At 41.8% G+C, this 521,552-nt stretch overlaps 2 protein-coding genes and 1 non-coding gene across 4 annotated transcripts in view; 1 reads left to right on the top strand and 2 right to left on the bottom strand.

Moving 5' to 3' along the window:
* Window positions 1-43,944: 43,944 nt before the first annotated feature.
* Window positions 43,945-327,297, bottom strand: PID1 (phosphotyrosine interaction domain containing 1). 2 transcript variants are annotated; one of them, XM_040228182.1, is made up of 3 exons: window positions 327,181-327,297; window positions 193,232-193,378; window positions 43,945-46,088 (listed from the first exon to the last, which is right to left on the bottom strand). In XM_040228182.1, the coding sequence occupies exons 2-3, from the start codon at window positions 193,364-193,366 to the stop codon at window positions 45,612-45,614; spliced, it is 612 nt and encodes a 203-aa protein (XP_040084116.1). In that variant the 5' UTR covers window positions 193,367-193,378; window positions 327,181-327,297; the 3' UTR covers window positions 43,945-45,611. The 2 variants fall into 2 exon arrangements, with proteins under 2 accessions (XP_040084116.1, XP_040084115.1); XM_040228181.1 differs by lacking the exon at window positions 327,181-327,297 and adding an exon at window positions 316,323-316,616.
* Window positions 327,298-402,974: 75,677 nt separating this feature from the next.
* Window positions 402,975-521,552, bottom strand: part of DNER (delta/notch like EGF repeat containing) — a 390,912-nt gene continuing 272,334 nt past the window's right edge. The window contains exons 9-14 of the mRNA XM_040229375.1: window positions 494,760-494,984; window positions 455,506-455,628; window positions 442,304-442,417; window positions 425,412-425,543; window positions 411,066-411,312; window positions 402,975-403,850 (exon numbers count right to left, since the gene is read on the bottom strand). Coding sequence (XP_040085309.1) covers window positions 403,739-403,850; window positions 411,066-411,312; window positions 425,412-425,543; window positions 442,304-442,417; window positions 455,506-455,628; window positions 494,760-494,984 — 953 coding nt within the window. The 3' untranslated portion in view covers window positions 402,975-403,738. The remainder of the gene's footprint in view (window positions 403,851-411,065; window positions 411,313-425,411; window positions 425,544-442,303; window positions 442,418-455,505; window positions 455,629-494,759; window positions 494,985-521,552) is intronic.
* On the top strand, window positions 436,503-436,611 carry LOC120855274. The gene has a single exon (XR_005719235.1). It is a non-coding gene; the product is annotated as a U6 spliceosomal RNA (small nuclear RNA).

Genomic DNA, 521,552 nt, shown 5'->3' with positions numbered 1-521,552 from the left:
TTTTGCATTTCTTTTCCATGGGGATGGTCTTGATCCCTGTCTCCTGCACAATGTCACGAACCTCTGTCCATAGTTCATCAGGCACTCTATCAGATCTAGGCCCTTAAATCTATTTCTCACTTCCACTGTATAATCATAAGGGATTTGATTTAGGTCATACCTGAATGGTCTAGCAGTTTTCCCTATTTTCTTCAATTTGAGTCTGAATTTGGTAATAAGGAGTTCATGATCTGAGCCACAGTCAGCTCCTGGTCTTGTTTTTGTTGACTGTATAGAGCTTCTCCATCTTTGGCTGCAAAGAAGATAATCAATCTGATTTCATCTGGTGATGTCCGTGTGTAGAGTCTTCTCTTGTGTTGTTGGAAGAGGGTGTTTGCTATGACCAGTGCATTTTCTTGGCAAAACTCTATTAGTCTTTGCCCTGCTTCATTGCGCATTCCAAGGCCAAATTTGCCTGTTACTCCAGGTGCTTCTTGACTTCCTACTTTTGCATTCCAGTCCCCTATAATGAAAAGGACATCTTTTTTGGGTGTTAGTTCTAAAAGGTCTTGGAGGTCTTCATAGAACCGTTTAACTTCTTCTGTTCAATGTTCAACCATTAATTTCTTCAGTGTTACTGGTTGGGGCATAGACTTGGATCACCGTCATATTGAATGGTTTGCCTTGGAAGTGAATAGAGACCAATCTGTCGCTTTTGAGATTGCATCTAAGTACTGCATTTCAGACTCTTTTGTTGATCATGATGGCTATGTCATTTCTTCAAAGGAATTCCTGCCCACAGTAGTAGATATAATGGTCATCTGAGTTAAATTCACCCATCCCAGTCCATTTTAGTCCTCTGATTCCTAGTTGTCGACATTCACCCTCGCCATCTCTTGTTTGACCACTTCCAATTTGCCTTGATTCATGGACCTGACATTCCAGGTTCCTATGCAATATTGCTCTTTACAGCATCGGACCTTGCTTCTATCACCAGTCACATCCACAGCTGGGCATTGTTTTTGCTTTGGCTCCATCCCTTCATTCTTTCTGGAGTTATTTCTCCACTGATTTCCAGTAGCATATTGGGCACCTACTGACCTGGGGAGTTGGTCTTTCAGTATCCTATCATTTTGCCTTTTCATACTGTTCATGGGGTTCTCAAGGCAAAAATACTGAAGTGGTTTGCCATTCCCTTCTCCAGTGGACCACATTCTGTCAGTCCTCTCCACCATGACCCGTCCATCTTGGGTGGCCCCACAGGTCATGGCTTAGTTTCATTGAGTTAGACAAGGCTGTGGTCCATGTGATTAGACTAACTAGTTTTCTGTGATTATGGTTTGTGTGTCTGCCCTCTGATGCCTCTTGCAACATCTACCATCTTATTTCGGTTTCTCTTACCTTGGACATGGGTATCTCTTCACGGCTGCTCCAGGAAAGCGCAGCCACTGCTCCTTACTGTGGGTGAGGGGTATCTCCTCACTGCCGCCCCTCCTGACCTTGAACGTGGAGTAGCTCCTCTCAGCCCTCTTGTGTCCGTGCAGCTACCGCTCACTGGACGTTGGAGCGTCCAAGATGGCTTAAAGCTCAACATTCAGAAAACGAAGATCATGGCATCTGGTCCCCTCGCTTCATGGGAAATAAATGGAGAAGCAGTGGAAACAGTGTCAGACTTTATTTCGGGGGGCTCTAAAATCACTGCAGATGGTGATTGCAGCCATGAAATTAAAAGACACTTACTCCTTGGAAGAAAAGTTATGACCAACCTAGATAGCATATTCAAAAGCAGAGACATTACTTTGCCAACAAAGGTCCGTCTAGTCAAGACTATGGTTTCTCCAGTAGTCATGTATGGATGTGAGAGTTGGACTGTGAAGAAAGCTGAGCATTGAAGAACTGATGCTTTTGAACTGTGGTATTGGAGAAGACTCTTGAGAGTCCCTTGGACTGCAAGGAGATCCAACCAGTCCATTCTGAAGGAGATCAGCCCTCAGATTTCTTTGGAAGAAATGATGCTAAAGCTGAAACTCCAATACTTTGGCCATCTCATGTGAAGAGTTGACTCATTGGAAAAGACTCTGATGCTGGAAGGGATTGGGGGCAGGAGGAGAAGGGGACAACAGAGGATAAGATGGCCGGAATGCATCACCGACTCGATGGACATGAGTTTGGGTGAACTCCGAGAGCTCGTGTTGGACAGTGAGGCCTGGCATGCTACAGTTCATGGGGTCACAAAGAGTCGGACACGACTGAATGGCTGAACTGAACTGAACTGAAATTTTCCATTGCTATGCTACACTAGGCCTTTCCCAGGTCGCTCATTTTTAATGATATGAGCAAATTTTTAAGATGTCTGCAGTGACTGGTTGACTCTTTTTGACTTATAATTTAGTACTATAGTTTCAGAAAACACACACATACACACACTCAGATGCATACACACAGTCACACACACACATTTGAGCATCTAAGCATCTCTCTTTGATTAGATGTTAGAGAGATTCATGTGACTCTACTCATTGCAGTAGGTTTCTTTGTTCTGACTAAAGATTTGCTAACGCTGCCCTGTTTCCACTCTTTCATTGACTCTCTCTCTTTTTAAAACTCGTCTTGTGTTAGTGGTTTTTACTTTCATTTTATTTTCACTTTCTATATTTAAACTATTTCAAATCCTTTTAGAAACAGGCATGATATGTGTATGTACCTCTGTGCCTGAGCAAATGAACACAAACAAGGAAGAGCAAAGATTACAACTTGTTTACAAGACTTAATTACATTTACTTTTTATTGAATGACAGTTGATTGACAATGTTGTGTTAATTTCAGATGAAGAGCAAAGTGATTCAGCTATACATACATATTTATCTATATTTTTTCAAATTATTTTCTCATATGGGTTATTATAAAATATTGAGTGGAGTGTCCTATGCTATACAATGTGTCTTGGTTGGTTATTTTTTATATGGTAGTGTTAGGTAGTTAGAATAGGGAACAGCAGTCCAGAATGGCGGTGGATAAAAGACAAGGAAGGGAAAAGTCCGTGAAATTAGAACAAAGAAAGGTCCGAGGACAGGAGAGAGGACCTCAGGTAGGACAAACAGCACTCCTGACTAGCCCAGTTTACACAGGGCAGGTCCGGGGGAGGAAAAAAACATATAAAAAGAGGAGTCAAAGGGGGCCGGGGGTCTCTCTCTTCCGCGTGCACGCTCTCTCTCTCTCTTCACGTCTTTTGGGTCAGCATGCCCTCATGCCTCGAGGATGTATTTTCCTTTCTTTTCTAAACAAAAATCCCAAACTCCTAATTCATTCCCTTCTTTTCTGCTTTGGTAACCATAATTTGTTTTCTGTGTCTGTGAGTCTATTTCTGTTTACATATAAGTTCATTTGCATCTTTTATTTTTTAGATTCCACATATAAGCGATATAATACAAAAACATCTTGTTTTAAATAATCCTTCATGCATTCGATGGATTAGATGAATCTAATCTCTCCTTTCATAATCCATTCTAATGCTTAGTAACCCTCTATGAACTGGAAATCCCTTTTTACACATCATATTGTGTTTAAAAAAATTACATTTTTGTAAGCAGAATATCTTTTTAAGTGTATTGGTGAGAGACTCACCTTCACTTAAAGGAAGAGCTAAGGAACATTTAAACATTTATCACATCTTCCTCCAAAGCCAGATTCTTAGTTTCAAATATTTGCAGAGAGGCTTAAGAGTTAACACACCTATAAGGTGACTATATTATTCCAGGTGGTGTTAGTGGTAAAGAATCTGCCTGTCAATGCAGCAATCCACAAAAGATGTGGGTTTAGTCTATGGGTCAGGAATATCCTCTGGAGGAAGAAATGGCAACCCATTCCAGTATTCTTGCCTGGAAAATTCCATGGACAGAGGAGCCTGGCGGGGCTATAGCCCATGGGGTCACAGAAGAGTCAGACATGACTGAGTGACTAAGCACACACTTATTATTCAAGGGGGTTTAGTTGCAAACAACAGCAATTGATATTCCATCCACATGTAGCCCAGCATTATAACTATTCCCTATGATGCATTTTTTCTTTGTTGTTTTACAGATAGAGGGGTTTCCTCTCCTGAACAGTGTTAAGGCACAAAACCTCCTAGCTATAGAGTCTGTTTCTATCTTCCCATATAGCTAAGAGTGGTCATGTGACTAAATTTTCAAAGATTAAATGCAAGAACAAATGGTCTTTATAACTTCTACAGCCTATTAAAATAAAAAAAAAATCCCTTGTCCTCCACTAATCTCCTCCCCATTCCACAGAGTGGAATGTGAATTTGGGGCTGGTGATCCAGCTTCAAAGACTAAGACTGTAACACTCTAGAGATGTGAACCTCAAGACAGAATCTAATTTCCTTCAAGAGGTTGGGGAAATGAGTTGTCTGACAGTTCTGCATTACATTCATCTCAACTCACACGACAATGTATTTGTGGGATTCTTTACTACAATAGCTGGTTTGCATTATATACAGTAGTTTATTCAGACATGGAAGATTGGAATTATACCGGGTAGCTCACAAAATGATTAGAAATGTTCAAAACCAAGCTTGGAAAATAGTCAGTGACCAAGAGATACAGGATATGTCCAAAATCCCACCAAGGGTCACTGACATCCTCTCCAAATACTTAAATCTACCAACCACAAATGCTCCTTGATTATCTTCGGATTTTAAATTACAGATGATTCAGTTTAGATGCTGGGCACACAAAAAAGACAATGTCCTCCACAATCTTTGCATATGGGACAGTCTCACAAATCATTTTCCTCATTCTTATGCTTAAAAAATAGTCTCCCACTAAAATATAGCTGATACCCATATGTTGTATATACTATATATATACGCATATATAGATATATACATTAGGTATATTCATATAATACTCATACTTACCTTCTTCCCTGTGAACTGTGCTCTGCAGTATGCTATTTAAATATGTCTTTATCCATGTGGACTTTATTTTGGCATAGCTTTTCAATTTCAGGCTTTCCACAAACTCCCCTATACTCCTTTAATGCAGTTTTCCCAGAATAGTCTTTGTGTTACCCAAGTGGTAGCACAGTATATGCCCGTCACTGCCTTCACTACTAAGAACTGGGGTGTTGGAGAAGACTCTTGAGAGTTCCTTGGACTGCAAGGAGATCAAACTAGTCAATCCTAAAGGAAATCAGCCTAGAATATTCATTGCAAGGTCTGATGCTAAAGCTGAAGCTCCAATACTTGGCAACCTGATGCAAAAAGACAACTCATTGGAAAAGACCCTGATGCTGGGAAAGATTGAGGGAAGGAGGAGAAGAGGATGACAGACCACAAGTTGGTTGGATGGCCAACTCAGTGGTCATGAGCTCCAGGAGATGGTGAGGGACAGAGAAGCCTGGCATGCTGCAATCCATGGGGCTGCAAGGAGTGGGACATGACACAGTAACTGAACAACTATATTGGTAAAAGTCTTTGTTACAAATAGAATACTTACTCTATGAATCAGCAAAGGCGTATATGAGAATTCTCTTTGCTGCTCAGTGTTTGTATATTTGATAATTGGAAAAATAACTCTAGGATGAGCTCAAAGGTGGACATAATGTGAGACAGACTCAGGTCAAATTTCCAATTATCATCTTGACCCTTCAAATTCTGAATATGAGTGAAGTTCTTTCTGGATCTCTCTGAAACTATTAAGAAGAACTCCAAATCTCTCAGTGCAATCTTGTTGAAGGGCTACAGATCCCTTTCAGGCAGATCAAGCAAAGGTCTATAGTGCACGCATGTGATGCTGCCATGAAATCATTCTTTGCTGTTGCCCTTGTTTAGGTGCTAAGTCACATCTGACTCCTTTGCAACCCCATGGAATGTAGCCCACCAGGCAGCTCTGTTCATGGGATTTTCCAGGAAAGAATACTGGAATAGGTTGCCATTTCCTTCTCCTGGGGATCTTCCCAATATTGGCAGACAGATTCTTTACCACTGAACCACAGGAGAAGCCCTGTGTGTGTTAGTCAGTCAGTTGTGTCCAACTCTTTGCTATCCAATGGACTGTAATCTGTCAGGCTCCACTAAGGTCATTCTTTACAGGTCCCTAAGTATTCACTTTACTAGGACTTTGGATCTGGGAACTGACTCATATCTAGGAATTTGATAAGAAGTTGTGACTTTCGAAGAGATCTCAATTTTTCTCTTTGTATTTTGATTAAATTATATAAATCAAACAGTTTCTTAGTGAGTTATCCTTAATTTCAGTTCCTGGGACTCCATGATCTGAAAGCAATAATCAAAGCTCAGTTTCAGAGTCAGGACACGTAGTTTACCCCCCATTCAGAATGTATGAGTGCTTTTCCCACTATGCTTCTAGTTGTCAGATGCTATTTATTTGTGTCTGACATTCCACATACCTTCACAGCATTGAAATCAGAGAGCACATTTCAACTTCATTGTCTTCTACCAGCATCATCAGCTTAGTGATAATAAACATTAAAATATCTTTCAGAAACACTAGTATTTCCCTTCCAAATGATTTCTTAGAGCTTTAGGAAGAGCAGGTCTTCTGTACCTTCCTCTGCACTGTAGATAGAAAGTGAGTGATAAGAGGATCACACACAATACATCTACTCCCGCAAGTCTCCTCTGTTACACAGAAGAATTCATAACGTCTCTAATTACATTTAAAACCACTTCCACCACTCTGATATTTTGAATCTAGAACTTCTTGTGCCTTCCATATTTTAAAATAAAACGTGGTCTGAACTATATTTTTCATCTTCCCTATTTCTTCTGGGCTTCCCTGGCGGCTCAGACAGTAAAGAATCTGCCTGCAGTGCAGGAGACCTGGTTCAGTCCCTGGGCTGGGACGATCCCCTGAAGGAGGGCATGGCAACCCATTCCAGTATTCTTGCCTGAAGAATCCCCATGGACAGAGGATCCTGGAGAGCTACTGTCCATGGAGTCTCAAAGAGTTGGACACAACTGAGAGATTAAGCACAAGACTATTTGTTCTAGCATCCTTGGAATTCATTCCCACACATATTGCTCAGACTTTTTGCTATACAACTTAACAAAGAATAAGATATTCTTTGTGTGTGAGACTTCCTCATTGAGACATGCTGCAATCTGACTCCACCCATAGGTTTCGATAGAACAAGAGGTAGGAGACAAGGAAATGGACAAAGTGGAAGTATTTTGCCAAATGGACAAAAGGGACATGTGGTATCTTTAAGCCAACTGAAACAATCTCTTTAGACACTAAACATGAGTTTGTTCCAGGAGGCTCAGTAGGCTCAGAAGCCTTGTGAAGTTTGAGGAACCCTAATTCTTCCAGATGCTACCATTCAAATTCCCAGAACCCCATTCTCTCTCAATGCATGCCCTAAGAGATTTGGAAATTGTATATTTCACCAACGTGGTAGTTCAACAAAACACAAAATCTTCTCTGCATTTGTTTTCACATTAAGGCCTCAGCACTGCAGATATAAAACATAATAAAACAGATTATTTTAGCAGTCATAGAAAGTTCTCAATTTTGAGTTTGTGCCTTGAGACAAGAATATAATAATTGAGTTTATGGTTCTTTGTAAAGTATCCAGTGCTGTTAGTATGAATACTCCACCCTGCATTCTTTGGATAATGCATGTCCTTATACTAATCTATAGCAGTGGTCATTAAGTGGCCTTCCATGGATATTCAATTCCAGTTCACAATAGGCAATGATTTAATAAATTATGTTGAGACCATATATCATAGGCTGCCAGATCCCTATCCTTTAATACTGGAAAGACACTAGATTTACATTGCTTTCAACACTTTCAGTTCTATGAAAGCCAGATAATAATATGAGAGTCCCTAAACTCTATAAAGAAATGAAACTCACTCCCTTAATAAATCTGCACAATAAATCTTTGCATATATACATATATATATTCTTTGTTACAAAAAAATAGAACTAAGTTCTAATTTGAACAAAATACCTTGGCTGACAGAATATTGAGGAACCTATCCATGGTCAATTGCTTTAATGTCTTCAATTCTTCATCCTTCCTTGTAGGCACAGCCTTAGCCTTTGCAGTATCCACTCTCTGTGACTTGGCAGTTCCTTTGAAAAGAGAAGGTGTATATTTTTCAGCACCACAGATATTGAGCTTAATCACGTGATTTAGTTGACCAGTTGAATGCTAGCAGATATACTTGCTATGTGCTTGCTCAGTTGGGCCTGCTATCTCCTTTATTGCTCTCACCTTCACAGGGATATGCATTCAATAGCTGCTTTTCAAGTGAAGATGAGGAAAATGTAGACTAGATCTGCACTTAAGCACAGCTTGCAGTCAAGCCCCATTAATTACAGCCAAGAAGAGCCAACCTTCTATCAATAGAAGTTTGAAACAAATATCCATGTTAAATGCCACTGTTAAATGCCAGCATTTTGGGAGTGGAGAATTATTCTGCAGAATTACTATGGATATAGTTGATAGAAACATCATAAACTAATTAGAATGACAAAGGAACCCAGGTTGGAGTACAGAGAAGAGCCACAGGAATTTAGGAATGGCCAAGACTCCACTACGAAAGTCTAGGATGCTACTTTAGGTACCATTACCCTGGAGACTGGCTGCTGTCTCACCATACTCCACACTCCCCAGGAACACATGGGGAGTCCACTGTGCTCTCAGTTTACACCACTGCTCCAGAAAATCATCTCCAGTGACCTCTGTTCTCATTTGCCACTCTTCTGTATTCAAAGCCCAACCTGGAGCATTTAGTCAGCCAGTCCATGTCACGTATCTCCACTCTGACACCAAGAACTTGGGAAAAGGAATATCTGCTTCCTTGTGGTTTGCCCCAATCTTGTGACCTATGCCAAATACGAAAGGTATTTAAATTCTGGGTAGCCAAAAAAAAAAAAAAGACAAATGTCCATTATACGTCTTTTTACCTGAAGGCTTCCCTCATAGCTCAGTTGGTAAAGAACCTGCCTACAATGCAGGAGACCTGGGTTCAATTCCTGGGTTGGGAAGATCCCCTGGAGAAGGAAATGGCAACTCACTCCAGTATTCTTGCCTGGGAAATCCCATGGACAGAGTAGCCTGGCAGGCTATAGCCCATGGGGTCTTAAGAGTCAGACACAACTTAGCAACTAAACCACAGATGGAAATGCAGTGGAACCCACAATCCTGTCTTCAAGCCAGACCATATCTCAATACAACAGCAACAAAGATAGCTGAGATATATTAGCTAGCTGCCAACCACTGTGCTAAAAGCATGATCCATATTTTTGTCATGGATAATATATTCTGCCTATAGAAATGAGGAAAATGAGGCTCAAGAAGTTTCCGTAACATATTCAAAATCAGACAGCTCATCAGTTCAGTTCAGTTCAGTCACTCAGTCGTGTCCGACTCTTTGCGACCCCATGAATCGCAGCACACCAGGCCTCCTTGTCCATCACCAACTCCTGGAGTTCACTCAGACTCATGTCCATCGAGTCCATGATGCCATCCAGCCATCTCATCCTCGGTCATCCCCTTCTCCTCCTGCCCCCAATCCCTCCCAACATCAAAGTCTTCTCCAATGAGTCAACTCTTCGCATGAGGTGGCCAAAGTGCTGGAGTTTTGGCTTTAGCATCATTCCTTCCAAAGAAATCCCTGGGTTGATCTCCTTTAGAATGGACTGGTTGGATCCCCTTGCAGTCCAAGGGACTCTCAAGAGTCTTCTCCAACATCACAGTTCAATAGCATCAATTCTTTGGCGCTCAGCCTTCTTCACAGTCCAACTCTCACATCCATACATGACTACTGGAAAAACCATAGCCTTGACTAGACGGACCTTAGCTGGCAAAGTAATGTCTCTGCTTTTGAATATGCTACCTAGGTTGCTCATAACTTTTCTTCCAAGGAGTAAGCATCTTTTAATTTCATGGCTGCAATCACCATCAAATATGGTAAAACCAAGAATAAACCAGGCTGATCAGATTATAGGACTCTGACTCTTAAACATTGTGGTGTACTATTTCTCAAGTATTAAAGAATCATTTCTAGGAAATAATAAGTTCTCTATTTTTTTAAGACTAAGAGAACTGGAGACTCCATAGCATCATAAATATCCTATCCTATGTCTTAATTCCACAGCTAATTATTAGTTTTTAATTTCATCCATGCTATATTTTAAGCCAGGTTTCTTTTTCTTCTGCTTACGGAGGAAATGGGAATTAACTGGTCCTACCTGAGTATCTGAAAACCTATTATTAAGCTTTCTCTCTACTTCTCTTACCCAGATTATTACAACTTATTCCTGTCTTTAAATAGATATGATGAATTATCTTTACTTGCTTTAATTAATTCTGAAGGGTTAAGTCTACAAGATTTTTCTAGCAAGAGAAATAACTTTTCAGTTTCCCTAAGTCCTAAATACTCATGGAAGTTTCTTGAGATTGGTACTCTGTGTGTATGTGAGATTGTGAGTGTGAGTTTGTGTGTATGTGTGGGACATGCTCTCTTGTTCTATTGCTTTTGTTATCAGTAGAATTTCTGAGAAGATTTTTTTTTTTTTTTTACTGATACATTCACAAAGTACCAAAAAATGGTTACATGGTGGAGAAGGAAATGAAAAAAACAGCCTAGTAGACCAGATTCTCATGGCTGAAATGCTTACTTGGTCATTAATTAACTGTGTGTTATTGACAATGAATACAAAGTTATCTGATCATTTATTCCATTGTTTGGATAACAGGATAAAAAGAAATAATGCCGCATGGAGCTCAGAGCTTAATGCAAGTGGACATCAGTGGTAGCTATTATCAGCATTGCTATTGTTTCAATATTGTTTTTGTTTTTATTGTAATGGTGGTTAAAATAGCTGTGGATCTTTCAGACACACTCACTGGAGCTCATTTTTTAGAATTTCTTTTCTAATAATGGTATCAATAATAAAAAATAAGTCACTTTTTTCAAGAAATTAAACTTCTACCAAAAGAATAATAGTAATATTTATTCCTGAAATTTTAAACCCATTGTTTTATAGCATCATTTTCAGAGACACTTTAGGAATAGATATATATACCAATAGATGGATAGATAGATAGGTATTAATGCAATCACTATAGAGTGAGCCATGCTGTCCATTCTTACATTACCATCAAATTAAAGCTGGTCATAACCACTAGTGACTTAACTGGGATCTAGTGAAAGCCAGGTCCAGAATTAAAATATTTCTCATAATGCTCTCTATTCTTGCCTCAGCTTGCTGGTGTTTCCTACCCTTAAATTGGAAATCCTATTTTGAAGAGTTCCTTATAATATAGCCACTAAAATATAGCACATAAGAGGCAGAAATGAGTTCACAACAGTTGCGTGAGAACATTTGAGTGGACATCAGTGAGGAAACACCACTATGTGTTGGTTGGAACTATTTTCCCACATATTAGTTCAGCACCTGAAGCATAAAAAATATGATAGCTTTGCAACTTGAAGTCAATGTGTTTCCAACAACACTATAAATTCTCTTTCTGACAACCCATCATATTAAATAATGGAATTACTGAGTAAATAAAGGGCCAGATGACTCAGAGTGTTTTATGGTTAGGGGACATCATGTCATATTGTGGCAGTACAGAAAGTCCACTTTATGCAAGTCTGAGATTTCTCCTCTTTAAGATATTACCTTACACTTCGACTGCCAAGTCACAAAGAGGCAGGGGATGAGTGATGTCAGTTTGAAGAACTGGGGAGTGATTTTCCTTTGGGTTTCATGACCTCCTCATCAGCTGCATAAGCAGGAAGTGAGATGATCTGTATTCATGGAAACAGACAGAATTTCATGTTATAGGCAAGGAGGAAAATGACCATGGTCTGCTTACACTAATAAAGGTTACTAGCTACCTTGAGCCCTTTCAGAAGCAAGTAGGATATAGATCTTTAATATTTTAAGAAGCAAAATGTTTTAGATACCATAGCTAAGTAATAAATCAGTAGTAATACTAGACTTTTTGAGTGGGGTTGGGAAGGGGACAAAAATATGATTTAATTATTGAATCAGAAATAAGCTAGTTTGCTAAAGAACTTCCCAAAGTGCCTAGGTGGTTCATGCCTTAGGATCAAAAATAGTCAAAGAGAGAGAATTATAAATAAAAATTGTTGTGTTTTTTTTTTTTCTGAATAACATTTTCTGACTCTCTGTGATCCTAAGGACTGTAGCCTGCCAGGCTCCTCTGTCCATGGAATTCTCCAGACAAGTGTACTGGAGTGGGTAGCCATTCTATTCTCCAGGGGATTTTCCTGATCCAGAGATCAGCCCCAGGTCTTCTGAATTGTAGGTGGATTCTTTACTGTCTGAGTCACCAGGGAAGCCCTTAACATTTTCACTTTGACTATATGTTACTATATGCCTTCTACTTTTATTTTTTGTGTAAAGTAATATACAGTAGAAGAGATGCTCTCAGATCCCATTTGTTTGTTTCCTTTTGCAATATTAGTAACAGAGCTGAATTTGTGCAGCAAACAAAATAATTTTCCTCCAACACACATTCCATTAGACATCTGGAAAACATTTGAGGTCACACTTCATGATCCTCAGATGAAAGAATTGATATGAATGAGAAATGATCATGTTCCTCCAAGGAATGAAGGGATTTAAAAATGAGTTTTTATCTTCTTTCCTAGATGTATTTTCCAGTCTTTATTGAAAGCCAACAAAATGGGCTCAGAACTCAACATCAGAGAACATAAAGAAACTGGGCTTATACTTCTGCAATCAATCAAATAATCACACTTTACCAGAAACTTCAAAAGACGTTTATCAGTGCTCACCTTACTCTCAGTTCTTCTGCACAGCCTTGACAGGAAGCAGTTTTGGTACTTCCATCACCACCTGAATTATAGGTCCGGCTGTCAATGACCTAACAGCCCGTTCATCGTGCTATAGCAAGAGGTATGTCAGTCAAGTTTTCCATTGCAGAAGGAACAAGAGGAGACGAGTGGGACTGTTCAAGCCTGTCCATCATGGGTCTGCTTCTTGTATGCTCACTACTGAAGGGTTCTCAACTCTCAGTTGACCATGAATAAAATTACATTAATTTGGATAGCACAGATTGTCTCCATCTTTCGCTAACTTCTATTCAAAATTTAACAATTCCTCCATTTTATTTTCCATCTAAAGTATTATTATAGAAACTTCTGAAAATGAAGTGCAGTCTTCTATTGTATCTTCTGTCTCTTTTATGTTCTCTCTCCTTTCCTCTTCATTTTTTAATCATATAATTTCAGCCAACTCAAGGAAACCCAGCCAGTTATGAATTCAGTTCTTTTCTGTACTTTCCAAGACAATTGAAATTCCAAAGCTTCAGAGTCATGTTCATTTTAAAAAACTTTCAGTGTGAAGGCTCTTGTTTCTTAACTCAAATAAGAACATTATACTGTGGAATGGTCTTTGACTAAACTCTATCCAAATATTGATCGACACATGATTTTAAGTAGGATGTACTGGGATGCACTGTAGATATTTGCATCACTGATATGATAACATGTGGCTGAACTGGTTGGTAGGAAAGGACTACTGAGCATAGAATCACTCTAGTTGGCTAGTTACAATTTACAAGAATCTGTAAAAAAGAAATTGTGATTATGCACTCTGGAGGGGCATATTTTAAAGACACTGCATATCATATACTAACATGATAAAAATCATTCTTAGAAGCGGTCAGTGGTATTCTCCAGGCTCCCCCCTAAAGAATCCATGGAACAAAAGTGATTAAGAATTCCTGCTCTGATTAAGAATTCCTGCTCACAGATAGTGATTTGTTCCGTGCCTTTCTTTGGTGAGATAATGGAAGGGCTGGTGAGGCCAAGGACATATCTGGATCAGGGCCACCTGATGTCATGTGGACATGTGACAAGTGCAGTCATCACAGGACCCCAAGCTCAAAGGAGAACTTTGTGTTTGGGGCTCACACTCTGCAGTCACTATCTTGAAATTGTGAATTTTGATTTTGTAAAAGTTCACTGGGAGAATGAAGCCTGCACCAAGGACTTGGAGTCTTGGCTCAACAGATATGGTCTGTTCTACACCATATCTTTATCTTCTTGCCTCCCTGAGACAGATTCTTGTCTTTCCACTCCCTCCATGCTGTCCTGTTTTTTAAACAAAAGGTATCACATTTTTATTTTTTTTATGTTAGAATTTGTGTATGTGTTAACACTTATTTAATTGAAGTATAATTCATTTACAATGTTGTATTAATTACTGCTGTACAATAAAGGGATTCAGTTATACATATAAATACATTCTTTTTTTTATATTCTTTTCCATTGTGGTTTATCGTAGGATATTGACTAGTTCTCTGTGCTATAAGTAGGACTTTGTTGGTTACCTGTTCTATATATAGAAGAGTACATCTGCCAACTGCAGCCTCCCACTCCATCCCTTCCCCCTCTGCTGCTTGGCAACAGCCAGTCTGTTCTCCATGTCTATGATTCTGCTTCACAGATAGGTTCATTTGTGCCATATTAGAGTCCACACGTAAGTGATATCATATAGTACTTGGTTTCCTCTTTCTGACTGACTACACTTAGTATGATAATCTCTAGTTACATTCTTGTTGCTGTGAATGACATTATTGCATTCTTTTTCATGGCTGAGTAGTATTCCATTGTATATACATAGGAGGTGCCACATTTTAAATAAATGTTTCATTGTAGAATAGTTTTATATTTGCAGAGAATAGTTTTATATCTGAAGGAAATGTATAAGGATGGTGCAGAGAGAAGCCTTATATCTAATATCTAGTTAGTAAGTAGAGGAGTTGGTATTTGAACCCAAGATGGAGTTCAAGATTCACAGTATGGGGTCCCAAGATTCACAGTCATATAAATCGATGGAACCAGCATTTTACTCCTCACTAAGGGCATTGGGAGGCCATCTATATGTTGTAGGCCATCTAATTATCATTGGGGTTTCTGTAACTCAGCTTTCTCTTCCACCTAAATCACCTAATACCACTCTTCTTACATTCTTGCCTTTGTAAGTTGTGTTTTGTCTTATTTTACACATTTACATTCATAGCAGCATGAGATATCAATACATGCAGTGGCCCTGAAAATGTGATTAGCACCTTTGGCTCTAAAAATGAGTGCTAAATTTTCTAATGCCACTTTTTTGGAAATTCAGATATCTCCAACATCCATCAGAGAAAGAATGTGGGAAGGTCACTTTAAAGCAGGGATAGCTCTGGGTAAACCTTTCCAGAAAAGTGATCTAGTAGGTTCCTTATTGTTGTTGCAGTCTCACTCGTGTCCAACTCTGCGACCCCATGGAATGCATCATACCAGACTCCCATCCTTCAGTATCTCCTGAAGTTTGCTCATATTCATGTCCGTTGAGTCAGTGATGCCATCCAACCATCTCATCCTCTGTTGCCCCCTTCTCCTCCTGCCCTCAATCTTTCCCAATATTAGGATGTTTTCCAGTGAGTCCACAGCAGGTGGCTGAAGCACTAGAATTCAGCTTCAGCATCAGTCCTTCCAATGGGTATTCATGGTTGATTTCCTTTAAGATTGACTGGTTTGATCTCCTTGCTGTCCAAGGGACTCTACAAATATCTAACTCTCCCAATCCAGCTGGTTTTCTCTGGCAAGTTCTTCTTCTTTTCCAGGCCTCCTAAGTATTTAATAATTTGTTTTACTACAATAAGCAATAAGTACTGGTCATCAGTCTCATGTTTTGTGACTAGTTGACACCTGTTTCAATTAAAAAATTATATTGAGACTCACCAGAGTCTATACCCTCTCTTGAGCTCCCACCAGTGATCAGTGGTGAGAAGCACGAACAAGGCTGTCCACAGAAGCCCAAAAGCCCTCCCTGGCCTGTCCCCCTCAAGACTGAAGTACACTCCCCCTGCCATGTGTCACTGCCACATGAAGAGAACTGTAATTAACAAATATGATGAAAACTCAGCTTGGCATTCATTCTGCATCTGGGATAGAAGAATAGATATCCATCATGTTCTACCTGTAGACTGGTTGGAGGAGAGTTTAAAAGCAGCCCTAAGGACAGCAGTGGAAAAGTTGCTGCTAGGTTAACCATTCATTTTTCACCTGTTTCTATGGTTGAATAAGGCTGATCTCTCTTACAGTTAGAAAAATAGCCAAGAGAGCTCAAGATGTGAGTTAGAACCTTTCTTCTTGGGGGTTTGCTTTGAAGTCTTTCTAGCATTTCATTATCCCCCCAGGGCTCTGAAATATCTTGTGTTTCTTGAAGCTGCACTGAATCTGCAATCCATTACATATTCTTTTTCTTTTTTTAATTTGGCAGAAAATCATTTAATAACAGGTAGGATGCAAAATTAAAGCCATGTTTGCTAAGTCTGAAACACCAGAAAAAAGCAAAGGTGTATAGTCGAGGGAAGCTCTTTTAATTAAACATCTTTATAAAAATCATCCAATTTTTATTTCCCCTTTTAAATATTTCCAAATTATTTCTTTCCCATCTTTTATATATATCTTGTTGGGAGCAACATGGCTGAGGTCAAATGAGTGATGTGATTTCTGGGAAACAAATGGAGACATACTGCATGAAATTTACACTTGGTGACCTTGGAATGAGAATTAGGAGAAGGTCCCAAAGCTGATATCTTCAAGAGAAAATGTTTATTTTGATGTGCTGTTTCCATAGCATATGTGTGGCTTGACCTTGTGGCTGAAAACACCTTAGATCTTATGTTATTCTTCATTCAGTGAGAGAATAGCATCAAGCCACAAATATCACTTAATAATAAGGGAAAATCTTTACATTACTCTTCCCTTAAGGTTTCTGTCTTTTCAGAAGTTCAAGCACATGTTCAGAACATGAAGATATTCTACTCCATGAGTTGTGTTAACATTGTTGTTGTTCAGTCACCAAGTCGTGTCTAATTCTTTGAGACCCCAGGGACTGCAGCATGCCAGGCTCTCCTTTCTCCACTATCTCTCAAAGTTTGCTCCAATTTATGTCCATTGAGTCAATGATGCTATCTAACCATCTCATCCTCTGCTGCCCCTGTCTCCTTTTGCCTTCAGTCTTTCTCAGCATCAGGATCTTTTCCAATGAGTCAGCTTTTCTTATCAGGTGACCAAAGCACTGGAGTGTCAGCTTCAGCATCAGTCTTTCCAGGGAACATTCAGGGTTGAATTCCTTTAGGACTGACTAGTTTGATCTTTCTGTAGTCCAGTGGACTCTCAAGAGTCTTCCCCAACTTCACAATTCAAAAGCATTGATTCTTTGGGGCTCAACACTCTTTATTGTCTGTCTATCATATTCGTACATGACTACTGGAAAAACCATATCTTTTACCATAAGGACCTTTGTCAGCAAAGCGATGTCTCTGCTTTTTAAGATGCGGTCTGAGCTTCCCAGGTGGCGCTAGTGGGAAGAACCCCCCTGCCAATGTAGGAGATATAAGAGACGTGGGTTCAGTCCCTGAGTCAGGATGATCCCCTGGAGGAGGGCACAGCAACCCAGTCCAGTATTCTTGCTTGGAGACTCCCATGGAAAGGTTACAGTCCATGGGGTCGCAAAGAGTCAGACATGACAAGTGACAGCACACACCTCTGCTAGGTTTGTCATAGTTTTTCTTCCAATGAGTGTCTTTTAATCTAATGGCTTCAGTCACTGTCTCCAGTGATTTTGGAGCCCAAGAAAATAAAATCTGTCACTGCTTCCACTTTTAACCTTGTATTTGCCATGAAGTAATGGAACCAGATGCCTTGATCTTAGTTTTTTGAATGTTGAGTTTCAAGCCAGTTTTTTCACTCCCCTCTTTCACCCTCATCAAAGGGCTCTTTAGTTCCTCTTCACTTTCTGCCATTAGAGTAGTGTCATAACATAGGATTTGCTAATATTAAAACAGACTCCTTGGGACGTCCCTGTAGGTCCAGTGGTTAAGACTCCAGGCTTTCACTGTAGGGGGCATGGGTTCAATCCCTGGCTGGGGAACTAAGATGCTGCATGCCACAGGGCATGGCCAAAAATAAATAAAAATTGATGCAAAAAAAATCGGTGATGAACAAAAAATCAAAATTAGAAAAAGACAAAAAACAAAACCCAGATCCCTAGTCTTAGGTGAGCAATAAAGTTTTGTCCTTTTGTTTCCAACTTTCTTCTTGAAAATGTCCTAAAAGCGGCAATAAAAATGAGAGAGTGAGCGTTAAGATGAAACACAAAATCCATCATTGATGAGAAAGATAAAATTGATAACTCTGAAACACATTATAAGTGCTGCCAGATTTGTTGAAGATCAGTTCAGTTCAGTTCAGTCACTCAGTCATGTCTGTCTCTTTGCAATCCCATGAATCGCAGCACGTCATCACCTCCCTGTCCATCACCAAACCCAGATATCACTCAGACCCACGTCTATCAAGTCAGTGACGCCATCCAGCCATCTCATCCTCTGTCGTCCCCTTCTCCTCCTGCCCCCAATCCCTCCCAGCATCAGAGTCTTTTCCAATGAGTCAACTCTTCACATGAGGTGGCCAAAGAATTGGAGTTTCAGCTTCAGCATCATTCCCTCCTTGGAGTTTCAGCTTCAGCATCATTCCCTCCAAAGAAATCCGAGGGCTGATCTCCTTCAGAATGGACTGGTTGGATATCCTTGCAGTCCAAGGGACTCTCAAGAGTCTTCTCCGACACCACAGTTCAAAAGCACCAACTCTTTGGTGCTCAGCTTTCTTCACAGTCCAACTCTCACATCAATAACATGACCACTGGAAAAAGCATAGCCTTGACTACATGGACCTTTGTTGGCAAAGTAATGACTCTGCTTTTCAATATGCTGTCTAGGTTGGTCATAACTTTTCTTCCAAGGAGTAAGCGCCTAAAAAAAAAAAAAAAAAACAGTCACCATCTGCAGTGATTTTGGAGGCCCCCCCCCGACAAAAAAAATGTCTGACACTGTTTCCACTGTGTCCCCATCTATTTTCCATGAAGTGATGGGACCGGATGCCATGATCTTCATTTTCTGAATGTTGAGCTTTAAGCCAACTTTTTCACTCTCCTCTTTCACTTTCATCAAGACGGTTTTTAGTTCCTCTTCACTTTCTGTCATGAGAGTGGTGTCATCTGCATATCTGAGGTTACTGATATTTCTCCCAGCAATCTTGATTCCAGCTTGTGCTTCTTCCAGCCCAGCATTTCTCATGATGTACACTGCATATAAGTTAAATAAGCAGGTTGACAATATACAGCCTTGATGTACTCCTTTTCCTACTTGGAACCAGTCTGTTGTTCCATGTCCAGTTCTAACTGTTGCTTCCTGACCTGCATACAGGTTTCTCAAGAAGCAGGTCAGGTGGTCTGGTATTCCCATCTCTTTCAGAATTGTCCACAGTTTATTGTGATGCACACAATCAAAGGCTTTGGCATAGTCAATAAGGCAGAAATAGATGTTTTTCTGGAACTCTCTTGCTTTTTTGATGATCTAGCAGATGTTGGCAATTTGATCTCTGGTTCCTCTGCCTTTTCTAAAACCAGCTTAAACATCTGGAAGTTCACGGTTCATGTATTGCTGAAGCCTGGCTTGGAGAATTTTGAGCATTAATTTACTAGTGTGTGAGATGAATGCAATTGTGAGGTCGTTTGAGCAATCTTTGGCATTGCCTTTCTTTGGGATTGGAATGAAAACTGACATTTTCCAGTCCTGTGGCCACTGCTGAGTTTTCCAAATTAGCTGGCAAATTGAGTGCAGCACTTTCACAGCATCATCTTTCAGGATCTGAAATAGCTCAACTGGAATTCCATCACTTCCACTAGCTTTGTTTGTAGTGATGCTTTCCAAGGCCCACTTGACTTCACATTCCAGGACGTCTGGCTCTAGGTGAGTGATCACAGCATTGTGATTATCTTGGTCATGAAGATCTTTTTTGTACAGTTCTTCTGTGTATTCTTGCCACCTCTTCTTAATATCTTCTGCTTCTGTTAGGTCCATACCATTTCTGTCCTTTATCGAGTCCATCTTTGCATGAAATGTTCCCTTGGTATCTCTAATTTTCTTGAAGAGATCTCTAGTCTTTCCCATTCTGTTGTTTTCCTCTCTTTCTTTGCATTGATTGCTGAGGAAAACTTTCTTATGTCTTCTTGCTATTCTTTGGAACTCTGCATTCAGATGCTTATATCTTTCCTTTTCTCCTTTGCTTTTTGCTTCTCTTCTTTTCACAGCTATTTGTAAGGCCTTCTCATACAGCCGTTTTGCTTTTTTGCATTTCTTTTCCATGGGGATGGTCTTGATCCCTGTCTCCTCTACAATGTCACAAACCAAGATCAAAAAGGCGGTAAAAGGTGTGGCTGGGTGAGGAACCTCATGGCATGAAGTTTTGAGAAGCAGGAAAGAACATACGAATGAAGAATCACCTGGTAAATCAAATAATCCCAACTCTATTTACCAAGGAGACAGGTGATGGAAAGAGACAGACCTTCCCCTGGTGAGGAACCCTGAATGAGCTCATGTCAGGGAACTGGGAAATAGCAAACGTTACAGTAACTCATATATACAACCTTGAAGTATGAGGAGAACCCTCACTAGCTTATGACAGGGTCTTTTGCTATATTATTAATTCATTCATTTCAGTTCAGTTCAGTCACTCAGTCGTGTCCAACTCTTTACGACCCCATGAATCACAGCACGCCTGGCCTCCCTGTCCATCACCAACTCCTGGAGTTCACTCAGACTCACATCCATCAAGTCAGTGATGCCATCCAGCCATCTCATCCTCTGTCGTCCCCTTCTCCTCCTGTCCCCAATCCCTCCCAGTGTCAGAGTCTTTTCTAATGAGTCAACTCTTCTCATGAGGTGGCCAAAGTACTGGAGTTTCAGCTTCAGCATCAGTCCCTCCAAAGAAATCCGAGGGCCGATCTTCTTCAGAGTGGACTGGTTGGATCTCCTTGCAGTCCAAGGACTTCTCCAACACCACAGTTCAAAAGCATCAATTCTTTGGTGCTCAGCTTTCTTCACAGTCCAACTCTCACATCTATACATGAAATAGCTGATCAAGAATAATTGTGTCAATCAAATCTGGGTAGTGATAATCATTAGTACTATGAATCACACAGTAATACATATGGCTCATACTATGTGGAAGCAACATGCTAGGAACGTTACCTATATTTAATCTTCACAATAACCCTGAAGTGACGTGCTAGTCACTCAGTCATTTTGACTCTTTGTGACCCCATGGACTGTAGCCTATCCAGCTCCTCTGTTCATGCAGTTCTCCAGGCAAGAATACTGGAGTGGGTTGCCATTCCCTCCTCCAGGGGATCTTTCTGAGCCTTCAATCAAACCCAGGTCTCCTGAATTATAGGCAGATTCTTTACTGTCTGAGCTACAAAGAAAGCCCCTACACACAACAACCCTATAAATTAGGTATTCCTATTATTTCCATATGAGAGATGAGGAGACTGAAGCACAGAGAGGTTAAATGACATAGTGTGCTGTGTGCACAGTAGCTCAGTCATGTCTGACTCTTTGTAACCAGATGGACTGTAGCCCACCAGATTTCTCTCTCCATGGAGATTCTCCAGGCAAGAATACTGCAGTAGGTTGCCATGCTCTCCTCCAGGGGATCTTCCCAACTAAGGGATCGAACCCAGGTCTCCCACATTGCAGATGGATTCTTTACCAGCTGAGATACCAGGGAAGCCCTAAGTGACCTAGTGGGTTTAAGTAAATTTTCAAGGGTTGAGTAGCTAGAAAGGAGAAGTCAAAATGCAGACCCAGACAATCTGGCCCCAGAATCCACACTCCTAACCAAACAAGTTCAGTTCAGTTCAGTCACTCAGACGTGTCGTGTCTGACTCTTTGAGACCCCATGGATTGCAGCACTCCAGGCTTCCCTGTCCATCACCAACTCCCAGAGCTTGGTCAAAACTCATGTCCATCAAGTAGGTGATACCATCCAACCATCTCATCCTATGTTGTCCCTTTCATCTCCAATGTTTTGGTCTCAGGACCTCATTACACTTTGAGAATTACCGAGGATCTCAAAGAGCTTTTATTCTTGTAATTCATTTAAAATGAAAAATAAGCCCATTAAATGTTATCATGAATTTTAATGCAATGAATCTATCTTTTACAAACCAAAATAAAATAATTAGTGAAAAGATGGCACTGCTTTACATTTTTAAAAATATTTTAATATCTGGATGAATAGAAGAAAGCTTGATTTTAATACATGCTTCTGCATTTAATCTGGTAAGATATATTGCTTTGGTTGCACATATGAAGAAAATCTGGCTTTACACATTATGTAGTTGGAAAAGGAGCAGTTATTTTAATAAACCTTTTCAAATAATGTGTGTATTCTTCTTCAATACTAAAAACCTTACAAAGTTGTAGTTTCTTAAAAGGCAGTTGCAGTGTGGAATATTAAACCACAACAATGAATATTTCTTACTCTATTGTATTAAAATCCATTGATCTAACTTGCACTTTGAATGACTCCTACCCATGCATGATTTTGTAATATGATGCACTGGTCATCTGGTTCACTGAGTAAAACAGATCTTTTAAATGTTGACTCATTTCATTGTGCAATATTAAGAAATCATGTTGTTAACATTACTACTAAACTCATCAAAAGTATTAAGTGTTGGGAAGTTGTCAAGCTCAGAATGACACAACAAAGTTTTTCCAAACTTCTAGCTTTTGCTTGAAAATCTGACTTTTTTTTTATCAGCAACAAACATTGTCACTTATCTTCCTTCCTGTGACAGTCTCGATTTATTTTTGAGAAAGTATCTGCCAAATGCTCAAATCGGAATAATCTTAGATTTTCTGTCAGTTATTCTTTCATGTAAAGCTGGTGTTCCAAGAAAAAGGAGCTTGTTTTCTTTGAGACAACCATCAGACTTCATACCCAGCAGAAGTACTCTATGTGTAATTCTCATTTCATTGTGCAGGATATTTTAAAGACATGTATTTAAAGGATAAGATTTAACAGAATTAGCAATTATTTATGCCTCATTAAAAACATTCTTACAGAAAGCTAAAACTAGGAGTTTTTTTAAAACTGTGAACTTACCAATGTGAAAACTACAGTGACAAGCAATACATTTTGTTGCTGTTGCTAAGGACCAACAGATTCAGCCACCATTGCTTTGGCACTATTGGTATAAATAATGAAAAAGCAAATAAGGTTTTAGCACTGTTACCAAAATAGTTTTGAGCTTGCAGAACCGCTAAAAGTTTTCAGGGACCACCAAGAATCTGCAAACCACACTTTGAGAAACACTGAGGCATATTATACTCCCTATAAAGTTTAAAATGAACAGGCACAGTGTACATACAAAGTATTACAAAAGAAAAGAAGGAATGTGTTGTGAACTAAATGTTTGTGTCCCTTCAACTTCATATGCTGAAGCCCTATTCCCCAATGTGATGATATTTAAAGAAGGGTCTTTGGGGAAGTAATCAGATTTAGATGAGGTCATGAGGGTGGAGCTTTCATGATGGGATCAGTGCCCTTAGAAGAAGAGATACCAGAGAACCATGTCTGTCTGTCTCTGTCATATGAGGACACTGAGTAGGTGTCTGTCTGCGAGTTATGGAGAGAGCTCTGGCCAGACCTTGAGCATGTCAGCACCCTCATCTCAGGCTTTCAGGCTCTAGAACTGTGAGAAAAGAGATTTCTGTTGTTTAAGCCACCCAGTCTATGGTATTTTGTTATAGCAGCTTAAGCAAGGAACAGAAAAAAAAATGGCAGATGAATATAAGCTCACCAGAATTATGCTTCTAAGCAGTAGATGAATATTAATACTATAACTAAATGTATTATCATGAATTTAAAACAGAGAAAAGCTTAGCTATTGCCTCTATAAAACAAGAGTTCAAATCTGAGATACAAGAATTTAGGAAAAATATAGGAAGACCAAAAAATAAATAAATAAATAAAAGGTGAATAAAACTGAAAAAAGAAGAAAAGAACAAAACTAATCCTAGGTCCTTTCTGTAACAATAAAAGAAAAGAGTAAAATATGGACAACACAGAACTGATAAAAAGTAATCAAACAAAATTCAGATAAAGTTTTAAAAGTTTAATTGATTCCCTCAAAGAAGAAAACCAATATGGTAAAAGAGGGGAAAAAAGTGTTTAAAGATATATTTTAAGAAAAATTTTCCCAAATAAAAGAAAATGTGTCTCCACAGATTGAAGGCATATACTATGTTGCAGTAAACACTGGAATAGAAGGTCAACACTGAATTTAAGGGTATGGAGAACAAGTTATCTATCTTCTCAATGAAGAAACTTTATGAAGCCAAGAAAAAATTCCAGTCACCATTTAAAAAGAAATTTCGTGGTCCACATATCATCTCATTCTGCACCAGAGTGTAGAAGAGAATCAGTTCAAGAAGATAGTTGAATACTCTCTACAAAGTTCTTAAGGAAAGAATGCATTAAAAACAAATTTTATATGAAGACACACTGCCATCCAAGTAAAGGGAACAAAAAATCTGGACATGTGAGAACTCAGAAATAAAACAGCTCTTCTTTTAAAAAAAATATATATATATTAACTTATTTTAATTGGAGGCTAATTACTTTACAATATTGTAGTGGTTTTTGCCATACATTGACATGAATCAGCCATAGGTGTACATGTGTTCCCCATCCTCAACCCTCCTCCCACATCCCTCCCATCCCATCTCTCAGGGTCATCCCAGTGCACTAGCTCTGAGCACTCTAAGCATTGAACCTGGGCTGGTGATCTGTTTCACATATGATAATATACGTTTCAATGCTATTCTCTCAAATCATCCCACCCTTGCCTTCTCCCACAGAGCCCAAAAGTCTGTTCTTTACATCTGTGTCTCTTTTGCTGTCTCGCATATAGGGTCATCATTACCATCTTTCTAAATTCCATATATATGCATTAGTATACTGTATTGGAAAACAGCTCTTAAAGGAATTTCTTGATTAAAAATATCCTTAGGTAAATAATCTATTTGAAGGAAAAAGTAATTAAAAAAGTGATCCAAGGTGAGCTTCAAATATTCTGAATTACAGGACTTTGTCAAAAGCGAATTATTGCTGAAGAACAATTTGTACATTATAAACTTCAACAATACAGAATTTAAATGATTAGATAGAAACTGAGAGAGGAAATTGAAGAGAAGTTGGGATGGAGGTTATATGAATATGCTGCTTTCCAATTAAGTTATAGTCCATGTTCAAAAAAGAGTATTTAAAACCAAAAAAATCAAGTGATAGAGATAAAAGTGTATGTTTAAAGAGGAAAGGGTAAACATTGAAGAAAATAATATATTCCATTAAAATTAGATAATTTTGAAGGAGAGAGGGAAAGGAAAAGGAACCAAATATTAACAAATTTCATTATCATTCAAATTAAGGAATAAATTATATGCAATGAAATATATGATTGCATTAGATAATATATTTAAGAGAGAAACCAACAGAATAAAAAAATAAAAACCTATTACAAAAAAATACAAAAATAAAGAGATCAAACAAACCTATATACTCAAAATCTGATAACATTTCAAATCAGTAGGATGGAACTGGAGATAGACTGATGGGTCAGCTAGTAGCCACAGGGAAAAAAAAAATTAAAATGAATCCCTACCTCAAATCTTACACAAAAATGAAATCCAGTACCAGAAAAAAAAGTTTATGTATAAAAAATAATAGTGCTAAAAACAGCTTGGGGAACTTTTTTCTTATTATTTTGGCTCTGGATAACCTTGCAGGGAGAAATCCAGGAGAATTAGTAACTGCCATCACCCTCTCCCATCCGCCAATCCCTGGCCAGTGATACCCATTAGCTAAAACCAGATGCTGCCAGAGGGCAAGTGAGCAGATGGATATAATCCTTCACTACAGAGAAGACTGGAGGGTGTCTAGAACAGGAAATAGCCTTGGACAAGGTCGCCAAGAATACACAATAGTGAATGGATACTCTCTTCAACAGATGGTGTTGATTAAACTCTATATCCACATGTGAAAGAAGGGAACTAAAGCCTTATCTTACACCACACACACAAATCAAAACTAAAACGTCTAGATTAATGACCTAAATGCAAGAACTGAAACTGTAAAACTCCTAGAAGAAAAAACATAGGAGGAAAGTGTCATGACTTCAGTCTTGGCAATGATTGCATGAATATGAAACTGTAAGTACAGTCGACAAAAACAAAAATAAACAAGTCAGACTACAGCAAACTAAAAGGCTTGCAAGTAGCAAAGAAAATGATCAACCAAATGAAAAAGGCAACCTACACTGAAGAAGAAAATATTTGCTTGAAAATATATAGCTGAAAAGGGTTGATCTGTAAAGTAAAACATAAGAAACTTCTGAAACTCAATGCAATACTTAAAAACAGCTTTTCAAACCCTGCTTCAGAGGGATGGATGGAGGTTTCCAAGTGATTTTTTTTTCTCATTTTTATGATTCTTTCTTTCTTCCTTTTTCTTCTCTTCTTCTTTTTCTTTTCTTTTTCATTCACCACTACTATACCTAGAGCCAAGTATTTTGAACCTACATTTAGCCAAGTGTTCAAAAGATTTTGGGACACTGTACTTATCAACTTACCTTTCCCTTATTTATTCACATATTTTGTATGTGGTATAGTTTATACCTCTGTAAGATATTAAAACCTTTGGGGAAGGGAGTAGTATATAAGCAAATTTTAAAAATCCACTTTGTACATTTGTCTCTAAACCAAGTCAACATGAACTCTGGAACCAGACTGCCTGGGTTTGAATCTAAGCCCTATCACTTAGAATCTGGGACACCTTGGGTAGGACATGTAAGTTTCCTGGGTGCCAGTTTCCCCATCTGTAGTATAAAAGTGTGAAACTGACAATATAAGTCTCTCAGTCATGTCTGACTCTTTGTGATCTGATAGACTATAGCCTGCCAGGCTCCTCTGTCCATGGAATTCTCCAGGCAAGAATACTGGAGTAGGTTGCCTTTCCCGTCTCCAAGGGGTCTTCACAACCCAGGGATGGAACCCATGTCTCCTGCAGGCATTGCAGGCAGATACTTTTACCTTTTGAGCCACGAGGAAAGCAAATAAATATTAGTATTTCCCCTAAAATCATGGTGGGGATTAAATTAGTTACTATATGTTACACAGAATGGTGTCTATCACTTATAATATGTATAACTAATAAAAGCACTAACTGTAGCTAATGTTGAACTTCCATATTATACTCAACAGTCAGAGCTTTGGTTTAGAAGTGATGTCCAGGAAATCACAGTTTGGGAAGAGCAGAGGGTTGGTATAGAATAACAAATGATCTACAATTCTGATTCCCTGGTGGCTCACATGATAAAGAGTCTGCTTGCAATACAGGAGACCCACGTCCAATCCCTGCGTTGGGACGATCCCCTGGAGAAGGAAATGGCAACCCATTCCAGTATTCTTGCCTGGAAAGGCCCATGGTAGGAGGAGACTGGCAGGCTATAGTCAGAGTTGCAAAGAGTTGGACACCACTGAGCGACTTCACTTTCACTTTCATGACATTTAACATGGCCCATTCTTTTCTATGTGGGAAATTAAAGCCTGCAAGCCAAAGAGATTAAGTGCATGCTCAGGTCACCCTCCCATCTTCTAAGTGGCAGGGCAAGCCACCCATATGAGTGAGTGGCCCAAGGCATATAAGCAGTGGCCTTGCTATCATAAGCAGGACGCTAGCCTGATGGAAAGAATTCTGGCTTCCAGCCCTGACTTCATCACTAGCCCAAGGATTGTGGGCAAGTCACTGGATTTCTCTAGATCCCCATCTATGAACAAAGCAGTAAACCATCTTCCAGACCTTCTGTGTTCTCACAACTTGTAATGCCAGTCATTACTGTTCTCTTTGGGTGCATGCCTGTAACTAAACTAGAAATAGTTGCAATTAGGTAGAAATAGAGCTTCATAAAGTCAGAACAGGAGATTTAACATATCCTACAACCGGGCTTTGACCCTGCTCTGTACTCCTGCCCAAACTTTCCCATGAAGAAATCTCTTTGAAGTCATTTTGACTCTGCTGATTAAGGAATCAGTTGTTCTAATCCCCAGACTTTGATCCCCAGATAGTTTCAAGCAGATGAAATCTCTGTCTCACATTCACTGACCACTCTTAAAGACAGCCAGCTAAGACTGCTGCCCCATCAGCCACGCCTCGGCTGCTTTAGTGAAGCTCGCGGTGAACCTCAGCAAGGTGGTCCAAGGCCACAGTCATCATACTCCAAGGTCAAATCCTTTATTCATTCAGAAAGTATTTACGGGTCCCATCTAAGCAGCAGGCATTGTGGTAGGCACTTAGAGAACTTACATTCTAGAGAGGAAAAGACAACCATTATTTATAGAGTCATGCCAATAAAAGCACAATAACAACCCTGATAAATGCTCAGAAGAAAATACACACGGTGCCACGCAACTAGAGTGTAGGACTTTTGACCTTTCCTTCAAAGGCTAAAGAAGGATTCTCTGTCACAGGGGATGGTTTAAGATAGGAGTACTGAGTCCAGGTAGTGGCACTGCTCCAGGCAATGTGAATAACACGTGCAAAGGCCATCAGTGTATGAGGAACCAGAAGACGACCAGGACCCTGAAGCCCAGAGGACTCTGAGTCAGTTCCTTGTGGGTTTATTTAAGGATAACCCTACAAAACAGATTTCTCAGTTACAGTAATACTCAAATCTCCCTCTACCCTTATTCCTGTATCTTATCCAGCACATGGAAGCAGCCACAAGGTCTTGGTTCCATCTCTCTTACTTTGAAATGCATGAAGCATTTGCCAGAAAACTTAACCAAAGGTTACCCATAATAGCTCTTTCCAAGAGCTTACATTTCTTACATTTTCTACTAAAAACTACTTTGATGATGCAATTACCAACATCTTTAACCTAGGATAACACAATCATACTGACACACATTTCCACAAATTGTTTTGTTCCAGATGGCATATTTTCCAGTAGAAATGACTTGTGTATTACCTGCTGTTAGGGAAATAGCTCACACCATATTGTGTCTTCTGGGAAAAATTTTCACCAGGGAAATGAATATTATGCTTTGTATATTTTCCCCATTAAAATCAAAAAATTAAAGAGCAACAGAAAAAATTCTAAGGTGAATCATATGTGAATATGATTACACATATATATTCATAAAATATATAAATATATAGGTATATTAATATATTTATATATGAATATGAAAGGTATTACATATTTATTAGCAAGAAAACAAGAGTAAAAATTTTGGAAGGAGCATCCATTCCCTGATCACATTAACTTGAAAAATTTGATCTTGACATAATGATATATTGAGACTATCAATTCCTTTTTTCTCTGTTATAAATGTTTTTTTAGACTATAAAATGAATTTATAAAAGAGAATAGTACTGGATAAAGCCAGAATCTTCCTTGGAAATAACAATCTGGTTGTAAATATCAGCATTCTCTTAAAATTGAGAAATCAAAGATAAAATGATGAAGAGCTAACACTAGAACAAGAGAGCCTTCTCAAGCTTATTTGTACAAAATGCTAATTGCAGATTGATATAACAGGTCCTAAAAACTGTATTTTTTTTTTCCTGGCTATGCTGTGAGACTTGTGGGACCTTAGTTCCCTGACCAATAATGAAAACAGGCCCCATAAGTGAAAGTTCTAACCAATGGACTGCCAGGGAATTCCTCCCCAATTGTATGGTTTTAAAAATTAACCAGTAACTATGATACAATGGCCCCCATTTTTAATGAAGTCATGAATATTAGTGGCCTATTATTCAAGATTTATTAGAATAAATGGTATGTTTGACTAAATAGCAGTGCAAGACTGTGGCTGATTCATGTCAGTGTTGGCAAAAACCATCACAATATGTAAAGTAATTATCCTCCAATTAAAGTAAATTAATTAATAAAAAGAAAGAAAGAAAGAACAGTGTAAGAAATGACATATTTATAATGTGTGAGAAACAAAGATCCCAGTTTTAAGATCCAACTATGCCTAGTACAGTTTCAGCTTTAGTAGTTTTTTATAGTTTAATTTTACATAGTGTTAAAGGACAGTAGCAGTAGAGTCCTTAACTTATGATAGATTCTGCATTTCCCTGAACTTCTTGGGTAAGAAATGAAACATTTTAAGGAAAAATGAAAAGAATGATGTGTACTATAGATACCTATAACCCCAACAATTTATAAAACATCTTTGCCATGTTATAGAAGATCCCCTTTGTACAAAGAATTGGGAAAATGCCATTTGCACCAAGAATTGAGTGTTGGTCTGGCTTTGTGTCAAGTGGGAGAAATTATTTTATATCTCTGTATCTCAAAAAAGTTTAAAACCACATGGTATTAAAATAGATAATACAGAAATGTACCCAAGGCATTGGAATATCTTTCTTCTCAATCTTCCATCCTTGAGGAATAAAGCCTTTGAAGGGGGCTCCAAGGTGTAATTTACTTCACCAGGAAGAAAGGTGTTGGCCTGATAGAAATGGGCAAGAAGAGAGCTGCTATAGAAATACCTTTGTAACTCAACTGAATGGAAGATGCCCCATGCCAGGCCCTGAGCTAAGAATTTACTCGCCTGAGAATCTGAAAAAGACATCCAGACTCAGGAGTCAGACCGCCTCCCTAGAATGGTGACATTAACCTCTCTAAATTTAACTTCCTTCAACTATAAAATAAGGATAATCTTACTACACTCTGCATATGGGTTTTATGAGACAGAGTACTAGAAAATGATGGTGAAAAGCTTACATGATACATGGTAAGCATTCAATAAATGTTCATTTCTATTTTTGTCTCACTTAAACCTCACATGATTCAGGGTCAGGATTCAGTTTCCTGATGTGCATAGAAGGAGAGGAAGACTGAAATGAATTTTCTGATTTGGCCAAGGAAATATATTTGGGTGTCTCAGGAAAGAGATCAAAAAGAACCATCAAAATTGTACAGGGCAAGTTAGGCACTTTGGTTTTGTGAACAGGGTCCATGTTGGTGATAAGCCACCGCTGGTGGCACGAGTATTGAAAGTGAGACCGTGAGAAGACTAATGACTGAAGCATCCGCAGCTGAACAGACAGAGCCACTGGGTCCGCAGGTCTGAGCATGAGGCACTTGGATCTGTAGGAACAGTTTGGGGCTCAATCTGGGAGACCCAAAGCTGAGGAGGTTGGACTGTGCAGGGGAAGTGACATGAGAGGGTCCTTGGAGTATCAGTGTGTCCTGACCTCAGTCCTAAGCCTGCTTTCTAGTAGCTGTGGGCTTCAGCCAACTTGCTGAAGCATATTCAAAATACATGCTTCATACATAATAGGGGAATAAAAATTATCACCACTTGGGGGTTCTGTGAAGATTAAATGAGATGATGCAAAGTGTTTGGCACCTCATTTATGCTCAAAAGTATCAGATCTTATTATTTCAGTTATTTCTAAATGCTCTTCTCTCTTCAAACTCCTCCTTCAGCCCTGGTAGAGTCCATGGAGCTATTAGTGGACAGTGTTGAGCCTGAAGGCGGTAACTTACTAATTACCATCTGGCCTTGGTGACTCAGACAGTAAAGCATTGCCTGTAATGCGGGAGACTTGGGTTTGATCCCTGGGTTGGGAAGATCCTCTGGAGAAGGAAATGGCAACCCACTCCAGTACTCTTGCTTGGAAAATTCCATGGATGGAGGAGCCTAGTAGGCTACAGTCCAGGGGTCACAAAGAATCGGACACGACTGAGCGACCTTCCTTTCCTTTCCTTTACCTGACTCTCACTCCAGCAGTGTGTTCAGGAAATGCGTATTTCTGTGCTTTCCTTTCCTAGGATATTCTGAGCCTACAAAAGAAACCCTAGAATAAATTACTTCCAATCCCAGGTCCTAATGCTTAAATGTTTCCTAAGACAATCACCAACTGAGACTAGCTATTTTACAGTGTCAGCTGGATTTGCCTAAAAACAAAGAAAAACTTTAGTACAACTAAACCCATTAAGTTGGAAAGAATTGCAAGGCTCATTAAATTTGCAGAGAGAAAGAGAAAGACAAAGCTTTCCAAGTCCTCTGATCACGGCCCATTGTGGAGAAAAAGGCAATTTATAAAAAGGGATCTTTAACCAAAATATAACAAAGTCTGACCTTTAAAAGGAGGAATTGAATAATCAGCCTGGAAAATAATTTTTTTGTAATAAATTCTCCCAGCTGCACAGAAGTCCTTTGGTTGCTGGCCAGTGGAATACTGGTATAGGCTTATCTTAGCAGAGTGGCATTGAAGCTGCTTTTTAAATACTGGGGAATGGTGAGGAATCTGATTCTTCAGTGTGGTACAGAGCACATGCTTACAAAAAAAAAAAAAAAAGAAAAGAAAAAGTGAGGCACAACCACATGACTTGGAGCTGCAGACGCTGAAATACACCAGAGTCCCCGAGTTACTGGCAGATCCCAAATTCTGGCCTTCAAAGTCGTCTTCTTTTTGTGATGTGGGGATTTTAGTTGGATTACACTGAGATGCCTGGAAAACACCAATTCCCAATGAAAAACACAAGGGGCTCCATGAGGGCATTGGCTTAGAGCAACTTTTGCCTGTAAAACTTGGCCTTAAGAGTTGGCTAATGTTGTCACACACAGAGAAAAGGCCATCCTGCCTGTTTCAGATTTTCTTGTTGTTTTTTTTTTAGTTTTCAAACTTCTCTTCTCTCACAACCTCATTTCTCTCAGCAGACAACCAAAACCAACGATTACCAGGTACCAATCTAATGAAAAAAAACAATTACAAAAGAGAAATGGAAGATGGGGAAGGACAAATAGAGGGAAATTTCATCTCCGTGAAATGTCTGTGTATTTAAGAACCATGTTAATTTTATTTCACAAGGAAATTCAAAGCATTGAAATGAATATACTTCAAAGAACTGTCTGCTCTGACCTTGATAACCCAACCACAACCCTAGCTGGCCAAGAGAAACCAAGCACAAAGTGGGCTTCCCAAGGGGCAGGAGGAGGAAAAGTGTTGAATTCAAAGTAGAGCAATCCAGGTTCTTCTCCTCTGAGCCATGAACTCCAAACACGACTTGATGTTATTACCGCCCTTATCATTATGGGCTGAATTGTGCCCACTCCCAAATTCATATGCTGAAATCCTCATCCCCACTATCTCAGAATGTGGCCTTATTGGGAAATATGATCATTACATATGTAATTAGTTAAAATGAAGCCCTAATACAATATGACCAATGTCCTGATTAAAGGGAGAATTTTAGAGACAGGTAGACAAACATACTGGAAAAGGAAATGGCTACCCACTCCAGTATTCTTGCCTGGAGAATTCCATGGACAGAGGAGCCTGGTGGGCTACAGTCCATGGGGTGGCAAAGAGTCAAATATGACTGAGCAACTAACACACACACACACACACACACAGAGGAAAAAGACCATGTCACCATGAAGACACAGAGCAAGGTGATGGAGCAGAAGCCAAGGAATTCCAAAACTGCCAGAAAACCATCAGAAGTTAGAGGAGAGGCAATGAACCAGATTTTTCCTCACTTCAGAAGCAACCAACCCTACTGAATCCTTGACCTCAGCTTTCAAAGTTTCAGATCTGAGAGACCATAGTTGTTTAAACCACCCAGTTTGTGGTACTTCAGTATGACTGTCTCAGCACATAAATACACTTACATACCTAATGGAGTTGTACAAGTCCTCTGATTAATTAAACCAGATCCACAAGCCCCTCTATGTGTCAGCCACTGAGATGGGCTCTGTGGATGCAGAGGGCATCAGGCCATGGTTCTCAACCTCTTGGAATATGTGATCTCAAACAACAGTATCAGGCAGGTGTGGTTATTTAGCACTTGATATGCTACAGAGTTATTCAAATTTGCTGGCCTACTGAGCACTTTCATAGCATCATCTTTCAGGATCTGAAATAGCTCAACTGGAATTCCATCACCTCCACTAGCTTTGTTTGTAGTGATGCTTTCTAAGGAACACTTGACTTCACATTCCAGGATGTCTAGCTCTAGGTGAGTGATCACACCATTGTGATTATCTTGGTCGGGAGGACCATTTTTGTATAGTTCTTCTGTGTATTCTTGCCACCTCTTCTTAATATCTTCTGCTTCTGTTAGGTCCATACCATTTCTGTCCTTTATCGAGCCCATCTTTGCATGAAATGTTCCCTTGGTATCTCTAATTTTCTTGAAAGAGATCTCTAGTCTTTCCCATTCTGTTCTTTTCCTCTATTTCTTTGCATTGATTGCTGAGGAAGGCTTTCTTATCTCTTCTTGCTATTCTTTGGAACTCTGCATTCAGATGCTTATATCTTTCCTTTTCTCCTTTGCTTTTCACTTCTCTTCTCTTCACAGCTATTTGTAAGGCCTCCTCAGACAGCCATTTTGCTTTTTTGCATTTCTTTTCCATGGGGATGGTCTTGATTCCTGTCTCCTGTACAATGTCACGAACCTCAGTCCATAGTTCATTAGGCACTCCATCTATCAGATCTAGGCCCTTAAATCTATTTCTCACTTCCACTGTATATTCATAACGGATTTGATTTAGGTCGTACCTGAATGGTCAAGTGGTTTTCCCTACTTTCTTCAATTTAAGTCTGAATTTGGCAGTAAGGAGTTCATGATCTGAGTCACAGTCAGCTCCTGGTCTTGTTTTTGTTGACTGTATAGAGCTTCTCCATCTTTGGCTGCAAAGAATATAATCAATCTGATTTCGGTGTTGACCATCTGATGATGTCCATGTGTAGAGTCTTCTCTTGTGTTGCTGGAAGAAGGTGTTTGCTATGACCAGTGCATTTTCTTGGCAAAACTCTATTAGTCTTTGCCCTGCTTCATTCTGTACTCCAATGCTAAATTTGCCTGTTACTCCAGGTGTTTCTTGACTTCCTACTTTTGCATTCCAGTCCCCTATAATGAAAAGGACATCTCTTTTGGGTGTTAGTTCTAAAAGGTCTTGGAAGTCTTCATAGAACCGTTCAACTTCAGCTTCTTCAGCGTTACTGGTTGAGGCATAGACTTGGATTACTGTGATATTGAATGGTTTGCCTTGGAAATGAACAGAGATCATTCTGTCATTTTTGAGATTGCATCCAAGTACTGCATTTTGGACTCTTTTGTTGATCATGATGGCGACTCCATTTCTTCTAAGGAATTCCTGCCCACAGTAGTAGATATAATGGTCATCTGAGTTAAATTCACCCATCCCAGTCCATTTCAGTTCACTGATTCCTAGAATGTTGACATTCACTCTTGCCATCTCCTGTTTGGCTACTTCCAATTTGCCTTGATTCATGGACCTGACATTCCAGGTTCCTATGCAACATTGCTCTTTACAGCATCGGACCTTGCTTCTATCACCAGTCATATCCACAACTGGGTTTTGTTTTTGCTTTAGCTCCGTCCCTTCATTCTTACCAGAGTTATTTCTCCACTGATCTCCAGTAGCATATTGGGCACCTACTGACCTGGGGAGTTGGTCTTTCAGTATCCTATCATTTTGCCTTTTCATACTGTTCATGGGGTTCTCAAGGCAAGAATACTGAAGTGGTTTGCCATTCCCTTCTCCAGTGGACCACATTCAGTCAGACCTCTGCACCATGCCCATCCATCTTGGTTGGCCTCACGGGCATGGCTTAGTTTCACTGAGTTAGACAAGGCTGTGGTCTCTGTGATTAGATTGACTAGTTTTCTGTGAGTATAGTTTCAGTATGTCTGCCCTCTGATGCCCTCTTGCAACACTACTGTCTTACTTGGGTTTCTCTTACCTTGGACATGGCGTATCTCTTCACGGTTGCTCCAGCAAAGCGCAGCCACTGCTCCTTACCTTGGATGAGGGGTATCTCCTCACCACCGCCCCTCCTGACCTTGAACGTGGAATAGCTCCTCTAGGCCCTGCAGCACCTCATCTCACATGCTAGTAAAGTAATGCTCAAAATTCTCCAAGCCAGGCTTCAGCAATACATGAACCGTGAACTTCCAGATGTTCAAGCTGGTTTTAGAAAAGGCAGAGGAACCAGAGATCAAATTGCCAACATCTGCTGGATCATTGAAAAAGCAAGAGAGTTCAGAAAAACATCTATTTCTGCTTAATTGACTATGCCAAAGCCTTTGACTGTGTGGATCACAATAAACTGGAAAATTCTGAAAGAGATGGGAATACCAGACCACCTGACCTGCCTCTTGAGAAACCTATATGCAGGTCAGGAAGCAACAGTTAGAACTGGACATGGAACAACAGACTGGTTCCAAATAGGAAAAGGAGTACGTCAAGGCTGTATATTGTCAACCTGCTTATTTAATTTATATGCAGAGTACATCATGAAAAATTCTGTGCTGGAAGAAGCACAAGCTGGAATCAAGATTGCTGGGAGAAATATCAATAACCTCAGATATGCAGATAACACGATGCTTATGGCAGAAAGTGAAGAGGAACTCAAAAGCCTCTTGATGAAAGTGAAAGAGGAGAGTGAAAAAGTTGGCTTAAAGCTTACCATTCAGAAAACAAAGATCATGGCATCTGGTCCCATCACTTCATGGGACATAGATGGGGAAACAGTGGAAACAGTGTCAGACTTTATTTTTTTGGGCTCCGAAATCACTGCAGATGGTGATTGCAGCCATGCAATTAAAAGATGCTTACTCCTTGGAAGAAAAGTTATGACCAACCTAGATAGCATATTGAAAAGCAGAGATATTACTTTGCCAACAAAGGTTCATCTAGTCAAGGCTATGGTTTTTCCAGTGGTCATGTATGGATGTGAGAGTCAGAGTGTGAAGAAAGCTGAGTGCCAGAGAATTGATGCTTTTGAACTGTGGTGTTGGAGAAGACTCTTGAGAGTCCCTTGGATTGCAAGGAGATCCAACCAGTCCATTCTGAAGGAGATCAGCTCTGGGATTTCTTTGGAAGGAATGATGCTAAAGCTGAAACTCCAGTACTTTAGCCACCTCATGCGAAGAGTTGACTCATTGGAAAAAACTCTAATGCTGGGAGGGATTGGGGGCAAGAGGAGAAGGGGATGGCAGAGGATGAGATGGCTGGATGGCATCACTGACTCGATGAACATAAGTTTGAGTGAACTCCAGGTGATGGTGATGGACAGAGATGCCTGGCGTGCTGTGATTCATGGGGTCACAAAGAGTCAGACACGACTGAGTGACTGAACTGAACAGATGCTACAGAGTATAAATTATGTACTGAAAACCAGAGTTTTAAATAAGAATATGAAATATCTCATTAATACCTTTTATATCAATTATTTGTTGAAATGATAATATTTTAGATAGTTGGGTTAAGTACATTATTAAAATTAATTAATCCAATTTCTTTTCAATTTTTTAATTTGACTATGAAAATATTTTCAATTATATGTGTCATTTTCAGGATAGATCTATTGGACAGCATTGCTCTAGGAGCTTCAAGATCAAGGGGTGGAGTAAACCCAGAACCAAGTAATAGCTTTGTGTCAAGGTGGTTGAGAAAATATCTTTACAAGTCTGCAGAAGCCTAGAGGAAGGAATAAATCAACACAAAGAGGGTAGCAGGGTGTGCCAAGGCCCAGGGTTGGGCCCTTTGGTAGAATTGCCAAGAACTCTTTAGGCTATCCAACAGTTCTCTGTGGAGGAATGAGAGGTGAAAATGAAAACCCTGAAACAGTGGCATCAACTGAACACTCACAGGGTTCCAGCATGGGGCTGAATGCTTCATACATATTTTACTAATTTAACGCTCATTGCAGCTACGTGAGTTAGGCGCCCATTATTCTCACTGTATAGATGAGGAAACCGAGGCCTGACGTGTTAAGTTTATTGTCCACAGCAATTCAGGACAAGGGTTTAATTCTGAGCCTGGACTAGCAGGTAGAACCAGCTTGCTCTTGAAGGAGTTGTTTATCATACTAACATATAAAATTAAGGTAGGTGCACAGAAGGGAAGGAGAGAGTGGGGACATTCATTCATTTATCTCGGAGACAATGAGGAGGCTACAGAAAGATTTAAAGCAAAAGTGTGGCATGAGCAGATTTGACTTTGGGAACAGTATGAGCTCTGGAGTCTGTGAAGAGTGGTGGGGCTGGAGATTCTGTGTTCACAGGAGAAGCTGGTTCTTTCTCCTAACCCAGAAATAAGATAATCCAGAGAGCTTCCTGGATTCAAAAGCCTCATGGCCTTTGAGGAATATAATGCCCATAGGAGGCACTTGGCAGACAGAAGACAAAGTGATCTGAGGACACAGAGCTGGTCTGACTGAGGCCAACGGCAGGCGATGCAGAGCTGTCTCCTGTCTTCCTCAGAAGCTGCTGTTCTTTGACATCACCCATCCCCAGATGACACTTCAAGTCATGGGAAAGGCTTGTATCAAGAGTAGGATAACAGAAGAAATAAACGAGACTTCTGCTTTGGAGGTCCACCTCAGCACCAGAGTGATGCTAGGTTTTACCTCCAAGTTCCTGGCCTTTTTAGCTTCCCTGGGGTCCCCCAAAATGTTTTTCCCCCATTTCTGAGGCTTCCTCATGTGTGGGATGTATCACATCTTTCCTCCAATAGTAATAAAGAAGAAATGACTCTCAGGAAGCGATGCTATTGATTCTTTAAAGCATAACTTTTCATACAGTGGTGCTTAGAATGTGAGGCCTCAAAGATCACAACTGTTTTAATTTGCCCCCTCGTTCTCTCTACCACAAGCTCCACTCTGTGTGTTCTTACCCTCAGAACCTCATACACCACACTGATGGGGCAAATATGATGATCAGGTAGTTTGTTGATGTATCACTGCAAGTGATACACACATTCACAGATCTGGAAAAAAAACTATTAAATGTTAAACTTCATATACAAACCAGCCACTAAAGATAATTGGTAATAAATGACTTTTTAATTAACTTTTTATATGATCCTGATGAGTTACTGAGCTTCTTAAGGTGATTCACAAAGACTTAGCATCTTGATAATTTAAGGGGGAAAAAACTAGTAACAGTAAATTATTAAAGCTTGTGATCAGAAAATAACTTCTATTTCAATTGTTTTGATACTGATGTTTTTGCGAGACAAAAGAAGAGTCAGTCACTTAAGGATTTTTTTTGAGGGGTCATGGTTAAATCAAACAATTATACTAATTAAAGATAAAGATATATGTAAATACTGTGTATTTTTTTAAAATAGGCATTTTATTACCATCAAGTACTCTGAATCCTAGAATTGCATAAACCATCTGTTGCTTTGTGGAGAACCCATTTTAATAAATAGAGAAGAATAGGTTGAAACCAGAAATCAAAGCCTCACTTTCAGTCATACCATCTTCTACTTATGCTGAAATTATGCTATGTTTAGCAAGTTGCTATTTGAATATGTGGAAATAGTGTTTTCCAAAATAGGGAAATACTCACAATAACAACGTTAATCTTATTTATCTGCTTATTAAAAATAAGTATAAAACTTGAGCTTTTCAAAGCCAAAACTACAGACTCCTAATTGGTTTTTGCTAAATTAATGAAGTTTTACTGTGCTAATTTCTAAAAGTGTGGTCTAAAGCCTAGGAAAAGCTGTTGCAATTAAAATAGAGAAAACCAATAGATAATTTGGTGAAAGACTGAACTAAAGGTCTAATTCCATCCTAATCCTCCAATTAAAATGTTTTTATAACAATAATAGCATCTACATGAAGGTAATCCAATTATGAACATAATAACATTTATTATTATACTTTTTCTATGCAAAATTGGTATCAGAACCATTGTGTTCAGGCCTGTGATAAGCCTTGGTCTTATTTGATCCCAAGTTTACATTAAAAAGTTACCTTGGAATGGAGTAAACTCTTGGTTCTTCTTTGCAAGTAGGTATTACCTTAATCGTTTACGTTTTGCCCTCCAAAGACAAAAAATTCTGGAATGGTAATCAGGCCATGTAATGACAGGGTTGAAATCAAGCAGGTCCCATGTAATGTCACATTTTATTTCACAAATCTGGTACCGTTTTCAAATGACTCAACCTCAGTCTATTATGTATGTTTAGTTAAATGGATAAAAACATTAAGAAAACAGTTGTCAAATGAAGTTATAGAAATGAAAGTATGGCCCATTATTGGGGATTTTTATGAAGGACTTGAAATTACGTGTAATGTCTTACTAGTTCTATTTTCAGAATACATCAGTACCTTCTTGTAGCAGCCTCTGAGTCAAGTTACTGAAAAGCAGGAACTTGAGAACATTTTTGAATGAAAATCATTAAGTTTCCAGGCAAAAAAAAAAAACTATTCAGATTCTGCTTCAATGCCTAAATTTGGGTGCAAAAGCAAAAACCAAGCTAATCTTACGATGTCATGAGAAACAGTTCCCCAAATCTCTCTGTGAATGCCACCTTTGCTCAAGTGTACAAGACCATGTCTTAGATTCATTTTTAATAAATATTTTATTTGCAAATGTCCAAATGAAGATGGTTTAGATTTTTTCTTCCTCTTAGTGGTTCTGTTTACCCATCAATTGTTTTTCTTTCTAAGTTTCGTTTATGTAATAAACATAGTTCTCTGGCGACTATTATCAGCTAGAACCTCTTCAAAAAAAAAAAAAAAAGCAATGAAAGTTCTTAAGTTGAACAACGCATCCCATAAAATTACTCCAAAAGCCCAACCTTGGCATCTAATAGGAAAGCTTCTTAAAGATCAATAAGAATACGACAATTAAGGGACTCTTTCCCTTCACTGCAGTGTAGCCTAAGGTATATTGAAGAGATGAGAAGATATCACATTTTTAGGAATGCCTAAGAAATACTAGGCTATGGAGAATAGTCATCATGTTCCTTCTGACTGGGAAAAAAAATAATAAAAGCAGTTTAAGATCATTGGCAGGGTCTGATAATCTTGTCAAATTTCGCATCAATGGACCATGAAACAAACAAGTAATCTCAGATTCAGAGCATAATATATGCTCTTTCCTGATAAAATCAGAGACAGTCTAGGATGGTGTGATATACATAATTCAACTGAAAAGTAAGAAAGGAGGGAGGGGAAGATGAGAGCCAAAATGGAGAAAAGCAGATAGAGAGGATAAAGGAAAAAGTATTTTCTGAAGTATAAACTTGGGGGGAAAAGTTAAATTCATATGCTTCATACTATCAGAAAATTAAAACATCCTCCCCCATCACTCTCTCTCTCTCTCCTGACACAGAAATAAACAAATTCAAATGTATGACAAGAATTCTGTAATCTATTAAATGCAGGTGCCTTGAAATACATTATCTGTCCACTTCCCTGGGATAGTGTTTGCTCTATTTCAATCATACAGCTCACATTGAACATTCTTCCTCTATCTGTAAGCAGCCACAAACTTGTTCTGGAATTAGGTAAGGAATGATGTTTGCCTTTAGTAAAAAGCCCATTTGCTCACCTTTGAAGGACATGGGCAAGCGTCTCTACGGTTCATTCCAGGGTTTTGTGCTGGAACTTGCAAACAAAAGCCTCATAAAAAGATTTTTGCTTCTGTCTATCCCTCTCTCCATCCTGCTAACAGAAACTTACTGAGTTCCTCTTAGGTGATCAGCCCTGTGATAAAGCAGGGGATAAGATGTGAATAAAAGAGAAAAAAAAATCCCCATCTTAAAGACATTTCCACTCCAGAGGCTTATAAAGCTATTACCTAATTATACAAATAAATGTATAATTGTAAACTTCAATGAATGACATGAAGGGAAATTCTAGGATGCTATAGAATCCTGTAATAGAAGGATCTGATTCAAAGTTTTAACATACCCTAAGAAAAACAAAGGGCTTCCCTAGTAGCTCAGTTGGTGAAGAATCTGTCTGCAGTGTAGGAGACCCGGGTTCGATCCCTGGGTCAGGAAGATCCCCTCCAGAAGGAAATAGCAACCCACTCTAGTAATCTTGCCTGGAGAATTCCATGGACAGAGGTGCCTGGCAGGCTACAGTCCATGGGGCCCCAAGAGTCGGACACGACTTAGCAACTAAAGAGAGAGAGAAGAAAAACAAAACAAAGAGTTCATCTTTGTTCTTTAGGGTAGAGAGAGTATTTTGTCCATTGACCACAGCCAATAAAACACTGATGCAAAAAATATCATATTATGTTATTTGTGCTCAAATAAAAACTTCTTGGGCCTTTGTTTGCTTTTAAAACTTTTTCTGTTGCTATAAAAAATACTTCAAAAATGAATAGCAAAGATGTTTATTTCTAGTGGCTTCGTATGCTAATTTTAAATAAGCTGGAGGGTTTTAAAAGGAATGAAAATAAAATATCCAAAATAGAGCAACTGCCCTGGATCAGAAGTTAGTGGGTCTTAGTCCCCGTTAAACATGCCTGAGCTGGGCTGCTTTTGCCAAAGTATACAGTGTCTCTGAACCTCAGTTTCTTCATCTCTATATTGAATGCCATACCCACCAACAGGATCCTTCTGTGGGACCCACGAGTTGACGTTCAGAAAAATGCTTTGTGACCACTGGTATAGAAAGTTAGTACAAACATGGAGGAAACAAAGGGTTAAAAAATAACACAAGTCTGAATCTCCCCTCTGAGGGGAATTGGTATTGGCTGTCCCATAAGACTTCATTAGTTATTTGAAAGATGTCGTCCTGTATTTATCTCTAAATTGCTTACTACTTGCTAAACACATGCTCATGCCAATGTTACCAGAGCTGATTACGTAGCACGTCACACTTGGTACCCTGAGAAAAATACCAGCAAATGCTTTCTGCAATAAATAACCATATGTGCCCTTGCAACCCAAATTTTACTGAGAGAGGAAAATGGCATTGTTTGGAAATATATGCTGGGGGTTGATTCTTTTTTATTTTCCTCCCCCTCTTCAAAGCATATTCAAGGACGAAAAAGTGAACCTGAAAATGAGACAAGTTCAGCTTGAAAGAAAATGCCATTTTCCTTGGAGGACTGAGGTAGTAATTCTTCCTTGAGTTCTTCTCAGTAGCAGGCACCCATATTTTCACTTTCAAAGCCTTTATATTTGTGACTGATCCCATGAAGGGCATTGCTCAAGACACACAGGCTCCAGGGCCATCTGCCTTATTTGATTAATGGGGCTATTCCGAGAAATCATGGCCTGGAGGAGACATTTTTTAACCAGTTCTGTCAGAAGGAATCACTTCGTGTTTACCTTCCACGATTTCCGTGCAGGTTCTTCCGAGAGGTACGTGAGATTTTATAAATAGCCATCATTTGCAAAATGTTCCAGAAGATTCTCCTCTGAAATAAGACTATCACACCAAGTAACTCTTTCCATTGTTGACATGTTACCATCTCAGTGAAGGGGCAGTCATTATCTACAGGTATAGTATTCAAAAATAAAGCAAGATGCTTTTAAACACCATTAAGGAATAAGTCATTGATGATCACATTTTAACATGTTTAGAGAAAGTGAAAGTGAAGTCGCTCAGTCGTGCCGACTCTCTGCGACCCACGGACTGCAGCCTGCCAGGCTCCTCTGTCCATGGGATTTTCCAGGCAAGAATACTGGAGTGGGCTGCCATCTCCTTCTCCAATGTGAGAATTCCCTATTTATTCTATTTAATTTTTCATATTTATCTTTAAATTGGAGTATAATTACTTTACAATGTTAATTTCTGCTAAACAACAATGTGCCCATATGTGGACACATATCCCTTCCTCTTGAACCTGGTGGGATGAATTGAGAGGGCTTCATTAACATATACACACTGCCATGTGTCAAGCTGGGGCCTCCCTGGTGGCTCAGATGGTAAAGCATCTGCCTGCAATGCCGGAGAGCTGGGTTCGATCCCTGGGTCGGGAAGGTCGCCCAGAGAAGGGAACGCCTACCCATGTCAGTATTCCTGCCTGGAGAATTCCATGAACAGAGGAGCCTGGCAGGCTACAATCCACGGGGTCACAAACAGGAAGACGTGACTGAGAGACTAACGCTTTTCATGTGTAAAACAGACATCGATTCAATTTGATCTGTTTCGTCCCTCAGGTTTTCTTTACTTAAAAAAGGAACGCCGTATACACTATGAGACTCTCAGGGTTTTTAATGCAAACATATTTTTTATTAAAGAATGAATGCATTTATGCTAAAGAGTAGTTTACATTTGTCGTGAAGCAGCAAGCGGATCTCCAGAAGGTGTGCCCCCTCAATACAACTCCATGCTTATTCTACATGCCTTAAGACGGGACCCACGCTCGGGGGCACACGTACACACACACAAATGCATACACGGACACACAGACACACAGACCAAAACACCAACACCACTTCTCTCTGGATTCTATAAACTCTCATTTAAGGCTTCTGTAAGGTGTCCCAGGGCCCCTGACATGGTTACCAGGATTCAAAACAGACTCTCAGAAAGGAGCAGCAGCACCCGGAAAACTGTTCATCTGCTCTCGGCCTTAAATGCGTAGATTTTCACCAGTACTTTCAATGTCACTCAATGTTGATTCTTTGCGTTTATGATATTTAAAGATCCATCAAACCAAGAAAACTCAGGCTGTCTTAGTGAGAAGTTCTCATTAGAAATACCCAACAAACTGGCAACTCTGACCCTACGAGATCAATCCCATTGGAAGAGAAGAAGGTCAGATTTCCCTTGCGAGTGGACATAGGTTCTCTGGATAAGTCTGGTTTATAGAATCCGTTCCCTACTTGAGTGCCATGTTGAGTGATGGGTCAATGCTTCCTTAGTGATACCAGCTCAGATATGAAGCTTGCCATGAGAGAGTCATCAGATAGGACCATCAACTAAATAAGTTATCATAAATTGCAGTTGAAGAAAGGACAGCCCGCATGGGGCTTTGTATACTCGCTGATTACTCATTCCCTTTTTCTGAACTTTCTGTGGTGGTGGTTTGAAGCTCCCACATTGTTTGACTGATTCTTTCATTTCCTTGGTTATTATTGTCTTCCCTTTTGGTGTCCTGCCATGTAGGTTGAGACTGCAATCCTGGAGGGATGGTGTAGTGGATTGGAAGGACAGAGAGGGTGGATGGGGCAGTGGAGGAAAGGGGCTATTAGTAGTTGCAAGTACTCTAAGAAAATAGATGAAGTGAATACAATAAGAAGAAGGTGCTATTGGATACACTATGTAATAAAAGCATTGCCTTTAACTGTGAATGAACTGCCAACTATCAGGTTGTTAGTTATAAAGCTCAATAAAGCTATGCTGATTTGCTTACTGAGGAGAGAATCTGAAACCAGCCAGGGGAGAGGAGCTCTGCATTGTTCCTTTAGCCCAGAAGCCTCCCCGTCAGCATCAGCACTCACCATCTCCCGCTACAACCAGGGATTCTATAGGTGCATCTAACATTTTTGTTGGGTTCCATAAGGCAAGTTGAAATTGTGCATTGAATAACAACTGCAGTATATTTGCCCGAGAGTGGCAAAAATCAGCATGGAGAACTCCTACAATGGAGGCATTGGAAAATGAGCCAAAAAAAGAAAAAGAAAAGTCTAGAACTTCCCTCCCCATCCACACTCCCACCCTCCTCATAGTCACAGCAGCAGCAGATTTCAATGTAACGTAATTACTTTAATAATACATTTCTTTAGATTTAGAATTGCTCTTCTGAATTTAAAAAGCTTGGTCGGCCAATAATTTGGCAGTCTTTTCATCCCAAATTTGAATCATCGCTTATCCGTCTGTCATCTTGAATTCCTTGACCAATGCTGCCTTTGCTGAAGCTCTCTCAGTTCACTCAGCCATCGTCAGATTCTAATTCCTGGGACGCCTCTTCCGAGGAGCTGTTCCTGTGGATCCGGCCATCGCTCTTCATACTGTGGAAAGTCTTCTTGAAGGCCTCCATCATGGCGTGGGCCAGCTTCTTGGCCTCCAGCTTGCTCTCGCACTCAACAGCATGGCAGTCCATCTGGTAGGACAGGTCATCATTAATCTCCCTGTAAACCCAGGCGAAGATGTTGGGGCTCACGTTGTGGTCGGCGGTGCAGTAGGCGATGCGGGCCACCTGGAAGGTATCCATGTGCACCGTGGCCTCGCCTTTGTGGTCGAGGTGATGGAGCCACACCTGGAACGGTCGGATTTCCAGGAGGGCATTGGCTGGAAAGACGTCTTCTCGGGCTAGTGTGTGCTTCTTCCAGAGCTCGATGACTGGCTTTTCTGTGCAGCCTGACAAAAACTGCATGCCTGTGGTGGGCACCTTACCCAGATAGGTCACCTGCAGACGAGAGAGAAGAAAAAAAAGAGAGAGGTCAACAGTAGGCTCTTGATTTAGCTGTTCACTCATGTTCCCAAAGAATCAGTTTCACTCTAGAACAATGGAGAGATATCTTTATTGCCCCTTAAAAGAAGAACTACTGGGAATTCTCTGGTGGCCCAGTGGTTAAAAATCTGCCGTCCAATGCAGGAAATGTGGGTTTTGATCCCTGAGGAACTAAGATCCCACATGCAACAGGACAACTAAGCCATGTGCCATATTACAGGGCCTGTGCACCGCAACTAAGACATGATGCAGCTAATAAATACATAAATAAATATTTTAAAAAATAATAACTGTTGTCAAAATGTATATTTTTTTCTCCCTAACAAGTTGACCCCTTGACAAAGGTACTGAAATTTTTAAAACAGGGCTAGATTTTTAAAATTTAATTTCTAGAGGACTACTCTCCCTCCCTCAATCTCCTTTTAAATTCAGAATGAATGATTATGATCTTTTACATGATTTGGCATTTCTTTGAAATTATAAATCCACTTGAAGTTGATTTTTGACCAAACACACAAAGACTTGAATGATAAGAAAGAGTCAAAGGAATGTTGCCTCTGAAAAACAAAATATTTATTAAACTTATCTCCTAGACAGATTCTCTTTGTAAATCTCTCAATGTTTGATTTCACTTAAGCTACTTATTTCTTAGAAAATGCCAAGGACACAAAAACTGTTCTACTTAACTGATGATCTAAAAAATGATTGTTTTCTCGCCAAGGTAATGTTTAAAAATGAAGCAATAACCAGTTGTATTTCAACCCAAACAACTGTTTGTATCAGAGTATAATTGCTTTATAATGTGTTGCAAAATGTATTCTGCTGTATTGCAAAATGAATCAGCTACACGTATATGTGTGTGTTTGTATGTATGTATATGTGTGTGTGTGTGTATATATATATATATATATACACATCCTCTCCCTCCCCTACACCCCCCTCCCATCTCCCCATTCCACCTCTTTAGGTCATCACAGAGCAGAGCTTTCCACTAACCATTCTACCCATGGTAGTGTATACACATAAATACTACTCTCCCAATTTGTCCCACCTGATAAAAATGAAAGACCTACAGATAAGTTAAGATTAAAACCCAGGTTTATCAAATAGCTAAATGAGCAGTACTAAAACAAAGAAAAGTAATTCCACATGATTCAAATAGCATCCTTTAAAAAACTGATTTATAATATACCAAGAAAAGATGTTCACTCTCTCACTTTATTTTTCACTCATCAAGACAGACAGACCCTCTATCACCCTGCACATGCATTATAACCTGGCCTGCTGCAGTCCATGGGCTCACAAAGAGGTAGATAAAACTTAGCCACCAAACAAGAAGAAGTATGTAATTTGGCTCAAAATAAGAGGCTCAGATATAAACACTCTTCCAAACACTTTTTGGAAGAGACCAGAAAGAGGTCCAGAGAAATGGTGAGAACTGAGCGAGGACATTTGGCCACAATGATTCTAAATCAATGTTTCTGTTAAGTGGATGATAAAGGCCACATACAAAAAGTTCAGGGCATGGATGTTGAGTCCTGTTGCATGTATTTGTGCTTCGCTTCTCTCTTAGACAAGAGTTCACCGTGTTGTCCCTTTAAAAAGATGACTTCTTAGAAAAGAAGCACAAATGCAGCCCATTCTAGAAATATTTCTTGGGAATCTATTATGCACAACAGCAAGGTGCCAGGTGGGCATGGGGGAAGGGGAAGATGGAGAAGTCTAAAATTAGCAGGCAGAAAGTAGCTGAATATTTGTTCAGAGCAGCGTCTTTGAGGCCACTGAGGTTGAAAATAAATCCTAGCTCCTCAGTTCACTGAGTGGGTAGTTCTGGAGAAACTGCTAGCCCTTTGCACATGCCTAGATACAGCTATGATGTGAAGCAGATGGTGGAAAGGGCAGGCAAGTGGTACCACAAAGTTTCTGTTGTTGTTAAGTCACATCCCACTCTCTGCAACCCCATGGACTGCAGCACAACAGGCTCCTCTGTCCTCCACTATCTCCCAACTTTGTTCAAATTCATGTCCATCGAGTCGGTGATGCTCCCTAACCATCTTATCCTCTGCTGCCCCCATCTCCTTTCGCCATCAGTCTTTTCAGCATCAGGATCTTTTACAATGAGTCAGATCTTCCCATCAGGTAGCCAAATTATTGGAGTTTCAGCATCAGTCCTTCCAATGAATATTCAGGAGTGAGATATTCCTTTAGGATTGACTGGTTTGATCTTCCTGATGTCCAAGGGACTCTCAAGAGTCTTCCCCAGCATCACAGTTCAAAAGCATCCATTCTTTTTGGCTCAGCCTTCTTTATGCTCCAACTCTCACATTCATAAACGACTATTGGAAAAGCCAGAGTTTTGACTATATGGACCAAGGCAAGATGATGTATCCACTTTTTAATATGCTGTCTAAGCTTGCCATAGCTTTCCTTCCAAGGAGCAAGTGTCTTTTAGTTTCATGGCTGCAGTTACAGTCCACAGTGAATTTGGAACCCAAGAAAATAAAATCTGTCACTGCTTCCACTTTTTCCCCATCCGTTTGCCATGAAGTGATGGGACTTCATGATCCACGAAGTCCATGATCTTAGTTTTTTGAATGTTGAGTTACAAGCCAGCCTTTTCACTTTCCTCTTTCACCCTCATTAAGAGGCTCTTTAGCTCCTCTTCACTTTATGCCATTAGAGTGGTATTATCTGCCTATCTGAGGTTATTGCTATTTCTCCCGGCAATCTTGATTCCAGCTTGTGATCCATCCAGCCCAGCATTTCACATGATGTACGCTGAGCATTTAACAGAGCCAGTGATGGCACCTACCATGCTTAAGGAACACCTCTAGGAAGGATTCAATGGATTTCAAGGCATCAGGGCTTCAAAACTCAGACAGGAGCCCAGCAACTAGATGGTGAAGGGTAGAAAGGAGCAGGAAGGTAAGTGCTGCAGTGGGAAAAGTCCTCACTTTCTTGGGCACATGGGGCACTTTGGCCTGACCACACATTTGGCCTAAGACAGCCCTGAAGAAGAAACAGATGGTCTATGACTGCTGGATAAAAACAGGCTGAACTTTGAAAAGTGGTCTTGCATACAGTCTGAGGAGTAGGGCCTTCTTTGCTCTGGATGGAATGCCACTGAGGGTCTATAGTCCAATGGGTACCTGGATATGATGGAGGCTGTGAACTTGGAAGGCTTTACGGATGCCAGGAAGAAAGACAGGTCAGGGGGCTGCCTAGCAGAAGACTGTCCAGGCAGGAAGTGATGCAACAGCACAACCAGGAAGCAAGGGTGGCCTGACTTAGGAGTGGAGGTCGTGGAAAGGACAGGGGAGACAGATGGGAACGATATTCAAAGATCAAACTGAAAACCCTTGGCAATACACCGAAGCAGGGAAATGACTCAGAAAGATTCTGCAAGTGCCTGCACTCTCCACGGAGATGACTGCAGAATAGCTCTTTGTCACTCTGGATTCGAGTCATATTACAAAGATGGCTTTGTGAGGAAACGCACAACATAAGGTTCTTGACTTACTGAACATGTTTTCTGTGTATGGTATTTATGATACCTTTATTATTTTTAACAACTTTATTATTTTAATTGAGGTGAAATTCACATTACATAATGTTAACCATTTATGTATGATTCAGTGGCATGTAGCCGTCAAACTGTTACACAAGCATCAGCTCTGCCTAGTTCCAGAGTATTTTCATCACCACCAAAGGAGATCCAGTATCTATTAAGCAGTCACTCTTCATTTTCCCCTTGATCCAGACCCTGGAAACCACGAATATGATCTCCGTTGCTAGAGATTTACTATTCTGGAGAGTTCACACAATTGGAATCACAAAATATGTGACCTTCTGTGTCTGGCTTCTTTCACGCAGCATAATGTCTTCAAGGTTCATCTAAGATATACCATGTATCAATACCCCTTTCTTTTCTATGACATCTTTACTTTTGAAGTAGAATAGCAAATGGAGGAAACTAGTATGAGAGCTTGAAGTGAAAAGCATTCTTTCTTACTGTCCCCTGAGACTAGAAATAGCTATGTTTATATCTGTTATATTTGATAGAAACATTCTTCAGATGGAGACAATCTCCTTTGATGTGCTTTCATCTCTCTCTTGTCCTCTCTCTCACACATAATTTTTAAAAAATTATACAGTGGTTTCTATCATGATATAAAGAATAAATTTTTAAAACTTTGTTACAATAAGTTGTTTATGATTCCTTCCAATGAAAAGCAGTAATAGTAAAATTAGGAATAATAATATTTTGACAACTAAGGAAAAATGTATTCCTCATAAATATTTATTATTTAAAAACTAAAGGTTTTAAGGAAAATAACATTTTATTTTTGGAAGTTTGCTTGAGAGAAGCATAGAGCTGAGATGATTAGCTCAAAGAGTTTAATAAGACAACAATGAATGCTATGTAATAATATGTAGACATTTCTTAGAAAAACAGTTTTAAAACACTGAGGTTCAATGTACACACAGATATAATCTCTTGGTACTAAACTTACCAGGAAAGTAATCTTAGTGGCCTGTTTTTACTATCACCTAAACAACTCACTAAGCATAAAGTCCCACATCATTGTTTACACAGGTCTGCAGCCAAATCAAGTCACACACTGAACAGTAACAATTTTAGGCAAAAAGCACTGTGTCCATCAGATCCATCAACAGCCCTGTAGCTAAGAATGGAATTTTATTATCACTAACCTGGATTTTTAAAATTGGAATATAATTGCTTTACATTGTGTTCATATCTGCCATGAAACAAAGTGGATCAGCTATATGTATACACATATCCCCTCCATCTTGGACTCCTTTCCACCCCACTCCACCCCAACTGTCTCACCCCACTAGGTCATCACGGAGCACTGAGCTGAGCTCCCTGTGCTATACAGCAACTTTCCACTAGCTATCTGTTTCACACATGGAAGAGTGTATAGATCAATTTTAATCTCCCAACCTGTGTTTAAAGACAAGAACTGTAGATCAGGTGGTGGTTCCAGGTACAAAGTGTATACTACAAAGTGTTGGGAATTCAGCAACATTGTGATGATCTAGGAAAGTTGCACAGAAAAGACAGCCTAAAAAGACACTCGTTCAATTCTTAGACCACTTTATTATTATATGAGAATCATTTCCATGTAGCTTCACTTTCAGCCATTTGTTCATCTTTCCCATCTTGGAGTTGTAAGAGAAATTTTAACATTGTATGAACACCCTAGAAACCATGCGTCTTCCCAAAGAAAGAACCACATTCTATTGTCTGGTGCTTTTGTAAATGACACTCCCTTCCATGCCTGGGCATTTCTTAAAACTTTATTCTTGTTTTATAACTGCAGAAAATAAGGTTCAAAAATCCTAATTTCTCAGGTAAAATGGAAAAAAAAATAAGGAAATATATATTTATATGTGTCATGTAAATATACATTATATACTTTTACAAATATTTATTTTATATGATCTGCTTATAGTCCATGGGATTTCCCAGGCGAGAATTCTGGGGTGGGTTGCCATTTCCTTCACCAGGAAATCTTCCCAACCCAGGATCGAACTCAGTCTCCTGCACTGGCAGGCGGATTCTTTACTGAGACACCAGGGAAGCCCATGTATATATTATCTGGTTTCTGAAACTTAAACACATATAATCTATTTACAATGAAACCAAAGATTTAAGAGGGAGGGGACATATGTACACCTACAGCTGATTCATGTTGATGTTTGACAGAAAACAAAATTCTGTAAAGCAATTACCCTTCAATTAAAAAATAATTAAAAAAAAAACTTTCAATCTAAAGAGTTTCAGACTTTTGGCATCTTTCCAAAAGTTTCCTGTGAACAGAGAGGCATAAACATGTTCTAACAGCACTAATCCTGAATATTCCATTAGCTTCATCTCGCAAAGTATCACTAAGCCTGCAGATGGAGATGGGCTAAGAGCGGATTATGTTATGACGCCTCTCAACTGCGATATTGACAAGGGCCAACGTTCACACCAACCGTTTGCTGGGGCACTGCAACTACGGCTGCTTTTAACTGGGATTTGCCACGGAGGCCAGAGGCTGCAGTGAACAGACATGCCCTTCATCCAAGCACAGAATTAGCAAACATCCATCTAAAACAACACCAGAGAAAGGCTGATTCTCCAGCGATGGCAGCTCCAGGCCTGCTGCCTGGCAATACTAGGGTTTCGGCAAGGCTCTTAGCTGTGTCCTCTCTTTGATAAAAACGCACTGCAGTCACTTCAGTGTGTGTGACTCTGTGCAACTCTACGGACTGTAGCCCGCCAGGCTCCTTTGTCCATAGGATGCTCCAGGCAAGAATACTGGAATGGGATGCCATGCCCTTCTCCAGGGAATCTTCCCAACCAGGGATTGACGCCTATCTCTCACATTTCCTGTGCTGGCAGGCAAGTTCTTTATCACTAGTGCCACCTGGGAAGTCCCCCCCAAAAATACACTGCTGCTGCTGCTGCTGCTAAGTCCTGTCTGACTCTGTGCGACCCCATAGAGGGCAGCCCACCAGGTTCCCCTGTCCCTGGGATTCTCCAGGCAAGAACACTGGAGTGGGTTGCCATTCCCTTCTCCGATGTGTGAAAGTGAAGTTGCTCAGTCCGTCCAACTCTTAGCGACCCCATGGACTGCAACCTACCAGGCCCCTCCGCCCATGGGATTTTCCACTAACCCTGCCCAAACCTTCCTAAACAATCCCAGGAATGAACTCCTCTCTGCTTTCTGTAAGGTGTGGCCAACACAAAGCATAAATCAGGGAGTATAACTTATGCCACTGGGTAAACCTTGGGAAGTCAATGGAACTCTACTTTGTTACCTTTGGGGAACTGATAGCTTTGTCTGAAATTCCATGAGATTACATCAGTTAAAAGAATATGTTAATAATTTGCGTGTGTACTTAGTCACTCATTTGTATCCAGCTCTTTGTGACCCATGGACTGTAGCCTACCAGGCTCCTCTGTCCATGGGATTCTCCAGGCAAGAATACTGGAGTGGGTTGCCATTTCTTCCTCCAGGGGATCTTCCCAACCCAGGGATCAAATCCAGGTCTCCTGCCTTGCAGGCAAATTCTTTACCACCTGAGCTTCCCTCACAGCTCAGACGGTTAATAATTCGGTATATTGCTTACTCCTTGGAAGAAAAATTATGACCAACTTAGATAGCATATTGAAAAGCAGAGACATTACTTTGCCAACTAAGGTCTGTCTAGTCAAAGCTATGGTTTTTCCTGTGGTCATGGATGGATGTGAGAGTTGGACTGTGAAGAAAGCTGAGCGCCAAAGAATTGACGCTTTTGAACTGTGGTGTTGGAGAAGACTCTTGAGAGTCCCTTGGACTGCAAGGAGATCCAACCAGTCCATTCTGAAGGAGATCAACCCTGGGATTTCTTTGGAAGGAATGATGCTAAAGCTGAAACTCCAGTACTTTGGCCACCTCATGCGAAGAGTTGACTCATTGGAAAAGATTCTGATGCTGGGAGGGATTGGGGGCAGGAGGAGAAGGGGACGACAAAGGATGAGATGGCTGGATGGCATCACTGACTCGACGGAAGAGAATCTGAGTAAACTCTGGGAGTTGGTGATGGACAGGGAGGCCTGGCGTGCTGCGATTCATGGGGTCGCAAAGAGTCGGACACGACTGAGCGACTGAATTGAACTAGAGCAAGGATCCCCACCCTCTGGGATCTAATGCCTAAAGATCTGAGGTGGAGCTGATGTCACAATAATAGAAATCAAATGCACAATCAATGTAATGTGCTTGAATCATCCCTCCCCCATCCATGGAAAAACTGTCCTCCATGAAATTGGTCCTTGGTGCCAAAAATGGTTGGAGATTGCTGCCTTAAGGAAATACAGGAAAAGAATGATCTGAATAAGTTTCCCTAGAAATGGAATAAAAAGAATTCTCTAAGTATAGTTTCCTTGAAAATGGAATGCAAAAATGATAAAATGATGCATCAAGACAGTCTCCCCTCAGAACGACCCCTTTAAATCAGCCCAGCCATCATCCTAACTGGCCCAAGTTCCAGAATTCCGTCTCTGAGCACTTTCCCCTAATATGCCAATTATTTACTACCCGCTTGCAGATTTCCTAATTCTCCCATTAAATTCCCCAGTGTCTGGCATTCACCCATACGGGTAACTATAAGTCAGTTGAAAAAGAAAAATGCAGGCTTTAAAGTGATTTTCTCTTTAATTTTTTATATTTAGTTTAACAGAACTGTGCCTCATGGCTCTGCTTTTCAAGGGAAATAAATAAAAAACTATTTTAAAAATTAATTCTCTCAAAATACCAAAGATTTAGTGATGCTCTGCATGCAGCCGCACCCTCTGTGCTTATGGGACCACAGAGAACATGTGTCTCAATACATAGAAACCCTGAAATATGGGGGTTTAGCCAGGTATCCTCTTATGTCAACACTCCAGCAGGGATTTACTCTAAATATACATAGGTATCCCTTCTTGCCCCAGTCTTCCCCGTGTGGGAGACTTGTTTTCACACCCCTCTCCAGGCACGTCCTCCTTGTGAGCGAGAACACAGGACTCAATGTGCAAGGCTGCCCCAAGGCTTCTACCACTGACATAGCTAAGCACCGATGGAGGGTCTGTGAATGAGCACCCTGTCATCTTGGCCGTCTGTGAAAGAGGTGAATGTTTTCTCCATGAATAGTCCCTTCTGAGCCTCATTCTTCTCAGGAGCTGCAACCTTCCAGAGTTGCAAAGCAGACGAGAAACACAGAGTCATGAAATTGTTCCCTAAACATCCAGAATGGTAGACAGATATTTTTCAAGATAACTTCCCAAGGTGCTGTGACAAAGGGACTTGGAAGAAGACTGAGAAGATTCTTCAGGAGGAGTCACAACCCATTGGAAATAAATACTGGAATCTTTCTCATGGTTGCAGAAACAGGCTTTGGGTAAGAAACTTATTAAGAATGAATCATTCAGAGAGAAATAAACAAACAGAGAAAAAAAAAAGAAAAGTTTTCCCCTCTGTGTCATTCAATGGCATAAACCAATGCCCAGACCCAGACGTCTGTAATGTGTGTGAATGGGCTTTGCCCAGTCCCATTTGAAGTATTTGAGGATATTCGTGGCATGTGAAAATGTGGAGAGGCCATAGAGCCAAGGGGCCCGCCAGAGTGTCTGCATCATTAAGAGTGTCAGATCAGGAGAGACCAGTGTCCTCAGAATCTCTCCTTCCCACCCATGAGTTTTCCAACACCCCAGCCAGCTCTCCATTCATGAATCACTGTTCCCACCTCTGTGGCAAAACAACCCTCGTTTCCCGATGTGTATCCTACTGGCAGAGCCGGCACCATTCCATTCCTTCCTCTTGGTGGCCTGTCCGTATTTCATTCTGGCCTGAAACACCCTTGGTGAGGACCCAGGATCATCTCCACTTAGACTGTACAGCCAGATGGAAAGGGTGATAACAGAGGTCCCTGAAGGAGGGCAGGAGATGGATGACGATCTAAGAAATCAAACACCTGGTTTTCTGCAGGCTTCAACCTTCCAGGCTGGATAAGCCCAACTACCTGACTTCAGAGGCTCAACTTTGGTTCACTTTACTATGTGGCTTCTCTGAGAAGACACGTCAAGAACAAAGATTCTCCAGAGGCCTTTCTTGGGATATAAAAGATCTTTTTGTCCTTCGTTGTCTGTAGGACACTTCCTTTCCCCTGCTGACATAAAACAACATGATACGAACACAGGATGGAGAAAACGTAACTGGGAATTCTAATAGCCTTTGGGTTATAAGGCAGAAGATGAGACAAAGAGCCGCTCATACTCCTGGGCCAAATTCCAGAGCCAAGCTCTTCTGTTCTCATATTAATTCCCTTTTGCACATTTCAGAGAAAAGGTAAAGGACAAAATCCTGAGATTTATGATGCAGGCTTGAATCTACTCCTTCCTGGCTGGTCACAGAGGAGCAAGAATCCACTAGGCACTCTAAAGAGTGGGGATGGATCCCATATGCCAATGACTTAACAATCCATAATGCAAAGACCAAAGTGATGCTAACTATAACCTTGAACTTGCATAACATGCTTTAAACCACGAAGACAATATCAAAGGATTAATACTGCTCACAGTGAAATCTATGAAGTTATTGTGAGAATAATGAAAGTGATAAGCTTTGTCTTGAAAAGTAAATTTGTTTATCCTCTATGTTCATTTGATAACTATTCACTGAGCACCTACTAGGAACCAGGTATATCAGTGAATAAAACTGATAAAAGCCCTCTGCCTTTTTGGGGCTGACACTCCAGCTAAACTGAAGATGCTTATGACTGAGTTTATAGACTTCAAAGTTATGTAGACAAGGCTGGTAGCAGGGAGGAGAACATGTATGGGCTTCTAAGAGTGCTTCTGATGAATTGGAAAACTTCTCTTGGGTTTAAAAAAGCTTTTTCACTTCATACAGCATAACTTGGACTAAAAAAGTCCCCATTTAGATTCTATTCCTTGGCCCAAGCTGTGCTGCGTGCAGGGTTATTAGTCTTTACATTCACTGTGGTTTGGCTTCCTGAGGTGCTACTGTGGTAGAGAATCGGGCAGGCTAATGGCTTCAGAAGAGTGCCAAGGGAGAGGGGAATCAGATGGGAACTAGGAAATCAAGGACTTAGGAGATACAAGGCCTACCCTGCCTCCTGAACAAGATAGACTGGCAGCTAGAATGCTCTGGATATGTTACATTGAATAGACAAGCGGGGTACCTGGCCTCACTTGACACCTGTGTTTCATTCTCAGGATGTTTCAGGCACATCAGACTGATTTGTCTTCACTGAAATCTTATAGTAAAATTTAAGTTGCTTTATTCTACTTTTTTATTCTGGTATTCTTTGCCCTCTTCCTTCCTTTACTTGAGAGATCCAAACAAGTTTTCCAAAACTACTCACAATTATTCCAATAAATTTCTAATACACAGAATACACAGAACTATACAAAAAAGACCCAGATAAGCACGATGGTGTGGTCACTCACCTAGAGCCAGACATCCTGGAGTGCAAAGCCAAGAGGTCCTTAGGAAGCATCACTGCAAACAAAGCTAGTGGAGGTGATGGAATTCCAGTAGAGCTACTTCAAATCCTGAAACATGATGCTGTGAAAGTGCTGCACTCAATGTGCCAGCAAATTTGGAAAACTCAGCAGTGGCCACAGGGCTGGAAAAGGTCAGTTTTCATTCCAATCCCAAAGAAAGGCAATGCCAAAGAATGCTCAAACTACCGCACAATTGTACTCATCTCACATGCTAGCAAAGCAATACTCAAAATTCTCCAAGCCAGGCTTCAGCAATATATGAACTGTGAACTTCCATATGTTCAAGCTGGTTTTAGAAAAGGCAGAGGAACCAGAGATCAAATTGCCAATATACACTGGATCATCAAAAAAAAGCAAGAGAGTTTCAGAAAAACATCTACTTCTGCTTTATTGACTATGCCAAAGCCTTTGACTATATGTATTACAACAAAATATGGGAAATTCTGAAAGAGATGGGAATGCCAGACCACCTGACCTGCCTCCTGAGAAATCTGTATGCAGGTCAGGAAGCAACAGTTAGAACTGGGCATAGAACAACAGACTAGTTCCAAATGGGGAAAGGAGTACCTCAAGGCTGTATAATGTCACCCTGCTTATGTATCTTACATGCAGAGTACATCATGTGAAATGCTGGACTGGATGAAGCACAAGCTGGAATCAAGATTACTGGGAGAAATATAAATAACCTCAGATATACAGATGACACTTCTCTTATGGCAGAAAGGGAAGAGAAACTAAAGAGCCTCTTGATGAAAATTACAGAGGAGAGTGAAAGAGCTGGTTTAAAATCAACATTCAAAAAACGAAGATCATGGCATCCAGTCCTATCACTTCAGGGAAAATAAATGGGGAAACAATGAGAACAGTGACAGACTTTATTTTCTTGGGCTCCAAAATCACTGCAGATGGTGACTGCAGCCATGAAATTAAAAGATGTTTGCTCCTTGGAAGAAATGCTATGACAAACCTAGACAGCATATTATAAAGCAGAGACATTACTTTGCCAACAAAGGTCCATCTAGTCAAGGCTATGGTTTTTCCAGTAGTCATGCATGGATGTGAGAGCTGGACTATAAAGAAAGCTGAGTGCTGAAGAATTGCTGCTTTTGAACTGTGGTATTGGAGAAGACTCTTGAGAGTCCCTTGGACTACAAGGAGATCCAACCAGTCTATTCTAAAGGAAATCAGTCCTGAATATTCATTAGAAGGACTGATGCTGAAGATGCAAAGCTGGCCACCTGATGCAAAGAACTGACTCATTGGAATAGACCCTGATGCGGGAAAGATTGAAGGCAGGAGGAAAAGAGGACGATAGAGGATAAGATGGTTGGATGGCACGACCAGCTCAATGATGAGTTTGAGCAAGTTCCAGGAGTTGGTAATGGACAGGGAAGCCTGGCGTGCTTCTCCATCCTCAGCCCTTCACTCTCCTGTGAGTTATCCCTAAGAGGCCCAGATGATTATGGTTAAAAACTAGGGTTTAATTCTCCAAAGTAAGTCTTAGGTACCATTCTGGCACCTATTTTTGGCAGCTCTTCCTCACCCTTATCAGGATAAAAGTAGACCCAGCTATCCTATGGCTAGACAAGGAGGAGGACCAATCCTGGCCATTCCCCATAATACCATCCTGCAACGTCTTTTGCCTTATATCTATTTAGTCAGGCTTGATCAGCTGACTAAGAGGGTGAGCAAGGCTGCCTAGGGGAAGCCTGCCTCTGACTTTAGCAGAGGGGCTAGTGATGACCCAGAAAGGCTTACAGAGTTACTCTTAATATTTTTTCCAATAGTAGCAACAATCTTGGCAGTAGACGGTAGATTTTATAAAACGCATACCTTCTGGGGCACATTTATGCATATGACTCTGTTTAGTGCTATTTATTTATTTCAGTAGCTTTCCTAATGTCACACATACTGAGAATACTTTTTTGTTGTTAAGCAGTTCTTCCCAAGTATTTGCATGAGTTATGCTGATAGAATCTATAAAAATATTAATAAAAATATAACTGGGAGATACAGTTTCTTTTTATTATGTAAATTTCTGTCATGGGGGAAAAACAAATTTACTAAGACCCAATATCAAGAAATAATTATGTGCTATTTTTGTACTCTAACAAAGAGATGAACACTGCTTCAGCTGTTAAATACAGCATGCGTCGTACAATTAGAAACTTAAGTGACAGATTTATTTCTGTTATTCATATTACAACTTAGTTCCACTGATGCAGAGTGCTTTGAGATGCTGAGTCCCATCTTGCATTTGTCAAGCAGTCCCAATGTGCAATTTGTCCTGTCAATTGGCTCTTGGATGTGTGAAGCTTGGAAATATTGTCATTGTCACTGTCAAAGACAGAAGCAATTTATCTGGAAGGCACTGAAGTGTTCTTCAGAAGACAAAGTCACTTAATAAAAATGACACCACATTAAAACACACATTCCCTCATCTGGCCCCTTCTGGTAAGCTGGAGCAAGGATGGTTAAACCACTGTTCTGCTCAGTGGCACAAGAACAATTTATTTTGTGACAAGTCTGATAGCTCCCCTTCTGCATTCTAATCAGTGGAATACACCAGAAAGAAAGAAATCCAGTAGAGCTCTCTAGGGTCTAAAATGTTCACAATGAGAAAATTCTCTAAATGACAAATCAATATCAAGCACACTGCTTGAGGGTTATCCTGACAAATGGATCCAAGGGACAAACACTGAGGCCAGGTAAAAAAAAGTCACCAATTTTTGTCCTTGTAGCACTGTATCAATTCATTTTCCTTAGCACACAATTGGTTGGGAATAGACCAGAAAAGGTACCAAAGATTTAGAAATAATAATGTCGAGGCAACATTTGACTGAATAAAATAAACATGCCAATCTACTGCCTATAACTCTAGAGCTCTTACTAGAAGGCCAGTGGAGGCTGGAAACAAGAAAGTCACTCTGAGGTTAACTAAATATGGAACTATCAAGTATTCCAGAAAAATGAAGACATGTTCATATGCATTCACACACACACTCCTATTTCTCATCAATGACCACTGAGACTCTGTGAGCAGTGACATGCAAGTAGCAAGGCACAAGCTTAAAACCCAAATCCTTTTTCTAAACACCATTTTCTACTGAAAGGAACCAGCTGTCCTCAGAGGGAAAAAATAGTTGATTCCATGACAGGCACACGAAAGGTTTGAGGATCTTAAATATCATACTGTGCCAGAAAGTAGGAAAGTGCTCAAAGAATCACAGAAATATGTCCAAAAAACAGTTCAGTTCAGTTCAGTCGCTCAGTTGTGTCCAACTTTTTGTGACCCCATGGACTGCAGCTTTGTTAGGCTTCCCTGTCCATAACCAACTCCCGGAGTTTACTCAGACTCCTGCCCATCAAGTCAGTGATGCCATCCAACCATCTCATCCTCTATCATCCCCTTCTCCTCCCACCTTCAATCTTTCCCAGCATCGGGGTATTTCCCAATGAGTCAGTTCTTTGCATCAGGTGGCCAAAGTATTGGCGTTTCAGTTTCAGCTTCAGTCCTTCCAATGAACACTCAGGATCCTTTAGGATGGACTGGTTGGATCTCCTTGCAGTCCAAGGGACTCTCAACAGTCTTCTCCAACACCACAGTTCAAAAGCATCAATTCTTTGGTGCTCAGCTTTCTTTATAGAAAACAAAACAAGGCACCAGCTTTTAAAGGGGTTCCTTTTCATTCCAATCCCAAAGAAGAGCAATACCAAAAAATGTTCAAACTATATTACATGTATATATGCATATGTATTAATATGCTTATACACATATACATATATGTATATATGCATATGTATTAATATGCTTATATATATATAAAGATATAAGGATATATAAGTTATGACCAACCTAGATAGTATATTCAAAAGCAGGGACATTAGTTTACCAACTAAGGTCCGTCTAGTCAAGGCTATGGTTTTTCCTGTGGTCATGGATGGATGTGAGAGTTGGACTGTGAAGAAGGCTGAGCGCCAAAAAATTGATGCGTTTGAACTGTGGTGTTGGAGAAGACTCTTGAGGGTCCCTTGGACTGCAAGGAGATCCAACCAATCCATTCTGAAGGAGATCAGTCCTGGGTGTTCTTTGGAAGGAATGATGCTAAAGCTGAAACTCCAGTACTTTGGCCACCTCATGCGAAGAGTTGACTCATTGGAAAACACTCTGATGCTGGGAGAGATTGGGGGCAGGAGGAGAAGGGGACGACCCAGGATGAGATGGCTGGATGGCATGACAGACTCGATGGATGTGAGTCTGAGTGAATTCCGGGAGATGGTGATGGACAGGGAGGCCTGGCGTGTTGGGATTCATGGGGTCGCAAAGAGTCGGACACGACTGAGCGACTGAACTGAACTGAACTGAAGAATGGTTGCATAAGATAAATACCTAGTTTCTGAGAACTATACCCCAAAGTATGGGGGCATCCCCTCTTATTACAAAACTGGGTTGGGGGGTGTTGCATGAATGACCAAGCAAATAAGCATTTGAGAGAGATACACTTCCCTTGTGGGAAGCAAAAATGAAAAATGGTTGTCTGGAGAGGCCTTACAAGTAGTGGAGAATAGAAGAGAAGCTTAAGGCAAAGGAGAAAAGGAAAGATATATCCATTTGATAGTAGAGTTCCAAAGAATAGCAAAGAGAGATAAGAAAGCCTTCCTCAGTGATCAATGCAAAGAAATAGAGGAAAACAATAGAATAGGAAAGACTAGAGATCTCTTCAAGAAAATTAGAGACACCAAGGGAACATTTCATGCAAAGATGGGCTCGATAAAGGACAGAAATGGTATGGACCTAAGAGAAGAAGAAGATATTAAGAAGAGGTGACAAGAATACATAGAACTATACCAAAAATATCTTCATGACCCAGATAACCACGATGGTGTGATCACTCACCTAGAGAAAGACATCCTGGACTGTACTGCGAAGTCAAGTGGGCTTTAGGAAGCATCACTACAAAGCTAGTGGAGGCAATGGAACTCCAGTTGAGCTATTTCAAATCCTAAAAGATGATGTGAAAGTGCTGCACTCATAAAGGTTTATGTATTGTAGCTTTGAAGGCTTTCTGGTTAAAGTCACCTCTGATGAGTATATTCTTGAGAGGGGGAAAAAAAAGAAGGAAGTTTCTTTTCAAATGTTCAACAAATCAACAGAAAATGCAGCCTGACAACTTGAGGAGCTGTGAATAGCATCAGGACATCTGTGTGGACAGCAAAGGGAGGACAAAGAGAATGTCCTCTGCACAATTTCTGAAACCTTTTGCAAGGGCCTTATCTGACTCTCTAGACCCCAGAGAACACATGCCCAGGAAGCAAATATTACAGAAACCATGGTTCACAGATTCAGGCCAGGAAAGCAGACCTTTTGAAAAAGAACTTATAGTCACTGCTTGAGTATATCCATTTAGAGGTGAATGTCTTCCCTGTAAATTCACTGGATCTTACATACAGGTCTTCTCTTATTGACTTTTTTGGTTGAACTTGCTCTATTCTTTTTTTTTTATTATTATTATTTTAAAATCTTTACATTTATTTGCTTTTGTTGTTTATTGAGGTATAATTTACACAGTCCACTCTTTTTTCGGTGCAGAGGTCTATGAATTTTGAAAAATGTATATAGTGTGCAACAGTCAGGAGTATTTGTTACATTCTTAAAGTTCTTTTTTTTTTCTTTTTTAATCCACAGGTGTACACGTGTTCCCAGTCCCAAAGCCCCCTCCCACCTCCCCCCCAACACCATCCCTCTGGGTCATCCCAGTGCACCAGCCCCAAGCATGCTGCACCCGCATCGAACCTAGTGAACTTGCTCTGTTCTTCCAGTGGCTTCTATGTGTGTCCATGTTCTCACATTCTCTCCATCACCAGTGCCACAGGGAGGCTGAACTGCTTAATGTGATGAGACCAAGAGAGACCTAAAGGCTAGTCCATGCGCGTGCAAGAGTACAAAGCCCCGTCACGGACAGAGCTGGTGTCGGTTCAGCTCATCCCTCATCGTTCTAGCAGGAAGATGATGTGACTGTTCATTTTCTACTCAAATGGGTCCTGGAGTGTCCAGATACTGGCTCAAACATTACTCTGGACATATCTGTGAGGGCCTTTCTGAAGGAGAGTAACATGTGAATCCTTAGAGTAAAGCTGATAGCCCTCCCCTATGTAAGTGCCCCCCACACTGAGGGACTGAACAGAAGAAAAGCTGGAGCAAAAGAGAGTCCCTGGGACTGCAAGGAGATCAAACCAGTCACTGCTAAAGGAAATCATACTGAATATTCATTGAAAGGTCTGTTACTGAAGCTGCAATACTTTGACCATCTGATGTGAAGAGCTGACTCACTGGAAAAGACCTTGATGCTGGGAAAGACAAAAGGAGAATCGGGCAGCAGAGGATGAGATGCTTAGATAGCATCACTGACTCAATGGACGTGAATTTGAGCAATATCCAGGAGACAGCGGAAGACAGAGGAACCTGGGATTCTGCAGTCCATGGGATTGCAAAGTGTCGGACATGACTTAGTGACTGAACAACAACAACAAAAGGATAACCTGCTCTCTTTGGCTGACTGTCTTCAAGTTGGAACACTGGTCTTCTCCCGCCTTCAGACTTGGACTCAGGCTCAAACTACACCATGGGCTTTCCTCGGTCTCAGCATGCTGACTGTAACTTTTGGAAATTCTCAGCCTCCAAAGGCATATAAGTCAAACTCTTAGAATAAATCTCTTAATTTTATATATGTAATACACAGAGGATCCCCAACCTGCAACAGGTCAACTTACTTTTCTTTTTTTTTTTTTTGACTACGATGTTGCAAAAACGACATGCATTTGATAGAAACTGTACTTTGAATGTTGAATTCAGCTCTTTTCCCAGACCTGCATTATAATCTTGTTTCATGATGCTGGTCAGCAGCAGTGACCACAGCTCCCAATCAGCCGGACACCCATGAGGGTAAACAACTGATATGCCTACAACCATTCTGGACCCAGGTAACCATTCCATTTTTCACTTTCAGTACATTACATGGGACAATACACTTAATTTTAAAATAGGCTTTGTGTTAGATGATTTTGCCCAACTTCAAGCTAATGTCAGTGTTCTTAGCACATCTAAGGTCTGTAAGAATAAACTATGATATTTAGTAGCTTTGGTGTATTAAACGCATTGTTGACTGACAACATTTTCAATTTACGACGGGTTTTTCAAGATGTAATCACACTGTATGGCATCCCAGGTGGCTCAGTGCAAAGGATCTGCCTGCTAGTGCAACTTACACAAGATACACAGATTCGATCCCTGGGTTGGGAAGATCCCTTGGAGTAGGAAATGGCAACCTGCTCCAGTATTCTTGCCTAGAAAATCCCATGAAGAGAGGAACCTGGTAGGCCGCAGTCTGTAGGGTCAAAGAGTCAGACACGATTGGGAGATTTAGCATGAACACAACTGCATTGTAAGTCAAGGAAGACCTTTATATAGATAAGTCTATTCATCAATCTATACCTGCTACATTCCAAAGGCCAGCTGGGTCCTGAAGAGAAGACCACTGTGACTGACTCTGGGGGATGCTGGGATGAGGACAGCAGTCTTCAGTTGTCACTGAGATGGACACTGTCAGCACAGCCTAACCTATAATCCCTCTCTATGCTCCCTGTGGATTTTTAGCTGGTGGTTCAAATCCTTCATGCCATGACAAGTTCTGAAGAGACAACCTGGATTGTAATAGGTAAATGGTCTCTCTCCAAGGGTTGGGTAAATAGATCATGTGATCTAGATCTAGGTCTATCTATCCACACACATACACACACAAACACATTCTACTGGTTCAATTTCTCTTGAGGACCCCAATGAATAAAGTTAGGATTCACCAATTGAGCACCATCTGTTCTCTCTTTCTTGCTCATACCCTACAATTCCGCTACTCATTATCCCTTCTCTTTAGAGACAGCCCTGAAATGTTCCTCAATTACTGCCAATTATTGTATCTCATTGAAATACCCCCCTAATGGATATAAGTCATGGAGAGTCTCCTGACCAAAGGGTCTCTTTGGAATAGCACTATGAACATATCCCAACCCTCTTTACCACCAAGCTCAGTTCCTACTCACATAGTCTTGCCAACTCTTTCTTGGCCCCGATGGCAGGCACTTGCTGAAGGGGACAGGTCTCTCAGCTGCAAAGAGGAATCAGATTCATCTTGGGCTGGCATGTATTTATTCTCCCCCATAAATACCTCTTGAAGTAGGAAGGAAGAGGGAAGGGCACAAACTTTATAAGGACATGCCATAAATTAATTAGAACCAAATAGGTCCAAAATGGGCTTTCCAGGTGACTCAGTGGTAAAGAATCTGCCTGTCAATGCAAGAAGTGCAAGAGACTCACGTTAGATCCCTGGGTCAGGAAGTTCCCCTGGAGTAGGGAATGGCAACCCACTCCAGTATTCTTGCCTGGAAAATCTCACAGATAGAAGAACCTGGCGGGCTACAGTCCCTGGGGCTGCAAAGAGTTGGACACGACTGAGCTACCGAGCACATACACAGGTCTGAGATGGTGGACAAGCCAACTTCCACTAGATCTTGATCCTCAGTATACACTCATTGTAAGACATCAGCAAGCTAAATGACACAATCACAGGCGCCAAGACTACTTCAAGGCTGACCACCAAAGACCAAAAAGTGGATGGTGACCCAGTGCCTAGAAATCTCCACCCTTCTCCAAAATAGTTAGACTAATCCTCCCGCTCATTAGCCTATGAAATTACTCAGTCCATAAAAGCTGACCACACCATATTTTGATGGTACTCTCTCCTTCCAAGATGGCCCATACTGTCTGTGAATTATGTTTCTCTCTAAATAAATCCACTTCTTACCTATCACTTTGTCTCTCACTGAATTATTTCTGTGATGAGACATCAAGAACTTGAGCTTCATTAAATCCCGAAACCAGGTTTGTGGTCTTAGTTGGAAGACTATGGGTTTTGAGTCCTGGTCGAGGTGTTAAAGTCCCTATCTGAGTTACACATTTTCATCTTTGGTAGAAAGGAAAAGTGAAAGTGAAGTTGCTCAGTCATATTCAACTCTTTGCGACCCCATGGACTGCAGCCTCCCAGGCCCCTCTGTCTATGAGATGTTCCAGGCAAGAGTACTGGAGTGGGTTGCCATTCCCTTCTCCAGAAAAGAGGAGACAAAATAAAACTTGCAACTCCAAGGCCTTAGCCAAAAGAGAGAAGCAACTCAAAGACTGATCCTGAAAGTTCCACTCAGAGGTGCTAACAAGGGCAGGAAGGGGCTGAGATCCCACCAGCTCTGTGGACTCAAAGGAAAGATCAGAAGCAGCAGTGGCTAATGACATAAGTTAAAAGGATAATTTGTGCTATGCTTCATTTTAACTTGTAAAAATGTAAATCTTTTAATTTTCTACATGAAATATACTTTAACATGTATTCTCACAGATTTTGTTTTATGGATTTCTTTATAATTTTCTAAAGTAACAGAATTTTGGTGTTGCTGTTGTTCTAGGCACTAAGTCGTGTCTGACTCTTCTGTGATCCCACAGACTGTAGCCCACCAGGCTTCTCTGTCCATGGGGTTTCTCCAGGCAAGAATACTGGAGGGGGTAGCCATTTCCTTCTCCAGGGGATCTTCCCGACCCAGGCATCGAACCCTGGTCTCCTAAATTGCAGGCAAATTCTTTATGACTGAGCCAACAGGAAAAGTCCTTTTTAAGTGTTACACAAATTCATATTGTCACAGATGGTAGTGCAGTTTTGCTGGAGTTTGGCATTCACCACCTGACCCCAGGCATTAAATGCAAACTTGATTGTCCATTTGCATTTTTCCAAGAGAGGAGTCATCACTTTAATCAGATTCTCAAAGGGATTAGCAATGCAAAGGAAGACACTTTGCCTATAGTAAATTCCTAGAAGCAGAACTAAGGCAGCAATGAATATGAACACTTTTAAGGATCTGATGTAATTTTGAAATGCCTTTCAGAAACATTTTGCCAAGGTTTATTCCTAATAGCTGTGTATGCAACTCTTTTCACATACCAGACATTTCTCAACAACGGTGATCATCATCTCTAGCACTTTTGCCAATTTAACAGATGAAAAATATTACCCTGTTATTTTGCAAATAAGATTAATTTTTATATGTTTATTTCTTCCTTGATAAATGACATGTTCAATTTGTTGGCCCCTTTTTGCTTCTACAGAGGGTTATCTTCTTTTCAATATTTGTATCTCACCTTGTTTCACCTCAGGCTTCCTCGGTGGCTCAGATGGTAAAGAATGCCTAGAATGCAGGAAACCTGAGTTCAATTCCTGAGTCAGGGTGATCCCCTGGAGAAGGGAGTAGCAACCCACTTCAGTATCCGTGCCTGGAGAATCCCATGGACAGAGGCGCCTGGCAGGCTACAGTCCATGGGGCTGCAAAGAGTTGGATATAACTGAGCGACTGACACTACACTATTTGTTTTACATCTCATTCCACTGGCCAGTCTGTTCAGAACAATGATAGTAATACTGATGACAGTGGCAATCCTTGTCATTTATTTAAAATGCAAGACAATTCCAGAACACTAGAAACACACCCATGAGCAAATACAAGCAGCCAAAGGCATGTCAACAACTTCTGTATTACCTGCTGCTGCTGCTGCTGCTGAGTCGCTTCAGTCGTGATCGACTCTGTGCGACCCCACAGGCGGCAGCCCACCAGGCTCCACTGTCTCTGGGATTCTCCAGGCAAGAACACTGGAGTGGGTTGCCATTTCCTTCTCCAATGCATGAAAGTGAAAAGTAAAAGTGAAGTCGCTCAGTCGTACCCAATTCTTAGCGACCCCATGGACTGCAGCCTACCAGGCTCCTCCATCCATGGGATTTTCCAGGCAAGAGTGCTGGAGTGGGGTGCCATTGCCTTCTCCGTCTGTATTACCTAGTGAGCCATTATCAGTAGCTCATACAACTGATAACCAAGAGTTACTACACTATAAGATGATACAAGAGACATCTTCTAATTTCTTTCCCAACTTTAACATCCCAAAAAACCTGAAATTCATTTTCTAGCACTCAGAAGATGAGAAAAAGCTTTCTGACTATATGCATTCTATTTTAAAATTCCATCAGAGTAGGGCTTCCCTGATAGTTCAGTTGGTAAAGAATCCACCTGCAATGCAGGAGACCCCGGTTCAATGCCCTGGGTCGGAAAGATCTGCTGGAGTAGGGATAGGCTACCCACTCCAGTCTTCTCGGGCTTCCCTGGTGGCTCAGTTGGTAAAGAATCTGCCTGCAATGTGGGAGACCTGGGTTCGATCCCTGGGTTGGGAAGATCCCCTGGAGAAGGGAAAGGCTACCCACTCCAGTATTCTGGCCTGGAGAATTCCATGGACTATATAGTCCATGGGGTCACAAAGAGTCGGACTCAACTGAGGGACTTTCACTTTCACATTCAGCGGAAAACAGTAAAAGTCATCCACAAAGAGCACACAAAACTCCAGGACAACCTGCTTCATTATAGGGACTTTCTATTGAATGGTCTTTTCCCAGAAGCACATAATTCTCTAACAGTGTAGCTTACCATGCTCTTAGGAAAAAGTCTGTGCACTCAGGTATCAGTATAAACGTATATACATTCATATCTACATGAATACATAATGTGTAATTAAACTCGTGAGTCAAAATCCTATCAATATTCACTACAGAAGAGGGAAAATATGAAAGAATGCCAAAATAAGAAGTCATTTAGCTACAGAACTTTTCCAAGATAACAGCTCCTGTTTCTTTATGTTATCTTTTTATAAATCTCCAGCAGAAGAGCATTCCCTGAAGCGAGACAGGAGATTGTGAGAACCAGCCTACCGGACAAAAGATCCGGCAGCCCTATCTGTGAAATTGCCCAATGGAGCACGTGGTCATTAGCTTCCAGTCTCCCACACCCATTACAGTGCAGGATGAGGGCTATGACTGACGAAAACCTTTGTGATTTCTCTAGCTGTCAAAACGCAGAGTTTCTCCAGCAGAGTTCTAAAATGGCAATAATTCTAAACTGGGAAATCAAGGACTCAGAACTGCTGAAGCAACAAACCCATAATCCTGAGGTTAGACCGACTATATACATAGAGAGCTTTGGATTCAGCTGAATCAAATCACTGGTCCTTAATATTTTCTTCTAAATAGTCCATCTTGGGACTTTCCTGGAGGTACAGTGGTTAGGACTTCACCTTCCAATGCAGAGAGTGTGGATTCGATCCCTGGTGGGAAACCTAAGATCCCACAGGCCTCGGGGCCAAAAAATTCAAACTCAAAACAGAAGCGATACTGTAACAAATTCAGCAAAGCCTTTAAAAATGGTTCACATCCAAAAAAGAAAAAAATCTTTCAAAAAAGAAAAAGTCTGCTCTCTCAAATATTTACATAAATACACTTTCAGCATACAGTATGGTAATTACCAAATAACAGTGGGTTTGGAAGAGTCCCATGAAGCCGCGACCACACTACTTACGTGCTGTGTGGATACTGGTGAGTGTGCACAGTATCTTTGTACAGGACACTTACAGAGAAATATACCTGTCCCATCCCTAAGCCCATCAATGCCCCCACCTCAAACTAGAGTGAAGTTGCAGTTAAGCCACTGGAAGCTCTCTACAGAATAAGACTTAATACCATGAGAAGCTGGGCAGTGGTCTAAGGGTTGTAACATAAAACCAAAAGCAATCACATTCTTAAGTGTCAATCACTGTGTTTTGAGGATCTCCTAATACTTCCTATGAAGAAAATAACCACTGGCTACGCAGAATAGATTAGAAAACCATCAGACTGGCTGGCAGTGCATACAATACAGGAGAAAAGACTTGAACAGAAACTAGGCAAGAAAGCCAAGTGAAACAGAGGTCTGATTCCAGTGTTCCTGGATTTCTAATTTTCTTTTAAGGTTCTCTACAGACGCTGTCAACAATCACCAAGATTCCTGGGTCCAACTTAATGACAATTTGATGTGCAAACTTCTTTTTCTCTCCATTTTCCTCTTACATGGAGGAAATAAATTCAAACTGTCTGTAAAATTTTATAAAAAGTAAAGGAACAAAAAAGGAAACACAGAAATTTATATTCCATTTAAGCTTCCTTGCTGGCTCAGAAGGTAATCTGCCTGCAATTCGGGAGCAATCCCTGGGTCAGGAAGATCCCTCTGGAGAAGGAAATGGCAACCCACTCTAGTATTTTTGCCTGAAGAATTCCATGGACAGAGGAGGCCGGTAGGCTACAGTCCATGGAGTCACAAAGAGTCAGACACAACTCAGTAACTAACAACATTTTATCCAAAAAAAAAAAAAAGAACAATAGCTTTTGGACCCAAAGATATTTGAATCCTTACTGTCATCTGAATCATGGATTTGAAAGCAAGTAATTGGGCTAATTAACTGATGCGCGGCCTTTGAAACTGAAAATTACTCAATCTTGGTTTCATCACCTACAGAATGAGGATTCATTTAGCACATGTTTGCATGTTTATGCTGTCAGAGGTTGAGAATGTATCAGTGAAAAAAAACACAACTGAAGTTAACAATCATTTGTGGAATAAAAGAAATAATAATACCTAGAATACAGGATTGTGACAAGGAAGAAATTAAACGAGATGATGTGAATAAATGTACAGTGCCCTGTAAACTCTCAGTTTAAAAAAAAAAAAAAAGCAGGGCTAGAGGAGGTTGTCTTTATGACTGTTACAAACTGATGTGGCTTACTGGGTCAGCCTGGATTCTCCTCTAGTTCCCAAATTCTCTTTTTTCCTGCTTTCTAGGCCACGGGTAGGTAACATTTCCCTCCTGTAATACTGGCCTAAATCCTTCCCATGTTGTCTACAGACAGACTTGGACTAAATAACTTCCTTCGGAAAAGCTCTAGCTGTCTAGTTATAGGTCAAGAGCATCCTTCAGTTTTCCAGGTCAATGGAAGGACAGAGAAATGTATGGACTCAGAATCCCACAAAAATGGGGAACCTTCCTGGCTTAGGCTCCCATTGCTGATCAAGTCTGGAGGACACTGGTTAGTTCCTGCCCTCTGCAGCCATTGCTGCTGCTGCTGCTGCTGCTGCTAAGCCGCGTCGGTCGTGTCCGACTCTGTGTGACCCCATGGACTATAGCCTACCAGGCTCCCCCGTCCATGGGATTTTCCAGGCAAGAGTATTGGAGTGGGTTGCCATTGCCTTCTCCGTCTGCAGCCATTAGCAAAGGATAAGTTTGCTAAAGCAATTTGACGATATTATAATGTCAAAACACTCAGTAATAGAAATTAACCTAATGTAGAACTGTTAACACCTGTGGCTCCCAAGGTTACAATGGCCCAGAAAAATGTACACACAGGGAATCATCTTCTCAAGGCTACTGGGGGAAAACAATCACATAAAAAATATGCATATATGTGTGAGAGTGTTCATGTATGAGTGTTCCTGTCCAAGAAGTTTTAGACTTTTTTGTGATGCTGGATATGGGGAGAAAATCTCCAGTTAAATTTTCTATTTTAAATATTTTGTTGTTGTTCAGTTGCTAAGTCAGGTCTGACTGTTTATGACCCTATGGACTACAGCACATCAGGTTTCCTTGTCCTTCACTGTCTCCCAGAGTTTGCTCAAATTCATGTCCATTGAGTCAGTGATGCCCTCCAACCATCTCATCCTCTGTCATCCCCTTCCCCTCCTGCCCTCAATCTTTCCCAGCATCAGAGTCTTTTCCAATGAGTCAGTTCTTCGCATCAGGTAGCCAAAGTATTGAAGCTTCAGCTTCAGCATCTGTCCTTCCAATGAATATTCAGGTTTGATTTCCTTTAGGATTGACTGGTTTATTCTCCTTACAGTCCCAGGGACTCTCAAGAGTCTTCTGCAGTACCACAGTTCGAAAATTTCAATTCTTTGGCGCTCAGCCTTCTTTATGGTCCAACTCTCATATCCATGCACGACTACTGGAAAATAATCCTATTTTAATGAACATGTTTAGCCACAAGATTCCATAATAAGTTTCTACTTCAACTTGATTAACCATTAAGACTTGATTAACCATTAATCAAGTTAATTAACCATTAACTTTAATTAACCATTAACCATTAATTAATCAAGTCAATTAATTAACCATTAATCAAGTAATTCTTGATTAACCTTTTCTACTTGCTACTAAAGGCCTTCCTACCTCACGGCTGGAATTTGACTTTGAGAACCTCTTTTTCAACAAATAGAGATCAATAAAGCATTTGCTACTTTGAAGATAGATTTATGTGTTGGGCCATTTTCTCCTCCAGAAACCCTCCTAAAGGAAATATATTTATTTGGCGATCTATTGTCTAATTTGTCCTGTAGGAGATGCTTATCTCAAACAGGAAGAAAAAAACACTTGAATTCAAAACTCCCTGGAGGTTACTTGGCATTTAGTTAACATGAAGGAAAAAAGAACTGATAATAATTTCAGGAGCTGGCACCATGAGGAGACTGATGGACTGCATGAACTAGAAAGGGCTTCCGAGATTTGGGTTCGATCCCTGGGTCAGGAAGATCCCCTGGAGAAGGGAATGGCAACCCACTGCAGTATTCTTGCCTGGGAAATCCCATGGATAGAGGAGCCTGGCAGGCTACAGTCCATGGGGTCACAAAAGAGACGGACACAACTTAGCGACTAGAACAACAATGACCTAGGAATAAGAAATCAGTAGAACTTTACTTTAAGCAAACTGAAAGTTTTCTTTATAAGTAGGAATTGTATTTATTGAGATGGCCAAGAAGTTCATTCAGGCCAAGAAGTTCATTCAGGTTTTTCCGTAAGATGGAATAGAAAAGCCTGAACAAACTTCCTGGCTAACCCAATTACAAAGGGCTCTAAGACTAAAACATCTTTGTCTCATACAACTTACATTTCTGGGTACCAAACATAATCCTTGTGAAAACGTTCTTTCAGTAAGTTAGTGATTTTAAGTGGCATTTTAGTCAACCATGATTTGAAGCAACAAAAACTTGTGCCACAAAAATCTAACAGGACATTTGTAAACATATATGTAATATGATCATTTCTAGGAAGAAAATAGATTCATATCAATGAAAACATCTGTGAGGCATATAAATGTATATAAATGTGTAATCATATGTGCCATATTTTGGTTCAAATTGTCTTTTTCTTACTGGATATTTCTCATAAAACTAAGCTTCTTATCTGATTTTCTAAATCTATTAAGGGAAATAGTTTGAACACCACCAAAATGGGCTTCCCAGGTGGCGCTAGTGGTAAAGAGTCCACCTTCCAATGCAGGAGATGCAAGAGACAAGGGCTTGATCCAAAGTCAGGACAATCCTGTACAGGAGGAAATGGCAACCCACTCCAGTATTCTTGCCTAGAAAATTCCATTGACAGAGGAGACTGGAGGGCTATACAGTCCATAGGTTTGCAAAGAGTGGGACACACTGAGCAACTGAGCACACATTAACGGAAATATTTTGAATACCACCTAAACAGAATTTTCAAAAACTGTAAATTCGGAAACGATAAATACATTATACTGATTAGAAAATGAGAAACAAGCATTTGTTCATTCAAAAACAAATATTTCCTAAACATCTAAACTATGCATGTGGAGACAGAAGTGAATAACAGACAAAATCTCTGCCTTCAGGAAGGAAGAGAAAAATCACATTCTTTCATCTCAGTTCAGTTTAGTTCAGTTGTTCAGTCATGTCCAACTCTTTGTGACCCCATGGACAGCAGCACGCCAGGCTTCTCTGTCCATCATCAACTCCTAGAGCTTACTCAAACTCATGTCCATTGAGTCGGTGATGTCATCCAAACATCTCATCCTCTGTTGTCCCCTTCTCTTCCTGCCTTCAATCTTGCCCAGCATCAGGGTCTTAATGAGTCAGTTCTTTGCATCAGGTGGCCAAAGTATTGGAGATTCAGTTTCAGCTTTAGTCTTTTCAATGAATATTCAGGACTGATCTCCTTTAGGATGGACAGGTTTTATCTCCTTGCAGTCCAAGAGACTCTGAAGAGTCTTCTCCAACACCACAGTTCAAAAGCATCAGTTCTTCAGCGCTCAGCTTTCTTTATGGTCCAACTCTCACATCCTCATCACTTATCACATACATGACTACTGGAAAAACTACAGCTTTGACTAGATGGACCTTTGTTGGCAAAATAATGTCTCTGCTTTTTAATGTGCTGTCTAGGTTTGTCATAGCTTTTCTTCCAAGGAGCAAGCATCCTTTAATTTCATGGCTGCAATCACCATCCACAGTGATTTTGGAGCCCAAAATGTAGTCTCTTACTGTTTCCATTGTTTCCCCACCTATTTGCCATGAAGTGATGGGACCAGATGTCATGATCCTAGTTTTTTGAATGTTGAGTTTTAAGCCAGCTCTTAAATCATACAAATGGATGGTAACCAAAATCAGTAAGTATATAATGGGGTGGGGTTTAAAATGCTCATAAGAGGCAAGGTGAGGTGTGACAAAAAAAAAAAAATCTCAGAGTTTTCATACAATGAGGTACCACCTCAGACCAGTCAGAATGGCCACCATTAAAAAGTCTTCAAACAATAAATGCTGGAGAAGGTGTGGAGAAAAGGGAACCATCTTACACTTGCTGGGAATGTAAACTGGCATATCCACTATAGAAAGCAGTATGTGCTGTGCAATGGTTGGTCACTCAGTCGTTTCTGACTCTTTGGAACCCATGGACTGCAGCTCGCCAGGCTCCTCTATCCATGGAGATTCTCCAGGCAAGAATACTGGAGTAGGTTTCCATGCCCTCTTCCAGGGAATCTTCCCAACCCAGGGATTGGACCCAGATCTCCCACACTGCTGTTAGATTCATTCTGAGCCACCGGGGAAGCCCAGAAAGCAGTATCTAGGTCCCTCAAAAACTTGAAAGTAGAGTTGCTATAAGATCCATCAATGCTACTCCTGGGCACATGCCCAGACAAAATTACAATTCGAAAAGATACAGGCATCCTGATGTTCATAGGAGCACTATATATAATAGCCAAGACGTGCAAACAACCTAAATGTCCACTGACATATGAATATATAAAGAAGATGTGGAATACATACAATGGAATACCACTCAGACATATGTAAGAACAAAATAACACCATTTGCAAGAACATGATGGACCTGGAGATTATCATACCAAATGAAGTAAGTCAGAAAGAAAAAGATACATATTATATGATATCACAGATATGTGAACCTAAGCTATGGTACAAGAGAGCATATCTATGAAACAGAAACAGACTCACAGATACTGAGAACAGACTTGTGGTTGCCAAAGGAGGGGGAAGCGGGGAAGGAAAGAGCTGGAAGTTTGGGCTATCGGATACAGACTAGCATATGCATACTATGAACAAACAGTGGGGTTTTACTGTATAGAACAGGGAAATACATTCAATATCCTCTGATAGACCATAACAGAAAAGAATATGAACAAGAGTACATATGTGTGTGTGTGTGTATGTGTAAAATATATGCTGAATTACTTTGCTGTACAGCAGAAATGAACACACTGTAAATCAACTATACTTCAATAAGATTAAAAAAAAAGTTTTCAATCAAGTTGGAATCAACAAACATGAAGTGATCACTGATAATACAAAACAAAAGGTAATTAAGTGATGGGTTGTTTGTTATAATCCATCCACCCCACATGGGTCATAAGAGGCAAGATTTAATGAGGTTGAGGTAAGCTGACCTTGAACAAAGGGTTGAGTAGGTTTAAAAGGAGAGATTCTGTATTGGTGTTTTCCTTTCTGGCTTACTTCACTCTGTATAATCGGCTCAGTTTCATCCATCTCATCAGAACTGATTCAAAAGTATTCTTTTTAACGGCTGAGTAATACTCCATTGTGTATATGTACCACAGCTTTCTTATCCATTCATCTGCTGATGGACATCTACCAATACAGTATACTAACACATATATATGGAATTTAGAAAGATGGCAATGATGACCCTGTATGCAGGACAGCAAAAAAGACACAGATGTGTATAGCAGACTTTTGGACTCAGTGGGAGAGGGAGAGGGTGAGATGATTTGGGAGAATGGCATTGAAACATGTATAATATCATGTAAGAATCGAATTGCCAGTCTATGTCCGATGCAGGATATGGTACGCTTGGGGCTGGTACGTGGGGATGACCCAGAGAGATGTTGTGGGGAGGGGGTTGGGAGGGGGGTTCATGTTTGGGAACGCATGTACACCCGTGGTGGATTCATGTCAATGTATGGCAAAACCAATACAGAACTGTAAAGTAAAATAAAAAATAAATTAAAAAAAAATAAAAGGAGAGATTCTGCAGAAAGTTTGGCTGAGGAATTAAACGTGAGCACATGTCAAGGGCAGAAGGTTGTCTGGCTAAAGTAGGGCTTGTGTTTTTGAGAAAAGTGGGGTGCCGTGCTGGAAATATAAGAGATTATGAAAGAACTTGATGACCAGTAAGATAGATAGAACCGATGTTAGGAAGTTTAAACTGGTGGACGGGGTCAAAGTCAACCACAATGCGACCAACCAGTCATAGAGAAAAATGCTGTGCCTCAGCGGAAAACTATGCACCGTCTAGACTCTCAAGAGCAGCACCGGAGTTACCAGATTCTGCTTCTGTGGGAGTCCTTAACAATTCTGAGTTTAAGTGATAGCAATGCAAAATAATTCTTGCATAAATTCTGTCCTGTTCAGAAGCAATCTGAGCTACTTCAATGCCCTCTGGGGGCGGCAGGAGGCAGGGGGCGGATTTTGCCTCCATTTGTACATTCATTTCAATATTGCTGATCTATCAGTAAGCTTATTCTTCAGATTCTCTTTGAATTGGCTGTAACTTCTGCCTGGTCCCCTCACTGACTGATGAGTATCATAAATTCTGAACACACGTTCATTTTATGCCCATATGAAAGTCAGCATTTTGCCTTTCTGGAAACCTATCCTGAAGGGTAAAGTCATAGCACAGGAGAGAGGTCAGTATCAGTGCAAATGGAGAGGAGAGAAACCAGACTTCAAAGAAAATGATGGACAAGGCATGGTGACTCAATAGGGACTGGGAGTAATTCCCCACTTGTCACTGTAGTCTTATCATTCATGACTGGCGCTCATGACTGCAGAATTTACAAATCTTCAACAAACTGTGAGACTCGCACAGGTGCCAATACACCGAGAAGAGAGACAAAGCATTTTAAGCGACTTAGTTTCCTGACATTTGCTACTTTTTGCAATTCCTCCCAGGTCCTCAAGAACAGCTACCCTCCTGAGACTGATGCCCAACACCAGTTTACCTATGATTTATCTCTTTGCTTCAACCTTCCCTCAGGAGGAAGAAGGAGAAATAAACAAGGGTAATTTAACATGTTTAAAAGGTTTTCCTTGTTTCCAGCTAAGACACAATTGGAAAGAGGGAATTAAAAAATAAGCAGAGGATAAATATTGTCGGGAAACAGGAAAAAGATAAAAGGTTAAGTTTGCCTCAGATATCTTCCCATTTGATTAATCTATATGGGGATAATTAGAAACTGACCATAACCACAGTTTCTCTTGCCCATAGACTCAAACTAGAAGAAAACCAATTACTGGTGTCTTTTAAGTTATCTATCTATATATATATATAATACATGTTTAATTCAATACACAAAGTACATCATGTGATAAATTGAAGACAACATCATGCTTATAGCTAAACAAGTAAACTCACCGACATATCTGCCCATTGTTTTAAAATCCAGGACAGGTTCTGAGAATATAGCCATAAATGCTGGATTAGAACTTTTACACAGCCCAGTTTCAATAATGATAACTCACTTGTAACATTCTGAAACTGTGCAAAGTGTTTCCATATAGATTAACAGACTCAACTTTAACCTGTAAGTCAAAGTTCCCAGTTCACATATGAGCAAGCTGAGGCTGAGAAGCTGGGTGACTTGCTCAAGTGGACACAATTTGTTAAGAGCTGGAGTTCAAATCCAGGAAAATCTTAAATTCCAGTGAACTCCTTATTAACTACCAAAGGCACATTACCTGTGTTCCACACACAGTCTGTTATTTTGAGTAATAGAGCATATCTATTCACGGATACTATTCCTCATTCCCAGTGAAATCTCAAGGGCTGCTCTCAGGAATCCTTTTCGTAATTCTTGAATCCAGATTAACCAAAGAATAAGAATATTATGGGAGTATAGAAATCACAGAGAAAGAGTCAACTTTTAGGAGACTGAATGATTCATGGCCCCAAGTAATAGCCAAACCCTTGGTCATGTATGACCACAATATTGCTGTTTAACTAGCTACTGAGTTTGGTGAGATTTGTTACGCAGCAACATTGTGCCCATAGATAACTAATACAGTCTGTCTTCCCTTAGGGATACTACCTTCCTGGCTTTGACCCCTGAACATATCTCTTTAAGAAGAAAGAATAAGTTGAACAATTAATTGATCTCTCTTTAGGAAACTGGACTCTGAAATGGTAAATGTAGCATATTAATATGGTTTCAGCAAAATATCATATAAATGAATCTTCTTAAAAGATAAAAATTTATCTCTGACTATAGCCCAGAATTAATGTTTCACCTATTATTTGCTTCTTTGTTTCCTCCCCAAGACAATGACCAAGCAATATAACAGTCAAAGATGCTCACACACCTCTTGCTCAAATCAGTTTCCAAGGTAATAAATTGCATTGCCTGCTTGATTAAAACAAATCCACATCAGTGACCCTAGTGGTCCATCTTCTAACATACTCCAATACTAGAGACCCTTATTTCCTGAATGTTTATGACCTGAAGTAAAGAAAAGAGAAGCAGAATCATCTGTGTTCCAGAAGAGGAGCTATTCTTTCCTTTGTAGGAAGACGAAGCAAAATGGTCTATTCGGCCAAAGAATCACTTGCTTCATAGGACATGGTATTTTTCCAGGATGTTTTTTCCAAGTGGAAAGTAATATTAACATAACAGACAGAAATTATTATTTTTACTGACCTCAAGATGTGCTGAATATCACTGAGGCAAAACCATAAACAAACAGAAACAACCAGCATGCAAAAAAATAATAAAAAAGACTCATTTTTTATCTTTGGTTCTGTTGATTGCTCCTTCCTCTTGCAGGCAAGCCTTATTTTTCCCTGCTTCATCAAAATAAACACTGAAAACAGAATTAATTTAAGGGAGAAAATGTCCTACACCATGATAACTAAAATTATCTATGCAAATATCAGAACTTAACAAGTAAATTCGGAGAAGGCAATGGCACCCCACTCCAGTACTCTTGCCTGGAAAATCCCATGGGCAGAGGAGCCTGGTAGACTGCAGTCCATGAGCTCGCAAAGAGTTGGACATGACTGAGTGACTTCACTTTCACTTTTCACTTTCATGCGTTGGAGAAGGAAATGGCAACCCACGCCAGTGTTCTTGCCTGAAGAATCCCAGAAACGAGGAGCCTGGTGGGCTGCCGTCTATGGGGTTGCACAGAGTCAGACATGACTGAAGCGACTTAGTAGCAGCAGCAGCAGCAAGTAAATTACTAAATATGTTATAAATATCACTAGTGAATGAAAGCCTGGTTAAAATGATATTTCAGCTCCATTAGTCGGTAGAACAGCTCAACCTTAAGGACTAACTATGCTTTTGCTTCAATGTTCCAGAGAGGCTAAGAAGGCACTTGAGAATTCATACGTATTAATAGAAAAATGCTCATCTCAAAAGTATGGCACAGAGAATGGACACAGCATTTTCTACCCATATTCATTGAGAGCTGGAAAGGAGCAGAAGATGTTTAAAATTAGTATTCAGTATGCACTGAAAATGGGACAGTGATATTTTGCTGACCTAAATGTTTACAAAAGAATTAAAAGGCAATTAGAAATGCAAAGCTTTTCTTCCTTCGAGGGAGGATACAATTATTAAGGTCAGTTATGCCGTGCTCAAAGGCTGTGTGTCCCCTTAGTAAAGAGTGGCCAGAATAAATAATAATCCCCGTGGTCTTGCCCAGGGCTTCGCTACCTGGACACCTGAACACCAGAGAACTCTTTCCCAAACCTATTCTCCATCACACCATCTCAGGAGAGTTACAATAGAATATTGCTGAATATTTTCTTGGGAAATCAATAAAAACACCTCCAGCATCTTTACCCACTACCTTCAGAGGATTCAAATCTGCTAGTGGAAAACACCACATTCTAAAAAAAGAGAAAAAGGTGAGTTCACAGCAGGCACTCTGCAATGGTTTCCCTTTGTCCCTTCACGTGTTTGGGTTTCTCTTTAGTGGCTGTTCCTCTTCCAACAAAGAAGGTACCAAGCCATATTATTAGTGATTGCAACTCAGTGAGAGCTAGTGGGAGAAAAAAGAATCTCCTCTGGCTAAACGAACATTCACATTTATAAACTGGTTATACTGTGAAGATGCCCAGACGTCAGACCCTCCTGCTGACACACATCTGGAACTCTCCTGGTGGTTTTCCTGAGGGCGAGCTGCAGAGCTCCAGCTCTTTGCCAGCCACTCATTTCCATTCAACCTCAGTGTTACTGTACCTTCCAAGAGACCTGACAAACACGCCAAGTCAATAAATGTGCTTTTGATCACATCCATTAAGTTAAATGGAGAGTAAGTTGTTTTTTTTTTTTAAAAAAAAAGGAGGTGGACCTCCATAAGAACAGAGACTGAATCTGGTTTTTTCTACCATTGATTTGTACCCCATGTCCTTAAGGTATATTTGTCAACCATGACACAAGACTACAGAGGAAAAAAAAATCCATTCCCACAGCTTCAAAAATCCATGAAAAGTGATGTAGCCAAAAACAAAAAAGTGACAATACTTCAAAAAGGAGCCACGTGTGAAATAACCTGTAAGGATATAACACTGTCTTTCTTCAGTGTCAATATAGTTTTTAAAATATACATTTGAAGTTATTTCAAGATTCTTTAGCTCAAAACACAACAAAGGTAACTTAGAAACCTCTTCTTGTGGCTAAATGGTGCATTTTCTACAGGATAAGAAACAAAAGGAGAAATGGGTAAGAAATGAGGCTATGGATGAGAAACAGAACTGATGAATATGGGGTGTGTGTGTGTGTCTGTGTGTGTGTGTCTGTGTGTGTGTGTAGTTAATTTGGTTAAAGTTGTATTCATTTTTAAAGTAAAGAAGGACATTAAGGATAAGTAAATTATATCACACACAATGACTTGAATTCATGTAATAAATACTGAAGCATCTCGAGCAAAATGAAATGTCAGCATCTCTAGCTCTTACTCATGAAAATACATGAAGTTAACATGTATGGAGTACATACTATGTAGTCAGCATCAAGCTAGGTGTTTTCACATATGATCATACATGTACACTTTAGGATCATTTTACCTCAGAAAAGGAAGGTGAGTCTCAGAGAGGTAAATTAATTTGTCCAGTCCCCTAGTCTAAGGGACAACCCTGGGTCTTGAACCCAAGCATTTTCTGAATCCAATTTCAGTGTGCTTTCATCTAACCATGCTAAAAGGATGTAGGAACTGAATGCTAAATCAGACCAAGTGATCTCAGCTAACAAGTTTACTATGTAAGTGCCATAATACCTTCCCTTCACATGAGGCTATCTAGCAAATACAATTCAATAATCCAGTTGTAAACTTTACTGAATGACATTTTTATCTCACCTTGTAACATCTCCCCAAAATGGAATCTCCTTCATTCAACCAGTGTTTACTGAGTGAATACCATGTGCCAAGCATTTGTCTAGGTTCCAGGGATTTCACAAGGAGCAGATTCCCTGTTTTCATGGAGCTTACAGTCCAGTGGATGATAGAGAGATAAGCATCCCCTTGCAATCAGTGTGCTGGGTGCTGTGTTCCAGGAAATACAAAGTGCCCTGAGGCTCAGAGAAGAACTCCAAACCCAAACTTGGGGGAACAGAGAAGCATCGCAGAGCAAAGGATTCAAAGCTGAGAGCTAAAGAACTGGAAGAAGGGGGAGGACACATTGAGTCTGGAGAAGAAATTGGTGTGTATAGTCACATGAAGACATTTGCACTCTGTCTTGACCTCAGTGGAGGAGGAAAGGGCAACCTCCTCCAGTATTCTTGCCTGGAGAATTCCATGGACAGAGGAACCTGGCGGGTATACCGTCCATGGGGACAAAAGAGTCGGACGCGACTGAGCGACTGATACATTTTTTACCTCAATGGTGTGGCCATTCAAGAGTTTCAAGCAGCCAAAAGGTAGTCACAGATTTTCTTGTTTGAGAAAGATCCTTTCTATTGTGATGGGATGAATGGATTTAAGGACTGGCAGTGGGCAGGCAAGTTAAAAAGCTACAGCAATAGTTAGAGAAAAAGAAGGTGGTGGTTTAATTGGGTGGAGAGGGGCTAAGAAGAAGTTAGTGGAAGTAAAGTCAAGCTGATCATGACTGACTAGCTGTTGGTGATCATGGGGGTGAAGACAGTGAGTGATTCCAGTAGTGGGGTGGTGGGGGGGCTAGTGCCACGCCCAGAAGAAAAAACAACTTGGGAAGAGAAACGATGAATTAGGTTTTGAATGAGCTGAGTTTGTGTATCTATCAGGCAGTCTAGAGGAGAGGGTATGGTCTGGGCTGCCTATAAATTATGCTTTTTATGAAACTCTTTTGAATGGCAGTAACCAATGAACTTTCTTTCAGTTTCCTTAAAGCATAACAGTCTCAGAACTAAATCTCTGAATCTGTAAAAAGACCTTACCTGTCTGCAGTTTTTGAAGAGCCACGGGGCATACCTATCTACAACTGTTAAAGGCTTAAAATTATTTAAACTGTGGCCATTCTCCGTTTGCTGAAGAGAAATTTTGGAAAGTCATGATCACAAGACATGATCATATTAGAATCTTTCATTCTAATTTTTCACTTCTGGGAGTCAAAACATAATTAAAGGGAAATACAAGTGATTTTACTCAGATGCTGATTCCAACAGCAGCCTTATAATAATGTAGGCTTTCTAAAGCCAGCATAAATGGAGCTGGCAGGAGTCATGGAAGGGTATGGTGAGTCCGCGTTGCAAACAGATGGTGGCTAGGAAAACTGGGAAATGTACAGAGCCTAGAGTAGCCTTTTAAGTGGACCAGACTCCAGAAAGCCATAACCAGATCACTGGCCTCATATTGACAGTTTGCATTTTACTTTAACAGTCCTCACAGATGGACAACACATTCTCAAGATATTTGGAAAGAAAGATCTTGGCTGAGTGGTAAACACCCGAGATGTTCAGAAACTGTTTTCAACTTAAACTATTCATTCAAGTACCCCAAGGGGAACACTTCTGACCTCCAGCAAGTATCCAGGATTCCAGAATCATCCTCCTTTGGCAAATAATGTTAAGTTCTAGAACAGTCTTTAGTGAAATAGGGGAAAAAAATATATTTTTTTCCCTCAAAGCAGACTAGATGTACCATACACAGTAAGCAAAGTTGGTGGCTGTTTCCCCCACTTTCATGACCAATTAGGTCTTCAACAGAGATTCCATAAATAGTAGAAATGCTTGGCATGGTTGTATGCTAGAGGTTTCTGCTGTCATAAGGAACAGGAGTCCCACCGCCGCTACAGTTTCATAAACCCTTCTCCACTCTACGACATCGGCTATTCAAGCAAAATGCAAATACTTGCATGCAAAGCGCACACACACAAATGCATGCATGTCGATCCTTCAATTCAGAGAATGAAAACCGTTAAGTGTACTTTTCCAAGGTTTATTGAGATCATAATTTCCTCTTGAGAAAACATTTGTTTTCACTGTATCTTTTTAAACTAAAGTTACAAATGGGCTTTTTGTGGTTTTAAAAAAGTAAATAATAACAAAAGTTAGAAAAATAAGAGAATTTTCTAGACACTGGCCTGGATGGCAAATCCAGCACACTGCAGCTACTGTCTCGACCTCTCCAAGTCTCTCCCAACACATTTCCAAGGGTTCTGCTCCAGTGGTCACACATATTAGCCCATGGTTGATGAAAGTAATTTGTGTTTGACAGTAAACTATTAATGTAAGTGCTGGCCTCAACTGAAATATTTCATGAGTACAGAAAGAGTATAATTTGCACTTTTTCATGTAGCCCAAGGAAATGCACGTGATTCATAGACAACCATACTACCTCTAACTGTATTATAGCTGAAGAAAATCAAGCATTTAGAACTATGTTTTAAGTCTAGTGGCTCAGACAGTAAAAAATCTGCCTGTAATACAGGAGACCTGGGTTTAATCCCTAGGCCAGGAAGATTCCCTGGAGAAGGGACTGGCTACCCACTCCAGTATTCTTGCCTGGAGAATTCCATGGACAGAGGAGCCTGGAGGGCTACAGTCTATGGGGTCGCAAAAAGTTGGACAGGACTAAGTAATTACACTTTCATTTTTAAGCCACACACACATACACACAAGGGGAAAAAATCATAAAAATCATAAAAAGAACTAAAGTGACAAAATGATCACAGTAAGAGACAGTATCTGGTAGAATCCAAGATTTTGTGCATTCATTCATTTATCGAATGCTAGGCACTAAGTCTGGTCCCATCACTTCCTGGGAAATAGATGGGGAAACAGTGGAAACAGTGGCAGATTTTATTTTGGGGGGCTCTAAAATCACTGCAGATGTTGATTGCAGCCATGAAATTAAAAGACGCTTACTCCTTGGAAGAAAAGTTATGACCAACCTAGATAGCATATTGAAAAGCAGAGACACTACTTTGCCATGGATGTGAGAGTTCGACTGTGAAGAAACCTGAGCGCTGAAGAATTGATGCTTTTGAACTGTGGTGTTGGAGAAGACTTGAGAGTCCCTTGGACTGCAAGGAGATTCAGCCAGTCCATTCTGAAGGAGATCAGTCCTGGGTGTTCTTTGGAAGGAATGATGCTAAAGCTGAAACTCCAGTACTTTGGCCACCTCATGCGAAGAGTTGACTCATTGGAAAAGACTCTGATGCTGGGAGGGATTGGGGGCAGGAGGAGAAGGGGTGACAGAGGATGAGATGGCTGGATGGCATCACCAACCCGATGGACGTGCGTTTGAGTGAACTCTGGGAGTTGGTGATGGACAGGGAGGCCTGGCGTGCTGCAATTTATGTGGTTACAAAGAGACGGACATGACTGAGAGACTGAACTGAACTGAACTGAACTGAGGCACTAAGTTTTCATTGTTTCCCCATCTATTTGCCATGAAGTGATGGAACCAGATGCCATGATCTTAGTTTTCTGAATGTTGAGTTTTAAGCCAACTTTTCACTCTCCTCTTTCTCTTTGGTGACTGCAGCCATGAAATTAAAAGATGCTTGCTCCTTGGAAGAAAAGCTCTGACAAACATAGACAGCATATTAAAAAACAGAGACATTACTTTGCCAACAAATGTACATCTAGTCAAAGCTATGGTTTTTCCAGTAGTCATGTATGGATGGGAGGGTTGTATTATAAAGAAAGCTGAGTGCCGAAGAATTGATGCTTTTGAACTGTGGTGTTGGAGAAGACTCTTGAGAGTCCCTTGAACTGCAAAGAGATCCAACCAGTCCATCCTAAAGGAAATCAGTCCGAATATTCACTGGAAGGACTGATGCTGAAGCTGAAGGACTGATACTTTGGCCACCTGATGCGAAGAACCGACTCAACTGAAAAGACTCTGAGGCTGGGAAAAGACTGAAAGCGAGAGGAGAAGGGGACAACACAGGATGAAATGGTTGGATGGCATCACTAACATGATGAACATGAGTTTGAGTAAACTCCAGGAGTTGGTGATGGACAGAGAAGCCTGGCATGCTGCTGTCCATGGGGTCGCAAAGAATCAGACATGACTGAGCAACTGAACTGAACTGGGGCACTAAGTGATGAAAGCTCAAAATTCAAATAGTCCCTGCCTTCAAAGACCTCATGATCGAGAGGGACGACAGTTCAATTTTCCAAGTGTTATGGGACAGAGGGGAAGTATTTCAGTGGGGCTGCAGGGATCAAAGGAAGCCAATCAGAGGGTATCACACCTGAGTTGCAATTTGAAGCCTACCCAGAAGCTACCTAAGGACATAGAACAAGTCACTTCTTGAAAATCACTCTTGTTTTTATGTATAAAATGATGAGCTAAAACAGTGGCAAAATAGCAGTGCCCTTGGTATCTTGGCTAAAATCAGAGCCTGGTTCATTATGCTGAGCTCTTTTCTCAAAGTGTGAGGACACTTGGGCTAGATTTGAACATATTCAGAATTTTCCTCCCTGGTTCTCTGGTCCTTCGGAGACAGACTTTCGGAAAAGAGCAAATTTCTATTTGGGGATATATTACATGCATACTGAAGACTCCTTTCTGAACACTATAAACGCCTCTGCACTGTGTAATCAGATGGCTACAGCTTCACTGCAGCAAGCCAAAGGGGACATTGTTGTCCTAACACTCAGTGTGGTCTGCTGACCCACCCAAATAAGGCTCATTAGTGCCCACAAATATCTCCACAGGCTTTCTTCTAGCTCCACAGGAACTGATTATAACCAGTTTATTAATGTATTCCATAATTACCTTTTGGGCTTCCCAGGTGGCGCTAGTGGTGAAGAATCCGCCTGCCAATGCAGGAGATGCAAAAAACGTGAGTTTGATACCTGGGGCCTGAGTCAGGAAAATCCCGAGTAGAAAACGGCACCTTACTCTAGTATTCTTGCCTTGAAAATCCCAGAGACAGAGGAGCCTGGTGGGCAACAGTCCATAGACCACAAAGACTTGGACATGACTGACAAAAAAGGAAAGTGAAGTTGCTCAGTCGTGTCCGATTCTTTGTGACCCCATGGACTGTAGCCCACCAGGCTCCTCCATCTGTGGGGTTTTCCAGGCAAGAGTACTGGAGTGGGTTGCTATTCCATTCTGCAGGAGATCGTCCCGACCCAAGGATCAAACCTGGGTCTCCAGCATTGCTAAGCACACACAAAATTGCCTTTAAATAACTCTTTTGCTTTTTTGGTTTCAAGTCATTGCAGGAAGGTCAGGCTTATCAAAGACCCGCAAGGGCTTGAATCGGATGTGTCAGGTAACAAGAGGAGGGATGGAGGGAAGGCATGTCAATTTCAGACTCAGTTGCTCATTTGTCAAACTGAGGCCACCCCCTTCCGGCCGCTGGAGCAAAAACAACCCTCTCCGCTCCCACTGCCCTACTCTAGGCCCTCAACATCCCTCACATGGGGGATAGCACTAGTTTACTAACTGATCACTGGTCTCCTGCCTCCTTCCAGCTGCACCCCTTCCCTCTTGAATCCCCCATGAAGTCACCAGTGGGAGAGAGTTCCAATGCCTCCCACCTACAAGATAAAGTCTAAGCTCCCAGCAATGGCAAATCAGACCTTTCCTCTCCATCCATAGCCTGCATCCATCTCCCTGCAGGCTGTGGTCTCACACTGGAAGCTGGGTGACGCTCCCCTAACCCACCCCCGTACCCAGCACTGATCCCATCCTCAGAGGCTTTGATGAAGCTGTTCCACCTCTTGAAACAGCCTCCTCCACTTTGTACAACAAGCTCTCTCCATTCATCCTCCTGAAGCAAAGGTCAATTCCAGAGCCTTCCCTGAAATCCCCAACAGGACTCAGTTCTATGTGCCCTGGTAACTCCCCAGATTGTAGGTTTCCTCTGCACTCTGCCCAACCTGTGGACCATCTCTGCCTGGGCACACTGATCTCACATCTTACTGGGAACATTTGATGGCAGAGTCAGGCCTTTGTCAGCTGAGAAGCCACCCAGATTGACGACCACCATGCCTTGGGTTCTGTCAGAGCCAAGCTGCTGCTGGCTGGCATTCAGAAGGGGAGCAGAGTCGGAGAGGGCTTCCTTCTAGGGAAGGGAGTGTCAGTGAGGAGGGGAGAGATGCAGACAGTCAAGAGAAAGTCAGCGCAGGGTCAGGAAAAAGTCAGCACAGGGTCAGGAAAAAGTCAGCGCAGGGTCAGGAAAAAGTCACCGCAGGGTCAGGAAAAAGTCACCGCAGGGTCAGGAAAAAGTCAGCGCAGGGTCAGGAAAAAGTCAGCGCAGGGTCAGGAAAAAGTCAGCGCAGGGTCAGGAAAAAGTCACCCCAGGGTCAGGAAAAAGTCAGTGCAGGGTCAGGAAAAAGTCAGCGCAGGGTCAGGAAAAAGTCACCCCATGGTCAGGAAAAAGTCACTGCAGGGTCAGGAGCTGGAGGCTTCAGGGCTTGTTTTCAGTGCTGAGGTGAGAGGCTTATCTCCCCTTTCACTTTGATTCCTCAGAGCAACATGCAGGGGGGAAAAGAAAGAGAGATTTTTCCAAATGACATTGTCCAGCTGTATTGACCACAGCACCTTGGCTCTGACTCTGGAAGGACAAGTGTTCTTCATGAAAAAACTGACAAGCAGCTGAATCAAGGTGTCATTTCCCTTCTGCTGGGTCATTTTGTCGGTTATAGCAATTTAGACAGAAAGTGTGTTTTTTGTCACTCTTTCGTCGGTGGGAAAACCGAGCAACAGTTTTCTGACTTAGTTAAGGTTAAAAACTTGTCTGGCTCTGACCGTGAGCTCAACCCATGATGTCAGGCCCTGAAGGGGTGACAACAGCTGTGTTCTGTGGACACAGAGACCTGCTCGGAGGGACAGGCTGCTGGCAGAAGACTCTGAAAACGGATTTTGTAGGGAGGGCCGAGAGAAGCTATTCCACGTTCAAGGTCAGGAGGGGCGGCAGTGAGGAGATACCCCTCATCCAAGGTAAGGAGCAGCGGCTGCGCTTTGCTGGAGCAACTGTGAACAGATACCCCACGTCCAAGGTAAGAGAAACCCAAGTAAGACGGTAGGTGTTGCGTGAAGGCATCAGAGAGCAGACACACTGAAACCATAATCTCAGAAAACTAGTCAACCTAATCACACGGACCACAGCCTTGTCTAACTCAGTGAAACTAAGCCATGCCCTGTGGGGCCACCCAAGATGGACAGGTCATGGTGGAGAGGTCTGACACAATGTGGTCCACTGGAGAAGGGAATGGCAAACCACTTCAGTATTCTTGCCTTGAGAACCCCATGAACAGTATGAAAAGGCAAAATGATAGGATACTGAAAGACCAACTCCCCAGGTCAGTAGGTGCCCAATATTCTACTGGAGATCAGTGGAGAAATAACTCCAGAAAGAATGAAGGGATGGAGCCAAAGCAAAAACAAAACCCAGTTGTGGATGTGACTGCTGACAGAAGCAAGGTCTGATGCTGTAAAGAGCAATATTGCATAGGAACCTGGAATGTTAGGTCCATGAATCAAGGCAAATTGGAAGTGCTCAAACAAGAGATGGCAAGAGTGAACATCGACATTCTAGGATGGACTGGAATGGGTGAATTTAACTTAGGTGATTATTATATCTACTACTGTGGGCAGGAATCCCTTAGAAGAAATGGAGTAGCCATCATGGTCAACAAAAGAGTCCAAAATGCAGTACTTGGATGCAATCTCAAAAAGGACAGAATGATCTCTGTTCATTTCCAAGGCAAACCATTCAATATCACAGTAATCCAAGTCTATGCCCCAACCAGTAATGCTGAAGAAGCTGTTCTATGAAGACCTACAAGACCTTCTGGAACTAACACCCAAAAAAGATGTCCTTTTCATTATAGGGGACTGGAAGGCAAAAGTAGGAAGTCAAGAAACACCTGGAGTAACAGGCAAATTTGGCCTTGGAGTGTGGAATGAAGCAGGGCAAAGGCTAACAGAGTTTTACCAAGAGAATGCACTGGTCATAGCAAACACCTTCTTCCAACAACGCATGAGAAGACTCTACACATGGACATCACCAGATGGTCAACACTGAAATCAGACTGATTATATTCTTTGCAGCCAAAGATGGAGAAGCTCTATACAGTCAACAAAAACAAGACCAGGAGCTGACTGTGGCTCAGATCATGAACTCCTTACTGCCAAATTGAGACTCAAATTGAAGAAAGTAGGGAACACTGCTAGACCATTCAGGTTTGACCTAAATCAAATCGCTTATGATTATACAGTGGAAGTAAGAAATAGATTTAAGGGACTAGGTCTGATAGATAGAGTGCCTGATGAACTATGGAATGAGGTTCATGACATTGTACAGGAGACAGGGATCAAGACCATCCCCATGGAAAAGAAATGCAAAAAAGCAAAATGGCTGTCTAAGGAGGCCTTACAAATAGCTGTGAACAGAAGAGAAGTGAAAAGCAAAGGAGAAAAGGAAAGATATAAGCATCTGAATGCAGAGTTCCAAAGAATAGCAAGAAGACATAAGAAAGCCTTTCTCAGTGATCAATGCAAAGAAATAGAGGAAAACAACAGAATGGGAAAGACTAGAGATCTCTTCAGGAAAATTAGAGATACCAAGGGAACATTTCATGCAAAGATGGGCTCGATAAAACGGAAGCAGAAGATATTAAGAAGAGGTGGCAAAAATACACAGAAGAACTGTACAAAAAAGAGCTTCACGACCCAGATAATCAGGATGGTGTGATCACTCACCTAGAGCCAGACATCCTGGAATGTGAAGTCAAGAGGGCCTTAGGAAGCATCACTACGAACAAAGCTGGTGGAGGTGATTTAATTCCAGTGGAGCTACTTCAAATCCTGAAGGATGATGCTGTGAAAGTGCTGCACTCAGTATGCCAGCAAATTTGGAAAACTCAGCAGTGGCCACAGGACTGAAAAAGGTCAGTTTTCATTCCATTCCTAAAGAAAGGCAATGCTAAAGAATGCTCAGACTACCACACAATTGCACTCATCTCACACACTAGTAAAGTAATGCTCAAAATTCTCCAAGCCAGGCTGCAGCAATACATGAACTGTGAACTTCCAGATGTTCAAGCTGGTTTTAGAAAAGGCAGAGGAACCAGGGATCAAATTGCCAACATCTGCTGGATCATGGAAAAAGCAAGAGAGTTCCAGAAAAACATCTATTTCTGCTTTATTGACTATGCCAAAGCCTTTGGCTGTGTGGATCACAATAAACTGTGGAAAATTCTGAAAGAGATGGGAATATCAGACCACCTGACCTGCGTCTTGAGAAATCTGTATGCAAGTCAGGAAGCAACAGTTAGAACTGGACATGGAAAAACAGACTGGTTCCAAGTAGGAAAAGGAGTACATCAAGGCTGTATATTGTCACCCTGCTTATTTAACTTCTTTGCAGAGCACATCATGAGAAACGCTCAGCTGGAAGAAGCACAAGCTGGAATCAAGATTGCTGGGAGAAATATCAATAACCTCAGATATGCAGATGACACCACCCTTATGGCAGAAAGTGAAGAGGAACTCAAAAGCCTCTTGATGAAAGTGAAAGAGGAGAACAAAAAAGTTGGCTTAAAGCTCAACATTCAGAAAACGAAGATCATGGCATCTGGTCCCATCTCTTCATGGGAAATAGATGGGGAAAAAGTAGAAAGTGTCAGACTTTATTTTTTGGGGCTCCAAAATCACTGCAGATGGTGATTGTAGCCATGAAATTGAAAGACGCTAACTCCTTGGAAGAAAAGTTATGACCAACCTAGATAAGCATATTCAAAAGCAGAGACGTTACTTTGCTGACTAAGGTCCGTCTAGTCAAGGCTATGGTTGGTTTTTCCTGTGGTCATGTATGGATGTGAGAGTTGGACTGTGAGGAAGGCTGAGCACCGAAGAATTGATGCTTTTGAACTGTGGTGTGGGAGAAGACTCTTGAGAGTCCCTTGGACTGCAAGGAGATCCAACCAGTCCATTCTGAAGGAGATCAGCCCTGGGATTTCTTTGGAAGGAATGATGCTAAAGCTGAAACTCCAGCACTCTGGCCACCTCATGCGAAGAGTTGACTCATTGGAAAAGACTCTGATGCTGGGTGGGATTGGGGGCAGGTGGAGAAGGGGATGACAGAGGATGAGATGGCTGGATGTCATCACTGACTCGATGGACATGTGTTTGAGTGAATTCTGGGAGTTTGTGATGGACAGGGAGGCCTGGTGTGCTGTGATTCATGGGATCGCAAAGAGTCGGACATGACTGAGCGACTGAACTGAACTGAACTGAACTGAACCATTTTTCTCCTCACAACAACATTGCAGGTAAGAATTAGTGTCTCCTTGTAGTAGAGGAAAAGAGAGATATCCATAGAGGCTCAGTAACTTGCTGACAGAAGGGCCAGCAAGTTTCCTACTTTCAGGAAAATAAAGGCTGGGACTCCACTCCAGGTCTAACCATCTGGTTCCTAAATCTAAATACTCTTCACTGTGGCAGCTGGTACCAGCATCACCCTCTCAGAAATCCTCCTGGAAGCCTCATCTTCTGCCCTTTATCTCTTCAAGGAAAAGTATCTTCCTCACAGTAAACAACCTTACCTCCAGTTTTAAAATGTCTTTTAAAGTTTATTTCTTAAACAACCATCATCAAAATTTCTTTCCTTTCTTTAATGAGAGGGACTGAGATGAGATGATTAGGGAGAGGGAGGTAGGGTGAGGAAGAGAAATTACATAATCTTCTCCCATATCCCATCTTTTTAAAAACAAAGGATTTTCAGGTAAGTTTATATAAAATGAAGTTGAATGCATATGAAAAACTCTTTCCTTCAAAGGATAGCAAGCTTAGGGTTCCAATATCTCTTCATTCAATAGGAAGGCAGAGAGGTGGTGGCACAGCAGAGGGCATGGCCATGGATGTGATGCTAATGACCAGGAATGAGTGACGGTTCTAGAATTTACTACCTAAGAAATTTTAGGGAATGGAGAAAACAGTCCTACCTTCCCATCAGGACTGGAATCAACAGGCATAAGTGAAGTCGCTCAGTCGTGTCCGACTCTTTGTGACCCCATAGACTGTAGCCTACCAGGCTCCTCTCTCCATGGGATTCTCCAGGCAAGAGTACTGGAGTGGATTGCCATTTCCTTCTCCAGAGGATCTTCCCAATGGAACAGGATTACATCTGGTTGTTTGTTGTTTTTAGTCACACAGCTGTGTCCGACTCTTTTGTGACCCCATGGACTATAGCCCGCCAGACTCCTCTGTCCATGGTATCTTCCCTGCAAGAATACTAGAGTGGGTTGCCATTTCCTTTCTCCAGGGGATCTTCTCGGTTCAGGGATAGAACCCACCGCTCTTGCATTGGCAGGCAGATTCTTTACTGCTAAGCCACAGGTGAGCTGGTGGCTATTTCTTTAAGGTAAAATCTATGCATTTCAGACATAGTTTGATAGCTATTGATCAATTAAAACATTTACTGAGAGATGCCCATGTGTGAAGGTCTGTTAGTGCAGTAAGTAACAGAATTAAAGGAAAGGTTGGCTTTGAAATCTCAGAACTCACAACCTGGATGGGAAGTTATATGCATATATAAAAAGGTGTCATTCCAGCTACCTGTAATACAAGCCACCATGGAAGTACCAAGCATGAAAAGAGCATTACTGCTTCATCAGGCAAATGACATATTCCTTTAGGTATGAAATGTTTTCAATAATCTGTTCTGTTATTCAAACTGAACTTTTTCTGAGGGCATTTGATCCATAAGCACAAATCAATAATTCCACAAGAGAAGTCATGAGGAAAACAGAAACAACCAGAAGACTGAAAGCACTCATTTCTAAATGCTAGCATATATTTCGGAGAAGGCAATGGCACCCCAGTCCAGTACGCTTGCCTGGAAAATCCCATAGATGGAGGAGCCTGGTGGGCTGCAGTCCATACGGTCGCTGAGGGTTGGACACGACTGAGCGACTTCACTTTCACTTTTCACTTTCATGCATTGGAGAAGGAAATGGCAACCCACTCCAGTGTTCTTGCCTGGAGAATCCCAGGGACGGGGGAGCTTGGTGGGCTGCCGTCTGTGGGGTCGCACAGAGTTGGACACGACTGAAGCGACTTAGCAGCAGCAGCAGCATATATTTCACTTCAAGAAACTTTTGTGGGTCGTCTGTGAGGCACAGGACCCGTGTCTGCTCAGGAGGAAAAGAGCCAGTTCAACCAGGTCCTGCCCTTAGGATATGAGGATTTCCTCAAGACCACGATATGCATAGAGCTTTGGATGGGTGCTGTCATCTTTGCTAAATATGTGAGGGCTGAAAAGAGGAAATGCAAGGATGACTTCCTCAATAAAGCACTTTGTGAAAATTGCATACGAGGTTTATCTGAAAGGGAAGACACAGTACAGTACAGTGGTACTGAACCCACACCGTCTGATCCTAACTTGGCCGTTTACTAATTATCTGACCCTGGGATTGTTATGTAATCTTCCTGGGCCTCAGTTTTGTCACTGAAAACTGGAAAATAAGAATCAAATAACTACAGTGAAGAGTAAATGAGATCACTAATCCCTGTAAAGGCTTAACATCCTACTCAGCAGAAGGAAATAACAGAATAATAATAAAGTCCTTCTGAGAATATTTAAAACATACAGATAACACACAGTGCAGATAAGAAGCTCTGATAATAAACCTTTTTTTCTATGTTGTTGTGATCATTCTGTAGGAAGAGGGTAAACCTCCACCCAGATCTGAGATTGAAGATGCCACACAAGAACCTAGAGGGTACGAAACGGCCTCTCTGGGAGGGTAGGGCAGCTTTCAAAAGCAGGTCCAACAACAGCCTGAGAAGGCAAGGAAGGGCACTGGCCTGCCGTTTCCATAATGGCGAGGGGTGGGGGCAAGGGGTGAGGTTTCTGCGTGTGGTGTCCTGTCTACACCAAAAGGGGGAGCACCTGGGCTTTCTTATTAGCTTTCCCAGATGGGAGAGAAGACTGAAAAATTGTCAGCAGTCACACATCAAAAACCATAGTCATAGACTCTTCATTACAGGTATATACAAACCTTCCATAACTACCCATGTATAGCTCAATGAAAAGAATTCTGCAACCTACTACATGCTTCATACACTGTGATTTTTCAGAAATCTACATCTATTTTAGGCTCATCTGTTCCATCAAGGAAGTCAATGTAGATATTTAATGTTTCATTGCCTTGGGTTCATTTCTTAGAAAACAAATAAATATTACTAAAACTAACAGAAGAAAATTATATTATTTACATGCATCTTCACTATGATTAAAAAAAAAAAAAAAAACAAAAAACCACAAACCTCAGAGTAAGAGGTATGTATGAATTGAGGAGTTTTATCCATTGACTTGTAGATGACTGTCTCTAAACTGACCAGGAGGGAAGTTACCACTTCTCCCTGCAAAGTCCATTCTATTCCTTCAGAGTTCTTGAAGCAACATAACAATGAAGTGACTATCACATAGGGTGCAGTGAGGATATTTTTCATTGTTGAGGTTTCGTCCTTGCTGTTTTTGTTGCTTTTATTATAGTTATATTTTAATATTTTCTGAGCATGTGCTAATTACCAGACATTCTGCTAATGACTCTACATTCCTCAATCATTTAATAGCAACCCTATGAGATAGATCACAATAAACTGTGGAAAATTCTGAAAGAGATGGGAATACCAGACCACCTAACCTGCCTCTTGAGAAACCTATATGCAGGTCAGGAAGTAAGAGTACTGGACATAGAACAAAAGACTGGTTCCAAATAGGAAAAAGAGTACGTCAAGGCTGTATGTTATCACCGTGCTTCTTTACCTTATATGCAGAGTACATCATGAGAAACGCTGGACTGGAAGAAGCACAAGCTGGAATCAAGATTGCCAGGAGAAATATCAATAACCTCAGATATGCAGATGACACCACCCTTATGGCAGAAAGTGAGGAGGAACTAAAAAGCCTCTTGATGAAAAGTAAAAGAGGAGAGGGAAAAGTTGGCTTAAAGCTCAACATTCAGAAAACGAAGGTCATGGCATCTGGTTCCATGACTTCATGGGAAATAGATGGGGAAACAGTGGAAACAGTGTCAGACTTTATTTTTCGGGGCTCCAAAATCACTGCAGATGGTGACTGCAGCCACGCAATTAAAAGACGCTAAAGCATCTGCCTCCAATGCGGGAGACTCAGGTTTGATCCCTGGATCGGGAAGATCCCCTGGAGAAGGAAATGGCAACCCACTCCAGTATTCTTGCCTGGAGAATCCCATGGACGGAGGAGCCTGGTAGGCTACAGTCCATGGGGTTGCACGCAAAGAGTCGGACATGACTGAGTAACTTCACCTTCACCTACTCCTTGGAAGAAAAGTTATGACCAACCTAGATAGAATATTAAAAAGCAGAGACATTACTTTGCCAACAAAGGTCCGTCTAGTCAAGGATATGGCTTTTCCAGTGGTCATGTATGGATGTGAGAGTTCGACTGTGAAGAAAGCTGAGCGCCGAAGAATTGATCCTTTTGAACTGTGGTGCTGGAGAAGACTCTTGAGAGTTCCTTGCACTGCAAGGAGATCCAACCAGTCCATTCTAAAGGAGATCAGTACTGGGTGTTCATTGGAAGGACTGATGCTGAGGCTGAAACTCCAGTACTTTGGCCACCTTATGCGAAGAGCTGACTCACTGGAAAAGACCCTGATGCTGGGAGGGATTGGAGGCAGGAGGAGAAGGGGACGACAGAGGATGAGATGGCTGGATGGCATCACCGACTTGAGGGACATGAGTTTGAGTAAACTCTGGGAGTTGGTGATGGACGGGGGCGCCTGGCGTGCTGTGATTCATGGGGTTGCAAAGAGTCGGACATGACTGAGCAACTGAACTGAACTGAACTGAACTCATGAGGTAGATGATATTATTATCCCATTTTACAGATGGCGAAAAACTGAGAACAGATGGAGTCCAACTGACCACTCTTTAATAGCTTCCATATACATAACCAGAGATGTCTATCTTCTTTTATTTTTATACATCTTCCTGTCACATATGGATTTATAGGCATGCCAGCTTCCCTGGTAGCTCAGTTGGTAAAGAATCTGCCTGCAATGTGGGAGACCTGGGTTCGATCCCTGGGTTGGGAAGAGCCCCTGGAGAAGGGTACGGCTACTCACTCCAGTACAATTGCCTGGAGAATTCCATGGACAGAGGAGTCTGGCAGGCTACAGTCCATGGGGTCATATAGAGTCAGATACGACTGAGCAACTTTCACTTTCACTTATCACTAAGTTTTATTAGATGTGATTGCATGCTGTGATTCATGGGGTCGCAAAGAGTCGGACATGACTGAGCAACTGAACTGAACTGAACTGTACACCCCCCCGGAGGAATCTACAACTCTGACTTGGAAAGTACATAGCTAGAAAAAAAGAGGGTACTGAGGAAAAGCTGCAGTATGAGAAAACCACAGTATCTTTTAGTTTATAACAACATCCAACTTTTTGAAATGATTAAAATATATGGGGCAAAGGTTCACTGTTGAAGAATAAGTAACCGCCCATTATAGGAAGCCCCTGTTTTATTTCTAAACATCATTTCTCAATAAATGGAAACATTTTCCACCGCACCCTTACAAAAAGCAATTTAATTTCTCTAACAGCCATAATATTGAAATTTTTAATTTGATATTCTCAAATGGCTAGATCACTCTTTATAGTTCTGAAGCCCCATGGGATGATACACAAGCCAATGCAAATAACAGTTACAATCTTCTGACAGCTGAATTTGCCTTTTCAAAGTCACATATGTCTATCAATCTAGCACTAGAAATGTCAAGGAATCAAATAATATAGCTCATTATTTCATTATAAACCAAACATTATTCTGTACTTTTAAAGTCTGTAAACAATAGCAGGATAAAATAATACATAATTGGAAATGGTAGTTAATCTTACAAGTTGCACTATTATAATTTTAATATCCAGGTATCTACTAACTTTGTATAAAGCTGTAAATGTAAACCTCAAATCTAGGGTGACAGACATTCAGGTTGTAGCTGTGGCTTTAAAGTTGCCACCTTAAAAATGTATTCTGCTTCTCTCTTTTCAAGCCAATATATTCACAAACTTGATGGAGGCTTTGAACAACCATGAACACTGAGACAGTAGTTTAAACAGGTGGGAAAGATGGAAACAGGGTGCAAAAAGATCCTTTGGGGAAATAAGGAGTTTCTAAAAGGTATCAGAGTGTTTGCAAAATTGGAAACCAAGCTTTACAGATCTCTTCACCATGCCACTGCTGTCATATGGACAGCACTACTCAGCAAGATGCTTAAACTAAACTGTAAGACTTAAATGGAGCTATCTTCACAAATTGAGTAATTGGTGCCATCTTCAAACTGGCATTTGACCAAATAATTATTGTCAGCTTAAAAGACAACTTATTGCAAAATGAAGCTTTATCCAAAAATGAGATAATTAGGTCATGCTTTCGTGCATTGTCCCACTCTATTTATTGATGGAGTTTGGAGCAAACATGTCTTCTTGCGAGATCAATACTCTCCTGTCTTTAGTAAATTTAACACCATCCCTTTACAGTAGGTACATGACTTGCTCTCTCCTGACTTGTAAATATTCAGTAGGAAGTCTAGACAACACGTGATATCACAGAACTGGAATCATCTTTTAAATAAATCAACAAACATTACTGCAGACCCAAACAAGTTTCTACTGGACTTAAGCAAAACTGAACTTAGTATAAATTGTCCCAAGTTAATGAATGAATTTTTATTCTTTAAGGTAATTTTGAAGAAAATCAGAACATCTGGGTTCTTAAAGGCTTTGGCTATTGGGAATAGAGCTGAAAGAACAGAATTTTTTTTAATAAAAACAAACTTTATTTTATTATTTTAGGGACTGCAAAATTACCAAGAAATTAGTATGCGTAAGTCCATGTAAACTATATAATTTCCATGCTATTGTAAAAGAGCACGGATCCCCCTATAACGCAGCTACATTCTCTTTCTGCATCATGCAAATTGAACACATTGTTCTTAAAGCTCCTGCAAAACAGACATCATTAAAGCACAAATCAAGGGCTTACAGACTGAAAAACTAAGGTCTACATCTGGGTCTTATAGGGCTTGTAAATGCCATGTACCTAGATGGTATGATACCAAGGGTTACATGGCATTTATCTATTTTTAATTATTTAAGGTAGAAGTAACTTGATTAGGACTTTGCTGGTAGCTCAGACGGTAAATAATTTGCCTGGGTTCGGTCCTTGGGTTGGGAAGATCCCCTGGAGAAGGGAATGGCAACCCAACCCAGGGATCGAACCCAGGTTGCACAGAATGCAGGCAGATTCTTTACCAGCTGAGCCACAAGGGAAGCCCAAGAATACTGGAGTGGGTAGCTGATCCCTTCTCCAGTAGATCTTCCTGGCCAAGGAATCAAATTGGGGTCACCTGCATTGCAGGCAGATTCTTTACCAACTGAACTATCAGGGAAGCCCAATAGACTATAATAGATGGCAAAACAGACAATAAAATTTCATGATGATTTAAACTTGCTCTAGAGGAAATCTAAGAAAAGACAGGAATAAAGCTAGTTCAACCATTACTTGTTATTTTAATTTTTTTCTCTCCATGTAGCTTAAATCATAGATTTTTATAATTATATAATATATACGCATCGGGAGATTTTATCTATATTATTCTAGTGAAATATACTAGTATAATATTTAGTTACTCATGTTTTTCACAAAAGCCTGGCATCTGTTATGCCATCACATATTAGTAAACACTGACAGATTTATAGATGGATGCTTTTATACAAAAAAAATCTCATTGTAAATGTTTGAATTTTGAAGCATAAATGCTGCTGCTGCTAAGTTGCTTCAGGTGTCCAACTCTGTGCAACCCCATAGACAGCAGCCCACCAGGCTCCCCCATCCCTGGGATTCTCCAGGCAAGAACACTGGAGTGGGTTGCCATTTCCTTCTCCAATGCATGAAAGTGAAAAATGAAACTGAAGTCACTCAGTCCTGTCCAACTCTTAGTGACCCCATGGACTGCAGCCCACCAGGCTCCTCCATCCATGGGATTTTCCAGGCAAGAGTACTGGAGTGGGGTGCCATTGCCTTCTCTGAGCATAAATGCTATGAGACACTAAAAAGGGACTAGAATCATGTCTGCAATCAAGATATCCACATGGTTGTGCAAAAGGTACAAAAAAAAAGAATAAATGTCTGCTATGTACAGAGCAAAGTCATAAAGACAACAATCACAGGGAAGTAGGTCACCATTCACTGCACTTTTTTCTTATTCTTCATTCACCTGTCACTCAAACTAGATGCCCAACACTCATTAAAAATCAACTCAGCTCCTAAAGTCTTCTTTTCCCAAGATCTAACTTAAGGATGCTACTCTCATACATGTTCCTGTCCTTCCTGGTATCTTCCTTGTCTTCCACCACTGGTACCTCTTTGAGTGTAAATCAGAATTATTTCCCCCAGGGTGGTAACTGCCTCACCTTGCTGTCACTTTTCCCCACTGCATTGTCTCTTGCCTTCCTTTCCCTGCTTCATTTTCAAAATAATTGTCAAGATACACTGGTTGCCCCTGCAGTAGTATTTCTGAAAACGTGGTCAGCAGACCACCTAAAATTCAGAATCAGGAGGAATGCTTAGCTTAAAATGCAGGTCTGTTAACCCATGCCAGACTTCTTGAATCAGAGTTTCCTTGGGTAAGGCCCAGGAACTTATATTTTTAACAAGCTTCCTGGAGTTCTTAAGTAAATTTTCAGTACCATTGTTCTCTTTCCTCAACACCCAGTTTCTCCTTAATCCTCCCAGGAATGGCTTCTATGCCTGAAAATCCTTTGGCTATTTTCTTCAATCCTCAGAAACTTCCCCATGGCCAAGCCCTTAGCCTTTTTTTCCCATTAACTCTCCTGGACTGCTCTGCTGAGCCTCATGTAACTAACTCTCTCGTTCTTATTTTCAGAGAAGGCACCATCCTTGTTTTACTTCTCTTGTTCTGCCTTTGTTTCCTACTAGCCCTCCCAATCTGGGTGGTCTCAGTGGCTGAATTTTGCTTTTTCTTCCTCTCTTTCCCATTCTTCTTTGTCACTGAAACCTTCTTTCTTAAATAAGTCCTCCCCTCATGACTTCGAAGATTTTCACGTTGTCAACTCACAAAGGTACATCTCTAATACATGCATCAGTTCAGTTCAGTTCAGTCACTCAGTCGTGTCCGACTCTTTGCGACCCCATGAATCGCAGCACGCCAGGCCTCCCTGTCCATCACCAACTCCCAGAGTTCACTCAGACTCACATCCATCGAGTCAGTGATGCCATCCAGCCATCTCATCCTCAGTCGTCCCCTTCTCCTCCTGCCCCTAATCCCTCCCAGCATCAGAGTTTTTTCCAATGAGTCAACTCTTCGCATGAGGTGGCCAAAGTACTGGAGTTTCAGCTTCAGCATCAGTCCCTCCAAAGAAATCCCAGGGCTGATCTCCTTCAGAATAGACTGGTTGGATCTCCTTGCAGTCCAAGGAACTCTCAAGAGTCTTCTCCAACACCACAGTTCAAACGCATCAATTCTTCGGTACTCAGCTTTCTTCACAGTCCAACTCTCACATCCATACATGACCACTGGAAAAACCATAGCCTTGGCTAGACGGACCTTTGTTGGTAAAGTAATGTCTCTGCTTTTCAATATGCTATCTAGGTTGGTCGTAACTTTCCTTCCAAGGAGTCAGCATCTTTTAATTTCATGGCTGCAATCACCATCTGCAGTGATTTTGGAGCCCCAAAATATAAAGTCTGACACTGTTTCCACTGTTTCCCCATCTATTTCCCATGAAGAGATGGGACCAGATGCCATGATCTTTGTTTTCTGAATGTTGAGCTTTAAGCCAACTTTTCCACTCTCCACTTTCACTTTCATCAAGAGGCTTTTTAGTTCCTCTTCACTTTCTGCCATAAGGGTGGTGTCATCTGCATATCTGAGGTTACTGATATTTCTCCCGGCAATCTTGATTCCAGCTTGTGCTTCTTCCAGCCCAGCGTTTCTCATGCATATCTTTCCCTTAAACTCTAGCCCAGATGCCAAATGATCTGTGTGATGTTTGCTTGCCCCTGTTTAATCTGTTGTTCCCTCCTACCTTCTATGATCAAAATGTACTGTAACTCTTTTCTTCCTCAAGCTATTTCTTTCTCACAAGTAACTGAGAAATCTACATATGCAATGTTAGGAAAATACATCTATGAATTCCTCAAAGCAGTATCCCTGAGAACCTACTGGACCCAGAGCACCATGCTGACTGCAATCAGCTACCCAAAGAACCTTAAATCTTGTCCTTGAAGACGTAAGGTTAGAACAGGAGATAAGATAAGCTATATAGATAATGGTTTAGTTCAGTCCTCAGTTGTGTCCGACTCTTTGCGACCCCATGAATAGCAGCACGTTAGGCCTCCCTGTCCATCACCATCTCCTGGAGTTCACTCAGACTCACGTCCATCGAGTCCGTGATGCCATCCAGCCATCTCATCCTCGGTTGTCACCTTCTCCTCCTGCCCCCAATCCTTCCCAGCATCAGAGTCTTTTCCAATGAGTCAACTCTTCGCATGAGGTGGCCAAAATACTGGAGCTTCAGCTTTAGCATCATTCCTTCCAAAGAAATCCCAGGGTTGATCTCCTTCAGAATGGACTGGTTGGATCTCCTTGCAGTCCAAGGAACTCTCAAGAGTCTTCTCCAACACCACAGTTCAAAAGCATCAATTCTTTGGCGCTCAGCTTTCTTTACAGTCCAACTCTCACATCAATACATGACCACAGGAAAAACCATAGCCTTAACTAGACGGACCTTAGTCAGCAAAGTAATGTCTCTGCTTTTGAATATACTATCTAGGTTGGTCATAACTTTTCTTCCAAGGAGTAAGTGTCTTTTAATTTCATGGCTACAATCACCATCTGCAGTGATTTTGGAGCCCCAAAAAATAAAGTCTGACACTGTTTCTACTGTTTCCCCATCTATTTCCCATGAAGTCATGGGACCAGATGCCATGATCTTTGTTTTCTGAATGTTGAGCTTTACGCCAACTTTTTCACTCTCCTCTTTCACTTTCATCAAGAGACTTTTTAGCTCCTCTTCACTTTCTGCCATAAGGGTGGTGTCATCTGCATATCTGAGGTTATTGATATTTCTCCTGTCAATCTTGATTCCACCTTGTGTTTCTTCCAGTCCAGTGTTTCTCATGATGTACTCTGCATAGTAGTTAAATAAGCGGGGTGACAATATACAGCCTTGACGTACTCCTTTTCCTATTTGGAACCAGTCTGTTGTTCCATGTCCTGTTCTAACTGTTGCTTCCTGACCTGCATACAGATTTCTCAAGAGGCAGGTTAGGTGGTCTGGGATTCCCATCTAATGGTACATATACTTAAGACTAGTGCAAACTCTACTCTAGAGGCAAAATAAAGATCCAATCAAATAGTCCCCAATCCTGTAGCATAATAGGAAAGGGATTAATACCAAACCCAACTTTTTTGAAGGAAATAAAAGAAAATCCTTCTTACTGGCTGGTTCCTATTAAATGTATTGGTATCAGGTCATAAGGAATTTTTACTCTTGTTCCCCAACTTTGTTGCAAAGAACAAAGTTTCACTTTGCAGAGGATAATGAGGAAAACTAGAGAAAATGCGGAGGTAAGTATAGTTTGAATAAAAATGCTTTTATAATATTGGTTAAAGAAAAGAAGCCATGTTAAGTTTCCCAGGTAGAACTGTTTGCAATATCAAGTACCTGTGGGAACACTAGTTTAAACTACAGAGGGAGAAACTAAATTGAAAATAACCGAGAACAGTTTATTCAAAAGATCTCCTTCTGTTTTTATAGTTAAGTTACTATAAAACAGAAACCAAAGCACATTTGTAAATCAAAGCCCAAGCTGAGCCTGAGATTAAGTGAGGGGGAACAGGCCTGGCCCTGAGATTGCTTTAGCTCCAGAAAAGCCTCATTGGGACATTTCTCATTTGCCGTGATTGTCATACGGCTTGTTTTATTCGAGATATTTATTCATTGCTTTTATTTTTCCCTATATAACAAGACTTCTCAAGGATTTGAGAGTGTTTTTCTTTTCAATTAAAAAAGAAAAGTCTATTAAGTTGTTTTCCAACTTACCAAGAATATATCCTCTGAGGAACAAAAGATGAGGACGTGCTAAAAAGTTTCATGAAACCACTTCCTTTGAATCATTTTCCTTTTGTTACTATACTAACCAGTGTCTTATTTTCTCTAGTTTCGTTTGACTTTTGTAATTTGTTCTCACTCAAGCACTGGTACTTACTGAGTGCCTAAGGCACTCAAGTCCCGGGAAAGAAGGTTGAGTGTTAAATGTTTCCTATCCTTCCCTTATGTTTAAGAACTGGATTTTTAGCACCTCAAGTTGTTCCATTTGAGGAGATAAAACAGTGGCGTGTAAAGAAATAAGATTAGACAAATCTTTCTCTGTGTTCTCTTAAGAAGCAATAAATCCAGAAGTTGAAAGAATAGAGCCTTGGACCAAGTGATTGAATCTATCAAGTATATATGGTTCCCCAAATGTACTTGGGGCAGGGGGAAGATTTTGAAGTAGAAATTACATCAGATATTTAAGAATGGGCAGTGAGGTTGAAGCCATAAGGAAGCAAAGAGGAAGGTGACAGGTAAGGAGCCATCAGCATAGGTCCCAGTGGCAGGCTTGCCTAGGATTCTACTGCTAGAGGGAGTAGAGTGTGGGGGCTGAGATCTAGGTGGCTGTGCAGACCCCCAAACACGGAAAGGCAAGGCAGGGTCAGCCCTCTCCTGTCTCCACCACCTCCAGCCCCTTCTGTGGGGGCTCCAAGGAGCACAGGTGCCTCCAGCAGGCTGTCTGGCCAGGGGTAAGACTCTGGCACATTCTCATCTTCTCCTGGCTCATGTGATAGAATAAAGAAAGTGAAATACTGATCTCATCATGTTACTTCCTGAAAAACCCTTTCATCGGTGCTCACTGTCTACCTGGCAAAGTTCAAAGCATTTGAGGCTTTTTCTGACCCATCCTCCACTCACCCTTACAGTCTTTTCATCTGCGGCTCTCACAGATTAGGCACGTTACATGGATGGTACCACACCCTAATACATACATCCTTACACTTTCACACCTCCTGTGTTCTCCTCCCCAAATGGCTCTCCCACCCCCAGTCCTAGCTCCGAGGCTCATGCTGTGATGCCCTCTCACCCTAGACACATTCAAATATCACCTCCTCCAACTCCTTATCCAGCCTCCTCATCAAGCAGAATAAAGTGCTTCGACTTCTGTGCTCATACATCACGCATACCTCGATTAGAACTCTTGTCATAGAACTGTGGAATCCATGTCTTTCTCCAGGAAAACCCAGGATCTTCTCAAGGTCAGACGTCACCTCTATTCATCTTGCATCTTTCTGTCATTAGCACAGGCAGGAATATGGTGGGGACTCAATAGATAAAGTTTATGAAATAAACTATGGATCAGTGGTGGGTCAGTGATAAAGAATTCCTCAACAATGCAGGAGATGTGGGTTTGATCTCTGGGTCTGGTCTCTGGGTCAGGAAGATCCCCTGGATAAGGAAATGGCAAGCTACTCCAGTATTCTTGCCTGGGAAATCCCATGGATACTGGAACCTGGCAGGTTACAGTCCATAGGGTTGCAAAAGAGTTGGACACGACTTAGCAACTAAACAACAGCAACAGCATATTCAAACCAGTTCAGCCAATATTTACTGAGTACTTACCACATGGCAGACCTATGCCAACCTTGAAGTTATAAAGGGGGGTAAGATATGGTTACTGCTTCCCGGGTGTTGCTAGTAGTAAAGAACTCGCCTGACGATGCAGGAGACCTGAGACTCAGGTGAGATCCCTGGATTGGGAAGATCCCCTGGAGGAGGGCATGGCAACCCACTCCAGTATTCATGCCTGAAGTATCCCATGAACAGAGGAGCCTGGTAGGCTACAGTCCACAGAGTCTCAAAGAGTCGGACACAACTGAAGCAACTTAGCACACACGCACAAGCTTCGAGTCTTGCAGGAAAGAAAAAGCATGTAAAACATAATTACATAATTACAATGCAACTTAAGATATATGGCACTAAGGTATATATTAAGATTCAGAAGCAGTACGTGGGAGAAAATATTAAGATAGAACTCAAGTAGGGCAAAGGCTTTAATATAGAAAACAGAGAAAAATAAATTTGTCCAGGAGGAACTGAGCTGGTTTAGCAGCCAGCAGAGAGCCACTGCAGAGCTTGGGAGAGGAATGGCATGCTGATGCAAATGATATTTTAAGAAGAACCATTTGAGGCAGCAGGAAGAAATCACTGCAGCAAGGAGAAGGTGCAATGTGAGATCCCCTAAGCCTCCTTGTCCTGCATTACAAAATAAGACTTTCCACTTTATAAATCCACCTTAGTTTCTGCCGGGAAAGGTGTTCATTTCAGCAAGGGAAGGCAAGAAGTTCACGCTTCACTCAGTTAAACACTGGGCAAACAAGAGCTGTGATGTATGGAGAAGATGGTGTATTTTACTGGGCATGACATTTACTACATGGCATTTACTGGGCCATGTAGTTAAAAGCACAAAAACTTGCCAAATAGCTCAGGAAAAATAGCATAGAATTCTCAAAGCCAGGAGAGTTCGGTGGGAGGAAACTGCATCAAGAAGCACTTTGTCTGGTACTTCCAGCTGGTTTTTCAAAGAAACTGTTTCATCTCAACCAGTACTCAAATCAATTGAGGAAAACACAAAATTATAAGCTCAACCTCATAGAAAATGCACATAAAACCTCAGGATTCTTTCTTACGTCTCAAAACTGTACTTCCAAGTCTAGAGCTGCCAGAGTCAGGACCCATGAGTTCCTGAAATGTTGCCATGACATAATTAGCTGCTTATGTCTATAAGAGATTCAGAGCATCTTTTAGACTCTGGAGGCAAAAAGGATGAGGCTGAAAGGCGGACTGCGATGCCGAAAAGGATGAACGATATTGTGAAGAGGAATGCACACCCCTGCCAGTGAGTTAAAAAGAAAAACACACCCTTCTTTGCAGTGAATCTGGTATTTATTCCCCTTCACCTACTGTGGTTAAGCAGGATTCTAAGATGAATCCTCTGACTTTACTCCCTGGTGCTACTCCAGTGATTATGTTACATTACAGGGTAAATGGGATTTTGCCAATGTCATTAATGTGACATATCAGTTGACCTTAAGAAAGGGAAATTAACCGGGTGGGTCTAATCATGTGAGTCCTTTTACACAGGATTTTCTTCCACTGTGACAGGGGGGAAGTCAGAGAGATTTGAAGCATGAAGAGCATCCCAATCCTGCTGCTGGTTTGAAGATGGAATGGGGTTTAAAGAGAAGGAATGTAGGCAACCTCCAGGAGCAGACAGTGACTCCTGGCTGACAGCCAGAGATGCAACAAGGACCTCAGTCCTACAAACACAAGGAATTGAATTTTGATTGAATAACCTTGAAGTGGGTTAATTGTCAAGACTTCCAGATGAGAGGGCAGCTCAGCTGATATCTTGATTTTAGGTTTATAGACCCTAAGCAGAGAGCCCAGCCAAACTCACCAGAATTTCAAATCGACAGTCTGTGAGATAATAAATGGGTATTATTTTAAGCCACAAAGTCTGTGCTAATTTGTTGGAGCAGTTACAGAAAACTAATAGGCCTTCTAATAATTACTATTCAATTAATACATACATTAATTTAAGTTCCTGAATCTGAATAGAGACTTCATCCTAATTTCATAAAGCAATGGCACAGGAAATAAGAAATCAGAAGAGCATTGACGATGGCAAATTTGGAAACAGTACCGATGAGGAAATGTGGCCCCCACAGGTACAATTTCTACTCTGCTGTTCAGAGAACCCATTCCTTCTGTAATCCAATTTGACATCTTATTGTCTGATAACATAGGCCCCATCTGGTCAATCATTCATTCTTTCAATATGCATTTGACCCAGTGATGGAGTGACCACCATACCCAGACCAAGAATGCTTGGTCATAGTAGGTAACTCTGCTATGCTGCAATTCATCATTGCCTATGCTACATAAAGGAAAATGAGATCCAGTACTACCAGCAAAAAAAAAATTAAATCAGGTAAAGAAAGAGAGTCCTAGAGCATCTGCCTGAAAGCTGAATCAATTTGTTCACAGAAACACTAGTATGAAGGTGAAGAACTTGAGGCAATTAAAATTAACCTGAAAACAAAAAGGTTTACCATTTAAAATAGGTGTAAAACATGATACTAGCAAAAAAAATTGATTGATTCAGAACCATCTCTCTGGTGAAGCAATCAAAATACACGGGTGTTGTTTTTTCTTTTTTCATCCCTTAGGGATTGTCAGAAATGATTCTACTACAAAAAGATCTCTTGGTCCAATGAAAGTGAAATAGACCTGGGGAAGCTATTGGGACCTAAAGTTTTATCTGTTCAGAGCTAACATGTTTATTTCAGTACAATCACTGTTTAAAAACCGAAGCAAGCAGTCAGAGGCAATTCCGATTGCAACACTCTAGGTCATATGCATTAGCTCAAAAAAAGCCAGCACCACATGGGTCCTGCCATGGGAGCAACCCTCATGGCAGAAAGATGTGAGTGAAAGGCTGGCTGCATACTGAAGAAGTAGCCAAAAAATTCAAGATAGCCACATTTTACATTCCTTGTGTTCCCTTAGCCAGACAGTGAAGTTCAATACCCTACTACATGCTGTCTGTAGAACAGGAAACATTTACTTCAGTGAATGATTATAAACAGAAGGCTCTTAAAACAGCTCACAGCCCATTGGATCCTTTAAATATTTACATTCTGCTGGCTGACACAGACCCAGTGTTTATTACTGTGGTTGCTTCAAGCAAGCTCTAAACAATATCTACACACAATGAGAGTATCTGGCTTCTCAGGTCATGCCATTGGCTATGAGGGGGGCACAAGGTCAGAACTGAAAGCCAAAGAATGCTCACCTTCCTGCAATCAGCCCCTCTGGTGTTATTTTCTTATTGTTATTATTTATTCAGTGCCCACATGGCCGTCATTGCATATAAAGTGGAAATATTCTCTTGGCACACGTCTATGGGATATTTCACTGCTCATCATGACAGCAAGTGTTAAAAAACAAAATCTTTTCTTTCTAACTGGTTATGGTGTTGACAGTTCTTCATTTTGCCTCCAGGTTAACCCAAAATGATTGAGCTGGTGATAATGATTTGACTCAGCTGGTAGGTTTATAACCATATGAATTGGTACTATCTCATCTAGCCTGCCACAATAAATGATTTATTTTTCTTGCTTCAGACATAATTATGTTCTTGATTAATAACAAATGTGAAGACACAGACTCTGAAGCAAGGCTAAGGTGATCTACTCTTAAGCCCTATATTTGTTTTATAATCATTAAAAAAAAAAAAAAAAAAAGGTTCACCAAACTCAGAACAGAGATGGCAAACCTCTCAAGAACAAAGAGCAAGAACAGGGCTTTGTGGCAAACTCTAATATAGCATAGCACATTAGACGAAATACCGGGCATTAACTCTCAAGTCACTTGAGAAAAGCAGTTTTTTCTCTAGTGCATTAAAGCTGCATAATTCACACTAGCGAGCAGTTCATTTCTCTCCTAGGATATGGCCCAAGAAAAATATTGCTTTATTTTCCTTAGCAGTTCAAAGGAGATGGTTAGTGCCAGTAGGAAATCAAGTCACCTCTTTTTAAAAAGATGTTTTCTTCTTCCATTTTGCTCTTTCCTTGTATTTTCTGGATTCTGAATCTCTCTTTAAAGAATTTAAGACAAAGCTCCCTAACTAGCAAAATGAAATAATGTACCAAATATTCTCTGTGAATAAGCTCCCATGATTGACCTATTTTATTGTGATTATTTTCATGATAGACAGCTTAGAATCACCATAATAATTCTACTGCATCCACAGTTCTCTTACCCTCACACTATATATCCTAGTGGAAAACAAAGAATAAGCATTGTCTTTACGCAAATACCCCAGGATCTGAATGTGATTTCCACAGTCCTTCAGGAAGATCATGAAAGATCTTGGGGATTGATCCTAGACTTCTCTGATTGCCACAAGGGCATAAGTCTTCAAAGTCAGGATAACTATATCACTGATCTTTGCATTCATGCCTGGTACTTTAAAGAGGTGTTTAATGAAGCTGTATTAGACTGAACTGAACAGAGAGCTAGCTGACTGGCCAACCAACTAGGCATTCAGCTTCTGGAACATTTAGAACCTTTAGGATGATATGATTAACTATTGTGGAAACATCAGCCAAATGGTAGTCAGAAGATACCCACAAAGAAACATTGCTTTAAAAATGTATATTTGTGGTGTCTTCCTAACACATGGAACCAGTGACATAAATGGAAAAGCAAATTTTGCCAATCAAGCAAGCTCTTTTGTCCTTCAGTTAGCCAATGAGATACAGTTTATCAGACCACAAAACTCAGTTAATTCCAGTTGATCCTATTATGCCAAATCCTGTTAATCCTTATGATACTGTGAATTGGGCAAACTTGAAATTACTGGTTGCATGAGCAGATCTTCAAAAGAGAACTGATTACAACTTAGAAAAATTGATCTAGGGAGAATTTGACTTTTATTTTTAAAAATGATACATTTTTTCAGACCAACAATATTAAAAAATAAGAGCCAATATTTTATAGATTCTATAATCCACACGCTTTTCTTGAGCTGCTTAATTATAATCAAGTTCTGGATATGTTCAAAAATATAGTGAACAAGAAAAAACAATATATCTTTATTTTTAAAAGGTCATTCCCTTGGGATGATTTCTGATTGCATTTTCTATAAGCTGAAGTTTCTATACTTTTAGAGGTTTTGTCAAAGTAAAGCAGAGAGAATTTAAAGGACATAAATGCTAACCCAGCAGAAAGTTAGGTTTTATGTTTATAAGAAACTTAACTGAGGCCTTAGTGAGAGTGAGACAGAAGTCCAGGTAACAGTGAAAAAAAAGATACAAAAGCTAAAGGTGCCAATTAAAGGCTTCTGGTGAGACAGAAACAGTGATTTATGAACATAGTATTTGTAGAGTTTACTCTCTTAAACAGAAACAGCATCTTTCAGGGTAGCAGACCTCATATTTGCAGAGCGTACGTGTCCACATGACATTCTTTCCATCACACCATCGTTACATACATACACTCACACACACAAACACACACCAAGAAGGCAGCCAATGACTACCATGCAGTTTCCAACCACAAACCGCTGTCAGAATGTTTACTGCATTTTAGCTTTTCAAATAACTAGAAGCAATGCCAGATTAAGTGAAGAAGACAGCTGATGCATTTAAGGGTTCACAGTTTAGGGCACCACAGTACATTCAGTGTTGATCAAATTTACTGCATAACTAACTGCTCATCAAATTACACTAGGTATTCCCCCCGCACCATGGAAAAATCTAGTTATCACAGCAAAATTTGATTCCAAAAAGAAATCTATCATGATCGAGAGAATGCATGCATTCTTCAAATCAGGTACTGTGGAATCTAGCACAACTTTTTAAGAGTCACTGTTAAGGATATGATGTTCAATAAAGGAAACCAGACCGGAAAGAGTACTTGGTGGGCAGTTCCCTGTAAACATAGTTCAAAAGATGAACACCTCCATCTATGCTGTTACAAATCAGGATATGCCCGCCTTCAGGAGGTAGTGACTAGAGGTGATAAAACAGAGCATGAAACGGTGATGGTCATAATGGTCCATTTCTTGATCCCAGGGCTGGTTGCATAAGTGTGTTCACTTCGTAAAAATGCATCTGGCTGTCAGTTTCCCATTTCCATGCTTTTCAGTATGTACATCATGCATCAGTAAATGTTTGTGCACACATGCACACACACAGAGACACACACACAACATCAGGATATCCTCCTAGTTGAGCAAGACTAAAGAAAGTGAATATAAAGAAGTCTTGTCCTTTACACCCTGATTCTCCATTGGCTCATGATCTTCAAAAGTGACAACGAAGATACATTCAAAAGTTGAGTTTTCACTCCTTATTTACATTTTAAATCTGTCCTAAGAATAGTTGTGCAGCCACAGAAGGCGGAGTCGGGAAGGTGAGGAACATGGCCACGGTCTCATAGCTAAGGGAAGGATGGAGATTTGCATCTCAGGTAATGCTGACCTCAAGGCCAGCCATCTGCTTTGTAGCATTTTACTGGCCAGCCCACTGGAAGCGCAGGGTCAGAACAAGGCCTGCCACATGGCAGAGAGATGCGGAATTCTCAGGCTGTTGGTGTAGACTCGCTCTGTTCAGGAATCCCAGAGTAGAGGTTGCTATGGGGTCCTCTCCTTCCAGGAGGTCCATGAGAACATCCAGGAGCAGGAATTGAACCCCAAGAGATGGAACCCAGTTCTTCTCACTAACAGCTCTTGCCAACAGTTCTGGGAGTTCTAAACATCATCTACAGTAAGTTCCCCACATACTAAAAAGTTCTGTTCAGAGACCACATTCATTAAGCCAATTTGTTCCCAAGTCCAACAGTTTAGTCGAGGCACCCAACTCACACAATTGGCTATATGGTACTGTACTGTAAAGTGAAAGTGAAGTCACTCAGTTGTGTCCAACTCTTTGCAACCCCAAGGACTGTAGCCCGCCAGGCTCCTCCATCCATGGGATTTCCCAGGCAAGAATACTGGAGTGGATTGCCATTTCCTTCTCTAGGGGATCTTCTGGACCCAGGGATCGAACCCCAGTCTCCCACATTGCAGACAGACTCTTTACCATTTGAGCTACTAGGTAATCCCAAGGATGTGTTGTAAATATTGAGACACCTTTATCACTTAGGAAAGTCCAAAGGTTTTAGGAGCTCAGTGCCAGAAAAGGGGGACAGATAGACTGTAACAGGTTTATAATACTTTCTACACAGATAATATATAAAAAATGACACAAAAGTAAACATTTTTAACATACAGTAGAGTACCTTGAAAAGTGCAGGAGTACAGTACAACAGCTGGCACATAGAGGCCGGCATCAAGTGAGCAGGCAAGAAGGGTTACTGACTGGCGGAGGGACAGGAGGTGGAAGACGGCAGAGCTGAAGGATCGTCGGCAATAGGAGACGGAGGGCAAGCTGCAGTCTCACTCACGCCCCACACTGATGACACAGGTTCCAGTTCTTTGCTGGATTCAGCTCTGTCTACTCTCTTTAAAAAAGGATCCAGGGATGTCTGGGTAGAGGCTCTTTTTTTCTCATCATGATTACACGGTAGCACCCGACTGCACTCTGAATGGCTGCAACAACCTTCATGTACCGTTCCATGTCCGAGTCCTGTGCCTCAGACACTAAGGCTGCCTCTTCAGATAAACGAAATCCCCTTGTCATTTCCTGCCTCGTGAATCTCTTCAGTTCTGCAGTTACTTCCCCTTGTCTCTCTTCATCCTTCCTCTAGGTTTTCAGATCCTGGTGCTTCTTAGCAGTGCCAACTTCATCACTGCTGCTTTTATACTTCCTTCTAGACACCCTGAGCTTGAAGTAAAAATACCATGCCACTGTTCACTATACTGCACTGTACAGTAAAGTACACAAAAGCACAAGCACTTGCAGAGGATGCACACACAGGACAATGTCCTCCAGACACGTGAACTAACAACATGATTGGACATGAGCACGCACATTTGCATCTTTGAAAGTTTGAAACCTTATAGCGTATATATAGTGCACTTACTATATTCTGTAGGTTATAAAGATGCTTAATGAAAGAGGTGGGTGGGTCCGTATAAGAGAAAAGCCATCTGGGGAAGATCAGCAGTGACTTTTTTTCCTCTTATACATACCTTTATTTTGAAATGTTTCTTGAGCAACTACCATATGCCAGGTCCTGAGGATACAATGTGGAGGCAATGATGGAGGCAAGACCCTGGCCCCAAGGATTTCTCCCGAGTAAGCAGAGTACAGGCATGTCAGAGAAAAAGGCAACAGAGTATCAGTGAGGAAATAAAAATGTGGACACAGTACATCCTTCTAGGAGAAAGGATAAGACATTCTCCTTCTCAACTTTCCATCATTAGAGGAAGAAACCTGGCATCATGGAGCTGAAGTGGAGCCTAAATACAATAGTGTCAGCAGTTCAATACACAGGAATTTGACCACAGTTTTTAAAATCACACTAAGCTCTTAATTCCGATTGTGTTTTATTATCATAGACTACAAAATAATTTTTTATAAAGGGCAACAAAAACACTGGAGCTCTGTGCTTCTGCCCTCCTGAGTAATTATCAAAAGACAGTTCACTATTCCCCGTGAAAACTGCCTGAGACTGCATTCTTGTCATTGCAGGAATTTATCTTTGTCCAGATTCTCTTCTGTTGACTCTCCAGGCAAGAATACTGGAGTGAGTATCCATTCCCTTCTCCAGGGGATCTTCCCAATCCAGGGATCAAACCCGGGTTTCCTGCACTGTGGGCAGATTCGTTACCATCTGAGCCACCAGGGAAGCCTATTTATAAGCCATATGGTAGATTATAAAGTTAGAACCCCCCAAATGAATTATTTTGCCTTTAGGATCAAAGAATTGTTGGCAACAGCGACTCCAATGAGTTTCTCAGGAGACTCTTAACCTTTCCTCTTGAAAGCTCATTTGACATTTTAATTCTAACTTCAAGTTGGCATACAGAAGATGGATAGGAAAAAGAGCCTTGGTTTTCATACTTGAGGGACTGAGCACTCACATTTCATACCGTAAGACATTCAAAAGTAAACAAAGGCATGAAGGACAAAGAGAGAAGAGATTTCATAGTTCTTCATTCTGTTTTATCCCATCTGTAGCCATAACTGCTCATCAATGTCTCTTTCCCTGGTTATTTGCCTGCAGCCATTACTAGGCTGATTACCAATAACATGTTAGGGACTTCCACTGGTGATCCTGATGCTGGGAAAGATTGAAGGCAGGAGCAGAAGGGGACAACAGAGGATAGGATGATTGGCATCACCAACTCGATGGACATGAGTTTGAGCAAGCTCCAGGAGTTGGTGATGGACAGGGAAGCCTGGGGTGCTGCAGCCCATGGGGTTGCAAAGAGTTGGACACAACTGAGCAACCGAACTGAACTGAACTGGTGGTCCAGTGGCTAAGATTCTGTACTCCTGCTACAGGGGCCTGGGTTCAATCCCTGGTCAGGCAACTAGATCCTACATGTCAGTAAAGCTCTGTAAAGCATCTATTTAAAGATGACTGAAATTACTTGCTTCTTGATACACTTTGAGAGGCACTGAATAAAATACATTTTTGTATCTCCTGTTCCTCAAAATTCCACTTAGACCTCAATCACTTAAACCCTATGGGTTAATCTCTATTAAGATTTTAGTTGTAGCAACCTTGGAAAAAGGACTGAGCTGCTTTAGAAAGAAAAGGTAATAATCAAGCCATTGGAACAGCCTTGATCCCTAGACTCTGGCATTTCCCTTGAGTGAGCAATTCTTATTGTCACCCTAATTAAGTCAAAACATAAAGGCTTTCCCAATGCTTTACACAAGGGAACTCTTCCACAAGATTGTACTTTATGAAATCTGTAAAATGCTAGGGGGCATATTAATTAATAGCTGCAATGTTAAACATTCATGGAATACATAATTAATTTCCAAATATCATAGCACTTTATAGTCGAAATACTAGAGAGCCAATTCACAGTCATTTGCCTAGGAAAGGAGCTTTTGTTTCTAAAGAAAAGCAATAAAGATTTGTGCAGTGGTGATTTCTGTTTTGCCAGCTGGAAAATATCTATTATCAGCAACTAAAAGGTTCATTTCTGTGTGGACTGCAGTAAAGCATTCCATGGTGGATAAGCAGGGGAAGAGGGTGGAAAGAAGGAAAATAAAGGAGAGCTGGAGGCTAAAATTGAGATTTGATTGTGGTTCTCTAGGTAAGTAAAAGATGCATTTGGTTGAAATAGCTTTGGACCCCAAATATGCCACATACATAAGCAATTCTTCCTGCTCTTTCCTGGTCAAAGGTTGTTATTTAATTCATCCCAGTTAAATCTGATCTCAACTTTAATTACCATGCAAAGCTCAAACTCGATCCAGACGCTTCAGTTCAATTCACTCTAAAATAAAAACAATGACCACAAACAATTTTCTCATGTGGTTCCCAATTAGAACATCTTAATATCAGCCTCCTAATCGTGTATTTCTTTTTGCTATTTTACATCTAATCAAATTAATCAACTTAGAAATTAAAGAACAGGGTCTATAAGAAACATTCAAGTAAGACAAACCAGGAATCAATGAACCATGTATAAAACTAAAAAACAGCAGAAGGGGGAAAACTAGAGATCTCTTCAGGAAAATTGGAAATATCAAGGGAGCATTTTGCCCAAAGATGGGCACAATAAAGGACAGAAACGGTAGAGACCTAGTAGATGCTGGAGAGATCAAGAAGAGATAGAAAGAATACACAGAAGAACTGTACAAAAAAGATCTCAATCAACCAGATTACTACAATGGTGCGGTCAGTCACTCAGAGCCAGACATTCTGGAAAGCAAAGTCAAGTGGGCCTTAGGAAGCACTGCTGTTAATAAAGCTGGTAGATACAATGGAATTCCAGTAGAACTATTCAAAACCCCAAAGGATGATGCCATCAAGGTGTTGCATTCAATATGTCAGCAAATCTGGAAGACCCAGCAGCTGGCCACAGGACAGAAAAAGGTCAGTCCTCATCCCAATTTCCAAGAAGGATAGTACTAAAGAATGTGCTAACTGTCAGACAGTTGCAATCATCTCCCACGCTAGTAAGGTCATGCTGAAAATCTTGCATGCTAGGCTCTAGCATTATGTGAACTAGGAACTTCCAGATGAGATCCAACCCGTCCATTCTGAAGGAAATCAGCCCTGGGATTTCTTTGGAAGGAATGATGCTAAAGCTGAAACTCCAGTACTTTGGCCACCTCATGCGAAGAGTTGACTCATTGGAAAAGACTCTGATGCTGGGAGGGATTGGGGGCAGGAGGAGAAGGGGACAACAGAGGATGGGATGGCTGGATGGCATCACTGACTCAATGAACGTGAGTCTGAGTGAACTCCAGGAGTTGGTGATGGACAGGGAGGCCTGGTGTGCTGCGATTCATGGGGTTGCAAAGAGTCAGACACGACTGAGCGACTGAACTGAACTGAAGCTGGGTTTAGAAATGCAAGAGGAACCAGAGATCAAATTGCCAAGATTTGCTGGATCATAGAGAAAGCTAGGAGATTCCAGAAAAACATCTACCTCTGTTTTATTGTCCATGCCAAAGCCTTTGACTGCTTGGATCACAATGAACTGAGGAACACTCTTAAAGGGATAGGAATAACGGACCCTCTTACCTGTCTCCTGAGAAACCTGTATGCGGGTCAGGAAGCAACAGTTAGAACCCAGTATGGAACAACTGCTTGGTTCAAGATTGAGAAAGGAGTATGAGAGGGCTGTCTGCTGTCACCCTGTTTGTTTAACCTATAATCTGAGCACATCATGGAAAATGCCGGATTGGATGAGTTACAAGCTGGAATCAAGACAGGTGGGAGAAACATCGACAATCTCAGATATGTGGATGATACCACTCTAATGGCAGAAAGTGAAGAGGAACTAAAGAGCCCCTTGATGAGGGTGAAGGAAGAAAGTGAAAGAGACAGCTTAGAACTAAATATTAAAAAAAAAAAAAAAACACCTAAGATCATGGCATCCACCCCATTACCATGAAAAATAGAGGGAAAAGGTGACAGTAGCAACAGATTTCCTCTTCTTCGACTCTAAAATCACTCAGGATGGTGACTGCAGCCATGAAATCAGAAAATGACTGCTTCTTGGCAGGAAAGCTATGACAAACCTAGTGTGTTGAAAAGCAGAGACATTATACGGTGACAAAGGTCCGTACAGTCAAAGCTATGGCCTTCCCAGTGGTCACATACGGTTTTGAGAGGCATAAAGAAGGCAGAGTGCTGAAGAACTGATGCCTTCGATCTGTGGTGCTGGAGAAGACTCCTGAGAGCTCCTTGGACAGCAAGGAGATCAAACCACTCAACCTTAAGGGAAATCAATCCCAGATACTAATTGAAAAGACTGATGCTGAAAGTGAAGCTCTAGTATTTTGGTCATCTGATGGAAACAACTGACTCATTAGAAAAGTCCCTGATGCTGGAAAAGACTGAAGACAGAAGGAAAAGAGGGCGTCAGAGGATGAGATGGCTGGATGGCATCACCGATGCAATGAACATGAACTTGGGCAAACTCCAGGAGATGGTAAGGGACAGGGAGGGCTGGTGTGCTGCTGTTCATGAGATCGCAAAGAGTTGTACACGACTGGGTGACTGAACAACAGGTCATGTATTTGTCCTTGCTATTTTATATCTAATTAAATTAGTCAACTTAAAAATTAAAGAAAAGGGTCAATAAAAAACATTCAAGTAAGACAAACCAGGAATCTGTAAAATAATTAAATTCATTTTTGTTGCTGTTGTTTAGTTACTAAGTCATGTCTGACTCTTTTGCAACCCCATGGACTGTAGCCCACCAGGCTCCTCTGTTCATAGGACTTCCCAGGTAAGAACTTTGGAATTAATTGTCGTTTCCTTCTCCCGGTGATCTTCCCAATCCAGGGGTTGAACCCATGTCACCTGCATTGGCAGGTGGATTCTTTACCACTGAGCCACCGGGAAGCCCAACTCTTGTTGAATCCTTGAACACGCTGAAGGCACTGAGTTGGGCACCCCTGAGAATTAGGTCCTAGCACTTTCTACCCTCTCATGATACCTGGAAGAAAGGCAGAGATCATGGCCCAGCTTCTTCAACTGTGTCTCTTGCCTCCACTTCCTGGGAGGCAGGTGGTTGTCAAGAGGCAATTACACTGTCAGTGGCTTCCAGCTTCCTGATCTTAGATCAGTGTTTTTGAACTCAACAGTGCCAGGGGCCTCCTGAATCCCACTCCTTCAACCCTTCCAGTACTTCATCCCCTGTATTAGATCATTTTCCACTTTTGTTTTCTGCAGTTAATCCTTCTGAGTGGCCCAGTGCTACATGTTGGTAAACCAGGGCTGAAGTGGGAGAAAAATCAGCTGATGGGTTGTCATCACTGATTCTGATTCATGCATGCATGCATGATCCACCCATACAAGAATTTATCAAGTATGTACTACATGCCAGACAGTATGTCACTGCTAAATAGCTTTGACCTTTCAAGGAATCAGGGTAGTGATGGGAGTAAAAGAGAAAGCTGATAATGTCCATTAATGTCAAACCCTCTTGCAAAGGTCCCTTTACAATGTCCCAGGTTTGAAAGCTCTGATAACTGGTTAGTATGCCTTCATCTCTGTATCATTTACCCATTCTCTCTATTATCTGCTACAGTTCCTCCTGTAAAACATTTTACACAGATGAAAGCCCTGTGCAGGACTTTCCAGAATTATTTCTCTTCTACTTTGAGTATCTGTAAATAATTATTTTTACTAGACATCTTACAATACAAGAAGAAGCATACTCCCAGTTAGACACAATTAATATGACATGACTTGTTAGGAATAGTGTATATTCTTTCATTCTATAAGAATTAAATTATTTTTTTAAAAGCGTGTACTAAAATCCATGCAAATGTTAACTAGCAAAAAGGGCATTCAATTGCCTTTAAAAAAAGCCAGGTGTTTAGACTGCCACAACTAAGTGTAAGAGAATCTACTATAAGTAAGAATTACAAAAACTCCCTGTGGTTAAAATAGGACCTTCCTGGTGATAACAGTGGATAAGAATCCATCTGCCAGTGAAGTTGACATGGGTTCTATCCCTGGTCCAGGAAGATTCCATATGCCATGGGCACATGGCACATTCCATATGCCAGAGCCACAGCTAATGACTCCTTTGCCACAGCTATTGAGCCCACATGGTGCAACTACTGAAGCTGAGTCAGTTCCCAGGCAGGTTGATCAGACGTCCGGGGTCTCCAAGGACAAAGGGGTCTGGGGCTCTTGAGGAGACGGGGGTCTAGAATTCTCAAGGAGGAGAAAAGGACAAACGTTTTTTCCCTACATTCCTTAGTAAGGATTATATAACAACACTGTCAGAGAAAGCAATGGCACCTAACTCCAGTACTCTTGCCTGGAAAATCCCATGGGTGGAGGAGCCTGGAAGGCTGCAGTCCATGGAGTCGCTAAGGGTTGGGCATGACTGAGCAACTTCAGTTTCACTTTTCACTTTCATACATTGGAGAAGGAAATGGCAACCCACTCCAGTGTTCTTGCTTGGAGAGTCCCAGGGACGGGGGAGCCTGGTGTGCTGCTGTCTCTGAGGTTGCACAGAGTCCGACACGACTGAAGTGACTTAGCAGCAGCAGCAGCAGCAACACTGTATCCTGCTTGAGGACAGTTTCTCTTTCTTGAAAACCTTCTAGCTAATCCTGTTATCTTAAAATGTATATTATGGGAGTGGGTCTGGTAAGATCTTTCTAATGTTAGTTCTAATCCTGTTACTTAAAATGTAAATTGTGGGAGTGGGTTTGGTAAAATTTTTACCTTGAGACATTCTTTTTTGATTTCTTGTAATAACCAATTAAAAAAGTATATAACTCCCTTGTTTAGACTAGCAAGAGGGGCACTCTCCAATCCCCTTCTGATGTCTATGTCAGAAGCTTTCTCTGTCCGTTTTTATACTTTAATAAAAACTCTGCCACACAAAGCTCTTGAGCCTGGTCCCTCGTCCCAAAGTTAAATCTTCTTCAGAGATCATGAATCCAACATCCTTCACCATAAGCTATCAAAGCCTTGTGCCTAAAGCCTGTGCTCCACAACAAAAGATGCCTCTACAATGAGAAGTCTGCACATCACAGTGAAGAGTAGCCCCAGCTCACAGCAACTAGAGAAAGCCTGCTCACAGCAACAAAGATCCAGAGCAACCAAAAACAAATAAATAAAATAAATTATTTTAAAAAATAAAGGCCAAAAAAAGGAAAGACATACTCATGAAGTTGGTTTAGTTTAAAAAAAAAGTTGAGTTACATTTTCAAGAAACACCAACCAACTCTCTTAATTTATCAGATAGTTATATTAATCAGACAACCTATACATCAGCCTGATATTCACAGTGAGTGACAATGGTAACCTCTTGGCTGGAATCCTTTTGCATTTTTATTGGCACATGTCAGTAGCAAGGACTTGCTTTGTCCTTCGTGAACCTGGTACAAATACTAGTGATGCATGGTGTCCACTGCATGTGCAGCTGACTTATATCTCCCCTTTAAAGCCCCAGGCACATCCAGCCTTCTTGAAGTTAATCCCTGTTACTCCAGCATATACTGATTTCTTGTCATTACAAATGTCTGTTGCTTCACAGACAGACTGATTAGAGAAGTTTATCAGTAAGTTGCTTCCTACTGATTTCAGGGATAGGTTTACAATTCTCAACCTCGTGTCTTAATATTTAGGTATTTATTTAGTGCTTAGTCATCAAAGGGTTTCTGCTACGAGCTGATGGTTCGGTTCAGTTCACTCAGTTGTGTCCGACTCTTTGCGACCCCATGAATTTGCAGCATGCCAGGCCTCCCTGTCCATCACCAATTCCTGGAGTTCACCCAAACTCCTGTCCATCAAGTCAGTGATGCCACCCAGCCATCTCATCCTCTGTCGTCCCCTTCTCCTCCTGCGCCCAATCCCTCCCAGCTGATGGTACAAGGATGGAAAAACAGATAACTATGACTTAAGAGATGCATGAGTGAGTGAAAGTTCAACGGTTGTGTCCAACTCTTTGCAACACCATGGACTGTAGCCTGCCAGGCTCCTCTATCCATGGAATTCTCAAGGCAAGAATACTGAAGTGGGTAGCCATCCCCTTCTCCAGGGGGTTTTCCCGACCCAGGGATCAAACCTGGGTCTCCTGCACTGCAGGCAGTCGCTTTACAATCTGAGCCACCAGGGAAACGTGGAGAGAGGCGTAGTGACCGTGTATTTTGACTCAGGTGCTGTGCTGTCCACATTTCATTACATACATGGCTTGATAAAATCCCCACCACACTGATGCTGCGATGATAACAGCATCCTACTGATAAAGGCGATAGTGACTGAGTGATTAAGTCACATGCGAAAGACACACAGCTAGTGAGTCCCAGAGCTATGAGTCCCTCCCATTTCCTACATCAAAGGTGAGTGAAGCTACTCTTCAGTGTCCTTCCCTGATCTCTCAGTCACACAAGCCCAGAGAGACTTCGGTTTCCCCTATAGAGAAACAAAAAAAGAAATATTTTGAAAGATACAGATATTATCAATTTGGTTTATTACCTCTGTCTTAGGTTTCTGCACCTCAAGGCCAAGGTGAGAGAAAAAGGCTTAAAACAAAGAGATGAACTTTCCAATTCTCTAACGGTACAGTTCAAAGCAACACTGAGGTTTCCATGTTGTGGTAGGTAAACCTCCCTCAAATTACAGCATTTAGGGAAAATTGCCCATCTTGCATTTTTTTTAGACAAAGGTTTCATGTCTTCATTTTTTTACTGCACAAACTTGGAGCAATTTCTGATGAACAAATTCCTTTTAAAATGCTTTCTATGCGTGGTCTTTTAGAAATCCAATTACGATTCCATTATTGGGAGGCTCAAATCAGAAAGTGAAGACATGCTTGCATAAAATTAACATGCCAATGGTTTTTCTTGCATTGATAAGCAAATTTCTTTTCATATCAGAAATGACTCATACAAAGATGCTCATTATAGACATTAGAATCTGTCAGTACATCACACGCTGTACACCCCAATCATGCTCCACCCAACATTTGCCCAATGCAAACAGACTTATAAAATGTCTTTTACTAAAAAATGCTTCTTTGGGATACGGGCATAGTCAGAAAAAGTCTTTCATTTGTAGCCATAAAGTTACCCTTCACCTTTAAATGTGTAATAATCACAGGATTTTTCTGATCTACTTGGTTCTACTTGATTTGATTTCCAAGTGTTGAGGTGAAGAAGAGATAAGAGTAAGAAAATTATATAAGCTTTATCTTATAGGTGACTTTTACAAGGGAAATCTGTAACTACATCAAATGATGTTGGAGAACGGTCATAAGAGTAATAGAGCAATATCCATAAGCAAAGTCTATAATTTTGTCTATAAGCAAAGTAGCCATATTTGTATTAGAATTACTCTTACAAGTTTAAGCAGACATTCACTTGGAGGCTGGATCTAAGGAAATACCAGGCTTTTCCTTCTTTTGCTTTGGAAAAAAAAAATGTGATTAATTTGAATTAGGAAAGGAAATCACAGTTCTAGTGCTTGCTAATACTTTCCTTCATATGACCCATTTTATTGAGTAAAAGGGGATGGCACTTTCTGGACAGAGTCAGCATTAGTCTAAATAATTTGTTTTGGCAGCAATATCCTTGCTAAATGGAGTGAAGACAATTTGGAGCCTTCACTCAAAAGAAAGACTCTTCACTCAGCAATTTTTCCTTAACACATCATCAATAAAGACATCACAATTTCACCCACTTGAGGTCCATGTCATGGGGTAATTTCACTAAAATTGACCACATGACATAAAGAAGAGAGCTTGACAATTATACATCTTACTCAGGACTGCCTTACAGTTCTTAACTTCAGCTTTAGAATTCTCTTTCCCACCTAAGGGTTCAACTGAAAGACAGCGATGTGAGGCCCTCTAAGGAGAATCAGACGGGTAATAATCAAAAGCACTGTGGAGTCCTAAGTACTCAATGCTTTCAGAAACTTGAGTCTGGGTTATATCTCCATGGGAAGAAAAACACCATGCATGTGTTTGGTCAGAAAAGAAAACAATTTCTGAACCGTGCCTCTTAACCCCTCACTAAGGATCCCCGTAATGTGCCTTTGTACTAATAACCCCACAGTTGGATCTCAAGAAGAGAGATCTGCTTACAAGAAGGCATTCAGATGTGTCAGGAAAAATAAACAAGTCAAAAGGGGAGGCCAAAGTAAGAACATATGAAACACACCATAAACCTTCAACACTGGGAACTCAGCTGTGAAAATAGCTTGTTAAAATCACATCGGATTTGATTAAAAAATAAAACATTTCTACAAAAACAGCCGCATTGAAGTCCAACCACTGCTACAAGATAAAATGTAGCCTATAAAGAACTTTCAAGATAGAAGTACATGAAGTGTTTAGGAAAACAAAGCTCTGCTGATCTTATGTGTGAGATCACACTTTAGCCCATCTATAAGTGTCTTACTGAAAACCTCAAGTTGAGCGAGTTTGACTTGGTGAGAAAGCATCATAGAAGCGACACATGTCCTCTGTCCAATATTCTCTTCCACAAATGGCCATGCTGAGTTCTGAATACACTGAAGAAAGTCAGGAGAGATATAAATCATGGTCTAGAACATTTTGACTAAAACTCTGAGCATAGGGGACTTGCCTGCAGTACAGGGGTTAAGACTTAACCTTTCAATGCCAGGGTGCAGATTTGATCTGGGATTGGGTAGCTAATATTCCACATGGCTGGTAGCCAAAAAAATAAAACAGCAAACAGAAGCAACATTGTAACAAATTCAATAAAGACTTTAAAAATGATCCACATTGAGAAGAAAAACAAAAAAGTCTAAAGAAGGAAAAAAAAAACTCTGAGCATATTAACTTGGGAAATCATTGCTAACGTAGCTGTCTTGGGTTGTCTTGGCAGTTATAAGGGAAATATATGTCTTTAATTAGAAGTCACTAACTTTCTTTCTTTGCCAATTATCTCCATCTAAAGTATGAGAATCAGATAATACATGAACCCCAGCTTTTCTGTCTAAAAGGATTCCTTAGTTGGCAACATCAAATACAATTCTTCTGAAAAAATAAAACAGTATTTTAAAGAGGCAAGCATAATTAGGAATAGATTTCAACTAATCGTAATGGCTACTTAGGCTCTTTTAAGCCATTCTGTAGAAGAACCTTCTAATCAAATTTTCTCCTGTAAGTAACATTTATAAATTCCTCTTTCCTTTCTCAACCTAACAAACCTAAAGCTGTCCACTCTATTTGTACTGAAGAAAATGGAACTTGCATTGAAACCACAATGGTCCGAATCTACACAAAAGAGAAACAATGGGAAGTTCTCAGATTTGCTTTCAATAAACAAAACCTCTGCTGCAAGTTAGATGGAATGCGGGATTCATCAGAATCGTTCTGAAATGTGAACTAGGAATTCTGTGAGGTCAATCTCTTGTTACACGGCCACAGTCTCTTGGGTCTCTTACCACAGACATGAGCTTGAAGTCCCACAAAAATGCAAAACCACGCTTCAAGGGGCCGATGGAAGGATGAGTCTACACTGCATGGCACCCAGAGTGCTCCTGCTGTGGGCTGGGCACTTATCAATCTCAGAGGCCAACAGCTAACAATGGTCAAGTTTTGTCCAAAATACTGGGATTCTAATCACACTTGCAGAATAGGGAACCTTGGACAATTACATGCTGTTATTGTTCAGTCGCTCCATTGTGTCCAATTCTTTGCAACCCCATGGACTGCAGCACACCAAGCTTCCCTGTCCTTTACCATCTCCCAGAGTTCACACGACCATTGAGTCAATGATTTCATCCAATTGTCTCATCCTCTGTCTCCCCCTTCTCCTCCTGCCCTCAATCTTTCCCAGCATCAGGGTCTTTTCCAATGAGTCAGCTCTTTGCATCAGCTGGCCAAAGTATTGGAGCTTCAGCATCAGTCCTTCCCAAGAAGATTCAGAGTGGGTTTCCTTTAGGATTGACTGCATATGCTGACCCATTTCTTCATTTATAAGATGAAAACTATAGATAAGCATTCCTTTTGAATTTGTTTCACCAAATTATGCCTCTGTAAAAAGGAGAAGCCAAAAGAAGAGGAAAGATCTATTGTGGTTAAATAAATTTGGAAAACATTGTAAAGGGGAAACATTCTTTAGGACTGGTCTTCTCAGAGCCTTTAACTGAAGTCTACTTGTCCAATGTACTAGGATCTAAACCATCATTAAACATTCAAGGAGTTTCTATTTGTTAAATTGTAGGTGCCCAATAGTTCAGTTCAGTTCAGTCGCTCAGTCGTGTCCAACTCTTTGCAACATCATGAATCGCAGCACGCCAGGCCTCCCTGTCCATCATCAACTCCCGGAGTTCACTCAAACTCATGTGCATCGAGTTGGTGATGGCATGCAGCAATCTTATCCTCTGTCATCCCCTTCTCCTCTTGCCCCCAATCCCTCCCAGCATCAGGGTCTTTTCCAATGAGTCAACTCTTCACATGAGGTGGCCAAAGTACTGGAGTTTCACCTTTAGCATCATTCCTTCCAAAGAAATCCCAGGACTGGTCTCCTTTAGGACAGACTGGCTGGATCTCCTTGCAGTCCAAGGGACTCAAAGAGTCTTCTCCAACACTAGAGTTCAAAAGCATCAATTCTTCGGTGCTCAGCTTTCTTCACAGTCCAACTCTCACATCCATACATGACCACTGGAAAAACTACAGCCTTGACTACACAGACCTTTGTTGGCAAAGTAATGTCTGCTTTTCAATATGCTATCTAGGTTGGTCATAACTTTCCTTCCAAGGAGTAAGCATCTTTTAGTTTCATGGCTGCAATCACCATCTGCAGTGATTTTGGAGCCCCCCAAAAAATAAAGTCTGACACTGTTTTCACTGTTTCCCCATCTATTTCCCATGAAATGATGGGACCAGATGCCATGCTCTTAGTTTTCTGAATGTTGAACTTTAAGCCAACTTTTTCACTCTCCTCTTTGACTTTCATCAAGAGGCTTTTGAGTTCCTCTTCACTTTCTGCCATAAGGGTGGTGTCATTTGCATATCCGAGGTTAAAGATATTTCTCCCAGCAATCTTGATTCCAGCTTGTGTTTCTTCCAGCCCAGTGTTTCTCATAATGTACTCTGCATATAAGTTAAATAAGCAGGGTGACAATATATAGCCTTGATGTATTCCTTTTCCTGTTTGGAACCAGTCTGTTGTTCCATATCCAGTCTTAACTGTTGCTTCCTGACCTGCATACAGATTTCTCAAGAGGCAGGTCAGGTGGTCTGGTATTCCCATCTTTTTCAGAATTTTTCACAGTTTATTGTGATCCACACAGTCAAAGGCTTTGGCATAATCAATAAGGCAGAAATAGATGTTTTTCTGGAACTCTCTTGCTTTTTCCATGATCCACTGGATGTTGGCAATTTGATCTCTGTTTCCTCTGCCTTTTCTAAAACCAGCTTGAACATCTGGAACTTCATGGTTCACGTATTGCTGAAGCCTGGCTTGGAGAATTTTGAGCATTACTTTACTAGCATGTGAGAAGAGTGCAATTGTGCAGTAGTTTGAGCATTCTTCGGCATTGCCTTTCTTTGGGATTGGAATGAAAACTGACCTTTTCCAGTCCTGTGGCCACTGCTGAGTTTTCCAAATTTGCTGGCATATTGAGTGCAGCACGTTCACAGGATCATCTTTCAGGATTTGAAATAGCTCCACTGGAATTCCATCACCTCCACTAGCTTTGTTCGTAGTGATGCTTTCTAAGGCCCGCTTGACTTCACATTCCAAGATGTCTGGCTCTAGGTGAATGATCACATCATCGTGATTATCTGGGTTGTGAAGATCTTTTTGTACAGTTCTTCTGTGTATTCTTGCCACCTCTTCTTAATATCTTCTGCTTCTGTTAGGTCCATACCATTTCTGTGCTTTATCGAGCCCATCTTTGCATGAAATGTTCCCTTGGTATCTCTAATTTTCTTGAAGAGATCCCTAGTCTTTCCCATTCTGTTGTTTTCCTCTATTTCTTTGAATTGATCGCTGAGGAAGGCTTTCTTATCTCTCCTTGCTATTCTCTGGAACTCTGCATTCAAATGGGAATATCTTTCCTTTTCATTTCTCTTCTTTTCACAGCTATTTGTAAGGCCTCCTCAGACAGCCATTTTGCTTTTTTGCATTTCTTTTCCATGGGGATGGTCTTGATCCCTGTCTCCTGTACAATGTCACGAACCTCCATTCATAAATTCATCAGGCACTCTGTCTATCAGATCTAGTCCCTTAAATTTCTCACTTCTACTGCATATTCACAAGGGATTTGTTTTAGGTCATACCTGAAATGGTCTAGTGGTTTTCCCTACTTTCTTCAATTTAAGTCTGAATTTGGCAATAAGGAGTTCATGATCTGAGCCACAGTCAGCTCCCAGTCTTATTTTTGCTGACTATTTTTTCGGGAGCAGGAGGGCTGCAAGGAGCTACTCCACGTTCAAGGTCAGGAGGGGCAACCTCGTCCAAGGTGCCCAGTAAGTGCCCCGAACTTTGTATTTCTCTCACAAGAACATCTTTTTATGTTAACATCTCCTTTAAGCACAGGGAGCTCAGCTCAGTGCTCCTAGCGGGGTGGGATGGGGTTGGAGGTCCAAGAGGAAGAGTATATATGTATTACATATAGTTGACTCACTTTGTTGTTCAGGAGAAACTAATACAATGTTGTAAAGCGTGTACAACAATTTTTATTGTAAATCCAATAAAAATTAATTAAATTTTTATTGTAAAAAAATTTTTTAATTAATTTTTTATTGTAAAAATTTTTATTGTAAATCCAATAAAAATTAATTAAATTAAAAAAATTTTTAAACATATAGTAAATGCTATTTCCTACAGCTGGTGGAGAAGAAATTGGGATTGTAATGAAGACTAAATGAAATTCCACCTGCAACAGTAATATCCTCATTTCCATTCATTATCAGCTCCTACAGCCACCTCCTCGATCTCATAATTCTCTCCCTTTAGGAGATCAAGTTCACCTGCCTTTCCAAAGCTCACTCCTCCATTCTGTCTGAGAGCGGCCCTCCTGCTTTGGGCACCAGGTTTCCTATTCAAAGTGAGTTAGGAGTTAACAGGCTATTTTCTTTGGCAGCCTGGGGCAATTTGCTCTCACCATGTTGATGATTTTTTTCCACTTTTCTTCCTCTTTCCAACTGAATCTCCATCATCAGTTTTTGGCTTTCTGCTCCACTGCGTTTCTCTGATACTAAAAGGATGCCGAGGTTTTTCCTTCTGCCAGAGCAAACAGGGAAAGGACCAGTTCCTGCCCAGGGCACTGGGGCCGTGCTGGGGAAACTTGCTGATGCCTGGGAACTCTCAGGACTCAGAACTCTGTCTCTACAATTTATGCATCATCATTCAACCATGGGCACCATTTAAAAATCAGCCTTCCCGTTTCAATGCACCTACCCACTCCCCAAATCTTGATGTATAAAATCAATATGTTAGAAGCCAAGTGGGAAATTCTTAAAATATATGTTTGCAAGAGAAGAAAATTTTAATTTTAATTCAAAGAGAAGTAACCGAGCAGATAGGTTGGGGAAAGGGAGGGCAGAAACAGAGAACTGGCTCCTACTTGATTCCCTGTTTTCCCACATGTTAGGCAGCAGATGTTGTTCATGCAAACCATGTTACATGGGCAGATTTGCATGCAATGGTTTTGACATGGCCATTCTGAGGCAGGAAATTCAACAGCAGAAGGCAGGGCACCGGTAGCTTAACTTATTGCAGCATCCCATGAATGCTGAACTAAACACGCCAAAAAAAAAAAAAGAAATACATAAGAGATTTAGAGAAATGCAAGAGAGTTTGTTCCGTTAGAAACCTGGAATAAGCACATTAATGTAAAATTTAAATCCTGTTTTAGAATGGCATTCTGATTGAATGTGACTATCCAACACTGTGTTTAAATTCAGCCCAAGAGGAAGTGGCATGAAAAGGCATACCCTCTGATCAAAACTTAAAATTTGGGATTCCTTTCTAGAAGACCTGCCTCTTGGTCAAGATATCCTCTCATTGCTTAAAAGAATCAAACTGAAAGAAGTGTAAAATAATTGGGGAAAAGACATAATTGAGCTCACCTCCTTTCTTCTATAGAAGTCTTTCTTCTTATATTGTAAAACTAGAACATTATATTCTTCTAATTATTTTGTACTCCAAGCTCAGTTTCAATAGGATTGTGATAGTTTGGTAAGTTTCAATAATAATAATAGTTTAGTAGGAGCATATATTTACAGTTTACTAAAATGTTTATATGTAGTAGTTTACAATTTAAAATAGGTTATTTTTTAATTTTTTTTAATCATATCAAACAACATTTTGTTTAAAGGGAATGAGAAAACTACAAAGGAAATGATGCCTCCCTAATGATCCAGTGTATCTCTTTCCAAAGAATAAAAAGCAGGCTTCTCACATAGTTGAGCAGTGCAACTCAGGTTAAAACAAAACAAGTGCCTCCTTGCTTCTGACACAGGCAACAATAATATTTAAAGGCACACACACAACCACACACACACACACACACACAGGGCCAGGTTCCCTCCTCCTCCATCAGTGATTACAATGGGCTCACTTGGATGATTCAGAATAATTTTCCTCTTTTAAGGTTGGATGATTAGCTACTTGTAAATCCAGAACCTATGAATATGTTATATTACATTGCAGAAGGAAGTTAACACATGGAATGATTATCTACAAGATAACCAGAGCCAAGACTGATGCTCGGTGGGCAGAACCAGGTGCAGAGCATTCTGGGAAGATGCAAGCCACCAAAACTGATTTCCATTTGCCTTGCAGCCAGGAACACAGAACGGCTTCCTGGGCAACCTTGATTAAGGGATTGGCAGAAATGCTGTCTCTCAGGAACTAGATTCTTTGGGTTCCTGGTAGGTATAGCAGAGATGTTATCCAGTTCCTAGGCACCAACAAACCCAATGAAACTGAGGGTTATCTCAGTGTTCAAACTCCAGGTCAAACAGGCAGGGGAAGATAAACCTTGTTCATCAGATATGTTCACAGAGTTTAATCTCTTTAAGGCAGAGATTCTTTTTTTTTTAATTTTAATTTTTACTTTATTTTACTTTACAATACTGTATTGGTTTTGCCATACATTGACATGAATCTGCCATGGGTGTACATGAGTTCCCAATCCTGAACCCCCCTCCCACCTCCCACCCCATATCATCTCTCTGGATCAACCCCGTGCACCAGCCCCAAGCATCCTGTATCCTGTATCGAATATAGACTGGCAATTCGTTTCTTACATGATAGTATACAGGTTTCAGTGCCATTCTCCCACATCATCCCACCCTCTCCCTCTCCATCAGAGTCCAAAAGTCCGTTCTATACATCTGTGTCTCTTTTGCTGTCTCGCATACAGGGTTATCATTACCATCTTTCTAAATTCCATATATATGTGTTAGTATACTGTACTGGTGTTTTTTTCATCAAAGGATTCAGGATTACATGCTATGGAGATGGTAGATGTTTACGAAAAACAAAAAACAACTCTAGGTGCAGAGAGACTCTGGTGCCTAGCAACATCAGGGTCCAGTCCTGAGCCCTCTGCTAGAGGACAGTCACCAGCCCCCTGTAGCAATGTGTGTTCATAGTGCTGAGGCAAGTCACCTTTAGGAGGACACACAGGGTCCACATTCTCCCCTCCCTTGTCAACCAGATGCAAAGGATGCAGGGAAGGAAGCCAAGGACTCAGGGTGTGGTGAGTGAGCAATCAGATGACAAGAGCTGAGACCCTAGACCTTGGAGAAGAGTTCTTCTCGGACAATCCATATTGGATTTTCCTGAAGCAAGAAACAAAGGCTCATTGTGTCAAACCACCAGTTTCAAGGTAGTACTCTGGACTAATATGCTGGACTTTTACAAACAAAGGAATTCTTCCCAGATTGATGAGTCTGCAGCTGCTAAAAATATTACCCACCCTGGCATCACAAAAAAAAAAAAAAAAAAACAACAACAGCAAGATGCTCTCCTACATGAGACTGATATTTCTTATTAGGCTTGTTACTTCCCAGTTTAAGAAACTCTACCTTAACTGACTTATATGTTTTCTGCAAAGCACTGGTTAATTTATCCTTCCACTTCCTCCACTGAAGCAATGGTACCAAATGAGTTGGACTCCATCTGTGACGAAGGAATGAAAGAATACGCGTCCTCTGCCAATGCCATTCACTTGTTTGGTCTAGCCTATGTTACAGACAACATTTCACTAGATTTCCTCTGAACTGCTTTTGCACATGCTGCTTGAAGCCGCCATTAATTAGCTTGACCAAACGACACTACAGATAAAAGTTTTTTCAAGAAATGTTTAATGTGAGCAGCATTAATGACAATAAAACTAAGAAGAGACTAAGAACTGACTTCGTGGTAGAAAACAGAAGGTTGTGAAGCAGTGAGTAGCCAACTGTATGTTTTATCTGATTTTTAAAAATACCTTAGACTCAAGTCTAAGTCTTTGCTAAAGGCAAAGGAGAAAAGGAAAGATATACCCATTTGAATGCAGAGTTCCAAAGAATAGCAAGGAGAGATAAGAAAGCCTTCCTCAGCGATCAATGCAAAGAAATAGAGGAAAACAATAGAATGGGAAAGACTAGAGATCTCTTCAAGAAAATCAGAGATACCAAGGGAACATTTGATACAAAGGTGGGCTCAATAAAGGACAGAAATGGCACGGACCTAACAGAAGCAGAAGATATTAAGAAGAGGTGGCAAGAATACACAGAACTATACAAAAAAGATCTCCATGACCCAGATAATCACGATGGTGTGATCACTCACCCAGAGCCAGGCATCCTGGAATGCGAAGTCAAGTGGGCCTTAGGAAGCATCACCATGAATAAAGCTAATGGGGATGATGGAATTCCATTTGAGCTATTTCAAATCCTACAAGATGATGTGGTGAAAGTGCTGAACTTAATATGCCAGCAAATTTGGAAAACTCAGCAGTGGCCACAGGACTGGAAAATGTCAGTTTTCATTCCAATCCCAAAGAAAGGCAATACCAAAGAATGTTCAAACTACCACACAACTTCACTCATCTCACACACTAGTAAAGTAATGCTCAAAATTCTCCAAGCCAGGCTCCAGCAATACGTGAACCGTGAACTTCCAGATGTTCAAGCTGGTTTTAGAAAAGGCAGAGGAACCAGAGATCTAATTGCCAATATCTGCTGGATCATGGAAAAAGCAAGAGAGTTCCAGAAAAACATCTATTTCTGCCTTATTGACTATGCCAAAGCCTTTGATTGTGTGGATCACAAAAAACTGGAAAGTTCTTAAAGAGTTGGGAATACCAGGCCATCTTACCCAGCTTCTGAGAAATCTGAATGCAGGTCAAGAAGCAACAGTTAGATTTGGACATGGAACTGGACTGGTTCCAAGTCGGGAAAGGAGTATGTCAAGGCAGTATATTGTCACCCTGCTTATTTAACTTATATGCAGAGTACATTATGCAAAATGCTGGACTGGATGAAGCACAAGCTGGAATCAAGATTGCTGGGAGAAATATCAATACCCTCAGATATGCAGATGACACCACCCTTATGGCAGAAAGCAAAGAACTAAAGAGCCTCTTGATGAAAGTGAAAGAGGATAGTGAAAAAGTTGGCTTAAAACTCAACATTCAGAAATCTAAGATCATGGCATCTGGTCCCATCATTTCATGGCAAATAGATGGGGAAACAATGGAAACAGTGAGGGACTTTATTTGGGGGGGGCTCTAAAATCACTGTGGATGGTGACTGTAGCCATGAAATTAAAAGACACTTGTTCCTTGGAAGAAAAACTATGACCAACCTAGACAACATACTAAAAAGCAGAGACATTACTTTGCCAACAAAGGTCTGTCTAGTTAAGGCTATGGTTTTTCCAGTACTTATGTATGGATGTGAGAAATGAACTATAAAGAAAGCTGAGTGCCAAAGGATTGATGCTTTTGAACTGTGATGTTGGAGAAGACTCTTGAGAGTCTCTTGGACTGCAAGGAGATCCAACTAGTCAATCCTAAAGGAAATCAGTCCTGAATATTCATTGGAAGGACTGATGCTGAAGGTGAAACTCCAATACTTTGGCCACCTGATGTGAAGAACTGACTCATTGGAAGAGACCTTGATGCTGGGAAAGATTGAGGGTGGGAGGAGAAGGGGATGACAGAGGATGAGGTGGTTGCATGGAATTACCTACTCGATGGACATGAGTTTGAGTAAGCCCTGGCAGTTGGTGATGGACAGAGAAGCCTGGCATGCTGCAGTCCATGGGGTGGCAAAGAGTCAGACACGACTGAGTGACTGAACTGAACTACATTTAAGTTAGTCTGAACTCATACAGCAATTATTGATTGTTTCATTCATTAGAGGAGTTAATCATATGCTGTCCTATGACACTTCCCCTGTGGATCTGAACTCAGGAAATTGTTTATTATCACAGTGAACTTCCTACTTAGATAAATCCAATACAGGCTGTGCTCATTCAGAAATACCCTGCTGAGACTCAGGTTTTCAACTCGTCTCTATCGTTTCTTAGGTATTGAACCTGGAAGAAATGTCCTACCAATAAAATGGGAATAATATTTGTGCTCAACTCATAGGGGTGGGATGAAATGAAGCATTTCACATTCCACCTGACTAAGGAGGCCATCCACAAATGCTAGCTGTAAATATCATGGGTGTGAAGTTTTAGGTGAGTCCCCAACTCTCTATAAACTTGAATTTCTTCACCTAGAAAAATAGAGAGGTATAGATACAAATGTGTCTGGAATCACAGAACCAACTGCACTGCTCTAAGTTCCCAAAGAGTAAACAGAACGTGTAGAGACACCAGGGCCCACAGAACAGTCATGTTCTGGGTACAATTTTTAATTGGTCAGTAATCTTTTTTTAATTTGTTTATCTACTTTTAGTTGGAGGATATTGCTTTACAATATTGTGTTGGTTTCTGCCATACATCAATATGAATCAGCCTTCTTGAACCTCCCTCCCATCTCCCACCCCATCCCACCTCTCTAGGTTGTTACGGAGCACTGGGTTGAGCTCCTTGCATCATATAGCAAATTCCCACTAGCTATCTATTTTATGTATAAGTCAACCCTGAATATTCACTGAAAGGGCTGATGCTGAAGCTGAAGCCTCAATACTCTGGCCATCTGATGTGAACTCATTGGCAAAGACCCTGATGCTGGTAAAGACTGAAGACAAAAGGAAAAGGAGGCAACAGAGGATGAGATGGATTGACAGCATCACTGATTCAGTGGACATGAATCTGAGCAAACTCCAGGAGATACCAGAGGACAGGGCAGTCTGGGTACAGTCCACGGGGTCGCAAAGAGTTGGACACAACCTAGCGACTGAACAGCAGCAAACAAGCTTTTGATATATCTTTGTGCAAGAAAGCCCACAGCATTGAACCATATCATTGTTTTGTTTATCTCAGTTTTAGAATAATAGGAAGGAATTTCCATGAGCCAGGGAGATGGGGACATTTCCTTTAGCCTGGAATCCAATCTGATCTGGGCACACTTCACTCAAACAGTTTCCCGCCCTCCCAAGGGGAGATTCAATCAGCAGCAAAGGGCTTCCTTCGGGCTGCAGGCTGTTAAAAGCTGAATAACCAATTCAGCCAGGCAGAGCCTGATCTGTCCCCTCAGGACAGAAGGAAATAGTCCATTTGAACACAGATTAGGACAAATCTCCTGAGATAGCATCTATGGAAGGAAAAAAGAGTTCTTTTATCAGTGTGTGAGAGAGGAGGGCCCAGGAGCATGGGCTCTGGGAAGTGAATGCTCACCAGCTACTGTAACTGTTCAAGTGCCACTAGTCACACTGCTACAAGGACTGCTGTTTCCCAAGTCATCCAGAATCACACTCATGTCCAGGACCCAGCCAAATGCTTGGGAAGGAGGCCAGACCCTGAGCTAAATGCTTTATGTCCATTGTTTATACCATTCCTCAAAAAAGCCCAGCCATGTACACTATACACACACACAACCACACACACTCACATATGAAGCCACCCAGCCTTGTGAATACCATCCCAGTTACAGACAAGGAAACTGTGACCCAGAGAATGCAAGGGAACAGATGGAGCTAGCACTTGCCGATAGTGAACATCATTTCTGAAAACATACTTTGTCCATTATGCATCCAGCCTGGCAATGAGAACGCTTAGTACACATCAGTTTCAGAAGAAAAAAAAAAAGCACCTCTTCTCAAGAAAGACAGGAGTAGTTGGAATCAAAAGAAAGACCGTCTAGGCTCTTAGCGTATCTTCAGAAGGAAATTCCACTGAGGGCTGCCTACTCTTCCCATTTTGACATAATTATCAATAAGTGTAAGCTCTTCCCTTCCTGTGGTATTTTATGTTTTATAATAATACTGCATCATCAGTGTCATATTCAACTCTTATCAGTAACACTGTTTGGTTGTTAAAGCCAACGGCATCGTCCATTTTGTGGGTATGGAAAAGTGATTTGCCATGGACACTGGGCTGATTCTTGGTCTGTACATTAGAATCAGCTGGGAACTCTGCATGCACACCCAGACCAGGGCTGGACCCCAGACCAAGTGAATCAGAATCACTATGCATGGTACCCCTAAATAAAGTAATATGTCACATTGATAATTTTGATCACACGTTGAAATTTAAAAAAAATTTTAACATATTGGGTTAAATAAAATACATTATTAAGATCATTTTCACCTGATTATTTTTGCTTTTTAATGAGTCCATCATGTTTGTATTGGATGGAGCTGCCTTAGGGTAAGTCTGTACTTAACCATTTCACATGTGTTTTCTTATTTAACCATCCCATCCACTTACTTTCCATCCTATAATATGGAGACTCTAAACAGCCCCATTTGACAGATGAGATAACTGAGGCACAGAAGGTAGAAGGAATGTGCCCAAAACCATAGAGCTGGTGAGAAGTGGAGCCCAGATGTGCTCCAGATAGACACAGCCCAGTTTACTCAAAAGTACCACATTGTACAATGCCTTCCCTCTTTTTCGTGCAATGAAATTTGTGTAGTTTGGATAAGTAAGGAAGAACCTAAAGAAAAAAAGTTGTCCATTATTTTGCCAAAGGATCTACTTTGCAGTTTTGTTGTTTTAGTTAATAAGATGTGTGTGACCCTTCGCAACCCCATGGACTGTAGCCCATCAGGTTCCTCTGTCCATTGGATTTCCCAGGCAAGAATATTGCAGTGGATTGCCATTTCCTTCTCCAGGGGATCTTTGCCACTCAAGGACCGAACCCCATTGCAGGGGACTTCTTTACCGCTGAGCCACCAGGGAAGCCCAGAGGATCTACTACCTACATATAAATTCACCTTCCTGTGTTAGGACCAAAATAATTTGAAAACCCGAGGTAGCACATTTTTTTGATGATGAAATATTTCAACAATAGTAAGTCTGGCACAAGATACATATTCTCATCTTTAAAGGCAGCTACTTAAAACCACTGGAGTCTGGTTAATTTCTCATTGTCCACCAGCAAAGAGACTGTATATTCCTTTCTGTGGACACAATTAGAGTCTTGGAATCCTATCTATGCAATGATATTGATTTCTGGAAAATCTGAATTTAACTGATTCCAGATCCTGAAAGGAAGCCTGAGATAAAAGAGCTAAATCCTGAGGGGTGGCTCAGGGCCAACTGGGACTCCAAATATCAAACTACAGTGAAACAACATACAAAGCAGTGAGCACCTTGCTCTCCGTGTATTTTCTCTGTGTTAACTCATTTATTAACTAGCGACTGTTTTGAAAGACAAGGACAAATTCCCTCCTCTCTGAGGGCAAACAGCTGAACAACTCATTAACATCTGCAGGAGACTTTATAGAAATGATACAATTGTCTTCTGCTTTTTACATCCGCTATCTTATTCCCTGTAAAACTAGTTGACCAGGGAGGAAGGTGGTGAAATATGAAACTTTACTTTATGCAAGGAGAATAATTCATCATGTTCTATGTGATCCACTGGCAACTGCGAAGCTGTGTAGATGCTGAATTTTTGATCAACTGAATGATCTTTTTCAACTGTCTTAGAAATACTTCACCTTCACATTAATCAACACTGACTTCTAAATTCATATTGTTATCTAAGTAATTAACAAATGACAAATCAAGACTTCTTACAGGCACTAAAAATCCATATTCTTGAAAAATGTCTTCATGCTTTTTGGAATGAGATGCAGCAAAAAAATAATAGAATAGACCAGTAGACAGCCAGCTGGACAGCTAGGTAGCTTGATCAGTGGCCAGTCAGGAAGGGAGAATAAAAAGGGAATAAAGAAGCTTGTACAGAGATAGAGAAACAGATCAGGGGAAAAGGAAGAAACAAACAAATAAACAGAGGACAGTTATCTTAAAAGAAAGCTTACAGATGAAGGAATTCATCTGCTGAATGCTATTGTAATAGCATTCAATGACAGGTATCTCATAGATGCAATGATTAAATGAACGTTCTTTGCACAGGCTCTGCCACAGATAAAAATCTAATACCTGTTGGTTGCTATTTCTTTAATTATCATTATAATTACTTGGAGGGTTGGAACAAAGGTGTTAACATCTTCCAATCCCCTTCTCTAATACATGGATACAAAGCACCTCCCACTCTGCTCTGCCCTCGAGAAGAAAATGGCTAAGCCACTTCAGTACTCTTGCCTGGAGAATCCCATGGACAGAGGAGCCTGATGGGCTATAGTCCATGGGGTCGCAAAGAGTCTGACATGACTTAGTGACTAAATAACAACTCTGCTCTGCACAGAATAGGATATCTGCATGTTTTATTCTCTCACACCAACCTTCACATCCTGATTTCACAATGGATTCAGGAAACTAGGGTGCAGTGGATTGAACAGTATCTCCTCAAAGTGAAAGTTAGTCACTTAGTCGTGTCTGACTCTTTGCAATCCCAATGGACTACAGCCTACCAGGCTCCTCTGTCCCTGGGATACTCCACAGACGAATACTGGAGTGAGATGTCATTCCCTTCTCCAGGGGATCTTTCTGACCCAGGGATCAAACCTGAGTCTCCTGAATTGCAGGCAGATTCTTTCCTGTCTGAGCCACTAGGGTTTCCCCAAAAGACATGTCCAAGTCCCAGTCCTCAACATCAGTGAAATGTGACCTTACTTGAAAACAGGGTCTTTGCAGCGGTATCAATGACGTGACCTAGTGACATCCTGGATTCAGGGTGTATCCTAAATCCAATGACTGGTGTCTTCATAAGAGACACACAGAGAGGAAGGCCATGTGAAGATGGAAACAGAGACTGTAGTGATGTATCCTTAAGCTGAGGAATTCCCAGAGGCCCCAGAAGTTTGAAGAGGAAAAGAAGCATTCTCTCCTGAAGACTCTGTGGGAACATGGCCTCATGGCTCCACAGACACCTTGACTTTGACTCCAGGCTTTCAGAACTGTGAGAGAAAAAACTTCTGTTGCTTGGAGCCACCAAATTTGTGGTACTTTGTTAGGACAGCTCTAAAAAAATGAATACACAGGGGTTTTCTGAAACATCTGGATTCAAGAATCTTCTCCTATGAGAATATTTTATTCCTCACCCAATAGAAATGGGATAGTAAATTGGTTTGGTGAATGCCACAAAATGACCAGCTAACTCATAGTAAAATTTTACTAGAGAGAAAGGTAAGATGTGATTCCTCTCAGTCTAAACCCAACCACCAGGAAAAAGAGCTGAAAGTCATCAGGACACGGCCTGTCCTGTTTATGTGACAAGAGCTTGCCTAGATTTCAAAACGCCCTGTGCAGGCTCAGAGAGACAAAACGTGTTTTGCTCAGGTTTCTTATAATCAGATCATCTCTGGTGCTTTTTTACTTGAGCATTTTGAAACAGAAGGAAACAATTTTGCTTTAAAAGTCCCACCAGATGAAAATACTAAAGCATCCTCTGAATGCTACTGCCTGGTACTCTAAATGCGGTCCACGGGCTGCTAGCACTCATGTTCCCTGAGAGCTTGTTACAAATGCACAATGGCAGGCCTCATGCCAGATCTACTGAGTCCAAATCTGCATTCTTAATAAAAGCCCCAGGTGTCTGGTTGGCACATGAAAATTTGAGATGCCCTCTACTGCAGTATTTACTTGACAACTTTTTCAATGACCATGAAATTATGCCATCTTAAAATAAGAATGGCCAGAAATCAATGAAACATGCACACCCACTCACATATGCTTCACCCTTCTCAGCCCTTTTGACTGTGGCAAAAGAACAGTACACAATCTTGAAATTTGAAAAAACAAGAAAGAAAAAAATGCAAAAGAATAGTTTATGTGTTTCACTCTGTTTATTGAATATAATGTTTCTAACTGGGTTAGACTCCTAGAAAAGAGTTAGACCCAGAAATCCAAGGGATCAGAATAAGCATGTTTTTAAATTATCTTCTTAGCTGTGGCTTTGATCTGTTATTAATTCAGTTTATTAGAAGAGCCCCAAGGCTCCCATGACAGCTCAGCTGGTGAGCACTCTCTCAGGCCACCACCTATGAGCACACTGCCCTGGATGACAGACAACACCAAGCCACTGGTGACAAGCGATGACTCTACCCTGCACAGAGCAGAGGAAACAGACACGGTCCATTTCAGCAATGGAGAGGCAAGTGCTAACACAGAAAGGGCATCCCAGGGCTCACCTGGGGGAGCCAGGGAACACTTAATGGAGGAAGAGGAGTCTACACAGAGCCGTAAAGAATGAGTTGCAGGAATCTTGGCAAAGAAGGTAGGAAAAGGCAATCTGGGGGAGGGAAGAGCATAAGCAAAGACATGGAGGCATGAAGGAATCTACTTAGTGACTTAACAGCAACAACCAGGGAGCACAAAATAGGAGTCAGAGAGTGATGGAAATGAAGCTGGACAGGCATTAGAGGCCAGTCTGTGGAGAGAATTGTGTGGTCCAGGCTTAAGTGCGACAGAGGGCATTGCTACACGATTGATGGGCAGTCCATCTTCCTGCTACTGATGGTGGGAAATAAAAAGCCTGAACCCTTTCTTTCTGGAGAATCCACATATCAGACTCAGTAATGGAGAAATGAAACTGTGATTATCCTGACTACAACATTAAAAAATAAAATGGGACAATTCTAAAAGAAACACTTCTATCAACTAAATTTTATGATGACACAGTATATTGGAAATTTTAGGTCCTATCACATGGTTAATTCAGTGCAATAATATTAATAATAATTCATGTAATAAAATGCTATGAGAAGAGGCTCACTAAGACTTACAGGTCCTGGTGATTCAATAGGGTATAAATGTACACAATGGATCTCAATCCTCAAAATCATTTTCTGCTAAAAAAAAAAAATATATGAAATTTATTGCGGTAATTTGGCAGCCAAATCACCTATTCGAGGTTATCCTGTGGACTTTCTTTAGATAAGGCACTGGAGGCCTTTGTGGGCACGTACAAGCTTCTTTGGTGTTCCCAGGTGGTGCTAGTGGAAAAGACCTCATCAGCCAATGCAGGAGACCCCAAAGATTTGAGTTCAGTCCCTGGATTGGGAAGATCTCTTGGAGGAAGGTATGGCAACACACTCCAGTATTCTTGCCTGGAGAACTCCATGGACAGAGGAGCCATAAGGTTGCAGAGAGTCGGATACGACTGAAGTGACAGCATGCGTGCACAAGCTTCTTCAGGCTGCAGAAACCTCTGAATTCTAATACAGTCTGTACTTGTGTGTTTGTGGCCAAGAGTCAGAAAAATAACATGGAATTTTCCAGGCAATCAGGGAGGCAGAAAACCCTGTGTGTCAGCCACACACTACTTGGCATGTTAATGAACTAGAGGCAGTGTGCTGAATCCCATGTGGACCAGTCCGTAGTCACAAACTGCACCATTACCTCCCACTGGTAATCCTGCAGGCGCACTGTCCCCATCCCAGGGGGCATCAGGCAAGAAGAGCTGGTGGGAAATTCAGGACCTCCATCAATATCACCCCCAAAATCACCACCGAGGGAGAGTTACTGAGGGAATTGTGAGTGGCATAATCCTCATGAACAGAAAAGTGAAGAGCGATCTATTTTTATGATTATTTGACATAATCATATTTTATATGTTTCATCAAAGTATGTGCATCCAAAGAACACAGATGCGGTACCTGGAATCTACTACACCATGGCAAGGCTTGGTGTCTGGGGGTCTAAGAGAGAAGCAAAGCAAGTCCAACCGATCTGTATCTGGTGAGTAAACAGCAGCTGCAGAGATGGTCTGGCCAGGACTGAGACACATGGGGGAAAGCAGATTCACTGCAGCTGCCCTATGTTATAAAGCAATTTTTTTTTTAATAACCAAGCTGTTTAAAGTACTCCACCTCATCATACAAAACACATTAACAAGAACTCCAATTAGTTGCCCTGTAACTGGAGGAGATGCTTTACCCGTTTGTACTCCCTGGAAGGAACTGGGGGACTGTCTGCCTCCTCTGCTGGGCAGAAGCCCAGATTCTCACCCTGCAAGACATGCTCAGACCCACTGCCTTGGGGACACAGCAACACTCTTAGGTCAACTTTAAAGGTTCTGTAACAACAGAAGCAAGACTCTTCAGTGTTCTGTGCTCTGCATCCTTGTTCTTTGTTCTATGGCATGAGCCAGGGATGCTCCAGCACCTTCCTGGCCAGGCAGGTGAATCGGGACTCAGCAGGCTTGGAGACCCTGGAGACAGAGTTGGGTGTGGGAGTGAGGACGGCCCACCGACTGCTGGGAAGACAAGCCACCAGAGCCAAACCTGGGAGAGCTTAGGACAAGGATGACAGTCCCATCTGACCAGCAGGGTCTGTGCCAGAGGAAGGCACGATTAAGTGAGGGAGGAAGAGACAGAACCAAGGAGCTGTTCCGAGGCTGCCACAGTGGGGAGGGCATTCTCAAGGGGCAGAGACACGGAGGAAGAGTCCCGCCACTGGGAAAAGCCAGAAGAACTGAAATCAAAAAGTTGAGACTTGTGGACACAATGGGGGAAGGAGAGGGTAGGGCAAACAGAGAGAGTAGCACTGACACGTGTACGTTACCATATGCAAAATTAGATAGCCAGTGGGGATTTGCTGTGTGACGCAGGGGGCTCAAATCTGATGCTCTTTTTCAACCTAGAGGGTTGGGATGGGGTGGGAGGTGGGAGGGAGGTTCAAGACAGAGAGCACGTATGCACACCTATGGCTGATTCATGCTGATGTATGGCAGAGACCAACACAATACTATAAAGCAATTTTCCTCCAATTAAAATAAATTTAAAATTTAAAAGTTGAGAAATTTTTTTAAAAAATCAGAGATGACAATAGAAAAAAAAATCATTAACTCTATGGGATTGAATAAGGAAAACTACATCTATTAATGAAAATGATTATATAATATTACAAGTACCATCGACAATATATAATGATATATAATATATATGTAACATTAAACAGATAAGGCCACTGATCGTTTTTGTAGGGGTTGATCTTTCAACTTACCCCCCCGCCCCAATTTCTTAACTATTATATCTTATTTATATTCCCTGAGAAGTGAAGAAACAAACAAACAAAACCCTTAAAAACAGACTAGCCTATCACATCCCATGGGCGGAGGAGCCTGGTAGGCTGCAGTCCTTGGGGTCGCTAAGGGTCAGACACGACTGAGCATCTTCACTTTCACTTCTCACTTTCATGCATTGGAGAAGGAAATGGCAACCCACTCCAGTGTTCCTGCCTGGAGAATCCCAGGGATGGGGGAGCCTGGTGGGCTGCCATCTATGGGGTCGCACAGAGTCGGACACGACTGAAGTGACTTAGCAGCAGCCTATCACATTCTGGGAAAGATCTAGGCGTGCTGCAGTGTGAGTAACACCAATGAGGCAGTGGGGACAGATGGTCCATGCCTTCGGCCTCCTCCTCCTCTCTGCACCCCCTCCAACCTCTTCCTCGCCTGGACTCACCTGGACAGTCAAGAGGGGGCCGGACACAGCAAGGAAAGATGGTGGAGTGGCATGGACCAGCAAGGGGGCAGAGACACCCCTTTTAGATATTGGCACAGAAAGGCTTCAAGTGGACAAAAAGTTTCAAATAAAAGTACTGAGATGTCTCCCACGGGTCTCCATTATAAAACTGACATCCGACTAGACTGGAAGTTTTATTGTCTCAGAAGTTAAATAAGATATAGTAATAGAGTGATATCTTCTGACCCAGAAAATCTTCAGTTAATGTGCTGTTTACTTATTTGAAATATGCCTTTTGAAAAACATTAAAAGGATGGAGGAAAGATAGGGGATTAAGGCCAAGGAATTCAAACTGGGCCACTTCTGACTCCCTACACCCCCTCTTAAGTAACAGAAAATGAATTCCTTTTTCTGATCTTTTTTTCTGCACAGACTGAATACTCCATGTCCATGTCAATGAAACAACAGAAATAATATTCCAAAATGAGACAGGATTAAAAATTTTAATGGACTTATTTTAAATCCCTTTAAGCCGTTTAATAAGGAATATATTGACGAGAAGTAAAACAGATTTAAAACAGCCTGTCCAAGGGCAGCAGTGAGCCTGAAGTCTTGATGATATGATACATTCAATGACATCAAAATAAGAATGAAAGTAATTTTAAGTAACTTGGAAATTATCTTCCTCAAAATTGTCTCAAAATGTCAGAGACAAAATTCTAGGGAGCTTAGTAAGAAAAGAGAAAAGTTGACCAAAAGCTTCAAAGATGAATATTATGCTCAAATAGCTGTGATTGAGAGAGAAGATTAGAGTTTGAAGTCCTAAAATCTTTAGAGTCATGACAGTGAATTACATATTGCTCCAACCATTGGATGGCATGCGACAACTAATTTAAAAATGTGTACTAGCCCTGTTAAGAGCTTCACATCTATCATTTCAATGCTAAAACTTATTTCCTCCATACAAAGCTCTCAGTTCACATTGGTCCACATATACTTTTGACAAAACAAAATTAAGCCAAAATCTCACTCTCGGCAGGTAGGGAAGGGAATGACAAAAAGTTTTGAGTCTATTAGTCATTTTCCCAGGTTTTCTGCCAACAAGAAATGCTGCTGCTGATTCATTTTTCCATTAGTGTTAGGTTTCACAACTGAAACTTCTAAACCTCCTGAGTAATATACTCAGTGTATCAATGCACCTCACATCTAGAAACACGTGTCTCAAAGAGAAGGAGGAAAGTGTTTCTAACATCTTTTTAGAAAAATGAGTCATTCTATATCTCACAGCCTCACACCAGAGGGGAGCAAGGGGTCCCTAAAATCAGCTCACAGATGCCACCATTGCACATGAAACCTTCCTGCTCAGAATTGGTTGATTCAGCCTCATAACGTGAATAATTTTTCCCTTTTGTCTGTGGTACTAGAAGATTCTATCTCCATACCAAGGATCTCTGCCACATCCAAATCTTATATGCTAACATCTGACTTCCCAGCAGAACCTAGTTGAAGGGTTTTTAAAGAAGAACTTTCTAGCATGTTCCAGGCATGATTTAAGCTATAGAAATTTGGTTTTGTGCACTTTGCTGAATATTGCTACTGCACAGCATGGCATCCTGACATGACGGCAATGGGTCATCTCTTTGTATGAATTAAGCAAGTCACCCGACCTCCTTATGCATCAAATAAATGTGCTGGTGCAGATACCAAAGGAACCTTGTGGAGCTAAAATGTTAGACTCTTAGAATGAATTAGGCAACATCCATTCTTAACTTTGTGGCAAAAAAAGAGTAAAATTATTTGGTTCAAAGCTATACTGGATCTTAGTCCATCTTAGATGTACCTAGTCCAATATCATAATTTTATATGAGAAAACTGGGAAAGGATACAGAAATTGAAAGCAATTTGCCTATGATCACCTCAAAAGTCTTTTTTTCAATGTGATGGTTAATCTTATGTGTCAACTTGGCTGGGCCGTGGTATCCAGATATTTGATCAAATACTATCCTGGATGTTTCTGTGAAGGGATTTATACACATATTTTAAACTTTGTATTTTATACTGGAGTATAGCCAATAAAAAATGTTGTGATAGTTTCAGGTGGACAGGAACTCAGCCATATATACAAGCATCCATTCTCTTCCAAACTCCCCTCCTATCCAGGCTGCCACATAACATGGAGCAAAGTTCCCTGTGCTATACAGTAAGTCCTTACTGGTAATCCATTTGAAATTTAGCATGGTATACATGTCGACACTAAACTCCCTAATTATCCTAAAAGGATTGCTAGTGGTAAAGAATCTGCCTGCCAATACATGAGAGGCGAGAGACGCAGGTTCGATCCCTGGATCCATAAGGTCCCCTGGAGAAGGGAATGGCAACTCACTCCAGTATTCTCACCTATAAAATCTCATGGACAGACAGGCCTGGTGGGCTGCAGTCCACAGGGTCACAAAACAGTCCAGCATGACTGAGAGAATGAGTACGTGTGCAACATTTAAATCGGCAGACTTTGAATAAAGCAGATTACCCTCCCTGACGTGGACGGCCTTCATTAAGTCAGTGGACGGTCTGAATAGAAAAAGGCTGGCCATTCTGGGCAGGAAGGAATTCTGCCAGGAGAATTCGAACCTTTGGACTCGAACTTGCTATATCACCACATCCCTGGGTCTCCAGCCTATCAGCCCACCCTCCTTGCCAGCCTCCACAACTATGTCAGCCAATTCCTTGAAATAAATTTCTCTCTCTTCTCTGGAGAACTCTAAAAGTTATGAACTTGAATTTACAACCCGGACCTTTGTTTCTCACTTCTTAGGGATGCTTTTGTGAGGCGTAGCCATCTTTTCACTGCTCATTTTCTCTTGACTGCATCTCTGTACTGAACCTGGACCAATGCAGTAGCATCGGTTTCAGTCTCCCTACCTCTAGACCAGCTCCCCACTCGCACCTTTGTCACAGATGACCTTCCATGATGCATAAATTACCTACTAAGCAACTGCATGAAGCCCTTCAATAGCTCCTTATCTTGGCAAGCAGGTCCTTCAGAATCTGGGTCCTCTCTATCTTGACATCCTCCTCCATTCCCCTAGATGCAACTTTGTACTAAACCTGCCAAATGACCCCTTCTTCTGAGTCTTTACTCTTCATGCTGACTATTCAATGTGACTCAGCTCACATTGTTACCTCCTCTGCAAATCCTTCCCTACACCATTCCAGGCTCCTCCTTTGAGTTCCTAAAAGCCAACTTTGTGACAGAAATTACCTCCTTGTTTTATAATCATTTGTATTGTCTTATTTAAATGTGAAGTCCCTGAAATCAGAACTTATGTCTTAAGAATATCTAAGAATTTGCACAATGTATTTTCCATAAATTTTTGTTGGCGCTATAAACACCAAGTCTCCCAATTCTTAGTCAATGATAGACTTAATTTCACTTGAAATGTAAAATTTAGTTATCTCCTTCCTTTATTTACTGTTCACATGAAAAACTCTGAGTTTAGATTTGCACTCATCTTAATTCTTTGAAAGAGTAATAGATGTCTGAAATTTCTATCCAACAGAGAATCTAGTCCTGTATTTTATGAACTCAACCAATCAACCAAAACAAGCAGCTACATTGTTCATTAAACTGTGTAGTCTTTAAGACTGGGGTTCTACAAAATCAACCTCAAATTTGAACATTTTCAAAAATTTACTGTAAGCTACTCATTTCAAAGTAGAATTTAAGGGGAAGAAATACATAGTATGAATTCTTCAAGTAGTTTCATTTCCTAATCCATATTTTAAATAATCTTTCATTTAAATCTTGTTCTCTATTTTATTTTTTCATTCATTGGCTGTACCACATGGCATGTGAGATCTTAGTTCTCCAACCAGGGATGGAACCCACGCCCCCTGCAGTGGAAATGTGGAGTCTTAACCAGTAGACACTAGAGAAGTCTCTAAATCTTGTTTTTCAGACTCTGCCCTATTCATAGGCAGGTCTCAGGTATCTATCAGGAAACCACAGGAACATCACTTCACAGCAAAGACATATCAGGCATGCCCCAGTGATACTGGAAATGCTATTTTCAATATTTTATTTTGTCAAGGTCTTCAATTTAATAATCCAAAACAGCATTTACAAAAAGTTACCACATGGATTTTCTGCTGGCCCCAAATCCAGAAGCAAATCAACTGAGTTCAGTTGTTAATCACTTCATGTGTTTTGCTTTACTTTCCAACTGGATTCCAAGTGAAACTCAAAAAAAATAAATCATTTTAATCATTAGAAATATTCAGTAGGGGGAATTCTACATAGTTTAGAAATGAGACATTGCAATACTAGAGAAAAGTCAGATCCTGAGTCTTCCAATTTACTGTTCAAGCCAGCTTGAGCTGGGTTATCCACTCCCCCATGGCACCACGTCCTCCCCCTGTCCTCAGCAGCATCTCACACACCTTCCTTTGCCTTCCACAACATCACTCCCTCTTGGCTTTGTGTCTGCTTGCCACCATGGTTGCTTGTTCTCAGTATCTTCTGTGAGGTTCTTGTCCTGATCTCTAAACAGTGCCTACAACTCTGCCCCACCTACCCTAATCCTTACTGGATGTGATCAGTTGTCACGGCACATCTTAACACAGTAAGCATCCGTTCCTTGGGTCGTGACTTGCACCCTCCTCTTTTCTCATTTGGTGTTTCTCTTTGACGACCTCATCCCTTACCTGGTTTCATATACCATCTCTACATACACAGCTCAGCTATGTGCATTTTCAGTCTAGTTCTCTGTTTTGAGCCCTGGATCAATACAGCCAAGATTAATGCCTATTTTAGTGGCTCACATATCAATCTTAGTTCTTCAAAAAGATAATTTATGTTGCTGCTCTACCACAGAAAAAATTTTTCTTACAGCCATCCTTTTATCAGTAAATGGAATCATATCATACCCCCAAGCCTCCCATGCCCCAATCCAAAATTTTTCCTCTCCTTCAGGCGTCACCTCCAATCAAGGCTGCCTTCATATCTATTGTGTCTCTCTCCACTACCCCATCCCCAGTCAAAGCCAACATTGCTCCTCCTTGGGATTACTGCCAAAATCTCCTAGCAGGTCTCTATACAGCTCTGCCTTCCCCAATCCTTCCTTTCTCTGGAGCCAGAGTGTTGATGCTCATCTGCTCAGAGCTTCTAAATAATTTCCCAGTGCTCTATAACAGAGGTCAAAATCTTCTGCATCAACACTAAGGCTGTTGCAAGACCAAATATCATTAGTGGCTCTTACCTGCTTATCACTATCAACTCCCTCCTCTTGTTTTCTCATTTCAACCTCTGTATGTCTTAAATACGTCAAGACATTTGCTGTCTCAGCATCTTTGCTCATCTTCTTGTCTTTGCTTGGTCTCTTCTCGCCCTCTCTGCCACCAAGCCTCCACCACCTGCCATCTCCTACTTAGAGGAGTCTTGGCTGATGGCATTTCTTTAGGAGACTTCCTGAACTCCCATGCTCAGCTGAGATTCTCTGCTATGGTGGCTCATGGCACCTCGCATTTTCCTTTCAAGCATTTTTTCTCATTGCAGTCATAGTTAATGATCCACTGCCAACCTATCAACAGACTGGAAGTTCTAGGAGGCTAGAGCAGTTCCTATTTTCTTTAGCCTTGTATTTTCAGTGACTTAAACAGAGCTTGGCACACAGCAAGCACTCAGGAAGTACTTGATGAGAAAACAAAGACCACAATTCAATGCGAAGGATATGAGATTTGTTCACTTTCTTTTTCTATTTCCTTTTGCATTCACATCACCCATCTCTTTTAGTCCTCCCAATGTAGACACTGTTTAACAGAAGAAAAAAAAAGGACATATATGAAAAGTCTCCCTCACTCAGGCTTTAGAGGAACACTAGAATATTTTTAATTAATCTATTTATTTCAATTGGAGGATAATTACTTTACATATTGTGGTGGTTGTTGCCATACATCAACATGACTCAGGCACAGGTACACGTGTCCCCCCATCCTGAACCCCCAATCCCGCCTCCCTCCCACCCCATCCCTCTGGGTTGGCCCAGAGCACCAGCTTTGAGTGCCCTACATCATGCATCAAACTTGCACTGGTCATCTGTTTTACATATGGTAACATACATGTTTCAATGCTATTCTCTCAAATCATCCCACGCTCACCTTCTCCCACATAGACTAAAAGTCTGTTCTTTACCTCTGTGTCTCTTTTGCTGCTTTGCATATAGAATTGTCATTCAGTTCAGTTCAGTCACTCAATCGTGTCCGACTCTTTGCGACCCCATGAATCGCAGCACGCCAGGCCTCCCTGTCCATCACCAACTCCTGGAGTTCACTCAGAGTCGTGTCTATCCAGTCAGTGATGCCATCCAGCCATCTCATCCTCTGTCATCCCCTTCTCCTCTTGCCCCCAATCCCTCCCAGCATCAGAGTCTTTTCCAATGAGTCAACTCTTCTCATGAGGTGGCCAAAGTACTGGAGTTTCAGCTTTAGCATCATTCCTTCCAAAGAAATCCCAGGACTGATCTCCTTTAGAATGGACTGGTTGGATCTCCTTGCAGTCCAAGGGACTCTCAAGAGTCTCTCCAACACCACAGTTCAAAAGCATCAATTCTTTGTGCTCAGCCCTCTTCACAGTCCAACTCTCACATCCATACATGACCACAGGAAAGACCATAGCCTTGACTAGACGGACCTTAGTCGGCAAAATAATGTCTCTGCTTTTGAATATACTATCTAGGTTGGTCATAACTTTTCTTCCAAGGAGTAAACTCTATATAGGTGTTAATACTACAGTATTGGTGTTTCCCTTTCTGACTTACTTCACTCTGTATAATAGGCTCCAGTTTCACCCATGCATTAGAACTGACTCAAATGCATTCTTTTTCATAGCTGAGTTAATATTCCATTGTGTACACATACCACAACTTCCTTATCCATTCCTCTGCTGATGGACATCTAGGTTGCTTCCAAGTCCTAGCTATTGTGCTGCAATGAACATTGGGGTACACGTGTCTCTTTCAATTCTGGTTTCCTTGGTGTGTATGCCCAGCAGTGGGATTGCTGGGTCATAAGGCAGTTCTATTTCCAGTTTTTTAAGGACTCTCCACACTGTTCTCCATAGTGGCTGTACCAGTTTGCATTCCCAAAACAGCGTAAGAGAGTTCCTTTTCAAGGAGCACTAGAATATTATTCTCCATTTCTCTAGGCTTAACAAAGAACCCTTATGTCTACTTATTCACAAACGTATATAATGAGGAATGCCAAGTTAGTCATGAGTACCATAACAGAGAAGGAAAAAAATCCTAGCTCTGCTAATTGCCAGCTTTGAGACTAGGGTAAGTCATTTAATAGCTCCACATCTCAATCTTACTTCTATGAAGGGGAAATGCAATCCTACTGATCCCATATTTTGAGATGCTATGATGGCAATACTTTGGAACAGCAAAAGGAACAGGAAAGAGAAACCATTATCTGATCCACACAAATGAGAAAGCAATCACAAGCCACCCATGCATTTATTGGCCTATTCAAACAATGTTAACATGCTGTTTCTTTGCAGGAAAGTATTAAACATAAAAGGATTCAAAATAAAATATATCCAAAAGGCAAAATGTGCCAGTCCTACTGAGAAGGGTAGGATCTCTGCCAATGGAATGTTGTTTTTTTGAGTCAGTAAAAACCAAGATCTTGACCAGTGTAAATATAAAAAGAAATCTGGTGTATTTCAGTAGCAAGAGAGTCTTGAACACAGGTATTTAGTCAATTTGATGAAACTCCACTTCCATGCTCAAAAGAAAATCCAACTGGGGCAGACTATTTCTCAAGTTGCTTTCTAATTTATTACACATAATTTTATTTCTTTACCTGGACCACCTTTTTCACTCCAGGGGGAATATCATTTTCAGAGTCTCAGCTACTAAAAGCAATGCCTTGGACAGGAGCTTTGGGGAATTCATGAAGTCATTTTCTAAAGAAATAAAACTACCATAAAAGTCTGTGCTGTGGCCATGGTGATAATATTTGAACAGAGCATTCCATAACAAACCTTTTACCTGTATTACCACTTATTTCTTATGACCCTATAGAGTGGGGCTTCCTTGGTGTCTCAGTGGAAAAGAATTGGCCTGCAATGCAGGAGACATGGGTTCAATCCCTAGGTGGGGAAAATCCTCTGAAGGAAGAAATGGCAACCCACTCCAGTATTCTTGCCTGGGAAATTCCATGGACAGAGGAGCCTGGCAGGCTACAGTCCATGAGGTCACAAAGAGTCAGACACAACTTAGTGACTAAACAACAGCAAGAACAAGAAGCCAGACACTGATCAAGTACTAGGGACAGAATGGCAAAAAAGATATAAAAGGTCCTGCTCTGAGGCTTACATTCTATGGAGAAGATAAACAATATAGAAATAAATATAGCAGAAAACAGGGAGTAATTATGACTATAGAGAAAACAATGGGGGATAGAGAGAAACAGGGACCCCACAGATTCTGACAGGTGATTAGGGAACGAGACTGCAAAAATGTCCCATCAAGAAGAGGCCTGAATGAAGCTGATGAAGGAGCTGGACTGTTGTTTCTTAAAAAATGCAATTTTCATAAACATCTATAAGAGAACTGGTATGTGCTTTCCTTATACAGTAAATTCTTACTGAGATAATAGTTTCTATATCTGAAAAGTCAGTGAAAAAGTTTATAAAATTGATTACAATCCAGGTCTCTCTCACACAGCATGGAAGAAAGATGATTTATATACAATTTTAATGAAGTCAACAAAACTTATTCTGTGTCTGCGATATTTAAATAAATGTAGTCCATTTACTTGTAGGCTTAAAGGTTTAAACAGCCGTATCTATGTATGTCTCTGCTAGAGAAAATTCTAACAGCATTATACAGAGTCTGCAAAGGCACACAGTGATGGCTGAATGGTTTTCCACTGGGATTCCAAGCAGAAAGTTATTCTTCCTTCTAAATGAGTTTTGCAATTCCTTTCTCCAAGGCCACCATGCCTGGAGAATATCACTGGAGTTTGGGTCACCCCACCATGAAACCAACACTCAGACTGAAGGCACTCAGATTAGAGAAAGCTCTAGGTAGTTCCACCATCACACTGCCAGTTGTGGTCATTGGTAAAGCAGGCAGTCAGCACTTGTAGAGAACATTAAAAGAAAGCACATCTACCATGGTCATGATTAGAAAGCAAGTTTGAGGGCTTCCCAGGCGGTGCTAGAGATGCAGGTTCGATCCCTGGATTGGGAAGATCCCCTGGAGAAGGGCATGGCAACCCCCTCCATTATTCCTGCCTGGAAAATTCCATGGACAGAGGAGCCTGGTGGGCTATAGTCCATAGGGTCACAAAGAGTTGGACAAGACTGAAGTGACTTGGCACACACACATACTGTACTTCATCAAGCAAGTTCATTAGCAAATATTATGAACATTCAGCCAGCCTTCTGTCCTGAAGCAGGTGAGACACCTCAGTGTGAACCATGTGGAATGGAAAGGGCGAGGTGCTTAGAAAGGGATTATTCAAACAGCCATGAGCTGTTACCAATTTTTTTGTAGACAACTTTGAACCAGAACTTGGAACCCACTGTAGAGCATTACAAATTACTGAGCCAACAGACCCTCCCAGGCAGGGTTATATTTCAGTACTGGAGCTGGACAAAATTACTTTAAAAATAGAAATAGTTTCATTGAGATAGAATTCACATATCATACAATTCACTCATTTAAAAAGTAGAGCTCAGGGCTTTGGTATATTCACAGAGTTGTGCAAACATCACCACAATCTAATTTAGAACATTTTCATCACTCCAAAAAAGAAACCTTGTATCTGTGAGCAGTCACTTCCCACTACCTGCCCACCCTTGCCCAACCCTAGGCAAATACTAATCTATTATGTGTCTCATAGATTTGCCCATTAGGACATTTTATATAAATAGAATTATATAACATACGTCTTTTGTGACTGGCTGCTTTCACTTAGCTGGATCTTTTCAAGGTTCATCTATGATGTATCAGGTATCAGTGCTTCATTTCTTTGTACCACTAAATAAATGTTCCATTTTATGGGTATACCACACCTTGTTTATCCACTCATCAGTTGATGAATATTTGGGTTATTTGCCTGTTGTGAATTATGCTACTATGAACATCTGTGTACCAGTTTTTCTGGGGCCATACATTTTCATTTCTTTTGGGATTCTCGCTCTTGGGTATTGTTTCCTAAGAAAGAAATCACTTCTGGGTGAAAAAATAACTCTACTTTAACTTTTTAAGGTGATATAACAACTCTAGCTTAACTGCTTAAAGGACTGTCAATGTTTTCCAAAGTGGCAGCGACATTTTATTCCCACTAGCAGTGTATAATGTTTTCACTTTCCCTAAATCCTCATTAACACTGGTTATCATCTGTCTTTTTGATTCTAACCATTCCAGTGGATGTGATAGGTGTTTGGGGTATGATAGCTTTGGTTTTCATTTCCCTAGCATTGAAAGACTGTGAGCATCTTCTTATGTACATATTGACCCTTTGTATACATTCTTGGGAGAAATGGCTATTTAAATCATCTACTCATTTTTAAAATTGGGTATTTGTTCTCTTTGTTCTTTTTATTAGGGTTGTAAGATTTCTTTATATATTCTGGCTACAAATCCCTTATTGGTTATCTGGCTTGCAAATATTTTCTCCATGATGCTAGTGAACAAAGCAGATCAATGCCAGATAATCTACTGCTCTTTGGGGACACTACCTTGGCAGGTCATATTTCTCTCAGGCTCTGTTACAGGATAAATAAAACACAGAAATACTTGAGAAGAACACAAGAGACTTTCTGTGTATGTGTTTGTTAAATTAAAATCTGGGGCAAAGACAAAATAAAATGAAACGTTTATTCTTCAGACATCACGCTGAGTTAATTTTATTATTTTCTTTTTGACCTAATGAGGAGTTTCAAAAGAGAAATCTGGAGTTTTGTTTTTTTTTTGGTGGCTGCAGCAGTTGGATATTAGGCAATCTATTTTCCTATCATAATCTGTCCATCTGTCCTGGGATGGCTCTATTTTATATTTGTGGGCTTTCTTCTGACTTCTCCCAGGCAACTGACATTTTACTTACTTGGGGTAAAGATTTTTTTTTAAACTATAACAAAAGAAGGAAAAATTGATTAAGGATTATCTTAATTCTCTAAACAGTTTCTAACAAGAAAGAACTGAGGTTATATCTGGCAGTAAATCTGATAGCATTGTCTTTAATTCTCCATAATTACATGTTAAAGTCCTTTTCTTATGCTTCATATTGTCTTTATTCTGTTTAATAGACCCTGAAAATGATACTTGTGACTATGTCTCACATCTGTGGACATATTTCCCACTGATATTTGACCTACCGTTTAGAAAAAAAAGAAAAAAAATTAAAAGAAAAATCAAAATTTAGTCTGAGTTGCAATAATTTATTTTTTAAAAAGAGATGACTACACTAAATGTTCCCAGTTCAGAGATTATACTGTGCAAGCTCATAACCGAGTTTCAGGTGGAGGAATAGCCCCTAAAGCAAAGTGCTTTTCCACCACCTGTTGAATATATATATATATATATATATATATATATATATATATATATATACACATACACACACACACACGATGGAATCATTTCAGTTCAGTCCCTCAGTTGTGTCTGACTCCTCGTGATCCCCTGGACTGCAGCACACCAAGTTTCCCTGTCCATCATCAACTCCCGGAGCTTGCTCAAATTCACATCCATCAAGTCAGTGATGCCATCTAACCATCTCATCCTCTGTTGTCCCCTTCTCCTCCTGCCTTCAATCTTTCCCAGAACCAGCATCTTTTCCATTGAGTCAGTTCTTCACATCAGGTGGCCAAAGTATTGGAGTTTCAGCATCAGTCCTTCCAATGAATATTCAGGACCGGTTTCCTTTGCAATAGAATACTACTCAGCTATAGAAAAGAATGAAATTTTGCCATTTGCAGCAACATGGATGGACTTGGAGGATATTCTACTCAGTGAAATAAGGCATACAGAGAAAGATAAACACTGCATGATACCTTTGTCATCTGAGCCACCAGGGAAGCCTGTATGATATCACTTAGATGTAAAATCTAAAACAGAAAAAACTAGCGAATATAACAAAAAAGTAGCAGACCTAAAAAACTAGTGGTTAGCAGTGGGGAGAGGAGAGGGGGAGAGAACAACATACAGGGAGGGGATTAAGAAGTACAAACTATTATGTATAAAATAAGCTATAAGGATGTATTATACAACATGAGGAATATAGCTAATATTTTACAATAATAACTATAAATTGAGTATAACCTTTAAAAATTGTGAATCATTATACCGTACAACTGTAACTCATAAAACATTGCACAGCAACTATATCACTTCAATAAATTAAAAAAAAAAAAAGATTCCTGAGTTGGAAGAAGAATCTAACTGCATGTCTCCTATTCTGAATAGTATTTCTAAAATTGCCCCTCAGGAGACTTCTTCATTTGGCCTTGGGGGCCAATTTCATAATTGGCTTAAGGTTAAATGTGTGTTTATCTCAATGTGTCTGTCAGGGTGGAACTGTGAAAAAGTATTACCACTATTTGCTGCTATCCAGTTTCTGCTTCTGGTATTCAGGACATCTGCCTTCCCTTGTCTCTCTGAGGTTAGTTTTGCTATAAGACTTACTCTGGCCAATAAAACTGAGCAAAAGTGATGTGTCTCTCTTTCACTGAAGCACTGAAGAACCCACACGTTGTTCCCCATGCTCTCTTGCCTGTTACTGAGACCTGTGAAATTCCATATGCAGGAGCCTCCAGCAGCTGGGGCTTCAGACTACAGATGTCATGAATCAGAGCCCTCCACCAACGGCTATGTGCTGTAAGAAAGAAAACTGCACTGTTTTGGTCACTGACATTTGAGAAATGTTTGTTATCAGAGTATAATGTCCCATCCTGACTAATGCAGGCAGCAAAAAAAAAAAAAAAAGGAGCAGCTTTCATTTTTGGTCCAGTCCTTCCTCCACACACTTAAACATTCTCATCAATTATTGAGGCAAGTGACAAAGCAAATCAAACTTGATCTGACCTTCTTCTGCCTCTTGGAACTCGAAGAAACACCAAAGGAAAAACTGCCTAGAGTACTGAAACGTATAAGCAGCTCTTCCTTTCCTTCTCCCCTCATACCCTAAAAACAGACCTTGGAGCCTTGTCTCCATGAAAATAAAGGATGACAACAGACAATTCAGCTGAAAATCATCCCATTTCTTAAATACTTAAATATGGGCCATTGAGCATTTACCATCCTTGCTACGAACACACCGAGCTCATTCCCCATGTGTACTGTATGCCTGTGGGAGGCTGGTCTTCAGATGGGCAGCTGGTGGACCGCTAAAGGCTTTCTCCATCGAAGTATGTGGAGCAAGCCTATTGAGCCAAATGTGAACCTTCCGTCTCTCAGCAACAAAGTTCCTGCTATGTTCTGAGATGGCCAGGGGCTGCACAATCTTTGGGTGCTATTTAGGGAACAGCAGAGGATTATCTGACTCTAATGTGTTTACCAGGACAATTTCTTGCATAGTTACAAAAGCTGATTTCTCCTTACAGCCATCCCACAAAAATCTTAAAATGTGACTTACATCATGAGTTTGAAAGACTCTCAAAAAGAGCTACCCCATGTGCCAGATGCAATAGCAAATCTCTACCTCAAGAGAAAAAAGTAAAATAAAACAGAAGACAACAACAACAACAGTTTTCATAAAAGATGCTTCTGCTCAAAGTTTCTATGAAACAATGATGATGCAGTCCCAAAGGATGTAAGATTTTAGAAAGAGAAAATTCAAAGAAAAATGCATCTGAAGTCAAAGCACTGAGTTTTTCCCATTGTGCTACATAAAGACGATGAGTCTGGAGGCAATTTAACAAGTTTAAATTACAACTTGGAAAGTAATAAGCTTTGGCTCCTGAGATGCACAACCAACTGGGAATGGTCTGGCAAAAAAATCTTTATATTCCACATTTCTCAGCAAAATCCCAGACTCATATGCAACACTTAGCATTTAGGAGATAATATGAGAATTTAGCAATCTTCGAGCAGGACTTAGGAACCTGAAATCACTAAAATGACGGCCTGAGACATAAATAAGCTTTCATCCACGTGTAAGATACCTGATTTAGAGGTTTTAACAGATACTTTGATTTTAAAACACGATTCCGAAGACAGCATGACAAATATAAACAGCAGCATCTCCGAAAATGTCATTCCCTTTGAATGTCCGCACATCTGGTTGAGCTGAATTTCTCCACAGTCCCAGAAAGACGACTACAAGCCAGGGGCCCCCTCATGTTGGTGTTTGTCTATTTCGCTGTATTATTAGTCAGAGCAAGCTAATAACTTATTTAATCAACATTTTGAAGGCTTAACAAAATAAAGGTTTCACTTGTGCCCCAGCAACTCTCCAGGGCTGAGCTTCCTAGTCAGACAGCTGTCGTCCAAGCAGCAGGGCCCTCCCACAGCCTGTGGCTCTACCTTCCTCCTGGAATCTGGAGCCTGGCCATCCAGATGCCAGGAGAAGCAGGAGCATGGAGGAACGCTGCACATTTCATGGGCCAGGCTTGGACAAGGAATACATCACTTCTGCTCGCATTTCGGGGGTCAGGACTCAGTTATATGGGACACCTACCTGCCAAGGGGACTGGGAAAGGTCATCTAGCTGTGTGTCCAGGAGGAAAAGGAAAGGATTTGGTGATGGTTTTGTCCCCTTGCTGGCTAAGATGTAACCTCTCTGTCTTCTGTTTTATTAAACAGGCATAGAAATTGTACCTACTTATTATATTATTCTACCTCCATTTTTCCCCAAGTTTCCAAAACTGACCGGACTCAGAATTGACTTGAATTTTAAGAAACTTATGAATGAGCACAACTGGCAGCTTATTTCTATTGGAGGCTAGAACTTATCAGTTACCAGCTAGGACACCCCTGTTAGGGACTGAATGTTTGTACTCCCCCCAAAATTCTTATGTTGAAATCAGGTCCCTAAAGTGATGGCATACAGAGGTGGGGGATTTGGGAGATAATTAGGTCATGAGGTTGGGGCCCTCATCAACAGACTAGTGCCCTTATAAGAAGAGACCAGACAGCTGGCTCACTCTTTGGACCAGGTAAGGACACAGCAAGAAGGCAGTCACCTGCAGCCAGGAAAAGAACCCTCATCAGATGCCATATCAAACCAGCACCTTAATCTTGGATTTCTCAGCCTCCAAAACTATGAGAAATGCATTTCTATTGTGGATAAACCACTTGATTTATGGCATTTTGCTATAGCAGTGCAAGCCTAGACAGCTTCCTTCTTCAGTTAAGGAGTCTAAAATTCAAAGTAAGGCATTAGAAGGTGACATTCGAAGCAGAGGTAAGGGAGGACATGGGCCAGTCTGAACGTGTGCTTTTTCCTGCACCAAGTATTTCTCACCCTGGCATTATGGACCTTTTTGATTGGATAATTCTTTGATGCAGGGCTGTTCCACACATGTGAGGCTGTCAGACAACATCACTGGCTTCTACACACTAGATGCCATTAATGCCTCTCCAGTCGTGAAGACCAAAAATGACTCCAGACACTGCCAAGTGTCCCCTGGAGAACAAATCTGCACCCTTTAGCTTTGGGAACCACTGTTCTCAATCAGAAAAATGTGGAATGAATTAATATCACCCACCATGCGACTGGAAAACTCCTATATGCCAGAGGCAGTACTTGTCTGTATTTCTTTTTTTAAATTTAAACTTTTTATTTTATATTGGGGTACAGCCAATGAACAATGCTGTGAGAGTATAGGGTGAAAAGCAAAGGGACTCAGCCACACATACACATGTATCCATTCTCTCCCAAACCCCTCTCCCATCCAGGCTGCCACGTGACATTGAGCAGAGTTGCCTGTGCTCTACAGGAGGTCCTTGTTGGCTATCCATTGTAAATGTAGCAGCGTGTACATGTCCATCCCAAACTCCCTAAGTATCCCTTCCCCCCCTGTTTCTCTGTCTCTCTCTCTCTCAAAGTCTTGGAAAACACTATCAGGTACATCTTCTCTGGCTTTGTCTAGCCTCCATGCAATTCATCTTTCTCAAAGGATACTTCCTTTAGATGTACTGGCTCCATCAATGAGATTACATGTTTGTCCTCTATGGTGAGAGCTGTCAGGGGTTCTGTCTGTGTCTCCCATTTACCCAGGACAGCAGTGTTACACATCTTGTTAGGGACTAAATGACTAAACAAGCTTCCAACCACAGGTAAATGGATTGGATTACACCCAAGTCTCCCCACCAAATGTCACTCACTGAGTCTCAACAGCCAAAGGGGTTTCCAACAAGGCAATAAAGAAACGCAACATCTACAACCTCATTATAGGACCCTTATAAAAAGCAAAATCCAGTTTAGGGAAACGCATTCCTATAAAGGCTTCCTTGGTGGCTCACTTGATAATGCAGGAGACCTGGGTTTGATCCCTGGGTCAGGAAGATCCCCCAGCAAAGGAAATGGCAACCCACTCCAGTGTTCTTGCCTGGGAAATCCCATGGGCAGAGGAGTCAAGCAGGTCACAGTCAATGGGGCCTCAAAAGAGTCAGACACGACTTAACGACTAAACAACAACAATTTCTTGAAATTTCCTCTAAAACCTCAAGTTGAAAAATATTTTAAAATCTTGGTTCCAGTAATGTTTCATTGCCTCCCTTCAATCAGCTGTTGTATCACAGCAATTAGGGAGAGACTTTCCGATGCTGGTATAACTGTACAAAGTCCCAATATTTCAAGTTGAAATGTGCAAAGGGACTTATTTATTACTTTCATTGCTCAAAGGAGAATCTTTGATAAGGAAAAAAAAAAGTTCAAAGCCAAGGAATGCTTTTATTTGAATAGAGTGGACTTATTCTAGGACGATAATGCTTGGCAAACCTAAGCTATTTAATGAATATTTCATGAACACTGCAGGTAAAGAACTGTGAGCTTTCCTTCGCTTCAATTTATGTTTAAACTAAAAACAAAAAATAATAATAATAATCACCACCATGCATAGTGCCTATCATTTCCCAGGCCTCTATATTCATTATCTCTGATGCTTACAAACACCCGGTAGGTAGTTATTTATATCATATTTTCAGAAGATGAACAAATTGAGGCTTAGAGAAAGCAGCTGATTGGTCCAGGAATGCATAGCTTGGTAAGTACAGAACTGAGACTTGAAGACAAGTCCCCTGACTGCAAAACCCTCTGTGTTTATACTATTTCCACCAAGGTATGATGGCTGTATAGGAAGTTCATCTGTTGAAAATCCCATATTGGCAATCACAGGTGCATCTTCACACCAAAATTTAAATGTCACCATGGCAATCGATATTTAAATTTTCATTTTCTTACTCAGCGGTTCTCAACTGGATATGTTACTTTCCTCATAAGTAAATTAAATTGCATCCCAGCTATTTTGAAAGAGTTCTTTCATTACTATCTTGGGATAGTAGTTTATGCAGAGTATTATTAACAAGCACGTTTCTAACAGCAATCTGACTTATCTGAAAAATGCTTCTCCTTCTCATCTGCCTCCCATCCCTCCCCCACTCCAACTCCTACTCCCAAAACCCCCTTGCAGTGACCTCATGAGCTAATGAGGGAGGCGGCTACTCAGAAGAGCAGCACCCACGGTTGGGCTGTCGTGTTCACACTCATTATAATGAAAATCTGTCCTCCTGCCCAGTGGGCTCAAGTCACCATGGCAACCTACCAGCAACATCACTCACACAAATTAGAGCAAAGAAGCAAAGACAGGCTCCACCCGGACACTGAAGCAGTCACACAAAGAAGGAAATATTTCTCAAGGACACTCTGCTCTTAAGTAGCCATTGGCAATCCTGCATCTGCTCAGCTTTATCACCAAAATAAATGTCAGTGGCCTTTTACTGAATGGTGTTCAAAGTCGTTAAATAAAATACACTTGAGCCTTCAATGTGACCGTACAACGAATTGAAACTCTGAATAACTATGTCATGAAGGGCAGGATAAGAAGTCGTCTCGGCAGCTCTAGAGCCCAAGCCCATCTGGGATGCTGTAGACACACGTGTACCCTCATTGCCCAAGGCACCAGAACTTTCCCTACAGAGTGTGCAGGTCCCAGCCATGTATCCACGAGAGGAGAAGTGTGTGAACCACAAAGGACAGGGGTGAAGTGATGCCTGTGTGATGCTGAGGCAAGCAAAGGAAACTCAATCCTTTTGGAAAGTCATTATTTTCTTCCTTACTTAAACCCACACACACACAGAGTACTCACTCAGCCACATCCAGCTCTTTGCGATCCCATGTACTGTAGCCCGCCAGGCTCCTCTGTCCCCAGGATTTCCCAGGCAAGAGTACTGGAGTGGGTTGTCATTCTCTTCTCCAGAGGATCTTCCTGACCCAGCGATTGAACCTGGGGCTCCTGCTCTGGCAGGCTGCCTGAGAAGACCCCAGACCCAAAGTACCCCCTTCGGGACATGGACAGTATGTTAGGTGGCAGGAATGGGGCGGGGTGGAGGGGCAGGATGGTTGCCTCCTCCCCAGTAAAGCCATTTTGTCCTTTCCAGTTGGGGATGAAATGAGGCCTGCTCCCTTGTCTGCCAATGAAGGAGCCCCAGGACCAATCCCTGGGTCAGGAAGATCCTCTGGAGAAGGGAATGGCAACCCTTCAAGTGAAAGAGGAGAGTGAAAAAGTTGGCTTAAAGCTCAACATTCAGAAAATGAAGATCATGGCATCTGGGCCCATCGCTTCATGGCAAATAGATGAGGAAACAGTGGAATCAGTGTCAGACTTTATTTTGGGGGGTTCCAAAATCACTGCAGATGGTGACTGCAGCCATGAAATTAAAAGGCGCTTACTCCTTGGAAGAAAAGTTATGACCAACCTAGACAGCATATTAAAAAGCAGAGACATTACTTCATCCACAAAGGTCTGTCTAGTCAACGGTATGGTTTTTCCAGTGGTCATGTATGGATGTGAAAGTAGGACTATAAAGAAAGCTGAGCACTGAAGAATTGATGCTTTTGAACTGTGGTGTTGGAGAAGACTCTTGAGAGTCCCTTGGACTGTAAGGAGATCCAACCAGTCCATTCTAAAGGAGATCAGTCCTGGGTGTTCATTGGAAGGACTGATGCTAAAGCTGAAACTCCAGTACTCTGGCCACCTGATGCGAAGAGCTGACTCATTTGAAAAGACCTTGATGCTGGGAAAGATTGAGGGCAGGAGGAGAAGCGGATGACAGAGGATGAGATGGTTGGATGGCATCACCTGCTCGATGGATGTGGGTTTGGGTAGACTCTGGCCATTGGTGATGGACAGGGAGGCCCGGCATGCTGTGGTTCATGGGGTCGCAAAGAGTCGGACACAACTGAGCGACTGAACTGAACTGATTGAGATGTCTGCAAAAATTATAATCCTCAAGAAGAATGAGAGGCAGTAGAAAGTGCTTTTCTACTAGAGGAAAGTGGAGATGAGATGAGGAGAGCAGATATTGAATCATCACTGTGCAGTGTGGTTGAGTAAGTCAATTAGGGGACTAGTAGCTTCTGAGGCAATTTCATGGGTCCATTCAAGTTAGTGACTATGGGACCATTCAAGCTGAGTCCATTCAGAGGCACATCAAACTTCCCAGGTCCTTTCTGCCCACCTGTCTCAGGAGACTGGGCTCCTGGAAAGCTTAATTCTCCCTGTGTCACAAGCACCTAGCTCAACTCTAGCACAAAGAACTTGCCCATAAAAGGTAGCAGAACTCAACTGAAAATGACAGCGGTCCTACCATTTAGTGTGTTAGCTTCCTGGGGCTGCCGTGATGAAGCACCATGGACTGAGTGGCTTAAACTACAGAAGTGTACTCTTCCACTGTTCAAGAGACCGCAAGTCCAGTCTGGTCAGCAGAACTTGTCAGCAGGACCGTGCCAGGAAAGGGTCTGTTCCAGATCTCCAGCCTGGGTTTTGGAATTTCCTTGGCTTGTGGCAGGATAACAGTTATCCTGTTATCCATAACAGTAATGCCTGTTACGCCGTTCTTCTCGTGTGCATGTCTGTGCCCAAAGTTTCCACCTTTTTATAAGGTCAGTAGTCACATTTGATGAGGATCTCCCCACTCCAATATAACCTCTCTTCAACTAACTACCCTTAACCGCTCCCCTGTTTCTAAATAAAGTCACATTCAGAGGTTCTGGGTAAATAGAATTTCCACATATTAGTTTAGAAGGGACACAATTCAACCTCTAACATCTGAGTGTAAATAAACTGTAAATAAAGACCAGATTGCTCTATGCAAAAGAAAACAAAAAATGTAAAGAATTCCCCTCGCACACAAAAATGACCATGGCAGCTAGACTTTGGAAGGGATTTATTTCCTGTAAGACTATATAGCGCAGGCAAAATGTCCATTCCCCCAAAAGGCACCACAAAATACTCAGGCCAGACGTGAATTCCACTAATTAATCCTACTTAGCAATTAAAAACCAAGATCTCAGGTGTCAGCACAGTTCTCAATAAATCACGAACGTCAATCAGGCAAAATTCAGTTCTTGAAGGGTCTTAACATTTTCTGAAAGAGGAAACAAGACTCAGTCTGGGTTGAAAGGAGTATGAAATATTTCTCACAGAATCAATCACTGTTAAGCAATTTCAAGGAGACAGAGCGGAGAAGCTGGTAACGATGAGTAATGTTATCTTGAGATCTGGGAGCAAACCTTCTCTGGAGGGGCGTTAAGCAATCTTAGTAGAAAACAATAGAGATACTGACATCTGTATTGTTCTTGGAACCAATCTCTGAGTATTAACTTCCATGTTTCCCAGGAATCCAGAGGGTGGCTTGTTTTTCATTTACTTACTGACACCCAGCAGGATCATCTCCTTTTAAAGGTGTATGCACTACTCACTTCTGGGAGAAAGAAAGATTAAAATTGGCTATAGGAACAGAAGGATACATTTAGAGAGTAAAGGATCAGAAGATGAACATGGTCCTTTCCCATCTTCTTAAATCACATCTCCAGGAACTCTCTGAGGACCACAAGCCCCCATTTCCAAGCGACAACTTCGAGAAGACGGAGTCCCGTTCACACACTGGCCCCTCTGTGCTCATGTGACAAGCAGTCACCTTCCCAGAGAAATCGAGTAAACAGTCACCAAGATAAAACTGGCTTTCAAACCCACAGCGCAGAATAAATAAATCAACACGAGAAATTCAACTTTTGGTTGTCATGATCACTCTATGCTTTTCTGGACTTGAAACCTGTCACAAATTCTCAGGTTTACTATCAGTATATATCGCTAAAACTTTGAAACAAAATGCTAGAAATTCTTGGTATCTCCCCAATAGATACTCATTTTGAATTCTGTACAAATGAGCTCTAGATTCAAGTTACAAATTAATTTGAGCCCATTATGTAATTAAATGTTTGATTAGGACCAAGAATTAACATATTACACGGAGGCATATAATTTTATGAGACAAACTAGTTAATTTCAGTAAAGAGATTCACCATGGTAACAAATTATCTGACCCATTCAATTCAATATATACTTCAAAATAATTTTTCAAATTATCTAAAAATGTAGTTATTAAAGAGATATATCAAAATATATGCACTACACTGTAGAATTTCTTAAAATTACTTGGGTAAAAGATGAGATTTAAATGGGCACTTAAAAATATACAGAGAGTAAAGCTCAAAGCCAAAAATTAGGAAAAAAAGGGATGAAATGTTGACAACTTTTTGCAGCAAACACTGCATGTTTTAATTTCTTTATTTTAAACTTGGTGATATTTGGAAATGGTACATTTAATACATTTTTTAACCTTTCTGGTTATTTTCCTAAAAGGGAACTGCCTGGTAGCATTCAAACTGGAGATGGATTTGTTTTAACTGCCAGATACAATTTCTAGTTATCAATCCGAAGTCTTCAAGTACAATTTTATTTGCTACTTCAGGAGCTGGATGGCATACAATTACTCACAGCTGTTTCTAATTACACCTTGATCCAGTAATAACTAAATATTGTTTAACACTCTGGCAGTAACTAACTTAAGATGCGGAGATCAATAATTGAAAGTAACACTTCCAGGCATCAACCTGCATAAATTAGAACCTGTCGAAAACACAAACACAATTCAGTAGGTGGCACTATTCCCTCAGCCAGAATTTTCTTTCATCATGCATGACTTGAGGACTCTCTATGTGGCAGTTCCCTTTATTCCTTGCTTCCATGGAATTCTGTGACCTAAGTAAGTAACATGCTAACCTCAAATATATTGCCAGGCTTCTTCTCTAGGAGATACACATCCAGATTTAAAAAAAAGAAAAATCATACAGACAGCAAGTGTAAGAGAAAAGAGTTCATCTCAAGTCCTTAAATAATGAGGTCAGTGAAGGGTTACTTGAAAGTCAATTAATTCTTAACACCCACTAAAGACAACCCAAGTGATGACTTTTTCTACTGATACGATCCAATGAGCTAATGCAAAATATCTGAACTAACCAATAAGCAGGTTTCTCTTCTTCAGCCCTATTGACATGTGGGCTGGGTAATTCTTTGTTGATGAGGAAGTAGGGGAAGGACGCCCTGTCCATTTAGAATATTTCCAATAGCACCTCCGCAGTTGTGTTGTGATAGCCAAAGATGTCTCCAGATACTGTCAAATAGTCCTGGAGACAAAATCATCCCATCTCAAAGCCTTTGTTCAAGGAATGCTGCTCCTTTATACTAAAGACGGATCTCTGGCTTCATGGCCCAGAATGGAGTTATTCCACTAGCTACAAAATGTTCATTATCCTTTTGTTGTTGTTCAGTCACTCCGTCATGTCCACTCTTTGTGATCCCATAGACTGCAGCACGCCTGGCCTCCCTGTCCTTCACTGTCTCCCAGAGTTTGCTCAAATTCATGTCCACTGAATCGATGATCTTATCTATCCATCTCATCCTCTGTCGACCCCTTCTCCTCCTGCCCTCAGTCTTTCCCAGCATCAGGGTCTTTTGAAATGAGTCAGATCTTCATATCAGGTCCCCAAAGCATTGGATCTTGAGCTTCAGAATCAGTCCTTCCAGTGAATATTCACTGGAATACTGATTTCCTTTAGGATTAACTGGTTTGATGTCCTTGCTGTCCAAGGGACTCTAAATAGAGTCTGCTCCAGCACCACAATTTGAAAGCATCAATTCTTCAGTGCTCAGCCTTCATGGTCCTTTTTTATTCTTTTATATCTGATTTTTTATTATCCTTTTTTATGTGATTCCAAAGGGTGATGCATATACTTTGTTAAAAATTCTGAAGACAAGAAAACCACAAAAAGGAAAAATAAAAGCACCAGTAATTGCCCTATATTATAATGATGGTTCCAATTGCACGACCTTAATTTTTCCTCGATGATGCACATAAACTATATGTAGTAATCATTTGGTTTGTTAAAAATCTGAGAGACGTACAGGGGCACTATTTTGTATGAACAAGGTCTTTTTATCTCTAAATATATGATTTGTCAGGGCTTCTCAAGTGGCTCAGTGGTAAAGAATCTTTCTACCAATATAGAAGAACTGGGTTCTGTCTCTGGGTCAGAAAGATCTTCTGGAGGAGGAAATGGTAACCCACTCCAGTATTCTCACCTGAAAAAATTCCCATGGACAGAGGAGCCTGGCAGGCTACAGTCCAAGGGGTCTCAAAGAGTCAGACACAACTTAGCAACTGAACACACACACACGCACACATATATATTCTGTCATTAAATACCCAATGAAGCATACTTTTTCATGGCTATATTCTTTTCAAGTGATAAATGTGATCTTTTAAACCAAGCTCTTGTATTGAACTTTTTTTCTGATCCCAAAGGTTAATGCTAATTACTTTTACTATGCTCTAGGGATAGATCTCCAGCAACAGAATTTTTTAGTACTAACCTATTTTAGTTCTACCTTTATACAAAGAGAACAAAAGAGGGAAATGAAGAAACAAAGAATGGGAGAAAATGAAGAGGGGAGAATCAAGAGCGAACGGAAGAAAGGGAGGGAGGGAGGAAGACAGGGGAGGGGGAGGTGGTTGGGAAGGGAAGAAAGGGGTGAAGAGATGCAAGACAGCAAAGCAGGGGAAGATGGAGGGAAGTGTATCAAGGGAAGAGAAGTCATTTCTATAGAAGCTGATGTACAAATGAATTTGCTGGCATCCTTCCCACTGTTCTTTTCTCTGTTTCAATGGTTCCTATGGGCTCATCCTGCTACTAAGATGACCCTGCTTTTGCCCAGCATTCAGAGAGCACACATGTTGAATTATTTTCCCTCAGATACATATACAGGATACATTGGTGAAATGGCTATAGGAGATAAAACTGAGAAACCGTGAAAACATGATGCTAAGTAAAAGAAGCCAGACACAAAAGGCGACATACTGTATGATTCCATTCATGTGAAATATGCAGCCAAGGCAAATTCATGGAGACAGAAGGTAGATTAGTGACTGCCAAGAGCTGGGGTACAGGGGACCGAGAGTGATGGCTTAACTGGCAGGAGACATCCTTTGGGGTCATGACGATGTTCTGGAATTAGACAGTCATAACAGGGTGAACATACTAAATATCACTGAAAGATATGCTTTAAAATGGTGGAAGTGCCAAACTGGACAATGTGCATTTAAAACAAAAGTCATGAATGAAACAAATAATAAAAGAATCTCTCAAAGTATTTGAGCTAAGTTGAGGGGATTTTAAAAATAAATAAAAATAAAAGCAAGAAACTATTTGCCATCTGTTATTACTATCTCTGATTTTAAAAAAAAAACTCTTTAAATATACAGTTTTATTGAATTCTAACATGATAATTTATTTTAGCATTTTAGTTGGTAAGAAAAAATACCCTTCAACTGTAAGGAAGGTGTTTTTATTTTTTTTATATGTTTTAGAATTTTATTAATTCTAAAAATTACTTTACAATGTTGTGTTGGTTTCTGCCATATAACAATGTGAATCAGTCATAAATACACATACGTTCCCTCCCTTTTGAACCTTCATCCCACCTCCCACCCGTTCCCATCCCTCGAGGTTGTCACAGAGCACCGTGTTGAACTCCCTGTGTTACACAGCATCTTTCCACTAGCTATCTATCTTATATATGGTAATGTGTATGTTTCAACATTACTCTCAATTCCACCCTCTCCTTCCCTGGCTGTGTCTACAAGTTTGTTAATTTTTTATACAATTTTTAAAGGTGACATTCCATATACAATTGTTATAAAATATTGCCTATATACCCCATGTTGAACAATATACCTGTCACTATCTTATTTGACCTTCACAGCAACCTTCCCAGGTGAGTATTAGTCCCATTTTACAGATGATGTAAGAGAGAAAAGATGATTATGTTGATTCAGATAAGCAACTCCTAAGAGGTGGAATCAGAATCTGCTTTCCACTTCAAAATCCATTCACCAAGGGAAAAGGACAGGTTAACTACATGGCTTAACTGCAGCCTTGGAAAAAAACGTCTGTCCCTAAGTCATGTCCAACTCTTTGTGACCCCATGGACTGCAGCCCGCCAGGCTCTTCTGTCCATGGGATTTCCCAGGCAAGAAAACTAGAGTGGGTTGCCATTTCCTTCTCCAGGGGACCTTCCTGACACAGGGATCAAACCTGGGTCTTCTGCTTGGCAAGTGATTATTTACCACTGAGCCACCAGGGATAGGTTTACACGTACACTAACATAGTGATTTCAGTTCAGGTCAGTTCAGTCGCTCAGTCATGTCCGACTCTTTGCAACCCCATGAACCATAGCACACCAGGCCTCCCTGTCCACCATGAACTCCCGAAGTCCAACCAAACCCATGTCCATCGAGTCGATGATGCCATCCAACCATCTCATCCTCTGTCATCCCCTTCTCCTCCTGCCCTCAATCTTTGCCAGCATCAGGGTCTTTTCAAATGAGTCAGCTCTTCACATCAGGTGGCCAAAGTATGGAGTTTCAGCTTCAAAATCAATCTTTGCAATGAACACCCAGGACTGATCTCCTTTAGGATGGACTGGTTGGATCTCCTTGCAGTCCAAGGGACTCTCCAGAGTCTTCTCCAACACTACAGTTCAAAAGCATCAATTCTTCAGTGCTCAGCTTTCTTCACAGTCCAACTCTCGTATCCATACATGACTACAGGAAAAACCATAGCCTTGATTAGATGGACCTTTGTTGGCAAAGTAATGTCTCTGCTTTTCAATATGCTGTCTAAGTTGGTCATAACTTTCCTTCCAAGGAGTGTCTTTTAATTTCATGGCTGCAATCACCATCTGCAGTGATTTTGGAGCCCAGAAAAATAAAGTCTGACACTGTTTCCACTGTTTCCCCATCTATTTCCCATGAAGTGATGGGACGGGATGCCATGATCTTCGTTTTCTGAATGTTGAACTTTAAGCCAACTTTTTCACTCTCTTTCACTTTCATCAAGAGGCTCTTTAGTTCTTCTTCACTTTCTGCCATAAGGGTGGTGTCATCTGCATATCTGAGATTATTGCTATTTCTCCCAGCAATCTTGATTCCAGCTTGTGCTTCCTCCAGCCCAGCATGTCTCATGATATACTCTGCATATAAGTTAAATAAGCAGGGTGACAATATACAGCCTTGCTGCTGCTGCTGCTAAGTCACTTCAGTTGTGTCTGACTCTGTGTGACCCCACAGATAGCAGCCCACCAGGCTCCTCCGTCCCTGGGATTCTCCAGGCAAGAACACTGGAGTGGGTTGCCATTTCCTTCTCCAATGCATGAAAGTGAAAAGTAAAAGTGAAGTCACTCAGTCATGTCCAACTCTTCACGACCCCAAGGACTGCAGCTTACCAGGATCCTCCATCCATGGGATTTTCCAAGCAAGAGTACTAGAGTGGGGTGCCATTGCCTTCTCTGATATAGCCTTGACATACTCCTTTTCCTACTTGGAACCAGTCTGTTGTTCCATGTCCAATTCTAACTGTTGCTTCCTGACCTGCATATAGGTTTCTCAAGAGGCAGGTCAGGTGGTCTGATATTCCCATCTCTTTCAGAATTTTCCAGAGTTTATTGTGATCCACACAGTCAAAGGCTTTGGCATAGTCAATAAAGCAGAAATAGATGTTTTTCTGGAACTCTCTTGCGTTTTCCATGATCCTGCAAATGTTGGCAATTTGATCTCTGGTTCCTCTGCCTTTTCTAAAACCAGCTTGAACATCTGGAACTTCATGGTTCACATATTGCTGAAGCCTGGCTTGGAAAATTTTAAGCATTACTTTACTAGCGTGCGAGATGAGTGCAATTGTGTGGTAGTTTGAGCATTCTTTTGCATTGCCTTTCTTTAGGATTGGAATGAAAACTGACCTTTTCCAGTCCTGTGGCCACTGCTGAGTTTTCCAAATTTGCTGACATATTGAGTGCAGCACTTTCACAGCGTCATCTTTCTAGTGGTTTAACTGGACACACAAATCATCCGCGTTGTCATTTAGAAAAGGAGAAAAGCCCTGACCCCAACAACCTTGTTGAAATGCCCCGTCTTAAAGGAGGCACTATTTCTCAGCAGAAAAATAAACAGGAGGAAAATCACAGAACAGAGAAATCTCAATCTTTTGTTCACAAACATCTCATGGGCAAAGTAAAGACTTAGTCTCTTACTTTTGCCAAATAAGTCAAATGCAACCAAATTCACTAGCTAGATCACTGAGGCCAGGAGGGAATACCACAGGAAAAGATAGATTTATGCATATATGACTGACTTCAGAAATCATATTTATTTTTCCTAGCTTTACTGTGATATAATTGCAACACTGTGTAAGTTTCAGGTATACAGTGTGGTGATTTGGTATAGGTATATATTGTGAAATATTTACCACAATAAGGTGAGTTAACACATCCTTCATCTCACATAATTATCATCATGCTATTGTTGTGATGGTGAGAACATTTAACGTCTCTTCTCATAGCAACTTTCAAGTATAAATACAGTATTGTTAACTAAAGTTACCATGCTGTACATTATATCCCTGAAATTTACTCATTTTATAGCTAAAAGTCTGTACTCTTTGGCCAGCATCTTCCCATTTCTTCTGCCCTCAACCCCCAGTCACTATCAATCATTCTTCTCTTTGCTTCTATGAATCTATGACGCTGCTCTTGCTTCTCACTTTTATGAGATTCCACATATAAATGAGACCATACACTATTTGTCTTTCTCTGATTTATTCCACTTAACATAATGCCCTCAAGGTTCATTCATGCTATCACAAATAGAGAACCTCCTTGTTTTTCTGTGGCTAAAAATATTTCATTGTGTGTGGATTATCACATTCTATTTATTCATATGTTGGTCAACACATAGGTGGTTTCCACATGTTGGTCATTGTGAAAGATGCTGTAATTGACATGGGAGTGTAAATGTCTCTTCAAGGTAATGAAGAAATCATGTATTTTCATGATGGGGCTTCCCTGGTGGCTCAGACGGTAAAGAATCCGCCTGTAATGTGGGTGACCTGGGTTCGATTCCTGGGTTGGGAAGATCCCATGGAGGAGGGCATGGCAACCCACTCCAGTATTCTTGTCTGGACAATCCCCATGGACAGAGGAGCCTGGCAGACTACAGTCCATAGAGCTGCAAAGAGTCAGACATGACTGAGCAATTAAGCACACACAGCACAAAGCCAAGAAAGCAAACAGAACAGGAATGACTGACAAAGCAACTTATCCCATGTACAGAACTTTCATTAACATTTCATTAGCTAACAAAGAGTCAGCACTTTGCTCATTGCCTACTTTTTGTCTTTGATACACAGAAAAAGAGATCTAGCTGATGCTGTCAGCAGTGACTAGCTAGTCCCATATATACCAATATCTGCTTCTCATGATCTGGGCAGGGCTCTCCAACGTGGTTCCTATTGGGTTAGGTCAATCCTAAAACACACCAGCACCTCCCTCCAACTCTGGTGGAAACTTCACCTTCCAAAAAACCACGGTACTTCATAGCTTCAGATTGTGAGCTCTGTGGTCTGCAAACGAATAGTACAATGGACTGTCTTATGAAGAGGTGGTACCTGATGCAGAAGTTCTATACAAAAATGCTTACAGCAAAATCTATGGCCACAGAAAAACCAGCAGGTCTAGCTTCTCAAAGCAACACAGAACAGGGTGGGAGTCAAAGGAGCAGTGCAGGAAATTGAAAGCATCTCACTGAATCAAGAAGGAACTTCAGCCGCAAAGAAAGCATCTCATTTTTATTTTGTTTTTTGTTTTTACTGCAGTGGACATGAGTTTGAGCAAACTTCACTGGGAGATAGCGCAGGACAGGGAAAGATGGCATGCTGCAGTCTATGGGGTCACAAAGAGTCGGACACAACTTAACAACTGAACAACAACGATAGCAATTAAACAAATCACTGTTCAGAAAATAAAAGAAGGAAACTCAAGCAGCAAAGAGCCAAAGCTAAGGAGGGGTACGTTTTAAAGCAGGAAAAGAGTAATTATGTGAAATGCAGAACTCAAATGATTAGACAGTAAACCGCAAGCTCAATTTATGCTCGTTGATTAATGGGATAAGGTCTGAAAAGTAGTCAGAGATGTGGTAGTAGTTTCTAAGAGGGCCCCCAAGGATCCTCACTTCCTAGTATTCAACTCTCCCCTTGAGTGTTGACCGGATCTAGTTGTGGCTGGCTTCTAAATACGTCTTCCAAGTTTGTTACGAGAAGATGCTGTCTTGTGTCTTGCTCATCCCCCTGGCTCTCTCGCTTACTCATTATGGCGGAAGCCAGCCGCCATGTTGGAGAGATGCCCTACAGAGAGGCTCTTGTGGCCCTCAGTCCAGCCACCGGAAGGAACTGAATCCCACCGATGACCACCTGAGTGTACTTGAGAGTGGAAGCTCTCTCAGCTGAGCTTTGAGACCACATTGCAGGCCAGCCAGCAGCTCCACTGATGGCAGCCACAGGAGAGACCAGAGGCTGCACTCAGATCCTGGAACCTCAGAAACTGTGAGACAATAAATGCTTGCTGCTTTAAGCCACTCATTTGGGAGTAATTTTTATGCAGCAGTGGGATAACTAGTATAACAGAGTTTTCTGATATTTCACTGGTTAATAAAGAGAATCATTTCATAAATCTAATATTCCTCACTCTTGGACTTGGCCATATATTAATGCTCCCAAACCTATTTCCTTCCTATGAAAATAGCTTCTACTTCTTTATGTGAATTAAGGATAATGGACTATTTACCCTCCACTAAAAAAAAAATCAATGAAGTATTGGCACTTTCTCTTTGATTTAAATCTGGTGGCTGATTATCCTAAACTTCAGGGACATAAATTGACTAAGGAAATGACTGATAACTGTTTGACCCCTTAGAAAATTTAGACAAATATTCACCCAACATTATGAGCCCTACCTTAACCTAAAACTACACACTGCAGAGATGGAAAACATCAAATAGAAGGTTCATACATCCTATGGCAGATCTTATCATGTGTCTTTACGGTAAACATGTTTTTCTTAGAGAAATGAGCCACAAACTAAAGTCTATGCAGCAGAAAATTTCAACTCCCTTAAGACAAATGGCTATTTCCTACCGCTAAGCTGTGCTCAGAACAGCGAAGGGAAAACTGCAAGTGGAAGATGAGGGATTATTTTTCACATGTAAGAGGTTTAATAAATTAAGTTCATGATCCTTTTCCTTTAATCACAAACCTTTCCATATGTCATCAATTTCAAGTAAAATAAACTGCACAAGGCTGCACCCTTTTTTGAATCCTCATAAGTAGTTGCTCCATTTAATACATATAAGAAAGTCTCAGAAACAAAAGAATGGAGGAAATTAAATGATTTCTATCAAACATGCCACACAGATTTGTAATGGCAAGTAGTTTAATTGTGACATATGTGCTTTAGTGAACAAAACTGGGGGCCCTGAAGAGTGGAAAATAAAGCATCATCATTTATTTTTTTATCATTCTTTGCCATAAAACATATTTAAGTTCTAACAGTTAAGATGATATTTATCTCTTACCAGAGGACTGAATTTCAAATCAAGGACACTAAATTCAGTCTGATGTATCCCACTAGATGTTAATGACTTAAATATAATATTTTCTGAATGAAGGCATAGAAATGAACAAAAGCTTGAACTCAATACACTGTAAAGTAAATCAACTTTCAAGTGCTGAAAGACAGAAATGAACAAAATAACTGTAAAGACACCCAGGTACTTCTACACAGGGATGAATGAACAGGTGGACTTTGGCGTAATGCAACCGCATCAGTAACACAGGTAACTGAGTCTCCAAAGACCAGAACCAAGAGTTATGCTTTCCATAAATAAGGCACTTTGCTTAGCTAACTTATAAATATATACACATCAAAGCCACTGAAAGTTCCATGGAACAGGCTCTCCACTGTTCTGTTTGAAAGCAAAGGAGAAAAGAAAAGCAAAGAAAGCAAAGGAGAAAATTTGATGGATCACAAGAAAACACATCAGCCTTTCTCTGAGTACACCAGACAAAGCTCTTCCTTTGTGCAGACATCCAGAGACAAAGGGACACGGGTCTCCTTCACACCACACCCTGCAGAAAACACTGAACGCTCAGGCGCTGAAAATGAGAAACCGCGTGCTTGGAGAAAAGCAAACAAGTTCTTGGAAACCTAGAGAATAATGACAGCAAGTGGCCTTTTGCCTCCACTGTCAAGTCAGAGCAGAAAGCAGTCCCCATCCTCTGCCTACTCCCCCTGCTCTCCTGGACCCTCAGAAGGAAGCAAGAAATAGGAGTGACGTTCACATCACAGGTGCAGCCTAGAGCAGTGGGTATACAAGTTGTCTTCTTAAAACCCTCAGCACTTTAATAAATATTGTTAAGCATTTTTTAGCTTTATTGAAGTAGAATTAACAAATGAAAACAGTATATATGGAGTTAGCCAAAAAGTTCATTTGAGTTTTCCTATTAGATTTTATGGGAGATATTTAAGGTATATGCAACTTGAGGCTTTGATAGATGGATACAATAAGAAATGAACACTCAGTTCAGTTCAGTTCAGTTGCTCAGTCGTGTCCGACTCTTTGCGACCCCATGAATCGCAGCACGCCAGGCCTCCCTGTCCATCACCAACTCCCAGAGTTCACTCAGACTCGCGTCCATCTTGTCAGTGATGCCACACTACTACAATGCTAATCAGCATATTCATCACCTCATGTAGGTTATTGTATTGGGGGTGGTGAGAACACTTCCCTAGGGGCACAGTGGCAAAGAATCTGCCTGCCAATGAAGGATACATGGGTTCAATTCCTGGGTCAGGAAAATCCTCTGGAGAAGGAAATGGCAACCCACTCCAGTATTCTTGCCTAGGAAACCCCATGGACAGAGAAGCCTGGTGGGCTATAGTCCACGGGTTCACAAAGAGTTGGATACAACTTAGCAACTAAACAACAACAACGAGAACTCTTAGCATTTACCCTCTAAGCAAATTCTAGGCAACACAATCCAATATTGTTAACTACAGATAACCACTGTGTGCTAAGTCGCTTCAGTCATGTCTGACTTTTTGCGACCCCAGGATTGCAGCCCACCAGGCTCTTCTGTCCATGGGGTTCTTCAGGCAAGAATACTGGAGTGAGTTGCCATGTCCTCCTCCAGGGTATCTTCCCGACCCAGGGATTGAACCCATGTCTCTTAGGTCTTTTGCATTGATAGGCTGGTTCTTTACCCCTAGTGCCACCTGGAAAGCCCAGAGATAACCATTAGATCCCTAGAATTTACTCATTTTGCAAAAGTGAAACTTTGTACCCTCTGACCAATATCTCCTCATGACCCCCACCACTTCCCAACTCTGGAAACCACCGTTCGACTCTTTGATGAGTTTGACTAATTTAGATGTTACTTATAAGTAAGAATATGCAGTATTTGCCTTTGTGTCTGACTTCTAATCACTTAGCATAACTTCCGCCAGGTCACTCATGTCCTTCTAAATTTCTCAGGATTTCTCATGCAGTTTTTCTTCCCTATCTGTCCATCATGAGAACCCAGTTGAAACCCATAGTCTTCAAAATAGTTCCAAGAGCCTCTTTCTTGCTAATCTCCCTGAATCATTTCCAAATTTCACTAAAAGACTCATTTGACTATTGGGTGATCACTGAACCCAAACTGGAGCAGATCTAAGGTTCTACATTATCATTTCACCCTGTATAATGGTACAAAGGATGCTATTTGCTGTAGACATAGATCTATTGTGTCATACGTCCATTTCCCCTTTCCACAGTCCTAATGTACCCAAATTCCCTTTGGAAGGCCAGGTAGTCTGAGTTAAGCTCCATCACAGAATAAAGTTCCCAGTCTGGTACCTTCCATCCCTGGACCAAGGGGATTTGCTTGGGATGAGAAGGTGATGGAACCTATCAAGTCAGAGGCCCTTCTGGTGCTTCTTCTGGACAAATGAGTTCCAGGGTGTAGGAGGAAAGAAAGAAGCAGGAAAGTGGGTAGTGGGAAAAAGGAAGAAAGTGATAACAGAGAAAAGGGACTGAAAAAGTGTGGAGTAAAGAGAACAGAGAGAAAGAAGGGCAAGAAAAAGAGGGAAAAGGAAAAAGGACAGCTTCTTTACACCAAAAGAAAGTGAAAGTACAGTCGCTCAGTTGTGTCCGACTCTTTGTGACCCCATGGACTGTAGCCCACCAGGCTCCTCTGTATGTGAGATTTTCTAGGCAAGAGTACTGGAATGGGTTGCCATTTCCTTCTTCAGGAGATCATCCCAATCCAGGGATCAAACGTGGGTCTCCTGCACTGCAGGCAGACACTTTACTGTCTGAGCCACCAGGGAAGCTCTCTTTCTACCAAACATACCCTCATACTATATGGGTTCTTAACCTTGCTTCAACATCATTGTCAAGGCACTTAACCTACCTTTATTCACAGTTAAAAGTAAAAAGAATGCAATGTCCGCAAATCATCTTATTCACAGTCACAGTGTAATCATTAGTTAATAAGTCAAATACTGAAACCTACAGAATGCAGTCAAACCACTGTGGATGAGCTAGGTGAAAAATCAATCTATTCTGCAAATACAATGAAAATAACATTATGCTTCTTTCACAGAATCCTGAATTTTCTGTATTTTAGATAGTGCTGATCTTAGCATCTTTCTATTCCAAAAACCTGTGTTGTGATCTATTGCACAAGAACAAAATACTCCCAAGTCTAAACACCTCATCACTGAGAAAGTCTCTTCTACTTTCTGCAAAGACATCTTGATCCACAAATGTCAAGTTTACCCTAGCTAATGAATGTCTTGGCTATAATAACTGCCTGCTAGCTGTCAATAAATTTCAGAGCTTGGCCAAAGTAAGATGAGCTTGCATTTCATTGGATGCCTTTAACATCCACATGAGTGATGATGATTTCTTTTCTTATCTCCCCTACGATACAGTAAGAAGGAGCAGTGTCACTGCATTGGTCCAGAAATGAAGAAAATGAAATGGTAATTCTGATTTTCCACCCCTTTGTTAACATCACTCAGTCTGATGGGTCTAGACTTTCTCATCTGCTACATGGACCCCAAGAAGGCACTGGTCTGAATCTAAGTATCTGACACCAGCCTATCACTTTTTCCTCCTGAAACAACAGCAAGTATCAATGAATGATCCTGGCATGGTCTCCTGCAAAGCCAAGAAGCAGCCTCAAGGTGTTTACCACTGTTCTCCAGGTCCTTTGTCTCCAAAGTACACCCCAGGCAGTATGAATAGAATCCCCTAGGTTAGGGATGTTATGTTACAATTTCTATTTAGAGTTATTTTATCTTCAAAAATGTTAAATAAACTCAACACAGCTCGTGTTTAATATACAAATGGACACTAGCACCTTTGGCTCATGCATATCTCAGATGACCTATATCACGTGCAAAACTCAAAATCTCCAAAGGAGACTACCATGGAAAAGGAGCTGACGAGCCATCTCACTGTCATGATCACTCAGAATATTACTGTTTACATTTGTTCATCTCAATGGATTTATGGGTTTCATAACCTAGTTTTAACAAAGCCCAGCTGAGATTCCTGCCAATAAACATCAGATTTAAGATATAAAAAGAATACACATACAACAAAGGGGCAGAGCTGATACATCCCCTTCTGTCGTGGGATCTTTTCTACCTCATTCTGGGGTGAAAACTGATGACCTGATTAGATGTGAAAGATCAGTGAAACAATACTGAAGTCATCAAAGCCCTCTGAAATTTGGTTTTACATTTAGTATAATTAAAGAAAGACAGTACAAGTATTAGTTGTTCAGTCCTATCTGACTCTGTGCGACTCCATGGACTGTAGCCCACCAGGCTCCTCTGTCCATGAGATTTCCTAGGCAAGAATACTGGAATGGGTTGCCATTTCCTCCTCCAGAGGATTTTCCCAACCTAGGGATCAAACCCATGTCTACTGCTTGGCAGGAAGATTCTTTACCACCGAGCCACCAAGCCTACTGTGACTGTCCCCTAACTCCCAAAGTTCCCTGTAAGCCAGGCCCCTTGGAGGATGTGGCTGTAAAGAAGAGAAAAAGAATTAAAGGATTTTAGGTCACTGGTGGCTCAGAGGTTAAAGCGTCTGCCTCCAATGCGGGAGACCTGGGTTCGATCCCTGGGTCAGGAAGATCCCCTGGAGAAGGAAATGGCAATCCACTCCAGTATTCTTGCCTGGAGAATCCCATGGACGGAGAAGCCTAGTAGGTCACAGTCCATGGGGTCGCAGAGTCGGACACGACTGAGCGACTTCACCTTCCTTCACCTGCCTTGGAATGAGAATGAGGAACAGAGAGCAGAGTAGGGACTAGGACACAAGCAAGGTGAGCTCTGAGTGAACTGGCAAGCTATCCAAGGGAAAAGTAGACTCCTGCTTTGTACCATACCATGAACAGTAGAGCAAGAGACATAGATTCGATCTAGGGGTCAAATCCCCTGGAGAAGGGAATGGCAACCTACTCCAGTACCCCTGCCTGTAAAATCCCACAGACAGAGAAGCCTGGTGAGCCTCAGCCCACGGGATCGTGGAGTCGGACACGACAAAGCACACACCAAACAAAACAAACGAGGACTAACAGGAAGATGTCTCTATGACAGTAGACAGCACTTGTCCTGCCCCACCACATACTACAGCTACACCTAGATGGTGGCAACTGAGACTTGGAACACTGCTCATAAGTGTCACAACAACCAGTTTTAAAGACAACGGAGTCATCCATCAATGGTGGGGGGAAAACTTCATTTCAGTAGGATCGTTAGCTCACAAGGTAGCTTTCCTGTTTCCCAGGATGATAAACTTCCCTTATCCCCATTACTTCCTGAGTAAATTATTTTATAATTCCTGGATTTGGCTTATGAAGATGACTGGTGACTCATAAACGCCAATCTGACTAATGCCTCACTTAGAGAACTCAGTATGCACGGAAACCTAGACATCATTTCTCCTGCCAAGAAATGAACGTATAATATTTTCAGTAAAAACAAAGAAATGAACAGCCAGCACACCAAGGAACACATCTGCACCTGCTGTCACCGTGGTTTTTATAATCTACTTGCTGGTAGTTGGGAGTTGAAATACTCAGAGATGTAGTAAGAAATAGCTGTTCCTATTTAAGAGCAGTTTATGCCCTTTCTGTAATTCGGGTAAGTTATTGCCACTGTAACATCTTTACCTCATTTGCCACCATTTTGTCTGTAGTTCATTGACCTTTCCATTCAAATCAAGGGGAGCTGTATTTGAATAACAATGCTACTTTATTTATACAGCCCTGCTCTTGGGAAAAGTTCAAAGTACTTTATAAATATTTCCTTAAACCTAAAAGTAAGCTAAGAATCACCCTTTCTATTTTAGATAAAAATATAAAATAAGAAAAGTTTAAACAGTGAAACTTAGCAACTTAGAGAGGGTTTAACAATTCAGAGAGGATTTCAAGATAAAGATGGCGGGCAGGCGTTGAATATTTATGTCATTTCCAAACTCCACTAAATTGATCATAATGAACATTTTAAATCATAAGAACAAAATGAATGGGGGAGAGTAGAATAAGATACCAGAGGTTCCAGCAAGATTTAAAAACTTTAGAAAACCCAGTGAACCAATACATCCAAACTCCATCCTTCCAAGCAAGTTTTATAAAACTGATGTTTTCATCTAATCTACCTATATTATTTCTTATTTCTCAAATGGTTCCAAAACTAAGAGAGGAAATAGAAATTTTACTTAAGTAAAAGAGTCTCCAAATTTAAAAGAAATAGGAGTTTCCAAATTGTAAAGACCCACCACCTTCCAATTAAATGATTTGGGGGGTGGACATTTTACACCAAGACACAGAAGACAGCGAAATAAAGGGACAGTGCCTTCACAATCTAAATCTGAAATTATTTCTAATTTATGTTTCTATATCCAGTCAAATTTTCCAAAAGGTGAGGGCAGAATTAAAAAAATTTAATATGTGCTCTAGAAAAGCAAAGGTATCATTTCTTAAAAGCAGGGGAGAAAACAGAAGAGTATCTGCCACAGAAGAGAGAAGTCCCAGATTTACAGCAAGAAGATTGCTCAGAAACAAACAGTCTAGTCTGATGCAGGACAAAGGACTCTGGGTGAGACTCCTAGGAGAAGATTAGAAAGATTTACAGAACCTCTATAATTACTAGTTGAGTAACATATTGATAACTATATGCCAAATCTGACACAGTATTTGGCAAAAATTAGGTATAAATGTATATCAAATTATGTGTGTATACTCAGTTGCCCAGTTGCGTCCTACTCTGTGCGACCCCATGGCCTGTAGTCCGCCAGGCTCCTCTGTCCATGGGCTTTCTCAGGCAGGAATACTGCAGACGGTTGCCATTTCCTGCTCCTGGGGATCTTCCTGACCCAGGGATCAAACCCACCACTCCTGTGTCTCGTGCATTGGCAGGTGGATTCTTTACCACTGGGCCACTTGGGAAGCCCATATCGAACTATGCGAACTTTAAGCTCGTAAATTTTTAATTCAAAGAAAAACAAGCAAAAAATAAATAGATGTATATGTATAACTGAATCACTTTGCTGTACATTTGAAACTAACACAACTGTACTTCAATATAAGATTTTGTTAAAATGTATTAAATACAATCAGGGTATAATGATGGGTGTTTTAGTTATTACACGAATAAACTAAAATTTCAGAAGTAAATATATTAGGAAGATGGAGGAAGGAAAGTTGGTAGGGTTATTAGAGCCTAGAATTTTACCTTCTTGAACAGACAGAAGATATCTAAAATGGATGAAAACATAGTATGTAAAATATGAAGGTAAAAATAAGAACAAACCACTGAAATAATTATCATTTTCCTTTAAGCAGGACTAGGGTGTGAGGGAAGGATAAAGAAGGCAGTTAAAAATATTTTATGTTCCATTTTCATCATTATCTAAGGTTTTATCTATATAGATAATGCTTTGATAAAAATTTTTAATTTAAGGCAAAAAAAAAATCACTAACAAAGAAATTTCAGGCTTTGTGAGATTATATTCACAGTCTATATAGTCTGGGTGGTAGTTAGGTCACTAAGTCGTGTCTAATTCTTGCGACCCCATGGACTGTAGCCCATCAGGCGCCACTGTCCAGGGGATTTCCCAGGCAAGAAGACTGGAGTGGGTAGCCATTCCCTTCTCCAGGGCATCTTCCCGACCCGGGGATCAAACTCAAATCTGCTGCACCGTAAGTAGATTCTTTACCATGAGCCACCAGGGAAGCCCTATATAGTCTAATGCTTCCTTATTTAATGCTCATTTTCCATTTAACAAACAATCAATTAAACTAATCCTAGAGTATCAGGTTGACTATTGCTGTAACATTTCATTTCCTCATTAGAGACACCTTGAATGTAAAAGGTGAATAAAACACAGCAGAAAATGTATATAAATGTATATAAATATATATAAAGACAAGAACATCTTTTAAACATTAACTACTTATACTTGAGCATTATATTTGTATAAAGTAGATTTTACTTTTGAAATTATCATAACCTTGCAACCATCTCTAACAAGTAGCACAACTCTGCGGGAAAGAAACCATAAAGCATATTATTAATGAGTTTTTGCCAACTTAATTGGTTTTCTGTGTGGTGCTTCTGTATTTTGCCTTAACAGATGAAGTCTACCACAGAGGAACTATATTTTATCCACAGAATTAATCCAAGGAAACATGCAGAATAATTAAAATGTTTTCTGACTAAATGAACCCTATATTCACATAAAGATTAAGCTAAATTTTCAGAACTAAACCAACAAATTGTTTCAAAGACAAACCATCTAATGAGGAAACCATGAGGGAAAAAATAACTTCATAACAAGATACTTCTCTCAGACACACACATTATACTGATGATAGCTTCTGAATAATTTTCAAAATTATCCTTAAAGCTTTGTTGGGAATGGAGAGAAAACACTGTTCTCACTCCCTGTGGCAGAATTGTGGACTTTTTTTAAAAAAACAAACAATGTTTAACATACAACACTGAACCATAACAAATTACGAATGCTCAGAAGTTTCTGTAAAAAATCTGATTTCATTTAAGTGTTAAGACATCCCTTCTTTTTCAGAAATATTTTTTTCTTTTCTTTTCTTTTTTTATATTTTATTTATTTATTTTTTATTTTACTTTACAATACTGTATTAGTTTTGCCATACATCAACATGATTCCACCACGGGTGTACACGTGTTCCCCATCCTGAACCCCCCTCCCACCTCCCTCCTCATACCATCTCTCTGGGTCATCCCAGCGCACCAGCCCCAAGCATCCTGTATCATGCATCGAACCTAGACTGGCGATTCGTTTCTCACATGATATTATACATGTTTCAATGCCATTCTCCCAAATCATCCCACCCTTGCCCTCTCCCACAGAGTCCAAAAGTCTGTTCTATACATCTGTGTCTCTTTTGCTGTCTCGCATACAGGGTTATCATTACCATCTTTCTAAATTCCATATATATGCATTAGTATACTATATTGGTGTTTTTCTTTCTGGCTTACTTCACTCTGTATAATTGGCTCCAGTTTCATCCACCTCATTAGAACTGATTCAAATGTATTCTTTTTAATGGCTGAGTAATACTCCATTGTGTATATGTACCACAGCTTTCTTACCCATTCATCTGCTGATGGACATCTAGGTTGCTTCCATGTCCTGGCTATTATAAACAGTGCTGCGATGAACATTGGGGTACACGTGTCTCTTTCAATTCTGGTTTCCTCGATGTGTATGCCCAGCAGTGGGATTGCTGCTAGTACAGCCACTATGGACAACAGTGTGGAGATTCCTTAAAAAACTGGAAACAGAACTACCTTTTTCAGAAATATTAAGGAAGTAAAATCATCAAAGAAATGTGGCCCAATATAGGAGTAACTCTCTTCATCTCTCTGTTTTTTAACTAGCTTTCTGAATTTCAATGAAAGAGTCTTCTTAGCCCCAAGAGAGAATAAAGTTAACCTAAACAACTTATAACTTTGAGCATTACATTTTTGCCTGTAAGTCATACACTTCTGAAATTCCCCATTTATAAGGGAGGAATCTATAGTGGTGCTAGTGGTAAAGAATCCACCTGCCAGTGCAGGAGAGGCAAGACACATGGGTTTGATACCTGGGTTGGGAAGATCCCCTAGAGTAGGAAATGACAATCCACTCTAGTATTCTTGCCTGGAAAATTCCACAGAGGAGCCCAGTGGGCTACAGTCCACGTGGCCACAAAGATTCAAACATGACTGAGTGAGCACACACAAAGATATTTAGGTCCTAATCTCTAGAACCTATAAATGTTACTTTAAGAGGAAAAAGAGTCTTTGCAGATTTGAATACATTAAGAATCTTGAAATGCGGGGTGGGGGCGGTGATCCTGGATGGTCTAGTGGGTTTTACTTCTGACCATATATGTCTTTATAAGGTAGAGCGAGATTTGATACAGGCAGAAGAGGAGAAAGCAGTGTTGCCATGGAGGCAGAGACTGGAGTGATGTGGCCACAAGCCAAGGAATGCCTGTTGCCATCATAAACGGGGAGAGGCAAGGAGTGGATTTTCCTGGAGAGCCTCCAGGGGGAGCATCGAATTGCTAACACAGTGGTTTCTGCCCAGTGATGCTGATGGTGAACTTCTGACCTCTGGAACTGTGAAGAATAAATTTCTGCAGTTTCAGGTACTAAGACTGTTACCCAGCAGCTCTGAGGAGACCAAGCACTCCATCCTTGCAAATGCATGTGAGTAGGACTTACAATTATTATGCCAAACACACCAGACCAGTCTGCCACTGGAGAATCCACACGTTAGATGGAAAAATGTCACTTACCCTGAAGCTAAGGAAATTCTTACCTGTGCAAAGAGAAGAAACTAATGTCTAAGTTGGTGACATAGAGGAAACTCTTTTCCAAATGTTCCAAGGAGAATGGAGTTAAAGATAATTTTCCAGGTGACCTTCTCACCCAACTAATTACTTTTACTTAATTGTTTAATTAAATAAATAGTTTATTTAAATTGTTAAAATAATTATTAATTTAATTTAATAACTACACTTAAAAACCAATAACGAAAGCAATATTTATTCATTGCTGAAAATTTATAAAATGCAAAAAGTAAGAAAATCAAAAGTTTTACCTATAATCTGACTATCCAGGGATCATTTCTGTTCATATTTTAGTGTGATCCTTCTATTATGAATATTTGAATATAATTATTTATTTTTACTTTATTTTACTAAAATAGGATCTAAAAACAATTTGTAACCAGCTTTTTAAATTCATTTAATACCTTATGAGCATTTAAAATTTTTTTAATAGCCACATGTTTTACATAGTATTGTAGAGCAAAAATATTATAATTTCTTTCAATGTAGATTATTTTCCCATTTTTGACTAATACATCTTTGCTGATTTCCGAAGAGTTTTTAAAAGCAAGAAGTAAAGCAGGCAGCAACATTACAAATTCAGAAATATAGGAAGATACCATCTTTGACATTAAACAAAGGTTAAGCTGCAATGTCAAATCTGGTTCCCTAGAGTAAAATGGTCATTTTCAGCCACAGCTCTCAGTGTGGGAGGCAGCAGGAAATAGTTTGAAGGTATAAGGATCCCCAGAGAAGCCCTTAATGGGACAAATCAATCATGGGAAAGAAGAACCTCATAAAGAAGTCTGCCATTCTACTCAACAGGCATTCATGCAGAACGATAATCTATATCCTAAACACTTTCATTAGCACAAGTAAAGACACTTTCCAGGATGAAAAGATTTTAGCCACCATATAACAAAAGTGAGCTCATGAAGGATGGACAACTTTGTTGAAGTCACCATAGCTGTCACTGGGAAGACCACAGTACAGAACTCAAAGTCATAAGTTGGGACTTGCGGTCAAAAAGTTTACATTAAAACCATAAATGAAATATCCCTCCACACTAAGTATCACAGCAGAAGTAGCCTGTGTCTTGAACATATGTAGACAGACAAACAACATACAGGGGTTTCAGCTGTTATCAGAGCTATATCCATTTTTCGTTCTGATGCATCTGAGAGCTAAACAAGGCGGTGAGGAGAATGCCTGGGAGGTGTGTGCAGGATGAAGTGAGAAAAAGGCTGAAGAGGAGTCAGTGCCTGGTGGGGAGGAGAGTATCCTTTTGTGTTCCTGGTGCTCCTTTCCCAGTGAGTCTTCTTTCTCTCCTGCATCCTTAAACTGTGTGACTATACAGTAGTCCCTACTCATTGGATGCTTGTGAAGATGAAATGTGTTAATCATGAAAAGCACTCAGAACAGTGCTTAGTCCACCCAGTTATGCACAATGTGTTATTATTGTTACTGGTGCTTATATATTTAATCCAGTCTAAGGGAACTGTTGTTTTTCATGCTTTAAAAACCCAAAGATGAACATGTATTAGTATCAATTCAGTTCAGTTCACACCCATACATGACCACTGGAAAAACCATAGCCTTGACTAGATGGACCTTAGTCGGCAAAGTCACGGCTCTGCTTTTGAATATGCTGTCTAGGTTGCTGGCATCATACAATAATTAGTGGCAGCATTTTTCTTTTTTGGTGGTATAACTGGTAGGGTCTTTGACTCAATGAATTCAACATGAGACCCTCTCCTGCACATTGCATGCCGAGAGGGGTCTGAAATAGTGGATTTAAGCCCAAAAGAGTGTGTGCATGAAGATGAGAACACCATATTGGATTCTGCCAAAGAAAAGCCATGGAATAAATAATCTCTTCAGTCAAAAAATACCAAGTGTGATGATGTGTGTAAGTTTGTATTTCTGCATGCCTGTCTCACTCCTTCGTCTTCTCCCATCCCCATTCTCCAAAACGACACCCTCAAGGCATCCATGAAGCCCCAAACCCATTTAACACAGCCCCCTTTGGGTGTTGCCACTTGTGGTCCCACAGATATCCCAAATTCCATAAGCTTGAACCCATGATCACTTTTGAAATCCTGACTCTCTTTCTCTTTTCTAACCTTGACTAATGGGCTATCAAAATTAGAAACCTGGACTAAAAAGGGGGATGCAGAGTTTCTCCAGTGAATGAAAACACCCTCCCCACCAGCAAGGTGAGAGCCTCTCAGTGCAGAAGGCCAAACCACGTGGCAGCTGATGGCCATTTATGACTGCTGGCGAGAGAAGCCCAAGAGAGTAACCTGTACTCATACTGAGGCTGATCCTATCTGCAAAGAAACATCCTCCATTAGAAACCAAGGAAATAAAACGGGCTATAAAATGGAGGAAAAAGCAGCATTTACTCAGCAACCTGAGGACTCGGCCTTTATCACCAACTGCCACCACCCCTCCTGCAGAGTATATGTGCCTCCTTGCAGGTCGCTATCCCTGGGTAACTTTTTGCAGTGGACACTTTTGTTCCCTCTCTAGCATCTCCTGCCTTCTTCCTTTCTTCTGGAACTTGCAGATTCAAAAGCAAATCAATGTCAATGAATCAAGTCAATTCGGATTACATTTCCTGTTATTTCACCATGAAGCATCCAATACCATTGTTTATCTTTGTGTCCCTATGAATACACAGAACATCCTGAGGGTGTGCAATATATTCTTATGGATGAAGGAGGAAATGAGAGAAGAAAATAAGGAAGGAAGGAAGGGAGGAGGGGAGAAGGAAGGGAGGGAAGGAGAAAGTCAGAAAATTTACAAATCAACAAAAGTAAAAATTACAGAAAAATAAAAGCTTGTTGATACAAACCAACAAACTGTAACCTCCTATCACCTTTTACCCTTCTCCATTTGGAGAGACAAGCAGAAGTAGCTGAGCTTTGATTTGCTTACAGGGAACTATGAGAAAGAATGAAGAGAAAATAAATTAGACTTAGATAACATCCACTCTGAATATGGAGAGGAAAAAAAAACATAAAGACCAAGGGCCTGACTCTCACTTCATATATCACTATTCTTTATTTTATTCGTATTCTACCTTCGTATCTCAATCAGAAACTTATTTTGCAGACGAAAGTCTGTATAATTGACATATTTAGGTTCCCATGTTCAAAATGACCTATACCAAAATAGGGCTACAAAATGCATTTGATGAAGATAATAATATAATCAATGTTTTTTCCTTCTGTTAATGTGTAAAGTGAGAAAATATGACTATATTTCTAATGAAATACATGACTGATCCAATAAATACAAAATATGTGTAGAAAGTAGATACATTATAATGCTAATTTTAAATATATTTAAATTCAAGTTAGGAGAGGAGCCTGGCAGGCTACAGCCCACGGGGTCACAAAGAGTTGGGCACAACTGAGCAACTAAGCACAGCACAGCATAAGATAAGCAGGACAGCTCGAGGCCACTTCTCAAACTGGCCATTTCACAAATGCACAAAATGGTAGGCATTGAGGAAGTTGAGGACTTCCTGCCATGCCCTCAGTTCAGAAACTCCTCCCTGTCCCAGGAAACTATAAATCAATCACAATCATTCTTAGAGCCAAGGGACTACCATTGACACTCCAGAACACAGAAATCTCAGAGAGTAAAGTAAAAACAGTCATGGTTTATGAATCACTAATTCCTTCCTGGAGACTACTTTGTTTCTGCTCTCATAATTGAGAAGATGTCAGGCCAAGTGCCTCATTCAGGAGGAGGCAAGATTTGGAAAACAAAGCATCACCTGGAGAGCAGACCCAGGTGAGATGTTGGCACGGCCTTCAGTGAAGAATAAAGGGATGCAGCAGCTGGACAGCTACCAAGCTGCAGAATGAAGTCAAGGGTGCCCTCAGCATCAATAGCAGGGGATGGAAAGGGAGGGAGTGGAAAGAAACACATGCTCAATCAGCTCTGTTCACCAGCAACTCCCAAAGGCCATATGTGGCCAAGAAGAGCATTCCCTCGGGAGAGCATCCCTCAAGACCTAGCTCAGGACCTTGGCTCCTTCCTGAGATGCGGAGCGGGTATAGAATAAGACAACCAGGTAAATCCAGAACAAAGCAGACAGTGCATTCATGCTCAGTCACTTCAGTGATGTCTGACTCTTTGCGACCCTATGGGCTATTGCCCACCAGGTTCCTCCCTCCATGGGATTCTCCAGGCAAGAATACTGGCATGGGTTGCCATGCCCTCCTCCAAGGGACCTTCCCGACCCAGGGATCGAACCCATGTCTCCTAAGTCTCCTGCATTGCATGTGGATTCTTTACCCACTGAGCCATCTGGGAAACCCAAAGGCACACAGATCCAGACTCAAACAGGAGCCCTATGTAAATAACTTTTAATTTTCCTGCTTTTCCTTCTTGCATCTTTCCCCATATATCTTCTCTTGGTATTTCTCTTCCATGCTATTTCCTTTCTTGGAAATGACCACCAATCACATACTTTATAAAACATTTTAAATAAAAGATAAATGTTATTAGATGTGCTAAACTGCCCCCATTTCCCCGCATCTCCCACTTCCCCACTGCATCTCCATTCACTTAGTTGCTGTGATCACACCCTTCTCTGTGGTTCAGGTCTTCAAGCGCAAAGCACGTCCAATCACCACTTTCATGTAAATTACACAGTCTATTATAAAGTGCATGCTCCTGCTCCCCAGCAGTAAGCTGAGCGCCCAAATCAAACTCTTCAGAAAGATGGTTCAGAAATCTACCATCCAGGGATTTCTGACATACTCATGAGTATTGGAAGCACTCGCAATTTATTCGGGCATTCATCTTATTCCTTCTGCCTGACTATAAATTGCTTTGTGCAATTTAATAATTTAAATGTGTGTTAGAGTGCTCAATCATTCAGTCATGCGACCCCATGGATTGTAGTCCACCAGGCTCCTCTATCCATGGGATTTTCCAGGCAAGAATGCTGGGGTGGGTTGACATTCCCTCCTCCAGGGAATCTTCCTGGACCCAGGGATCAGGAAGGCAGATTTGCAGGTGGATTCTTTACCCCTGAGCCACCTACTCACTCACAACACCTACTTTGACTCCTTTCTCCACAATTTCATGCACACAGTAGGTTTCCAATGACTATTAATTAAATAAATGTTTGCTAACAAGCCAAAGCCATCTAGGATCCCCCTGTTTAGACAGGCAAAGGCAGGCAAGATAAGCCATTGTCTCCGCTGCAAAATCAGACACAAGCATCTGACACTCGGAACAGCTCCAGCAAGCATCTTAATGGTATGCAGCGGATCGTACAGTTAAATAACTCCACTCCAAAAAGAAAAAAAAAGTGGCAGCAAGGGAAGAGAATACACAAAGACCCAGCTGCCCGCAACATGAATAGCCTGGCAGGGTCATCCCGCCAAGGACCCACAGAGAATACAGATCAGAGGGAAATGGGAAATCTGAGAAGAGCCGGGGCCTTGACCTGGCTCACCAGAATCCCTCTGCAACTCCCCTTTCCTTTGCTTCCTCCTGCCTCTGTCCCTCCCCAAACCTAAAGTTATGCAGGCACAACTTGAGAGCTGTGAGGCAAAAAGAACCAGCACTGTGTGGAGGAAGGAGGGTACCGGCTCTGCAGCTGGGCCCTGGCTACATTGTGCTCATTATGCCTGGCAGGCTGGAGCCCGGGAGGGAGATCCTTCTGCAGCTGGCATTTGGGGAGCTAAGTTAGTCGCAAGAATCAGAGAGGAAACACTACACTTTGTTCCTGGGGATGATCTGGAAAATTTAAAAAAAAAAAAATGAGGGAGGTCTGAAGATTTTAAATCAAAATTTCAAGGCTCAAAAATCTAACTTTGTTTTGTTGTTTTGGAACCAAAGACTATGACTCTGAACACAAAGGTGACATTGTCCCTGAGAATGAAAGGCTGAGACTCCAGTATATTTGCAGCTAAAATTTAAATATGTAAAGTGGATTCAAGTGAGCAGTCTAAAGAAGGATACATTAGAGGTTTTCATCCTTGAAACAGAATAAAAAAGCTGGAAAGTACCTCAAGAGGTGTTGGCCCAGATGCCCGATTCTAGGATTATGATTATCTGCACCTGGAATCTCCTCGTCAAGATTTCTAGGGCTGGAGAGGTCATAAATTTTTTATAGCCCAGTGGAACGTGGTTTTCACCTTGAATGCATAAGTTCTTCCCTGCATCCAGCTGAAATCACTGCTGACTTCTCTTTGTCTAAAGAGCCCCATAGACCAATGCCTGGGCAACGCTCACTCTCTTTGACCTGCTCTTCTCAATTCCTTCTATGTCTTTTTCAACATCCCTCTAGAGGTAAAATAAATGAACATGATCTAAAGAATGCATAGAAAGAAAAATTACTCCATGAATCTGGAATCCTATATTTCTTATTAGAAATGTTATATTATCCTAGCAATTATTCCTCCTTCTCCCTCCCCCCACCACCCCACGCGCACACACACACACACACACACACACACATACACATCCCTCTTTTGTATCTGGGACTGCATTGTTAGGTCTTTTTATTCTGTAGCTACATTTTCCCTTCCATTTAAACATGCCCTGCAGACTTTACCAAACTCCTCCTTATACTTGTTCCTACTGATTTCATCATGCTTTTGAGGGACCACTATCCCCAACAGGAACAGAATTCAAAAAGACTTCAGGAAATCTCTAAAGGAAATATAACCTAATTTGATTTCTTATCACTTTACAATTTAATGAGTAGTTTTAAAATTCCTTCACATCATCAGTTCATCAAAAGCAGTGCATACAAGGGGACCAAAGGCAGTTCTGTGGGGCCACTCTCCCCTGCTGAAGCAGGGCCACTGGCCACTGCTTTTGAGAAGCTCGATGCTCACCTTAGCAGAGTTATCATTTAAATTTTTTTTTCCCAAATGGAGTCATTTAACTCATTTACCTGAATCCCTCTGCTACTTCTTCCTAGAAATTAAAACCAAATCTAAACTCCTTGCCATAGTATCAAAGCTCCCTATACCTGGACCCCCACAAGACTCCACTACAAACCACAACTTTGTCACCTTCCCACATTCACCAGCTCATTCTTTTCTGCGTAAAATGCACAAGACCAGGGAATTAGCTCTCCTCCTTCCTCTGCCTAGCAGATACTTCCACAAGTTCTTCACAGACTGACATTCTCATCAGCCAATGTTTGTTCGTCTGTACTTTTTCCTCTCTCCTCCTCCAAGGAACAGTTAAGCCCCACAAAGATGCTGGGGTTGGGTAGGGGCTCTGGTTCTCACTATCTCCATTGCCAGGCAGACACTGAGCACACCCAGAGTATTTGTGCGATGAATGGACATGTGTGAGGTTCTGTGCAAATACCATCACTCAGGCTTACTCCAATCTGACCACAACTATGCAAGCCCTGGGGAGGGGATGGAATATTTTGGTGAGAAAGATCAATGGATCTTTGCTTCCCTAACCCAGAAAGCAATAAGGGAAAGAGTGTACTACGAGGTTATAAAAGAAATCCACAAGCAAACATGCATTTTCCTGCCCCTTAATTTACTTTCAGGACTCAAAACAAATTTCTGATGACAAAATACGCATGAGATATTTTCTTTGTTACCTCTAAAGTGATGACTATATTCATCAACACATGTAAAAAAGAATACTATGTGAGAAAGAAGCCAACAACTTACCAAAATTATGTATTTCATTTCTAGTTCTCTTTCCAAGTCAGCATTATGGTTTACATAAATGAAAAACACTTTTTAAATGGATTCTGAGGCATGAATACTAGAATAAATTTTAAGAGCTACAGCAAAATGAAAATGTAAATTTACCCCCAAAGGATTCAGAGAGTACAACTATTGAGAAACTTGTTTTGCTCTTTGGTCTTTAAGATATATCTTATTCAGATTGCAAATACAAAGGGAGGAATTATCTTTCAGGACATAATTTTTCTTGTCAAGCCCAGCATTCCATAGGGCTACAGAAAATATGGGGCAATTACTCTTTCATTCACACATGGTATAACTCATGTCTTTAGTGTGTTCCACCATATGATGAAGAGTGTTATATCACCAAGAAACATAAAGCGGGGTATAAATTCATACTACCATCACTCAGTGAGCTTATTCTGGTAGTCGTCTGACATCTTCACTCTTTACAAAAGTTATCACTATGAAACAAGTGCCTTAAGGCTGTGCATCCTGCTGTCTGCCCCACTAACAGGTTCCCTGCTGGCCATGAGCCCCTACCTTGCAGCCACTCTGAGTCCTGGTCTTCATCAGGGGCGTGGTCGTGCACAGCTCGATGGCCTCTGGCTCATGGAAGATGACTGCTGGCAGGGGTTCCTTTTTCAGTGTTAGGACATTCAGCTTAGACTTCAGCATGGTCTGAAAGTGCTGGAAAGCAGGAAAAACAAAAAGGCCACACAGAGTGAAATCATTTGGAATTGTACAAGGTGCCATTGCACAGCAAACTCAGGAGCAAACTTTTTGTTTTATTAATTCTAGTTTTACTAGGGCAGGCCAAAAGGTTTGAGTAAAATGGGAGGAAAAATCTGTCAGGATACTACCAAAATGAAACTATGGGAGACAGCCAATACCCACTCCTATGCCATGAAAACCTGGGGCAGTGGCAGCTTCACCAGAACTTTATTCTCAGAGGTTCTTCCAAAGTGATATGTATGGATGAGATTCTAGATATGTAATCCGTGCTAAATCAGCTAAATAAGTGAAAATGTTACGTAATCCATGCTAAATCAGCTAAATAAGTGAAAATGTTACAGGAGCTATTTGAAAGAAAGTCTAGAGATAATGAAAAAGAACTGATGAAAAACACACATACTTGACTTTTGTTGTCTGCCTTTTTCATTTGTGTCATGCCTTGGCTGTAGAACTTTAGAAAATTAGCTGCTTCTCAACAGACCATTGTATCTGCTGTCTAGGCCAGGACTCTAAGTAAACATCTAGTCTACATTCAATTCTTATTGGCACTAACTTTGAAATATACCCAGAATCTAACCACATTTAATCACCATTGTTTTTCTATATGTACAGTTCAGGCACCATCATTGTTTGGTCTGTTAACAGCAGCTTCCAATCTAGTCTTGCCGCTTCCAACCTTGCCACACAGCAGCCTAAGGGAATCCTTCTAAAATCTAATCAGCTGTCACCCTTCTGCCAAAAGATCCCCAAGTCTTCCCCTCTTCTCATCAAAAAATTCTAAGTCCTTACTCTGGCCTTCAAGCCCACGCATGCTTCAGGGACCCAAAGCAGCTCTAATCTCATTTCCTACCCATTATCCTCTCATTTACTTGAGCACAGTAAATGATGAATGACAAATTCACGTTAATAATTTGAAAGTTAATTTTTCTTTAAACTTAGAACACCATTAAACAGCAAGCTTTAAAAAGAAAAACCACCATAATTATTCCAAAGAGAGATTCATGGAAGAAAAGAAAAAAAGCTTTATGTTTAGTACTTTTAATGGCACTTGTTTCTACTTTTTGAATGGAGGACATTGATTTTCATTTTGCACTGGGCCCCACAGACTATGGAGCTAAGCTTGGTACACATAAATCCTCATAACTATTTCCTTCCCCTGCTTTATTATTATCACTACTTATCATCACTATGAAATGTGTTTTATTACCATCTACTAGACTACTACTCGGAGAAGGCAATGGCACCCCACTCCAGTACTCTTGCTTGGAAAATCCCATGGATGGAGGAGCCTGGTGGGCTGCAGTCCATGGGGTCACGAAGTCGGACACGACTGAGCAACTTCACTTTCACTTTTCACTCTCATGCATTGGAGAAGGAAATGGCAACCCACTCTGGTGTTCTTGCCTGGAGAATCCCAGGGACAGAAGAGCCTGCTAGGCTGCCATCTCTGGGTTGCACAGGGTCGAACACAACTGAAGCGACTTAGCAGCAGCAGACTACTACTACTACCATCTACTACTATTCTATCACCATCCACTAGAATATAAGCACCATACAAGTAGAAACTGTTTTAATTAATGAAGTCTCCCAGGTACCTAAAACATCAATTGAAACATAACAGCTGTCCTACAAGTATGTGTGGAAGGTAACTCAGAAAATAAAATGGAAAAAAAAGAATTCACAGCTCAAATATAAAAATAACTATCTCTACCAGGGATCATGGAATACACCAACTCACAACTTCATCCAACTTGACATTTCTGAATATGTTACGGACTGTGAAATAAACACAGGACTGAAAGAAATGAATACACAAGTTGTTGCTATTGTTGTTTACTTGTTAAACCACATCCAATGACTCTTTTCGCAACCCCACATACTGTAGCCCACCAGGCTCCTCTGTGGGATTTCCCAGGCAAGAATACTGGAGTGGGTTGCCATTTCCTTCCCCAGAGGATCTTCCTGACCCAGGGATCAAATCCACATCTCCTGCATTAGCAGGCAGATTCTTTACCATTGAGCTACCAGGGAAGCCTGAATATACAAGTACATTCACCTAAATATAAATGGCCAAAAACATTTTTCATACAATTCAATATAAAGTAAGTCGAAGTTTTAGAATCTGTATCAGAACAAGGCCTTCATTTTAAAATGAAAAAGAGACTTTCACTCAATTTTCCCAAGAAATATTGATGTCCAGTTTTTTTAAATGTAAGGCTATCTTCCTGATAACTGCATAAATCACAAATCTTTGTATTAATCTGAAGTTTCCATCTTTGCTCCTAATTGATTCCCAACCAATAGAGGGTGTGGATTTGGGGTTGCAAGGTGGTCTGGGAAGAGAAACATAGATCAGTAAGAGTGACAGCTGAAGTTGGTTTGCCTCTGTGGACAACTAACTGGAGCCACAGGATGAAGACTGTAAAGGGAGAAGGGCTCAGAAGACGGGATAATGAGCAAGTGCAGACACTCTACCCCGGCCGCCATTTTGCTGGGGCTCCATGAGAGGTACATGAAGCTGCAGCTCAACTCAGCTTGACTTCTGACACACAGGAAGGTCCTGAAGATGGCACTAATGGCCCTATTCTTATGAGGGCTGGACAACCACACTGCACAGAAGTTCTGAGACTGTCTTTCTTTCCCCACTGTCATTACTATCAGAACCAAATGGTTCAATCACTAGGCACCAGAGAGACTGGAAGTCACAGTTACACGTACATCTCCCTTGATTACTTGCCTGGAAGCCAAGCAGAAGAAATAAACATTAAAAAAAAAAAAAATAAGAAACTTTCAAATGTGAATAGAAAAATAATGGAGTTCAAATTCCAAAAGCAACACAATGTTGTTGTATAATCTCCACCATCCACCTTTACTTAATACTCCCACTCAGCCAGCACTGTTAGAGGCATAGCTGGAACAGAAATAAAGTGAGAGCCTCTTCTTGAAAGGTTTTTCACAATCAGTAGAGACTGTTAAATCAAATGACAACTACAATTCTGCATGAGAAGTTTCTTAGAAGAGCTAAAGAAGAAGGCTAAGACAATATTTGAAAGTAAAACAGAGAAAATGATTCCTTTTTTTTTTTTGAAAAGTTTTTTGTTGTTGTTTTTTTTACTCTGATGGCATTGTCTTTTGTGTCCACTGTGAAAGGATGAAGGTAAAGAGAGAAATAAAATCTGGATTACATGATGAATCATTGAGTCTACCACTTTTACAGAAAATTAACATTTGTATATAATTCTGAGTCTGTCTTGTAAACTTTCATCTGTAGAAATGTGATAGCTAAAGATGCTTCTGATAAGAACACTCCCTTGGGAAAAACTCCACAACTATATGCTGCTTTGTGAAATGGGGCTGCCAATCACAATCCCCCACCCCCTAACACTGAGAAAGAATATGTAACACAGGTTGACTATCTGAGTACCCCATGTCCCTGGCCAAAGGCATTGGTTAAGAGGAAACTCAAGACTGGCTAAACAGAATCTTCTGGAAGGTTGATATGTAGGGCTGCTAAACTGGAGTAAAGAGTCGAGAGCTGCAGCTGACCTTCTTTCCTCCCAAGGTCAGTCTGTGAATGATAATACCACAGAGACAAGGAAAACTCAGAAATGGAGAGTCACAGAATTGACAAGGCTGAGCCCCTGGATCCAGCTGCATCTAGACTCAGATCTAGTGACAGACTTACTGACAGTGTAAACCAAAACACTGCCTTTTATGCTTAAATGAGCTTGAGTTACGTGTCTGATCCCCAGAACTCAAGAGTCTCAGCAATAAAAGTTACTTTTTAATAAAAAATCATCTGCAAAAATAAAAAGGAGATAAGAAAATTTAAAAAAGACTTCATCAATGTTAATCTGCATAAATAATTAGCAACATTATCTCTTAAAATATAATGAATCTTGCAGTTAGTTATTTGAATAGACTGAGCCTTAATGATCAAGCACCAATAACAAGCCAAAGAAGGTCTTATAGTCCTCAGGTTATTCATGTCTAAGATAAAGCCCTTTGAGCTGCCAAAATAACATGAATCCCAACTATCAAGAAACAGTGAAATAGTGTGTGTGCAGTGATATCCAGTTCTTGCTGGGTAGACAAGACCCATGTGCCATCACTAGCTCTGGTAGAACTGCATGACCTTGTACCTCCTGGGCCTCAGTTTTCTCATTTTTTAACTTTAAAAAGCTTGCTATAAGTCAAATATGATATCACTTGTTCTTTGCATAGACAAACAACTATAATAAAGATAATGCAACCTCAAATAACATAATCCAGTAGCATCATAAAAAGGCAACACAAGAGCAATCTAATAGAGTGGTTCAGAAGAGCTATGGTTCCCGCATGACGGATGCACAAGGTTCCATAAAGAAAATGTGTTGTTCATCCTTAAAGAACGGAAGTGAACAGTGTTGTAGAAAATTAGGGCACTGCCCAGGACAAATTCAACAAAGCTCTGCTTTCTACATTTGGTGCTTTATGTGGGATCCTAAAATAGAGCCTCTAAATCAAGCCCCATTATGCAGGTGGGGTAATCGCCACGCCCTGTATAATTTTACAGTTGGCGATTTCTACTCCTATTCAGACATTAATCTCTGGCAGGTTAGTAGGCAAGGATTTACATATTTTACCAATTCAAATCCAGGGTATCTCACCTTTGTATTGATTCTGTATCCAAAATACAAAACTTCTTTGGAAGGCAAATCCTGCCTTTGCATGTTTCTAAGATAACTAGAACACTATCTTCACTCAAATTAGAGGGAAGACATTAAAGGTTTTAATCCCTGGTTCATCTTTGCATTTTGAAGGCTGACTACAATGGTCAGTTTTAACTTGCAAATTACTGACTCAGTAATCCCTAATCAAGCTTCAAAAATATTGCAAATGTTCTCAAGAGAACCACAAGGAACAAGTGGGTGAATGGAATTAATGGAAAAACTCAATAAACCAAACAAATGTTAATTCGTACAAGTATACAAAAATCAGTAGGGCTTTGACATTCCACGCATAATCACATTTCATCATTTCATTTTAATACTTTAGGGTTCTGTAAGAATTATTGGAACTCGTTTGTAGTGCCCTTACACTGTATACCACTTGTCTCAAAAAAAAAAAAAAAAGTGTAGCCAGGCCCCACATATGAATTATGGAAAAAGTGAGATAATCTTTTGTGTCCTTTAATAAGATCTAATGGAAAGTTATGACCAACCTATATAGCATATTAAAAAGCAGAGACATTACTTTGCCAACAAAGGTCTGTCTAGTCAAGGCTATGGTTTTTCCAGTGGTCAGGTATGGATGCGAGAATTGGAGTGTGAAGAAAGCTGAGTGCCGAAGAATTGATGCTTTTGAACTGTGGTGTTGGAGAAGACTCTTGAGAGTCCCTTGGACTGCAAGGAGATCCAGCCAGTCCATTCTGAAGATCAACCCTGGGATTTCTTTGGAAGGAATGATGCTAAAGCTGAAACTCCAGTACTTTGGCCACCTCATGCGAAGAGTTGACTCATTTGAAAAGACCCTGATGCTGGGAGGGACTGGGGGCAGGAGGAGAAGGGGATGACAGAGGATGAGATGGCTGGATGGCATCACCGCCTCGATGGACATGAGTTTGGATAAAGTCTGGGAGTTGGTGATGGACAGGGAAGCCTGGTGTGCTGCAGTTCATGGGGTTGCAAAGGGTCGGACACAACTGAGCAACTGAACTGAACTGAATTGAATAGTCTTTTATTTATTTTTAATGTATATTCTTAGATTTCTGCTTTTAAATATTTATTCTAGCACTTTCACACACAAAAAAAACCCACAAAAGTAAGAAAAATATTTTGTTAAACAGCAAATGATTTGTTAGATGATTAAGAGATAATATGAGTGAATAAAAGTTAATTTTACTTAAATTCAACTTTCATTTAAACACTTTTTAGTGCAAAGATCTTGTTTATCTATTATTTTTTGTTCTTTTTAAAAGTAAATCAGGATTGGAAAATCTCATCAAACATAATAGGCATACACAAAATGGTTTTACTTCAAGAATTAATTTTTAATGCAATCTGTGTTAATCTGGTATTTTAAGAAAAGAAAGACATACATCAATTTGGCATACACTTTCTCACTGCAAATTTTCCTGGTGACTGCCATATTCAAAAAATATTACAGCTTAAAGGCCTCCATCCAGCTATTCATAAATTTGTCTGTCTCTATTAAAGTGATAGCTATTATTAAACTAACTGAAAATACTCATGTTCACACAGCCATATTTATTCATGCAGTTTTTAATTATGGAAGCATTTCTTTTACACATCACAGATTTTCTCAAGAGATTATGTGGGAGAAACATAAAAATAACTTCATGCTCCAGAGTATGCAGAAAGTCCCTAAAGCTTCTGAAAGACTTAACTCAAGGGAGTGTGTGTATGTGAATTCACTTATTTACTTTGTTATTGATCTGAAATACATACACACAAATACATATGTGCTGTATCCCTAGCTTAAGTAGTTTCTGCAATTTTCTAAACTATTTTTCTGTATGTAAACAGTTAAACAATTTACTGTTGAACACAGGTTGCAAGCTCACAGCTCAAAGGCATGTTTGGCCTATAAATAAGCTTTATTTGATTCACAGACTGTTTTATGATTAAAATTTGAAGTAGTATTCAAAAATTGAGCTATATATGATGAAAATTTGCATTTCTGCTTCTCTTAAAAGATCAGAAGATCAACAAGAGCAACTTGCATTCCCTCAGGGCAACAATTAACTCTAGCTGGTTGTTGCAAATACCCTTATTTACTCAAGCATTTCCCTCTACAATTCACCATGTCCCCTCTTCCCCCAGTACCAGCTTTCTCTTCTATACTAAATACCAGTGACTATTTCTGCCTTACCAACTTCACTCCTACATTTGACTTGTGTGTATGTGCTCGGTCGTGTCCGACTCTTTGCAACTCCATGGACTGTAACCTGCCAGGCTTCTCTGTCCATGGAGTTTTCCAGGCAAAAATACTGGAGTGGGTTGCCATTTCCTACTCCAGGACATTTGACTTGCTTAACCCTTCTAGACATTTGAATTTGCAAACCCTGATGGGAAAATGACAAATGCTAGGAGCATAAAACAAAAATTCCACCCACTCAAGAAAAAAATTCAAGTATAGCTGAATTAACTCTTCCCTAGTAGCTCATACAATAAAGCATCTGCCTGCAATGCAGGAGACCCGAGTTCGATCCCTGGGTCGGGAAAAAGCCCTGGAGAAGGAAGTGGCAACCCACTCCAGTATCCTTGCCTGGAAAATCCCATGGACAGAAGAGCTTGGCAGGCTCTTCAGACCATGGGGTCAAAAGAGTCAGACATGACTGAGCAACTAACACACACACACATACTTAAGTTAGGAATACTGAACTAACAGAGTATAAGTATGTGACAGAGAAGTAATAATATAAGTGAGTTAAACTGTCTGTCTGTGACATAAACAAATGGAGAGATATCCCATGTTCTTGGATAGGAAGAATTAATATTGTGAAAATGACTATACTACCAAATGCAATCTACAGATTCAATGCAATCCCTATCAAATTACCAATGGCATTTTTCACAGAACTAGACCAAAAAATTTCACAATTCATATGAAAACACAAAAGACCCTGAATAGCCAAGGCAGTTTTAAGAAGGAAGAATGGAGCTGGAGGAATCAACCTTCCTGACTTCAGACTATACTTTAAAATTACGGTCATCAAGATAGAATGGTACTGGCACAAAAACAGAAATATAGACCAATAGAACAAGAGAGAGAGCCCAGAGATAAACCCACGTACCCATGGGTACCTTATTTTTGACAAAGGAGGCAAGAATATACAATGGGCAAAGATAGCCTCCTTAATAAGTGGTTCTGGGAAAACTGAGTAGCTACATGCAAAAGAATGAAATTAGAACACTTCCTAATGCCATATACAAAGTCAAACTCAAAATGGATTGAAGACATAAATGTAAGACCAGAAACTATAAAAGCCTTATAGGAAAACATAGACAGAACATTCAATGACATAAATCAAAGCAAGATCCTCTATGACTGACCTGCTAGAAAAATGGAAATAAAAATAAACAAGGGGGACCTACTCAAACTTAAAAGCTTTTGCACAGCAAAGGAAACTACAAACAAGGTGAAAAGACAACCCTCAGAATGGGAGAAAATAAAAGCAAGTGAAACAACTGACGAAGAATTAATTTCCAAAATATACAAGCAGCTCATACAACTCAATACCAGAAAAACAAACAACCCAATCAAAAAGTGGGAAAAAGACCTAAACAGACATTTCTCCAAAGAAGACATACAGATGGCTAACAAACACATGAAAAGATGTTCAATACTGCTCATTATTAGAGAAATGCAAATCAAAATTACAATGAGATACCACCTCACACCAGTCAGAATGGCCATCATCGAAAAGTCTACAAACAATAAGTGCTGGAAAGGGTGTGGAGAAAAGAAAACTGTCTAGGATTGCTGGTGGATTCCCAGCAATTGATACAGCCACTATGGAAGACGGTATGGAGATTCCTGAAAAAGCTAGGAATGAAATCATCATATCACCCAGCAATCCCACTCCCAGGCATATTACCCTGAAGAAATCAAAATTGAAAAATACTCATATATCCCAATGCTCACTGTAGCACTATTTGCAATAGCTAGAACACAGAAGCAACCTAGATGTCCATCGACAGATAAATAGATAAAGAAGCTGTGGGACATACAGTGTAATACTACTCAGCCATAAAAAGGAACACATTTAAGTCAGTTTTAATGAGGTGGACAAACCTAGAGCCTATTATACAGAGTGAAGTAAGTCAGAAAGAGAAATATAAATATTGTATACTGATGCAAATTCATGAAATCTAGAAAGACTGTACTGATGAATTAATTTTCAGTGTGCAATGGAGAAACAGGCATAGAGAACAGACTTATGGACATAGGGAGGAGAGGAGGAGGGAGAGGGTGAGATGTATGGAGTAAAATGCAAATACAACCTAGAAGGGTGGGATGGGGAGGGAGATAGGAGGGAGGTCCCGGAGGGAGGGGACATGGGTATACCTATGGATGATTCTTGCTGATGTATGGCAGAAAACCACAAAATTCTATAAAGCAACTATCCTTCAATTTAAAAAAATAAAAAATAAAATAAAAATAAAATTGTCTGGTCATTCCAAATAATAAGTATGACACAAGAATAAGCATTTAGAAATCTCTTCTTCTTTAAGTTATTCCCATAAATATGGTGGTATGAATATGTTATTGCACTAAATTCAATTAAAGTGCTAAAGAACAATATTTTTACTTCATTTGCAATCAAGTAACAGGAATCAAATAGACTATGCCACTAAAAACAACCAAATAAACTAGGAAAACAATATGAAACAACAGTTTGTGAGACACTGGATATCTGGCTACAGAGGACAGTGATCCCTGAAAGATGTGAAACAAATGAGATACATTATACAATTGTCCAGCTTACCACCTTTAGGGAGTTTGCAGGCTGCCAGGCAGGGAGGAGGAAAACAGGGCCCAGCAGAGTCCCTGATAAGTTGACACAGATGCAAGTTCAAGGAGACAAAAATAAAAAAGGAAATATCTTCACACAGAGATAACTCTGGAAATCTGCAGAGCATCCCCTTAAATAGTTAAGTATTAATCAGAATATATATGAAAGGAAAGTAATGAAAGGAAATAAATCTCTGGAAAGAACTAGAGATTAACATGCTGGTGCTCATACAGTTAGCAATATTGTCTGTTTCCACAAATGAATGGAAAAACTTGTGAGTCGCAGGGCAGCAGATAGAGTACTCAATGTCTAATCTCAGTGGTAAGAAATAATCAGCACTAGATTCTACTGTAAACCTTTAAAAGATGATCCAAAACAATCAAAGTACTTCAGAGTGATTTAACTGAATTCCAGAAAAATAGCTGAAAAGTATTTATAGGAATACAAAAATGTCCAGCAACCAACAAGGTAAAATCCAAAATGTCTAACATCCAAACAAAAATCACCAGGTATACAAAAAGGCAGGAAAACAGAACCCATAATAGAGACAAATAAATTAATAAAAATAAACCAAAAATGGCACAGATGTTATAGTGATCAGATAAAGACATTAAACCTGTATATTAAATATTCTAAAAGTTAAGTAGAGATAAAGATATAAAAAATCCAAATTATTCATTGCCAGTGAGCCTTTTCTATAAGAAATGTTAAAGAAAGTCAAGCAAAAGAAAAGATGAAACTATAGATCTAAAAAGGAAATGAATGCATAGAAGTGGGTAACTATATGGAGAAATAAGTTTCTTTCTTACAATTTAGAATTCATTCAAAGATAATTGATCATTTAATTAAATATGTAATATTATAAACATTTGTTATATAATCCATTATATTATATAATATATATAATATTTTAATCAATTTAATTAAAAATAATAGCAATGTGGAATGGGATTTCATTATACATAAGAGTAAGATGTATTGCCACACTAGTACAAAGGTCAGAAAAAGTAAAATGGAAGTATACTATTTTAAGGCTTCAACAGTATATATGACATGGTTTAACATCATTTGAAGGTAGGTTGTAGTAAGTTAAATATGTGTACTATAAACCATGAAAGTTAGAAAGTTAAGTTGCTCAGTCATGTCCGACTCTTTGCGACCCCGTGGACTGTAGCCCACCAGGCTCCACCATCCGTGGGATTCTCCAGGCAAGAATACTGGAGTGGGTTGCCAAACCATGAAGCAATGACTAAAATAAACAGCCAAAGAGTTATATATAATAATAAAGAAGATAAATCATAAAAAAGAAAGCATAAATAGAGAAAAGAGTTAACCAAAAAAAGATAAGACAAATAGAAAACAAGTAACATGATAGAACAATTACATAAAATGTAAATCTTCTAAATACTCCAAATAAAAGATATAGCTCATTCAGTCACTAAGTCTTCTCCAGCTCTTTGCCACCCCATGGACTCTAGCACACCAGGCTCCTCTGTCCTCCACTGTCTCCCAGAGCATGCTCCAACTCATGTCCATCGAGTCGGTGATGCCATCCAACCATCTCATCCTCTGCCGCCCCCTTCTCCTTTTGCCTTCAATCTTTCCCAGCATTAGGGACTGTTCCAATTAGTTGGCTCTTCGTATCAGGTGACCATCAACCTAATAGGCTGAACTGCTTTCTCATTTTTGCCTGTCTCGGGCTTGCTTTTCACGGAACTTCAGGTTACTGAGTTTTATTTCAGGCCTTTAAGTCTATAGCAGTTCAGTTCAGTTCACTCACTCAGTCGTGTCTGACTCTTTGCGATCCCATGGACCTCAGCACACCAGGCTTTAGGAAGTCCAACACCTACTCCCGGAGTTGCCCAAACTCATGTCTGTCAAGTCAGTGATGCCATCCAACCATCTCATCTTCTGTTGTCCCTTTTTCCTCTTGCCTTCAATCTTTCCCAGTACAGATATATATGATATATATATATGATAGTAAGATTAAATAAAAAACAAGACCCAGCCCTATTGCTCCCTATAAGAAACTCACTCTAAATATAAAGAAGCAAATAAAAACCATAGACCACAAGGATATAAACCACAAATATGGTCAGCAATTTCAATATAGATAAAAAACACAAATCTGATTGGTAATTTCAATACCTCTCCCTCCAAAATTGACAGAATGAGTAGAAAGAAAACCTGTAAAGATATAGAAGTTTTGAATAACAGATCAATGAACCTGACATAATTAATAATTATAAACTACTTCACCAAAAAACAATGTAAGTGTACATGAAACATTTACCAAGGCAGACAAAATTCTGAACTACAAAATAAAAACTCTGCAAATTTAGAATTAAAGTTATACCAAGAAATAACAGGAAAATCTCTGTACATTTTCCAAATATATGGAAACTAAATATTATACTTCTAAATAACCCATGGATGAAAGAATAAATCAAAAGGCCAAGTAGAAATTATTTTGAACTGAATGAAAATGAAAATATATCAAAAATTCTGACATGCCACTAAAATAGTCCTTAAGAGAAATTTCATAGCACAAATGTCCATACTAGAAATATTAGACATAGTAATAGATTAGAAATGCAAAAGAAAGTTTTTTATTCAATAAATTCATCTTCAACCTTAAGAGAAAAAAAAAGGAAGAAGAAATGAAATCCAAAAGTGAATAAAAAAATAATAATAATAAAGATCAGAGGAAAAATCAATGAAATATAACACAGAAAATCAACATAGTCAAGACGATAGCCTGTCTTCATGTTCCCTTATTTTTCTGCTGGCTGTGTTGAGTCTACTGATGAGCTCGTTAAAGGCCTTCTTCAACTCTCTCATTGTGTTGCTGTTTTTGTTCCTGTCCTTGGTTTCCTTAACAATTCCATCTGATTCTTCCTTACAGTTTCTCTTTGCTGAAATTCCCCATACATTCTTGTGTGTTCTTCACTTTTCTCTCTAGAGCCTGCAGTATACTAATCAGAGTTTTTTAATTTTCCAAGAAGAAGCTCCAAAGCAGGTCAGAAAGCTATAGTGGATGGGATCAGCAGCAGACCACCAAAAGGTGACTGTGACCCTTTTTTGATGCAAGTTTGGCTTTGGGGAGTGCTTTGGAGCTTCTTCTTGGTCCAAACACTGAGTTTGTCATCACCAGCTGTCTGTATAAAATTCTCTTTTTCATCACACATCATAATCTGATCATGAAATAGTTTGTTGTTTTTGTGTACAATAAGAGAAGACTACACTTCAAAATGATTTTTTTGATTTGCGGTCAGCTCATGAGGCACCCACTTATCAAGCTTTTTCACCTTTCCAATTTGCTTCAAATGCCAACTGACTGTGGAAAAGTTGATGCTGAGATCTTCGGCAACTTCTGATGTAGCTGTAAGAGGATCAGCTTCGATGACCCTCTCAATTGGTTGCCGTTAACTTCTGATAGCCAGCCACTATGCTCCTTATTTTCAAGAGTCTCTCCTCCTTTGCAAAACTTCTTGAGCCACCACTGCTGTACATTCATTAGCAGTTCCTGGGCCAAATGCATTCCTGATGTTGCAAATTGTCTCTGCTGCTTTAAGACCCATTTTGAACTGGTATTAAAAAATTGCTAGAGTTTGCTTGTTGTCTAACATCATTTCTATGAATCTGAAAGTGTCGGTCGCTCAGTAGTGTTTGACTCTTTTCGACCCCATGGACTGTAGCCTGCTAGGCTTCTCTGTCCATCATGCGATATGTGGGATCTTAGTTTCCTGACCAGGGATCAAACCCACAACCCCTGCAGTGAAAGTGCAGAGTCCTAACCAGTGGACCACCAAGGAAGTCCCATAGACAACCACTTTTAAATTCTCCAGGCAAGAATACTGGAGTGGGTTGTCATTTCCTTCTCCATGGGACTATCCTGACCCAGAGATCAAACCTGGGTCTCTTATCTCTCCTGCACTGGCACATAGATTCTTTACCACTGTGCTACCTGGGAAGCCACACAAATGTTATGAAGTGCATATTAGGTTTACCTCTCATTTCCAAAGGTCCTTTCCTCCCTCCCTGTTTATTTCCAGCTGTGATATTTATGGTTTCACCAATGCCAACCACTATCTGATTATGGTCAGTTTCCTATCTCCCTCCTCAGACACCTCTTCTTACATATTCATTGGTTCCATCATCCCTCATAAACAAATGTAGGAAGATGAACCAAGAAACTCTGTGGGAGGAACTAGCCAGCGACACATACTATTCCTTCCAGATGACCTAAATCAGCTCCCTGATTTCACTGATGAAGAAAACAAAGCCCAGGGAAGTGAAGCAACTCGTCCAAGGTTGCCCCAAGCTACAGGCTTCAAAGACAACCAGCCTCAAAGTCCAGTCATCTGATGACTAGTTGAGTTCTCAACCCAGCATGTCATTCCAGATCAGTTCTGCACCCCTGCACCCTTGCCCTCCTGTCCAGAGCTGACAAGATAGCTACCAATTCATCTTTCAGAACTGCATAATGGCCTAAATTTTGTAATAGTATAAGGCACAAAGTAAAAGGAAGGTTTTAGAATCAGAAACTCCTAGCTTTAATCATGATCCTAAATATATGATGGGCTTCCCTGGTGGCTCAGATGGTAAAGAATCTGCCTGCAATGCAGGAGACTTGGGTTCAACTCCTGGGTTGGAAAGATCCCCCAGAGAAGGGAACAGCAACTCACTCCAGTATTCTTGCCTGGAGAATCCCATGGACAGAGGATCCTGGTGGGCTACAGTCCATGGGGTTGGAAAGATACGACTGAGTGACTTTCATTTTCACTAAATATATGACTCAAATCATCTTTATTTTTCCCTCATTTTCTGCCATTTATAGTTAGAAAATCATTTTTAATTAAAAAAAATTTTTTTTAATTTTTTGGTCACATCATGCCATATGTGGGATCTTAGTTCCCTGACCAGGGATCGAACCCACAACCCCTGTAGTGAAAGTGCAGAATCCTAACCAATGGACCACCAAGGAAGTCCCATAGACAACCACTTTTAAATATCTGGAAGCATATATACAAAAGTATTAAGTAGTCATTTCTAGGTCGTTGAATTGCATGTAATTGTCTTCTCTTTCCTTTGCTCTCTAAGTTAATTTGTATATTTTCTACCATTTGAAAAGTCAATGTGCATTAATCTTATGTAACATCTAGTGTAAGTTATTGGTAATTAACTTACACAGGTGAGGCAGAGATCAAGTGGCTGCCTTCTCAGGTCACTCTGACACACACATGTATGTGAGGGAAACACAAGGCAGCCTATACAAACCTGACCAGAGCAAGTGCACAGCCAGAAACATCCATGAGGGCTTATCTTCCTCCCAAGCAACCAATGAGGGCACAGAGCAGAGAATAAAAACAAAACAGCATAAACACGCTTTTAAAAGAATGAAAAGAAGTCAGACAAAACAACATAAGATTTGGAAACCAAACCAAATGTTATGAGTTAAGATTCCAATGACTGTTTGTCATACTCCCCCCCCCAAGGGACTTCATTCAGTCCCTGAGTGTGGCCCCTGGGGCACTCACACATTCCCATTTGAAATGCTTGGCTTTCTGGTATCATGAACCCCATTCCTCAGGACATGACAGGTAAATGTTCTGAACACACACACATTTTTGTCCATATGCAATTTGGTTTTATTTTCACTTCATTTTTGCTAGACAAAATTCCTCTGCAGAACAATGTTTTTTTGGTTGCTGTTGGACTGAACATTATCTCGGCAGGTTGGAAGGAAACTAAAAATAATTTTGTTCCCAGGCTTCAGATCGTCAGGAAGGTGACATGCCAGAGCTTTGGCAAGCCCAGAGTTCGCTTTGATCAGGGTGCAGGGGAAAGCACCATGCTGCAGAGTCATCTACAGAGAATAGAGAATCCATTTGCTAAACATGATACCTTCAGCAGAGGTTTGTTTTTTTTTTTTTTTTAAGACTAAAAATTAATCCACATCAAGAGAGTGTGTGTTAGCATTATCTATCATTTCCAAAGGTCCTTTCCTCCCACCCTATTCCTTTCCAGCTCAGATATTTATGGTTTCATATTTCAGCAACTCTAATATTTTGTTGACAATTCTTGCAACTATGATCACATCTATAGAGGCTTTTTGGATGCTCCTTACCTCCCAGCTCAGGTAGAATTGACCTCTCTATCTGCCTGAACCATACCTGGTACAATAGGACTTTAACCATACCACCTATAATGCCAGAATGTAAGTACATTTATAAGATTGCTTCTTCTTTGTAACCCTCATCTCTTGCAAAGCACCTGACAAAAAGCAGTGATGAAATGACTATTTAATGAATAAATGAGCGATTAAGTGAGTAAAGAAAAACAACATAACTAGAATTAAAAAACAAAGCCTTCAAACTACACAGATGACCAAATCAGTCTGTTATCTCCCTTCACTCCCTTCCATTCCTTGACTCCACACCTCCAACTACCATCAACTAGACTACCATGTTCTGAAAATCACCCTAGAGATCAGTTCAGGTTCAGGTCCACAATCAGACAACCTCCAGCCTCACGTGAAAAATGCTGACAACTCTCAGCCACAGGGACCATAACTAGTGGCCACACTTGGTTCACGGAAATCACACAAACTTCCTCAGGAAGGAAGGGCTCCTTGCCTTCAGCTCCTTGAGAAGCAACATGTAGGAGATGCCGGCCATCTCTCAGGCCAATCTCACCAGACTACAGCAGCACAAAAGGCTCATCCCCACCCAGTCTTGGTAGAGAAGGCAAAACATTTCAATGAGGAAACTGACTTTCCCTTGAGTAACAGCCAAAAGGTCCAAACACTGAAGACAGGGGTTTTTTGTTTGTTTGTTTGTTTGTTTGTTTTTTTGCTGTCCTCCAAATGGTTTGGGAATGGAATGTCTTTCCTTACCCCTGGAAATTCACAAGCAAATGTCAACAATCAATGCAGCATACTTAAGAAAGCAAGCAAAGGACAGGAAGAAGAGAAGGAGGGAGAGGGCAATTATTTAGGAAAGTCTTTATTTAAAAAAGAAAAGAAAGTATACTAAAGTATACTACTTCTCTAGGGCTGCCATAACCAAGTACCAAAAACTATCATGACTTGAAACAACAGAAATGTACTGTCAAATAATTCTAGAGTCAAGAGCCCCAAATCAAGGCATCGCCAGAGCTGTATCTCCGGTGGCTGGGTGTGTCTGTCTCAGAGTCAAAATTTCCCTTTTTTGGAAGGACACCGTATCGGATTAGGTGCCATCCTAATGACCGCATTTTAACTGGATGACCTCTGTAAAGACCCTGTTTCTAAATATGGTCACATTCTGAGGCAATGGGGATTAAGACTTCTGTCTTTTCTGAGGGAATGAGGGACACAGTCCCACCCGTAACCAACAGAGAAGGTACTTAGCATTTGGACTCTCCATTATTCCAAGCTTCTCTGAACACAGATATTTCACTAGCTGCTGCCAGTCACTATTACAGTAAGTCCCCTCCATGTGAACCTTCAGATTGGGAATTTCAAAGATGCAAACATGGGTCTGAATGTCCAAGCACGTCAGTTAGTTCATGTATCTGGTGTACACTCACGTGCATGCATCCTCTACAAGTGGTTACTTGTGTGTACTTTAAAGTACAGTACAGACCGAGTACAGCATCTTTATTTCAAGCCCAGGCTGTCTGGAAGCCAGCATAAAAGCAGCAGTAAATAGCTGATTGTAAATAATAGTTGAGTACCTAGGCTAAGTTTGTTGGACTTACGAACAAATTGGAGCTCTCAGAACTTGCTTGTATGTAGTGGACTTACTGTACTTGCTTACATGGTACCAGAACCAAAGATAATGCTACATGCCTTAGGACAAGACAAAAGAAAATGGGCAAGACCTGCACTGGGCTTATCTGAGTCCAGTGGATCTGAATCTTGAGTCTAAGCTACATAGTCATGATAATGCCATTGGTTCGATAAGCAGCCCTAGCTACCACCAGAAGCAATTCTACCCTGTGGTCAGTCCGTTTTCTAAGAGTCCTTGAAAGCAAACCACACCTGACATTTGTCAGCTTTCATTAGCGCCTTGTGCCTTACCTGCTCTGACCTCCCTGGAACTGGAACACAATAAATAACACATCTTTTTAAACCTGTTGCTGGTTTATTCAGCCACTTATTCATTAATCCTATTTGCTGAATCAGAGACTCTGCTGGGTACACAGTGTTGAATTAGACAGGCATGTTTCTTGCCTTCCCTTCAACCAAGGAGACTGACATTGAGAAAGTAAGAGTTCCTCCATTCCAAACAAAATCATCTGTCACCTTTCTTTTTACTGTTTCAGTCACCAAGTGCTAAGACAGCCTACACCTTTAGCCCTTAGGTGCCCTGCCTTTAGCTCTCAGGCCTTCCCATGTCTGGGAGGCCCCATGATGTCCCCATAGGTACCTGCTTCTGTCTGCTGGTGGCTTTTCCCGAAGCCAAAGAAGCAAGAGGAGTGGGTGAGCATCTCTGAGATTCCGCAATCAATGAATGATGAAAGCTAGAGGATAAATACTCCAAATCCCCATCCTTAAAAGTGATTTAAACTCTGAGTTGCAGGTACTTTTTTGTTTCAGTTTCGTTTTAGGCTTGGTGTTTTTGTTTATTTTTTAAATAGTTTTGAGAATTTTCTTGCAGGATTAAGCTCACACGTGATAACTGGCTTTATGGCACAGTTCACTGCCTCCTCTTTCTCCCTGCCCTACCTCCCTGCTCCCCACCAATGTTTCCTGAACTTTCCAAAAGGTTATATGCCATTAAATCTCAGGGCCTGTTTCTGGAAAAATCCAAATTATTATAAAACCTAATTTCCCCTTAGTCCATTTTTATTAATTCACTAAATGCTGATTGTTGTTGTTTAGTCAGTCATGCCTAATTCTTCCGCGACTACCTAGACTATAGCCTGCCAGGCTCCTCTATCCATAAGATTTTCCAGGCAAGAATACTGGAGTGGGTTGCCATTTCCTTCTCCAGCGGGTCTTCCAAGGATCTCATAAGGACTGAATCCATGTCTCCTGCACTGGCAGGTGGATTCTTTACCATTATAGGCATTTTACTGATACATGATCATATGCATGGAAGAAGTTCATAGGTAAGGGAGAAAAAGCTTAAAAACAACCAGCTTAAATACATGCAAACACACAAATAAAATGTCTACAAGTATATAAAAAGGGAACAATTAAGTTTTTTTAGGATTGGGTTAGGATACACTCTATAAAAGAGAGGATAACAAATGTGGGCTGAAAGTAAAGCTGTGTTTCTCAAAGTTTTTCATAATCACCCACCTAGGGACTTGCCTGGCAGTCCAGTGCTTAAGACTTTATCTTCCAAAGCAAGAGGCGTGGGTTTGATCCCTGGTCTGGGAGCTTAGATCCCACATGCCTCACAGCCAAAAAACCAGAACATAAAACAGAAGCAATACTGTAACAAATTCAATAAAGACTATCAAAATGGTTCACTTTAAAAAAAAAAAAAAAAAACCTTAAAAAAATAGTTGCCCACCTAAGGAGCCCTTTTTAGACTTTGCTTTCTCTAACGGCTTCTCTCACTCCCATGAAATTTTGTAGCACAGGTATACGGTACATCTGTTTATGTCCTGTGGTACAGATATTCCCATTATAAATATCTAAGTTTTTTCCCCATTTCTAGAACCAATTTTTACCCTCATTGAAATGCATGAAATAAAAAAAGGGAGGACAATACAGGTAGGGAAACACCTTGAGAAGTGCCAAAAGATATGAACGTGCATAGCTTACAGAGCCAGAGCTAAGTAGTCTGTAGTAAATTAAAAATGGCTGTAGATTCTTTAACACCTCTCACCTCAAGAGGAAGGGTCTATGTCCTTCCAGTTCAACCTTTAAGAGACTGGCAGCTTCCAGCTGCTGCCTGTTCACCAGTAGGTCTTGGAACCCAGCCACCATGCTCTGAGAAAGCTCAAACAGCCTCAAGGAGAGACACGCATAGAGAGGAAACAGCATGACCTACCTCTGCTCCTAGCCGACAACCAGCACCAACTTGCCAGCCACGTGAATAAGCCATCTTGAAGTGAATCCTTTAGCCTAGGTGACCTGCCTCAGCTGACCCCACAAAGCTCTGCCTAAATCACAGATCTGTACGCAAAATAACTGGTTACTATTGCTTTACACAGCTAATTTTGGAAATAATATATTACATAGCAACACAGAACTGGCACTTCTCTGGGAGCTCAGTCAGTAGAGAATCCACCTGCAATACAGGAGACCAAGATTCAATCCCTGGGTTGGGAAGATGCCCTGGAGAAAGAAATGGCAACCCACTCTAATATTCTTGCCTGGAGAATCCAACGGACAGAGGAGCCTGGCGGGCTACAGTCCATAGGGTCGCAAGTGTTGGACACGACGGAGCACCTAAAGCACCACCACCACCACATAACTGGAACATTGTGCTTGTAAACACTACTCTAAGCTCCCAAATCTCACATCAAAGTCACTGCACAGGCACCCACCACAATCTTAAGCAGGCTTTTATTCATTGCTTTTGACTGGGCTGCACACTGAGAAAGTCAAGCAAACGCTGGGTAAACAAGTTGAGTAAATAAGCTTAAGTGACTGACTCATTAATATGGTTACAGGTCGTACTTTGCTTGTCAATATATGATTTTTTTTTTAAGTAAGGTTGTTCTTGTTTATGAGTCAATTAGCTTGTCAGTAGAAACCATCACAAGTCTCTGTGAACAACATCATAGTATTTCCAAAAATCAGGAAGACAATAAATACTTTCAAGTAATAAAGAAAATAAACCACCAGCTCTGAAAGAGTAGTTCAGGACAGAATCAAGTGAAACATATTTTCAATTGCACATGGCGGGCAAACTGTTCCCACCCTCATTCTGGAGGACAACAGAATGAGGGATGAAGGAAAGGAATAAATAAATGATCCTAACCCACTCTCACTCTCCTCGCACCCTAATCCCTCTCTGAGGGCTGCTGGTCCTAAATTATCTTTTGATTTAAAACAATTAAGACCATTTCTTATCATTGCCTCCTTTTACCACCTTCAATCAAATACTAAACACAGGACATTCAATATTATGATTCAGAGTTATTAGAAAAGGTATTTTCACAGGACCAACATGAATAATCATGGTATCACAGCTGCCTGATACAAATGACACACATTTCATCCATTTCCTTTCTCAAGAAACAGATCCAAGTGGGCTTTCTATAATGTTTTGCAGCCAAAAGGTGAGGTTGGGAAAGATTTTTCTCTCATAAAATCTCGTGCTGATGCCAACTGGACTTTTAGGGGGAGGGAGAAATTCGGTGTTTGCTTAAGATGGCTTTTACTACCCCATGCTCACTGCCTTCCATCAAGCCCCTCAAATATAACACAGCTCCCTGCACTTACTTCAAAAAACAGTATCCATCAAAGCTACAAATTCAAAGCAGGTACATATTTAGCATACAAGTTCAGAACTCATTTCCTGAGTTTCATTCAGCCTGCTCATAAAAATCTAGATTTTTGTACTTTAGGCTAAAGTTCTTACAACCTTTTTTAAGGACAATTTGAAAATTAAATTATAAACAAGAAGGATAAAGAAACTTGACTCCCATCAGTGAACTGGCTTGGTAAACACCCTTAGGTCCACAGCCAAGGGTATGATAATTGGTTCCATTTGGCTCAGAGCTCCCCTTAGCTCATAGTCACACGCTCAGTAGACTCTGACTGAGGGACATATGCTTTTTAGTTCCTGGATTCAGTACACATTTTCAATACACCTTGTGCTACATCTTATTTCTATTAGGTAACCAGGTCCCCAAATTCAAAAGCAAACTTTTTGGCAAGTTTCAAAAACTGTAGTTGACACTTATAACACTGATGATGCTGACACAAGATCTTCCAACATGTAGTCTACAGATGAGCCATGGGTGACTCCAATAATCCTTGAAGGATGTCTATATCTGTTGCTGTTGCTCACTCAGTCTTGTTCAATTTTTGCAACCCCATGAACTGCAGCATGCCAGGTTTTTCTGTCCTTAATTATCTCCCAGAGTTTGCTCAAATTCATTTCCATTGAGTCAGTGATGCCATCTAACTATCTCATCCTCTGTCACTCCCTTTTCCTTTTACCTTCAGTCTCTTCCAGCATCAGGGTCTTTTCCAGTGAGTCAGCTCTTCACATCAGGTGACCAAAGCATCTGGAGCTTCAGCTTCAGCATCAGTCCTTCCAATGAATATTCAGGGTTGATTTCCTTTAGGATCGACTGATTTGATCTCCTTGCAGTCCAAGGAACTCTCAAGAATTTTAATCAGCATTACAATTTGAAAGCATCAATTCTTCAGTGCACAGCCTTCTTCATGGTCCAATTATCACATCCATACACGATTACTAGAAATACATAGCTTTGACTAGATGGACCTTTGTTGGCAAGGTGATGTCTATATGCAATATTTCACCAACTAATGTTTTACTCAACCCTACTGTGAAAAGATGCTTTTGAACTGTGGTGTTGGAGGAGACTCTTGAGAGTCCCTTGGACTGCAAGGAGATCCAACCAGTCCATTCTGAAGGAGATCAGCCCTGGGATTTCTTTGGAAGGAATGATGCTAAAGCTGAAACTCCAGTACTTTGGCCACCTCATGCGAAGAGTTGACTCATTGGAAAAGACTCTGATGCTGGGAGGGATTGGGGGCAGGAGAAGAAGGGGACGACAGAGGACGAGATGGTTGAATGGCATCACTGACTCGATGGACGTGAGTCTGAGTGAACTCTAGGAGTTGGTGATGGACAGGGAGGCCTGGCGTGCTGCGATTCATGGGGTCGCGAAGAGTCGGACACGACTGAGCGACTGAACTGAACTGAACTGAACTGTGAAAAGGGGGCTTCCCAGGTGGTACAGTGGTAAAAGAATCCATCTGCCAATGCAGGAGACACAAGAAATATGGGTTCAATCCCTTGATTGGGAAGATCTGCTGGAGAAGGAACTGGCAAGCCACTCCAGTATTCTTACCTGGGAAATCCCACGGACAGAGGAGCCTGGTGGGCTACAGTCCATGGAGTCACAGTGGACTGGAGACAACGGATCACACACAACCATGAAAAAGAGAAAAGAACTGTAGAAGCCTTACATACCTAAATATTTCTCTGGTAAAACAGGTATTTTCATATGCTTTCTTCCTAATCATGCAATTAGCAAAAGGAAGTAAAATAACTTAATGTGAGCTAGGAAGAATGTGCCAGTAGGTCAAGAATGCATTGAAGAAGCTCCATTTCTGCGCCAGTGAGGTTCACTTGTATTTGAATGCTGGTCCCACCTCTTCCTAGATATATGAACCTGAGAGTTCACATAACCTTCCAAGATGCAGGCTGCTCATCTGCAGATGGGGACATGCATAATGCCAATGCTTCATAGGGCACAGGTCCTGACTCAGGGCAAGAGCTGAGAAGTTAGCCATAACTGCAATACAAATCAATACATAATTATTGACATTTATTACCAGAATTATCTTCTTTCCTTCCTTTGATTTTGGTTTGGTTTTGGGTTTTCTCATTCTATTAATTCTTCATGACATCACTTTCCTCTCTAGTTCACTGATTTCAACATCTCTTCTTTTCATCTGTCTGAAAAACCAAGTGACCTATTTCCATAAGGGACCTATTTACTGATGGGTGAATTCTGCAGATTGCTAATGTTGACCTCTGATAAACACAAGATTAGTATGAAAAGATGTTGATCAGACAAGCCAGGGAAAATGAACCCAACTAAAGCCCTGACATCTTAGATCATCATTATCATCTTGTCTGACATTCACTGAACTGTGTTTCAGGTGCTATTTGAGGTGTAACGACTCAGAAAATGCTTCTATCCACTTTTCAGAATTCACAACTAAGGAAAGAAGAGGTTCAGTAATTTATCCTACATGTAGCCAAAGTCAAAACACCCAAAACTGGGCTACTTGTCTTCTCCAGGGCTCCTCCAGGAAACTTCTCTTCTCTTCAGGGTACCCATCTCAGCCCCACCACCAACAAAGAGGTCAAAGTCAGAGACCAGGACTGCATTCTTACTTCTCTCTCTTTTTCAAACTGCATATCCACTGAATCAGACTCTCCAACCAGTTCTTTGTATCAAATCTGTCCACTAGTATGCTTTTATATTATCAGAAGCCAAGTCAGAAAGGCAGAACCTCTCCTACTTAAGGTGATCGTCAATTTACGGGTGTGATTTCCCCCTCTCAGATTCTCTATCCTTGGGCTTCCCTGGTGGCTCAGATGATAAAAAATCTGCCTCCAATGCAGAAGATCCAGGTTTGATCCCCAGGCTAGGAAGATCCTTTGGAGAAGGGAATGGCAACCCACACCAATAATCTTGCCTGCAGAATTCCATGGACAGAGGAGCCTGACAGGCTACAGTCCATGGAGTCACAAAGAGTTGGACACAATTGAATGACTAACACTTTTTTTTCCTTTGCTCTAACCTCAGCAGAATGACTACAATATCACAGTGCGGAAGGCCAGGCATGTGGCTGCTCACAACAGGGCCATCTTCTGTGTCCTGCTCCTTCCAGCAGTCATTAATTCTTATCCAGCCTAAACTAGGAGCTATAATCTCAAACAGCATGTTGATTAACAGTAGTATATCTCACACGCTAGTAAAGTAATGCTCAAAACTTTCCGAGCCAGGCTTCAGCAATATGTGAACCGTGAACTTCCAGATGTTCAAGCTGGTTTGAGAAAAGGCAGAGGAAACAGAGATCAAATTGCCAACATCCACTGGATCATCAAAAAAGCAAGGGAGTTTCAGAAAAACATCTATTTCTGCTTTATTGACTATGCCAAAGCCTTTGACTGTGTAGATCACAATAAACTGTGGGAAATTCTGAAAGAGATGGGAATACCAGACCATTTGACCTGTCTCTTGAGAAACCTGTATGCAGGTCAGGAAGCAACAGTTAGAACTGGACATGGAACAACAGACTGGTTCCAAATAGGAAAAGGAGTACATCAAGGCTGTATATTGTCACCCTGCTTATTTAACTTATTTGCAGGGTACATCATGAGAAACACTGGACTGGAAGAAACACAAGCTGGAATCAAGATTGCCAGGAGAAATATCAATAACCTCAGATATGCAGATGACACCACCCTTATGGCAGAAAGTGAGGAGGAACTAAAAAGCCTCTTGATGAAAGTGAAAGAGGAGAGTGAAAAAGTTGGTTTAAAGCTCAACATTCAGAAAACTAAGATCATGGCATCCGGTCCCTGGCACTTCATGGGAAATAGATGGGGCAACTTGAAATCAATCTTTACCATTTTGGTTTCAAATAGAGCCAAACTATGTGGTCAAAATTATTTGTTGTTTAGTTGCTCAGTCGTGTGCAACTCTTTGTGACCCCATGGGAACTGTAGCCCTCCAGGTTCCTTTATTTTTCTGGGCTCCAAAATCACTGCAGATGGTGACTGCAGCCATGAAATTAAAAGACACTTACTCCTTGGAAGAAAAGTTATGACCAACCTAGATAGCATATTTAAAAGCAGAGACATTACTTTGCCAACAAAGGTCTGTCTAGTCAAGGCTATGGTTTTTCCTGTGGTCTTGTATGGATGTGAGAGTTGGACTGTGAAGAAAGCTGAGCACTGAAGAATTGATGCTTTTGAACTGTGGTGTTTGAGAAGACTCTTGAGAGTCCCTTGTACTGAAAGAAGAGCCAACCAGTCCATTCTAAAGGAGATCAGTCCTGGGTGTGCATTGGAAGGACTGATGTTGAAGCTGAAACTCCAATACTTTGGCCACCTGCTGTGAAGAGCTGACTCATTTGAAAAGACCCTGATGCTGGGAGGGATTGGGGGCAGGAGGAGAAGGGGACGACAGAGGATAAGATGGCTGGATGGCATCACTGACTCAATGGACATGGGTTTGGGTGAACTCCAGGAGTTGGTGATGGGCAGGGAGGCCTGGCGTACTATGATTTATGGGGTTGCAGAGAGTCGGACACGACTGAGGGACTGAACTGAACCAAACTGATAAAGGTTTTAGCATATTTGCTTCATTTCATTTTTTAAGGAAAAAATTCTTGTGTTGATAATTCTTTTGTTGATTATTCTGTTTTCTCATCTTTAATTTCTCTTGTCTACCCATCTTTCTCAGCTACTCAAATTCTCCTTGAAATCATGCCTTCATCTCCATGGTTCATCTTTTGTAATTAACCAGGATGAAAATATCCCATTCATTTTGTGTATATGCTTCTTAATTATACTCAAGTAAATGTGCTTTATTACTTACAAAGTCATTTTGAATAGCTCAAATTGAAATCAATCTTTACCATTTTGGTTTCAAATAGAGCCAAACTATGTGGTCAAGATTATTTGTTGTTGTTTAGTTGCTCAGTCGTGTGCAACTCTTTGTGACCCCATGGGAACTGTAGCCCTCTAGGTTCCTCTGTCTATGGGATTTCCCAGGCAAGAATAAAATGGAGAAGGAAATGGCAACCCACTCCAGTATTCTTGCCTGTAGAATCCTATGGAAAGAGGAGCCTGGCGGGTTACAGTCCATGGGGCTGGAAGAGTCGAACGCAACTCAACGACTAAACCACCACCAGGCAAGAATACTAGAGTGGGTTGCCATTTTTCTTCTCCAGGGGATCTTCCTGACCCAGAGATCAAACCTACATCTCCTGCCTGGCAGGCAGATTCTTTACCATATGACCCATCAGGGAAGCCCTGGTCAAGGCTATACGTGCTTTAAAAATTCAGAAGAGGAAAGAATGTCTTATGGTCTGGCAGCATCAGAGAAGGATGTGAAAGGGACGTGGAACCATCCATGTGTACTGGGCATGAGTCACTAGGGAGAGGAACGGCAGGACATGTGCACTGAGCACCCTAAGAGCCACGTCAATGCAGGGTGAGGCTCAATTACACTTTATACAGGCCAAGGCCCCAACTCCAAGCCAGACCCTCTCTGTAAAAGTCAGATGCAAAAGCTCTGCCCAAGGAAATCGCATGTCATCTCTTTAACCACTGGCTCATTCACACACTCACCCCTCTGGTTTGTACATGTTTGGAAAGAAAGAGTGAACATTCACTTCCCATTTAGTCCCAAGACCTTCAGTAACTCTTGCCCTGAGCTCAGTTCTGCCTGTCCTTAGCCTAAGGCTCTGAGTTCCCACACTGTTCACACGGGAAAGAAGCACCAGGCTCAAGCTTCCCACAACCCAAAGCAAAGCAGGGAGTGGAGTGGGAAACTGACCAAAGAATGGGTGGTCCTCAAAGACACAACCTGCAAAGTGGGGCCCCTCAGAGCTCCGATCAGCCCAACGGGGCCTTGAGCAACTGAACTCATTCACTTCCATCTCTTCTAAGACGTAAGTGGAAGTCCGGGCTCCTCACCCTGCTGATCTTACAGCTCATGTGGAAAAAGCTTCTCACTAAGTTTAAAGTCAATAAATAGAGTGATGAAGAGGAAACACCAAAGGTAAGTTGGGAGAGACACATATTATGTGGAATCTAAAAAAGTGGTACAGATGAACCTATTTGTAGGACAGGAATAGAGAAGCAAGTGTAGAGAAGGGATGTGTGGACACAGGGTTGAAGGGGGCAGAATGAATTGGAAGATTAGTACTGACATACATACACTGCCGTGTGTAAACCAGATAGCTAGTGGGAACCTGCTGTAAAGCACAGGAAGCTCGGCTCAGTGCTGTGCGATGACCTAGAGGGGTGGCAGTGGGGTAGGGGCGGGAAGGAGGTCCAGGAGGGAGGAGATATATGTATAAATATGGCTGATTCACTTCACTGAACAGCAGAAACTAACACAACATGGTAAAACAATTATACTCCAATTAAAAAAGCAGATGAAAGTCAAAGACCCTCTTAAATTTCTACACCATTTACATGCAGATGATAGCATCCCTTTAAAAATAAACCAATCCCTTCTCATTACTAATCTATTAAAATGATATTTTCTCTTTAATGCAACATTATTATAAAACTCAATCATGCAAGATTCTCTGCTTTTTTAACTCTCCTAAAAGCAAAGGTCACTAGCTACAGAGTAAATGCCAGATTTTATCTGGCTGTATGAGAACACCGTCTGGTGAGCTGATTTCAGCAAAGGCAGCTGTGCAGAGGTCATTTGTTTGTCCTGGACTTAGCCCTAGTATGGAGCAGCACAAAAGCTACAAAACAGGCTAACTCCTGCTTGACCACAAGGACCTTTGCTCAGAAAGAGCCCACGCTGTCTAGACTCACCTTGTCCCTTTTCTCCTCAAGACAGCCTCTCACAGAACCTGCCCTGCCCATCTCCCCGCCTAGCATAAGCTCAAATCTGCACCAGGTCAAACACAAGAGCCAGGTCAAAGAGTCTGGCTAAACCTCCTGTAGTTCTAATAAATGACATTAATTACATCCACATGCACTTAGTATACACGTTCCAAATCTGAACTCTCCTTCCTCATTGAAATCTCTGCTTTATCAACTTCTACAGAAAGGTCAAATGATCTAATTTTTTTTTTCTGGAGTACCACAAAATTATGATTGACATTTATAAGGATACACCTTAGGCAATGCATCAAATGAAGCAGAGATGCCAGTTGACTCATCTAAGATTAAACTATGTTCAGTATGATTTTGGGTATTGTAAACCTTGTGGTTTATTGGAAATGAGTAATACTTCCAAGTGGTGCTAGTGCTAAAGAACCCGCCTGCCAGTGTAGGAGACGTGAGATACTTGGGTTCAATCCCTGGGTGGGGAAGATCCCCTGGAGGAAGAAATGGCAACCCACTCTAGTATTCTTGCCTGGAGAATCCCATGGACAGAGGAGCTTGGTGGGCTATGACCCATAGGGTCGCAAAGAGTCAGACACAACTGAAGCGACTCCGCATAGCACAGTCTTTCCAACCTGCATAATCTGTGTGCATAGAAAAGACATTAGGACATTAGATGACTAATCACTGTTGAGTTACCACGTGCTAATATTATGTTTGCAGTGTGACAGAAGAAAGCTTTAGTAGAAAAAAAAAAAAAGTCAACATAAGACTTTGGCATGGTGGTTCTCAGAGTACAGGTTCCAGACCAAGCATCTGCATCATTTGGGAACTCACTGGAACCGCAGATTCTCGTGCCCCAACTCCGGGGCTGAGGCCAGGTAACCCACCTTCTAGCAACTTCTCCAGGTGATTCTGACATGCACTAATGTCGGAGAATCCCAAGACTCAAGGGAAGCTGCAGTAAAGAAGCATCCTCTGATCAGGGCCTTGAAGGTCAAGTGAGCAAATAAGAGATCAACAGACCCAAGGAAGGAAGAGAAAGAACCCAGAGGCAGGAAGGAAATCTTGTATATTTAGAAACTAGCGGATGGTCTTGTTTGGCTGGAATATGTGGTACAAAAAGGTGAACAGAAGACGATGCTGCAAAAAGCAGATATGTGGCAGGTGAAGAAAGACCACCTACTGGATTCTGCCGTCCATGAGGAGTTGATGAGAGCCTGATGGGAGGGTCTAACAAGACCAAATATCCCATCAGGAAATACCTTTGGGAGTCATATTTGCTATCACATTATAAAATAATAAAAGATGACAGTGAAGTCAAGAACTTAGACTGATGCCTTATCTCCAAATATTCCTCTGAGGAAAACATCTCTACGGATAATCAAAGGATTCCAACTCATAAATTACAATATCCTTAGCATCTTAATTTTACATTTAGAATTCCTGAACCATTGAACTGCAATAGATCAGCTCAGAAATGACACTCTGCTTCATTTCTCTTTGCAGACTTCACCAGAGATTTTCTTCCCTAACTGATGAAGGCAAGAAACAGAGCAAGTGTCAGCTGTATGAACAGATTACTTATTGTAATGAAAATGAATAACCCTCCAAATGTGCCCAGGGCAAGGAGACTGAACACCACAGTTAAAAGTTGTACAAGAGGTTCCCTAGGACAAGGGATAGGTGATTTTAGGAAATGTATTTAAAATCTTAGGTTCTTAAAGGCCACCAGCCCACAGTTCCATTTTGAGCATCCAAGTCTCTCACCATGATCTCTTATTAGTATCTGTGACTCTCAGCATCTTCAACTAGACAGGAAGTTCAACCCACTCATCTGTCACCTGTTCCCCTGATCCACTTTCTCAGGTCTTCTCAGTCCTCCTTACAGCTTAATATTCAAGGTCATTCATCATAATAATTCCCTCCTATACACCTTTAATGATCACTTTATCAAATTCCCTTGGAAAACCAACTCTGGTAAAACACCAACTTTCTTTTCAAGTCAAGGTTGCACACACAGAGACGCACATGGCTGGGAAAACCTACATATCCATGCTGGCTGGTCTCGCACGGAGCTCATGACTATGAACCACAAGCAGATGCTCTGAACTGCTCAGCCCTCTCTGCGATTCATTAATCATTGACTTTCCCACTCACTCTCTGTTTTTAAAAGTATTTCCCATGCAGTATTTATTCTTTTCTTATTTTTTTATTTAAAAAATATTTTGGCTGTACCATGCGACCTGCAGGACCTTAGTTCCCCAACCAGGGATCAAACCCATGCCTCTTGCACTGTAAGTGCAGAGCCTTAACCACTGCACTACCAGGCGAGTCCATATTTACCCACTCTCTCATCCGACTATTTTAACCTCCCCTTTTGCCTGTCCTCACCCTCAGGTGAGTGTCTTGCCTCCTACTATGAGCTGAATTGTGCCCTCCAAAAGCTACTCTTGAAGTTCTAACCTCTGGAACTTGTGGATGTGACCTCATTTGAAAACAGAGTTTTTGCAAATATAATCAAATTCAAATGAGGTTATTCTGGAAGCCTGGAATGCTGCAGTCTATGGGGTCACAAAGTGTGGGACGTGACTGAGTGACTGAACAACAATAATTATGGATTACTGCTGGATTAGGTGATGTCTGAACCAATGACTGGTGTTCTAAGAGGGAATTCAAACAGAGACACACATGAGACTATGCCGTGTGATAATGAAGGCAGAGTTTGGAGTGCTATGTACAAGCCGAGGCACGCCAAGGATTGCCAGCAACCCCTGAAGCCAGGAAACAAAGAGGTCTGGAGCAGATACCCCCTCAGAACCACTGGAAGGAATCTGACCCTGCTAACACCCAGATTTCAGACTTCTAGCTTCCAGAACTGTGAGAGAATGAATTGCTACTGTTTTAAACCTCTGTGGTGGTTAATCTTATGTATCAACGTGACTGGGCCATGAAGTGACCAAGTATTTGGTCCAACAAGATTCTTGACATTTCCGTGGAGAGAGGAACATTGAAATCAGTGGACTGAGTAGAACACATCGCTTCCCTAACGTGGATGGGCAGCACCCGATCAGGTGAAGGCCTGATTAGAACAAAAAGGCTAACCCTCCCTGGAGTAAGAGGGAATTCCTCCTGCCTGACAATCTTGAGCTAAGACATCCAACTTTACCTGTGTTTGAGCAACAAACTAAAACACCAGCTCTTCTTGGGTCTCCAGCCTTTCAGCTTTCAGACTTGAACTTGCAATTGGCCTTCCCGGTTCTCAGACTGGACTCAGCACTCAGGCTGGAGCTACAACATGGACTCTTCTGGGTCTCCAGCAGGCTGCCCAAAGGTCTTGGAGCTTTTCAGCCTCCACAACTGTGTGAATCAATTCCTTAGAGTAACTCTCTTTCTCTGTATACATGGCTTAGCTCTGGTTACCTAGGGAACTAGTTTCTAACTTCACTTGGTTCCTGGTACCTTGTTACAGTAGCCATACGAAGCTAACACACTTCCTCTATCTCTAGAAAGCTGATGCAGAGAGAAGGAAGCATCTCTAAGCATCTGTCCTGTGAGACCCTGCCTTGCCTCCAGTTGCCATAGATACCCACCTACTCTTAGGTGTTGCTCGCTAATCAGTCCACTTGCTCACTGATCCTATCCTCTCCTATCCACTCAGACACATTAGACTCTTTCTTTCCTTACATCACTTATGTTCTTCTTTCTACAGGATCATTTCCATAAGCAGAAAAAAATACTGTAGATTTCTCCAGCTTAAAAAAAAAAAATCCTCTTTGAACCTACCTCTCCTGGCCCTACTCCCAATGGCTACTTTCCCATTTCTCTCATCCAATCTGAAAAAAAAGTGAGCTTTCTAAGTTTGTTTACCCTCTTTACCAGTTCCCCTCCTTCCACACTCTCTTAAATCCACTCTAATCAGACTTCTGCTGCATCCTTCCTGTGAACTGGCTCAACAAATATTTGCTGAACAGGCTGGTACTGCTCCATCCATGGGAATATTCTTACCCTTCACATTCCTATTCCTATGATTCCTAAAACCATACCTACCTCATACACAGTACATACATCATAAAACATACAGGATCATAACCCACAATCAGTGTGCTGGAGATAAGTCAATCATTCTCTCCAGATTTCTCCATCTTTAGAAGAGAAATGCTAAGAGTTGACTCTGAACTCTTCCTGATTTGACTTTCTATGACCACCTTCCATTCATTCCCTGGTGGTCAGCTATGGTCTACCTGTGCCTGACTCACGGGGAAAACAGACCCATGATTAGAGACTTCAGGGTGCATATACTTCTTCCCTGAAAGAAAGAGGAGGGAGTAGTAGAGATGCAGATGGATGAGAGGAGAAGGAATAAAGAAAGGAAGAAGAGGAGGGCAGCACCATTCAGAAGACTCTTCTATTAAAGAGATATTCATTTTTATATCCTAGAGCAGAATCCCTTGGACTGCAAGGAGATTAAATCCATCAATCCTATCAATCAGGAAATTTCCCATCAATCAGGAAATCAACACTGAATGTTCATTGGAAGGATTGATGCTGAAGTTCCAATAATTTGGCCACCTTATATGAAGAGTCAACTCATTGGAAAAGATCCTGATGCTGGGAAAGATTGAAGGCATGAGGAGAAGGGGACAACAGAGGATGAGATGGTTGGATGGCATCACCGACTTGATGGACATGAATTTGAGCAATCTCTGGGAGACAGTGAAGGACCAAGAAGCCTGACATGCTGCAGTTTATGGGGTTGCAAAGAATCAGACACAACTGAGTGACTGAACAACAATCAATCCTAGAATAAGAGATGATCATATAAAATAACTGCTCCTCAAACCTTTTGGTCTTTAGTAAGCATTCCTTTGTTCGTAGTGATGCTTTCTAAGGCCCACTTGACTTCACATTCCAAGATGTCTGGCTCTAGATTAGTGATCACATCATCATGATTATCTGGGTCGTGAAGATCGTTTTTGTACAGGTCTTCCATGTATTCTTGCCACCTCTTCTTAATATCTTCTGCTTCTGTTAGGTCCAGACCATTTCTGTCCTTTATCGAGCCCATCTTTGCATGAAATATTCCCTTGGTATCTCTAATTTTCTTGAAGAGATCTCTAGTCTTTCCCATTCTGTTGTTTTCCTCTATTTCTTTGCATTGATCACTGAGGAAGGCTTTCTTTTCTCTTCTTGCTATTCTGGAACTCTGCATTCAGATGCTTATATCTTTCCTTTTCTCCTTGCCTTTTGCCTCTCTTTTTTTCACAGCTATTTGTAAGGCCTCCCCAGACAGCCATTTTGCTTTTTTGCATTTCTTTTCCATGGGGATGGTCTTGATCCCTGTCTCCTGTACAATGTCACGAAACTCATTCCATAGTTCATCAGGCACTCTATCTATCAGATCTAGTACCTTAAATCTATTTCTCATTTCCACTGTATAATCATAAAGGATTTGATTTAGGTCATACCTGAATGGTCTAGCAGTTTTCTCTATGTTCTTCAACTTGAGTCTGAATTTGGTAATAAGGAGTTCATGATCTGAGTCACAGTCAGCTCCTGGTCTTGTTTTTGTTGACTGTATAGAGCTTCTCCATCTTTGGCTGCAAAGAATATAATCAATCTGATTTCGGTGTTGAACATCTGGTGATGTCCATGTGTAGAGTCTTCTCTTGTGTTGTTGGAAGAGGGTGTTTGCTATGACCAGTGCGTTCTCTTGGCAAAACTCTATTAGTCTTTGCCCTGCTTTCATTCTGCATTCCAAGGCCAAATTTGCCTGTTACTCCAGGTGTTTCTTGACTTCCTACTTTTGCATTCCAGTCCCCTATAATGAAAAGGACATCTTTTGGGCGTGTTAGTTCTAAAAGGTCTTGTAGGTCTTCATAAAACCGTTCAACTTCAGTTTCTTCAGCGTTACTGGTTGGGGCATAGACTTGGATAACTGTGATATTGAATGGTTTGCCTTGGAGATGAACAGGGATCATTCTGTCGTTTTTGAGATTGCATCCAAGTACTGCATTTCAGACTCTTTTGTTGACCATGATGGCTACTCCATTTCTTCTGAGGGATTCCTGCCCACAGTAGTAGATATAATGGTCATCTGAGTTAAATTCACCCATTCCAGTCCATTTTAGTTCACCGATTCCTAGAATGTCAACGTTTACCCTTGCCATCTCTTGTTTGACCACTTCCAATTTGCCTTGATTCATGGACCTTAGAAAGCATCACTAAGAACAAAGCTAGTGGAGGCAATGGAATTCCAGTTGAGCTGTTTCAAATCCTGAAAGATGATGCTGTGAAAGTGCTGCACTCAATATGCCAGCAAATGTGGAAAACTCAGCAGTGGCCATAGGACTGGAAAAGGTCCGTTTTCATTCCAGTTCCAAAGAAAGGAAATGCAAAAGAATGCTCAAACTACCACAGAATTGCACTCATCTCACACACTAGTAAAGTAATGTTCAGAATTCTCCAAGCCAGGCTTCAGCAATACGTGAACCGTGAACGCCCTGATGTTCAAGCTGGTTGTAGAAAAGGCAGAGGACCCAGAAATCAAATTGCCAACATCCACTGGATCATGGAAAAAGCAAGAGAGTTCCAGAAAAACATCTATTTCTGCTTTATTGACTATGCCAAGGCCTTTGACTGTGTGGATCACAATAAACTGTGGAAAATTCTGAAAGAGATGGGAATACCAGACCACCTAACCTGCCTCTTGAGAAATCTGTATGCAGGTCAAGAAGCAACAGTTGGAACTGGACATGGAACAACAGACTGGTTCCAAATAGGAAAAGGAGTACGTCAAGGCTGTATATTGTCATCCTGCTTATTTAACTTATATGCAGAGTACATCATGAGAAACGCTGGACTGGAAGAAACACAAGCTGGAATCAAGATTGCCGGGAGAAATATCAATAACCTCAGATATGCAGATGACAGCATCCTTATGGCAGAAAGTGAAGAGGAGCGAAAAAGCCTCTTGATGAAAGTGAAAGAGGAGAGTGAAAAAGTTGGCTTAAAGCTCAACATTCAGAAAACGAAGATCATGGCATCCAGTCCCATCACTTCATGGGAAATAGATGCGGCAACAGTGGAAACAGTGTCAGACTATTTTTCTGGGCTCCAAAATCACTGCAGATGGTGACTGCAGCCATGAAATTAAAAGACGCTTACTCCTTGGAAGAAAAGTTATGACCAACCTAGATAGTATATTCAGAAGCAGAGACATTACTTTGCCGACTAAGGTCCATCTAGTCAAGGCTATGGTTTTTCCTGTGGTCATGTATGGATGTGAGAGTTGGACTGTGAAGAAGGCTGAGCACTGAAGAATTGATGCTTTTGAACTGTGGTGTTGGAGAAGACTCTTGAGAGTCCCTTGGACAGCAAGGAGATCCAACCAGTCCATTCTGAAGGAGATCAACCCTGGGATTTCTTTGGAAGGAATGATGCTAAAGCTGAAACTCCATACTTTGGCCACCTCATGAGAAGGGTTGACTCATTGGAAAAGCCTCTGATGCTGGGAGGGATTGGGGGCAGGAGGAGAAGGGGACGACCGAGGATGAGATGGCTGGATGGCATCATGGACTCAATGGACGTGAGTCTGAGTGAACTCCGGGAGTTGGTGATGGACAGGGAGGTCTGGCGTGCTGAGATTCATGGGGTCACAAAGAGTTGGACACGACTGAGCGACTGAACTGAACTGAACTGAAGCATTCCTTTAAACATTTATGTAAAGTCTATTTTCTTCTAAATTCAACTTCTCTCAATGACAATTACTGGTAACTGGTAATTACTGGTAACTGATAAGCGCTCCTCAGAACAAAGAGAATATATCTAAGGCACACGGGACAAGATTGACCTTCTCTTACTTACCCCTAAATCTTGAAAGAACCTGCAAAAGTCCTCTCCATATCTATAATCCCACATGTCCTTGACCTTGATACAGAGCAGCCAGGTGTGGCTGGGTAGGTTACTCCTGTACCAGAGTAGCCCTCAGCCAAGGGAGGGTGGAGACAGAAATCCACTTGAAGGTCTGTTGATCAAGTATACACCCAGGGAGTGGGACCCAATCCTGCTTCACACAAACTTGACCTATGGCCTACCTGGGACCATGCAGGGTCAGTGAGAACAGCTTCATCCAGTCAAGTGACAGATAAACACGGAGCTGCTGCTCCGTGCGCACCAGGCATGGTGCTTGGTACTAGGAACACAAAGGGAAGTAAGAAACCTCAGTTGGTTATAGTGGACTGCTGATGACACTCCATGGAGTAGACAGTCAAGGGGCAGAAACGGGAAAGGCACATAACTGTGGGGACTTAGCCGGACTAGTGTTCCCAAAATGTAGGAGAGACCCCTGGAGTCCATGAGATGATTTTAGGTAGCACACAGACACAGCATTACCTAGCATTCAATCACCTTGCGAGGCAGTTATGCCCACTTCAACTCTCTCTCAAACAATATCAGGGAGAAAGTCTTGGTTTGGTGCCAGTGTATCCTGAACATCTTTCTTTCACGCTAATTTTCCTTTTTTAGCCCAAAGGGTACCAGCTCTCAGCTCAGAGGTTTCAGAAGGCATTAACTTTTCATTAATTTTTCCCACTTTAATTTTTATTGTTCCAAATATTTATGGCAGTGCTCTTGGTTCCCTGTGTAAAGTGATAACATAAATGTCTTTTAAAATAAATGTATCACCTAAAAAGGTGTGTCAATTTAACTACAATAGAGAGTATATATTTCAGTTAGCACAGTTATGTAAAAACTGCAGGAACGGCATACGGTATCAAAATTCTGTTGATTGTATCATACAAATAACAACTGGATGAGGACCAGGCACCAGCCCCGGCTGCAGAAGCAGTAGGTCCGTGTCTGTGCCCCCGTGGTACTTCCAGTGCTTGGCACACTGGCAGACACCTATCAGACGTCACTAAGCATGGACAAAGGAAAGCAGAGATGCCCACTCATTGTCCAACTCCAGGAGAGATGCACATGTAGAAAGAACTGAAGGCGAAGTTCCTGTCTGTAGATTGTTTGTATGAAGGGAAACTTGGGGGCCTTTTCCCCACTTCAAGGAGAAAGAGAAAGTGGGGCTCTGTTTGGTGAACCTTTCTACAAGTCACAGATGACTGTTGACGATAGTGCACTGAGCAGATGTTTTGCTTCCAGTATGGGGTCACACAGAGTTAGACATGACGGAAGCAACTTAGCAGCAGCAGCAGCATTCCCATTAATTTCCTAGTCATACTGACTTTTGTTTGTTTTGCTTGGCATTGTCTATTTTATTGGAGAATTAATTGTGAACTGGGTTCTTTACAAGCCTCTCTGTTCCCAAGGTGGTCCACTAGGCCAGGCACTCTCAATGGAAACCATATCACCTCCAAAGGGGCAAAAACTAGTTCTGATGGCTGAAAAGAACACATTCTTTTTATGTGTAAAGCAAAGATGTGACTATAGTGTGTGTATGCATGCACAGTCCTGTCTGACTCTTTGCAACCCTATGGACTGCAGCCCACCAGGCTCCTTTGTCCATGGGATTATCAGGACAAGAATTCTGGAGTGGGTTCCTTCTCCAGGGGATCTTCCTGACCCAAGAATTGAACCTGCATCTCCTGTGTCTCCTTCATTGGTAGGCAGATCCTTTACCACTGAGCCACCTGGGAAGTCCTTGGACTATAGTAGATAAACTATTATAAAGTACAATATATTGAAATTCATTGGGGAGGGTGTAATTAGGGGAAGATGTCTAGAAAGGCTTCTTAGGGAGAAATAATAAAAAATAGAGTTGAGAAAACCTACTCCACTTTCTCAAGCTCGCACTGTGGGGCACGCCCCAGAGTTGTGGGATGTTTGGCAGCATCCTTCTACCCACTGGATAACTGTTGCATCTCCTAGTTGTTTTCAGACATTGCCAAGTATCTCTTGGGGAGAGGGCAAAAGTGCCCCCATTAGAGAACAGCTGGGCTAGAGGAAACTGTCTACAGGTATCAAATGCGGGTAGGCAGTAAGTCAGCCACCTGATGTGGGCCTCTGAGAAGAGGGCCCTTCCAAGGATGTGAACGTTTCTTCTCAAGAGAATGAAAGGAAAGTCTTATGCATCCGAGTTCCTCCTCCAGGGCTCATTTGGCACAGTGCAGTCCAGCAGTCCCCACTAAATCACACAAAATATCCACTAGTGACTCTAAGAGATCTTCATCAGAAATAAATGTGAGCCCAACTGATCACACACACCCTGTAACCTAAGGCCTCCAAGGCTTAGGGGTATTTTTCAATCCACTCAGCAAGTTCATTCATGAGCTTATATTTAGACCCTCTTAATACTTCAACCAAAATGAACAGGTTCAGAGCACCCTGCAGTATGTGAATCAGCACTCTTAAATTGGATTAAGATTTTTAAAAGAATTGGTAAATCAAATGAAAGTAAAATAAATCTCATCAACTAAAGAGCAGGCTTATAAGAGATAGTGAGGCATTTTATACAGCAGAAAGAAGGATTTAGAAGATAAATTCAAAATCCAGTCCCATCTTTTACTAACTCCATGGCTTTGGAAAACCAAAATAATCTCCAAAATTTAAATGCTAAATGTTTTACAATTTAAACCGAAACAGCATATGTGCTATGCTAACAGCATGGGTGCTAGAACCTAGCAGAATGCCTGACAAGTTACCCAATGAATATTAGTGCTTTTCTTTCCCTGCTTCCTTCCTCCCTCCAATGCATGTGAACACATACTCTTTGTAACTACAAGCATAAAACTAAAGAAAAATTATTAAAACAAAATAGGAGATTAAAAAAACAAAAAAATTTTTAACATGTCGGGGCAATTTATATTTCACTATTGATTAAAATGAAGACATCGTTTTTTTTTATACACAGGACAGCTCATCAACTGTCACTGAAGTACCTTTTTTAACCTCTCTGCCAAGATCCATTTTGATGGACTATGCATATGGCAACTGCTGTAACCAGTATGCTTCACTTGTAAGGTCTACCCCACACTTTCATGTGTGACTTCCTTACAACATGACTGAAGACCAAAAGAGTAACCTTTTGGCATTTCTAGTTCCTTCTTTTGTACCAGTATATAAGCAGTATGGGGATACACTGCACTAAAGACTCTGGTATTCCCTTTCTGCCACTGATTTGACCTTACAACTCTGGAATTTACTTTGGTACAATAAAAAAGAAATTTTTCACCTCTCACAAATAGGATATTAATTTGCAGGTGATGATTTAAAGAATCTTAGAAACAGGACAATAGAACACTAGAGGTTAAAAAGTATATTTTATGGAGGATATATGAGCAGCTTCCTGATTTCCTGAAATCTATTTTACCACCCATCTGCTGCTGCTGCTGCTACTAAGTCACTTCAGTCGTGTCTGACTCTGTGTGACCCCACAGATGGCAGCCCACCAGGCTCCCCCATCCCTGGGATTCTCTAGGCAAGAATACTGGAGTGGGTTGCCATTTCCTTCTCCAATGCATAAACTGGTATTAATAATAAAATAATAATAATACCTCTAATTTACAGAATCACTGTGGGAAATAAGTTAAACAATGAATTAAAATACCTAGTTCAGTTTCAGTGTCCTGTATAATAGCATTCAGTAAGTACTTGCTTTTATTACATTGAGGCTTACTATTCTTATTGGTGTTATTATTCAGTTGCTCAGTCGTGTCCGACTCTTTGTGACTTCATGGACAGCAGCACACCAGGCCTCCCTGTCCATCACCACCTCCCAGAGCTTGCTCAGATTCCTGTCCATTGAGTTGGTGATGCTATTTAACCATCTCATCTTCTGCTGCCCCCTTCCCCTCCTCCTCTCAATCTTTACCAGCATCGGGGTCTTTTCCAACGAGCTGGCTCTTCACACCAAATAGCCAAAGAATTGGAGCTTCAGCTTCAGCTTCAGCATCAGTCCTTCTAATGAATATTTAGGGTTGATTTCCTTTAGGATTGACTGGTTTGATCTCTTTGCAGTCCAAGGGACTCTCAACAATAATAATTGTTATTGTTGAAAATCAACCATTCTTATTGTTATTATTTTACAATTCTCTTTTTTATATCTAAAAACAGTAAAGTTCAAAGAGATCAATTTGCTCATAGTTACACAAGTTATTAGGAACAAAATTAGAATTTAGACTTTCACATCCTAGGTCCTTCCATGATGCTTCCTCAATTGACTATTTATTCATCACATTCAAACTCCATTTAAGAGATTAGTGTACATATTCTAATCTGGTTATGTTTTACTGTATAACAAATTACTCCAAATTTTAGTGGTTTAAAACAACATCCTTTTTTATTTTTTAATAAATCTCATAATTTGATTGATCAGGAATTTGTGCAGGGTTCAGCATCTTCTACTCCACCTGATGCTAAAATGGCTTACTGATACTCAGCTGGTGGACAGATTGATCAGAAAGGCCTCAGTCACTTGCCTGATGCCTTGGTAAGGATGGCTAGAAGGCTGACTTCAAGTGGGAGAGTTGGCTCGAACTGTTGCATGTGACTTCTCCAGGATAAACTCAAAGTAGTCAGACATCTTACCTGGTGGCTCAGAGTTCCTAACGAGAGTGTTTAGAAAGTCCTGGGCAGAAGCTGCTGCTGGAAAGCTTCTTCTGACCCAGCCTCAAAAGTCTCAGAAAGTCATTTCTGCCACATTCTGTTGGTAAAGTTACTAAAGCCAACTCAGATTCAAAGAGGATGGAATTAGACTCCACCTCCCAATATCCCAATGGAGAAACAGCAGCAAATCTGTAGCCATTGTTGGTCTACCTCACAGGCTCCATGTAAACACAAATGATAATGTTACTGCTCTTGTGAGTCAGGTCTCTGGAGTGTACAAACAAGGGTTTTGTTTTGTTATGTCTCACGCCATGTGTGAATAGGGGTGTGTGTGTATGAGAACTTAATTAACATGTAATAAATAAATACAATGCACTTAATAAAATTATATTATAATTTTATTGGAAAATGACCTTTCAGAGTCATTCTTCCAGACATAAAAACAAATAAAATTGATGTCAAGTACAATTTGCTCTCCCAGCCAAATTAAACACGGGTTTCACACAATGAAAGGAAAGCCATATGTTATTTTCAAAATGGCCTCCCAAGAGAGCAGGCAATAATGTGAAGAGGCACTGAAGTTGCGAAATGGAAAGACACTGTCAAAGAGGACTTATTACCTCCGAGCATAACAAGAATAATCTCCAGTCCCTTGCCTCCGAGCTATGGTCCAGAAAACCTAATGAAAATTCTAAGAGGGAATTAAATTTAATTTGTTGCTCTGGGCTTCAGGAAGACCCACAGCTATTCCAAGGGTATACTGAACTTTCTGAGTTTTCAAAACATAATTTCAAAATGGCTAGTTAATCTCAAGGTCAAAGGAAGTTAAAAAAAAAAAAAAAAGGACACACACACAAGCTAAGTAATTGAATTAAAGCAACAAAAGACCAAAGATGATTTATTACTAACTCAATCTTTATGATTTAGACATTTTTCTTAAAAAAGAAACCCATACAGAACCTTTCAAAGATATTCTAGAACAAGAGAAAGAGACTGTCATTCTAAAAACTTAGATAAAGTTTTTAGAGGTGGAACAGAAGAATCACATAGCTTTCACACATTATTTGCTATAGAAAGTTGAAGAAAATTTTAGAAAACCATTTTGCAAGTTAAGTAGCATATATGATAACATCACTTCTAAGAAACAAGGAAATTAAAAACTTTTTATGTATGAATTTTGCAATGAAATGAAAATAGGATTACATTAAATACAGAAATATTTCCAATTCCAATTTAGGATTATAAGGCTTACATTTAATTCTTGGAATGCATATTTACTAAAATCTTGGTTCCTTAAGGACATGAACATAATCGGTAATTTGGCTCATTTTATGATACACATAGAATGTGCTGTGCTTAGTCGCTCAGTAGTATCCAGCTCTTTGAGACCTCATGGACTGTAGCCCACCAGGCTATTCTGTCCATGGGATTCTCCAGGCAAAATACTGGAGTGGGTTGCCATGCCCTCCTCTAGGGGATCTTTCCCACCCAGGGATCAAACCCAGGTCTATTCTATTCTACACACAGAATAGAGACAATAAAGTATAATATATATACTACTATTTGTGTATAAATATATATGAGTGTGACTGAACACACAAGATAAATGAGTAATAAAGTATAGGATATTGTGCAATAAGAAATATCAGAAAAATGATTATTCATACATATTTTATGAATCTATACAGATACATGTATACTTAATATAAAAAATATATGTATATATTATACATATAAATATATACATGGAATCAGCTCAGAATAACAATGCCAATACTATAACAATACTATACAATACAATACTATAACAACTACTATAACAATATCAGTAAAATAAATGATTAATAAAAACATTTTAATATATCTTTGCAGATTTTTTTTTGTTCTTTTTGGTTATATCTCACTAGTAATGGACAGAATGATGAAAATATTTTATAATCATTCATATATCCATGAAGTTAAATCACCAACTTGATACAGTTACACTTCATTGTTTAAATTTACCTTTAGTTTTTAGAAAATATACATTTTACTCTGCTTTAATCTTATCTATAATTATGTAAAATATTTATATAGTTCTACAAACTTTTTCTATATTTATAAAATTCTAGTTTCTATTCCTAGCTCCTCCACCCTGTCCCTCCTTTCTCTCTAGTAACCTCATTTTTTAGTTCTTTTATTTATACAAATAATTTGGTTTTGTGTGTTGTACACAGACAACATATACATATATAAACACACACATGTAATACATACTATATACACATATATTCATATTTCTTCATTCCTACCTTAAGCAATAGGATACTTCACATAGTCTTCTCCACATTATTATTTTTAGCTTATAAATAGGTACTAGAGACAATTTTTAACTTCTTTTCATAACTAAATTGGGCTTTCCTTGTGGTTCAGCTGGTAAAGAATCTGCCTGCAATGCAGGAGATCTGGATTCGATCCCTGGGTTGGGAAGATCCCCTGGAGAAGGGGAAAGGCTACCCACTCCAGTATTCTGGCCTGGAGAATTCTATGAACTGTATAGTCCATGGGTTGCAAAGAGTTGGACATGACTGAGCGACTTTAACTTCATAACTGAATAGTACTCAGAGCATGGGTGTTCCATAGTTCATTAATCTGGTCCCCTCCTTATTGATTTTGAGATATCAAGCTCTTGCTAACACAATGTAGTAATGAAACAGCTGATCATGTCTTTTTTATTTTCAGCCAGAGCAACATAGAAATTTGATAAAAACAATGAAAAATCCATTCAAGAGGTCATTTATACAGACTGCAAGTGCTTAGAATATAGTTCATCAACATTTCCTTCTTCTCTTAGAAATGCACCAAAAGATGCAAACTGAGAGAAGCACCAAAATTAGGAATCCAAGGACAGACAAACCAAAAGATATATGATAGGAACGTGGTACCACTTAACAACAGTAATTAGGATTATGCTTTAACCTATGTTATGTAATTGTATACTATAAACCAATTTTGTTGTTCAGTCACTAAGTCATATCCAGCTCTTTGCAACCCCATAAGCTGCGGTCTTCCCTGTCCTTCACTATTTCCTGGAGTTTGCTCAAACTTATGTCCACCGAGTCGGTGATGCCATCCAAACATCTCATCTTCTGTCATCCCCTTCTCCTATAAATCATACTTCTTTTTTTAAGGTACAAGTGAAACAAATTTGCCACTACACATCATGTAAAACATAATTAAAATGATAGAAACAATCCACATTAAATGTGAAATATATTGTCTTGGATGGTAAACAATTACAAACTGGTACCGTGACAAGGGAAAAATTTCTTATCATAATACAGTACAGCTAATACAATTCATTTTGCTTTTATTTCTGAGTTTCATAAAGTGGGAAAATGAGGACACCTCCAATGTCTTGTCTATAGCCTAAGCTGTACATCTTCTTGGAATCCTTCACATAAAGGAATATTGATATCTATTGCATCGTTTCTCCTTTTATGACTGTTTCACTGGTATTTCAAATTCATTTCCTTCTTTTATATAAAAACAAAAAGACAACTCTGTAAAACTCAATCAACTCAGCATCTAGTATTCTGGCTCAAAATCCAAGGTTATAAAGTGGTAGTAGCACTGAACAGCTAAAATGAAATTTTTTCTGAGTTTTTGATCCAAATCAAACCCGTGACAAAAATCCTGATAGCTTTCAGGTTTAAAGTAACAAGAGGGTATAAAATGTTGGCACACTAAGAAAGCAATCTCCATTTTTCAAGCAAACATTTCTTGGCAACTATATGCCCAGATCCTCTTCAAAATGTGTTATCATTCCCATGGTATTTCTGCTGCTGATGTTTTCTCCCTAAGTCGTGTTCTACTCTTTGTGACCCCCTGGATATAGCCTGACAGGCTCCTCTGTCCATGGGATTTCCCAGGCCAAGACTACTGGAGTAGGTTACCATTTACTTCTCCAGGGGATCTTCCCCACTCAGGAATCAAACCCATGTCTTCTGCTTGGCAGGTGGATTTTCATACCACTGAAGCCCCTGGGAAGTCCCATTGCAAATACACTAGGAAAATACAAAACAGAAGACATATGAGGTTTTTGCCTGAAATTTTCATAATTTATTAGGGAACTATTTATGCAGCATATACCTGAGTGCTGAAGAATTGATGCTTTTGAACTGTGGTGTTGGAGAAGACTCTTGAGAGTCCGTTGGGCTGCAAGGAGATCCAACCAATCCATCCTAAAGGAAATCAGTCCTGAATATTCATTGCAAGGGCTGATGCTGAAGCTGAAACTCCAATACTCTGGCCACCTGATGCAAAGAACTGACTCATTGGAAAAGACCCTGATGCTGGGAAAGACTGAAGGCAGGAGGTTAAGGGGATGACAGTAGATAAGATGGTTGGATGGCCTCACCGGCTCGATGGACATGAGTTTGAGTAAGCTCCGGGAGTTGGTGATGGACAGGAAAGTCTGGCATGCTGCAATCCATAGGGTCGCAAAGAGTCAGACACAAGTAAGCGACTGAACTGACTATGCAGCATAAAGAGCTTTCAGACATTCACAGAGTGTAAGACAATGATCTGTTTCAGCATCTGTCCTTGGCAGCAGTTATATGGTAGCACATGTCAGGGTCTAGTATAGGAGAAGCCAGCAAGGAAGCGATCTTCTCAGACCATCTCTCTGCTCACACTCTCTCCTAGGTAATATCACTCTACCCCGTGGTTTTAAACTCCAGCTGTATTCCAATAGGGCTCGGTGGTTCAGTGGTAAAGAATCCATGTGTAATGCAGGAGATGCAGAGACGTGGGTTTGATCCCTGGATCAGGAAGCTCTCCTGGAGGAGGAAATGGCAACCTACTCCAGTATTCTTGCCTGGAGAATCCCATGGACAGAAGAGCCTGGTGGGCTACAGTCCACAGGGTTGCAAAAGAGTTGAACATGACTGAGCGACTAAACAACATATTCCAATAACTCTCCATATATGCCTAGACGAGACCTTTCCTCTGTGGTCCAGATTTGTATATACACTTGCCTTCTCAGTTTCCTTGGTGTCTGAACCAGTACCTCAAAATTAATATGGCCAGAACAGAATGCACAGTTCTTCCCCCAAAGAGAAATTTGCCACCATCTCTTTCCTCCCATCTCAATGAATTTACTTATTTGTTTAAACTAAAATCTTAGGGGACAATTTCTCTCTTTCTCCAAGAGTCTACTCCTAACTATTGATAATTCTATTGTATCAATACTCAAAATTGATCCTATATGCAACCCTTGCTCACCAACTCCCCTGAAAAAGCATCATTTCTTCTCCAGACTTAGTACAACAGTCTCATAACTGACCTCTCTGCCTTCACATTTGTTTGCCACAACTCAACCTCCAAAACAATGCTCTTTCTGCAAGAACAGATCATCTGTCAACTCTCTGTTTAAGGTCCACCACAAGCTTCCCATCACTCATGCAATAAAATCCAAACTGCCTACTGTGGCAAATAGGTCTAATTCCTCACTATTTTTCCAACCCCATTGTCATCTTCTGTCCACGATGTTCTAAACACTGTGACCAAGATTGCTTCCAACCTAAAGTCTTAGCAGGTGGTGTTTCTTCCTTCTACAATATACCTCCCCCAAATATTTATGAGACCACTGCTTTTTTATAATTCAAGTTTCAAAGAGGCCTTCTATCTCTTCCTGAAATAAACCTGGCTCCCACCAAGTATCACATTCAGTTCAGTTCAGTTCAGTCACTCAGTCATGTCCGACTCTTTGCGACCCCATGAATTGCAGCATGCCAGGCCTCCCTGTCCATCACCAACTCCTGGAGTTCACCCAAACTCATGTCCATCGAGTCGATGATGCCATCCAGCCATCTCATCCTCTGTTATCTCCTTATCCTCCTGCCCCAATCCCTCCCAGCATCAGAGTCTTTTCCAAGGAGTCAACTCTTCTCATGAGGTGGCCAAAGTACTGGAGCTTCAGCTTTAGCATCATTCCTTCCAAAGAAATCCCAGGGTTGATCTCCTTCAGAATGGACTGGTTGGATCTCCTTGCTGTCCAAGGGACTCTCAAGAGTCTTCTTCCAGACCACAGTTCAAAAGCATCAATTCTTCAATGCTCAGCTTTCTTCACAGTCCAACTCTCACATCCATACACAACCACTGGAAAAACCATAGCCTTGAGTAGATGGACCTTTGTTGGCAAAGTAATGTCTCTGCTTTTGAATATGCTATCTAAGTTGGTCATAACTTTCCTTCCAATTTCATGGCTGCAATCACCATCTGCTACTGGAGATCAGTGGAGAAATAACTCCAGAAAGAATGAAGGGATGGAGCCAAAGCAAAAACAATACCCAGCTGTGAATGTGACTGGTGATAGAAGCAAGGTCCAATGCTGTAAAGAGCAATACTGCATAGGAACCTGGAATGTCAGGTCCATGAATCAAGGCAAATTGGGAGTGGTCAAACAAGAGATGGCAAGAGTGAACACTGACATTCTAGGAATCAGCAAACTAAAACGGACTGGAATGGGTGAACTTAACTCAGATGACCACTATATCTACTACTGTGGGCAGGAATCCCTTAGAAGAAATGGAGTAGCCATCATGGTCAACAAAAGAGTCCAAAATGCAGTACTTGGATGCAATCTCAAAAATGACAGAATGATCTCTGTTTCCAAGGCAAACTATTCAATATCACAGTAATCCAAGTATATGCCCCAACCAATAATGCTGAAGAAGCTGAAGTTGAACGGTTGTATGAAGACCTACAAGACCTTTTAGAATTAACACCCAAAAAAGATGTCCTTTTCATTATAGGGGACTGGAATGCAAAAGTAGGAAGTCAAGAAACACCTGGAGTAACAGGCAAATTTGGCCTTGGAATGCAGAATGAAGCAGGGCAAAGACTAATAGAGTTTTGCCAAGAGAACGCACTGGTCATAGCAAACACCCTCTTCCAACAACACAAGGAAAGACTCTACACATGGACATCACCAGATGGTCAACACCGAAATCAGACTGGTTATATTTGTTGCAACCAAAAAGGAGAAGCCCTATACAGTCAGCAAAAACAAGACCAGGAGCTGACTGTGGCTCAGATTATGAACTCCTTATTGCCAAATTCAGATTTAAATTGAAGAAAGTAGGGAAAACCACTAGACCATTCAGGTTATATTACTGCACTATGTTAATTTACATTTTCATTTTTGTTGGTATGCATACTACTATATGTCTCCCACTGTGGGAGCAGCAGTCCCTGGGAAGCAAGAACTCTCTGGCTTTCCATCACAATTGTATTTGTACCATTGTTCTGGTTTCTACAGCAGAGCCTGGCTCATAGAAGACTTTTAATAAATACACATTTGGGGGGTTGGCTATAAAACAATGAAATTAATGTTTTCAAAAAATAAAGACATAGATCATAAAGTATAGCTGAGGTTAATTAGCATATATTTCCACAAGGAAGCTTGGGATTTACAAAATCTATAAAACTATCTCCACAACTGAGTTTGAAAGACTCTGCTTAATGTTCCATGGAATATACCCCTTTAAGTTGAAGGGGAAATTTCTAATTCAAAAAATTAATGTGAAAAATGAGAATATCATTCCACCAAAGCCAATCGATTCTTACAGTATTCCAACAGTATTTCAGTATTTTGCAAGTCAGAGCTTGCCTATATAATGAAACACATTTCATAATCAAAGAAATTTAACTTTGCAATCAAATAGCAAAATGTCCCTACATACGGTTACACACACATACACTCAAATATAATTTCCATCATCAACACTTTTAGGAAGTCAACTTGAATCCCATGCCTACTTGACCTCATTCCGGCAGGAAGCACAGATCCCACCACAAGGAGGAACTTGGAGAAGAGAATTTGATTTATTTGCAAATCTATTGAACTGAGTGGTAACTCCACTGCTTCATTCTCTCAACTCATGCTGGGTCCAGTGCAAAGAGAAGCCCTGGCCAGGTATGAAACTATCAATATTATAACTTCTTTAAGTAAGCAAAATAGCCTGCCCCTCCCTTCTTTACTGGGGCCAACCTAGTGAAGACACACAGAGAGCTGTTCCCAGCAATTGTATCCCAAAGCTTTATTTTTTTCCCTTTTATCAAATAGGCTCTGAGAAAAGAGCAGATGGCTGAACTAACATCAGCATGGGCTTTGTACATACAGATGATACAAAGGCACTCTACCCTGTCTGAAGCCTTATAACTGGTGAGAAGCCGGTCCTCTGTAAATTGTATATTTCTTTTCTATTATTATTAATTTTTACTGTAGTATGGTGGCTCGGATGGTAAAGAATCTGCCTGCAATGTAGGAGACCCTGGTTTGATTCCTGAGTTGGGAAGATCCCCTGGAGAAGGGATAGTCTACCCACTCCAGTATTCTTGGGCTTCCCTGGTAGCTCAGACAGTAAAGAAAAATCTGCCTCCAATGCAGGAGACCTGGGTTCAATCCCTGGGTTGGGAAGATCCCCTGAAGGAGGGCATGGCAACCTACTTGAGTATTCTTGCCTGGAGAATCCTCATACACAGAGGAACCTGGCAGGCGACAGTCTAAGGAGTCGCAAAAAGTCAGATGACTGAAGCAACTTAGCACACACACACACAATGATAAATCATACTCCTGTCCGCTTCAATGGCAGTTTTTCTGACTCTGAGGATGATATATTTTTCCTGTCTTAAGCAGCCAAAGCCACATCACTGCAGCTCCTTACTACAATATCTTTAGGCCTGTGCTTCCTCTCTGCCACCTGCCATTATGTAAAGAGACATAGAAAGGAAGCTGGTAGTTAAATTATTTGTATCTTCACTCACAGAGAGCACCCTGATAATTTCAGGGAACAATCATCAAATATTTCTTTAAAAGTGCACCTAATCCCTAAAGAAAAACTACCTATTAATTTGACTGTCTGGAAGCAGAGAAAACATGTGTAAAGACGATGAGGGTCTTATCACCACTCTGCAAAAAGTCCTCATCACCAAGAAGTCTTAGAGGACTGATGAAGCATGAATCCAGAGCAGGCATCAATCTGGCTTTTAGTCACTTCTCTCTCTGAACCTCAAAGTGGAATTTTTGTTAGAATTCAAGTCAATTACTTTGATAACATGATTATAACATCTAGACTAACACCATGTCTGCTCTGAGTTATTAATGCCTTCTTACTATTCTACTCCTGTGCAAAATGAATGACGTGTTTGCCATGAACTCAAAACTTCCAGAGGCAGTAGGATGGGATGGCCAATTGACTGAAGGGGGTTTCAGGTTGCCTGTTCTACTAAAGGAATGTAAGGCATCTGCACAGTCTACCTCACCTGGCTCAGGTAAGGTATAAAAAATAATGTACTTCTGCCTCTATAACATCAGTGGATCTTTCTGTAAATGTCACCTGGCCATCAACTATTGTTACATTTTAAGTGCTATTGACAAAGTACATAAAGTAGTATTCCAGGAGTAGTCCTTTTTTTTTGTTGTTTGAAAGTAAAATGGTTTCTTGTTACAGTTTTCTTATTATAGTACGATTTCATCTCACTGCCTATGAATTCCATCCATTTACCACCCAAGCTCAAATGGTAACAAGTGCAAGGTTACAATTAATGGCCTTCATTTTGGTCACAAGAACAAAAGCTTATAAACTCTTTTTGGATTTCAGACTTCTTTGAAAATCTAAGTAAAACTTTGGATCCTGTCCCCAGAAAAATGACAAAATCCAAATCTAGAAAACCATTTCAGAGGTTTGTTGATTATCCATCTATAGACTCCAGGCACAGAGCCCATTCTACATCAGCATCCTTTGGGATGCTAGTTACAATAGATTTCTGAGTCGGAGAAAGGCATCTCCATTTTTAATGAAAGCCCCTGGTGATTCTAATACTTCCGAATCATTCGAGGATGACAGACTTGAGGTTGATAGAACGAGGTGAAAATTTTCTGATACAGAAGGTGTAGCCACAGGTAGTAGAATGGGTTTGTAGCTTTCTGCAGAATCAGTCTTATTACAATCACATCTGTCAATCAGAGAGGGAAAGGAAATCCTAAATCTAAGATATATGAATGTAAAAGAAACAAATCATATAAGCACAAATGCTTTCTATACCAGAGACATTATGCGATACTACTAAAATTTAGTACTTCTAGTGAAGGGTTCTTACCTTGAAGTGGTTAACACGTTAACATGCAGTGGATGTAAAGGTGAGCAGTGGAAGTGAAGGAGCCTGCACACAGGTGAACCCTAATCACAATTTACACATGAATGGATGTACCCAGTTCCCCAAGTATCCCACCCAGCACTCACATCTCTTCACCTTGCCAAGCATGTGAACAATGTCTTGTCAACCACAGATGCTCAACACATCCCCTTTGAATTTAATATGTCTCTGATAACAACTCCATTCCAAATCCAACCATGTGCCACATAACAGACGGTACTGAGGCCCATTACAGCTGAAAATTTGACAAACTGTGTTCTTCTCTTAATTCTGAAAGAGCCCTGATCAATACCCACTTGCCTCTTCTCAATCCCTTCTAAGATGATGAACTTTACAGTGGTCAGAAGAGGTCAAGTCTATGTATTTGCTGCATGTTACCCAGGCTGCAAGTTTGAGATGGAGTATAATTTACACAGAGGGTAAATTACTAGAGAGGAATGAGAGCATCTTAACAAATGATCAGGGAACACATGTTTATCCACTCCAGTATGACCAGACATGCATTAAGTTAATGATTTGTTATACAGATAAATGATCTTTGGGGCGATCATGGACCTCTTGAAGAATCAGATAAACTGGGTTTATGCTAAGGAGTTCTCTGATACCTAGAAGCCCATTGATTTTGATTTAACAGCATTTGATAAGTTCATCCATGACAGTTCTGACAGCAATACAGAGGGGAGAGAAGGACATGGGGAGAGAGGTTACATGAATTTTGATCCTGTGATACAACAGAAAGAACATGATATCTGGACTCAAACAACCCTGCGCTGAGACTTGACACCATAGCTTTATAACCACAGAATAGCTAGGACTGCTCTGAGGATCAAGGGAATTCATCATTATGGATACTCTCTGGCTAGCAAATGCAGATAGATGTCACTTTCATGAAACAAGTATGATACATTCATTTTATTATATAGGAGCCTAGGTGTTAATATCATTTAGGTCATGTTTATGGTATGAAACTTCCCAGATTGCAATCAGAAGTTTCTATAAAGTTACCTTGGTATTTAAGACCCTTTGAACACAAGTAAGAAAAACCTGACTATATTAGTTCTATCCCAAAGCAAAAAGATGAAATTAATCTTTTTTAATGTAAATAGAATAGCAGTTAAGTTTTAATTTCTTTTTAAGAGAAGGCCAACATCATCATTCATAAAAAGTAGCTAACATACACATCATTAAATTACATCACAAACATTTATACTGCAAGCCACACACACACACACCATTACACATATACACTATACATACACACATGTCTATTTTATATCAGTCTATGTGTATGTATATGAATTATTATATAATCTTGATTTACTTTTCATTTCCTAAACTTTGCCTGGCAATGACTGACTTTCTTTCATCTACCAATTAAAATCTACTCCAAATTCATGTCTTCTACAGATTAACATGCTTTTCAAAAAAGAACATGTAATCTGGTGACAAGATGGGGGTGGTGGCAGCGGTGGAGAGATTTTGCTCAATGACAGATTAAAACAAATCATTATTTTCTCAAACTATTTTACCAGAAATAAATTATATTCAATCCTTAAAAGATACACTTTCTTTGCACTATATCAGGAAAATTTAGTTACAAGATCAGCAATTGCAAGCCCAGGATTTTGTAAGGTAAATGCCACCATTTCGAATCCCAAAGTCAATTCACAGTAGCGATTTAAGAGATGCAAAAGGCCTGGCAAGAGTATTTATTTCCTCCAAGAATCCTCTGCAAGCAAACTGTCCATTCAGCAATTCTGCAGGCCACTGTTTCACTATGCGACAGGCCTACTTATTCACAAACAAATCATTAACATTCTTGACATAAATCCATAGTGGACCATTAATCCCAGCTATGATAATGTTTTAGTACATTTGCTCTGCCCATCATGAATGGCAGTGTTGTTTCCCAGAACCCATCCTTGACAAATAAGAGACAAATTATGCCTCGTGAGAAAACTTGGAGAATGAACGGCTTACACACCAATTACTGTCTCATTATCAGGCTGATGCGGAAATAGATCCTCTGTGCTTTGGAGGAAATGCAGGTTTTTCTCACTCAGACCAGATATATAAGTACATATAAAACTATTTGTTAAAGTGATTTTTATTGCTCAGATTCCTCTGTAAGCCACACTCTGGGGACATTCCTCATGAAAACAAATTAAAAATTATTGCCTACAGAAATAAATATTGCTAACAAGTGATTACTTGCATAACGACCAATACCAATATCTTAACAACTCTAATAAGAGATGACTAATATGGCCTTTTAGCATTTCAGTGTTTATCACGTTCTGCCTAAGAGTCATCAGGAAAGTGATATAAGTAATAGAGAAACTATAATCAGGGCAAAATACAATTATTTCAGTTAAATAGACCTTGCATCCTGACAAGTCTCTTAAATCCAGTTCTCCCAGCAAAACTTAAACAATAAACCTCTTTATGATCAAAAAGCACTGGATACACACTCATACATAAGAAGCAAGCACTCTGCTGTATGTTTTTATGTTCCAAGGTAAATGGATCCAATTCTAGAACTTTACCTCTAACATTGTAAGTTTAATAAATACACTGACAGCTCTATAAAAGCAACCAAATCAAACATCTCATTCTCCATATCAGTACCATTAGTTCGACCTACAAACCCTCTCCAGGGTTTAACCCCAGGCTTCTGCTCTGTCAACCATCACTTCTCACATTTGTGGTGACAGACGACAAGCCTGTTTATTTCTCTGTAAGGTATCTGGTTTCCAGCAACTGTTCAGTATTTCTCAAGCTTGATGTGCACAGGCATTCCTGGGGATCTTGTTAAAACACAGATGCTGGGTCAACACGTGTGCGGTGGTGCCTGATAACAGTCTGGCTTTCTAGCGAGCTCCCAGGTGGTACTGACACTGCATTCTTGGCCCAGCCTTTGAGAAGCAAGGTGGGAGATGACCACGTTTCGATAAAGGCTTGAGAGATCAACAGCTTGGTTCCCCTTAGACATGAAATGGAAACACTTCTTAATTTTGCTTTTCCTATTCCTAATGTAAGTATTGACTTAATAAACAGAAACATTAAATCATGCTTTACATCATTCAATTTAGAGTAAGGTTTAAAGGGCAGAAATCTCAAGAAACACCTGTATGGCATTGGTATGAGGTCACCCTACTGATGACCTGATTTTTAATTTTATTCTACTCTGCCATTAAACAAAACCATGGGGGCAGAAATGTGGCACTGAACTTCCCTTAGCCTCAGTATCCTGATCTGCAAAGTAGCACTGATATACACACACTATCATGTGTAAAATAGATAACTAGAGGGAAGCTGCTGTGTAACACAGGGGGCCCAGCCTGACTCTTTGTGATGACCTAGAAGGGTGGAAAGGGAGCGGGGAGGGAGGCTTCAGAGAGAGGGAAGATATATATGTGTGTATATACATATATGTAATAATTATAACTGATTTACATTGTTAAATGGCAGAAACCAAAACAATATTGTAAAGCAATTATCTTCCAATTAAAAAAATTTTTTTAATGTGAATGGAAAATACTCACCTTGCAGTGTGAGCACAGGATGAAATAAAAACATATGAACACTGCTTTAGCCCAGGAGATGCTCAACAATGAGTTTCTTTTTTTCTTTTTTGTGCTGTCTCTGATTATTATTAAACCTTAGTAAACCTATCAAACAGTCGGTGAACCCTCGCTCCAGCAGACGCACTCAATCTAGAGTAAAAGACGCAGCCAGGTTTGGACCTGGATCTGCTATTGATGCGCCATGCATCCTTAGGCAAATCACTTCACCCAGCAGCTCTCAGATGTGGACTGTCAAACCTGCACCAACCTAGCCATATAATAATCACTTGAGAAAAATTCAGAGTTCTCTGCCTCCTCCCAGCTAGGCAGACTTGTTTTCATGCAAGTCTGAGATAAAACCTTGGATTCTGTATTATTCAATACTTCTGTAGTGATTCCGATCTGTAGCTGTCTTCAATCTTTAGAGACCCAGATGCCTTGATTACCATGCCTGAGCACCTACCACCGGGTTTTTAAAACAGGGCTTACACAGGCCGCAGTAAGCTGCTACGGCTGTGACTGTGTTGTCATTACTACCTTCATCTGTAGGCTCAGAAGAGGAACTCACAGGAACCCCCCTCGCCTGTCTGAAAGCATCCCCACTTCACAGCTCTAGCTGCACCTGCATCAGAGGCAATCGCAAGCTTCAGTTCCTGACATTTTCCTTTTAAATCCCAACGCCAGCTGAGTTGTGATGGAGACGGCTTCCTTGAGTCCTCCTGCTCATGAGTTCAGTGCGCGAGCCTGGCCAGGTGTCCTTGGACTCTGGCTTTCTCTACCACTGCTTTGCAAAGTAGAAAGACAAGCACCCCATCACTACCCAGTCACTCTCCTCTCTAGAGCAGGGTCTCATAAATCCCCACAAAGAGACACCAGTTCAGACAGGAAGGTTTTCTCTTGGCTCACTGCCATGTCTCCCCTCTTTTACCACTTCCCACCTGTGCCTATAATTGGTCCTAGTAACAACTGTCACAAGAAGAAACATTTATTTCTCCACACTAGTTTTAGAGGGTGAAGATCCCATTTCCTATTGCAAATCTTAAATAGAATAGAACAGGGCTTATAAAACACATGTATGCAGAATGCACCTCAGTGTTCATGCAGAGACGCAGAAGAGTTTTCTTTTTGCTTTTCCATAATCATAGAATGCATTCCCTTCACTTTTTCCTTCATTTCTCTTCCTCCCCCTTCTCCCTCCCTTTCTTCCTTCCTCTCAACAGTATTTGCAATTCTATAAACTCACTGAAACCATGCTGAACCAAACAGAATACTATTTGTTAGACCTACGGCTCAGAAGGTAAAGAATCTGCCTGCAGTGCAGGAAACCCAGGTTCGATCCCTGGGACGGGAAGATCTCCCGGAGAAGGAAATGGCTACCCACTCCAGCATTCTTGCCTGAAACATCCTGTGGGCAGAGGAGCCTGGCAGGGTACAGTCCATGGGGTCATAAAGAGTCAGACACAACTAAGCGGCTAACACACACACATTTAAGTTACAGGTGAGTGTCACCTATAATCCATCTGGTATAACAAAAGCGATGGAGAAAGAGAGGAAAATAGAGAAATATATGTAGATGGCAGGTAGTAGGTAGGTAGATAAATAAGCAGACAAATAGGTGTTAGAAGAGAGATAGAGGGACTGACAGAGAGAGACCAAGACAGAGTTTGGGGCTGGGATCAGTGCTCTGCTTTCCAGTCGTGGAGTGATGCAGGAATTAGAAAAGCAGGCCTGCTATAAGAAGATAAGTGGCAATCAGTGCTTGGCTTTCTTAGGGTACGACAGAGAGTGGCCAGAACTTTGCAAAGGAGACAACACAAGCCCACTCTAAAGGCAGAGCCCCCACTCAACTCTAGACAAGAATGAAGCAAGAATATAGGTAAACACTGCCAGAGAATCAAATTTTCTGAGAAGAGTCTGAAGCCCGGATATTCATATGAAATCTCCTGGTCTTTTGGTGCTTGCTGCAGTTTAAAACTTCTACAAGCACCGTGTGCACCAAAGGAAATACATCAGCAAGGCCAAGGTGGCTTACTGGCCAGTCATCTTCAAACCTTCACCTAGATAGTCTCTGTAACACAGGTGCTGGTTATCATTACACTCTGTTTTTCCTCCTTCCTGGGCACTCAGTTGGACCATGTCTCTCCACATCCTTGGAATTAGGAATGAACTGAAGGTTGAGTTTCAGCCAATAGAACGTGAGCAGAAAGGATATATGCCTCTTCTTCTTCCTTTTTCTTTTTTGACTTCTTTTTCTAAAATATTTATTCCTTTTTTATTTTAATATTTATTTTATTTATTCACTTATTTGGCCATGCCAGGTCCCAGCTGCAGAACATGGAATCCTCAATCCTCATCATGGTCCGTGAGACCCTCCAGTTGCAGCATGTCTGGGATCCAGCTCCCTGACCAGGGACTGAACTCAGACCCCCTGCACTGGGAGCATAGAGCCCCAGCCACTGGACCACCAGGGAAGTCTCCTGACACGTGCCTCTTACCAGCAAAGACCCTAAAGAAGCAGCTGTGTCTCTTTGTGCTATCTTTCCACTTCTACAAACAACAAACCCCTAAGGGCAGTGGAACCCAAGCATGGAAGAGGCCTGGGTCCCTGAATCACCACATGGAAGAGAGCCACTAACTGTCCAGGAACATGGCTTTGGACTGTGAGCTGGAAAAACAAACATTGACAGTGTTTTATACATTTTCTATTTTAGGGTTTTTTAGTTACTGCATCCTAACCTAACGTGGGCTTTCCTGGTGGCACAGATGGTAAAGAATCCGCCTGCAATGCAAGAAACATGGGTTCAATCCCTGGGTCAGGAAGATCCCCTGGAGGAGGAAATGGCAGCCCACTTCAGTATTCTTGCCTGGTGAATTCCGTGGACAGGTGAGCCTGGTGAGCTACAGTCCATGGGGTCGCAGAGAGTCGGACATGACTAAATGACTAACACACACATACACAGCCTAATTCATTTAATACAGTCTCTAGGATTCTTCACCTTTAACTTGGAAAAACAACAATCCTTTATTCTCCTTGTGTCCCTTCAACTATGAGTGGAATGCTTTCATTTTTCCCTCCTAGATACACTTATCTTTAATTCTGATTTATGATAGGTTGTCCATGACTATTCAGATGAGTTCAGTTTTTATTTATCAATTGCTTAAGGCCAAAAGCTATGACTTTTCCAGAACCCTCAGAATCAGATCAGATTTAGAAATAAGATTATCATACCATTTCTATTAAGGAAAAGTTGCTACAGAGCAAAATGTACAAACATCCTGAAAATCTCATGTTAACACTTTTTTTTCAAGCCATAAAATATTTCCCAAGAACAAAGTGATACTTTTATAGAGTCTCCTTCCCTAAATTTTTGTTTATTGCCCTTTCTTTCACTTGAGATGATCCTGCCCCAGAAAGTCTAGTATCGGAAAGGGAATACATTATCTTTTTAAAAATGGTTCAGATATGGGCTTCCCTACTGGATCAGAAGGTAAAGAATCTGCCTGTAATGAGGGAAGACCTGGATTCTATCCCTCAGTCAGGAAGACCCCTTGGAGAAGGGAATGGCAACCCACTCCAATATTCTTGCCTGGAGAAATCCACAGACAGAGGAGTGTGGCAGGCTACAGTCCATGGGGACCAAGAGAGTCAGACACTACTGAACAACTAACACTTTCACACTTTCAAACATGGAAAGAGATTGGGAAAATAGAGATTGATAGATTAGAAGGAAGAGTTTGCACAAAAAAAAACAACTCAGATTGGGGAAGTCAGAAGGCTTCAAGGTACTTTTACCAACACCTTTTGCTACATCAGTTCAGTCACTCAGTCATGTTCGACTCTTTGCGACCCCATGAACCACAGCACACCAGGACTCCTGTCTATCACCAACTGCCAGAGTCCACCCAGACCCATGTCCATTGAGCCGGTAATGCAATCCAACCATCTCATCCTCTGTCGTCCCCTCCTCCTCCTGCCCTCAATCTTTCCCAGCATCAGTGTCATTTCCAATGAGTCAGCTCTTCGCATCAGGTGGCCAAGAATTGGAGTTTTGGCTTCAACATCAGTCCTTCCAATGAACACCCAGGACTGATCTCCTTTAGAATGGACTGGCTGGATCTCCTTGCAATCCAAGGGACTCTCAAGAGTCTTCTCCAACACCACAGTTCAAAAGCATCAATTCTTTGGTGCTCAGCTTTCTTCACAGTCCAACTCTCACATCCATACATGGCCACTGGAAAAACCATAGCCTTGACTAGATGGACCTTTGTTGACAAAGTAATATCTCGGCTTTTTAATAAGCTGTCTAGGTTGGTCATAACTTTCCTTCCAAGGAGTAAGTGTCTTTTAATTTCATGGCTGCAGTCACCATCTGCAGTGATTTTAAATAAAATTCAAAGAATACTGCTTTTTGTCTTATAATTTTATTTACATGCAAATAATTTGTTGGGAAAGTAAGAAAAAAATGGCTGGACATCATGGGCCAATATGGCGCTAGGAGACAGCAGTGAACCACACTGTGGTAGGTCAGGAAATAAGATCCACCCTTCCATACAGGCTTTGTATCTGCCAGGCAGTCTCCTCCAGGCAGGGCATCTAAAGGCTTTGGTGAAAATGGTTAAAGAGGATTAATAACTTTTTCCATTTATTTTCAGCCAATAAGATTTAATTAAGTATATTTTAATTAAAATTTAATCATGCTTTTTGTGGCCACAGACAGCCTTTGCTGAAAATTTCATTAACTAGTATTTTCTAAAACCCCTTTCCAAATAAGGCTGCCAATAATGAACTGTTTATTGTGGTGATGTTGTATTCTCTCCTCAAAAGTAGGGTAAGCAGTTGGAGGAGTAGTGATAGGATTATATAAAAGAGATTATACAACCAAATGTGTGGTTTGGGGAAAAGTCATCGATAATTCTGAGGGTTAAGCAAAGAAGCATTTTCTAGATTCAAAATTACAGTAACACTTCATTCATGTAAGTCCTCAGAAATGAGGTTTCTGCATAATCAAATTGTATTTCTTCCACCCTTCACTCATTTAGTTGTTCAATTCATTTATGAGAACGGTGGTCTAAAGGCTTCAATGTCCATGTAATTTTCCAAGCCAGAATACTGGAGTGGGTTGCCATTTCCTACTCCAGAGGATCTTCCCAACACAAGAATCAAACCTGTATCTCTTGCGTCCCCTGCATTGGCAGACAGATCCTTTCCCAGCTGTGCTGCCAGGGAAGCCCCTAAGCCACATGGTACCAAGCTATATTTTCAATTTGCATGTCTATGCTATCACTTCCACAGAGTATGACGCATGGGCTTTGAGGCAGGAGACCACTGGGCTTTCTCATATGCTTCTGGCCACACCCTCCTAGTAGGGTTTGGGATGGGTGAGGTTGTCAGAAAAGTAACTTTTTAAGAAGGAGAGCACCATAAGGCAGCTTTATTCATACCTTCCAACAGCATCAGAATGAAATGTGTGACTCTATTACCACATTTTGGTTAATCAGGATTTTTAAGAAAAATATACATTCTAATAAAATGAATATCTTTCTCAACTAGAGGTTGAATACAATTTTTTTAAAAACTGAAGATTTCTCTAACAAGTGAGAAACTTAGAGAGTTTCAAGGTCACACTTTTGAACCAATTTTAATTTTAGTTTCTCAAATACAGAAGGTGTCTGATTAGCTTAGTGTGTAACAACCTGAGAAGAACTAAATCCGTGTTTTAAAGCCAGGCCTTTATCATAATCTCTTTTTCTTAGAATTAGCATGTTATGGGGGAAAAAATAGAAAACAAAGAGAAAATATCAAGAGTTCTACCTATTTTGTTTTTCTTTCTCTGTACCAGTGTGCTTCCTAAGCTATGTTTAAATAGATTTGTCCTCAATGCCCTTGAATCAGGTGTCCAGAAGTTTCTTTTGGAGAAATTTATAATTCCCTTTCAAAAGGCAACTTTTTGAAGTTCACCTAGAGATTAAGTAGTCAGCCATCACAGAGAGATGTTTTATTGCTGTCACATGCTATGTGACTCCGTTATTTTTCCCTCCTCTGTCCAAAGAAATACAGCCCAGGTTCCAGGCAGAAAGAGGTAATTCCTGGGGAAACATCACTAAGAACTGGAGGCAAGCAAGCCTTACACAGCTCTCTTGAGTTCTACCTGCAGCTGGAAAGGGGGCTAAACTTGGAGAAGTGTGCTTTCCAACAGGCTACTTTATATCTATTTCCATGCAAAGATGACCCTGTCCAAAATGGTAATAGGAACAGGCCACAGAGATATTCCAGAAGGTTTCTCTTCAAGGGCTGGACCTCAGGGCTACTGCTGCCATTGAAGGTTTATTAGGCAGAGTAGGAGGACTTGCCTTGGTGTCTCAGCAGTAAAGAATCTACCTCAGTCCAGGAGACGCAGGAGACACAGGTTCAATCCCTGGGTCATGAAGATCCCCTAGAGAAGGAAATGGTGACCAGGTCCAGTATTCTTGCTCAGAGAATCCCATGGACAGAGGATACAACCTATAGGGTCGCAAAGAGTCAGACAGGACTGGAGTGATTGCACACGCATGCAGGCAGAGTGCAGGTACACGTGCATTTGGCCCAAAACCATGTGGGACATTTTATAGGCTTTTGCCATTTACTTTTCACATAAACCCTGCTAGACAGGTAATATGATTTTTTGCTGTTGTTGTTTACATATGAGAAAACGGACAGTTACTGATTCAAAGTAAAGCAAGGCAAGTGAGACAGAAGCAGGATATCTAACCTCCCATTCTCCTTGCCTGTGTGTCTCAGCTGACCCACCAGTAAATACACATCTCCCTTCACCCCTATCCCATGACCCTGAGCTCCTTTCCCAAACTCGCTCTCAAGTCTAATTCCTTTTGTAACCAACAACACAAATTAATGACGCCAGGGGAAGAGATTAAATACCTACTCTGCAGTTCTTCAAATAAAGAAGTTAACCAAGGAGACTAGAGCGAGAGAGAAAAATGCACACGAGTTAAGGAACAGGTAAGACCTGGACTCCATCCAATCCAGGCTCTGTAAGTCACTGACTTTGTAACTTTGGACAAGAAAACCGACCCCCCTCTAAGTCTCCACTCTTCATGGGAAAAATGCCCAGGTTCCAGGTTATCTGTGAGAACTGAGTGAGATGAATAAGCCAAGCCAGGGAGATCAACACATACAGCCTCCACCCCATGCTCAACACCTGACCCAAGCATAGCCGTCATTCAGCTCGTTAGGCTCCCAGGCCATCTCAAGGGATATGTCTGTCTACAGCACCCATCCGCCTCCAGGCTTGGCACTTTTTAATTAGGAAAATTAAATTCAGAGGATATGAGCCAAACACAAAGGCAAAACTTAGAATTCAAAAAGGCAGAGAAAGTGTTGATTCAGGGAAAGGCAATTTCCCATCTTAAGCTCCAGGGTTCCTCAAAAGAATAACAAATCACTCACAATTGTCCTCCAACCAGTTTCTCAATCAAGTAACATGTTGACTGACATAGTTCATTTTATGGGCAGCCACTCCCCCCCAAATTATATAAGTCATATGTCCCCACACCTCTCAGAGGTAGACATTATATCTTCTTTCCATTCTTGATCCTCAGTACAACACATTCTTGACAGTACCAAACACAGAATATATATGATTTTTATAGGTGTGTGTGGGGGGCAGGGGGAACCTGTAAGTCATGTAATGTGCCAATCACTTAGGCTAGCCAAAGAGCTTTGATCAAAAAAATCAAGCCAGTAAAATTACTGTCAAACACCACAACAACTATATACAACCTTAAGCCACATAGGATTTAATAAAGAGTAAGGGTTTCCCTGGTGGCTCAGGCAGTAAAGAATCCCCCTGCAATGCAGAAGACCCTGGTTCGATCCCTGGTTTGGAAAGATTCCCTGGAGAAGGAAATGGCAACCCACTCTAGTATTCCTGCCTGGAAAAGTCCCATAAACAGAGGAGTCTGGCGGGGTACAGTCCACGGGGTCCCAAAGAGTCACGATTGAGCAATTAACACACACACACATACCAGAAAGGCAAATATTTAAGTATCAAATTTTGAACTGGATGTGGTATTTCATTTTATTCTGTTCAACCATCTTAAAGGTAAAAAAATGGAAAATAAAGGGGAGGCAGACATGCCTATAAATATAATATGAAACAATAACATCTGACCTGTGCAGGTGGCTCAGGTGGTAAAGCATCTGCCTATAATGCGGGAGACCCAGGTCTGATCCCTGGATTGGGAAGATCCCCTGGAGAAGGAAATGGCAACCGACTCCAGTACTCTTGCCTGGAAAATTCCATGGATGAAGGAGCCTGGTAGGCTACAGTCCATGGGGTCACGAAGAGTTGGACATGACTGAGAGACTGCACTTTCACTTTCAATAATATGTGATGACAACTATTTTCCAGACTTCCTTCTAAGTGTTTTAAAAATAAGTGTCATGCCTTGCAGTTGGTATTATTTTTTCCAGCATTTTTCAGATACAATTAATAGCCCCATTTCACAGATGCAGAACAGAGACTAACAGAGACTAAATAATCTGCCCAGTGACATATCTCTAGCAGCTGGTAGAGCCAAGTCAAACCCAACTCACTGACGCAGAGTCCACTTTCACGACCATGGCTCTTGACTGAGAACGCAGAGTGGATGCCTCCACCCAGGGAACGAGCTGGGTGTTCCCACACCCCAGCCAGTCCTGTGGTGGAGAACCCAGTGAGCCCTCAGGACAAGTCATTCAAAAGCAATCACTTCTTAAGAAGTAAGTATATCTTGAGGCTATGGAGTGCTTAGTCTTCAGTTGTGTCCCACTGAAAGGTTGTTGCGGAATGAAAAGACGCTGGGATTCTTGGCCTCTGAAGGAGAAGAATTCAATCCAAGGCCAGAGATGAGGCTTGATCACTCAGAGCTTTTGTGTAATAAAGTTTTCTTAAAGTATAAAGGAGATAGAGAAAGCTTCTGACATAGGCATCAGAAGGGGGCAGAAAGAGTGCCCCCCTGCTAGTCTTCAGCTAGATGTTACACAGTCACTAGCAGTCTGTTAATGAAAGAAAGGAATGTCTTAAAACTCAGAATGGCACCAGGCCCCTCACCCATTTTGGGATAATCTTGGCAACTTCAGGTGAAACCAGGTATCATTATGGCAATACAGTATTTTAAGAGAAACCTCCTTTTAAATTTGTATAGAGAAGGAAAAAAATATCGCTAGTTTGTCTCCTCCTGCTGCTTAAGAGAGATAAAAATGTCTGACACTTACAGGCTATTTCCTCCGTTTGGAGACCCCTGGCCTTCCTGCCTGTTACCCTCTCACCACTCTTGCATCCCTTTGGACTGTAGTCCACCAGGCTCCTCTGTCCATGGGATTTTCCAGGCAAGTATACTGGAATGGATTGCCATTTCCTCCTGGAGGAGGAGATCTTCCCCAAACAGGAATCAAACCCAGAATCGAACCCAGTGTCTCCTGCATTGTAGGCAGATTTTTTACCCACTGAGCCTTGGAAGCCTTGGTCAACTGGGAAAAAAAAAATCTACAAGTACTTAGAGTCTTAAAAAAATAGAATTCTAGGACCAAATATGAGGAAGGATTAGGGCATTATTAGAAAATGGCGTGGGTTTGACCCCTAGGTTGGGAAGATTCCCTAGAGGAAGGCATGATAACCCACTCACTCCAGTATTCTTGCCTGGAGGATCCCTTAGACAGAGGAGTCTGGCGGGCTACAGTCCATGGGGTTGCAGAGAGTCAGACACGACTGAAGCGACTTAGCGCAGAGAATGACTGAGAAAGAATGCAGGACTTTTTATTAGTTTTCCAATCACTAAAGATACCAGCATGCTCAGCGTAAAAAAAGGAAATTGAATTAACACAGGAGGGCAGATAGAGAAATACAAAAGACCCCTCCTCCTTCTCTGAACTTTAATGTCAAATCCCAGAGTCAGTCACTATCAGCAGGGTTTTTATTGTTGTTTTACATTCTGTGTTTTCTTTTGGAGCTCCTTCCAGAAATGTTCAAGGCAGTTAAAACATAAGAAGATTTTCCTTTTCTGTTTCTTTTTTATATAAATGTGATAATTGAACCGAACTGAACTATTTTATAGCTTACTTTTTTCTCTATCTAGTGAACATTTTCCCATAACAGCAACGCACAGCACATCCAATCACTCTCTGTCCTTCCCCACCACTCTCTTCTCCTCTGTTCCCTCCCTCCCTCTCTCTTTCTCTTCCTCCTGTTCTCTTTTATTCTTCCAAGCTTCACAGTGTTCCATTAAATCATGGTTCCATAATTTCACTCATCATATATGGATACTAAAGTTGTATCTCGCAGGTTGGGAAGGTTGTTGTTACTATCACAATGTAGAGAAGGACACATATTAAGAGACCATGAAATCAGTTTGTGGAAGGGAAACCATCATCCAAACCCTCCAAAAAAAATGACAGCAGCAACTTACAGTCATACAGATAGCAGTGGGGTCTGAAAGTGACCAGCGTCCCCTGCTCTAAGAGCACTGGGCTTTATTTTTCTTTGTAACCGCTATCTACTGACACTTGGGTGGTGGAGAACTGACTAGTGCTACATTGTCTGGTTCTTTAACTAAATGAGCTGACCATCTTCTTGCATGTTTATTGGAAATTATACTTTCTTTCTGTGACCCTACTCATTTAAGTCTTTGGACCATTTTTCTACTGGATTGCTTGTCTTTTATTGATCGTGAAAGTGCTTTGAACTGAACAAAACAGACTGTTGGTCGAATGATCTGCACTACATTTTCCCCAATGAGTTATTTATGCTTTGGTGGTGTTCAGAGTAACTCTGCCTTAGAGTCTGAAATGCTTATTTAATCAATAGACTAGATGACAGCACGTCTCTTTATTCTCACAAAATCACTTGACCATGAGCAGAGCAAGGACCAGGCAGGGGCACCTGGGCCCTGTTGGCATGTAACCCAGCAGTCAATCATGTCACCACCAGGTGTTCCCATGACAAGGTCATGTGCATGGACAGGTGCAGGCTTGAATTATAAAACGAACTATGGAGAGCTGACTTCTAGCCAGGGATGCATTTTATCCTAAGTCCAAATACGTGCACAGACATGAGAGGAGAAATTTTGCTGTAAAATCAGAAAAGTCTAAACTAAAAAGTTGAACCTGCAGTCTCCAATTAACATACTGGTGGTCTGCAACCTGTTAAAATATTTACAGCCCATTCACACTGCCTTGTTACTACAACTTCTAAGCAGTGAAAATATATCCTGAACCACCTCTGCTGGCATAGTTAAGAAATCACTGAGCACCAGGAAGAAGCCAGCAAACATCCCTTTATCCTGTGGAAGACAGTGCGCCCTCTTCGTGAACAGGTTTTTCTCAGTTTTGATGGCCAGTAAGTGTGTGCATGCTCAATGGCTTCAGTTGTGTCCGACTCTTTGGGACCCCATGGACTTACAGCCTTCCAGGCTCCTCTGTCCATAGGATTCTCCAGGCAAGAACATGGGAGTGGGTTGCCATGCCCTCCTTCAAGGGATCCTCCCAACCAAGGGATCAAACCTGACTCTCCTGCATCTCCTGTACTGCAGGCAGATTCTTTAGCTCCGAGCCACCAGGAAGTCACTTGACAGCCAGACACATGGCTTTTAGAAGAGCTCTTGAAAGGTGAAACCTTTCAAACTTGTCCTTGTGACCCAGCCTGTAGGGTCCTAAGCAGTAGCAGAATAAAATATAAAGATCACTTGTAAAAACGGCTAACAGCAAATGTGTTGCCTGTCTGTGGTCCAATTCCCAGGGGCCATGCACATAAGCACCTGTAGGAACAGCGGAGACTCATATTCACATGATGGTTTCTCCTCCAAGTTCAAAGCATGATACTGCCAGGCCACTTCTCAACCTAAATCACCTTACTTCTCAACCCCAACCACCTTATTTCTCAAACTCAATCACCTTCCTTTTCAATCACAACCACTTTGCTTCTCAACTCCAACTAGAAGCACCTTTGTCCTTTGTGAGTTCTTGTGGCTTTAGCTCCAAAATGATGCCATGAAAAAGCAACACAGGGACTCAAGGTAGAAGACTATCCCACACCAAGATGGTCAGCCTCTAAACAACCATACAACCCAGAGAAAAGAACAGACAACTGACGGAAATCCTATCAACTAAGGAGGGAGGTCTTCGATTTTGATCTTTCCAAAAAGTGTGTGGGTAGTCCTCAAGTTGTCAAATCCTCAAACTTGAATAAATATAACTCTTGTTGCTGTGATATTTTAGTTGTTCTTTTACAAAGTATTTATTAAATAGTATTTCATTGTGAAGGAAAAATCAACCAGAAACAAGACCCAAAAGAAAAACCTAGCATGCCACAATTCAAAGGAGGAAACTTGATACATACACACAAACACAAAAGAAGAAACTGACCCAGAGCCACAAATGATATTATTATTGTCACTGTCCCTTTGATTTTCAAGATCTTCTGAAAAAGACAGCTCAAATTTTACTTATTTTAAAGTTTCTTTAAAATAAACAGATACTTTTTTAAATTAGAATTTGTACTGAGATATAACTAACATACAGTGAAATGTATAGATCTCAAGTACAAACAGACTGAACTTTTAAACAGGCAAATGGACTTTCCTGGCAGCTCAGTAGTAAAGAATCTGCCTCCTAAGCAGGAGACCTGGGTTCAATCCCTGGGTCGGGAAGATCCCCTAGAGAAGGAAACAGCAATCCATTCCAGTATTCTTGCCTGAAGAAACCATGCACAGAGGAGCCTGGCAGGCTATAGTCCATGGGGTCCCAAAGGAGTCAGACATGATTTAGTGATTAAACAAACAAACGATCGACTTCACTTTCACTTTGTCCCAGGAGACTGGGATATGGACATTGGGCTGTGGTTATATAAGAAAAGAAGGTGAAGTCACTCAGTCATGTCCAACTCTTTGCAACCCCATGAACTGTAGCCTACGAGGCTCCTCCATCCATGGATTTTTCAGGCAAGAAAACCATTTCCTTCTGCAGGAGATCTTCCCAACCCAGGGATTGAACCCGGGTCTCCCACATTGTAAGCAGACATTTTACCATCTGAGCCACCAGGGAAGTCCAGGGAAATGGTTGCATAGTTGCTGCCGTTTGTTGTTGTTTAATCACTAAATCAAGTCCGACTCCTTTGGGACCTCCTGGGACAGGCTGGCCACAAATGTCCTTCACTTCCCATCAGCCTCTCTGCTGGAGCAGCCTTCTGGGGACACAGCTCATTCTTATCCAGGAATCCAAGATCTACAGGGCGACTCATCAGAGCTTTGAGATGACTTCAGAAAACTCTATTCCAGACAGTAATGCAAAGTGTGGAATACTCCATCAAAAGGAACGTCTGCACTAAGTAAGCTACAAATTTAATTTATTTTATGCTGATGAGGTTTAGGGGGGTCTTTGAAAATAGGAAGCTCAGCTGTTTAGGATTTGCTTTGTTTGTTTTGCTCTAATTAATGATAGTATTCATAGTATAGTATTTCAACCAGTACCAAGAAACACAGTCAGAACTGATCTGTTCAAAGCCTCTCCTTTGGCCATAGCTCTGAAGGGAACAAGATTCATTAATCTCCCTCGGAGATAGAGAGGTGGGGGTGAAGGCAACAGGTGTCTCCCCTGTACACAGGGAGACTGCCAGAGAAAAGGGGAGACCCAGCTGAGCGCCAGGACAGTCGGAGGAGGTCAAGGCATGGCTGGCAGCTTGTGGAGAGGAGCCAGGATGAACATGACCAATATGATCAACAAGCCCTACAAAAGCTTCTAATACTGAAATACCCAATACAACACTATCAGTGGTTATTCCCCAAGCTCTTCACAGTCAAATCCCATCAACTTAGACTTAATTCATTCAGATTTTGCAATAATTCCCTGTCACCACCAGACTCTCTCCTTATCCCAGCATTCCACAGCCCTTCTAAACCTGCTCCAGCCCTGTTTCACAGCTTCATCTTCTACCTCTTCTCGTGAACCCTCCAGTCACCTCACACCTGTCCTTTTGTTCATGTTCATCCCAGGTCCACACAAGGTCAAGTTGTATGAGTTATAATCACTGGGTAAGTCTTGCTGCACATACTTTTGAGATCAATAGTGGAAACAAGCTGAAGCCTGGGCAGTGACAGAACAGGGCAGGATAGCGGCCAAGGTCACAGTAATTACCTAGAGAGCAGAAATGTTGCCCAAAGGCAGGACAGTGCAGACAGGTCCTGGAGGACAGCGGAGCAGACAGACTGGACATCCAGGATCTGGAACAGAGGGGACGGCCCTACCCACATCCAGATTTCAAGCCTGGAGTCCTGAGATTCAGGGGAGAAGAGACTGGACAGATAGCCAAGGTCCAAAGCACAGAGGACCAGAAGAAGCAGGGGAGAAGGAGCTACAGTAACCATTAGAAAGATGGGCAGCAGGTATACAGGAGAAAAGCCCCCAGTTTGCCAAATTTATTGATTTGCTAAACAGAAGCTCTCTGTGCAAATCTTCCTAGAGTTTGATAAACTGATCTGATCCATACTGCCATCTTTGTAGTCTTCTTGAAGTCTTTCTTCCCTCAACTAAATTCTCATTTTCAAATGTTAGGATGTGTTACACTGAAACTTTGAAGTCAGTCTCTCAAGGCAGTACATAAACAAACAACTATTCACCTCAGCACACGCTTCAAACAGCACTAAGAAAAGTGAATTGATTCAAGAACTGGGAAGGACATCTCAGATCATCCAGTTCAGTTTTTTTTTTTTTTTTTTAAGTTAAGGACATGATGAGAGAATTGTATAAGGGAAATGGCAACCCACTCCAGTACTCTTGCCTGGAAAATCCAATGGATGGAGGAGCCTGGCAGCATACAGTCCAAGGGATCGCAAAGAGCCGGACACAATGAACAACTTCACTTCACTTCTTCACGTAGTTAATACATGAGTGATTGGGTCATGTTGTGTTAGTCGCTCAGTCATGTCTGACTCTTTGTGACCCCATCAGGGTTTTCTGCCCATGGAATTCTCCAGAAAAGAATATTAGAGTGGGTAGCCATCCCCTTCTCCAGGGAATCTTCCTGACCCAGGAATCGCTACCAATAATAAATAGCACAGTGCCCAGTTGCTCAGTCGTGTCTGACTCTTGCGACCCCATAGATGTAGCCTGCCAAGCTCCTCTGTGCATGAGATTCTCCAGGCAAGAATACTGGAGTGATGCCATTTCCTTCTCCAGGGGATCTTCCCAACCCAGGAGTTGAACCCAGGTCTCCTGCTTTGCAGGCAGATTCTTTACTGACTGAGCTACAGGAGAAGCCAGGCACCACACTAATTGCTTCATATATGTGATCAACTCTGAACCACCCACACAGCGTCTTGAAACCTTTTCCAGGGGAAGCTGAGGCCCAGAAATTTCACATGATTGTACAGACCTCAGCGTATGCTCAGAGAATCAGTCATGCCCAACTCTTTGTGGACATAACTACAGCCCACCGGGCTGCTCTGTCCCTGTGATTTTTCAGGAAATAACATTGGAACAGGTTGTCGTTTTTTCCTCCAGGGGATCTTCCTGGATCAGAGGTTGAACTCGTGTCTCTTGCATTGGCAGGGGGAATTCTTCATCATTGAGCCACCTGGGAAGTCTGTACTGACCTAGCCAGTGGCAAGGAGCCAGGTGAAAGAACCCCAGACAGAGGAGTATCTTTGCTTCACAAACCTTCTACTTAATGTCAACAAAACAGTTGTACAAGGAATGAGGAAAAGGAGCCCTAGAGAACCAGAGGTTGACCCCAAGCCCACAGGGTTTGGAAAACAGAAGTCCAGTGGCCCATGCTCTCCAGGGAATCAGCTAAGCAGTGAGACTGGGAAGCCCTAATAAGACTGTGGGTCTGGAACTCCACTACCCAGGAGGTGGCAGCAGTCAGGACCCAGCCCAGAGAAAAGTGATTCTATATACACCATCAACTCCACTAGAAGATGACTTAGGGCTTTTCTAGGACTAAGGGTCTACAGGCTTCCCTGGCAGCTCAGTAGTAAACAACTCTTCTCCTGCCAATACAGGAGACTGGAGTTCTATTCCTGGGTCAGGAAGATGTCCCCTGGAGAAGGAAACAGCAACCCACTCCAGTATTCTTCCCTGGGAAATCTCATGGACAGAGGAGCCTGGGGGGCTACAGTCTACGGGGTCTCAAAAGAGTCAGACACAACTTGGCACCTCAACAACAACAACAGGCCCGAGGTTCTACGAGCTCTCTGTCTTGGAACTCAGCGCTTTTACTTAACAAACAGCATACCGCTTTCCCATTAATGCAAATTAATGAGCTGTGGTTATAGGTTTTTATTCCCTGTAGTGTCAAATTAAAACTAAATAAATAAAACAGTAATTGGAAAACGTAAATGAGGAAACCATTCAGTGTAAAACTATCAGTGTTTATACCAGTGCTTTCCTTTCTACGGTTTTATTGTGCCGCTCTGACTCAATTTTTTTTTTAACTAAAAATTTAAGAAAAAAACAACTTCTTTTTCCCTGAATTTCTCCAGATTGCTTCAATCCAAAAATATTTTCAAAAATATTCCCAAACTCTCCTCTCCATCCCACTAAACTGGCAGCTCAACCTAGCCTTGTTCCCTTGCGGCGCTCCTCAACTGCACTGTGTATATGTTATCTGGTGTCCTCGTCCAGCTTCACTTGCTCTTAGAGGAAAGACATTTTAGCTGACACATTTTTGTGTAAGTTGGGTGGCCAACTTGTCCTGATTGGTCTGGGAGTTTCCCAATTGGAGCACTGAAATTTCTGCATCCTGGGAATGTCCCCCCCCCGGCCCCCCCCCCCCCCCCCCCCCCCCCCCCGCCACCAACAGTCCCAGGAAACTCTAATTCTGAGCCTTTTAAAGTCTGACATACTTTCAAGTCATGAATCTGGGCTCTGCCACCGCCCTTTCCCCTCTCCATGCTTGACTGTAACCTGTTCTGTCCAAAATCCAACGACCTAACCAAAAGCCTCCAATGAAGCTTCAGTCTTCTGGACCCGAAGCTCTGCTTAGTCCCACCATCCACTCATTTCTTCTTAGGATGCTGAAAGTGAAAGTGCTAGTCACTCAGTTATATCTGACTCTTTTGGAGCCCATGGACTATAGCTCACCAGGCTCCTCTGTCCATGGCATTCTCCAGGCAACCATACTGGAGTGGGTAGCCATTCCCTTCTCCAGGGATCTTCCTGACCCCGGTCTCCTGCATCGCAGGCAGATTCTTTACCTCTGAGCCATCAGGGAAGCCCAAGACTCTGTACCTGTTCTATTTCCACATAGACCTCCAATTGCTCCTTCTCTGACGGCTTCCTCCACCCCTCTTGCCATCCATCTCTAGACCTTGGACTTATCCAGGGTTCTGCCCACAGCCATCTTCCTCCCTCCTCACACCAGACATCTTCCACTCTCCCAATGGCAACTATGCCCACAAGCCTACCTGCCCAGGCTCCACCACCAACCCTTCCCTCTCTCCCAAGGATAAGACCTGTATCCCCGATGGCTGTACTGCAGGACACCTCAGGATGACTATCTTCCCAGCACCTTTAAAAGGGAACCCGCATCTTGCCTCTGTTCCCACTCCTCTTAACAGCATCCCCTCCCAAGCTAAGCAGGCAGCATTCTGTCTCCTCTCTGCCCCACATCCCACATCTGAGCACTTGACAAACTTCTCCATCCCCTTCCTGCCCTGCTTGCTGGAGGCTCTGATGACCTCTTACCCAGGCCATGAAAAGCCTTTCTAAGTGCCTCCCTCCCACTCTGAAGCTGTCGGTGCTTATCAGAGTTCCCCAGACAGATTCAGTTATGACCTTTGCAATGGCTTTCCAATGCCTCTAAGGACCAAGCTCAAACTTTTTAAGATGGTATCTGAAACATTCCCCAAATTGGCTTCTACTTACCTATTCAGCTTAATCTCGGGACATTTCCATTTCACACACCTAGATCTCCACATGCAGGTGTAAACATTTCATGTGTTTACTGGTCTCATGTGAGCCTTTAACCTCCCCATCATGTTACATCCATTATTTTTGTTTTTCTGTGTTTATTCTCAATGCTAATTCCTATATGGACTTTATTGCAGTTAAAGGCACAGAATAAACTGTTTTTCATTCCTTAACATCATAGTACATTTATATTACTGTATAGCTGCTATAGTTAATTTCTTGGCTGTGTAGATCCATAATTTACTGAAATTCTTCCCTGTTTTACAATCTTTAGGTGGCTTCCAATTTTCTGCTAATATAAACATTACTGCAATAAAAATTTTTTTTAACACATGGCTTTCATTGTCTTTTTAATAATTGCCTGAAGATAAATTCCCAGGAGTGAGATTGCTGGGTCAAAGGGTGTGGAAATTTTATGATTCTTTATAATTGTTGCCAAACTGCTTTTTCAAAGAAGCCATATAAATTCCACAGCCACTAAACCAACAATCTCATAATTTTCCTAGTTTTGGTCTTAAAAAAAAACAAAAACAAACAAACAAAAACTACTATTCATTTGAAGCATGTAAAATACCACCGCATTATTATTTTAATGTGCATTTATTTTATTACTAATGAGCTTCATTTTTTTTGCACATTTGTTTACTAAGCACATTCTAATGTGTTAATTCTAATTCATATCCTTCATCCACTTATCTGCATGGTGTTTCTTAGGCGCCAGTTTAAATATCTGTTATAAAATATAACCTTCTGACAGTCATGTGTGATGCAAGTATTTTCCCAGTTGGTTTTATTGTTGGCTTGCAGCTACATTATTATTCATTTCACAGAGATATAACAGGTTTTCTAGAAAGTAGTAGTAGTGAAAGTCACTCAGTCATGTCCAACTCTTTGCAACCCCATGGACTATACAACCCATGGAATTCTCCAGGTCAGAATACTGGAGGGTAGCCTTTACCTTCTCCAGGGGATCTTAACTGATGAGCAAACCTTATATTTGAAGGGGAAAATTGGAAGCAGTGACAGATTTTATCTTCTTGGGCTCCAAAATCACTACAGACAGTAACTGCAGCCATGAAATTAAAAGACGTTTGCTCCTTGGAAGAAAAGCTATGACAAATCTAGACAGTATTAAAAAGCAGAAAAATCACTTTGCCAACAAAGGTGTATATAGCAAAGCTATAGATTTTCCAGTAGTCATGTTCAAATGTGAGAAATGGCCCATAAAGAAGGCTGAGCATCAAAGAATTGACACTTTTGAATTGTGGTGCTGGAGAAGACTCTTGTGAGTCCCTTGGACTGCAAGGAGATCAAACCAGTCAATCCTACAGGATATCAGTCCTGAATATTCACTGCAAGGACTGATGCTGAAGCTGAAGCTCCAATACTTTGACCACCTGAGGTGAAGAGCTTACTCACTGGAAAAGACCCTGATGCTGGGAAAGACTGAAGGCAAAAGGAGAAGAGGGCAGCAAAGGATGAGATGGTTAGATAGCATCACCAACTCAATGGATATGAATTTGAGCAAACTCTGGGAGATAGTGAAGGACAGGGAAGCCTGGCTTGCTGCAGTCTAAGGGACAGCAAAGAGTCAGACATGACTTAGCGACTAAACAGCAACAGATGCCTAGTCCTCCAAGGATTGCCGGTCTGACACTTATGAGTCAGTGTCCACATCCCAGCAAGAAGGACAGCTCAGTTAAAAAATAAGCACTTTTCACGCTTCTCAACTTTCTTGGGGCTTCCCTGACAGCTCAGTTGGTAAAGAATCTGCCTGCAATGCAGGAAACCCCAGTCTCCTGGAGGGAACAGTCTTCTGTTCCTGGGTCGGGAAGATCCCCTGGAGAAGGGGTAGGCTACCCACTCTATTATTCTTGGGCTTCCCTTGTGTCTCAGCTGTTAAAGGATCCGCCTACAATGCGGGAGACCTTGGTTCGATCCCTGGGTTGGGAAGATTCCCTGGAGAAGGGAAAGGCCACCCACTCCAGTATTCTTGCCTGGAGAATTCCATGGACTGCAACTTTCTAGAATGTTTAATGGTTGCTTTAAGGGCATGGAATTTCATGTCAGAGACTGTCATCTCTCTGTTCTGACTATAAGAGAAAGCAAAGGATGCACTGCTGTTGAACCTACAAGGCTAGTGAACATTCTAAGCTGGAGGCTAAGCTGACATGCTGCTGTCCTCTCTCCCGCCAAGACTGAGCATGGATGACACCACTTCTATCCGCGTGACCCAACCAAGATGTTAGACCTCTGAGCTCTAGCGATGTTTCTCGTTAGCGTATCTGAGGTCTGCACTCTTCCAGCTTGGACGTGTTCTCTCATCAGAGCTTTGGCCAAAGAGCGCTGCCAGAACCTCCACCAACACCCACGGCTATGAAGGAATCAGAACCGGGAGGAATCCCAATGCTGAAAACACTCTGGTCTCCTCTAATCTTTCTTTCTCATGAAACTTGCCAGGAAAAAATTAAATCCAAAATAAACTCACACATTTCAGAAGTTGGGACCATTTTATGGGGGCAAACTACACTTTCAGGTAATACAAGAGCAGACAATAAGGAGCCAAACTGTTAGAGAGACCCCTCAATAAGGATCATTTTGTTCCACTGTTACTGCCATAGTGTTGACATGGACAAAAACGGGGTGTTTAGATTTTTTTTTTTTAATTTGCAGTGGCGTCATATTTTTTAACTATAAAACAGCAATCTCCAGAACAGAAATTTTCAAAGAAATCTATGCTAAATCAGAGAAACTGATCTTCGGGCTAACTTTACAAAGCAAAAATAAATAAATGTAAAGTAAAGACAAACACATGGAGAAATAATCACTTTGCAGTATGCAATTTCATAAAATCACACTTAACCACAGAAGGGCTTGATCTTTTAAACATCAACACTGCTCCTCAAAATTATTCAAATAAGTCTAATGAACAGACTGTGTTACCTAACACAGCAGCTGCTAGTCAAGCAACATACTACTATTCAAATTTATCAGAGTTCAACACAATTTAAAAACCAGCCTCTTCATCACAATAGCCACATGTCAAGTGCTTGATAGCCACATGTGGACAAAAGCTACCATATTGGACAGCACAGATTACTCAATATTTTCATCACCCCAGGAAGTTCTACTGGAGAGCACTCAGTCAAACTACTTCATGCCATGTTCTATGCACAGGTACATTTTCGCTGATGGCAGATCAGTAGCAGCAACTGCAATGTACTGAGGCTGCAGACCTGTGGGTGGCAGCAATTATCCATCCACCTCTACCATAGCATTCCTCTTCAGAGGCTGGATATGCTGAATAGACTTGGCAGGCTTGGGATACAATGGCCAGCCAATAAGATATAAAAAGAAGTCTATTTGGGACTGCTGGGAAACCTTGCATTTTCCTCATAAAGGTACTGAAATTTGCTCCTTCTTCATTTTTGAATGTAAACACAATGACTGGAGTAGCAGCAGCCATCTTGCAACCAAGAGGCAAATGCAGAAGGATGAAGGGCAAAATACCCAATTCAATAGAAAAGGAAGACCAAAAAAACCTGCAATTGTGAAGGTATAGTTGAGGAGCTAATCAAACCAATAGCACCAATCACTCACTTGTTACATGAGGAATTGTATCCCAATTTAAGCCACTACTGGGCTTCCCTGATAGCTCAGTTGGTAAAGAATCCGCCTGCAATGCAGGAAATCCCAGTTCAATTCCTGGGTAGGGAAGATCTGCTGGAGAAGGGTTAGACTACCCACTCCAGTATTCTTGGGCTTCCCTTGTGGCTCAGCTGGTAAAGAATCTGCCTGCAATGTGGAGACCTGGGTATGATCCCTGGGTTGGGAAGACCCCCTGGAGAAGGGAAAGGCTACCCACTCCAGTATTCTGGCCTGGAGAATTTCATGGACTGAATAGTCCATGGGGTCACAAAGAGTCAGATACAAGTGAGCAACTTTCACTTCTTCTACTTCTATATATTGCAAACATGGGATCATATTTTAAAGTATGATGAGAAATTATAGATCAAATAGCAATACACTGGAGCTTTAACAAATATCTTTGAACTCAAGTATATGGACACATTTTATGTTTTAAAAATGCTCTTTAATGAGCATATACTCCCTTTCTGTGTATATATGTACAATTCATAAACCTGCAGGAAACATATGTGGATGGAGATTTTCACTCTTTCATATTTAAACAAAAAGGGATCTGTTAAAACCATGTTGGTAGTGTTTTCCTAAAATGATCTTAGAGTTTAACTGAAAGATCCCTTTATAAATAGAAATACCATGTGTTGGTGCCTTAAATCTCATCATCATAAATATCTTGACTTAAGCAGAACAGGAATTTTGAAGCCTGTTAAAAACACAATTTTCCTTTAGAAGAGGATGTATCTCTTACTTGTTTTTTTACATTACATGGTGCCAGAAATACACCTTATCTCAAAGAAATACTAGAATGTCAATCTGTGGGCGTTGGCTTGGAATGGAGAAATGGTTGGCTGACTCCCCTTGTCATCCTAGTCCCAGTGTTACCTGGGGACTAGGGTCATCACTAAACTTCTGTGTATAGGAAAACTGAGACTCACAGTGGAAGCTGAAGAATGAATGAATGTATGACCCATAAAACCCAACTTTTGCCCTGGAACACAAAATTTCTCCAGCACCCTTAGTCTCAGAAGGCTGCCAGCAAGCTACCCTTGAAGGCACTGAGGTCTCCGAGACCTCATGTTGCATTCTCTGCAACCGTGTATCACGTTTATTTTCACCACAACATGTAAGTTGATGGGATGGATAGTTTTACACTGTCCTAAACACAAGAAATGTTTAAAGGCAACATTATGGCCAAAACATGGTGATAAGTAAATCACAGCATGAAAGTAAGTCGCTCAGTCGTGTCCAACTCTTTGTGACCCCATGGAGTATATAGTCCATGGAATTCTCCAGGCCAGAACACTGGAGTGGGTAGCTTTTCCCTTCTCCAGGGGTCTTCCCAACCCAGGGATCATACCCAGGCCTCCACATTGCAGGCAGATTCTTTACCAGCTGAGCCACAAGGGAAGCCCAAATTACCGCATAATTTTCCTCATATCAAAATGTTCTACCATACAGACAACTCAAATACACGATATCCACACATTTTCGGGGGGGAGCTCTTATTTTCCACCTGCTCTTGCTGTCGCTAAGTCGTGTCCAATGCTATCCGAACCCATGGACTGCAGCACGACAGGCTCCCCTGTCCTCCACCATCTCCCAGAGTCTGCTCAGATTCCACTGAGTCAGTGATATCATCCAACCATCTCATCCTCTGTCGTCTTCCACCAGACTTCTCCACAATGTGTCTTCTTTCCCAGCGGAACAACCCCTTACCTTTAAATTTTCAAAAGTAAGAAGCCCTCTTTTGTTTCAGGTGCTCTATCACGACATGCTGATTCTACAAAGAGCACATCTGAACTAGGCTGAAGGCAGATGTTTTAGTATGGAACTCCACCCAGGTGATCTATTAAGGTTTATTTGAGTGCTTCTATTTACACATGTGGTACTTATTAAGACTTTTATAAAGACACAGGGCATACTGGGAGAAGGCTCTGCTAGGACTTTATGAAGTAAAATAACTGCCTCCATGCACCCAACCATTGGATGTTTTTCCAACACTTCAATTTACTGCTTATACTCTTCTTCGAGTAATTGCAGTGTTTAACCCTGGCCTGGGAAGAGGCCAACCTAAAAGAGAATAATCATTTCTAATATACAATAAAGGAGCTTTTGACAAATCCATAGGTATATAAAGGTGTTTGGAATTGTAAAGTGGTGCTAAAAACAGCTACTATATTGCTCTCTAGTATCAGAAAGAAAGGAGAGAGAAAAAGAGAAGAGGTGGGCAAGGGGGGCAAGAATGAAAGAAAGATAAAAATAATAAACCTTGGTCAGTGAAGCAGAGATTACTGATGTTTTAAAGTGCTAAAATTCTGCAGTAAGCCCTGTGTTTTGCCATATGAACCCTTCTTTGCTCTCACTGCACACTCCGATTAAACACCACTCAGATCCAAAGCTTCTCTCTTTTACAATTGGAAGGTTTTCTGTGAATAACTTCTCTAAGCCCCTTTGGTATAAAGCCCCCTGAATCGTCTGGTTTGTCAGCTGTACAATTTCAACATTTGTCTCACAAGTTTGGACCCTAATGGGATTTAAATCAGCAAGAAGAATTTATTGCTGTCTCTGGGGCTTTGGTAATATTTGTTTGTGAAGGCGTGTATGTTACTGGGGATGAAGAAAGTTAATTTTTCTTCATTTTTTATATCCAATCAAATCTCCTTTTCAAAAGAGAGCACACTGTAATTTCTAAAGGGGTATACCCTCCATGTATAAACATACACACTCTAGAAACATAAATAAATATATATGCAGGCCCTCATGTGCATATAGACATATATTAAGCTATCAATCCTCTTGATTTGTTTCTCTCTGTTCCATGTAACACTAAGAAATGTTTATCAAGCTGAAAAGTCTCATCAGTCCCTCCTCATAAGACAATACTAGAAATAAGTAAACTCTTCTTAACTTTTTAACTATGAGGACCGTCTGGCAATGGGAACATCACAGCTGTGTGAGGCCCTGCGTTCTCAGCCCAACCAATGTCCCAAAAGAAACCCAACCCCGGAGCGTCGAGATGACACTCCGCATGACATCCGCACCTGAGTTCATCTGTGGGACTAGAAAGGACTCGAGGGCTTCGCAGATCATGGCAAACTCTCGCAGTCCAGGAGCAGCCAGTGAGGCCAAACCATGAGCAGACCAGATCTGTTCAAATTAACCACGCAGTCTCTCATCAGTAAACAGATCCAAGCTATCCCATTGGTCTATAGGGAACTGTCCTCTAAGCCCCACATGTGGGCCTCTTCTGTACTTTTTACATTCCAGTGTTCATGTCCTCCTTAAGCAGATCTCTTTGCTCATCAAGTCATCCTGGGATACACCATCACACAAATATGACACACCAAATGACGTCTGCCTATTACTTAATAGCCATCATGGAGCAGGTAGGGTTTCCCAAGTGGCGCTAGTGGTAAAGACCCTGCCTGTCAATGCAGGAGATTCAAGAGACTTGAGTTCAATCGATCCCTAGGTTGGGAAGATCCTTTGGAGGAGGAAATGGCAACCCAGAATTCTTACCTGGAAAATTCCACAAAAGAGTTTGGTGAGCTGCAGTCCATGGGGTCACGAAGAGTCGAACACAACTGAGGACATGGAGCAGATATGTAACAGTCTTTCTAACCCTTCAAGGTGGGCACTAGCCACTGCCTTTTTTTTCTTGTTTATTTTATATTGAGTATAGCTGATTAACAATGTGACAGTTTCAGGTGCACAGCAAAGGGACTCAGCCATATATACACATTTCCATTCTCCCCAAACTCCCTTCCCATCCAGGCTGCCACATAACACTGAGCAGAGTTCTCTGTGCTATACAATAGGTCCTTGTTGGTTATCCATTTTATTTTTAATTTTTTTTTAATTTTTATTTTTACTTTATTTTACTTTACAATACTGTATTGGTTTTGCCATATATTGACATGAATCCGCCACGGGTGTACATGAGTTCCCAATCATGAACCCCCCTCCCACCCCATATCATCTCTCTGGATCATCCCCGTGCACCAGCCCCAAGCATCCTGTATCCTGTATTGAACACAGACTGGCGATTCATTTCTTACATGACAGTATACATGTTTCAGTGCCATTCTCCCAAATCATCCCAACCTTTCCCTCTCCCTCAGAGTCCAAAAGTCCGTTCTATACATCTGTGTCTCTTTTACTGTCTCACATACAGGGTTATCATTACCATCTTTCTAAATTCCATATATATGTGTTAGTATACTGTATTGGTGTTTTTCTGGCTTCACTCTGTACAATCAGCTCCAGTTTCATCCATCTCATTAGAACTGATTCAAATGTATTCTTTTTAATGGCTAAGTAATACTCCATTGTGTATATGTACCACAACTTTCTAATCCATTCATCTGCTGATGGACATGTAGGTTGTTTCCATGTCCCGGCTATTATAAACAGTGCTGCAATGAACATTGGGGTACATGTGTCTCTTTCAATTCTGGTTTCCTCAGTGTGTATGCCCAGCAGTGGGATTGCTGGGTCATATGGCAGTTCTATTTGCAATTTTGTAAGGAATCTCCACACTGTTCTCCATAGTGGCTGTACTAGTTTGCATTCCCACCAACACTGTAAGAGGGTTCCCTTTTCTCCACACCCTCTCCAGCATTTATTGCTTGCAGACTTTTGGATCGCAGCCATTCTGACTGGTGTGAAGTGGTACCTCATTGTGGTCTTGATTTGCATTTCTCTGATAATGAGTGATGTTGAGCATCTTTTCATGTGCTAGTTAGCCATCCATATGTCTTTGGAGAAATGTCTATTTAGTTCTTTGGCCCATTTTTTGATTGGGTCATTTATTTTTCTGGAATTGAGCTGCATAAGTTGCCTGTATATTTTTGAGATTAGTTGTTTGTCAGTTGCTTCATTTGCTATTATTTTCTCCCATTCAGAAGGCCGTCTTTTCACCTTGCTTATAGTTTCCTTTGTTGTGCAGAAGCTTTTAATTTTAATTAGGTCCCATTTGTTTATTTTTGCTTTTATTTCCAGTATTCTGGGAGGTGGATCATAGAGGATCCTGCTGTGATTTATGTCAGAGAGTGTTTTGACTATGTTCTCCTCTAGGAGTTTTATAGTTTCTGGTCTTACGTTTAGATCTTTAATCCATTTTGAGTTTATTTTTGTGTGTGGTGTTAGAAAGTGATCTAGTTTCATTCTTTTACAAGTGTTTGACCAGTTTTCCCAGCACCACTTGTTAAAGAGATTGTCTTTACTCCATTGTATATTCTTGCCTCCTTTGTCGAAGATAAGGTGTCCATAGGTGTGTGGATTTATCTCTGGGCTTTCTATTTTGTTCCGTTGATCTATATTTCTGTCTTTGTGCCAGTACCATACTGTCCTGATGACTGTGGCTTTGTAGTAGAGCCTTAAGTCAGGCAAGTTGATTCCTCCAGTTCCACCCTTCTTTCTCAAGATTGCTTTGGCTATTCGAGGTTTTTGGTTATCCATTTTAAATATAGCAGTGTGTACCTGTCAGTCCCAAACTGCCTGATTATTCATTCCCCCATCCTTCCCCCCGCAGCCCCATTTTGCAGGTGAAGGCAGTGGAGCTCATATACTCTGTGAAACCTGCCCGAGATCAATAGCAGAGCCAGAAATGAACCCAAATGCGTGTGGCTCCAAAGATAACATACTGTCAGCTGAGTTCCTGAACGTGTGTCACTTCTTTCCCATAACTGTAACAGAGGAAGAACAGAACTGATACCATGCTGGAACTGCTTCCCTCATTCTCTAGCTGATATGTTCTATTACTCTAGCCCTGTTTGCACGTGTGCTCAGACATGTCCCACTCTTTGCAACCCTATGGGCTGTAGCCTGCCAGGTTCCTCTGTCTATAAAGAGTTAAATATTAGAGAAATGTTGCTCATGCACAAATAGCTCATTAAGTTCCCTGAAACAGTTCCTGTCCCACAGGTCCAAGCTAGTAATGGCTATTACTTGTTATAGATGAGTTTGCTTTCGGCCCAGAAACCTTGCTAACAAGCAGCAAGGAGAATGGTGGAGCAAAAATGACTACTAACAATTTGCAGTTTTTGTAGGAAATTTGGGATTCAGCCTACATGAGCAGGCAGGAGAACAAAGAAATGTGTTGTGCTTCCCTTGTAGGTCAGTTATCTCCAAGAAGTTGCACTCCGCTTCTATCCTTTAATCTTGAACTCTCCTGCTGCCCCTTACCCTTAACAGAAAAGAAGCCTGAATTTTATTCTGAGTTAAGATGGTTCTTTAAGACACTTAGTGCCACTTCAGTGTGTTGATTTTCTGAATAAAGTTGCTATTCCTTGTCCCAACACCTTGTCTCTTGACTTACTGACCTATTGTGCAGTGAGCAGGACACACTTGGACTCAGTAACATACTCAAATCTTTATGACGCGAACTGCCACCAATGTGTCTTAATGTTCCAGATGTGGGGTGTCATTTTAGGTAACCCACTTGTGTATAATCCACTTCCCTCTGCCCTTTTTTTTTCGGTTGCATCATGTGGCATGCAGTATCTTAGTTCCCTGACCAGAGATTGAACCCAGGCCCCCTGTAGTGGAAGCACAGACTCTTAACCACTGAACCACCAGGGAAGTTCACCACATTTTTTCTTTAAACTCGTCCTTTAACCATGTGCATGAGAACAAAAGTCAAAACTTAGCCCCTCTCACCCTCTCCCATCTATACTCCACCAAAAATATTCGAGCGTGCATATATATACTCATACACACATGTGTATGCATCTACTCACAGTCATGATGACAGGAAAGAAAGTATGTGAAATATGAAATGCAAACTAAAGCATCAGGAAATCACTCTGAATCCAGACTGGAGGATATACTCATTAAGTCCACTTTTTAATAGCATCACATGGCCACTAAAACAAACGTGTGCCCTATATACCCATAAGTTGTAAGAGTTTAGATGGGAAATGTCAAGACACTCTTATGAACAAGTAAGGCAAGAGAAGACAGTGGATTTCCTCACAAACCATAATCCTTCCGTTTAAATTTTTAAAATAAAATTTCTTACAAAAAAAAAAAAACTAGAATGGTTAATATTGCCTATCAGTTTTTCATAATATATTATGGATTATTCTAATAAGATTACTTGTTCAAAGCTGGAAGGAGAGATTTTTAGATGTGCAGGAAGAGTGAGAAGATGAGAATAATAAATTGTGTAATACGGGAAAATTCAGAGGGTGAGTCTGGCCAGCATGCCATTAAAAGGGTGTCTGAATCACTTACTGGTTCTAGATGTACATGGGCAGGGTAGGTGTGGGGATAACAGAGATGGGGTTGAAGATGGAAAAGAGTTAGAAAAATGGAAGGTCTTAGTAACCAAAAATACCTCTTATCTGAGATTTGTAATGACTACTGTGCAGTGAGGAAACCTGTACTACTAAGCATATGTCTTGATTATTTTTATAGAATTAATTTCAGTTAGTCAATCAGCACACATGCATTTAGTATGAACTATGCCACACTGTGTTGGAAGATCCAGAAAAATGTCTTTACTCTCAAGAAGCATATACTTTGAAAGGCTAACAATTATGCAAGAAATACCCAGAAAATAAGGCATGATACCTCATTAATAAGCTGAACACTATATGTCAAAGATTATAAATGCTATTGTAAAAATCAGCCAACTACCCAGAACTGCCAGGGCTTCATGGAAAAGGTGAAACTTCAATTTAACTTTGAAGGATGAGGAAAAATTCGAGACCTTGAGACAAGACAGGCTATCTTGCAGGTAATTAAGAGAAGACAGCAAGAGCACACCACCTTAAGGGCTCTCAAAGAAATACAAGGAGATTGGCTGGACTTCAGGTACAGAATCCAATATTGGACAGGTGAGCTCTGACTGCTCGATTTTAAAGCTGAACTTTGGGCTTGCAAGAGGGATGTAAGAAAGCCACTGGAGTTTCTTAAGCTGAATCAGAAGCCATGTTTGTCACTTAACACTTTCCTTTCCACCACATCTTTCTGTCTCCAACTAGAAAAAGTCCCCTACTTTTAAGGTTTCTTTTGATTCAGCTGGACCCATACAGACAATCCAGGACAATCTCCCTGTTTTAAGATTCATAACTCTGATGCTGGGAAAGATTGAAGGCAAAAGGAGAAGAGGGCGGCAGAGGATGAGATGGTCAGAAAGCAACACAGACTCAATGGACATGAACTTAAGCAAACTCCAGGGGACAGTGGAGGACAGGGAAACCTGGTGTGCTGCAGTCCATGAGTCTGTAAAGTCCGACATGACTTAGCAACTGAACAATAACCTTAATTACATCTGAGGGTCAGAGGGATGCAACATGAGAAGGCCTTGGCCAGCTCTGAAGACAGAAAGGAGTCACGAGCCAAGGGGAGTCTGAAGACACTGGAAAAGGCAAGGAAACAGATTCTCCCCTGAGCCTCCAGAAGAAATTCATCCCTATGCATTATTTTGAGCCCATGGATATATGCGTGCTAAGTTGCTTCAGTTGTGTCCAACTCTGTGACCCCCATGGACTGTAGCTTGGCAGACTACTCTGTCCATGGGTTCTCCAGGCAAGAACACTGGAGTGGGTTGCCATACCTTCCTCTAGGGGATCTTCCCAACCCAGGGACCAAACCATGCCTTTTACATCTCCTGCATTAGCAGGTGGGTCCTTTACTACTAGCAGAACATGGGGAGCCCCAATTTGAGCCCAGTGAGACCCATTTTAGACAATAAGATAATAACTCTGTGTTTTATGCCACTAAGTTCACGACAACCTATTCCAACAGGAAGAGGGAACTAACACATATAATATTCACAACTTTCAGGGATTAAAATGTAGACATTTCAAGGGGCAGGGAGGGCAGCAGTGGTCTACAGGTGCGTAATCTCTTTTACTGAATGGCAAACTAACAGCACCAGCAAGGCAACCCTGGAATTTCTGAAGGCCATGTTATTGGACCTATTTTGAAAGGTCATTTTATTATAACAGATTTGGGTACTTTCGAGTCAGCATGGGTTCTGACCCATAACAACCCTCCATAAACATCAATAGTCATTTCCACATTTCCATTCATTGCAAGTCCAGTTTTCAGGATTCTGGTTATCTGATACATCATGCTTTATTGGAAGTACTGAAATGCTTGTCGTGATACTGTTATTTCATAGTGATCAACAGCTTCCCGGTCCCCCACATCTGACCCTCTCCAGGTTTTCCTCCTCCCTCCCATCCTCAACAAGCTTTCTCTGCTTTGCTTTACCACTCAGTTCACAGGTACAACTCTCTATCCTCAACCTCCTGACATCACAAGATTGACCCTGGTGGCAGGAAGCAGTCAACCTCTCCAACGGATGAACGGAAAAGACCAAGTTAAGGAGGAGAAGTAAAGCAGCCACTGCTTTACTTAAAGAAGCGGCAGGCAGAGCAGAGGAGCTGCCCAGAGGTTGTGGTCCTGAAAGTTACACTCAGGGGAGCAACACCGCAGGAAGTCCTGAAGTCTGCTGTCCAAGATCCCCAAAGACGGCAGCTTCCATGGAGATGGCATAGGAGACAATGATGCGGTATAGCCACCAGCAGCCAGATGGATGTTTGCTAATAAGTCCACAATTTTTTTAAACTTGATGTTTCAGATTTATCTTCACTGACCGTTGCTAATTTTTGAGCACTTCTTTTTCTTAAATGCTGATATTAACCCATGAACTAGCCACTGGAACCCTGGCATCGTCATCTTCCTGTAATGTCTCAATAACTGACCCATATTAGCCTTGTTCTTTAGCAAGGGGATAAGGTCACAACAGCGATGCTGTAATCCTATCAGATACTCCACATGGATGGACCAGAGGAATGAGGGATTAAAATCACTCGAGGGGAAACTCACTGATTGTGACTGCACTGAGGACCACCTAGGCCAGAAGGACGTCCATGGAAACAGTCAAGGTAAAAAGACAAACAGGCACCTGGGGAGCAAGACAAAAAGCCGTACATAGCTCTTTTTTGTCTTCTTCAGTAGATTCTCAATGGAATGAAACCAAAGCCTGTATTTTGGAGGGAAAAGCTTAAATATCCTCTTAAAACAAGACTCCATGAGAGCTGGTGGCAATACATCACCACAAAGATGACCTGTACAAGGCTGCAAACAACTTGCCATATGGACATAGTAGTAAAGTGTGTCTGCTTTTAAGAAACCCATGTACATGTAAATAGTCACTGAAGGGGTCATTTCAGGGGTAGACTTAGAAGAAAGAGGCCTCTCTGATATAAACTCACCCCAAAGCAAGGCAAATAACAGGAGAAAGAGAAGGGAGAAAAAGGAAGCATTTCAAGATGGTAGGTCCAAAAACTTCTAGAGGATTGGGAGGGGCAGGGGAAGCCACTTCAGATGGAGCAATGAGTCAGAGATTCCTGGAGATGCTTCTCTGATAAGCCTTGTTGTGTCAAGGAGCAAAACCACTGTTCCCCTCTCCTTACCAAGAAACAGCCTCCTTTATCTGAGAGATTAACCCTTTTCTACTGGGAGTGCAACTTCAGGAGGGACCTTCCTGGGATGCTAAGGGAGGAAGGAGAAACTGATAGAACAACTGACTAAACCTTGGTTATCAGTGGGGGAAGAGAGGCTCCAGCCAGGTCATGTCACAACCTAGGAACCTTCAAGAAGCAGCCTTCTCCTTGAACACATAAGAAAGCATGCTAAGGGAACTTCCCTGATGGTTCTGGGCTTCTCTAGTGGCTCAGGAGGTAAAGAATCTGCCTGCAATGCAGGAGACCCAGGTTTGATCCCTGGGTTGGGAAGATTCCCTGGAGAAGGAAAATGGCAACGCACTGCAGTATTCCTGCCTGGGAAATCCCACGGACAGAGAAACCTGGTGGACTATAGTCCATAGGGTGGCAAGAGTCGGAACACCATAATTAAACCACCACCTGGTGATCTAATAGTTAAGAATATGCCTTCCAATGCAGGGGGCACAGGTGGGATCCCTGATCAGGGAACTAAGAGTCCACATGCTGTACAGAAACTAAGCCCATGCGCTCTAGAACTTGTGTGCTGTAACGAAAGATCCCGTGTGCTACAAATAAGACCAGATGCAGTAGAAATAAATAATCTCTTTCAAAACATAATTCATGCTAAAGTGAGGCAGACAGCTTGAACAGAGAGAGAGAAGAAGGAAAACAGAGTGCCCTCTTCAAGTAGAAGGTAAGGGAGAAGGTAATAGGTTAAAGGGAGAAGACCAAGTCATAGAGGCCAGATAATCTAAAGCTCTTACTATAGAGTAGGGATCAGCAAATTACCGTCCAGAACAAAACAACCCACCATTTGCTGTTATACATAAAGTTTTCTTGAAACACAGTCTTATCCATTTGTTTGCTGTGTGCTGCACTTAGTCGCTCAGTTGCATCTGACTCTTTGCAACCCCATGGACTGTAGCCCTCCAGGCTCCTCTGTCCATGGGGATTCTCCAGGCAAGAATACTGGAGTGTTGTCATGCCCTTCTCCAGGGGATCTTCCCAACCCATGAACTGAACTGCTGTCTCCTGCACGGCAGGTGGATTCTTCACCAGCTGAGCTACCAGGGAAGCCCATCAATTTGTTTACTGTCTGTGGCTATCTTCATACTGAAATCTCAGGGTATTTATAGCAGATTATAGTCCACCAAGCCCCAAATACTTAATGCCTGTCCCTCTGCAAGTACACACACAAGTTGCTGACCCCCAATACAGACGATGATCTAAATGTTTTTGAAATATTATAAAATACCCCCTAATATGAATAAATTAAAACACACAGAAGAACTCACTTGTAGGTCTTGTGTAAGAAAGAAAAGTATCCATTGTGGGAACTTAGAACACCTTCACATCCAGAAAACAGAACTGGAAACCAAATTCAAACTCAGTGAATATGTGAAAGGGCTTAGGAGAAAATACACAGTCATCAGTAGTAGTCAGCATTATGGAAAGAGCAGTCAGCCCATGAAAAGAGCACTACGGGTCTGAATAACATGGATGGAAAAGAAGAGTAATCAAATGTGATATGAACACTTCCACTTACCATTTTTATTCATTTAAGAGGGTCCCCTAAAAATATTAATATAGCAAACTGCCCTAACAAGCATTATTATATAGACAGTACACAGCTGTGACTGGAGACGTAGCAATAATTTGCAATGATCTACTATGCAATAGGGGGGAAAAAAAGAGAAGTCTTTGAATCTCAGACAAGAGCAAAGCTGGTCATTTGTTTCAACCTATATGTGGTATGAGAAACAGGAGAACAGAAGTAGGTACAGCTGAAGGGGACAAGGAGAAACAACATTCTCCACACATTCTTTTGCCTAAAATTAGAGGCTGTGTGTGTGTTAGTCGCTTAGTCGTGTCGGATTCTTTGCGACCCCCATGAACTGCAGCCCACCGGGCTCCTCTATCCATGGAATTCTCCAGACAAGAATACTGGAGTGGGCTGCCATTCCCTTCTCCAAGGGATCTTCCCTACCGAGGGACTGAACCTGGGTCTCTAGCATTGCAGGCAGTTTCCTTATCATCTAAACCACCAGAAAGTGAAGTGAAAGTGAAAGTTTCTCAGTCGTGTCTGACTGTTTGCAACCCCGTGGACTAATTCTCCAGGCCAGAATACTGGAGTGGGTAGCCTTTCCCTTCTCCAGGGGATCTTCCCAGCCCAGGGATCGAACCCAGGTGTTCTGCATTGCAGGCAGATTCTTTACCAACTGAACTATCAGGTAAGCCACCAAGGAATCCCTAAAATAAAAGGATACCCTAGTATAAATAAAATTTGGAATTAAATGACATTTCTTGACTCACTATACATTTTTGTGCCCCTCAATACTCACCCCCACCCACATACACAAAAGTATTTCTGAATTTTAGGAACATCTGATAAATTCTCAATTACTAAAGCAAACCATGGAAAGGAGGTCTATGGAATTAACACTGGAGTTAATTTATACTTACACTGGAATTAATTTATTCTGACTTACACATAATAAAATTAATCATTCCAATTTTAATTAATGTCCTTCTTTCAGACTCCTCGACCAAATGGAATCTACATGGTGGGAGGGGTGGGAGCTAGCATCAAATTAATTAGTAACTTTGAAGGTTCATTTACGTTTCTACTTTCATATTAAAAATGGTGACATTAACTTTCAATTTAGAGAGCCCTTTCTTTCAATTTAAAATGGCTTTGTCTTATTTCTTTAAAACGCTCTATTTCCTTGCTGGTCCAGAAAGCAGAAATATCTTGGAGGTAAAATAAATCCCTCAATTACCAGGAATGGAATTTGAAAGCCTGCCTCTAATCATCCAATAAAGTTTTTTTAAAGGGGGAAAACCATAACTCAGCAGGATAAGACTTCATTCAAGCATTAATTGCTTTCAAAATCATCCAGCTTGATACTGTATTAACTGTTTAAATTGCCAAACCACATCATTGCTCAGTTGATCTTGGAAAGCTTCAAAAACCACAAACTAGAGCCCAAAGATAAAAGGTCAGTGAATTAGTTACTTCCAGAATGAGATCAACTTTTGAAAGAAAACAGGCTATAAAACTGTGTTTGCACAGGACATAAAGTATGACACTCACTCTACTTGATCAAAGTGGCTTTGGATATTAACTTGGGAGAGGGGGTAAGTCACAGATGAGTAAGGTAAGACAGGCACAAGCATGCAAAGACAAGAACTCTGGCTCCCCTTTTTGCATTTACAAATAGATCTCTAGCCTCATGAGGACATACAGGCAGAGATGGGAGGAGAAGGGCCATGTCCAAAGTCTCAGATACTATTACTAAGTGGGTCAAGACATTGTTGCTAGAACTAGTCTGACCAGCATAACACTGGCTGTCCTATTAAATACCTTGAACTTGGCCAGCTTTTTCCCTGAACAATTTACTCACTATAAAAGCAATCACATTAGTACGGATTCCAGGAATATTGTGAGAATTAATGGAGATAAAGCAAGCAGAGGATTTGACCTACAGAGAAATATGCCGTAAAAATTAGGTTCTGCTATTTCTTTGTGAATACTACTAATTGTTGTTATTGGTATTATTGAGAATATTCCACTTGATTTGAAAGGGGATCAACCAACACTCTGCCCCAATCATCAGCAGGGTCTGTTTTTATTGATTCTATTTCTTTTGGCTATATGCTACATTTTCCTGCCAGAACTTTTTATCTTACAATGAATGTGGTGGATGACATATTTTAAGACTCTGGATTCTATTTTCATTCTATCTTAACAGGAATGTTGATTTTTGCTTTAAAACTCAGTTAAGTTACTAGCTAATAGCCTTGAACTTGTAGAGGCTTGGTTTTCACACTGTGGCATGTTGGGCCCATTTCAGTTCTGCCCTGAGACCAAGGGATAAAAATGTGTTTTACCTAGGAAAAAAAGACTAAATAAGTACCTGTGGCTGTTTACCTAGTCACAGGAAATCTGAGTGTTGCACAAATAGAAAGAAAGGCTTCTTCAGGCAAACACAGGTTTTGAAGGTGTCCAATTCTTCCATTATAATACTGAAAAAGATAATCGCACTATATATCTTTCTAAAGAGTTGGTGAACTTTTAAGGAGTACAAAACTCACAGCATTCATAAATCAGGCTGTATCTCCCCCATATGGGCAGAAAAGTTTCAATAAGCAATGTAAATGACTAAATAAGAACCAAAATACCTTATAATTTATCTGCTACAGTTAAAATAAAGTCCTTATTTCTTGAACTTTTTTTCCCAAAAGTTATCATTTTTTCAAGAATCAAATACAAGAATATGCTTACATGTATTCCACACCCGATTTAATTCCATCTTCACTACTTTCGGAAAATTTCTTCACCTCTATAAGGATATTCCCTCACCTGTAAAAATTCATAACAGGTACCCCTTGAGCCAAGAGTCAGATAACTGAAGAGACTTGGCATGCACGAATGCACCTCTTGAGCACAACAGCAAGTACAGAGCTAGTGCTCAGTAAACGTTATTTTTAAAGGCAGAGACTTCTGCATTTGGGGTACAAGGTGGGGGAAAAAATTGAATCCAACAACTAAAATACGATTTTCCTGCTCTGCCTAATTAGAGACCAGCTCAAATCAAAACTCACAGCACTTGCTATGACTCAGCACACTCCACAGAACAACCAGAAACGGCATGCCCACAAGCTGAAATATTTAGTTACAGGTGGGAAAGGAAAACTCGTGATGCTGCCCCCACCCTAACCCACTGCTACCTGAAATCTGTTCCTCCTACGACAGAACCGGGCTGGCTCCATATGCCGCTCGACCTTCTACTCAGCCACCCAGGCTAGGAACCTGAATATCACCCTCCACGTTTCCTCCCCTCCCCAAGCTGCCATCAACCCATTCTGCCTTTTAACTCTCACCCAAACCCTCTGCCACCTCCTCACCTCCAAGAGTCACTGTTTTACATGATATTTTCATGCCCCTTTTTTCTGCACCATTTCCAATAGTGTCCTCATTTCCTTGTTTTTTAATTCATTTGCTATGCCACAACCAGAATAACATTCCTAAGACCTATATATCTGAGTCCTTTGTCTCCTGTTAGCCACCAAGCGGTTTCCCACGGCCTAAAGGTTGGAACCTATGCTCATAAATATCCCATACAAGGCCCTTCTCAGTGGAGCCTGAGCCACACCTTGGCTTCTTCATTCCTTTACCCAGTCCCTCCCCAACTCCCCAACCTCACAGGATGTGCTCACACTGTTGTCCAGACAAGCCTGAGTTCACAGCTCTGTACGCACTCTTCCCTATACCTAGGATAATCTTCTTGACCTAGCAAATGCCTATTCTTTCTTGCACACTTACATCCCATCCTCTGTGAAGCATTCCTGTCTAGGACAGGGTTCATAACTGCCTTCTTTCTGTTTGTATTTACAGTAGGTATGCACTGTACTATAACTGACATGTTTGTATGTCTATTGCATTCTCAAGACAATGAGCTCAGCATAGTATCTGGCTCACAGTAGATGTTCAATAAACATCTGTTGCACTAATGAATGAATATCATCTTTTCATCTCTATAGCTGGCATTCTACAGGTATGTGGCCCTGGAATACTAAAGTTGAGAGACAAAAAACAAGAACGCAACAAAATCTTTCCCTCCCAGCAAATCCTCCCACCCAAAGACCACAATTAAAAAAAAAAAAGAAACAGCGAGACTTAGATTAATCACAATCATTTTTATCTGCATTTCTCCAATACCAAGAGGAAAGAAAACCTCTTCTTTTACAAAATCAAAGTTATAGCTATATTGGTCAAAGTCCAGTTTAGTAACTCTTAACTTTTCCAAGCTCTTAGACATATAATGTTTTCTTTTCAGATCATGTAAAGCTTTAAAAAAAAATCCTAATTTGATTTTTGTCAAGCAAAGATTAACGGTAGATACTTTAATCATGAAAGTCATGTTTGGCACTGGAATTTGGCAGAAAGCCCCACGTGTACTTTCTCTGGGACTAAATTGCTCATTTCTAATACAAACATAATATAAAGCAAAAAACAGCATTGTGTAAACAAAATATGTTACTTTTTAGTTCTCAACTAATTGAAAATTAGTGCAACTTTATTTAACCACTAATTCAATGCAACCTGGGATTTTCATGTAAAGGAGGAATCAAGCATTCAGTGAAGTCCAAGGACACTTCAACCTCTGTAGCCTTTTTCCAGGCACACTTGTAAGCAGTTTGGCATCAATTTTTCCAAAGACACAACCAAATATCCTTGATTCTTATATCATCCAAACAACTGCAGCCAGCTGTGAAAACTAGAACTAGGGATGAAGTCTGCCTGCAGGGAGCCCCTCAAAACTACCAAGCGTGATTGTTTCCTCAACAAACATTCATGACCCTCTTTCCCGAAATTTCAACTTCACAGACCACCTCATTAAAAAAAAAGAAAGAAAGAAAGAAAGAAAGACTCAATCCTTCAAAATTCTTTAACACAATCAAAATTTTGTCTTCAACCTCTTCTGCTGCTAAGTCGCTTCAGTTGAATCTGACTCTGTGCGACCCCAGAGATGGCAGCCCACCAGGCTCCACCGTCCCTGGGATTCTCCAGGCAAGAACACTGGAGTGGCTTGCCATTTCCTTCTCCAGTGCATGAAAGTGAAAAGTGAAAGGGAAGTCGCTCAGGCGTGTCTGACTCTTAGCGACCCCATGGACTGCAGCCCACCAGAATCCTCCGTCCATGGAATTTTCCAGGCAAGAGTACAGGAGTGGGGTGCCATTGCCTTCTCAAGAAGCCCAATTATCTTCTCCACCATTTGGCATGTAGTTTGCATTCCTGAATAATGTGTTTATCACAAACACAAAATCTCTCTTTCCATCCTCAGAATCTCACAGTGTTATCTAATCAGCAAAAGCAATTTCCTTTTTTTTTAAAGTAAAGCTCTATACTCTTCCTTTCTCACTTCCTCTGAACAGCCTCACCTCCCAGACTTTTGTTCTCTGCATTCCCATCAGAGGGTCCCTACAGAATCCAAAGCAAACCCATGCTTTGCTTTTGGCCATAGGTATAATATCATTAGTCACTCTGGTGCTTAGAGAAATAGGAAAATCATCCAGGCAAATTTCAAAGTTCCATAACCAGAAAGTGAAAGTCTGTCAGTCATGTCCAACTCTTAGTGACTCCATGGACTATACAGTCCATGAAATTCTCCAGGCTAGAATACTGGAGTGGGTAGCCTTTCCCCTTCTCCAGGGGATCTTCCCAACCCAGGGATCCATAACCAGAAGCTCTGGGTAATTTAAATGGAGTGTTACTTGCTTCTCAATTGTTTAAGATCAAAATCTCACATATAGGTCTGTCATGTAACAAAGCCTTCTTTGCCAATAAGCATGTTTTTCTTTGCACTTAATAGAGTGGTCCAAACTATTCATGGCAATTTATCTTGTCTTGTTGAAAGTGTTAGTTATTCAGTAGCATCCCATTCTTTGTAACCCCATGGACAGTAGCCCACCAGGCTCCTCTGTCCATAGAATTCTCCTGGTAAGAACACTGGAGTGGATTGTCCTTCACTTCTCCAGGGGATCTTTCCGACCCAGGTACAGAACCGGGGTCTCCTGCAGAGAAGGCAGATTGTTTATGGTCTAGTCATCAAGGAAGCCTGTATCTGCTCCTGGATGCACTTTAAAATCCACCTGTTGTTCAAAACCCTTTTGCATGACCAAGTCTCTTGCACTACGCTTTTTCTGTTTTCTGAACACACAAATTTGTAAAGCCTCTCTCTTGGACAAAGCTTTCTCTCTGTTCCAAGCAAGGCCAAGGTGAATATGATGCTCCTGTGATGCCCCAAGCCTCCTGGTGAATGCCACAGATGTCTTTACATGCTTAAGTGCAAGGGCAAAAGGAAATCTGTTTCACTTTGCCAAATTTCCATCTCATAAGGTTTTCACCAGCAGAAATAATCCTGAAGATACGGACATGCTACTCGTTTTGATCAGAGTATAATTTTGCCCATTACATAAAAGTTCTGACAATTGCTGTTACCTAAAGCACAATTGGGCTTCCCTGGTGGCTCAGTGGTAAAGAATCTTCCTGCCAATGCAGGAGACTCAAGTTCAGTCCCTGGGTCAGAAAGATACCCTGGAGAAGGAAATGGCAACCCACTCAAGTATTCTTGCCTGGGAAATCCCGCGGACAGAGGAGCCTAGCAGGCTACAGTCCACGGGGTCACAAAAGAGTTGGACGTGACTTAGCAACTAAACAACAATAGAGAACAAACTACAGTGCTCCAGGTCAGGAAAATCAGCGCTTACAGGCCTGCGGGAGGACAGACCACTGCTTTAAGCTGACTGTTTAAAAAGTATCAATAGTTGAACACATTTCACAGTTTAGGAAACACTTTCATATATCACATCTCACTTCACCTTCAGAAGAACGCTTTCATTAAGTTCATTTTACTGAATAGGGAAACTGAGCCTCAGGAGTTTACATACTTCCCCAAGGTCATAGGCAAAGTAGTGAGAGGGGCTGAAATTTACATGAAAAATCCTAAATGTGCCCTGTTCCCATCATAGTAGGCTCGTTTAAGCCAGGAGAATATTTAAGCTATTCTTATCATGCACCCCTCTACATTTTGGCTTCAGGTTTTTGAGTAGTTGTTTCCTTCAGTGTTTTGTTTGCTTTCTTTTGCAGACCAAAATGTGCTAGAAATAAGTTACTTCTTTTTTTTTTTTTTTTCTGTAGGAATAAAATAAAAGTTTGCATACAACAGCAATCACTGATTCTTATCTAGGTTACTGGAAGTTCAAAGAGCTGGAAGACCTTGCCCATGGCAATGCCACATATCATTTTATATTCAACTGATTATCAATTATCTTTCAGATTTGTATTAGCTAGGGCACCAGTAGGTAGCCGAGGGTAAAGACTCCATCTGCCAATGCAGGAGATGCAAGAGAGGCAGGTTTCTGAGTGGGGAAGATCCCCTGGAGAAGGAAATGGCAACCCACTCCAGTATTCTGGAGAATCCCATGGACAGAGGAGCCTGTCGGGCTACAGTCCATGGGTTGACAAAGAGTCAGACACAACTGAGCAACTGGGCATGAGAGAGAGAGCACCAGTAATCAGTCCTACCCATGAGAAGGAAAGGATGCTGCAAATTACAGAGCCACCAGATCATGAAATAACATTATTATGGGAACTGCTCAAGTAAATGTAAGTAAATTACATATGTAAAACTTTACAATAAATACTTTAAAGGAAAGAACTGAACACCATGAAATATCACTACAGGATTCATTTTCAAGTTCCTGAATTTCAATGCACAGAAACACACCTATGCATAATTCAGGTGTTAAGCCCCATTGCTTACATACCAGCTGAACAATAAACAAGCTGGAAGTCAGGTCCTCTATTTACGCTGGGCTGTGGGCACACACACCCATCTATTATCTGTGCGAATGAAGGCACCAGAGACCTTAGTGGCACTGAAGAGCTGCAAAGGAAGAACTGTCCACCGAACAAGTAATAACATGAGTGGATTCCAAAAAGCACAAAGATTTGCTAAACAAAACTCACCAGGCAGAAGGAGCACTTAAAAAAATCTGTTCCGAATCCTTCCACTGAAGTAAAACGTTTTCGGCAACTGGAAACAGTTAAAATTTCCTTTTTTTATTTTCCCCCTTGATTCTGTCAAGTTCTTACCTTGGTACATCCGGTCTCCAGCTGGGTCTGTCAGGACAAGATATCTCCTAGGAGAGTCAGTCCCTCAGGATCAATCTTTTCAGATCAAACAAGCAATTTGCAAAACGGAGGTTTGTCACGAGGGAGGAAAAAGGAGGATGCCCTCAGCATTGAAAAGTACCCCAAACCCCAGATACTCAAGGACAAAAAGAGAATCCCTATGACAATCAGAGAAATCCCACTCAGGGAAAACAGGAAGAAAAAGAAAAAAGGGGGGGGCAGAGAATTTCTCTAATGAATATATCTATGGGACAAACTGAATACAGGTCTCCACAGAGGAACACAAATTCAACAGCCATGATTTTTAGAAAGTACAGTGTATCATTTAGGATTTGCTCCAGCTGCAAATGAAAGAAAAAGCAAAAGAGCAGTGGTTTAAAGACAGACGCTTACTCCTCTCTCACATAAATGAGGTCTGGAGGAAGAAGCCCCGGGCTAGCGCAGACTCCCTGGCATCAAGGATCCCAGACGCTTCTCTTTCTGTTCCACCATCCTTAGCATAAGGCTCCCCTAAGATGGTCTCAAAGAGCCTCTCAACACCCAGCCAGGACATCCAGAGTCCCACCAGAACAGAGGAAGAAGGGGCAGAGAAGCAGGTGTCCTTCCTTTAAGACCCCTTTGCTGGGACTTCCCTGCTGGTCCAGTGGTTAAGAATCCACCTTGGAGTGCAAGAGATGCAGGTTCAATCCCTGGTGAGGGAAGTAAGATCCCACGTTCCTTGGAGCAACTAAAGCCGACACAGCAACTACTGAGCCTGACACAGGCAAATAAATAACTTTTTTTTTAAGTCATGGTAGTTTTAAATAAAAAGATCCTTTTTGCTTACAACCCACTGGCTACTACAATTAACTTGTTACAAGGCGATAACCAGCCACAAAGGAACCGAAAAATAGCAAAATATGTGTGCAAAGATCCAGATTCCACAGCTCAAGGGAATTCCAGGCCCTGAGGTACAAGCAGCCATCAAACAGATATTTCCGAAGTGCCTGCCTCTGCCAGACTCTGCACTAGGTGTACAGTAAGGAGCAGAGCAGGACAGCCTCTGACCTAATGCTTCAGATATTCAGTGACCACTGCTCCCCAAAGTCACTAAAAATAACATTCATGTACTCATCTACATACATGTTTTTATGTAGCGTTATCAAGAATCACATAATAATGGTTTGCTCCATTCTGGATGATGCAAACTTTGAGATTTGTTTGAGGTGATATCCTGATTTTTCTTCTGAAAAATTACATTTTCTCTTTTTCAACTGATAATCTGTGGGGAGATCTCTGAGACTATGTAAGCATCCTATTCCACATCAAACATCCATCAACTAGTTTCAATATTCACTAATGATGGTTGCCTGCACCAATGATTACTATGCTGGTTGCAAAATGGTGATTTTTATAACTCTAACGTTACTACTTTATTTTTTAGTTGATACTCTAAGGAAGAACTTTCCTTCCTCGCTCATTTGCATTGGAATGCCCTCAGAGAGTGTAATTTTATTCAGGGACATGATCCACAACAATCGTTAATTATTTTGAGGCTTAACATGTACCATATTTGGCCAATGGAAGCCAAGCTGAATTCTATGTTTCTGTGTCCTTTGGAAAAAAGCTTTTTGAGAACTTCCTAGCAAACAAATAAATGCTTAGCAGTCTTGGAGGCCTCCAGGTGTCTTAATGATGCCCAACTGGAGTTCACTGTTGGTTCCATAAAGAAAATCAATCAACCTGAAAATTTTCCCCATCTATAACTATGATCAATTACCAAGAAATAGATATAATGCTAAAGAAGTCAGTTTTTACACTTTATATTTTCAACTAATTATCATTTACTATGAATAGCCCTGACTGTTGACTTGCATTCCAGAGATTAAATATAACAAAGATAATATCCTGAAAGTAATCAGGCAATAACTCAGGTACAAAATAGATACAACATATGATATTTTGACTTAAATGTCAAAAACAAAAAAGGATATACAATATCGACCAAATGACAGTTTCCCAAATATGAAATTAGCCAAACAGCATCTGTTCAAACAAACATTGAACTTTTAACATCAAAACACTCAGATGCAATTTTTATTTTACTCACAAAGTCTTCCTTTCTTAGTATTCTTGGCAATTCTCAGCACATGCCACTGGACAAAACACTTTTGAAAGATGGGCTAGAAAACCATCTGATACTATATTAGACCAGCAGCAACTGATTGTTCAAGTCAGAGGATTGTGTGGACTTCAGTGTGATTACACCAAGCCACTGGGCTTCCCAGGTGGCGCTAGTGATAAAGAATCTGCCTGCCAATGCAGGAAATGCGAGAGGCAGGTTTGATAATCCCTGGTTCAGGAAGATCCCCTGAAGCAGAAGTGGCAACCCAATCCAGTATTCTTGCCTAGAAAATTCCATGGACAGAGGAGACTGGCAGGCTACAGTCCATGGGGCCGCAGAGTCAATCATGACTGAGCAACGGAACACACACCAAACCACGGGGAAGAAAAGCATGAAAGTTCTAAGAAAAACAAACAAGGAACAGAATCTGGGGATCCCATACCACCCACATCTGCTGTTAATTTAAACTTAGTACCTGTGGTAGAGATGGGGCAGTACTCACCGTAATTCCCTCTAGCCACAATAACAGAACTCCAACTCACCTGGACAGCAAGGAGATCCAACCAGTCAATTCTAAAGGAAATCAACCCTAAATATTCATTGGAAGGACTGATGCTGAAGCTAGAGCTCCAATACTCTGGGCACCTCATGTGAAGAGCCAACTCATTGGAAAAGACCCTGATGCTGGGAAAGATTGAAAGGAGAAGAAAAGGACGACAGAGAATGAGATGGTTGGATGGCATCACCGATGCAATCGACATGAGTTTGAGCAAACTCTGGGAGACAGTGAAGGACAGGGAAGCCTGGCGTGCTGCAATCCATGGGGTCACAGAGTCAGACATGACTTAGCAACTGAACAAGAACAACTCAACTTGGGGCAAAAATGCCCAGTGAAAATATCTGCTCTCTGAAGCAACAGATAACTATGTGCCATAGTCCCCATACCTGAGATGTTAGAAAACTCCTGAGTAGGACTTGAAGGAATGCACTCATGTTCCTAATATATACCCCCTCCCCCCAAAAAAAAAAAAAAAAAAAAACAGATTACTAAGGCCCTCATCTTTTGCCTTTCACAGCATCTTAGGGTAGAAGTTCCCATGTGATTACAATCTACTTTGTATCTAACTGATTACAACCTTCTTGAGCACAGGACCAGATTTTAGACCCACCTTAGCAATTAACACGGCTCCTTACCCAAGAATAAAAGGTTAATAAACACTCGTTGAGGGTTTCCCGGGTAGCTCAGTGGTACAGAATCCCCCTGCCAATGCCAGAGACATAGAAGACACAGGTTCAATCCCTGGGTCGGGAAGATCCTCTGGAGGAGGGCATGGCAACCCACTTCTATATTCTTGCCTGGAGAACCCCATGGAGAGCGAAGCCTGGCAGGCTAGAGTCCATGAGGTCACAAAAGAGTCGAACACAACTTAGCGACTAAACAACTATGACAAAATACTGTTGAAAGTAAAGTCTGTAAGAAAGGGACATCCAGGCAAAGCATTGACAAGTCTCAGCCGGCCAGGGCATTTTTACCTTGGTATTTGGTATGCATGAAATCTACAGTCCCGCCTCTTTCAAGCATCACAATCCTTTTTAAATCCAAAATGCTGCTGACTCACACATAGAACTTTGGTACCCACTAACAGAAAAGAAACATAAAGTCCAAGAGCCACTATGAATCAATAATGATTTCTAATAAATGATTTCTTTAAATACAACAGACAGGATTTGAAAAGCAGTTGATGTTTGGCAAGGTATATTTTTGGAGGCTATAGGAAATGTATAAAGGACCACAGGTTCATAGATATCTTAAAACTCCATGACTCTCTTGAGTCCTAAGGTCCATAGGTCAAGAATTATTCATCCATAATAAAAACATTTTGCTCCTGTTGTTGTTGTTCAGTTGTAAGTCATGTCCGACTCTTTGTAATCCCATAGACTGACTGCAGCACATCAGGCTTCCCTGTCCTCCACTATCTCGAAGAGGGAGTTTGCTCAAGTTCATGTCCATTGAGTTGGTGATGCTATCTAACCATCTCATCCTCTGCCACCCTATTCTACTTTTTCCTTCAGTCTTTCCCAGTATCAGGGTCTTTTCCAATGAGAGCATTTTAGTTGTATCTATTCTACTGTCCAACCACTATTCAGAACCCCAAGGATGTGAGCTGTAATACAGTCATAGCTTTGCCTTCTGCTTTGACCAACCTTAATCTAGTTTATGGAGAAGGTAATGGTAACCCACTCCAGTACTCTTGCCTGGAAAATCCCATGGATGGAGAAGCCTGGTAGGCTGTAGTCCATGGGGTTGCAAAGAGTCGGACATGACTGAGCAACTTCACTTTCATGCATTGGACAAGGAAATGGCAACCCACTCCAGTGTTCTTGCCTGGAGAATCCCAGGGACGGTGAAGCCTGGTGGGCTGCTATCTATGGGGTCACACAGAGTCGGACACGGCTGAAGCAACTTAGCAGTAGCAGCAGCAACAATCTAGTTTTAAATTTCTGAAGCTGGCTTCTGCTCCTATTTATAATGTGACTTTTTTTTAAAAATGCTAACACTTAAGAAATTGTTATGCTATATTAAAAATACTCCTGAGTCTGATAGGCCCACAGAAATGCAAGAGATGAAGAGTAATTTTCTCCCACACACATTTTGTTATTTACCATAATGCATTAACAGCTTCAAATGAAAGTTACATTTCCTATTTAGAGGGGCTAATCATTGAAATTAAAAAGATAAATAGCTTCAGTTCTTTAGCATAACAAAGGCAGGCATCTGCTCAGTTCCATGATAGACTTTTTAGTGCATTTTACAAGAAACCAACAATGTTATCAATTTCTCCCAGTCCTCAGATCCAAATGAAGCCATTTGTTCTTTGCATTCACAACCCAAGAAACCAGTTTGATGACTATCGAATGCAAAGATAATATCCCCTTAACCATAAGCCAAAAAAGAAAGGAAGGGAAGAAAAAAAGAAAGGAAAAAATCTCCCCCAAATAAGCAAGGTCTTTGAAGCCACAGCCAAATTTCTTTCTGTCCAATTCAGCTGTGACTTCCAGCCCACTGAGAGCCTTCAGTCACTGAAACAGGAAGATCGGAGAAAAGATAGGTGATGCTCACCCCTTGGGAAAGCTATAAAAAGTGTCTAAAGACTCAGCAGTTAGCAAGAGAGTTCAAAAAAATTCAAGAATGGAAAGAACTTCACTCCTATTAATTGTGAGGAAAGGAGGAAGAGAAAAGCAAGAAAAGAAGGTTAAAAAAAAGAGAGAGAGAGAGAGAGAAAACAGATATGGCCCCAAATCGCACAGCAGGCCTACCTCACGTGCGAAGATCCCTGCAAATTAAGTTTTATTTCCAAAAGACTTCCTCCAAGTTTTCACTGAATGCTTGCCCTGCTCGTAGGTACCCTGCCAGCACACAGCCCCCCCTCTTCAGATCATACATATATCTCACCGGTCAGCCTCTGTTCAACAAGGGCATTCAACTATACGATGAAGAGAAACGCCAGTTCTCTGAGCCAATGAGTACAGGAATCAGCCTTGAGCCTGTGCTATTTACCAGGGACACAGCAGAGAGCAGGGCACATCAATTAGTAGGCTTTTTAGACTGTTTTCTTCATTCTCCAGACCACTTTACTTCCAGAAAACCATTGAGCTTTACCATTCAGACAGTCTGTCAACATCCTAAAACAGCCATTGGCTGTTTAATGAATATTTAAATATAATTTCAGTCTCCTCCAACGGATTCCCACAGGGGGAATGCCGATTTGAATTTTCCTTGGTTGTACCACACTCTCCCAAATTTGCACTTTTGCAAAGCCATTCATTTTCTACAAAGCATTAAGCTCCTAGAGAAAAGACACGGGGGGGGGGGGGGGTCGGGGGGCGGGGCCTGCCCAAGCTAACTGATGCCAGATGAACTTTTCCTGGATCCCGAGAGCTTTGTTTTGAAGATTTCCGCCTTGTATTAAATCAAAGTGGCAAAGCAGGTCCTGAAAACTAGGGAACTATATTCTCTACTCAGAAAGTCAGGACTGCCAAAGTTGGAGGTATTTAACTTTCTGGCCTCACAAATCCACATTGTCCTAGAGTGAACTTACCATTCACATTTTTAACCAACAATTACAAATGTTTCTCAAGAACAGAGGCTCAGACAGCCTGAGACCATGTCTTTTCGGTTATTTTGGCCAAAATAGCTGTTTGTGTCCCCGACACCATTTCTACCCCAGAATCGGAGACAAGAGGGATTCACTTTATGATGTGTACCAAAATCACTTTATTTGTTTTGGATGCAGTAAAAGCATCATTACTTAACATGACACTCTGCTTTTTCAGTGCAGGGATTTGGCAAGAAGGTGAAAATGACATCCAAGTTATAAAAACCTTAAGATTTATAGCAGATGCCAATAGCAGGGTTACACCCTTATAAACAAAGACAAAAATCTTTTCCCAGTGATGGGCCAGAACATGGAAGCTATGGACCAGGACTAAAGGATAATTAGGATTATTTGGTAAGTGCCACTTTATCACCGACTCAATGGACATGAGTCTGAACAAACTCAGGGAGACAGTGAAGGACAGGGAAGCCTGGTGTGCTGCAGTTCATAATGTCACAGAGCTGGACCCAACTGAGCGACTGAACAACAACAACTTACTAAAGCAGGGGTGCACGCATAAAAAATTCTGGGGTGGGGGAATATTTGCATCCATTCTTCATCAAGCAAGTGCAACTTTTACAAAGAAGGTGTACCCATAAGGAGCACACGTGTGCACCCTTGGGCTTCTAGTTGGTATCCTGGAGATCCTTCAGACATGCATGGCTCCCTTCCTTTTCTCCACACACAAGCTCTGCTCCACACGTCACCTTCTGTGAAATGGAATTTGAAGACTTAAAGTCCATGGGTTGAAGAAAAAATCTACCTGTATATCAGAGTTTTGTGGTTGCAACTGATCAGCTGGAAAAAAATAATAAATAATTGGGTAACACTGGATTAAAAGAAGTATGGAAGGAGCAAACTCAGAAAGGATAGGTATCAAGGGGTCCCCAGGGTCCATACTGGAGGACAACAGAGTTTCTGCTGATCACCGTGGACAGAATTATCAGTGTTGGCTGCTTTCAGCCTTTCTATCACCCTGCTCTGGATTCCCACTCCTGGGAGAAATTAATTGATCTAGATATTAGGGATACACATCAACCCACAGTGAAAGGAGAGTACATTGATTGACAGGCTTCTCTAAACTGAATGAGTCCCCCTCCACTAGACCAGGGGAAGAACAATTCCAAAAAAGCAAAATCAGGGTGCTGTTATCAGCAGATGAGAAATTAAGATGGGCAGAAAAAACACAGATGTGCACTTCTACAGAAACAGTCAGCATTCCTACAGAACTGCTTACTTTTTCAGCTTCTAAGGACAACTTGAGAGTCCCTTGGACTGCAAGGAGATCCAATCAGTCCATCCTAAAGGAGATCAGTCCTGAGTGTTCACTGGAAGGACTGATGTTGAAGCTGAAACTCCAATACTCTGGCCACCTGATGCAAAGAGCTGACTCATTTGAAAAGACCCTGATGCGGGGAAAGATTGAAGGCAGGAGGAGAAGGGGACGACAGAGGATGAGATGGTTGGATGGCATCATAGACTCAATGGACATGAGTTTGGGTAAATTCTGGGAGTTGGTGATAGACAGGGAGGCCTGGTGTGCTATGGTCCATGGGGTCGCAAAGAGTCGGACACAACTGAGCAACTGAACTGAAGGACAACTTCGGCAAAAGTTACAAATAATGTTATTGTCCAATAGTCTGTGTTATGATAGCCTGCATGGTAATTTCCAGGGGCTTCCCTGGTGACTCAGAGGTTAAAGCGTCTGCCTGCAATGCGGGAGACCTGAGTTCGATCCCTGGGTCAGGAAGATCCCCTGGAGAAGGAAATGGCAATCCACTCCAGTATTCTTGCCTGGAGAATCCCATGGACAGAGAAGCCTGGTGGGCTACAGTCCACAGGGTCACAAAGAGTCAGACACGACTGAGCGACTTAACTTTTACTTTCACTTTTCAATTAAAAAAATTAAAGTCTGGGGCTCCAGATGAGCTGATGTACATTCTGTTGTAACAGGTAATGAGGGTCAAGTAGTTTATCATGTTTCTTTTCTTACTTAGGCTGCCAGGAGGCTCAAAGCTAGGAGTTTTAGGCTCAGTGGCAGTAGCTATCCTTAGGCTAGGTTTTCAGGTACAACTAACTCTCTCCCTTCATGACAGGACTGGTATTTGAGGGTAGTTTCACTTTAGTCTTATTTCAATGTTTCAAAGGTACAACTATGTTTTATTAAAAAGTGTCTCAAGGACTTTCCTGGCAGTCCAGTGGTTAAAATTCCTCGCTTCCAACCCAAGAGGTGAGGGTCCGATGCCTGGTCAGGGAGCTAAGATCCTACATGACTCATGGTCAAAAATACCAAAACATGAAAAAGAAGCAATATTGTAAGAAATTCAATAAAGACTTTAAAAATGGTCCACATAAATACACACACACACACACACACACACATCAAAAGCATTTGGATGTTTTCTTCCCTAGCTAAAAGTCAGCCTTTTCAGAACAATATAAGTATTTCATGTGTAATTACATTTTCTGAGCTTGTAGATTATCCAGGACTCCTGTATTCTGCAGCCAAAATCATTCTTTTCTTTTGCTAGATTCAATTAGAATAGATTAAATTAGAAGGACAGCTAGTTAACTAGACAGACAGAAAGATCTAACTCTGAGTCTGACTAGAGTGTGCAATAATTTTTAGAATAGTTATCAATAAAGTTCATAAACCTTTACTGGAAGATCAACAGGGAACTCTCTCCAACCTATAATTAGTCAGCCTAACCCAGAGAGACAGATGATGTAAAGCTGGAGAACCAGGAAGCATAGGGCATCTATCACTTCATGAGCCAACCAGAGTCTTGATTTAGAGGGGGGTCTAATTCATTGTTTTCTAGCTCAAGCCCTGGTCTGAGTTAATTTCAGGTATTTTTCATACTAAAATATCAGAATCCCTTATCACTGCAGGAAAGGGGAAGAGTTAAGTAGAACAGTGGTAATCCCCAAAGGTAAGGGGAAACAGCAGCAGATCTGCCCCCAGGATGTTCAGAAAACACCTGCAAGGTGCTCTGAGGTATCTTTTTGCTGCAAAGGGAGCTCTTAATTAGAAAGGTGTTGCCACCCTTAGGGATGTCTTTCAATTTGCGTTTCCTAAAACAGTATTTGAAAGGTTCTTTGTAGATTGATAATCTGTGATGCAAATGTGGAAATCCACTCAATGTAAAACTCTCCACTCTCTAAATTTACCCTTTTTTTCTGGAGGCAACCCACTCCAGTACTCTTGCCTGGAAAATCTCAAGGGTGGAGGAGCCTGGTAGGCTGCAGTCCATGGGGTGGCTAAGAGTCAGACATGACTGAGCGACTTCCCTTCCACTTTTCACTTTCATGCACTGGAGAAGGAAATGGCAACCCACTCCAGTGTTCTTGCCTGGAGAATCCCAGGCATGGGGGAGCCTGGTGGGCTGCTGTCTATGGGATCGCACAGAGTTGGACACGACTGAAGTGACTTACCAGTAGCAGCACTCTGCTTCAGCAGTAAAAACGCCCCTCAAGAGCCAATACCACAACAATGAGGGATCTTAGTTGCCAGGCCTGAGATGTAGGAAAGGTGATCAGTGTTTAGTTAGAAGTGGGAGAAGGCAGAACATGGGAGAAGCAGGGGCGCTTTTTGAGCGGAAGGCAGGCTCCTAGAGTGATGAGTGGAGAACAGGGTGCATATGTGTGCTGAGTCACTTGTCTTGTCTGACCCTCTGCCACCCTAGTAGCCCACCAGGCTCCTCTATCCCTGGGATTCACCAGGCAAGAATACTGGAGTGGGTTGTCACTTCTTCCTCCAGGGGATCTTCCCGACCCAGGGATCAAAACCCATGTCTCTTACCTCTCCTGCTCTGGCAGACGGGTTCTTTATCACTAGCACCACCCAGGAAGCCCCATAAAGAAAAGTGGATGTTAAACAAAAAAACCTAGTCACACAGTTATTTACTACCTTGGCCTTTGAGAGTCAGGAGACCAAGGATCTGGTCCTGAGTCCAACACTACGTGAATTTGGCATTCAGTTCTCCCATCAGTCAAATGAAGTCGCTAAGTTGGATTGGGGTCCCCAGTCCCGGCACCTCCAAGACCCAGCAGGCAATGTGAATTAGCTAGGAGTGCTCTCTAAGGCCTGGGTGGAGCTGGAGGCCACGGAGCAGCAGCTGGTCAGCGGTCACTACGCGAGCATCCTGGCCCAGCGTGGTTGGACCGCCCCAGTTTTTGAGAGAATCAGAAAGCCTAGCTTTCTATATAAATTCCTATGATTTTTCAATCCTGGAGAATAATTTGTAAAATTTTTATATACACTGAAGGGGCCAAAGGAAACATTTTTGTAAGCTTGAGCCAAACCTCAGGCCCACAGTTTGTCAACTTCAAGTTCAAGTTCTGTATTGAAGTGCCCTGGAAGCTGAATGCTCCTATGCAGAGGCATCACCTTTTCCTCTTCTATGGAAATTCACCAGGCAGTGACATCTGAACGGCCACAAGAAATCCTAGAGCAATCCAGACCCCCTCTGCTTCACCTAGCATCTCCCAACCTATCCAGAGACTGAACCCTTTGTGGCAAGACTCATATGAGCAGCTCGTTGAGTGTCTGCTTCATAGAACACAATTTCAGTTCAGTTCAGTCGCTCAGTCGTGTCTGACTCTTTGCGACCCCATGAATCGCAGCACGCCAGGCCTTCCTGTCCGTCACCAACTCCCAGAGTCTACCCAAACCCATGTCCATTGAGTCAGTGATGTCATCCAACCGTCTGATCTTCTGTCATCCCCTTCTCCTGCCCTCAATCTTTCCCAGCATCGGGGTCTTTTCAAATGAGTCAGCTCTTCGCATCAGGTGGCCAAAGTATTGGAGTTTCAGCTTCAACATCAGTCCTTCCAATGAACACCCAGGACTGATCTCTTGTAGGATGGACTGGTTGGATCTGCTTGCAGTCCAAGGGACTCTCAAGAATCTTCTCCAACACCACAGTTCAAAAGCATCAATTCTTTGGTGCTCAGCTTTCTTCACAGTCCAACTCTCACATCCATACAAGACCACTGGAAAAACCATAGCCTTGACCAGATGGACCTTTGTTGACAAAGTAATGTCTCTGCTTTTTAATATGCTGTCTAGGTTGGTCATAACTTTCCTTCCAAGGAGTAAGCGTCTTTTAATGGGACAAGCTTTGGGAAGCACCAAACTTACCTGCCCAGTTCCAAAATGCTACACTGCTATTCATAGTACCCTCTTGGATTGGAAGCAGGGAAAGAAATTAGTATTCACCAACTCCCAGTAACATGCCAGATACCATGTATTCTACATCTCAGGTGACAGTCAGGAGCTGAATGTTGTTATCCCACTTTAAAGTTGAAAAAAGTATAAATCAGAAGCTGTGAGGTAATCCCTAATAAATGAAGCAGCCAAGATTTGTATCCATGGGTCTGTGATTAAAAACCCTATAGTGAAAGTCATTCAGTTGTGTCTGACTCTTTGCAATGCTATGGACTATACAGTCCATGGAATTCTCCAGGCCAGAATACTGGAGTGGGTAGCCTTTCTCTTCTCCAGGGGATCTTCCCAACCCAGGGATCAAATCTAGGTCTCCCTCATTGCAGGCATATTCTTTACCAGCTGAGTTACAAGGGAAGCCCAAAATCCCTGTCTGTAGTCTTTCCACTATTTAATAGCTTGTAGGTGTTAGAGGGACTTTCCTTTCACTTTTCACTTTCATGCATTGGAGAAGGAAATGGCAACCCACTCCAGTGTTCTTGCCTGGAGAATCCCAGGGACGGGGGAGCCTGGTGGGCTGCCATCTATGGGGTCGCACAGAGTCGGACACGACTGAAGTGACTCAGCAGCAGCAGCAGGTGTTAGAGGAAGACTGACCCGTACCCTAAAGAAATACAGTCGCCATCTGTATCTTTTGGTTCGGCATCCACAGACACACAGGGCCTGTTATACTGTGCCACCTTATATAAGGGCCTTGAGCATCCATGGATTTTGGTACCTGCAGGAGGTCCTGGAACAAACACCCTCACATGTACCAAGGGACAACCTTACTCTCTCATGCTCTCCCATTTCTCCCTAACCTCCCACCCTTGTGGCTTTGGATCAAGCTTCTTCCCTACCACAAAGCTTCTGGGCTCTTCATCTGCAAAGTGCTGCTTTTCCAAGGAAGCCAGATAATCCACCAAAATATCTGGCATCCCTGAAGCCAGTGTGAGCACCTGATGCTTCTGCTAAAAGGAACAATGTATCAAAGCCAACAGCTGCACCAAACACAGGACAGACAGCTAACCTTGGCAGTGGACACACACATGCCAGGGACCCGAGGCTCCCTGCCTGTGTGACCCTCCCGCTTCCCTTTCCTCCTTGTTTTGTGTCTGCAGACCCTTTTTCCTCTCAATCCCCCGTCTCCCCTCTGCCTAGTTTTCTCACCCACCTGCCATCCCTCACCAACCCAGTTCATTTCTTTCCTTCATCCCAAAGTGATCACAGGAACAGAAGAAATCTGGCATTTTACCTGTCACACTCAGGAGTGACCACCCATCCTGGTTTCCCAGGAGCCTGACTCACAGTTCATGCCTGCTGTTCCTGTTAATTATAAATAGCATCCCCCCCACCGCCCCCCGCCATCACTTCAACAGGACCTCAGATTGGACAAAAGGCCGCATGATCTTATTATATATTTATTAAACAAAGTCTTATATTCTTTGCCCTTTACGTTAGGAGATTAAGTCAAATTGCTCAAATTTTCTTCCCTGAAGGGAAAAATGTTTCCTAAAGTTATTTTCCTAAATGTTTCTCAAGAGCTTTTTTTTAAAAAAAAAACTAAAGTTCAGTGGCCTTTGGTAAAGTTTCTGCATCTTATCTAAATTTTTTTAGTTGCCATCTTGAGAAAAATGAATTATCCAATAAGAAATCCAGACCCTATATTTGCTAGGCATATGACATCCACCAACTAGAGTCAGGAACACTAACAGTTTTGCAGGATGTATTCTCCCTGTGTTTTCTATCAGGAGAGGAAGAATGGCAAGAAGGTGGCCCAGCCAACAGCAGGACCCATCATCCCAGAAATTCACCCTTTTAATAGTAAAATCTCCTGAGTCTACTGGCCCCTAGATCAGGAGCCAGGTGCCGAGCTACAGTGCTAAAAAGGGCCCATAAGACGGGGGCAGCTGGAAAAGTCAGCTGGAGAACCAACATGCTAGAAAGAAGTAAGAAATACATCTCTGGTGGGATGGAGGCTAGAAGGCCATCCAGAATGAGGAAGATTCAGCAAGGCATCACCTTGAACATTTTACCTTCCAGTCTGCATTTCTTCTCTTGCTCAACTGCTGGTTTCTCTCAGATCCTTGGGCAAATTGAGGCTGATAGAAAATGTCATTTCAAGCACTCAAGGAAGAAATGTTTCAAAAGGAGAGGACAGAACTCTTAGAAAATTACAGAGTTCATTAGTAACGTTATGGGCTAGAATGTTAATATCCACTTAAAAGCAAACAAAAACTACAGACAATTTGCAGAGGTGAGAGCAGAAACTATATATTATTTAGTTCCCAACACCTAGAACTGTGCCTGGCATACAGTGAAAATTTCACATTGACGTTAACAGCTTTGGGTAGGTGTAAACGACATGTAATAAACTATACAAGTTCCTAAGTTTTGACATATATATAAGCCCATGAAACCATCACTGTAATCAAGACACTGAGCACATTCATCACCTTTAAAAGCTTTTTCCAGCCTTTTTCTAATCCCCTCCTCCCATCCCAGGCTCAGGCAGCTATAATTCTGCTTTCAATCATGCTATACCCCCACCAGCAAAGCATGAGAGGTCCAATTCCTCCATACCCTCACCAACATTTAGTTTGGTTGAAGCTTTTTTAATTTTAGCTATTCTATAGTTGTACAGTGTTACCCCATTGTGCTTTTAATTTACATTTTCCTAATGACTTTTCATGTGTTGTGTCTTTTCATGTGTTGATTTCCTATCCATATAACTTTTTTGTTCAAATCATTTGCTCATTTTCTTTAACTGGGTTGTTTATCTTATTACAGTATTGAGTTTTGAGAGTTCTTTATATATCCTGGATACATGGCCTTTATTTTAAATGTATGATTTACAAGTGTTTTCTCCGTTTGCACCTTATCTTTTCATTCTCTTACAAACATCTTTTAAAGAAAGAAGTCTTCAATTTTGATGAAGTTCAATTTACCCAACTTTTAACTGAATGGGTTTTTGTTATTGTTCTAGGAAATCTTTGCCTAACCCAAAGAAACTTTGGGTGTGATGGATCTGGTCATTATCTTGATTGTAGTACTGTCTACACAGATGTATACAAAGTCACAAAGATTTTCTGCCATTTCTATCTAGAAGTTTTATGGTTTTATGGTACAGGTGGGTCTATGATTCATTTCAAGTGAATTTTTGTATACAATCTGTTGAGGTATGGATTGAAGTTTTGGATTTGTCGCTGCTGATGATTTTGCTATTTTGCATACAGATTGTTTCACATAATTTGTTGAAAAGACTATTCTTGCTCTAGGAAACTATTTCTTTGTACTTTTGTTAAAATCACATTAACTTCTGATCAAAAAGCAGAACTCTCATAAAAGGCCCTCCTTGACAGCTGCTAAGATTTAAAACACACAGCCTCTTTGATTCAGCAATTCTAGTCTTTGCAGTTCTGTCTAAAGAAATATAAGCACAAGGATAGCACGCAGATCCTTATAACAATAGTATTTATGGGAGAAAAAACAAAATGGGTGCCACCCAATTATTCCCTGATATAGGAAGGACTGAATAAATTATAGTCCAGCTCCATCACTAAATTCTATGCAAGGAGGAAAAGGAATGGTTGGAGCTACATGGACTAACCAAAAGAAATACCCAAGAAATATTCTGTAAAGTGAAAACAATTACAGAGTTTTATATGCACAATGACTATATTATTTAAACACATGCAAAAAAAAAACTAAATATGGGTTGGCCACAAAGTCCATTTGAGTAAAATCCACCATCTTACAGAAAAATCTGAATGGCCTTTTTGGCCAACCCAAAATATATTTGCATGTGTTGGGAAAACTCAGCATGACCACAGGACTGGAAAAGGTCAGTTTTCATTCCAATCCCAAAGAAAGGCAATGCCAAAGAATGCTCAAACTACCACACAATTGCACTCATCTCACACGCTAGTAAAGTAACGCTCAAAATTCTCCAAGCCAGGCTGCAGCAATACGTGAACCATGAACTTCCAGATGTTCAAGCTGGTTTTAGAAAAGGCAGAGGAACCAGAGATCAAATTGCCAACATGCGCTGGATCATGGAAAAAGCAAGAGAGTTCCAGAAAAACATCTATTTCTGCTTTATTGACTATGCCAAAGCCTTTGACTGTGTGGATCACAAGAAACTGTGGAAAATTCTGAAAGAGATGGGAATACCAGACCACCTGACCTGCCTCTTAAGAAACCTATATGCAGGTCAAGAAGCAACAGTTAGAACTGGACATGGACATGGAACAACAGACTGGTTCCAAATAAGAAAAGGAGTACGTCAAGGCAGTATATTGTCACCCTGCTTATTTAACTTATATGCAGAGTACATCATGAAAAAGGCTGGGCTGGAAGAAGCACAAGCTGGAATCAAGATTGCTGGGAGAAATATCAATAACCTCAGATATGCAGATGACACCACCCTTATGGCAGAAAGTGAGGAGGAACTAAAAAGCCTCTTGATGAAAGTGAAAGAGGAGACTGAAAAAGTTGGCTTAAAACTCAACATTCAGAAAACGAAGATCATGGCATCTGGTCCCATCACTTCATGGGAAATAGATGGGGAAACAGTGGAAACAGTGTCAGACTTTATTTTTCTGGGCTCCAAAATCACTGCAGATGGTGATTGCAGCCATGAAATTAAAAGACATTTACTCCTTGGAAGGAAAGTTATAACCAACCTAGATAGCATATTCAAAAGCAGAGACATTACTTTGCCAATAAAGGTCCGTCTAGTCAAGGCTATTTTTTCCAGTGATCATGTATGGATATGAAAGTTGGACTGTGAAGAAAGCTGAGTGCTGAAGAATTGATACTTTTGAACTGTGGTGTTGGAGAAGACTCTTGAGAGTCCCTTGGACTGCAAGGAGATTCAACCAGTCCATTCTAAAGGAGATCAGCCCTGGATGTTCTTTGGAAGGACTGATGCTAAAGCTGAAACTCCAATATTTTGGCCACCTCATGTGAAGAGCTGACTCATTGGAAAAGACTCTGATGCTGGAAGGGATTGGGGGTAGGAGGAGAAGGGGATGACAGAGGATGAGATGGCTGGATGGCATCACCAACTCGATGGACATGAGTTTGAGTGAACTCCAGGAGTTGGTGATGGACAGGGAGGCCTGGCGTGCTGTGATTCATGGGGTCGCAAAGAGTTGGACACGACTGAGCGACTGAACTGAACTGATAAAACCTAAGAAAATTTTGAGAAAATAACTAGCAGACAGATCACATGAGTCTGCTTCATGGGTAGAATTCCCAGCTGGCAGTGGTACAGAATCCATTTCCAATGCTGGAGACCCAGGTTTGATCCCTGGGTCCAGAAGATCCCCTGAAGAAGGAAATGGCAACCCACTCCAGTATACCTGCCTGGAGAATTCCATAGACAGAGGAGTCTGGTGGGCTACGGTCCATGGCGTGGCAAAGAATCAAACATAACCAAGCACAAAGGAACAAGATTACACTTCACGATCTTCTATGGTGTGTTAGCTCGTTACCCTAAGTAGATATTAGTTTGCAATTTTTAATCAAATCAAGTCTAAAATAGTAGTCATGACTTTGACCCATAGAAGATGTGGATTCCACTCTATCACACATCTGTACCACTGCTTGGGAATAAAACCTTTTTTTTTTTTTTTTTTTGGTGGTTGGTTCAAGTAGGGAGAAATATGTCAGTTCATAAAGAGGACTCCAAAAATAAATTCCACAAACTGTGTCCCTCCATAGGTAGTTCTATCACTGAGTAGTTCATAATGTGATCTTATTTGGAAATAGCATCAGTACAGATATAAATAGTTAAGCTAGAATGAGATCATACTGGATTAGGGTGGGCCCCCAATCCAATGTGATCAGTGTCTTTATTATAAAAGGAAATTTGGACATGGAGACAAACACACAGAGAGAACTCGATGCAAAGCCTGGAGAGATGCGGCCACAAGCCAAGAAATGGGAAAGATGGCCAGCAAACCACCGAAAGCTGGGAAGGAGGCGTGGAAAAGATTCTTCCTCATAGCCCTCAGAAGAAATCAACGCTTCCCACACTCTGATTTGAGACATCCATCCCCTAGAACTGTGAGACAGTACGTTTCTGCTGCATAAGCTGCCCGGCTTGTGGTACTTTGTTACAGCAGCCCTGAGAAACTAATAACTAAGGGACCAAGAGACTTCCCTGGTGATCCAGTAGTTAAGACTTCACCTTCCAGTGCAAGGGTTGCAGGTTGGATCCCTGGGTAGGGAGCTTCCCTGGTGGCTCAGACAGAATCTGCCTATAAGGTGGCAATGAAAGTGAAGGTCACTCAGTCATGTCTCTTCATGACCCCATGGACTATACAGTCCATGGAATTCTCCAGGCCAGAATACTGGAGTGGGTAGCCTTTCCCTTCTCCAGGGGATCTTCCCAACCCAGGGACTGAACCCAGGTCTCCCGCATTGCAGGGGTATTCTTTACCAGCTGAGCCACAAGGGAAGCCCAAGAACACTGGAGTGGGTAGCCTATCCCTTCTCCAGCGGATGTTCCCAACCCAGGAAGTGAACTGGGGTCTCCTGCATTGCAGGAGGATTATTTACCAACTGAGCTATCAGGGACTCAGGTTCAGTCCTTGGGTCGGAAAGATATCCAGCAGAAAGCAACTGGCGGCCCACTCCAGTATTCTTGCCTGGTAAATTCCATGGACAGAGGAGCCTAATGGGCTACAGTCCATGAGGTCACAAATAATCAGACATGACTGAGCAAATACATACACACAAGGTACCAAGAAGTCCAAGCAAAAAAAAAAAAAACCCACAGTCCCTCATGCTTACCATGGTCCCACACCCCCAGTCCCGTGCCCAGGGAGCATCCTCAGAAGACACAGAAGGCAAACGGCAGTGTCTGCTGCCCTGCATCATAGGTGACTTGAACACCAGGATGCCGCACACACCGGAGGGAAGCCGGTTCCTGGTGTAAACACATCAAAGCATGCAGTGGGCAGAAGAGTCTACAGAATCTGTGTGTTCATCCTCAGACCCACAATTACAGAGAAACCACGAGGAAGGGCTTGTCATGAAAGGATTAGGATGGATGTACCATGAAGAAAGGATAACGATTAAGGAGCCCCTTTCTCCTGGCACCTCTCCCTCCCCGCGCACACAGGCAGCAGCCATCGTGGCTACTAGATGAAAAAGAAGAGGTTGCACAGGAAGTCAAGGATGATGACTGCTAATGTCATTTAGTGGTAGTCCCTCACTTGTGTCTGACTCTTTGCGACCTCATGGACTACACAGCCCACTAGGCTCCTCTGTATGTGGGATTCTCCAGGCAAGGATACTGGAGTGGGTTGCCATGCCCTTCTCTTAGGGATTGGCCGACCCAGGGATTGAACCCAGGTCTCTTGCATCTCCTTCAGTGACAGGCGGATTCTTCACCTCTGAGCCACGTGGGAAGCCCATATTATCCTAGTTGGGAAGAGGCAAATCCCAGAGGCTGGCTATCCAACCAGGGACGTCACAGAGATGAACAACATGGATTATTTTGAGAATAAAACCCTGGGCCTCCCTTGGTGCCACCTGTCTGAAAAATTGTCACCGAGATCTACCCTGAAGGGACTGTCTTCCACATCCTAGCCCATGATCTTAAGTACCAGAGTGAACTATCTCTTGAAGCAGTCACTGCCAAGAGGCCCTCCCTCAAGGCACATGGTCTTCTTGGCGTTTGCTTCATTTTCCCAGGATGTTGACCAGAAGTAGAAGAGAAAAAGTGGGAAGAAAGGAGTGGGCATTTAACTGTTCCTCTAATGCCTGTGTTCATTATTTTCCAAATCCACCATAAACAAATTCAAACTCTGCACAAAAAGAAAATGGTATACAGACACAGTGATTTCGTCCCAGGATATGAAAGTCAGGCACATCTCAGCCTCAGGAAGTACAGAGACAGACAGAGACAAAGGCCGCAGGTTTGGACTTCCCTGGTGGCTAGGAATCTGCCTGCCAGTGCAGGAAACGTGGGGGTTCGATCCCTGGTAGAGGAAGATCCCACAAACCACAGAGCAACTAAGCCCATGGGCCACAGAAGCCGGCACTCTAGAGCCCAGGAACTGCAACTACTCAACCCCCAATGCCCAGAGACTACTCTCTGTAACAAGAGAAGCCACCACAATAAGAAACCCGAGGATCGCGACTAGAGAGTAGCCCCCTGCTCTCCACAACTAGAAAGCCCAACTGCAGCAACGAAGGTCCAGTGCAGCCAAAAATAAACAAAAAGACAGCACGTTTCATGTCATGAGTGCACTACTGTGTTAGTTTGCTCTCATTGCTGCTGTTGTTCTTGTTGCTTTACTCACTGAGTCGTGTCTGATTCTTTGCAACTCCATGGACCATAGCCTGCCAGGCTCCTCTGTCCACGAGATTTTCCAGGCAAGAACACTGGAGTGAGTTACCATTTCCTCCTCCAGGGGAGCTCCCCGAACCAGGGATCAAAACTTCGTCTGCTGCATTGGCAGGTGGATTCTTTACCACTGAGCCTCCAGGGAAGCCCTAAACAAATCCATAAAATGGCAGCAGGTTTCACGAGTATACTGGCACATTAGACACCTAGGGCTGCTGTAACAGGTCACCACAGATTGGATGGCTTAAAACCACAAAAATGCCCTCTCTGGCAGTTCTGGAGGCTGGAAATTGAAAACCAAGAGGTTGGTAGGGCCACTCTCCCTCCAAAGGCTCTAGGAAGGAATCTTTGCTGGACTCTTATGGCCTCTGGTGGTTGTCAGCCATCCTTGGCTTTCCTTGGCTTGTTGTTGCTGTTGTTCAGCCGCTAAGCTGTGTCCAATTCTTTGTGACCGCATGGACTGCAGCACACCAGGATTCCCTGTCTTTCACCATCTCCCAGAGCTTGCTCAAACTCCTATCCATTGAGTCGGTGATGTGGTCCAACCATCTCATCCTATGTCACCCCCTTCCCTCCTCAATCTTTCCCAGTATCAGGGTCTTTTCCAATGAGTCAGCTCTTCACATTAGGTGGCCAAAGTATTGGAACTTTGGCTCCAGCATCAGTCTTTTCAATGAATATTCAGGGTTGATTTCCTTTAGGATGGACCAGTTTGATCACTGGCTTGCAGTAGCACAACTCCATCCTCTGCCTCCATCTTCACTTGGCCCTCTTTGTCGTGTCTCCTCTGTGTCTTCAAATCCCTCCTTATAAAGACATCGAGTGTAGGGCTCACCCTAACCCAGTATGACTTCACCTTTACTCAGTTACATCTGCACAATCCCAATTTCCAAATAAGGCTACACTCACAGGTCCCAGGGTTAGGATTTCAACATATCTTGATGGGAAGGGAAGCGACTCAACCCATCACGATGAGTAAGACCCAGAGACCAGGGGTTAATCTGCATCTTGGTCCCTAAGTAGCCATGTCAGTTGGATACAAGTAATAAAAAACCTAACTAACAGACAGGCTTCAAAAAGCTGGAGGTGGTAATTTTTTCACTACTAGAACCTCCCATATCAAATTAAGACCTCAGTTACAACAAATGAGGGGAGAAGGAGGAGACCAAGGCTGCTAGTCGTGGAAGAGCAAGAGGAAGGACCCAGTAGCAGCAGGACGGACTGAGTGAGAGAGCTCACTGTGACTTTGGTGGCACTGAAACAGGCAAAATGCACACAGCAAGTCTGTGCTTTATCCTTAACAGCATCCTCTTCCAGTTCTTGGCCTGAGGGTTTGGACCTGGTGACTGCACGGATGCTTTATCACTGGAGAGCAGCTAAATTGGGATCACAACTATTTATTCTTTTTTTTAAGTTAACATAAAATGATGGTAATGGATTCCACTAGTCTCTAAGGAGGTCTTGGGACAAACATCTCAACTATTTCTTCTTACTCTACTTATATAAAGCCTCTGTTTAGATTTGTGCCCTGGGGCGGGGAGGGGGTTGCTGCTGAGCAGAAGCACACTACAGCTATTGAGTGCTTCTGAATTGGTTTTATTTGCTGACCACTAACGAGTCCCTAAACTGCTGCTATTCGAGGAGTCAGATAGCCAGCCCCTGCTGCAAGGGAGCCTGATCGCCAGTAGCCATGGGGCTGGCCAGAGTCAGTTGTTTCAGGATCCGATCTACAGGATGAATTCATTTTATGGAATGGAGTCAGTGCAAGGGAAGAGGGAGGAGAGGCACAATCTGGAACATCAAACAAAGTGCAAAATGTTGCCTAATGCTCCACGATAATCCAGGACAGTCAACATCAAACAGCCCATTAGGCAACAGGTAACCAAAGGGCAGAGGTTTTTTTTTTTTTTTTAATTTTCCAAGGCAAGCATTTTGCAAGTCACTTGGTAGAGATTTTGCTCTTGAACTCTCCACCTCCTCCCTCCCTTCCCCGCAGTTCTGGTCTAAACGGGGAACAACTGCAGACGTGATCAGGCTTTATCACCAACTTTCAAGGTCTCGAGTTTGTCAAAACTCTGAGAAAGACCTAATGCTGTAAGATAACATTTTACTTCTGCAAGACCTCAAATTAATGAGAAGGCCAAGTTTTCTTTAGGAAGGATAAGGCCAGATGCTCTTCGCTTACTCAACTAGGAGGGTTGAAAAGAATAGCAAAACGTAGGATCGATTTAGTGAGAAACCTGTGAGTCTGTAAGAGCAGCTATTGCTTATTTCTAAGCAATTGCTCTTGAACTCTCCGACCTCCCCCCTCCCTTCTCCACGTTTTTGGCTTCAATGGAGAATGACTGCAGACGTGATCAGGCTTTATTGCCAGCTTTCTAGGTCTCTTGTTTGGATAAATGCCATGTGTTCCGGCTCAAGAGACTCTTAAATGGCACTTGGGAATTACAGCTTGAGGACGACACAGCAGCTTATTCCCTACCAGAGATGTGGGCCACCAAAAATGGGGTAACCTTTGGTCAACACAGGCAACCACACCGATTCAACAAGAAATATGAAAGTGGCCTCTCTCAGCAAACAAGGCCACCACTCATTCTACTGATTAATAACAAGAGCACCCACACAAGTAAACATCATACTCCACCTTACCCTTCCAAATAATAACAATAACTGCTTAAGAAGATCTAGAGCTAAACCTCCTGGTTCAAATTCCAGCTCAGTTCACGCCTGGCTTCCGGACTCTGGCCAGATCATTTGAACTCTCTGGCTTTCAGTTTCCTTATCTATAAAATGGGGATAAAAGCAGTTATGGGAAGCAAATGAGCTAGATAATTCAAATAAAATTCTTTAATGCTGTGCCACACACCCAGCATGTGCACCATAAAAGTGTCTATTGTCATGACCCGCCTCGCTCTGGTTTCCCCGTCAATTTGCTCTGCCTGGAAAAAGGTCAGATTTACCAAGGTTTTCTCTCTGCCTGATGGGCCTAGTCTAATGGGCTCCAGCTGATCCTTTAGAAGGGTTTCCTGTCTACTTTCTCTGGGGAAAAGTGGAAATGACAACCACAGAGAAATAAGTTGAGGCAAGATCACCAAGGAAAGATCAGCCCGATATGACAAGGCACGGAAAGGGCAGGAAGATCCTACAGCAAAAGCACTCTGACCTCCTATAATCGCCAAGTGGTATTTAGGCACAAACGCCAACCTTTCTATCGGCCAAAAATTGAGCAAGAAGTCAAAGGAAAGCTTCTTCAGGATCCGGTTTCCTCCCTACCCTTCCTCATTTCACACTTTTGGAGGTTCTAAGTTACAGCCACTGATCAAAATGTGAATGTAAATAAATAAATGAACAAAATGGTGAGAGGGAGACAACAGCCAACTTTATCAATGAAAGTTCTGTATTTTCTGGATCTCCCCTGGTGGGTTAGTCGCTAAGTCGTGTCCGACGCTTGCAACTCCATGGATTGCAGCCCACCAGGCTCCTCTGTCCTTGGGCTTCTCCAGGCAAAAATACTGGAGTGGGTTGGCATTTCCTACTTCAGGGGATCTTCCTGACCCAGGAATCAAACCCAGGTCTCCTGCCTTGCAGGCAGATTCTTTATCGGACTGAGCTACAAGGAAATCTGCCATGAAGATAGTTTAAGATCAGCCACAACAGGAAAACTATTGGAATCTTTATAGACTGCCTCATAAGAAGACGGTCACACACAGACTCCACAGTTAGAAATCTGCTAGAACTTTTTCACATGTCTTTCTACTACCACAACCCACTCTGTCCTTGTAATAACTACACCACAGACAAGGATGCCCTGGTCTCCTTCATTCCAAACTCAGTCTCCAGTCATCTTTCTCCTGCTCTCCACCTTTCCAAGGTTCCCAAAAGTATGTCTGGTAGTGCACAGAAGTCAGATGTTCTGAGGAAAGACACACTCCTTATGGCTGAGTCCACACTCCTGCATGGACAGTGAATCTCTCACTGCTCATGCATCTGCCTGGCCCAACAATGAAGATAATCAGGCAACCTCAGCAAACTGTAATATACTGAAGCCCAAAGTCATCTCTGTTTTTAAAAAACCAATACTTAGCCTTTTTCTACTGGAAAGTCCCCTTTCACTTTTTGAGAAGAGCCTGTTTCAAATCAGCTTCTTTAAAAATTCATAATTCTCCCGAGTCCCTCTAAAAAAAAAAAAGTCCGCTGTGCAAAGGAGAAGGTATAAAAAGGGAAGAATGTATATTTATTCATTTCTAAAAGTTGAGGTGGTGATTTAAATCTTCACATCCCCTTTGATCCTATTATAATTTTAATGGCAGAATCTCCCAGCGAGAGCTCCAGTGGGATGTTAACAGAAGTTTTAACATTCAGAGGAGCAGATGAACTGTGTGACTGAATGAGAAATTCCCCAGCTCAGCCCTGCTCGAAGCAACAGGTTCCTTTGCCTGTCCTGGATTTGGGTCAAACAGCGAAGCCTCAAATCAGAAAGTAGCAGCATTATTTTGCTTGGCAAAGGAGCAGGATTTGATAACGGTAATCCACTCTGATTAGGGATGCGATTTCCTAAGCAAGAGAGCTGGTTACTGGACTCAAATTAGTTGGAGGATGACCCTCTAGCTTAAAGTCCAGCCACACTCCCTGGACCACAAACCCTTTGAACGGGCATTAACCCATAGGGACTAATCAAGTCAATTCATTGAGATGCCCTTTTCTTCCCTCACTTCTTCCATTTCCAGGTGTTGGTACAAGAAATTGGCTCCTCAGTCCTAATAGGAAGCCCTGGGAGCACTTCCTTGAAGCAGTTTCTTCACTCAAGCTCATCTAAATTAGAATGTTTGCATTAAGAATTAATGAGGGAAAAATTCATGAGGTTATATGAGACAGTTAAAAAGATTTGTGTAAGGAGGGTGGGGTTTCGACTCCATTAACAACTGGGATTCATCATCATTTCCCCATTGAACATGCTCTCCCTCGCCATCACCATGGCCACAACATCTGGTCATGGAAAACATCCCATTCACTGAAGAATCAGAAACCAGCATTCCTATATGGTGGTGCCTTGAAGGACGAACTAAAAAAAAGGTGGGGGGGAATCCCAGACAGCAAACAGAGCCCATGACAAAGATAACCACAAAGAACGTAAATAAAATATTATTACCAGCAACTCACTCACCACCTCACACTCAACAATTCCCTACCCAAAAGCAAAAACACCCAAATTCTGTTCTAAAGAACAGCAGAACTGCTATTGGGAAGAAGCTACGAATAGGAAGGTTTTTCTCCACTTTTATAATCTCAAGGTTTGAGACATACTTTTAAAAAGAGGACCAGGCCTGGTGAATCATTTAAATTTGGGGAGCAGGAAGTTAAGCCCTGTGTTGATAAGTACCTTCCAGGGGTGACCTGATCTTAGTGACAAGCCGTGTTTAACCTGAGCTTTCAAATGTGGAACCCCTTGCTCTTTCAATCTGACACTTGAAGAGGAAAACAAGAATGCATTGCAAATGCACACTGTTAATAAACCAGGCTCACGCCAAATGCACGTGTGTACATTTCACAGAAGAGCCAGAAGGCCCTTTCTAGCGAGGAACAACTGCCATGCGGAACGCAAGCCAGAGCTAGCCCCCGCCAAGGGTCACGTGCTGCGGAGCACACAGGAGTTCCTACATGAAACACGCCAACAGAAATAACTTCAAGGGGCAAAAATCCACAAACTCCGCAGAGGCACGGATTCCCCAGGCCATAAAAGCCACCGGCAGGAATTCTAGCCTCATCTCTCCAAGAGCTCCACTCCTCACTCAGATGGGAAAACCCTCCACCTCCTCTCAGTCACTCCTTCCTTTAGCATAAATTCACTGCCTTGAACGAAAGGAAAAATGCACATGTACAACTGGCAGCTGATGCCAGTCCCGAAATACACTTACATCACCTCTGGCCAATGGCTCAGAGCCCGATGTTGACTCTCGGAGTCAGGAGGCCAGTCAACCACCTCCCCATCTTCAAGGCTAAAGATCTCTTTCCTTGCTCAGTGGGTTTGGGACCCTTGGGGATTGGCCTGGGGTCTCAAGCTCTTACTATGAACCCCCTCCCCAAAACGATGGGCCCAGGGAGGCTCAGAAAGGGGTCTTGGGGCATCTATTTTCCGCTCAAAGCAATGCCCTCTGCAGGTTAATCCTCAGCATGAGAACCCACCGGCAAAGGTTAGTTAGCTTCTCCTAGCATCTCAGAGACAGTCTGGCCCTTTGAATTTTCATTGAAAACCTCCAAAGCCAGCCAGGGCTCCTGGCCTCCCTGTCCCAAGACTTCAGATACATTAGGAATCCAACCGTGCTGTATTTTACCACTTAAACACTTCTTCAAAGTTTACTACGAAACAATGTGGCTCTGAGCCTGCCAAAAGTTTAACTGCAGGATTCAGTAGATTTTATCTGGCAGGGCAGCTGCCCTTCCTCCGCAGAATATTTTCCAGGGAAAGCAGTCATCAGACCTTACAGTCAGGGTGATTTGGGGGTTCCAAGTGTCACTGAATGAGCCCCTCTCTGAAACAACGCCCCACTTTCTCACTTTGACCACCCCCGCTTCCCAACTCCCTGGCTCCTGAATCCAAATTAAAGGCAGTTTGGCATTTCAGCAGACAGCAGTGAAAAAAACTTTTAAAGAGATGACCCCAGGGCATAACTATTCCTGGCTGAACTTCACTTTTGATTTTCAAATATCTGGGGGAGCTTGGGTTCAGGGGAGATGAGGCGAAAGGGCCAACAAATGTGAAAAAATAGAATAAGTAGCATACCATGACCAAGCCAAACCAAGCTTGAGGATTTCCAAATTATATTGGCAAACAAATGCTTTCACAAATCATTTGTTCTGTCTTTCCCGGAGACAAAAAATAACAACAATACTAATAATCTGGATGCAAAAACCCTAACCCCAGACCAGTAACCTGTGTCAGTGGAAAGCAACCTAAAATTGCTGGTCAGAAAGTCCAATCTTATACAAATCTCCAGGCGCACTAACCCCCAAGGCAAAAGTTGTGATGCCCAGAGCTAAGCCTTCTTCAATTTCATCACCCCAGCTCCCCGACCGGGTGGGTATCTGGCGGCTGGGTGAAACCGACAGCATCAGGTTCTAATCTTTGTGTCTTTCATGACCGCTTCAGGCAAACCCTTGCAAGCGGTACTCTGCTCCTCGGGTCCGAGCACCTCCTCCTCCACGCTGGCCCCCAGCCCCCCGCGGCCCCTTACCTGCAGGCGTTCCGTGGCCGGCTGCCACATCTTCCAGCCGCGGGGTTGGGCACTGGAGACGCTGGCAAGACTCTGTCGATGGGCGCCGGCAGGGTTGGGGGCGGCAGGGGCTGCGGTCCCGCTTCACATCTGGGGTGGGCGTCCGCGGGAGGTGCGTCCCGGAGCCGGCGACCGCCGCGGGGTGAGCTCTCGGGTCTGCGAGCGCGAGGAGGCGGCGCGGCGCTCGGCGGCCGGCAACTTGTGGGCACGGCCGCGCGCCGGCTGTCCTGGCGCAGCTGCGAGAGGACTGCGCAGCTCCGCCCGGGCCCGCGAGCGCACGGCGGCGGCGGCAGCTCCCTCCTCCCCCGCCGCCGCCGCCGCCCGGACCTGCGCGCTCTGAGCATGCCCGGGGCCGGCGCCCGCCCGGGGGGCCCGCATACCCTGCCGCGGGGGACCCCGCATCCCGGCGCGGAGGGTGTGGGCAGGCCAGAACCCACAGCCTGCCCCCGCCCCCCGCCCCTCAAGGAAGCCCCGGGTGGGATAGGATCTGGGAGGCTGAAGAGCCTGCAGAAGGGGGCTTCCTGAAGCCAGAACTCACGTCGCCCCCACTGGGGGTCCCAGGCTTTCGGCCGGTCAGCAGGGATCTCTGAACCGGCCTGGGTCTTGACTGGCACTGTACCCACAGAATCCCATTCATACCTCCCCCTGGAGTTAACTGAGCATCTGTTAGGCTCCAGCACCTATGCTAGATTCTGAGAATAAAGTGGCGCAAAATAGAAGACTCCCGAGCTCAGTTCTAGTTGGAGGAGATGGTCAATGACAGAGAACACACCTGAAAGGTATTTTCTTCCCAACATGTTTCACTCAGCATCTGAAAGGGCGCTCCTCGGTCAGATGCTGAGTGAAACATGGGAAGAAAATATAACGGGGCTGATGGATGAAGAAAGGGAGAGGAGAGTGTCTTGCGGGAGGGTCTGGGGAGGTGTCTGGAGTAAGAGGGAAAGATGGGCTCACCAAGTGAGCGATGACATGAAAGGCAGAGATCTGGGGTGCCTGTAACCTGGAGGAGGAAGGTGGCCCAAAGTCCCCCATCCTGCATCCATTCTGAGATCTGCCAGGTCCCTCGGGAAGCTCTGTGAACCCAAACATAAGCCAGGGGTCACCCTGAGCTCCAGGGTGTGGAGGGTGGTGTTGGCCTCCGTGAAATAACTCCCTTTCCTAAGCAAACCCAGCTCCTCTGATGCCCTTGACAACTGGCTGAGACAAGCATGAACATTCCCGTCACTTGGATGAAACCATCGAGGCCCACAGAGTTTAGGTGACCATTCAAGTCACACAGCCAGTGAGTGGCTTCCAGGTGGCTTGAAGGCTGGAGCGCTTACCTGGCTCCTGCTCTGACCAGGGAAACACCGTGGGAGAAGGGCAACCTTCGGGGACTGGAGATTGGAAGAGCTGAACAGGATGGGGAAGCTAAGTGCAGTCTGGACACTGATGAAGAGGGTGGGAGGAGAAGTGGTAGGAGATGCTTGAGAACAGAAGCAACAGAAAGAGGAGAAGGACCAGGAGATGTTGTGGGGGCCCAAAGCGCCTGAGAAGCGAGTCCCATGAAGCAGCGAGGGCCAGCAGGAGAAGGGCCCCGAGAGCATATTGCACTGTAGGTGCACAGCCTGGCCCCTGAGCTGCTCGGGCACCGTCCAGACTAACACCCAGGTCTGGAAGGATCTGCCCACCCTCATGCATTGTTGCTGTTATTCAGTCGCTAAGTGGTGTCCCACTCTCTGCAACCCCATGGACTGCAGCACACCAGGCTCCTCTCTCCTTCTCCATCTCCCAGAGTTTGCTCAGATTCATGTCCATCGAGTCAGTGATGCCATCCAACCATCTCATCCTCTGCCGCCCCCTTCTCCTCGTGCCTTCAATCTTTCCCAGCATCAGGGTCATGCATAGGTGGAGTGATTTCCATATATTAGAACACTCAGTTCACCAGACCCTCCCAGGACTCTCCAAGGTAGACAAACACATCTCCCAGGCTCTGGGGAACACGAGATTCACAGAGGCACCCAGAGGAGAGCCACACAGTGTCAGTGCCTATCCAGGACTCTTTTCCAGGGCTCCAGATAGCTTCTTCCAAACCACACAGTTGCTGGCTGATGCCATCTACCCAGGCAGACCCTCGATGCCCTAAGAGCAAGCAGAGCCACAGAGATGCTTCTGAAAGGCTGGTCTCCATCTCCACCCATGACCACAGGACCTCCCAGTCTTGCCTGACAACCACAAAGACTTTCTCAGCTACTTCCCCAGCCCCTGCTACCTGCTCTGGATCTACCCATAGCTCCTTTCTGATGAGGTGTTGGAATGTCAGCCCTACATGGAAATACATCTCAGATGCTTGGTCATGTGCTCTCTGTTTGGAGATGATATTTTTACTTTTCCAATAACTCATCCAGCACACTTCCCACACCTAGAAATTTCCTGCTGCAAATAATAGACCTCCCCACCCTCCTAATTCTTTTTTTATAAAAATCCCAAAGCAGAGAAAGAGGCACTTCATTACGAAAATCTAGAAAATCCAAATATGTATGTTAAACCTCTCAGGAAGCTAAAACAGAACCACTCAGTTGCCAGGGATGTTTTCCGACTTAAGCTTTGAAACCATCCTTGGTCGCAGATGCTGCCGTGGAAAAGTGATTTTGTTTTAAATAGCAGTGGGATGAGATAACGGCCTACATTCAAATCGCATTATAGAGTTAAATCCTGTCTTCTCACCTCCGAGTGTAATTAATTGTTATGACTCAGTAATACAGCTTTTAGTTCATAGTATGATGCTATTTAAGGAGAAAAGGCTTCGGGGCTCTGTTGATTTGGGTTTCAGTTGCCAGTTTCACTTTGCAAGCGGTTTTGGTAAAGTAGTATTTAAACTCAGAGGACACCCCTAGTTTTAATGACCTTTATGTCAAGAATCAGGAATCTGGGGCCGGGGCATGAGAGTGGAGGTGGAGCCTGGTAGGTGGCAAAAGGAATGGGACAACTCTCCCACCATGAGTTTTGCTCCCAAGCCTTTCCATTCAGGAGGAACCTGCAATAGAGGGTGAATGAAACAGAGACACCTACTGGCCAGAGCCAGGATGTGCATCCGTATCCCTCCCAGCCCCTTTCTGGGAGAAGCCACCTCAACCTCCTGGTGAGTCTGAAAATAAAAACAGGGTGGTTCTGAGCAAGGAGTCGTGCCTGAAATAAGCAGGATTTGTTTTGGTGCAGTGAGTAGAAATATTAGGCACACAGGTATGTGGGTAATTTCATGTACTTAATCTCCTGTAATTATCTAAGCAGGTCTAATCTTATTAATAAATACCATTTCAAGGAAAAGGACCACACCAAGAAAAAAAAAAAATTGGCAAGGCCAAGATGAATTATAAACACAATGTTTTGTCCAGAAAAAGAATTCCAACCACATCCAGAAATTCTTATAAACCAGATTTAGTATAGTTCACGATTCTGAGCCCTAACATCTAAGCAACCTAGATGTTTATCCATCAGAAGGATGGTGAATTAAGCTGTGACCCAGCAAATCATAAAAATATTAAAATATTATGCAGCCATTGAAGAGGAAAATTATGAATCTACATTGCAGCTTTAAAATGCTTATGCTATGATAATAGGTGTGTTGAAAGTAAGCTCCATTGTATATAATTTTAATACAAGTAGAAAATATGTATCAATTTCAGTAAGTATTGGAGAGAACCTAGGACAATAAGGCCTGAATCTTAGCCTTTGAACTACCTTGGTGAGAACTTTTGGCAAGTCACTGGCCTTGCTGAACCTCAGTTTTCTCATCTATAAAAAGGATGGTAACACTTAAGAGTTATTGGAGGCCACGCATGAGTGAATGTGTGCAACATGTCGTGTACATAGTACATGTGCAGAAAACTTTAGTTTTCTTCCCCTTACTTCTCTCCCTCTTTTTATTACTGAATGATCAAATTCTCACAATGTGGCAAAATGGCCCATGTTTCCTGTGGTCCAGTCATTTCCACTTGGAATGTTTGTGGACTTCAATTGTTTGATTTAGTTTTTCATAAGAAAAAGATATGCCATATTAAAGCTCACTTCCATTTTTAATTTAATCATATAGCCAGAGATATTTATTATGTTTAGCAGAGCAAGCGTTGGAAAGTCCTTCTGGTATCATTAACTTGATTTCAAAATGACCAAAATAGCTGTAGATGAGCAATATTAAAAAAATTTATTAAAACATTTAAACCTGCCTATAGTGATGGGGTAGCCTGGCGGGCTGCCGTCTATGGGGTCGCAGAGTTGGACACGACTGAAGCAACTTAGCAGCAGCAGCAGCAGCATAGTGATGGAGCCACTAGCTCTTGCCCTTATGTACTTATAAGGGTGTTTAGATAACCCTTTCTCTCCCTTAAAAGGAAACCTTCAAAGTAGTTTTTGCAAACTAAGCTAAAAGGCAAATGGTATAGGACTAGTGAGTACCTAGTATGTATGTTGTCCTTCCCCTACTCAGGATCTCCTCATACTCTGACCAGACTTAGAAAAGCAGTGGATTATTGAGAGTTCCCTAGTGATTTAGTGGTTAAGACTCCGTTGCTCTCACTGTCAAGGACCTGGTTCAATCCCCGGTTGGGGAACTAAGATCCCACAAGCCATGCGGTGTGGCAAAACTAAATAAATAAGAAAAATAAATATAAAAAAGTGGCGGATTATTTTCAAAGACAGTCACAGTCATTTCACTCCCCTTGGAAGTCATGCCCTGTGCAGTGTGGGTTGCTCATCATGAGACTGAATTTACCTGCACCTTCTGAATTTGCATTGGATGTGTGACCTGCTTTGATCAATACAATTTAGCAGAAGTGACCCTATGGCACTTCTAAGCTTGGGTCACAAAACACCTTGCAGCTCCCACTGTTACCCTCTTGGGACCTGAGATCACAGCAGGAAGAAACCAGACTAGCCTCCTTGAAATGATGACCTTGTAGAGGGAAGCCAAGCCAAAGCAACAGCACCAGAGTGAGCCGACAGCTCAACCACACCACACGAAGACAGCAGCCACATGGGTGCCTCAGGCGAGACCAGCAGAAGAACCACTCAGCTGAGACCAGCCCAAATTGCTGACCCTCCTAATCGTGAAAAACTAACATGATTGTTTTTTTAAGCCTTAAGTTTTGGAGGGGCTTGTTAGGTAGGGGTAGATAATTGATTTAGAAAGCATCACCTAATACCTGTTAGTCTTTCCTGGTAAAATTCACATCTTTCTCAGTCTCTCCTAACAACCAATTTATCAGAGTTGGTACAAAAATGAAACCTCATAGTCTAACATAAGGACCTTTCCTGGGACATCCCTGGCAGTTCAGTGGTTAAGACTCCATGCTTCCACTGCAAAGGGCACACGTTCAATCCCAGGTCAGGGAACAAAGATCCCACACACGATCTGTGGCAAACTAATAGGGAGAAAAAGACTTATTTCCTTTTTTGTTCTTTTATTCTTGCTTTCCCAATTCCCTCGTGCACAGCTAGGTCCTGTTATCAGAGTCTGTGACCCATGCTGCCGAACCCTACTAATTTTTCTAGTCTTTCTGACAGGAAGACGGGAAGTGGGCTGTGCTCCAATCATACAGTGATCAGGGTAGATTCCTTCAAGCACAATTTTCAGTAAGTATGAAGGTACCTGCTTTTTCACCATCCTCCTCCTCCTTTCTGAGACATAGCTCGGTCAATGATATCCTGCCCATTTTGTAGATGAAGAGTGAATACAGTTCCTTTTCCAACTAGAGCCTGGGCTGACAAAGGCATGGAGGATGGTGTTCAGATCTGTTTCTACCACATTTAGCCCAGAAACAGACAACTATTCTTGTCCTTTGTGGCCTGGTTTCTAAGGGTCCCTGTTGCCCTGGACCACAGTCCTGCCTCAGTGATTAGCAGTAAACACTCTCATCAGGACTGGGGTGAAGCCATAGTTTATACTGTCTTCCCACCTCATCACTTCTCCATCTGAGCTGATTTCACACCAAACCAGTCTTTCTTTGCTTCTATTTTTTCTCTCTTTCTTCCCACTTTCATCATCAAAGCCAAGAATTGCTGTCCTCAAACCTATAGGAAATGTGCCGGCCATAACTTGTAGAAATTAGGTTATCTAGGAAAGAACATTCATGAAAAGAAAGATGCTTCTGGATCCATCTTACGTGCATGCTAAGTTACTTCAGTCGTATGTGTGTCCCTGTGAACTGTAGCATGCCAGGTTCCTCTGGCAATCGATTCTCCAGGTAAGAATACTGGATTGGGTTGCCATTTCCTTCTCCAGAGGATCTTCCCTACCCAGGGATCAAACCCAGGTCTCTTATGTCTCCTGCATTGGCAGGCAGGTTCTTTACCACTCTCGCCACCTGGGAGACCCTGGATCCATCTTGGCCTTTGCTTAACTCACAGCCCAGGTGCACTTCTGCAAGTAAAACCCTCTCTGATGGATGAGGCAGCTCTTCTTGCAGAGGTTCAGAGGGCATCAGGGAGCGGCAGAGGTCAAGCCAGTGATCTTATGGATGGAGAATTGGGAGAGAGATAAAGAGGAACCTGAATCTTCACCTTTACCACACTACCTGGAATTGCAGGTAGAGAAGCAGAAACCGTGGCTCTATGTTCTGTTTTCATTGGTTATTTGTAGGTGGCAGAGAAAAGGAGCAGGAAATCATCCAGGACCTCTCTGAAGTGCAGACAACATTTGGGAATGGTTTGTTAGGAATGACGTAGTAGGGATTCTAATGTGCCATCCAGACCCCTCCCCACTTCAAGATCACTGTGTTCATGGTCTTGGCAGCAAGGAGGGTGGGCCAAGGTTGAGAGTATGAGCCAATGGTCCACAGCTGAGTCCCTCTTGACATTGCCTTTAGCCAAAGGGAGCCAATTTGCCCAATATGTTCCTCCCTACAGGCAGCCCACTTCCAGTGACCAGTCAATGTGGAGTTTACATTGACCTCCAGCGGGGGACGATTGCAGAGAGCCATTCCAGCACCTCCTGTTGGATCGGCCAAAGCCTTGGTTGCAGCTGCCTCAAGTTCAGGCTCTCTTCTTATCCGGACCTGTTCCCCTCACTTTCTTGCAGACTCTACAGTGGGGATTTGAAAGCCAAACCACCCCCTGGATGGCAATAGCCAGAGTGCTGATCATCCCTGGGTACTATCGCCGAGTGGTTGTTAAAACAACCTGGAGTGAATGGAATGAGATACAAATGAAAGGGAACATGCTGAGGGCTGCAGTGTCTCGGGTATTAGAGAGTTTTAGGGGAAACAGTAACTCCCAGGATTATGGAATCAAATGGTCATTGCTGAGTGCTGTAGATGCACTGGAGAAAGACAAAGAAATACAGCTAGTGATTATGGCCAGGGGGCTTCCTTCCCAGAATATTAAGGGATGAACACCTGTTGCAGCTAAGTGGTGGAGAAAGCTGAAGATCAGACCCAGGAATGAGCTCTGTGGAGAGTGAAGCTCCAGGGAGTTTGAACTCTCCAAAAAGTGCTGTAGTTCACACCTCTGATTGGGAGGGAGTGAGCCCCTGATGCTTGAGATGAGAATACAGATCAATGCCTTTGGAAATCTTGAATTCTCAGATTCCGTGGCCCAAAGTGCTGCCCTCCTTGCTCAAGATGTATTGAACTCTGCAAAGTAACTATTTTAACGTAACTGAGTTTTATAGGATACTGCATGCCACAAATGCAGAATATATTCTTTTTGAGTACCGATGAATATTCACCCACTTAGACAGACCATATACTCATAAACTGCTCCATAACATAAGCCTCAGTAATTTAAAAGAATTGAAATAGTGTAGATTATGGTCTCTGGCTGCAACAGAATTAATTTGGAAATAATAACAGAGAAATGCCTGGGAAATCCACAGATATTTTGAAATTAAGCTATACACTTAAATAATGTGTGTCTCAAAGATGAAATCACAGAGGACTTCTTAAAATATTTTAATTAAAGAACAATGAATATGATCCTATCAAAATTGTTGCCTACAACTAATGCAGCCTTAAGAGAGGAATATATAGAGCTAGAAGCTTTTATTTAGAAAAGAAAATATGTCTAGAATCAATTATCTTAGCTTCTACCTTAAGAATCTGGGGGAAAAAGTGGAGTCACATAAACTCTCCAACATTTCTGCTGGGGATATAAAATGGCACAACCATTTCATAAAACAGTTTGAAATTTCTTACAAAGTTGAACATGTGTTTATTGTGTGACCCAGCAATTCTTGAGTGTATATATAGATATATTCAAGAAAATAAAGACCTATGTCCACACAAAAACTTGTACCGATGTGTTCACAGCAGCTTTATCTATCCTAAGTGAAACCAGAAACAACCAAATATCAATCAACAGGTAAACAATTGAACATATCATGGTTTATCCTCATAATGAGCTACTTCCCAGCAGCAAAAAGTGACACATGACTACAACATGTAGCAACATGGAGGCTTTTAACAATGTTCACTGACTTAAAGAATAAACACACACTACTATTTTTTAAATGGATAACCAACAAGGACCTATGGTATAGCACAGGGAACTCAGCTCAATGTTATATGGCAGCCTGGATGGGAGGGGAGTTTGGGAGAGAATGGATACACATATATGTATGGCTGAGATCCTTCCCTGTTCACGTAACTGTCACGGCATTGTTTGTAATCAGCTATGCCCCAATATAAAATAAAAAGTTTAAAAAAAATTTTCTTCAGAGCAAAAGAAGCCACACGCCAGACACCATTATATCATAAAGGCAAAGTTTATCTTAAGACATAGAATGACAGTAGAAAATCAGTAGTTTCCGAGTTGGGGGTGGGGGATCCGTAATTGAAATCAAATGGATATGAGGGAACTTTCTTGCATGAAATATTCTGTTTCTTGACTGTGGTGGTGATGAGTCAAAACTCATCAAACTAATACATGTACATTTAATTCTATGTAAATTAGACCTCAAAAGAGTTTATCTAATTTTTTTAATGTAAGTGAGAGCCAATTAGTGTTAAGTGTCCAATTACTTCTGATTCCATATGTCCTGAAATCAGCAGTCAGTCAAAGGCAGGATTTACTCTGCTTTGGAAGTAATTGCGGAGAAGGCACTGGCACCCCACTCCAGTACTCTTGCCTGGAAAATCCCATGGATGGAGGAGCCTGGTAGGATGCAGTCCATGGGGTCGCAAACAGTCGGACACCACTGAACAACTTCACTTTCACTTTTCACTTTCATGCATTGGAGAAGGAAATGGCAACCCACTCTAGTGTTCTTGCCTGGAGAATCCCAGGGACGGCGGAGCCTGGTGGGCTGCCGTCTATGGGGTTGCACAGAGTCGGACATGACTGAAGCAGCAGCAGGAAGTAACTGACTTATGTTATCAAGAAGATATAGGGCTGCTCATGCATGTGGGGGCAGAGAGGAATAGATCTTGGCACCCATGTGCTACACAGGGATGTCTCTGAGATCTCTGCCCAGTTTTAAGAGTGAATAGCTAAATGCCGTGGTCGTGTTCCCACTGAGATTGTCATAGTCAGCAGTCATGCTTGCTTCTCTCGGACCACTTACAGTGAGTCAAATTTTTTGTCTTCCTTCTCTGCTATCTAATTTTTCAGTGGAGCTGAAAATCAGATTTTAGAACCTTGGATTGAATTAAGGGATATAGTGGTAACGTTCCTATGGTTTCAGTCTCCAGTGAGCTTGTCAATACTAAGCTTTAGAGCTGATATCCATCACTCCACAATTTTGAGATATTTTCCTGGAGAGGTTCATTAATAATGGCAAGAGTATGTAAAAAGAGAGTCCCTACATTTTTTCCTTCAATATATTCCATTAATTCATAAATTTCATATAAGTTTTTAACTCCTTCTATAATTAGAACACTATGATGTCATCATGACCTTTAGGAAAGTTTAGGGTCTTCAGACATCCATACCAATGTGTGTAGGGCCCACTGCCACTGAGTGACTTGGAAAAAGTCACTTCAGCTCTCCTAGGTTCATTTCTCCTATCTGTAAAATAAATTATTTGGATTAGTTTACCTCTAAGCTTTGCTCCAGCTTTAAAAAATTTATTATTCTCTTCTTTGGCTAATGATCCCATTAAAGTATATAATGTGGTACATCAATAACACTAATGGAATTCTTTAAGACCATGAGTGTTTCAGATTTTTTCATCATCATTCAAATCTATTTTTAGAGCAGGAGTAGCCACATCATTTGCCATTTAGGGATTGCCAGCTCCAAATGAGGTACGTATGGGTGGGACAGGGTGGGAAGGGTAAATGGAGTGAGATTAAAGGTGTTTTAGTTGCAATATGTTGGTGTAGTGCAGATGGGGTATTAAAACAGGTAACCTCATCCCATAAAACAATGACTCGGTGCTAAGAGTATGATGTTATACTATTAGCAGTGTTAGTATCAATTACAAGTTTCCTTAGAACTGCCTAATTCCAAACACATGGTCCCACTGCAAAGGAATTCCACCTGATCATTTTAATTCGTGAACCCATTTCCATTTATTCTGTAGTATTTCCTAAAGATTATTACACTTGACCACACTGATGTTTAACATCCTTCAGCCTCTGGAACGATCACTAAGAACAGTAGTTTTATTTTTTGAGCCAGAAATCAAAGTACATGAGGGTTGTTTAGAATTCTAAACCTACCTAGTAGCTAGAAATTTAGATATAAAATATTTGAATCTCCACCACAAATTATAGATTCACATGGGCAATGGATGGAATATTTGAAATCAGGATGCTTACTATAATCCTAATGTCCTTACCAATGCCAAAAAGAAAACAAAGTGACAGCAGGATTCGAACCATGTTAGAACCATAACAATACTCACATTCTTTCAAACCCTTAGCTTTGCCAGCGATCCTTCTGGGCACCTTGAATCCAACATCTCTCAGGATATTCACAACAATTCTGTGAGGTAGGTGCTCTTGTTCGCCCCATTTTGCAAGTGAGAAACTGAGTCACAGAAGGCTAAAATATTATGCCCCAGATCACATTGCTAGAATAGATATGTGCTTAGTTGCCCAGTCATATCCAACTCTTTGCAACCCTTTGGACTGTAGCCCGCCAGGCTCTTCTGTCCATGGGATTTTTCAGGCAAGAATGCTGGAATGGGTTGTCATTTCCTTCTCCAGGGGATCTTTCCAATCTAGGGGTCGAACCAGTGTCTCCTGTGTCTCCTGGATTTCAGGCAGATTCTTTACTGCCTGAGCCATCAGGGAAGCCCAGAAATAGACATAGCTGCTATTTATACCTAGGTGTATCTGACTCCCGTAGTTTAAGCTCGTTGGCACTAGGTTACACAAAACTGTCTCATATATAGAGTTTAAAGCTGGAGGGACCTAAGAGATCATCTAATCTAGCCCAGCTCTCTGACAGATTAACTGATGTGTCCAAACTACCAGCTAGCAATATGCTAGGACCAGATCTCCAAAATCTTCAGCAGACGTATCACAACAAATAAAAACCAAGATATACTTTATGATCAGAATGCGCCAGGGATGGAGCTGGGCATTTCTGAATTATATTATTATCTCATTTGTCAATACTCCAGGCACTGTTTTTAATCTCTGCTTAAGAAAGGAAACACTGGGGCACAGTGCCTTTACACAGAGTCCCACAGCTGATTAGCCAGATTCAAACCTGTCTCTAAAGCATATGCTCATGACTACCACCTACAGGGGCTTCCCTGGGGGCTCCGATAGTAAAGAATCCACCTGCAATATAGGAGATTTGGGTTCAAACCCTGGGTTGGGAAGATTCCCTGGAAAAGGGAATGGCTACCCACTCTAGTGGCCACCTGATGCGAAGAACTGACTCATTTGAAAAGACCCTGATGCTGGGAAAGATTGAAGGCAGGAGGAGAAGGGGATGACAGAGGATGAGATGGTTGGATGGCATCACTGACTCAGTGGACATGAGTTTGAGTAAACTCCAGGAGTTGGTGATAGACACGGAGGCCTGGGGTGCTGCAGTCCATGGGGTCGCAAAGAGTTGGACACAACTGAACAACTGAACTGAACTGAACTGAACTTACCCACTCTAGTACTCTTGCCTGGAGAATTCCTTGGACAGAGGACCCTGGTAGGCTACAGTTCATGAGGTCACAAAGAGTCAGATATGACTGAGCAACTAACGCTTTCACCACCTACAAACTCTGGGAAGGCCAGCAGTCCATTTTGGTGATTCTAGGGGTCTTCACGGAGAAGGCCATGGCAACCCACTCCAGTACTCTTGCCTGGAGAATCCCAGGGATGGGGGAGCCTGGTGGGCTGCCATCTCTGGGGTCGCACAGAGTCAGACACGACTGAAATGACTTAGCAGCAGCAGCAGCAGCAGGGGTCTTCAACATTCAAAAAACTAAGATCATAGCATTCAGTGCCATCAGTTAATGGCAAATAGATGGGAAAAAATGGAAACAGTGACAGACTTTATTTTCTTGGGCTCCAAAATCATTGCAGACAATGACTGCAGCCACAAAATTAAAAGATGCTTGCTCCTTGGAAGGAAAGCTATAACAAATCTAGACAGCATATTAAAAAGCACAGACATCACTTTGTCAACAAAAGTTCATATTGTCAAAGCTATGGTTTTTCCAGTAGTCATGTATGGATGTGAGACTTTGACCATAAAGAAGGCCGAACACCAAAGAACTGATGCTTTTGAGCTGTGGTGTTGGAGAAGACTCTTGAGGGTCTCTTGGACTGCAAGGAGATCAAACCAGTCAATCCTAAAGGAAATCAACCCTGAATATTCACTGGAAGGACTGATGCTGAAGCTCCAATACTTTGGCCACCTGATGTGAAGAGTTGACTCATTGGAAAAGACCCTGATGATGGCAAAGATTGAGGGCAGAAGGAGAAGGGGGTGACAGAGGATAAGAGGGTTGGATGGCATCATTGACTCAATGGACATGAGTTTGAGCAAATTCTGGGAGATAAAGACTGGGGGCTTCACTGGTAGCTCGGCTGGTAAAGACTCTGCCTGCAATGCAAGAGGCCCTGGTTTGATTCCCGGGTTGGGAAGATACCCTGGAGAAGGGAGAAGCCACTCACTCCAGTATTTTGTATCTTCCCTGGTGGCTCAGAGGTTAAAGCGTCTGCCTCCAATGCCGGAGACCTGGGTTCGATCCCTGGATCGGGAAGATCCCCTGGAGAAGGAAATGGCAATCCACTCCAGTATTCTTGCCTGGAGAATCCCATAGACGGAGAAGCCTAGTAGGTTACAGTCCATGGAGTTGCAAAGAGTCGGACACGACTGAGCAACTTCACCTTAGTAAAGACTGGAGTACTGCACTTGTAAAGTAGGATCGCGAAAAATCAGACAGGACTGAGCAGCTGAACAACAAAGGCTGCTCTAGACCTAGGACTCTGCATACCGTATCTCTCAACGACCGTTCTCTCATCACTATCTGATCTCATTTTCTTTCTGTGGTTTATCACTGACCTCAGACTGTCCTCTGAGCCAGTTCCTGAGTGATTGGCTAGGATCTCTTTTCCACTTAAGAAATTTTTAAAACAGCCTTGACGTAAATGCAGGAAAGAGTGCAATGATCATCCCCCAGTTTCCCAACATGTTTTAGGAAATATTCCCTCAATGAGAATTACATTAAAGATATGAATACTTTTATCACTCAATACATATTGCCAAATTGTCTCGAAAAAACACTGTGCAAAAACATAGTCAATAACAAGGTATGAGAATATCATATTGTTAGCATTGGGTATTTCCATTAAGCTCTTTTCATTAGCAACTTAAAAACAAACAGAAAAACTTTATTATTGTTTGCATTTCTTTAGTTATAAGTGAGGTTGATTATTTTTCTATTTTAAAGCAGTTGTATTCTTCCTTGGTAAGTTATCTATTAATATGCTTTTCTCATATTATTGTCTGCTTCATATACATTTCAAAATGTATCACTAAACTTAGCATATATTAAGGCTTCAACCTTTATTTGCTGATCCCTTGCCAGATTTTTTAGGCATTCCATACATTTTTATCAGGAATATTCTTTATGATTATATAAAAATATAAATAAGAAAATCATTTGGGGTTTACAAGTTGTCAAGATATCTAAAGCTTATATTATTTTTTCCTTTTTAATTGTTACTTTTAGACAATATTATAAAATTGTATCTTGAAAATGCTCTACATATACTTTAGAAAAATATAGTCTTGCTGTTGGGGGTGCAATGTTTAATATGCCTTTTAATTTTACTTTGAAAATTATTCAACTTCTACATTTCCTTATTTTATCTTCCAGGATGACTTTTATAATCAAAATATCCCATTTCTATCATATTTATGTCATTTTTCTCCTTATATTTCAAACAATTTATAAGACATAAATTTGCTGCTATATTGTTTAAAGATAGTTCCAGTGTTATTGTTCTTCATATTTATTTACTACTTATTCTAATTTTACAAATATAAATAATTCTTTTTTTAATTTATTTTGTTTATTTCTATTTGATGCTACTTATATTAATTTCATACTTTTATTACTTAAAGTTCAATGATATATTACACACTGTTATTGTTAATATTTCAGTATCATTTTCTTTGCTTTGCTTTTTCCTTTAATCTAAAATAAATCACTGCAGATGGTGACTGCAGCCATGAAATTAAAAGACGCTTACTCTTTAGATGGAAAGTTATGACCAAACTAGACAGCATATTCAAAAGCAGAGACATTACTTTGCCAACAAAGGTCCATCTACTCAAGGCTATGGTTTTTCCAGTGATCATGTATGGATGTGAGAGTTGGACTATAAAGAAAACTGAGTGCTGAAGAATTGATGCTTTTGAACTGTGGTGTTGGAGAAGACTCTTGAGAGTCCCTTGGACTGCAAGCAGATCCAACCAGTCCATCCTAAAGGAGATCAGTCCTGGGTGTTCATTGGAAGGACTGATGCTGAAGCTGAAACTCCAATACTTTGGCCACCTGATGCGAAGAACTGACTCCTTGGAAAAGACCCTGATGCTGGGAAAAATTGAGGGCAAGAGGAGAAGGAGATGACAGAGGATGACATGGTTGGACCTGAGTTTGAGTGAACTCCTGCAGTTGGTGATGGACAGGGAGGGCTGGCATGCTGCGGTTCTTGGGGTCGCAAAGAGTCGGACTCGACTGAGTGACTGAACTGAACTGAACTGAAAATCTGTTTTTTAATCATAAACTTATAGGTGAATAAATACCTAGCATTCTAATAGCATATTTGCTTGACTTCTGTGCACTCTGATTTCAGCTTTTCTTAATATTTATTTTTTAACCAAAATATTACTATAGAAACTTATTATTTTTACTTTCTTGATTTTTAAAAATACAAACACATTGTTTTTTAACTCTACTTTTAATTTCACAAAAGCTGCTTTTGTATATTTTCAAGCCATATATACTCCTTTTTAAAAAAATTACTAATTTTTATTCCATTTGTTGAGGACAAGAAATAAACTATTTAGGATTACATTCCACCCTGATATTTACTATATAGGAAAAGATATTTTTTTAATTATAAAGTTATTTGAGAGAAAAAAACAAAATTAATCAGGAAAGCCCTGGGAAAACAAAAAACGGAGATGCGTCTAGCTCTCAGCTCAGCTCAGCTCAGCTCAGCTCATTCGCTCAGTTGTGTCTGACTTTTTGCGACCCCATGAATCGCAGCATGCCAGGCTTCCCTGTCCATCACCAACTCCCGGAGTTCACTCAAACTCATAGCCATCGAGTCGGTGATGCCATCCAGCCATCTCATCCTCTGTCATAAGCACATATTAAAACATTATAATGCTTCAGAGTTTAGACTTTTAAATAGACAAAAAATATCAATAGAGTAAATCCAGAAGTAGACTCAAGCTATTCAGACATTTAGTTTACAATAAAATAGCATCTCAAATCAGTGGATAAACAACAAACTTTTAAAAAAATAGTGTTGGGATCATTTAATAGCCAATGGGAAAAAGATTCAAACTGGATTTATTCTTTCACAGTATATCAAGATAAATTAAAAATACACGAGATATTTAAATGAACATAAAACATAAAATTCATATGGATATAAAAAATGAATAACTTCCATTATAGGAAAACTTAATTATCATTCAGAATTCAAGCAATAAAAGGAAATTTTGAAAAATTTGACAATATGTAAGTTTTTAAAACTTTGTCACACCAAACAACATCATAAGCAAAGTAAAAATGATAGATAAAAACTAGAAAATATGTGTGAAAATTAACCACAGAAAAGTGTTAACATCCCTAATATATAAAGAACTTATAAACTAAAAGGAAAAGCCCAACAATCCAAAGAAAATTGGACAAGAGATAAATTGACTATGCTGTGCTGTGTTTAGTCGCTGAGTCATATCTGACTCTGCAACCCCATGGACCGTAGCCCGCCAGGCTCCTCTATCCATGGGATTTCCCAGGCAAGAATATTAGAGTGGGTTGCCATTTCCTCCTCCAGGGGATCTTCCCGGCCCAGGGATTGAACCCGAATCTCCTGCATTGCAGTGAGATTTTTTATTGTTTAAGCCACCAGGGAAGCTCAGTATAAACATTAGATAACATGATTTTTAAGCATCTGAAAGGTGGCTTTTTTAGATTAGAACATGCTATAAATAAATTCAAAATATACATGGGATTTTGAAGACAGTTTGAAAAATGAAATATTTCAATAATAAAATTTGGATATACATTGAAGTGATATTTTGGATGAATTGATTTAAGTGAAGTATATAAAAATTATTTTGACTTGCTGCTGATGGGAATGTCAAATGGTGCAGCCACTTTGGAAACAGTCTATATATTTCTTAAAAAGTTAAACAAGCACCCACCACATGATGCAGTCATTCCACTCCTAGAAATTTAGCCAAGGGAAAAGAATGTGTATGTCTAGAAAAGACTTGTACCCAAAAGTTCACAGCAGCTGTATTTGAAGTAGCTAAAACAGCGTTTTACATTTTTATTTGATTTAATTTTTGGCTGCACTGGGTTTTCGGTGCTGCTTGAGGGTTTTCTCTAGTTGCCGCAAGTGGAGGCTCCTCTTTGTTTCGGGGCATGGGCTTCTCACGGCAGTGGCTTTTCCTGTTGTGGTGTGTGACTCCAGGCACACAGGCTTCAGTCGTCACAACATGTGGACTCAGTAGTTGTGGCACGTGGACTTAGTTGCTCCAAACCATGTGGGATCTTTCCAGACCAGGGGTCAAACCCATATCCCCTGTATTGGTCGGCAGGTTCTTAACCCCTGAACCACCAGGGATGTCCACAAAGAGCTAAAAATTTGAAGCAACTCAAATGTTCATCAGTAAGTTAATGGATAAAGAAATTGTTATATATCAGTATATTCATACAATGGACTAATAACCAAGAAAAAAGAACAAAATGTTGATAAATGCATTAACACACATGATCCTCAAAATAAGTATAAGTGAAAAAAGATAGATAAAAATGAATACATATTATATGATTTGATTTATATATAAAATCTTGGAAAATGCAAGCTAATCTACAGAGACAGAAAACAGCTCAGTCATTGCCTGTGAATATGGAAACTTGGACAAAGAAATTACCGAGGGATATGAGAAAGTTGTACTGTGCTGTGCTTAGTAGCTCAGCCATGTCCTCCAGGCTCCTCTGTCCCTGGGGATTCTCCAGGTAAGAATACTGGAGTGGGTTGCCATGCCCTCCTCCAGGGGATCTTCCCAACCCAGGAATCAAACCCAGATCTCCCACATTCCAGATGGATTCTTTACATCTGAGCCACCACGGAAGCCCAAGAAAACTGGAGCGGGTAGCCTATCCCTTCTCCAGGGGATCTTTCCAGGAGAAAGCTTTGGGCAATGACAAATATGTTGACTATCTTAATCATGGTGATGGTTTCAAACTGTACACTTTAAGGAGAGTTTGCTGCTGCTCAGGCGTGTCAGACTGTTTTGAACCCCATGGTCTGTACACTGCTAGGCTCTTCTGTTCATGAAGGTTTCCAGACAACAGTGTGGGAGTGGGTTGCCATTTCCTTCTGCGGGGGACCTTCCTGACCCAGGGATCAAACCTGCATCTCCTGTGTCTCCTGCATTGGCGGGCGAATTCTTTACCTTTGAGCTACCTGAGAAGCCCTAAGTAGAGTTTGTTATATGTCAGTTGTCCTGAATAAGAGCTTCCCCGATGGCTAGGTGGATAAAGAATCCATCTGCAATGCAGGAGACATAGGAGACACTGGTTCGATCCCTGGGTCAGGAAGATCCCCTGGAGGAGGAAATGACAGCACACTCCAGTATCCTTGCTTGAAAAATCACACGGACAGAGTAGCCTGGCAGGCTACAGTCCAGAAGGTCCCAAAGAGTCAGACACGACTGAGCACAAGCGCAAGAATATCCTGAAAAATGCTATAAAATTAATTTAATCTGTTTCTTTTTATTGTTTTAGGCAACCATTTGAAAATTTCAAATTACATATGTGACTCACATCTCCTTGCTGCTGGATAGTGCTGCTCTAGATCTAACCACCATTTTTCAGGAAATATGAGGAACAAGGGAACATGTCAAGCAGCACAACTGGGCTTCAATCAGCACAATCCAGAATGCGGAACCTGTAAGGCAAATGACCGGGTTTCCTCTGTATCTACAGGACAAGAAAATCTACAGATAAAACGAAACATGAAGATCAGCAATGAAATGCAACCTAAGACTTTTTTAGACCCTGACTTGAACACTTAAACCAGATAGGAAATGTGCTCCCTGACTAGTTATTTTTACGCCCTTAAGAAATCACTGTTCATTTTGCTAAATGTACTGGTGCCTGAGGCTTCTCTGACCTCAGCCTACCAGGGAGGACTGCTCAGCACAACTTCCACAAATGAGCATTTTAACCTTCAGCATCATAGGTGTCTGATTCTTCATTCTCCAGAGATGCACAAAGACTACTCAGTAAGTGCTGGGGGAAGGAAACACCGTCAGCCACAACCATAAAGCTCAGATAAACTCTAGGAGTCACGGGGCAGTTACCAGTGATTGGACTAGTATCATGCCGAGGTTCAAAACAACTCCCTGCTCGCGTCCCACTTTGTTATCCTTCTTCTCTTTCTGCTCTTTCTTTTTGTGAACTCTCCAAGTATGGATCTTGTTCTCTTTCACGGCAACCATTTTCCATTATTCCTCCCATAATTCCTTCCTTGGCTCTTGTATCATAAAACTTTGGTATCCTGTGTTTTTTCCATCGTAGAGAAAAATGAGCCCATATATTTTTTTCTAAGCAAGCCTTCCTCCCCTCCCTTACCAGTGACATAAGAAATCTAAACAGAGGTTAAAATTTTTAATGGAGAAAGACATGAGGTTACAAGAAGCAAATATGAAACACTGAGCTATCCCTTATCTTTGTGTAAAAAGTGAATAAGCCTGCATTTGTTCCTTTATTGATAAAGGTCCACTGCTTCTCCAAGTACAGTCTGAGAACAGACAAGTCCAGAAATTGAAAGCAAATACTTAGGTAGTCATGGAGCATGTTGGCCGAGTAATTTTACATTCTTTAAATCTAATATTAACAGCGAAAAACTGAAATTAGTATTTTATATGCTTTATTTTTAAATTTTATTTTTCTAGTAATTCACTTTTACTTATACTGGTCCATGAAGGATTGGAACATTCTTAAATGGTTTTGTTTATTATAGTTTGAAAAATGCCATTCAAAAAATGGCAAATATTTTTAACTCTAGCAGACAGTATTTATCAAAATTGGACCGGTAGACCTGTCCCTGAAACAGGTAATTGTTTAAATTGTTAGGCAACACACCTCCCCACAGGCCTGCTGAGAATGAAATTTGAGAATCTGCACTTTTAACAAGATTCCCAGGCAATCCTTATGCACAGTGACATGTAAACCCTGCTGTTCTAGAGCAGCGCTGTTCAATGGGACTTTCTGCGGTGATGGAAACATTTTATATCTACAGTATCCAGGAGAGTCCACTAGCCATGGGTGGCTCTTAGAGGCTTGGAATGTGGCTAGGGTGACAGAGGAGCTGAACTTGACATTTTTGTGAACTTTAATCATTTAAATTTAAATCACTCCATGTGACTAGTGCCTACTGTACTGGCCAGCACAGTCCTGGAGCCCTCTGTCTTCCTAGTAGCTACAGACTCTAGGAGAGCGGGGGCCTGAGGACTGGAGAAGCTCCTGGGCTGAGGCCTGGGAGATCCTCGTGGTTGGAGGTGTCCCTCGTCTGGGCACCATTCATCAGGCAAGATGAAGCCAGTGTTTCTCCTCACGTGAAAACTGCACCTTAGGTCATTCTCCGAGAGTGATTTCCCAGAGTGTTTGATCTTGGAGCTGAAGTGAACATTGTCGGATTCATAGTAAGACACATATTCTAGGTGCTTTCCTGTGGGCTCACCTTGTCCACAGTACAGTTCGGAGTTTTTGTTAGTTGCTGACTCACATAGAAACCAGGAGATAAATGATAACTTGAAATATGTACTGAATTTTTCTGAATTTGAAGTGATTGACTTAGGTGGCCAACTCTCCAACTTGTTTAGGACGGGTGGGGAGTGGCAACTTGGCTTGGATCACCAATGTTCGTGTGACTCCAACCCAGAAAAGATCTTCAAGGGTGGATGTCAGCATGTGTCAATTATTTCTGTTGTTATGGAGCAATAGGACAATACAAGGGTTTCCCAGGTGGCACTGAGGTAAAGAACCCGCCTGCCAATGCAGGCTGACCTAAGAGACACAGGCTCAATCCCTGGGTTAGGAAGATCCCCTGGAGGAGGACATGGCAACCCACTCCAGTATTCTTGCCTGGAGGATCCCATGGACAGAGGAGCCTGGTGGGTTATAGTCCATAGGGTAGCAAAGAGTCAGACACGACTGAAGCAACTTAACATGCACGCACGGGTTGATACAACAACTCCAAGTACAATGACAGAGGACCCAAGGTATCAAAAGACTGTATATTTCCAAGCACTGAAACTTAAACGTGAAACAGATGAATGTGAAAATAACAGCCCTTATTCACTGCAGGCTACAAAGATTAATATATATTTATACTACCACATATACAATATAAAATTATATATACATATATATTTCAAGCTATTCCAATACTGAAAAATTAACCTTCTGGTATGCAAGAAGGTATTTATTATTCATGGTTTTAGTTCTATCCCAGTGGTTTTCAAGGTGAAAAAGGAAGAGGCATGGAACTGATTCCCAGAGTGGTCTATTATGGAGAAATTATTTTCCTGATGAAAAGGGAAAGAATGTAAGAATTAATATATTAAGGAAAAGTTTTTAAAGTAATGCTTCATGTTGAATTTACTAGAAATAGTATTGTAGAAGTTTCTGAAAGCTTTCACTTCTAACCTTCTTATACTAACTTTTCTTTCTTCACCCTGAGATTACTTCTGCAAGAAGAATTTGAGGAGGCAGAAAAGAGGTGAGAAGGTCAAGGTAGAAAGGAACTTCTGGAACATTTTATTTGATGTCATTTGTGCACGTCTCCTCACTGAATTGTCCTGACAACCCTCCAAAGGTAGATATTCCTAGCCCTGGCAGTGATTTAAATTTAATAGATATTACTATTTCAGCCAAAGAAATCCCTTGTAGACCAGACACACTCAAAAGACGAGTGTGCAACTTTTTAAGGTGTGAGTGCAGAAATGCAAATCAATATACTGCTTTCTTCACTGAAGTTTTAAATTTTTTTAATGTAGCTCATTTTTTTAGCCTTTAGTAAATTTGTTATAATATTGTTTCTGTTTTGTATCTTGGCTTTTTGACTCCGAGGCATGTGGGGTCTTAGCGTCCCCATCAAGGATTGCACCCTCACCCTCTTGCATTGGAAGGTGAAATCTTAACCACTGGACCACTAGGGAAGTCCCTGAAGTCTTGTTATGAAAAAAAGGTCCTATGAACTGAACGGTGTGCTGAGATGTGATCTATTTACAATCTCCTTACCTCACCGAGAATTGAACAGCGGTTCCCAGAAGAGCAGGCTTTGCTGCAGTGACACTCTGAGGAGCACACTAAAGAAGCAGGATGCTATGAATCAGAGCACAGCTTCTAGCATTAAGGTCCCTATATGTGTATGTGTACAATATGTATGCGTGTATACATATTATATGTATATATAGGCTTCCCAGGTGGCTCAGGGGTAAAGAATCCCCCTGCCAAGCAGGAGAGGGAAAAGTGAAAGTGTTAGTTGCTCAGTCATGTCTAACTCTTTGAGACCCCATGGTCTGTCCATGGGATTCTCCAGGCAAGAATGCTGGAATGGGTTGCTATTTCCTTCTCCAGGGGATCTTCCCAACCCAGGGATTAAACCCAGGTCTTCTGTATTGCAGGCAGATTCTTTACTCTCTGAGCTACCAGGGAAGCCAAGCAGGAGACTTGGGTTCAATCCCTGGAAAAGGGAATGGCTATCCACTCCAGTATTGTTGCCTGCGAAGTTCCATGGACAGAGGAGCCTGGTGGGCTACAGTCCCTGGGGTTGCAAAGGGTTAGACATGACTTAGTGACTAAACAAAAACAACAACTTATGTATCTATGTACGTATACACACACAAATAATGTATATACATACACATATATGCACACACAAACACACAGTTACTGACACCTAGAAAGATTTGCAAAATGGTAAATAAATATAAATGATTTTATTACTACATAGTCTGCTGAAACTTTCATTGTTAGACTCACAATTCTGTTTTTGAAAACCATGTTCTTAACCATTAAGCATTCAGCCTCTTCAAGGGCCCTTATTGCTTCTTCTAAGACACTGACTCTCAGTTTCATCCACCCAGAAGGGTTCTGAATTTGGACACTAGTATGTGCATCTAACCAGCCACTGCAGGGTGGAAGAACATCTGCATTCTTCTGAATTTCTTATGTCAAATGAACCAAAACCACAAACCTATGAACAAGTATCCCCAGTCTGTCCTGTTGTAGCTTGGAGACACCAGTTGAACTCTGTCAACATCAGCTCTAGAAAGGCTCACAGCTCAAAATTTCAAAACCGTCAAATTAAACAGTTGGTAATCACATTAGGAAAGAGCTCCTTTGAATAGTCCTCCAATTTGCATCTCACATGTTTTCTTAAAAGAACAACAACAAAAAAGACAGAGAGTACATCGCTTTTAAAATTTGTGCACAAAATGATACAGAAAATGCATAAAGCTTGTGTGCATAAAGGAAAAGGTAACAAGCTCTGGATTGGTTAGATAACAAGACCATCGTTGGGGAACCATAAGAACAACGGTAGGCTAGTGTTCTACATTGGGTCTTGCCCTCCACCTTCTAGATGAACATGCCAGGGGCCAGGTGGGGATTGGAGAAGGGCGGACATGGATTCCTTCAATCAGAGTTGCATGGCATAGATTGCAGTAACTCTGAAAGAATTCCCTCCCCATTTACTTTCCAGTGAGTCTTCCCAGGTGGCTCAGTGGTAAAGAATCTGCTTGCTGATACTGGAGACCTGGGTTCAATCTCTGGGTCAGGAAGATACCATGGAGGAGGAAATGGCTAACCACTCCCATATTTTTGCCTAGAGAATTCCATGGACAGAGGAGCCTGGCAGGCTACATACAGTCCATGCGGTCACAAAGAGTTGGACATGACTGAGCACACAAGAAAAGCAGGGGAGAAAAGAGCAGATGGAGCCTGCCGACCTCAACATTCCTAAATTGCACATAATTATTTTGAAAAGTGAATTTCCCATCCAAGGTTAAAAAAAAAAAAATCCAAGTACGAAAAAAAGATATAAGGCCTTGCCTGGGCCAAGTCTCCCATCAGTATCACAAGACTTGGCTGACATGTGACACAGGGCCTGGGCTATCATGGTGATGAGCCACTCAGTGAGAAGGACTCACTGTATTTCACACACTGTGTTCTAGCTGGAGGTGACATTGTTATATGCATGATTTTTGCAAAAGAATGCTACATTGAAATGTCAAATTTCCATCCTATTTCTGCTTTTTTGAAACCTTTTTTTTAATCTCTATTTCTGCTTTTTCTAAATCTCTGTTTCACACCACAAGCCTTGAGTTTATTTTAACCGAAATAGAAGCAAACAACTTGAAAAACAAGCTCTCAATATTTTTCACATCTTTTATTTTGTCGTCAAAAAAGGTCAGTGTTTTACATATTCCTTTCTTTCACTTCAGACACTGGTAATGCGGCTCCAACATTCCATTTCTAGAATTAGCTGCAATTTACATGTGATCTGTCTTGCTTGAAATGCAGGCTGGCTGTGTACTTTTCTTTGATTCAAATAACAGCAATTTGTTTCCCTTAAAAAGCATATTTCTCCTTTTCAGTGTTTTCTTTCATTACACTGGACATAATACTGGTTAAGGGAATGTTTCAAAGTGTGGTTTGAGGACACTCTGTCCAGGCTGATGTCTTTACAAATAGACTCTGCTTTCTCTGAGGAGGTCCCCTGTGCGGTTTTGCATCCTGAGTTCCCAGAAGGAAGCAGTGGGGCTCAGAGAGTCACAACTGTAAGATGCTCATACTGACACGTGAAAAAGGGATCACTAAGACCTCCAGATGAAGTCTTGGTGATGCTTCTTCAAAGGACATCCTGACCGGTTTCTGGCAAACATTTGCAGGCTTTTGTTGTCACCTCAACTACACTATCACAATTCCATGTCACCAGGTACTCTGCGTCATCCTTCCTGTTGTGCCCAAAATAAAAGGGTTCACGTTCCCCTTGATTCACAGGAAAACTGGAAGGGGTAGAATACAGGAAGAGAATTTAGAGAATGCATCTTCCTCATTCTGAACACAAATATTTGGGGAGATGTGCCTTCAACCGACTCAGCCAAGGATCTGAGGCTTCCTGGGGGTTAAACAAGCGTTGGGGTGACAGAGATCCTGGACCGATGACCTTGGGGTGGACTTAACCCTTAGATCTCAATGGCCTCATCAATAAAAATGAGGGGAGAGAATGAAATTGCTTCCCAATATTTCTTTCCAAAGGTTATTTTTATTTGCCTGTCTCCAGAGGAATATTTATTTGAAAAATATTCTTGCACCAAAACCACTGCCTATAAAATAGCAACTCGATTGTCCTTTCATATTGTTATTCAAATACTTATATACAACCCAGTTGGCCTTCCATATCCACAGGCTCCACATTGGCAGGGTGGTTGGATCCATGGATGCGAAACTGTCAGATACAGAGGGCCAACTGTACCACGTCATTTTGCTCTAGAAGGGACTCTAACATCCTCCAATTTTGTTATCCACACACAGTCCTGGAACCAGTCTCCTGAGGATACCTTGGGACAGACAATTGTAACTGCTCATCTGGGCTTCCAATCAGCAAACATGAGCAGGGTTAGCAAAGCAAACTGATAAATGCTTGTCCAAAGCAAATAAGCTTATTTCAGTTGGCCTGCATGATCTTATCATAAGAAATGATATGGTTTCTACGTTCTCAGAAAAAAAGTGAAATCAGCTTAGGAACTCCTTTCACTATGTAGGCAGACTCTGAAGCTGGGAGACTTTGGGACAGAGGATTCTCATGTTTTACCACCAGTGATGACTACTGCAGTTCTGTGATTCCTCTATTCTTGCCAAACTGGGCAAGATAAACAAATGGAGAATTTTTTCCATGGCAGAAAATGCTACAGCGGAGAGAAATCTATGAAACCATTCTTTTTTTCTAATGATCCGGAAGGATAATCTTTATTAGGGATTGGCAACCAATCATGTTTTTGTAGAACGTTCAGTGTTAAAAGTACTAACTTGACTCAGAGTTTTAATAAGTTTTGTTGTATCTATTTTCTTTTACATACTAAAGGACAGCCTAGAGAGAAACATTAGCTTCCAGATACCCCTTGGGCTTATCCTTGGCTAATCCTTGCTAAACCAATCACATAAAACAAATCATCAAAAATAAGATGTCAAGAAAAATAATGTGTTCCTGCAAAATACAAGGCTGAGTTCCATTCAACTCAGGTTTTAGAATGTAACTCTTACCTGCTGGAAGCTGACTGTATGTGCTAAGTCACTTCAGTTGTGTCCAACTCTGTGACACTATGAACTGTACCCCGCCAGGCTCCTCTGTCCATAGGATTCAACAAGCAAGAATACTGGAGCGGGTTGCCATTTCTTTCTCCAGCAGATCTTTCCAACCCAGGGATTGAACCTGTGTCTCTTATGTCTTTTTCGTCTCCTGTGATGGTGGTTCTTTACCACTAGAACCAGAGCCACCTGGGAAGCCCCGAATCGGATTAACCAAGGCAAAATCTTCCCGTGCTCCTTGGCCCGTCCTATTGTGTCCTCAAAACCTCAACAATTAAGATGAAATCCAAACTTGGTCTGTCAATCAAATCTCTACAGTCTAACTTCAGTCCATATCTTCAATCACACCTCCTCTGCTCGGTTCAACTGAAAAAACATTCTCAAGTACCTTCCATTTGCCAAACCTCATGATGGAAAACAGAGATACAAAGATAAATAAAACACAATCCTGTACACCCACAAGATGCTCACAGCCTCTTATCTGAAGAGAGAGGCTACTGACAGAGATTTAACAGAAAACACAGGAGTGCCTGCCTTGGTGGAATATAGTGAGAATTAAATAATACCACATACATAAAAGGTTTAGCATGGTTTATAAAAGATTTAGCTAGGCATAGAGTGATGGCTGGCTAAAATGGTGTAATCAGATGTGGCAGGTCTCTTTTGGGTGGCTTAGGCTTCCCCAGTCTCCTCCTCTGCTCACACACAGACACACACACACCATCACAACGTCAACAGCCTATTGCCCCATCTTCCAGACAGATCCAACCACTTTGTACATTGGCAAATAATTTAGATTTTACTGAAGATTTCACAAAGAGATAGGGAAGGGACTTTTAAAACAAAATATAATAAAATTCTTCATTAGACATTCCCCTGCTTCCTCTTGAAAATTTCCTCTCCAAGTCTTGCCAATGCATCTCTCTACTCACCCCCTTTGCAGTTACCTGAGATAAAATCCACCTTGTTGCTGTGAGCTCCAGCTCCCCAACTAAGGAAGAAAAAAGATCCTGAGAGCTGATAGTTTAGGGGCTTCTCCCTTTAGAAACCGCTTCAACTTTGCTATTGTTCTTGGGGTAGGAGTAGTGGACAGGCTTCGTTCCCTTATCAAATTTTTCACCCAACCAAAAAGCAGATATCTTATAGGGAAGGGAGATTTGTATTGCCCTTCTAAGGAAATAAGATTTTCTCCACAATTTTGGACTCAAGAACAATAACCACCGGATTTGCTTGAATCTGAAAGTCTCGCCAAACAATCTGTAATGAAATGTCAGCCAAGCTCTGAGGGCCTGAAAAGTGTCAGGTGGAGGGGAATTCCCCTTCCTAGACTGCCAGCCTTAAATATTGCCTTGAATATTGCTTCTAGGAGTGAGAGCCCAGTCTTGCCACCTTACCTAGAGGTCCTTTCTCTGAGCCATCCTGACTGCTCAGACAATTCTTGGAAGCATCCGGCTTTCCCCAGACTTCATTCCATGGTTTGTGGTGCCACCGGGCAGAGCTGCTTAGAGCAGAAGAGAGGATGGTCTTCCTGGAGGTGCCTTGCCATTTTCTCCTGCAGCCAGTTACTCCACGTTCTCTTCCCTTCCATTTTATAGAACCAGGAAGGTACATCTTGTAGAACCAGGAAGGTACACCAGCAGCTACCTGAAACCCAGCAGCACCCTCCTCTGGCAAGTACACCTATCTTCATGAGTCTAGCCATGAAGCTCTTGGATCCTTTCACAACATCCTCAGCAGAGAAAAGGTTAAACCAGGTGAATACCACACCAAGTATTAAGGCTTTGTTTCATGCTCTTGCATTGAATACAATTGCATTTGTTCTTAGAGTTTTGCTATAAACAGTATATAGCAGTAAAATAACTAATAAAGTGTCACTTTGCAACATTTGCCTAGATTTGGCCATTGGTATATTCAGAATAGGAAAGGTCATTTTGTCGTGGCTTAGAATAAATCTCTCTCCAAAATGGACCTCTCGTCATTTGGATTCCAACTGTTTAAATTTTGGGGAAAGTAGAAGGGAGCAATCCAGATGGGCTACTGGCCCTAGTCCCAAAGAAGGCAAAAATATTCGACCACAGGAACAAACGTGCCTGCATGCTAAGTGGCTTCAGTCTTGTCCAACGCTTTGTGACCCTATGGACTGTAGCTCACCAGGATCCTCTGTCCGTGGGCTTCTCCAGGCAAGAATACTGGAGTGGGTTGCCATTTCCTCCTCCAGGGGATCTTCCTGACCCAGGGATCGAACCTGTCTCCTGCGGCTCCTGCTGAAGTACTGGGGAAGTAAGTTAGTCTCACCTAAAAGCCTCAGAAAGACAGAATGTAGTCACCAGAATCCTTGGGAGCTTTTGAAAACACAGTCATCCTAAGGAAAGAGCTGGTTTTGTCCTAAAGCACATGAATTCATGTTCTAGCACCTAGAACCTCTCAGGGCTTCTGCCATGTCATCATCTCCCAGGAAATTCTGCTAAAACCCAAACAGTGAGGAGTGGTTCTCCCACATGTCTGGCAGCTTAAAGCTCTCTGTCTGTCCACACAGATGCTTCGCTTGGCACCCAAACAGAGCTGGGTCCATTTCTCTCATACTATCAAGATGTTCCTTGTTTCTGATAGTGACTGTTGCTAATAACATTTACACAAACAAGCCTTTCATTGAGCCAACAGATCTCTAGTGCTTTAGAACCTGTGTGCCACAAATTCAGGGCCAGAGTGGAGCATCCAGAGGGTTCCTCAAGAAGAGCCAACAGATATCTCATAGAGAGAACAGAGCAGGAAGGGACACTTTGTGTCCACAAGACAATGTGAGTGGACCAGCTCCAGTTGGAAAAGCCCCAAGGAACACTGTAGGGATATGCACAAGCTAAAACTGCAATGCTCCAAGACAACTCTCCTGGTAAAGAAGCTGCGGTGGCTTTGGGCTGCCACTCTTCCTCTCCACCTGCTCTTGAAATTTGCATTCTGACTATCTCTGAGAAGATGGACTCCACTTTACTGAACTTAGCTGGATGGAACTCTTACTCAAGGTGCCTTGCCCTCTCCGGCCAGGGAGAGAGCAGGGGACCCCATACAGGTCAGAGGCCCAGTCCCTTCCTAACTAGAATCATATAAGAGGGATGAAGACACTGTTGCTGGTTGAAGCTCATTACTTCCAGCAGCAAAGTCTAACAAAACCCAAATAGTTCCTGCTACCAAGATTCTTTTGTCTGGTTGCTGTTGGTTGTTCGTGTCCTTCGTTTTGTGCCATTTTGTTGTTGTTGTTTAATCTTGTGACCTCTTTAAAACTTTTCTGTTTTTCAATTATTCATCTCCCCCTTCAGCTTAGCTAGAGTGCATTTGCACCAAACATCTCTAACAGATATCATTACATGCTTTCAGAAACACTCAAGAGATATTTTATTCTTGCTTACTTGGGAGTATATTGATGTAATACAGTGTGCAGTTAGAAGCTGGGATGGACATGCATTTGGAGGTAGCAGTTTCAGAAGTGTAAGGTCACCCGTGTTAGATGACTATGTGCAGAAAATGGTGCCTAATGTCCCCAGACCCACAGCTGGTTGACCACTGCAGAGAAACCTCCTTGGGCTTCACTCCCCTTTAGACACATGATAAATCAAAAGAAAAATCAGAAAGTAAAACTGAACTTCACAGTTTACTTGGAGTACACATGACTTTCAACCCCGGGCTTGAACCACATGGCTTAAGACCTTGGAGATAAAAGAAGCAGCGATTCGATGCACTGACTTCCACTGATGCTGGATATTCTCCCATTGGCCTGTTCCAACTGCACTGATGGCTTGTAATGGCTCTCCTCAGCCACTCTGAACCAGAACATTTTATACAGCAGACTGTCTGGCTGATAGAAGTAGAAAGCTGACCAATTCTAGGTGTAGGTACAGTAAACAAGGCTTCCCTGGTGGCTCAGCTGGTAAAGAACCCACCGGCAATGCAGGAGACCTGGGTTCTCCTGGGTTGGGATGTCTTCCCAATCCCTGGGTTGGGAAGATCCCCTGGAGAAGGGAAAGGCTACCCACTCCAGTATTCTGGCCTGGAGAATTCCATGGACTGTATAGTCCATGGGGTTGCAGAGTCAGACATGACTGAGCAACTTTCATACAGTAAACTAACCCTATAAAACAAGCAACACTGGTATTACCAACTTCTAACATTACTATCAGCAAATGCTCCCTGTTTCAAATGAGGAATTTTTATTCTTCACAAAAGGAAATGTGTAGAGGTAGAATCGAAGCTTTGCTTCATTGAAAATGAGCGTCTTCATCCCTGTCTTATAACTGAGAAGTCTTTCCTATCAGTTGCTTAGAGTAAATACGATCTCTAATCCAAAATTTTTAGTTCTTTCTGGGTATGGAAATTCAGCCTGGTCTAAATTTGTTTCTTACTTATCATAATCCAATGCATCGTAGTTGATGGATAAGACCAGTTGAAAGCTGATATGGGTAGTGTATTAGTTTGCTAGGAAAGCCGTAACAAAATATCACAAACTGGGTGGCTTAAAGCACAGGAATTTATTTTCTCACAGTTAGGAGTCCGAGACCAAAATGTTGGCAGGTCCAAGTCCTTCTGAGACCTCTCTTCTTGGCTCGCAAAAGATTTCTTGCTGTATCCTCACATGATCTTTTTTCTCTGCGCTCACAGATCTCTGCTGTCTGTGTTCTAATCCCCTATTCTTATAAGGACACTAGTCAGATTGGATTGGGGCCCACGCTAACACTCATTTCAACTTAAATAACTCTTTGAAGCCTCTGCCTCCAAATACAGTCCCTTTCTGAGCTACTGAAGGTCGGAATCTCAACATATGAATTTGGGGGGTGTGCATGCATGTGTGCCAAGTCACTTCAGTTGTGTCCAACTCTGTGAGACCCCGTGGATCACAGCCTGCCAGGCTCCTCTGTCCATAGGATTCTCCAGGCAAGAATACTGACTGAATGGATTGCCATGCCCTCCTCCAGGGCAACCCATAGATCAAACGTGCATCTCTTACGTCTCCTGCAGGAGAGTTGGCAGGAGAGTTCTTGACCACTAACTCCACCTGGGAAGCCCTGGGGGTGGGGGGTTATAGCACTTAAACCCATAACAATATATGAAACATTAAAAGAATTCAGTATCATGAAATAAAATCTAGGATCTTGCAATTCAAACTTTGGTCTAAAAAAAGAAGTTTGAACTATCATTCAAGGATCAATCACATTAATATATTGTTCAGTTGTAATAAACATGTAAATGGTCCACATGAGAAATTCTGTAGATCTTGTCATCCATCACTGACCGACTCCTTGGGTTACACTAAAGTCCAAAGAAACTTTAGTCGTTATGAAAATCTAATGGAATTAAAGCCAATTTTTTAAGTAAGCCTAGAGTTCTGCATAGAAAAATTCCTCTCTGCCTTAGATTACACATTTAAACTATTAAACTGTATCCTTTAAAGGCATTTATGAGCAATTTGGTCCTTATAACTTTATTTTTAATATTCTGAAAGGCAGAGGGGAAAGGTATTTTGAATTAGTTTCCATTTTAATGGAATTTCGTTTAGCTTATGCAAAATAATAACCTGATAATTTTTAACAGCCATCTGTGGCTCTTCATAGCGACTCTTTATTAAAGAATTTATATGACATGATTTTGTGATTATATTCAGTTACTGATCAGCCCCCTACCCCCGATTTTGTCTGCTAAAATCAGGCCTAATTCTGTGCCTGAAGAAAGATCTGAACTAAGAAAAACAAATAAACAAAATTTTAATCATCCTAATAAAAGAAAAAAGAAATATAAAATAGACATCCTTTGATTTAGCAAAATTGAGAAGACAATCAGAGATGATGTTCCAGCAATGGCAACCAAAAATGGAGTCCAAGCAGGTTCAGGGAGAGAAATTTTCAAGCTAATCTGGCGTGCCTAGGATTGTAATTTATTTACCCAATTCACGTAAAAATTACAGTGACAGAGAAGTCAGTATTAATCATCAGAAATAAAGAACCCACATTATCTATTTATTTTATTACATTTTTGCAAGCGGTATAGCATATCAACTTTGGAAGTAACATTCTATACATTTAACTTTTAGTTGCTGTTACCAGAGACGTCCACATATATTCACTATATTAATAATATTAATAAATATTAATAAATACCCACCCACAAGGAAACTGGAGTTCTGACAGATGCAATACCTTGGGCAGTGTCTTTCAACTGCAGTGGTAAAGAAAGAAGTCACTCAGGTTAGATGTCATTAGGGGACAGTTTGGTGACAAATTTCCAAATTTCTACAAGCAAAAGCACAGAAGAAGAGCTACAGATTGACAAACAAGTGTAATTGTGATGGTTTATACGTCATTTGGGTTTTGTCACTTCCCCTTCTGGTAAGTTAAGAACAGTCCTCAGAAAGTAAACCAGGGGTAAGGGTGGGGGTGGTGTTAATATTTGTGCTCCCTGGCCTTCTGCATCCAGCCACTCTAACCAAACTAAGATAATTCTCACTGCTGTTTCCTCTGTCCTCTTTGACCACACCCTCCCATGTGGTCCATATATGTGGTTGGCCCAGGGATTAAACCCAGGTCTCCTGTATTACAGGCAGATTCTTTACCAACTGAGCCATAGGGAAGCCCAATGGTAGAAAGGGCTGGATCAAATATGTCCAAGACATCTTTTGACTAGTTTTGACTTCTTAGCTAGAATTACCGGGGATACAGTAATCTGCTTTTCTGTTTTTAATTTGATTTGGCTGCTGTGAGATTTATTTTATTTTATTGAACTTTTTATTTTGTTCTGGGGTAAAACTGATTAGGGCTTCCCCAGTGGCTCAGACAGTAAAGAATCTACCTGCAGTGCAGGAGACCCAGATCTTAGAGACTTTGATCCCTAAGTTGGGAAGATCCCCTGGAGGAAAGAATGGCTATCCACTCCAGTATACTTGCCTGGAGAATTCCATGGACAGAGGACCCTGGCAGGCTACAGTCCAGGGGGTCACACAGAGTTGGACACGACCGAGCAACTAACACATACAGCCAGTTAACAATGTTGTAATAGTTTCAGATGAACTGCTGTGAGATTTATGATATGTCTTTCCCCATATATAGAAAGTATCTTGTTTTAATGTTGAAATTTCTGTGGCACTAACAAGTCCTCTTGGAAGTTTTGGAAAATGGTGGTGAAGAGAGACAAATACCAACTCATTCCTCTTCCTTATGTCTTACACTTTAACAGGACAAAGTGAGAGTTATTGCTAGGGGGGTCGTTTCTTTATCTTCATTGCATCATTGTGTATTTGGTGCCTCTATGTGACTCTTCTACTAAATGTGCTTTTTCTAAACCTAACTGCAATAAAGGGATACTCAGAACTTCTTGCTGAATAATGAATATTGCTGTATGCAACCGTGAAATCAGAAAATTAAACAAGATGCTTCTCTATCAATTTGGTAAGGACAAGGGGAAGCGTAGCAAACCGATAAGCCAAGATGTGCATGGACAAGAAACTGAGTCGTCTCTCCACAGAAATTAAAACTAATTTTAGTGGTTTTTCTACACACAAACTCTTACTTTTGTGGCACCCAGCCCAATAGAGATGGGTTTCATCAAGTCTTTGTTGCCAAAACAATTAGAAAGCAATTTCCTTAAGCACAAAAATTTGCAGAACTTGAAAATATTTATTTGCGACACTTACCCGCCCCCAGGGATCATGAGAGCGGCAGAGTTGTGGATACCAATTAGGGAAGTGAACCGGAGAACTGGCTGTATTTCCACGCTGGAAAGAGAAATGGCAAGATTACTCATGCAGTCAGAGTCTCTGTCTCACCTCCAAATGTTTTGACAGTTTGAGGGCCCAGCCTAGAGTTCACTGATCACACTGCATAGGTTCAGATGAGTACTAGGTAAAAGAGGCAATAAAATTCTGAAGTAATAGTGGGAATGGAAATAAGCTAGGCCAAGGGCTTCTGGAAACCAAGCTCATAGACCCATAACAATCAATACACGAAGTCTTGGCTGATTGTACTACAGGATTAATACAGAAGAGTCAACCAGAAGTCAAAAGGTTTGGGGGACTTCTCAGCTGGTGCTAGTGGTAAAGAACTCACATGCCAATGCAAGAGACATAAGAAATTTTGGTTCAATCCCTGCGTTTGGAAAATCCTGTGAAGGAGGGCATGGCAACCCATACCAGATTCTTGCTGGTAGAATTCCATGGACAGAGAAATCTGGAGGGCTACAGTCCATAGGGCACACAGAGTCGGACATGACTGAAGCAACTTTGCATGCAGGCATAAAGGTTCTTGGGTCTTTTCTCCTACCACTTATTCCATCACAGGTAGATGGAAAGCTGCATACAATTCTCTTCCTCATATATTCATGATGGAACCAGGAAGTGTGGCTTGCTCTGCATTCTCCATGGTGGTCATCACTGACTACAAACTTACAGAGCAAAGACTCAGTAAATGTGTTGAATGAATAAAGTAGAAATACAACTGAACATTAGACAATACGGTAAAAGAGAATTGGTCTCAAAGCTACTAATAAATTTTTAATAAAAAGGCAAAATGGCATCCACAGTGATCATTCAGTTGAGTTCAGTCACTCAGTCATGTCCGAATCTTTGCGACCACATGAACTGCAGCACGCCAGGCCTCCCTGTCCATCACCAACTGCAGGAGTCCACCCAAACCCATGTCCATTGAGTCAGTGATGCCATCCAACCATCTCACCCTCTGTCATCCCCTTCTCCTCCTGCCCTCAATCTTTCCCAGCATCAGGGTCTTTTCAAATGAGTCAGTTCTTCGCATGAGGTGGCCAAAGTATTGGAGTTTCAGCTTCAACATCAGTCCTTCAAATGAATACCCAGGACCCATCCTGGAGGATGGACTGGTTGGATCTCCTTGCAGTCCAAGGGACTCTCAAGAGTCTTCTCCAACACCACAGTTCAAAAGCATCAATTCTCCAGCACTTAGCTTTCTTCACAGTCCAACTCTCATATCCATACATGACCACTGGAAAAACCATAGCCTTGACTAGATGGACCTTTGTTGATAAAAGTAATGTCTCTGCTTTTTAATATGCTGTCTAGGTTGGTCATAACTTTCCTTCCAAGCAGTAGGAGTCTTTTAATTTCATGGCTGCAGTCACCATCCACAGTGCTTTTGTAGCCCAGAAAAATAAAGTCAGCCACTGTTTCCACTGTTTCCCCATCTATTTGCCATGAAGTGATGGGACTGGATGCCATGATCTTAGTTTTCTGAACGTGGAGCTGTAAGCCAACTTTTTCACTCTCCTCTTTCACTTTCATCAAGAGGCTCTTTAGTTCTTCATTTTCTGCCATAAGGGTGGTGTCATCTCCATATCTGAGGTTATTGATATTTCTCCTGGAAATCTTGATTTCAGCTTCTGCTTCCTCCAGCCCAGCATTTCTCATGCTGTACTCTGCATATAATTTAAATAAGCAGGGTGACAATACACAGCCTTGACATACTCCTTTTCCTATTAGGAGCAACAGTCTATTGGAACAACAGTCTGTTTTTCCATGTCCAGTTCTAACTGTTGCTTCCTGACCTGCATACAGGTTTCTCAAGAGGCAGGTCAGGTGCTCTGGTATTCCCATCTCTTTCAGAATTTTCCACAGTTTCTTGTGATCCACACAGTCAAAGGCTTTGGCATAGTCAATTAAGCAGAAATAGATTTTTTCTGGAATTCTCTTGCTTTTTCGATGATCCAGTGAATGTTGGCAATTTGATCTCTGGTTCCTCTGCCTTTTCTAAAACCAGCTTGAACATGGAAGTTCACAGTTCACGTATTGCTGAAGCCTGGTTTGGAGAATTTTAAGCATTACTTTACTAGCATGTGAGATGAGTGCAATTGTGGGGTAGTTTGAGCATTCTTTGGCATTGCCTTTCTTTGGGATTGGAATGAAAACTGACCTTTTCCAGTCCTGTGGCCACAAAAAAAGTGCAAATCCCATATCTTATTTCTCTATAATCAGAACCTTCAGATTCTGAAGGCAAGTGGCAGTGAAATCAGTCCATGCGCAATGCCTTCTTGTTACTACCCCTTTGCTGTGCCCACTCTGTGCTATCTCACCTCATTCTAAACATTGATTTAGGTTCTGAGAGACAGAGGAGAGGGAAAAAGAAATAAATTGCAAAGAGAAGCATACAATGAAGAAAAGAGGGGGGAAGGAATGGGAGAGGTCGACTTCACCAGTCAATGTTTAGGGGAGCAAAATGTTAAGTGTTTCGAAAGAGAACGATTGTTTGATTCTTGCTCCTTCTTCTGAGCCTTCAGCAGTGACACTCCTTCCCAGTCAGCACAGGGTCCCTGAGAACAGCATTCCCATGTGCATTTGCCAGTGGGCTTTCCAATTCCTATTTCTCCATTACTCCTTTCCCCAAACTGCCTGATTCAGGACTCCCTGTAGTTTGGTAAAGACAAAGCTGGAGACTGGATCTGTGATCCCAGAGCCAGATAGCCACTCAATTCCATTGTTCTCGCCCCTTTGACGAAGGCCATCCAGCAAGAGTATTATCAGGACTTTGGCTGGACATTTTTAGGAAAGAACTTAAAAGTCATCCAGAGAATATGAAGAGTCACCCCCAGCCTGATGTGAGATCACTTGACTCAAAGCTTCTAACAACATAGAGACAGCAATTCAGGGGACTCTTGTGGCAAGTTCCTCTGGACACTAAGCTAAATTCAGTTTCTTATGACTTGCCTACCTTGGTCTTAAGTTTGCCCTCAGAGAAACATGAAAGAAGCATGTTCCACTTTTCTCCCTCAACCTAGCACTCTCTGTGCTAAATACCCCCACATCTTCAGAGGTTTCCACACATGACATTCTCCCCAGGACCGTTCTCCGTCCGGAGTTTGTCTCTGCTTCAAGGTTCGTCTTAATTAGAGCACATCTCCAAGATATTTTTGTTAGTTCCTGTTGTTGTTCAGTCCCTAAGCAGTGTCAAACTCTTTGCAACCCCATGGACTGCACCACACCAGGCTTCCCTATCTTTAACTATCTCCCAGAGCTTGCTCAAACTCATGTCCATTGAGTCAGTGATGCCATTCAACCATTTCATCCTCTGTCACCCCCTTCTCCTCTTGCCTTCAATCTTTCCCAGCATCAGGGTCTTTTCCAGTGAGTTGGCTCTTGGCATCGGGTGGCCAAAGTATTGGAGCTTCAGCTTCAGCATCAGTCCTTCCAATGACTATTCAGGATTGATTTCCTTTAGGATTGACTAGTTTGATCTCCTTGCTGTCCAAGGGACTCTCAAGAGTCTTCTGCAATACTAACAGAGAACAGTGACTAGGTCTCTATAATTCTGCTACTGGCATGTATTTGGAGCAGCCTCTATTCAATATTAGCACATACCTCCACTCAGGCTTGACATATCCCTGAGTCCCGTTAAGTAACAGACTGTGACGACAGTGGTTTGAATACAGTCAATTAATAATCAGTCACAGTCCCTGATCTTCAAAGGAAAAATAATGGAGTGGAAGGAAGGGTAAGTGGAATAAGAAAAGGAAATGAAGAGGAGGGGAAGAAATAGGAAGACATAGCTGAAGATCTGAGGGGATTTTCTTCCATCAAAAGCATATATTCTTTATGAATATTCCATTTCTCACTCTAATAACACTGTCTGTCTTATATGTAAACAGCTGTGAGCACACACACACACAAACACACACACATTTCCCTCATCTCATCCTTTACGTCTTTTCAACTACTGTCCCGTCATTCTCTTTCCACTATTCAAAAGTGATTCTCACCATCTTCATTTCTCCAAACCTCTTCCCTCTTAACCCTTAGCAATTTTCCTTCTCCTCTTTCTCTCTGAGAAGCTACATTTGCCACTGTTGTTGATGGTCTAGCTTTTGATAAATCCAATGAAGTATTTTATGTCTTTTATCCTATTTGACATTTTGGCAGTATTTAGCACTGCTGGTCATTCTCTCCCCCTGGAAACAGTCCATATCTTTGCCTTCTTCTTTTTTTTTTTTTTTTTTTAATTCTTGGCTGCATTGGGTCTTCATTCATTGAAGTCCATGGGCTTTCTCAACTTTCAATGAGAAAAAACTGCTTTCTTGTTGCTGAGCTTGGGCTCAGTTGCCCCACGGGGGCATCTTAGTTCCCAGATCAGGGATTGAATTCATGTTCCCTGCATTGGCAGGTGGATTCTTAACCACTGGACCATAGGGAAGTCCCCATCTTTACCTTCTGTGATATCAACTTTCTTGGTGGACCTCCTGCCTTGATGGCTGTCCTTTCCTTTTCTCTTGCAGTCTGTCTTAACTCTAACCACTACTGTCTTGGTTTCCCTTAGACTTCAGCTCTTAGCTCTATTCTGTATTTACTCTATACCTGCTTCTGTGAGACCATAGTCATTTCTTCAGTTTCAACTTCAACCTCAGTTCAGTTCAGTCGTTCAGTCGTGTCTGAGTCTTTGCAACCCCATGGACTTCAGTACACCAGGCTTCCCTGTCCATCACCAACTCCCAAAGTTTACTCAGGCTCATGTCCATTGAGTTGGTGATGCCATCCAACCAACTCATCCTCTGTCATCTCCTTCTCCTCCCGCCTTCAATCTTTCCCAGCATCAGAGTCTTTTCCAGTGAGTCAGTTCTTCACATCAGGTGGCCAAAGGAATTGGAGTTTCAGCTTCAGCATCAGTCCTTCCAATGAATATTCAGGACTGATTTCCTTTAGGATGGACTGGTTGGATCTTCTTGCCATCCAAGGGACTCTCAAGAGTCTTCTCCAACACCACAGTTCAAAAGCATCAATTCTTCAGTGCTCAGGTTTCTTTATAGTCCAACTCTCACATCCATACATGACCACTGGAAAAACCATAGCTTTGACTAGACAGACCTTTTGGTTGCTTTTATGCTTTGGAAATGAAACTATATTTCTAGCCGGTCAATGAGAATGAAGAGCTAGAGGTGCATTCAAATCTTATAGCAGGCTCAGAAAGCAACTTTTTAAAAAAACTAATTTTATTGCTGTATGGTTGCTTTATAGTATTAGGTTATTTTCTGCTGTATAGCAGAGTGAATAAGCTGTGTGTATGCATATATCCCCTGTTTGGGGAATTTTCTTCCCATTTAGATCACCACAGAGCATTGAGTAGATTTCCCTGTGCTATAGACTAGGGGCTCATTAGTTGCCCATTTTATGCTTAGTAGTGTAAATATGTCAATCCCAATCTCCCAATCCATCTCATCCCATCCCAAATTTCTTCACTTGGTATCCATACATTTGTTCTCTACATCTGTGTCTCTTTCTACTTTGCAGATCCTGGGCATATACCCAGAGAAAAGTATAATTCCAAAAGATACACACACCCCAGTGTTTATTGCATCACTGTTCACAATAAGCCAGGACATGGAAGCAACCTAAAGGTCCATCAACAAAGGAATGGATAAAGAAGATGTGGCACATACATACGACGGAATATTCCTCATCCCTAAAAAGGAACAAGATTGTGCCATATGCAGAGAGACTGGCATACAGGGTGAAGTAAGTCAGTAAGAGAAAAACAAATGATGTATATTAACACATATATGTGGAATCAACCTTAGAAGTAACTTTTGCAAACAAAAGCCCAGACAGAATGTAAGGACAAGGATTAAAGCAGGGCTGGTGCAGAGTGGTTGGTGAGCTTCATAACATCAACTATCATGAAGACCTATATGGGTAACTGTTGAGCAGCGATTCAAGGACAAAGCCAAAGAGAGACTGAAGGGTACGTCCGTGGAATCTGGGATGGCAGGAAGGGACTCAGTTACTGTGAACGTTGTGTATAAGTAGGAATTGGAATAATAACTTCAGAGCTAGTCCAATAGCAAGGCTGGAAATATAGATAAAAGATTCCTTATCTTCCTACCTAAGGCCAAGGAAATTCAGGGGACATGCGAGTGAGTAGAACAGCAGACACCTGGCTCCTGTAGTCAGAGCCTGAGGGGTCTGAAATTTGGGCAGGTCATTTTCATTATGTACTCATGAAATTCTAAGTATAGGATTTTACATTTGCCCTTGTTAAATTTCATCTCATTGGCTTCCGCCTGGAGTTCTAGATGTCAAAATCATTTTGAACCTCAGTTCTTGCATCTGTCAGTTTAGCTCATTTTTTTGTCACTCAGCTTTGTATCATCTGCAAATTTTATGCAGCCTTCTACGTCCTGAGCCAGGCAACTGATGGAATGTTGAAGTCAGCCAAGAATCAAGCCATATGATATTCCTCCCCAGCATTTCCTCCTATTGATATCAACCTATTAATCAACAATTTTTAGAGGTTCTTATCCAGCCAGCCACAATTCCACCTGACTGTCCCAACACCCAACTAACAGCCCATGACTGTGTATACAATTCTCTCGGGAGAGTCTTTGGCAAATGTTCTTTTGAAATTAAAGCAGGCTTTTCTAAAGGTTTCCCCAAGTGTTTCCTGTTCCACCAATCTAGGAGTGTATGTAATAATAATGATTTTAAAAAAAGGAGAATGATTATGAGTTTGGCATGATTTTCCCTAGTGAGTCACTGCTTCCTCTTCTCTGTGCTCACAAGCCATCTGTTTAATATTTTATTTTAGAAGCTTTCCCTGGAATAAAATCAGATTTGCTGGTGTGTCATTTGCAGAATTCCTCTTTTTCAAAAACTGGCAGCAGCATTTCTTTCATCACTAATCTCCTGGTCCTGCTTTTATCCTCTGGGGTCAGGTGGTGCAGAGAGTCCTGGTAGTGACTCTGAGCTCACATACAGGTTTGTTTATTTTAGTCCTGATAAAGTGAAGTCATCTGAAATTCCTAAACACTCAGTATTTTCCTGCTTACCTTACATTTTTATTGCCGTCTTATGATGGGATTATAAAACAAATCACTTTTATTATCATCCCTCATCAGTTAGAATTTCATCATTGGCCCCAAGCAAATGGATTTTGTCCATCTTATTGGCTTGGAGTATAACACATCCATCCTCTATCCTTACTCATTTTCTTGGACCTCTACTAATTTTGAGCTTTCATCTCCTGACAATATTCTTACCATATTTTGTTGCTCCATCTATTCACAAACTAGCTCTTTTTAAGAATGATTTTGTTTCAAGGCTTCTTGTGTAGCCAAACCAGTCTGCACTTCTCCACTATTCTGAAAGCCATAAATCCCTTTTTAAAAATCTCTTTTTTCCCTAAAATAGCATTATAGCATTGACTTACTACCCAGATATTTTTATCCTCTTGGATACCATCCAAAGAGATGGCCAGGTAAGCCAGGAATTCGCTGAGCTTACCTATGCTGGTGAGTGACAAGATAGATAAATAGCAGGCATGTACCTGCCCCAGATGCTCTCCAGTAGAAAGGAATACTCCTTTTATTTCCAGTCCAAATCCTTCCCCATTGTCTCTTCTCAAACCCCTTCTAAATTAACCACAAATCCTACCTCCAAAGTGGAAACTTGCAGGATTGTTGTTTTATTCCTATTTTGTAATTCATTTGCAGGTGGCTTTGCTCATGGTAAATCATTAGCCTGAGGCAAGAACTCCATTTTGGGGCAACAAGGACATTGTTTTTTCATTGAGATCTCTGACCACTCATTCTGACTCAAACTAAGCTCCTGGCTGGCGTGTATGCTGTGATCTTTAAGAACACAGAATCTTGACAGTCACTGTTTATCTAGCCCTTGTCGTCACATACCTTACTGACCCACACATGTTCTTCTAAATCTGCACATTAAGTACATTCTGCTTCTTCTAACTCAATCTGCAGAATGGTCTCAAGTTTATGTAAAAACTTTGATTTAGCTTTGTAAGTCTTCCAAACAAATAAATTTTATATAATTTAATATATTTCCTCTTACAATTTGATAGCTTTTCTATACTATCCTTCATATCAAGCTTAAACCAGATTGGGAGCCAGATTCTCTGAGAGAATATATTCTCTAGAAGGCTCTTACTTAAAAAAGAAACTTTTTATTTTCCTGAAAAAAAAGTTTTATAAATGATTGTAAGTAGCTGCCTTTGTATTTATTCCCTACAAGTCACCCTACTGCAAGTAAGAAAATGAAGCTATCTTACCTGGCATATCAGTTGGATTTCAACCTTATCTCTCCTTGTCTGTCCTACAGATTTTGTACTTGCCAGCCCCAAAAATATATTTATGCACACACACACACACACACACAATCTCCTATTGTCTCTATTCCTTGGGGAACCCTGACTGATACAAATTTTGATAGAGTCATAGCTCCAGATCCTTAGTGAAAAGATTTTTCTCTGTCCATGAAAACAATCCATCTCTGAAGAATTAAAATTTCTTATTTTCTGTTAGATGATGGTCCAAAGCTACACACTAGTACAAGGCTTGTTGGGACTTCAGAGGTGAGAGGAGACAAGAGTGAGCACTAGAGAGAACCCCCAGCTGTGCATGAAACATCCACTTTGAGCTGGGTTGGGATTCATTTGGGGTCGTAGGGAAAGGAGTGGTGGGCTTTCCAAGACGTGTCCTAGCGAAAGGCTGAGCGATCCGCACACATCAAAGTAAGAGTCTCACCAGGTGATTTGAGGGGAGCAGGGCAGGGCTGTGGTCAGAGCTGAAGTAGAGTAGGACCGAAACCGCAGAAGCATGAAGTGACCTCAGGGCAGACCAGCCTCCACAGCGAGGGGCCAGGAGGTAGCCAGCTGGGGACCTAGAGCTAGCAGTGCCACTGAGCAGGATTCTGGGCACAGAAGCCTTTCTGTGTCCCCCTTATCTTGATTACAGGAAATAGGCATCATTCAGCCTCCATGACCTTCCCTGAGTTCCAAAGGACAGATCAAGCAATTGCTAATCAAAGAAGGGAGAAGATGTGGAGAGAAGGGAGGAATAGTCAAAAAGCAACAGTGCAGCCCTGGGGCAGGGTCCTGGCAACCCCTCAAGGGATACACACAAAAGCATCTTTGAGCTGTTTTGCAGATATTGAAACCTCTACCAGGTGGGAGAAGTATGTCACCCACAGGCATATCGAGCCCAGACTGGTGATATATATATGCTGCCTCCCACATAACCAACCAGAAGAATGTCCACAAGGTGATCAGCTCCTCTCTGAACCATTATTGTAAAACTCCTCACTACCACCTCCAAGTTGGGACACATAGTTTTTTGAGGGCTTTAGCCACTGTGGTCTTCTTTGCTCGGCAAAGCAATAAAGCTATTCTTTTCTACTTCACTCAAAACTCTGCCTCCACGATTTGATTCGGTGTTCAAATAAAAAGGCTGGATTAGACTGGTGTGGGCATTATGAAACAGCCTAGGAGACTCTCTTTGAATCTATAGACACACTCTCTAACCCTACCTTACTTCTTGATCCTTTAGCAAAGGAGTTACTAAACCAATACAGGCCAGATCCTCAGTAGTTCAGACTAGTCAGGCCTGAACCTGCTGGTAGCGAGTTATCTTACCTGCAGCTGAGTGAAGCTGGGGCAGGATTTAGGGGAGCTAAATGATGCTTCTCATGGTGCATGTTTAATCAAAATTTCCAATTTGTGCAATAATGAAACAATTTGAGATGGCATGTTTTTAGAAACATCTTCCAATTCACAATTACAATAAAATTAAAAATCACACGATTTAGCTTTTGGGTTTTGAATAAACTAACTTCAATGCCTTTGTTTACTGAATTGTTATGCCAGTAACTCTATTTACTCAAGCTTTTCCATTTTCATTTGAAAAGCTCTATAAATATACTTATAATTTTTCATTCTACTTTCTCCTAAAGATTTTTAAATGGGCTTCCCAGGCAGCACTAGGGGTAAAGAACCTGCCTGCAATTCAGGAGACTTGCAGGAGATGCGAGTTCAACCCCTAGGTCAAATTAAATACATTTACATTTTCTTGTCTCTCTGCTTTAACAGTTGACAGATTTCTTACTCAAATATTTTCTTACTTGTACCTACATTAAGGAACTGCTTACTGGTCCCAGACACTACATCTGGTGTTGAAAGTGACTTCTCTGACATTGCAGACATCATCTTTCCCAAACAGATTAGATGCTATTTATCATGTCCCAATCTACTTATTAAAATGTAGTTTAAAAGGCATTTCTCTTTAATCCTTAGGAAATGTGGATATCAGCTGTCTTTGAATCAGCTTATCCCTACTCTTATAAAAAAACATTTGTTAAAATCTCCTACAAAGATGCCACATAATCAGTAGGCATCGTGCGGGTATAGCTGTATTAAAACTGACCACATCAAGAGACTATTCATTGTTCTTCCTCTTTCTTTCATCTTTTATCATTTGAGTGTTGTGTTAGCCTTTTAATGGGTCTTTCTTACACCTTGATATCCTCCCAGATTTTTTACCACTTTCCTCCCCAGCTTATTTATTCTCTGTTGAATTGTATTGAATATGGCTCTCCCTCACTTTTTTTTTTAAAGGTTTTTTTTTAAGTCTTTACTGAATTTGTTACAATACTATTTCTGTTTTATGTTTTGGTTTTTTGGCCACGAGCACGGGGGTCTTAGCTCCCCAACCAGGGAACGGTCAAACCCACACCCTTTGCATGGAAGGTGAAGTGTTAACCATGGGACCACCAGGGAAGCCCCTCTCCATCACTTATGAATTGAAGCTGCTTTTCGCTTTTGTTAGCATTATATGTGACCACCCACGTCATTGTTCAGTCTACCCACTGCCTTCTGCTAGTGATTATACTGGACTCTACTGGGGACCTGGTCTCTCACTGATATGACCCCAATTTCCTACCTCTCACTGATATGACCCCCAAGTCAAAAGCCGGACTCCAGCAAGGTGGACGCTCAACCACCTTCATGGTGCCCCCCAGGCTGCCTTCCCTGGGAAGGAGCTTCTCTTCTTCTAGCCAGTGAGGCCACATGGCCACCCCAACCCATTTGGTGAGCCCCCACCTCTCTGAAGGAGGTCTCCAAGTAGCCTGCCTTTCCTGAGGCGTTTACTGCCTCAATGTGTCCTGTGCTTCATTCTGCCAGCCAGCCTTCCTGGTTTGGGGGCAATAAATGCTTGCAAGAATTTTTATAGTCTAAATTCACTGTAGTTAAAGAGTCTGCAGAAGTGGGCAGTAAGACGGGAATGGCAAACCACTTCAGTATTCTTGCCTTGAGAACCCCATGAACAGTATTTTACTGCAGGCTTTGTCATCTCCCTCTTCTCTTAAATTTCACGACCATCCTTTAACAAAGGCAGGTTTTGCCTTCCAGGGAGCCTGCCACAGTTGGCAGTGATCCCATCTGGTGCAGGAGCAAGCGTCCTCAGTAGTGTTCAACTGTAGATGTGGGTTTCCCAGTAAACCTCTTATCCCTTCTACTGTCAGAAAGAGTTTAAGAGACCCCAGAGCCTTCCCCTGGCCCTTCTGGTTCCCACTTTCTGAGGAACTTCTCCAGCCTTACTTGTCACTTTTATTTGGTATGACCTTGGTTTCTCATTCTTAGTTACTTTAACCACATTTTATACCCTTTGTACTTTGATACGTGTGTGCTCAGTCACTTCAGTCATGTCCAACTCTTTGCAACTCTGTGGACGATAGCCCACCAGGCTCCTCTGCCCATGGGATTCTCTAGGCAAGAATACTGGAGTGGGTTGCCATGCCCTCCTCTAGGAGATCTTCCCAACCCAGGGATCAAGCCTGCATCTCCTATGTCTCCTGCTTTGGCAGGCGGGTTCTTTACCCACTGAGCTACCTGGGAAGTCCCCTGTTCTTGCATATCTACAGGGAAAACTCTACAATCACAGGGCATGATATCTGTCAGAGGGCTCGTGGGACCTTATCTGACTTACAGTTTGGAGACTGGAGTCCTCAGATGGTCAAACTCCGGGAAGGAAACTTAAATATCAGCTCCATTGGAAGCCTTTTCATTTTTAACATAGACACATGTTTTCTAATATATCTTTTTTAACCTTAGCTACTTGTGCAATTTCATGTTAGCCCAAAATATTTTATTTGAAGTATTTTTTCTGTTCTTTAGCTTTGTCATTTTCTTAATCATTCATCCTTGTTTCTCTTTACAGTCTTTCTTATCTCTGTGGTGTGCTGCTTTCTGGATCCATGTTCCTGAGTTTGAATCCTACCTCAGACTCTTACCAGCTTGTAACCCAGGGTGACCTATGTGCCTCAACTTTTCCATCTATAAAATGGGGATCACGATAGTACCTACCTCAGTTCAGTTCAGTTGCTCAGTCATGTTCAACTCTTTGCGACCCCATGAACCGCAGCACACCAGGCCTCCCTGTCCCTCACCAACTCCTGGAGTCCACCCAAACCCATGTACATTGTGCTGGTGATGCCATCCAACCAATCTCATCCTCTGTTGTCCCCTTTTCCTCCTGCCCTCAATCTTTCCCAGCATCAGGGTCTTTTCAAATGAGTCAGCTCTTCACATCAGGTGGCCAAAGTATTGGAGTTTCAACTTCAAAATTAGTCCTACCAATGAACACCCAGAACTGATCTCCTTTAGGATGGACTGGTTGGATCTCCTTGCAGTCCAAGGGACTCTCAAGAGTCTTCTCCAACACCACAGTTCAAACCCTAACCCACCTCAACCTTTATTGTTGTTATTTAGTCACTCAGTCGTGTCCAACCCTTTATGACCCCATGGATTATATAGCCCACCAGGCTCCTCTGTCCTTGGAACCTTCCAGGCAAGAATACTGGAGTGGGTTGCCCTTTCCTTCTCCAGGGGATATTCCCAATCTAGGGATCAAACCTGTGATTCTTATGTTGCAGGCAGATTCTTTACCACTGAGCCACTAGGGAAGCCCCTTTAGGAGAGCATTTAGGAAGATGAAAGGAATAAGTGTATGTATGTAAAGCACTTCAAACAGTAAGTATAAAGCCCTTTTTTATGTCAGTTGCTACAGTTATTAGTTTCAATATCTCTTATAACTACTCAATGCACTAAAGGCTAACTATAGCTCATGTGCCTTTATTTAAAAGCCTTTGGATTATTATTTCATGTGCAGAGCACAGTCTTCATATTTCTGAAATCCTCAAAAATATTACAAGGAGAAATAAATAATTGATATTAAGCAATCTGAAAAACACAACTTCTTTCTTTATGTTTCATAAGTAAGGTCGACACATTTATGCAAAGCATGTAGTCTCTACAGTTTAGCATCTTTCTCTGTGTTTATATAAGTAGTTATGTCAGTATTTTATGTAAGTACTTAAATAAATCTTTATATAAGCATACAGAATCACCATAAGTGTTGGAGACACCCATAATTTAAGAAGGTGAAACTCTAACTTTGTGGGTTGACCTCAAGAAGGACCTCATGGAGCCCAACAATTCATTGTCTGTCCCACTGTGAGAGACAGGATGCTGAGATGATAGTAGATTTAATCCAGATGGGCAACCCTTGTGTTCTTATGCCATCTGATTATGTCTTATAAGGAAAGATAGTTTCATACTGCTTTCTTACATAAATCCTTCTAATATTTAAAATTATCAGCAGTTTTGTCACCTCCTTCTATCATTTCTTATATAATTCCCACCGCCTCCAAAGTATCTTTCTCTTGAAGCCTGAGAATAAGAATCTATTTCCACTGCAAACTCTTTCTTTCACTTCATCTTACAGATCTGTTTACTAACTTCGTGTTCGACACCCTCCACTTGATATCCAACACCAAGCATCTTCCAGCAAGCATTCTCAAGATTTCACACACCTTTTGTATGTGGGTGAAAAAAATATAAGATGAAAGCCTTATGTATCTAAATTCTTTTTACTCCTTAAATCAGGTTTTTGTTTTTTTTTTATAAAGTTAGGAATCAACCATAGGGTTTGTTAGTGCAGGTTTTTGGGCCTGTTTGCAGCTTGGGAGTCTGCTAACTTTCTTCAGCAATGCAGGTGAACTCGAGGCAGAGATGGGTCATGACCACACACTTGAACAAACTCTGCCTTAGGTAAATAGTCTAATCTGACCTATGCTTACAGATGTTATGCTGTAGTTTGAAGACCCAACTCTGACTTTTCCTCAGAGCAGTAGATTCATCTGTCTCCATACAGAGTTCCCACAAACACCTCAAACACTGCACACTCAATGCTGAACTCTCTTTCTTGCTCCTTGGATTACTCTTCTGAGTTGTCCGTCTCAGCGGGAGTCACAACCATGCTTGGCTACCCAAGCAAAACCTTTGGATGTTGTCCACACTTTTCCATGTCCCTCTCTTCCAAATATCAAATCAAGCACCTAGGCCCATTCATTTTAGCTCTTGAACTCCTCTTGAATCTGTACTCTCTTCTGCCTCTCCACAGAGGTCCCATCACTCCAGGTCTGCCTCACTCTCTCTGACTTATTGCAGTTTTACCTGATTAATTTCAATAGACAGCTGAGTGCATACAAGTACCTTAAACTTTTCCACTGATGGCAGGGATCCTCCTATAATCCAAATTTGACCATATAAGCTGCATTGTTTTCAGGTAATCTAAAGTCTAAGATGGCATTAAGAGCTTTCTAGGAGCTGGTCACTCCAAATGTCTTTCACCTAGATTCCTGTCAATATTTCCCATGTTAAAATCATCTCTTTGAGACCAACAGAAATTTGGGAAGAAGAAGGAGCTCCAGAAATGGGAAATATATGAATAAATATAAATAATTTTTATCATTTTAAGTTATTTAAACTATGTTAAACTAAATTATATATATATATATGGTTTAAATGAAAGTATTAGTTGCTCAGCTGTGTCCTGCTCTTTGCAACCCCATGGACTATAGCTGACTAGGCTCCTCTATTCATGGAATTCTCCAGGCAAGAATACTGGAGTGGATTTCCATTTCTTTCTCTAGGGGATCTTCCTGACCCAAGGCTTGAACCCAGGTGTCCTGTATTGAAGGCAGATTCTTTACCATTTGAGCCAACAGGGAATCCATATATATATATATATGGCTTATATACATATTTATTTACATAAAATATATAATTTGGAGGCTTAAACATATATAGAAACAAAATGTATATAATAGCACCAATTATGAGAGGAGAAATCAGAAATACATTGTAAGTCTTTTTTTATGAAGCAAAGTAATATAACATGTTTAAGGTAGAGTATGACTTTAAGAGACATATGACAAACCTTAAAATAAAACAAAAATATTAGGGTAAGCCAGTGGAGGAGACTAAATAGAATATGAAAAAATAAAGCAGGCAAAAGCCAAAAAGGGACAAATTAGACAAGTATAAAACAAATAGCAAAACGGTAAATATCAACACAACTTAACTGATAATCACATTGAATACAAATGATTGAAGTACTATAATTAAGCGATAGTGTCATAGTGAACAAAACCAAGACCCAAATATATACTTTCTAGGAACTCAACTAAACTATAATTACATAGATAAGTAAAAGGGTGGGAATAGATATATAATGAAAACACCAATAAAAAGAAAGCTAGAGTGACAATATCAATAGTGAACAAAGTAAGCTATAAAGAATATTATCAGGAGTAATTATGGTTTCATAATGATAACAGAATCAATCTGTCAAACAGACATAACAATCCTAGTAGTGTATATATCTAATTAAAATGATGTAATGTTAATAAAGCAAAGGCTGATGTAAATGGAGTAGAGAAATCCACAACTATAGCTGGAAATTTTAATTCTTCTCTCCCTGTAACTGAAAGAACAAATAACCAGAAAATCAGTAAGCACAGTCTTATCAGGCAAGTTGCCCTAACTGACATTTACAGAATACTCCATCCAGTAATAGCAGAATATATATTCTTTTCAATTGCCCAAAGAAAATTCATCAATATAGACAATATACTGAAGCATTAAACATTGCTGAACAAATTAAAAAGTACTAAAATCAAAAGATTTTATCATGTGACCACAAAGGACTTAAATTAGAAGTAAATAGCAGAAACCTTTCTGGAAAATTAACTTCAAAGTATATGAAGATTTAAAAGGGTCAGAAAAAAAAAGAACACAAATTTAGAAAATATTTTGAATTAAGTAAAAATGTAAGCAAATTGTATCATTATGTGTATTATGGACTATAGTTAAAGGAGTACTTATAATATACACCTGTAAAGGTTTACATTAGAAAAGAACAGAGGTCTAAAATCAATCATCTTAGCCTATACTTCATTAAAAAGATACAAAATAAAGAGCAGATTAAACACAAATAGAAGGAGAAAGAAATAAAGAAGGAGAAGGGAAGGAAGGAAGAATAGAATTAGAGCAGAAGCTGATGAAACAGAAAGTGGAAAAAGGATAGAGAAATTCAATTAATCAAAAAATGTTTCAAAATAAAAAATTGATAACCTTCTTCCTAAAGCAGTGGCTCCTTAACCTGGTGCGCTAGAATCACCAGGAATACCTGTTAAAACACAGATTGTTGAGCTTTGACCTCAGTTCCTAACTTTGCATGCGTGAACTACAGCCCAAGAATGTTCATTTCTAGCAAGCATCTAAGTGACTCTAATGTTTCTGGAGATTTCATTAAAAAAGCCAAAAGCTACACTGATCAAGAAAAGAAACGGAAAATACAGATTGCTAATAAGTGGAATAAAAAAGGGAACATCACCATAAATCCTACAAATATAATAAGAAGAAGATAATAATATGAACAACTTTATGACAGAAATTTAACAATTTAGATAATTATTGTTATATGATTATGAGTATAGAAAATAATAACACATTTTCAAGAGAATTACTGGCACTAATAAGCAAACTTAACAAAGATGCAAGTGAAAAATTTACATAAAAACCAATTATCTTTCTATTTGACCACAAAAAAATAGTTGAAAAATGAAATTTAAAACATACAGAAGCATCAAAACATGAAATAACCACAGACAAATTTAATAAAACATGTAGAAATTCTATACTCTGAAAACTAACTAAAATGCTTAGAGAATTAAAGAAGACCGTTAAAAAGTAGAAAGATACTCTATGTTCATGTATTTGAAGTTTCATTAACATACCATTTTGCTAACGATCAGTATTGTTGAGAGACCATTTCTCCTGAAATTGACTTACATATTTAACGCAATCCCAATCAAACTCCCAAAACTTTTTTATTTTTTGAAAATTGCAACTTGATTCTAAAATGAAAATTTTTATTTCCTTTTATGGAAATAAAAGGACCTAAAATGGCATTCATCACATAACATCCATAACAATATTGAAAGAAAAGGACAGAGTTGTAGAATCTACACTATCTGATTCCAAATCAGCATTAAACTACAGTAAAAAGATAATGTGGTATTGAAGTATGGATGGACATATAGAACAATGAAACAGAATGAAATCAGAAAGAAAATTAACTCACATATGGTAAACTGATTTTTGACAAAGATATGAGGCCCTTCAAAAGAATTTTCTTCCCAACAACTGGAACTGTATATCCATTTATTAAAATAAATGAAAATTAACTCTTCACACCATTTGCAAAAGTTAACCCAATTATAAAATTATTGACCTAGATATAAAAGCTAATTTATAAAAATATCTGCAAAGAAACACAAGAAAAATCTTCATGATTTGGGAGTAGGAAAGGAGGATTTCTTACATAAGACACAGAACATAAAAACCATAAAAGAAAAAATTAATATTGAACTATGAAGGAAAGTTATGACCAACCTAGAGAGCATATTGAAAAGCAGATATATTACTTTGCCAACAAAGATCTGTCTAGTCAAGGCTACGGTTTTTCCTGTGGTCATGTATGGATGTGAGAGTTGGACTGTGAAGAAAGCTGAACACAGAAGAATTGATGCATTTGAACTGTGGTGTTGGAGAAGACTCTTGAGAGTCCCTTGGACTGCAAGGAGATCCAGCCAGTCCATCCTAAAGGAAACCAGTCCTGGATGTTCATTGGAAGGACTGATGCTGAGGCTGAAATTCCAGTACTTTGGCCACCTCATGCGAAGAGTTGACTCATTGGAAAAGACTCTGATGCTGGGAGGGATGGGGGGCAGGAGGAGAAGGGGACGACAGAGGATGAGATGGCTGGATGGCATCACTGACTCGATGGACGTGAGTTTGAGTGAACTCCGGGAGTTGGTGATGGACAGGGAGGCCTGGTGTGCTGCGATTTACGGGGTCACAAAGAGTCAGACACGACTGAGTGACTGAACTGAACGGAATGGACATCAAAAATAAAAACTCTGCTCTTCAAAAAACAGCATGAAGAAAATTAAAAGGTGGATCATAAATTGGGAGACATATCTGAAAAGTAGATCAGTAACAAAGTAGTTGTGCCCAGGAGATATATATATAAAGAAAGTCTACATATAATAATAAAAAGTTCAGTTCAGTTCAGTCACAAGCAACTCAACTTTTAAAACAGACAAAGATTTGATCAGACATGTCACAAAACATAATATATACAAATGACCAAGAAATAGGAAAAGATGCTCAATGCTCAGTCGTGTCTGACTGTTTGCAGCCCCATGGACTGCAGCCCACCAGGCTCCTCCACTCATGGGATTTTCCAGGGAAGAGCACTGGAGTGGGCTGCCATTGCCTTCTCTGCAATGTCATTAGCCAAATTAAAATAGTAATGAGATACCACCGTTGTATATCCAATAAAATGGCTACAATTAAAAGAACTAGCGACACCAAACTTTGGAAAGGATATAAAACAACTGGAACTCCTCTGCATTTCTTGTGGGAATGCAAAATTGTGCAACTTCCTTGGAAAACAATTTGGCAGTTTCTCATAAGGTTAAACACACCACAGAGTTCAACAATTTCACTTCTAAGTTTTTACTCAAGAGAAATAAAAACATATTTCTACATAAAGTTTTGCACACATACAATCATAGTCTTTTGGAATAGTCAAAAAGGAGAAAAACTCAAATGTGCGTTTGTAAGTGAATGGGTATACAAATTATAGTACATCTGTTCAATGAAATTACATCTCATGAATAGATTCATAAGCACAAAAGAATATATCCAGTATGATCCCATTTGTACTGTATAGAAAAGGTAAATTCAAACTAGAATGACCCAATGCAGATCAGTGAGTGCCTGGAAAGAGAGCTGGGATGATACTGACCAGGAAAGAAAATAAGGAAACTTTTTGGATGATGGCTACATTCTACATGTTGATTGAGTTGGTTGAGAGGGTTCAAACTTTGTTAAAATTCATCAAATTGTACTCTAAAAATGGGTGTATCTTCACTGTATATAGATATTGTATGTCATTCAAATTGATTTTTTTTTAATTAAAAAAGATGGGCATTAAATTATAAAGAGTGTTGGGCTGGGAACCTCTAGAAGGATGCCAGTGAGGAATCCCCATGATGAGATGGCTGAAAGTCCTTTAAAGACAGGACAGTATAACATTACACTGTTGTTCTTTATTCACCAGATTGAAGACTGAGTGAAGTCGTGCTCTCCTGTCTGACTCTTTGTGACCCCATGGACTGCAGCCTGTCAGGCTCCTCTGTCCATGGGATTTTCCAGGCAACAGTACTGGAGTGAGTTGCCGTTTCCTTCTCCAGGGGATCTTTCGGGCCCAGGGATCTAACTCAGGTCTGCGGGCAGACTCTTTACCATCTGAGCCACCAGGAAAGCCCTTAGTCACTAAATCGCGTCCAACTCTTTTGGGACCCTATGACCTGTAGCCCAGCAGGCTCCTCTGTCCATGGAACTAGTCCCTAGGACTAGGCAGTGAACTTGAGGTCTAGTGAGTCTCTATATTCTCAGTACCTTGCAGAGGACTTGGCACAGAGGAGTCATTCCACAAATGCTTGTTGAAATAACCTTTTGGTTCTTAACACAACTAGGACTTCTCTTCGTTGATCCTGTCATGAATCTGTTTAACCGCCATCAGGCCCCAGATCAGGGTACGTTTCAATGCTTCCTCCTCCTGCCTTCCTCATTTCTTTATTTTTTTCACTTACAGATGGTTCTGTGGTTTCACTTCCTACTTGGTTTCTGAACTCCAAGCACAAGTCCTGGGAAGGAGGAACCCTTTCACTTCAGCTTTTGGAAGCTTTTCTGGGGCTGATGATCCCAGGCTGGCACGGCACAGTTGCTGTGTGGGCACTTGGAACTTCCCCACAGGAGCTTTGCTGAGAGCCACTGTCCTACTCTGGCCCATGAGGAGAGAGCCAGGGCAGAGGCCTGGATTACTAGTGCCACGTGTTAAGTCCTGACTTTCTGTGTGTCATGAAAGGAGAAAGCTGAGACCTAAGTGGGACTAAATTTGATTCTGGAAACTCATGTGGCATTTTTGTACTGAACACTGAGAAGAAAGTGTTGCAGTTTTCACACTTGAGTCCATGAGAATCATGGCCTTACTCTCAAGAGCTTGTGTTTCCATTTTTTCCATAAAACCATACAGGTAGAGATCCCTCTGCAAGGGAGGTCCATTTCCTGTCCTCTGTGTGGGTCCACTCTGGCTCAGGGTCCATCTTAGTGGGAAGGCTCTCCCAGCACCTGAAGCACTTCTGCCATTCTTTATTTTTATATTAATTAATTTATTTTAATTGGAGGCTAATTACTTTACAATATTGTAGCAGTTTTTTGCCATACATTCACATGAATCAGCCATGGGTGTACATGTGTTCCCCATCCTGAACCCCCCTCCCACCTCCCTCCCCATCCCATCCCTCAGGGTTGTCCCAGTGCACCAGCCCTGAATGCCCTGTCTCATGCATCGAACCTGGACTGGCAATCCATTTCACATATGGTAATATACATGTTTCAATGTTATTCTCTCAAATCATCCCACCCTCACCTTCTCCCACAGAGTCCAAAAGTCTGTTCTTTACATCTGTGTCTCTTTTGCTCTCTCACATATAGGGTCATCATCACCATCTTCCTAAATTCCATATATATACATTAATATACTGTATCAGTGTTTTTCTTTCTGACTTACTTCTGCCATTCTTGTCCTTGATGTGGAAAGATGAGATATGCTAACCTGTCCACTGATCGTCATGACCATCTTTCTGACACCTTTTATGTGTCTGTCCTCTAGACATTTCCTTCTCCTGAAACAAGAGTGGTTAGGTTCAGTTCAGTCCAGTTCAGTTGCTCAGTCATGTTCAACTCTTCACGACCCCATGAACCACATGCCAGGCCTCCCTGTCCATCACCAACTCCCAGAGTTTACTCAAACTCATGTCCATTGAGTCGGTGATGCCATCCAGCCATCTCATCCTCTGCCATCCCCTTCTCCTCCTGCCCTCAATCTTTCCCAGCATCAGGGTCTTTTCAAATGAGTCAGTTCTTCACATCAGGTGGCCAAAGTATTGGAGTTTCAGCTTCAACATCAGTCCTTCTAATGAACACCCAGGACTGATCTTTAGGATGGACTGGTTGGATCTCCTTGCAGTCCAAGGGACTCTCAAGAGTCTCCTCCAACACCACAGTTCAAAAGCATCAATTCTTTGGCACTCAGCTTTCTTTATAGTCCAACTCTCACATCCATACATGACTACTGGAAAAACCATAACCTTGACAAGATGGACCTTTGTTCACAAAGTAATGTCTCTGCTTTTGAATATACTATCTACGTTGGTCATAACTTTCCTTCCAAGGAGCAAGCGTCTTTTAATTTCATGGCTGCAGTCACCATCTGCGGTGGTTTTGGAGCCAGTGGGAACACAAGTGTCCACATCAACTGTAGCTCCTACACAGGTGTGTACCTGATTGTAGTAATACCTTTCTTCTTTTCTTTTTTTTTTTTTTTTTGGTCACGTTGTGTGGGACTGGTTCCAAATAGGAAAAGGAGTACGTCAAGGCTGTATATTGTCACCCTGCTTATTTAACTTATATGCAGAGTACATCATGAGAAACGCTGGACTGGAAGAAACACAAACTGGAATCAAGATTGCTGGGAGAAATATCAAGAACCTCAGATATGCAGATGACACCACCCGTATGGCAGAAAGTGAAGAGGAGCTAAAAAGCCTCTTGATGAAAGTGAAAGAGGAGAGCGAAAAAATTGGCCTAAAGCTCAACATTCAGAAAATGAAGATCATGGCATCTGGTCCCATCACTTCATGGGAAATAGATGGGGAAACAGTAGAAACAGTTGTCAGACTTTATTTTGGGGGGCTCCAAAATCACTGCAGATGGTGACTGCAGCCATGAAATTAAAAGACGCTTACTCCTTGGAAGAAAAGTTATGACCAATCTAGATAGTATATTCAAAAGCAGAGACATTACTTTGCTGACTAAGGTCCTTCTAGTCAAGGCTATGGTTTTTCCAGTAGTCATTTATGGATGTGAGAGTTGGACTGTGAAGAAGGCTGAGTGCCGAAGAATTGATGCTTTTGAACTGTGGTGTCGGAGAAGACTCTTGAGAGTCCCTTGGACTGCAAGGAGATCCAACCAGTCCATTCTGAAGGAGATCAACCCTGGGATTTCTTTGGAAGGAATGATGCTAAAGCTGAAGCTCCGGTACTTTGGCCACCTCATGCAAAGAGCTGACTCATTGGAAAAGACTGTGATGCTGGGAGGGACTGGGGGCAGGAGGAGAAGGGGACGACCGAGGACGAGATGGCTGGATGGCATCACTGACTCGATGGACGTCAGTCTAAGTGAACTTCAGGAGATGGTGATGGACAGGGAGGCCTGGCGTGCTGCGATTCATGGGGTCGCAAAGAGTCAGACATGACTGAGTGACTGAACTGAACTGAACTGAACTGATTTCCCTAACGAGGGATTGAATCTGAAACCCCTGCATCAGGGCTTAACCACTGTACTGTCAGGTAAGTCCCTAACTGTATCTTTATGGAAAGCTTAGTTCTCTAACCAGCAAGAGACCTCTCTTTTCCTCTAGTTTCAATTTTCTTAAAAGGCAAATTCAGTCAGAGAGGAACTCTTTGGCCTATACATAGGATGGGAAACCTCAGTATACATAGTCTCAGAGTAGTGGAGACTGTTTACTCAACTAGCAGTTTTTGTTGGTGGTGCTTGGCCTGCTGTTACTTTTAAATAAATCAGGTTCATTTCAAGAAGTAAATGGGAAATGGGTCCCATGATCCCTCAGGCTCTGTGCCAAGTGTTTCAGACACTCATGAATGTCATTAGATAATTACCATATTTTCTGTCAATAACACTCATTAATCTCATGTGCTCCTCTGAAGAGAAGCCCTTCAGAGCATAACTGGTGAGGGTGAAGCATCTCTAGGGCTTCCAGGTAGCACTGGTGGTACAGCACTTGCCTGCCAATGCAGGAAACATAAGAGATGCAGGTACGATCCTTGGGTCGGGAAGATCCCCTGGAGGAGGGCGTGGCAACCCACTCCAGTATTCTTGCCTGGAGAATCTTAGGGAGAGAGGAGCCTAGTGGGCTACAGTCCCCAGGGTTGCAAAGAGTCGGGCATGACTGAAGTGACTTAGCATGCATGCATGAAGTGTCCCTAGGACTTCTTTACCCCCTTAGGAAGCGATACCATGAAATCTGCACCTTGGGATGGGTGGAAATACAACTGTATGCTTCTCTGGCACCATCCTCTGCAGCCCTTCAAAGTTCACAACTCCACTGCCTTCCCCCAAAGCAATGGAAAGTGAAAAGTCCCTCAATCACGTTCCACTCTTGTGACCCCATGAACTACAGAGTCCATGGAATTCTTCAGGCTAGAATACCAGAGTGGGTAGCCTTTCCCATCCCCAGGGGATCTTCCAATCCAGGGATCAAACCCAGATCTCCTGCTTTGCAGGTGGATTCTTTACCAGCTTAACTACAAGGAAAGCCTAAGAATACTTGAGTGGGTAGCCTATCCCTTCTCCAGTGGATCTTCCTGACTCAGGAATCAGACTGGGGTCTCATGCATTGCAGGCGGATTCTTTACCAACTGAGCTATCAGGGAAGCTAAAGCAATAGAAAGTCTCCTTCAGTTGCCCTCAACCAACTTTATTGAGCTCCTTCTGTGTGTTGAATACTGTGCTAGGGAGAGAAAGAGAGATGAACTCTGAATCATGGTTTCATGATGCAGATGGAAAGAAAAGCAAATGATGCTGACTGTGGGTGCCATGTGCAGTGGTAGAAAGAGGTACAGATGTGGCTCAGGAAAGGGAAGGAAGATTAAAAGATGTCACAGGGATGGCAACGCCTGGGTTTTGAAGGATGAATAGGAATCAAGCATGCAGATGTATCAGCAAAAAAGTACTGCTACATGAGGATTTATTTTCTCTCCTCCTCCCCATCCCACCCTGCTCTAGTGGGAAGATCTAGGGGTCTGAGTAGGTGGAAAATAGAAAGAGAGAGTAGCTGAGGAATTTCACTTTGGGAAGGAAGGCACTATTAATCACTTTGGGAAAGAAAAGTGAAAGTGAAGTCGCTCAGTCCAACTCTTTGTGACCCCCTGGAATGTAGCCTATCAGGCTCCTCTGTCCATGGGATTCTCCAGGCAAGAATACTGGAGTGGGTTGCCATTTCCTTCTCCAGGGGATCTTCCCAACCGAGGGATCAAACCCAGGTCTCCCACATTGTAGGCAGACACTTACTGTCTGAGCCACCTTTGGGAAGGGAGGCACTATCAACTAATGAAAAATGTGGATTGGGCAAAGGTCAAATCAATCATGAGAATATAACAACACAGTAAGCACCTCTCTATACTTTTTACGAGTCAGGCCTAGTTCTTAGTACTTTACGTGTATTACCTCATCTCAACTTCGTCCCTATTTTATCAATGTGGATATAGACTAAGTAACTTACCCAGGAGCACACAGCTACAAATGGGAAAGTGGAGATTGAAACTTGGGAAGGCTTTTCCCTAGATTGAGAACTGTGAAACTACAAAGTCAAGGGATTATCAGGCCAAGTTTGGGGAATGCTTTCATTGGGAGATGGGTGTGAGAAAAAAGAGATGAAATCCAAGTGAAAGATACTGAGAGGGACAAGAGTACCAAGAGGGCATTTTAAAGGGAAACTTGTTATGTCTTTGTCCAAATCCCCACCCCTACCCCTGTCACAGCCAGCTTTAGGTATGGGCTATCCCAAAGATTATGATTGCCTTTCATGATCTTGTTTTCTTCTTCTCCTCATTATTATTATTTTTAAGCTCACAACACCCAGGGACCTGATCTCATTTATTTATTTTTCAAAACTGTATTTATTTATTTTACATTTTGTCTTTTCATACTGTGAAAATGTAAAATAAATAAATACAACTGTGGTGTTGGAGAAGACTCTTGAGAGTCCCTTGGACTACAAAGAGATCAAACCAGTCAGTCCTAAAGGAAATCAATCCTGAATATTCATTGGAAAGACTGATGCTGACGCTGAAGCTCCAATACTTTGGCCGCCTGATGTGAAGAATTGAAAAAGACCCTGATGCTGGAAAACATTGAAGGCAGGAGAAGAAGGGGATGACAGAGGATGAGATGGTTGGATGGCATCCCCAACTCGATGGACATGAATTTGAGCAAGCTCCAGGAGATGGTGAAGGACAGGGAAGCTTGGCATGTTGCAGTCCATGGGGTCACAAACAGTCGGACATGACTGAACAACTGAACAACAAATTTTACATTTTGGCTGAGTGACAAGGGGTTGAACCCTCGCCCCCTCCAACGGAAATGTGGAGTGTTAACCACTGGACCACCAGGCAAATCCCCATCATGATCTTATTCTCTGATGGGCTACTTTTTCTTTAAATGTGACTCCTTGTTGAGATTCATGGTGGCTGAAGCCAAGTATTATGAGGATAATGTGAACCTTTCAGGCAGAGGTGGCCAGATTGAGGGGAAAGTGATGAGAATAATGCTCAGCGTGTTCTGGTGGTCGGGGCAGCTCATGCATGGACTTGGAAACAGCCTGGTGTCTGGGGAACTCATCTGTAATGAATGATGCTGAATTGATTTTACTGGCAGTCTTTTCCAGATTTAGCTCAGCAACTCACTGTCCGAATAAAACCCCGTCAGGTACTCACAAGGGGCAAGGGCTTGAAGATGCCCCCAGCGCACTGTCTCCATTTTAGTGCTTCTATTTTCTGCACAGACCCTGGATTCCTACAATAAGGTTCCCTTCATTGGTTTCCCTTTCATGCTTTAAAAAGCATGGCTCATTCCCGGGCAATAAACCAGAGAACAACAGATGTTTATTTTGTGGAGGCACAGGGGTGGGCCCGGATGTGGGGGAGGGTGCACAACTTATTTATATTAAAAGAGCATTTAGGTTTAAATGAAGAACATTCAGATCGTAAACCATGGGATAAAAATAAACACTGCAGACTCAGAGAGACCAGTGGCCCTCCATGTGGGGGTCCATTCAGTTTTCCAAGTGTCCTGAGTGACTGGTCATTCCTGGGATCTGTGTTTCTTCTGCAGTTCTGTTTACACTCTGGTGTCTGGCAAGTGTGCCGTGTTTGCATGCGATCTTTGGTAAAATGCAGACATCACCTCATTGGGTCTCATCAAAAGCAGAACTTGTCCTCCCATTCATCTTTGTCAAACCAGCAGGAGCAGCCAGGCTGGGTCATCTGGGGCCACGGTTTCTCTCCCAGTGGAGGCAAAGATTTCATCCTTCATTCTGCTAATTAGACATGGGCACAGTGTAACCTTATTACCTGGTATCGTTCATTTAAACCCCAGTGTCTTTCTTGGTACCGTTTTTCCCTGGGATCAAGGAATCATATGAGCCACCGGGGTAAGTCTGGAGTTGGCTCTGGCAGGGGAGCTATGGGGGCAGGGGGCTCAAAGGATATAGCCATGGGATCCTTTGTGACAGTCCATTACACTATTTGAAGACCCCTCTTCTGTTCTGAAAAGTGAGGCTCCTGCCAGAGAGTCAGGCTTACAGATTTCCTGATCTCACACTGTGACTCTGTCTCTACCATTCTCTACCTCTCCCATCAGATGGGTTTATAAGGTATTGAAATGTCCAGGGAAAGAGTCCAATGGGACTGCTTCCAGTCTGCCAGTCAGAGGAGAACTGTTTATCCTATTTGCAAAACCAACAGAGCTTTGCTAGGTCCTCCACTGAAAATGAAGACACTCATTTCCAACTCCCCGCTCCAGGCACTGAGCAGGCTATGACAGACTCTTTTGGAAACAACTAGAAGAAGGGATCCGTTCAACATTATCTACAATTCAGTAAACCATAGCATTTCCCTGATCTAACCAGTTTCCTCACTGACCAGACCAAACTCTGCCAAGTTTTTCTACCACTCAGCAAATATGGGCAGCTCACAAAAGGGCTGACTCTACTCCAGCCAGGCATTGGAGCCACAGGACCCAGGCACTGCAGCTCTGAGTGACAAGCATAAATCTGCAGCTACACACAGCACTGATCCCATGGGGACAGACTAGGAAGGATGTGCCCTCCCAGACAGGCTGATGTGAAAGCTGAGACCGGCGGGTCTCAAAGAAACTGCTGGACCAGAGTATATATGGCTGACTTCACATTCTGCAGAGAAATGGCACAGGCGCTAGAAATTTACATGGATTAAAATAACGATTACAGCAAACAGTCTATGGATAATGCATCTTAGAAATACCTTTTCCAAAAAGGTTAATTTCATTCATGCGCTGCAAGAATAATACATAGTAATTGTGACACTTGGAGCAACCCACGGTGATTAAAAGCAGTGCTTCTCAAAATCGAATGTGCATTTGAAATACCTGAGGATCTTGTTCAACAGTGGACTCCAACTGGGAGGTTTGTTTAGGTAGGGGCCTGAGACTCTGCATTGCACCCAGCTCCAAGCAATGATGGAGCTACAAAGAGTCTAGTAAATTTGGCCCTGGTAAATGTAATGAAAAACTTCCCAGGTGGCTCAGATGGTAAAGAATCTGCTTGCTGATGCAGGAGTTGTGGATTCAGTCTCTGGGTGGGGAAGATCCCCTGGAGAAGGAAATGGCAACCCATTCCAGTATTTTTGCCAGGGAAATCCAATAGACAGAGAAGCCTGGTGGGCTACAGTCCATGGGATCACAAAAATCACACCGGACTTAGTGACTAAACAATAACAACAACATTGGACTTTTTCCTGAAATTCTCATTTGATTCCATATTGTGTCTATGGTTACCAGATCTAACAAATAAAAGTACAGAAGGCTTAGTTAAATTTGAATTTCACATAACTAATAAAATTTTTTGCATAAGTATATCCCCAATACTACATAAGACATACTTATACTAAAGATGTATTGTTCTAAATTCAGATTTGAGTTTTATCTGACCACCCTAGTGCAGCCAAGTTTGAGAGCTGAGCTAAGCTTTTAAAGCTGAGCTTTAAAAGTCTCTGACTGTAAGAATTCCCTTTCAGGTCAAGATGCCAAGTTCTGTGCACTGACTGGCAACCCTCAATTCCAAATTTGTCCAGTTTTCAGACAGGATCCACCAGGAGATAGGCAGGTAACATCTTTTGGCTCATCAGGCCCCTGGGCCTGACACTTATGACTTCTGTTGTCAATTTGAAGAGTGAAATAAGATGTTATTTATTAAAAGAAAGTGAAGTAGGTGGTAGGTATGGCCAGTTCCTAAAGCTCGGCTATGTGCTGCTCACGGTTTTCCAGAACATTCTTTCATCTGGCTCTGCACACATATATACACACAGGATAAACAGTTGAGCCCTTGATGAGACCCTGACAAAAGCTTAAGTGCTCCCAGTAATAGCAAGTCCCTTTCCATAAGCACCAATTTCCTTCACTCAGGCCCAGTAGAAACTTGGCATCTTCCGAAGTGATAGATGGGCTCCTGCTGCGGCAACCCCCTCACCCCCTTTCTCTCTCTAGCTGCTCTCCCTCTAACTGGTGATCAGGAAGCTGTGAAACCCTATCCACTTCTGCAAAAATCCTTTGGAATTTAAAATTCACACAAACCAGCCCGAAACAAAATGCCTTTATCCCAGTCTATACATCAGACACCAAAATGATGAGAAAAGAAAGACCAGCCTTAGGGCCTGGTTTGTTTTCATCCTGGGTCAAGAGGTCTGCATGCCAGCTGAAATGCTGACAGGTGGCCCTGGAGGATCCTTCGTCAGCAGCTGCCCATTGGTGGCTGGATTCCAGCCCAAGACATGCAGGAAGGGTCTCAGGACGTTATCCACTAAGTCTGATCTTTTAGGGCTCAAAACCTCAAGACCCACCTGCGATGTGTTAACTAGGGACTTACCACAGAGACTGCTTCTTGGGAGCTGCCCAGGCTGTAAAAGTGCTAATGTCCTATAAGCCAGCCTCATGGTTCCACAAGCAGATGGTCCTTCCCAACACACATTTTCCTATTCAGCTACTCGCTCTCTTTGATTCTCATAAATGGTACCCATGGAAAATAAGGAGCTCCATTTTAATGTTCATGGAGTTAGTTAAACCAAGGCCAACTCCCATTCAAACCGACCCCAAATCCAAGACAAGCAATGTGTGGGCGAGGGGAGAAAAAAGTGATGATGAGGATTTTCGGAAGAGCACACAGGAAGGAAGTGGCAAGAAGGCTGGCTTTCTTCTGCCTTGGGAGTGAGCGGCTGCCTCGCCAGCCAGGAGTTCCAGCCAGCCCTGGGCGATTTCAGCCTCCCATCAGAGACACATACAACCAATTAGCTCTTGTCTGGCCTCCCTTCCGGGCACTCCTGATGGCCTCTGCCAAGATGCTCCTATGGTCTTGCTCCGAACATCATCAATTACAGCTCAGAAAACTCTTGAAGGCATTTGTCACCTCTGTGGTTAAGACTATGAAATCCCATTTCTTCACTCAGGTCCCCACCTCTGACCCTCGGAATCCACAAAATACTTCCTGGCGCAAAGAGCCCATTTCATTAGGCTGCCTGAGCTCCTTGGTGGTTCTCAGTGGCCACAGTGAGTCATGTGGCAGCCATCCACCCACAGGCCTCTGTGGGGGAGGAGACCATCTGGCCACCAGGCACAGTTCTCACGGCACCAGGCCACCCGGCCCCAGTGCTCCTGGAAGAGCTAGGATACAGGAACCGAGTGCCATGAGGCACAAGACTCCTCTGGCTCCATGGGTTGCTTAGTTGGTTCACTGTCTGAACATGTTTTGAGCTCGTGATACATTCCAACATCATTCTGGACCCTGTACCCAACAATGGGGTACCAAACAATCGAGTCTCTGCCTTAAGAGACAACTCCATGGTGAGAATCTTCATCATCTTACGGGCAATTCCACACCCTGTGATCTGACCAGAGGGACTCTTTAGTGAAACGAATGAAGATTTATATACAGAGATAGTCATCGGCCTATGCAGACAAGAATAAGAAGTTGGAAGTCCCTTGGGTATCCAATGATAAACATACATTAAAATTTTAGAGAGCACCGAGACATCTGTGTTCCCACGTTCTCTGCAGCATTATTCATACTGGCCAAGGTATGGAAATAACCTTAAAGTCCTTCAGCAAATGGTAAGATAAAGAAAGTGAAGTCTCATGCCATCCTCCAGGGGATCTTTCTGACCCAAGGATCGAACCTATGTCTCTTGAGTCTTCTGTATTGGCAGATGGGTTCTTTACCACTAGCACCATGCAGGAAGCCTGCATATTCACACCAAGGAATATTATTCAGTCATAAAAAAGAAGGAACTCCTGTCACCCAAGGCAACATGGATGGGATTTGATGGCATTAAGCAAAGTGAAATGGGCCAGATAGAGAAAGATAAATTTGCTATGGTATCACATGTGTGTACAGCTGGGGTAGGGTGGCAAGGGCAGATGTGGATGGAAGGGCATATAAACTTTCAGTCATAAGATGAAGGAGTTCTGAGCATCTAATATACAGTGCGGCGCTTGCTTGCATACTCAGCCACCTCAGTTGTGTCTGATTCTTTGTGTCCCTATGGACCGTAGCCTACCAGGCTCCTCTGTCCATGGGATTCTCCAGGTAAGAATATTGGAGTGGGTTGCCGTGTTCTTCTCCAGGGGATACTCCCTACCCAGAGATCGAACCTGAGTCTCCTGCCTTGCAGGCAGATTCTTCACTGCTGAGCCACCGGGGAAGCCCGTTAATTGACTATACTCTGATACAAAATAAAAAGTTAAAAAAAAAACTATTCCAAAAAAATGTAAATGAATCTGATGTTTCATTTATTTTGTTTAGTTTCATAGTTGTTTAAAGCAAGATAGTTAATTCAGTGCCAGTTATTCAATGATGGTTGAAACAGAAATCTTAGCATTTTAACCTAGAATTCTGCTCAAAATACAGGAGAATATTATATGGGAAATGTGACTGTTCTCATTTTACAATTACAAAAGTGCAGAAATGTTGATTATAACAAAGGAAATAGGTTTTTTTTTTTACTATAAAACTGTTGTAAATAGTTTTTTACTATTTACAATAGTATGTGAATAGGTAAATATCAATATTATATAAATAAGTCAAAAAAATCAAATGAACTTTTTGGTTGAAAAAACTGATATTATTTTGTAAAAGAAAATAGTAAAACAGATTAAAGGCCAGGTGTGGCTGGGATTCCAGTTGTGTTCTTCAAGTATACATGCACCGCACAGACGTATGCACACACGGAACTAAAGCCTGGGAGAGTAATGGACTGACCCTCCACATGCCCTTCCAGTCCCTCCACTCCATCTGTCTCCCTAACACCAAAGGTATCCTCTCCTTCCTCTGGTCTCTCTGCAGACATCATACCTGGCTGGAGTGTGTGCTAGGCTGGCTTTCTTCTTTAGGGGGCCAAGGAGTGTCTAATGCCTTCCTCCCGTCAATATTCTTCAATCTGGCTGATTGATGTACCATCCTCAGTCTTGGGCACATGCCAACTAAACCAAACTCCACAGAGAGTTTCCAAAAGCCCTGCCCTGCCCTTCTAGGCCCCTCCATCAGGCGGTGGCCCTTCCCAAGACAGTTTCAGAGTTGTGCTGCTCCCCACATGTAGGAAAGGATGCACTTTATAACTCCTGTGATGTCCCCATCACACTTTGTACTCCGCTATTTTTATAAGAGGAAAGTGGCACTTCATTGTTGTTTTAGCTTGTCTTAGCTCTTCCCTTACAAGTGAATTGGAATTCCTTTCTCTCTTATACATCTGCATTTCTTCTGTAAATCATCCATGTTCTTTCCCCAGTACTCTAGTGAACTGTAGGACTTTTCTTATTGACTTTTTCTAAGCTTTTTATAGAAAAAGAATATTATCAGTGCTTTAAGGATGTTTGAGAAGACAGACAGGGAAGAAGGTATGAAGGCAATGATGATGTATTGCTGTAAACCATGAAACCTTCTGCAACTTTTTGAAAAGCCACCTAACAGTTGAAATGCACATCGATTTGAAAAACATATCCATTGAAAGCAATTCTTTTCAAGCACTTGTGCGTCAGCTGGAGATGGGAAGGGAATTTCTGGATATTTGGGACAATAAATGGAAAACAGATCCTAGAACCAAAGGATCTGGAAGGGCTCTAAGAATCAGGGAGGCAATTTGCCTGGCCCTGGACCACACGGCAGGGGAGTGACAGGCCATAGGGACAACTACTATGACCTCTCCTTGATGAATGAAATTAAATACCCTAAAGAAGAGGAAGTGGCCCAATAGTAGCTTCTGCATTCTACACACTCTGAAAGTGAAAGTTGCTCAGTCTTGTCTTTGTGACCCCATGAACTATACAGTCCTTGGAATTCTCCAGGCCAGAATACTGGAGTGGGTAGCCTTTCCTTTCTCCCGGGGATCTTCCCAACCCAGGGATCAAACCCATGTCTCCCGTATTGCAGGCAGATTCTTTACCAGCTGAACCACAAGGGAAGCCCCTCTACACACTCTACAAAACCTCAAAACAGGATGCTCTGTCCACAGTGGATCAAAATGCCTGCATTGTTACCACAGTGGAAATCACATGGGGAAAATCTTGCAACTTCAGGTAGGCCAAGCAGAGGGGACTTGTATGGACCAAGAGCTGTAAGGTTCCCTTTTGGGAATAGATGGACTGCTCAGCAGAAGGATGTTGTGTGGACCTAGAGCATACGCTCAGGACCAAAGTCCTTATCAAGGACCTTCAGACAAATTTTAAGCTCTGCACATGGTGAAGGGTGTGTACATCTGGACTTGGGGATAGGAGGGCTTTTAAATACCTTAGCATAGCTTAATAATATGAATCAGAGAAAAGTTCAGCTCCCTGGAGAAGCTGAGTGTTTGGGTAAGTTAGAACTCATCTGCTTCCCAGGTGGCACTAGTGGTAAAGAACCCACCTGCCAATGCAGGAGACATGAGACATGGGTTCGATCCCTGGGTCAGGAAGATCCCCTGGAGAAGGAAATGGCAACCCATTCCAGTATTCTTGCCTGGGAATCCTGTGAACAGGGGAGCCTGGTGGGCTATATTCCATGGGGTCGCGGAGTCGGATATGACTGATGCGACTCAGCATGCACAGCACACACAGAGCTCACTGACAGCTTGAAAAATTACCTCCCTGCAAAGTCACCTTTGGTTTGGGGCGTTCTCTGGCAACACCTCTGAATGCACAGGATCTTTCTGAGGGCACACCGCATGCCCAGTTTTCATCACCATTTAGGAAGTAGGAAATATGCTCCTGAATCTAAGAACAAAAATGTGGAGCAAAAGCAAGATGGAAGTCAATGTTCATAGCAGCATATTTAAAACTGCCAAGATATGGAGGCAACCTAAGTGTCCATCACAGAAGTCATGGTCTATATACACATAGCGGGGCTTCCCAGGTCGTGCTAGTGGTAAAGAATCTGCCAACTAATGCAGGAGAAGCAAGAGACTTGCATTAGATCTCTGGGTCAGGAAGATCCCCTGGAGTAGGAAATGGCAATCTACTCTGGTATTCTCGCCTCAAAAATTCCATGGACAGAAGAGCCTGGTGGGCTACAATCCATGGGGTCTCAAAGAGTCAGACACAACTGAACATAGAACACATATATACACATGGAATATTACTCAGGCATGAAAAAAGGAACAAACTGTGTCATTTGCTGCAACATAGATGGGGTTGGAGTGCATTGTGCTAATGTGAAACCAGGCAGGCAGAGAAAGACAAATACTGTATGGTATCACTTACATGTAGAATCTAAAAAAATAGAGCCAACTAGTGAATAAACCAAAAAAGAGGCAGATCCACAGATACAGAGGACAAACTAGTGGTTACCAGTAGGGAGAAGGAAGGGGGAAGGACAATATTGGAAAGGGGGCAAAAAGAGCTTTTTATGGGACTATATGAAATTGTGCACATGAAGCTTCAATATTGCAAAGCATTATAGAATTTAAAGCATCTTTCACTTAATTAAAAAAAAAAGCAATATAGTAGAGCAATGGCTTCCAGCAACTTTTGTTTAATAAGTAGCTTACAGTTGACCCACTCCTGTTGCAAGGCTCAGAGAAGCCAAGTGGAAGGGACTTTGCAGCACACCTGATTGCCAGATTCCCCCCCCCCCGCCACTCAATCCTCATGTCCACCAGACTGAGCAGTCTGTTATAATCACTGAGTTGCACCCTCAAATCTGATAACAACAAACCCAATGCAAGCAGCCTTGCTTCTGTCGACTTCCCTAGATCCTTTTCCTTGGCGTGGTGGGATCTGAGATTAGCTCTTTCAGTCTGAGAGCATTTTGAACAGAAAGATCTATTTTTTACGGCACATAAACTAAAGGTACAATTTATAGATTAAAATGCTGAGATTTTTGGAACCTCGGAGATCAGAGTTACTTTCTGTCACAACTAGATTTAAATGTGCAACTGTGCTGGAACAAATGTCTCCATCTTGTTGAGCCTCGCCTGGGCCACTTGGATTTCACTTCCAGTGAGAGAGAACCTTTGAAAGGGCCCCAGCCCCGAGGGTGAATTGCTCAGCACAAATTCCTATGCTGGTTGTATGGCAATGATCAAAGTGATGAGCAGAGTTTAATGAGGACAATCAGGGCTGGAGCAGAAATAACCAGTGGTCATCTGGTTTATTACCCTCTCCCCCAAGACTGTGGGCTTCCCTGTTGGCGCAGATGGTAAAGAATCTGCCTGCACTGCAGGAGACCCAGGTTCATTCGATCCCTGGGTCAGGAAGATCCCCTGGAGAAGGAAATGGCAACCCATTCCAGTATTCTTGCCTGGAGAATCCCATGGACAGAGGCTCCTGGCAGGTCCCAATCCATGGGTTCCCAAAGAGTCAGACACAACAGAGAGACTAACACACACACTAAGACTGAATTCTTCCTATTCTGAGTTGACCCAAAGGCCCAGCCTTGAGTCCACAAAAAGCTGTGGCTGGTCCTTCTGCATCCTATAACCTGTATCCACCTACTTCTCAAAGCTTTCAATACACCCTTTCCCCAACTGTGGTGTCTGGCAGACAGTCCACCTGAATCAACCTGCTAGGAACTGTCCAGCATTCAGCCCAAGGCAGGCCCAGCACAGAGGTCTATTGCTCATTCTCTACTGGAGAAGGTCCTAAAGTCTGTTATTCTCAGAGGCCATGCTAGTTGGGAAATTCTGATTCAATGTAAACACATTTGTTTGGAGTCATGGAAAAAAAGGAGTTAGTATGAGAACATAGGAAGCTGGGAAGAGTTCACTGATGCTCTTCAACCACTGCCCCCTATATGAGAGGGCAGGAGAGGCACAGGAGAGGGAGTGCAAACTTAACCTTTCAATGGGTGATGGACAGGATAAAAGAGTTTATCCAAAAGGACCATACAGTCTAGATGCATAAATGCCTAAACAAAACAGAAGGGGCTGAAGGAAAAGCTGGTGCCTTGAAAACAATGGAGCTGCCCTCCGTGGAAGAAAATAGCTGGAAACTGGTCCTGTCTGTGTGCTACGTGGTGCTTGCCTGTAAGTACCAAATAGGAAAAGGAGTACATCAAGGCTGTATATTGTCACCCTGCTTATTTAACTTATATGCAGAGTACATCATGAGAAATGCTGGGCTGGAAGAAGCACAAGCTGGAATCAAGATTGCTGGGAGAAATATCAATAACCTCAAATATGCAGATGACACCACCCTTATGGCAGAAAGTGAAGAGGAACTAAAAAGCCTCTTGATGAAAGTGAAAGAGGAGAGCGAAAAAGTTGGCTTAAAGCTCAACATTCATAAAACTAAGATCATGGCATCTGGTCCCATCACTTCATGGCAAATAGATGGGGAAACAGTGGTTGACTTTATTTTGGGGGGCTCCAAAATCACTGCAGATGGTGACTGCAGCCATGAAATTAAAAGACGCTTACTCCTTGGAAGGAAAGTTATGACCAAACTAGACAGCATATTAAAAAGTATAGACATTACTTTGTCAATAAAGGTCCTTCTAGTCAAGGCTATGGTTTCTCCAGTGGTCATGTATGGATGTGAGAGTTGGACTATAAAGAAAGCTGAGTACCAAAGAATTGAGAGTCCCTTGGACTGCAAGGAGATCCAACCAGTCCATCCTAAAGGAGATCAGTCCTGGGTGTTCATTGGAAGGACTGATGTTGAAGCTGAAACTCCAATACTTTGGCCACCTGATGTGAAGAGCTGACTCATTTGGAAAGACCCTGATGCCGGGAAAGATTGAAGGCAGAAGGATAAGGGGATGACAGAGGATGAGATGGCTGGATGGCATCACTGACTCAATGGACATGAGTTTGGGTGAACTCCGGGAGTTGGTGATGGACAGGGAGGCCTGGTGTGCCGCGGTTCATGGGGTCACAAAGAGTCGGACATGACTGAGCGACAGAACTGAACTGAACATTGAAAACTGTTCAGATGGCAGTTCTTATTCTATTACATAAGAGTTTCTCATCACTAGCATCTAAGCTTATTGAAGAATTAATCCATTTGCAGCACACCTGGAAAGTCACATAAAGAACAAAGTGCGTGAGTCACTGACTGTTCTGAGTCACGAAAGCCTTTTCACACACATATTAGTCTGTTTGGAAAGCTTTCTGTACTTCAGGCCCCGAGTTCATAGCTGAAGTGCCGGTGAGTCGTCTATAAGTGAGTCGTACGAACATGTCCACGTGGTAAACAGTTATGGAAAACGGCCTGTCCTGAAGCCAGTTCCTCATATCTTCATGTGTGCACCACCTCTTGTCTTCTGAGTGCACAGCTGGACTGATGGCCAATGGAGACAAGGGCTCATTAGGAGTAACAGTGAGTTACTAAGTATGCCGTGTGTCCCACACGCCAGGGAAAGTGCCACTCATCCTTCCAGCTACATGAACCCATCTTCTGCTTTTTCACAGCACTTATTTCCCCTGATCTTGGGAAAGTCATCTTCCAGTCCTCCTCGGTCTCACTTGGCTCAAGTGTAAAGTGAGTGTTAAATGGAGTAATTTCCAAACACCATTCATCTCTTAAACACAGGAGCCTGAGTCAATAGGCAATGCATGGCTGTCTCTCTGAAGGTTCTATCATATCCAGTGCCCGGAGTCATCGGCCAGGAGCAGCCTAGGAGGGCAAATGAGAAGACAACAGCAAAGATCCTATGTCAGCCTGCCCCAGGGGAAGCCTCCCTCCCAAGCACAAAACTCAGAGCCAACTCCTTTCCTTTGTCTTCTGAACTGGGACTCCAAGGTAGCTTCCCTGCACTCACTACCATGAAAAGATGCAGACACAGCATCCTTGGTGAAGTTCATGATATGCAGGATTGTGAGCGATTCCTGGCCCAACTGCTGCCATGGTGCTCCCCTCCTTTCCTCACAAAGCAAACTTGAAAAGCTACTAGGGAAGAGCTTACTAGCATGTAAAAGGCATTTAATAAATACTTGCTGAATCTGTGAATTAATCAAGGTCTAATGAATTAATTGTGGGTAGGTAGGTAGGTGAAAAGTTATGACCAACCCAGACAGCATATTTAAAAGCAGAGATATTACTTTGCCAACAAAGGTCTGTGTAGTCAAGGCTATAGTTTTTCCAGTGGTCATGTATGGATGTGAGAGTTGGACTATAAAGAAGGCTGACCACCAAAGAATTGATGCTTTTGAACTGTAGTGTTGGAGAAGACTCTTGAGAGTCCCTTGGACTGCAAGGAGATCCAACCAGTCCATTCTGAAGGAGATCAGTCCTGGGAGTTCATTGGAAGGACTGATGCTAAAGCTGAAACTCCAATACTTTGGCCACCTCATGCGAAGAGTTGACTCATTGGGAAAGACTCTGATGCTGGGAGGGATTGGGGGCAAGAGGAGAAGGGGATGACAGAGGATGAGATGGCTGGATGGCCTCACCAACTTGATGGACATGAGTTTGAGTGAACTCCGGGAGTTGGTGATGGACAGGGAGGCCTGGCGTGCTACTATTCATGGGGTCACAAAGAGTTGGACATGACTGAGCAACTGAAATGAACTGAACTGAACTGAACTGAACAGAGGTAGACGGAGGGAGGAAGAGATAGATGGATGGATGGATGGTGATTATGAACAGAAGCTCTGGCTCCATGTCTTAAAAACTGTGGGACTTTTGGAAAGCTATTTAAACTCTCTTGGACCTAGTTTCTGCACCTTTAAATGAAAGGTACCAAAGTTCCCACTTCATTGGACTGTTGTCAGGGTTAGAGATAATTTGCACAAACTGATCAGCACTTTGGCCAGCTTTTTTTAAATTGGAAATTTGAGTACACATTATCTTATTGCAAAGAAACTTTGGACCACCCTAAGTAATTAGTAGCACTTTGTTGCCTCCGCACCCCTAGACTAATCACAAGACACTGTGGGTCAGGAGAGAGTGTCTAGAAGACTATGTGCACAACACACAAGGGGTTCTTGGAAAACACTTGTAACACAAATGGGTGGACTGAACTGAATGAGTGAGAGAATGAATGGGCAGATGTGAAAATGAAAAGGAATGAGATATTGTCTAGTTCAATAGTCCTCAACCAAGGATGAGTTTTGTCCTCTGGGGATATTTGACAATATCTGGAGACATTTTTGTTTGTCACAACTAGAAGATGTTACTAGCATCTAGTGGGTAGAAGTCAGAGATGCTGGTAAACACTCTACAACACACAGGACATCCCCACAACAAAGAACAATCCAGACCAAAATATGAATAGTGCGGAGTTTGAGAAACCCCTGTCAGCGTCATTGGTTTCCAAACTCTGCTCCTCCATAGAATGTCACTGTCTGTATCTTTGTCTGTGTGTGCGTGTGTGTGTGTGTGTGTGTGTGTGTGTGTGTATTCTGAGTAGTCTGCCTAAAAGTCAGTTTGATCTAAGGACCATTTTGATGTTAATTATACCCTTTATGTCCTGAAGGGATATACACCCACCTCTCTGCAAGAAAGATCATGCTATAATGAGTTAAATGGAAATTTCCCATGGAAGTCACATTTCTGAAAGACTGCAGGAGACACTTGGCTCCAAAATAAGGAAACCACAATGTCAGAATTTCGAATACTGAAGGGACCTTTTGACTTGGGAAAATAGGAAAACACCTTATTAAAAGATAATTTGGCCATGGAGTATTTTCCACATGGACTAGTTTAATAATAAAAGGATTTCAATTTTGTGGACATCCCCTTGAGCAATTTGGAAATTTTCAAATAAGCCAACAGAAAGATAACAACAACTGGTGCTCTATTGGTCTGGGACTGCGTCTGTGGGTGAAGTTTTAATCTGTGGATTAGAAAACTGTAATAACTAGCATGGACTTTCATCCACGCAAAGCCTACATTACAAAATCATGGTGCTACTGATCCAATCCAGAAGCTGAGGTTGGTGAGGCTCTAACTGAATTTCACTTCTGCTGAAGCCCCCGAAGCCAGGTCATCCTCCCCCACCAACACGTGACCTTTACTTCCTTCCTGTCCTGGCACAAAACACCGTTATCCCCCCACCCTAGAAGTCTTTTGGTCTCTGCCCACCTCTCCATCTTCAATCTACCCATTCTCCTTTTGGCACTGTTTTTTAAAGACCTTGTTATTTTTCTTTTTAAATGTATTGCTTTAAAAATTTTATATACTATAAATTGCACAGATCTTAAGTGTATAGTCTAATGACCTCTGACAATTGTATACCCTTTTGTTGTTGTTCATTCACTAAGTTGGGCCTGACTCTTATCCACCCTTGGACCGCAGCATGCCAGGATCCCCTGTCCTTCACTGTCTCCTGGAGTTTGCTCAAACTCATGTCCATTGAGCCAGTGATGGCATCCAACCCTCTCCTCTTTTGCTACCCTTCTGTAACTCTTTTTTTTTTTTTACTGTCCCTCAAATCAAGATGTAGGATATTTCCGTATCTCAGACACATCATTCTGGTCCCTTCCCAATCCATGCCCCATCCCCTATTCCCAGAGGCAACTGCTCTTCAGATTTCTAGCACCATAAATGGGTTTTGCTTGATCTGGAGTCTCACATAAACAGAATCACACACTGTGTCCTCTGATGTGTCTGGCTTTTTTGGCTCAACATTTATGCCTGCAAGATTGTGACGTATTGCTGCATGTTTCCTTTTTATTCTTTGGTGCCATCCTATTGCATTGAGGACTATGATCAATAAAGTTGGTATAAACATTCTTGTAGAAAACATTTCTTAGCACATGTTTTTGTTTCTCTTGGATACTTTATCTGGGAGTAAAATTGTTGGGTCATAGAGAAATCCATGCTTATCCTGACCTTGTGCATTGATGCTCTGGCCTGACTTTTTTTCAGCTCTTCAGAAGTGCCTACTCTCATTTTTTTTTACTTCACACACCTTCTCTTCACCTGGGTAATTCTTAACCACCCTTCCAACCCTGATTTAGATGTTAAATTCCAAGATGTCTTCCCTGACTTCTACACAAAAGTATCAGGTTCTCCCTGCTAGGAGCTCTGATAAATCCTGGTATTGGAACCTGATGCAAAGATGTATTTCAAATCTCTGTCTTCCTTCTAGCTTTTAAGATCCATGGGGTCAGGCGTATATATGGAGAAAACTCTAATTCAAAAAGATACGTTCACTCCAGTGTTCACTGCAGCACTACCCACAATAGCCAAAACATAGAAGCAACCTAAATGTCCATCAACAGATGCACAGATAAAAAAAGATGTATATTTACACAATGGCATATTACTCAGCCATAAAAGAATGAAGTAATGCCATTTGCAGCAACATGGATGACCCAGAGATCATCATACCAAGTGAAGTAAGTCAGATGGAGAAAGACAAATATCAAGTGATATCACTTATATATGGAAATCTTAAAAAAAGAAATGATACAAATGAACTTATATACAAGATACAAAGAGACCCACAGACAAAGAAAAAGATTTATGGTCACCAAAGGGGAAAGAGGTAGGCAGATAGAGTTTGGGATTAGCAGATATACACTGCTATACATAAGATGGATAATCAAGGACCTGCTAGATAGCACAGAGAACTAGACTCAGTGTTTCATAGTAATCTACAAAAAGATTCTATGGGATGAGTATTATGTCTCTGTGGTCCACAGATAATAATTATATCTGACTCACTCACCAGCCTCATGTATGCTCATACATAAAATCCTCGTTTTTTGGATTTCCTTCCCATTTAGGTCACCACAAAGCATTGAGTAGAGTTCCCAGTGCTATAGAGTAGGTTCTCATCAGTTATCTGTTTTATACCTAGTATCAATAGTGTATATATGTCAATCTACGTCTGAGATAGATGGGAAGGTGAAGAGTCTTGAAGATGGATTAATCCAGTCCAGTGACTTTCAGACTGTCTTCTATGGGATTCTTATGTGTTCTCCTATGATCTTGGAGAACACTGGGGTGGCGGGTAGTGAGTACATGGGGCTAAAGGGACTAGGGACCAGAGGACCTCAACCAAGTTGAATCAGATCATCTTGCTTATTTTCATCTGATTTATATATCACACTTCCATGTAATATTTCACTGAAAGACAAGAATACCTTTTTAAAAGTCAACTTTTAAAATCACCGATCTAGTCTTATGTTCCCAAACATATCCCCAGGGGTCAGGAAAATAATGTAACTAAGTCAACTCAGCAGGTGGTTTTGCGTAACAAACACAGACAAATAGCCTTAAACAACAACACAAGGAATTATGCTCACATTTTCCTTGAAATACACAGCCCACTCAATACAATGCTCATTCACCTATTTTGAAGGCATGGCTACATAAAAATGTTTATCCACAAAAGAAAATAAAAAACAAGCAAACATAACTGGGCAAATAAGACTATAAGTGATACAACTTACATTCTTTTTTAGCACCAGTGGGATGACACAGAGTGGTGGGCATTGTGTGCAGCTATCTTAAAGGGGAAGCTTCATTTTAGTTTCAGCCACTTGCTGTCATGTGGTAGTATGTGTATGGGTGTGTGCATGTGAGAGAGACAGAGACAGGCTTTCCTTACTTTTAGTTTATTTATTTTGAGATTTTTATTGGAATATAGTTGGTTTACAATGTTGTGTTCGTTTCTACTATACAGCAAAATGAATCAGCTATATGTAAACATAAACCTCCTCTTTTTTGGATTTCCTTCCCATTTAGGTCACCACAGGGCAATGAGTGGAGTCCTCTGTGCTACAGAGTAGGTTCTTATTCAGTTCAGTTCAGTTGCTCAGTCATGACCCCATGGACTGCAGCATGCCAGGCTTCCCTGTCCATCACCAATCCTTGGAATTTACTCAAACTCATGTCTATTGAGTTGGTGATGCCATCCAACCATCTCATCCTCTGTCATCCCCTTCTCCTCCTGCCTTCAATCTTTCCCAGCATCAGGGTCTTTTCCAATGAGTCAGTTCTTTATATACGGTGGCCCAAGTATTGGAGTTTCAGCTTCAGCTTCAGTCCTTCCAATGAATATTCAGGACTCCTTTCCTTTAGGATTGATTGGCTGAATCGCCTTATGGTTCAAGGGACTCTCAAGAGTCTTCTCCAACACCACAGTTCAAATGCATCAATTCTTCATCACTCAGCTTTCTTTATACTCCAACTTTCACATCCACACATGACTACTGGAAAAAACATGGCTTTGACTAGATGGACCTTTGTCAGCAAAAGTAATGTCTCTGCTTTTTAATATACTGTCTAGGTTGGTCATAGCTTTTCTTCTAAAGAGCAAGCATCTTTTAATTTCATGGCTGTAGTCACCATCTTCAGTGATTTTGAAGCCCAAAAAAATAAAGTCAGCCACTGTTTCCATTGTTTCCCCATCTATTTGCCAGGAGGGGACCGGATGCCATGATCTTAGTTTTCTGAATGTTGAGCTTTAAGCCAACTTTTTCATTCTCCTCTTTCACTTTCATCAAGAGGCTTTTTAGTTCCTCTTCACTTTCTGCCATAAGGGTGGTGTCATCTGCATATCTGAGGCTATTGATATTTCTCCCAGCAATCTTGATTCCAGCTTGTGCTTCTTCCAACCCAGCATTTCTCATGATGTACTCTGCATGTAAGTTAAATAAGCAGGGTGACAATATACAGCCTTGATGCACTCCTTTTCCTATTTGGAACCAGTCTGTTGTTCCATGTCCAGTTCTAACTGTTGCTTCCTGACCTGCATACAGATTTCTCAAGAGGCAGGTCAGGTGGTCTGGTACTCCCATCTCCTTCAGAATTTTCCACAGTTTATTGTGATCCACACAGTCATAGGCTTTGGCATAGTCAATAAAGCAAAAATAGACGTTTTTGTGGAACTCTCTTGCTTTTTCGATGATCCAGCGGATGTTAGCAATTTGATCTCTGGTTCCTCTGCCTTTTCTAAAGCCAGCTTGAACATCTGGAAGTTTACAGTTCATTTATTGCTGAAGCCTGGCTTGGAGAATTTTGAGCATTACTTTACTAGAGGGTGAGATGAGAAAAATTGTGCGGTAGTTTGAGCATTCTTTGGCATTGCCTTTCTTTGGGACTGGAATGAAAACTGACCTTTTCCAGTCCTGTGGCTGCTGCTGAGTGTTCCAAACGTGAACATTCTTTTGTATTGCCTTTCGTATTAGTTATCTATTTTATACATAGTATCAATAGTGCATATATATCAATCCCAATCTCCCAATTCATCCCCTCTCCCCTTTCCCCCTTGGTGTTTATGTTTATTCTTTAGGTCTGGGTCTAGTTTTGCTTTGTAAATGTTAAGATCATCTATACCAATTTTTTCAGATTTTGGTTTACACACATAGTATGGCACAACCTCGGACTTCCCTGGCAGCTCTAATGATAAAGAGTCTGCCTGTAATGCAGGAGAGCTGGGTTTGATCCATGAGTCGGGAAGATCCCCTAGAGAAAGGAATGGTTAATCAATCTAGTACTCTTGCCTGGAGAATTCCGTGGACAGAGGAGCCTGGCAAGCTACATACAGTCCATGGGGTCACAAAAAGTTGAACACTACTGAGTGACTAACTCTTTCACTGTCACAGGACAACGAAAAACACATCTGTGGATCAAACCATACGTATGAATGTCAAGACATAGCCTCTGAAACTGCTCCAACTGCTCAATATCAAAAATGACAAAGCATCATCCCAGAGAGGTGAGATGACTCACCCAGTTCTGTCAGCTTGTTACAGCAAGAGTTAAGAGAAGAATCCAGGCCTGTAAACTCCCAGCCTAATGCTTCCTCAATTTCCCACTCACTCATCATTCCTTTATCTACATGTAGACATAGAGGACATTTCTGGCAGCCTCCAAGTACTATTCTCACCTTTCCTCATTGTAAAGGCACTGTGATTTGGGGGGCTTCTCCCACCCCACCACTCACTGTATATTCCCTGTGTTCAAAGAGGTGAGGAGCTCTTTTCCCAGTTCCAAGACAATGCCACGCCCTTCAACAGTGATAGGTTCAGAAACTGGGACCGTCACCAATGACTGTATGCCACACAAAGTTATTTAGCAGCAAAGAAGCCTGCTGACCACACTTCAGCCCAGTGGTTAAGTTCGTGTCAGGGGTGATAAGCCATACTGGTAGTTTGTAGACATGACATGATGTGATAACAATGGCACTCTATCTCAGTGGACTTCCTCTCCAGAACCTATAACCCCAGTCTGATCTTGAGAAAACGATCAATAGAAAAATTGCTGTGGAGGCTCAGTCTATGAAGCATTTGGCCAGTACCCTTCAAAACTGTCAAAGTCATCAGAAACAAGGGAAGTCTGAGGAAGTGTCGTAGCTAAACGTTGCCTCAGGAGACGCGATGACCAAATGCAATGCAGAGATCCTGGGACAGAAAAAAACACATTAAGTAAAAAAAGGAAATTTGAATCAAGTATGGACTTTAATAATGATACATCAGCAATGGTTTATGAGTTGTTACAAATGTGTTGTACTAATGTAGGATGTTAATAAAAAGGAAAATTATGGCATGTTATGTCTGCATGCTCAGTCATGTCTGACTCTTTGAAACTCCATGAACTATAGCCCACCAGGCTCCTCTATCCATGGGATTATCTCAGTCAAGAATACTGGAGCGGGTTGCCATTTGCTCCTCCAGAGGATCTTCCTGACCCAGAGATTGAACCCGTGCCTCCTGTGGCCCCCGCACTGTCTGGTGAACTCTTTACAACTGAGTCACCTGTGTGGTGTAAATACAAACCCCTTGTAATACCTTCACAACTTTCCCATAAATCAAAACCTATTCTAAAATAAAAATCTCATTAAAACATACACAGCCACTCTTGGATGTAGAACAGGCTGTACAAAAACAAGCTTTGGGCATGTTTGGACTGTGGGCCATAGCATACTAACCCCTGCTCTAAATTAGCTACTTTCATTCCTATTTGGTAGCTGAAGACCCTGAGCTTGAAGAGTAATTCAAATCTTATCAGAGGTCACTGAACCCTGTTATGAACAATTTCAAAGTCTGTGCCCTTTCTGTCTACAGCATTATAAGATTCTTCTTTCCCAGCTCAAAGCCATTCACGCCTCTTCACGGACTCTAAGAAAATTCTAGACTCCACAGGCTGATCATTCAGGTTGTCCACACCAGGCTCTCACAAGCCCTCTAAGCCCCTCTCCTCTTCCTTCCCACAGCCCCTGACTCAGATCTCTAAAAGAATGACTAGCAAAATAATTCTTGCCCTGTGATTCATTGGGTGATTAACACAAATACAGCACAATTTCAAAAGCAGTTTACGTTGCTTTAGATTCAAAGATTAAGAGTACCCAGTTTTAAATGACTTAAAACAATAAACACACTTATCTAGATCAGCACGGTCCACTAGAACTTTCTGCGATGATGAACTTGTTCACGATGGGGCTGGCCTACACGGCAACCACCCAGTACATACGGCTCCTGAGCCCTTGCAACGTGGCTAGTGCAATGGAGAAGCTGAAATTTTTAAATTTTATTTGTGTGCTAAGTCACTTCAATCATGTCCAACTCTTTGCGATCCCATGAACTGTAGCCTGCCAGGCTCCTCTGTCCATGTGATTCTCCAGGCAAGAACACTGGAGTGGGTTCCCATGCCCTTCTCCAGGGAATCTTCCCAACCTAGGGACCTAACCCGCATCCCTTACCTTTCCTGCACTGGCAAGCAGGCTCTTTACCACTAGCGCTAACCAGAAGTTTAAATGTAGTTAACCATATATTATGACCAACCTAGATAGCATATTCAAAAGCAGAGGTATTACTTTGCCAACAAAGGTCCATCTAGTCAAGGCTATGGTTTTTCCAGTGGTCATGTATGGATGTGAGAGTTGGACTGTGAAGAAAGCTGAGCGCCGAGGAATTGATGCTTTTGAATTGTGGTGTTGGAGAAGACTCTTGAGAGTCCCTTGGACTGCAAGGAGATCCAACCAGTCCATTCTGAAGGAGATCAGCCCTGGGATTTCTTTGGAAGGAATGATGCTAAAGCTGAAGCTCCAGTACTTTGGCCACCTCATGAGAAGAGTTGACTCATTGGAAAAGACTATGATGCTGGGAGGGATTGGGGGCAGGAGGAGAAGGGGACGACCGAGGATGAGATGGCTGGATGGCATCACGGACTCGATGGACGCGAGTCTGAGTGAACTCCGGGAGTTGGTGATGGACAGGGAGGCCTGGCGTGCTGCGATTCATGGGGTTGCAAAGAGTCAGACACGACTGAGCGACTGAACTGAACTGAACTGAACTGAACCATATACGGCTAGTGATGCTGACAGAGCACCTCAGAACTCAAGAGATCTAGTATCAAAAATACAAGAACTGCAAACGCTGGCAAGGAAACTCTTGTACACTGTTGGTGGGACTGTAAACTGATACAACTACTATGGAAAACAGTACCAAGCTTCCTTAAGAAATTGAAAGTAGAACTACTAGATGATCCAGCAATCCCAAAGGAAACAGAGAGACCAAAAGGAAACATAAACCCGAAGGAAACAAAGGAAACAAAATCATTATCTTGGAAAGATGATCTGCTCTCATGTTCATTGCACCATAATTCACAACAGCCAAGTCGTGGAAACAACCTAAGTGTCTATCAATGGATAAATGGATAAAGAAGATGTTTCCTTCCTAAAAAGGAAGGAAATCCGGTCATTTGCAACAACAGGGATGCACCTGGAAGGCATTAGCCTAAGTGAAACAAGCCAGACAGAGGAAAGCAAATGTCTCATGTCATTTATATGTGTGACTCAAAAAAATTCACACTCACAGAAAATTGAGTTTTCTAAGAGAGTAGAAAATGGGTTGCCATGGACTGGGGGAGGTAGGTTGGGAGGTGGGGTCTGGGAATGGAGAGAGATTGGTAAAAGGCTGAACAAAGTTTCAGCCATTAGCTGAATAAGGTCTGAGTATCTAAAGTAAAACATGGTGACTATGGTGGTGGCTCAGATGGTAAAGAATCTGCCTGCAATGCAGGAGATTCAGGTTTGATCCCTGAGTCAGGAAGATCCTTTAAAGAAGGAAATGGCTCCCCACTTTAGTATTCATGCCTGGAGAATCCTCATGGACAGAGGAGCCTGGCAGACTACAGTCCGTGAGGTCGCAAAGAGTAGGACACGAATGAGCAACTAACACTTTCATTTTCACTTCACATGGTTGATAACACCATACTGTAAAATTGAAATTTGCTAAAAGTAGGATTTAAACGTTCTCTCTCACACACACACACACACACAAAAGACAAGATGTGTTAACTAACTCTACGGGGGACATCTTTTCACGATGTATATGTATATCAGATCATCATGCTGTACATGAAATATCTTGCAATTGTATTTGTCAATTACACTTCAATAAAGCTCAGAAAAAATAAAGCCCTATTTAAACCCCACTTCCAAAAGCTCCATTTCATCACTAAGCACCAGCTCTCTATCTTCTGCCATCCTCAGAATTGCACAGCACCCTCTCATGGATGAGGGGAGTTTGCAGTCATTACAAGCCTTTGGTCTTGACAGAATAGCACCCAAAAGCGGGAAGTAATGGGCAGCAAGAAGTCTGTGCTCCATCTTATCTCTCTTATCAGGGAGGAAATTCATTTTAGGAAATCCAGTGAGATTTCCTCGAAGGTCCCAGCGACCAACACTTAGCCACACACTCAACCTAAAAGCAAAGGCAACTAGAGTAGTGAATTCCTGCCATCTCCACCCGGGAGACTGAAAGAGGAATAGAGAAATGGCAGTTGTGGAGGCATCAACAGCCTCTCCCAGGGCTGTTGTCAGTGGTTCCTTACAATTTTATAGTTACTTCATGTGCATCTTAATGACCATAAAGTAGGCTGAGCACTGAAGAATTGAAGCTTTTGAATTGTGGTGCTGCAGAAAACTCTTGAGAGTCCCTTGGACTGCAAGGAGATCAAACCAGTCAATCCTAAAGGAAATCACATTAGAAGGACTGATGCTGAAGCTGAAGATCCAATACTTTGGCCACTCATTGCCGACTCCTTGGAAAAGACCTGATGCTGGGAAAGATTGAGGGCAGGAGGAGAAGGGGGTGACAGAGGATGAGATGGCTGGATGGCATCACTGACTCAATGGACATAGGTTTGAGCAGATTCCAGGAGATAGTGAAGGACAGGGAAGCCTGGCATGCTGCAGTCCACGGGTTCACAAAGAATCAGATACAACTTAGCAACTGAACAACAACAAATGTACATCTTTCTTACAGCTTTTCTGTTTGCCCCAAGAAGTAACCTGTAAAATCCTTTAACTGTAAAACTATGCCTTAAACTTATTTATACCTGAAAAGGTTTTCAAGGGTTGTTTTACACTCCACCTACAACATTGTTTAGCAATAAAATCAATTCAGGTTCCTAGCTATCCTTCCAGTACTCTTGCCTGGAGAATCCCAGGGATGGAGGAGCCTGGTAGGCTGCCGTCTATGGGGTCGCACAGAGTCGGACACGACTGAAGCAACTTAGCAGCAGCAGCAGCAGCAGCCATCCTTCAGTTCCTGGAGAAAATCACAGTGTTCAAATAATTATAGTCCCATGCAATGAAGAAGGAGAAGCCATTAGAGTAGGGGAAGGGTTGGTGATCCCAGGCCAGCTGGACAGTAATAAGTAGACACCTTGGTATAAGTGTCAAAGAAATCAGCTTTTGTAAATTAAATTTAAACTGCTTGTAAATGATTTATCTGTGTATGCCATGCCCTTGCAATTCTGAAAAAAACACTACATGATCTGGAGATAGAGCTGGACCATTCATAGGCGGTGATGCTCTGCTGCGCTCAGTTGTGTCCGACCCTTTGTGACCCCATGTGGCCCACCAAGCTCGTCTGCCCATGGGATTTTCCAAGCAAGACCTGTGTCTCTTGCATCTCCTGTACTGGCAGGCAGATTCTGTACCACTGAGCCACCTGGGAATCCCTAGTGGGTGAGAATCCCTGTTCTTAGAAACAGTTACCCTGTCTTGTGAGAACCCACACATGAGAACAGGGGTAATTCCAGCTCCTCTACGTTGTGAGACTATCACCGGTTCCACAAGTCCTGGGCAGCAGTTTACTCTTGCTTACTAAATGCTTCTTTCTTCACAAATACAGCAAAGTAAAAAGTTAAACAAGATGGCAGAGTGTTTGATACACTGCGAAGAAGGGCACCTATCTTTCTCATAACTCTTCCACCATCCACAATTCACGAGCTGCAGACTACAGACATTACCCTTATTAACCTCCTTTGCGATAAGATCTATGTCTAAAATAAGAACAAAAGAGACAACAGTAATCGTTAAAGTGCTAAATGTTTAATGTGTACTGGCAGTGGGCTAAGTGATTTACATATATTCTGGTGTTTAATTCTCACAGTGACCCTCACTGCCCTAGAGAAGGATATGGCAATCCACTCCAGTATTCTTGCCTAGGAAATCCCTTGGACAGAGGCATCTGGCAGGCTACAGTCTATGGGATTGGAAAGAGTTGGATACTACTTAGCAACTAAACAACAATGACAAATACTGCAATAAAGAAAGAAATTGCTTCATCGCTAACTCACCATTAATAAAATACAAAGTTTTCGAAAAAACAAAAGAGTTTATCTTTCCCCAACTCCAAAAAAATAAAATAAAATAATAGCACCCCCCACAAAAAAAAAAAAAAAAAAACAAACAGGATAGGCTCAGAGTCGTGTGTTCAAAGTTGTTAGCAAGGAAACAGGTGAAGCACGATTGCAATCCACTCTGCTACAAATAAACTGCCGAATAGCAGTGTTTACCTTTCCTTCACCAGGCCCTTCTAAGCGTGATTCTGTGCTTGTTTATTACATGAAGGTATGATTCAAAACAAGCTGGAAACTCAGGAGCCAGAATCCTTCTGGGTAGCCCTTGTTGCTCACCATCTGTCTGACAAGTACTCAGTGAGAGGTATTATTATTGAGTCTTCAAATGAATAAGCGCAGGCCTTTAAATGGGTTTGGGGTTGGCCGCAGACCCTCAGAAGGCAGTCACGTCAGCTTACAACCTGAACAAATGGCTCTGTTAAACTGCTTTAAAAAGACAAATTATCACTGATAAAAGACCATTTAGTTTTCCAAGCAAGTCCTTGAAGGGTATCATACCTAATGAATTTGGTGTCATATATTAACAACATATGGAACTTCCCTGGTGGCTCAGATGGTAAAGAATCTGCCTGCAATGCTGGAGACCCAGCTTCGATCCCTGGGTCAGGAAGAGCCCCTGGAGAAAGGATTGGCTACTCACGCCAATATCCTTGCCTGGAGAATTCCATGGACAGAGGAGCCTAGCAGGCTGCAGTTCACAGGGTCAGAAAGAATCAGACACAACTGAATGACTAACACACTATATATGGAATCTAGGAAAATGGTACAGATGATCTTATCTGCAGGGCAGACGTAGAGAACAAAGTTATGGACACAGTGGGGGCAAGGGAGGGTGGGATGAACTGGCAGAGTAGCACTGACATGCATGCCCTGCTCTGTGTGAAACAGGGAGCTATGGAAAGCTGCTGTACAGCACAGGGAGCTCTGCTTGGCGCCCTCTGATGACTTAGAGGGGTGGCATGGGGGGAGGGTGGTGGGAGAGGGGTCTGAGAGGGAGGGGATATTTGTATACTTATAGCTGATTCACCTTGTACAGCAGAAACCAACATGATATCGTAAAGCAATCATCCTCCAAATAAAAAATAAATTTTAAAAAAAGTTAAAAAAAAAAAAAAGAATTTGGAAGATTAAAAATTATTTGAGAGACTGTGTGGGAAGCAGCTCCAGATGAAGGTCATGGCAGCACTTGACCAGGCCCTTGGGAGTCCACAGGAGATGGGTGGTTTGCAGGCCATCTCCTGGGGATGGAGGTGTCTGTGCCCTGCACAACCGAGTCTTCCCCGGGAAGATGGAAGTAAAACGCCTGCCTGTGTTCCATGGATGCTAATCGGCCCTGCTCAGATTTTGTTCTTACTTCACTTCCAAACACTCAAACTAAAAATATTACCCTATTGCACTGTATCATTTAATAATCAGAGTGTGAGTGTATCGCTATATCACTTGTCGGATTGGGGACAGATGTTCTAAGGGATGAGAAAGAAGGAAAAGCATTGTAAATGCTTCTTTTTGCCTAAAGCCTTCCCTTGCACCTAATTTCAGGGCTTCTCTTAGTCTCACCAAATGTTCCCATGTAAAGATGAAGCAGTTTTTTGTTTTTGTTTTTAAAGCCCCTGGGACTTCAGTGCCACATTTAGATGCGAAATGAAATTAAACACAGGGTGACTGTAAGCTGCTTTAAGGACCCAGGTGCTGCTCGATGATTTCATTTGACCCCCCACCCCCACCCCGCTCCCCCTCAGGAGAGCAGCCTTTGTAAGATGTTTCTTAAAGCTGTAGGTTCTCTGCACATCACGTCCAGAAGCGTTTCTGGATTTCAATGTACCTTAATAGTCATACGTGCTACATTTCACTGACAAATTCTGATGCAAGAGTTACGATGAGAACTGTTATTATTTTTTTCACCTTATAAGACAGTAGGGATGGTTCACTGACAATTAGGAGGTCAGAAGGGCTTCTGGAAGGAACGGGGAATGACTCCAGCAGCTACAAAAATGTACTCCTTGGACTATTTAAAATGTAAAAAATAATTTTAAAATAAGGATTTTTTTTTGTTTGATGTGTGTGTATTAGTTGCTCAGTTGTATCTGACTCTGCGAAGCTGTGAACTGTAGCTCGCCAGGCTCCTCTGTCCATGGAGTTCTCCAGGCAAGAAAACTGGGGTGGGTTGCCACTCCCTTCTCCAGGGGATCTTCCCAACCCAGGGACTGAACCCAGGGCCTCCTGTATTGCAGGTGGATTCTTTACCATATCAAAACCAAATGTTTTCTATAATTTAAAATAGAGAGAGAGAGACAAGTGTGTCCTTGACTTGGTAACATTTATTCAATATTCTTTGAAATTAGCAAGAATCAGAAGAAGCACATATCAATCAAATACAGCCACAAAAATGTCCTGGATATAAATAAAGATGCACTATGAGATATACTCACTACTGAAGGAATCGGTACGCTCTTACAGTTACTACCTCTTAGCAAGGAACAACTCCAACATAAATTTAATTTACTCACAATACAAAAACCTTGACTTGTAGAGGAAAATACAGATTCAATTCAATCACAGTTTGCCTCACTAGACCCTGTCATCATGTATGTTTTCAAGGCCTAGCTTGATGACTGTTACAAAAAAGACAGGAAAACAAACAAACTCAAGAGAATGTTTCCGGTTTCCGCAAGGTTCAACAAAACAGTGCAGAAATAAGTTACTTACCCATGCACAGAATAAGGCAAAGGCTAATTTCATTCGGGTTAGGAATAGTACATTTAACTAGTTTTTCACAGAACAAACATTTCAGACTTCTTTTTAAGTTAATGGGTATACTGTATTATAGTTCATACTACAAGTGTTTCCTAACTCTACTCAAAAAGTCAGCACTCACACGTCAAATACAAACTTGTCCTTGATTAGACTTACTCTGTAACCACTGCTGAAATCAATCTGGTTCATGAGAATATCTACTGTGGAAGGTCCACACACTAGCCGAAGCCTACCATTTAGAGAGCAGAAAGTACATGAAAACGTAGCCTACGGATTTCACAAATTCCATTTTTAAAATATTTTTTTCAAACTAAAAGCTGCAGAAAATTAGTTCTTAAATAGTCTACTGAAAACTTTTGAGCAGCTAACATCTTAAATTTCTTAAGCTTTTCCTTTTCTTAAAAATATTTAAACGAATGTAGTAGCCCATCTTTTGGAAAAATAATCCCCCCAAAAGATTACAAATCTTTTGTTTTAATCAGTGTGACCAAGGGCTTGTCATCAGGGCTGTAATCCTCATAGGCGATGGGGGTCACGTCATACATCGCAGGCCGGGATTTCTTTCCAAACCTGAAATTGCAGAGAGAGGACTCTGGTTAGAGAAATAGTGGCTTCTCAAGTCCTGTTAAAGGTAAATGGTGACAATATCTTACATTCAAGAATCAACTGGAACTATAAAATTCTCTAAGATATCCTCTCTAGCAAGTACAGACATTTAAGCCTTCCTGATCTTAATATTGAGTGAGTATAAACATTAGCCTTTGGCGTGGGAGGCAAAAAATGGATTTCACACAAGGTAGAGTCCAAATTAATATTGAAGCTTGTAGTTAAATCTTGGGAAAGCAGTCAGGCGTGAGGGCTCTTCAATAGGTTTTGAGAAAACATGTATCGATTGGTCTTTTTTCTTCTCAGACCCAGAGCGGTTTGGAAAGGTGAGTTTATTTTATATCCACTCTGATGCCTGGAATGTGGAATGGCTGGGTGGGCTTCCCTGACGGTGCAGACTCCCCCCTGGGACTTGCAGGAGGGCTGGTGAGGACTCAGAGGCAACCTGAGGTCCCAAGACCAGGAAAAAGGGAGAGGGAGGAAATGATTTCCAATAATGAGGTGTTGGTCCAGGATCTGTGTGGGTCCCCCATCCCATCCCACCCACCTATCACTCCCCAACCCCCAAGGACACACAGGCCATTGTTTCTTTGAGCACAAAAGCCTTGGTTCCAACAGATTTGTGTGTATCAAATACCCCTTGATGGCAGGCAGGTCTGATGCGCAGAAGCCCAAGAGTGTCAAAATCCAATTTCAGGACTTCCTGCTAAGCCAGTGTTGAAATGGCAATTATTAAAACAAAGTCAATTCAACTTCTGGGTGGTCTCTTCCCATTCAGGACTTCACCTTCCATAAAGGTCAATGGAGTGCAATGGGATTTAAACAATCTTCCCCACTGGCCCACCAACCCTCCTCTCTTTTATAAACAACATTTTTTTTAACCATTTCAAGTCCAATGAAGCCTATTAAAAAAGAAATTTTAAAGGAATCTCAGATTTTAAGAGGATTGCCAGGATGGGCCCCCAAGGATTTCTTGGGACTTGTTTACCATGGCTTTAAACCCATCTCTCCACCTTTCCTGTCTCTTCTTTTTATATCTTGGAAAGTCTGTCTTCTCACGTACAGAGATGAGAAGTAGAATCAAGTGGGAAGTGAGAAAACATTACATTCTTCACATGATCGTTTATTTTTAAACATTCATCCATCTTGTAATTCCAATTCACTCAAGACTTACTGACCTTCAGGAGAGCAAAGGCACAAACATGCTAGATGGGTACCAGGCAAACTACAAAGATAAAGAAATGGGGACTTCCTTAGCAGTCCAGTGGCTAAGATTCCATGCTCCCAATGTGGGTTCAATCCCTGGTTGACGAACTAGATCCCACACGTTGCCTCTAAGAGTTTGCATGCCACAATTAATATAAACAAATATAAAATAAATATTTTTTTTAAGAAAGAGTTAAAGCATTTTGCTACTAAGAAACCATAGCTTTTGGAGGCAATATTAAAAAGGCTTCAAGAATATCATGCCTAAAAGGTTAGCCTCACTGAAGGTCCAGAGTTGTGTGGGCATAAGTGTGGGTTGGATTCCAGCCTGAGATGTGTTTATCTAAATTACCTGAGGTCTGCACAATCTGAGAACAGGAAAGAAGCAACAATGTCAAAGCCAATTGGCTCTTAACACTTTCTCTGAAGTCTGAACATTTCAGAGGCTACTTTACGGAGCAAGCATTTTGACAAGATATTTCTCATAAAATAGCTCAATATATCGGTAACAATATATCACTAATTATATTAATCCAATTAATTTTGAAAATCAGGAAATCCCAGTGTAAAGCTCTCTGTATCCAAACATGGCAGCCATGGGATGGTTTCCTGCTGGAATTCCAACAAGAGGGTCAGTGAATTATACATTGCCTATGAATCAACTGGCTGGCCAAGAGGAAACATCCGAGCAACTTAATAGGTTGAATATAGGTTTACAATACCCGTTTCTGCTTTTTATGTGATTCCAGTTTGAAGAATAATCTGTTTCCTCCAAATCTAGAAAATTCATTGCATCCAATTTAGGCAATCCATCCACAAGCTAAGGGCTGTGACCTTAAATTATTGTCATGGAGCTGGATACTGACAAGATAGGTTTGAGGTTGAGTGTTCCAGACCCACTGAACATGAAAGCAGTTAAGAGCTTCCATGCATCCACTGTAGACACGCAAAGTCAACTGAAGGACAAGGAGGCACTGCTTTGTGTCTACATGGGAAGCTCAGCTGTGTGCATCAGTGCTAAAGGGGTCACAGAGTATAATGCTGGTAACAAATCACTGCAGATGGTGACTGCAGCCATGAAATTAAAAGACGCTTACTCTTTGGAAGAAAAGCTATGACCAACCTAGATAGCATATTGAAAAGCAGAGACATTACTTTGTCAACAAAGGTCTGTCTAGTCAAGGCTATGATTTTTCCAGTGGTCATGTATGGATGTGAGAGTTGGACTGTGAAGAAAGCTGAGCGCCAAAGAATTGACGCTTTTGAACTGTGGTGTTGGAGAAGACTCTTGAGAGTCCCTTGGACTGCAAGGAGATCCAACCAGTCCATTCTGAAGGAGATCAACCCTGGGATTTCTTTGGAAGGAATGATGCTAAAGCTGAAACTCCATTACTTTGGCCACCTCATGCGAAGAGTTGACTCATTGGAAAAGACCCTGATGCTGGGAGGGATTGGGGGCAGGAGAAGGGGACAGCAGAGGATGAGATGGCTGGATGGCATCACTGACTCAATGGACGTGAGTCTGAGTGAACTCCAGGAGTTGGTGATGGACAGGGAGGCCTGGCATGCTGCGATTCATAGGGTCGCGAAGAGTTGGACACGACTGAGCGGCTGAACTGAACTGAACTGAACTGAACTGAATGCCCTAGCACCACTGGAACTGGATTCCTTGCACTATGACCTAATTAGCAGCTGAGAAGCCTCCTAATTCCTTAGGTGAGACACTGAGGTCTCCACCCAAAGCACAGTGTCTACCATATGGGGGCTAAGACGGTTTATAAAACACAATAAGACGAATCTCCTTCAGTCTCCCACACCTATCACAGTGGCGAGTGCCAAACAAATGTGCATTCCTACTTAAATTTCCCATGCTAACAGCTCTGCATATTTCCTTTGTGTCTCAGAACTGGGTGGATGTTAAGGAATCAGCTAACACCTATAGAATTCCATTTTAAACTATCAGGCATTAAACCAATGTCAGAGCTTGCCTATGTTATGGCAGGAGTTTTCATGCAACTGTTCTATTTAAGAACAATGCAGTTTTTCCTTATCCTAAAGAGACATATTAATTATTAAAACAATTTTTAAAAGGTGGAAGCCAAAGAAAATTACAATGTAGGCCTAGGATTAGCAAACCACAGTCTGCAAGCCAGTAATAGCTTGCTGCCTGTTTTTTAAAATAAAGTTTTATTAGAACACAGTTGTGCCCATTCTTAATGCTTCTGGTGCTTTCACAGGACAAAGACAGAGTTGGTCACAGACTGAATGGCCCACAAAGTCAAAGATGTTTTACAGGCCATTGATGAAGACTGTAAGGATCACCCATGGTCCTCTCTCCAAAAGACTTAGCACTGTGTCTGGCCATGTTTCCATTGTAGAAGCACTAACAGCAGCTGTGCAGCCTGGTATAAAGGTAACTGACACTCAAACACCATAGTTGGTGACCAGTGCTGTGTACCTTACTTTCCTAAAGAGACAAAAGACACCAAAACCAGTGTCGAAGGAATCAAAGTATATACATTCTTCTAGTTCATGTTCCCCTGGAAATCAATAGCTAGTCAACACCTTGGAGAAGAGCAGGCAGATGGAAGCTTTAAAAAGGCCACATTGAGGGACTTCTCTGGCTATCCAGTGGCTAAGACTCTGAGCTCCCAATGCAGGGGGCACAGGTTCGATCCCTGGTTAGAGAACTAGATCCTTTATGTCCCAACTAAAGATGTCACATGTCACAATTAAGACCCAGTGCAGCCAAATGGGGCTTCCCAGGTGGTGCTAGTGGTAAAGAACCTGCTTGCCAATGCAGGAGATGTAAGAGATGCTGGCTTGGTCCCTGGGTTGGGAAGATCCCCTGAAGGAGGGCATGGCAACCCACTCCAGTATTCTTGCCTAGAGAATCCCATGGACAGAGGAGCCTGGTGCACTACAGTTCAAAGGGTCGCAATGAATCAGACATGACTGAAGCGACTTAGCATGCATGCAGCCAAATAAATAAATATTTTAAAAAAAAAGGCCCACATTGGGAGATGCTCTTTGAGAAAGAGAGACTTTGTCCTTTCCCAGCTTTCTGGTTTGTTTCCTGTAATCGGTGGTCAGCCTCGGAGTGTGACCCCAGATACAGAACTTGGAGAGTCATGACTTCCCTCCTGCCAGTCTGTTACAAAGTCTTTGCAGCCTGAGTATAAGCAAAGCAGCTGAGGAGCAGATGAGTTTTAGGGCAAGGCGGAGTAGGGGGGCACTGCTTCTCAGCCCATCATCAGCACCAACAGACGGACTGCTGAGGTCAGAATCACCGGACACTTCCTGGGGAAAAGGGGAACGTCACCAATGACCCAGATGTGTTCGTCCTGTGCAGCTTCGGAGCTGCAGTCATTCTGAGCCAATGTCACCTCCAGCATAGTGGCAGGGAGACAGGCCATGAAATAGACACATTAGCCATAGGCTGTTGCTCAAAACTAGAAGTATGGAATACCAAAAGGACTCTGTTTTTGTCATTGCCTTTCCAGGGTTTCCAGGAAAAGGGAGAAAAAGCGCCAACCTGCCAGAGACCCAGGTACAGCCTCTGGAGAACCAGGCTGTGGAAACTCTAGGTCATAGCTAAAGAAATGTTTAGACGGGAATGTTCTCTGTGGGAAGGCATTGTAATAACATCAAAGATTTTATCTGCAGTCACTGGTGCATCCAGGAGTTTGTTGGTTAGGAATTCTGCAGTAAATATTTTTGATAAAAATCAGTACCAAATAAGAATCAGGTTTGTAAATGCTTTCAAGTTTCTCCTTTCCTTCCAAGGGTATTCAGTTAAATATCTTCCCAGTGGGCTACACAAGCAGGAAGCCCAGAAGAATCTATCTTAACTTATTCCAGGGCTGAGATAGAATACTCTTCCTCCTGGATGCAAAAGGACCTTAGCCAGAGATTCCTTTCAGGGGAGGGGTAGGGGAGGCAGTCTGATTTCCTTGGGTCTCCCAATACATTCCCATATGGAACCATGGATTCTGTTCTTTCTGGGTGTACTAAGCCCTTCTGGGAAGAATTCTGAGTCACAAAAGATTTTGCCTAGTCTCTATTTTTAGGGCTTCCCAGATGGTAAAGAATACACCTGCCAACGCAGGAGACACAAGAGATGTGTGTTCAATTCCTGGGTCAGAAGGATCCCCTGGAGATGAAACGGCTACCCACTCCAGTATTCTTGGCTGGAAAATTCCAAGGACAGAGGAGCCTGGCAGGCTCACAAAGAGTTGGGGCCACAAAGAGTTGGGTAAGACTGAGCGATTGAGCACAGCAACCATAGCCTCTTCTTTTTACATTTTCACTGCTCATACAATAATTTCAAGATACTCCAAATACTCCTGCAAGCTTGTACCACTGACTAAGCTGGTGCCCTGGGATGAATCTATTTCTCAGGCAGATCAAGACATCCTGTGCCAACTGCTCACCGAGAATCATCCATTCATTTCAGACCTTACATTTTAGTGAGGTCTACCACATGCCAGGACCCAGTGGACGTACAGTAATAAATCACATTGCCCTTTGTGCAAGAGGAAAGACTAACTAAACTAGAAGAGATTTGCAAGGATTGATTCCAGGGTTTCCCGGAAGCTTTGTTGCTGAGGTGATTCTAAAATGGGGTCCATGACAAAGGCTGATCTGTGGAGCCTGATGTGGAAGAGGGCTGAATCCTCCTTTCTCTCTCAAAGTTACAGAAATGGGGATAGTGCTACTCCTACCAAGAAGTTTCCTTTGGCTTTGGGACAGAGGCCCTAAGTCCCCCAACTTCTCTCTTCCTCTGGCTCTTTCCCTAGAACCCAAGTTCTGGTTTTTGTTTCCACTGGACTCATCCTAAGATCTGAGCCCTGGGATTGGAGGTTTCCTTTTGAAGAAGGCTAACTTTCTGACTCCGGGAGTTGGTGATGGACAGAGAGGTCCATGGGGTCGCAAAAAGTCAGACACGACTGAGCGACTGAACTGCACTGAACTGAACCTTCGGACCCTCTGAACTTCCATTCCATTCAGACAGAATTTGGATCTGCTTGTTCCTCGAACAATATTGGTCACAACATCCCAACAAAGATTATACAGGTAATAGTTCCCTGGAGGTCCAATCTTAAGACACCGAACTCAGCCCTCTTTTTGCTATAGCACATTGACTTTCTGAATCAGGTCCTTTCGATTGTTCTACCAATTAAAGGAAAAGATGGTGTTTTAACATTCAATATCACTATCATTTTGATATAAATATTCCTGACCAAAATCAACAAAATTAGATTAGTTGATTTTTTTTCACATGTTGTAACACATTGGAGAAGTAAATACAGCATTATCTGTTTATACAATCCTTTACTATTTATAATTTGATTGTCATAACTCTTGAAGGAGGTAGTTCTCCCTTCCTACAGTTGAAGGAACTGTATTTGTGGAAGGTTGAATCATCTACCTAAACTATAACCAAGTAATGGAGCAGCTGGGCTTAATGTCAGATTTCTGACACCCTGACTCAGGTTATTTCTATACCACACTAACTCCTGTCTCTCCGGGAATCTTTCCCCCAGACACTATTTTATACAATAAGAACTCTAACAACAGAATGACTGCTATGTGACTTTCTTTAACTAAGCCCTTAAATCACATGTGACCATTTATAGTCACCCTGAAGAACAACACAGCTAAACACATTCCAAAAAGAAATCATCAAAACCTGTTTCATACACAGTGATGAAGAGTCACATGCTTATAGCAGAGATAAACACAAATTAAACGAATGAATGTATTCAATGATAACAGAAAGTTAGAAGCAAATTAAAGGGGTTTGTTTATAAAGCAGTCTCATTATCTGGTCCCCCAATACTACCTTGAATCTGTGCTTTATTCTTTGAAATCTCCTTTGCAGATGTAAAATCTTTGAAATCCTCCTTGCAGATGTGAAGTCCTGTCCATAAGATAACCCTGGTACCTAGCATGCTGACTCCTGCCACTCACCTGGCATGCCGGATGGAGGCGATGGCGTTGCTGAACTCACTGTCGATGCTGCGGCAGTTGTAGAACTCCTCGTAAGCCGGCCGGGCAGAGCCCTGGTACTCAATGCGGCTGATGCGGCAAATCCCCACAATCAAGATGATGAGCATCAGGATGAAGGCGACGCAGAGGGCACCGATGATGATGTAGAGAGAGTGCCGAGGCATGTTGGTTAGACTCTCTGCCATATGTCCAGACTTCCACTGGAGGTCTGAAGGTGAAAACAAGCAAACGCCTGGGTATCAGCTGGGGCCTTTTGAAGGGGAAGGACTTCCCTGTCCTCACACCACCAGGAACATAAAATATAAGAGCTGTCCAAACTGCAAAGGATTATTTTCTATGGATAATCCAGATGGCAACCCACTCCAGTATTCTTGCCTGGGAAACCCCATGGACAGAGGAGCCTGGTGGGCTACAGGATATATATTAAGTTAAGTTAAGTCGCTCGGTCGTGTCCGACTCTTTGCAACCCCATGGACTGTAGCCCACCAGGCTCCTCTGTCCATGGGATTCTCCAGGCAAGAATACTGGAGGGGGTTGCCATTTCCTTCTCCAGGGGATCTTTCCAACCCAGGGATCAAACCCAGGTCTCCTGTATTAGAGGCAGACGCTTTAACCTCTGAGCCACCAGGGAAGCCCTTAATATCCTTAATATATAAAGACCTCTTACAAATCATTAAGAAAAACCAGGAACATGCCATAGAAAAATGGGTAAAGAATATAAAAAGGAATTCACCAAGGAAATATAAGTAGAAAATTGCTTGGCTTCATAATTTTTTTTAACTATGCAAGGCCTACATCAGTTCCCAAATATTATTTTAAAATTTTGATAACCACAGTAGACAAGGATGCAGAAATAGGGACTGTGTGAACTGATACACAACCCCTGTATAGACTACATAGAGTATCCTTTGACCCAGAAATTCCAATTTTCAGAATTTTTGCTGAGAAAATGGTCCTAAAAAATGTATAAAGCCCTGTGTACAAAGATGTTCATCTCAGAACCACAATCAACTATCACACATTTAGAAAATAAGTTCAGAAAATAAACACAGACCCAGATGTATTCCCTGCTCAAAGTTAACATATATTCATATTTTACCTTCTTTGCTTTAAATGTTTATGTTTTTTTAAAGAAATGAAATGTTACAAATAAAATCTAGTGTAACTGCTGAAACACTAAAAAAGATATCTTAGTGATTTAAAACAATTTTGAATGAGGCTTGAAACTTCTAATCCAATTCTGAGAATATTAAAAAAAAAAACATGCTGTAAAAAAAAAAGGAAATTAACAAATGATACATATTATTAACTAATATATAGATTTTGTTCAAATTTCACAAAATTTTACGCTAGTGTCTATTATTTGTTTTCATCTCTTATTCAAGACTCCACATTGCATTTAATTCCACTGAGCAACTTCAGCTGCATGCAACAAATTTGGGTAAATTCTCTTTTCATTTTTACTCTATTACCAATATTTTCTAATTTTCCTTGTGATGACTTCTTAGATACACCCAACATTTAAAAGTGGACATTTAACTTACAAATACATGGGATTCTATTCAAAGCATCTTTAATATTGATTTCTCATTTTGATACTAATTTTTTTCATTTAAATGCTTTCTTCTCTGCAATCACCCTCTGTGTTTTTTTCAGTCTAACTTTATTGAGGCTTTCAATGGCGAAGTCGAAGATCTCTACATCACACTGCACTTAAAAATATGTGGGTTATTTTCAAATATCTTTTGATACTGATTTCTAACATAATTCCACAGTGATAAGAGAACAGACTCTGGATGATTTCAATACCTTTAGACCATCAAATTTCTGCACCTGCTGTTATCCCTGGATATGCTTTAGTGTCTTCTAGTTTATAGTCTAGGGCTTCCCAGGTAGTGCTAGTGGTAAAGAACTTGCCTGCCAATGGAGGAGATGTAATAGACCCAGCTTTGATCTCCGGGTTGGAAAGATCCCCTGGAGGAAGAAATGGCAACCCACTCCAGTATCCTTGCCTGGAGAATCCCATGGACAGAAGATCCTGGCAGGCTACAGTCCATAGGGTCCCAAACAGTTGGACACAACTGAAGTTGACTTCACACACACGCACACACACAGTTTACAGTCTATGGGAACGTGAATAGAATTTGTATCCTACCACTGTGTGAAAACTGTGTAAATCTTAATTATGTTGAATTGGTTCACAGTGCTTTGCAGGTTTAATATATCATTCTACTTCTCTGTAGAGCCATTCTATTAATTTTGAGAGTTTGATATTGAAACTCCAACTAAAAATCTTAATTTATCTACTTAAAAAAATAATTGTAATATATACTGGAGCTGTATATAACCTTGTCCTGTATTTTCCAACTCTCCTGTAAATGTGTTATCATACTTTCATAATTGAAAACATAAAAATTAAAAAAATTACAGATATAGCTAGAGTTCCTCAACCCCATACTCTTTCCGCCTCACCAACAGACAACACAATTCATAAACATGGAAAAATAGGAAACAACCTAAATATTCAACTATTAGTGAGATGATTTTATTGTTGTTTAGTCACTAAGTTGTGTCTCACTCTTTGTGACCCCATGGACTGTAGCCCATCAGACGCCTTTGTCCAGGGGATTTCCCAGACAAGAATACTGGAGAGGGTTGCTATTTCCTTCTCCAAGGGATCTTCCTGACCCAGGGATCAAACCCATGTCTCCTGCATTGCAGATGGATTCTTTACTGCTGAGCCACCAGAGAAGGCCTAGTGAGATGGAGAGCTACTCATCAAGTAGCAAAAGAATAAAAAAAAGATTACCAAACAGAACCTAGTGGTACTACAATCACATATGAGCTTCCAAAAGTGAAGTTGCTCAGTCATGTTCGACTCTTTGCAACCCCATGGACTGTAGCCTACCAGGCTCCTCCGTCCATGGGATTTTCCAGGCAAGAATACTAGAGTGGGTTGCCAGTTTCTTCTCCAGGAGATCTTCCTGATCCAGGGATTGAACCAAGGTCTCCCACATTATAGGCAGACAGTTTATCATCTGAGTGACCAGGGAAGTTTCAGATGAGCTTCCAAAGTCTATCTATATACTGAAAAGCTCAGGATGGAGCAATGATAGTGAGGAACCTATGTTGTTTTCTTACTATGCTAAGCTTTTTGAAAACATCTCATTTGATCAGCACAACCACCAGAAAATATATCATCCTTTTTTCCCATTTCTATAGACAAAAGCTTAGAAACTGACACCACTTCCTGGGTAAGAGTGTTGACTGTAACTCCAGATCCAACTTCTCAGCCTCTGCCTCACACAGCAGGGTGCTAATAACAGTGATCTCTGAAAAGCATGATTACATGTGATTTTTACCTCCTTTATATGTCTCAGTCTTCTTTAGCTTAAAAAAAAAAAAAGAGAATATAGTCTCTTTATAATAAAAAATAAGTGATAAGTCATTTGAAGAAAACACCCATGAGATTATCTTCCAGCATAACTAGTGGAAGGCGTGTGAGCTTTGGGATCACACCAACCTTGCTTTTATCGCAGTCGCGGTATTTTTAAAAAATTTTACATATTTATTATTTTTGGTTGCACTGGGTCTTCATTGCTGCGTGTGGGCTTTCTCTAGTTGCAATGAACAGGGACTACTCTCTAGTTGCCATGTACGGGCTTCTCATTGGAGGGCTTTTCATTGCAGTGGCTTCTCTTGCTGCAGAGGATGGGCTCTGCACACCACGGTGTGCGCACTTCAATAGTTTGTGACATGCAGGCCCTAGAGCTGGAGCTTGGTAGTTGTGGCTCATGGGTTTATTAATTGCTCTGAGGCATGTGAGAGCTTCACAGACTAGGAATCGAACCCATGTCTCTGGCATTGGAATGTGGATTCTTAACCACTGGACCACCAGGGACAGTCTCCAGCTGCAACACTGGCTTGACCTCCCTAAGTGTCAGTTTCTTCATTTATAAGACAACAATTATAACATATACCCTATGGACATGTTGGGAGAATAAGTTAGAAAACATGTAAAGAAAAGAAAGTCCACTTCCAGGCACATGATGGGTGGTGGTGGTCCGGTGGTGGCGGAAAAAGGAAGGATATAGAGGAGGAGGATGGTGTCCTCAAGGCACACTCTGAGTTGAAGATTACTGAGCACTGCCCTGTGCCCATTCAAAAAACACCAACCTGGATGGGCAAGAAAAAAGTAGATGGATGGGGCATAGTCTCTGTGTCTGGCACAAGTAAAGAGTGTCAAATTATGTCCTGTTTACAAACCTGCAAACAAATAGAATGATCCAGATACCATGACCGGGATTTGAAAGGAAGTCACGAAGGTGAAAAGGGGCTAGGTTAAGATCAAACAGAAGCTAAACTTCCAGGGGAAAAGGGTTGTCTTCTCTACTTTACCCACTCTACCACCTCCACCAGCACCCTTTCCAGGCCATCATTTCCACATTAGGACTCTGGGTGCCTGGAAATGAGATCCAAGATATGGGTGAAAATAGATCTATCTTCCTGTGAATGGCAACCCCCTCCAGTATTCTTGCTTGGAAAATCCCATGGACAGAGGAGCCTGGCAGGCTACAGTCCATGGGGTCGCAAAGAGTCAGACATGACTGAGCAACTTCACTTACACTTTACTTCCTGTGAAATCCTCAGGCCTCTTTCCACTGTTCTCTTTTATGTGAAAGTATCTGTGACCTCTGAGTCCTCATACTCTCATGCCAGGGACATTTTCAGGGACATTGGAGTCTCAGAATCAGATATTCTTTCCCTTGAAAAGTTACAGCCTTCAGAAGAACACAAGTAAACAGCCAAACAAGGATTCAAGTGTGCAGACCATTTTCCAAGAAGCCTAATGGGAAACTCACTCGTCCCCTGAGCCTGCGTGGTTCCTGAGAGTTTGAGAAAACCGGGGTGAATGAAGTGACTTCTGAGTTTGTGTCCAGACCGTCTGGCTCCTGAGTTTTCCACCACGGCCCTTGAAGACTGGTTTTGCCATTTGAGTCTGCCTACCCAAGCTCACACAGCCCGTGGAACGAGAAGACTGCCTGTTTGTGCACTATTCACCGTGCTGCGTGAGCCAACTCGCACACAGGCAGACAGAAAGGACATAAGTCACTGCAAATAAATGCTCACAATGGAAGAGAGGAGGTGTTTTGTGAAATCAAGACTCGATCCCGACTGGCAGCCATTTCATTTGGCAATACCTGGTGCACACAGAGAGAGACAAGTCATCATTCTGGCGGAAAAGGAACATGACTCACTTGATTTCCAAGTATTTCAACATTCTCTGAAAAATTCAGTTGTAGGCTGGAGTCCAGGGCTCATGGAGTGTGCTATAACACTCACTGAGCACCATCACAAGGGCAGCCAATACTGTTTCTACTCCAGCTTGGAGAAGCGCTCAGATCTCATTGCTATGGCTGCCACGGGAATTCTTGATGCACACCTTCATGAAAATAGCTTACACATCACACTGATGGCATATACATAGCCAGTACACAATTGCACAGGGCCACTGTCACAGAAAAACAAACAACTGTGCTGGGCTACGTGCTGGGCTCACTGCCCTAGGCCTGATGAGCTGTCTAAACCATTTGTATTTCTGACCATCTGTTCTCTTTCCCCAAACTCTGAATTCCAAATTGTTTAGACTTTTGAAAAAAATATCCCCAGATTTCTCCTGAAACCTCTGTTTCTCCCCCTCTTCCCTTTCTCTTTGCTCTTTCCACCTTAAACTGTCATCTAAAACTTGCCTGATAAGGGAATATGGCTGCTTTGCACAGTAGTTGGGTTAGTAGCCAGGCTGAATCTGAATAAATCCAACATTTGGTCTGCGAGGCAGAGGATATATCAGCAGCAGGTGGCTGCAGCTGCCACTCCCAGATCGCTGCTCCACATCCCAGGAGTCCCAAGGCAGGAATCATTTACTATGTCAGCTACTGCAAAGCTCAGGGAAGAACCATGCACCAGAACACGCTGGACGGCATGACCTCACCAGCCCTGGCAGGTACATGACCAGGAACGCACACACACAAGCTATTCAGGGAAAATGTCACACTCCTGCGTCTCAGGGAGCATTTGCATTTCAGCATAAACTCAATTTGCTTGAGATTTGTTATTTCCTGAAGTGCTGTCCCTTTAAGATTTCAATGGGTCCTAAAGTAGGAGCTACGTAGGAGCTGGACTCAGAGCCTCTGCTTAAGGTAAAAACACAGTCAGCCTCCAAGCTGACCCACTGACCATCTCTCCTCCACCAAAAAGAGACCTCGATCAACTGGTAAATTTAATTCTAAAATACATAACCTGTATCTGTGCTTCTTTCATTTACCTGGGTGAATCTAGTCAGATTATTTAATTTGTCCACCTCTGTATTTAAAACCCCTTCATGGATTACAGCCTTGTCATGGCAAAGAGGATTGTCTAACTCAATGAAGCTATGAGCCACGCCATGCAGGGTCACCCAAGATGAATGGGTCACAGTGAAGAGTTCTGACAAAACGTGGTCCACTGGAGGAGGGAATGGCAAACCACTCCAGTATTCCTGCCGCAAGAACCCCATGAACAGTATGAAAAGTCAAAAAGATATGACACCAGAAGATGAGACCCCCAGGTTGGAAGGTGTCCAATATGCTACTGGAGAAGAGGGAAAGGAAATTACTAATAGCTCCAGAAGGAATGAAGAGGCTGGGCCAAAGTGGAAACAACGCTCAATTGTGGATGTATCTGGTGAAGTGAAGTGAAGGTGAAGTCGCTCAGTCATGTCTGACTCTCTGTGACCCCATGGACTGTAGCCTATCAGGCTCCTCTGTCCATTGGATTTTCCAGGCAAGAGTGCTGGAGTGGATTGCCATTTCCTTCTCCAAGGGATCTTCCTGACCCAGGACTCAAACCTGGGTCTCCCACATTGCAGGCAGACGTTTTACCATCTGAGCCAACAGTCTGACATTGTAAAGAACAATACTGCATAGGAACCTGGAATGTGAGGTCCATGAATCAAGGTAAATTGTATGTGGTCAAGAAGGAGATGCGCTAGAGAAGGAAAGGGCAACCTACTCCAGTATTCTGTCCTAGAGAATCCCACAAACAGAGGAGCATTGGTGGGCTGCAGTCCATGGGGTCGCAAGGAGTCAGACACGACCTGAGCGACTAATCACAAGAAGGAGATGGTAAGAGTGAATGTCAACATCTTAGGAAAACAGTGAACCAAAATAGACTGGAATGGGTGAATTTAATTCAGATGACCATTATATCTACTACTGTGGGCAAAAATCCCTGAGAAGAAATGCCGTAGCCCTCATAGTCAACAAAAGAGTCCAAAATGCAGTATTTGAGTACAATCTCAAAATAGAATGATCTCGGTTCCTTCCCAAGGCAAAGCATTCAGTGTTACAATAATCCAAGTCTATGCCCCAATAATACTTCTAAAAAGTTTGAAAGCGAGTAAAAGTCTATGGTTTTTCCAGTAGTCATATATGGATGTGAGAGTTGGACTGTGAAGAAAGCTGAGCGCCGAAGAATTGATACTTTGGAACTGTGGTGTTGGAGAAGACTCTTGAGAGTCCCTTGGACTGCAAGGAGATACAACCAGTCCATTCTAAAGGAGATCAGCCCTGGGATTTCTTTGGAAGGAATGATGCTAAAGCTGAAACTCCAGTACTTTGGCCACCTCATGTGAAGAGTTGACTCATTGGAAAAGACTCTGATGCTGGGAGGGATTGGGGGCAGGAGGAAAAGGGCACGACAGAGGATGAGATGGCTGGATGGCATCACTGACTTGATGGACGTGAGTCTGAGTGAACTCTGGGAGTTGGTGATGGACAGGGAGGCCTGGCGTGCTGCAGTTCAGGGGGTCGCAAAGAGTCGGACACAACTGAGAGACTGAACTGAACTGAAAAGTGTGTCTTAGGTAGATATCACTTAGATAGCTAGAGAATTTTGGAACCATCTATTGCCTAGAATAACTGTGAGGAGGGATTTCAAGTTTCTTTATGTTTTCTGTAGCTAAAAATTAGCTTGACAACCAAAGCAGTCAATGAGACTGGGAAAAGTGAACACCCTTGTTAACCTTCATAAGAGGCAGGAGGGGAGGGAACAGAAGGCAGAGCTCGAATCTCTCCTAGTGATCCCATTACTGAACAAGTATCAGTAAGCAACTACTATGTACTATATATGGACTGATGCTGAAGCGTCAATACTTCAGCCACCTAATTCAAAGAGCCAGCTCATTGGAAAAGACCCTGATGCTGGGAAAGATTGAGGGCAAGAGAAGAAGGGGCAGGCAGATGATGAGATAGTTAACCTGGCGTGCTGCAATTCATGGGGTCGCAAAAAGTCGGACACGACTGAGCGACTGAAATGAACTGAACTGAACTGAAACAGCATCACTGACTCAATGGTCATGAGTTTGAGCAAACTCTGGGAGATGGCGAAGGACAGGAACACCTGGTGTGCTGCAATCCATAGGGTCACAAAGAGTCAGAGACGACTTAGGGACTGAACAACAACGGCATGTACTATGTGCCAGGCCTCACGCTGGATGCCTGGGATAAAGAGCAAGGGAAAACTTAGAGAAGAGTGTGCACATGGATCCCCTAGTCTTTTCAGAGATGTGGAAGTGCAAGTGTGCTAAGCCATGAGGGACCAAGGCGACAGTGCCTCGGGAGGGGACAAAAGCTGTGCCGTCTAACTGGGGAATGAGGAGAGCTTTCATGGTGGGGTCCACAGCAAGCAAGGCTCTAAGGGGGAGTACATATTAGCCGGGGATGGAGAGGAGAGAAGGGAAGGCTGACCCAGGCAAAGACCTGGGAGGAGTGGAGAGCAGAGTGAGGGACTGGAAGGGGGACAGGGTGGCTGCTTGCCTCCAGGCAGCGAAGCAGAGAGTGGCCAAGTGAGGAGGGGTCACCTCCCCTCAGTGCAGGGGCAATCCTGCAGCTTCCAACAGGCGAAAGCATAGCCTTTGGTCTTTAGTTGTTAATGTATTTTAATAGCAGCTTGGTGTGAAAAGGATGGAAACAATGGTGGGAAGGAGGGTCTGAGGGATTTAGATTTGCATCTTTGAAAAGATGCCCCTGCCATTTACAACCACGTAGGTGAACTGGAGGACATTCTGCTGAGTGAAACAGACCAGACACGGAAAGATAAATATTGTATGATGTCAGTTACACGGGCAACATAAAGAAAAAAAAAAAAAACACCTAGAGTGGAATGGTAGTTACTAGAGGCTGGAGTGGGAGGCAGGTGACGGAAGGAAGGAAGAAACAAAAAAAAAGGGGGGAGAAAGGAAGAAAACAAGAAGGAAGGAAGGTAGGTAGGTGACTGCCAGGGGCTAGGGGAGGAAGTATGGGGAGTTACTGTTTTGCAAGATGAAAAGAGTTCTGAAGAAGGATGATGGTGATGGTTGCAATACCACATCCAGCCACAATTGCTCCCCAAAGGTCAGTGCTGTTCAAAGTATTTAATAAAGTAATTATGGATTAAGTGGGATTTGCAAATCAACCTCAGACCCCAACACCATTGCTGCCAAGAGGAGAAGTTTTATTTGCAAAGAGTCAATTTATAAATAAATGCTCATGAAAAATTCAAGGACCCCTTCATTTGACTATTCCATTTTTGAGAATTTATCCTACTAATATTCTGATATTCTCACATAAGTAAATACATATATAAGAATTTTCACTCTACTATTCTTTTTAATACCAAAAACCTGAAAATAAGTTATTTGTCAATCAACAGGTGTCTTATTAAGTAAATTATAGAGAATTTAAGAAACATTGTGTGATGTTAAAAATTGAGGAAGATCTGTACTAAGTCAGCATGGATAAGCATTCAAGATATATTAGGGATAAATGCAAGATGCTGAACAGTGTGTATGAAAGTGAAAGTATTAGTTCCTCAGTCACGTCTGACTCTTTGTAACTCAGTGGACTGTAGCCCCCCAGGCTCCCCTGTCCATGGAATTCTCCAGGCAAGAAGACTGGAGTGGGTTGCCATTTCCTTCTCCAGGGGAACTTTTTGACCCAGGGATTGAACCGGGGTCTCCTGCATTTCAGGCAGATTCTTTACCATCTGAGCCACCATAAAATGGGATTTACATAGTGACTAAAATCATCTGAAAGAATCCATAATAAATGGGTAACACTTGTTACCTTTGTGGAGTGAAGTGGGGTGTATTGATAGGGAGGAAGATTAATTTATTTTACTTTGTTTTCTTATTGCAGTATAGTTGATTTACAATGTTGCGCTAGTTCCAGGTGTATAGCACCATGAACAGGCTCGTCTGTCCATGGGATTTCCCAGGCAAGAATACTGGAGGGGATTGCCATTTCCTTCTCTGGGGGATCTTCCCAACCCAGGGATCGAACCCACATCTCCTCCATTGGCAGGTAGATTCTTCAGCAACTAGGGAAGCCCATATATAGTAGTGTATATATGTTAATCCTAAATAAGTTTTGTTTTTTAAAGAATCCTAGAAGGCAATGGCACCCTACTCCAGTACTCTTGCCTGGAAAATCCCATGGACGGAGGAGCCTGGTGGGCTGCAGTCCATGGGGTCACTAAGAGTCGGACAGGACTGAACGACTTCACTTTCACTTTTCACTTTCATGCATTGGAGAAGGAAATGGTAACCCACTCCAGTGTTCTTGCCTGGAGAATCTCAGGGACAGGGGAGCCTGATGGGCTGCCGTCTATGGGGTCGCACAGAGTCGGACATAACTGAAGCGACTTAGCAGCAGCAGTTTATAAAAATGGGAACCAAAGAACTGAATCTATCTGTACAATAAAGACTGCTCATATCACTGTTTGATGGGTTTCTTTAACCATTATTAAATTCCATGCATCTGGGGACAAGGAAGCCCCAGACATCCAACCTTGCTCCTTGCCTCGGTTCCTGGAGCTGCCTGAGCGAAGTCTTATACAGCAACTCCCATCAGATATAAGAATCGACCCTTGGATAATGAGATCCTAAAGGCAAGGGCTACATCATTAATCTTTATATTCCGGGCACTATGCATGACTGAACAACAACAACAATGCTTGACACTTGATAGTAGGAGGCCCTGAATTATTCACTAAATGCATAAATCCAAGATACCCTGTTCCCCTACTTCTCAACCGCAGAATGTTAATTCAATGGCTTAACAATAGATTCAACTGCTCAATATACATTGTTGTTGTTCAGTCACTAAGTCGTGTCCACCTCTTTGCGACCCCATGGACTGCAGCACTCCAGGCTTCTCTGTTCTTCACTATCTCCTGGAGTTAACTCAGATTCATTTCCACTGAGTTGGTGATGCTATCCAACCATCTCTTCCTCTGCTGCCCTCTTCTTTGGCCTTCAATCTTTCCCAGAATCAGGGTCTTTTCCAATGGATCAGATCTTTGTATTAAGTGGCCAAAGTATTGGAACTTCAGCTTTAGCATCAGTCCTTCCAACGAATATTCAGAGTTGGTTTCCTTTAGGATTGACTCAGTGTATAGAACTGGCCGATTCTCAATCAGCAGGACCGTCTGTAACTCTAACAGCACTATTGTTCTCCTAAGCGTTCCTGTTGAGATTTACCAACCTGACCTTGTATCTTTCAGGCACCCTTCTCCTGGTTTCCAGCCGATTCAGAAAATCACAGATGTTCCAGTTAGAAAGAAATTCAGAGACCATGTGTCCCATGGCTCACAGAGGACTAGAGACCTCATATCATCTCTGCCCACTCATGGCCCAAACTTTCCTTTCATTCCTGGCCCTTAGATCTCTTCTTTTGATTCAGGTCCATTTATCTCGGCACTGGTCACTAGCTCCACCTGTGTGTCATCACGAATCTTACACGTTCATTCTACATTCTTACAGTCAGGTCAAGGATGGAAGCAATCAACACCGAGACATGACAGAGCCTTATCTGTGATAACATTTATTTTTAACACCTTTGACTGAATGGAGAGTAGAAGTAAGATCATCAAATGGAAAGTGCTATTCTGGGAGAACAGGGAACCCAGTATGTACTGGGATGTGCCCAACACATCCACACACTAAGAGTAGCCTGTGCCCTGGGCATATATCATCTAAAAACACGATTGTCAAAGGCAAGTCCTCGCCTGCTAGCTCAAGGTATAAGAGCTACAGTAGCACAGAAAGACAGAGAAAAGGCAACTAGCATCTATTTAAGTGTCTACTGCTGCACAGCAGAGATCGGCACAAAGGATCCTTAATCTCAATCCTCCCAGAAACTTTTCTATCACCATTTTACAAGTGAGAAAGATGAGGCTGAGATATAGTTATTTGTCCAGGTCACAGAGCTAGAATATGATGTCACTAGAACAGAAGTCACCTTTCATCCTGATTATTCCATCCATGTGTATCTTCTGCCTATAATATCATCACCAGAAAGAAGTAAAATTTAGATTTTTAAAAAAATGATACGATTTTACTTCAAAACTTCTCAAGGGCATCCTTTGTGTTTCTGAGTTCTTATCCATACTCTCCTCTCCTATATATTTATTTTCACAACTAAAAATTTTAAATTATACATAGATCTGCCATGCTGCTGCTGCTGCTAAGTCGCTTCAGTTGTGTCCAACTCTGTGTGACCCCATAGATGGCAGCCCACCAGGCTCCTCTGTCCCTGGGATTCTCCAGGCAAGAACACTGGAGTGGGTTGCCGTTCCCTTCTCCAATGCATGAAAGTAAGAAGTGAAAGTGAAGTCGCTCAGTCATGTTCAACTCTTCACGACCCCATGGACTGTAGACTACCAGGCTCTTCCGTCCATGGGATTTTCCAGGCAAGAGTACTGGAGTGGGTTGCCATTTCCTTCTCCAAGATCTGCCATGAGGCATGAAATTTAACATTTCACAGAATTACCAAATTTTAAAATGAAAATGGGTCCCATTTTCATAAGGACTCTGAATAAGTACTTATGTACTTATCAGTACTGAGTAAGTACTCTGAGGCTCAGCACAACTAACACAAGAAGTGCCACAGCCAGAGCAAGAACCAAGGTCCTGCTGGCCCAAATCTGGGATCCTTTCCTTCAACAGATCTCACTAGACAGAATTTAATCATCCCAGACCTACTGTAGTTTTAATCTCCTGCATCGAATCATAGCCCTTAGCATTTGTACCACTGGAATCTCTTTCCTTCCCTTTCTTCAACAACAGAATGTTTCTCACCTATTGTGACCAAGAATCCCTAAGACCATTCAGTATATGGGTATTTGAAAAGATTGAGGATGACTATTTGAAAAGATTGAAGGGGGAGTCCTAAAAAGAGTTCATCTCCTCCTCTCTCAAGCCCTGAGCCAAGGCGAGAGACAAGGAGTAGATAGGAACGAAAATACCTTTACCGGTCAAGTTGATGCTGAAGAATATGGTCCATATTTGTGGATAAAAAGGTTTCCAGATACTGACCACACCTCCACTTCAGACACACACTAAGAATTAGCAGACAAGCCCAAGCTGGACCACCAGGATGGGTCTGTTCTTGAAACACTACCACCTGGAGGAGAAGCGGCAGCAGGCAGGCCAGCCCAGGAGGGAGACTGACAGACAGGGCCATGTCTACATAGCTGCCTCTTTGTCTTTGCCTGATGAAGAGGAGGTGAGAAGGCCCCAGAGAAATATGCAAACTCAACTGCCTTCCCTAATTTAAATGAGAAGAAAAACACTACTCAAAGTTGAGTTTTTAGTGATTGACAAGATAACAACAACCCAATTCCAGTGCAGTTCTCATTTTCACCTTGATCCTAGTAGCTACCTGACTTTCACATTAACATATATAGTCCTGATTCTGACACTGTCGAACTTCTCTGAGTCCATGTGCAGAGAACACCTTGCTCTAAGCAGCTCAAAATGTTTTTCAGGTTTCGTGTGACGCCCATCCTTCCTGGACTTCTTTCCGGGCAACTGATGGAACCTAATACATTTGAAGACACAAATGCGAAGTGAATTTACATTCTTTGTTGTTTTTTTTTTTTAATTTCTGCTTTCAACACAAAGATTCTCTTTTTGGATCGGATTCTAATGCTTCTCTGCTAAGCACATTTTTGGCTGTCTTGCAGCCATGAACTCGGGATGACATCGGCGCATTCTCATCCTGGTGGGAAGGCTGGATTCAGGCTTAGAAAGGAGGGGGAGCAGCATAAAGCAGTGAGCAAAAATACTCAACCAGGACCGGGGAGGCACAGGGGGCTCCAGGTAACACTCTGGGCCTCACTGCCTCTTCTAAGAGTGACATGGGGCTGGCTGGACACAGTCAGCCTCTTCGTCTCATTGAATGAAAATGGAATGGAAAATCACAGGGGCTGAGCTGCAGGAATACTCACGGATTTCACAGTTTGCTCCCACCCAGCCATGTGGGCAGTGGCAGGTGTAACCATTGGGCTGGTCCAGGCAGGTGCCGGCGTGATGGCAGGGGTTGCTGTCACATTCATTGATATCGACGTCACACTCTTCTCCTAAGGAGATAAAGGAAAGCAGCAGTGAGCCAGCTAGCTGCCCCAGTGGCTCTGACCCCCATCACTTCTCTGGCTCAGGAAAGATCTATGGCTAGGTTCAGGCTCTCCATGGACTTCCCAGGTGGCACTAGTGGTAAAGAAGCCGCCTGCCAATGCAGGAGACATAAGAGATGTGGGTTTGATCCCTGAGTCGGGAAGATCCCCTGGAGGAGGGCAGGGCAACCCACTCCAGTATTCTTGCCTGGAGAATCCCATGGACAGAAGAGCCTGGTGGGCTACGGTTCATAGGGTCGCACGGAGCTGGGCACTACTGATGTGATGGAGCACACGTGCTTGCCTGCATTGCAGCCCAACTGGCTATTTGCATAAAGTTGCAGAAGTCTCCCAGAATTCCAGACAAGACATCCTTCACTCAAGTGAAACTTAAAAAAGGAAAAGAAATGGTGCCAGTAAAAAGAATCTCCTTTAATCTATCAAATTCGTGATCTGAAGCTGATTCCCATGTCTGAATAATCCTTTCATGGTTTATGGGAGAAACAAACCTGGGTTCCTGATTTTATTAAAGAAATCATTTTGTTTCAGATGGAATCAGCTGAATCTTCTTATTTGTTTTTCTGAAGCTCCAGAAAGCCAAAAAACTCACAGTTTATGATTTTTTTGGGAGCCAAGTGTTTGACTGTGCGTGTCTGGACATCTGACTATTTTTTGGATAATTCTAGGGCACAGCTGTGCGCCTTGCCTGAGTCAAGAATACAAATGCAATCTCCTTTCCAAACCCCGGGATACGCTTCAGGGAGAGCATCAAGCCCACCTAAGGAAAGATAGCTGTGATCTCTTGGGGGAGCCCAGGCTTTAACCCATCTTCCCCAGGAACAGTGCCCGAGGGGAGCTCACCACTGCTTGGGTCCATCCATAACGAAAATCGTGACCTGGGCTCCTCACGTTGCTACTCCCGACATCTGGGGGCATCCTTGCCCCTCTCAGAGAAAGCCTGGTTTAAACTAACAAGCCAGAACAGGGGCTGATGTCACTGTGGTCAAAAGGCCAACTTACAAGCAATAGCTTGTTATTAGAAGTTACCAGTATGAAGCCATCTTTGTGTGATTTAAAGCCAAACTATGAGTCAACACTAAATGAGTACACTTCTAGAAGAGGTGGCATCAAAACTGAATACAGGATACTTCAAATTGAGGTAGTTACTTAAAAAGGTTTGAAAATGAGAAAAGCCAAGCTTTTATTTTTTAGAAACCTCTTGCTATCTTTTTTCAAAAAACGTTTTATTTTGTATTAAAGTATAGCCGATTAACAATGTTGTGACAGTTTCAGGTGGATAGCAAAGGGACTCACCCATACATATACATATATCCATTCTTTCCCAAACTCCCCTCCCATCCAGACTGACAGATAACATTGCACAGAATTCCTTGTGCTATACATATAGTAGGTTCCTGTTGGTTATTCATTTTAAACATAGCAGTGTGTACATGTCAATCCCAAGCTCCCTAAATATACCTCCATTTGCTGAGATAAATGAAAAAGGTGATATTAAAAAAAAAAATCTCTGAGCACTGCTATCATCAAAACTAAAGCAAAGGGGCAAAATCAAATATTTTGTCAATCTTCAAAGGCAATGGCTCAGTATGCATTTGGGTAATTGCTTCCAGGCTTCTTTAATTAGTATTAAAGTGCTTTTCTATCTGCCATGGGTTTACCTTGCACTTATAAAACCACAGTATGTCGCTCACAGACCATTTTAGAGGCTGAATCTCAAACAAAAATAGTTCATGTCTGTTTCATTTCACACTTTTTTCACACCTGGCATCTATTTTTAAAGTAAAATCTGTCAGATGAAACATTTACTACATCCAGGTCCTACTAGGTTGATTATAATTCGGCAGTGTCTAAGTGAATTTGTTTCCTGCAATAAATAGTCATTTATGTCAATAGGAAAGACATGAAATTGATCGCCTCTTACTAACCTATTTCAAAGGTTGTCTTGCTATTAATGGGGCCATCACTCTGACTGGAAAAGCACATAGACTAAACTATTACCAATGGCATTACATGGTATAGACTAGTTGAACAGACATATAAACGAGGACGTGCTGAGAATAAAAGGATGAAATCAAAGGCCCTGACAAATATACACATCAGTACTGCTTTCCATCCATTTAGCAAGACAGGCTTAATTGAGGTATTTACTAAACAATAGCTTTCTTTCCCTGGCTATCTGAATCCTGCAAATTCTGAAATAAGATGTTTTGCCACCTTTGCAGCAATAGCTACTGAAATGACCTGACTTCTCCCTACTGCCCCAGCCTGAAAGTGAAAGTGTTAGTCACTGAAAGATCAGTCCTGTCCACCTCTTTACGACCCCATGGTCTGTAACCCACCAGGCCCCTCTGTCTGTGGGATTCTCCATGAGAGAAGACTGGAATAGGTTGCTAGCCTAGCAAAACTCAAAAGCCCCACTCTGCTCCAGAAGTTTAACATCAGTGTCAAACCTTTCTAATTCCCTACTTTCTGGGCAGTCCTAGAGCTGTCAGTCCAGTCCTGCTCAGATCCAGAGCTTTCCTGGGGAGATAAATGCCAAGTTCAGGTCCAGAGCAGCCCTAATGCATGTTTTGGCTCTTGGAGCTCCAAATGGCTCTAAAATCATTGAGAAAAGTCCAAGATCCTCAGATTTATCTCTTCTTAGCACTCACTAATTTGGAAGGACTTGGTAGGAATAGAGGATGGCAGGGGAAAATAGGATTAACTTATTCTATAGGCATTTATCAACTCTCTAAGACCCAGGAATCAAAGAACCAGGACCCAGAGAGAATTCCAAACCTATCCCAATCTGGTTTTCATCACCACCGTATTCTTAGAGCTATACTTGGGGTTCAGTGACATTAGTTTATGATAAAGCTCCATGCCAGTCAGGAGCCCAAATAGCAGGCAGCTATTTCCATAGCATAGGAAGAATCTCAGAGCAGTTCACAGTACAAAAATACCTTTAGATTTACTCCAATGGCCTATTTTACATGAATATGCCAACATTTCTACTTGAATTGTTATCCCTTAATTGGCTACAGCTGAGGTCTTCATAGTTTTGCATGCTTGGGGTAGGAATATGTGGTGATTCTGACGGTGGAGCCACTCAAGGAAAATTTCACCCAGGAGAAATTCAAAGATGACTGCTCTTTTTGCCTTAGAGTAATAATGTACTTTGTTATTAGTCTTATGCAAAGTATGTGAAGATTTATTACAAATAATGCGCTCTCCAGGTGGTGCTGGTGGTTAAGAATCCGCCTGCCAATACAGGAGACACAGAGACATGGGTTAGATCCCTGGGTCTGGAAGATGCCCTGGAGGAGGGCATGGCACCCTGCGCCAGTATTCTTGCCTGGAAAATTCCATGGGCAGAGGAGCCTGGTGGGCTACAGTCCATGGGGCCACAAAGAGTCAGATGTGATTGAGCAACTGAGCACATAGGGAGTAAATTGGGTTTCATTTATGTTTCTTTGTATTAAGAGTACTATATTTTTATGTACATTTCAACACCTCACCGTTCGATCTCCAAGCAATATGCATTCTAACTTATTTTAGTAAAAGAGTCTTCAGTACATTATATCATCTTTCTCTACTCATAGTTTACTTAATAAATCTTTATGCTTTTGCTGGCTTGAGCCAGATTACTTTTTTCTTGAGTTGCTTACTTTTTTTATTTGAGTGGGGAAAATCAATTACTTTTAAATCATCATTGTGCTTGAATAACATTTGCAAAGAGAACATGAAATGAAATTTCTACTTGACTAAGGCTGGAAATCAGAGTCTGAACTTTAAATCTTTTCCAATTGCTTTTCAATCTACTACTTTCTAAGAGGCAATCTGTATAGTAGGTATCACTTTTGGTAGTATTTATGCAAATTTACAAGTGTACTATTTAATTCTGTATGCTTCCCTTGGATAAATTAAAATGAGAAAGATAAGAAATCAAAAGTCACTGCTGTCAGTAAATCCCTAGGTTAATAGAGCTTCCACTGAATGATATCAATGAAAGTTATTATAGTCATAATATCTAGTATTATAATATTTCAGCCTACTATGTGCCAGGCACTGGAATGGGTGCTTTAACTATAACTCCTTCATACTTGCTGCTGCTAAGTTACTTCAGTCATGTCTGATTCTGTGCGACCCCATAGATGGCAGCCCACCAGGCTCCCCAGTCCCTGGGATTCTACAGGCAAGAACACTGGAGTGGGTTGCCATTTCCTTCTCCAATGCATGAAAGTGAAAAGTGAAAGTGAAGTCGCTCAGTCGTGTCCGACTCTTAGCAACCCCATGGACTGCACCCTACCAGGCTCCTCCGTCCATGGGATTTTCCATTTTGCCATTGCCTTCTCCACCTTCATACTGTACAAGCCTTTTATTTCAGAAGAAATGAATCTAAATAATTACTTGGAACCTCTACAATGATGGAGTAACTAGAACCTGACTTGCTTTCCCACTGTAAATAATTAAGCAAGTGAACAAAACATATGTATTAAAAAAAAAAAAAACCTTTAAAACATTAGGCAACAGGCAGTGCCTAACTGATTGCTGAGAGAGAGAAAGAAAACAGTGGAGTACCAACACCATCCTGGCTTTCTGCCTGGAACCAATTTAGAACACAGTGGTTTTGCTGAACTGAGGGGCATAATTGGAATTTGGAGCAGCTCAGGCTTCACAGGTGGTGCTAGTGGTAAAGAACCCACCTGCCAGTGCAGGAGGCATACGAGACATGGGTTCAACCCCTAGGCTGGGAGATCCCCTGGAGAAGGGCACAGCAACCCACGCCAGTATTCTTGCCTGGAGAATCCCATGGCCAGAGGAGCCTGGTGGGCTACAGCCCACAGGGTGGCAAAGAGTTGGACATGATTGAAAGGACTTAGCATGCAGGTAGAGAGTCTCTTGGACTGAAAGGAGATCAAATCAGTCCATCCTAAAGGAGATCGGTCCTGGGTGTTCATTGATGTTGAAGCTGAAACTCCAATACTTTGGCCACCTGATACAAAGAGCTGACTCATTTGAAAAGACCCTGATGCTGGGAAAGATTGAGGGCAGGAGAAGGGGATGACAGAGGATGAGACGGTTGGATGGCATCACCGACTCAATGGACATGGGTTTGGTTGAACTCCAGGAGTTGGTGATGGACAGGGAGGCCTAGCGTGCTGCGGTTCATGGGGTCGCAAGGAGTTGGACACAACTGAGCGACTGAACTGACTGAGCTATAATTTGTAGGACAGACCACCACAGAAGATAGAGCCACACAGAAAATGAGCACCAGAGATACGCTGAACCCCTGAGTTTGTTGTTGAATACCGTGCCTGAGTCGGTTGGAATGCCACAGGCAGAACAAAGGGGCGGAAAGATGAACAGTGGCCACAGCTCACAGAGGACTGGGAAGTATTTAAACTTTCACAAGCTGGAATACGGACATTTCACTGACCTCCCCACCACCCCTGCCCTGGGCATTCACAGAGGAAAAGGTCACATCTAAGTAGCAGGACAGAATTATCTCTACTGTAAATGCTACTAGAGTTTCACCTTCCAAAATACAAAACAAACCTTGAAAGAATCAATCGGGTCAGCAAGTAACGTACCTACTTGCCACAAAGAAGGCCTGCACTTTTTAAAGAAATTCAGTTACTCAAAAACTTAACTCACAATGACCAGCAGTTAGCCAAAAAAAATACCAGATGTGCACAAAAAGCAGGAATATGGGATCCATATCCAGAAGGAAAGTCAGTCAAAATTCAGAGATCCAGAAATATCAGCAACAGATGATGGTGAATAAATAAGAAATTTGTTCAAAATGTGAAGGGAAATCATGGGAAAGATGAGGATAAAAATGGAAGATATAAAAAAAAAACTGCATGGAACTTCTAAATATAAAAATGTCAAAGACAATATTAATAAAAAGAGAAAACTACAAATATGCCTCATGAATATGGGCACAAAAATTCTGAACAAAATATTAAAGGACAGGATTCAGTGATATAGAAAAGAATTGTACACTATGACAAAATGGTGTTTATTCCAGAGAGACAAGAAATTAACTCAATATTTGAGAATCGATCAATATAATCCATCATATTAATAGGTTAAAGAAGAAAAATCATATGATAACAACAATTGATGCAGAAAAAGCATTTGGAAAAATTCAATAGCTATTCATAACTAAAGCTATCAGCAAAGAAGGAATAGAGAGTAACTGCCTCAACTTGATAGAAATAAATCTAAAAACTCTATAGCTAACATTATACTTGGGACTTCCCAAGTGACACAGTGATAAAGAATCCGCCTGCCAATGCAGGAGACATGGGTTTGATCTCTGGCTCAAGAAGATCCCCTGAAGAAGGATATGGCAACCCATTCCGGTATTCTTGGCTGGGAAATTCCACGGGCAGTGGAGCCTGGCAGGCTTCAGTCCATGGGGCTGCAAAGAGCTGGACAGGACTGAGTGATGGATCGTGCACAGTAATAAAGATGGAGTTGTAATGGCAGAGGAATGGAGACATAGATCAATGAGACAGAAGGGAGAATTCACAAATATATGGCCAACCGATTTTTGACAAACATTTAGAAGCAGTTCTATTTAGGAAAGGCAGCCTTTTCAAAACATGGTGCTTGAGAACTGTACTTCTATAGGAAAAATAAAAACAAGCCCTCTAGTTGGAAGATCCCAGAAAAGAATGCAGACTGTGAAGAAAATAATCCAAGAGTATTTACAAATGTATGACACAAAGCTCACTGAGGGGTGAGGGGCAGTGCTGACCAAAGTAACCTTGGGATGGGCAGAGTTGGTAGGACCAAAGGCAAAAGGAGCCAGACACCAGCACTCTACTCTCCAGTGTCCCACAAGGACACAAGCTTAAGAATTCTGATACTGCTCAGCATGTACACAGGAATTAAACAAGTAAAACAATGTTGGATGGTACTAGCCAGGAATCTTGCTGTTGGTGTGGGAATTTCCAGATAAACAAGAGAGAAGACTGGAATGATCCATGTAGTAATGGAGTAGAGTTGGAGAAATTAGTGTAAATTCATGTTTAGCTTAATTCAGATATAGATGGCTATGCAAAACTCATCAGTGGCCACAGGACTGGAAAAGGTCAGTTTTCATTCCAATACCAAAGAAAGGCAATGCCAAAGAATGCTCAAACTACCTCACAATTTCGCTCATCTCACACACTAGTAAAGTGAAAGTGAAAGTGAAGTCACTCAGTCGTGTCTGACTCTTTGCGACCCCATGAACTGTAACCCACCAGGCTCCTCCGCCCATGGGATTCTCTAGGCAAGAATACTGGAGTGGGCTGCCATTTCCTTCTCCAGGGGATCTTCCTGACTCAGGGATCAAACCCAGGTCTCCCAGATTGCAGGCAAACACTTTAACTTCTGAGCCACCAGGGAAGCCCCACACACTAGTAAAGTAATGCTCAAAATTCTCCAAGCCAGGCTTCAGCAATACATGAACCACGAACTTCCAGATATTCAAGCTGGTTTTAGAAAAGGCAGAAGAACCAGAGATCAAACTACCAACATCTGCTGGATCATGGAAAAAGCAAGAGAGTTCCAGAAAAACATCTATTTCTGCTTTATTGACTATGCCAAAGCCTTTGACTGTGTGGATCACAATAAACTGTGGAAAATTCTGAAGGAGATGGGAATACCAGACCACCTGACCTGCCTCTTGAGAAACCTATACACAGGTCAGGAAGCAACAGTTAGAACTGGACATGGAAAAACAGACTGCTGTTCCAATAGACTATTGTTCCAATAGACTGTTGTTCCTAATAGGAAAAGGAGTATGTCAAGGCTGTATATTGTCACCCTGCTTATTTAACTTATATGCAGGGTACATCATGAGAAAGACTGGGCTGGAAGAAGCACAGGCTGAAATCAAAATCACCAGGAGAAATATCAATAACCTCAGATATGCAGATGACACCACCCTTATGGCAGAAAGTGAAGAGGAACTCAAAAGCCTCTTGATGAAAGTGAAAGAAGAGAGTGAAAAAGTTGGCTTAAGATTCAACATTCAGAAAACTAAGATCATGGCATCCAGTCCTATCACTTCATGGCAAATAGATGCGGAAACAGTGGAAACAGTGGCTGACTTTATTTTGGGGGGCTCCAAAATCACTGCAGATGGTGACTGCAGCCATGAAATTAAAAGACGCTTACTCCTTGGAAGGAAAGTTATGACCAACTTAGCATATTAAAAAGCAGAGACATTACTTTGCCAACAAAGCTCCATCTAGTCAAGGCTATGGTTTTTCCAGTAGTCATGTATAGATGTGATAGTTGGACTATAAAGCTGAGCACTGAAGAATTGAGGCTTTTCAACTGTGGTGTTGGAGAAGACTCTTGAGAGTCCCTTGGACTGCAAGCAGATCCAATCAGTCCATCCTAAAGGAGATCAGTCCTGGGTGTTCATTGGAAGGACTGATGTTGAAACTGAAATTCCAAAACTTTGGCCACCTGATGCGAAGAGCTGACTCATTTGAAAAGACCCTGATGCTGAGAAAGATTGAGGGCAGGAGGAGAAGGGGACGGCAGATGATGAGATGTTTGGATGGCATCACTGACTCAATAGACATGAATTTGGGTGAACTCCAGGAGTTGGTGATGCACAGGGAGGCCTGGCATTCTGCAGTTCATGGGGTCGCAAAGAGTCAGACACAACTGAGCGACTGAACTGAACTGAACTGAACTAAACGCAATGGCAATATTTATAAATACATGGGTTAGTATACAGACACATTCGCTTGCTATGTCAGCTGAGAGGATCTAGAAGCAAAGGCAGGCCTGGAATATTGAGCACAGCTTGAGGCCAGATCTTGGTTTCTAGTACCATTCTGCAATAAAAGGAACCATTCTCCTTGGAGAGATGGCTGATTCTAAGACTGGAGCAAGAAATATACAAGATAAGACTGGGATATCTTCACTGCCAGCATATAAAACACACACAACCACCACCAACACAACAATGGAGTATGTTCATCGTCTGGGGACAATAGGAGCCAAATGAAAGAATTCCCAATGTCCAAATCTGGAACATTCTGAGCAACAAAATAAATAGAAATGTTCTGAATTTAACTCAAAATATAAAAGAAATATCCATAATGTCACACTGATACAAACAAATGTGGCAAAAGAGAGAAATCTCTCCTACAGAAGAATTTCACATAGTCTATGTAGCAGTTTTTCCTTCAAAGAGGTTGGTATAACTCCCTATTCCTTCAGTGTGGTCCTTTCAAAGAGTAAAATATGCAAAGAGTGAGGAAGAATAACATTACAGGGGAAAAACTTGATAAACACTATCTCAGCTAAGTGATCAAGGTCAATGTCAGTGGTCAGAAACCATACTGATAGTATGTAGCCTTGATATGTGGGATGTGATTAGAAAGTCAGCAAAGGACATGCAGGGATACTTGGACGAAGAGTAAGTGTAGACGTAAAATAATCACATGAAAAGGTGTCCAACATCATTTATCATTCGTGTTTACATCAGTCACTCAGGCATATCTGACTCTGCAATCCCACAGACTGTAGCCCGCCAGGCTCCTCTGTCCATGGGAGAGTTCAGGAAAGAATAGTGGAGTGGGATGCCATTTTCCTCCTCCAGGGGATCTTCCTGACCCAGGGATCAAACCCATCTCCTGTGTCTCCTGCACTGTAGGCAGATTCTTTATCTGCTGAGCCATCAGGGAAGCCCATATTTATCATTAGGGAAATTCGAATTAAAACCACAAGACATCATGAAACACACACATATCAAAATGGCTAAAATAAAAAATGAAGACAATATCAAATGCTGGCAAGGAGAGAGATAAACTGGATTATTATGCATGGTTAATGGTAAGGAAAAAATGGTTAAGCCACTCTGGAAATATTCTGACATCTTTTTGTTTTTTCTTTTTTTGAAAAGTCCACCTCAACTACTAAATGACCCAGCACTTGAATTCCTGGGCAAATGTTACAGAAAAAAGTGAAAACTTATATTCACACAAAAAAACTGTAAATGAAGATTTACAGCAGGTTTCTCTGTAATAGCTCAAAATTGGAAAGAACTCAGATTTCTTTCAACAGGTGAATAGCTAAACAAACTGTGGTGCATTCATACCCTAGAAGGCAGATCAGCAATAAAAAGGAAGACACTTGATACACGCAATGATCTGGATGAACTGCCAGAGAATTATGCTGAGTGAAAAAACTTGAAAGGTTACATGTTATGTGATTCCATGCAGAAAATATTTTTGAAATACCAAAGTTATAAAGATGCAGAACAGATTAGCACTTTCTAGGGATTAAGGAAATTTTCCTGTAGTGCACAAGAAATGGGCATGGCTATCGAAGGACAGCATAAGGAATCCTTGTGATGGAAATGGTCTGGATCTTGACTGCGTCAATGTCAGTAACCTGGGAAAGACACTGTACTGTAGTTCTACAACATGTTGCCACTGAGGGTAAACTGTACACTGGATCCCTCTGTATTATTTACTGAAACTGTTCATGAAGTCTGAAGTTTCAGTTATCTCAAAATAAAAACTTTGATTTTGAAAAAACAGCCAAAGGGATAAAAAAAGACATACAGATAGTCAATCATTTCCTTAAAAAATGTGCTAATGAATTCCGTTAGTTAAGTTGCTAGGATAACTTTGTACTCATAAGGGGAAAAAATAAACTTCCATCCTCAAGTCACACCATACCCACAAAAAATTAACTCAAGACCTAAACCTAAAAGCAAAATCTATTTTTAAAAATTCTAGAAGAAAACATTGGGCAAAATGTCATCATCATAAGGTAGGCAAAGAAAGAATAAGCCAAAAGAGAAAAAAATTGATAAATTAGAGATTACCAAAAAAAAAAAGCACTTGCTCCTCACCAAAAAAAAAAAAAAAACAAAAACCCATTAAGAATGTATGGAAGGTGCTCACTTTGGCAGCACATATAGTAAAAAATTAGACCCATACAGAGAAAATTAGCGTGGCTCCTGAGCAAGGATGACATGCAAATTCATAAAGTGTTCCATATTTTTGCTGTATGGCTCAGGAAACTCAAACAGGGGCTCTGTATCAACCTAGAGGGTTGGGATGGGGAGAGAGGTTCAAAAGGGAGGAGATATATGTATACCTATGGCTGATTCATATTGAGGTTTGATAGAAAATAGCAAAATTCTGTAAAGCAATTATCCTTCAACAAAAAATAAATTAATTTAAAAAAATATATATGGATGGATGTACTGCTGGGGAAAATAAAAGAATGAATGGACAAGCCAAATATTTATCTGACAAAGGATTAGTATCTAGAATATGCAAATTACCCTAACAACTCAATGATATGACAAAAATTCAACTTTTAAAAACTGGGCAAAAAATTGAAAAGACCTTTCACAAGGGAAGACATATGAAAGTAAAAAAGTGAAAGTAGTTTCTCAGTCATGTCCGACTCTTTGTGACCCATGGACTATAGCCCGCCAGGCTCCTCTGTCCTTGGGATTCTCCAGACAAGAATACTGGAGTGGGTAGTCATTTCCTTCTCCAGGGGATCTTCCCAACCCAGGTAGTGAACCCACGTCTCCTGAACTGCAGGCAGATTCTTTACCATCTGAGCCACCAGGGAAGCCCCAAGACATCTGAAGGATCAGTAATTACATGAAAGATGCTCAATAGCAAAGAAAGGCAAGTTAAAATCTCAATGAGAATAAAGCACTGATGACATTTGCCTGTGAAAATGAGCTGGAAATTACAGAATATTCTCCTGTGAACTGAAAGACAAATACTGAAAAGTAGCTGGAAAATGTTGAGGAATGACTACGGCGGAGGTATTTGTTATTTTCAAAGACCAGTTGGAGTGATGTTTGAGCCCACTTCAATTGGAAGAGTCCTCCTGCTTGCTATGATCACAGTGAGAATGATAAGAAAGGCCTGCTGCTGCTGCTACTAAGTCGCTTCAGTCGTGTCCGACTCTGTGCGACCCCATAGACAGCCTCCCACCAGGCTCCCCCGTCCCTGGAATTCTCCAGGCAAGAACACTGGAGTGGGTTGCCATTTCCTTCTCCAATGCATGAAAGTGAAAAGGGAAAGTGAAGTTGCTTTGTCGTGTCCGACTCTTAGCGACCTCATGGACTGTGGCCCACCAGGCTCCTCCATCCATGGGATTTTCCAGGCAAGAGTACTGGAGTGGGGTGCCATTGCTTTCTCCAAAGGCCTAGGGGTGGACTTTCCACCTAGAACATGAGTCGGACACAATGTAGCAACTAAACAACAACCAAAAGGTGTATGGCCAGTGGGCGAGGCAGAGGGGATTGAGAGGCAGGAGACACACAGGAAGAACATTACTGAGAAGGGCATGACACTGCTGTTCAGGAATCAAGCAGGCAAAGGGGGCCCAGGACAAGCCTAGAAAGACTAGATGCAGCCTGGGAGGTCTTGATGATCCAGTTAAAAGTCTTAAAGACAATGATATGCCAGTAGGGAGAGCATTAAGCAGGGAGAGACAAAGATTAGATTCTCATCTAAAAGGTCTCTGTAGCGGATTCATGTTGATATATGGCAAAACCAATACAATATTGTAAAGTAATTAAAATAAATAAATAAAATAAAAATAAAAGGTCTCTCCAGAGCTTCCCTGGTGGCTCAGTGGAAAAACAATCCACCTGCCAACGCAGGAGATGCAGGTTTGATCCCTGGGTTGGGAAGAACCCCTGGAGAAGGAAATGGAAATTCACTCCAGTATTCTTGCCTGAAAAAAAAAAAAAAAATCCCATGGACAGAGGAGCCTGGCAGGCTACAGTCCATGGGATCACAAAGACTTGGACAAGGAAATAAAACCTTCTTTGCATTCTGGATAGGAGTAAATATTGGTACAAGGTTTCTTCCTGGAGAGCATTATGGAAATAAGTATGTATTCTCCTGGATCCTGGGATTCCATTCCTAGGAAATTAGCTCAAAGAAATAATCATACAAGTTTACAAAGACATGCATGCAAGAATATTCACTGTAATATTGTTTACAATAGGAAAAAGTTCCATCTCCCCAAAAGTTGAATTGAGCATGGGTTAAAAAAAGAATCCTGACATATCATGGACTGGATGACAGGACAGCCAATAAAATGATAAACAGAAGCATATTCCTTAATGTGAAAGTGCCATTTATGAAACACACATATCTTTAAGTGAAAAATAGTATGAACAGTATGATTCCTTTTATGTTCAAATATATGCATTTACGGGCTTCCTCGGTGGCTCTGCGGTAAAAAATCTGCCTGCAATGCAGGAACTACAGGAGATGTGGATTTGATCCCTGGGTCAGGAAGATTCCCTGGAGGAGGGCGTGGCAACCCACTCCAGTAGTTTTGCCTGGAGAATCTCATGGACAGAGGATCCTGGTGGGCCACAGTCCATAGGGTCGAAAAAAGCTGGGTATGACTGAAGCAACTTAGCAGGCACGCACATATGCATTTACACTACACACTGTATCTTAAACACAAACAGACCTTCAGGAAAACCTCTGGATGTATGTAACAAAATGTTACCAATGGCTGTCTCCTAGTAGCACAGTTTTAAGTCTTGTTTTTTGTTTTTGTTTTTTTTTTTCCCACTAAGGCACTATATTTTCTCATTTTTCTTCCAAGCTTTTTATTATTTGTGGGATATAAATGTCTAGGGGGGAAATGGAATGCTTCCCCAATATTCAGTTCAGTTCAGTCACTCAATCGTGTCCGACTCTTTGCGACCCCATGAGTCGCAGCACGCCAGGCCTTCCTGTCCATCACCATCTCCCGGAGTTCACTCAGACTCACATCCATCGAGTCCGTGATGCCATTCAGCCATCTCATCCTCGGTCGTCCCCTTCTCCTCCTGCCCCCAATCCCTCCCAGCATCAGAGTCTTTTCCAATGAGTCAACTCTTCACATGAGGTGGCCAAAGTACTGGAGCTTCAGCTTTAGCATCATTCCCTCCAAAGAAATCCCAGGGTTGATCTCCTTCAGAATGGACTGGTTGGATCTCCTTGCAGTCCAAGGGACTCTCAAGAGTCTTCTCCAACACCACAGTTCAAAAGCATCAATTCTTTGGCGCTCAGCCTTCTTCACAGTCCAACTCTCACATCCACACATGACCACAGGAAAAACCATAGCCTTGACTAGATGGACCTTTGTTGGCAAAGTAATGTCTCTGCTTTTGAATATACTATCTAGGTTGGTCATAACTTTTCTTCCAAGGAGTAAGCATCTTTTAATTTCATGGCTGCAGTCACCATCTGCAGTGAATTTGGAGCCCCCCAAAAAATAAAGTCTGACACTGTTTCTACTGTTTCCCCATCTATTTCCCATGAAGTGATGGGACCAGATGCCTTGATCTTCGTTTTCTGAATGTTGAGCTTTAAGCCAACTTTTTCGCTCTCCTCTTTCATTTTCATCAAGAGGCTTTTTAGCTCCTCTTCACTTTCTGCCATAAGGGTGGTGTCATCTGCATATCTGAGGTTACTGGTTATTTCTCCCGGCAATCTTGATTCCAGCTTGTGTTTCTTCCAGCCCAGCCTTTCTCATGATGTACTCTGTATAGAAGTTAAATAAGCAGGGTGACAATATACAGCCTTGACATACTCCTTTTCCTATTTGGAACCAGTCTGTTGTTCCATGTCCAGTTCTAACTGTTGCTCCCTGACCTGCATACAGATTTCTCAAGAGGCAGGTTAGGTGGTGTGGTATTCCCATCTCTTTCAGAATTTTCCACAGTTTATTGTGATCCACACAGTCATAGGCTTTGGCATAGTCAATAAAGCAGAAATAGATGTTTTTCTGGAACTTTCTTGCTTTTTCCATGATCCAGCAGATGTTGGCAATTTGATCTCTGGTTCCTCTGCCTTTTCTAAAACCAGCTTGAACATCAAGGAGTTCACGGTTCACGTATTGCTGCAGCCTGGCTTGGAGAATTTTGAGCATTACTTTACTAGCATGTGAGATGAGTGCAATTGTGCAATCCCCAATATTATCTTTGCATTTATTGATGAGAACAAATGTCCTTGAATGTTTATAAACTGGTCAGAAACAAAACCACCTGCAGATAATTTTCTGAGTGAGCCCACTTCCTAGTCCCAGGAAAAGCCAAAAGTAAAACAAAGGATGTGACACAGATAAACAGAAGGAAGATCAGAGGTCGCTCCTCCTGATCTTGACTGTTGGCACCTTCCCCAGAAGCACAAATGAGGCTCCCCAGGGATGGACTGGGGGTCCAGGTTCTGTGGAATTCTTCAGGGGTGGGGAGGTGGCCACTGTGGCTTAACAGGGAGAAGTGAGCATGCAAGGCACTCTTCAGCCAATGATAACATATTTCCAGAAACTTTAGTGCCCACCTTCTTCTGTCTGCCCCCTGTACATTTACCTTAGCCAGCATGACCCTGACGCTATTGTTGGCTGAGCAAGTGCTCAAAACAGAGACCTGACCTGCGCTCTACATCTCCGCACTCCTGTGCTCAGTTAACAAAGCGAAGGATGGCATCTCCACTACCCAAGGGGTTCCTAATTTCTTTTGAGAATCTGATGAAAATTTAAGAACTTCCCCCTCAGTATTTACACATGCATATGACATTCCACATCTGTTTGGGGTGTTTACAACCCCCTAGATCTTTGAGGGGTGACTTCGAAGGGCCCTTGTTAGGCTCGTTCTCCTTGCCCACAGTGACTTTTCCCACTCAGAGCCCAGGAGACTCCAAGGCTCCTCTTGAACCCAGCCCTGTCCTCCCCACCTGTTCTTCCATCAGATGTTTTCTCCCCCATCCACTCCCTCTGCCCACACCTCTCCTGTCCTCACCTTCACTACTAATTCAAGATCTCCCACTAACCGCCCCCACCATCTCTCCATTATGCAAAATCCAGATGTTAATATACGATATCTGCCTTTCTCTTTCTGACTTACTTCACTCTGTATAAGAGGCTCGAGGTTCATCCACCTCACTAGAACTGACTCAAATGCGTAGGGTAGTAAAGGAGACGCAGACATAAAGAGCAGACTTTTGGACTCAGGGGGTGAAGGAAAGGCTGGGATGATTTCAGAGACTAGCACTGAAACATATACCTTACCATATGCAAAGCAGATAACCAGTGGGAGCTTGATGTATGATACAGGGCACCCAAAGCCAGTGCTCTGGGACAAGCTGGAGGGATGCGGTAGGGAGGGAGGTGCGAGGGGGGTTCAGGATGGAAGGGACACATGTATGCCTGTGGCCGATGCATACTGATTGAGTCATATTGATGTATTTCAAAAACCATCACAAGGTAGTAATTATCCTTCAATTAAAATAAATAAGTAAATCCAGACACTGCCGTATCTTTCGATAGAAATAAACCTGGTGGCGGAATGCAGTTGCTGCAGAAGACACATTTGACCCTTCCATTCTCCTTCTCACCTCCATTAGCACTGACACTTTATCAGGTGTGAGTGTAATGGCTCATGTCTCACGTTTCAAAGCTACAGGTCAGAAAACGTACACAGCAAGGACAGTCTCAGCAAGTCTTCGAACCAAATGCTGATCTCCTAAGAGCCTCACTTAATGACAACACAGTGAATTGTTTTAAAACAGGTCTCCATTCAAGCGATCCCTGCTTACCTTCTGCAGTGCAATTCATATTTTGCAATAATGTATGCATAGAGGTTTCTGGGTTTTCTTCACAGCTGCAATCTCAGGGATTCTGCAGTAATTTGAAAACTCAGTTTCTGTCTCACTTGCCTGTAAATCCTGGTGCGCAGACACACGTGCCATTGAGACCTTCGCTGTCACAGGTGCCTCCGTTCAGACAGCTGACATTAGCGCATGGGTCCTTGTAGGATTCACAGTGGATTCCTGCAGAGACACAGATGCAAAAAGGGTAACTTGCTAAGGTCTCCAGCTCCCATAGCCTTTGAAAGGAAAGTGTTTGAATAGATTTGAACAGTGTGAAGGCTGATTCCCAGAGGGGTGCGTGTGTGTGCATGTACACGCATGTGTGCACACATGTATATGTATTCATGTGCCCACCCTTGACTTTTGCAGTTGTTTAGTAGCTTAAGTCATGTCCGACTCTTTGCGACTCTATGGACTATAGCCCACCAGGCTCCTCTGTCCATGGAACGCTCCAGGCAAGAATACTGGAGTGAATTGCCATTTCCTTCTCCAGGGGATCTTCCCAACCTAGGGATCAAACCCACATCTCCTGCTTTGGCAGGCAAATTCTTTACCACTGAGGCACCAGGGAAGCCCACCCTTGACTTTAAGTTGTAAAAACACATCTTACTAGAAAATAACAAATTCAGTACCCGATCATAAGTCCAACCATAAAGTCTTCTCTGTATTTTCTCTGACCCCACACCCCAAAGTCTGGGCAACAAAAAGTTAAAACATTGAAAGATAAAATTTATCAGTGACACATGCTTTCTAAGTCTCCAAAAGAAACAGAACATAGCCAGACAGTCTACAAAAAATGTCAATATAACTGATAAACAGTATCCTGAAGGTAAAGATTTGGAGTCAGATATTTAAACGAGTTCCAGTTGTAGTTTTGGAAAACTGCAGGGGAGAGGAGGTCCTTAGACTTCATCCCCAAAGATCAAACCAGTTCACCAACAGAAAGGCAACGTGTTGCGCACATACTGTGTTCCAGACCCTTCTGCTGTGCTTTATGTATAAGGTGATCCTCGAGTTAACACTAGGAGACAAATATCCAAATGCAAGGTCACCCAGCTGGCGGGGAGGGACCCAATGATGATGGTCACTTGAATGTGATCCTGTGCTCGCTGAACAGCTCATGAGATGGAGCTCCAACTGCCGTGGAAATATACAACAGTCTGTGGAGCTCTGCGCCCATTCAACAACAGACAAAAGATGCACTGAAAAACAGTCTTTATAACAAAAACAGTTCCCATTGTTGTTAAAAAGTAGTCTACGTGTATATGTATATATGCAGAGGCTTGAAGCTGAATTGAGAGAAAAATGAATTACTTTGAATGTCACTTTGTACATCTCTACATTGTTAGAATTTTTCACAATGACTATATAGCATTTTCATCATTTTATTTTTAAAAAGAACTTTAAAAATCCAATGCTCTTTGAAAGGTAGAATTTCTGGTATTTCACCGGAAGGTCAGATAGATGAATAGACTAATCTCTCTCTTTGTTCCCCTCCCCTTTGGAGAGGAAGATAAATTACATTCTGTGTAAGAAAGTATACAATGATACACTTATCCTTTCTGCAGTCTCAAGAAAATATAAGCATAAATCAAATAATAAAAGGATATTTATTTAATTTCCACTTCCTTACTTCACTCAGATTGTACAAAAGACTGCCACACCCAGCGACTCACTTTGACACTGAAATTATTCTTGCTGGGACTTTTTTCTCTCCTTTCTTTTATAATTTTCAATGTCTTAAGAAGCAAGGTTCAGGAAACGGGATGGGCAGGGGGCGTGGAATGCAAGAGAAAAAGAAAACAGAATTCCCTATCTGTAGTCACACTAATGATTTATTGGAGCCTGGTAAAGGGAAGAGGAACTAAAGAGCCTCTTGATGAAGGTGGAAGAGGAGAGGGAAAAGCCTTAAAACTCAACTTTCAAAAAATTAAGATCAAGGCATTCAGTCCTGTCACTTCATGACAAATAGATGGGGTACAGAATGGACACAGTGACAGACTTTATTTTCTTGGGCTCCAAAATCACTGCAGACAGTGATCGCAGCCATGAAATTAAAAGGTGCTTGTTCCTTGGAAAAAAAGCTGTGACAAACTTAGACAGCACATTAAAAAACAGAGACATCACTTAACGGACAAAGACCTGTATAGTCAAAGCTACGGTTTTTCCAGTAGTCATGTACTGATATGAGAGGTGAGCCATAAAGAAGGCTGAGCACCAAAGAATTGATGCTTTTGAACTGTGGTGTTGGAGAAGACTCTTGAGAGTCCCTTGGACTGCAACGAGATCCAACCAGTCCATCCTAAAGGGAATCAATCCTGAATATTCATTGGAAGGACTGATGCTGAAACTAAAGCTCCAATCCTTTGGCCACCTGATGTGAAGAGCCAACTCATTGTAAAAGACTCTGATGCTGGGAAAGATTGAGGGCAGGAGGAGAAGTGGGCGACAGAGGATAAGATGATTGGATGGCATCAACGACTCAATGGACATGACTTTCAGCAAACTCCAGGAGATGGTGAAGGACAGGGAAGGCTGGTGTGCTGCAGTCACAAAGAGTCAGACACAACTGAGAGCCTGAGAAATGAACAACAACAAAGCATCTTAGGATGGATGCGTTTTCATTTCTTTTTATCCTTGGCCATCATATCCAACTTGTGAACAATATTCTACCAAATACTTTTCCAAACTGCCTTTCATATCTTTGCCTGACTTTTCTCCCTGCAACCACCACCCCAAGCCCACCGCCTCATGCCTGGTGGGAAGCACTCCCAGCCCCCAAATATCTCCTAGCTCCCTCTCTGCCTCCAGAGACTTGATGGTACCTCCCTGACTTATCTTTAACAAATCCACAACTCACAAGGTCAAACTAATTTAAAGATTGGACTTCCCTGGTGGTTGAGTAGTTAGGAGTCTTCCTGCCAATGCAGGGGACACAGGCTCAATCCCTGGTCCAGGAAGATTCCACATGCTGCAGGGCAACTAAGCCCTCGTGCCACAACTACTGAGCCTGAGCACGTAGAGCCCGTGTTCCATAAGAGAAGCCATTGCAATGAGGAATCTGCATACCTCAACAAAGAGCAGCCCCTGTGTGCTGCAGGCAGAGAAAAGCCCATGGGCAGTAGTGAAGACCCAGTGCAGCCAAATAATTAATTAATTTAAAAAACTAATTTAGAGATTAAAGTATAAAACTGGTAATTGCTCGTTGCTTGAGTGTGTACAGTCTCTTCACCCAGGAGTCTCTATTTTCATCTTTCCAGTGATACCCAAGTAGCACAGGCTGAACTGAAACAGTAAAATGCAAAAGAGCATTTTCTGCTTCCAACTGTTATGAAAAATAAGAATTCACATATTTGCAAGTTCAGGGAAGCCTGATGTGCTGCAGTTCACGGGGTTGCAAATAGTCAGACATGACTTAGCGACCGAACAACAAGTTCCTAGGAGGCTGATCACTGGGAACCACGTGACAAACAAGACTTTTGATTATAACAGGAAATACAGCCACATCAAAGTTCAGAAGTGTTCTGAAATCTAAGAGCAAAAATATCCATTAGAACTAAAGTAAGAGCAATCAAGGACATGTTTTTCTAGATTTTTAGTAATACATTTGCCAACCTAATCTTAAAATATTCATATAACTAATACATTAACACACAAATTACCACATTCCTCAAATAAGGCTGAAAAGCATGTTCTAGGCTGAGTACTTAAGCATTCAGCTTTAAAAGCTTTCAGTAAGATACATTTGATGAAAACATTCAAGATAATAAGCAACTTCAATCTTTTGCGTGTTTGGGCAATGATTTTATCCTTTGTTATTTCTCTTTTTGAAAAGATAAGATGTTCAGTCACTTGAGGTTCATTGAGAGTTTTCTGGCAGCAAGATGGGACAAAAAGTAATCTTCACAGCAAGAGGATAACTTCGAAGCAAGTCGGTCTCAAACGTCCCCAGAGAGCACTTTGCCAACTCATGTTTCTATACGCTGAGCCTCACTAAGCCCTTTGCAAGAAACACGTGCCATGTTGTTTGGTTTGCTGGTCAGAACTGAACCACTATGAGCTAGAAATCTTAAATGCAGAGAAGAAAGTGTCATGAATACCACTGAGATGCCCAGGATACATCCCCTTCAACTCTGCTTTTCAGGGCCCCTGGGTTCCCCTCATCTGCACCCCCAGGGCCCCCATTGCCTTGCACAACACTGAGTGTCAGGCATCCTGTGTCCTCTGAGCATGATGCTTTTCTTCGCCCTCCCTCCTGAAGTTGACTCTCCCAAGGCAGGACTCTGTTCTTCTGCCACATTGAGGGCATGTGGAGATCCCATGATTCCAGAGTTCAGTGTTAAATCACCACTTATGTGTTTTGCTGTCTGATTCCCCCATGTATCTCTGAGGTCCTTTAGAGCAGAGGCTGTATCAGACAGCAGGGAAGAAATGATGGCTATACTACCAGAATCCTATCCTTCCAGGAGGGGCGAGAGTCTGTGTACTTTGGCCAATACACAGGTAGGATTGCCAGAGGAGTGAGACACCATTCCAAATCTGCCTCAGAAACACCCTATTCTGTCAGGGAAAACCAGGTCCACACTTCAGACTAAGTCTGTAGAATGACGCACGCATCACCCACTGGCAAGGGACGCAGCACGCACTATTACGCAACTTATGTTTAGTCTCAAGCAAAAATAAACCGTAAATCAGTCAAAACTAATAAAAAAATCATACTTTTTATATTAAGGCATGGAGCGGCAATGTTTCGGAAGAGATCTTTATTTCAACAGTGCTCTTTCTAGCAGCTAATTTTAGAATTAAAATGAGCAAAAATTCAAAGAGTCATGCTCCAATTATAAACCTCTGTTGTCATCATAATTTTTGGTCATGATTAATATTTTCACAACTGAAAAATCTTTATTTTATCTCTAAGAAAATTAAGTCAGGTAAAGAAAATTAGCTTGAAGTGTTCTTTGAACTTCCTATTCATTTGAAGACATCATCTTACTTTATTCAAACTGTTTTCCTCCAAGAAAACTTTTTCAACCTCACAGAGCTCAACCTTTTCTAATCTGTTTTAGAAATTACAACTGACACCTCGACCTTCGCCTCATTATTTCTTGTGTGTGCCAGTCTCAGTCTGTTCTTCTGGTTAAACAATAAGCTGATAAAGGAAGAAACCCTGAGTTATCCATTTTTCTATCAATCACAGTACTTGAGAATGGCTAGGTATACAATCCAGAAATTCTTGTCCACTGGTTACACAGAGGAAATAATTCTAGCCAACAAAGAAAGAGTTTTCATCTTTTCAATTACACACTTTTCTGGACTTTAAAAATCAACAACCAGGTACAATGTGATCAAACTCACAACCCAATAAACTTATTTCTGAGACTCTATCCCTCCAAAAAAACAAATCCAGAAAATATGAAAATTATATGAATAAATATGTTCATTCCAGAATTATTATAGTAGCCTCACATCAGATGTAATAAGGGAATATATCACCATGTTAAATAGGGCTAGTACACTACTGACACTATGTGTAAAATAGATAACTAATGAAAGCCTACGGTTTAGCACAGGGAACTCTACTTAATATACTGTGTGACCTAAATGGGAAGGAAATCCAAAAGGGAAGGGGGATAGATGTATATGTATGGCTGATTCACTCAGCTGTACAGTACTAACATGCTATAAAGCAACTCTACTCCAATCAAAATTAATTTAAAAATCAAGTAAAACTAGTAAAACTTGCTAACAATTTCTAAATCAAAAATAACTATTTATTTTCATAAATTATTTTCATTATTCATAATCATCACATTTTCATTATTAAAAATTGAAGTATTTTCTTTCTAACTTCTGTCACCAAAAATTCCAAGTGGGTATAGTCTTGACCATTAAATTTGTTCTTCTATAAATAATAATTCAGCATAATGTGGGTCTGTAACTTGATGTTTTGGCAACATAAGGTTGATGAATGCTAACCAAAGTCCCATGGTGAATTAGCTGTGAACTAGTTTTAAAGAAGTATCAGCTTTTCAGTATATCTGAAAAGAGATCACTCTGAGTCCCTCCATGTATTTTGTTTCTAACAATTCCATAATCCACAGTGGAAACTTATGAGCAAAAAGCTCAAGTTGCTTTGGTGTATTTTACTAGTGTGTTAAGCAGTAGTTTCCATTCAAGTACAGATAGCTACGGAGTGTTTACTTTGAGTAAGCCACCATACCAAGAGCAGATGATAAGTTTAAAAAAAACGAAGAAGAAAAGAAAAAAAAGAGGGACTTCCCTGGTGGTCCAGTGGTTAAGATTCTGCTCTTCTTCATGAGTTCAATACTGGGTTGGGAAAGTTCCACATGCCACACAGTATAGCCAAAAAAATACATTAATTAACAACAACCAAAAAAAAAAAAAAAAAAAGCCTGTGTAGTCACTGCCATTCAGGAGATTATAATTAAGTGTCAAGAAAAGGAAAGTCTGGAGCCAGAAAGAGCTGACTACAAGGCTGACCATAACTGTCATACCAAATATCAAGAAAATGCTTTGAAAGTTTAGGAAGGAGAAATCATGCCTGTTCGGAGATCAGTATTTCAGTCAGTGGATACAGACGCAGGACAGGATGATGGCAAAGAGGAGGAGAGAAAGGGCCAAGAAGTGAAGCCTGCAAACAACCTGCATCCATGGTGTCCAGAAGACAAGGATTCTTTCCAAAAGACCAGAGGGAAGACTAGGCTTGGGGGTGGGATGGAGAGAGGAACAGGGCTGTGGAGGCTAAAGCAGGTGAGTTTCATGAGGAACCCTGTGATCACAGAGTGATGGGGCAAAAATGTGGAGTTGGAAGCTTTGGGATTTCAGTCTTTAATTAGGTCACTGGACAGCAAGGAAATCAAACCAGTCAATCCTAAAGGAAATCAACTCTGCTTATTCACTAGAAGGACTAATGCTGAAGCTGAAGCTCCAGTACTTTTGCCACCTGATACGAACAGCCAACTCATTGGAAAACACCCTGATGCTGGGAAAGATTGAGGGCAGGAGGAGAAGAGGGTGACAGAGATGAGATGGTTGGATGGCATCATGGACTCAATGGATATGAGTTTGAGCAAGCTCCGGGAGATGGTGAAGGACAGGGAAGCCTGGAGGGTTGTAGTCCATGGGGTCACAAAGAGTTGGACAGGACTAAGTGAATGAACCACAAATCCATTTAGCAGAATGAGATCCAAATTGCGAAGGGCCATGAAAAGAAAATTAAAGGAAATAGAGGTGTTGTCTGCACAAACTCTAAGGAAATTTGATTGTAAAAGACAGAGGAAGAAAGGAGGAAGTAAGCAGATGAGGATGTAAAGTCAAATAAGAGTCAGACTTGTTTTTTTAATTCACACGGAACTTATTTAGCAGTGTGTGCAGGGACATTTCTTCTTTTCTGTCTAGCAACTCAGTTTTTTTAGCACCATTTCTTAAGGAAGAATTCCCTTCCCATTTCATAGCAATTCTTTGTTAAGTGTCATATATTATTACAGATGAGGGTTTCTAGGCCATTATTCAGTTTTGGTTAGCTGTCCATTCTCACACCCATTACATGAGAATGCAATAATAACTGCAGCATTATAATGGGTTTCAACATCTGGCAGAAGTTCCCCCTCAATGCCTTCTTTTTTCAAAATGTTCTTAGCTATACTTGCCTGACCTTATTGCACTCATTCTGTTCAGGAAGTTATATTCATTTATTTACACTTTTTAAAAACAGAAAAGATTAGAAATAACCATGTAAAAAGCACATATGTAAAGTAAGAAGTTAAAGGACCAATCTTCCCCTCAACATATCACTTACCCAAGGTCTAACTGCAGAGGTGAGTGCTAGTTAAGAACTAATATTCACTCATCTGATAGTTTTCTAAGTTTATACAGACTTCTCATATGTAAATACATGTTGGGAAAAATGTCTGCAAAGAGGGACAGGAAAGACAGGTCCAGGGTCTTGTAACCTTCCTCTGGATTGAGGGCATAAATTGGCCCCTTCTGCTTTTCTTTTAATCCCTTCTACCCCACACCTCAACACCTGCCCATCACTCTTAAGTTTTGAAGTTCTTTCACTTATTGCTACTTTGCTAAGGTTTACATGCCTGTTTAAAGCCAAACCTAAAGGTCTCTGTAAATACATCAAAATGAAATAATCGCTTTATCTGCCCATTGAGATGAGATCTCTAACACACCCATGTGCCTTCCAATCATTCCCAAACACCCACAACTCACATGGTGACCACTCTAGGGTGACCCTCCTCAATGAGTCAGACCCTTGTATAATTCCCTCCCCTTGAATGAGAACTTCTAACCAATGGCATTCAGCAATGGTTAGGAAAGTTTGAAGATGAAAAATCTAATCAGTTGACTTAGAGTTAACCTTGGGTGGGCCTTCCCTAACCAGGTGAGAGCTTTAAGAGGGTTCAGGCCTCTCTTGAAGTAAGAGCCTTGAAACAGCAGAGGTTCTCTCTCATCACTTTCAAGAAACTGTCAACAATTCTCCAGCCACAAGGATATGAATTCTACCAACAACTTGAGGGGACTTTGAATCTGAATCTGATCCTTCCCTATTTAAACCTCAGATGAGCATTCAGCCCAGCCAATATCTTGATTCCAGCTTTGGATATCAGACCTTGAACAAGAAATCCATTAATCCATGCCTGAACTTAGGAAGTTGTTAGCTAATAAAAGGGTATTGTGTTAAGCCACTACCTTACAATAATTCACTATGCAGCAATAATATTAATAATTAATACAGTATGCATGTCTATTCTTCCAAGAGACTTTTCTTTACCACTAAATTAACTGGTATTTACAATCACATGAATGCCATCTATTTGGGTTTATCACCACAAGTAAAGAAGTCTGCTCAACCTCCTTCTTCTTACTGTCTATTGTCCCCTATCTGGTTATCTTTGTTCTGATTTAGTTCCAATTTGATGAGTATACCTTGTAAAATAATTTTCTTAGAGAGGGTACATGGGGTTCCTTAAGTGTAGAAAATGTCTTTCTTTATCCCTCAAACATAAATGAACCTTTAACTACCAGACTTTTTCTCTGAAAAATATAAAACACTCTTCACTGTTGTTTAGTCTCATTTTATTTTTTAAAATATTGATTTATTTTGTGGCATCAGGTCCTGTTGCAGCACACAGGATCTTCATTACAGCACACAGACTTCTCTAGTTGGGGGGCATGGGCTCCAGAGCACATGGGCTCAGTAGTTGCAGAATGAGGGCTTAGTTACCCTGAGGCATGCGGGATCTTAGGTCCCTGACCAGGGATCGAACCCATGTCTCCTGCATTAAGGCAGATTCTTAACGACTGGACCACTGGGGAAGCCCTTAGCTTCATTTTAGAGAAGGGCAGTTCAATGCTGATTTGCCTTTCTTTTGTGTGTAACTTGTACTCCCTATAGAGAATCTTGCAAAAAATATTCTCTGTATTCTTGGATTTGGAAACTCTACCAGGAAATCACAAATTATATATCATCTCCTTCATTAATCCTCTGGCACTCTGTAAGCCGATTCTCTGTGAAAATTTCAGTTTTATCTCATAGCCTTCTCCTTCTAGAAGCTGTTTGTTTCTGGTTTTATTTCCGTGTGTTCTTCTTCCCCAGCCATCCATCATTCAGATGAAACACTATCTCTTGGATCTTTTCTCCATATTTCATGTCTTTTCACTCACGGTTTCCATTTCCTCATACTTTTACTTCTATCATGACATAGTTCCTCCTTTTGCTTTTCCAGACCTAAATTCAATTCTGAGGGGCATACTTTACTTTTTTCACTTCCCTTTTTGAGTGTTTAGAGTTGTGGGTTTTGCTGCAATTTTGTTTTTCCTTCCTAGATTTTTTTTTTTTTCCCCTCATTGAGTTGCCGGTACAGACTCCCTGGACTGGCCAGGCTTGAGGTTGGCAATGAAACAGATGATACTGAAGATTCTCCTCCAGTGCTGGACAGGCCAGTCAAACCAGCCCTGTCTACGAGGGTTAGAGGCCTCCCAGTGTGTGTTTTTCAAGGTTCTCCAGGTGTGAGCAGAGGCCCATTGTCTTTATTTCTCTTTCTCATAGACACACTCACACGTACATACAAGGACCAGCTCAGTCTAACTGCAATCTTATTTTTACTTTAATTAGAGATTATTTTATTTTGTTTATTTATTTTTGGTTGCACCAGGTCTACACTGCTACCTGTTTGCAGTGTGAGGGCCTCTCACTGTGGTGGCTTCTCTGGTTGGGGCCCTCAGGCTCTGGATTGCATGGGCTTCAGTAGCTGTGGCATATGGGCTTAGCTGCTCCATGACATATGGAACCTTCCCGGATCAGGGATGGAACCTGAGTCCCCTGCATTGGCAGGTGGATTCTTAACCACTGGACCAGCAAGGAAGTCCAGCAGTCCTCTTAAAGAACAGCCAGGATCCATGAGATAGGGAGCCCTTTGTCACGTGCAGCCCACTATGGTGCATATTTCCTCTCTATAAGCTGAGGGGTCTTTAAGGCTCAGCTGGTCTTTGAGTCCTCTGTTCTCCCCAGAACCCTATCTCCTAACCCTGTGGTACATACAGGCTCCTGGCACTGCGCCCTTTTCTTGAAAACCCACATCCTCAAATGCAATTGAGATCCCCTCCAGGATCTTGAGTCATCTCAAGTCAACTCTTGAGTCATCCACAGCAGGGCATCTGTAACTGATGGAGGAAAGTCACAGAAAAATAGAAGGGGTAGAATGAGGAACATATATGGAAGGATTAGCCTTGAGCAAAATGGGGAGCATTTGACAGTTAATAGGGAGGACAATCAAATTTGAGCAGTTGTAATTGCAGATGAGTTTGTAGGGTGGGGCTTTTCAAAGGGCAGCAAGAATCAGCATATCAGTATCATCTGAGAACTTACCAGAAATTCAAACCATTGGACCCTACCCCAGATATATTGAATCAGGAACTCAAGGGTTGGGGCCCAGAAGACTATGTTCTAGGCAGCTCACCAGCAGATTCTAACACATGCTCAAGTTTTAGAACCACTGTTGTAGGATGTGGAAAACTAGGGAAATTTAAAAATGTCTCTAAATGATAAGCTCTTTTTCATTCCATGAAGGTGAATGAGTGATTTAATATAAGGCTTGAGGGAAGCAGCAAAATTTGGGAATACCCTCTGAGAAACATGGATTAAAAAAATAAAAAAAGCGAGCTCACAGTCCATGAATGTGGAGTCACTCGCAGGTCATCATACACAATTTCACTTTTTATTTCCTGGTCATGATATCATGAGCACTGCTTCCAAGCCAGGAACACAAGAAGCAAATTCGGAGTACACCCCATTAATAATTCTGTCATTTATAAAGATGAAACTTACTCTATAAAATTCTATCATAAACTAAAGAATTCTGGGATTTAAATTTTTGAAGCACATCTGCCACTACTAATGCTGTCATTGAAGAATCTCAAAATCTCTCAATCTCAAGTCAGTTGAAGAGGTTTATCCAGGGTCATCCGTATGCCAACGGCACAGTGAGGATGAGCTACCTAGGTCTCCAAGTTCACTGCTCTTTTATTCTTTCCAGACTTTAGAGGAGGCCCTATTTCCTGATACTCAGATCCACCTAGAACTTAAATCCATGTGGATGAAGCTAGAACACCTGTCCTCATGGGAGCTGGCAGAGTTCAGCTTATATAAGTGGGCATCATGCTGCTGCTGTTGCTGCTGCTGCTAAGTCGCTTCAGTCGTGTCCGACTCTGTGCGACCCCATAGATGGCAGCCAGCTAGGCTCCCCCATCCCTGGATTCTCCAGGCAAAAACATCAGATCTGCCAAACATACAGCAAAGATGGGGTCCAGCTTCAGCCCTTCCACCCAGGGGCTAGATCAGGTTCATCCATGTGCCCTACAAACCTTCAAGGCTCACCAGAAAGACCTCTAAATAAAGGTGGGTCCATCCAAAGAGAAGCAACGTCAGCTACAAAGCAAGGTCACTAGCAGATCAATGCTATCAAGCAGGCAGTGGTGTGGGCAAAAGGTTAAGTGAAATGGATATAAATAGAGCCCTCAAAGGCATTACAAAAGTCTACACCAGTGCTGAAGTCATGGCTTAGAGAAACACATGCAGAGCAGCTGATGGCCAGGCCCCTGACACAGTGCTGGCTGAGACCAGTGAGCCCACGGGGCAGGAAGATGGAGGGGCTTATGAAGGCTGACACTACGTCCTCCTGAGTTACTCCCAGGTCTTTTTTATGAGTTTACCCGTGTAAGGACTTAGAACAGGGTTTGTATGTGTGTTAGCTGTTGAGTCATATCCAACTCTTTGCAAACCCATGGACCACTGTAACCCGCCAGGCTCCTCTGTCCATGGAATTTTCTAGGCAAGAATACTGGAATGGGTGGCCATTTCCTTCTCCAGGGTATCTTCCTGACCCAGGGATGGAACCCAGGTCTCCCTCACTGCAGGGAGATTCTTTACCATCTGAGCCACCAGGGAAGCAGAACAAGGTTTGGATGCTATTAAAAAAAAAAAAAAAGTGACAATGTTAGTCACTCAGTTGTGTCCAACTCTTCATGACCCATGGACTGTAGCCCAACAGGCTCCTCTGTCCATGGCAAGAATTCTGGAGGCAAGAATACTAGAATGGGTTGCCATGTCCTTCTCCAGGGGATCTTCCCAACCCAGGGACTGAACCTGTGTCTCTTGAGTTTCCTGCACTAACAGGAGTCTTTACCACCAACACCACCTGAGAATGTTATAAACTCTTCATCAACATCGGCCCTTTTTCCAGAGTGACTTTGACACAAGTTCACTCAAATGGACTAACACTTGCCTCCCCTTTAACGACTCATTTAACGAGAATGAATTTTTCCTGCCAGCGTGTGAGACTCCACCCGCCTCCTCCCACTGAGAAGCGCAGCACTGTCTCCTCACCCCGAGAGCACTGCAGGGTAGATACCCTCCTACCCTGGTGCCACGGCTGCATCCACTGACCTGAGCCTGAGAGTCCACTTCACATTCCTTTTTATCCTCAGCTTTTTACATAAGAGAGAAGAGAAGAAGGATAAGAAGAAGGAAAGGACCGGAGAGCGATGCTTCAGTTTATCAAGAAGAAACCAGAGACGTGCGCACTGCTCTCCCTGGCCCCCATAAATCATTCCACTACTAGCATTTGATTCTTACTCATAACAGTTTCATGCTCCAGTCAGAGGTCTACGCACATGCGTGGAGAAATCCATGACGTCACGGAGAGCCACGCGGCACACGTCTACCCCGTGGTGCTCACCTTTGTACTCTGCCAGGCACACGCACTCGTAGCCGTTGACGAGGTCCCTGCAGGTGGCAGCATTCAGGCACGGAGCGGAGAGACACTCGTCATATTCCTCCTCACAGTAGAGGCCATGATAGCCTGAGGGACAGAAGGAAAGATCTGAGGTCAAACCAGAACCATCTAAACGCACACTGGGGCAGCCTGCCAGCAAGGCAGTGGGTGTTCCAGGGAAAGTGAAGCACAAATAGATGGGACTGAAGGAGCTGGGCCTCTCGGGATACACTGAAATGTAAATTTCCGGAAAGGTTGTGAAGAATCTGTTCTTCCCACTTTTTGTCATGAGCCCAACCACTGCCATGATCCATAAATGACCCCGTTATGTCCCGTCCACTGGTACTGTGACCTGGAGACATAGGTCATGGAACGCCTCCGCTGCCATCACGCAGGAGGTAGCACCAGGTACAGGACTTAACAGCCAAACAGCTCCTTTCAAGGATGTGGACTCCATATTTCCTCCAATCAATTAGAAAAACAGACCTGGCTAGAGAGAGTTTTATTCCAGAAGAAAAGGATCCATGAGTTCCTTTGTTTTTCAAGTCAGGAATGAAGCTCAGCTAACAAGGGCTTAACTGAACTTCCTGATGAAATGTGGGGTGGATTTTTTGTTTATTTAAAATGACAAATATCTAAATTATAATATGGTACTCTGTGCTTAAAGTTTTTCACTGTTAGAATAACAGCAATGAAGAAAAAGAAAGCAACGATTTTTCAAGAAAGATGGATCCTCCTCTCTTTTTTTGCAAAACAGGTGTTTATTCTAACGGACAAGAAGACAACATTCTTTGAGATTCACTCACGAATGTTAGGCTGTTTTTAACTTTTAAAAACATGTGTTCCTGCCAATGTGCGATGAAACCAGGCCATTTTTTTGTCTGGCCCTGTCCAAACAAAGAGAAACATGTGAGCACTTTCAGAAATCACTCTGCCTGTGTTGGTTCTGAATTCAGATAAGCAGAAAAAATAAACGCTTGCTCAAGTGGGCACTGGAACCGCCAGCTCGTTTCCAGCAGCTCAGAGCCAGCCGGTCCTGTTAGCACAGGCTAATGTGTTGAATTGTTCTGTTTTTGGTGCCTATCACTAAAGTAGGTTAAGCTCATATTTGCATTATTTATGGAGCACTTTTCAAGTAAGTTGCCACTTCAGTCCTTTTTGAATTGTTTTCCATCTTTCAGCAGAGATAGTGGCTCCTTTAAGGGGACCTTGACCTCTCTGAGACAAATACCCTATGGATTTCCATTCTTCTCTCTCTCAGGTTTCTTGTAGCTTCACAGAAATATTTCCTATCACCCTTTATCAGATTATTTTAATCATCTAGATCAGAGTTCTCAACCAACCACAATTTTGCCCCTCAGAAGATATCCGGCAATGTTTGGAGAGATTTTGAGTTGTCACAAGGGTGCAGAGGAGGGGATCACTTCTGGCTTCTGGTCTCAGGCTCCTGCAAACCATCCTATGATGCACAGAACAGCCCCCAACAAAAACTCGCCCAGCTTAACAGTGAAAGAGACAGATGCAGAAACCCAGCTCTAGATTAAGAATCAGCAAATTGTGGTCCACAGGCCAAATTCATCCCTGTTTTTATACATGAAGTTTTATTGAGACACAGTCACACCCATCCACATATACATTGTCTATGGCTGATTTCATAAAATAATAAATTGAGTAGCTGCAACAGAAACATGTGGCTTGGAAAGTCCAGAATCTTTACTCTCTGATCGCTTATAGCACAAGTCACGAATTTAGATTTCTGATCTAGATTCAACAGAAAATCTTTCTTTTTACAAGAGTTTTAGATATTAACAATTTATTAAAGATAGAGTGTGCAAACAGTTTCTTCCACTCTGAAGTCTGCCTTTGACTCTGTTGATTGTTTCCTTTGCTGGATAGAAGCATTCAGTTTGATATAGTCCTACTTTATCTTTGCTTTTGGTGCCTATACTTTTGGTGTCATATCCAAAAATCAATGCCGAGATCAATTTTATGAAGGTTTTCCCCTAAGTTTTCTTTCAGGAGTTTTATAGTTCCAGGTTCTTAGATTTAAGTCTTTAATTCAGTTGGTATTGTTTTTGGTGAACTGTGTAAGTATACCAACAGGTATACATAAAGGTGTTCAACATCACTAATCATCAGGGAAGTGAAAATCAAAACCACAAAGAAGTATCACCTCATCCCAGGTAAGCTGGCCATAAGAAAACAAAGCAAAAACAGAAAATAACAAGTGTTGTCAAGGATGTGGAGAAATGGGAACTCTCATACACTGTTAGTGGGAATGTAAAAGGCTGCAGTTGCTATATAAAACACAAAAAAATACAGATATCCCTCAAAAATGAAAAATAGAATTACCATATATCTATAACTTCACTTCTAGTTATTTATTCAAAAGAGTTGAAAATAAGATCTTGCAGATACATTTGCATTCCCATGTTCACTGTGGCACGCTTCACAATAGCCAAGAGGCAGAAACAACCTAAATGCACGTGATACAATACATACATACAATGAAATACTATTCCGTCTTGAAAAAGAAGGAAATCCTATCATATGTTATAACATGGATGAACCTTGAGGCCATGTGCCAAGTAGAATAAGCCAGTCACAGAAGGAAAAACCCTTCATGATTCCACTCAAATGTGGAATCTAAAGTAGTCAGACTCATAGGGGCAGAAGAGAATGATAGTTGCTGGGGTGGAGGAGAGCGGAAACAGAGAGTTGCAGCTGAATGGATATAGAGTTTCAGTTATGCAAAATGAAAATGTTCCAGAGCTCTGCTATACAACAATGAGTATGTAGTTAACAATACTGCCCTGGGCACTTAAAGTTCTGTTAATAGGATACATTTCACATTATCTGATTTTTTTATCATAATTTTTAGAACTTACACATCTAAAGAGTTAAGTCTCTTTTGCCTTCTTCTCAGTATGGAGCAAAGACCACCAGCAGCATTTTTCTGCTCGATTTGCCCTTCCAGCAGATCTTTCAAAAATCAACTTGCAAGGATAACACATAACCCTATAAGCATCTTTGACCTCTGAATTGCAGTATTATTTATACAGATGAAAATCAAAAGCAAATTTCTTGAAAACCTCTAGAATTGTTTTTGTTTTTTTGAAAACAGTATCATCATCTTTTTCCACTAGCAATATGAAGAGCAAACGAGGAAGTTATTTTACAGAGATAATTAAGCTGGTGATGTTTTTCTTCTTTGGGGAAAAAAAATTAAAGATTTCACATTCTAAAACTGTTTCTTTAGAGAGGGTAACATTTAAATGTCTTTATGGAAATGTCAAGACACCCTTTGCACTGCCAAAGTACCTAAATCGGACTGTTTGAAGAAAAAGGCATCTCTTCCAAAACAGAAGGATTCTATGAAAATGAGACTGCCACCACCTGCTGGTAATTAATTTGGGCAAACAAATTAGCTCAGGGCAGTATGCCCAAGGTCTAGAAAAATTAGGTTAGTGCATAATTTAAAATAAAATAAAATTGAAGATCAGAAGGGTGGGATAAGAGTAGTCTCTTCTGGGGCACTGTTTTTCATCCCCAGTGATCTGATCTTTGCAGGACTTGATCCAGAATATTCAGCTCCAATCACTCCCTGAGACTTGAGAAAACAGATTAACCAACTTGAGAAAACAGGGAGTGACAAAGAGAGGTTAAGACAGCTGCCATGTCTAGGATGTGTGAGTGGATGATGTTGCTGTGAATGCAACAGCTATGACAAAAGGAATAAGAAGTTTTAGAGGAAGTTGACCAGTTGGATTTTGGACATGTTTAACTCGGAGCTCACTTAACTAGGTCCACGTGGCAGTTGGGAAAATCAGCTAAAAAGCATAAGAACAGCACTTTGGGTGCGAGATGCCTGGAAGATGTGTTCAAGTTTTCATCGAAGAAGAACATGAAGAGGAAAAAAGAAGAGATCAAGGTTGTATCTACATGGATGGGCAGGTGGAGAGCAAGAAGCTAGAGATGAGATGAGCAGAGATGGGGGAAGAAGAGGGGAAAACCCCAAGGGGTGTGGGCATGGAAGCCAAGAGAAAATCGGGAGCCAGGGAGGGCTGGTTAACAATGTCAAAGACCCCAAGAGCAAGAATAACAACTGGCTAGGAGATCAGGAGGCCGCTGCAGACCCTCAAAACTCTGGCTCACAACGGGGGCCATATTGCCTTTTAGAAGCTATTTTGGAAATTGGGGAGTGGGAGGGACTGTTTATCACAATGACTGTAAGGTTTTATTAGAATTTGATCGAAAGTGAACATGAAAGTGTTAGTCACTCAGTCGTGTCTGACTCTTTGTGACCCCCTGGACAGGAGCCTACCAGGCTCCTCTGTCCTTGGAGTTCTCCCAGCAAGAATACTGAAGTGGGTTGCCATTCCCTTCTCCAGGGATTGAACCTGGGTCTCTCACATTGCAGGCAGATTTTTTTTAACCATCTGAACCACTAATAAGAATTTGACTAAACACCTTGAAATATCTGGGATTCTCCTGCACAGCCAGTGGTGGTCTGGTATCCTTCACAACTTTAGACCATCCCACTGGACACTTCCATAGATGGAAACCCTGTTTACAGCTTTCAAGGCCTAGAATCTGACTGCTTTACATGTACAATGGTTTTTTAAGAGATACTGAGTTTTCCTGGAATGTATTATACCAGTATATGCATGTGTGTGTGTACATATATATAGACAGATAGATAGATACAGTAGATAAATCAAGAGAAGATTGTACTAACAGTTATTCCTATTTTGGAATATCACTTCATAAGAGCAATAGCTCTTAAAGAATTTATGTCATCAATAAAACACACCTATATCAGCAAACAAAACAAAACAGAGTAAAAATCCCTTCTTTGGATAATTTTTCAAAACTCTCTCCAAAGTAGCATCCCCCGCCAATTTCTCATTACAACACTCAACTGATATCCATCAGAATACTTCCAATGATCTGAAATCATATTAACCTTGTTTTTTATCAATTGCTGTTTCTCTTCCTCCACTGGAATATAAGTTTGAAGGTAGAGGCTGTGATGGCAGGGTTCACAGCTATGCCTGCAGGATCTGGTACAGAAAGAAAGCTTCAAACACAGCTCTTAAATGGGGACCTAAAATGCCATTGATTACATCAACATGAGGATTGACATACACACATTACTATGTCTAAAAGAGACAGCTAGTGGGAACTTGCTGTATAGCACAGCACTCTGTGATCACCTAGATGAGTGGGATGGTGGTGGAAGGGAGGTTCAGCAGGGAGGAGATGTATGCATACACATAGCTGATAATGGTTTTTCCAGGAGTCTTGTATGGATGTGAGAGTTGGACCATAAAGAAGGCTGAATACCTAAGAACTGATGCTTTCGAACCGTGGAGAAGACTCTTAAGAGTCCTTTGGACTGCAAGGAGATCAAACCAGTCAGTCCTAGAGGAAATCAATCCTGAATAGTCATCAGAAGGACTGAGCTGAAGCTGAAGCTCCAATAGTTTGGCCACCTGACATGAAGAGCCAACTTACTGGAAAAGACCCTGATGCTGGGAAAGACTGAGGGTAGAAGAAGAGGATGGCAAAAGGATGAGAAGATTAGGTAGCATCACTGACTCAATGGACAGGAGTTTGAGCAAACTCCAGGAGATACCAAAAGACAAAGGAGCCTGGTATACTACAGTCCATGGGAATGCACAGCCAGATGAGACTTAGCGACCGAATAACAATAGCTGATTCACTTCATTGTACAGAATAACAATAGCTGATTCACTTCACTGTACCGTGGAAACCAACACAATATTGTAAAGCAATTACACCCAATTAAAAAAAAATCAGCACACATCTAAGATGCGCCTGTGATATGCCAGAAACTTCCAGATGCTGTGACCACACAACTAAATGGCAAGGTCTCCACCCACAAGAGGTTTTTGTCCAGTAGCAAGTGAGTGACCTCTGCTTCCTTACTGACCCTTTACCTGTGTTAACTTGTTTAACCCTCATGACATCCCAAATGATGAGCGTTGACGAGTCCCAGCTGAGAGATGAGGGATGAAGAGTCAGAGAGGTACAGAAACTCACTCTAAGGCCACCCATTCAATGCTATGTGATCTTCCTACTTTACTGGGTTGTTGCAAAAAATAAATTGCACTGTATACGGCTGACATAGCACAAGAACACAGACTGGGTGACTTAAGCAACAGAGATGTATTCTCTCAGAGTGCTGGAGGCAGGAAGTCCTAGATCAAGGTGTCAGCAAGTTTGGTGTCTCCTGAGGCCACTCTCCTTGCCTTGCAGACACTGCTTTCTCAGCGTGTCCTCGAGTGACCTTTCCTCCGTGGCTACACCTCTCCATGTCTCGTCCCCATCTTATATAGTCAGACGACACCAGTCATAGTGGATCGGAGCCCTGTTCTGATAACCTCATAGAACCTTAATTACCTCTTTAAAGGCCCTATCTCTGAACACAGTTATACTGCGGGACTAGGGTTTCCACTTACAAAAGAGGGAGGGGACACTTCAGTCTATGACACCCAAAATCAGGATTTCTTAACTGTGACACTACCAACATTTTGGACCAGGTCACTACTGTTGGGAGGTCCATACAATGCTGAGCAGCCTCCCTGGCCTCAGAACTCCCCCACCAGATTCCCGTAGCATCACCTTTCTCTCCCTCCTTGTGACAAACAAAAACATCTCCAGATACCACCGTATGTCTCCCAGAGAACAGAAAAAAAACCCCTTTGGAGAACCACTGTCCTAGACCTTCTTTATAACATGACTGCAACTTAAGGAGTTTTAAAGATATGCAGGTTTGAAACTCTGGTTGGGCAGAGTAAGAGTGAATTCATCAAGAAAAAAATTGGGAGGCAGAACCAAGTGGTCAGCTTGCGATCGTGGGTCTAAGGTAACACCAGTCGGTGGGGTGACTCTGTCCAGGAGTGCCATCCTGCAGAAGCAAACAGGCACTCCGTTCACTGGGCTGGAAACATACTAGACCCGATGGGATAAAGAGAGGAGAGAGGATGGGGCCCCCGCCTGATAATTATTAGGCTGCCGAGAATCCTGTCGAATGTTCTGCTGCTGGGGTGGGACTCCTCTGTGTCCTCCTGGGAAGACCAAGGTCTGCCAGGATCGACCGACTCAGCGAAGGCACAGTGAACCAGATTCCACCGCCCAGGTCTGAACTGTCCAGACACAACAGCCGCCTCCAGGTTTAAGAGGCGCTTGCTTCCCACTCTCCCCACTGAAAGGCCTCCGCCACATTTTCTTTTCTTCTCTCTCCTCACCATCCCAAGACAGCATCTTCCTACCAGCAGGGGACAGGCTCCTGGCCCCACACTGTGTTTCCTCTGGAGCTCTTTGCCCCCCACCCACACTGCCCATGACATCCCAATTGGAAAAATCCCAAACTATTTGAGTCCAGTTGTAACCAGATGGCTTCACACTTTGTGTAACAAGTTGCAACCACTTCTCCCTTTGTATCACCCCTGGAGAGCTATCTGTGCCTCCTGCTGCCTCAGGAAAAAGAAGGCTAACTGGACCTTCAAAGCTCTCGGGCGAGGACCTCCCTGCTGGTCAAGTACAAGGACTTCCCCGGCGGTCCAGTGGTTAAGTCTCCACAAATTTCACTGCTGGGGATGCAGGTCAGATCCCTGGTCAGGGAACTAAGATCCCACATGCCACACAGCAAAAAAAAATAAAAGAAAATAAAACTGCTTGAACTGAATAAAAACAAAAATACAACATATCAACTTAAAAAAATTATATGGGAACAGGAACAACAACAGGCGCTTTCCAGGTGATGCTAGTGGTAAAGAACCTGTCTGCCAACACTGGAAACTTAAGAGATGCCAGTTTGATCCCTTCACTCCCTACCATCCCTGGTCCCTGCTGGTTCAGGCCAAGCTCAAGGTCAGAGTGAATTTGAAGTGTCTGGGTGGGGGGGTTTGTTTGATTTTTTTTTGTTTTGCTTTCAGCTCAGACCTGAGCAACTTCCCTTTCACTTTTCATTTTCATGCGTTGGAGAAGGAAATGGCAACCCAATCCAGTGTTCTTGCCTGGAGAATCCCAGGGATGGGGGAGCCTGGTGGGCTGCTGTCTATGAGGTCACACAGAATAGGACACGACTGAAGTGACTTAGCAGCAGCAGCAGCAGCAGGCCGAAGTGAGCAGGGAGACAGGGAGAGGCTCCTCTCTTTAGGGGTGTCATGTTGGATTCAAAGGCTGTCTCCTCCACATTTCAGATGGAACAGAGAAAATGTGAAAACCCAATGCCCCTTGATGCAAGTCTAGGCCAGTCCCCAGGAGATCAAATTTCCAAACATCTCACCCACAGTAGTTAAAGATGTGGGCAAAGAAACAATAATCCTATTCTTTTAAGATGACTGTCTGTGAGCTTTCAAATTGTGGCTAAACTCATTCATTGTCATAGAGTCAGCCTCTCGGCACTGTGGAGGGTAAGGCAATGCATTCACTTCACTGAGAACTTTGTTTCAAGGGAAACTGTGTGTGTGCCCATGTGTATGTGTGTGTGTGATTCTCTCTCTCTTTGCTGGTATATTCACAGTAGGAATCTTAACAGAAAAACATAGGCAAGAATCTGCTTGCACTAATCCTATCAAAAGGTGAAATGCTCTGTTCCAAATCTAAACAGACCTGCAGTATTGCTATTTTACAGATCCCCATGGAGTAATTATGCTCCTGGTACACAAACACACACACACACACACACAAGAAAATATCAGTGAACATGCAGGAAGCTGAATAAGTAAATACAGAGTATTAGTTGCTGTGCAGATCAGTGGTGCTGATGTGGCTTCTTTCTTACACACCTTAATTTCTTACCCTTCCATCGCTAGGGGCTCCTGGGCCAGACAGAAAATTGATGTGAAAAGATGCAGGTCAGTCAATATTTCCAGCCCTGTGGTTCTTACTGATACAAACAATCAGTTGGAAACGACGATAGATGCTAAGTTGAAGTGTTAAGATTCACCAGCCTCTCTAGTATTTATGTTATTGAGCCATCTACAAATTTCCGCCTCCTTCCCCGTCTTCTGAAAGTATGGATAATCAAAAGTGAGCTGTAAGTCAATTCCTGACTGTTCATGTGGTGAGTCTATATTCTCCATCACTGCAAAGGCCTGCTGCCTTCAGTAGGCATGTGGTGAAGGTCGGTGGTTCTCTGAGGCTCTTGTCTCCTCCATCAATTCATTCTTTAATTCAAGAAATAGTTATTAAATGCCTACTATGTGCCAGGGCTCTGTGACTTGGTGAAAACAGACAATTTCTCTCTACCAGGGTCATTTAAAGGGGAAAGACACCAAACAGGAATCTGAATACATGTAAAATAATTGAGTGAGTGATGGACAGGGAGGCCTGGCGTGCTGCGATTCATGGGGTCGCAAAGAGTCGGATATGACTGAGCGACTGAACTGCACTGCACTGAACTGAACTGAACTGAAACAATGAGGGGCTTAGGATGCCAGGAGGAAGAAGGAACAGCAGAGCTGACCTTGGCTGAGCTCCAGGGGGCTGCGCTCTGAGGAAGGGAAAGGGGGCTGCCCTTTGAGGAAGGGACAGCGGGCTGAGAGGTCAGGCATGTGTCACATCAGTGTGGTGGGAAAAGCGATGGGAAATTCAAGGAGGCAACCAGTGTGTGTGGAAGTCCCATAGTACAGGGACCGTGGCTCGGGGCTCCTCCTGAAGATGGGGAAAACCCACTGAAGAGCAAAGGGCAGAGAAGAAACAAGAGGCAGGCAGGTTCCAGATCAGGTAGGACCTCTAATGAAGTGTGTGAGTGAGTGAGTGAGTGTATATGTGTGTGTGTGTGTTGGGGTGAGTGTGTTAAATGACAAAATCTGGTTTGCATTTCAGAACGATTACTCCAGTCACCTTTTGGAAAATGGAGAGACCTGCAAGAACCTAGACTGAGAAATCAGTTAAGAGGTTATTTCTGTAGTCCCCAGAAAAACATGGCTGGAATGAGGGCGGTGGCAGCACCAGCTAGAGAATGAATGTCAAGAGCCATTTAAAAAGTAAAACGGGGACTTTCTAACCCTGGTAGTCCAGTGGTTGACTCTGTGGTTCCAATGCAGAGGACACAGGTTTGATCCCTGGTCGGGGAACTAAGATCTCACAAGTGGCACAGCACAGTCAAAAAAAGAAAGAAAGAAAGAAAACAGGTAGTTTTGAAAGTAAAACAGCAATACTTGGTAATGAATACCATGTGAAGAGTGAGAAAGAGGGAGAGGTTGAGGATGAGCCTAGGTTGCTGGTTTGTTTTAGCCAGAGATGTTACAATACCTTTCAGAAGGAACTGAGGAACTGACAGTTGTTGAGTCACTTTCTATGGACCAACTTCTTTTCTAGGCGTGTTCAAATACAACAGAACCCCATTAATAGGAGCAGGGTAGGGATAGGGGATGGGATGTTTGTTCTTGCTACCCTAGTTACAGCAGGGGCCCCAATTAAGACTTGCATGAATTTCTTCATGTCTGACCTCTAGTCAATTTCTATTGATAGGGGAAGGTAAAGGATCCTACTCAGTATAAGCTTGATTACCCCGAGTCACCACTTCACATGAGCAGCAAAGACTACTTCCTGGAAAAACACCAGTAGCATCAGCCCTGCACTCTGATGACTGATTAGCCCAGCTCCCACCAAAAGTCAAAGTGAAAATTGCTCCATTGTGTCTGACTCTTGGCGACCCCACAAACTATACAGTCCATGGAATTCTCCTGGCCAGAATACTGGAGAAGGTAAGCTATTCCCTTCTCCAGGGGATCTTCCCAATCCGGGGATCGAACCCAGGTCTCCCACACTGCAGGTGGATTCTTTACCAGCTAGGTCAGCAGGGAAGCCCAGTTTTCACCAATCAGGAGCTCAAATGCCTGAATTTTCCCACATATGAAACCCAGTTTGTTTACATTTGGCTTTTAGAAGACCTCCTCTTTTCATTTCCTCAGCCTCACCCCTGAGATTACCCTCTGTGCTGGATCCAGTGTCCTGCTTGGCAGTCACTCTCTGAAACTCTGCTCAATCTTTGATCCCAACTGTGTTTTCCCTTTAACAACTGTCTGTTCTCTTCTCATGTCCTCAGCACACAGGTGGGTGAATACAGGAGCTTCTCAGTCACAGTGGGTGAGTTGAATTTGCCAGGAAAGTGGCATCATCAAGCAAAATAACCTTTGACACAGAAATACAAAAAAGTGGTCCTTTTCTTTACAAATGCCTGATTTGTACAAATGCAATAAAAAATGTATTCCCAAACTGACAGTGGGTTTTGTTAGGCAGTGAAACTGAGGGGATTATTTTTTATATTTCAGATATGCATGCTCATGTTTTCTAATTGTCCATAATGGAAATATGTTACCAATCCTTGGGTAATGCAAAGGATTAGTATATGCAAAGGAAAGTATATGATAGATACTTTATAGGTATTTTCTGGGTAGAATCACAACTCCAAGACAGGTGGCCAATAACCAAGGGAAATGACAACCATGACTGGAGAGCAAGGGTACGTGTCATTTAGGAAATGACTGACTTTATTAAAGGTACTTTTTAGGTGGAAGCGAAGGAGGTGGGGGCAATTATCATAGTGTATAGAGGGGGAAATTCAGTCTTATGAGAAGAGGAGACTTTTGAAGAAGTAAGGATCAGCCATCACATATGGATACCAAGGGGGAAAGGGAGGCAGGGATGAACTGGGAGATTGGGATTGACATATACACACTGCTCTGTATAAAACAGACAACAGTGAGAACCCATTGTACAGCGCAGGGACCTCTACTCAACGCTATGTGGTGACCCAAACTGAACAGAAATCCAAAGGAGAGGGAATATGTGTATATGTATAACACAAAATTGTAAACCAAGTGTACTCCAATAAAATTGTTGTTAAGTTATACACATAATTGGTAAGTATATGACAGAAAAGCAAACAACCACTACTCTCAGTTAGTCCTTACAAAAATCAACAGTTCGCATTCTCCTTGAAAACTATTTAAGAACAAATGAAAGAGTGTATTTTAGGTGATACAGCTGACTTGGGACTTAGGAAGGGCCTCAGAAGTCCAGAGAACTCAGCAATGAACACAGTGAAACAGAAGCACTTGCACATCTAAATGCATTTGAATCTTAAACTTGTCCATTATCTTGGGAATTATTTTAACCATAGGTTCATGTTTGGGAACTCATGTACACTCTAGGTGGATTCATGTCAATGTATGGCAAAACCAATACAGTATTGTAAAGTAAAATAAAGTAAAAATTAAAATTAAAATAAATAAATAAACATTTCTAGAAGCTTCCTCTTGAATCTGCCTTCAGAATTAGGTCACAAACTAGTCACATGAAAAAAAAATCAATCTCTTCCTAACTTTTTAGCCTAGTCTTATAAAAGTCTTTTTTTTTTTTTTCCATGATGCTTTTGGCCACTAGAGGGTGGATTTTACCTATGATCTATATCAGCTAAAATGAAAAAAATGTCACCAGGGATTTTAACAAAAGGGAGCAATGTAAAGATATGTTTTACAAAAGGGAGATGTATGCATGAAAGGAAGCAAATTTGTAAAGAAGAAATACTGTTTCCTTTAATAATAAATTTTAATATTCATCTATTTCTTTTATAGTTTACAAATGCATCGATACATCCTCTAAACATACAGTGTGTGCGTGCATGCTAAGTCTCTCAGTTGTGTCCAACTCTGCGCACCCATGGACTGTAACTCGCCAGGCTCTTCTGTCCATGGGATTCTCCAGGCAAGAATACTGGAGTGGGTTGCCATGCCCTCCTCCAGCGGATCTTCCTGACCCAGGGATCGAACCCAGGCCTCCTGTGTCTCCTGCACTGGCAGGCAGCTTGTTAACCACTAGTGCTACGTGGGAAGCCCAAACATACAGTAGCTACAGTTAAAACCATCCATGATAAAGTAGTCTATTTTTCTTAGCGATTCTCTATAAAAATTATTTTTTTAAAAAATGCAAATGCTTGTAACACCATGACAAAGCTCCAGGGTTCAAGATTAAGTATAACGACAAGAGAGTATTTTCAACTTCATTTTAAAGATAACTGTCATATTTAACTATGAACAGTAAGTAAAATATTTTAATGGAATAATCTCATAGCTTCAGTTGATCATCTAGGATGTTTATAAATACACGTAAAATAACTTGGTTTGTAGTTGAGGTGAGGATAAGGAGATTTGGACAAGAAAAGGTAGGCATAAAGCCTTCAGGTTCTAGAGGTTTTCAGTATAAAACAAACACACCAAGTTTGATGTGGGGCCCAACACAGACAGCAGATAGGTGACAGGGCAAAATCAAAGATCAAGGTTCTAATAGGCACTTCGCAGAGAAAATAAAACCTAGATGACTATTTTCATGCAAATATGTATGTGAACAAGTATGTATGTGAACCAAGAGAAATTTTAAAAGGCTAAAGTCATGACCAACCTAGACAGCATATTAACTTTGCCAACAAAGGTCCGTCTAGTCAAGGCTATGGTTTTTCCAGTGGTCATGTATGGACGTGAGAGTTGGACTGTGAAGAAAGCTGAGCGCAGAAGAACTGATGCTTTTGAACTGTGGTGTTGGAGAAGACTCTTAAAAGAGTCCCTTGGACTACAAGGAGATCCAACCAGTCCATCCTAAAGGAAATCAGTCCTGAATATTCTTTGGAAGGACTGATGCTGAAGCTGGAACTCCAATAGCTTGGCTACCTGATGGGAAGAACTGATTCATTGGAAAAGACCCTGATGCTGGGAAAGATTGAAGGCAGGAGAAAGGACAACAGAGGATGAGATGGTTGGATGGCATCACTGACTCAATGGACATGAGTCTGAGTAAACTCCGGGAGATGGTGATGGACAGGGAGGCCTGGAGTGCTGCAGTCCATGCGGTCGCAAAGAGTCGGACACGACTGAGCTACTGAACTGAACTGAAAATACAGGAACATTCTTTAAATGTTTCATTCCTTTTCATTTATTTTACAAACTATTGGTTAAAATTGATTTTAACTTGCTACCCACCCAGTGATCACAATATATTCTCTTGAGCTGTTTGCCCTCATGGGGACTTGTATCTGTGTTCATCACACTAAACCAGTAGTCCCCACAGTATGATCCCCAGACCAGCAGCATCAGAACCTGGGAACTTGTTAGAAATGCAGGTTTTCAGGTCCCACCTTAGACTTGCTGAATCAGAAACTCTGCAGGTAGGGCCCAGAAATCTGAGATCTAAATAAGCCTTCTACCTGATTCTGATCACACGCTTAAGTTTGAGAATCCCTGAGTTACAGAATAGCAATGTACCCATCTCCCACCAACTTCTGATTCTCAAAAATGTACGGCTTGATACAGTAGAGCAGGTAATAGCCTTGGCGTCCCCTCAGCATATCAGTAAACCAACCACAAAGCACACAGTCAGAACATGCACCAGTCACAGGCATAGAAATAAACTGACAGGGAAACGCGCAGTCAGATAACCTGCCAGCCATAGACACGGGGACTAAACGAAATGACACTCCTTTGGGGAGTGTCACTCCTTTGCTTCAGGGAAGAAAGCAGTGCAAAGAAATCCCGAACCAACAGCAGATGCCACATTTGAAAAGGAAGACCAAAACAGGGGCAGGCAATAAGGATATTGCAAACGTTTATGATTTCTCACTGTGTGACTAGGAGTCACATATACCTATTCAGAAGGAGAAGAAGGCTAAATTCAGATTAGTGCGCACAATTTTTTCTTACACCTGTTGTTGCAGCTTCCTTAACCCACGGGAACAACATTTTAGCTGAAAAGAACACTATCAGAAAATGGCAGATGAACTCATAGAAACAGAGAGGACAATGGTGGTTGCCAGGGGCTGGGGGTGAGGGAAATTGGAGAGACTGGTCCAAGGGTATAAACTTCCATTTATAAGAGGGAAACATTCTGAGCACCTAATGTATAGCTGAGCACCAAAGAATGCTTTTGAACTGTAGTGTTGGAGAAGACTCTTCAGAGTCCCTTGGACTACAAAGAGATCAAACCAGTCAATCCTAAAGGAAATCAACCCTGAATACTCATTGGAGAGACTGATGCTGAGGCCGAAGCTCCAATCCTTTGGCCACCTGATACAAAGAGCTGACTCACTGGAAAAGACGCTGATGCTGGGAAAGACTGAAGGCAGGAGGAGAACGGGACGACAGAGGATGAGATGGTTGGATGGCATCACTGACTCAGTGGACATGAGTTTAAGTAAACTCTAGGAGATAGTGAAGGACAGGGAAGCCTGGTGTGCTGCAATCCATGGGGTGCAAAGAGTTGGATACACCTGAGCGACTAAAAAATGACAACAATGTATAGCATGGCGATTAGAGTTAATAATACTATACTATACACCACAAAGTTGCTGAAGAGTGTGGACCTTAAATGTTCTCACCACAAATAAAGAAACAACAGTTAGGGGAAGGACTGATGCTGAAGCTGAAGCTCCAGTACTTTGGCCACCTCATGAGAAGAGTTGACTCATTGGAAAAGACTCTGATGCTGGGAGGGATTGGGGCCAGGAGAAGAAGGGGACGACAGAGGATGAGATGGCTGGATGGCATCACAGACTTGATGGACATGAGTCTGAGTGAACTCTGGGAGTTGGTGATGGATAGGGAGGCCTGGCGTGCTGCGATTCATGGGATCGCAAAGAGTCGGACACGACTGAGCGACTGAACTGAACTGAACTGGCACTCTGGTGGTTCTGCAATACACACAGGCAGCTCATCCGCACGCTGTACACCTTAAACACGTTACATATCAGGTAAATTTCAATACAGCTAAAACAATTTTTAATTTAAAATTTTTAAGGAAATGGCCATCTACCATGATTTTCATGAACCGAAAATTGGGGAATGTGATCTGACAAAGTTGTGCCATTTCTAGTGAGAAAATGCAGTTTCATGGAAATACAGCTTGCTACCAAGGTGTTTGTGTGATGGAAGACAAAACTTGTGATTGGGACTTTTCAAGAAAATTCCAGTGCTTGGACTCTGCAACGCAGAATGTAGATATTGTCCCCCCTGGGTATACTTACTTTCACTCCCATATCACTGGGGACATTCAAAGAGACAATGCAAAGATACAATCCTCTAACTTCCCATTAGTCACTGTCATTCTCAAGTAAACATGCTGAATACTAAAGATTGTTAAACACTCCGGAGATGCAGCATAGTCATTCAAGAATATTTTTAGAAGCGCACACCTCCCTCCCACTTGGCGGCCATCCCCCAGGGCTGTAAACTCGTAAGGGCTGAAGCTGACTCTCAGAGTAAGGACTTCAGCTAAGGAACTTCATGGAGAAGATTAATCCCCCACATTGTATCTCAAGGCAACTGGATTACAAAGAAAATTTTAAAATGGAAATAAACTGGAGTCAGAACTCAATGATTTCAGTAAATCCCAATCCTATTCCTATTACCTCTACTGAATGAATGTTAAAGGATGTCTAATAATAAGGTATTTATTCATTTAGGAGGTGATAAAGCAGTGGAACATCAAAAGTATGGGCTTTATTTGGTGTCTTAAGAGACTAGTAGAATATGTACGTTAATAACCTAAAGTGGAAAATGAAACTTTGCTGCAGTAGAGCAGGAATAAGGCTCAATCTACACAGAATTGTGAAGAAAAGAAGTTGTCCCCTAGACATTCCTTATCACTGAGTAGGCACATTCAGTGGGGCCTTAAATGTACTTTAAGCAATCAGTGACTACATACTGGTTTGTTTCTCAACCTTCCTTCTCTTCAAATCAGCATTACACACACACACACATGCACACACACACACACACACACACACACACACACACACAAACACGTGCACATATATGTGTGCTAAGTCACTTCAGTCATGTCCGACTCTTTGGGACCTCATGGACCATAACCCTCCAGGCTCCTCATTGACAGAGCAAAACTACTACAAGCAAGAATACTACAGTGGGTTGCCATGCCCTGCTCCAGGGGATCTTCCTGACCCAGGAATCGAAACCATTTACATTTTGAAATGTTGTTTGTAATCCAGTTGCCTTGAGGTACAGTCCGGGTGATTAATCTTCTCCAAGAAGCTCTTTAGCTGAAGTCCTAACTCTAACATCACCTATGTCTCCTGCCTTGGCAGGCGGGTTCTTTACCACTAGTGCCACCTGGGAAGCCTCACTCATGGGCACACACACATACACAAACATACATATATATGATTCATTCACATTTTTCACATATGTAGGTTAAGACTGTGGTAGATCGCAACAACAACAACAAAAAAGCCACAAATTCTTTGTAGCTTCTCCCATCACAAAATCAAGTCTATGGGCTTGGTCCTGTGATTTGCTTGTGCCAATCAGACATTAGCAAACAGAAAAAGAATCTGACCCTGCAATTCCACAGTTGGGCATATAACCTGAGAAAAACATAGTCCAAAATGATCCATGAGGCCCAGTGTTCACTGCAGCACTACTTACAATAGCCAAGACATGGAAGCAACCTAGATGTCCACCGAAAGACAAACGGATAAAGAAGATACGGTACACATATGTAATGGAATATTATTCAGCCATTAAAAAGAATGAGATTATCCCATTTGCAGCAGCATAAATGGACCTAGAGTGTCATACAGAGTAAAGTCAGTCAGACAGAGAAGGAGAAATATCTATGACATCCCTTATAGGCAGAACCTAAAAAGAAATGATACAAATGAACTTATTTACAAAACCAGGAAAAGACTCACAAACTTAGGTAACAAACTTCATTGCTGGGGGGGAGGGTGGGAGGAAGGGAAAATAAGGGAGTTGGGGATGGACATGTACAAACTGCTATATTTAAAATGAATAACCAACAAGGACCTACTTATAGCACAGATAACTCTCTGCTCAATGTTATGTGGTAGCCTGGATGGGAGGGGCGTTTGGGGAGGATGGATGCATGTATGTGCATGTCTGAGTCCCTATACTGTCCACCTGAAACTGTCATAACAGTATTAATCAGCTAAACTGCAATACAAAACAGAAAGTTAAAAAAAGAAAAAGTGTAAAGTGGGCTTTGTCCTTGCTTGCAGCTTTTGGGACCCAAATGCCAAACTGCCATGTGGTCCAGAGTGGTCTGCTGGGTGATGAGAAATGTGTAGCCCGGCTGCTGCCATCACTCCAATCACTGCCAGACATGTGAGTGATGTCGTCCAGGACCAGCCAAGTCCAGCTGATCTGCCAGATGACCACAAAAGCAGAAGTGAATACATCTGCAACCACATGGAGCAGAGAAGATATATCCTAGTTGTTGTTGTTCAGTCGGTCAGCTGTGCCTAACTCTCTGTGACCCAATGAACTGAAGCATGCCAGGCCCCCTGTCCCACACCATCTCCTGGAGTTTGGCCAAGTTCATGTTCATCGCATCAGTGACATCCTAGTTAAGCCCGCCCAAATTATCAACCACAGAATTATAAGCAATAAATGTTGCATTGAACTATCAAGTTTTGGGGGTGGTAGATAACATATTGAAAAGCAGAAATATTACTTCACCAACAAAGGTCCATCTAGTCAAGACTATGGTTTTCCCAGTAGTCATGTATGGATGTGAGAGTTGGACTGTGAAGAAAGCTGAGCGCTGAAGAATTGATGCTTTTGAACTGTGGTGTTGGAGAAGACTCTTGAGAGTCCCTTGGACTGCAAGGAGATCCAACCAGTCCATTCTAAAGGAGATCAGTCCTAAGTGTTCATTGGAAGGACTGATGCTGAGGCTGAAACTCCAATACTTTGGCCACCTGATGCAAAGAGCTGACTCATTTGAAAAGACCCTTATGCTGGGAAAGATTGAAGGCAGAAGGAGAAGGGGATGACAGAGGATGAGATGGTTGGATGGCATCACCGACTCAATGGACATGAGTTTGGGTAAACTTCTGGAGTTGGTGATGGACAGGGAGACCTGGCGTGCTGTGGTCCATGTGGGTTTCAAAGAGTTGGATACGACTGAGGGACTGAACTGAACTGAACTTGTTACTCAACAGTACCTAACTTATACTAAGGTTTAATTACTGGGAACAGTGCCTAACTTGAAGAAATAAAACTACATACATGAACTTTTAGGCATCAGAGAGCTGGTAGGAAAGGTATTTTCAGGGGAACATGGATGAAGGGGAGTCATATCATCAGGCTCTATCTATTCCTTAGTTCAGACTTCCTTTCAGTTGGGTTTATCCAACCGAAAAGAAACACTTTTACTAATGAATTAGGCCTGGGACATTCACTTTGATCTATACCAACAAAAAACCACATTAGACTGTTTACAAGAGCAAAGACTTGGCAGCAACCTAAATGTTCATTGACAGAGGGATGGATAAAAAAGATGCAATATATATACATAATTGAATATCACTCAGCCAATAAAAAGAACAAAATAATACCATTTGCAGCAATATGAATGGACATAGAGAGTGTCATACTGAGTGAAGTAAGTCAGAGGAGGAGAAATATGACACCCCTTATATGGAATCTAAAAAGTAATAACACAAATGAACTTACAAAACAGAAAGAGACACAGACTTAGAAAATGAATTTACGGTTGTCCATGGAAAGGGATAGGTAAGGAGTATGGGAGGATCATGTACAGTTCAGTTCAGTTCAGCAGCTCAGTCATGTATGACTCTTTGCGACCCCAAGGACTGCAGCACTCCAGGCCTCCCTGTCCATCACCAACTCCTGAAGTTTACTCAAACTCATGTCCATTGAGTCGGTGATGCCATCCAACCATCTTATCCTCTGTCGTCCCCTTCTCCTCCCACCGTCAATCTTTCCCAGCATCAGTGTCTTTTCAAATGAGTCAGCTCTTTGCATCAGGTGGCCAAAGTATTGGAGCTTCAGCTTCAACATCAGTCATTCCAATGAACACTCAGGACTGATCTCCTTTAGGATGGACTGGTTAGATCTCCTTGCAGTCCAAGGGACTCTCAAGAGTCTTCTCCAACACCACAGTTCAAAAGCATCAGTTCTTTGGTGCTCAGCTTTCTTTATAGTCCAACTTTCACATCCATACGTGACCACTGGAAAAACCATAGCCTTGACTAGATATACCTTTGTTGGCAAAGTAATGTCTCTGCTTTTTAATAAGCTATCCATGTTGCTCATAACTCTTCTTCCAAGGAGTAAGCATCTTTTAATTTCATGGCTGCAATCACCATCTGCAGTGATTTCAGAGACCAAAAAACTAACGTCTGCCACTGTTTGCACTGTTTCTCCATCTATTTGCCATGAAGTGATGAGACCAGGTGCCATGATCTTAATTTTCTGAATGATGAGCTTTAAGCCAACTTTTTTGCTCTCTTCTTTCTCTTTCACCAAGAGGCTCTTTAGTTCCTATTCACTTTCTGCCATAAGGGTGGTGTCATCTGCATATCTGAGGTTATTGATATTCCTCCCAGCAATCTTAATTCCAGCTTGTGCTCCATCCAGCCCAGCATTTCTCATGATGTACTTTGCATATAAGTTAAATAAGCAGTGTGACAATATACAGCCTTGATGTATTTCTTTTCCTACCTGGAACTAGTCTGTTGTTCCATGTCCAGTTCTAACTGTTGTTTCCTGACCTGCATATAGGTTTCTCAAGAGGCAGGTCAGGTGGTCTGGTATTCCCATCTCTTTCAGAATTTTCCACAGTTTATTGTGATCCACACAGTCAAAGGCTTTGGCATAGTCAATAAAGCAGAAGTAGATGTTTTTCTGGAACTCTCTTGCTTTTTCTATGATCCAGCGGATGCTGGCAATTTGATCTCTGGTTCCTCTGCCTTTTCTAAAACCAGCTTGAACATCTGGAAGTTCACATTTCATGTATTGTTGAAGCCTGGCTTAGAGAATTTTGAGCATTACTTTACTAGCGTGTGAGATGACTGCAATTGTGCAGTAGTTTGAGCATTCTTTGGCATTGCCTTTCTTTGGGATTGGAATGAAAACTGACCTTTTCCAGTCCTGTGGCCACTGCTGAGTTTTCCAAATTTGCTGGCATATTGAGTGCAGCACTTTCATAGTATCATCTTTCAGGATTTGAAATAGCTCAATTGGAATTCCATCACCTCCACTAGCTTTGTTCATAGTGATACTTCCTAAGGCCTACTTGACTTCACATTCCAGGATGTCTGACTCCAGGTGAGTGATCACACCATTGTGATTATCTGGGTCATGAAGATCTTTTTTGTACAGTTCTTCTGTGTATTCTTGCCACCTCTTCTTAATATCTTCTGCTTCTGTTAGGTCCATACCATTTCTGTCCTTTATTGAGCCCATCTTTGCATGAAATGTTCCCTTGGTATCTCTAATTTTCTTGAAGAGATCTCTAGTCTTTCTCATTCTATTGTTTTCCCCTATTTCTTTGCACCGATCACTGAGGAAGGCTTTCTAATCTCTCCTTGCTATTCTTTGGAACTCTGCATTCAGATGGGTATATCTTTCTTTTTCTCCTTTGCTTTTCACTTCTCTTTTTTTTCACAGCTATTTGTAAGGCCTCCCCAGACAGCCATTTTGCTTTTTTGCATTTCTTTTCCATGGGGATGGTCTTGATCCCTTTTTCTCTTGTACAATGTCATGAACCTCCATCAATAGTCCATCAGGCACTAGATGGACTAGTCCATCTGTCTATCAGATCTAGTCCCTTAAATCTATTTCTCACTTCCACTGTATTTAGGTCATACCTGAATGGTCTAGTGGTTTTCCCTACTTTCTTCAATTTAAGTCTGAATTTGGCAATAAGGAGTTCATGATCTGAGCCACAGTCACCTCCTGGTTTTGTTTTTGCTGACTGTATAGAGCTTCTCCATTTTGGCTGCAAAGAATATAATCAATCTGATTTCAGTGTTGACCATCTGGTGATGCCCATGTGCAGAGTTTTCTCTTGTATTGTTGGAAGAGGGTGTTTGCTATGACCGGTGCATTCTCTTGGCAGAACTCTATTAGCCTTTACCCTGCTTCATTCTGTACTCCAAGGCCAAATTTGCCTGTTACTCCGGGTGTTTCTTGACTTCCTACTTTTGCATTCTACATACTGCTATATTCAAAATGGATAACCAACAAGGATGTATTGTATAGAACTTGGAACTCTGCTCAATGTTAAGTGCCAGCCTGAATGGGACGGGGATTTGGAGGAGAATGGACATATGTGTATGTATGGCTGAGTCCCTTCACTGTTTACCTGAAACTACCACAACATTGTTAATTGGCTATACCCCAATACAAAAAGGTTTAAAGTTTGAAAAAAAAAAAACTATGTGCCAGAGAAAAAAATAAACTGTGATCCTGGTAATCATTAGCATCTCATTAAAATTTCAGTCCAAACAGTTAAGGATCTCTCTAGGCAACCCTCTGAAGCCAAATGGGATTTTAAACGGAGCAGCATGGCATTGCATAAGGAAACACTTGGGTGACATGGGAGGGGACACGTTGTTCTGAAAAGTCAGTAAATGCCTGAGTTGATCGTGTGCCGGACTGAAAAGGAGGTCATGTATCCATCTGCTTCAGGCAGGCAAACATGAGCGCTCTGAAGCATCATTAAAACTGAAGCAATTCTGTAAAAAGTACTCAGTACAGGCAGCAACTTTCATTGTGTGCTTTCAAACTGAAAACCCAAGGCTATGATACAGAAACAAAGGAAGAAATGCAGGGCCTTGTCCCCAGGTTTTTATCCAAGTCCAAATCAGCAGAGAATTTAAAAGCACACCGAAGGCTAGAAGGCCAGAAAAAAGTGGAACATGCAGACGAATCTCCGTATGGGTGGTCTAATTGGGACTCAGGCCGCAGGCCACCATCAGTCACTCTATACGTCAGATATCGCCAACAACGATGCACTGTTGGAGGGTTTAGAGCCCTGGGGTTCTGGGGCTCAGCAGATGCTCCATCACTGACAATGACAGCCGATCACTGCCACTGAGGCTAGCTTGTGGGAGGTTCTGGACATCCGTGCTATCGCAGGCAGAGAACTAAAAGAACAGAAGTCAAATACGAAGAGGATCTAAGATGATGACAGGGCCAGGTGACCAGAAACAGCATCAAAAGCATCCATGAATACAATAATCAGCACAGGAGACTTCCAGAAATTCAAGCGGTAAGGAAGAAAGATTAAAGAGCTACTAGACTTGGAGTCCATGGGGTCGCTAAGAGTCAGACAAGACTGAGCCACTTCCCTTTCACTTTTCACTCATGCATTGGAGAAGGAAATGGCAACCCACTCCAGTGTTCTCGCCTGGAGAATCCCAGGGACGGGGGAGCCTGGGGGGCTGCCGTCTATGGGGTCACACAGAGTCAGACACGACTGAAGTGACTCAACAGCAACAGCAGACATTGGAGACCCCAGAAGTGAGAAGCACCCATCAAGAGAGACCACCTAAGCTCAAGGGTGACCCATCTGTCACATGGCTATGCCACTAGGCCTGTACTTTCCATTTGAGTCACAGGAAGACCTTTTTTTTTTTTTTGAAGGAAGGAAGAAAATAGGGAATGAATGAGTTTTTATTACACTGCAGATTTCTGACTTCCTTTTGCATGTTTAAAAAAATATTTGCATGCACACCACTGTCATCAGTAAATGGATACATCATGCATGTTGTAGCTTCTGTATCTCCTACTGGTGCTAGAAACCAAGTGAGACAAAAACACTAGTTGTTAAAAAGCATTGTAAACAGTAACGTTCCACAATAGTGTTAGTTGTTGCTGTCATTAGCTCAAAGTTATAAGAAGGACCAATGGTTTCTCATCATTAAATTAGTCCTGAGATCCTAGTATTTATAAACTGAAATACTACTGTTCTACACTCACCCATTCAACTATATTTTATAGCTAGCAAAGTCTTTTAATTTTAAAAAACCTTTATCTACCACTTGTATATCCTTTGGAATCCAGATTGGGTGTTCTGAACCCTGGCATGTTTACACTGCCTCCCCTTCAGAAATACATAAATATTTTAAACCATTACTATAAAAAGAGGGCTTCCCTGGTAGCTCAGATGGTAAAGAATGTGCCTGCCAGTGCAGGAGATGTGGGTTCAATCCTTGGGTCAGGAATATCCCCTGGAGAAAGGAATGGCAACCCACTCCAGTATTCTTGCCTGGAAAATTCCATGAAGAGAGGAGCCTGGTGGGCTACAGTCCACAGGGTTGAGAAGAGTCAGACACGACTGAGCAACTATCACTTTCACATTCACTACAGAAAGAATAAAGAGACAAAACAGTCCAAGACAGTAATTTTAAAAAATTCTTTGAGATTACTTGCACCTCTGTCCTGTTTTGAAGCAAACACAAATTTTGTGATTTTTTTTTCTATTAGGAAATTTGATACTTTCAAACATACAAAAGCAGTGCAAGAGCCATTTCTTTAATTAGGTGCACCAAGCAGATATCATGTCAAATGAACTCATAAGTCTCAGTCACAGGTAACTCTCAGCATCAACCGTGAAGCTGCTGAATCTACAGTGAAACAAAAGCAGAAGAGGCTCGTCTTCCTAGGAGAGGCTCAGCTTCCTTGGAAGTCAAAGTTGTGTTTCTCTGCGTTGCTCAGTCACTGGACCAAACATAGCTTTGAGGTGTCCTCTTAGAGCCTCATCTCATGAGTCTAGAAGCTTGTTCTTGCAGCTGCATCCAGCATAAAGTGAGTGCTCACATTCACACATACTGAGTTGGCCAAAAAGTTCATTCAATTGTTTTCTGTAAGATGTTAACTTACAAGGCACAGCTGGGTTGCTGCTAAGTCTAGCCTCTTGGTCAAGAACTTCACGTCAGGCAAATTTAGGTTAAATCTGAGTTTCTATCACTTCTACCTCTTGTTGTTTAAACACTCAATATCTCAGTTTACTCATCCTCAAATTAAAAAAATAGGAATCCTGGACTTCCCTGGCAGTCCACTGTTAAGACTCCACACTTTTGCAGCAGAGGGGCCTGGGTGCAATCGCTAGTCAGGGAACTAAGATCGCACATGCCACCAAAAAAAAAAAAAAAAAAGGAATACTATAATACTATAACCAGGAGTGAAATAAAAGAATATTTAAGTGCTCAGCAGAGTCTCAGTGCAGTAAATTCTCAGAGGTAGAAGCTCCTCTGGGCAAAGCCAGTATCGAGAAAATACATCATCTAGGTCAGCAGAGCTGAATCGATGTCCCGACAAACACCAACTTAACGTGCTCATTTGAGGTAACTATTAAGACAACTACCACTTAAAAATCTGGTTAAAGGTTTCATTTTCTCAGCCAGTTATTTACCCCGAGTGAATCAGGATCACAGCTTGACCCCATTTCCTGTTTACTCTGAGATGATAGAGGCTGCTGATGCCAATCTCAGTCTTATCCTTCACTAGGGCAGAGAAATGGCAACCACCTGTGGCCCATTTCATAAGGACTATGGGGACTCAAGAAGCCATTGAGGTTAAATAGCTTTGCCCAGCCCCTGGCACTTAAATCTTTATCACTGCAGCCACCAAGAGCCAAAGCAGCAAGCAATCCCTTCATTCCACACAAAGCTGGAGCTAACCTATCATTCATAGATGCCCACCAAGCCCACAAAAATTGATTCCATCTCTGGTCTGACTCCTTGGAAGAAAAACTATGACAAACCTAGACAGCATATTAAAAAGCAGAGACATTACTTTGCAGACAAAGGTCCATCTAGTCAAAGCTACGGTTTTTCCAGTAGTCATGTATGGATGTGAGGGCTGGACCACAAAGAAGGCTGAGCGCTGAAGAATGATGCTTTTGAACTGTGTGGTGTTGGAGAAGACTCTTGAGAGTCCCTTGGGCTGCAAGGAGATCAAACCAGTCAATCCTAAAGGAAATCAACCCTGAAGATTCATTGCAAGGACTGGGGTTGAAGCTGAAGCTCCAATCCTTTGGCCACTTGATACAAAGAGCCGACTCACTGGAAAAGACCCTGATGCTGGGAAAGGTTGAAGGCAGGAGAAGCAGGCAACAGAGGATTAGATGGTTGGATGACATCACCGACTCAATGGACAGACGTTTGAGCAAGCTCTGGGAAACAGTGAAAGACAGGGAAGCCTGGTATGCTGCAGTCCATGGGGTCACAAAGAGTTGGACACAACTGAGCGACTGAACAACAGCTAGTCTGATTCCAACCTTGAACCTCCCAGGAAAAGCAGCAGAGCACAGATTGAATGCTTTCCTCGGCAGTCTTCCCAGGACACAGAATATCCAACACCGGCACTACTCGTACCACCGCTCCATCATCTGCATTGCCTCACTGCAGCTCCTTTCTGTTTAATTCCATTTTAAAGGAGAGAGAAGGAAGGTCAACAGGCCAATGGCGCAGCTGTTCAGTGGTAAAGCTGGAACTGAAGTTCTGTTCTACTCAATTTAAGCCCAGAGCCCTTTCCATCACACCTGGTAAGAGAGGTGAGGCACGCCAAATATCAACTCTAAATTCCAGATTCCCAGACATCCTCAGCAAGCCCACCAAACGTTAGTGATAATGGATCACAGCAACTTCCAGTCGCAAAGCAAGAGTCAATGGCTCAGTTACAAAATAGCTTAAAATGAGTCCCCATCTGACCTCCATAGCCACGAACTTGAAGAGAATTTCCTGAAAGTATATGCTGGCAGTTCTTCAACTAGAACAGTTCTCAGAAATGCCCTGGTTTGTGACGTAGCTGTTATCAGCTGCCATTTCTGACTTTCATTCCAGGTAAGAAGATGTAAAATGCTTTCTGCTGGCCCCGCAGTCTATGCTAACTCCTACCACCAGAAGGTAAATCTCACCCAATAGTTCAGCCAGGAATAAATTCTGAATGACCTGAACTTGAAGAGGAGTTGTGGGAGCAGAAATCCCTCCTAATTAAAGGCCAGTTCATTAGCACTTTCATGCATATGGATTAGCCATTTAAAGCGAAGTTAAATAGATTGGGGAAAGATTTTTAATGTCAAGAATCTCATCAAAATTCCTTACGCAGCACAAGCAAGTACCCTTCATTCATTAACACTGTCCTTCCTGCCCTCGTATTAATCCCTCAGGTCACTCATCTAAAGAAGGCAAATGTCACAAAGTCTCCCTGAACACGCCCCCAAATTAGAATCAAAATGAAATGGAGATGAACAATGGCTGTGGTGGTAACTGTGGACACCATTAAGACAGGGCCCTTACTGACAGGGCAAATCTAACCCAGCTCCTCGCCCCTGGGCAGTCTTCCCTCCATCATCCTCCCCTCTCATGAACCTCCAGGGCTCTGCCCTCTCCAAAGGGCCCTGCCGCCCCACGCCACCTCTTCAGCCTCTTCTGCTGCTGCCTCCAGCTCTCACTTCAGTGCAAAAACCCCCTAATGCTCTCACCAGAGCTTCTCCTTTCTGTTTTTACTCTCGCCCCATCAATCTTGATAGTTCCCTTGACTTTCTCCAGCACCCACACACTGGGAACTCCATCCTCATCTCTCTGGTAGCAGCCTAAAGACCAGTCCCAGCCTCAAAGAACAACTCTTTACCGGCACATCTGCTTGGTTGGCCTGTCATTGCAAAAAGGCTTCTGCACATTCTCTGTTTCTTTTAGTTTCTCAAGTCACAGCCTCAGGGACACCTTTGACTCCACTCTCACCTCTGTTCCCAGCATTCAGCTGACATCCAAACTTGGATGACTCCACTCCTCAAAGAGATTCAGGTCCTCCTTCCATTCCCACCTCCATACGAGCAAGACCTCACTTCCACTCACCTGAGCCTTCTGACTGGTCTCCTCGCCTCACCATCTTTTCTTTACTGTAATATCTAACTCCATCAGAATAATCTTTATGAAAGTCACACAGTCCTTCTAGTCATCCCTTAACTGTACCAAAATCATCTTGGTAAAACAAAGATCAGTTCACATATGCAGCTAATGCAAAATGCTTCCAAGTCTTCTTTTTCCAAACTCCTCAGCACCTAGATCGCCCCAATCTGGCCCAATCATCACTTCCAGCCTTACTTATTGTCCATCACTGCATCCAGAGGATCTTATCCTGCAGCCAGTTGTCCTGGTCTCTGAACCTCTGCTCCACCCCATCTTTTGTTCCACAGAGATGTTCCCCATCTTCCTTACCCAAACAATACTTCAATGTCCAATTCACTGGAAATTCTTGTTGAACTATCATTAATATGAAAATTCAATCCATTGGAACCCTCAGTATTTTGAGAAGCTTAGTTAAGTCCCGCCAATGCTGTCACACCAAAGGCCACTGGGGACAAGACTGTGGTTGAGATAGTTGTGTTTCTTACTCCTCACAGCGAGGGAGCACACACACAGTGGGAAACCTTGGGGTGTCTCTGTCAGAGGGTGCTGTGCTGTATTGGTCATTCAGTCGTGTCTGACTCTTTGGGACCCCATGAACTGTAGCCCACCAGGCTCCTCTGTCCATGGGGATTCTCCAGGCAAGGATACTGAAGGCAAGGGTTGCCATGCCTTCGTCCAGGGGATCTTCCCTACCCAGGGATCAAACTCAGGTCTCCCGCATTACAGGTGGATTCTGTACCATCAGAACCACTAGGAAATGCCCATTAATACTGGAGTGGGTAGCCTATTACTTCTCCAGGAGATCTTCCTGGTCCAGGAATCAAACCAGGGTCTCCTGCATTGCAGGTGGATTCTTTACCAGCTGAGCTACTAGAGGGTGTTAGATGGGGCTTATTATAGGATTCACTCTGCATGCTGTTGGAAAACAGGAGCAATTCTATGATTACGTCAATAAATCTTATCTACGAGTAGGAGCAGATGCGAGCAAGGCTAAAGTCGTAGCTTGTGAAGAAGCAGCTAGCCCTCATTTTATCTGCAGTAAAAAGAGGACGTTTCATATTTTGTGGGTCATATGCTGACCTTGTTTTTCTCTGTACTTAGACAAAGTTATGAAATGGTCTTGTTTGTCTCATTTAAAGTTGGACATGACTTGGGGACTACACAATAATAATGAGTGATCACATCTAAGGACTGTGTTCTGTGTATTTATGTCCTTATGTCCAACAGGAGACACCACAGCCCAGCTGTGAGCACCAGGTTGGCTCCTAACAACTCCAAGACCTGCTTGTAAGTGTCCAACGAGCTTCCAGATGACAGAGACTGCTCCTCTCTTTCTCAATTCTTCGTGTTATCATGACATCATTGTAGAGCCTGAGACATTTTCTGAGGTAGAGGACAGATTAGGAAAACAAGACAAGCTGCAGCTAGGTAGACAAGATCCTACCTGGGAGCCCAATGGTGAGAGCACTGATCATATTTCACAATATAACAGAAGAAGGGCCTGATAACAGGATTAAGATGTGGGGGAAAGAATAACATATTCTGTAAAAGCAACAACTCTCAAGAATAATGTGATATCCAAACCAGATCCCACCTACAGCATGTTAAACCCAAGAAATATCTTCATCCTAGTCAGTCTGATGAAGTTTTCTGGTTAATAAAGATGAAAGTTGTCCACTGTATATATCCAAGAATATTAATGCAATTAGCCATTCATTATCAAGCTAAATGTGTTCATATCGTTGTGTGTGTACATTTTCCTTTATGGCTATTAAAGTCCTGATCATTAAGTCTTATATTAGGTTCTGTTTCCAGCAGACACTATCAGAGTGCTGATACTGCCAAATCTGAGTTTAATAGAACAAAGTGATGCCAATTGTGTCTTTCAGGCTCATCCAGACCAAAAACGTAGCTCACATGTTAGGCGTATGAAAAAAATAGAAAAAAACAGCATCTGAAATTCTTATAACTTCCTTTAAAACGACTTCATTTGGGGGACTTCCCTGATTGTACAGTGGATGAGAATCAGCCTGCCAATGCAAGCGACATGAGTTCAATCCCTGGTCTGGGAAGATTTCACACGCCACAGAGCAACTAAACCTGCATACTGCAACTACTGAAGCTCATGTGCGTAGGGCCTGTGCTCTGCAACAAGAGAAGCCCATGCACCACCACAAAGAGTAGTACCCGCTCACTGCGACTAGAGAAAGCCCGTGTGTGACAACTAAGACCAGCACAAACAAACAAAAATTCTTCTGGAAAAAGTCCGAACATCCTTTCTTTTATGGTCTACACTGGTCTGCGTGGCCAACCCTATGATAGAAGAATCAGCAGATACATGAGCAGCAACCCTTTCCAGATCCAGCCTGTGACAATTAATGAGCATCTGAGGTTATTCCTAAAAGACAATGCTGTTAAAAGTGCTGCACTCAATATGCCAGCAAATCAGAAAAATTCAGCAGTGGCCACAGGACTGGAAAGGTCAGTTTCGTTCCAATCCCAAAGAAAGGCAATGTCAAAGAATGCTCAAACTACTGCACAATTACGCTTATCTCTCCACCATCCCTGGGATTCTCCAGTGTTCTTGCCTGGAGAATCCCAGGGACGGTGGAGCCTGATGGGCTGCCGTCTGTGGGGTCGCACAGAGTCAGACACGACTGAAGCGACTTAGCAGCAGCAGCAGCACACACCAGTGAAGTAATGCTCAAAATTCTCCAAGCGAGGCTTTAACAGTACATAAACCAAGAAATTCCAGATGTCCAAGCTGGATTTAGAAAAGGCAGGGGAACCAGAGATCAAATTGCCAACATCTGTTGGATCACAGAAAAAGCAATAGAGGTCCAGGAAAACATCTACTTATGCTTTATTGACTATGCCAAAGCCTTTGCCTGTGTGGATCACAACAAACTGTGGAAAATTCTTCAAGAAATGGGAATGCCAGACAACCTTACCTGGCTCCTGAGAAATCTGTATGCAAGTCAAGAAGCAGCAGTTAGAAACAGACATGGAACATCGGACTGGTTCCAAATTGGGAAAGGAGTACATCAAGGCTGCATATTGTCACCCTGCTTATTTAACTTCTATGCAGAGTACATCATGCAAAATGCCAGACTGGGTGAAGCACAAGCTGGAATCAAGATTGCCAAGAAAAATATCTATAACCTCGGATATGCAGATAACACCACCCTATGGCAGAAAGTGAAGAGGAACTGAAAAGCCTCTTGATGAAGGTGAAAGAGGAAGAGAAAAAGCTGGCTTAAAATTCAACATTCAAAAAACTAAGATCATGGCATCTGGTCCCATCACTTCATGGGAAATAGATGGGGAAATAATAGAAATAGGGACAGACTTTATTTTCTTGGGGTCCAAAATCATTGCAGATAGTGACTGCAGTCATGAAGTTAAAAGACACTTGCTCCTTAGAAAAAAAGGCTATGACCAACCTAGACAGCATATTAAAAAGCAGAGACATTACTCTGCAGACAAAAAGTCCATCTAGTCAAAGCTATGGTTTTTCCAGTAGTCATGTATGGATGTGACAGTTGGACCATAAAGAAAGCTGAGTGCCGAAACACTGATGCTTTTGAACTATGGTGCTGGAGAAGACTCTTGAGAGTTCCCTTGGACTGCAAAGAGATCAAACCAGTCAATCCTAAAGGAAATCAGTTCTGAATATTCATTGGAAAGACTGATGCTGAAGCTGAAGCTCCAATACTTTGGCCACCTGATGTGAAGAATTGACTCACTGGAAAAGACCCTGATGCTGGAAAGGTTGAAGGTGGGAGGAGAAGGGGCCGACAGAGGATGAGATGGTTAGATAGCATCACCGACTCGATGGATATGAATTTGAGTGAGCTCTGGGAGTTGGTGATGGACAGGGAAGCCTGGCATTGCTGCAGTCCATGGAGTTAGACAAGACTGAGAGACTAAACTGAACTGAACTGAACTGAACTGAGGTTATTCATGGGGAAAAAAAATATCCCTGTTATTTTTATTTCCATGTAGAAATCCTCAGGCTTCCCAGGTTGGACTAGTGGTTAAGAACCTGCCTGCCAATGAGGGAGATATAAGAGAAGCAGATTTCATCTCCAGGTCAGGAAGATTCCCCTGGAAGAGGGCATGACAACGCACTCCAGCATTCTTGCCTGGAGAATCCCGTGGACAGAGGAGCCTGGCGGGCTACAGTCCATAGGTCAGGAAAGAGGTGGACACAGCTGAAACAACTTAGCACCCATGCACACACATAGAAATCCTCTAATGCCTCATAATATAAATTCCTTAAACAGTAACTTAAGGAACCCTCTGTAATGGCAGTGTTCATTCAATTCAAGAAAGTGAGAGAGCAGCATTGACATACATGGGGCTTCTCTGGTGGCTCAGCAGTAAAAGAAAAATCTGCCTGCAACGCAGGAGCCACAGAAGATACAGGTTCCATCCCTGGGTCAGGAAGATCCCCTGGAGGAGGGCATGGCAACCCACTGCAGTATTATTGCCTAGAGTATTCCATAGACAGACGAGCCTGGCAGGCTACAGTCCATAGCATAGCACAGAGTCGGATACAACTGAAGTGACTTAGCATACACACAGCATGCATGTTGACACATTTACACTACTATGTGTAAAACAGATAGCTAGTGGGAAGCTACTGTATCACACAGGGAGCTCAGTTTGGTGATGGCCTAGATGGACAGGATGGGAGCGGAAGGCCGGAGGTTCCAGAGGGAGGGGATATATGTATACATATATCTGATTCACTTCACTGAAAAGCAGAAACTAACACAACACTACAAAGCAATTATACTCCAATTGAAAAACAACAACAACAACAAGGTTGGAGTAATAACTCAAGTGTATCAGGCAGGGGCCAAGACCAGTGAACTCAGGCAAACCACCTTCCCTCTTAGCAAGGATTCCTTCCTGCACTGGTCACCATCCAAATGGCATTTCCAGACCCCACCACTGCTTAGAGATCACACTAGGTGCCACCTGCCACCGGTAAGGGTTATGGCAGGTCCCTGGCAACTGCATGCATGTTGGCGATGTCCATTAGACTCCATGCTCTCACTTCCTCCATCCTTGGGAGATTTCAATTTGTGATTTTCTTAGAGAACACATGGCCTATCACTTAACACTGTCCCTGAAAGATAACTTTTCCATGATTGCTCACTGCTGACATTTTATTATTTAATACTAAAATCCCATCAGAGCTCCCCAGCCTGATAAGCTACAAATGAGGTCTGAAAATAAAGCACCAGGCAAATCTGATTTGCAGTCATATCCAAATGGCATTTTGTCAGATGGGAGCTAATTATCAACCTGACATGATTTCAATCTGCTTCCATTTTATAAAACGGGGTCTGCGTGCTCCTCTACAAAGAGAATCAGCCTTGCTGCTCTTCAGCTTGACACCGAATTTCACCTACTCTCATGAGATTCTTCTATTATGCAAACTATTGGTAAAGCAATTACATGCTCCGAAAGATTAAGACTAGAAATTTAGCATTCAGAAAATTGTCATTTTCACCTCTTAAAATGTAAATTCTTGCCAGATGTTAAGATGCCTTTTTTACTTTACACAATGTCACCTAATGATCTGAGGAAGCAACCCTTCTTAAAGCAATTTCATCTCATCTCCCTAGTTTGATGAGAGCGTTGACTGAACTCCAACTGCCTAATGAGTGCAGGCATCCAGAAACAGGACAGTTGTTTCTTCAGGCTTTTCAAGGCTTCTTAGAGGCTGGGCATTGGCCGTATCAAGCGAAAAGCTCCAAATGGACACAAATGAAGGCTGGGCAGAGAACAGCAGGTGGGAAAAAAGGAACTTCACGCGAGACACTTCACCCTTTTGACTTGAGGAAAAGTGCTGGAATCTCCATGGTTAGAAAGCAACTGCATAGCTCTTACTACTCTTGCCAGGAAACGTGCTCTGTGTCTCTCATCTAACACCCTTACACACAACAGAAGAACATGGTCAACAGAAGGACATGGAAAGAAGTTCCTTCTGTCTAAGTACAGGAATGTCCCTGGTGGCCCAGTGGCTAAGACTTTGTTCTCCCAGTGCAGGTGAAATGAGCAAGGTCCCTGCTTCACCCACCCCCCTCAGTGTCCTCTGCCTGCCTAATCAGAGAAGTGAGAAATGGGGAAACTAAGGAAAACAGTCACAGGAGACAACATAATAATAACATAGTCATTAAGCATAGTCAAGGATCTTTAGTTCTTTCTCAAGGGATGTAGATTATATTCTGAGCCATATCCTGTGAGCTGTCTTAAAGATACTGAAACACTAGGTGGAGAATTTAACTACACAATGACCAGACTGTACCCAGAACATGAGCTGCTACAATTCAGAGAATTCACTTCAAAGAAATGGTAACAAACGGACCCTGGAACTGAAGATTAACTGTACCTAAAACAACCAAGATGATGCTGGTCAGACCACCGATGACCAGTCCAAAGATGACTGTCAGAGCTGGCTGTTGTTTCTGCATGTAGTATCCCCCCATTTTGTCTATAAAAGATCTCATCCCACTGGCTGCCAGTGGTGGCGGGTCAACCTTTGGACAGACGTCTGCCACCCACTCTCCCGCCAATTGCTGACATTTGAAATAAAACCAAATTTCCTTCCCACCAACCTGGCCTGCTTATTGGCTTTTGAGCAGCAAGCAGCCGGACCCCTCACTCTTTCAATAACACAGGAGGTGCGGGCTCAGTCCCTGGGAACTAGATCCTACACACTGCAACTAAGAGTTCGCATGCTGCAACTAAAGATCCTGCGTGCAGCACTGAAGATCGAAGATCCTGCAACTAAGACTTGAAGCAGCCAAATAAATAAGCAAATAACAACAACAACCAAAAAAAAAAAAAAAAAAGAGTAAAAGCTAGAAGGGTGAGGTTAGTAACTTGTCCCAGGTCCAGTCTGTGGATCTGCAGCTGCAACTGCAGCTGAACTGATGAGCATCTAAGATGTTATGTGTGAAAATGGACACCAAGGCCCCAAAATGGCCTGTAAAGTCCTACAGGGATGGTCAACAAGTGGGGGGATCTCATGAGTCCTTTCTCCCACCCCACCCCACCCCACCCCAGCTACTCCTCTTTGTATGGACAGAGAGACACCAAGAAGCATATTTTCTATTTAGGATCACGTAAGCCTCCCACCAGGGGTTTCCCTGGTGGCTCAGACAGTAAAGCATCTGCCTGCAACATGGGAGACCCGGGTTCGATCCCTGGGTCAGGAAGATCCCCTGGAGAAGGCCATGGCAACCCACCCCAACACTCTTGTCTGGAAAATTCCATGGATGGAGGAGCCTGGTGGACTATAGTCCATAGATCGCAATGAGTGGGACACGACTGAGCAACTTCACTTTCACTTTTCACTTTCAAGCCTCTGCACACGGCTTCCCAGCTGGTGCTGTGGGAGAGAATCCGCCTGCCAATGCAGGAGACAGAGGAGGCTCAGGTTCGATCCCTGGGTTGGGAAAGATCCCCTGGAGGAGGAAATGGCAACCCACTCCAGTGTTCTTGCCTGAGAAATCCCATGGGCAGAGGAGCCTGGCGGCCTACAGTCCACGGGGTCACTTGGCACACAAGCGTCGACACACACGTTGACAGATATTACTAAAAAGCAGCAGGTCCTTCTACACAACTATATCCTCACTTCAGGTTTTCAAAATACACCAACGAAATATGAGGGTGAGGGTACGGTGAGTATGTTTGAGAACAGAAGTCAGAGGAGAATGGGAGGAGAAACCTTTCTTCTGGAAGGAGAAAACCGCCTTCTGGTCCTGGGACGTGTGATTTTCTCCGTGGAGCTCAGGGAGGACACGGGGCCTCTCAGGGGACCCGTGTGGAGGATGAGCTGAGGTTCTTCTCTGGATCCTGGCCCGGGGCACTTTCACTTCCCCGTGCGTCATGGCATCCAGGGCACTGGGAGCGGCAGGCTCCTGAGTCGTGACACGAGAAGGACAGAAGAAGCTTGCTTCATCTGCAAACACCAGCGCTCCCGGGGGCCCACGTTCCAAACAGGTAAGGGCACTGCGCTGCACACCTCCTCCTTCGCCTTGGAGGTGCCCCGGCACGTGCCTGCCAGGCACACGGAAGGACACTGGCCCCCAAGGGGAAGCAGCTCCCACCTCCACACGACTCTGATAGGGGAGGACGGGTATACTTGCAGGAAGTGTCCCCTGTCACGTGTAGACTACAGAAACGCCTTCACCACGAGGCTCACGTTGTTTTGCCATTTAGTCACCAAGTGGTGTCTGACTCTTTGCAACCCCATGGACTGTAGCCTGCCAGTCGCCTCTGTCCGTGGGATTTCTGAGGCAAGAATAGTGGAGTGGGGTGCCATTTCCTATCGTCTCGACCCAAGGATCAACTCTGGATCTCTTCCATTGCAGGTGGATGCCTTACCACTGCACCCCCGGGGAAGCCCACGAGGTTTATGAAAAACCCCCAAATGTTACTGGAATAGTTCTCTTCATGTGTCAGCTCAGCTAAGCCACAGGACCCAAATGTCTGGTCAGACGTTAGGCTAGATTTCTTGTGAAGGTATTTTTTAGGTAAAATGAGTGTTTACAACACTAGGCTTTGAGTAAATCATTACCCTCCCAGAAAGCAGGTGAGCTTCATCCAGTCAGGTGAAGGTCTTAGGAGCAAAGACTGAGGTTTGCTGAGGCAGGAGGAATTTGAGCTCAAAACTGTAACATAGAAATCGTGCCTAAGTTGACAGCCTGGCAGCTTGTGCCACATTTTGAACTTGCCAGGCCGCACAACTGCGTGAGTCAGCTCCTTAAAATTGGGCAGTGGTTTCTTTTTCTGTCTCTCCCCCTCTCTCTTCTGTCTGTCTGGAAAATCCTACTCATGCAGTTACCAGGCAGACTAACCAGGTCCATTCCCGCTACATTTTAGAGGATTGGGGCCGTTGGCAAAACATCAATCCCATGACTGTTTAGAAAACCAGAGAAGTAGAAGCCTACATGAAAGAGGCTTTTCAATACCCTTCAAAGGCTCAATTGTATTTCCCACTCGCTCCTTAGGTGATGGATGAGTAGGAGCTGTGCCCCTGGAAAGTTCCAGGCCAGGCATAGCACAGGAGAACCGGGGCACCTGGGCTGGAACCTGGACTCAGCCTCTGAGAGGGTGAATGGCCACCGACAGGTGACTGAATCAGGAATAAGGCATTTCATACCTTGGTGAAAACACACTTCCACCACATCCATCTGGCAGAGGGGGCCACATAAAAGGACCAGAGACGTAAAGCACCCAGCTCAGGACCGAGCAAGACTGAGCTCACTAAATCGTACCTTATTGTAGACAAAAGATACTGATAAAACACATTTCATTCTACTCCCATCCGCAAGGGGGCAGAGAAACACATCCAAGGTAAGTTTTGTTTGTTTTGGTTTGGTTTTTGTCTTTTTTATTGGAGTATAACTGCTTTACAATGTTGTGTTAGTTTCTGCTGTGCAGTGAAGAGAAGCAGCTATAAGTAGGCATAGATCGCCTCCCTCTTGGACCTCCCTGCCCCTACCCCACTCCTCTAGGTCATCACAGAGCACCAAACTGAGCCCTCTGTGCTGCACGGCAGGTTCCCACCAGCTATCTGTCTTACACACAGTAGTGTGTACGTGGGACTTCCATGGTGGATCAGTGGTAAAGAACCACTCTGCCAATGGAGGAGACACAGATGGGTTCAATCCCGGGGTCAGGAAGATCCCCTGGAGAAGGAAACAGCAACCCACTCCAGTATTCTTGCCTAGGAAATCCCATGGACAGAGAAGCCTGGTGGGCTACAGTCCATGGGGTCGCAAAGAGTGGGACTCAACTTAACAACTAAACACATGTATATATGTCAATCCTAAGCTCTCAGCTCTTCCCACTCGTCTGTCTCCCACTGTGTCTACACGTCCATTCTCTACATCCGAGTCACTATTCCTGCCCTGGAAATAGGTTCATCTCTACCATTTTTCTAGATTCTACATTTGCCTGCCTGCCTAATATTTGCTCAGTTGTGTCTGACTCTTTAGCAACCCCAAGGACTGTAGCTCACCAGGGTCCTCTGTCCATGGAATTTTCCAGGCAAGAATACTGGAGAGGGTTGTCTTTTCCTACTCCAGGGAATCTTCCTGAGGTATCAAACCCATGTATCCTGTGTCTCCTACATCGCAAGCAGATTTTTTACCCATCAAGAAAGCACTCTATAGATTCCACATATATATGTTAATAAAAACATACAAGGATAATTAATATAGAGCTTCAAATACCAAGAAAGGGATACTGTGGGTGATTGTGGGAACTCAAAGGAAGGAAAGCTGATTCAAGCTCAGAAGGGGAAGTTTGCAGGCGAGATGGGGTGTCAGGGGAGCAGGCACTCCAGGCAGAGAGCACTGCGTAGCAGAACCAGGAGTGGAGCCAACCAGGGGACTTGTCGGCCATGCACATGGGCCAGAGAAGTGGGGCGGGGATCACTGCGCTGGCAAGCATTCTAAAGAGCCAGCTCGTGCAAGGATGCAGACGTGGAGAGAATATAAATCAGGAAAGAAAGAGCTGTCGGTGTGCGTTCTTTTCAGGTCACACCAGGAGGCTGCGTGGACGCACTTTAACTAGTAACTACCTTGACTTCTCAGTCTCAAAACTTTCACAATCAACAATCAGTGATACAAATGCAGAAGACATCCAGAAAATAAATGATGGAACTTGTGAATGTTTACACAGGAAGCCAAAAAAGTCCTCTAACATGAACTGTGCCCCAAGTAAGAATTTTAAATGATGATAAAATGCTGAATGGATGCATTCTGCTTTGTGTGCACGTGAAAATGAAAAACATTCCATTAACCTCAGAACCCAGTAATAAAAGATATATCATGCAGGAGAGGCTCTGAAGTGACCTGTAGTCAATGGTCCAAAATAATTAAGCTGTTATCAGTCCATGGGGTCTCAAAAAGAGTCAGACATGACTTAGGGGCTAAACAACAACAAAAAGATTAAGCCTGGTTTTCATTTTCCTCATTTTGCTGACTTAGATTTTCTTCTTTTTCTATAATGACTGTGGAATGTTCATGAAAAGAGGAAAAAAGGGTATTTTTCAAAGCCTGCCTAAGGGAAGTCTAAAAAGAAAGGGTATTATACTTCTCAGGCGGCATTAGTGGTAAAGAAACTGCCTGCCAATGCAGGGGACTTAAAAGATGAGGGTTGGATCCCTGGGTTGGGAAGAGCCCCTGGAAGAGGGCAGGGCAACCCACTCCAGTATTCTTGCCTGGAGAATCCCATGGATAGAGGAGCCTGGTGGGCTATAGCCCATATGGTTGTAAAGAGTCGGACACAACTGAAGTGACTGAACACACACACACATACACACACACACAAGTGGGGTCCACTTGGATGGACAAGCAAACCCCTGCAGTGGGCCAACCTGTACTCAGATGCAAAAGAAAAGTTAAAAATTGGGAAACGGAAGGAGAGGGCTTCTCAGCCCGGCCACGGTACCCACCTGGGTCACAGAGGCACTTGTAGCTGGTGCCCACACTGCGGCACGTGCCATGGGCACAGGGGCTGAGCGCACAGAAGTCCACGAGCTGCTCGCACGCCGGGCCCGTAAAGCCCGCGCTGCAGCTGCAGCCGAAGTGCAGCCCATCGGCATAGCAGGTCCCGTTGTTCTGGCAGGGCGCCGAGGCGCACGGGTCCACCTTCTCCTCGCAGGTGGAGCCCAGGTAGCCTGCGGAAAGATGCAGAATGGTGGAGGGGTAAAAAGAGACATCACATTCCACTTAATCACCGAGAAACTTGGGCTGCTGTTCAGAACTCTGCTCCATTGTCAATTGATGAATACCACACAACCCAATCAGGTGGGTTTTCTTTGCTTTGATAACCAAGATACTTCCATTTTGGTGGAAATATAAAATGTATGATTGCTTAGGTGTAGCAATGGTAACCCAATCCAGTACTCTTGCCTGGAAAATCTCATGGACAGAGGAGCCTGGTGGGCTGCAGTCCATGGGGTCTCGAAGAGTCAGACACGACTGAGTGACTTCACTTTCACTTTTCACTTTCATGCATTGGAGAAGGCAATGGCAACCCACTCCAGTACTCTTGCCTGGAGAATCCCAGGGACGAGGGAGCCTGGTGGACTGCTGTCTATGGGGTTACACAGAGTCGAACACAGCTGACTTGACTTGGCAGCAGCAGCAGCAGTGAAATACAGGGAGATAGATATACTGGGTTGGCTGAAAAGTTATTTCGATGGGTAACACCCTATGGAAAACCCAAACGAACTTTTTTGGCCAACCCGATATGTATATCTATGTATGTACAAAGTAGAAAGATGACAAAAATAAACTAATGGTGATTGATTTCAGGAAGCTGGGATTGGGATCAGTGGAGAGATTTCACCTATTATTTAATACACATTGCTGGAGGAAGATATTCCTTACTTTGTTTTAATAGATGAAGAATATTCCTGAATTTAAAACCTTAAATCCATATAAACTAGGAAATGTGAAAAATATCATTCTCCCACCTTTATTCCTTTGTTCCTCACTCCTTTCTCTAGAATAACCCACTGTTAGCAGTTTCTTGAATATATAACTTTTAACAATTTGGTCATTGCAATGGAAAAACAAACTGGGCGTATCCATACAATGGAACACTATTATGCAACACAGAGGAAATAAATTTTCTGACGCGTGAGCCAACATCATTGTTGTTTAGTCGCAAAGTCCTGTCTGACTCTGCGACCCCATGGACTGTAGGCCACCAGGCTCCTCTGCCCATGGGATTTCCTAGGCAAGAATACTGGAGTAGGTTGCCATTTCCTTCTCCAGGGGATCTTCCCGATCCAGGGATCGAACCTGTGTCTCCTGCATTGCAGGCAGATTCTTTATCACTGAGCCACTTGGGAAGCCGTGTGCCAACATGGATGAACCTAAAGGACATATGTTAAGTGAAAGAAGGTAAATACAAAACACCATATGTTGTATAATCTCATTTATAAGGAATGTCCAGAAAAATTAAATCTACAGGTAAAATAAATCTCTATATAAAGTAGATGAGTAGTTGCCTGGGGCTGGGGTGGGAAGAGGGACTGACAGAAGATGGGCATGAGGGAGTCTATTGAGGTTGATGTAAATGTTCTAATGTTGGATTGCAGATTGTGGTGATAACTGCACAACTCTGTATATTTACTAAAAAGTACTGAATTGTACTCTTAAAATGAATGAAATTTATGACACGTAAATTGTACTTCAATTAAGCTTTAACTTTTTTTCATTTTAAATGTACTTCTTGTGCATGTTTTTTATTTTGTGTGTTTCAGTATTTCTCAATTAAAAAAAATACATATCCTTCTACTATAGCACAGGGAACATATTAAATATCTTGTAATGAACAATAGAATCCAAAAATATACAACTAAATCACTTTGCTGTACATCAGATGTTAACACAACATTGTAAATCAACTCTACTTCAATTAAAAACATTTTTTAATTATCAGTTCAGTTCAGTTCAGTCACAGTCGTGTCCCACTCTTTGAGACCCCATGAACTGCAGCACGCCAGGCCTCCCTGTCCATCACCAACTCCCGGAGTTCACTTAAACTCACGTCCATCAAGTCGGTGATGCCATCCAGCCATCTCATCCTTTGTCGTCCCCTTTTCCTCCTGCCCCCAATCCCTCCCAGCATCAGAGTCTTTTCCAATGAGTCAATTCTTCTCATGAGGTGGCCAAAGTACTGGAGTTTCAGCTTTAGCATCATTCCTTCCAAAGAACACCCAGGGCTGATCTCCTTTAGAATGGACTGGTTGGATCTCCTTGCAGTCCAAGGGACTCTCAAGAGTCTTCTCCAACACCACAGTTCAAAAGCATCAATTCTTCTGCACTCAGCTTTCTTCACAGTCCAACTCTCATATCCATACATGACCACTGGAAAAGCCATAACCTTGACTAGATGGACCTTTGCTGGCAAAGTAATGTCTCTGCTTTTGAATATGCTATCTAGGTTGGTCATAACTTTCCTTCCAAGGAGTAAGTATCTTTTAATTTCATGGCTGCAATCACCATCTGCAGTGATTTTGGAGCCCAAAAAATAAAGTCTGACACTGTTTCCACTGTTTCCCCATCTATTTGCCATGAAGTGATGGGACCAGATGCCATGATCTTAGTTTTCTGAATGTTGAGCTTTAAGCCAACTTTTTCACTCTCTTCTTTCACTTTCATCAAGAGGCTTTTTAATTATACAGATGTATATGTGAATCTGTAGGTCTTTAATAATACTTGAGTAAAACCTATTCTTCTAATATTTTAAGAGCAGTTTGGAAATAAACTAAAGACTATTCAGTTTTAGAAACAAATTTTAAATAACTTTACACATATACAGTTTTTATTTCAATATTTCACTTTTCTTATCTAGATTTAAATTTATATTAACCATCTTCACACAGAATGCTCAGCAATATTGGCAACCTTTGTTGTCAAGGACACAATGACTATATAAACCAAACAAAATTAGTTTCCACACTTTAAACCATCACTCATAAATTGGCAGTATCAACTTGAAATTTTTCTGTACAGAAATAGAAAATTCAAAAAATTTCCAGTGCTATTCAACATTTTATAAACTTCCCTGTAGCTTTTAAATTTTAAATATCATAGTAAAAATGTACCAAACAATCGGTATTGATAACACTTGAATTCTCCAAAGAGCCCCTCTGCAGCCAAGGGTGGAATGTAACTCCATTCTTCGTGAGATACATTCCATTTTACTCTGAACAAAAAGAATATACTTAAATATGCATCATATGGAAAACTCAACAATGAAGGCAGTCCTGACCTCTCTCATTTTCTACCTTACCCCCAAAACAAGGCTGAAATTATTTTCAACTCAAGTTGTTGTGGGTTCTAAAATGATAATATCAAAATTTCTAGAACAGTTTCCAGTCCAATGCTGAATGAATGAATAAAAAATGGTAATAATAACAGTCACAACTGACATCCACTAGTGGCTGAGATGTACCAGACACTTCTAAGCCTTCAAACACATTAATTCACTTAACCCTGGGGTAATTGCATGATGTAAGAACTATTAATAGCCCTATTTTAAAAGAGAGAAAATGGTGACCCAGAAATGTGAAGTATCCTGTTCAAGTCTACCGAGCTATCGAGACAGACTAGGCAAAGATTTTACAATAACATAACACTATCAAGTCAGAGCCCAGTTGATGGTGGAAGAACTGAAGAGTCGGCAGGGCCTAAGGACACAATGCAACAACAGTCAAAAATGCAGATGCCAGTGGGAGTCCAGCAGACCGTGTTGCTGAAGGAAGTGGGCCAGTTATAAAGCAGTGGGGAATGGCAGGGACAGTGGCTAATTACAGAAGGCATGGCCTTCCAAACGGGATGGCCATGATCCCCCTGAAGCCAACTGCTGCCATTGGAACGTTAGACCATTTACCATACCTTCTGAATTTTCAAGGAATAGTTGAAATCCAGATTCTTGTGTGAACCCTTACTATTTTACAGTGTTGATAAGTCATTTCTCTGGGCCTTGTATATGTGGTTTCTCAGTCTGACAAAATGTTAAGCACAGGCTTTGGAGTCAAAAGAAACTGGATTCAAAAACCATCCCTGCCCACTAAACTGTGGGACTGTGGGCAAGGGCTTAATCACCCTCATCTGTTTCATGGAATGGAGACAGCAATGCCTATAGCATATGGTTTTTATGAAGCTTAAATGCAAAAACCTACACAAACATTTGGTATGATGACTGATAAGTAGTGTTCAATAAGCAGCTAAAATTATAATCCCCTTCTTGCATAATGCAATGAAGCTATGAGTCCTGCCATGCAGGGCCACCCAAGATGCACAGGTTATAGTGAAGAATTCTGACAAAACGTGGTCCACTGGAGGAAGGAATGACAAACCTCTCCAGTATTCTTGTCACGAGAACCCCATGCACAGGCAAAAAGATATGACACCAGAAGATGAGCTCCCCCAGGTCAGAAGGTGTCCAATATGCTCAGCTCCAGAAAGAATGAAGTGGCTGGGCCAGAGTGGGAACGATGCCCAACTGTGGATGCATCAGATGATGACAAAGTCCACAAAATTATGATTCCCAGGTTTTCCAGATTGGAGAACAATGTGGATGGTATTGTTACCAACTGCAATGGAAAACACAGGAAGAGATTCCCAGAGCAAGCTTATGATTCCCAGGGGAAGAAAACACAGACCGATGGACAGATGGATGGATAGACAAACAGATGGATAAACTTTAAGAAAAGAAAGTGAAAATGAAAGTCACTCAGTCATGTCCGACTCTTTGCGACCTCATGGACTATATAGTCCATGGAATTCTCCAGGCCAGAATACTAGAATGGGTAGCGTTTCCGCACTCCAGGGATCTTCCCAACCCACGGATCGAACCCAGATTGAATCCCGTACTGCAGGTGGAATCTTTACCAGTTGAGCCACAAGGAAAGCCAAAAAATACTGGAGTGGGTAGCCTATCCTTTCTCCCAGGGATCTTCCTGACCCAGGAATTGAACTGGGGTCTCCTGCATTGCAAGTGGATTCTTTACCAACTGAGCTATGAGAAAACATCATAAAAGCAAATATCGAAAGGAGAGTTGCCTGAAATGTCACTGAACCCGGTCTAAAAGCCAAGTGGGCTGGCCCAGACTAGCCCGCTAGAGGATAGGAGACCCCATGGAGCAAAGCATCCAGCCCCGTGAAGCCACCCTAGGCCAGTTAGCCAGCCTGTGGCTCTCTGAAATCCAGCCCAAACTGCCAACCCCACAATCATCATGAGCTAAATAAATAATTGTTGTCTCAACCACTGAGTTTTGAGGTGGTTTGTTATGCCGCAAAAGCTGATTGACACACAAACAGGAGACACAGCACTGTATCTAAATAGGATCTAAACAGGAATGTAGCCCAGAGGGAGGCCTTTGTTTTGTTTGCTTTATGCAAAAGGACTTAAAAGACGATTGAGGGACTTCCCTGGTGGTCCAGTGGTTGAGACTTTGCCTTCCAATACAGAGGGTGCCAGTTTGATCCCTGGTCAGGGAGATATAATCCCCATGTGCCTCTTAGTCAGAAAACCAAAACATAAAACAGAAGCAATATTGTAAAAAATTCAGTAAAGACTTTAAAATGGTCCACATTGAAAAAAATCTTTTTCAAAAAAGGAGGAATTGATTATATACTAGAAGAAAATGTAACTAAAGAAAGGATCAATAAATGTTTGTTGAACTGAATATCTAAAAGACTCACTGCTATTCAATCAGGAATCCTGCATTTTATTATTATTAATGAATAATAATTTATTTTCCTTTTTCTTACCAACTCAAGAAAATATAAAAACAAGATGAGAATGCATAATGTTTTATACTTTCAGAGAATCTTAATATACCTCAGGAAATATTGAAGACAGAAAATCCTTTTAACATATTATCCTAGTCAGAAAGAAAGATAATGTAATCTAAAATGTCATTCTGTTATAAAGGATGATGACAAAGCAAAAATGAATTCAAGCTGTATCTCAATACATTTTATGGAACTGCATGTGATTTAGGGCAATTATGGAATAATTTTCCTGGCTTACAAGATCATTAATGAACACAATATGCTAAGTTGCTTCAGACATGTCTGACTCTTTGCGACCTCATGGACTGTGGCCCACCAGGCTCCCCTTCCCATGGGATTGTCCAGCCAAGAATACTGGAGAGGGTTGCCATCTCCTCCTCCAGGGGATCTTCCCAACCCAGGATCCTCTCTTATCTTTCCTATATTGGCAGGCGAGTTCTTTACCATTAGTGCCACCTGGGAAATCCAATGAACATTAGAAAAGGAACTGATTCACAGATTAAGTGCTGAGCCAAGTTTCAAAATGCTATTTGTTATGGGCCAAAAGTTTACGTCCCCTCAAAATTAATATACTGAAGCCTTATCCCCATAATGTGATGACATGAGGAGGTGTGGCCTTGGAAAATCATGATTAGATAAGGGTGGAGCCCCCATGATGGGATTAGGGGCCCTGTAACAAGAGGAAGGTATAATCACCCTTATGGCAGAAAGCAGAGAAGAACTAAAGAGCCTCTTGATGAAAGTGAAAGAGGAAAGTGAAAAAGTTGGCTTAAAACTCAACATTCAGAAAACTAAGATCATGGGATCCAGTCCCATCACTTCACAGCAAATAGATGGAGAAACAATGGAAACAGTGAGAGACTTTATTTTCTTGGGCTCCAAAATCACTGCAGATGGTGACTGCAGCCATGAAATTAAAAGACACTTGCTCCTTGGAAGAAAAGCTATGACCAACCTACACAGCATATTAAAAGGCAGAGACATTACTTTGTCAACAAACATCCATATAGTCAAAGCTATGGTTTTTCCAGCAGTTATGTATGGATGTGAGAGTTGGACTATAAAGAAAGCTGAGGGCTGAAGAATTGATGCTTTTGAACTGTGGTGTTGGAGAAGACTCTTGAGAGTCCCTTGGACTGCAAGGAGAGCCAACCAGTCAATCCTAAAGGAAATCAGTCCAGAATATTCATTGGAAGGATGGATGCTGAAGCTGAAACTCCCATACTTTGGCCACCTAATGTGGAGAACTGACTTATTGGAAAAGACCCTAATGCTGGGTAAGATTGAAGGTGGGAGGAGAAGGGGATGACAGAGGATGAGATGGTTGGATGGCATCACCAACCTGATGGACTTGAGTTTGAGTAAGCTCTGGGAGTTGGTGATGGCCTGGGAAGCCTGGCGTGCTACAGTCCATGGGGTCACAAAGAGTCATGGGGACATGACTGACAGACTCAACAACAAGAAGACACACCAGAGTTTTCTCTGCCATGTGAGGACACAGCAAGGAGGCAGCCATCTGCAAACGAGGAAGAGAGCCCTCACTAGAACCTGACCTTGCTGGCATCCTCATCTCCGACTTTTTCATGACAAAGAATTCAGAGCTGGGAAGCCAAAGCTTGAATCTTACTTGTGTGTGACCATGTTCATGAATTGGAAGGCTTGATATTATTAATATGCAAATTGATTCACTGCAATTACCAATCAAAAATCTCAGATGGCTTTTTTAAAATAAATTAACAAGGTGACACTATATATCAACACACAAGGGACCTAGTACCCAAAAAATATTGAAAAAAAGGATAAATTTGGAGGATTTACACTAGCTGGCTTCAAAACTTAGTTTAAAGCTACATTAATTAAATCATGATTATTGGGTGTCTACTATTTGCAATTCAATAAATCAAATTCTGATTGATAGACCATATTGGCACAATCAAATAACTAGTTCTTGCATGTCTTAGCATCTTCATTTGTTAAGAATGGAGATTATAGAAGAGATTACAGCTGTATATATCAAGTAGTTATAGTTGTGTTAGCAGAGAGAAAGAGACAAATTCTGGTGTTAATAGTAATAGCAAAAACTGAGTTCTTTTTTTTTTTCTGAGTTCTTATTATATATCAGACACTATGCTAAGTAATTGGTATCTATCTTTTATTTATCACAACCACTAACTCAATTAGGGTCTACCATTATGGGGTCGCAAAGAGTCAGGCACATCTGAGCAACTGAACTGAACTGATTATCCACTTTTATAGAAGAAGGCCTAGAGACTTGATATTAGGGAACTAGTCCCCCAGGGACACTCAGTAAGTAGGAAAAGCAAGGTTCAGACTAAGGTCTGTAACCACAGCTGTGCTCTAAAGCCCCATGTTAGGCCTCCTCGCGTAAGGGTTTGCATAAAAGAACTTGAAAAGTTGAAGGTGCTATGCTAGCATGTGGAATTAGAGTCAGATTAGACCCGTCGGGGTCCTTAAGTCTTAAATTTAAAACAGCTTTAAAAAACAAAAATTACTTAGCAATGATGATTTTTGAACTCAGGGCATTTGAAATGTCCCAAGTCTGACTAGTTCTCAGTATTCCCAATATCACATGTAAGATGTTTTTTAAAATATAAAAAGAAAACTTGAATCCTAAGGAGTAAACTTATTGCACACCACCTTACCTACCAACTCCTTATAAAATTAGAAGTCATCTTTATATTCATCCAAATATTTTAAAAATCATCCAAATATCAAATTTAGAGCCATGATGCCAACCAACACAAGTCCACCCTTCCAATGTGTGGATCAAAGCTAGATGTTAGCGAGTTTATGGTTCTCGCTACACTGCATCATACAGGGGCACTAATGTATAACTTTCTAAAAGTTTGAATCAAAACTGGCTTGGGAACATGATGCTGATCACAGAAAGCCTGAATATTGCATAAATTTAGTTTCAAAATTTAAGCTGCATCCCAGATAAGAAACACTGTACATTCAATATACATATAAAAATATAAGTACCTTTGGAAGTGATCCCAAACTCAGATATGGCAAAATATGAAATGATTTCTCTGTGTAAAAATAGGGAAGTCAGTGACCCAAAGCTAGAGCAGACAGGTGTAAAATGAAGCTCTGCACTGAATTTCCAGAACGCAGGGCAGTTCTGAGAATGCTGGTAGAAAGATGTTTTACACCACACGGTAGAAATGGCCTTGGATCATCTGAAACTGAGACTCAGCCAGAACATATTTCATCTTTCCAAGAACCATTCTAAAAATGGACCAAGATTCTCATTCACTCTATTTTCTCCTCTGCCTCTCCCTCTATCCTCTTTCTCTTTACACATACACACAGACACACATTACATAGAAAGAGCTTTAAACTCTATATCCAATAGTAGGAACTTTTCTACATTTTCCTGAATACTGTTACCAGTTCTAAAAGTAATTGTTTTAGAGAGCTTTTGGGAAAGCTTCTCTTTTTATCAGTATAACCCTTGAAGAACTTTGGTCAGCCTATCAATCATCTCTTAAGGTAAATGATTCTGAAAATTCCTCTTGCAAAATATGCAAACCAAATTAGTTATGGTGGCAAAGGCAAGAATGTTGGAAAACAAAATTTAACATTCTTGGGTTCAACTACCTTCCTGGACACATTCAAACTCCAAAACTTGAAGAACTCTATATGGAACAAGTGAAGTACAGTTTGTTGGAATATTGAAACATAAGTAATAAAAATAATAATAGTAATGTCTCTGAAGCCACTGAAAGGTCAGTAAGTTACTATAACAGAGGGATAATATGTAAGTCCTAATTGGATGCTGATGAACTGGTACATCTGGATTTTCAATCTTACTTGAAGAGTAGAAAATGAAAGGTTATTTGATAATGTTAACCAAAAGGTGCAGAGAGAATGATGAAGATGGTGATATTTCTTATTTGGAATAGTTTATTTCAAGCCATATGAACTTCCAAAGACGGACATCAGGAAATGTTGGAAGGAAAATGCAATAGCTCCAGAGAAAAACCTCTATTTCAGACACATGGAAGCAACATCAGCAGCCAAGAGATTTAAAACAGCCCATTGCAACAAGAAGAAAGTTCAGAAAAGGATGGAAGATTTAAGGAGTACAGAAAATAAAACAGAACTGCCAAAGAAATCTAACGAATGAGGGGCTAATATTAAAAAAAACAACTTTGCCGACTAAGGTCCGTCTAGTCAAGGCTATCGTTTTTCCAATGGTCATGTATGGATGTGAGAGTTGGACTGTGAAGAAGGCTGAGTGCCGAAGAATGGATGCTTTTGAACTGTGGTGTTGGAGAAGACTCTTGAGAGTCCCTTGGACTGCAAGGAGATCCAACCAGTCTACCCTAAGGGAGATCAGTCCTGGGTGTTCACTGGAAGGAATGATGCTGAAGCTGAAGCTCCAGTACTTTGGCCACCTCATGAGAAGAGTTGACTCATTGGAAAAGACTCTGATGCTGGGAGGGATTGCGGGCAGGAGAAGAAGGGGACGACCGAGGATGAGATGGCTGGATGGCGTCACGGACTCGATGGACGCGAGTCTGAGTGAACTCCGGGAGTTGGTGATGGACAGGGAGGCCTGGCGTGCTGCGATTCATGGGGTTGCAGAGAGTCGGACACGACTGAGCGACAGAACTGAACTGAACTGACTGATGATTTAGATAATGGACTGTTGCCTCAAATTTTGTATTTGAGCCAATATTTATATGAATATGCCTGCTCAACATTTACTATATAAATAAAAAGTCAACATCCTTGAGATATATACGTTATGGAAATCAGATATTTAAGAACAAAAGAAAACATTTCTGGAAGATTTTAAACTACAAAACAATAAACTCATTCTATCTAGAAAGCTATCGAGATGTCAGAAGTTTCTGCAATATTAATAAGGAGAAAATGGATACAGCAATACTGGCATTTTCGCTGCGCGTGTAAAGATAATTTACATACAAGAAATGCTGTGCGTAGGCATTTAAAACTTAACTCATGATTTCACTGTCTGGGCAGATGGTTCAAGTCAGAAACCTGGGAATCACACCTGATGCTTTCTCTATCTTAATCCCCATATTGAATCAATCAGTGGTTATTAATTTGAGCTCCCAAATACTTTGGGAACCTGAACATTTCGTTTCATCTGCGCTTCCACCGTCCTAGCCAAAGTTACAATTGTCTCTCTCCTCGTCTGTTACAACGGTTCCCTCTGGTGAGATTCTGTGTTGATCTTTCCTCGTCACCAGTTCTGCAAAGAGCAATGAGCATTATTTACTTAGAATGTACGTATTACCATGGCTTCCAATTACTGTTAGGATAAAATTGGACCTCACCTCCATAAGCATCAAGCCCTGCAAGCTAGGACTCAGCTGACCACTCTGGCCCGTCTCTCTAGAAGCCAGCACACTGGCCTCCTTTGGTTCCCCAAAAGACCATGTACAGCCTTGCAACATGCCATCTCTGTGGCCTGGACATTGCTGGTCTCCTATCTGCCTCATAGTTGGTTCCTTCTGAGGTTTGGGTTCTCAGCTTCAACGTGAGACAGACGGGTCTTCTCTGATTGTCCTAGTCTAGATAGCCCTTTCTTATTCTGTATCACTGTGGCCTGCTCACCACCTTCATAGGACTCCTTGAATCTGTGTATTCCCTGACTATGATCTGTCTCCCATGGACTTTCTAGATGAGGATTCACGCTGATTCCTCTCACCCTCGAGCCCCAGCACCCAGCATGGTGGCTACTCTGTAAATATCTGTGCTGTAAACGGGCAGACAACTGAATACATGAGTGACAGAGGACGTACTCTAACAGACATTATACATTAGGGTAGTTAGCAAAACAGGATTGATAACGATGTTTTAAGTTTGGGGAGTTATGGTGAGGAAACATGAAAAAGAGGTTATTCCCTTTTTAATGATAGAGGTATAAGTGAATTATCGCTGAATCAAGCTGAAGGGAGACGGGGTCGTTCATCTAAGTGCCTTGATGAGCAGCAAAGGGAAGCAAGAATAAAGAAGAGCTTGGACTCTCCAAAATGTATCCTTTAATTGAAGTGACCAGGAGGGCATACCTGGGATGATGCAGGAACAACTTGAGGTCATTTCTTTTTCTTTCTGCAAACATTTTACTGAACGATTCCAGTGTAACGTGAGGTTGGAGGGATTGGCCCAGGCTGTCAACATGGGGTCAGTGCGTGTAGCCCAGGCTCTAGAATGGCAGAAATTCCAAAGAAAGGATTATTACGAGGGTGCGGCAGGCCAGGAAAACCTCCTGGGAGAGTTGGGTTTTGTGCTGGGCTTCAAAGGAAAGCCTAAATCTTTGCTGGGCGGAGGAGGACAAGGAATGATATTAGAACCAGAGAAGAGGTTTTGGCTGATGTTTGTGGAAAACTTAATTGAGACCACATTTGTTCTGGTTCTCAGAAAGCAGACAGTTATGTAAGATAAAGAGGAAGAGGGAGGAATATCTAGGAAAAGCAATTACAAAGCCATCAGACGTAAAAGGCCCACAGCAATTACATATAAAATGTGACTTTTCATTTTTAAGAAAATCCATTTGAGAGAGTAAAAACCACCTTAAGGACTTTCTCTTTAGGAGAACAGAAAGACAAATTTAGATCTAAGACAGGAAAATGAAAAATAATTAGGAAATAGAGGAATCTTAAATCAACTTTTCCCCAGTTTAGCCTAAAAAAGAGAAGGCAGAAGAGATGAAACTTATTTAAAGTAGATGAATTATATGAGCAAAAATAATTGGCCATTAACCACGGAAATTTAGAGATTTAGTCAGAAAGCTCTATGATTTCCTTTGGGCATTCATTTATCGAACCTGTACTAATTGAGACCAACCATGTGCCAGGCACTGTTCAAGATCTTATATTCTGGTGAGGAAAACAAGTAGAAAGACAAGCAAACAGTCATCTGGTACATACTACTGAAGCAGGTAAAGGGCAGAGAATAACAGGGAGGGGGGTGTCTTAAATAGTGGGGTCAGTGAGACCTAAATGAGCAAGGGGCATGAGCCATCTTCAAGCCAGGAGGAAGGGTTCCCACCAGTGCAAATGTCCAAAGATCATTGTGTCCAGAGGTGAACGGTGCCCCCGGAGGACAATTCTCAAGTAATTGTGCATTTTAGGGGCTTCCCTGATAGATCAGTTGGTAAAGAATCCGCCTGCAATGCAGGAGACCCCAGTTTGATTCCTGGGTATGGAAGATCCGCTGCAGAAGGGATAGGATACCCACTCCAGAATTCTTGGACTTCCCTCATGGCTCAGCTGGTAAAGAATCTGCCTGTCTGCCTGCAATGTGGGAGACCTGGGTTCAATCCCTGGCTTGGGAAGATACCCTGGAGAAGGGAAAGGCTACCCACTCCAGTATTCTTGCTTGGAGAGTTCCATGGACTATATAGGCCATGGAGTCACAAAGAGTCAGACACGCCTGAGCGACTTTCACTTTCACTTTCAAGTACAACAAGCTGCCAGCAAAGAGAGTAGCAAGAAATGATGCTGGGGAGGCAGCCAGAGATGTGTAAGCCCTGGACCACATTTCTGATGGGAAATCACCTGAGGTTTGAGAGACATAGGCTGGAAACATGGGCTTTCCATTACAGAAGGATTACTTTGGCTATTGTGTGGAAAATGGACTGCAGAAGTTGAGAATGAATCACAAAGTGAAGCCAGGAGCTTCCCTAGGAGTCCAGACAGAACTGGAACCTGGAGGGACTTCCCTGGAAGTCCAGTGGATTCCAATGCAAGGGATGCAAGTTCAATCCCTGATGGGGGAACTAAGATCCCACATGCCTTGGTATGATCAAAAGATGTTTTTTTAAAAAAGCCAACATACAACTGGAACCTGGAAAAACCCAAGAAGCTAGGAATGTTGGACAAATAACAGAATCGTTCTCTCTGACATGAGAACAAGGAAAATTTCCCTGGAAGAGGGTCAGAGGATTGCCTTCCATATGTAAGAAGGATCTTGATGTCTCAGTTTATGGAAATTCTAAGTTTGGAGAAAAATGGGAAAAAAAATCAAAGACAGAAACTAAGAAATGAGACATGGAATGAAAATATAAGTCCTTAAATGCCTACCATATAGTACCCAGCAAGTTCACAAGACAAGTGTTATCTCATACACAGGATGATACTGAGGCCCAGAAGGGTTAAGGAACTTGACCAAGTTCAGTTCAGTTCAGTCGCTCAGTCATGTCTGACTCTTTGCGACCCTATGAACCATAGCACGCCAGGCATTCCTGTCCATCACCAACTCCCGGAGTCCACCCAAACCCACATCCACTGAGTTGGTGATGCCATCCAGCCATCGTTTATCCTGTCATCCCCTTCTCCTTCTGCCTTCAATATTTCCCAGCATCAGGGTCTTTTCAAATGAGTCAGCTCTTCACATCAGGTGGCCAAAGTATTAGAGTTTCAGTTTCAACATCAGTCCTTCCAATGAACACTCAGGACTGATCTCCTTTAGGATGGACTGGTTGGATCTCCTTGCAGTCCAAGGGACTCTCAAGAGTCTTCTCCAACACCACAGTTCAAAAGCATCAGTTCTTTGGTGCTCAGCTTTCTTTATAGTCCAACTCTCACATCCATACATGACCACTGGAAAAACCATAGCCTTGACTAGACGGACCTTTATTGACAAAGTAATGTCTCTGCTTTTTAATATGCTGTCTAGGTTGGTCATAACTTTCCTTCCAAGGAGTAACCAAAGCCATCCGATAATTGACAGAAGTGAAATCCAACACAAATCTGTCTCTCTCCAAGGACCTATGAATTTCTAACCCCAGTTTCTTGATCTTTTTTTCTTTAATAACATTTATTTTCATGAATTTTAAATAGGCTGGTGAGTGGAAACACCTAATTTCCACTTCCATACAAAGAACGTCAAAGGGGTGCTAAGCCCTGTTGCCAGGTTTGATAGTGTTAAGATCGTACCAGACCCAGGGTTATTATTGTCCCCTTTCTTGTGAATGTCAGGGCTCCTGTTGGCAAAGGCTTTACGGAAACTTTCTTGGACTGCTCCAAGAAATTAATCCCTGAGGGAACTCTGCAGCTCTGCTCTTCAAGCAAGTGGCTCTCAACCCTGGCGGCCGTGGAGCCACCTGGAGAGTTTTAAAAAATCCAGCGCCTGGTTCCCATCTCTGGGGCTGCTAATGTAATTGGCCTAGGTGTGGCCTGTCATCAGGATTTTTATAAGGAGGATCCACCTTTCCTTTATACAGTCTTTTCTCTGCTGGTAGACACAGTATTTCTTTCTATTTAGTCCTGAGGAAGAAAATGCATAAACTATTACAAGTTTCATTTGGCTTCCCAGGTGACACTAGTGGTTAAAAAAAAAAAAAACAAAAACTCGCCTGCCAACGCAGGAGACATAAGAGATATGGGTTTGATCCCTGGGTTGGGAAGATCCCCTGGAGGAGGCCAAGGCAACACACTCCAGTATTCTTGCCTGGAGAATCCCATGCACAGAGGAGCCTGGTGGGCTACAGTCCATGGGGTCACAAAGATTATAGTTTCATAATTGCCTTTTTTCTCCCACCCAAGATAGATTTCATCTTTGCACAGGGTATGATAGCTGTCTACTGCTACAGTGTTTATTTACTACATTTAATCCCCTGAAATTCATTGTCCTTTATTTTGACAACTGTGTGCCAATTTTCCTCTTTTCATAAACCAAACATGCCTCTTTGCTCAGACCTTACACTTTGATGGAATGGACCCCAAATGCCAGATCCAAGGGTGACCTTGTATCTAAAGTCTGGCCAGCCAAAGCATTCCATACCATGGCCACAATGGTTCAGAGGTGGGCCAATGTCTCAATTCAAAACAATCCCAAGTCAGTCTCATAGCTCTTGCTTTATTGGAAGAAAACAGACTCTGCCCAGTCATTTTGACAGTGGACCCAATATAGATAAGACTGTTGGTGAGATAAAAACTCAGGATTACTGACATTGAAGCCCTGGATCAAGCCAGGCCTAAATTCATCCTGAATATTTGTAACATGAGCCAATACACTTCTTTGTTTTTGCTCGCCTATTTGAGTGGGATTGTTCGTTACTTTAAAATCAAGATTTTGAATGGATTCAGAGATGTTCTAAAAATTGTCTTGTATGGATGACAAAAGGCTACCAACTAACCTAGCTAGTCCTCCTAATAAACATATAATAATAATTAAAAATCATAAATGTATGATAAGAGTAAGAAGAATGACAGACATACCCATAAAAGTAGCTGTGGTCTGAGGAAATGGGGCAGAACAAGAAAAGATTTCACAAGCGTCTCTAGGAGTTAGATATAATTTAGACCCTTGCAGAATTCTCAAACACTTCAAATAAAAGATAAGGATTGCTTGGATTGCTTGGATTTTTTTTTTTTAATTGATTGGACTTTCTTCCACCGAGTCACACCTCTTTACCTGGACCACAAGGTTTCCAGGTTTATAAAAGTTAAATACAACTTTTAAGCCCTTTTAAATGGTAGTTCTAATCCCAGGAGTTTGGCCCATGGAAACAGATGATGCGTACGAGATACTGTCTGTGACATGATAAAACATAGCAAAAAATAAAAAATGAATAAATCTCCCATTGGCAGACTCCATTTTCTCAGGGATCCTTAAAATTTGGCATTCCTCATTCTGTCCTGGCCCCTCTTCTCTTCCGGGCCACGTTCTTGCACGGAGGGCAGGGAAAGGGTGGGCGGTGGGGGAGGGTCTTACATATATCCATGGCTGAAAATTAGGACCTATAAGTGGAAACTTCCCAGAGTGACCTTTCCAGCGGAGCTCTCTCTCCCATGCTCAGTGTCATTTTTCATTTGACAATTCCACACTCCCGTCTGACTATTCCCTGGGCTCCTCGTGTTAATGTCTCATCCTCCTCTCTCATCAGAATTGTTCATCACCCAAGTGCACCTCCATACAAGGTACCTAAAGCCTATGAAAGCTCTGCTTGCGCTGCCTGGCCCTCCTCCTCCTCTTACGGCCAGTCCATCTGTGTCCCTGTGTCTCCTAAGCACCGCACAGCTCACTTAACTTATGGCAACAGAGTCCTAATAGGTTTCTCTGATTTTCTTCCTCCTCCAGGCCCTTCCTTCCCCTTCAGCCACCATGGTGGTGGTAGTTTAATCACTACGTTGTATCCGACTCTGCGACCCCACGCACTGTAGCCCGCCAGGTTCCTCTGTCCACGGGATTCTCCAGGCAAGAATACTGGAGTGGGTTGTCATTTCCTTCTCCAGGGGATCTTCTCAACCCCGGGATCAAACCTTGCAGGCAGTCTCCTACATTGTAGGCAGATTCTTTACCTACTGAGCCACCAGGGAAACCCTAAATCCCTCCTGAACACTAAAGTTCTCCCCTTCCCCTGCTAAGACTATTCATGGAGTTGCTCTTGAGTGACACTGAATCATTTTATTATGGTGTTTAATTGGAAGAGCAGCATTGACATATATATACATGACCATGTCTAAAATGGATAGCTCATGGGAACCTGAGGCACAGCACAGGGAGATCCACTCGGTGCTCTGTGATGACCTAGGTGGGTGGAATGGGGTGGGGTAAGAGGTTCAAGAGGGAGAGAATATATGTAGACATACAGTTGACTCATTTCTTTGTACAGTAGGAACTAGCACAACATTGTAAAGCAAGTATACTTCTAAAAAGAATAAAATAAATTAAAAATAAGATTTTAAGGCCCTCGCTCATAGTCACTGGAAGTGTTGCTAAGTCTAGGCTAGATAGGGGTTGAAAATAAGGAAGAGATTCCATCAATGACAAATTCTTCATTGATATTACAATCAAATATAATTGGGTCGATTTAAAAGAAGAACAGTGGGGAAATGCCTGCAAAGGGGCTATATTATGTAAGGACGTCTAGCATGGCTCCCAGCACCTCTCCAGCCTTTATCTTCCCTCCATCACATTCTGTGTTCCAGCTCTGCAGAACGTCCTTTTGTTCCCTCAAATATGTCACCCTCCGACTCCCCTGCCCTAGGCTGTTGACCCTCTTCCTGGAAGGCTCTTGCCTTTGCCCACAGCCCTCACTGATTCATCTTGCTGCTGCTTCTCCTTTGGGTCTTGGCTGAAACATCAGCATCCTCGGAACACTTCCTGACTTTCCTCTCAGGCCCCAGCCTGGGTGAAGCATCCTTCTTCTCAACCGCCCAATCACCCGGGCCCAGCCTCATCAGACCCTAGATCCTATCCTCACACCCGCTCCTCCACAAGCCCCTGAGCTGGAGCCCCACCTGTCTTGTTCACTCCTGGATCCCTTGTGATCAGTTGCCACAAGTTAGGTAATCAACAACTGGCATGTGAATAATTAAATCTTTCAGTAAGTTATCATGCCACAATCGTATGATGGAATAAAACACAGCCATTAATAACCACCCTTTAGAAAAACAATTTAACAATACAGAAGAATATTTGGAACACACACTGTTCCCTTTTAGAAACTCATTACAAAAGACAATGTACAGTGAGATCCAATTTCAATTTTCTGAAATGTATAATAAAAAGAAGATTTCAAAGATGTGTGCCTAGAATTTAAAATTATCTCTCTGGAGGATAGAATTGTAGGGCTTTTTTCTTTGAGCTTATCTAAGCATAGATTTCTTTGATGATCAAGGAAAGTGAAGAAAAAGTATATAAAATGTTATATGAAGTCCTGGGCCGTCACAGCAAAGACAGTCAGAGTTGAATGCAGTGACAGTGGCGAGTCAGGTCATCCCAGGGAAAGGCTCTGGCTCCCAGTGACCAGAAGTGTTGCTAAGTGTAGACTAGTTAGGAGCTGAACATGAGGATGGACTCTGAAAACAACAAATTCTTCATAGAAATTATAACCAAATATAATTGGGTCAACTGAAAAGAAGAGCAGTGGGAAAATGCCTACAGAAGAGGGCTATATTAGGTAAGGGAAAGTCGCTCAATCGTGTCCGACTCTTGGGACCCAATGGAATATACAGTCCATGGAATTCTCCAGGCCAGGATACTGGCGTGGGTAGCCTTTTCCTTCTTCAGAAGCTCTTCCCAACCCAGGGATCGAATCCAGGTCTCCCACATTGCAGGTGGATTCTTTACCAGCTAAGCCACAAGGGAAGCCCATATTATGTAAGTAGAAGCTTAAACATCTGCCTTCAGATGCCTTTTCTTGATATGATATCAGGTCACATGAGAGGAGAACTAGATTGGGAAAACAGCCAAGGAAAGGTTTATTGAACCAAAGACAGACTTTGACCAGGTCATGAACAAGCATTACTTCCCCAGCTTCATTTGTTCAGTTTGTTTTAGACCCAGGTCTCCCTATGAACTCCACTGTAAGATGCTCGTAGGAGTCAGAGCCTAGATCTGAACAGTTCAGAATCAGACCCGACACTGTACCACATGGCATTTGATCCAAATGAGACAAAAATTTCCCTCTAGTCTCCTCCAACGGTTACAGTCTAGAGAGAGGTACATTGCAGTGGATAAAATCTGTTGCAGGAAAAAAATGAAAATTCCATTTATTTTTAAGTTATTTGTTTTTTATTGGAAAGGATCTTTGTTGCTCTTAAGAACAACTGTATGGACATTCTGCTTCTGATGTGGGAAAGTAAGTTTTGAACAAGGAAGAGTGTTAGTCACTCAGTCATGTCTGACTCTTCGTGATCCTATGGACTATAGCCCACCAGGCTCCTCTGTGGAATTCTCCAGGCAAGAATACTGAAGTGGGTTGCCATTCCCTTCTGTAGGGGATCTTTCCCACTGAGGGATAGAACCCAGATCTCCTGCACTGGAGGCAGATTCTTTACCATCTGAGCCCAAACCCAAGAACAAACAGATTGGTCCACAAATAACTGAATTCCAGACCAAAACACCCTAGCACTACTTCATGACTCTGAAAGTGAACAAAAGCAGGCAGGTTGTGGAGAAGAGTGAAAATATAGTCAGCATGGGCTGAGGTTCAGGTCTAGGAAGCCTCACCCTGCAGGCATCCTTAACTGGACCTATGGCCCAGAGAGGCCAAGACACTAGCCTCAGGACTTCCCTGATGGTCTAGTGGTTAAGCATCCAGCTACCAATGCAGGGGACACAGGTTCAATTCCTGGTCGTGGAAGATCCTGCATGCCATGGAGAAACTAAGCAACCCCATGAGCCAAAACTATTGAGCCTGTGCTCTGGAGCCCTGGAGCCACAACTCCCAAAGCCTACACACTCTAGGGCCCAAAGCCAACCCACTGTGATGAAAAGGCCATGCACCATAATCAAGAATAGCCCCCGATCACCACAACTAGAGAAAACCCATGTGCAGCAAAGAAGACCCCGTGAAGCTAATTTAATTAATAAGGGGAAGGAGTCCAGGACAGACACCCCATGAGGAGTGAAAAGGGTTCTGGGAAAGAAGACAGTTAAAGAGGGTCCCCAAGTTCTGTATCTGAACTCTGTCCACGTCTCTTGGTGACCCCTAAACCATACACAAATGGGGCACCGAAAGCCAAAGGTTGAGATTCAATTTCCTGCCTCACTGAGCTTGCAATGGATCTCACCAGTAAGAGTCGCCTGGCTACATTAGTGAACACTGGTTAATCCATCTTGGCTACAGTTTCCTTCCACATGAAGCGATACTGTTGCCACTGTTGCCAGCTGTTTATTCATTCTGTGAATTCAACATGGCTCACAGATACTCCAGAGACACAAAAAAGTGCAGCATCACTGCCTTGAGGAAGTTGGGAGTCCCAGGAGAAAGAGCAGAGCTGCACCCAAGCAGCTGCCACACAAGCTAGAACTTGACCAGAGAAGGAGCTTGGTGCAGCAGAGAGAACACGGACTCCAGAACCAGACAAAGCCGGGCTTGAACCCTGGACCCACCAAGACCTAGAGCCTCAGAATCCACCTTGTATAGCAGTTGTGGGGAATAAATAGTGCCCTTTATATTAATCACTCACTCTATACTAGGCACTTCCTATGCACTATACGGGCTTCCCTAGGGGCTCAGATGATAAAGAATCCACCTGTGGTGCAGAAGACCTGAGTTCGATCCCTGGGTCAGGAAGATCCCCTGGAGAAGGGAATGGTTACCCACACCAGTGTTCTGGCCTGGAGAATCCCATAGCCAGAGGAGCCTGGAGGGCTACAATCCACAGGGTCACAAAAAGTCAGACACAACTGAGCGACCAGCACTTTCACATGCGCTACGTACTAATTTAGTTCTTATAACAACTCACTGTGAAGTGAAAGTTGCTCAGCTGCGTCCAACTCTTTGCGACCCCCAAGGACTATACAGTTCATGGAATTCTCTAGGCCAAAATACTGGAGTGGGTAGCCTTTTCCTTCTCCAGGGGATCTTCCCAACCCAGAGATTGAACCGAGGTCTCCTGCATTGCTGGTGGATTCTTTACCAGCTGAGCCACAAGGGAAGCCCATAACAACTCACTGGGTAGATATCAATACCACCACCGTTACTTGTATCTTCCCTGGTGGCTCAGAGGTTAAAGCGTCTGCCTCCAATGTGGGAGACCCAGGTTCGACCCCTGGGTGGGGAAGATCCCCTGGAGAAGGAAATAGCAATCCACTCCAGTATTCTTGCCTGGAGAATCCCATGGATGGGAAAGCCTAGTAGGTTACAGTCCACGGGGTCGCAGAGTCGGACACGACTGAGCGACTTCACCTCACCTCACCTTACCACCCTTACTCTAGAGATGCAAAAAATGAGGCACAGGGAAATGTTTTTATTGGAGTATAATTGCTTTACAACGTTCTGTTAGTTTCTGCCGAAAATGGGAATCAGCTATATGTACACATATAATCCTTTCCCTCTTGAGCCTCCCTCCCACCTCCCACCCTTACCATCCCATCACATGAGGTCATCACAGTGCACCAAGCTGGGCCCCTGTGCTCTACAGCAGCTTCCCACTAGCCACCTGTTTTACACATGGCAGGGTATATATGTCATTTGCAGTGACGTGAATGAACCTAGAGACTGTCACACTGAATCAGAAAGAGAAAAACAAGAGTCATATACTCATGTATATAAGTGAAATCTAGAAAAATGGTACGACGAAACTATTCACAGAGAGGCATAAGGAATTTCAGTTTACTTACCCAAAGTCAGTAAGTGCTAAAGTGATCAAACAGATTAAGACTCAAGCAGCAAGGCTGCTTGGCCCCTACTGCTACGTTTTGTTGAAGAACAACTTCAAGTGCCAAACACAGTGCTTTAACACACAGTAGGCACTCCACAAGTGGCAGACACCATCACGAGTGTTATTGTTAGTGCTGATGCCACATGATTACAATGGAGCCGCAAGAGAGAAAGAGCTGAAGTTCAAGGTATTTACCTGCAATAACAGTAACTAATCTTCATGTGCTTGACTGGACACACACCTTGAGAAATCACAATTAGTGGTGAAACGGCAACCCACTCCAGTATTCTTGCCTGGAGAATCCTATGGACAGAGGAGCCTGGTGGGCTACAGTCCACAGGGTCGCAAAGAGTCAGACACGACTGAGTGACTTCACTTGTTCTCTAGGTATATCGTTCCTCTTTTCCAAAAGAAAAGCACCAGGTTATCATTATTTATCTCTTCATTCACTCATCGCACTGTCACTTTGGACCCCCATCTGCTACACTAAACCGAGTATCACAATGGTTCCCAAAGGGGAAGAAGTATTAATAGAAATAAAGGTGAGGGACAGGCTCCGGCACTCGCTAGAGTGAGTGCAGCTGGGAGAAGCAAGCAAGCAACAGGCTTTGCAGTGTTTTCAGACAATCTCAGAGAAACTGTGTCATGTGGGAAAAAGAAAGAGAACAAAAAAGAAATATGAACTTTAAAAAAAAAGAAATATGAACTTAACTCTAAATCAAAAATTAACTAGCATGCATCAAACATAGAAATAACATTTTTATTTACACTTAATAAGTCTTAATACCCTGCTTTATTTCCCAAAGATGAAACCATACACCACTTGGAACTCCAAGGATCTCAGCTGTTACAATTCCCCAGTGAAGTGGTGATTTAGGGATAATGCCAGATTTTAAAAGAATAAGAGCAGTATTTTATTCGGGCTTTTATGAGAACATGTTGCACGTTTCTTAAATAAATACATGCAGTTTCATATGATCCTAAGAGAGTACTTTCACCAAAGCACACATACCAGGATCCTGGGGAAAACAACCAAATCCCAGGACTATTAATATATAAGTTCTAAATCCTGATGGGGTAATATGCCCAGTTTCTGAATAATACACATTATCTTGGAGACAAATTTTATGACATGTGTGGCTATTGCCTATAAATCAGTTTAAGATGAAAGGCATTACTCTGATATTTGAGTTGGACAAAAGGACTTATATGGCTAGATTCCTCAAAGCTATAAAATGTAGAAAAACAAAAATAGTTTGGATAAACCCTTGGAGGGTGTTGCAGTGGGGTTTAACCTACACTGGCCTTTGGGCTGACAATGGGTTTTAGACTCAAGCTTTCCTTAGAGTCGCTTAGAGGTTATGAAACTTCTCTCTTTAAACATCACTTGAAACAACAAAATGGATTTATTGACTGAGCAAGGAGTTCTTAAACAGATATATTCGAATCAAAGACTTAGGAGTAGGGACCCTTAAAGGTAATAGTGAGCCCTTTTACAACAAGGAAGCATGGCTGGAAAAGATAAAAATGACATGACTTTCCCAAGGTGATATGACTACATTCCCACCACTCCCACCATTATCAGACAGTCGTTCAGCATTTAGCCAAGCACAGTGCTAGGTAAAGGGCTTTGGGGATTTTCTATTCTTCAACTAGTAAAGGATTTACAAGTATCATTCTCCTTTCCTAAATGAGGAAAATGAGCCCAAAAATCTATAAAATAAGTGGGTCCAGACTTCAAACCCAAGCAGTGTGACCTGAAAAACGCACATTCATAACTACGCCACTTTGCCATTCCTCCTCAGGACCAGATTCAGGTCCCCTGATTTCCACGCCACCAAAGGCACCAGCCGTCCACACTTGGCAACGGAACTTCCGTGTTACATGATCTGCATGTCTGTACAGACGGCCACATGAAAAGATGCTCAACATCTCAAATTTAAATGCAAATTAAAACTACAATGAATTTTTGACAAGTTTTGACAGAACTTTAGGTCTCAAAAGACTTGTGTAAGTCTACAATAAACCTGGATTTAGGGATAGAGTAAGCAAACAAGCTTACAGCTGTGGATGTGACTGGTGATAGAAGCAAGGTCCGAGGCTGTAAAGAGCAATACTGCATAGGAAACTGGAATGTCAGGTCCATGAATCAAGGCAAATTGGAAGTGGTCAAACAAGAGATGGCAAGGGTGAACATCAATATTCTAGGAATCAGCAAACTAAAATGGACTGGAATGGGTGAATTTAACTCAGATGACCATTATATCTACTACTGCGGGCAGGAATCCCTCAGAAGAAATGGAGTAGCCATCATGGTCAACAAAAGAGTCCGAAATGCAGTACGTGGATGCAATCTCAAAAACAACAGAATGATCTCTGTTCGTCTCCAAGGCAAACCGTTCAATATCACAGTTATCCAAGTCTATGCCCCAACCAGTAACGCTGAAGAAGCTGAAGTTGAACGGTTTTATGACGACCTACAAAACCTTTTAGAACTAACACCCCAAAAAGATGTCCTTTTCATTATAGGGGACTGGAATGCAAAAGTAGGAAGTCAAGAAATACCTGGAATAACAGGCAAATTTGGCCTTGGAATGAGGAATGAAGCAGGGCAAAGACTAATAGAGTTTTGCCAAGAAAATGCACTGGTCATAGCAAACACCCTCTTCCAACAACGCATGAGAAGACTCTACACATGGACATCACCAGATGGTCAACACCGAAATCAGATTGATTATATTCTTTGCAGCCAAAGATGGAGAAGCTCTATACAGTCAACAAAAACAAGACCAGGAGCTGACTGTGGCTCAGATCATGAACTCCTTATTACCAAATTGAGACTCAAATTGAAGTAGGGAAAACCGCTAGACCATTCAGGTATGACCTAAATCAAATCCCTTATGATTATACAGCGGAAGTGAGAAATAGATTTAAGGTACTAGATCTGATAGATAGAGTGCCTGATGAACTATGGAATGAGTTTCGTGACATTGTACAGGAGACAGGGATCAAGACCATCCCCATGGAAAAGAAATGCAAAAAAGCAAAATGGCTGTCTGGGGAGGCCTTACAAATAGCTGTGAAAAGAAGAGAGGCGAAAACCAAAGGAGAAAAGGAAAGATATAAGCATCTGAATGCAGAGTTCCAGAGAATAGCAAGAAGAGACAAGAAAGCTTTCTTCAGCGAGCAATGCAAAGAAATAGAGGAAAACAACAGAATGGGAAAGACTAGAGATCTCTTCAAGAAAATTAGAGATACCAAGGGAACATTTCATGCAAAGATGGGCTCGATAAAGGACAGAAATGGTCTGGATCTAACAGAAGCAGAAGATATTAAGAAGAGGCGGCAAGAAAACACAGAAGAACTGCACAAAAAAGATCTTCACGACCCAGATAATCATGATGATGTGATCACTAATCTAGAGCCAGACATCTTGGAATGTGAAGTCAAGTGGGCCTTGGAAAGCATTGCTATGAACAAAGCTAGTGGAGGTGATGGAATTCCAGTAGAGCTGTTTCAAATCCTGAAAGATGATGCTGTGAAGGTGCTGCACTCAATATGCCAGCAACTTTGGAAAACTCAGCAGTGGCCACAGGACTGGAAAAGGTCAGTGTTCATTCCAATCCCAAAGAAAGACAATGCTAAAGAATGCTCAAACTACCGCACAATTGCACTCATCTCACACACTAGCAAGGTAATGCTCAAAATTCTCCAAGCCAGGCTGCAGCAATACGTGAACCATGAACTCCCTGATGTTCAAGCTGGTTTTAGAAAAGGCACAGGAACCAGAGATCAAATTGCCAACATCTGCTGGATCATGGAAAAAGCAAGAGAGTTCCAGAAAAAGATCTATTTCTGCTTTATTGACTATGCCAAAGCCTTTGACTGTGTGGATCACAATAAACTGTGGAAGATTCTGAGAGAGATGGGAATACCAGACCACCTGACCTGCATCTTAAGAAATATGTATGCAGGTTGGGAAGCAACAGTTAAAACTGGACATGGAACAACAGACTGGTTCCAAATAGGAAAAGGAATACATCAAGGCTGTATATTGTCACCCTGCTTATTTAACTTATATGCAGAGTACATCATGAGAAATGCTGGACTGAAAGAAACACAAGCTGGAATGAAGATTGCCGGGAGAAATATCAATAACCTCAGATATGCAGATGACACCACCCTCATGGCAGAAAGTGAAGAGGAACTAAAAAGCCTCTTGATGAAAGTGAAAGTGGAGAGTGAAATAGTTGGCCTAAAGCTCAACATTCAGAAAACGAAGATCATGGCATCCGGTCCCATCACTTCATGGAAAATAGATGGGGAAACAGTGGAAACAGGGTCAGACTTTATTTTGGGGGGCTCCAAAATCACTGCAGATGGTGACTGTAGCCATGAAATTACAAGACACTTACTCCTTGGAAGAAAATTTATGACCAACCTAGACAGTATATTCGAAAGCAGAGACATTACTTTACCGACTAAGGTCCTTCTAGTCAAGGCTATGGTTTTCCCTGTGGTCATGTATGGATGTGAGAGTTGGACTGTGAAGAAGGCTGAGCGCCCAAGAATTGATGCTTTTGAACTGTGGTGTTGGAGAAGACTCTTGAGAGTCCCTTGGACTGCAAGGAGATCCAACCAGTCCATTCTGAAGGAGATCAGCCCTGGAATTTCTTTTTTTTTTTTTTTTAATTAATTAATTTATTTATTTTTTTACTTTACAATTCTGTATTGGTTTTGCCATATATTGACATGAATCCACCACGGGTGTACATGCATTCCCAAACCTGAGCGGGGGGGGGGGGG

This window comes from Oryx dammah, unplaced genomic scaffold (genome assembly GCF_014754425.2).
Source record: "Oryx dammah isolate SB20612 unplaced genomic scaffold, SCBI_Odam_1.1 HiC_scaffold_27, whole genome shotgun sequence".
In the NCBI taxonomy this organism is placed as follows: Eukaryota; Metazoa; Chordata; class Mammalia; order Artiodactyla; family Bovidae; genus Oryx; species Oryx dammah.
The sequence above is the reverse complement of the archived record's forward strand: the minus strand, read 5'-3'. Positions and strand labels throughout refer to the sequence as shown.

Coding starts and splice junctions, on each gene's coding strand:
- PID1 (XM_040228181.1), bottom strand. CDS start 316,352: ATGTGGCAGCCGGCCACGGAACGCCTGCAG. Junction 193,379..316,322: donor CGGCCACGGAACGCCTGCAG/GTAAGGGGCCGC, acceptor CCTGCTTTCCAG/CACTTTCAGACCATGCTGAA. Junction 46,089..193,231: donor GGACTCAGAGTGGCTGCAAG/GTAGGGGCTCAT, acceptor TCTCGTCTGCAG/GTGACCTATCTGGGTAAGGT.